Source organism: Cuculus canorus, chromosome 2, assembly GCF_017976375.1.
Source record: "Cuculus canorus isolate bCucCan1 chromosome 2, bCucCan1.pri, whole genome shotgun sequence".
Lineage (NCBI taxonomy): Eukaryota > Metazoa > Chordata > Aves > Cuculiformes > Cuculidae > Cuculus > Cuculus canorus.
The window spans coordinates 124,740,108-125,316,823 of NC_071402.1; the positions used below are offsets into that span (position 1 = coordinate 124,740,108).

The window sequence follows — 576,716 nt, forward strand, 5'->3', positions numbered from 1 at the left end:
TCTAATTATATTTTTGTTTGTCATATTTAAAGAAACACATGACAGGTTTTTACACTTTGTATCTGAATTCTTTTTTCCGTGTGTATAAGCACTAGTTTGTACTTTGGTGGAATATGTTTAAAAAGTAATATAAAAACTAAACTACACCATATTGTTCAATCTGAGAAACATTCCTTGTGTTTAAAAGATCATTGTAAACTGAAGGAAGGCATCTTTAATTTTTTATTTTAAAACAGCTCTTAAAAGCTCCTATCTCATCATGCAGATTTTTTTTAAACGCACAGAAGTTTTTTTAAAGTATCTCTGGACTGTGCCTGCACAGACATAGCCCATATGGGGTAATGCAAACTGTGAGCCAAGCCTCGTATCAGAGATATTAACACAACTGATTACGTCGATGGAGTGAAGCCACTATTTTTATCTCACCTGAGATAAGGCGCACAGGATATAAATTACTGTTTGAAAGGCAAGGGATACAACTTAAATTTTTAAGAAATGGGGGGGGGAAGAAAGAAACATTTATTTTAAAGGTACAGCAGCAGTAAGACTACAAGGGAGGGAAATTTGTATTAGGTACGTTCTCTATCCAGAAGGACACACCAGGAGGGAGGCAGAGCACCTCTGTTGGGGGTAGGAGCTGCAGAGCCATCTGAGGCTGCGCGGCTATATACGGGGCTGCCTATGGCCCAAGGCACCATGGCAGAACCAGCTTCCATCTTAAAGCAATTAATAAAACCTCTTAATCCCCTTATCCTACAGAGCATGCAAGGCACATTTGCCAAAGACAACTAATAATAGCTCCCTGGCACCATTCCCACCCCCTGTGGCTGCTGCTCCAAACCCCTCCAGGTCTTGCAGCCTACAGGGAGGCACCACCAAAGCCTGGCAGCTATAACAGACTTGAGGTCTGGGAGCTGCAAGTTTTTTACCAAAAATTGCTTTCCTTTATCTTTGGTGCCTTTCCATCTAGCGAGCATTAGGTGTCTAGAGAACAAGAGCCAGATGTTTGTTGCATTGAACTTTTGTCAAAAGAATTGTGCTTAACTTTGACAGATCCTGCACTTTCCAGGCATATTTCTTCTCTTGTTTTTTCAGAGATTGTGAGGCTGCGGATCAGAGGAGAGCTTGAGTTTCTCTGCCTCTGCTCTGTCTGGGGTTGAAGATGAAAATGTGTTTGCATGCTCAGCCCAACACGAAGCCGACAGGCGGTTGATCAGTATGTAACCCCTGTGATACACTGATTGCTGGGATCTCTTCCTGCCACCAAATCTAATGTTTAAAAGCAAAGCCCTGGCTCCTCTGAAAACAGCAGTAAAATTTCTGGTGATTTGTATGGCAGTGAGATTTCACCCCTGAGCTGGATGATGGGAATACTCGCTGATCTGCCTCAGCTCCAGTCTTCAAGCACACAAACCTACAGGCAACAGTCTCATTCGCAGCTACCAGTAGAGTGACATAAGGCAGACTTTTCAGACATGAAACATTAGCTTTACTGCAACTTTCAGAGCATAAAGTAACTCCCCACTTTTGCATTAGCTTTCTTAATTTAATCTTTTCAAAGACAGGAAACAAAAATTAGATAAACAGAAGTCCCAGATATAAATGTCAAACAAAACCACCCAAAGAAATCTGCTAGGAAGCACAGAGTAACACAGTGTTTGATTGTGGTGTTGATTTTTATTCTGGCATACGTAAAAGAGCTCCTCTTTTAATTGTTACCCTAGTTGCAACGTCTTGTTGCTGCTATTTTCAGAAATGTCACTAACCACAGTAGCTAAAAGAACTGCTGTTTCTAAGCTAAAATGTTATTAGTACTTGAATCGGACCCCCAACTACAGAAGTCAGAGTAACTGCATTGATTTCAGCACAGTTATAACTACTACCTCTAATTAATGTACTGAAGTCACAAAATAGTTTTCATTAGATAACTTCATAAAGTAGATCCTACAGACTTGTCTTCATCTAGGACAGAGAACAGCGGTAAAACTTGAGAATATAAAACACCTGATTTTTCTTTCATAAATAAAATCTGCTGTGTTTTCAGCACACGCTCCACCCAAAAGTGTTATTTCACAAACAGAAGGTATTCTAGGAGGCAATCCCTCCCCAGCTTCTCCAGTAAAGCTGTACAACGTGCGTGATTTATCACCAGGTTATTCAGGAATGTCTTTAATAGGTGCATCTTACCATTTTCAAGATACAGGTTAAAACTCAGGGTCTGTTTCATCTCTAGTGGTAACAAGTTCTGTAGCTGCAGGCCTTCCGTCAAGAATGCTTGTGCTGTTCCCAACCAGTTACATCACCCCATTCATCCCAATTACATATACTGTAGCTGATGTAGTGCTTTAATAATTTGTTTTATTTGTGCACTGATTAAAAATTTCTAGATCAAACATTTAATGAAAAGCTCTCCAACCTGACAGGTTTGCTGCTGAATGCAGTCATTTACAACTCAAACCTTATAATAACCAGAGCAAGTGTTGGAAAAGCTGTTCATGCCAAATGCTCAGCAACTGACACATATAATCTTATATCTCTTCATTCAGACCTTTTTTTTAAAAAAAAAACATCTGAGACCCGATTATATTGGTTGTAACTGTTCTGAAATGAATGGTGGCAGGAACTAATACTTGTTTATTTTCTTTCCTGACAAGTGCTCTGAATAAAAACAGTTTCTAGACATGATGGAATGACTTTTCCTATGACTCAGACACATTCAACGAAATAAGGTTTGAAGAAACTGGAGCTTGTTTTCTGTCTAACAATAGTAATTGAAAATACCCAGAACTTTTAAGTATTTACACCATTTAGAAATGTTGGACTGAAAACTACACAGGGAGGCCAAAAAATCTTCAGCAAACACACTTTTGCCCTATGCTTTTTCATCTGAATGAGATATTGCACTTATTCACCCAGGCTTATTTCAATTTAATGAATTCCTCTTTTCAGTTTGATTTTCTATTTCGTTTTTAATTTACAGGTGCCACTTAAAGTAAACAATCATATTTCCAATTGGTAACATATTTAATGTTCTTCACAACTCCAGGGCAAACTGGAGTTTTAAAATATACTACTGAGTAATAAAGGAAAGGCACATAAAACTTCATGTTTATTTCCATGTTGCAAAGCTCTAACTAGCACACTTTTTGCAGGCTGCCTAGCTCCCAGCGATTCGGTTATTTCAGCTTTTCTAAGAGTAAGCTACCTAGTTTGGCTCTGTTTTATCATAAAGTTATCCTAGAATTTTGTTATTGCTCTGCAGAAACTAGTTTCAAAGAAACTAAACATCAGTAAATATTATTTGAAAACTCGGTAAAGTGTCTGCTGAAAAGAGAGATCTATCCGGTGATTTAAGTACGGTAGTTGCAAAGGTGTGAAAAACCTCTCAGAACACAGATTTACTTTTTAAAACTAGTTTATTAAACACTTCTGTCTATATTCTCCCCTTATTCCGAATCATACAAGCATATTTTGTGATCCCAGGAAAGCACTCGGGCTGCCAATTGTACTCCAGCAATTGTGATTAAAGGCACTTGGTCTTTCATCTCACGTCTTGTGCTCAAAATATTCAAGATGTATAAACTGCGGCGCACCCCGCGTTGTATTTTCTATCTAACGCTGCCTGTGGCCCGTCTGCTGCAGCACTGAAATCCCACTGAAATTTCCACCCAAATGCTTCTCCGAGCAGCCTTTTTGAAGCACGTACCGGAGCATTAAACTCTAGCGAAGAGCTGAAGTCACGATAACTCAGTTTGGGGATGGTTGGAATGCATTGGCAATAGCGCTCCTCGGTAAAGAAGAGATCATAAGGCTGTGTATTTGCGTTAGGTGGGGGGCAGGCTCGCCCCCAGGGTTCGGGCACGTTTTGCTTCTAAAAGCGGGCGAAAGCGGAGCAAACGTGCGCTTGGCTCTGCCTGCCGGGCCATTCCCCATCGGAGGGCTCCCTCTAGAGGGGCTGCGGACCCCGCCGCCCTCCCGCAGCACCGCTCCCCTTTCTCCCATCACTGCTCCCCTCTCCCGCATCACTGCTTCCCTCTTCCAGCAGCACCGCTACCCTCTCCTCTCCTGCATCACCGTTCCCCTCTTCCCACATCACTGCTCCCCTCTTCCCACATCACCGCTCTTCAATCCTGCATCACTGCTCCCCTCCCGCATCATCGCTCCTCTCTCCTGCATCACCTCTCCCCTCTCCCACACCACTGTTCCCCTCTTCCACATCATTGCTCCCCTCTTCCGCATCACTGCTCCCCTCTCCCACACCTCTGCTCTCCTCTCCCGCATCACCGCTCCGCTCTTCCTGCATCACAGATTCCTTCTCCTGTATTACATCTCCCCTCTCCCACATCACTGCTCCCCTCTTCCCACATCAACGTTCCCCTCTCCCACATTGCCGCTCTCCTCTCCCGCACCACCACTCTCCTGTCCCACATCATGGCTCTTTTCTCCTGCACCGCTGCTCCCCTCTTCCCACATCATCGTTCCCCTCTCCTGCATCACCGCCCCTCATTCCCCTCTCCTTGCCTTGTCTCTCCCTTCTCCCCATACCACCACATCCTTCTCCCCGCATCACTGCTCCTCTCTCCCTGCACCACCACTTCCCGCACTGCTGCTCCCCTGGCACATCCAGCTCAGCTGGCGGCTGCCCCGACGCTCCCAGGTTTTGCATCTCAGCTCTTCACTACAAAAGCCGTAGCAGATATGATGGGGCGGCAGAAAAGATAAACTGAGGAACAGCAAATTGGTACCATCGTCCACAGTGGTGTCGGCAGCACAGTGGTGCTGTTACTGAATTTGCAACTGATGCCAATAAAACTCAAGGAAATATCCAGATAATTGGATTATTTACAAGAAAGCAGTTACAACGCGTTGCCAAAAAATACAATTTGGCCTATATGATGGGTTTTGGAATAAATGGACATGCGAAAACCACCCTGGATAGATCAGCCCCTGAGGCAGACTGCAAAAATCTCACAAATATAGCCCGCAGCCACCATACGTCACACGTTGTGTCCAAGGAACCCACTGCCTGCTGACCTGCTGCTTCACACCACCTCGGAGCTCAGCAGGTGAATTTCCAACACACAGTGAGATGAGAGGTAGATCTAAGGGAGGAAGGTGTTTCACAGGACTTTGGGTTAGCCCTTCTGCAGAAGCAGACAGAAATGGTTTAAGCTCAAGCTTTCAAGTCTGAATGTGAGCAGCATCCCTGTTCCCTCACTCTGTGTTTGGGTGATGAAACATTGCCCTCACAGACCAAGTCCAGCCTGCTCTACAGGTACTCGTGATGTGCTCAGCACCACAGTGCCTCTCAGCACGTGTCAGGGAAGTCTCATCCATTCCCTGACCTCTGCTGCATGCACTTTTGTCACTCATCCCAAACATGCTGCAACTGTGCAAAAGATGCATTCCTGATTGCAAACCAGAACAACTTGAGATTGTTTCTTAGGTTCTACTTTCATACTCAGTATGGCAGCACTTAAAGTATTATTTGTACTAAGGCACCTGAAATATATTAAGGCCTGATGTAAAAATGGTGTGGAAAGTAATGGCAAAGTTTCTTGTGACTACGGTACTTGAGGCATTTTCAGGTGACTGAAAACCTGTTCTGCAATAACAACGTAACACTGCATAGGTGTCCACTACTCATGTAGCAATCCATCCTCTGGAAGAGCACCTCTCCCTCCACCAGCTACAGAGATGTGTGGGTGAAGAGCATGGATGAGCTTCAGACATACAGGATAGTGGAGATGAATCTCACTGGTAGTTTATAATACTTGGACTGTTGCTTAAACTCCGATCTCTCTACACCAGTAGGCAGGTATACTTGGCCACTCTTACTTGCAAGTAAAATGCAACATTGCTTAGCGTACATCTCCCTTATGCAATGGAAAGGCACAAAGGAGGCACATCCCACTGGCTTTCACTGAGCTGGTCTGTCTGCACGGAGGGGTACAGACCCTGTGCAAGCATCCTAGCCCTGTCTTGAAACTGCACGTGAGCTCTGTGTTTAGCCTCTCATTAGGATGTATTGGCTCAGGCAGAGTGTAATGCTGACATGACTATGTCGCCTCTGACTTTGGTAATCGTTAACCCAAGCATCTGCACCGTACCTGTATCCAGTCTAAAGCAGGCAGAGATATGGACCAAAATTGCTACCTTGAGTTTGTAAAGCTGACTGGCTTGGATCAGTGCATATCTGATCCTGTATATAGGTTATACCACATAATGTCACAGATGGAGCTGCTCCAAAGACCATTTCAACAGCATCATTGAAAGAAAAAAACAAAGCCTCGGAAATAAGTTTAAGTGGTCCTATCTTATTTTCTTATCTGTGTTCAAATAAACAAGTGCTGTTATTTTCTATTTATTTATAGATGACATTTTTGTTATGCTAGAGTTTTATTACACGTTGTCCAGCTTCCAGAGAACAAAAGGAGTGTGTTTATAAAGCTCTTACCTATAATTAGTGTCACCCAGTTAAACAAGGCACCTCTGTTTTAGAATTGCCAAAGCTGTCAAGACTTTTTTCAAAATAAATTTCAGTGATGGACTACTTGAGCCACAGTTTCTTGAAAAAAGTAGCATGAAAATGTGTTACTGCTCTAGACCTGCTATTCTAACCAACCATATCAGGTGGCAGGCTCTGCCCAGACATGCCAGAGCTCGGAAACTGCTTCCTCTATTCTATTTCCACTTAATTATTCTTGTACTTTTCAATAACTGTGTGTCATAAAATCATGGCATATAGTCGATTTGGATTAACTTTATCCTACCAGGTTATGACAGACTTTCAGCCTAGCCATTAATCTGCCATCATATGTTTTGGAATCGTATAGATGTGAGAGCGAGTTGTATTTAAATCGGGAAGGTTTACTTTTTATGAGTCTACATTTAATTAGAATTCCAATAAAAGTGACACATCCATTTGAGGCAGGCTTAATATGCTGAGTTTTAACTTTTCTTCGAAACACCTTTCTCTTAAAAGAAATTTCTGCAAAGAAAAGCAATGTTTTCTCCAGACGTAACAATCTTCTCAGCCTTTCCCAAGGAAATACAGCCCCCAGGTTGAAGGTCGCAACTGATACTGCCAGTCAAGAGGAGACTAGGAGGTTGTTGAACAACTCAGCTTGGGTCTATCACTTCCTCATGCCTGTTAACTCACCTGCTGTTGCACTACCAGTGTAAACGGTGGACCAAGCTTCGCAGGGACAAGTGTGACTGGGCCGTGTTAGGTGTTACCAATGCTGCTTCTGCTGTGTAAAGGATGTATGAGCTGGTGGTAGATTTCCTCATAGAATCATAGAATAGTTAGGGTTGGAAGGGACCTTAAACATCATCCAGTTCCAACCTCCCTGCCATGGACAGGGACATCCCACTAAATCAGGCTGCCCAAGGCCCCATCCAACCTGGCCTTGAATACCTCCAGGGATGGGGCACCCACAACTTCCCTTGGCAACCTGTTCCAGTGTCTCACCACTCTCATGGTGAAGAAATTCTTCCTAATGTCTAGTCTAAATCTGCCCCCTCCAGTTTATACCCCTTCCCTCTCGTCTTATCCCCACAAGCCTTTACGAATAGTTCCTCTCCAGCTTTCTTGTAGCCCCTTCAGGTACTGGAAGGTCGCTGTAAGATCTCCTCTGAGCCTTCTCTTGTCCAGGCTGAACAAGGCAAACTCGTTCAGCCTGTCCTTGTATGGAAGGTGCTCCAGCCTTCCGATCATCTTTGGAGGGCTGGAGCACCTGAGGGAGTTGGGCTTGTTCAGCCTGGAGAAGAGAAGGCTCAGAGGAGATCTTACAGCAACCTTCCAGTCATGACCCACACATCCTCTTCTCCACTCTCCATACCTCTCCTTCCTGGGTCATTCAGATCTCAGAGAGCCCCTGGCTAATGCTGCCACATCACCCACTGCCCAGGATGCTCCTTGCAGATGAAGGAGGAGGGGATGAGTTTGGGTGGCAGGGGACACAGGCAGAAGAGGCAAGCCACAGTCACAGAAAACATGTAGAGGTAGGCTCTGCATCTACCTGCTTCCACAAGGCACTAGATTTCTCACAATGCATTTCCTTGTCCTTTTTCAAATGAAGACATGGATTGGTTTCCAACCTGCTCAACCACCCCCTGCCAAGAAGGTGGATTTCTGATCCCCCTGGGAGTCATGGAAACAGCCTCTGTTTTTCATGGCCAGTTTACCAGCTCGCACAACTCTTTCTTATATTCCTGGCTGAGGCAATAAATGGCTTCTTCATCTAAGAACTTCAGTTCAATCTGTCTCTATGTTTAAAATGCTCACACTAAACTCACCACCTAACTACCAGACCTTTAATCCCTTGGATGGAAGGACACAGGCTATCAGCATCACCAGCCTCAGCCAGCCCAATATATTTTAATTTGTGTGAGCCAAAATAACCTATAAAACTGATGCATTTTTAAACAGTTCTAGCAGGATGGATAACATTCGCTGCTTTATAGCAGCTAGTACTTTTTCCTGGTTAAATATATTCTTATTAAAAAAAAAAAAAAAAAAAGAGGCCTGGTTAAAGTTACATTTGATTTTATAACACCTTACATTAAGGCCTAGATTTAATAACTGAAAGCTATTTACGTATGCTTTAAAAATATTCTGAATCAACGAGCTCTCCCTAAACTCCAATGAGATAAAAGGTGCTATTCTTTAGTTACATGTAGTTAAGGAAACTTTTGAGGTCAGCTCACCTTATATATATATATTGCAAAGTCATGCACTACATTAAATATTTACATTAAATATTTACATTATTTTCAGTCTTTGCAATCGACCAAGTTCCGATATTTGCATTTCTCCTGACTGAAAGCACTTCCAGACTCTGTTGTACATTAAAAAAGAAGTTTACCTGAGTTTGCCCTGAGCATTTAAGTTAGCTCACAGTAGCATGAAGGATCTTTACTTCATTTGCACTGCTAAGAAATGTGTAAGACAGTCTGAAAAAAAAAAGCAAGACAATAGGTTTCCCTGTTGAAACCGTTGAACAGAGTATATCCTTTCATTAGGATCGGATATTGCAGAAAAGGCACTCACTTTTGAAAGGCGTGAGAAGACATGGAGATTTCAGAGAGTGTTGTTTCTGTTGAGTTCATCCCTCATTGATAACTCTGAAAGTGGCTGGGCACTGAGCGGGCTGGGCAATTTCAGAAATCCTGCTGAGGACAGAGATTACCTTACATGATTCTTAAGATACCATGCCTGTGGTGCACAGACCTAGTCTGTGATATCATTGTGGTTTCTTTCATAGAGCCACGAGTTTCATTAATTTTACTTGTGAAACAATGATTTAGTAAGTTATCTTCTTTACTCCATATTTTCTGACAAGTAGGTTACTAAAATTAATAATGTTTGCTTTTGACTAGTAACAGCCAAGTTATGATTTCCACCTAAAAGTAGTTTGATGAAATCACCAGTAAAAATTACAGTTCAGTAACTAAGAAATGCTTTATTTGCCATTTCTTCAGATGAGAAAATTAAACACTGAGCATCTGGATAAACTATTTAATTGCTTAAATCTAGCCAAGGATGTCAAGGACAACATGAGAAGTTTCTATAGATATGTCGGTGACAAAAGGAAGACTAGGAATAGTGTGGGCCCTCTCCAGAAGGAAAAAAGAAACCTAGCTGCCCAGAATGTGGAGAAGGCTGAGGTACTCAATGACTTTTTTTGCCTTAGTCTTTATTGGCAAGGACTCAAACCAAACTGCCCAAGTCGCAGAAGGCAAAGACTGGGAAATCGAAGAACTGCCCCCTGTAGGAGAGGGTCAGGTAAAGACCATCTAAGGAACCTGAAGGTGCACAAGTCCATGGCACCTGATGAGATGCAGCCACAGGTCCTGAGGAAAATGGCAGATGAAGTTACTAAGCCACTATCCATCGTGTTTTAGAAGTTGTAGCAGTCCAGTGAAGTCCTCACTGAAAAAGGAGAAATATGACTCTTATTTTTAAAAACAGCAGACTCAGGAAACTACAGGGCAGACAGTCTCATCTCTGTGCCAGGCAAGATCATGGAGCAGATGCTCCTGGAAACTCTGCTGAGGCATATGGAAAATAAGGAGGTGATTGGTGACAACCAACATAGCTTCACTTAGGGCAAATTATGCCTGACAAATCTGGTGGCCTTCTATGACAGGGCTACAGCGTGGGTGGATGAGGGAAGAGTAGCCAGCATCATCTACCTGGACCAGTGCAAAGCATTCGACCCTGTCCCGCACAACATTCTTGTCTCTAAACTGGAGAGACGTGGATTTGACAGATGGACCACTCGGTGGGTAAAGAATTGGCTGGATGGTAGCACTAAAATATTTTTGATCAGTGGCTCAATGTCCAAGTAAAGAACAGTCATGAGTGGTGTTCTGCAGGGGTTGGTGTTGGGAACGGTGTTGTTTAACATCTTCGTCACAGACATGAACAGTGGGATCAAGTGCACCCTCAGCAAGTTTGCCAATGACACCAAGCTGTGTGGTACAGTCAACACACTGGAGGGAAGGGATGCCATCCAGAGGGACCTTGACAGGCTTGAGAGGTGGGCCTGTGCTAACCTCATGAAGTTGAAATTGAATTGATCCCTGAGGAACACCACTGGTCACCAGTCACCATCCAGATGTAGCCCCATTTACTACAATGCTTTGAGCTCTGTTCTTCAGCCAGTTCTTCATCCGGTGCACCATGCATTTGTTCATCTCACAGATGAACAGCTTGACCAGAAGGGTGCTGTACAGGACAATATCAAAAGCTTTACTAAAATCCAGAAAATCTACTGCCTTCCCTTGGTTCACCGATGCTTGAGCTGTTTCTCTCAGAAAAAGATAATAAAACAAAAGACAATGAGAACAATAATCCTCCATCACACCAAAGGTCCATCTAGCCCAATAATTGGTCTCCAAAGCAGCCAACTATAAACATCTAAAGCACAGTATAAGAGCAATGTGAATCCACTTCTGTCAGGGTTCTGCGGTGCTCATAGACCTCAATGGCTGGGACTGCCATCCCCAGGGGCCTTCATCCACACAGTCTCCTGTCAAGGACCCTGGACACATGTTTCAGCTCAGCCTGGGACCTTCAGTCCCTGCTTGAGACATGTTGTAGGTATGTCTCGATATTTCTGACCCTGTCTCCTGGATGGACCTGGGACCTGTGCTGCAGAGAGCTGCTCTCCTGGATGCTCTCTGACCTAGGTCATAGCTTGTCATGCATAACGCTAGGCATTACATAGCAGAACTTATTCTGTTCCCCGCGCTCATGATGGCATCGAATAATGATGACACCATCATTTGCCTGAAATGCCAAGGGTTTTTCAGCTCCAAAAACATTTTCAAGGACACAAATCAGAAAGGTTTCAAGTGGTAACAGAATTTGATTTTATTTGATTTGATATGATTTTTCTGAATCTGTTTCAGAGCCAATGCTCGCAAGCACTAGCGCAGTGTTCAGGTGTAGCCAGGAGCAGGCTGATGCTTAGCTTCAGCTTAGCTTGGAAAAAAATCACTTGTAGTCTGGCAAAGAAAAGCCACAGAGCTACAAAAAGTAGCAGCAGGAATACAGGCCAAGGAGTCCCTTTTTCCTGAAAACTGAGAATTTTAAGAGTGAGGTACTGTGGGGTTTTATCAGAAGTGTGGCACGTATTGATGACAATCATTATTTTTTTACTTCAAAAAAACTCTACTGTGCTTCTTTGTCAGCAATGCATGAAAAGTGCTCTCATGCTGCCTGGTGCTTGTATTCCGGGCAGGAAGAGCTGGAAACTGGCAGCGCCTGATGGTGCAGCCAGCCTGGAGCCCTTTTGCACACACAGGGAAATGGAGCCAAGGGAGAGCAGAGCTCGCTCCCGCTGCAAACTTGCAATAGGAAAGAGAGCCCCAGAGAGGCAGAGCATGAATGGAGCCTTGGTGGTACAAAAGCAGTGGGCAAAAGCCTCATGAGAGGGCCCAGAGGAGCCCTGATGAGGGGCTGTGGTCAGCGCTACAGAGGACAAGAGGCAACCCCTGGGATGCACTCTAGAAGTCAGGAAAGCTTCCTCCCCCTGGATGTGGGGCATTTTCAAGGCTCATTGGTGGCTTTAACCTTTCTAAGAGATATTTGCCTATCTTATTTTGTGGGAAGGCCTTCAGATCATATCTAAACCCCTGGCAAATCTCTTTTCCCTTTAAGATTCAGTATTTTCAGTTCTGAAAGAGTAAGGAAGGTATCATAATTATCAGTTTGTACAGTTTAATCATACTTTCCCGGCGTAAAATATTCGGAATAGAGAAATTTTAAAAGCTTTTGTTTGTAAACTCCCACATTCCACAGCTGTTGGTGATTGTTTGGGGTTTTTTTTATTCCCCTGAGCTGATATCTATTGAAGCCACCTCTGCTGCTAGTTCTCAAAGACATTCTAGCAGACGTGCTGGTTTTAGGTTGGTCTTCCTCATTTGTAGTAATTACCAAGTAAACTTCTGAAGCCTATTTTGAACCCAGGCAAGAACTGCTGGTTAATCAGCAGCACTCTGGGAGGAAGGTTTCTCAAAGACATCTCCGCTAAAAACCTATTTAGAAATGCAAAAGATTGAACAGACTGAATCACCCAACGGATGTACACATAATCAAAGAAATAGAATGAGGTCAGGAAAATACAAACTGTGGGGAAGTAATGACATGCTTTGGGCACTAAGGAGAGCAGCTTTTATCTGCATTATCAGACAAAAGAGTTACAGCCCTGCAGCCTGGATTCTGACTTTCACTCCTGAGGCAGTAAGAGGGCATGACCTTAAACAGCTTCAAACCCGTGAGTTATGATACTACCACACGCTGCAATGAAAACACCTAGGAACACTTTAATAGTTCACAGACAAACCTAGAAAACCTTTCTGCTCTCCCCTGTGCATAAACATTTACCCTCCAGTGCTCTTATGGGTAGTTGTCCCTTTTTGCAGCCTGATCCAATGGTCTTAGATATCCATTTGTCTTTGGAACTGGATGGTCTTCTAATCAGTTATTTGTGTTATTTTTATTAGCGTGATTTATTTGTTTACAAAACATAAGCCTCCTCATCAGGATATAGGAGATTTTGACTCATCAGGATGCTTACCCTCTTGCATAAATCCTCAGGTGAGCCATGCAGCTCTGCCCAGACCTCACAGGCCATAGTGATGAGGCTCTCTGTCTCTGCAAAAGCTCTACTGAGCATCACACTTCAGATACTCTTATACCAGGGCTGTTAACTGAAAGAAATGGCTGGTCACACATAAAAAAAGCCCCAGTTGAGGAAAAGCTGAACAGAGGAGCTTTAACAAAAGGAGAAAAGGGAAAAAGTCTACCCACAGCTCACTCACAGCATCTCTCTGTCTAGCCCACCACACAGTGCCTTAGCTCGTTATACAGGTGGTTTCATCCCAAGTGATTAAGCAGCAGTGACACCTAATGCACAAACTGGTAATTCCTTTTAATACAAAAGTACTGAAGGCCCCTCTGCCTGCCCATTTCTAGAACCAGGGTGCACCCTCACAGACAGTTTGTAAGTTTTAGTGGGTTTCCAAATGGCTGGTGGATGCAAGCCCATCAGCACCGTTTCTGAGTACTTGCTCATTCTCAAAGTCAACAAAAGTTTTTTAAACAATAGCAAAGATGCTTCTGCCATATAAATCTGGTTTTTATTTAGTGCTCTCCTTTTAACATTTTAACTGCTTAATTTGCATTTATCTCTTTTAAGTTCATATTTTTTAAATTATTTTAAAAATAATCATAATAAAGACATGTATTTGCTGCTGAAGCTTTTTTTTTCAACAGATACCAAGTACTCAGTTGGAGGAGTCTTTTCCTTACCTCGTGGAAACAGAATATGTTAAAGAATAAACTCACAATCATTATACGCTCTTTTACTGCTCTAGAGTGAACATCCTCTTCGTTTCTGTTTATTCAGTTTTGCCAAGTCAATAATGAGTTCACTCAAGCTGAGAAACTGATTTGGACTTGAATAGTAGGAAAATTTGTTTTTTTTTTCCAAGATATAAATAAAAAGTCTGAGGGGCTGGGACATGTTAGTTCTAAAATTCTGAAGGACTGAATGACCAGAAATAATAAGTCAACCTTTTATTGATAACATTTCTTTAAAATTAATCACTTTTAAGTGAATCATATTTTTTCTATGCATGCAGCACATTCCACATACTTTTTATTTTGGCAGATCAGATTGTTTTCAGAAAGCCACTTTGCTGCACTATTACTTGAATTTCTCTTTCTATCCAAAGGCATTTCTACTCAACAGTGAATAAGAATTCCAATAAATAAGAGGTATCATTTACTGTTTTATAACTTACTAACACTTAGGAATTTCCCTTAAGTTTTACAAGGCAAGTTCTATTTTCACTTACATATGAAAATAAAGCATTCTGCTGAATTGCAAAAAAAAAAATATTAGAATCATAGCATGGTTTGGATTGGAAGGGACCTGACAGATCATCTAGTTTCAACCGCCCTGCCATGGGGAGGGACACTTTCACCTAGAGCAGGTTGCTCAAAGCCCCATCCAACCTGGCTTTGAACACCTCCAAGGATGGGGCAGCCACAACTTCTGTGCACAACCTGTTTCAGTGCCTCACCACCCTCATAGTGAAGAATTTCTTCTTTATATTTAATCTAAATCTACCCTTTTTCAGTTTAAAGTCAGCACCCTTTGCCCTGTCACCACATGCCCTTGTAAAAAGTCCTTCCACAGCTTTCCTGTAAGGCCCCCTTTAGATACTGGAAAGCTTCTTCAAGGTCTCCCTAGAGATTTCTTTTCTGTAGGCTGAACAACCCCCAAATCTGATGAAGCATAAAAGTAATCTTTAATTATAAGCTGATATATATCAATATTTACCTATCAAAATTCTAACTTTCTTAGGAAAAGAACTAAATTACACAATGGAAAACAGGATGAATGTTGCTTGTTAAAATTGTGATCTTCAGAAGGTTAAAACCTTTTATTTAAAACAATGAGCTCTGCTTATTACAGCTGAGCTCTTTGGGACTAAAGGTATTTCTCTGGGCAATGCTATATCCGTTTCTGTGGTTCTTTATACTTTAGTTTGGAATTTTGAAGGCTGGTGGTGATTTTGAAGGCTGATCATGATACAAGGTTTTCCTCCATTATGAACTATTATGTAAACCTAGCTTGAATAAGCCACATAATTTTGCCAAATGATTCCTGAACCTTAGCCAATAATCTGATTAAAGAAAGCAAGAACTTACTTTTTGTATTTAAAAAGTATGTTTGGAGAAGCTCCATTGGTCATTCAGATTTCATTAACCTAGAAGTTACTAATTCACATTCTGTCCACTATATCACATTCTGTCTTCAGGCCAAATTCACCTCTGGTATGTTCAAACTTGGGGAAAAGTCACTGAATGACTTTTTACTCAGAAACAAGTAAAACTAGAACAGAAAGAGAGAAAACATATCACATTGCAGGTCCTTTTCTTAAGCTGCTACAAACATGCTCCACTGCTGTGAGCCTCCTCTAGAAGGTATCATAGCAGCAGCTCTCAGATGGGAAGAATAATGTAAGAGTGACTTTAAAACCTGAGACTCATAGGACAGCAGTAAAGAGCAGGAACTGCAGAAAATAGGTTTCTTACCTAACATATACCCAAAGCATTACCAGCTATGCTTGAACTGAATTCTGCACATTGTTAGAGGAGCAATGATGATTCATAGAAAGATAATACACTGAGCTATCTCCGACAGAGTCTGTAGCAGATCGTAACAGATGGGACAGATCTCCCAGTGTGCTCCCCTGCCAGCATCCATTACCTCTCCTGTAAACATAGAGCCAAAACATTACTCAATGCGTGACCTGTCCATTCACAGAAGTCATATGCTCCTTTGAGAAGACCCAGGGAGTAGAAGCAGGAGGGAAAGCAGATTTTACGTAAGTATTTTTTTTTTTAGATGCTGTCTACAGTTTCTTCTGTCCTGAATCCTAAAATGCCTTGCTTCTGTGTTGCACTTCTTTAGAGTGCAAGAAATATTTGGCCTGAAAAACATGCTGAGCTTTTTGCAGAAGAACAGATTCACTTATGACCATCTACTTGTCTGAATAAGATAAAAGCCCAAAGGGCTCAAAGATTATTTTAGGAAAACATCTGAATATTTATATACATCTCCAAAGTCTCAGACTGGAATACTGTGCCTTATTCCTGAAGTTTCCTTGTTCTCACCCATCCCCATCAGGAGTGCATCCTGCTGAAAGTGCTCGAATGAGGGAACATATCCAGTTTATCTACTCTAACTCACTTGTGTCAAGAACAGAACAGTTCTCTCCCTCTCTGTCTTTCAGCTTGATTGGTAGATACATCACAGCAGAAAGCAAAACAATGCTGTCTTGATTTTTCTAATGCAAAGTCACTGACATTTAGGTGATTGATAGATCCTACAAGCTTCTTTGAATTACTTAGATCTATAGTTTTTCTAGTATCACCCAGAAAAAGCAGTTGCTTACTTATTTTTGTTGATTAGATCCCATAAATCCAAGATGCTATTTCCATCAAAAAAAGAAACCAAGTAATCTTCAGCCACCATGTCTGAGAGCTAGACTTCAAATGAATAATATATAGTTTGAGGCTTGTGATTTTTTTTTCACTTGTCCGCTCCCTGCCCAAACGCTCCAAGTTAAATATATCTATATAATCTGCTTATAAATGTTTCCAGACTTTCAGACAATGCAAAATTATATTCATACACAGCTCTGACAGCCTTTTTCAGGGACATTGCAGAGCATTGTCCAAAATGTGCTGATCTGCAGACACTTTTCATATTCAAATCTAAGCAATTTCACATCAAGTATTTCTTACAGGTGTAATTTTAGAAAAATTCCTGAAGACTATTATAGTGTATCTAAACCATCAAAGTGAAGTACAAAAAGCCTGTATTGTTAATCAAAAGCCTGAATATTCAGTTCTTACAAGTCTTGCCTCCCATCAGCTTTTGTGATGCTTTAAAAATGAGAGTAAGGCCGATAGCCAGAAATTAGAGGGCTGGGGTTTTTTTAATAAGTTTATGTGTGAAAAAAATATAGATGCCTAATACACCTGGATAAAGTATTCGTACACATGGCTGCCTTATGTTTCTGTGAAAGCGGTGCTCTCATGGGAGTCTGGCTTACACAGCCTTTTAGTATCTGGCTATTGACAAGTCTTAGTATCAGGGTAAGTCTGATTTATGTTTTTAGTGCCAAAGACCCTAAGAAAGCACGGATGAAAACAAAGTAGTGTGTTTGATATGATAAAAAGTAGTATGTTTGATATCTGCTGACCATAAGAAATTTGTGTTGTGCTGCTTTATTTTTCCCGTGAAGGATGCAGTATAATGTAGGGCTCACAAGAGTAAACCATCAAGAATATTTCACTGGGAATTTGTACTAGAAGTTATCTGAATTGGATCTAGTGACATAATTATAAACACAAAAGGATGATGAGTTGACAGTATTATAAGAGCATTAGAGCATTGACAGATACCAGTAAGGTAGTCATGAGCATTTTTCAAAGATATTCCCCATCCTTTCTTTTAAAATTCCTGACTGTGGTATAGATACTACCAAAAAAAAAAAAATTAAGTCAAAGATTGCTATCAAGGTAAGCAGACAGTGTTTCAATGGATATTGTTTTTTTATGGAAAGGCATATATATTTCGTGTTTTAAAAGAGCTGAATACTTGTCCTTTCCTCATAAAAATGAAGAAACAACTGACAGACCTTTTACTACGAGAACTCAGGGAAATGCTCCTGAAGCGGGAAAAGGACTTCTGCTTTTTTCAAGCAGAAGGATGCAAGTGAAGATTCTTTAGATCCCTTCAGCCCCATGTAGTTGACCCAGAACATCTTTGCTGAGAATATGGAGAAGCAAAGTGCAAAAAAAGAAAAACTATTAAAAAAGAGAAAAGTAAGCAAAAACAATTTGGTATTTGGATTGATGCGGGCATTTGTGCATTGCTGGCTTGAAGAAAATATTATATTTTTGTGTATATAATGCGATTATTGAATATAATACCAAGCACACTCAATAAAAAGACTAAAAGAAAAGGGTCCATAGGATTCTTACTGTTTACAAAGGCTTGTAGTGATCAGACGGGGGGCAATGGGTATAAACTGGAAAGGGGCAGATTTAGACTAAACATAAGGAAGAATTTCTTCACCATGAGAGTGGTGAGGCACTGGCACAGGTTGCCCAGGGAAGCTGTGGCTGCCCCATCCCTGGAGGTGTTTGAGGCCAGGTTGGATGGGGCCTTGGGCAGCCTGATCTGGTGGGATGTCCCTGCCTATGGCAGGGGCGTTGGAACTGGATGATCTTTGAGGTCCCTTCCAACCCGAACTATTCTATGATTCTACAATTACTTAAAAAAGAGAGATATTGGATAGATACATCCAGTCAGGAAAGCATGCAGTAGTATGCACTGGTATTAGGGGACTTTAAAACATCACAGGGTAAATCAGCTACTCTTATTTCAGCTAAGTGTAAATGCAGAGAAATATATCTATGGCAGAGAAACAGAATAATTGGAGCTGAATCAATGACTTCAACAACAACTGAAATGGACACGTGTGTAGGCTTGGAAGAGGAACTGGTTTAACACGCATACTGTTACTTCTGGTACCTGTAACGCTTTTGAATTTTAAAAGTCTCTTGGAATTACCTGATGTCACAGAAAGATTAACAGATAGACTAAATGTGCATATATATGTATGGAGAGATATATATCCGTATGTAGCAATCATAGTCTACCTGTCTCATACATATTATGCTTCATAGAAGTGTGCCTTGCTTATGATCCACAGACACCTGAGATTTCAAAAGCTTCTGCAGGAAATTAGTACTGGAATTGTACAGGGGTCTCCATGCTTGTTAGCAACATTTTAAAATGAAACACCACCACTTAGAGCACTAATGAACAAGAAGTAAGTTGTCTTACTTTGTAAACAGAGGGAGATTGAATCCACAATGGCCTAACTTACATTTTTTTTCTTTTTCCCTTTGTGGTTCTTTCCAGACAATAAATCAAAGTATTTAAATAAAATTAGTTGAAATAAAATGAGTACTCCAAAAAAGAAAAAATGGAGCCCAGTTTAGCCAGAGAGCTCCAAAACCAAAAAGTCTACAATTGACAGTGTCTTATGTTCAGGATAAAACTTCACCAAGAATCTTTGATAGGATTTGGGATAATGAGGAGGGGGCATGCAGTTACAATACAGGACACATCAAAGACCGCTATTTGTACTACATAGAAATACAGGAGTTGTTTGTTCAATATTTATACTCATAAAAAAAATGGTAACATCCTCTCTCCAGTACAGAAATCAGTTAATCATGACAAGATAAATTGATTTAGGTTCTGTAGATTTGAGTCACTGTGAGCAGCTGGTGTTCAGCAGCCTATGTGTTAGATACCAAGGAAACCTCACAAAACAGGAAATATCAAATGTAACTCAAGAGAGTAGAACTATTGTGAATTTGTACTTTCCTGATTCATTCAATGATTTGCAGATGTCCTCCAAAACCTATGGCCAAGTTATAAGAAGCTAGGCAAGTCTAGTCTTTAAATGAAGCTGACCCATCAGTCACTAATAGCAGATCCAAGATAAAATGCTGCAGATTTTTTCTGCCAGATACAATGAATAAGTTTCTAAGGAGTTTCAAATTATTTTGTTCTTAAAGAAACTTGTGTCCCAAAACCTATTTGTTAAAGAAGTGGTAAAGCATCTGTTATTATTTTTAGAGATTCAATAACTAATTTTATTACAGCGTGTCTGCCAAATTCAGACCTGCAGCCAAAATCTGCTCTGCTACTTCAGTGTAAATCTGAAATAGCTGACCTGCTTTTAGGTAAAATCTAAACAAATTTCACTGAGATCAGAATTTGGCCCCTAAAATCAGTAAACATAACTCTTCATCAGCTCAGTTTGATCCCACACTGGTGGAAAGGTTGGTAATTTACTCTTACTTTACCTTCAGGAAATGTACAATAATGTTGAACAATTCAAAGGGCATCAGGAAACACCAGTGTCAAGAAAAGTCTCCAGCACTGAGAAAGGTAGCTAATCCTCAGAGGAAGTGAGTAAGCAAATACTTACATGAAAAAGAAGCTTGAGCTTGTTTTTCCCCCCCCCCCAAAAAAAAATGTTAAGGGCAAAATTCGTACCTTAGGAGAGGGAATTGGTGTCTTACCCCAATATTAAGCATTGAGAATAGAAATTCCCTCTAGGAAAGCAATTTATTTACCTTGCTTTCAGCTGGACATAAATTGTTTTTCCCATATTCTGGGGAAAAAAAACATAAAAGAATTTATCTGTTCTGTTTAAATTAGAGATATGTGCACACACATGGAGACCTGCAGATCTAGGTATCTTTTCTCCTTCCCCTCCCCACTGCTAGCAAAGTTAAAAACAAACAAACAAACAAGCAAACATTTTTGTAATTAACAACTACACAGGAAAGCAATAACCGGAATGCTTTACTTTGCAAATGAACTATTGCTGGACTAAAAATCCTTTTATTTTGACGTCTGAGAGAACAGTATACTGAATTAGAGCCCAGTACAGCATTGCCACCCTCATACATAATGTTGTTAGAAAACTACTTGACCTACACAGAATAAGACATTCGTCCTCTCACAGGAGTAAGTTTTTCCCACCAGCCTAGAAGGTTTACTTACTAGTTATTGTGAGAAACATTAAAACTATTATGAAGCTTCTTAAGCAGTAAATAAAAGAACAATCCAGGAATTTTGGAAAAGAGCCCACCATCCGTGAGTAGAGAGATTTAAAAATAATTCCCTAAAGACTGCTGGGTTCAAAATTGACAGTTTTATTTAAAGAGAGGGACCCAGACAACGCCCAGGACAGCCAAGTCACTTCAATGCTCAGATAAGGTCAAAAAAAAGCAAACAAAAGGTAAAAGGGCACAAAAATAAGGGGAGGTGAGAATTGCTGCCATATGAATGATGCCATTATTTATATCAGGAGTTCATGGTCCTCTGCAAATACAGTCAGTGCTATGGATGCTACGTCAATAAAGGTACTCCAAAATCAGGTGGAATTAAGAACGAGGAGTGAATGAAGAAAGATCTCATAGAAAGATAATTTGAAAATATTGCAGTTGTCTGCTTCAAAAAGAAAACTAACCACAAACTATCATAATAAAATAGCAGTTATCAAGAAAAAAAAAGCCTATAGACATTAGTTTACATTATGCATAACTAAGTAGGCAGTCAGTGAACAAACAAAGATAGTAAATGTAAAATTCCCGAAGAGGATTTTCTCCCTGCACAAATCAGCTGCAGAACCCTCTGAAGCCAAAATTCAGAAAGGAAATGGAAAGACAAATGCAAGACAAAAAATTTATAGAAAGATTTGGAAACACAAATGCTTCATTGACACTCAAAAAAAACACTGTACGAGTCCCAATTCAAAACCTTCTGAAGTCAATTGAAAGTTTTTCCATTTGTCTTGAGCCTGTTGTTATGAATTCCCATTATTTGTGAGGGAGGATATAAATCCCAACTTTAAAAGACTACAAATGTAGTTTCTCTGTTATTATTATTTCAAAAGTACTTATCTTGGTTTCTCCCTTGGGGCAGATAATGGCATTGGTATAAAAAAGAAACATAATGAAAATGAAATTTGGAAATAAAATTTACCAGAAAAAGAAGCAATATCAAATAACAGCACTCCCAAAATTGAATACAGTTATGGAAAGCTGCCATCTGAAGAGCTGACTTGTTCAGATCCATTACTCAGAAATCACTTCGAAGATGGCAGATGTCTAAATGTGTGATGCTTAGTACTTCATAGAAATCTACAGTAGATGCAGACACATGTAAGTATTTCAGCTGTTTAAACAATCTGTTTTCCACAGAAAACCTTTTGATCTTTTGGCTGGTAGTTTTCATGAAATATGGGGAAAGAACTTAAATGTAATAACACCATTAGTGAAAACAGTACTTGGAGGCACCTGAAACAAAAACAGATTGGTAAAATTAACACACGCAGTCACACACAGAGAGAAAAACTGTAATAGAAAATAAAATACATGCAATTGTGCAGATCAGTTCACACAGCAACTGGAACAAAACCTTCATTATTTCAAATACTTGTAGCAGTATTCCCCAGCGAATCAGAGGTGTGAAAATTGTCTTCATGAGAACTGGAATCTATTTGTACCTTAGTAAGTAATAACACAATTGATGCTTCTTTGTGCTTGTAGCAAGCATCATGTGGGCCTTCATCTCTAGCGCTGGTCAGCCAGGAGACTAAGGTGGAGAAAGACAGCAGGTGGAACAAAGGAACAAGCAGAACAAGAAATAGGAAATGGAAGAAAGCGAGAAGAAACAAAGGAGACAGCAGCATAAGTAAAAGACACAAAAAAAAAGAGAAACTAATATAATATCTACAGATGAAGTGACATTTCATCTTAAACTCAATTCTTTGAAGTCAGAAAGGGATTTGCATGGCCCATTGACCTTGTGCTCACCCTCCCCAAAGGGCTCAGCTTCGTTCACCCCGCTCTACAGCTGCAAGGACTCTGAGTTTGCTTAACAAAATTTTGCAACAACATTAATTACTTTGCAGTTTTTTTCACAAAGTACTAAAACCATTTTTTGCTACAGGAATTGTTCTCTTTATTTCTTTTCCTAACTCACTATTGAGAGAAAAAGAAAAAAAAAGAAAAAAAGAAAATGTAACCAGAAAAACTGTTCAAAAACACAAATCAAAAACTTATGCAGAAGAATGAACACATGCACACACTCAATGAAAACTAGGTGAATAGAAATCAATTAATGTTATGGGAGGGAAAGAAGTCTTGCATAGAAAGCAAAATATGGAAAAAAGACAAAAAGTGCTCTGGAAAGTAAAAGAAAAATACAATATGACACAAGAAAAAATATAAGGCAACAGCGGCTGATTTCATGAGTGTCTAGAAATATGATAAATATTGAAGTTACCAAAATCTGAGATAATCCTGAATATAACTCCATAAATGTTTCAGTTTTATTTAGGAAAATGCTTTAAAATGGGTTTGTTGGCATTTTAAAAACATTTTCAATAACGCAAGTCATACAATCATGAGTTACCTTGCAGTTATAGAGCGATAAGAACAAGCAGCCAGAGTGGTAAATTGTTGCAGCTTGTTTACTCTCATCCCACTGCCCCAGCCTGGAACAGGGCAGCGGGAGGGATAGCAGGTACAGCCTGGTGCACCTCCCTGGGGGCCGGATGGGCTGAGGCCAGACCAGGACACCATAGACTGTGGCCCAGCAGGGCTCCCAAGGCTTTTCCAGGCCCTCAGCAGTGGATTTAAAAACAAGACTTGAATCCCCTTGTTGTCTTTCCTGGCCTTCTTCCTACCCCAGACACAAATTAGTTGCCTGGGCTTGGAAGAGGTGACTGTATTAGAGGATAGAAGTGATGGTCCATGATCCTTACAAGAGAAGGACTAAAGAGAAGGAGGCTCCACGTTCATCAAACAAAACTGAAAGGGGTTCCCAGACAGAAAGAGAAAGCTTCCTGTAAATCCCCAAATCTGTCAGCTCTCTAATGCACTCCTCCACCCAAAACATTACTAATTCCATCCGGTCTGTTCCCTCAGCAAAATCATAACGCAGAATTTCAAAGCCCCTCCACAAACAGTACTATGAAATCCCTAATAACTGTTCCAAATCCTCCTTCTCTCCCCAGCTCTCCTTTACCTGCTCCAAAATTTCTCAGCCACCACTGCAAGACTGAGTCATTATGCTGCTGAGAAACTTTGAGCCAGCTCTGGGACCAGGTCCAGCAGCAGTGCAGCTGCTCTCACACGATGCTGAACCTGAATCATTAAGCTCTGCCAGACATGAGCCACAAGGGTATCTCGGCACACAGATCTCCAATGCTCTCGCTTGTCAGAGAGTTTATTAGTCCAGGCAAAGTGCCAGACCTTGGCAGATCCATGAGTCTGTGGGGTGCAAATCTTCAAGGTATGGGAGCACTCCATGCTTTTCCAGGTTTTCCATTAATTAAGGCTAAACTGAATTTGCTAAAGGGGTGATTGATCTTAAGCTATTTTTTTCCCTTTTGGTTATTTTCTCTATAAACAAGTTGACTTAACTCAGCATCTATTGCAATTCTTTCTGTAGTGGTTTAGAGTATGTAATTCATGGATTATCACTGAAAAGTTTTGCGTCAGTCTCTCTTCCTGCTGCTCTGGTACCTGATTCAGTCATGCTTTTGATCAAATTGGAAGCCTAGCTGGCATCTCCAGTTCAAACAGCTGCTCTTATGTGAGCAATTCAGTTATTTGAAGATAATCTTGAGATCTCCAAAGCAATCCATGTAATGAATCCAGTGCACAATTCTCCTTTTGCCAGCCTGGTGATCACTGGCCCAGTGTCCACTCTCCATCTATACTCCAAAAATAGAAGCCTGGGGCAGGTTAATAATTTGTACAGGTATGATGTAGTAAGTACTTTGGTCCTCAAGCCTTTCTTTCAATTTCTGTATCAGCCCAGTCGTATATTATTTGGAGTAACTTGGTTACAACACACCAGATCCAAGGGAAAACAGTATAAACATCAGAGAATGAGTGGTTAGTAGGAAAGAAGTCATTAAATTCAAAGGACAAATACAAAAGAAGTTTTGCTTCCTCCAACGGACAGAAAAGTGAAGGACAAACTCAAAATACAATCTGAAGTTACAGAAATAATAAGTACAACAGAAGTCAGAGGAAGAATATATGAGAAGCAGTGAGACATTAACCTCTGGAAAGACAAAACAAACTATGTGTTTTGTTGATTTTACTAACTAGGCTAAATTAGACAGAATATGGCTTGCTTAGAATTTTGCTATGGATCCACATATTTTGCTTTACCTTGAGTGTTAGAAGTTAAACTGACACATCTTTCAAAAGGGAGGCAATGAGGCAACGTGTTCACCTGGTGAAAGCACGAATATCTACCAGATAACAGAGTTAATGTTTTAAAATGACTCCTGCAATCACAAAATATGCATCTCATCATGGTTTCTAGATCTTCCCCTTTGTGTTCCCACCAAAAGCATGCAGTTGAAAGTCACCAGCATTACCTTCATACAAACAGAATTTCCTCATTCTCAATGTGGAAAGCATTTTAGTAGGATTACTTAATCATAACAGTAATGATTGTAATGAGATACGCAGTATGCGAACTTAGTCTAGAAAAGTGACCTTACCACCCCTGTGAATAGAAATCTGTTACAATTTCTTTTGTTGGTACCTTAAAAAAAAAAATCCAATACATAACTTTTAGAAACTTAGGACTCTTTCTCTCACTGAAGTTTTCTATTACATTTATCGCCATGGTATCCAAACACAAAAGGCTTTTAAACTCTCTCTGTAGAATCTTTCGGTGTTCTGCAGAGAACAAAACAGATGCCTTGCAGCTAGAGGAAGGGCAAGAGGCATGACACTAACAACAGCACCAGGGAAAGGTAAGATTTCAGGGCAGCAAGTCAGAAGACAGACCCCTCCATGTGCCAGTTTTTCCACCTGCATAAACAGCCCATAGAGCACAACAACGTTTCTAGAGTGCTTTGAGCTTAACAGTGAAGAATTATTATGGGAACAGAGAAATTATTAGACGGCTAACAACAAGACAATGATGGGAAAGAGCCCTTCTGTTTTGAGCTTGAGCTGAGTTCCTGGTTTTCAGAGTGCTATTCATGCTGAATATCTAGGCATCTATTTGAAGAAGGTAAGTGAGCCTTCTCAACCTACTCTTTCTCTCTTATTTCTACTATTTACATTGAAATAACTGCTGCTGGCCATACTTTACATCAGACGAAACAATAAACCAAACTAAATTTTCTACCTTAGGTTTTTCCTAGGCTTTATACTTCGGATGACTACTGACTATCGGGTATAGAACAGAGTTCCAAATTTTTCACTGACCACCTTATATTCTCTGACTGACTCCCTAAGAACTGTCTTCCACAAAATCAATGTGGCTTTGCAAGATTGTCCAGGTGGTAGACTTTTCCAAACACTTCAGAGAAAACATTTTAAAAAGCCTTTGCATGCCAAGGGAAAAAAAAATTAGAAGAGTTATAAATAAAAAAGGAGAAAATGTGACTACTGGAAAATGTGCAGGAACTTGCCTCTGTCAAAATAACCCTTGTGGCATCCTTACATTTGGTGTTATAAGCCAGATATCCACTTTTCAGTGGCACTACGCCATCTTCTGTGAAGTCATAAGAGGGAGTGTGTTTTGAGTCATATAAATAGTGGGCTTTTGGAACATTGGAGGACATGATTACACAGAATTATCATTAAATAAAATGATTTTACTCTTTTAAGTCAGGACATAGTATAAACTAAGATCCAATATTGTCAAAAAGCACAGGAACATAGCAGAGTGAGCAAAAATATTATTTCCTTCTGGAAAAGAAAAATGAAGATAAAAATAATCAGGTAAGCAGATGGGTGCACTTTCTTTATCCTTTCTGGAGTCCTTCCATCTACCTTTGTCTAGTTAGCTGAGAATTCTGGCAGTTTCTTATTCTCTTATTTAGCAATCATGACGACAGATCTGTTTTCTTTTCAACTTGGATTATCCAAGAGACATTCCTGCTCTGATTGACTAGCAGTCACCATGTACAGTCACAAAGCAGTGGCATACAAGCTTTCTTAATACCACTAGTACAAAACTGTTCCACAACAGTGACTTTCAAGAGAAAAAGACTACTTGTAGTCTTCTGTCTTTGCTGAGACTTGTAAAAGAGCAGTTACTGAATGGAACAGCTGCCAGCAGAGAAAGGGACCTTCAGAGGCATATTACACACTATCCATACAGACTGCAATCATTTTACTCTAGAGATTAATTAAAATTAAAACATGGTTCCCAAGTCAAATATGAACTGGTGATCTGAAGGCAAAAGGCTTTCCAGCTTATAGAAATGATGCAGCTTTTTGCTACACAAGTAATAAACATTACGTTGGAGATGTCTTTGACTTCTGGAGGAAGGACCAAAACTGTAGCAGCATGCTCTGAACAAATACAAAATGCAGCTAATAGGAACACACAATTAATCCTTCTGTTGTAGTTCAGAGCTTACAAGCATTTCAGGGTAATTCTCTTTGTATTCAATAGAATCAAAGGAAGTACAATTCTTCATGGGAAACCACAGATCTTTATGTTAACTTGCTTTTTTGCTAAGCACATACTCCTGTTACCTGATATTTTGGTTTTGGCAGATCCCAGAGTTTTCCTGAAAAGGTAATTACAAATCCTTCAAACCAAACTTTTTTTGTTTAATAAATAAGGTTGATTTGTTGCAATTTGCTAGTGAAAACAGTCCTTAAAAAAAAAAATCTAAATATGTGGTTTTTTCCCTTACTTATTCTGCTTCGCAGCTGAAATGCTGCAACAAATATTATTATCCCTCTATATCACAATTGTTGTTTTTCACACAATTCGCACTCCAGTCTCTGAGATTTTGCAGTTGCCTTCCTTCAGGCAGTGTCTGCAAAAACTATATGTTACTATAACTCTGCATAAAATCAAAGTCAATGATAAAACGGAAAGTGGAGAGGGAGGAGGAAGGAACAGCAGAAAAAGTCTGCTATACTGTTGATTTATTAGCACATAATACTGAAAATCTTCTTTTAAAAAAAATGGCCCACAAGGTCTGCTTTTGATAATTTTGCCTAGAAAAGAAAATTGACACATAGGGATACATTTTCAAAGCACTGCACAAAGTTTTAACAACATGATTTCCATTGACATTAATGAGTCACATGGCTGAAATACTGCGCAGTGCTTTGAAAATATACCCTACGGCCTTTTAAGCCTGCTTTTGAGAAATCAGAGCACTTGCCTCCCAAATAACCTTTCAGTTGCAAGTCCAAATTACAACTACGAGCTCCATTCTTCACTGGCCAGAGGATGCTTCCTCCCATGATTTGCGAAGATGGTTGCAGCAGGAGCTTTTTGTGGTCGTGTGTGGAGCTGCTTTAGTGACAACCCCACTCCTCCATGACCAGGAGGGGGTGTGGGTAGGGAGAGGAACATGATCCAATGGCAGCTGCCATAATCCGAAACAGCTTCCAAAATGGTTTAAATTATGATATTTGGCCTGGCATCTACTGTAGCCAGACTCAAGACCATACAGTCCTCTGCCTTGAGCTGTGCTCTCACTGTTGTAGTGCGAGATCTTTAGGTATGTCAACAGGCTCAGGAATCGTGACTTTTTTTTACCTTTTCTCTACTAAACAGTGCTAAAAAGGAAACAAACAAGGAAGTTTGCAGGGAAATGTGGTTATACCGGCTGCTAATTTACCCCCTCACACAATCTCCCGTGCCTTATATCCTTAGTCCATCAAAGCAGTAACTTTCACTTTCTCACTGCTTTCTCACCAATAAAAAGAACATTCAAATTCAAACAATTCCTCCTTAGTGAGAAACAGGAAGAAATTTCTTCTCTCCTCCTGAAAAAAAAAAATGGACACATTTATTTTGGAAAGCTTAGCATCTTGAAATTAAGACATGGAGAAAGGCAATAAAAGAGCAAATTTATTTGCAACATGCCTTTGCTGAAGTTAATTAAACTGAATGCTATTTATATCCTCTCAGACATAAGGGAAGGCTCTTGCAAAGCTTTGAAATGTAAGACCTGGATAATCCATAGACACTACAGGGGCGTGTGGGTTTTGTTAAACCTGAAAACATTTGGTCATGCAAAAACTGCAAATACTTCAGACATATATCAAAAGATTATGAAGTTAATGACTAAAAAGGATGCAGACTTTGGCTAAACTCCATGGCTGAAGTACAGAGATTTTTTGGTGAGCTGCTTAGATGTATTAGCAGACCAGCTATGCAGAGAAGCAATATCGTCTCTGACTGGGACATGGGCAATTTTAAAAGGCTGTCTGTCCCAGGATTACTTTCTGTGGAAGGCACAGGACAGGTTAAGGTAAGAAACACAACCGGAGGCTTAGGTTTTTGCTGTGTCCTTTTCCCAGCAGATGGCTGACCAGGTATTAAAAGTCTATTTTCATCATTAAAAATAAATAACATTAAGCTTGCACAATTAGTTTAGTCAAAAAAAACCCCAAGATTACAGCATCAGTAGGCAACACTGGTGCCACCTTTCTGTATGCGAACTACAAAATCTATCCTTTCAAGATGTTGATATAGTTATGCTTTATAGTTATACACAAGTAGTTTAAAAGTGCGGTATTTATCTTTATGCTCACTTCTAGTCCACAGTCAATGTTGCATGATGCAATTTAGCTTAGTTCTCTTAGGTATGTTACCTTGCACCTGTTGTGCACTTGTACACACAAGGACAATCACTTAAGCTCAACTGGCACTTGATAACAGGTTACCTTGGTCATACATTTAAGAAATCAGAGAATAAATAGCGAGATATGTGCACAATAGGGTAGAGATTAGTAACAAACGTTCAATCCTACTATTTTGTCTTTCAAGGTAATCTGTGCAGGAAAAGTAATGGTATATCATTTTTGCAGGGAAGTGGCATTTGTTTGCACTACAAGTGTTAACTCTTCCTATGTGGATTTGTTTCCATAAACTGCAATAAACCCCAAGTAGTAATATGCAAATTAAAACACTGTTTTTCTCTACAAGGGTATTTTCCCTTTTTTTCCAGTTTTTGGGTAAGTGTGGTTTTATTTGTTCAATTCACTCACTGGCAAACATCACAGAATACAAGAAGATAATATGAAGGGTTGCATCATTACTAGCATCCTTTTTAAAAACAAACAAACACACACAAAAAAAAGGTTCTACAATGTAATTCTCTGACTCTTTCTTAGTTTACATATTCTTAACATCATCTGCTCCAGCAAGCTGTGGTCAGTAAAATGCAAGGCAGACTAGGAGACCTGTGACCTGACTTGGAACAACGTCTGAAGTTACTCCATCCACCTGTTAATTACTGCCTTTCAGCAGAAGGTTACTGCTTCCCGAAACACGGGACAAGTAGGCATGAATGCTCTGTCTTCTCAGTGAGTAAAACAGGTCAATTGGGGTCATCATCAGTAAAGGACACCACGAAATTCCTACAAGTTCTATTTCTGCTTTGCAAACAAGATTCATCTAAGGTAACAATGCTTGTCAGTTTTAATATAAACTTTATAGCAGTACTCTGTTTAAGACCGATATGGCACAGATATATTTAATAAATAAGCTAAGATAAGTAAGAATTCTCCTGGGATAACATTTTCTTTAAAATTTCAAATTTCTCTGAATTATTTCATGTTTTGACAAAACCTGAATGTGAAATATTTCCTTCTACTTTAAGATTTTTTTATTCAGTATTCTAGGTTGAGTTTCAGGAATAAACGGAGAAAAGGAAAGAGGCGTGCACACAAAAAATTGTACTGCTGGCTGTAGACTTTTACATGCAAGCATAAACAAACAAAAAGAACTTTCTATTTTGCTTTACACAGACCACAAGGATTTTGCAAATCAGTTGTTTCAATATTTCAAGGAGAGTCAAGGTCCTAGCCCAAAGTCATCATTTTGTAACAATTCTATAGCCTTGTGCAACTGAATGTTTAATTTAGATGTTTCAATGGGGGGGGTGAGGAATAGAAGAATATTCAAAATTATGTACCACTGATGCATTCATTCTGCCTATTTTGAAACAGTATAACAATCTTAATAAGAGTAATAAGGACATCATATTAAGTAGTTAAGAAAGTAGAGAGAACACAGCAAGCTCAGACTTTATCATCTGAAGAAATTTGCAACACATATTCCCAGTGAGCAATGTTAATGCCCCTTTCCATTAACTTAGTACAGTGTAATTTACTCATTTCTAGAGTCCCTTAACCAATCAAACAAACAACAGTAGAGGCAATCAAGAGAACCAGCCATTGAGTAAGGCTTCCCATTCTAGAATTTCATTAAAACAAGGATGGTATTGCTGAATCTGTCAGCGCAAATCAAGTTACAGAACTAATAGTGGTTGGAAGCAATAGCACAAAGCAAACAAAGAAAATTCATACAGCTCTAGAGACGGTCAGTCCAGAGCTTTACCTTGCTCCTGTAAAATCCTCAGAAATTAAAAGCACGTTGCTTTTTCTTTCGTGCAAGAAATTGGCTTGGACTACTTTGCAGTTCAACCACTGGTTCATAGATCCCTCACAAATCCTTGGGAAAAGGAAAATCCCTCTGATTACCAAACACTATCTCTCTGCAAAATGAACATCCAGCATATTACAAGCATAGTGACAACTACAGTGAGCGAGCATAGGCTGACACCAACACCAGCAACTGTGCTGATTTTACATATCCACATCCTTGCACACATCCTAAATCCATGCGTGGCTTGATTTTTTTCATGAAGCTGAAATGTGTCGTACCAGCCAAATTCGCCACTGCTTTGGGTAGTAGCTTAATCTGAAACATTTTATTAGAACGTCTGTGCTCACCAGTTCTTCTAACAAAAGTTGCAGCCATGGGTTGACATCAGCTCGTTCAGCGTGAACCAAGCCTGTCTAACTCTGGGTCTGCTCCAAATCGTTTGCAAAACAAATGATCTGCTGTAAAGTCAGATCTTTTGTCATTGCCCATCTACCATAACCTGTGGCCCACCCAGATTTCTGTTCCTAGCTAGGTAACTGTTTCCAATAGCAAAGTTACAACATTCTAATGTACTGAATAGTGCATTTTATTTGTCTCAGGTGATTTATGACAGTAATACTATTGAGTCTCTCATCTCATAAATAGTGGAAATGGAAACTTTTTACTTTGTTTTTTCTTTTCTGCCAAAGTTAACACTAATATGTGCATAGAATATCTGAACTGGTAAATAACTAGGACATATTCAGAGCAGCATGCAATTTGGGTTCAGACTATAACACTTTTTCTTCTCATTAAAATGGAAAGCAGAGTGTTAACTGTGTAGGTTTTATCTCATTAGGTGCAGATATCATTTAATGATTATGATAAAACAAGGGCTATATTATGAGAGGCTGGGAAGAGAAGATAGTGGTCATTATCCACTGAGTATTGTCTCAAGGAGACGCAAACTATTAATTTTTGCTGGAACGCCAAACATAAACAGAACAATATTCTTTGCTATATTAAATGGATATCTGAATGCTTTTCCCTGCAGTGTGAATCATTTCTTCAGAGCTATACAGAAGAGAACGAGCAAGAGCACACAAGCAACCTGAGAATCCTCTGGATGGTATCCCTTTGGCCAAATCCCCTCATGCAGAAGAGTTCAGCAATATGTCCCATTGAAAGCTTCATGCAAAAGACTCATGAAGCAATATACTATCAGAAGTAGATAGAAGGTGGCTCCACCACTTCAATAACTGTTTCAAATCATAATGAAGATCCAAGCCTTACTTGCTGTATAAACATAAAATAAAAGGCATTTTCTGCCCCAAAGAGATCCCCATTTAAGTAGACGAGACAGACAAAAGTTTGGGCAAGAATAATATTTATGCTTCCCTAAGCTCGTTGGGAGATGCAGCACTAAATTATGGAATCCATTGTCATCGTAAAATACTATTCACATTACAACTGACTCCAGGTCAAAACTGTAAAGTAGTTTGCTTGAGTTAGTACACACAATTCCTAAATATTGTGGTGCACTACACCTAAATTACAAATGTTGCCTACTGAATATCTGTTCACAGCGATTATGGCAGTGCACCGAAGTTCATGCTGCCACTCTCAACAGTTATGACTGATGGAGCTAAGTTAAAGGTAACCCACATAAGTAAATCCAGTCCTGTATAATTACACTTTCAGACAGAATTATCCTTATTCTCAGTAACTTGCCCAGGGTAGGAAATAAAATGACTGCAATAAAGCTAAGATCTGAACAAGGATATTTGAGTCCTGATTTAAAGTCTCACAAGTCTACCCTTACTCTCTTGAGTCTTTTTATGTGCAAAAGTTCATTCCTGTGTCTGTAAAATTCAGACTACACTGACACTTCTGAGGGATGGTGGGGGTGGCTTGGGAAGAACATGAACTCAACAGCAGGAGAATCTCTTTTCCTTCCTCAACACTCAAGACAGAAACAGCTTCACTGCCAAGCAAGCCATATAACACACATATGAACGCCCGTATAATTTGGTTGCCTTGTCTCATGTTAGACCCATCTCTGGATTTATATGGCATTGAAAAAGGAGGAGGGGATGGATTTAACTAACATAGGTTGTCAGTGGTCATTCTGAGCTTGGGCACTTGTACTCATTTTAGTTTGGTGTAATTTCTGCATATATTCTCTTAAGGTAATACTCTCCATAAAAAGGCATGTCTTTTAAAAATAAGCTTCCTTTAAAACATATTAAATCTTACGGCAGCTTGTTGATTAAACCTTTACCTTTGTGTAATACCTGAGCAAACAATAACAACAGCATTATAGCATCTGACATCAACTTTCCCAGAAGAGCTGCTGAGCTTCAGCAGATGATAAATTCTGTCTCTCCAGTGATGGCAAGGAAGGCTTTCTCCTGCACGCTGCAAGGTGTGCCATCCAGTGGCAATCCTCTTTCAGTGGGACTGGAGATCCTTGACCTCCTGCCTGCTGGCGCTGGAGCACGAAACACTCATTATCTGCAATGCTATTCTAAGGTAGCTCATCTACAGCCAGCAAAATCTGCCTTGCAGAAATATCACCTGCTTTAACTATTATACCACAGCCATTTAGGTGCAATATTATTTTCCGAGCAGGAGACGGGGGGTTAGTATCTCCCATTGGTATTCTGACAGCTTGTGAGATGTGAGTATAGATGGACAAAGCATTACAATTCTGCAGACCTACCTGAAGGAAGGGAATTTTACATTTTACATTCAGAAGACTGCACAGCAGTTAACACTGGTGGCCAAAGGGTTAAAAGAAAAATTAAAGTTTGATAAAGAATGAGAATACTTTTTTCAAGTCTTCCCATCTTTGGATTTCAGCAAATTAAAATTCTCTCTTTGCTTTTCTTTACTTTTCTTAAAGTAAAACATACATTTTAAAATAATATTTGTAAGCTTTCTTGAATAGTTAGATTTTCTTAAAATACGTAAGATGAGCTTTTTAAAGATATCGACAGTTCTCTAACATCAGTTAATTTCTTTCTAATATCCATCATACTGAGGAAAGCCACAAAAAAAAAGCTTTACTTTTGCATCCACACTTTTGTCAAAATCCTACGGTAATTCAACAGGAGACAGATCATCTACTCAATATGTGGTTCAAAGAATTCAAAATGGGTATATATAGTCAGTTATACAAAACCAGTTCTCCCAGAGGCAAGAGCCAACTTCTCATTTCTCCCTCTGCCCAGAGGGCTCTGGTGGAGAGGTCCTCAACCACCTTTACAATACAGCTGTCAAAGAATGGGCATTAGGCCCTTGCATCTGAACTTCTCTCCAGAGCCACTTCTGATCTGCCATCCAAGTGAGCTGCACACTATCTGCTCAGTTTGCCTACAAATAGTACCTCATGCATACTATTACACACACAGAGGCCTCGCACCTTTCACCTCTTTCTTCTCATTTCTTATCATGATGCCGAGTAGAAGGATGCATTTCTATCAGAGCAAGGGGCTCCAGCAGGCTTGGCCATACACCTCACGCAGGCTCTCCTGTTCAGTAGGAATAGCAAGAGTCACTGAGGCTGAACGTTTCTTTGTCCTTTCAGAGACACTGGGGTATATCCAATTTAGGACACGCCTGCGACAGACGGGAAAAACACTGTCCATGTTTTTGGATGGAACTACACATCGCCAGGAGGGAGGCCAGCAAGAGGACCTGGAGGCACGGGGGCTGCACCGCGTCCTCTCTGTCTTTCCACAGGCACACAAATCATAATAATGGCCTGTACTATAGAGGATCCTGCCAACTGTAGAAGAACTCTTCTTTCAGACATTTTTACGGGGAAGGAGGAAGGGCCGAGTCTAGTTGGACAGAGACTAATTCAAGAGGCAGACTTAGGCCATTTAAAATCACAACAATATTTGATATTCAAGACCAGTCCATAGATTGGCTTTATTGAGATAGCATCAATTCCAAATGGAGGTATGAAAAAGAGTGGCCAGGCCTCTGATGATTTACATGCTTAGTTTTGAAGGCTATTATCCTTTGGGTATATTGTACAGTCTGACTCAAACAAGTGGTGTAAACATATACAACCAAAACCTCTGTATTGATTTTGCGAAGCTGTTAGAAAGTTCTAGAACCTGTTTTTCCTAGAAATACACCGTCAAGTTAAAGTGATTTAGTGAGCAGTAACTTCAATTAGACGTGCTGCTGAGCATCTCAGATCTCACTTGCATTCAGCCAGGTGCCATGAACACCATTTGACTTCTTGTAAAGTCTCACGTGAAAGAGGACAGTAGATATTCAACTGTCTCTGATGCAGGAGGACAGAAGACAAATACAGTAAACCCAAAGACTTGTCAGGTAGAATTTTCTTCAATGGTTTCCAAATGGTGGCAGATGATGCTCTTTTGCCTGGAACATGAGCCTGTACTTTACTATTGCTGGGTAGAACTGGAGGAAAAGAGCAACTGGGAACTACCCAAATTCAGATATGCTGATGTGAAGTTTATGCTGCTTCACCTGAGCAGTGAAGTGTGCCTACTCCTCCTACCTGAATGACTCATATTGAAGCAAGATCTTCATCCAGATGTGATCCTCTGTGGCCTCTACACTGTTCTGTGGATTTGTCAAAATCTGTCTCTTTCTACAACAAACCCATGTTGTGCACTGATGCAGCATTTGTGAGTGATATAGGAAATTCAACCATACCTCTTGTAATGGAAGAAAAGATGCCCTGCAAGAACTGATGAATGAGGTACACAACACTATACTGGGATGTTTACTTTTTGACTGCAATGAAGCATATCTGAGTAGGTTTCAGAAATCAATATGGTGATTTAGTTAAACAGCACTGACTTGCTGACATGTTCCTTAAGGAAACTGAGGTGTGCCTACACAAGCATATTTACTCCCAGTCCAACCTGTTTGAAGTGACTAGGCTTCTCAGGGATTCATGAACTTCTGGGAGAAAACAACGGAAGGGAGCTAACGGCTGTAAGACAGACATAGGTAGCATGAACTGTTGTGTTACATTGGGCTCCTTTATCCAGATTGTCCTTTCTTCTTACCTAGCACTGAATGTGGTCCTGAGATGGCCTTTTGCTGACTGACTTCACTACTTGGCAAAGACTGACCAAGGGAGATCCACAAGAGAAAGAACTGTCAGATCTTAAGAATTATGAAAAATAATTTGGAGTCAGCCCAAGTGAAAGAGATGGATCAGACTTTCCCATTAGACATGGTGGCACAATATCAAATACAGAAGGGGTGTATATTATAAAAATCAGGACATTGTAGATGTTGCTATTCCATTGTTATAACACTACTTGTCTTTATTTAGTCAAAGCTGTGGCATTTACAGTGATAAACACTAAAAATATAATACTCAACAGTAACCAATGCTTGTGCCCCATAGTATTCAGAGGACAGAAGGTCCTTCAGAGGGTCTGATGGTTGTCAGCAATAACACTTTCATTTATATTGCTTCTTTGTGTGAATGCAGCAGCTGGAAAAAGTCCTTAACTGGTGTTCTTGAGACTACAGATGCCAGAAAAGAAAAACATCGTCATATAAGGAGGTTTGTTTTGCTGCACTGCCAACATGAGTGTATTTTACTAGAAGAATTAAAATTGTTTATAGAAAAATAAATGCCATTTTCATTCATTCCTTTAGGAATGGCACAAGGAAAACTGTCCCTTCCTATCCCTCTGCTTTAGCCGTGACCTGACCTCAAATTCTGATGAAAGAACAGTGCCTTTATGAGGCCCATTTTATGTTTGATTTCTCTGCTGACACTGCCAGCTGCCATGCTCCCCTCTTGATGGCTTTTCCAAGGACCCCTCTATACTCTAGAATTCACAGGACTTAGTGTTCCCTGCTCTTTAGTTTGGTCTTGCTTGTTTGGCGGTTTTAGCCTTCTCTCAGGGTCTTACCAACTTAGTCAAGCTAACTCGATGCAGCAAAGGCTGTATCAGCCTGTGACTTTGGTGACCTCAAACATGGCTGGAAAACAAAAAGAACGTGGTAGAGGTTTTGTTGCCTATGCAGATGAGACACAGATCTTTCACCAGCACTTACCATGCATTTGAGGAAGGTTATAGAGACAGGACCTGCTTTGCTGTTTGAAGCCAGTAGGACTACAAGTGTTATTGCCAAGGGGCTGCACCCAGCCCAGCCTGTGAGGTTAGGGTGTAAGGGGATGTTTTTGCTATTTCTCTTTAATGTTCTGAACATCTGAAAAGAACTAACTAGCAACACTGTAACAATTATGCCTTGCTTAGTACCAAGGATGCTGCTTCTCAATGGGACTAGAAGGTTTTGCAACATCATTTTAGTGGGTTTACCTACATTTTTAATGCACTCACAAGGAGCCATACCACCAACTTTTAAACCTCAGAAGAGAAAGGGGAAACCAAAACACTACAGTGGTAGTAAAAAGAGCTACAGGGGAAATGCAATTCCACTTATCTGATTACACACTCGTGCATCTTCAAATAGTGAGATTTAAAAATTCCTTGGTGAACATACCTGGTTTCAATACACCACTTTTTCTAAAACTTACTGAAAACTAAGTATAATTTAACCATTCTATTGTCATTCTGTTGTTCTGGAATTGTTCCAAGATCATCTAAATAGCCATCACAGAGCTGCACTGAAAATATTAAATATCCTAATAACTTGATCGGTCTGTCCAGTGTGGGTCTAGAAGGTCCTGCTTTGTCCCTCATCCTCAGACTGAGAAAGGAATGAGTCATTTAGGAGAACTGAAAAGTTACAAGGGGGTGAAATGAAAGAAGGAAGTTCTGAGGAGTGCTGGGTGCTAGAAAGTGTCTCAAAGAAATGGAAGAGAAGAGGGTGGTATATGGGAAAATTTTGGGGTTTATTACAGGTCATTTTATGTAGTAGTAGTAACATTTGCATCAGCCTCAGTGCAAGATGAACTCAAACCACAAGCAGAAGGCTCAAGTGGTTGTTACATTAGGTACAGAACTTGGTTCCTCTTAGCTACCAGAGTTATTTTTTGTACTTTTATAAATGATGCAAAACTCTCAAAAAGAAAATACACTTTGTTTTTAAGTTACTTGTCTGATTATTTTCTTCAAGGCAGTTTTGAACATCAGTAAGAAAAACCACAGCTCATACTCTCTCCTGTTAATTTCATCTATTTTTTAATTTCCATCTATGATTACAAAAATGCATAAAATTACACTGAACATCAGAATTGATGTAGTCCATTTCCTCTTAAAACCAACAGGAGTTTTCAATATTTGGTTACCTTACAACTTCACATGAGCAGGTTTAAAGAACAGTACTTGATACAGATTAGATGCCAGTGAAATTTAAAGGACTTCTGATGTAAGTTATTGCAGTCCTGCCAAAGTCGGCCACACCAATTTAGGCTGTCAGATGCTAGAGCCTTTAATATTCTTAGTAGTGTAAGCTGTTGAAAACTGACCTTCAGTTACCTGCTTTTAATTTCATTATTCTAAAATCACTCTAACTTCACTGTGATATGCATAATATGGATGAGATGGGCCTCAACAGTGTCACACTCTGCTGCTTCTTGGGGTACAAATGAATTGTCACCTCTGCTGTTGGTTAGGTTGTTTGTGGTTTTCTTACCTCAAGGTCTGCTAAACTCCAGGTATATTGGTCTAGCCTGACTTCAGAAACAGGACTTCTTGTTTCTATGCATATGCCTTACAAGGGTAAGGTTTCTGCTATTAGCAGATCATATTAATTCTGTAATAATCTTATGATTCTGCGTTATCATTATTTGAAAAAACTAATAGTGAGTAATGACAGCAGAGTGCATTAACTGAACACAACCATTTCTCTATACAAGTCATTAACTGTTTGTGTCAGCAGTCAACAAATCAGCAGAAATATAACGCTAATCTATCTTGAACTACAATATTATTATGTCATAATATTTGTGACATCATTTATGAGTATAGTAAGCAACACGAGAATCATTTCCCACTGGCATTTTATTAATAAAGATTGCTTCTGCTTAGACTCAGAAATGTTGCAATTGAAGACCAAACCCATAGTATAAACAGTTCAAAACCCTTTAATTTTTCATACACAATCCCAAGCACAACACAGAACAATAAATTGTCCCACTTTAACAGATTTCTTTTTTTTTTTCCCTCAGGCATTCCTTAAAGAAACACGGCCTATACCTGGAATCCCAGTTTAATCCTCTGCAATGACTTAGGACAACTAACCTTTCAGTAACTAAATTTAAGTGCCCAGCCAACAGACTGCCATAGGACAAATGAAATATTACTACAATGCACTGGTAGCGCTCATGCCAGTCCTTGGCTGGGCACTATCTTTTCGTGAATTGGTTTTTGTTTGGTTGACAAGAATTTGCCCTTACTAATAGAGCAAAAGATAAATGCAAATACAATACAATTATTTTTTTATTATTTCTCTGTTTTCAGAAGTTTCTTTGTGTTACATCACAATTCAACACTCAAATAGCCTGGTGAATGAGAAACCCTGCAGCAAGTAAACTTTCTATTCAAACGAAGAAGAGATCCTATTCTCCTGTCATCAGACATACCCTTTGAGGTGTGTTTAGTCAGGTCAGAGTGGTTTTCAGTGTGCAAGCAATAAGTAGTGAAGAGCTCTTGCAGTTTTGCTTTCTGTTACATTTCATTTCTTTCTTAAATAAGCCTGAATTATTTTTCTACTGCATTTACTCCAAATGCAGAGAAGGAAAGAAAGGTGTTGGATTTGTGGTACAGTAACAAATGGTGTGAATTTCATTTGCAGTGGCTGTGAGTAGCAACTCAAATGGAGGAGCTTCTGAAATAAAACAATTCTTTCTTGACACATGAGCCTGCTGTCCCAGAAGCAGACGGCTCATGAGCTGAAGCCCAGAACATTGCTAAAATAGCTGTACCTAGCCCTCATTTACAGCTGGCTTGCAGCCAGCATAACGAGTGTGGGATGAGCACCCTCCACCTGTCTGCAACTCTCTATATAGATATACACTGAGGCTCTCTCAAAGCTTCTTCCAGCCTCCTCAACTTTCAGAGCTCATATAGGCTTAGAAATGCCTATGGGGTACTTTAAGTTAGGCTTTCCAAACTAAGGAATATCAAAATGTAGTAGCAGTCCAATCTTACTTCTCTCACTTTCTGTGCTCCATCTGGAAACTTTTGACAGACACTTTGCTTTCTCAGTACTGAACTTCCCATACACTCACACCTAATGAATCTCATTAAGTGAAATACTGGGTCATTTTGCTTCCTTGTGAATCTCAAAGGAGTTATAAAGAATGGGAGTGGCTCACGGCATTGTGCATGTTTTTTGTGGAACAGGGGGTTCAGAAGTAGATCACAATAAAACACTGCTGGAAACTAAAATATGAATAAAGTAAATATCAAATTAGTTAAGTCTTAGTATATAAATCAGCAAAACCTAGCACACATCTCAGCCACCTCTAGTGGTTTTGAAAATGCCTGTACAAGGCAGTATTTGGAAGAGAACCACTGAGACCTTGTCCCTTCTGCAAAGCTGCAGAATAACCCCTGGTTGCCTCCTGCCAGCCAGCTCCCACATACACTCAGCTGCACCATCTGGGGGAACAGATTTGAAAAGCACTTGAAAAAGGTCAAAATTGCAAACAGGAATCAAATCCTTGATTTCTTTTCAGTGATCTGTGTTCAGCGTCATAGCACTACACTGTGAAACACTTCTCAAACACATCCTTTTGTGATGATGGCAGGACTGACTAACTACTCCTTTAGAATAACAACGGATAATGAGGAAGAAGACACTTATTCCCCCTTACCACCAACTGATACAACGAGCATCCCTGCACCACGTGATACAACCACACATCACAAAGTCCTCCTTCTGTAGCCCTACAGTGTTTGATTTACCAAGGTGAATGCAAAGCCACTCTTAAAAGCATATTTTTTTAACAAATAGCCCTATTGACATTAATAACGTTAATGCATAGGATATAGGGCTCATCAGGCTAAGGGTTATGCAGGGTAACAGGTCATTACATGTAGTTTTTAGTCAAAGCTGCTATTTCCAATAGAAAGTGTTAGGACCTCTGTGCATCTTCTATGCATCCTTCTCTAACTCCACCGTTTCACACCCCTTAGAACTGCACCCCTCAAAACTCATTTGCCCCCCCCCCAAAAAGAGACAAGTCAGCTGAGAAACACCTTAAAAAACCCATCTGGAACAGAGAACTCATAGAATTAGGAGAAAGGACTCTCAGACTGTTAGAACAACTGAGAAAGCTCCTAAGAACTGACCATATTGTTCATGACACTGGATGTCTTTCCAGGGCTGCAACTAATTCCCAGTCTTATCTAAGACTAAAAATGGACTTCAGAATTACTCAGACTAGGAAAATACATTGCAAGGTGAAACTTGACTCGTGAGCTCATCCCACATTTAGAGAACAGGAAATATAAAATAGTCAAGAAGTCTCTGAAAAATGCAAAGTAAAAGTGGAAAGATCAAAAAGGAAACCACAAGAGGGCAGATGGACTACATAATGGATGATGGAATGATTAAACACAGAAGGAAAAAAAGGGAAGGTGTCTTATCTCTTAAGAGAAACCTCATCTGGGAAAACAAGTAATTTATGCAGAAGATGACAAGTTAGGAGCATGAAGGGAATTCTACTTTTTCCACTTAAAGATTGTGGAATTTTTAGTAGCTGAATAGTGTTATATCAACGGTTATGGAGATTTGGAGGTCCTCCAGTTATCCATGGGAACAAGTGACATATACACCTTTGCTCCCCCACGCTTTAGTCTCTCTGGAGGGACTGGCAAGCAAAGTGACAATTAAATCCTTCGTCTTGTGGCAGAGACTTTTAAATCCTCATCAGTAATGAAATCAGAGCTCAAATTCTAGGCCAAGTCTTTATTCACATAGACAGTCACAGGAACCTAACCATTTGGCAGGAGACTAGTAAGGAAAGGGATTATTTGCATGGCTGGGACCATATGCTTACAGAGACCTTCTTCACTTATGGGCAACACCATGGTCTTCTTTAACTTTATAGTAAAGCACTCCCTTACTTCCATGGGATAGCATTCATCTGTATTTACTCCTAGAGGGCTAGCTAACCTCTGTACAGGACATTTCTTTAGCATCTGCTTTCTTTAATGTGTTTGAGCTCTTGATCAGGTCCTTTCAGATTCTGAATTCTCCAGGGGACACTCAGCTTTGGGGCACTCTGCAGCAGGGATTATGCCAGTTGCCAGTATCACTTTGTTTAGGGAAACAGCCTGGACCAGCAGCTTTCTTGCTAAAGCAACCTGGTAACTCCATAGCTTTCTTAAGAAGGACACAAGCAACATTGCCAAATTGGGTGGTACTATGATGTGGAGAATAACGAGTAGGCTCAGTTTATAACATGAAAGATGTAGGTTAGATGCCTGCTTAGCTATTTCCATGGTCCTCGACTAGAAAAGCCCAAACCCACCAGCTGTCACTCCTACCAAATGCAGACTGTTCATCTTCCATTAAGCGTGGCTATGTTCTCTACATTACAAAACCTTCCCAATCACATTTCCTATCTGCTATGTAGCTTATTGTAAATGCATTTAAGTAATCTGTAAAACTTCTGATTTCAAAGGTTTCTTTTTTTTTAATGCTCACTCTACTGTCTTTTTTATTCTTGTACTTACTTCCCTTTTACTCTTAAAGACATACAATAAAAAAGAAACAAATGCCTATGCTAAAGGTTCAGTCCAAGTTGTGCTTTAATTCACAAGTTTTCCACTGACTTCAGAGGCAAGCAATCTGATTCCGAAAGAGAAAACAATGCTTAAGAAAAAAAAAAAAACAGTGTAGTTAAATTAAACCCCACATTTCTTCACATTAGTTCATATTGTTACTCAGATGATAATGTGAAGGTCGTGTGTTCTGAACTGTACAAATATTCTCAGCATGGCACAGTTTATGGCAGGAACTCTGCTAATATCAAAATCTGCAAACAAATTATTTGGAAGGGCTTGTACCAGGTGTAAAAATGAGAAGTATCTTCATCAGGAATATGTGGTGTCTGTTACATATATAGCTCTAAGAACAAGGTTGCGAACATTGTAGGAGCAAAAGGCTGGATTCTTCCTTGGTTTAAAATGTTTTAAATCGATAGCTTTCATTTCATTAGGTATCTACTAGCTTAATCAAGAATTGAATTCGACGCAGAAAATTTCAGAATGTAATACAGCTTAGTCCTTTATAAAAAGACACTTATACAACGTATTCCTAATGTCACATACAAAACCACAGCAACCAGTGGAATGAAAGCTCTATGTTACTGGTGGTGGGACCTGAGACACTGGCTCTCAGCTGCTTGTTCCAATCCAGCTTATGTAACTACAATCAAACCACTTACCAGCCCACAACTATGTCATGATCTCTGCAAAATGAGCTGCTTGTTAGCTCACCTGCTAGTGGACGTCTGATAAAAATACTGCCGCACCTTAAGTTTTCATTGTTGAGTTTCAGGCTAGTGCTTCTAAACGGATAACCCTGGAGATAGCTTCCCCAGATAAGATTTGAGATATATTTATGGGTTAACAAAGAAAATCCTGGACTGCTGATTTCTACATTCATAGGATCCATGCCAGAAGATCTGAAACATCAGGGGCTATCACAGTGGCACATATGATGGAAATGATGAAAAAAGGTAGGTTAAATAATTGCATGTATTCTAGGGTAATGAAGGAGCTAAGGAATCCGAGATAGTTGAGCTTGCCTAAATGTTAGCAGAAAAAAAGCAAGTGCTCCTTGGGATGTTGTTCCTCATACCATGCTGACAATCTTTCCACAAGGTAGCAGAACCCTCGGGAATCCCAGCTGCCATGCTCTGCTTCCACACAGAGTGCTTCCTAAGTGGGAAGGATCCATCAAGTTATCTCTCAAGCAGTACAGAAAAAACATCATAACTTCTGATCCACTATCCAAAGCTGAGGGAGAAGGAAAGCTGGGGAGCCTCTTCTTAGCTGGTCATACACACGATTTAGTTCAGCAAATGAACTAAGATTTGGATCCATTCCAAGTTATGGGATATCAGTTGGGTGGTAATGCAGTTTACTAACTGAGCAGCTACATCAGATACCTTTTTCTTTTTTTTTTTTTTCTGGCAAGGTTGTACAAACAAGTTTATATACAACTCGAATACTGTGTTTCAAATTTCTGCATTCAGTTGTTCATAATTTTGCTGCAGTCAAAACAATGTTAATTAAGTTAAGTTGCCCATGTAATAAATACTAAAAATGTCAGAATTAACTCTGACTCTCTATACATAGCAGAAAACAGGCTATCACACAATATTTTTTTCTATAATTCATTTATTGCATTAGGAAAACAGTAAGCTATTCTTTCTGAGGCACTGGACCGGTTCCAGGAGATCTGTTTCTCTGCCTAATTCTGCCACAAAGATGTTTTATGAAATATCATCATGAAGGTGCTTTTCTATGTTTTAGTGAAAGGACCAACTAAGCTTCTTGAAAAACTCTTGGTATCACCTTTTGCAGCCCTTCTGTGATTGTTTCATCCAAGCAAACCAAACACTCAAAGTTCAGTTTGGGCCATTTCCCTTGCTTTGTTATATGTATAGGAATACTGGTGAAGAGTTTTGCAAACCCTAAGCCCTAGAGTCCACCAGTCATTCACAGAACACAAGTTAAAAAGCATTGTGCTTCAGGATTGACTTAAGCTTGTTGTAGCCTTAATTTTGACTTATACTGAATGAGGCAAACTTGATTTTGAAAGCTTTGAATGTTTCTTTGTATGTTGTCAGGGGGTTTGTGTACAACGTTTGTAGATAGCTGGGCTTGAGCACAAGACACTGTCTTTTTAGCTGTTTGATTTCTGAAGCAATCAGGATAGCCATTTCCCCCAAATTCTTATGTATAGATAGATTAGTTCAGCTTTGTGCAGTATGGTAGCTATTTGTACAGAGTATCTCCAAATGAAAAAAAGAAATATTGCTGTTTTCATATTGCTTCCTATCATTTGGAAGGAAGGAAGGAAGGAAGGAAGGAAGGAAGGAAGGAAGGAAGGAAGGAAGGAAGGAGGTAAAGACAGCTATCCCCACAGCACTGCAGAGTCCGATGCTCTGGTGGGAGAACATTTTCAAAACATCACTCTTGCTTCATCCTTTTATATGCTTGGGGTCATGCCTTGCTAATAGGCTCATTGCACTAACTCTGGCCCTTATTTTCCTGCCAGAGATGTGCACCTGTTCAGGCATGTTGAACTGCAGCTGTTTTGTCTGGTACCTGTATCCATTATCAGGGTGGATGCTGCAAACCTGTCCGGTTCAGCGCTGCAGTCCATGTGCAGTTGTCTGAGTGATGAGATCTTCAGGTTAAACGTGATGCTGTGACAGACCAGTTCTTTCTGTGGTATACTACAGAGGTGAAGAAATCTCGCTGTAGGGTAGATTGCATCCTTTGACCAACTGATCACAGAAAATCCTTCCATCTCAGGCAGTTTTCTAAGTACAGCGGAAGCATCCATGCAAGATCCTGCTGAGAAAATCGTTGTTACGCAATTTGTAGTGCAACCACTTATCCACGTACACCTCTTGAGCTCCATATAACTTACACACAAAAGCCCCAAGGTAATGGTCATGAGGTACACCGCTTTCTCCCTCACCATCCATGAATTTTAATTCTTATTCCCCTGTGAATCAAAACAAGTATTTTGCATAAATCCAATCTTATATTTAATATACAAAGCTACGGCAAATTACTCTATGACTATCAGAAGAACAAGTTGTTTCAAGTATAACATATAACATCTCATAATGATCTTACCCAGGGTGTAAGAAATGGTCTTTTTCTATCATATAACTTGTGAAAGAACATCTTCAGGAATGAAAACAACCCACCAAAACACATCATGCTTCTTTAAAAGTTCATGAATTATTACTCACATTGATTTGTGAAACAAAGCAAAAACTGGAATTAGAGTGCATGATCTCTCATGTCAGAGAGATTATATTCTTATGTGTGAATAAAAGGAAAAATAAGACTGTGCAGCACTTTCCTAGGATTCTAGAGGAGATTCCAGCAGACCTAGTGTCAAAACTGAATTAAATTTAGTCCTGTCGTTATACTGCTGAGTGTACCTAGGTTAGCAATTTTTCCATGGAAACTTTCTGTTTAGATTTCTATTTTTTATGCAGTCTTTCTTTTTGGGTGTAAAGAAGATGGAGCCAGGCTCTTTTTAGTGGTGCACAGTGACAGGACAAGAGGCAGTGAGCACAAACAAAAACACAGGAGGTTCCCTTTGAAAGCTGCTGTCTTTGAGAAATCCTAGTATTACCTGTTGTTACCCCTTCAAAAGTGAATAAGCTTTAAGTTGTCTTACATGCGTAGCTGACATCAGTCCATTTACCTGTCTATTATTTTCACTTGTCTTTCAGCAAAAATGGACCACCTTCTTCAGCAGTAAAGCTGCAGTCTTTTAAAAGTGATGATTAACTTTGCCGTACGCAGTTTATTTGCAAATGCACAAAACAGCAATGAAATGATTCACAGAAAAACGTATGGATCAGCAGTTATCTGCAAAACCTCAGACGCAAAAATGGAGCCACACTTAAGCTACAGCAAAAAAAAAAAAACAAAGCAAAGCCAAAAACATAAAACCCTAAGAATCTAAAATGTATGTTAGCACAGAGGCTGAAAGCTCCGACGAGCGCTGAGTGCTCTGAAAAAGTTATGTAGCTTATTTACAGTAAATTACAGGCTTTGCTTCAGTCATATTGTGATTCCCAGATGAAGAAAGAGGGAGGTAAAAGGTATTGGTTTGTGAAATCTAGCATAGTGATTTGGCAAACACTGAAGATTGATAGGGCCTTACTCAATAATTTTACAGTCCAGTTCCCATATTACAGAAGCGCATTCAAAGACACATATGCTGCATAAAATTGTCTTAACTTCTTTAGAAAACCTGCCAGGATTTCGGTTTTAACTGGTACTTGCAGTGAAAATATGAAAGCCAAGGATCTATGCTTACAAAATGTTCAAACTGATATTCTTAGGCCATATCACAACTCAAACTCTCATGGTTTCCCAGGGTTACAAGCATGAACAACACTTAAGGAATGTGAAGTAAACTGAACATACTATTTCAGCACATATTTCAAATCAAATTCTGTAGGCCAGCTTTTCCATTGGAAGGAAAAAAAGATTTTTCTTAAGGAAAGTCATACTTTGTGAAAGAACTCTTGCCCAAATAACTTAAAAGATGCCATGATCTTTCTAAGTAACAGGCTGATAAAAGTTACTTCAGTTGCTGTAACTTCTAACAGGACCAGATTTTTAAAATATTCCCATGCTGTATGCTGTAAATAGTTTGTAACTTGCCCTGGGTCAGCTCTACTGTACAGAGAAGATTCGTAGTAGTCTTTGCAGTTTTTAGAATTTTAAAAACTTCTCAGGAAGAGAGGAGGTGGGTAGAACGGCTTAATTATTCAGACTTAGATTTTGTTTCAAGCAATATGTCATTCATCATTAAAACCACAAAATCAAGTAATAATTTAGGTTAGGTTGTAAGGGAACTCTGCCTACCCCTATGCTCTCCCAAGAGCAGGTTGCTCAGAGGTTTGCCTAGTCAAATTCAAGCTCTCTCCAAGAACGGAGTTTGCTCACCTTCTCTGGGCACCTGCTCCAATATTTGACCACCCTCCCAGTGAAAAAGATTTCCCTGATATCTAAATGGCATTTCCCATGATCTGATTTGCATCTGTTGTCACTTTTCCTGTCACTGTACACCTCTGAGGATGGTCTGGCTCTGTCTTCTCTGCACCTTCCCATTAGGTCAGTTGTAAGAACGATAAGATCACCTCTTAGCTTCCTCTTCTGCAGGCTGAAGAAAGTCTCTTCCCGTACCATCACGTGCACCAGCTCCTGATCACTTTTGTGGCCCTCCACAGGACCCGCTACAGTATGCCAGTGTCCTTACATTGGAGAGGCCAAAACTCACAAGGAACAAGTAAAGGCTATTCTATATTCAATATTGTATATGTGCTACTTATGCTTACATATATGAGCTGAGAGAGAGAGAGGAAAGGCAAAAATAATTTGCATTCCAAAGTAATATTGCCTTTTGATTAAACTTTCATTTTTAGGTCCTCTACTTCTATTCAATTATTTTCACTGTAAATTTAAATGTACCTACATTTAATTTTAATGTAACTAATTGATTGTATCTGAAGGAGGAAAAAATTCAATATCTACGGATCTTAAACTGCAGGTACATTTAATTCTGGGTGAAAAATCACACACACTGTAGTTGCTTTTCCTAGCTGAAGGCAAAAAGGTAAAAGCCAAACTTTGAAAATGCTCAGATTATTTTTAAAAAAAAAAAAAAAAAAAAGTGTTTGGGGAATTAGCATTGACCACACCATTATTCCAGAACACACACAGTGAATGTCCATACAGCCACCATGCATAATAAATGAAAACAAAAACCCACCGATGTTCAGTAATGTGGGATGGCAGTGACAAGCTAGAGCATTCCCCCATGGAGAGAAGGCCCTTCCTGAAGTTTATCTCCTCTGACGATAGGATAGACGGCTTCTCGCCCCTGCAGACTGCAGATGAGGTCTGTCCAAAGAGCTTGCTTTCATTTCTGTGGTTAATATATTTCCAAGAATTATTATCCCAACTGTAAGGGGGGAACTCTTTTCTTAAGTGGTATTACTTTGTGCAAAAAGTGGTGAGGACAGTCTTATTCTGGTCCAGGCTGGGTTCATTTCAGTGTGTGTTATATCAACTGCTTTAATCAAATGGAGACTAAACCAAATAAAGGACCTTTGTAGAGGTTTGCAACTGCATAACCTAAGCAAAGCAGTTTGGGGTGGATATAATACAGCAGGCTGAACCTTGTAAGACTTTACATACTCAAATAAAAATAGAAATGGTTGGGAAGCTGCTGCATTACGGGGGAAATCCCTACTTTGCTTCCCTCCAAAATCACTAACTTGCTCCCCCCAAAAATTCACTACTATTATTCAACACAGCAATGAATGAAGATACTCTTGATGCCGCTTTTTTGAGACAGTCAGGAAGCTCCAGAGATCTTATTTGAACAGACTTTTTCATTTATCACTCATGCATCACTTCCAGTGATTTAAATAGGGCCAGAATAATACTGCAAGTATTTGCAGAGATGCTAAAGATAGTATGATAAGCACTTTCTATAGGCAGAATCTTGGTTTCTGCATATGTTCATTATTTTCCTTCCCTGACGCCTTTTTCTGACCATACCAGTAATCTAGTCTCCATCCAGTTCAGAAGGAAAATACTTTTAAAGGATACTGCACCTTGCCTGGGTACTTATTAATGCCTGTTCTTGTTCACTGATTATACAAAGATTGTTTGTACAAAGAAGTTGCATTGGCTTGAGCTAAATGGGTTTACAAAAAAAAAACCACAAACCCACAATGTATTTAGGTCAGCACAAATTCCTGGTTGGAAACTTTCAGATAATCTTAAATCTTTAGCTATATAAACTTTAAATACTTTACTGAAAACAAAAGCAGTGTCAACAAAAAAAAACCTGTTCTAAAATAACAAAAGTTAATTTTAAAGTACCCAGTTGCATTTCTAAGTAAATAAGGCTTGGCAAATTCTCCCCACCTAATTTTATTTTCAGAGAAGGCAGCGTCATATTTGGAAGGAAGCAACTCTTCCCATTACTAAATTGTACAGCTGTAACCAATTGCTTCAGGAGCGTGCAACCTGATTGCCCTCCTTTTGTTTGAGATGGAGTTGAAACGAACAGCTTCGGCTGTAGGTGAACTGTTCACAGAGATTTAGTGATTTTTGCTTCTTGTTTAAGGCTTTGGGATCTTGCTGAAGGAATTTTTTAATTAGTAATAAAGACAGAGAAACAATGACGAAGGTGTGTTTCATCTGTATTAGGCAACACATAAATTCAACTCCACAAAATACATTATAAGTATTTTAGACAGATTTGTTAATCATTATGCATTTTATAAGTTTTATTCCTACACTTCTTGCTGTATAGAACCACTGTACCTTTTTTTTCAAGTTCTCCTAGCCTCCGGCATTAATGAGTCCTCCTAATAGGATTATTTCTTGACTCTCCAGTTACTGCTGTAAGAAGGAGCAGGGCACTGTTCTGCAGTCCAGAATTACAAACTATGATCCTCTCTCCCCGCTAGGGTATATGGTAGGCTCATCCTCATAACAACATGCTTTCAGAAAACCCAAGCATCCCACTAAACAAATAAGAAGACCTGTCAAGGCCCTATCACAAATAACACAAGCATGTATATGTCTGTGTGTATATGTATATTTTTATATATATATGAACAATATTAAAAACCTGACTTTGTGAACATTTCCCAGAATCCCAAACCTCCAATCCGTGCTCAAGCAACACTCATTTTCTACAGGCAAGGGAGAAAAGTTAGTCTTGAAACTTGGTCTACTATAAACTAAGGAAAGAAGAAGAGCCAATGGCCCAAGACCCTACAAAAAACTAAGTTGGCACAGCTTTTTCCTTAGACCAGTTGCTCTCAACCTACTTTAAATTTAGGAATACCAGAGAATCCTTGTGCTAATCCTGATGAGTCCAAAGAAAATAAAGAAAAAATAAGGCCTTGGTCTGTGTCTCCTTTAGAAAAGATTTAAGGGATCAGCAAACAGAAAAAAAAACCTGATGGGTTTCAAGTCAGGCACATCAAGTGGCCTCAGGTGCATTAGTATATCATAGTAGATATATCGGATAAATCAAACTTTGGTCACTAATAATTTACAGATCAAACCAACACCTAAAAGCGAGTCCAGAAACAGACATTGCAGACCATAAGGAAGACTAATAATGTAGCTGGGAAAGAATAATCAAACTGATTTTTAATAACTGCTTTTTTTTTTTTTAAACTGCTTAATAATCAAACTGATTTTTTTCTGCAGTCTCCAGTTTCTTTGTAAAGAAGTTTTCTAACAGAGTAGACTACTGGAAAATGACCAGCATGTATAGCAGATTACAGAATTGCACTCTCCTATTGATTTGTGACAACCTCACAACCTTCTTTGTATGAGAAGTCTGCTCCCCTTTGCTCTGATTCCTCTGTCCCATGGGCTCATGTCTCAAGAATGGAATGAGACTGATCACCCCAAAAAATAAGTACAGCCTCACCATCCTTGAACAGGCAACTTCTACCCCTGCTGACAAGAGAGGAAAGAATAAGAAGCTAGGTGTCTAATACGTAGTTCAAGACCTCCTGAAATCAATGGGACATAAACCATTATTATCTCTTTTAGCTGTTGTACCACCTTGCTCTTGCCTTAACTAAGTAAGAATTGCTTTTTCCTTATCCATCCCAACCTCTTTCTCCTGCCATCAATAGAACCAGCTTGGTTACTTAGTGTGGAAAAGAAGCACAAAAGACACTGAATGTGTACTCTGAAATGACCACTTACATACATTGAATAAGGGGAACTAAACAGACACTGCATGGAAGGCAACATCTCTGGCCATTGGAAATGCTCAGCAAAGTAAGAATACCACCATTCAAAGGGCACCTCATGCATTTTTAGTTGCAAATGAGACAAACCCATTTTGTGATCCAAGGAAGTGAGAGGGAGGCTTAATTCTGTCAGCACAGATCTTAATTCGTCTCCAAGAGGAGATGCCAGTTTGTTCCCATTCCATTCCTTGCTCAGTAAACAAAATAACATGGGACAGGCAGCACTGTGGCCAAAAGACAGTATGTTAACTGCCCTGATGCAGTCTCAAAATTGAAATGGGAAAAAACTAGGTAACATGTGGTAATGAGAAGAATATTTGGTAATAATTAGCAAAATATCTCTAGGCAGTAAGGAAATTGGTCTCATCTAGAGGGTAGTGGTCAATGGCTCCATGTCCACAGTTATAGCAGTTAGGAGAAATACTGTCACCTACACAGTAGCCTCCTTTGGTTCTCCAGAGATACTCCTTTTTCTCCCATCAAAGGTGCACAAGACAGTCACAGCAGAATTGACAATATTGCCCAAGTACTAATAGTCCTCCTAATATGTTTATCAAACAAACACCCCAGCAGAAGGAGAAAAAAGTATTTGGTCCTGCTTTCCCAGACAGCAGAAACATAAGAAAATTAGACCAACACCAAAACAAAGTGAATCATAAATTCCCCACTGCCAATCTTGTTAGTTTGACACTGCAGATCAGACAGAACTGTAACCACAAAACATTAATATTGCAAAGTTGCTGTAAACTGCACGTACACCCATGTAGGTGTGGAACCCCTTTGACTTCAGCTGGGGTTAGTTAAGGGACAGAGGAAAGGAATCCATCTGCTTTCTGTGATCAAGCCCTAAATCAGCAGTGGCAAGCCTGCAGTGTGGAGGTTAGGATACAGCCAGAGCGCTACATTAGTTTGGTCTAATATTACTCTGAAATCCTACCCCAAATGAAAGCTCCAACAACTTTTATGGATCTATGATAGTTTACTTAAGCTGAAAGAGTCCTTCTAATCTACACAATACACTAAGTTTAAAGATTTCATTACTTTTTTATTCATATAAAAATTATTGTGACAATGGTCAAAGGACAAAGCCACTCCCAAATACAGGCCAGCCAGAAACATCTGTCTACCAACACAGTCAGGAGACAGAAAGAAACTATTGATACATACTAAAAATTTTTAATTAAATTATATTTTTTCTACGTTTGTACATCAAATAATCATTTCAGGTTTAAAGTTTAAGAGGCAATATTTGTGTGTATTTCCAAGACAACACGATGTGAACATACAGTTTCTCAAGTTATAGCTAAGCTGGATATGTGCCACGCAAACCAGCTGAAGGCAAAGTATGAACCTGTCAGTGCTTCTGACTGTTTTTACTATCATCACAAGGAGTCACATCTGTTAAACATGTAAGAAGACTCTAATTATTCTCTTTGATGGATTCACACATCTATACACCCCAAAACTAATCAAAATTAAGTATTAAAAATAGACATAGAACAAAAATATCAGGTATCCATTGGTGGACCTCTTTCAGAGAAAAACTAAGAAAGTGTTTTGTTTATTAAGCTCTCAACTTCGGGTGTTCAAACAATCTCCTGGTACATGGATGTGTACAAAGAATGAAGCACATGTAATCTGAACTCCAAATAAGAGAAAAGTGAGTGAGCTCTTGCAAATAATATCTGTTCTCTTTGGTCCACATACAGGAGAAATTAAGGGATAAGGATTCTTGTTTCAATATATCCTTTAATAGTTTTGTAGGGCTGGCCGTGGTCTAGTTATAATATATACACACAGAAGCAACAAAAACGACTGCTGAAGACTTTGGGATTGTTACCTGTAGATATATCTTTGCAATAGTGTCGATATGTATTTCCACAGAGTTTTGTAGGAAAGAAATGGAACGTGAGTAGCACTTAGGATATGCCCCTTTTTTTCTCTTCTGAAAGATTAAGTATCTCTATGGCCACGGAACATTGCTTTTTCTTTTATGCGCTGTAGTTTGAAAAAGCTGTTGTTCAGCAGTCAGTAATTTGTTTAGGTTCAAATATGGTGAATTTGCAGGATGCAGATACAAAAGCTGGAAATAATAAATAAAGATACTTTAGCATTCTATCAGTGCTTTATAATACCTTATAGAAATACTACAAATCTATCACCTATTATTTCATGCCTTATTTATTTCTCTCACTAGGAGTTCCTGGCATCTAATGTAGAAGCATGGTAGCTTCTTTTGTTTCATACGAGGTAACTAAATCAGGAGATGTTCTGAAGAGTGAATAATGTCCAAGTTTGTTTCCAAATACTGCATTATGCATAGGCAGTTTTGTTTGTTTGTTTATAAAGCAGCCCCATGACTTGCTGAGACTATGATGAGTTAGTTTTTTGTTTATGTAAAGCAGGAGCTTCTGCAGCTGTTTACAGATGAAATTTGGCAAAGCGATGAATACTTAAAATCACACTGAAGTCAGTGGGTATACACAAGTCAGAATATACACAAAATGAGTGGGGATTACAAGTAATTATGTATTTTGCATCTTCAAGTCCTTGTACATTGTTATGCAGATAAGGAAAAGGATAAATTTTCTGAAAACACACCAACTTTTTTTTTTTTAGCATAAGATTTATGATGTAATAGACACTAAAAGGTATCAGAAGAATGTTTGAAGCCGTCAGAACTATGCATTCCTCTGAAGTAAACAAGGCAACCTTTGGGTCATCTTGGCACTTGGTTCAGTGGGCATCCATATTTTCCATGATACAGAGTTGCACCCCTTTCCCAGGATGGCAGGCAGCAAATACTTCCCCTTGTTCTGTAAGTGTTAGCTTCCCATCCTTGATCGTCTGTCCTTTACCATATTTCTCTCAGATAACCCTTCACATTTTCTCCTCATTCCTTTTTGTTTCTTCTTACTACTGTACTATTTACCCATGAGTTTCTTCCTCATTTTCACTTTTTTTTTTTGCATGGCATCATTTTAATATTACATTTCATTATTCCAGAGATTTTGCTTCTTTTTTTTTTTTTTCCTGTACAATATCTACATCCAGTGATGCAATGCATTTGTGGATTTCAGCAAACCATGTATAGCAATCCACTCAGCGGAGGGCATAGTGGATATATATCCTTAGCTGCAGCTGGAGAACCACATGAATTTTCACTAATTGATGTCTTTCTATTCTTTTGTTCAGAATTGTAGTGGCCATACTCAGTCTTCATGATCCATGTTGCGGTAACAGGTGTGTTATTGGTATCTCTGATTTAAGCTGTCACAAGAAATACACATTCATTTGACAAACCACTTTCAGTGGGGATTGCATGTGATTTGCAATATTGTCACAGTTGAGCTTCCGACAGTTCATTCACCACAGAAGATCACTTGAAAGGTTTACTAAGATGGGGAATCCTTCCATTTAAAAACGGGTATTATTCTGAACTGTGGATCTCCTTTCCAGTGAAGTCAAGCTCCACAGTCAATGATTGCCAAGCCTCCTGTTACCAAAGTTACCCGATTTCCTTTTCTTAGAGACTGTAAATCATCCCTAGCACTGAAAGTTAACTTTATGCCAAAGCCTTCTCCCTAATCTATCTTAGGAATGTAAGAAAGGCATGTCTTTTAAGAACAGGAAGAATTCCCTGTGTAATTGCGTGCTTGAACACTGGGGATTCTCCAACTCTACACACAATTTAGCAAGTGCATTTTTGCTGGCATCTATGCCACAGTGCGGAATTGCCCTATCACCCATATTCTTGTTTACATGAAGAATTTTTTAACTAGGAAATTCTCAGGCTAAACAGAAGAGAGACTGTTGTGAGTTCACAGGCTCTAAAATACACAGCTCCCTGTGACTATGAGATCCAGAAACAAAGGTTCTGGATTTTCCTAGGTAAATTTTGATCTGGAGCAGAGGAATGACAGAATAGAAAGGAAAACATGAGATGTCACTAAACCATATGGGACTTGTGTTCCACGTCTTCTAGTCCACATCACTGATCTAAGTTACAGCTGCCTTAGGATTGCTTTATATCGTCCTGTAACTATAGCATCCTAAATGATCACCAGGGTGAGAGGATAAAAGAGTTTGACACTCTGCCAGTTGTGATGACATTCTACTTCAAACAAAGGAAACTAGGAAGCAGTTGTTCTAATTTAGGATTTATTTTTTGTGAAAATGATTCTATAATTTCAACACATTTTGGAATGAATCTGCCTTTTTTAATTGACTTTGTGAATTATTACATCAGCAAGTGCCATGAAATCTAGTTACAAGTTGGGTACTCAATTTAGGAGTACTCCATTTAGTGGAAAAAGCAAAAAATTCAGAATTATAGACTGGCATTTTTGAGATGCTGTAAAAGCTGTTAAACTGAAAGCTTCACTCTAGACTATTAACCTTCATTGAAGAACATGTTTACCTTTCATTGAGATAAATGTACAAAATTATGTTATTTTTCTAGCCAGTTATTTTTAAAAGTATATGCCAATTACCACTGATCGTGTGCGTGAAACAACATAAAAGGTTTCAGTAAAATATATCACTATAGCCCATAGTAAGAACAGAGCAGGTTATTCAATACCTACGTAATTGTGGGTTCATACAAGAGACAATTGAAATAGCTTACATTTTGTAATTCCAAGCCAGACTAACACTATAGCAGTGGTTTATGCTATACCATCATGTTAACTCCAAATTTCCTGAAGCAGTCAAAACAAGACTTCTTTTTCTAGGTTAGAGGTAACTGGAAATACAGAGGCAGTTTTGATCTCCTGTTTAGATGAAGCTTTGTCCTTCTGAAAGTGTGGAAATCTCTCAGAAAGTTCAGCTAAGCAGGATTTCTATCTATTGTTTTGGGGCATCTGGAACTAGTGGGGAATACAGCGCTTTCCCAGCTTAACGTTCTGTTTTTCCATTGCACCCTGAAGCTACATAGTGCACTGCCAAGAGAAAAGTAATTCAGCAATATAAATTAAAAATAGGATTCTCGTGACAAAAACTGCATAAATATGTTTTACTTGTATAATGATTTTGCAGCAGTGATATGTCTCTGTTCTTTCCAAACTGCACGACATTTCTTACATAGCCAGTATGCAGAGGCAAGAAGAAACAAAATGATTACAATTGTTATTGAAAAAATGAATCAGTAATTTTTTTAGTGGAAGGTGTTGCCAACCATTTCCTTGTAATATCCAGTTAACCTTGGTTTAGTTTTTTTTCTTTAGAAGAAACGTAAATAGATACTTTCAAGTATGACTTCAATAGTGTAAAAATCAGAACTGTAGGAAGACTGAGATTTAAAAAAAATGCACTGATTCATGTCGTCCTTGTGCAAGAGTCATAATAATCTTCTCAATAACAATCCGCTATTACAAATGCAGCCGAAAACAAGTACTTCAATTGTGCTTTAAGTAAGAGTCTGAAGCAAGTATTAACTTTTCCTTACTATTCCAAAGAGGGGTGGTATCTTCAATGAAAGTCTTGTCAACCTCAAAGCATCAAGAACAGCAGCTAGCAAGTTTTTCACATTCAGACCTTTAGCCTTCCAGAAAGCATCAGGACAGAACCATCAGCTTTCAGGAACCCATAACAGCGTGAGTGACTGGTAGCACGCTATCCTCAGACAAGGCCCAGCAGCTACAGCAGTCAATTATCAGAATATAACTAAGTTGATAGTAAAAAAAATGGTTATTATAAAGACTAGGAGCCATAAGTAATTGAAAAAGATCTAAGAGCAAGATCATCTAAGGAGACAAGGGATCCAAGACCATAACTCACCAGTTTAAGGAAGGAATTAATTAGAAAATTATTCTAAACATGTTATTCTCACTTTACCAAAATGGACTTCAAATGAGGCACAAAAATATGAAGTTAGTGAAAAAATGATTCAGTCTTAACATATGCATTTATGAGCAGATTATCAGATGATCTAGAAATCCACTCAGCCCTAAGCCTTGTATTGAGGCCTGAATAGCAACAGCACATCCTTCTCACAAGCAGCCGTGCTCTGAGCTATGCCTAAGAGTCTACCTAAGATGAAATGATGGTTAAACTAAGGGTCTCAGAGACCTTCAAAATAACGTCTTCAGAAACAAATAAAACAAGGCCTACCAGCCATTTCAGCTTTTTTTTTCCCAACTCCATTTATTTGAAGTATCTTTAAAGACAGCTATGATCATCTCTGAAATGGATCTACTCAACAGTTAGCTTTGGCTTGACAAATCACTTGGGTCCAATTTCTATTTCTTTCTCCTAAAGAACCAAATGACAATGGCAACTTCTGGGCACCTTCTCTTAATTTGCCAGTTTGTCACAGCGATACCCTAGTTCTTTATCCTAGTAAAGCCTGAATAAGAAAATTACCATTCATAGTGGAGAACTTTAAAAGACATTGGATCAGATCTATTACTATTATGAAATTTGATAAAACTACTCTGTCTCCCAGACACTTAAGGAAGGAACAAGTACACGGAGAAAAGTAAATACTCTTTCTACAAACACTACTTATTATCAGGACATAATGTGCCATAATATGCAGGGTAACCCTTGGCACTAAACCCAGGGGCAGAAGGCCCTTAACCATGCTGGGAAGAAACTCTTTCTGACTCTACAGAAGAGGAAAAAACACCCAACAGGGTGACTGTTCCAAGAGCTTAAATCATAAGGGAAAAAAAAATGATGTGGTTTAACTATCCTAACTTCTAGTGAAGCCTTCTAGTGAATATCTACAGCATCACTACAAAATCAAGTCCTACAGAGTAGGAGGAGTACTTACATAAAATGATACTGACCTGAATCCTTACCCTATGGGACACTGAGTAAGTCCTGACTTTTCAGCTCTTCCCAACTCCTGCAAGAGTTAAGTGCTTTCCCTACTCAAAAGGTCTAAAAAATCCAGAGAATTTAGCAAACAATGAATGAAAATAGACCTGCAGCTAACTAAACAAGTTCACACATCAGAAAGCAATCATTGTATTGTCTGTTACTAGTAGGTGATTAACCATGAGTGTTAAATACTTGACAGCTACAAAACTACTCTGATTTCTTTGTTGGTTACCAGTGTTCTTTGTTAATAGCCATTAAAAGTATTGATACCAACCCAATGTCCATCACAGTTTTGTTTCATAACGAATAAACTAAATCATGCCACTGGTGACCTTGACAGATCATCCATATGAAATTCTTATATTTAATACTCATTCTGATTAATCTCGATCTCCTGCCTTAGAAATTTTGTTTGAATTATGCTGGTGATGGACGCTCAATGAGAACACCTACTCATACGCAAACAAAAACATAAAATCTACAGTCCTGAAATCGTTAACAGCACTGAGGATTCACGCTTACCAAAACCACTATAGTCTGAAAAAGGTCTACGTGTCTGACTGCACAAATTAGTCACAACTGCAAATTATTAGGGAAGATGCTTATCTTACCATTTTACTTCTCTTCCACACTTGCTATTTACTGTTTTATATCTCGATCCACACAGGCACTTGCACACACCTGATTTTGCAGCATTATTCACAGCAGCAGCTTATGTGACATGAATTTTCAGGATCATAGTCTTAATCAGGAACAACTCCTCCTTTGCTAAGTCAACTCATAGCCAGCAAGTTCCTTTGGTACCATCAAAAAGAGGTCAGTGAAATAAGAATAGTAAGCTGTGAAGTACTGATGCTTGAAACAGGTGGGTCAAATGACAGATTTCTGATACCAAATTCTTCTGCGTTATTCAAAAGAATTACACATTTTCATCAAATGCTTAACAGCAGCAGTTCTCCAACCCTCTTAGACTACAGGATGACGAAAGTCAGCCCTGAAAACCTACTGTGGACTACTGTGTCCACGTTATCTCATTTTTTTTTTCCTTAAGTGCAAACACTACAGTATTGTTACAATTCTGTGGTTCAGCAACCCATGGCTATGCAAACCCTACTTACAAACTCTAGCTCTATGTGCCACAGTATGAGAAGGCTTCTTCACACGATGGTTGTGGGTTTGTTTTTTTCCCTCTGGAAAGGGCTTATGCTTGCTTTTCTTTTGTATAAACTAAATTGAGTGGATTCATACATCAAGAAATGTGTGAATGGAAGAAATGCAAGACAGAAAAATATTGAAGTGAATATGCAAGATGATGACTAAACTATGCTGCGAGATAAAGTTTGTTTTGTGTCCAGGAATGACAGGTTCTCTGGTATACGGGACACTAGGAACCAGCCCCAGGATTTTTCACGCTTTAAGCAAATGGGCAAATAGCCATCTTTGCATTCACTAGCCATTCCACTGCATTTTTAGGGGGCTTACAGAAAAGCTGGGACGGGCTTTTTATTGGGGAGCACAGTGACAGGATGAGGGGTAACAGTTTTAAGCTGAAAAGGAAGAGATTTGCATTAGATATTAAGAAGGAATTTTTTACTGTGAGGATGGTGAGGCCCCAGCACAGTCTGCCCCATCCCTGGAGGTGTTCAAGGTCAGGGTGGATGAGACTTTAAACAACCCAATACAGTGGAAGGTGTCCCTGCCCATGGCAGGGGGATTGGTCTTTAAGGTCCCTTCCAACCCAAACCATTGCATGATTCTGTGATTTAGGCATTGCTATTCTTTGGCTGCTGCAGCAACACTAGGGTCATCCCTGCCTGCAACACAGTTAGTAAAACAGGCAAAGACTCCACTTATTCTTATGTACACAATTTTACAGGGATGAGAACAGCCTGGGACCGTTACCCATCACTGGGATCAGTGGAATAGCTTATGTCTGTACAATTAGGAGAGCCTTATGCAGATGTCGAGGCTTTTTTTAGTCACACTTTTGCTCAAAACTATTAATAATATCGTAGAACCATATAAATATGGAAAAGAGAGACAATTTTAGAACAGAAGCAGGGGTGGAGGGGGTAGGGAGAGAAAAAAAGCCTTCCTGACAAGCAATCTCTCGCTTTTTTTTTTTTTTCCCTTTTAATTTTAAATAAAGCTGTCTGCGAATTTGAGCCTAGGGAGACCTTCATTAGAATCAATTAATCAGTCAGGCTCTCTGCTGAATAGCTTTCTGGAGACAAGAAGTCAAAGTGGGCTTTGGGAGCGAGCTAGGTGCGAGTTGTGCCACCAGTGGGACGCAGCCTCACGGCCCTGCACCGCTCCAGCGGGCACGGAGAAGGCTGGACCGGGACAGGGCGGGGGGGCAGGGCTGGGAGGGACCGGGACAGGGCTGGGGGGGGACCGGGACAGGGCTGGGAGGACAGGTCTGGGGGGGGACCAGGACAGGGCTGGGGGGACAGGTCTGGGGGGGGACCAGGACAGGGCTGGGGGGACAGGGCGGGGGGGACAGGGCTGGGAGGACAGGGCTGTGGGGGGACTGGGACAGGGCTGGGGGGACCCTGCCCACGGGCTGTAAGCGGGGTCCAAGCCCGCCCGGCGGGAGGGGACGCAGGTGCCCCCGCGCCCCGGGGAGAGGCATCGCCGCCCCTCGTTCGCCTCCCCGCGATGCGGCGGCGGCGGCAGCGCTGGGGTCCGGGGCCGGGTGCCGCATTGCCGGCGCCCCCGGGAGCCGGCGCTAAGGCTCGGTGTCCCCGGGGGGCGGCGCGGGTGCCCCGCTCCTCCCGCCGCCGGGGCAGCACAGCTGTTGCGGAGCCGCGCTGGTCCCTCCTCCCAGCTGCGGCTGCCTCATCTCCCCCCACCCAGCCCGTCCCTCCCCTCCGCCGCTCCCGACGCCGCCGCCACCTCCTCCTCCCCACCCCCACCCTCTCTCTCTCTCGCTCCCCATCTCTCTCCGTCCCGTTCCCCCCCTCCCTTCCCCGCGGCAGAGCGAGCACCGCAGGGGGATCTCGATGTAACACCATGACAGGCATCGCCGCCGCCTCCTTCTTCTCCAACGCCTGCAGGTTCGGGGGCTGCGGGCTCCACTTTCCGACCCTGGCGGAGCTCATCGAGCACATCGAGGACAACCACATCGGTGCGGGGCAGGGCAGGGCGGCGGGGGCGCGGCATGGCGGGGGCTGCGGGGGCACAAGGTGCGGGGGGGGTCCTGCGGGCGACGTGGAGCAGCTCCCGGGGGAGGCGGCGCGGGTGGGTGCGGGGAAGGCGTGCAGCCCGGCGGAGGGGAGTTAGTTTGCATTGGCAGGAGAGTGTGCTGGAGGAGGAGGGAGGACGGGCACAGCACGCCGCCTGCTGCTTCCGCCCCGGCTCTGGCTGTCAGGGCTCCGGGGAGGGAGGGAGGGAGCCGCCGCCGCGGCAGCCATTCCGCTTCCTCCTCGCCCTCGTCCTCCTCCTCCTCCCGCCGCCGCCACTGCGTCCTGTCAGCGCCGTTGCTAGGTGTGGCGGCGAGGACGGGTCGCGCTCCGGCCGCCGCAGCGCGGGAGGCGCCGCAGAGACGGCGGCGGGAGTGGGACTGGGAGAGACCAGCGGCGCGGTGGGCGGGGAGGGAGGGAACGGCGGCGAACGGCGGCGGTGCAGCCCCCGGGGCCGGGCGGTGGCGCTGGGACCCGCGGCGGGCCGGCGGCGCTAGGACCCGCGGCAGCGCAGCCCCCGGGGCGGGCGGGCGGCACTAGGACCCGCGGTGCTGCGTGTGTGTCTTCTCCCCCCCCATCACCTGCGGGCAGGGGCGCGCGGGGGCGTGGCCGCCGCGGGGCGATGACTCGCCACTGCCGCCCCCCCCCCCCCCCGGCGCGCGCGCCTCGTGGGCGGGCGGGAGGGAGCGTGCGCAGCGGCCGCCGTGGCCGCCTCTCGACTGCGCGGGCGGTGCCCACCGGGGGGCGGGAGAGGAGGAGGGGGCGGTGCGGCTGTCCGTGGGCGCCAACTTGCTGTCCCTCCGGCGGGAAGGGTCTGTCCCACCCCCCGGCACCTTGGCTCCCTGGCAGGTGTGCTGCCAGCGCCGCTTCCCCTCGGAAAGTCAACTTTCTCTTGTTGCTAATAAAATTCAGGGCTGAAAGTGTTGAAAACTGAGCTAATTCTTTGAGGCAAAATGAGTTTTAAAATCTGGAGGAGATGCCGAAGTTCTAAGGACCTGTTTGCTGGAGACTCCTGTGTTTCACAGGGAGCGTAAGGAAAGCATGATCTGCTGCAGAACATCCATGGAATCCTAGAATGGGTTGGGTTGGAAGGGGCCTTAAGGATCAACCAGTTCCAGCCCCCTTGCCTTGGGCAGAGACATCCCGCTGGTTCAGGTTTCTCAAAGCCCCATCCAGCCTGCCCTTGAACACCTCTAGGGATGCGGCAGCCACAGCTTCCCTGGAAAAACCTGTGCCAGTGCCTCACCATCCTCACAGGAAACAGTTTGTTCGTAATACGTAACCTTAAGTCTCCCCTCTTTCAGCTTAAAACTGTTCCCTCTTGTCCTGTCACTATTCTCCCTGGTAAAGAGCCCCTCTCCAGCTTTACTGTGGGCTGCCTTTAAGTACTGGAAGGCTGCTTTACTGTCTCCCCAGAGCCTTCTCTCCTCTAGGCTAAACAACCCCATTTCCCTCAGCCTATCCCTGTATGGGAGGTGTTCCAGCCCTCTGATCATCTTTCTGGCCCTTCCCTGGACTCACACCGACAGGTGTGTGTTTTTCCTGTGTTGAAGACAACGAACCTACACTGTGTTTCAGTTTATTAAGTTTTAATAGACAGGCCTAAATACCTTAAAAAGATCACTGAAGTTTAAATTTTGAGTGCAACGTTACATTAATGTAATATTGTAGGCCAGCGAGATGAAAGGTGTGGTTCTCGTAATTATCACGATGCTTGGTATGAGGTAACAAAACCACATACCACAAAACTGTGTAATTTATGACTCGACGTGGTGCTAGCATACAATTGTGATATTGTTGGGGTTTTTTTTGAATCTTAGATTCTTAGCTTTTCCTGCACTGTGCATCACATTGCACCAGAAAAGCTTAGGGGAAACAGTTCCCCGAAATGAAAGTTCGTAAGTCATCTTGTGTGTTCCTCAAGCGGCTTATCAGCCCCTCGTTGCCACAGCGCACAGGGTGTCAGAAAAGATATAGTCCATCTTATGTGGTCTGTGCATTGCTCCTTGATGATCAGTGGTTCTTGGACTTCTCTGAAGAGAGGAGAACTACATGCTAAAATACTGTAATTTCTCAATAACCATATATTTGATTCTATAGCCAGTATCCATTACTTTATATCCTGCCTCAAAATTAGGAAAGCATTACAGATTCAGCGCACACATACATGTAATTGAGCATGTCATTTAACAACACTTGCAGGACTTGGGACTGAAACTTTGCATGTACAATGTCATGCGTGCAGCTGACCGAGTACACACTGGTGGAGAATGTTGTAAGGTTGCTTGTGCTTCTTCTATAACATTTCGTCTTAGATTAAATTTTACCTGCTTGTGATTAAAAGATGCAGGTATGTTTTGTTACTCACCTATATGAATCACTATAAAAATCAGTAGGGAGTTGCACCGGTGACATGGAGTATGGATCCCAGTTCTCACGTGGAGGCTCAGCATTATGGTTTGGTGCCTGTGAGGATCTCCTGACACAGCCTGAAGGATGAGAATCAATGAAAACTCATCAGATAAGCATTCTGCCAAAAAGTGATTAACGTTTCCAAAGGTGTCTGGCAGTTAGGGGAGCAGGAGCTTATGTTGGACTTACTTTCTCAGTAAGTCTGATGCAAACACCATCCAATTTTTGCTGTCATACAGGTCTAGAAATTCCTGCTGACATTTGTCATGTTAAAAATGGAATGCAGCTTTTGGCATATAGAGCAAGGAGTAACATGCCGTATAAATACCCCATTGGTTTGGACATTCTGTGTGTGCTGCAGGAATAAAGAAATCTTGATTGAGTTATTTTCCATTATTAGTTTAAACTGAAGTGGGCGATTGCTGGGCAGACAGTGTTACAGCGCAGATAATGAACTTGAGGCTGCAAACAGCTCTGTGGTGGGAGGTGTGTATGGCACGGGATCTTGATGGTCTGGCTACTGCAATGCTGCTGCTCTGCCACATTTCGTGGGGTGGGTTATTAATCGTTTTTATCATCAGTGGAGTGCTGGTAAGAATGTAATTGTTTTCATAGCTGTATTGTGCCTCTAATAAATACTTATCAAGGAGTCTTTTTTTTGGTTAGCCTTGCAAATAAAGCTCAGCTTAGTTTAAGGAAACACAATTCTGGCATTCTGAGAACAGAACATATTTGGTATCTGAGGGATTCTGTAGTTGCTTTCCTTACTCAAAACATAACGTTAATAAATAATCATGTTGTAATGAAATACTTCGGTGTACATTCGTTTGGGTTTTTTTTTTCCCCTCTACAGCTTTGTGTCCTGATAAATTACCAGTTACATGAAAAAGTACCAGCACAGATAACCTGGGAGAGTTGTGCCCAGTGGATGAAATATTCATCTCTGACGTGGTGCTAAGCGCCTGTCAGCGCATCAGCTGCTTTCTGGGTTTTGCGTTTAGGTATTAAAGACTTGTGAAGAGTTAGGTTGGCTCGGGAGTACTGCTGTAGTGTCTCTCCTAAGGCCCTATTGGTGTCCTCTGCAATGAGACCACGTTCTTCAGAAGGAACCCTTTAGATTAAACCCCTGTATTCACAGTTTCTGTAGCTTACAGCTGAAAATAGACATTGACTTAAAACAACTGATTAGTAAATGCTTCTCTGTGAGTTTTTTCTATCAGCACATTGTCCAAGCAACCTGAAGTGCTGTTACGTTCTCTGCAAGTGTACTGAGAAAGGGGGGACCTGTTAGTCTGCCGTGTTTGGCTGTCTCCCTGCCTCATGGTTTTGGCTGTTCTGTTCCTTTGCAGGTAGCTTTGTTGACTTTTCTGATTCCTCTAGTCTGGGAGCAAAAGGCCTAATTTACAGCTCTTTGCCATATTCACAATTGTAGAGCGGGATGGACTTAATCCAGTCAGTTCCCCTGAGCACTGTCAAGAGAGGAGAAAATAACAAGCGACCCCAGGGTGGTGAGTGTTCAGCTGTGGCAATATGGCAGGTTTTATTGCATTGCTGGAGTCCTGGTGGTGTTGGCTATGATGTTAGGAACAGCACCTCTCATTCCACAGAGCACTTCTGAAATTACATTTAGATCTTAACTTGATGTAAGTAATCTTCTGGGATGTTTTCAGCTGTTCAGAGAAGTCCAGAGAGCCACACACTTTGGTTTCTGGTTTTTGGTCTGTTTTTCTATCTCCGTTCCCTCTGTGATTTGGTTATTCATCAGTCTACCTGTAGATGAACTGCATCCTTTAGAGTGGGGGGGTCAAGTAGCCCCTTAAAAATAACTGTTAGTGTAACGTTTAGTCTGATGCTGAAGAAACAGTAATTGAGCTGAATCTTGTAATCAGATTTGGAAAACGTAAAGTTATTTATTTTTTTATTTTTTACTTTGCATTTATAGTGAAGGGTATTTTTACTCACATATGCAGATGAGATTGTTGCTTGTGTGATCCGCTATGTGTTCACTTGGTTCATGACGTGTATCGGCATGCTGTACACACCTGTGTAGTGTGTGGCTGGTTTAAGCAGCTCTGCTTCTTTGAGGCTCATTGAGCTTTAAACAAATGGATGTGAATGAAACAAGCGTCCAAATATATAATGATGAGCCCAAAGAGCTAGAAGGGTAGATAGGAAGAGATACAGAAGATAAATCTCAAAGACATTCTTACCTTAGCAGAGTTTAATTGTATCACACTGAAGTCACTGGAAGAATTTGAAGATAGAAAAAAAAAAAAGGAGACCACCTGCTTATGCAGTAGTTATACAGATTCAGGTGTTCTACGGTTGCTAAAGGTTTGGTCAGAACTTTATAATCAGTCCTGGAGCCAGATAGCTACCAGTGAGGTATTTGTGTAGCATTGCTGTTGGAAGTGGGAGCTATGATGCTTCTCATCAGAATTGACCAATTCCCAAAGATTAGAATGGGGCCAGCAACAGAACAGTACTTGTGGCTGCTTTTGTAAGTGATAGAATTACCAGGAAAAATAAAACTCGGTCAATGAAAGAACAGCTGCAGAAGACAGACCAAAATCTTATATACAACCTACTAACTACCTGGAAAGTTCAAGTATGAGGAGAGGAAAAAGGCTTCTGAAGATCCGTGTGTGGTGATAACTTTGGCATCTGCTACCTTCAATGAATTCAATTCTTATTTATTATTAGGTAGTCAAGGGGCCAGATTCCACACCAAGGGGATGGAGTGGTTTGATAATCCATTGGCTGAATGCATGCTGCTTGCTTAAAGTTGATCCTCTCAATATTAGCATTTCTGAGAAAATAAAGGTTGGGCTGCATCCTCACTTTGATTGTAAAAGGTGTTGAATTACAAACTGGCTGTCAGCACATACAAAACTGGCATTTAGCATTGCCGAAATGTTTGCTTTGCTTCCTTCTCTTGTGTTGCGCCACCTTCACCACCATGTTGGGTGAAGTGCAACATGACATAGATGACAGCTTCTGTATTGGAGCTCACAGTATATCGTGTAAAGCAAATGCAACACTTCTGTGTTGTTAGGGATGGGGACAAGGGGCTACACACTTCAGCGTTTATGGAAGGCCTGGCAAATGTAAGTCTGTATGGAAGCCTTCACTTGTGTAAAGCTAAGTTCTTCACAAGAGCGTGAACATTGTCTTGACTGGTTACTGCCATGTCGCTCTCTTTGAGAATTATGCTTACGTTTGGGATTGAGATGGGCTGTTTTGAAGAGGTGGTAGATCTTAACTGAAGGCTTTTTATACTGTGAATGATGCGGCAACTAGGGATATGGGATGCTCTGTTCAGTGTCTGGAAACTGGTGGACAGACCTGTGTTTGATTATGTATTGCACATAAAGCTGTGGCTGTGCAAAATAAATTAACAATTACATGTGTTTACCTCAGCAATAGTACTAATTATTGTTCTTGGTAAACAACTAGAAAAAATTAATTGTGGTTGTGTTGATTTTAAGTTCATCCTATGCCCACTACTTCTACAGCTGTAATTTTTGTTATTTATGGAAAAGGTATTTCACAGTGACGTGGAATGATGTATACTCCAAGGATGTTGCTCATTCACTTTGCAGGCTGGTGTGGTGAGGAAAGCTCTCCTACTTCAGGAAGGCTTTTATGTCAAATAGAGCCTTTTTTTTACTAACAGTTTTGATCAGGGCTTTTTCCTCTACTCACAATCTTAAGCAGAGCAGGGGGTTGGATTATTTTCCAGTTCCAGGTCAGGTTTCCTTTGCTCTTTGGGCTTGAATTTAGACAGTGATTAAATATAGGCGCAACATTTATAACAAATCGTATGGAGATAAATGGAATTCCCATTAAATATTAACTAGAACAGGATTTTTGATACTTCTGTGATGTGAAATATGTTCTGCTTCTGAGGTTACCAGTTACATTGAGGCTAAAGCATGAAGTGTCTTAATGGTGTATTTCCTAGGAACACAAGTCTGAAAACAAACATCTGTGAACATACTGCAAACTGATTTTTATCTTTTTAAGATTGAAGGACTCACATAAAGCCAAGAAGGATCTTTCATTTTTCCTCTGTCAGCTTGAGTGTCTTTGGGTGACGCCTGTTGCAGGGCTACATCCCTGCCGTCGGCAGGGATTGCTCCTCTTGTACACTAGTAGTCCTAAATAAATAAGGGTCAGAAAATGAGAAACTGAAGAAACATCAGGTAACTTGTAGCAATAGTATTGTGCTTAAGTTGTATAGGGCATACTTACCTTTGAGGGGAAAGTTATTGTCATGGCTACTCTTCAGGGTGCAGGATGATGTTTTTGTAGCTCCTTATAAGAAACGTGAAAAAATCACGTGGCTGACAGTTAAATTGTCTTTTTTTTTTTTCATGCCATCATTTCTTTGGGAATGTGAAAAGTTTGAATTCATTAAAGGAAAGTTTAAAGATCCACATTTTCAGATACTTGCAAATTTGCATATCTTTAGGAGTTGCGGCTGAAAATGTGGCGGCTGAACGTGTCATGGAAGGTTATTTTTACTTCAGCCATAACCTATTTGCTTGAGTCAGCCATTTATTTTTCAGGCATACAGTGGTCAAGTCTGTGCCAGTGGAGAGAAATGACTTGATGGATAAAGACTTTTCAGAAATGTACTCTTCATTAATGGAAAATGTAGATAAACAGATCTAAGAACGTTTAGAGGGTCTGTGTGGAGTCAGTATAATTGGACTATATGGTACATGAGATAAAAGACAAAACCAGGATATGTATTGTGAACAGGTGGTGATTCTTATTAGGTTTTTATATTTGTGTAAAGGCAATTAAATATCAGGTGAAGCTGGATGACACTAAATCAGAGAATTTAGAAATCAGAATTTAGAAATCAGAGAATTATATACAATATAGGAATTGTATAATAAAAAATAATTTGAGGAAGAAGCATTGCTAAAAGATGTAGAAACATGTCTGCTCAATCTTACTATTTCTTCTTTCTGTATAATATAATGCAAATACAATCAAGTGAATCAGAAACACTTAGTGTCAAGCTGCAGAATATTCTAATGCAAAAGAAATAAGGACTGGAGGCCAGCTGCTTCCAGAGAACTCTTTATGTTGCTCCTGAATGTGCTTTTTTTTTATTTATTAATTTTTTTTCTTGAATAAGCTGTGTTTCACTAAGAATTAATTTTGTCTCTAATAAGCAACAGTAATTCAAAATTTGAATGATAAATATCTAAGTAAATAACAGCTATACACACTTGGAGGAAGCAAGCAACAAAGATTTTAGTGTTAACTTGAAATGGCAGCAGTTAGACAATTGATTTGATAAATCATCTGTGTTTAACAAAAAAAAGCTCCTTAATTTTAAGGGACTGTCTCTGTGAATAATTGTGCGATTAAATTTAAACAACCAAATCCTGTTACTTATGTCTTATTCTACCCTGTAACTTTTGGAAATGCATTAGGGGAATGCATGTGGTTTATTACACTTTTCTTTAGTTACAAGAGAGTGGAGCAATGTTCTGACCTACAGAATAGAGTAAATATTCCGATTTATGTTTTAATGATTTTTCTTTGCTATTAATTTTTATGTTTTTCACCCTGAATTCTTAGGAGTCTCCTTCTTAACTTTGTGCCATGATTAACAAGGGAAATGTATTTCTTCATCAGAGGTGCTGATGACACCATGGTGCTGTTTGTCTCTATGATGAGTGCCTAGAATGGGAGTACATTACATTACTACTGTGCAGTTTAATTTAAGATACTGTAATTCCTTAAAGAAATATTTAAGTAAAGGTGTAAGTTAATCTTTTTAACATTCCATCTTGTGTTATAAAGGATGGATAAGAAACAGAATAAGAAATTTATCAGTTTAACGGAAAAAATAGACTTGGACTTTGAAGTTAAGTTCTCTATGGCCAAAAACATTAGCATTTAATTGCAGATGAATTTTGAAAAACTTCTGATTATGATAAAGATTTCACTGTGTGCTAATAGAGGCCATCTTTATGAAGATTTCATTTTGAAATGTTGGCATTGCTGAAATTTCTCCAATGAAATGTTTTTTTAATTTAGGAAATATTTGGACACTTCTGAGATTCCTCCCCCTGCCTTTTCTCTCCACATCTCCTCCCCCTTTGTCTAACTTGAGGAAGCTGCGAACAGTTCTGTTCCTTCTGGAAATATATATTTTTTTCCCAACATATTTTGACAGATAGTAAATATTCAGTGAATAAAAATAGAACTGCTGAATATCCAAGTATACTGTGGAAAGGAGAAATAGATGTATCACTTATTTCTTCAGCGGTTTGTACTGTAGTTACCATCTTACTTTCTGGAAATTATCCTGATAGAAGCACATGGAACTGTAACCTGGAAACAGGGAGGTAGTGCCTTTAAGATGCAAGAGATCGAATTTCCCTGCTATATGAGATTGATATGGGTATATGAACATGAACTCAGCCCCTTATGTGGTAGATGACAGTGGCATTCAGTGAAGAAAACAACACTATTGCATTGTTTCAGTCATTTATTTTGATGTAATCCCTCTGTATATCTTTGTCTGACCATATATGTGTTACAGAAGTAACCTGAAAATTCATTTAAAGGCTCGAGGTTAGACTTCAGATGCTTGTCTTGCAGGTGGAAGCTGCATACCACATTGCTGAGGTCCAATGTTGCTTCCTTTGTCTTCAGATTAAAGGGCTGACATTGATCTGAGTAAATTTGGTAACAGACTTGTAGGGAAATCCTGGAAGTTTACACGCTTTTCTAGCAATCTGTTGGAGAAGCATTGCAACTTCTTTAACTTGCTGCTTAGTAGAGGAATGTCTGCTACTTTGTAGACATCATTGATGGCTGTGCTGGGTTAACTGGGTGATGTGAGAGTTGTCAAGGCCGCAGTTTTGATGCAAAGAATAAAACTCAGACACTCTTATACTTGTCTTTATTTCAATTTTGGGCCAAAAGCTTTTCTTCCTGTTTATCCCATTAAACTCCTCCGGAGCCTTCCTACCGAGGCATCAAGTATTCGTTATCTGAACATTTCTTTTTTGCATAGAATACAGGGAGGGGAACAATTAGTGGAATTCTAAGGAAAATCCTGAATAACTACTTTTCCACGTGAATTTGTTTGGGACATATTACAAGAGCTTCCTGACTCACTTAATAAGTATGCTAATGTAAAAAAGATGGATCTGTGGAAGGGGAATGAAAAATCTCTGGAGCAATGACTGCATAGAAAGGGGAAGAGGCTTATGAGTATGTGTCTTTGTGCTCTCAGGCTGGGATGATCATCCAAATACACAACACCATGGATGTGGCAGAGTGGACCAGACCAGACAGTTGACAGCTTTGTTGATAGAAACATGTTAAATAAAAATTGTGTAGTACTACCATGAGAGAGTACTACCACTACTACAGGGAGAGCTTATAAGGTGTTTAAAATAAAATTCGATAGTTGCACACCCTTCCAGAGAAGAACTAGGGTGGTAGGGGGGCCTCTAGTGTAGTTATGAGTACTCTGTACTCCTTGGAAGACATAAAGCAAGGTAGTGGTGTAGTTCTGGAGAGTGGAAAGATAATGTTACGCGTGTTGGGGTTTTTTGATAGGCTTCTGTTTCACAATGCTATGCTAGAGCATCTTCCTTTTCCCATGCTCAGTGTAAGTGAGAGACTTTCTAGGTGTGCTGTAAGTGCTTCCTGTACTTTAGAGAGACTTCCTAGGTGTGCTGTAAGAATCTTTCCACACAGTCCTAGCAGTGGTAACAGCTTCATTTTCTTTACATCTCAGAATCTCTTTAAGTTGACTAAATACTCCTGAACTATGTAAGTCTTCTTATAGACGGGAAGAGCTGAAACTGTAGCTGTATCAGCCCTCGTGCTCTATCTTCAGCCGCCATGCTTCACAGTGGTTCGAGATTTTGTTCTCTGTCCTAGGGCAGCTATCTGGAGAGTTTGCAACCTGCACGCAATGTCTTGTTCTCATTTCAGCTATCCAGAGTATCCTTTTTCTCACTGGTAAGGTCTTTGTGAGATTGTGAAGAGCCTGTCTTCAGAACAGAGCAAATGTCCTGCCATTGCTGATATTTACCTTGGGGCAGTTACCCAAGGCTCTCTTTAGACCACATTCAGTAAGGAGATTAAGTCTGTGTTGGACACTGTGATCTGGAACATAGTTATATGCCAAGGAGTTTTAGTGACTTGCTCAACCTGCTTCCAGAGCCAGGATAAATATCAAGAGCTTGTTCAGGTATGCGACAATAATTTAACGTCCAGGATGGGGAAAAGGTATTTGTGGATTGGATTTTAATTAAAAAAAAAGCCTTTGAACAGCCTTTATCTGATGAATTTTAATTCTCTAGCAATTTTCGTATTTTTGGGTTTAGAAATCATTGTGAAAAAGATGGATGAGAAATTCTGAATCTGCCCTTGCTATACCTAAACTATACGTATGGCCTCAAATGCATTTCAAGTACTGAAACATAATTAAATGAATGTTTGCTTTATAAGCTTAATGGTTGTTCTGGAGATACACTAGGTTAATTGATAGCTGCATTTTTTTGACTTCTAAAAAAAAAAAGTGCAGTTTCTGTAGCAGTTATCACCCTAATTCTACATTACTCCACTGACCTCTGAAATGTGGTCGTTGTACAGCTGGTGACTCCTTATTGTCATAGAATCATAGAATAGTTTTGGTTGGAAGGGACCTTAAAGATCATCTAGTTCCACCCCCCCCCGCCATGGGCAGGAACACGTCCCACTGGATCAGGCTGCCCAAGGCCCCATCCAGCCTGAACTTGAACACCTCCAGGGATGGGGCAGCCACAACTTCCCTGGGCAACCTGTGCCAGTGCCTCACCACCCTCATGGTGAAGAGATTCTTCCTTATGTCTAGTCTAAATCTGCCCCTCTCCAGTTTATACGCATAATTTTCTTGCAGACAGCATGGTGTGTCAGTCGCAGGATTGCTTACTATCACTAACTGTTCTGGAAAGGAAGGAATGCCTCTTGCCTGACCCTGCCTCTATGGAAGCCATAGCATTTGCATTTGGAAACCAAATTCCCTTGCCGCCAACTTCTTGATACTGAAAAGGAGTGGAGTTTTGCCTGCAATGGCATAAGTGGCTGCTAAAGACACTTTGGTACCTCATGAATTCAAGATTGAGCCCAAACATATAATTTTGCAATTGCTCGTCCTGTAGTAGCAGCTGTGCATAAATATTGAAGGCGTGTTAGTATTTGTTTATAGTCTCTAGTGATGCTGTGTGTCTAGAACCACGGCATGGAATTGAGTATACAGTTTTCTAGAAAGTATTGTTAATTTATGTGGTGTGGTAATTTAAAATTTATTATGCCGTCATTGTGTTTCATTAGACTTGTTATATCAATGATTAGGGGCAACAATTCATGCTGATCTTTCTGCCTGTATGATTTTAAAATATTAACTGTAGTTGAACACCAAGTAAATACTTCTTTAAGAAAGCTTCAGTGATGCAGTATAGATGGGTTAGGATAGAAAGTGAGAACTGAAGAGAGGTAGTTAGGAGGAGCCCACATATTTAGTTTGCATTTGGCAAATTGATACAAGATAGTAAACAGCAGCAATAATAAGAAAAAACACCTTCCAGTACTTGTACTTTGGTAAGACAGTTGTGTGGGATTAATCAACCTTTTGCAAATGAAAAAATACCATACATAATAGGGGTAGAATTAAATGTTTTTCTCCTCATCTGTGTTGACGTTTGGAACAAAGATGGACCTTTATGTCTTTATTTCTTCTGTTCTTCCGTAGCTTTGCTTCCTAAACTAGGAAAATTCAACTCTCCTCATCCTCTGCCACTTTTCTTCTTATCTAACTGATGGTGGAAGGAAAGGCATTGTAAATTCCATACCTACTCGGTACTGTCCGTGGAGGAAATTCTGCTCAGGCAGTGTTTAACTTTTGATAAGCAGTTATGTGCAGCAGAGCGTTGTGCTACACGTATCCACAGACCACAGACTTTGTTTCTGGATGCCCAAAGTGATTTGCTCTTTGCATATTAAACATCCACCTAGACAGGCATTCTGCATGCATTCTGTGACAGAGTAGGTGACTACCTGGCTTTAGGGATTTTTAGGCAAATCAGAAATTGCTTGCTGTTCTGTGACTGCTTTAAAAAAAAAAAGATTTCCAGCCAGTGTCTGTGCTCACCTGCTGCTGACCCTTCTGACTGTTCGTTCTGTTCTCTTCTCCTGTTACTCCACAGATGACTGGTTTATTGGAGCCTTTATCACGGCTGCTGCTGTTCCTCTGTCCTGGAACCACTGAACCACTTCATCCTGTAAAATCTCAATGCCTTCTTTTCTTGTGAATACTGATTGTTCCAATTTATTTATCTTTGATGCTCTGTAGGGCAAGTGTGACTTAGGAACAGGGTGCTTACACAGGCATAGTCGTATGATATACTCTACTTCCATTGTTATGCCCCTGTGTAGCTATAGGCACAAAAAGCACCTTTAACCCTATAGGCACAGAAGGCACCTTTCTTATCTTCACGTGTGCAATGTTTGTCTTTCAAACTGAAGAACTGACGCTGAAACACCAGGTTTTTGGGGTCAAGGAGGCTCTGATTTGTCCATATCGGATTCATTCTTAGTAATGTCTAAAATAATACATTCATAGTAATGTCTAAAATAATTTTCCTAATTTTCACTCTCATCCTTCTAGAGAAAACAAAGAAGCAAAGTATAGCAAGGAGTAAAGATGAAGAAATCTGAAGTTGAAGCAAGGAAGGAAAGGAGTTTGCGGAAGACAAAGGAGTCTGCTTTTTTTAATGATCTCTTCAACAGGAGGTCTTGATTAGGGTTTTGAATCTCAAACGCTGTACAGTTACCTGCCTGAATAGAAACCATGGGGTTTTTTTGGCTAGTCAGAGGCATCCCTAATTCAGTAGCAAGTGTACAGGCCACCCACTTTCTCCTGACTCACATTGGGGTTGGATGCTTGGAGTTCATGCAGTCCACTTGGGGTGTGTACTTCAGTGAGATTCTGAGCTCTTAACAGATGCCAGAAGTATCCTTAGTAGACTGTCCTCAAAGGCCTATCTAATTTATCTTGAAAACCCCTTTTGTCCATTTTACTAAACACCTCCTCTTATCAGATCATGTCTATAGGTTATTGCAGCTGTCTTTTCAAGATGTCTGAATCATATTAGTATTTCAGATTTCCCTCTTCTGCAGGGAGCCTGTCATAGTGCTGTCACACTCCTTAAGAGCAGCATTAACGACCTGGATGTAGATGACCTCATTCCATATTTTCATTTTGAAGCAGAACTTTACACACAAAAGACTTGAGAGTTTTGCTTGGCTTTGCTGTTCAAGATGCTGAGAACCAAATGGTCTGTCCAAAAGGGCACGGTTTAAAGCACTGTTTCACAGCTACTGGCTCTACGCTGACGCACTCCTAGTGAAGAAATAAGCAGTCTCCTTCTCAGATATGACATAACCTCTTCCTGTTCTTCCAAGAATACAGCACACTTTCTTTTAAGGTCAGTGTTAAAGACATCCCATTTGGGGTGCTTGGATATGTCAGATGTTGGGCTGGTGGCCCATCCCTCCTAAACAAATACTGCTTTGCTGCTATTGTAGCACACCAGCTTTTTTAATTTATTTCTTTTTTTGTCCTAACTTTCCTGTCTCAGTGGTTACCCAGCAGAACAGATCTCTTCTCAAGATCATAACAGCCTTCCATTTTGGGTACCCTTTGGTTGCTTTGTACCTTTTTGTCATAGGTAGGTGGCTTAGTAGAGCAGATTTCTTAATAATAGCTTCTCTGGCAGGCATTCTGCAGCTAATTTTGAGATTGTTTTTATAGATCGCTTCTCCTGACCCGTACACTGATTTATTCACTGTAAGTCCATTGTGGCTTCCCATCTTTCAAGTGCTGGCGTTAAGCAATTGCACATCTTGTGTGACTGCAGTTTTTAGAATCCAGTAGGCAGAGCTAATGACAAGCACTCAAGAAAGTAAGGTGATTGGTTTTCAGTTGTTTTTTTTTTTTTTTTTTTTAACATTTTACTAAGAGCAAAACATAAGCACGAAGACCGTTACCAGAAGGTTTCATGTTTGTATTTGGGTAGATACAAATCTGATTTGGATTCCTTTCCAAGACAGACTTCTGTCTCAAAGGAATATGAAACAGTAAATTGGCTGTCGCCCATTTTAAAACAATGCACAAAGTTGAACTGCTCTGTATTGTACATTTTGAGTCCCAGAGTGTCTTACAGCATGGCAAAAGAGATATGCTTTCTGTTGGTATTCTTACTGTGCAGTAGAGTAGGTTAGGTAGATGCAGCTGAAGTCTCACAGTCCTCCTGTCTCCTTATTCTCTGCTAGTTGATGCTGCGGTGTTACGGCTGTGAAGTAGGATATGGAAAAGGATTCCAACAAACTAAACAGCTAGTGAGTAACTATGTCCTTAGCAGTATGAGTTTATCTGGGCAGAACTGCCACCTCTGATTGAGTGTATATCTTCGTGAGTTCAACAAAACAGGAGTTTCTCTGTATGGTATCTCACAGAACATCATGTGCTGGTTGATGCTGACACACATGCACTGTTCTCTGCCTTTGCATAGGTGATGGCTGGCTGCGTATCCTAGAGAAAAACACAACTGCACTATTTGTAAAACTTTCACTGTCATATATCCATAAATACAATCGTGAGTTTTCTTTTCTTTGAGAGGGGAGAGCTTGTGATTTGGGAGATGACAACACATATTCTAGTTTTTGCATAATCAGCATAAGATACTTTTCTAGAAAGGTGGATATTAGGAAGCACTAAACTTTTTACTCTACAAAAGACCATCAGTTTTTAGCATGTCTCCTTTTGGTACTGAGTACTTTTTAAAATTGATATGTATGGTTTAGTTAAAGAAAGGTGATCAATTCTTATGTGGAAAACGTGTAGTACTTACACTGGCTAAACGGAGCTTAGCAACTCTTCCTATCTGATGGCTTGAGGAAAGAGAAAATGTGGTAGCGAGAGTTAGGTCTCTGTAGAGTCTGCTCCATCCTACCTCTGTGGACGCTGCTTCTAGAGATGGTGCAGGGGACAGCACAGAGCTGTTTCTGTGCTGTAGCACAGGTTGGAGAACATTGCATTTTTAGTGATTTGATGGACTTACTTCGTAGAATCATAGAATGGTTTGAGTTGGAAGGGACTTTAAAGATCATCTAATTCCACCCCACCTGCTTTGGGCAGGGACATCCCACTTAGATCAGGATGCTCAAGGTCCCATCCAACATGGCCTTGAACACCTCCAGGGATGGGACATCCACAGCTTCCCTGGGCAACCTGTGCCGGTGCCTCACCACCCTCATTGTGAAGAAATTCCTCCTAATGTCTAGTCTAAATCTGACCCACTCCAATTTAAATAGCCATTCCCCCTAGTCCTATCACTCCAAGCCTTTATGAAAAGCCCCTCCTCAGCTTTCCTGCAGCCCTCCTTCAGGTACTGGAAGATTACTAAAAGTCTCCCTGGAGCCTTCTGTTCTCCAGGCTGAATAACCCCAACTCTCTCAGCCTGTCCTCATAGCAGAGGTGCTCCAGCCCTCTGATCATCTTTGAGCCCTCCTCTGGACCCATTCCAACATTTCCATATCCGCCTTATGTTGAGGGTTCCAGAACTGGACACAACACTCCAGATGAGGTCTCACAAGGGCAGAATATAGGGGCAGAATCCCCTCCCTTGACCTGCTGGACACGCTTCTTTTCACAGAATCACTGGATTGGAAGACCTCCAGGATCATCCGAGTCCAACCGTTCCCATCAGCCACTAAACTATGCCCCGGAGCATCTCACCCACCTGTCTTTTAAATACCTCCAAGGATGGTGACTCAACCACCTCCCTGGGCAGCCTTTTCTAGTGGCCAGTGGCTCTTTCTGTGAAAATTTTTTTTCTGATGTGCATCCTGAACCTCCCCTGGTGGAGCTTGAGGCCATTCCCCCTTGTCCTGTCCCCTGACACTGGAAGAAGAGGCCAGATCCCTCCTCTCCACAACCTCTTCTCAGGTAGTTGTAGAGAGCAATAAGGTCTCGACCCCTTAGCCTCCTCTTCTCCAGGCTAAACAACCCCAGTTTCCTGCCCAGGAACATGGTTGGCCTTCTGGGCTGCGAGTGCGCATTGCTGGCTCATGTCAAGCTTCTCATCAATCAGCAGCCCCAAGTCCTTCTCCTTAGGGCTGTTCTCAATCACTTCATCACCCATCTTGTACAGAAACTCTGGATTGCCCCAACCCAGGTGTAGGACCTTGCACTTGGCCTTGTTGAACCTCATGAAGTTCACACAGCCCCACTTCTCCAGCTTGTCCAGGTCCCTCTGGATGACATCCCATCCTTCCGGTGTGACAACTGCACCACTCAGCTGGGTGTCATCTGCAAACTTCCTGAGGGTGCACTTGATCTCGCTATCTATGTCATTGATGAAGATATTAAACAGCACTGGTTCCAGTATGGACCTCTGAGGGACACCGCTTGTCACAGACTTCTTTATATAGTAGGAACTTGTTTAGCCCTAATTTTTTAATTTTTTTAATTTTTTTTGTTCTATTGCTTAGGATGTGTTTCAATGCGAAAGACATTCAGTAACAATAACCTTATGAGAATGGCTTGAATAACACAGTGGCTGACTTGGGAGGATGCGGACTAGGAGAACAGAGAAAAGTCTGTATGTTTGCCTGCCACAAAAATGTGGTTATAATGAGATAGGTTGCTAAGTTCACGTTTGTCAGTTGTGCTCAAGTGTTCAGATAACTGCAGCGATGGTCACAGTTTAAGAAGCTGGATAAGCGGTGTAGTCACTTGTGGTATTTTAATGTTTGTTCAGGCCTTGAATTTGAGGATCAGTTGTGGGCATTTCCTGAGAAGGAGCAAGTCCTTACATGGTTTTGTGATCTGCGGGTCTCATGCTGAGTGAGTGCGTGTATGTGGTTGCTGATTTTTATCAGTTCCAGTTTTGAGGGAGCATCTTATACAGAGGTCTTCTGATAAAGAATAAAGATTTTCAGATAAAAGCTGTATTTTCCTGCTGATGTACACTTGCGGTTAGCTTAATGGTGCTATTTTGAACTGGATATGGGAAAACGAAAACAGCACTCCTTGTTTCCTGAGCATGGATTACCAGCACTGCACTCCGTAACTAACTGGGAATACAAGGTGTCAGGATTAAACTTTCCTTTTCGGCATATATCCAGTGTTTCCAAAGAACTGAATGTGCCAAAATTGACTTCTAAAAATCACCAGTGCCTCATGACTAAGTAGGGATTTCTGGATTGTTTCTGAATTCCATCATTTCTTCTCTGCACCCACCTTTAAAGTTAGTTGATGTGCATTGAGCGTTTGGAGTCCTATGTTTTCCTTTGCAATTTCCCGCTGCTTTAGCTAACTATAGGTGAACAGATAAAGCATTGCCAGTAAGAGGTAGCCAACACTTTTCTGTGTATATATAGATTGCAGAGGAAACAAACTTATTTATTAAATACAGTGAGTGCAGAAGTGGAATTTGCATGTTTTTGTCTTTATGGAACTGTGAGCCCGTTTTATTGGTGCAGATTCTGCCTCGTGGGGTGAGGGAAATAGGAAGGCCTTTTGCAAAGCTCTTTGGAATAAGATCCAAACTACTTTTGACTACACAGTGCTAATACGTCTGGGTTTTTGTAAGGTTGGTGTTGCTTGTTCTGCCATTTGATCTCCTCCTTCATGGCTATTTCATTTGGTGTAATAGATCTTGAACTTCTTCCACAGTAATATTGTAAAAGAGAAAAGAATAAAATGCTAGCTCTCTGTGATGGTGTTCACTGTTGAATTTGGGAGTGTGGTGGTTGGTTTTGGTTGGTTGGGTTTTTGAAAGCTTTGTCCCCTTCTTTTTTTTTTTTTTTTTTTTTTTTTTGCTAAATCATAGAGTAGTTTGGGTTGGAAGAGACGCTAAAGATCATCCAGTTCCAACCCCCCTGCCAAAGGCAGGGACACCTTCCAATAGGTCAGGTTGCTCAAAGCCTCATCCAGCCTGGCCTTGAACACCTCTAGGGATGGGATATCCACGATTTCCCTGGGCAACCTGTTCCAGTGACTCAGCATCCTCATTGTGGACAATATCTTTTTAATATCTAATCTAAATCTCCCCTCTTTCAGCTTAAAACAATTACCCCTCATCTTGTCACTACATTTCCTGATAAAGAGCCCCTCCTCAGAATCTTTCAACCAATCTTAACACTGATGAATATCCTAATTTCTAGTTTTTCTGCATCTAGCTATGTCACTGTAGAAGTGAAAATGTTTCAGATCTTGATCTGATTTATGAGTGTTCACCTTGATTTATGTGGGAGGAGGAAGGGAGTACTTTATTATGAGAGAAAATAAATGTTTGAGCTTCTCAGTAATAACATAAACATACCTTGCACTTGAACAGGAAAAGTGTTGGTAGGTGACAATGGTAGAATTATAGTTCAACTGATTGGACTGTAATAATAAACATTAATGTTTGGCAATGCATCTTTTACATTTAGAAGTGACTGCAAGGATTACATGCCTCAGCAAACTATAGAGGAGGAGGATCAACCCAGGAAGTGGAACCAGTCCTGGGCTGGTGGCAGGGCTGGATCTTCTCTTCCTTAGAGGAATTGTTGTGAGATGCCAGGGAGGTGCATGGTCAGGAAGGATTTGTGCACCTAGGGCATAGAGGTAGTTTACACCTCTCAAAAGAAAAACCTTTGAACAATTTCCAACACTTTTGGATTGCACATGGAGATCTTCTCTGCTGAAAAGATCCTAATGAGCATAAAGAAGTCTATACATAAATGCATGAAACAAACGTATGTATGCATGAAGGATGTTTACACTTTCTTTGTCTACATGTAAATATGTTACATATAAATAGATACTTGGGTTTTGGTTTGGGTAGGAAACTGAAGTACAATTTCCCTTTCAAGGAAGAGCGACCACAGAATTAAGTGTGGGTTTGACTCTAGAAAGACTAGATAAATAGTTTCTATATCTGATTGCATTTCTTAAAAAAACCAGATGTTTACAATAAAAGTCCTCTTGCCATTGTTTTTCTCTGTCGCAAAAATTGTGCTGCTGAGGCTTTGATAACGATCTCCTCTCAGCTGGTTGTGAAGGAGGAAAATCTTAAATGGTCCAAGTATGTGGGCAGGTGAGGTGAATCAGAAATATTTATCCCGGCAGCCAAGTCTTTTAAGTTCTAAGTTTCATGTTGTGTCTGTGAGCTTTAATTTCAAAGCAGTGTCTGTGAGACCATTCCTGAATTCAGAATTTATTAAGTGCTCCAAGGACTTACTATTTTTATTAGTGGCTGCATTTATTTCTTGATGTCTTTTGAGTTTTCTATTTTTATAGAAATATAATATTTTTATATATATTGTTGATTTTTTCTTTCTTTTTTGATTTTCTTATTCTGAAGGTTATCTCATTAGAGCTTGGGATGTGATAAATGTTGAACAACTTTATGACATATCATCTAAGTACCGTAGGACTTAATGACTCTTTTATACATTCTTTCTCGTAGCTCCTTGAATTTGGCTTGTAATTCATTGGCTTTTCAGCTGCTGCAAGATTCATTTGCTTCAGCTGCTGCAAGATGCACCTTAGTAGTACTTGAATCTGGCCTAAGAAAACCAACCAACAACAAATAAAAAGAAATCATACCCTGAGCATAATGGCAAGTATGAGAGAGAAGTTGTACAGCACACCTGTGCTGTGAAGACCAGCAGAGCATCGTGTGTAGTCAGTAAAGCTGCCGAGGCTGGCAGGGATGCACAGTTTTAAGGGGGACGATGGTGTCTCAGAGGAGCACAAACATAGCTGTGAGCTAGAGGTCTCTGACTCTGTTTTTCTTTTTTTTTTTCTGTGAAAGGATGGGATTGTGGTTCCATTGTGTGTGCTTAGACTAGGAGACTGCCAAAAATAGCCCTAGGAAGGTGAAGGAGAGATGGAGGCCCCAGATGGGGAGCAAATTGCCATTTCTGACTCTCTAACTAGAGTGTTCGCTGTTGGAAGAATACTTTTATCTCGTTATTAATGATCTAGGATTATATTTGACTTTGTATTGAATAACAAAAAAGTAGTGCTGCCAGGTTGTCTTTGCAGAAAGAGAGAAACTGGAAGAAGAAAGAATTGATAAATGAAAAATAGGCAATAGTTGGACAGAGATTGTAGAAGGAATGCTCTTTCCTGCAGTTAGCAAACCACCTTCCTCTCTTCTGTTCTGTTTTTATTTTACTTTTCACACTTCAGGTATCTTCTCTGTTCTTTGTAAGCTTCAGGAATTGAACTAAATGGAGTCTTTGAGATTGAGGTAAAGGATTTCTTTCATTTGCTAGTGAGAACAGATTAACTAGCTCTCTTAAAACAGGGCTGTATTAAAAGATCCCCAAGTGATGGCTTTTCACACAGAAAGTCAGGTTAAGTTGTGGAGTCACTGGGGATCAAAGTGGATGCTGATGAACATCTTTCTATGAATGAAAACCTTACTGTGGTCTGGCTTAAGGCCACCTTGTGGAGTCTGACACTGCCATGAAGACGGCTCATATTTATTTTCTCTTCTGCCTTCCTCCTCACTCAACACCCCCACGCTCCTGCCTTCTGTTGAGAAAGTGAATGGTGGCTAAGGTCTTCTGCATCATGGTGCAAAGCAGTGTTTCTAGGTCACCATGCCGTTCTCAAGTAGCACATACAGTCACAGGTGTGTGGGTTTTGGTTAGGATTTTTTTTTTTTCTTCTCCTAAATCTAGAGAGGTTTGCTTACAAAATAAAAGATTCAAGTGGTTGCAAGGGTAATTTAAAACTGTGTGTGGTTGTAACCAGGCTTTTATATAAACTCAAGCTCTGCCCCTCCTCAATCTATGTGACTTCTTTCACATGAACTGTAATATCCAAAGACCAAAAGAGGGTTTCCTGTTGCTTCATAGGTAAGTGTTGCCCCTGAAACTAGAGGGTTAAAGTGAGAGCTGCATTGCTTTGGCCATATTTACCTCCCAGATGAGAATAGGGATGTGGTTTGATTCTGTTGGCTGTAGGTGCCTATAAAGGAATTGTTTTCTCCTGTAATTCACTAGGAGAGTTAGGAACTTGTGTTAAAACAAATTACTGCAAAAATATTATTTTCCCTCCAGTCTGTTTTCCTCCCTCCTTTCAGTTGCTGCTCCCCACCCTTAGCCACTCTTGCATTGGTTTGTCCTTAACCCTTTTGTGCTGCAGATTGTGCCTTATTCTGTGCAGGACTAAATGAGGTCTTCTGGATTCTCAAAGCACACCGGCAATCGTGTCTTGTAATCCTATTTGTAAGTGTTTTCGCTTCTGTTTTAAAACATTCTGATACAGCCTCCCATTAAGAATACAAAGTGTTAAATAACTAATTTACAAGTTTTATTCAAATTCCCTTTCAAAACCTGGGTTTATTCTTCTAGTCTTTATAGTGTTCCTCTTTCCTATGTCAGTGTGCAATTTACCACATTTTTTGATCCTCTCTGTTGCATATGAAAGTCAAGGAGTAACATTTAACTTGCCCTGCTCTGGTCTTTAGGAGTGTGATGAGTGGTAATGAAACCTTTTTCAAATCATTGTTGTTAAGTATACTGAATTGAATGCTGGCACTAGGCATATGCAAGGAGCGGTTACATGTACAGCTGTGGACTTTAGGAGCTTTTTATTCAGAATAAAAATTTTCTTTTTTCCTGTAAAAGTTACGTCAGTGGTTAATTTAAGGAATTCTGGTTTTCTCTGAACCAGGGACCCGTGTGCATCATGCAGTTTGAATAATGTTACTCTCAATTTTTATCAGTCCCCACAGCACCTCACCTGAGGCGCAACAGTTCTTTTGAGGCTATTTCTGTGAGACTTTCTTTCTGTTAAGGTCTCTGCACAGTAGTGATGGTTGATTGTTGGTTCCCTGTCTGTGTGCAACTGATTTCTGCTGATTTTTAAGTTTCAGTTGTTCGAAATCTTCATCTCTGTAACTTTCTTGGCAGTGGTAGTCCATGCAGTGTGGGATGACTTTTTGTGGATGTCTTGCCTTTGTTTTGTTTACATAGTTCTGTTCTGTAGCAAATGTTTCTCATGTTACTTGTATATGTGCCTTTTCTTCAGGAACTTTGAATGTTGCATAAATGTCAATTATTTTAGTTCCCAACTGCAAATGCCCTGCTGATTCCGCCATGACTGCTTTCTGTCATTCAGTTGCTCTTGTGGGTATGAGCTTCTGACCTGTTATGTCATGGTCTCGAGGTGAAAGTCCAGTTAGCCACTAAATCACGTGCTAATGTTCTTTCAACGCACAGCTGTCATATCACATACACTGTTGGTATATTTAATAGTAAATCATGCAGTCAATGGTGTAGGTTTTTCAGATTGTTTTTAGTGTTCCAGGTAAAAACATAGTTTGGAAAAGTCTGGTTGTTAGCTATATATGCAGAGAGAGCCATAAGATCAAAGAGTACTTTGCTGTGTGTTTAATCATAGTACCATATGGTCAAATAAAGTTACTTTTTCAGTGCAGTGGATTGTGGAACCCAGCATGACTGACCTTTGCTTTCAGACTGTAGAAGTCACTTGAAAAAAATGCATGAATAAGGAGAGAACAGTATTAATTTTAATGTGTATATACCACACTGGAGGGGTTTCTGGAAAATTTCCAAACGAAAATAAAATAGAGTATCTCAAGATTTTCATAAAAGTCTGTATTATTCTGCTGGTTTCTTCTACCAGAAGCAAGATTTAGATGGAGCAGCAAATGTGCAGTGTTACCGTGGAGGGAGGATCAGTGAAGTAAAATCTAGAGGTCCTGCTACTTCAGGCTTTGCTAAAGAAGACTGGCTCTTAGGTGATCAGGATGCCTCTCCAGACATCAGCTATAGCGTTGAAACTGGACTCTAGCAAATCCTTGTCTGGTACATGTAAGAAGTTTTTAAGCAGTGGAGGAGTGGGCAGGACTTGGCGCTGGAGGATGAAGTATTCTTGTGTGTGTCATCCTGGGTTTCCTTTCCTTCACAGCTCTCGGTAGAACCCCAAACTCACTTTCAGTTCTGTCTCAAACCCATGTTTTTGAGATGGGTAAGGGGTAATTTGTGTTTAATACAGATGTAAACATTTTTCTGATTGTGCTTTCTCGATACTCACCTCTTGTACTTAGCTATTTATAAAGCCTTCTACTTCAGCTTTTAGGATCTGACATAGCTAAAGTTTGCAGCCTACGGCTGTAGAGGGAGGGGATTGTGTCCTGTCTAGAATACTTGAAGTAGCAACTCTGATCTTGGATAGAAAAGATAATCTTTAACAGGCTTGTAATAACTATATTAAAAAACTGTGGAGTGAGAAAATGCTTCCACTTTTCTTTAAAAACGTAGCACTGTAAAACATTAGAAAAAACACATGGCTGATGTGTGCTAATTTGTCCAGTTTGCACTAATGCAACTGATGCTGTGCAAATCCTGATTATGTATCTGTGTTGGACTAGCCCACCCGTGGCACAGTGAGCTATCAAGGCACCTGCCTGCATCACTGTGGAAAATAAAGCTTCATCCCATTGCCAAACGCAAGTCTGTTCAATGTCTGTGGATGTAAACCTTGTGTGTGAGCCTGGTGTTGTTCTTGAGATGATTGAGAAGGAGGGGTGGTGGTTGCTACTAGAAAATACTCTCAGCTGAAGAGGTTAATTGTGAGGACTTGCTTTGTGCTGAAGGTTTTCAGTGCCCTGTAGACTTCTGACTAAGTAGTAGTAAACCAGCCTGATGCGATGTGAATATTGTAAAACAACGTATTTTAATGCCCTGGAATGCTGTGACAAGAAGATATGTTTTAGCATCTCCTTCAAAGTATCTTCTATATGTTTTATGTAAAAGTAGTCTGGCCGTGGGTGAATGCATACCTGACTGAGGTGTTTGAATTGCATGATTGATGACTGTGCAAGGAGCAAAATTCTAGACTTTGGGAGTAATGTGTGCTCATTTTCCTCCCTACGTCCTGTTGTTTTTTTCATGCGACAGTTGCATTCAAAAGAGGCGAGAAAACTTGCAAGCTGTCCATGGCGACATGGTATTGTAAACTTTACAGTCCCCTCTGTGCTATATGTATTTCCTATAGCTAGCAAGTTCTGTGACTGAGAAATAAAGCAGAATTTTTCACTCCATTGTGTTTGCTAATGACACAAGGTATGGCATTCAGGTACAGCTCATGCCTTTCAGTTTTAAACTGTTGGAATTTTACATGCAATCCAAAAGGCTTTGTAGTTTTGTCTGGTTTGTTTAGAGGCAGGGAGGAAGGAGTTGATGGAGAAGGTGATTCTCTATCTAATTTCCATTTCCTTCTATCTTTAGAAGGTTTGTAATAATGTTTCTGTGTACATGCAAATGATGTTAATCAGGAGATTTTCGTATCAGCTTTGTCAACGTTTACATTCACTTTACACATTGAATTTGCATTTGAAAAGGGCTGTTATAATCAACATTTAAGGGATAACATAGTCAAATTTACATTTGATTGAGTAGAAATGTTAAGTAATTTTAGCTGAGCTGTTGCTAGGAAACAAGCCAATGTTTTTGTAATTTTTTTTTTTCTTTAATCCATACTGTCTTTCTATTTAATTGTCTATTCGTCTGGTAATACAAGAACACCAACACTCAAACAGTGTAACTAATGTCTTTGCTGCCTTTATAGACAGATAGTTTTCCTACATATTAGAACTTAAGGTGAAGTTTTGGAGAAATATACTTATATAAATGGTCTAATAGTCATCCATGAGTACTTTGTGTGCGTATGTGATCATGGGTAAGATCAGCTGTTTGACTTGTTTAAAAATTTAGCCCATAAATTCTGGATGCTTTTATTATAAGCTGCCTTTTTGGAAGTATGCTGATGTGTTTTCTTTTTTCCTGGTTGATGTTTTTAATGTTAGTCACCATCCAAAGAACATCACACAGCTGCCCCATGAATTCAGCTGAGTTTTATGTATGACTCCTCAGGGTTGGTGTAGTACACTGGTTTTGTCCTAATCCTGGGTGATCATTTTGATAATGGAGTTTATTTTCATTCAAGTGGATAAAATGAATCGTGGCTGCAAAAGGAAATCTTTGGATTTTGAGGATACTCTAGCCATTGGCTGTGTATCTCTTGGAACTTGCAGGAGGACTCCGGAGCTTGGCACTTCGGCAGCAGTGTTCATCTGGCAAAAATGCTAATTAAAGGGAAGAATAGTTCCTATTCATATCAGTCCCAGAGCATTTCAAGTGCATTATCTGTGTGGCGCATATAAATGTGGCTATCCCCTGAAACCTGTTACAAGGCAGTTGAAGGAATGTGGCTCCTTACAAGGCCAAATAGAGGCTCTTTTGCCTCCTTATCCTACTAAACCAGACAGAAAACTATTTTGCTGTAGACACACTGTTCTTGCTTCGTGTACCCCAAAGCTTTTTTCAAGGCAGTCAGTCAGAGGCACAGTGACTTTGTAGGCCAAGATAGTAGCTGTTACTCACAAGTCAGTAGCTCACAAGCATCCCATGGCATCCAAACTTATGCAAACCCGGGAAGAGGGCTGGCCTGATGTTATCTCTGTTTAATCCTTTCCAAAAGCAGTGATAATTCTCATCTTTCAACCTTGTTGGTTAAGTGAAGTGGGGAGATGGGCTTCTACCTTGTGTGCAGAACTAAAAGGATTCAAATCTCGGCATGATTTGTAAACCTCGTGGCCTTCTGGCTGCGGCCAGGAGTGCTACTGGCTTTAATCATACTGACAGTAGTTTTGGGGCTACTATTATTGTAACACTGCGTAAACAGTAAAGGCATTCCAGATCTGCACTGCAGGAAAGACTACGAATTCTTCATATTTTTATGGTCTCCCAGTGGTATGGGCTGCATTCCTTAGATTCTGAGTAATCTGTGCATGTGCAAAATGTGTGTTATATATATCTGATCAGGCAGAGCCTGCCATTGCGGTGGAGCAGATGTGGGTTTCCTTCTGCTCTTAGCACCTGCTTTATTCCTTACTGGAAAAAAATGATTAAAATCGCATTTTCTCACTACTCATTTTATTTGTCTTTTGTGAAATAAATAAAATTGGCCTCTGTGGGGCAATGTGTTTGGAAAGAAATCTCAGGCAACTAATTCACATTTGCCTACTCCTAATTTTCATGTGTCGGTACATGTGAACATGCAGTTCTTCGGTGGCGTTCAAAGCCTCTGACTGGGAATAAAGGCATACAAACTGTGTAGCTTGAGCCACTATAGAGCTACCGAGAGCTGCATTTACAGTCATAAAGTAGACTCACTTGGTGAAAGAAGGTGGAGAAAGAGCAAAGGAAGAGTTTTTCTGCGTGTTGATGTAACAGAGTTCTTGTTCGTGCAACTGGAATAAGAAGAACAAACCCTCATGCTTACATGTAGTGAATTATCTTAACTTTAAATAGCCAGGAGAATTCAGATGCTCTGTCCATCTTTTTAAACAATTAGACCGATAACATGCTCAGGCGGAGTACGGAAAACTAACTGAGCAAATTTGGACAGGGAATTGAGGGTTTCACCATGAAGGGCAGGGTGTAGTAGTGTGTGTGCCTGCACAGCAGGGAACTTTTGCATCTCGCTCCTTCTGTGTCTCACTCTTGCCTCCTTTCTCTTTGAGCCATAACTTCATTTAGCTTTCTCAGTATGAAATCTTGGTGGAGAGAGAATCAGAGGAGCTAGCACTTGGCAAAGTTGTCTCATAGATCTGTTTAAATATCACTTTAAGTGACTGTCAGAAACTTTAATACCCTCCACCGCTCCTGTGTTTTATGTGAAATGTTCAAATAGCACATGCGGTTGCCTTTTGGGACACTGGCCATTGATGCTACATCTGTGTGATGTACTGCAAGATCACTCTGTACTGCTAGTTTGTGCTAAGTGGATGCTTTCAACTCCTGTTAGAACTTCTGGTTATCCCTTGGGTTTTTTTTCACCCCTAGAGCAGTGGCTACAGTACAGAACAGCTGTGGGGGGTTGTTTTGAGTATGGTGTGGAAGGTATTGTGCTGGAGATTGAAACACTGTCTGATTTTACAGGCACAAAGATGCACAAAAAATCTTTCTTGTCTGATTAATTCTGTATGCTATACTTTGATTCTGGGTGCTGGACTGAATTTATAGTCATACTTGAATTTGTCCCTTGTCCCTCTTCTGGGAAGAGGGAGGATGATCTAAAGGATGCACAAAGGCAGTTTATGTTATACTCACTCTATTTAGAATGGTCTCTTGACCTAGCAGATTATCTTTAAGTAGGTAAACTTACTAAGTTCACCTCTTTGCTTTTATTGTTAGTAATAAAATACCCATTCGTTTGTTTACTTGTTTTTAATTGATCTCAGTACCATCTCTGAACCTCTTCATAGTTACTTTCACACATTCACTATATCTTATTTTCATGTTCAGGAAGGAAGCTAAATCATTACTTATGTCATTCTCTTGCTTTCTTGCTAGAGGGTGATTCATCCTGGTATGAAAATAATTACTTAACAGTATTGTAATATCCAGTTTCTCTATGAGGCTGTCTGAAGGCACACTGAAAAGGTGAAGCATTCTACAGCACATGTATAAGGGAGACTGATTTGCGTTGTCATACCTGTGTAGCAAAACCAGCAGCCTTTTCAGTTACCTGCTGCTTCAGGAGCTCTGGCCATTCTTGCACATGAAGTGCTGCTGCCTCCTTCACCTCTGCATTGGTGAAAAGGGACTGTTCCCTGTCCCTTCTACCTTTCTGATGTTCTTGAGTTGCACAGTTGCTCCTGAGAGGATAGCAGAAACATGAAGTGTGAGAGCGAATGGCAAACTGCAACTCCCTCAACAGAATGTATATCCTTACAAATGCAGTACATACTGCCCAGGGCTTGAGGGAGAGACTTGTGCTGTATGACTCCATCGCTGAAGGCCCTCGTATAGTGTCCAGTTAACAATGACAATCACTTGAGAGGCAGAATGCTTGTTTGCACCACAGCGTAGACATAGTCCAGCAACTTAACTGCTGTATATGCTTCTGGATTCTGGACTGGCTGCTCACTGTGTTCAGTGCATACTGCTGTGCTATGATTTAATGTTGTTCTTCTGGTCTTGGCTGTGGAAATAAACTAGACCCCAGCACTGTCTGACATCATCTCATGACTGTGCTGCCTCACTTTTCTAATACTTGGTTACTGTGATGATGAGTCAGGGTTTTTTGTTCTGTCTAGCCTGGTTTCACATGCTCTCTCTGGTATACGGAGACTGCTCTTCTTGGGTCTTTTTGTTCCCCCATGGAATTATTTTTCAATTAGTTTTCTTCGTAGTTGTAACTTGTCTTAAAACCTTATCATTGGACTTCAGGCATGATGTGATGAGCTTCAGATAAATGGAGTGGCGTGGCCACTTCAAACAGCAAAGTGGACAACGTGAAAAAGAAGGTAAGATCACAATTTTCCGTTTTATTTCCACACCAGAAATAATTCTCTTGTTGTTGCTTAACATCTGTGTGTTGATCTGTGGCTGTTCGGGATAGCCCACAGGCTGCAGCAGACTTAAGTTGCTGCTTTTGATATGCGCCATAGGCATGGGATTCTGCCAGAAGTCCAAACCGAGCTCTCCTGCCTTCTGCATTGCTTTTTCTGGGCCCAGGACAAAACTTTATCATGTATATAGAATGAAATACCTGCCTCCTGCGTGAACTGAAAAATAGATGATAACTGAAATAGTTTGCGTTGGACCTGATGCAACTCTGGTATCAGTGAAATTCCAACTACTCACTTGCCTAGACTCCTTCTATCTTCATCCCAGCAGAAAAACTCAAACAATCCTCAGTCTGGAGTCTAATCATAGAATCATAGAATGGTTTGAGTTGGAAAGGACCTTAAAGATCATCTAATTCCACCTCTGCCTGCCTTGGGCAGGGACATCTCCCACTAGATCAGGCTGCTAATGTATGTGAATATGTAGAAGACTGATCTTACACATGTAGGAATCCTCTGAGTGGGCACCATCACTTTCTGGCCCTCAGCTAGTCTCCCTTCCTTGGGCTGATTTTCAAATGTTTAAGGAGAGTATCTGCTAAATGACCAGCCATCAACATGTATAAACCCTATGAAACAGAGCTTGCTGGGGATTCAGACTTTGAAGAGAATAACAGTCCTGTTAAAATGTCCCTTCTTGTACTTGATGGTGTTTATTTCTGGACTAACTCTCAAGAAAAATCTGATTCAGCCCAGAAGAAAAGCCTCCAGCCCATTCTAAAAGATTAGCCCGGTACCCCAAAGTGGCACTTGAAGCTTATTGTCTGCTAAAAGAGTGCTCCCAGAAAGTTGGTGGTGGAGCTTGCTAGTTTGTGTCCTCTCTCCTGAGCCAAGCTTCTGCACCCTCTCTGGGCCAGACCTCTATAACCTTCAAGTGTTTGGCACAGATAGCACTTCTGGCCCCGTTCAAGGCTGATTGCGTCCAAGGTTTCAGAGCCGGGATGGCATTTCCCTAGATTGCTTGCTGCCTCTGGGAACTAATTTGTGGATCTTCTGAAGGCAAGAAAAGTACTTGATAGGCTGGAATGGCTTCCTGACCTGTGCTGCACATGCAAAGGGACAGAAGAACACTAAGGCACTTAGGAGACTGGAGCCCACGAGGACTGGCTGTATGCCCTGTTGCCTGATGTTGGGAAAGTATGTCAGCTGCCTCCCCTTTAAGCTGTGCCTACTGGATCATCATAGATCACTCAGTCCTTCAAGTTGGAAGGGACCTTGGGAACTCATGTAGTCCAACCTCCTCAAAGGGAACACTGAGTTCAGGCGAGGTTATTATGGTAGTATCCCGACTTCTGTAGCTGTCTAAAATGGCTGAGATAAATTTTTTTAATGTATTGCTTTAAAATGTCCTCAGTCCTCTCTGTATCTGCACCTGTGGCTGCCTTTTGCTCTTTATTCTGGATGCAAAACCAAAATCCCAGACCCAAGGAGTTCCCATGCTTTGAAACCACCCTTGTCAGTTGACATTGTCCTAATCTGCACAGTGTTCTTCAAACTGGTGGCAGCCTGGAACGAAATGTACTGCCTGCTTGCTCTAGCAAGTAAAGTTAATGTAATACGGCAGCACCGGAGGATTACTTGAACAAGTTTTGCATTTAGACTGAGAGTTGTTTTTCTGACTTCGTTCTGGCTGTACTCTCCCATGCCTGGTGTCTATGTTTTGATTTTTGGGAGTGGATCTCAGTTTTGTTCGTGTCTGTTGTACCCCTGGCAGTCCCAAAAGCAGCCAGAAGGGCAGTGCGTTCTCTGGTCCCCATCGCACCTGCAGGCAGTGGATTATCAGGTGACATGTCCTTTGCGGTGTGTCTGCTTCCTCAGTCACGCTGCTCATGTATCGAGCTGAACTGCTCTGCTGCTGAGCAGTAGATATTAGGCAGCAACACAGGCTCGTCAATAAAACACTGTTCTTCAGTGGGGTATCCTCAGAAGTTAAATGTCACAGGTAGCAAATGGAATATAGGCTTTAATTATTGTTATTTTTTTTGATACTAGTAGAGCCAAAAGAGTTCAGTTCTGAACTGCTGCTCTGGTTCATTCAAATGTCCAGAAACACACAAACCCAGCTGGTGGGTCAGTGTTGCTGCCACTCATGTAGAATGGGAATGAAGAGAAAGGGTTGAAAAATCACACAAGTGGGCTGGAGCGAAGGGAGCTGCAGGGGATTAATCAGTGCTTTGACTTCACCGATGCTTTTATTCTGATCTTTCTGCACTCATCTGGGTTGTCAGTGAGAAAGGCCACTGCAAATTACACTTAGAACATCAAAGCTCTCCTTCTCAGTGTGTCTTCCAACAGCATATAAGCCTTTTTGTCATGGGGAGTGATGGTGATGTTGTTCTGTTTAGGGTTTTTAATTTTTCTTCTTAAGCTGATTGCAGAATGTTGCCAGTAGAAATCTGTTAAAAGAAAAGAGCTGTAAAAGCAACAACAACAAAAAAAATCCTGAATTTAAAAGCTAGGAGATCCCCTGACACTTGCTGTGGCTCCCTGGCTGCTTGGACTGCTGGTCATGTTGAAAGTGCCCCATAAATGAGCGTGAGGCACCCACTGTAAACCACTTACCAGGCAGAGCTGGCTTGGCCCTTTCTAATTATCACAGCACTACTGAAAATGGAGGAACTTCTTTAAGTTCGTGCCAGGATCTGAAGACCACTCAGGCTGTTTTCTCCATTCTCTTCTCATGAATTTCCATTGTTTTCTCTAGCCCTCTCTGCCCATCAGGTAGCATGGAAAGCCACAAGTCCAGCTGTGCTGGAAACAACATTTCAGTGCAGTCGTGGCACCTTTTAGTCCTAGACCTGAAAAAATGCAGGTCCCTTGCAATCTGGGGAGGTGGAAGCAGGTGCCTTCCTTCTTCACTACCTGCCCTCTGCATCAGCAAGATGTTTCAGGCAGAAGCCGGTATTTTGCATATTTTAAATACAATATAACACAAACTATTCTTTGCAGCTTATATTCTTTAGCCTGTCCTGATGCATAACTCATTCTGCAGCATGTGGTGCCAAAGTTGCCACTTGACACTTCATTGGCAGCATCTGAACTTCTTTTGGGAGGTAGGGAAGGGGAGGGAGGTAAAGCCTCCTGACAGAAAAACGTGCTTAAACCAGATGGTTTTATAAGGGAAGAAGCTATCCTTCTGATGTCTGCTCCTGACATAAGTGGTCTGACACTGTGGCTTAGTAGGGCACTGGCCTAAAATGTTGTGACAGGAGACTGATTGATGTTCTTGTGAACAAGATCTTCGTGTTCCGTTTGCTCTGGAGAGTGGTATAGCATGCATCTCCCCTCTGGACCCTGCACGTGCCTACGTGTGTCACCATGCCCATCTGTCCCTTACTCTTCAAAGCCATCTTAGTTGGATAGTTTTTGATCAGAGGTATTTGGTTCCCATCTCTTTGATTTGATTTGATGCATTCAGGTTGAAAAGTAATAATCATAGGATCGTAGAATGGTTTCGGTTGGAAGGGACCTTAAAGATCATCCAGTTCCAACCTCCCTGCCATGGGCAGGGACATCCTACCAGACCAGGCTTCCCAAGGCCCCATCCAACCTGGCCTTGAACACCTCCAGGGATGGGGCCTCCACGACCTTCCTTGGCAACCTGTTCCAGTGCCTCACCACTGTCATGGTGAAGAAATTCTTCCTTATGTCAAGGCTAAATCCACCCCTCTCCAGTTTATACCCATTGCCCCTTGTCCTATCACTCCGAGGCTCTGTGAACAGTCCCTCCCCAGCTCTCTTGTAGCCCCTTCAGGTACTGGAATGTTGCTGTAAGGTTTCCTCGGAGCCTTCTCTTCTCCAGGCTGAACAACCCCAACTCTCTGAGCCAGTACTCGTATGGGAGGTGCTCCAGCTCTCTGATGATGGTTGTAGCCCTCCTCTGGACCCGTTCCAACAGCTCCATATCCTTCTTATGTTGAGGATTCCAGAACTGGACACAATACTCCAGATGAGGTCTCACAAGAGCTGATCAGAGGGGTAGAATCACCTCCCTCGCCCTGCTGGTTCTTTTGATGCAGCCCTGGATACGGTTGGCCTTCTGGGCTGCGAGTGCAGAAGGGGGTTATTGAACGTTTTCACCCCTGTTGTTGAAGAACACTCACTTGGTATTTCGAGAAGAGCTGTAAGTTGGTGGTAAGAACCTCTTTTTTTACCTTGAACACTTTAACGTTGCCGAACCACTGGGTCATTTCACTGATGAGCAGATGCAATGATGGGACCGCTCAGCGTTAACAACTGAGAAATCCATTCGTGGCTCTTTGTACCACAAGGTAACACGCCTTTAGAACCGCCCGTCAGTGTTCCCTTTATTCCTTGCTCCCCTCTCTCCACCTCTCCCACTCTCCTAATTCCCTTCCCTCATCTCTCCCTGCTGCGGGCAGAGGGCGGCGGGCGCCCCCCCGTGGCAGCCGAGGGCAGCGCTCCCTCCTGCCCCACCCGGGGGGTTTGTGTATTGATAAACCAGCATTCACCTACTGTTGATAATAACAATAATATGGGGTTTGTGTTTTCTCTCATGGTTTCGTAGTCCATGACATGAAAGGTGAAGCAAAACATCATTAAGCCACTGTCAGATTTATTCCCTTTGCTTCCCAAACAAACAAAGCAGGAGCGTGTAGTTTCTTTGTTTCAGAATGCTTGTTATATTTTGCCTTTGTCCGACACAGTGCCTCTGCTAGGTACAAATATTAAGACAATTTGTCATAAATTGATTGTTGTGAAGCCAACATCTGGTTTAGATAATGGGTTTTTTTGAGGCTTAAGTTTTACTGTACAGTTCATAAACTACACACAAGTTTTAAATTTTTAAACCCAGGTCTTTTATTCTGTTGTTAAGTGGACTGACATTTGTGATATTTATTAGCGTATTTGTATGCCCTGTCATGGCTTTAGCTTATATTTTTGGAGCTGAAATATTAAAATTCTTGTGCTAATTCACGGGGGTAAGAATGCACTTTATAGTGAGATTGCCAGGTCCATTACTGCTTTCTGTCTGCTGTGGCTGTGACACTGTTTCACGTGAAGTGCTTTTCTCAGATACTTGGTCAGGATGCCGAGTACCAGCATTGTGGTAGTGTTTATGTAGCTATGGTCTGAGTTGGAAGACACCCATAAGCATCATCAAGTCCAACTCCTGTCCCTGCGTAGGACAATCCCAACATTTATTGGGCCCAAGGTCATTGTCCAAATGCTTCTCGATTATTGTCAGACTTAGCACCATGACTGCTTCCTGGGGTAGCCTGTTCCAGTGCTCTGCTACCTTCTGGGTGAAGAACCTTTCCCTAATATCCAACTTAAACCTCCCTAGGCACATCTTCCTGCCATTCCCTCTGGTCCTATCATTAGTGACTAGAGAGAAGAGATCAGCACCTGCTCCTCCTTCTTCCCTTGTAAGAAAGCTGTAGGCTGCTGTGAGGTCTCCCCTCAGTCTCGTCTTCTCCAGGCTGAACAGGCTAAGTGACTTTAGCCACTCCTCATACAGCTTCCCTTCACCATAAAAACTGACACCAATATTCCACCCCTCTCCCTCATTCTTTAATTACGCTAGTAACATCCTAAGGACAAAGACATAATGTAGTTTTCCATCCGTATGTTGTGAATCTGTTTACTTCTTTTTTTCAGGCTATGAAGGGCTCTGCTTTCCCATTTCTCCTTTACAGGGAGAAATAGGCAGCTGGATTGACAGTTGAGTATTTTATAATGGGTTCTTCCCCAGATTTGAACTCCTGTAATAGAACAAGGGTTTCTGTCATACAGAGCGCTGCAATCCTGCGCTCTCATGAGATATCCTGAGAAACCTCAGAAATGACATATCAAAATTGTAAACCACAAAGCATAAACCTTAATATAGCCCTGGGGCAAAACCTCTGTCTTCTGAATTGCATGACACAACGGAGATCATAGAATAAAAGAGTGTTTTGCCTTGGAGGGTTTTTCCCTTCCTTTTTTCAAGCCACTTCTAGTATTTACAGTAGCTCTGTTCTCTGCAGATTTAATTGAGTCAATTAAGATTCCTACACTTGATTCCCCCAGGTGTGTGTAAAAGTTTCTTTTTTTTTTTTCCCTCCCCCTTCCTTCTTACCACCTGCGGGTTTTTGTTCTTGCCTGGTTATAGAGGAAGCAGCTAGCCCGGATTGTGGTACAGTTTGAAAGCTCCTTCAGTTGCAACAAGGTGATCTACTGTAGATGCAAGCATGAATAACACGTGACTCCATTTACCTTTATTTCAGCTTCCTTTTCTGTCCTTCACACTGTTTCAGTTCTTAAAACTGTCTTTCCAGGTTTTCTTTCTACATAGTAACAGTCTCCGTGTTTTTTCATTAGTCCTGATTTCATTAGTTGCTGATTTCTTATACCTTGCTGCAGGAACTGGCTGTGGACATGCCTGTCTTTCAGATTTTCCCACATTCAGGTCTGTTCCTTATCTACAGCACTACTGAAGAGTTAAGTTGGTAAACTGATGTTATGGTTTGATGAACGCTGATGTTGAAGCAGCAAACCTTTTCTCAGGTCTGTACTTTGTAAGCCATGTGGTCCTTTTAGATAGTTCTGTTCTCTGTTAGCAATGTGGTGTCTTTCACTTATTTGGCTTCTTGCATTGCTTCTGGGCTGACTTGAAAATACCCAGGTACACGCGCAGACTGCATTTTCTTGTGCATCCAGGCTTGTGCCAGGCTCCTGTTGAAGTGTAGCTGTCAAAGGTTTCAGTTTAGTTGCGTTAAGGATGTTTCATTGGCATCCATTTCTCGTACATCAGATGGGATACTGCCAATGAGCATTTCCTTGGAAGCACGAAGTAGTGTCGCAAGTGTGGGTACCAGGAATGCTTTTAGTTCATGCACACAAAAAAAAGCACTTCCTCTTCTCTGACAGTTGTCTTTATTTGACACAAAGAACAACATTGTTCTTGGTGTTGTACTTTGCATGTGACTCTTGTATTTGAATGATTATTTTATGCCAATTGTGATCTTTTAAATATATGTTCTCAGAACTCCACAGTCACTTGTTTGGGGAAAAAAACAAAGTCGTGTATAGTTTTCAAGTAAGTACTGCTCTAGGTATTGATGCTCATTTGAATTACTGGAACTGATTGTTGATGTGACAAATTTAGCAGGCAGTACTGTAACTTCAAAGGAATATTGGTGGGAGTCTGTGTCGTGGCTGTAGTCTCAAGCAGAGCATCTTAAAGTAAGCCTTGGTGGTGGTCTTAGTTTATCCAGTAGGTTCAAACAGTAATAAAAAGTCTGTTCTTAACTTGGAGCCTTGTTTCACTGCGTGATAAAACTGAGTTGCTAGCATTTTCTTTTTTCCATCCCATTGCATAGAATTATAGAATCATTTGGGTTGGAAGAGATCTTAAAGATCATCCAGTTCCAACCTCCCTGCCAAAACAAAATAAAACAAAACCCACAGCAAACACCTGATTTTGAGCAAACCATAGGCTTGAATGTCTTCATGTGGATGTCGGGCAGCAGTCTGTGCATTTTGCCTAGAGATTTAATTTCTTTCAGAGGACCAAATTCATGGGAGTGGGATGACTTCTGGGGAAGGAAAGAGAGGTATAAACACTATGCAGACAGCTTGGGTATATGTGAGAATGCATAAGTGGAAAGATAAATAGTTGCAATGGGTTTTAGTCCCAAATAAGTACTTGCGTTCTCGTGTGCAGACATTCATGTGTCATCAGTGACACAGGGAGAGTTGAGCAGTGTGGTAAGGTTGGGTGGATTTTGCCTGTCTAGAGTGACAGAGGAAGAGGTTGACACCTGTGTGATGTGGTTCTTCTGACTGGTTTTGTTGTGGTGATGTCTCCCATTGAGAAAAAAAATTGCATGTTGCAACCAGTAAACAAATAATAGCGTGCTATTCAGTGGGATTCCTGGGGCCGTCATGTTTGCTTTCAAATGGCAAAATAAATTTTGTTTATTGATTGATTGGTTTTGATTCCTGTTGCATAAGGGAAGTCCCAGCTTTTCCAAGGCTGACCCCATGCTCCAGAGAAACGAGTCACAGGGTAAGAATTTCCTGGGCTTGATAGTGCGTTTGAGGAGCAGGAGTTTAAACTCTGTCCAGTGTGCTTCTGTAGATAATCCTGGCTCAGAGGCACAGATAAAAGTGACTCTGTACAACTGTGATTTGTGTTTAGGCTTCAGAGCCAAGTACTAGTCGGCTGCATGTTCTTCCCCTGGTGCAGTGGCTGTTTAAAGTTTGAAATTATTATTTTAAAAAACCCAAGAAAACTCTGCTGTCAAAATTGGGTTTGCAGACCAGAAAACTTCATTGTGTTGATCTGCTCTGAGCCTCTTATTCAGCACTGATTACAGGACTTTTTTGTCCTGATGCTTTTGTCAAAGCATGTATCCTTGACATTTGTAGTTTCCAGTTATTTTAATACTTGGTAAGCTCTTCCAATGGTTTATTCTCACTGTTAAAAACATGCTTTATTAGGAATTTGGACTCCTGTGAATTAAAATTTGAGATATTTCTATTACAGCCTTCCCACTCCACTGCCCAATAGCTATCCAACTTGATTCCCTGGTCTTTCCAAAACAAATGTTTCACCGATAGACAACCCCTCTCCACCATGTTGTTAATGTTGCACGCATTCTCAACATGTCTTCTGACAGACAAGACTGGTTTGAGTTTCCTTTATCCTGACTCCTGTCAACAGTGTTGTGCATTTTCTCTCTGTATCTCAGGATTTTTATCCTTGGCATGCATGTCAGTAGTAACTTCAACTTAAAAAAAATTGCATGCTAAGGATCTGAGAACTAGTGTAGTGATGATACTGATAGAAGCTCATCTGCTTGTGATGACTTCTCAGCTACAAAAACCTTTTCAGACTTATAATTGTATTGGGTTTGCTCACTCTCTTTAAAAATTTATGTAGTACTGTGGTAGTCCATTGGCTGAGTAGCCACCAGCCCCAAATGTTAGGGAGGAAGAGAAGTGTTAAGACTTCATGAGTAACAATTAGGTTTGTGAGTTTGGTTGGGTTTTGGGGGGGGATGGGAGTGCTGAGAGAGAAAATGAGAGAGAATGAAGAATTCCAGCTGATACCAGCGTGCGTGAAGCAAGTGGGGTTTGACACCATACATCTTGTCGATAGAGAAATAACATGGTTTCAGTTCCTCACCCAGGAAGGGCTCTGTTCTCCTTTGCTGTGTGCTGGTGTGTGGAGCAGAGCCCTCAGTAGGTCTGTCCTGCCCTGGTGGTGGCCAGGAGCGCGTGGCTGTGTTAGATGTCTGTGCCTGGAGTGGCTATGGCAAGTCAAGGAAGAGGGCAAGAGTAGTCAGCCCCATAGCTCAGGGTGTCCATCCCTGCTTTGGTTGGTGCCGAGGAGAGCATCCATTGTGCTTTATGCACAAGAAGGGAATCGGTGAGTCCATTCTGTTGGGTTCTCCATAAAAATGAACTGTGGTTCTTCTCCAACCCCATGGTGCGGAGGAAGGGACATGCAAATTGTAGCTGTGGCAAAGATTGTATTTGGTGTTTGGGCACTTAGCCAATAGGTGAGTGCATTCTGGTGGTGCTAGACTTGTTCGAGCTGTTCTGACGCTACTTGATTGGAGGAGGACTTCATTTTGGCTGCTGCAGTGCTCGGTATGTGTGGCTTAGGACAATCTCTGTGCCAACAGATCTTCACTTCTGTTCACACGGGTAGAGAAGTGTGGGAGATGTGCTGCCTTCAGTCTAGAGCCTTTAGGCCCAAGACTGTGGTTGGAGTATTCTCTTTTCAGGGTTGCTGGTTTTCTTTTTGACTCCCTTCTCCTCCAGGCTTGTGCATCTGTGGATGTCAGCAGAAGAACCTACTGTGGATTTAGTTTCATTTGTGACTTAAATGCTACCAACTTTATCAACATCATCAAAGCAACGAGAAAGCTATTCAATAGTTTGACTCGATCTTTTTCTGCAAGTCTGCAGTGATTGATGTTAATTATATTCTCCTCCTTTGTATCTTTACATATGGAATGCTGCTTTAGTCACTGTCAGTATCAGGTTAATATGTTAATTACATGCATTATCCTTCTTAAAATATTTTCTTTTACTTTTTGCAAAACTTTTTTCAGTGTTCTTTGACTTGTTGAAAATAAATTTCATGAGCAGACGTTGAATGAAGGCTTGAGATGCTGCTACAGTCTGATACGTTCCATGTGTCCAATGAATACAGCTGCTCTGTCTGTAGCAATTAAGAGAGCTTTCGAAAGAAATCTCCTGACGCCTACATTGGAGAAGAGTATTTCTGAAATGAGTTTCTGTAGCTTTCAGCAGAGTTTCCACCACAGCATCTCTTGGTGATACCCATGCATGCTGATACAACAGGATAAGGCTCTCACTTGGGTCAAGGGCCATGCAGGGTGGCCACTCCACTCTAGCTTAAGGTTTGATACCTGATGCACTGTGGCATCCTGGTTTGAACAAGGACTGGCAGTCACTCTGCGGCCCATGCACTTATGTCTGTGCTCACCACTTTCTTTCCAACGTGAATGAAATCCTACTTCTTCGCTTCCTGTTAGCGATGAAGGTGATGAATGCTTTGCAGTGTTTTTTGTGCAGTATTGGACACCAAATAGAACTATTACTGCGTTTGTCAGCTTTAAGAAGGCACGGTTTTAAAATTGGTTCATGTTTCTAAATGTGAAGTTACAGGCAGCCACCTGTCCTATTGGCAAAACCTTACTGTAGCTGTGAAAATTAAGCAGGCAATCAAAAACTTTCTCCTTGACCTACCAAGGAGACGATGTTTTCTTTATGCTGGCCTAAGTCTCTCCCGTAGCCCCAGACAGATACACATGCTCACAACTTGCTGGAAATACTTGGAAATTATTTATTGTTCAAGTAAATTAGGACAAATGTCTTTTTAATTCATTTCTACTATCAAATGTCATGCGTACTAAAGAACAGTGAAATGGCTTGGTGAGTCCTAGCATTATGTTTAAAAAAGAAACTTCAAAATACCCTCCATAATGGAGTTCGGTTACTGATAGTAAGACTAATATCTGTGTCACTGTTGATTGTATCAGAAATGGGGTCACCAGCAGGTCCAGGGAGGTTATTCTCCCTCTGTACTCGGCACTGGTGAGACCGCACCTCGAATACTGTGTTCAGTTCTGGACCCCTCACCACAAGAAGGATGTTGAGGCTCTGGAGCATGTCCAGAGAAGAGCAACGAAGCTGGTGAAGGGGCTGGAGAACAAGTCTTACGAGGAGCGGCTGAGAGAGCTGGGGTTGTTTAGCCTGGAGAAGAGGAGGCTGAGGGGAGACCTTATTACTCTCTACAACTACCTAAAAGGAGGTTGTGGAGAGGAGGGAGCTGGCCTCTTCTCCCAAGTGGCAGGGGACAGGACAAGAGGGAATGGCCTGAAGCTCCGTCAGGGGAGGTTCAGGTTGGATATCAGGAAAAAATTCTTCACAGAAAGAGTCATTGGGCACTGGAACAGGCTGCCCAGGGAGGTGGTCGAGTCGCCTTCCCTGGAGGTGTTTAAGGAAAGGGTGGATGAAGTGCTTAGGGACATGGTTTAGGGAGTGTTAGGAATGGTTGGACTCGATGATCCAATGGGTCTTTTCCAACCTGGTGATTCTGTGATTCTTGTTAATCCTTAAGAAACTGGCATGCATTCTTATAAAAACCCGAAAACCTAGTAACTTTGCCCCAGAAGACCAGCAGGTGTTTTGGTAAAGATTTGTATGAAGATTTTTTTTTGTTTCAGCTTTTGCCTTACTGCTGTTTGAAGATTCTAAAATTTTACTGTTTTTTTTTTTTTTAAACCTGTTTGAGGGATTTATAATTCTCATTTAAAAAACGCCTCTGTGAACAGATATTGGGTGTGTTCTTTTAACTCAGCTGCAGAAGAAAGGCTATGGGGGTTAAAAAGTGGTGCATTTTCTCTTTTTAATTGTGCTTTGCGTAGTTTCAAAATGCAACTAGAATACTACTGTTTTGATAATGATGAAGTATTGTGAATGGTTCATGATATTATGAAAGATGTAAGCTCATCTGAATTGTCACACCATCTCTTTACTCCCTCCCCCCATCTCCTCATTCGCATTTTCTATGGCTCTTTGGGATCTTTTTTTCTGTCATTTTGCCCTCAATGCTGTCAAAGCAGATGTTCGGGTGCAGTAGGTCTGGCAGATACCTACAAACCAGTAATGGGCCTGTTATACTAACAAGTAGATGCAGTTCCAGAATTTACACTTGTGACTAGGAAAAAAATTTCAGTTTTCAGTTGGAATGTTGAATGCAATGAAAAGCCTTCCCTTTTTCACCAGCTTAAACTGCAGCCCAATCACAGTTGATTCCAAATTTGTCTCAATGTAGTACTTAATTTTTAAGCTGTAGAGCATAGAGAGCCCTGTTCTTATAGGTTAGGACATGAAAGTTAGATAGGTAATATTAGAAGATGTGTCCTGCCCAGGAAGGAGAAGCTCTGCAGGTAGTTAAGCTGTCTAAAGCAGGTGAAGAATCAGTGCTCTGTCTCCTCAACTTGAATGTTTGCCATTTAGGGCAATGTGTGGGAATAAATTCTATTTTCCACCTAAGTAGTATAAAAAAAAATAAAAATAAAGAAAGTCTTAGATAAAATTGTTCCATGTTTGTACTTCCAAGTGCCCTCTGTATACTTTCTGTTAGTCTTTGAAGAGCTTCGTTTCTTCCATTTTGCAGTAGTGGGGACAACTACCTTGTAATACGCAGCTGTAGGGTTTTGGGGGTTGAAATACTGTGCATCTGCGTTTTGGACCATTTGGTGTGAATTAGTGCAGTTTCAAAATCTAATGGAATCAGCAATGAATAGTACTGTGCATAATGTAGCCAAGCAGAGCTTTAATCCATCCTTCTTCGGTATCAAAACCACCAGTGTGGAGGAAATGACTTCTATGCTGCAAGTCCTCCAGGCAGTCTTAGGACCCTTTCAGGCCTGGCTGAGCCTTGTGCCTCTGCAATTTCATGACTTGCTGCCCCAGCTAGCAAGGTCACTGTTAGCTTGACCATGTCCATAAACCTTGCAGTCCCACCTCTGGAGGCGCATGGAACACTATAGTGACACTTGGGTTGCTCATACATTCATGCAGTGGTCGCAAGGTATTAGGGGTCAGTGATGCAGTGCTTTTTCTTTTAATGAAACACAACATTGGCTTGATTTTTGCTTTCATTCCATTGCATTTAATTATCTTTTTAGCAAAGTTACAGCAACATTGAGGACGGAGAGGAAAAGATCCTTGGTGGTAAAGGTTTACTGTACGACCATACACCTATCTTTGAGTCACTTATTCCACAAGATGTGCTTAAAATAGAGAAAAAGCATCTTGCCTGCTGTGGGTTTGGGGGTTTTGTTGAGTTTCAATTTTTCTATATATAAACTTGAGAATACTGCTTTCAAGTTTTTGCTGTCTTAAGAGAAAAAGGAGAAAGAAAATTAAACTCTTCCCGAAGTACATTAATAGTAACTCCTTTGAGTAGAGTAAAAGGTGGGATAGGAAAATGCCAATGCCAAAGAATAGGTAGTGCTGAAAGTCCAAATGTTTGCTGGTTTTTGTGATAGTCATCCTTGAAGTGACCATTTCTCTTTGATCAGTGTCTTCCTCTCCAGACCATTGCTCTGCATAGCCTGGGTTGGTGGCCCCTAACAGTAAGCTGGATGTCACGCCTTGTTGCTCAGAAGGGGATTTTTTTGCACAGTTCTGCAAAGTGGCATCTTAAAAACATGCATTTTAGTTCCCAGTGTTTTAAAATGTGTGCAGCCTGTCACATAAATGATGGATTCTTGTATTTTACTTGGTTTTGTTTCTTTTCAACGACTCACTAAAGTTAACAGCGTTCTTTATGATTCATTAATGATCACTTTAGGGAGTGATTCTTTTTTTTCCTTTTCTTTTTCTTCTATTATTCAACTGCCTAGATGTTCACAATTACAAAATCCAAATACAGTGACTGCAATTCATCTGACATTACTAGCAGTTTTATTGTCTGTTTTACAAAGATTCTGACATGTTTTTGCTGTCTGGAATTCTGAAGAAACACTGAAATAATACGATTGAAAAAAATACTGTAAGAGGAAGAGGCATTGTTACAAAACACTGGAACATCTTTCACTGAAGGGGAAGAGACATTTAATGAAAGTACTTGTGGCAGTAATTGAAAAACATGTTTCATGTTTCACTAGATGCAAGTAAAAGCACAGAAAAGGAAGTGCCTTTTTGTTCGGTGTCATTAAGAGATAATTTAATAACTTCAGTTTAGGTTGAGCATTTTGATTATTCCAGAAACCTTAAATACCTGTGCCTGCTACTGCTTGCGGCTTCAAGTGTCTGTAACTTCTGTTTTGAGAATCATTTAGAAATGCTGCTTTTTTTTATGTAAAGGCTTGTTTGATGCAATAAGTTTAGCCTTCTACAGTAATTTGTAACAAACATTAACGATTAGGGGCTAATACCTCTGCTCCAGCACTGGTCGAAAAACTTTGCTTGGTTTTGAAAAACATACACAGTCTTCCCATGTAGCTGCAGAAAACCTGAGATACACTGGAGGAAAGCTCTGTTTGGCTGTTCTTTTTCTTTTTTAAAATGATTAGAATTAGAATTAGAATGTTCATAGAATCATTTAGGTTGAAAAATACCATAAGATCATCAAGCCCAAGCCGTAAACCTAACACTGCCGAGTCCCAACACCAAACCATGTCCCTAAGTGACATATTACAGGTGTTCTAAATACCTTCAGGCATGGTGACTTCCCTTGCTTCCGTGCGCAGCCTGTTCCAATGTTTTACAACCCTGTTGGTGAAGAATTTTTTTCTAATATCCAGTCTAAGCCTCCCCTGGAGCTACTTCAGGCCATTTCCTCTCGTCCTATCACTTGTTACTTGGGAGAAGAGACACACACCTGCCTCACTACAGCCTCCTGTCAGGGAATTGTAGAGAGCAATAAGTTGCCCCCTCAGCATCTTCTCTAGGCTAAATTGTCCCAGTTCCCTCAGCTGCTCCTTATAAGACTTGTGCTCCACACCCTTCACCAGTTTCATTGCCCTTCTCTGAACATGCTCCAGCAGCTCAATGTCTTTTTTTGTGAGAGGCCCAAAATGTTACTGATGTTCTCCGTTTGTTTAGGCGGGTGGAGGAAGTTCCCGATAGCAGTCCTGAGCCAGAGCTCTATGTGGCTGGATGTTGTTGTCATGAGCACTTGCTCTGACTTCACCTCACCTGCAGAATCTGGGGACTGTACAGCCTTATGCTACCGACAACAGTATTGCCCTTGACTTTAAGGACTGAAACACCAGTGCTGGCTGCACCGAGTTTCACTGCAGGAGGTGCTCACCTTAGCGTAGGCAGCCTCGTCTGCAGCCGCGCTGAGCTGGTGCCTCCTGCCTGGAGAGCTGGAGGTGCTTCCAGTGGGGAAATGTGCACCTGAGGCTGCTGAATGGTGTCTGGATTTTTACCTTGAGACGTGCCTGTGGAGTAAACGGGCAACGCAAAGCAAACCAAACCAAAATATCCAGACCCCGTGGGTAAGGGAAAAGTACTGCATGCAGACTGCTTAATTGAGTCTTTCCACTACTCTACAGGGTCTTCAGGAGAAGCGGCTTTGATGATGTTTTTATTTTGAAGTAAATGCAATTTCTTATTGTCCCCTTGTGTCCTTCCAAATGCATCTCTTGTCATTGTGAGAGTATCCTATTGAAAGTGTCTTGTCTGTATCTTTTTTCCTTTTTTTTTCTTAAAATAAGAAAAATCACAATATGACTGGCATTGAAATAAAGCATTCCTAAATTTCCGTTGTTAAGGTTAAAGGTGTTCATCTATCCTTTAGATGGGAAGAAGGGGATTGTGTTCTTTGTAGCTTTCAAAAACCAGAAAAAAACACGTGTCCTGGAGTTTTGTGAACAGGTGGAAATATAATTCTGGCCTTCCCTCGTTGTATGTTTTTATATTCTGAGATAATTTGCTGGATGCTCCTTTTTCAGGGAACAGTTGTGTTGTAGGTTTATATTTCCTTGTGGAATTTTGTTCAGGCAGTGCCTCATGCAGTTCAGTGCTTTTCCCACAGTTACGCTCTTTACATTAAATATGTGCATGTGTGATTATACAGCGACTGCGGAATTTTCAGCTGGGGATTGGTGGCATCCGTGTTTAGTTCTCTCCCCAGGAGGAGCCGTGGCTGTGGGAGCACCGGGCTGTTCCACTGCTGTATCAGCAGCACCAGAGGGCACTGCAAGGCAGCGAATCTACTTCTGCTCCTGGAATTTCTTCCTTTTTGCCAACTTTGTAATGAGCTTTTAAAATGCAGATAACTGCTCTGTTCCTTGAATGTGTTAACTCCAGCTTGGAAATTTCTGGTTTAGTTCTGATGCTGCCCATACTTCCAGACCTCTTTTAATTATTTCTTTGTGAAGACCGAAAAATAATTTGTAATTAATTAATTAAAAAACAGTGCTATTTACAGTCCAGTTTATCACCTCAAATTATTATCCTGAGGCCACTGACAAAAATCAGACTGGTAGGAAAAGACAGACAGGGCAGTTTTGACAATGCCATATTAAAAGCTTTAAAAAACCTGCCTCCGGTCTTATTTATGAACAGAGCAAATGTATGGTGTGTTTGTCTGTAATTGTGCTTTCTCTAAGCATTGAAACCACTTTGGAGAATCTTTACAACAGGAAACTGTGTTCCTTCCTGTAATGTTTAAGACTGAATTGGAGATTTAGTTAACGAATTGAGAATACTATCTGGAAACTGATACCTTTTATTATTTTTTTAGAATTATTTTACACTTGATTTATTTCCGTGAAATTTACTGATGAAGTCTGACAAGGCAATTGAGTTTTAAAATATGCAGTGTTGGGAAGAGTTTTGAGGGTCACGTGTGTTATAACTTGTGTTTTCAAACTGACTTATCTGAAAGCTAAATATAATAGTTTTAAAATTGGATCCTATTTAAAGATAGCAATATTTTTGCAGATTTTATTAGTGGTTCCTATTGTACTTGGGTAATCAGTATTAGATGATCCGTTTCTTCAATCTCTTGTTTTGGTTAAGTACATTTAAAATCAGTCTGGAAATGCTTTAGAGTGAAGAAATTCTGAGATATTACAGAAACTAAAACCCTGTTCTGTTGATAGTCATGAAAGCAAGGGCTTTGACATTTTTCAATGAGCTCTCGTTTAACATCCTGCTGTCTTTCTGTGTATGTTTTATGCTATGTTTGACTGTGTGTGTGGTACTTCACTAATCCCGTGAAAGGCGAGGCAATTTTAGTAAAGCACGTGATTCAGAACAGCTTTCTACAGATTTAAATACGTGCCTACATGCTGCCCTCCTCAAGGCACTGCTCACTTGTGGGAAGCAAAGCAGGCAATTTTCGTTGAGCTCCCTGTTTGCCCACATCGGTGTTCTGCGCCACAGTTTCATTTTGCCTGCAAAGTAATGCTTTCAAAAAAAGTAAGTGTATGCCATGTTTCATTTCAGAATATAGAGCCACAGGAATTAATGATGGCTTTTTTTTTAATTGGCAGATAGAATTATACTTTTCTTCTGGTTTCAAAAATCTGCGTTTTTTTTGTTTGGTTTTTTTTCCTCCCTAAATACACAACCATACAGTTTAGTCATGGCTAAATCCTACTCATTTCAGTGATGAAATTCCTTCCAGTTAATGTGGTCAGACCTTCCTAGATTTCCTAGGTTATATTTCTGATGGGGGCTTAAAAAGAGTGCAAATCTGTTTATCAAAGAGTGGCAGAACTTTTAACACTGAACTTGAGGCATTGAGAAGGAGAAAAATGTGTCTCTGCAGTCACCCACCCACTGCTGTGATACATCCTTGGCACAGCCACGTTGCTGTGAGCTTTCCTGCAGAAGTGGCTGTAGTGAATCCGAGCTTAGCTCCATGTCATGGAGCATTTTTTCACATATTGTATTGTTCATTGAGGATGCCTTTCTGGGCAGTAGGAACGAGGCAAGCTTGTGTTGGTCGTGCTGGAGAATAATCTTCCAGTCACCTGCAAATTGTGGCTCAAGGCAGTTCTAAGCCATGGTGGCATCTCTTCATGGTTTACAAATAGATTATGAAAACTTCAAAATGCTGCTGTGAGGAATTATAAAGAATCCATGTCACCAGTTTCTGTTTTCCAGAAGTAGATCCTCATGTTGGAGGATGACTTCATAATGCAGTGGAGCAGCTCAGGGCTATGCAAGGGCTTACGACTCATCTGAGCAGGATAGCTCTTCTGTCCCTGAGCTCCTCAGGTCCCTGGAAGTAGCTTTGCCTTCTGAGAAAATCCTAGGGAGAGGGAGCATTGGAGGTTTTCTGATTTCTCAGGCCACGGGCTGCGTGTTGCTCTCTGTGCTAAATTTCAGACTGTGGTTCAGGCAGATTCATGTATGAATGAGGACAAGAGGTGAGAGGACAAGAGGAAATGGTCTCAAGTTGCACCAGAGGAGGTTTAGATTGGTTATTAGGAAATATTATTTCACTGGAAGGGTTGTTAAGCATTGGCACAGGATGCCCAGGGAAGTGGTTGTCACCATCCCCAGAGGTTATTTAGAAGACGTGCAGATGTCATGCTTAGGGCTGTGGTTTAGTGGTGGACTTGGTTAGGTTTACAGTTGGACTCGATGACCTTAAAGGTCTTTTCCAACCTAAATGATTCTGTGATTCTGCGGATGAGTATATAAATGTGCATTTGAACACATATAGAAGGCTCTTGCAGGCTGACTGCAGTGGTATCACTTCAGAAAGCCTTCTTCCTATGACCTAAAGAACAGGCACCAACAGCACTTTGCACAAGCTTCTTACACTTCGATGAAAACACAGCTTCTAAAACTAGTACAAAATGGTCCTAAGTCAGCTTGATTTTTTTTAAGCGTTTCACATAATTTAAAAAAAAAATTTGCATGTTACAGAAAACTTATTCATAATAGTGTGGGCTTCCAGAGGGATGACACAGTTGTGTTTAAGTTCTTATTCTACGTTTATGCATAGATAAAGGGTTCAAAGAACAACCCAGATATTCTGTTTTCTGGCAAGTTCTGCTCTAGCCCATCTAACCCCGTGACTGAATTGAGAACTCTTTCTGCAAACATATATAATAGTTTCTTAGTTTCCCTATTGTATTGCTCTGACAAGTTTAGAAATAAAGATGTCAAGTCCAGTGAGTGAGAAGAGTGTGTGTGTGTAAGTGGAAAAAAAAAAGTCTGTGTGGGTTATCGGTCAGTAATAATCAAACCATGGAACAGCTGAAAACGTGGAAACAATTTCCTCCCTAATTTGGGCAGATTGGAATGCATCCCTAAAATCCAAACGGAAATAGTAAAATTTAAAAACTTTTTATTAGTACCTAACCCAGCTGCACCTGGCCAGCCTAATTGCCTTCAACCTGGTCATTACTCAAAGGCATGAAGTTTAGCCACCAACAGCACTTATTAATGTATAATAGGAATTTACTTGTAAAACAGAATTATTGGAACGGTGTGATATCATAAAGACTGAGGTGCTGACATTTTAGATTGTTTTATATAGGGATGTTGAGTTATAATTTAGGAGTTGAATATTCTTTGGGTGATTAATCATCCTTGGGTATAATTTTAAACGTAGAATTAATGTTTGTAATGACGAGCTCATGAAGCATACTTACGTGAATAAGGTCACATTTGGATTCTGGACAGTCTACTTCTCTAGCATTTTGTTAAAGGTTGATGCAAAACCTATAGATGCTGAAGCAGCAGATTAATGAAATGTTTCAGCAAGACAGCCCCTGACTGATTTCTGTAAAGATGTCAAAGCCTAAGCCCATAAAAGTGCCTGCAAATTCTCCCCTTTGTATCAATGGTGTGAGAAACTGAATGCATTAATTCTGCTGGACCTCAAACTTAGAATCTGTCAATATGATTTTAGTGATTGATGGTTACAGACTTTTACCTACCTCATAAATATAATGTGCCTTGATTACAGAGGCACAGCTAGTGCTGCTATAGTTAGTTATGTCAGCACTTCCATTGTAAACCCTGTTTCTTTAGGGGTTTATAACTCCATCATAAAAATTCACTCTGGGATGAAATTTATACCATAGGCTTCTAGACTGTAAGCAAGTCATTTAAAATACAGATATACTAAAAAAAAAATCAATTTAACAAAGCCAAAACCCCCAGACTTGCTGATTTTTTCATTTGTATATGGTATTTCTGTAGCTGAGAAATTACTTTGGTTTTGAGATGAAAGGTTGCTACCTTTTGCTCCCTAGTGAAAGTTAGGCTCTGTGTGGGTGTCTGCATATATACACGCCTGTACGTGTATATGCTTCTGTCATAAATACTTTAAAATACAATATATGTGCAGTGACTTTTTCAAAAAATTCTTGTAGTGTTAATACCTTGAAACTTTTATCCACAACGTAAACCAACATTAAACACCAATTTATAGATAAAATATAATTGGTGCAATGGAGTGTGAAGGTCAGGGGGAAAAGCATTAAAAACATATTCAGTTAAATATGAGGATTTGGGCATGATCCTCACCTGGGCCAAGTTAACTTCAGTAAATCTCCATAGGCCACTGCTAGCAAAATCACTGGCCCCAAGTGTGATCCTTTTTTTAAGGATTAACTTCTTAAAAGCTAATTTTTCAGCAGGCTTTAATGTATTATCTTAAAAACACAAACATTTTTGAGTGCTTTTATTGCTAGAGGTTTTACTTTAGGAATGCTTTGTGTTTCTTGGATCTAATGCATTAGGACAGACCTAGAGAGGTTTCTTTGCTCTTGGTGGTAAACAGCACTGTAAGCTGTGAAGCTTTTAAAAATTACAGTAGAGTTTTGAATGCTTTCTAATGGTGTTTCTTAGTCATTAATTCAATATTAAATGTGGGTTTGTGTTTTGTGGTTTTTTTAAAAATACACATTTGTGGTTTGGGGTATTTTTTTCTTGCTTTTACACATTGTAAAGCTAGTGTTTGCGTTTCAAAGAAGTACATGTAACACACCAAAATGGTGTTTCCATATTCAGACCTGGTGGTATGGTAAACAGTGTTTGGACCTTATCACACATCCCCCCAATGGGGATTTATTTACTAGTAGTGTAGATTTGGTCCATTACCATGTAATTAGTTCATGTGTCTTGAGTTTTATTAATCTTCCCTTACTGTGCATGTAACTGAGGAGGCTTTGGTTTTCAAATACTATCGAAAAAGAGAAAAGGAAAACTTTGTTACTTCTTTCCTCCTTCTTTCCCATTGCTACTGCTTAAAAAAAAAGATGTCTAGATAGCTATCATCTCTATGAATTAAAGATAGAAATAGCTGAGGACGAATCTGTTAGTTATTTTCTCTCTACGTATCTAAATACCTTTAAAACAGTCTAGATGAGTCTGATGTGCTGGCTGTTTCCATTGCTAAGAGTCGCACTGCTTTGAATTACCACAAATTGTGATAAAGAATCTAGCTTAGCCTCCTTTTGTTTTAAATAGAAGTTAACTTCAGACAGATACCTAAATTTCTTTTACTGACATTAGTTCTCCAGTTTGCTCGCTGTTGGATTTTTGACATATAATTTCTAGCATGACCATGCTTTTTAGGAGCCTACAATTTTTCCATTTGTAATACGAATCGAAGTGGCGTAGTTTAGATTCTCTCCTCTCTCTCCCTCTCTTTTCCCCCCTACCCCCACTCTACCTGCAAATAAAAGACCAATCCTCCCAAAAAGCAGCTTGCATATATCAAAGCAGGAACCTGGAATCTTGAATAACTTTATTTATGATAGAATAGGGAGTGGGTGGTGGGATGCTTGCACTAAACCTTTTGAGGGTGGGTATCCGGCTTTCACGGTTTGCTTGGCTGGTTGGATATCTTGAAAGCCTTAATTTAAAAGTCATCTTACAATCCTTTTTAATTGGCTTCAAAGTAAGTAGTTGAGCATTTGTTCTGATAAGGAGGTTTTTGGCTCTATGTGTGCCATAAAATCAGCAAAAAGAGGGATCTGTTTAATGCAACAATGATGCTGTGCTTTTTTGTTTCTAGGGTTTGCCCTAAACAGGATTTACCCCTTAAGGCAGCAGTAGCACACCATAAAAAGGCCATTCTTTTACTCCACAGCAGCAAGGCTTTAACTTTCTAGTCTTCAGATTTCTTTTTTTAATAGGCAGCAATAACAAGACTTCCATAGGGTGGTTGCTATAAGTACTGTATGTGGTGTCTAAGATCGGAATGCTTTGCCTACAATGTTTTATTGCCTTTGGTTTATAAAGGCCTGGGAAAGAGCATCTGAGAAACTTCAAGGTTCAGCTCATGTTTCTGGAAACTTTTCTGGGTAGGGAAAGCTTGTAGATGGAGTAAAATCAACCCATTTTTGCTGACTTTTGCACATACATTATTGCTTTAGAGTTCTCAGATCTGTGCCCTCTCAAACCCTGAAGAATATCCTGAGTAGTTTGCATTGTAACCAAAAAACAAAGAGTGAAGCCAGAAAATTTAATTGAAAATGTGGAATTAAATACTTCCATGCATCATTAACTCTGTTGCTATAGAAATGCCAGTCTGTCTTCGCTCCCACATATCTATTCATTAAGTAGATGCGTTTTTTTTAATCTGAGAATTTGTTCCTGCTTCCCCAGAAACTCCAAATCCAATTTACAGCTGTGGAGAGTTTTTATTTAGAGAAGCTGGTTACTTAGTATCGCCCTCTTGGTTCCTTTTATAATCTGTATTTTTAAGAAAGTTGAAGGTTTTTAAAGTCTCCTCCAAAGCTGTACATGATCTGCTTTGACAGGTCGCGTGTAGACCGCCTCCCCAAATGCACCTCTGTCTCATTCATGTGTTCAATGTGTGTGATGTGAAATTTCATGCAAGTCCTATGAAGTTATAATTTGCATGTTTGCATAAAAGGATTGTTTTATGTTGCTGCAGATTGGTCACAATTATTCATTACCTATTCATTAAAATTCCCTAGGTAAGCTCTTTGTCTAGTAGCGAATTAACATTGGGAAACATATGTCTCCGAGACATCTAACTTCTCTGGAATGTCATGTTTTTCTAACACAACTTTAGGGCAATGAGCATCCTGTAATATTTGTGATAGTCAGATGAGGTGTCTGCAAGTGCTGCTGAAGTATGTTTCAAGGTGCAGCCACACTCATGAGGGCTGGCAAACTTTTTCCGCTCCTGCTATGTAAACCCATGGTCCTCGGTGCTCATGGTGCGCTAGGTAATGCTGATAATTTCAAAGGGAAAAGAAGTATGCATTAGAATGCGGTTCGACACCAGGTCTTATACTCTTCTAGTTGCTGAATAATTTTTAGACATATTTCAGTTTTCTGGAAGCCACTAGGAACTCCTTGTATTGCAGATTGTTCCCGTGTGTCCCAGTGGAGTTGAAGCTCAATAAGCTCCTGTCGTTTGATGCTTGTTTGCTCATTCACACTCAGTTTCTCGTGGTTTTCATTTGTACTGTTTGATTTGGAAAATGTGGTAGACTTTTTCTGATGTTTGTTTTAACTGGGTCATCTTGTTGCCATGAAGTTCTTTGGAAGGGAAAAAAGGCAAAAGATGGATGCTGAGACTGGCACAGATGAATGCGTCTTTCCCCTTCTCCAATAAAAGCAGGTTCCCTTACCCTTCCTCCTGTCTTCCCTGATGCTCTTGAAGCATTGATGTGTTGGCTTTCTTTGCACCTAGAAGTGCAGTGGGCTTCCACGAAGGAGTGCTTATGTTCATTCTGGCAGTGTGAGTTATCTTGGAACACTGTGTGGTCTGTGCCCTGGTTTTTGCTTATGTGGTAGAGTGAGCCTGCTTCTCAGAAAAGACAATTTTATTCTGTAGTCATATACCAAAGTATGGGTGAGGTCTGGGAAAACAGTGTACCAGTCTGCATTGCCTGAAACTAGTCACACTGAAAAAAGCTGGCACTGTTGGTGAACCTCAGTGGTGTTGAAGACTGGGGAACTGCCCACTAGTGCAGCCTCTGCTGCCTATTTTCTCCAGCTACCTTGATCTTTTTAAAGTGCCCTATGTAATTGAGGATGCCAGGAGCCTTGAGCTACTTGGAGCAGTGGCCTCTCTTTCCTCCATAAAGCTCTGTGTATATCCTGACAACTCCGCGAGATACCAGAAGTAATGGTGTATCTGCCTAGGGATCAGATGCTTTTTCTGTCTTTCAGTTCCCCCGCCCCGAAGTGCAGCAGAATTCTGTTGCTGTATCTAGCATCAAAACGGCCTGTCAAAATGTCTTCTGGTGACACTTAACTTCAAAAAATTTTGGTGACATTTGCCATGCAGTGTTAACAGTGAGAACCTGAAGAGCATATCTGAAAGGTCATTTAGATGTATAAGAACGATGTGTCAGAATCTAATGATCTTTCAGGTGATTGTGAGTGGCTCAAAGAATCTGTAGGAAGGTAATCTAGGTGCTAATGAACTTTACAAACTGTCCAGTTCTGCAGAGGTTTCTTCAATGCCCCAGTTAACGGGTGCATTTCTTTTAATTTTGAAGTATGGATGTCACTTAAATGCTGACAAAATACAGGGGAGAACTTCAGTGGCTTCTGAGGCCTTTTGTTATTCTTCTTGTGAAATCAGGGACTTTTCTTACAGCAGGTAACTCCTTCATTAGCTTGATGGACTATTCTGACATTCTTAACTCAATAATAACTGTGTCCTTTTCCCCTCTCAAACTGTTCATATGCAGTAGATTCACCATGACTTTTCAAGCTAGGTGTTTTTTGGAAGGCCTTGGGGTATGGAATTCTTGAGATGGCAAAAGAACTAAATACCAATTGTCTGTCCTTTAAAAGGAGTGAGGATGTTTGTGTGTATATGTATTTGCATGTGTGCCTTTATGCCATCTCCCATATGAAAAAACTGACTCTTAGATCATTAGAATATGGAAAATACTTTGGTGACTGCAAAGTACACACAAAGTTTCAGAAGCTTCTTTTAGAGAATCACAGAATGTTTGAGGTTGGAAAGGACCTCAACAGGTCATTTGGTCCTTTCCCCCTACTCAGGTAAGGCCATGTACAGCCACTTGCCCAGGACTGTGTACCGACAGCTTTTGAATATCTCAAATAGTGAAGATAGTGAAGACTCCACAGCATCTTTGTGCAACCTCTACCAGTGCTTGGTCACCCTCAAAGTGAAAAAGTGTTTCCTGATGTTCAGACATCTTCCTGCATTTCATTTTTGTGCCCATTGCCTCGTGTCCTGCCACTGGACACCACTGAAAACAGCCTGGCTCCATCCTCTTTGCACTCTCCCTTCAGATTTTTATACAGGTCTTTATACACATTGATGAGACCCTCACGAGCCTTCTCTTCTCCAGGCCAAAGAGTCTGGGCTCTCTCGGCCCTTCCTCATAGGAGAAATGCTCCAGTCCTTGCATCATCTTAGTGGCCCTTTGTTGGACTCCCTCAGTATGTCCATGTCTCTCTTGTACTTGGAGAGCCCAGGACCAGACACAGTAACCCTGTTGTGGCCTCACTGGTGCTGAGATGAGGGGAGGGACCTCTGGTGAGCATTGCTGGCAATGCTTTGTGTAATGCAGCGCAGGATACCACTTGCCGCCTTTGCCATTATGGACATACCGCTGCCTCATGTTCAGCTGGAACCCTTAGGTCTTTTTTTGCCAAGCTGCTTTCCACTGGGTGGCCCCCAACATACACGGGTGCCTGGGGTTGTTCTTCCCCAGGTGCAGGACTTTGCACTTCACCTTGTTGAACTTCATGAGGTTAAGGATTCTGTGAATGACTTACGTTAAGTTTAATAAGCTGAAAATAATTTCCAAGCTCAGCTATAAAGTATGCTCCATTTGGCTTCATTTTAGTAGGTCCAAATGTTCAACCAGTTGAAATTTTTCAGTTTATCTGAGGGGTGAAGAGGAAGGCATGAACTTTATTAACTTGTGCTATTATGAAAGACTTTAGCAAGTCAGAAACGTATACTGTATTTATTTTTCTCATGTGAGCATTCTGTAAAAAAAAGAATCCCACAGGATCTGGCCACAAATGTTTGCTTTTAAACAGACACAGCTTAATATTTTCAAGCAGAGTAGATGTGTTATTGCGACTGCGTTACTCTTGGGTTTCAGCATAGTTCTCAAAGGGCAGGTAGCTGCAGATAAATGAATGTACCATGCATAGTCACACAGAAGTAAATGGAATGTAGTCCTTCGCATCTTCAAATGTTCTTCATGTTGCTTTTATTTTGTACCTCTGCTACTGGTGTTTTGGAAGTCTTTGAATTTTCTAAAAGCTGTGGCTAGCAACAAATGGTAGGCATAAGTCAGACTATAAGGATCAGAATAATTTTAATTTTCTTCTGTTATTCCTTCTGAAAAAGGAAGAATGAATGTCTGTTTGATAAATCAGGTTTATTTAGAAGACGTCTAGATGCCACAGTAAAATTTGCTGTGCACTTCCAGATGAATAAACAGACCTCTACAGGTTTTGTCATACTGTAGTGTCACAGGGGTAGGTATGCCAAAAAAAGGGAAAGCTGGGTTACTGTTAATACTCTTCTAGATTTAATTGGCTTACCTTTGAGTCCAGTGTTGGATTTTGTTCTGTTGTCATCATTCTGAAGATGATAGCAAGAATCTTGCAAGCAGCTTGTGGTCTGAAGATCTGCCCAAAACTCAGGCTGAAGAAAACCAGATGCAACTGTAGAAGCTGGAGTTAAAAAATACAGCATTTCTGCTTTTTTTCCTTAAAAAAAAAAAAAATGAGTGGTTTTTTAAAATACAGAAGATGGAACACTTTATTAAAAAGTACATCAAACATACAGGTATTATACTGCAAGAATTTGTCAATGTGGTTTTTTTAGGTACTCTGGCCTGTAAGAGTGTTCCCTGCAATTCTGAAGCGCATTACTGCTCATGGCACTTTTAAGAGTCAAACATACTAGCTGCTTTAATCGGGATAATAATTTAGAGTGTCAAAAGGGTAGTGTACCTTCTCAGCATTTCCATTTGGTATTATTTTACTCCTTTAATAGTACTTTATAGTTCCCAACCTTACCTCAATTAGCAGTACTGACAGATGCTAGTTCAGCATTTTACCTCTAGCCAGTAGGGCTTTCTTTAGAATAAATGTCAGTAATTTTATGTTGCTAATTTGAGGTGATATACCTACATGTAAAATTACATTTTAACTTTCTTGTTACACTTGCAGTGAGAGATGGCAGCATAAAGAAATATAAGTGAATGCGCCTGAGAGATAGTTCAGGACTAGAAGGTTCATTATGGAGCTTTTATAGTTCATTTTGAGGTGTACTGCAGTTTTGGTTAACTCTTTCTTCCACTACCTGTCTATTTCTCCTGACAGGTTGTTCCTCATGAGATTTTTTTATTTTAAAATCTGTTTATTTCATTAGAGATTTTGGGGGGAAGGTGGAGTTGGGATTTGGATTTTTAAAGATCTTTAAATACTGTTAAATGCCACTTCTTAATAACAACCATTGCTTGTTTAGTGAAAATAAGACATTTGTTAGGACGCTAAAAATTTCCACCTGAAAAAAAATCACTCTAAGTGTTCTGTAGGTAAAATAAGGAAACATGATGTTTCCTAAAGTGAGGCTGTTCTTGAGAAAGGCCGTAAGGAAACTTCTCCCAGTTAACAGGAAGAAAGCAGAAGGAAAACATTTCTGAGAAGTATGCTGCTCATCAAGCACAGTAGTCACGACAATACTGATGATGACTGGTATCAGCAGACACCATCAAGAAAAGTCTATGCTTGACCATAGACTTTAATTCATCACTCAGAATAGAGGGCAAATTGCATGAGAAGACAGAGCTGCAATTTAACATTAGAAGAAATTGTAGTATTAATTGTTTTCACCTGTATAGTTCTGTATTTCAGTCTTTATCGTATGAGGTCTTTTTTTAATAGTTTAGACTGTAATGCAGATTCTCTCAGTCAGTTACTAAATAACAGTTTTATCTATTTGGTAAAGAGAAATACCACATGTGTGCATGCTAATAGTTTCACATGAGGCAGCAAATCTGGCTATACATACTGATTGGAAAGTAAGCCAGTAATTGCCAGGCAGGAGAAAATAGATGCTTTCTGCTGCAGTACAAAAGCCAGTATACTCATTAAAGAATTTACGTTATCTTTTTCTGTATATTCTTAGACCTAAACAGAAATTTCCAGGCTTGGAGCTCAGATCTTTACAATAGATCTTACGGAGCCACTTAGCGTAGAATAATTTGTTTCTTGATTTCAAAATACACATTTTAAATTGTTCCTAAATGCCATTATTTATAAAGAGTTCCCATGTCACTGCATAGTTGTGAATTTGTCTGTAGTCTTTGCTTTGCTGTGTGGATATGTGTTGATTACAGTAAAGCAATTTGAGTGTTTCAATTTGTAAAATAAAAAAAAGATAATAGAGCACGGTCTAATCTTCAGTTATCCTATACCTGAGAAATCTTCTATAAATTTACATAATGATTGTAATTTTATTTTAGTTATAGCTGCAAAAAAAAATGTGGCCTAATTTTGACTTGAACAAGACTGTCATGTTCATAAAGGTTTGATTAAAAATAGCAAAAGTATTTTTCAAGGAGACTAAGAAACATTATTAAAGCCTCTTTAACAGTATAATAAGCCTCTCAATAATTATTCACTGATCTCTCATTTCGAATCTGAAAATTTTTATAATAGGAGCCTGTGTGCATTCCTGCCTCCCCCGCCCTTGTTAATTTGATTTTTAACACTGGAGTGGGAGGGGAGGCGCCAAACCAGACAAGTTAACATAAAAGATAGAATAATTTTTAGTTCACTTGTTGTTACTTTGTTAAAGCTGAAATATGGCATCACTTTTGGGTGGAATGAGTGGTGCTACGAGTAGTCATCTAATAAAGAATGAAATTAAATATGGCATTTTTGGTAAAACGTCAGCATTTGTTTCAAAAAACTATAGAGGCTGGTTTTTTTCCCTAAGCAAGCTACACAGATTTCTTCTCTCTGCCTTGAACTTTCGGCCTTGCCCTCAAGACTATGGGTGGTATATGTTTTAAAATTGATATATTAATGCTGAATTTTTATTGTCACCGTTTCTGTGTGTGCGCCTTTCAAATCCTTCATTTGTTTGTTTCTGAACTTCGGGTGTATCGTAAAAATGTCACCATTGTGGCTGAACATTAAGCACCTTCCCATTTTGCTCTGGGCCGTTGAAATAAATTTGGACCAGGTGCTCCTCTCATAACAGAAGTCCTTGATGTGCCCTGATAGCGAGCGGGAGAGCGGAAGCTGTCAGCCTTCAGCTGGCTTGAAGAATGCAATTAGAGCAGTTTTAATACTGTTGAGGGACCCCATCCAATCAAAGCTGTTTGAGTTAAGCCAAGTCTAGGATCCTAAACACGTACTTTAAGCACATCAACTTTGTCTTTTTAGTTAGAGTGGATCTGTCATTCCCACACGTTATATGAGAGGGATTTTTTTGTTGTTGGGTGGGTTTTTGGCTTTTTTTCCTAGTACTAGGAGAGATACTCCCGTTCCGTACCATCTCACTGTTATTTTATCTGTTAGCTTTGTCTTTATGGCAGTACTAATGCTCATGGTTCAAAGCATTTATTGTCAAATTAAGGTTTAAAATGCATTTTTAAATGTCAAAAGTGCCTATGCCTTTACATAAACCCTATATTAGGTACATTCATTAGCAGGTCATCACTAGGTTTTCCAGATTTGGCTGGTGAAAGAAAATGGAATATCAGGACAGATCAGAACACGTGAAGGATGTAGAAAAAAAACAAACCTAACAAACAGGCAGTATTACAATAAGGTACTATTTTTTTGCTAAAGACTTTGCTTGAGTTAATTTCAGAACCGGGTGTGATTCACTGATACCAAAATCAAAACGCTGGAAAAGTTGCAAGCTCATCCTTTTCTTCCTTTTCCTTGCTTAATTAGGATTTTCAGGTCTGCTTGTTACTTCCTCCATTGCTTAGTGTTAGGGTTGACTTCACTGGAATTAATGCTTTCCTGAGGGATATACTCCTCAGCTGGATGTTTCACTTGTTTTCCTGCTTTTCCTTTGTTGGTGAAGTTGAGGCTCAGTTGCCTGTTTTGAGCCTCACTAGGCTGCAAAGTAGTTAACAAGAGTAGATAATGAAAAGTGTTTTTTGATAAAGGCTGTATGTTAGGGATATTTTTTTTTTTCCCACTTGTTGGCTTTTGGGGCAGGCAGGATGGTCTTTTGCAGAGTCTGACTTTCAAGATCTTCCTAAAAGAACAAAGAAATAACGACCATCTGCTCTGGTGACTCCTTAGGTAAATTGTAGTTTTTCAGGTCAAGATGGGGAAAGGAGTAGAAAGAGAACTTAGTTTGTATGAGATTTGGTAGACCAGATTGTGTTTTGTGTTATCTTTGGTTAAATCAATGACATTACTGGCTTAAAAATATATGGTTTTATATTTGTTTTGAGTTGTGATTGCGCAGTATGAAAACTCTCTAAGTGTGTTCATAACTTGCCTCGTAAAGACTTTTCCAAGGCTTGGTTCTTTATGTCGTAAGTGGTAAATGGAAGTATTTTGTACTTTCTGTCACCCATTTCAGGAATTTTTGTATATGTATATGGAAACTAGAAAACCGTCCAACTCGCTGTCTATCTCTTTGTCAGAGTTTAGCCCTGACCTGGCTAATTTCAGCAGTTGAAACTGTGCAATTGGGCTCAAAAGTTCCCTTCACCCCACCCCGAGGGAAAGGGGAAAGGAAAATGAGAGGAAAGAGACTTGTGGGTTGGAAACTAAAACTACAGCTTTAATGAAATAATAATAATGAAAATAATTAGAAAGTAATAAAACATATGCAAATAGATGAAATCGTGCCCCCACCCCTTGATGACTCTGTGCCACCACAAATGCTGCAGAGCAGACACGAGGGAATGGACCTGCAGCTCGAAGGGAGCTGAGCTCAGGAACTGGAATCAGGAATGCACAAATCCGGGATCAGGAGCAACCAGACAGACAAGGTCCTCATTGGATGTTGGCCAACACAGAAGAGGACGAAACCCTCGCAATCTCTCAGTTTTATACCAAGTATGACATATATGGGATGGAATACTCTGTTGGTCAGTTTGGGGTTACCTGTCTGCCCCCTCTGCAGGTACAGCCTTTTTCCACCAGCTGAAGGATGGCCTTGGTTACTATAGGAACACGTATAAGCACTGGCCTTTCTGCATAACAGCGCTCCGCATTGTCACTTCTGGAGAGAAACTGTCTGAAAAACATGCAGATAACTTTCAGAAAATGAAGTTACTTAGACAAGACTGAGTTGAGAGTCAGAAAGCTGACTCTAATTTAGCTCAAACCACAGCACGCAAAAGGCTAAAAGGAGTATACAGACTGGTTACCTTAATTTTGGTTCCTCAGAAGATACAGGGAGAAATCATTAAATAACAGAGAATAACAGCAAACTGTGCTGTTTGTTCTTGGGTAATGTCTGCCTCTTCTTCACAGGGAGCATCTCTTCCTTCTCCCTTGTCTTGTCTGCATTAAGCCTTTTCACACAGCTTCTTACAAGAGCATCATGGTGTGGATAAAACTGCTGTAAGAGGAATGTTAGACTAGAAGGAAATTAGCTTCAAACGGACAGTGGTGGACAGACTAGGATCTAGAGAGCTTGTTTCTGGACCAAATGCTCATTCTGTGTTTTTGTTTGCAGTGCTGCAGGTGACGTGAGTTAGTACAGGGAGCAAGTCAATAAACTCTCTGCCATTAGTTCCTACTGCAGCCTTTCTTACTGCTGGTGAAGAATTCTTGGCCCTTTCCAGTGGTGTCTGGCCTTTTCCCTCTAAGTATGAGACACAGAGAAGAGTCTGTGTGTCACTGCTGTTAGCAGGGCTGGGAAGGTGTCTTAGTTTAGCCCTTGGCCAGGAGCTAAACAGTACGCAGATGCTTTCTCACTTGTCCCCAGGGGGGGAGAAGAATCAGAAGAGGAAAGGGAACTCATGAGTTGAAACAAAAAAACTTTTAATGGAACAATGAAAGAAGAGACAAAGACAATTATGATAATAATATACAAAATTATATTCAGCCCATCCCAAGTACTGATTGTGGAACGCGTGCTCCAAGCAGAGAAGGTCGCATGGTGTACACAATAAGCACAGTGGGCCTGATAACTACTTGAGGTCCCCTCTCATCTTTTTTGGTCTCATCTTTTGGCTAGATGTAACCAAGTTTGCCATTGAGGTGAAGATACCAGAGAGGTGGTGTACCTATTACATTTTCTGTAGAAAGACTCCTTGTATGCCCTCAGGGGATGGAAAAAGTATGTGGTGATGCATTGCTTTATTTTGTCATCTGGTGTGATGGGGAGGTAGTGGATGCTGTAAGCACAGAGAGGTATTCAGGAGGACTTAATGCTGTTAAATATCAAGGAATGGACTTCGCAAGAAACTTTCCACTTAAAATTGTTCATCTAGCATTCATTCGTGTTTTCATCTCAGTCAAAATTTCTTCTGCAACAGGAGACAGATTTGTGGGAAGTTTTTTGGTCTCACTGGAGCTTGTGAAGCATGGCTTGTTTGCTTTGCATTGCAACGAGCCTGTCCTTTGCAAGAACTCTGTGTACAACAGGATTGTCATGAAACGAGTCCTGTGAGCCTAACTTGGGTAAGACTAAAAGTGAAGTGAATAGCAAATTTTCATTTCCCCTGGGTAAGGCATTGTCTGGCACAGTGCCTAACAGCTGTAGTAGCTGGAGAATTGTTGAAGCCAGCACATTGTCCACAGGCACAATGCCTAGATCGAAAAAGTACCATCAATCTCCCAGCTGAAGAAAATAAATAAAGAAAAAAGTATGTATTCATTGCATCTCCTTAAAGAAGTTATTTTTTTAAGCGTAGGATCAGATTTTTGTTATCTTTTTAAAGACTGTTATCTTTTAAACAAATATTAAATTGAAGAATTGGATGAATTTTAGACAAGGGTAATATTAAATCTGGTTCATTTCTGTGAAAGAAAAAATTACGTGGTATGTTTGACTTGACTTCCTTCACACCAGTAACTACTGAGTATTTTAAATATGCAAGAGCTATGTCCGTCTGTATTTACAATTATTTGCTTTCTTGGTGCATTGAGGATTGTGAAGGTAACGATTCTACAGCAAATTTAAAGCAGGTTTTGCTCATAAATTATTTTCCTTCTCTTTTGCAGATCTGTCCTTGCAAGCCATCTGCCATCTGAGCATACTTTGTTATCACTTGCAAACACTTTAATCAGCCCTAAGTGCTGTCACTGTGGATTAGAATATTTGCAGTGCAGGAGGGCACAAAAAAAAAGAGGAAAGGAATTGCGGGAAAAATAATAGGAAGCAGCAGAGAAGTAAAAGTAGCTTTGACATGTCAAGTTACCCACTCTTCCACACTACAAAGCAAGTAAAGTGTTGGAGCACTGCAGAGAAATATATGCGAATTCTGTTGTCATAACTCTCAGCAGAAACTGTATTAGCAGTGAGGTGGTTGCCAAACTACTGCTTGTCTGATGCAGAGATGGGTTGTTTTCCTGAGTGGCAAGAAAGGGGGAGGTTGTCAAAGGGCAGCCCTCTATGCCTTTTCACAAGTTAAGATAGGAAAGAGGGATGTCCTTTCCTTGCTGAATATGACAGATGGCCTGGGGTAGTTGTTAGCCTTGTATCAGTCAGGAGATGATGAATGCTGCTACAGGGTGTTAGTCTCGTACTAGGGATGGTTCCCATCTGACACGCATGCCTACCTGTGAGATGGTTGACTATCCTCTCTTTAATTCCTTTGCTGAACTTGACAGCAGTTAATACAGTCTAAGCAGTAGCTGTATTTTATGGAGGATATATAGAGAATAGCTTTATGTAACATTTAACATTGTCTTTTGTGCAGTAGCAGAAAATCTGACAGTGCCTTATGCTTTGTGCACAACAGTGCTGGTCATTCTGTGCTCCTGCTTGTAAAGCTTGACTTAACCATCTGCAGAAGCACAAGAGCTAGTGATTTAGCATTTGCAGGGCAGCCAGACCTTGATGAAATGCGCAAGCTCTTCTCCTTAATGCTACTGTGAGCTGTATCTCTGAAGCTGTAATATCTAATGTATTTACTTTCCTCCACACACATACCTACTCAATGCTGGAACTGTAAGTTCAGTTTTACGATATGTCTACAAAAGCTGGAAGTTATTGAAGTACTAAAGATGAAAATCCTCAGTTTGTATTTTTTGAGGTTCCATTTCTACATTATGCGCTTTGTTCAGCTTCCTGTTCCACAGGAGTCCTATGTCCTCACACCTAAAATGCCATCAGAGTTCCTCTAATTCTCTTAATGGTGTCCTGAAAACATGGGGCTTATAAAGTAGTCATTTATCTATGGATAAATGTGTGCATGCATGTGTAGATGTGTGTAAATATATCTATATATCTTGTCTGTACCTGTGTTCCTATATATACACGAGTGCAGTCTATTTGTGCATATGTATTTATATCTACACACAGAGATTTTGCTACCTAGTCAAGAAATAGTATGATACTCGGCGGCTTATACCTACCTGTGTGTATGGGGGTGTGAGATGGAGAATACCGACAGGGTAGTATATAAGAATATGATTATGTGAGGTCACGCTAGAAGTCTTTCTGCTTGTTGGCTGGATAAGCAGTTTACTTCATTCATCGGTTCAAGTGAAGTGGAACGCAATGCCCATAGCCTTAATTTGGTGTCTCAAAAACTAGAACAACCTCCTTAGCTACGATAATACTGTGCACAACAAACCCAAGTGAAATTTGTTGCTGCATTCAGCAAGCCTGGCTATAGACTATGCCATCACACATTGAAGGCAGCTGCTGGTGTATGTAAGGGATGAGTTTGTTGTTTTTTTTTCCCACTACCTCAGATAAATAATAATTGGCAACTTAGAAGCCACCTGAACATTGAATGAGTTTTCAGTTCCTGGATTTCTGAAGTAACCTCTTCAGAAACCTCTTTAAATGGCATGAATTGAAGACTTAGAGAGTCTGTTTCTGCATAGTGTCTGTCAATGACTTTTCGCTCAGAATAAGTAGTCTTTATTTGCTGTTCAAAACAAGCCTAGAATAAAAAAATCACAACCTTCTTGTAAACAATTGAAATTTTTCTGTAAGAACAGTTAGCCAGGTCTGTAGTTAGGTTTGGCTTAGCTGTTGCTCTTACCTTGAGACTCGATTTTACCACAAGAATAATTTGATCAGCTACCAAAATAAAGTTGTATAAATCAGAACAGGTGTGCATTCTTCTCAGTGGTAAACCAATAAGAGAGTTAAGTTAGGTGGATAATAATAAATAGCTAATAAAAAGATCAGTACAAGTCTTAAGAAGCAAAGCAAAATCCTACTTCCAGCAGCAGTAACTTTTAGCAGACTAAAAGACTTAAAACATAAAGTTGTGGTTCTTGTTTTTTTATTTAAAAAGAGTAAAGGCAGGACTCAAGACAGGTAGATGAGAATCTCAGGGTTATGGTTTAGCGGTGGAGGGGTATGGTTGGACTCAATGATCTCGAAGGTCTTTTCCAACCAAACAATTCTATGGGTCTGTGAGTCTCATGGGGAAATATTACTGTCAGTATTATTCTTATGAAAAACAGATATATAGTTACTATTCTTTGTAATCTACAGGTTGAGGTGGTTTGGGTTTTTTTACAGTGAGCATCTTCAGTTTAAACTTTTGGAAAGCGATTAAAGAAGTCTTTCAAATTCTGGTTTGAAGGTACATTCTTGCATGCATCCTTTTTAATGCTTGCCAACGTCAAGCGTAGGGTATGCAGTATATTTATAAAGAGACAGTCCAAGGCTCATATTGACCCTTTCAGACTAGTGTGGGCTTCAAAACACAGGGGAGTGTCTCTGTTTTTGTGTATGTAGCTGACTGCAATAGTTCCTGTTGGAACACATAGATGGTTCGGTGTGGCTTATTAAGGTCTCTCAAGCATTTCCATTTAGAGTTTCAATGTATAACTTCTTTTTTTTCCTCTATGAACCAAAGACGAGAAGGCTTGTGTTGTGTGCCTTTGCTATGTACCTCACATGAGCATGTGGAACCCTGCTCCAGTGGATGACAGCTGACCTTTTTATTGGAAAATGTTCCTTTGGATTGAAAGAGAAGCATTCTGGCTATGGGGCAGGCAGAGAAACTCATGAGTTACAGGGGAGGGAAGCAAGGAAGAGAGATCTGAATGGGAGAGACATGATATCTGCAAGTATTCGAGTCAAAGACACGACGAGCTTTGTGGTTGTTTCATGTGTAAAATGCCAGGGATCAAACCCAAGAGATCACTTAAAATAATAAAGATTAAAGTGAGCTAAGCCTAAGTATAGAATGTTTTCCTTTCTACCCAGCATCTCCAATTGAAAGGGAGGCTGTGAACCAGAACATGAGATACTATATGGGTTTAATTTACTTGTCATGTTCCGCGCTAGAGGATAATTAGCACTACTATCAGTAAACTGGGCAGGATCAGATGGGATTGGAATAAGTGGTAGTCTAGAGCATGTCTCACTGGAAGCAGTGTTTGACAGCTGAGACAGCTCAAAGACTTTCTGTAAAAAGTTTGTCTTTCTTTGCAGCTTCTTTTAGCATTTCAAGAGGAAATCAGGTGATGATATCAAATATTAGTATTTCTGCAGGAAGGTACCGAAACATTATCAATCAGTGCAGAGCAGTCTTCTGCTTGGAAGACCAGAGGGTTTCAAGGTAAACTTCAAGCTAGAATAAACAATGAAACTCTTAGAATAAATATATACAGTAGGCGGGTTCAAAAAAGACATAGTGGGATATTGGCAATATGTTCATGTTAAGGAGATGTCATTCAAAAAGTGTAAGGCATTAATTCTGTGAAAACTGTTTGAAACCAATTTGAAAATTAGAGCGCAGAGAAGTGCATTATTTATAACACAGTTTAATCCAGTTACCAAAAGATATATAGACATTAATTAAAGCCATGCTCCTATGTTAGTTGTTTTAAAAATCTCAACTTAAGAGTCTTCAAACTCTGAACTTATTTCAAAATATCAGGAAGTAGCAAGGTTGCCAAGATGCACTGACGTGATAAAGACACTTGAAAGAATTTCAGAAGGAAAGATAACCTTCGAGGCAATTAAAAACATGCACATTGGTGTAACTCCAAACATAGATTATATGTAGATAAGCACATATATGGTCTTTCACAAACCTGTGTGGACAAGTGCTTTCGTGGGAGAGCAGTGGTATGCGATCTGCAAGGGAATACTCCATATTTGTGCAAAACACAATTTGCCCTTTGTGAGAACTTTTGGAAAAGATACTAGCAGAAAATGAGGGGGAGGGGAAAAAAGGGAAATGAAATAAGTACTGCCATCTCTTGTACAGAATTTACTTTTAGCTTATACTCAGGGAGAAAGTTCTCTGATGGAAAAGGAAAAGATGTTTTTAACTGAAATCTTCACTGAGAAGATGGATGCTTGCTGCCATAATTTGTCTGTATTGTAAAACATTTGTTCACGTGTTAATTTGAAAAATGTTCCTGGGAAGATAAGTAGGTCATTAGGTACTTTGGTTTTCTTCTGTTGAGTGAATACAGCATCCTGAACATTGCACTTCCCTTCACTAATAAAGCAAGCTCCTGTTGAACTGCTTGATTTTAACTTCACTGCATGGTGTCTCCTTTAGACAGAAATAAGCAGTGATAGCCACTTTTTGTTTTGATATTTAAATAGTAACAGTATGGATACCAGCTGACTTTGTTCACTTTGGAATAGTTGGCTTCTTTGGTTTCATCCATCCATTTTCACCTTTTCAGACAGGAAGACATATACAATGGTGGCTATGGATAGGAGGTTTCTGCTTATTTTAAGAAGGTGTGTTTATTCAGGTGAAATTATAGGACTGCTTAGAATTTTGAGTTAAATTGTGTGTGGATGTGTTTGGTGTTAGTTGGTTTTAGTATTTCACAGCTGGTTAGTGCTTAAACATTGCCAACATTTGTATTGCAGTACCTGAATCTACTGTTCTGTCTGGTAGCGCTACTGAGAACACTGATCCTTCTGAGAAATCATCTTTTACCCTTAAACCTCAAAGCTGTGACATTGCTTTGAAGTTTTCCATTCATATATTATCATAGGGGAAGCTGCTGTGCTGTTTGACAGGGACTGTGGGGTGAAGGACTCGGGGTCGGGGGGCTGTTTTTTCTCTAGATGCAGTTTTGCACCTCAAATGAACATTCTTTTCCTGATTACTTTTGGTGATTACTTTTGGGGCACTTCTTTGAGAGCAATTCATAGTAGGCATAAAATTTCAACACAGGCTATTTAAAACACTGCTTTTATTCTTGCCTGTTAACTCTCACAATTGAAACCCTAAGGAGTATTTGAAAAGTGCTGGTCACAATTTTGCAGGTAATAGGATCATAAATAAACATCTGTCTGCAGATAAGGACTTAACTGAAGCCCATCCCTTGAAGGAAAGCCTATTCTGCAGCTCTAAATTGCTGGATTTATCTCAATCACATGCAAAGTGCTGCAAAATACATGTGCACAACAGTTAGATATATCTGTCCTGTTGTGGTGGTATTTAGGATTGGAAAGATGAGCCTGGGTTGACGAGATATTATAGGCGAGGAGGGGGAGTTTTAAGAATGTGTTGTACATGAATTTTTTTTGTATTATTTTTGTTTTCCTTGAGGTAATAAGCACCTGCAGTTCTGGCTGAATTTCCCTCTAAGAATCACTTTAGCCAAAATATGACTTGACTTACACACACCCCTCCAAAAAAATATTAAAGCTTTGTGTAAAATTTCACTGGGGTAGTTTGATCATGTGTAGGTATGTAGGTACATGTAATTACCTTTCATATACACAGATGGACAAGTAGATAGAAAAAAATAGAAACATATTCTTCTAAACAGTATACTGACTACAGAGGGAATAAAAAAGCTGGCTGAGTGGGCTGTGAGAAACAGGAGATGATAGAGGTTCATTTGAACCCACTGGAGAAGGATGGCTTAATGGGGGAAATAAATGTCCAATACTTTTCTTTGCCCTAGTTTTGCATGGATAAAGTAGGTTAATTTTGGTTTGGTTCAGCTCTGACAAAATGAGCGCCATGGTTGTTGATGTCCTACCTAACTAAAATATGGATCCAAAATTAATCTGGCAAGCACCAATGTGCCGCTTATTTTGTGCAGAAGAAATTAATTGCTCTTAACTAGAAAGAAAAAATTATTTGAGGAAGGAAGAGTAGGTCAAGATAGCTATACTTAACAGTTTGATATATGCCTAAAGAAAAGGGGCAGAGGGATGGGGGATTTTTTTGTGTGTGTAATAGCGTCAAAAAGATCATAAAGAGCTAAAGAAGGGAGAAGATGAAGGGGAGGTGGTCTTGGTTTTTACCGTTTTCCATTTTACTTTAAAATCTTGTTTATTTTTGTATTGCTTCTTGTCTGCTGAGAAGTGAGTTGGTGTACGATTTCTTTTTTTTTTCCCCCTGATAGAATCGCCATGTTAAAGACTAAGTTTAGTAACTGAGTGCCTGAGTTGATAGTGGACTTACTCATGATCTCTCAGAGACTAGTAATGCTTTCAAAAACATGCAAATGGAATTTCAAGGCCATCCTACTACAGGTATATATTAGTTAGTGTTTGGTATTTTGTATCTCAGTAGTGCGTGGTGGTGTAAATGCTGGGGTAATCCAACAGCTATATAAAAAAAAGGTGCTCATTTACTAAAAGTAAATCAAATGTAGATTTAACAAGTGCCACTGAAAGAAGGCTGTAATCTGAATTTGTAGGGAGCTAAGTTAGGCTGCGGTAAAATCTGTTTTGGGTTCAGACAGAAGTAATAGCAGAAATTGCTGTTGCTCAGATTGAGAAACTGTTTGCATAGCTGAAATTCCAGATGCATTTTCCTTTTTTTAAAAATGTATTTTAGATATATATACAGTATAAAACTATATTTATAAAACATATGTATGGGTTGATGATTTTTTTTTTGTTTGTTCTCCTACTGGCTGATTGATAGACGAGCAAAAGGTACACTTTTTTTATATATATAGCCAATCAGTCAGAAATAAATTTACTTTAAGTAGCTAAAATACACACAAATAATTGTTCATGTTCTCCTTAGTGTGGTTTGGTGAAGATATTTTTGGTATTTTTTTTTTCCCTCGGTTTGTGGGTTTGTTCTGTGTCTGTTACTTCATACCCAAACATAATCCTATTACTATTTCAAGTATAGATCTTTTTCCACTTGTAGTGGACTTCCACTTGTACCTGTGCTGTCTTGAAAGGAGGAATTTTTTTCTCTCATTCTGTTTGCCCAAAAGCCAAAAATTTAGCAACATTTGCAACCCATTTTGCATGAATGTTTCTAAATTATCTAAATTATGTTTTCTTCATTCCCACTAGCAGAGGTGAATGGGCAGGAGGTCATATTTGATGACCTTAATAATTTCATCCCGATATTTTAGTATTGTTTACAACCTCAATGATTATAAAGACCTCTGTAATTTGTAGGCTAGTTTTTGTTTTGCCATTTCACTAGTTTTTTAAATATTACAGCAAGTTCTTGTGTAACATGTCTAAAACAATTATAATTTCTGTATACATTAGATACCTGTAATAATTGTTGTAATCTTTAGTACTTCTAATGTTTCTCTGTAACATAAATATTTACTTGAAATATTACCTTTAAGTTTAACAGTGTAAGTACAAAATGAGTTCTTGCAGGTTTCTTCTTTTATTCTGCAACTGCACCTGAGCAAAATACTGCTTTAATTCTCTCATTTGCTTTCTCTCTTGAGCAGAGACTGGCAAACAGCTCAAATTCCTCCTCCATTTGACTGTCTGTAAATGCAATGCAACTGCTTTTAGCTTTCTGCACTCTAGTCTTAGAAGGAAATTCCTTCCCTTCCTGCCCTCTCCTGGATACTATCAGTATATGGATAATTGTAATATTTGAAATACCAAGCAAATCCATCCCGTTATGGGACAGAGTGATGGGAGCTGTGATGATCTTTCAAGACAGAATATCCCATGCCCTTCTTTACTAGCTGATCTCTGTTTTAAGAGGTAAAACCAGTGATCCCTCTCACAAATCCCGAAAAGATCCACCTTCCAACTGTAGTTAATTAGCAGCTATTGTAAGTCTGTAGACAGTAACACTAGTGCTAACATCTGCGATTGGGCAGAGTGTGGAACCCATATTACAGTAGTACTTCATTAAAAGTTTCTTAGGTATATGTTGTAGCTTTCTAGTATGCAGCATTAAAACAAGAAGGAAGGAAGCATTAAACGTGCCTACACTTGTGATTTAGGGTGAGATTTGCCCAAAAATAAATAAAGCATGCATGTTTTGGGATAATTGCCCTACTCAAAAGAAGCACCTCCTTGTAGAACACTTTCTTTACTCAGACGATGCCATTTTAGACTGAACCTTGTGGACTGGCTGGTTGGAATTTCCCTCCTTAATTCTTTGAAGAAAAATTAGACCTGGAACCAGAGAAAAATACTCTTTAACTTCACAATACACACTTCACTGTTGTGCTTGTAGGTCTTTAGCAAACAGAACAAAGTTTCTTGCTCTTCATAGTGTAACTTAATTCATAATATTTACTGCTTCTTTCCCTATGCTCTAACTTTGGGCAGGGTTTGCAAAGTCTAATTATTGGCTGGTTTTTTAATTGTTTCAGTAACCCCATCATTCCTGTTTCCTCAATGACCATACTGCTGAGAGGTTCCCAACTAAGAGTTATTCTTGCAGTCTTTTAAACTGAAGTCTCCAAAATGAAATTTGAAGTTTAATCTATTTATTTACCTTCAAGTGACAGCATATGTCAAGAGTGATATTCCATGTGTTTGTTGTTTATTTTATCTATGGTGGATGACCCAATGATTTAAGTAGGTTAATGTTCTGATAATTTCTAGTATTCTGATTTTTATATACCAAATATATCTATTTCTTCTGTTCCACTGCAATGGCTGGGACTGTTTTGAGGCATTTATACACTGATCAGAGTGAAGAGGAGCAATTTAAAATCCAAGCTGCCACATCAGTAGGAAAGTCGTCATTAGAATAGCTCCTCTGTTTTGACCGCATAGAGTTAACATACCAGGGCTGAATTTCTGCTGCTGCTGAAGTCAGCACGACTTTACTAGGACAGTATTTTCAGATGTATTACCTAAAGTAAGATTTTTTTTCAATTTATATTTTTGCTATACCATGTGTGGATCCAGACTAAATAAGTCTTATTTCTTTTAAGATTTTTCTCCTTTGATTTGAAATTATCAACAATATTTTAACTAAGCATTAACATTTATTGGATTTTTTTTTTTCATGGTCTTTTTGTATAATGTACCTATGCTATTCTCCATATTCAAAGAAAAGCGGAGTTTTTTTCTATGCAATATTTTATTATAAAAAGTATGTTTCTAACTGGTAAAATCTCCCTTTTCCCCACAGGAACTGTAAAACTCCTACACCATATTTAATTATCCAAAACTGAGTAGTCATTTTGTGTTTGACATCAACAACTGTTGGCCATTTTCGTATTATTACAGCTGCTCCAACTTCAGATGCTGAATTTTTTTAATCTCTCCCTCACTTTTAAAATCAAATTCTTAATGAAATATCTTGCCTTTTGATTTCAAGAAGTGTCCTTATTATGTCCTGGTGAGGGGTGTGTGTAGAAACATATTTAACTTTTATTGTATTCCTCATGCCCTCTTCTCCTCAGTTTCTTCTTTGTTTGATCCTCTCTATGTTATATAATAGCAAAATTACACAATTACATTACAAATAGCACTAAATTCTTGTTAGCTTGTGGTTTTTTTAGTATATGGAAAGTCAGATTCACAGTAGAAATGCTAAGGTTTTAGAACTGCTGCAGTCGAAAAATATCTTTCTGCCACCAATATATTTAAGTTGTTAAGGTACTTCCATCCAGTCTTTATTCTATAATTTTTTTGTTATCTGCTGTCTAACCAAGCTCATTAAAAATACTTGATAAAAAGCTGTGTTTGAATCTTTAATAGATGAACCTTTTAGATTCTTTTTAAAGTATCTTTAGTACCCTATGATTTGCAGTAACAGCAATCTCTTACGAAGAATTATAAAGACTTTACAGAATATAAAAATTTGACTTTCATCATGGAATGAAAATTTCAGTTATGACAAGCAGCACTGGTAGCTAATTAATGCTGTATTAAATTGGAGGTAATATTTCAAGTTACTATCTTTCCCAAGTTAACATCGTGATGTATGTCTATTTTTGAGACCTATATGGTAGCTAAGTGTCGATTCCTGTTGATTTTATTGAGTCTTTGGAATTTAATCAACTTTGTTCTCTTGAAAACATCCACAACAAACACTCACATTCGGTACATGCTTTGCAAAGGAATCTATGGGAGCATTTACATGCAGTGTGGTAATTCCATGTAAAAGCATGGGCACATTTAATACCAGTATATGGATTTCTTTTTAAATTCAGCGACCTTATTCAGAATCTACGTTTTGCTACTGTTGTTACTAGAATTGGAATAACTGTCAAATGGTTCACTTTTTTTTATATATATGGTACTGAAAGAGGAAAGTCTACTTTGTATAAAAATATAATGTTTCTGGAGATAACAGACAAGTCTCTGTAGGATTACCTGCTGAACAAAGCTTTTATGATTATTGCAGGGTTGTAATCAACTCAATGTGTCCATATTTGCGTACATTTTTAAGCAGTTAGGGACTTATCAGTGGGAGAGATACAACTGTTATGCTTGTTCAGCACTGACTTATAGCATTAAATCTAACTACCCTGATTCTGTATATAAATAACATCTTGGTTTTCTCTTTGGAGTTACTGCTGGGGAAAAAACAGTACACCTACCTGAGGTGTATGGTAGACATCTCCATGTGAGAGTAGGAGGTGGTACAAGATCTGTAGCTGCTATAAATTCATAGCTAATACGGTGTGATGGCTTGGCAAAGCTCAGGACTTTATCTTTTACTTTCACGGGAACAATCACAGATTCTCAAATCAGTGAAGACCTTAGATTTCCAAACTGCCCATTGTTGATACTCTACCAGCACAGAAGTATTCATAGGACTGTTGCCTAGGGTCAAAGTGATTGTGTTATTTAACTTCACAGTTCCTGATTTGTTTTTATATATATATATATATATATATGAGAAAAATAAAGAGCACAGCATTAGGTGAAGTCTAGAGGTTTGATGGAACTAACTTGAATGTGAATTTGAAATAATTTAAATTTCCAAGGCTTGTGATGTGTGACCATTGTTAATCACACCAGCAGGCTGGCCATCTTTCAATGCTGACATGATTTACAGTATTGGTATTAAGCTTTGCACTATTCCAAAGGTAAAGGTGATTTACCAGCTTCTAGTTAGGATGTTTCTTCTGACTACGCAGGAAATATTTCATATTCTATGACAGATCAGAGTGAATCATATTTATCATTAGCAAATATTTCTCTCTTAAAAGAAAGAGGAGACCAATAGTACCAGGAGAGAAACCCTGGCAAAACAATCAAAGTGGAAAATGGGATAGGAAACAAGATTCAAGGGAAATATTGGTAATTTAGAGATTGATGTAAATCACCGTATCCAAATACAGGTTCCATAAACCATACTGGTGCTCTGAACAAGATTAAAGGAGTCTAATAATGAAATTACCCATTTAGCAAGCTGTTTTTCAATATTAAATTACTCTTCCTTTTCTCTTCACTTCTCCTGAAGGTAAAATTTAAAAAGGTTGAACATTTTCGTTTATGAACAGCTAAATTACCATAGATGACTGTTATGGTTTGATATCAGGCCAAGATTAATTTTAACTTGACATCTAGTGTTTAAGAACAAGAGATGTCTGATGGGGTACCCACTCTTTCTTGAGTGGCTGCCAAATCTTGTATGTCAGCATTCCCTCTGATCTTTTAATGGGGGTTAAAAGGAGAAACCCAAGGTTTTTATTGCAAGTGGAAGGTAGTTCGCGATAGAGAGATTTAGTTTTCTTTTAGTTATTGTAATGATGGTAGTGCATCAAATACCATTTTATTTTGATTGGAGCTTTTTTCCTTTTTTAACTCTGAATTATTTTAGGGAATAGGGAAAGGGAAACCTCATTTTTTTGTTAGATAATAAAATGCTTTAAAAATATTCTTTGATGTTTCCAAATGAATGTTGGGCTGAGCTTCATAGTTGTTTGTGGATGCCATGAAAGGCAACACTTCAGCACCTTTTTAAAATACCTTTATTAGCTCTAGGGATGTGTTGTCTGGTATCTGGTCACGGGAGCTGTTTGGCCCCGTCAGTGGAATGTGCTGGGAAGCAGCCAGTAAACTGCAGTGCAAATCTCTGTGGCTTTTTGCTCTGTGCTTTCTGCTGTGGCATAGTCCTGAGCAAATTAACAGGGCATAGATGTACTTACTGAAAAATTACTCTTATCTTTTTTGTAGTATTTAGTTGAGGCTATAATCCCTTTGAGTATTTAGCATATTTTTTGATCTATTAATACTTTTTTCCGTTCTGTTACATTCTATTCCTGAATGATATCACTGTTTCAACGGAAGTAAATGCTTCAGGTTTGGGTGATTTTTGTTGGTTCCCCCTTGCTTTCAACTATGGGAATTCAGATCTGTCTTCCATTGTACAATCCTGTCTCCACTTTTCTTTATAGCTGCCTCAGCTGTAGCGCTACCAGTGCCACCAGGGAGAAAAGCTGGCTGCAAGCCCTCAGCTCTTCCTGGGAGCTGTGGAAATCTGTGACCTTTTCAGACCAAATGATCTGAAAAGTGAGAGAGCTGAAGTTGCTTCTGCAACTGTGTTTTTACAGGGAATATAACAGCTATGCTTTGTCAATTGAAAATCCACCTTTGCGGGGAAAAATGTGGGGGGTTTTAGTGAATCGTGGATGAGAGTTCACTATGTGCTCTTGGAAAACAGTTACTTACAGGACCAGAATTGATGCAGAGTGTGTCAAACAGCAGGTCTTGTCAAAATTCCGTTTAAAAAAAAAAAATCAAATCCTAAAACCCTCCAAAATCCAAACAAAACCTCAACCCAAATCTGTTTAACTTCAGGAAAATAGTTTAATCTTCCATAGGTGAATGATGGATTCACCCACACATATTCCTTCCACATTTTTTTCTCTCTTTTCCTCCCCTTCTCTTTTCTTTTCAGATAACATAGGGAAAAAAAATCTGCAAGTGCTGTGCTTCCTAAAACTACATATTTATATTCCCTATTCCACCCCATTTGGCCTGAGAAAAAGAATGGCAGGTTTCTGAGAATTTTCGTGAACATTTTGCTGTACCTTATTGATCAAACCACTAATGCTGTGAAAAACAGTTCAGATTATGATATCTCTGGCTAAGCAGTTCAAACTATAATTTCCATAAAATCTATGTATTTAAGCGGACTGAAGCCTTCATAAGCAGCCTGTTTGAAATTCCATTGGTAGGATCCATAAATCCTACTAATGCCCGTGATGAACCTTGTCAGTTCACGGGGTTTTAATACCCATATGCTAAATTCTTTCTAAATTCTTCCTAAATCTCATGACCTTACTTATTCTAAGAAATGTGCAACGTAACTTGTAATACAAAAGAAAACAGAAAGCTGTTGCTGGTGCTGTGTGATTTCAAGGGTTAGTCTTATGGCAAGAAGTAGGAGGGAAACACACTGAATAAAACCTTGGAAACGGGAAGGGGACAGCAGTGACTTGGCTGATCGAGGAATGGGGCGGTATTCCCATTAGACCTTTATGTCTAGCCAGAAAGCACCTTAATTTAAAAAAAAAAAAAAAAAGGGAAAATGAAGAGCAGAGCAACACTTGAGATGTTTTGGCTCTTGGGAAAGCTTGTCTTTTCTCTTGGGCTCCCAAGCTGCTGCTGTGTGCAGGCCCAAGCAAGCAGGACTTGGGCACCTTTTGCATTTTGCCTCCAAGAAGCTGCTGGAATAACTGTTATGCTGCCCTTCCTGCAGCTCTGCTCAAATCAAGTGATTTTATTTTCAACAGCAGCTGGACTGCTTGAATCTGTTCTGCTGTCAGTGAGTTTGGGTGTCTCCCTTTATTGGAAAATGGCTCGGCAAGAATGACTTGTGTGGATGGAGAGAAAGACAGGAGCTGTGTAAGTGTGCAGATGATGTAATATGGGTCAAAGCCCTGCAGAAAGAGGTGTCAGAGATGTAATATTGATTTTATGGGCCATAGTTATTTGTTGGATGCAGTTCTCATTGTACAAAGTTAGGAGGAGGAGATGCCTAATTTTTAATACGAGCAGTTTACAACCATTCACAGTTAAACAGTTTATAGGATTCTTGGTAACAAAAGGTGGTCTAATTATAGAGGAAAGGAAAACAATATAGTGAGGATATTTACAATGTGTGACCTATTTGAATTATGATCTTGTTAACTATGCAAAAATGACAAAAGCCAGAACCATCACAGTGAATTAAATGTTTAGCCTTTCATTAATGAACTTTTTTGATATAGAAGATATGGGGGAGGTTAATTTTTTTCTCTTTAACATCAAAAGAAGCTTGCACTTTGGGTGAACCTGTACTTTCTTAAGATTCAGCGCACTAGACTTCAAACTGGAGAAAAAATGACGGTATTTTTTCTTTACAACTAGCCCACACTACAGTGTTTAGTTTCTGCCAGTAAATCACATGTCAGGGTTTCTACTGCCCTTCTAAATCAAGTGAAGGTGTGATTCCTTTCCCTGTGATTTTTGTTTAACCTCTCTCTTGTAGTTGATCTTAATTGTTCTTATTTGCAGGCTTTAAATGTTGATGGACTGTGTCATTTATAACCTTTTTTTCATTGCATGGTGACCTTCATAGGGAAATTTCATATATGCTTTCATTTGGCTTTTGTGATGTTTTTGTTTTATGCTGGTGAGACTGGCAATTAAAATTAGTGCACAGAAGTATGGCTTTCTGATTAAAGCAGTGTTATAAAAAATCTAGTTGTGCTATAGATTTATAACTTTTTTGCAAACTGGCACTGAAATTGTGCTAACACAGATAGCCAAGGATAATGTCCCCAGTAATGAAATTTTGGGTTTTTTCCTGGATAAAAGCAACCATCTGTGAATTTTGCCCCTGGACTAACATTTAAAGCAATCTCAGTTGCAGTACTTTTGCCTATTACATCTTCTTATTGCTGTGCTTTGTGGGAGGAGTTGTACCCTGTACAAACTGAGACGCAAAGAATCCGCATGTACCCTGTTAGAGGATTTATTTGTCACCTTGTGAAGACAAATTTGTTTCACCTAAGATCTCCTATGTCTGCCATGAAGCTGTTGCTGAACTAACAAGGCTGCAGGGCTATGAAGAGGTGATGGAGAAAGGGGAATGGAGTTTGCTACAGTGCAATGACAGTAGTGCATAATAAAGTTACAGTAGCTTTAGATATGCTCAGCTCAAGTGTGATAACACAGTCTATCTGTGTCAGCATATGGCTGTGCACAGGCTGCAGAAATGTAGAACAAAGCAGAATAAATGAGATTTAACCTCCAGTGTACTCACAACTACCTTCACATTGGCTCTTACATTGAATTAGACATGGAAATCCAGAACTAACAGTTTGCTCTGATTATTTTCAGTTGCAGTGGTCAAAAAGATAGCTTTTCCATGTTCTTGCTTATTTGCCTTAGTCAAAGTTGATCTGCTCTTTTCAAAAGAACATGAGATAGATAAGCGTGACAGTCCTTCAGTTTTTTTGCCCCTGTCCACTGCATGCAATTTTTGAATCCCAGACTTTCTGGCATATAGGGCAGATCATATAAAAGCTTTAGTGTTTGGCCTGGGAAGTTGTACCTACTGCAAATTTGCTGTCCTTGCTGATGGTTGATAAGATCAGCAACTCGTCTCTAGGAACAAGATGACCCTCTTCCCCTCCTGGAAAGATGCAGCTCAACAGTTTGAAGTTAGAACAAAACGAAATAATGTGGGTTCTGCCACTTTATGGCTGTACAAGAACAAAACTTTCTCATCTCAGTTCTTCCATGCTGTACTTTTGAGAAGCCTGTCCCAAACCTTTTTTTCCCCCTGTTTTAGCTAGGATGACATTAGCTGCTTGTTTGTGTTCTCTTGGTTTTATTTGTTTTCCATTTTATTAAGAAACAAGGCAAATCACGTAATCACTCCTTTTTTGACGTCCACTTCCAACTTCTAAGTACGTTGGCTTGTTTCCACAAACTGATTCAAGAGTAGAAATATCAGAGGTTTCATTCCCATAAGATGAAATTTAAAACTTAAATTAAAAAAGGGGGCATGGGGAGAGAGGGTATGAAGGAGAGAGAGGCTGTTTTTCTGAATGAAGAGACTGGAGGAGAAAGGAAAGATAGTGGCATAAGCCTAATTGTGTACCAGAGAATCTGAGGAGAGAAAAGGTACATAGGAATTAGAGGATTAATCTTTTACTTCTACTGTTCACAAAAGTCCTTGAGCTCTGCATTTGTATTTTACTCGTGGCTGCTGTTACAGCTCTAGTGTGAGCAACGTCTTCTGAGTGGCTGCTCCAAATGAAATTGTAGAATCATAGCATGGTGGGTTGGAAGGGACCTTAAAGATCATACAGTTCCAACCCCATGCTCAGTGCAGAAGAGGCTGCAGTATTTCCTGTTGGGTGTGAATGCTCTCAGTAGTGCTGAGAGAGTGCACTTTTTTTAGGTAGCACAAAACTATTTCAGTGCCCATCACTGCAGTGTAACATAAAATCATAGAAAGGTTTGGATTGGAAGGGACTATGAAGGTCATCTAGACCAACCCCCTTGCACTGAGCAGGGACATCTTCAACTAGATCAGGTTCCTCAGACCCCTATCCAATCTCACCTTGAACGTTTCCAGGGATGAGGCATCCGCCACCTCTCTGGGCAAAGATACACAGAGTCAGTCCATTTTTATTGCATTAATAAAGTGAGCTTTGTCCTCCTGTGGCTGTTGGTGCTGCTTATAAACTTTATCAGAAGGGCTGAAGGGGAAGTCAAGGATTTGAGTGCTGCTGATGCTTAAATTGATATTGTTTTTCCTGTTGAATAGTTCCAGGTTTATCTGTGTTTAAAAGGAAAGAAAAATCTAGCCTGCTGTTCTGTCATAGAGCAGGGTAGGGGGCAATATGAGGAAACTCAATCTGATATCTCTGCTCCCCTCATTCTCTCTATTCAGTAGCTCTTCTGTGTCCTGTTGTTCTCCTTTTTCCAAAGGACAATGTGAGCACGTTGGGATGTGAAAATGTAACGATCTGAGTTTACAGCTGGTAGTGCCAGCGGTTCGGCAAAGTTGAACTGATGTATTTGCCTCATAAGAGCATTTTCTTCTACAATATGGTCTTGCTCTATCCACCCTCTTACAAATTAAGATTGTTTTGAGTGAGTTAGCTATTATTTACAGCTTCTTTGAGGTGAGGCAAATACAAGAAATTTGTCCGAGCTGTTTAGAGTGGATCCATTAAGGTTGAACCATGGTCTTCTAATTTCCACACTAGACCTGTCTCACAGGATGGTCTTTTTCTTACCTTCTTGTACTCTTGCACTTTATTTCATGCTGACATCTTTATTTTGCATTCTGCTGAGAGAAGGTAATGATGAGGATTGCATCATATGATTTATAAAAGGGCGTTTCACCCCAGCTACGAGACTTTGCTCTCTGTGTATTGTTTTTTCCAGACTCAGGAGAATGACTTAATTGACCAGACATGGAAATGTCCATTAGTATTTGTCCTAAACAGATGTACCTAGACCACTAGGCTGGATTGTGTCTGGCAATGCCAAAACCATAAAGGTTTACTCTATGGGAGTGAGGTTTGCTCGGATGAGCTGAAGCATCTCTGATGAACTAACTAACTTAAAGCTTCAGTGCTTGGCAAACAACTACTCATCGGTAGTTCTGACCAGAAAAATCCTGTGGAGGAATGTAATAAGTCATGAAAATTAAATATGCTTTAATCAGATTTCTAATAAAAACCATAGAGAGTTCATTCATGCGTATTGCACAGTAGGTGGTTCTCTGCACCGATCTTCTTACAGCACTTTGCTATTGACCAACATTGCAGAAATCAGGGTGCAGCAAAACACTATATTCGGCAAGAAGCACTGATTTGTTCTGAACAGTTCATTGAAAAATGACTTAAAACTGTAGTACGTGTCATAGATCTTTAAGAATTGCATTTTAAAGAAACAGTTGAATGTAGTTTTAATTGTTCTCTGCCTTGGGTTCTTAATTCAGAACATAAAGGAGTTTGCCTTAAGAGTTAGGCAGAATAATTAGTCTTCCAGGTAATTTTATTTTAAATTTAATTGCTTTTGCTGCCTCATATGGTGCTGGTGGTATGATATTAGGTAGAGTCCTAATGGAGAGCATTTTATGGGACTCAGGATTTGACTGTGAGGTCTTGTACTCAGGATCTGAATTGTTGAAGCATTTACACAGATTGCTTTCCCAAAATGTTGATTAGGTATTAGATTTGGAAAGAAGAAGAAAGCAGAGAAACAGAGCTTTATTTAAATTCTTCATATTGCAATTGCATTGTTTCACTAGTTCTTTGTCATTGTAGTCTGCTAGAATAGACAAGACCTGAATTTGTCTTGAGTCATGATCTATCTTCTGCCACAGCTTTCATCATATTTAATAGTATGAAAAAGAGATCAGTATTTTTCCCTTAGTGTATTGCTCATAACGATGAAGTGTTAAGCAAGAAAAGTGAGATGAAAAAAACCTGCTATGGCTTGTTGCATAAATAGCCTATAACCTTTCACACAGTCTAGGTGTTCAGCGTCCCCCGTTTCCCCAAGTCTGTTTTGCAACTGTGCCGTGTTTGGCGTCTCCGTAACAATCTGGTGGCTTCCCATGTAAACTAACACAGCTGGAAGCAGGTGAAGGCTGTTGGGAATCTTTTACAGCTTCATAACCTTGGCATGTGTGTCATAAGTGTTTGTCTCCAATCAGCAGATTTACGTTCCAGCACCAAAAAGCTGAATTATTACAGGTTTTGTACTTTAAGACTTTTTATGTGATTACAGGAAGTGGATCAGGTGTATGGGGACACAAAGTGACTGGGAACAGATAATAGCTGGAATAATTCCTCAGTTTTAGTGTGGCTGAACATTCTGTTTGCCTTTAAAAACAGAAGGAGTGGTTTTGGTGCATTTGTACCATGCAAAGGAATGAAACACTGCCATGTGCATGCTGCTAGCAATGGAGACCTCCATGGTACAACAAACATGGAAAAGCATTCCCAGCGTGGCAGTCATGCTGCTGGGAAGGTACTTGGCAAAGAAAAGGCCGACAGAGCAGGCTACTGCCAGTTGTAAGTCTTTGAAGGTTGCTCCTTTTGTCTTTATAGGTAAACTGCAATAGGTCATGTAGAAGAGCGGAAGTCACATCGAGGTCAAGTCACCAGTGCTTCTACATTCTCTCCAAAACTTATGCTAGAGGAATTAATAAACCACAGAGGTGGTAATAGGCTAAATAATTTCTTTTCTCCCTTAAAAAAAACAAAACTATGCACACATTTAATTACAGTAAATCTTACCCAGCCTTTCCTGGAGGATGACAGCAGGTGGTTACTTTCCTAGGTTCACTAGGAGCAAAATTTAAAGACCACTGTATTGTCTCCTAATAGCTTTTCATGTGTTGGCAGGTGTACACTACAATTAAACTGTGGGGTTTAAATCTCAAACATAGTAAGTTTCCAGAAACTTTATGCAGACTTTGGGGTACAGGGGAGATTATTGCCTCTGCAGAGAAAGTGACAGGGAGAACAGACCACTTTCCCTTTATTTGGCAGTCAGTTGATGTGCACGGCGCTCACATAGAGCTGTTTCTGCCTGGCCAATAATAGGCATACGGCTGCATATTTAAAGCAGTGGGATGTCTTGGGGTTGTGTGTGGAAGCTGAGGATAGCGTAGGTGAGATTTAGAGTGCGTGCATTGGCGCTGGTAGGGAACAGTCTAATGAGAGTACAGGTGGTACTGTGGAAGCTAGGGTGGCCACTGAAGTAGAGACAGAGGGTATAAGTGACATAATAACCAATCCAGTGGAAACTGGTTTGGCTTTTCCTCATAAGACAGTTTATCTTCAAACCTGAGTTTTGGGATGATGTAATTTGGGTTTGAGTCAGAGAAGTTTATTCTAGAAAGACCACTCTAGAAGTATCTGTGGAGGTGCTTTTGAGAGGTAATGATGAACGAAGGCAAAATTTGTTCTCTGAAGCAAGAAGTGGGGGATACTCAGTGAATTTAAAGTGCTGTGAAATTCTCTTATTGAGGGATACAACTATGCTGCTCAAATTTGACGTGGCACTTGGAAAAAAGTCATGGTGCTTTTCCCGTACAATTGCTGCAGGTCTGCAAGGTGAGATTACTAGTTATAGTCTTGAAGTCCATTATAGAGCTACTGTTTCTTGATTTACGGTTCCGTGGTTCAGATTCTTGTAGGATCTCTAGATTACGAGTAACTTACTAAAATGATGCTGTTTAGTTAGTTTTATTAAAGAGAATTTGCAAAAACAGTCTCTTGAGAACTTCTGGCATGTGGTTACAGAAGAGCTGAATCCATTAGTTTTAGCCCAGGTTTATGAGAGTTCACGGGGGTAAGGAGCAGTTGTTGCTATGAATGCATTTGTCAGCTTCATAAAGTTTCTAACTACAACTGGCATTTCTTAGCCTGTTGATACCTGAAAAGAGATATTATTTGTGACGCTTGTAGTTGGAGAGTTCAGGGTAGGGGAATGTAAACCACTTGATTAAAACCTGCTGTGCTAATTGTTTTACTCTTGGGGAAAAATACATCAATGTTTTACTTGAAAATATTTCCTTTAAAAATGTTATATTTCAGAGGAACGTTGGATGACTTTAAATAAATAAATAAAACAGAGCTGCGATAATTACATCTTCTGTTTGGCTCTTGAGTGCATGTATTTTACTTTAAAGTGGCTACAGATGGAATCTGAGCAACATTTAGCTTTGCTTACGGTAATAACTGTATCTTATTCCTTCAGAACTTTTATGCAGCTGGTTTAAATAAAATAAATGCAGATTTCCTTTAATAGCCTTCCAATGTATTTAACTACTATTAGACTTCTCTGAGGCTTCTTGATGTGAAGTTCCCTTGCACCATCATTAATATAATTGCAACAGGGAATTACTGTATTTAGTGCTCCCTAAATTGTTTTAATAGATTTGGAGTATGTGTTTGTTCTTCTTGAAACTCCATTTGAATTTCTAACTTCCTTGGGCACCTGAAGAGAGACTTAATGACTATGTAAGTCTCCTGAGGCGTGATCCCAAGCTGATAAAAAAACACTTGCTGACTCTCAGTTTCAAATCAGACTGCTGCGGGAGAGGTAATTTTTTAGCTGATAGTTTTGCTAGCATTTTCATGTGTGTCATGGTAACGAGCATGAGATTATTTAAACTAGAAGCAGAGACCTTACTCATCTGTTATCGTAGCTTTACTTCTGTAACATATTCTCTGGGAAATAAATGTTTGTGTTATTCTATCCTGTGTCACGTAATACATCAGAATCAAAAGATATACATTTACTTTAGTTGTATAATGCTTGTCTTGAGTCTGTTACAACTCAACCTGAAAATGTGAAGTGATGTAATGTGAGTGGATGAGGAGAGGGGAGTGAACAAATGGATCTGGAAGTGAAACGAAGTTTTTTTTTTGTTGTCTCTTTCTGTGGCTTCCACAGCAAATGTCTAATTAGATTTCTCCTTTGTCTGTCTTACCTTGTGTCCTTTTAATAATTGTCTGCCCTGGCTTAATTTGGAGTCTTGAACTCTGATGTAGAGCAATGTTTTTGAAAGAAATGCTGCCAAGAAAGTTGCAACTCTCTGTCTGAGAATGTGGCTACTTTGGAAATTGAGATAATTTTAACCTTGGGCGCCATATAATGTATTTATGTAACTATATTGTTTTCTCAGAGATGAAACCACAGTTCCTTTATACACGTACCGAGAAGCATCATGTTGTGTCTGTGATGTGGCTTTTAGCTCCATTAAGTTACAACTGTGTGGCTTATAATGAGCATTTCTCTGTAATCTGTGTGGAACAGAGTATTTGTCTCCCACTAAGAATATCTTGTACAGATGGTGGGTTATCTCTACATCATGATTCTTAAGAATTAAGTCTGTTGAACATCCTGAAAGGTTTTCTTATTCCGAAGGAGGAGAACAGATGTTTGTAGAACTGTTTGTGTCTGCTCATTGCTAAATTTGCCAAATCAAGTATTTGAGGTATTAATCTTAAAAGTAAGCCATATAAAAGAGAAAAACTCTTTTGTGTGGTGTTACCTACAGATGACTTTGAAGAAGTGTTAATGAAGTTCTTTCATATGTAAAACTTGGCAAATATGTATATAAAATCACAAGTTATGAAGAACTACAGATAAAGGGTTTTTTCTCAGTAGTCTTTTGTGTTACACTGGAATTCAGAGTTTTAACTATCATTTTGAGACTTCTATAGGGGGTCAGCATGTGAACTGTAAAAGAATATGCTAGGCATATATATGGGGAAGGGAGTGGGAGGAGGTTGGAAATAAAATCAAGAATAAAACCAACTAGCTGCACAGAGTAGTATCTGACATTTTCTCTTGACGCACCTCAGAATGTTGTCACTTATTCCCAGAAACACTAAGTTTTCCTGAAGAAATTACCTTTGGGACATGCTTTAGCATCTCTAGGTCTGTATCACAGATGTGCCTTATAAGAAAAATGGCTTATCACTTGAACAACCTTCATCTCATTTCGCTGTGTTCATTAAAACAATTTTTTGATCTAAGGTGTTAAACTCATGTTTCAAAAGCTGATTACCAAAGCACTGAGGTGTTTATATTGTCAAAACCAGGTTCCATCGCTAATCCCATGAGACTGGAAGTGCACTTTTTCTGGTGCTCCCCAACTACTCCTGTAGTTGAAGACATTTTGTATCAGTTATTGATTCTTAGCACTGTAAAGTTAGTATGTATTTTTAAAGGTCATAAAAATCATTTAAATGCCTCATTGCTGTCTCCCTGCCTGGATGATGTTATTTATCTTCATCCTTCTTCTAAAATACTACACAGCCATCATGTTTAACACATCTAAAATACGCTGTCACCATGAAGACATCCTTACTAGTGGTCTCTGAGAAAGAACGTCGCTGCTTCCGTGCTCTCCAGTCTCCCAAATGATGTCTAGTGCAGAGATTGCTGGGACATAACCATTTGCAGTATGTTCATAAAAAAACCCTAAACAAGCTGAAATAAGGTATTATTTATATTGCATTTTTTTGCCGATGTGGAAGTCAGACCTGTGTTGGGTGGATATGGAGTGGGGCATACATAGCAAGATGTCTAATGGCAATTAGATCAGTGCCCCTAATAGTGAAAATTCTAGTAATGAACCTTTCTGAAAAGAACATAAGCAATCACAATGAAAGCATTTTATTCATCTAGGGTGTGTGGTCTTGTGACTTCCACAGCTGCTTGTTTTCTGAGCCACTAGTAAAGCACTGTGAAGTGGGACCACTCCGGATACATCTGTCCTCTGGTTTTATGTGAAACAGTTGCGGTCTGATTGTTTGTTGACAGCAGGTATTTTCGTCTTTGCAATGATTCACGAAGCCCTGCGGTACTCTACTGAGAGCCTTGAGTCAAACCATTTAAACTGAAAAATGCATTGCTGAAAGATGTCATAGTCCTGCACTGAAAGGTGTAAGGCCATGGCAGGAGTTCAGGCAGCCACCACTGGAGGGGTGCAATAGATGGACTTCCTCACTTCCACAGAAGTGGTTCTGTTGAATACCCAGGAAGTAGAAAATGAGTGGAACGTATGGATGGGGGACAAAACTTAACACTTTGTCCAAAAATCAAGATCGTGATAGCCCATAAGCTCACAAGATGTATGGGGACACTTCTGAATCTCAGTGCTTGCATTAGCCCACAGTTATCCCTGATGATCATTTCCTTGGCATATTGTTTGGGCTACTAATTTTCTGTTCCTTAATAATAACATGGTCTCATTTTCTTGCAAGTTCTCATCTGCATTGCTTTTCACTGTGTGATCACTTAGCACAAAGGTAAGCAGACGTAAAAATTTTAACTTTGATCTTAGTTGAAACTTTGCATGAATTCTGACTCAGTAGGAAGCTTGTTCTCGGAGGCACTGCTGCCCTTGTCCTCTCTTAGCCACAATGTATTATGTATCAGAGGTCTTGTTTTTGCCTCATGAACTTTTCACAGAGCAAATTACCATTTATCTGAGGCTTTGTAGGGTACAGTTCCTGCACACTTCATTTTATCCTGGCTGATAAACTCAGTAATGACAAATTAATTGCTTCAGTTTTTGACTGCTTGGCTGGAGAGTTCTGACCCCACAGACGTTTTGCATGACAGCAGTAATATTTTAAAAAGCAGAATTTCGTCTCTGTTTCTGTAGCTGTGGCCAAGTGAAGTCTACCTGTTTTATGCTATGGCAGCTATTTCAAGAGCTGAACTTTTACTGCACTGTTCTGTGGCACTGCCTGTCTTGCAGTTTGTGGAAGGCAGTACCTGTTTTCATGGAGCAGCCTGCATCTGTCTGCTGCTACTGCCGTGACTATTTCAGAGAGCAGGAGCATCTGATAAAAGCATTTTCTGACTTCATCTTCTGTGTTCTGCTGCCACCATTGTCATCATGGCCTGGCAGCTCAAAAGATGCATATAATGCATCATAAGAATTCTAAAACCAAATGTCTTCAGTCCTATTTGCACCTAATTCTTAACTGGCGAGACTCAGTTCTTCGAATATTGTTTTTACTTTAGTATCTGAGTTTTTTGATCACAAGGCCTCCATTGTTTACTCTCTTATCATGTACATTACTCCTCAAAGGCAGTAAGATTAAGCTATGTGAAAGAAGAGTTGCAAGATAAAACCATTTGTTCTTCTAAGCTTATGCCAGAGGCTACAGCATATAAACCAAATCAATCTTAATAACTGTCTAAAGTACCTGGAAAATTGTTTTGTAAATGCTTGTTCTTTTCTTATATCTCTTATTTTCTGACTTCATTTCGTTCGAATAGTATTGCTCACTCTCTCACATCCTAGGCAGGAAACAGCAGCTGAGACAGCTTTCCATGTGACATGCAGACATTTATCCGTATCTATAGCATACTGTAGATTGAATTCACATAGTTACATTCTTTCCAGACTCCTGATGGGAAAGTATCATGGTATGAACATTTTTTCCATAATTTGTTCTGCAGTTTTGAGTTGGTATGATGTAGTCTCTGATTTCTAGCAGTCACAGGGAATGAAGGATAAAAGCTTATGTTCTGCCTTAAATTACTTACTTTTATGAATTAAATTTGGCTTTGCAAAATTATTAATTTCAGAAAGTATTTTCCCCCCTTTCTTTGTGTTCTTTTGCTAGGCTCCAGCTCATGCACACTGTTACTGTACCTTCTGTTCCTGTCCAGCATTTTGTCTGGTTAATCTCTGACGTTTCAAAAGACTGTTTGCTCATCTGAACAGACACGCTGCTCTCTGTCCTGGCAGCATTTGAGAGTTCAAATGTCTGGCTTGTCTTTCGGTGACAGTACCTGTTCACTGGCAGGTCAAATGTATTCTTCTAAATTTTGTTATTGGAGATCATTTTTTATTGATCTTCCTATTTCCTCTGAAGTTAAAAAAATTACTGCATGGCTGCTGTAAGCAGGTTGGAGGGGGGAGAAAGAGGGAGAGAGAGACAGAGAGGGAACACATTAGAATGGATAAAATAAACAAGAGTTATAGCCATTCTCACATACGGCAGTATTTTCTGGTTGAGCTCAGAGCCAAATGGCAGTAGCTGGTCAGGTCTGTGAAGTTCCAGGCATAGCAAGACTGCTGCAATCACACTGAATGTCCCAATTCCTGAAACTGGGAGTTCTCCCAGAAACAGTTGTGAGATGTGGCTGGGAGCAGTGAGGGAAGAAATATTGCTGTTTGTCCAATGGAGTGAAAAGTTCCTTTATGGCCTGAATTTGCTGAGAACATGGAAGAACCTCCATATTATTCTCCATGATGAGAGTTGAAGAATTTACTGCCACCTGGAAGATGCAACAGTCTTCCAGGACTGGGGCTTCCAGGGGTTCTGTATGTTCCAGTAGCTTGGAATGTCTTCATGCTCTTGAGCTACTTTTAGGAGCGTATACATTTTTAGGATTTTTTTTTTCCATTTTGTGTGTGTGTGATCAAAAGATAAAAATAAACTGATATAAATGACTAAACTAACTGTTAAAAGCAGTCTTCTTTAACAAAGGCAATGATTTTTTTCAAAAACAAAAATATTTTTTGCTACTGATTGCTAACTTAAGTGGTGTCTTGATATTGAGTACTTCTCTGAAGAATGTGCCCTGATTTTGGAATTACTGATACAACATAGTCCCTAGCTAAATATGTTCATGCAGCAAAAAATCTTATTCTAAATACTACTTTCATATTAGTCTGATTTTTCCCCCCTACACAGACATTTTCTTTTTATTACTTCCACTTCAGTCATCCTTACTTTATATGGCTGGATGGTGGTAAATTCTGTTCTGTGGCAAATTATTTGGGAACCTCATTAAAGCTTTGAAAACAGCAGGATTTGTGTTAAAAGGAGTTCAGTTGCCCCTGATATTGTCAAGTAGTGCAGCTGAGTGTGATGACAAAATAAACATCAGATGAGATCAGAAGACACGTACGTCTAAGAACATGCTGTCTTTCTGGTCTTAACTGATACCCTTTGTCAACTCTGTACTTCAAAGAGTGTTTCAGATGGTGTATGTAGGTAGCTGAAATAGTGGGTCTTGCAAAAAGCAAACTCAGGGAGCAGTCAAAAAGTAAAAGGAAATTTGGAAAAATGGAACAAGAAATAAATGCTGATGGTGCTAGAGGCTGGTACAACCTAAGCTGGGAAATGCTGAACTATGAAGGGTTTAGTTTTCCCTTTTAGAGATTGACTTCTATTAAATAGATAAGGTGCAAAGTTGTCTGGCAGGTTGTTCTCCCCACTCTTGTTTCAAAGTAGAAGAGAGAGATTAAAGAAATATTTAGAAGAGCAGAAGAAAGGTTTCACTAGATAGGATCTACTGCTGTGTTCATGTTTTTGTTTAGTCAGTAAGGCTGTTTGTTTGTTTATGATAGTTCCTTCTTCTGTACCTGTTCAGCAGATAACTTTAAAATACTGAGGCATCTAAGATCTGTTAAGAACTTGTGGTAAGACCTCTCAATGAACTTAAATTTTCTATTTAAAAAATGTTTTCAATTATATCCTTTCCACATCTAAACCATTTGGACTGGTGTTTCTGTATTTCATGTCCGCTTTTGGATGTGTTTGCAATTTTTTATTAAAAAGTTCCGTGTGATTTTTAAAGACAACTAGGAAAAACTGTTTTCCTGATGTTAAAGAAAGGACACCCATTTCATTCATATGATCCATATCTCTGTTTTAGAGCAAGTTTTAGAAGTTAGCAGAGGACAGAGAGGACCTTTTTAAATGTAAGCTGCTTAAATTTGGCCTCTGAAAATTGTTGATTGTTTTAGCCTAGCAGATGTTTGTTACAAGATTGTAAAAGAGCAAAAGTTTCTAAGACTTCTTTGCATTTGTCAAAGGCTGATTTGTTGAAGAGGCTGAAAGATTACTTCCTTGGAACTCTTCTTGGAGGCTGCTGGAGTCTCTTGGGCTCCGAGGATTGGAAGAGAGAACTGAGGACTTTCTCATTTCTCTCTTTTCATCTGATCAAAACATGCATGTAAGCACAAAGTACCTTTATGGACTTCAGACAGGCGAGGAGAGAAGGAGAGGAGGAAAAGTTTTTCTAGCTTGGCTTTATAGAATAATGGAGATTCTAGGAAACAGGCCAGAATTTTAATTTAATATAGCACTTTGCTGATCATGATCTGTGGGCTTTGTAGGCACATAGCTTCCAAACTCTATACACAGTCTCAATAGATTAAACTTATGAAGTTGGCTTCACTGGGATAAAAATCTAGGAATCTGATTTTTCACTTGACTGATTTCCACATCTGGCAAACTGGGCTTTGCTCATTCATTCATTCATTCATTTATTTTTTTACCTAAATAGGACAAGGTAATTTGTGGGGGTTTCATTTAAAAATAAAAATCACACAACTTTTTCTGGAGCTGTCAGACTTGTCTGTCTAACATAATAGCTTAGAATGCAGGCTATCTCTGAAACCAGCATAACCACACACCTGGTTTCAGTCTGTATATCTTATATTACCGGGTATCAGTACCAAAAGTGATTTAGAATTTTGTCTGGTCGTTGATACTTCTGGTCTTTAGTCTTTTCTCCTATTTTTTTTTGCACACAAAGGAAAACATACAGAATATGATAGTATTTTTAGTTTGTGTGTGCCTCATGTAGTAACTGTGAGGTTATCAATGATGGTTGGTGTTTTTTTATCCCCAATATAGCATCAGTCACTAGAAAAACAGCTCTTAGCATAAGAAAGCAGTTAACACAAGGAACACACAAATGAATCGTGTTTCTGTTCTGTCATGAAAATTATTCCCACTTAATTGTGTATACTCAGTGAGAAACAGCTTATAGTCATTGCTTGTCAAAGGATAGTTCTTAAACCTCTAAGCAGTACACAAACTGATTAAAAGAACAATCAGCAGTGCATTTTTCAGTCTTCTAAATATCATATTTGATTCCTCCGATTTTACGTTAAACTCTGATTGAAGGTATTTTTTCAGTCACACAATGTAGGAACACTTCAGGGGTTTGTGGTATATGAAAATTTACAACATAAAACATAAATCCTTACGCACACACACCCTCCTCCAATACAAAATAAGTGAAAACTGAAGGTGAGATGCAATGACACCCATTACTTATGCGGACGTATCCATAACAACTAGTACTTACCCCCGTGCTTTCTGCTCAGTTTGATGAGCCTATATATACACTGTTTTTTCTCATCAAGGCGTACTGTATCCCCTGTGTTTTCATAAAGCACTGTAATTGGAAATAGCCTGACAGAAGCCTTCCAAGTCTTCATCTTGGCAATGAATCTGGCTGCAAAGTGATTCTAGCTGTATGAAGCATTTGAAACTGTTTATCTCTCACTGCTGGTATTCATTGATTTTGTTTGTATTCTTTCAGTGTCTCTTGTAGGCTTATAAAATTCTCCGCAGTGCTTCAGCAGACATTTTGCCGGGAACAGGGCAGTGAACTCAAACTGAGTGCTGCTTTTTGATTTTCAGGGTGGTAGTGGTGGTTTGGGGTGTCACCCATCCCACCCACCCTAATCACTCTGTTTTGGTGGCTCCAAACACTTGTAGATCATTGACATATTTGGATGCAGGCAGTAACTAGTGTTATATACGTTGGCAAGATAGAATCTCTTGCAATTTCTCCTCAGTGTTGTACCTTACAGCTTGAGTTCTTTGTGTCTTTATTTACAGTGGTACACTGTAAAGTATACCTGTTTTAATACTACTGGTAATGATGTAGGCAAATGTATATTGGTTTTGTTGAAACTGTGAAAAGAAGTGTGTTTATGGCAAGATTTTTAAGTACAGTTATGCTCCCATCTCACTACCTGCAGATTCTCAGTTGTGCCAGCAAATATCATATAGCAAAAGGGATCTCATTTAATTTTATACAGAGCAAACACAAGAGGAGTCGAGGCATTAAAAAAAAGGGGGGGGAGGGTAATTTGAGCCAAGAAATGAGTTTGTCAGAACTGTGAAGCGTTCAGTGGCTGAGTTGGAAATGGAACTTGTAGCCTTTGACCTGGGCCAGTGCAGGACATCACTCTGTTATTTAAAATTTGGACCAAAATTAACTTTGGTGCTTAGTCATTTTCTTCTAAGAGAAGCTTTGCGTTAATGATAGTGGGCTAAAACAATACTTCATGTGTAATGTTTTTCCAGTTGCATCATAACGATTCTTTTTCATCTTTGCTTTAAACCTGGAGGATTGAAGCTTCTCCTTGTTATATGAAGATCTTTATACCTGGACAGAAAGCAAGATCCTAGAATATCTTGCTGGAAGACAGGGCTGTGCCCAGACTTGCCGTAAGAAGCAGAAAAGGATATTATATTCTACGTCATCTCCTAGTCTGTTCAACAGTCTGTGAACTCCTGCATCTGCTTCACTTCTTAGGGGTTCTGTCTCTGAGACATGTGACACAGCTTCTTACTGTCTCTATGTCCACTATTGCAGACAATGTGTTAGTCAGTAGGCTTCCTTCTTGGGTTTGTGTCAAGCATAACTGGACTTAAAGAAAACTAACTGTGGTTCTTTTAGTGGTGGCATCCATTCAGATTTCATAACACAATCTTCTCACATCCGGAGTCCAAATCTCAGTGAAAGCACTGAGCAGTAATTGCAGCTATTGATCATTGTTAGCCAGAGAATTCAAGGATCCTTCAATGGTTATGGCAGATACTACAATGTTCCTTTCCCCTTCCGCTCCAAACTGATACAAGAAGTAGTCACTATTACAAAAAGTGGAATATTTTTTATTTAAGCTAAGGTAGAGTTAAGTTTCATCTAAGTAATTGTATTTTTGAAAGTTAAACAGAATGTCCCTCTTATAGTGTGGCTTATTTTAAACAATGTATTTCCAGGCACTGTTCATTCTTTGAAGATGCTAACGTCTTGTGTAAAGTATGATTTGTGCTGAACTGATGCTTTTTTTTTCTGTAATCACCTCTGTTTGTAGTCTTTTCATTTCTTAAATGCAAGGTCAGACAGGGAGCTGGAGCCAGCTCCAAATTAGCAAGAGTTTTGATTGTTGTGAAGTTCATTATATTATTATAATTAGTCCTTGGAAAGTAATAGAATATGCATAAGATTTCTGGAAAAATTTATACATATGCATGTAAATGGGAAATATATTCTGTAACCAGCTCTTGTCTTGTTGCACATGATTGATGGAGATCACTCCCTCATGTTGCCCAGGCCTGATTAAAGGGTATTTGGTTTCTGAAACTCCAAAATGAGTCTTAAGAGAGTTTATTTGCTGACACTTTCGGTGTCAAAGCCTGCTCTTAAGCAACCAGGTGTAGTGTACAGCAGAGATGTAATTTGTGTAGGTCACTCATGGGAGGAACTGCAGCTGCTGTTGAGTTGTAGAAGTAGTCTGCTTTCCTTTTTGGTAAATTAAGTAATCAGCTGGAGATTAAAGCCATTTTACTTCATATGAGAAAAGAAACTGATTAGCAATGACATCTTTCGTGCCTGTGTGAGGAAGAGCTAGCACGTGGATTTCCCAGACCTCTAGTTAGCATTGCTGATCCTTTTGACAAATACCTCAAACTATATCCCCACTGCTAACTTGACATACATTAATAGCAACAGAAAGATGAGATCGGGAGATATTCTTCAGCCCAGGTTTTTGCCTTAATTCAATTAAAAAAAAATCACATTGACTATAAAATGTACTCTTTTTAAGAAACAGAGTTAAAACCTTTTGTTAAGAGCTAAATTTTTGCCTCGTGGGTCTTACTGTCTTGTTCTGTTAATTAAATAGTGCATACAGGTCTTTTCCATCTCCTATAATAGAAACTAAATTTGAAGAAGCTATTGTAGAGCTGTCTAGTGTTCTTGGGAAAGCCTCGCCACTGCCTGATGCTGTTCAAAGGTGCATTGAAAAGAATTTATGATCTTGGTTCCTTTGCAGCTGGAGTGGCTTTTAATATTGCAAAACATGCTGATTTATAATCGTAGTGGGTAGCTGCAGAGAAAAGGCCATTTATTGCATGGATGTGGAGAACGGACTATTGTCTTTCCAGCAGACACTACCTCAGGCTGCATCATGACTATAGCACAGTCTGTCTCCTGTCATCCACCTCTGTCCTAGTCCACTGATGATTTAAACCGAAGATGTTAGAGTGTGTTTTACCTTGCTGTGCCTTCCTTCCACACAGCCCATTCCACCAGATGTCTTCCTGTTTATGTCAGATTGCAATGGGTTGTTGGAATAATTTGGTCAAATCTTGTATTGGAAGGATATGCCAGTACATGCCTTCAAACTTGGAAGCTGGAAAGTGTTTACTCCTGTGATATAACAATAGAAAAACTTATATTTTGACTACTTGTATTGAAATTCTGCTCACCAATGAAATACAGAGGGCTTTTTTTTTTGACAGATGTCAGTCTGGTATGTCTCATTGTTACTAAATTTAGGAAAGCATTTTCCAAGTATGTAAAGGAGAAAAAGTTAGATCTAATTAGGAAAAGGCTAGTTACCTCATCAAATTGGCAAGCTTGGCTTCTGAGCTGATGCAGTGGAGAGCCTCTGGTATGGAGAGTCTGAAGCTTTTCACAATTCATCCAAGTTGTAGGACTCCTTTACCTGTAGTTAGTCCTCTACCTGTAGTTACCCCCTTCAAAACCAAGGAAACTTCAACCCCAGCATTTCACATTAATATTTGGCATAGACAAATTTCAGCTAGCTGTGAAAACAATCTTCTTTACATACTTCTGTTTCTTTGTTTTGATTTCAACTCCCTTCCCCTCCCCAGAAAGAAGAAAAGCAAATGAAAAGTTATTAATGTTTTGGCTTCAGGGGTGGTGCTGACATGGGAACCTTCCAACAATATGCAGCTTTTTCTTTGTTACAGGGCTTTTCTAAGCATCTTGTCTGCAGTTCATTGGCAGACAGACAGTGTCAGTCTCCCACTGAGGTAGTTTGTTTAAGGTGTTTATTTCCATACCCTTTAATTCATGCCACCTTCCCTGCAGTTTTGTGTCATAGAAGATGTTTGTCTTCATTTTGACTAGGCTATTAGGCAGTCTACTGACTGTAGTGAAAAGCTTTAGAGCTAGAATAAATTACAGAGGAGTTCCTAGGCATTTCTCTGCTTCTCACTGCAAATCAATACCACTCAGTAGAGCGAGGGGTGAGCACACTGACACTGCATTAAGAAATGAATATTAAAAGCTGCTAAAGTCTGAACTGAATGGAGAGGGCGATATTTCACTTAGCCTTGGTCGACGTATTTAGAAACAGGAGTAGAGAATAGAAAAGGCTTATTATGAGGGGCAGGGAAAATCCTTTGGGAGAGTGTAGTATTCTTGCTAGTCATCTTAATTTTTCTTGTAATCCAACCGCTGCACTTATTTACTCCGTGTTACTCTTGAATACAAAGAGAGTTCAAAGCAGCTTTAGTTAAAGATCATGAATGCATCCCAGCAGGAATGCACTTAAATTGTCCTGATGCTGATCTGCATGTGTCTGTTGAACCTGGAGAAAGATTTTGTTGCCAAATGGATTCTTTTATTAAGTTTGCTTAGAAACAGCAAACCAAACAAGCTCTTCCTCTGAACAAGTACCCTTTTAATAGGCCATTCTTTTTAAAATAAGTGTTGAATGGAAACGTTTTTTAAGAGTTTGCAGAGTTGGTTAAACTTCTAAAGCTATTTCTTGAGAAGGGAGAAACCAACTACAAATGGGAATCCATCTGCTGTTGCATGTAGTAACATACTTGGAAAGGTGATGTTATATTTTTAATCTTCTGTGCAGTTACATTTGTAAGATTATTATTGAAATATGTTTTGAGAACTATTATTTTTGAAGCTGAAAGTGTCTTTCTGTAGAGTAGTAATGTTTTGGGGCCAAATTATTTAATGACCTGTAGAGAATTTTTTAAAATTGTGTTTAAAAACAACAGAATAAGTAACAGCATAGCTGAATGAACATTAAGCCAAATTCATCAGAGTTTAAATTGTCCTTAGATTCGGCATCAGAATCTTTATCTACTAAGTGTCTCCATTTTATCATATCTTTGAAGTCATTTTGATAAGTATACGCTGTGCTTTTTTATTTCATAGCTGGCTGATGATAAGAGGAGGAACAATACAGAATAAAAATAATATCAGGGTTTATTGCTGTAATAATGGCTAATGCTATCAACTTCTAACAGTTAATTGCTGTTTAGCAGTAACATCGGTAGAATTTAGAAGGCACTAAACCATCACTTTAGGATGTAATTATTTATTTTTTTTTTGCTGCAATTAAATGTAAAATTAGCAGCTGTTTAGGACTGTTTAGAGGAATGTGCTTATTTTCTTTAAAATAACAGGAAAGATGTATCTATAGTGTAGATATTTGGGCATTGTGATCTGAGAAGGCCTTCCTTCAGTTTTCAGCATCGCTGATGTCCTCCTTTGCCCCCTACCTGTTTCCAAGTTCTTGGTTCTCATTACTTGTAATGCATGAAAAAAGCAAAATAGCTAATGTTTTGGTGATTCCAAATAATTCAATTTTCAAGTGACTATTAAAAATTTGGCCACTTTTTCAGTATTGTAGTAAATACAGTAATTTTAATACTTTCAAAAGGGAACAGTACTGCCTTTGGAAGTTGTACTGAGCTAGGAGTGAGGCAGCACTTGTCTGCAATCTTACAAGACATCAGAAATGCACAACATTTCAAGCTCACATGCAAAAACGAGTGATGGGGGCTTTTTTTGCACATAATTCAATGCAAGAAGAAATGTCTCTGTTTGTAGGAGATTTTTCTCTTTGGTATCTTTTTATCTCACTCTAACTTAATTAAAACAGATTTTTGACATTGCTTGATACTTTTAGCTGAGCAGAAAATAAGCTTTCTCTACTGAGAAGCCTTGCTGAGCTTGACTTGTATGAACCTGGAGCACCACTTTCACCTGCCAAAAGTACAGTGCCTTTCGGTTGCTTTCTATTACATGAAATATTAAGGAAGTACAGATACTTCAAGTTACATGAATGTCACGCAAAACTGTGGCAGCTGAAGAATTGCATGTAATGTTCGGTGAGCTTTTTTAGTGAATGGTCTTCCTGTTTTCTTAATCATAGAATGCTAGAATCATAGAATGGTTTGGGTCAGAAGGGACCTTAAGGATCATGTAGTTCCAACCCCACTGCCATGGGCAGAGACACTTCTCACTCGATAAGGCTGCTCAAGGCTGCTCAATTAATTGTAAATACCCTTTTTTTTATTATGATAAGCTAACTTTGTATTCATTGGTATGACTGTTTGATTAATAATTCTGTATTTGAATTTGATATGAGGGCAAACAGAGTATTAGAATTTTAAAGGAACTGTTAACTTACTGCATTTCCTTTTTGTTCACAGTGGGAAAATCATTTTTATTTGTAGAACACAGCATGTTTTTGATTGGGATAATAAAGTAAGAATAGAATGTGTAAGAACATATCTTGGCCCTTAAACATCTTTGATTATAAGCTTATTGATTTCCCTAAATCTCTACTTAGTCTTAACATTTTTAGCCTTATCTGAATTTATTTTCTATTCTAAACTGATCATTCACATTTTTTTCTTTTTTTTTTCTGTTTTTTTCCTCCTTGCTTTAAGTTTTCATTTTCAAAGACATTGAGGCTTAGCTTAATTCAATCTCTTTTAGGTATCAGAGCTATTGGAAATATAAAAAGTAACTCCATTATCTTTCTGTTTTGAAGAAATGACAGGAAAGAAATAGCCAAAGAGGGGTGACAGAGAGTGTTTAAACAGTGGATAATACTATAAGTTCTAACAGGAGTGTTTTAATGGTACAGAGTAGCAATGAAGGCCAAGGCTGCTGCATGCCCTTCTCTTCTGTGACGGTGAACTAGTGTATCCGGCCACTGTCATCCATGAAGCCCTGTTGTGTCACTTGTTTGAAAACACAGTGTCCCAGGGCCACTGGCAGTGACCTTGTGTTTCCAGAGCAGGTGGTCATCCTCACCTTTCCTGTTAGCTGCTTGCTCTGACTAACCGCTCTGCTTTCCCAACAGGAACAGATTGATTAATTTATGTTACTGCTAATCATAGAATCATTAAGGTTAGAAAAGACCTCTAAGATCATGAAGTCCAACTGTCAGCCAAACACCACTGTGCCGACTAAACCACATCCCAAAGTGCCACATCTACACACTTTTTGAACTTCTCCAGGGATGGAGACTCCACCACTTCCTGGCAGCCTGTTACAGTGCTCCACCACTCTTTAGGCTTGATAATAAGGAAGAATTTCTTCACCAGGAGAGTGGTGAGACACTGGCACAGGTTGCCCAGGGAAGCTGTGGCTGCCCCATCCCTGGAGATGTTCGAGGCCAGGTTGGATGGGGCCTTGGGCAGCCTCAGCTAGTGGGAGATGTCGGGGTTGGAGCTACCTGATCTTTAAGGTCCATTCCAACCCAAACTATTCTATGATTCTGTGATTCTAATATCCAACCTAAACCTCCCCTGGAGCAACTTCAGGCCCTTCCCTGTCATCCTACCACTTGTTCCTTGGTGGAACATCAACACCCATCTCTCTACAACCTCTCTCAGGTAGTTGTAGAGAGTAACAAGGTCTCCCCTCAGCCTCCTCTTCTTCAGGCTAAACACCCCCAGTTCCCTCAGCTGCTCATCGGTAAGACTTGTTCTCCAGACCCTTCACCAGCTTCATTGCCCTTCTCTGGACACGCTCCAGCACCTCAGCGTCTTTCTTGTAGCGAGGGGCTCAAAACTGCACACTTTATTGGGGGTGCAGCCTGACCAGCGCCGAGCATGGGCAGAATGGCCTCCCGGCTCCTTCTGGCCACGCTGTTCCGATGGCAGCCAGGCAGGGCTTTGCCCTCCTGGGCGCTGCTGCCTCACGTTCAGCCGCCCGGATGTTGTTATATTAATGGTAGCTCCCTGCCATCCTTCCACTCGCCCCCAGGGGCTACGTGCCTGCCAGGAGCCACGGGGAAAGGCGCTGCGGGGAGGGGGAGCTCAGGCCCGCCTGGCAGCCCCCCCGCTGCGGGAGGGGGAGCCGCCTGTGCGCGGGCGCCGCCACGAGGGGGCGCGGAGGGTCCAAGAGCGGAGCGAGCCTGTCCGCACGGAGTGGATGGATGGCTCGTTTCTCTTAGGTGAATCCCCAACACGAGGATGTGGAGCTGTTGGAGGGGGCCCAGAGGGGGGATACAAAGGCGATCAGAGGGTTGGAGCACCTCCCATACGAGGACACGCTGGGAGAGTTGGGTTTGTTCAGCCTGGAGAAGAGAAGGCGTCTGAGGAGACCTTGTAACAACCTTCCACTATCTGAAGGGGCTACAGGAAGGCTGGAGAGGGACTGTTCACAAGGGCAGGTAGCGATAGGACTAGAGGGAATAGCTTAAAATTGGAAGGGGAAGATTTAGACTAGACGCAAGGAAGAAATTCTTCACAGTGAGGGTGGTAAGGCACTGCCACCGGTTGCCCAGGGAAGCTGTGGATGCCCCATCCCTGGAATTGTCCAAGGCCAGGTTGAATGGGGCTTTTACCAGCCTGATCTGGTGGGAGGTGTCTCTGCCCACGGCAGTGGGGTTGCAGCTGTATGATCTTTAAAGTCCCTTCCAACCCAAACCGTTCTATGATTCTTTAATCTCCTACTGAGAACTCACACACAGCTTGTCCTGGAGCTTGTGTCTCCATGTGAAGGAGTTGCTGGTGCTGCCCATTGTGGAGAGAAGGGGTTTTCCCCTCCCTGGTTGATGGAGTTAAGAGTTAAAAGATACTTTCTTCCTGTTGAGTTACAGCTCTCCCCTTACTGCTTTTGCCCCTGCGGATGAAGGGCAAGACCAAGACCACTTTCTGACCAAGAAAACTGGCATGGCATTCCCCAGTATAGATGTCTCCTCCCTCCACAAGCCTCAGATCAGGAGTGGTTGGGTGAGGATAAAACCTTGGCTTTATCTTTGTGTTCTATCAGTCCAGACCATTGTGGTGAGACCGCAAGGGACAGGGTCTGATTATTATTAAGCTGCAAGACTTCAAAGAATCACAGGATGGTCAGGATAGGAAGGGACCTCTGGAGATCATCTGGTCCAGCCCCCCTGCTAGAGGAAGTTCACCTACACCAGGTTGCACAGAAATACATCCAGGCAGGCTTTGTATATCTCCAGAGAGCGAGACTCCACAACCTCCCTGGACATCCTGTTCCAGTGCTCTGTCACCCTCAGCAGTAAACAAGGTTTTCCTCATGTTCAGATGGAACTTCTTATGTTCCAGTTTGTGCCTGTTGGCCTCTGTCATGTCACAGGGCACCACTGAAAAGTCTGGCCCCATCCTCTTGACCCCCATCCTTTAGATATTTATAAGCATCATAAGATCCCCTGTCAGTCATCTCCAGGCTAAGCAGACCGAGGTCTTTCAGCCTTCTGTTCTGCAAGCTCTTGCTTTGTGGGAGTTGGACTGATAGCCAGATGTCATTCAGTGGAGGCCACCAAACCAGTTACCACACTTGGCTTCCTGTCACTGGAGGTACTGGAACTGAAGTGGTACCTTTAGTGTGTGAAATAATCTATTCCACCTTACCAGTTCTCAAGAGAAGATAATTTGAAATTCTCTTTCAAGGATAGATACCAAAGGTACAAAAGCACAGAGGATCTGCTCCACTGTTAGAGCATAAGGGCAAAGAAAGCAGTCTTGTTTCTCAAGGGGAATGATTAACAGCACTTTAAAAATTTCTTCCATACTAGTCCTTGTTATCCCAGCAATTGTTAGACTTCTAAAAGGTGCAGTTTGGATTAACTATTTTTCTTTAGGTTCATTGTCAGTTTGTTTGTGGAGACATAGATTTTTCATCTTACAGTATTAGTTTCAAATTTCTGGGCTGTTTTCAGTGATGATGTCTTCCTCTTAGAGAGGCACACCCCCACAACTCTGGCTGCCTGCATGAAATGAACTGATACCTGGTATGCGTATGTGTGTGTTTCTCGTTCCATGTGGCTGACGTTGTTGCTGCATGTTTCATAGTACTGGTGGCAAAGGTGGAGTTGCACATAGTCTTGGATGAGGCACGTTGGTGGTGACATTATTTCCAGTGAAATAAAATAAAATTGTGTAAGGGATGGTATGTCCAAATGAATTTTGGAAAAGACATATCAGGAAATAAAGTTTTTTTGAGCACCTGACATTCTTACACAGCTGGTTCCCATCCTTGCTCCATCAGCCTCACAGGGCATAGTTGCCATCTTCTGTGGAGGGAGCTGCTTTTGAGTAACACGAAGTAAAGATGCCATTTCTTCCTTGCAAGAAATTGCTTAGTTTTGTGAATTCCCTGTTTCTGTCAGCAGGAAGTGAAGATGAGGAATGTAGTTTTGTCTTCTACGAGACTGTAGCCCGGAAGATAAGCTTCTTATAACAATGTTAGTGACTCACAGGAAAAATATGTATTGTTTCCTTCTAATACAACCCACCCTAAAAATAAACCAAAAAATACCACCACCACTGCTTGCAGAGGAGTGAAGTCACAGAAAGTAACTTAGTGCAAAAAGCTTTACTTTTTGATTCCTGGTGAAGATGAAGAGGTTTAACTTGTGAAATACTAGCTGTGCTACCTATAGTGGTTCATTTTAGTGTTTCCAGCCCAAATTAAAGTGGCCTGTTTTCAGTGACACTTGAAAATTTAGTGCTATGTTGATAGTCTGAAACAAAGATCTTCTGACATTGCAATTGAAATATGTGCCACTGCAGTTCAGTTGTGGTTTAGCTGACCATGGAGTTGGGATATAATCATATTATTTTAACTCCTGGAGATCATTACTACTTTGGGAAATAAAACCCTCAAGCATCAGAACTGTCAAGATATATATTTTGAACTTTTATTTTAAAGTAATACTAGGTTTTATTTATTTTGGAATGTTTAGCTGGGTTTTCATTATTAAAACTAGATGAGAACAGGGGTTTCAGTATTTGAGTAATAATAATAAAAAGGCAAAACACAAACCTATAAATTTTCAAGTTTTTTAATAGGAAAACTAGCTGTTTTGAAATAACTGCTTGCTTTATGCAAAACTGTTCATCCTAGAATATGGATTTAAGCATGTACTCACCTCACATGCTTGATTTGAAAAAGCACAGACTTGTGGTTTCTGTAAAGATTGCTCTTCTGCTACTGGTTACCAGGTTTTGCCCGAAAAAGGTCAAACTTCCCAATGGATTCACCCAGGCCAAGCCTGGGTTCTCATAGAAACCCGCTGAAGTCAACCCTCAATCAATCTGTTGCCAACTCCAAAACTATTTCTTTGTAATTTTGGCAAAATGCTGAAAGCAAGATGAATGCTCCTCATATTTCTTTTCTTGCTAGCTTATAAATGTCCTGTTAATAATGTGTATGACCTTAGACAGTGGGGAAATGTGTGAATTTTGGAAACAGGTTTTTGACAGAACACCTAGAAAATCTGCGTGCAGGGCTGGGTCTGCGTTGGAAAGCACCCTCCAGCCCTTTTTCTCCTTTCTCTCCAGTCTTGCAGCACGGGTACTGAAAAAAGCTTTCCTGGACAGGCATCCCTGTGCCATCTCGCTTCCAGGCAGTGTTATTTATTGGCCATGTGTGTCTACTGGGGAGGCAACACAACTATGCCAAGAAGAGAAGTCTTTTTGATGTGCGTTTGCTGTGTCCTGATTAGAGAGAGGGCTCTGCCAGCATAGCTGAGGTGTTACCACTCGTGCAGAGGGCACTTAGTGTTGTCAATGCCTACAAAAGTGGTTAAAAAGTGCTGGTGTGTGTCAGGTGGCAGTGCTACATGTCACAAAGGTGGTTTTATTATTGCTTCAGTATAAAATAATACCGCTAAATTGTGGACTTCTTTTTCTTCTAATTAATTTTGGGCTCCTTCCCCAACTTGAATTAAAGGTGTGTGCCTTCCCATAGTATGTGAGTTTTTAAAGCTCTCAGACAAAGAAACATCATTGTGTGGTGAGGAATAAAAATACTCATTTCATTATTGAAATGGGATCATTTTAGAGATTACTAATGATATATGTTATGTCCCATGTGCTTGACTCTTAAGTGCAAATGGACCTTTTATTTTAACACTCTTCTCATGAGATTACTTGACTTGAATTAAATGTTGGGAAAATGGCATTCTAATTTTTCTCTATTTCAAGCTTCATTAAGTGTATTTGCACTTAGGAGTTGCAAGCAGGATGTTAACATTTCAACTGCTTAAAAACTGAATATATCTCAGAATTTTAAAAGTAAGATAAAATAAAATAGCAGCGGGCTTTTTTTCTTTCTTTCTTTCTCTGAGGGACCTTTCCAGCACTCTGCTGGTCTCCCGTTGATTTGATTAATGAATTTTTTACCTATTGAAAGTAGCCATTAATTATTGCATTCAGTTGCAGCAATAATTGTATGTTTCAAATAAAAACCAATTAACATAGTAAGTGGAAAAGCATCAGGGCACATGAAGTATCCTTGCAGCTCGCTACATCTGAAAGATCACCAGACGCCTTTTTGACATCTGTAGCTCTACAGCTAGTTAGCAGCAATTATGTTCCGTTTGAATAGAAATTAAGTGTCTGATTTACAGCATTACTTTTTATATTCTGAGAGGTGAGCTACCCAGAATATTATGTGGATGCTGCGCACAGTAATATCCTCTTAATGAATTACGGTTATAGCCTCCTGTACAGCTCCCTGCTTGGTGGTTGCTGCTGGAGTTGTGGTTAGGTGTTTGGAGGAGGGGGCGCATGGGGGGTGGCTTAAAAAGTGGTTGATCAGGTGCCATACCTTCTGCCAGAGGCAACCGCAGGCTGAAGCAGCCATAGGTGGCAGCCTGTTGTTCAGCTACGCCGGAGATCGGAGGAGGCCCAGCTAGACTGCGCTATATTTCCAACTGGATCAGCTTCTGCTGGGAGCATGAAGGGCCACGGCTTGAATTTGTGCTGAGAGAGGATGCTAGTTGTGCTCCTCAGCTGGCGAGAGGGAGGTTGGATCTAGGGTGGTATGCAGAGGTCACACATCTTTTAAGGATGGGAGAGGAGCTGTAATGTTGCTCAAAGGCTGCATGTGGCCCTCAAGCTTCCCACTGAGACACTGAGAACACTTGCAGTATACAATCTTAATTTTTTCTTGTCTTTTAAATAATGAATTTGACAGGTTCTGCACTTGGTTTACAGTACTGTGAATTGTTGTAAAGCAAGAAAACAACTCTAAGGGCAGCCTCTGACAAGTCCTGGTCAACCAGATTGTCACACTGAAGATGTGTCCACAACCTCGTGGTTATCTGAGCATGTTTGATACTAACCAACCTCAGTTAATGCTAATTATTTTGGAGACAGAGAAATGGAAGGTTCTTTTCATTTCTGGCAAGGGAAAATTCTTCTTAAGGCAGCAGATTAACTGTAGTGAGGACCACAAGAGCAGCAAAGTAATTTATTTTCAAATGAACAGATGAAGGCATGGCTGAGTTGATCAAGTGTTTGGGTTGAGAAGTTCTGTCCTGTTCTTATTTGTGTGTTGTGTTATTTATATATAATATATGGCACTGGAAAGTTACACGCACTCTCATTTTTCACTTTAATTGCCTATTTGAAGACAGCATGACAGATCCAAAGGTTGCATTCAGCAACTGTGAAGTGCTGTGGTCACTGACTAGTGTGCAATAATTAATTTAATTGCACAAATTAGAACATTTTAAAGATTTAGGATCCATAATTGGACTCCATGCATTCTTTCTCTTTTTTTGTTGTCTATGTCTGAAATATCTTTTTCTTACACATGATTATATCACTTTTTTTTAAAATTAAAGATGTTTTTCAGAAGATTTGCAGATCCTTGTGTTTACATTTACTTGGCTGTTTGGTTTTTAAATTAAAAACTGAAAACCTTGTACTGCTGAGCTACCATTTTAATCTGCAATTATGTATTGAATTAGTACATGTAAAGCTGTAATCAAAACCCATTTCGTCTGGGCAATGGGAGGTAAGGGATGGCCATTACTTTTAAGTATTCACAATCTGAATTAAATAGTGGCAGCTTACAAGGATGAAACTGAATTGCTCAATAATACTATTATATAAAAAAGTGTTCCACTCTGCTGTTTGCTGTAAGACCAAGGCACAGATTTTTTTCTGTGCATGTTTTCTGAAATACCTTATCACCCAGGAAGATACCATTTTCTCATACGACAAAGCTCTTACATCTTAGGTCTCACAGAGTTTGTGTTATAAAATAATTCCACACGTGCTGGTTTGCAGCAGAGAGTGGATGCTGTTGGTTGTGGTATTCTTGGAGGGTTTTGTTCTTCAATTTTCAGCCAGTCACTTTTAAACTTCTGTGACCCCCTTTTGTTGTACAGTCCCTCTTACAGTTGTGTTCTGTGACTGCTTCTTACTGGATCTGCAGTCCTGACGCTCAGCAAAGATAAAATGAGTGGTGTTCCTGGGATCAGGGTGCATTTCCAATGGAGTAGCGCGTTTTGCAAATTCCCATTTTCTTCAGGAACTTCTGTGAAGACTGCCTTGCTGGCTTGTGAGGGACACATATGTGAAGAGGCTAATGTGTGCTAAACCATGGTGTTAGATCAGCAGATGCTGCATACTGTGCCTTCCAGCTGCCTGTGTGTGCATTCCCAGTATGTACTTGTTGGCTTATTTCCTGAGGCAGCCTTCATTTAAATAAACCTTCGGTTTGGTATTTCTTTTTGCTGACCACTTGCCTACATGCAGAATATGTAATTTGCAGTTGGTAAGATTAATGCTAACTGTGTTGTGCTTGCAGGCTTTAGGAGAAGTCCGCAGTACTTTAAACTTTGGACTGTGACCGATGATGCTTTACCTTGGTTTTGGGCTCCGTTATCCTGCGGTGATGCAGCAACTGCAATCAGTCAGTTGCTGACTGGAAAGTACAAGTCCTGGTTTGAGCAGCAGCAGAGTGCCAGTAGAGCACTGTCAGCCTGATACAGCTGTCTCCCAGCAGACCAAAATACTGCAGTTTCATGACCTTGACCTTCTTATAAAATTTTTGCAGCCCACGTCTTTCAGGGTTGTTGGTTTTGTTTTTTTTTTTCCCCACAGCTTCATTTACTTACAACCAATTTGAGGGGGGAAATAAACAATTTGCAGCTAAGCGAGACATTTTTGCAACCCTAGTGTAGACCAAACTGGGAGAATTTTGGACTAAAAAAATATCCTGAGGCCTCTTAGTGTTCACTGAAACTGTGAAAGCTGAAATAAATACAGTGTTTTCTTGTTTGTACTTGCCTGAATGTAGCTTTCTTAGTCATCTATTTAATGAGAGTGTAGTCTGGAAATGTGGAAGAGTTTGGTATCTATTCTATTTCACACTTCTTGGTAAGTCCATCTCTGTGGCATTTAACGCCTTGATCTTAGAGCTTAAAGTTGTGCATGAAGATTAAATGTGTTCTTGAGGTCAGGTAGGTTTAGAACTCTTGCAGAATCATGGTATTTATCCTCCAATGTTCTGTCTTTGAAGTGTGGAGTATCCTCTCCTTTTTGGAGATGAGGGGAAATTTTTTTCTATTAAAGATATATTAGAGGACCGTGTTAATTAATCTGTAAAATTGTAGTTGTCTGTGATCTTATTCTTTGAATTCACGAGAAGACCTGAATAACACTGCTTTTGGAATTGAAACTGTGAAATTCATAATGGCTTCCTTGTAGTGAAGGTTTTGGATAGGAAACAGTTTCCAGTAACATTGAATTTATCTGTTTCTGGCTTTTTTAAGCTACATCCATGTAAGAACAATTGCAGACTTTTGAGGAAGCCAACAGAAATGTTTGCCTTGGCATCATTAGTGAAGCAAGCTAGTTTCAAAGGAAGTGTAGGTTTTAATTAACTAGCTGAGCTGACTTATATCAGCCAGTTTCAAGGCCAAGTGAAATACAAGACAGGCACTCTGCAAACCTGGCGGTGGGCGAGCGGAACGTGTGTACGGATGTGCCAACAAGGCTGGTTGTGAGTCTGGGGGACCTCTGTGTTGGCCATTCACCTCAGTGTGATCCTGCACAAAAAGGTGAGATTACCATAAACGTCTCTGGGTCACTTGGGAGTTTGGTCATACTGTGAGACCTTGGTCCTTGCAAATAGGAGTTTTATTGCACTTAAAATCCCTTACAGGGCCATTATTTTCATAACTTTTGAGACATTTTGTTACTCTTTTTGAGATTAAACAGAAACAAAAATAACATTCTTCGGTTATCAAGGGGATTTTTGTCTTTTTGCTTTTGTGGCAACTCTTCAGCTTAAGTAATGGCATGGCTGATAGAAGACATGTTTTTCAAGCCTGTCTTTTTAAGATATGGAGAGACGCCTCCCTCTCCTCAATGTAGTACCTGCAACTTCAGTGAAATCTGTTAGAGAGTTCCAGCTACCAAAAAATATTGACAACCCAATCACTTCATTTATGAACAGGGATTCAGATGTCCTTCTTTAGGTACCTGGACTCTTGTCAATCTTGACCTCAACTTCTGCCTATTAAGTGGTGGCACAGTGGGGTAGAAGCTGCACTGGCCACTTCATATTCAAGATTTTGAAGAGTAGTTTGAATTTCACCTCATTTAAGTCACTATTTTTTCTGCTGAGACTATCTTTACCAGTTTGCTAGTGGCAGTCTGTGTAAGAAAGCTTGCGGTTATAAAATAATGCCACTGAAATGTGTTAGCACTTTTCTGTGTGCCCTTTATATGGTGAAAAGTGATTTTTCACAGTGATTTGAATGCAGGGACCTTACGAAAGTAAAGTTCTCATGTGAAGTTGTTTATGATATCTTTCTTGTATCTTGTAGGGCAAAATTTATTGCTCCGTTATATAGTAATGATGTGGCTTGTGTTTTTGTGCAGAAATACTCATGTAGATCAAAATTATATAATTGATGAAGACTGAACTTATACCAGATAAATATGGCTTTTTATTATTTTCTCTCTTTAAAATACTTCACTGGGTTAGGATTTTGCAGTGTTCTCAAGCTGCAAGTTATTTCTGCACAGAGTGAGGTGATTTAGTAATTGCAGCTTGGTTCAGTGTTCAATGATTAGTTTTGTTACAATACACTCGGCAGAAAATGTGTGGCTTAATCCGAGCAGTTCAAAGATGGTGCAGTGCAGTTTATGGTCTTAGCCTTAATTACACACTCATGCTACTTTGTCTGCTTGTGCAGTACGAAACAGGTTCTGGATGTGAGAAATTTGAGGTGTCTAATCCTATAGATGATCAGTTGAATAATACACTTTTGTGGATGTTAAGCATCCATGCTTCAGTCTTTTAATACCGTGGACAAAACCCCAGGAGCACCCCTGTGTACAAACCTAGGAGTTAGAGGAGCAGAGTGAGGCTCCCATGATCCAAGAGGAGGTGGTTAGACACTTGCTTGCCCAGCTAGACACCCACAAGTCTATAGGGCCAGATGGGATTCACCCAAGAGTTTTAAAGGAGCTGGCGGATGTCCTTTCCAAACCCCTTTCCATCATCTTCCAGCAGTCCTGGCTGACTGGGGAAGTTCCACTGGACTGGAGGCTGGCTAATGTTGTGCCCATCTACAAGAAGGATTGCAGGGAGGATCCAGGGAACTACAGGCCTGTCAGTCTGACCCCAGTGCTGGGAAAGTCATAGAACAGGTGATCTTGAGTGCTATCATGAAGCACGTGCAAGAGAACCGGGTGATCAGGCCCAGTCAACATAGGTTCATGACAGGCAGGTCTTGCCAAACTAACCTGATCGCCTTCTATGACAAAGTGACGCGACTACCGGATGGGGTAAAGGCTGTGGATGTAGTCTTCTTGGACTTCAGTAAAGCCTTTGACACAGTTTCTCACAGCATTCTGCTTCAGAAACTGTCAGCCTTTGGCCTGGACAGGCGCACACTCTCCTCGGTCGAGAACTGGTTGGATGGTTGAGCCCAGAGAGTGGTGGTAAATGGAGTTAACTCCAGCTGGAGGCCAGTTACAAGTGGGGTTCCTCAGGGCTCGGTACTGGGTCCAGCCCTGTTCAATGTCTTTATCAGTGATCTGGATGAAGGCATTGAGTGCATCGTTAGCAAGTTTGCAGATGACACTAAGCTGGGTGAAAGCATGGATCTGATCGAGGGTAGGGAGGCTCTGTAAAGGGATCTTAACAGGCAGGACCGCTGGGCTGAGACCAATGGTATTAGGTTTAACAACACCAAATGCCGGGTCCTGCACTTGGGGCACAACAGCCCTATGCAGTGCTACAGACTAGGGGAAGAGTGGCTAGAAAGCTGCCTGGAGGAGAAGGACCTGGGGGTGTTGGTTGACAGCCCACTGAACATGAGCCAGCAGTGTGCCCAGGTGGCCAAGAAGGCCAATGGCATCTTGGCTTGTTTTAGAAACGGTGTGACTAGCAGGTCCAGGGAGGTTATTCTACCTCTGTACTCGGCACTGGTGACACCACACTTTGACTGTTTCAGGAAAAAATATTTCACAGAAAGGGTCATTGGGCACTGGCACAGGCTGCCCAGGGAGCTGGTTGAGTCACCTTCCCTGGAGGTGTTTAAGGGACGGGTGGATGAGGTGCTGAGGGGCATGGTTTAGGGAGTTTTAGGAATGGTTGGATTCGATAACCCAGTGGGTCCCTTCCAACCTAGTCATTCTATGATTCTATGGTTCTATGATAGTTCATATGAAATCAAAGTTTTATTTTAATACTTTTATTAAAGAAGTAAAAACCTGGGTTTCCAAATCCAACACCATAGCAAACTAAGGGGACATAGCCAAAAATCTTCCATGGCATTACAGAAAGTAGTCAGTGCTTTTCTGCCCATTGTGGAGTGAAATCAGTGGAACATAATGCTTATGAGAGGAGACAAATAATGCAGGCGGCTAATATACAGTGGGTGGCAATTTGTTCTACCAGATTTAAAATGTTACAGCGAAACTAATGAAGCAGTGAGTCTTTGACAGCCCATGTTAATTCAAGAAGCAAAGGTAACTTGTTGAAGTGATACAAATCAACCAGTCGCTTCAAAATCTGTAGCTGTTTTTGTGTGTATGCTGTCTGGATATTTTTCTTATACGGAAGGGAGCTCAGATCGGTTCTAGATGTTACCGCTTAAGTATTTTTCAAGAAAAAGATTTGTCTTCTGTGAGTGTTTAATCCATTATAGGTGTCTGTTTGGAAACTATTTAGGCTACTTTTGGCTGACTTTGAAGAAATATTGACTAAATATTTGACATTGTACATGGCCATTCTGTGAGACTGACAACAGATTTTTGCCTCCCCTGCTCCTCGTCCCCTGGTTAGATAGCTGAGATTGTTGGCTGATACATAACATCCTGGTCAGTGGAGTAATGTGTTCAGAGCCTGTGGCTTTGGGCAGTATTGGTGGTGGTAGAAAGCAGTGCTTGTGTCTGTATGAATGTGCTTAGGTGTGAGAGAAGCAGAGCACTAGTAGTCCAGGCTTGAAGGTTCAGTGTCAGGGAATACTGCCATTTAATCTCACTGTAGCTGTGTTTGCTATGTTTTTGTAGTGGTTGTTTGGTTGTTTTTAATAAAGCTAATTATCCCCCCCTTTTTCTAAGGAAGCCTGGGATGGTTGTGGTCTTTTTCTAGGTGTTAACGATAATGTGTATTCACCCAGTGCTTAAAACTGTGCTAACAGAGACCAAGAAAGAAAGTCGAGACTGTCTGAACTGGAAGATGAGATAAGAGGAGCAGTCAGAGGCTACAGGGAAGAGGGCAGTACAGGGAAATAATTATATATATGTTCAGTCCTGTGGTACAAGAGTAAACAAGCGGTTATAGATGTCTCCATGTGATTTTTAACTTGTTCATGTGTTGGGACATTTTGCAGGGAGAGGAGCAGGCAGCATGACAGCCAGGGCAGAAGAGAGCAATGGGTGGCAGGACGAGTAGCAGGAACTGGAGCTAGGAAGAGACAGGAGAGAGGAAAAGCACTGGCTGAGGCTGGGCAGAGGATGTGGAAGAGGGAATGGAGGTGGGAAGGAATGGACTGTTGACTTTTTAAGGCAGTGAGAAAAAAGCTGGCAGCATTGAACAAAGTGTACGTGTCCCCTGGAAAGCAAGGCTCTCCAGGTTTCAGGTGGGTGCAGTGGGGCTGCCGGTGCAGCCCTCATGCCCCTCCACCTGGGGAAGGGTTGTGCTGAGGCTGTGTGGCTGATGGCACCCATGGCACATCTGGCCTGGTCTCTGCTCTTTTCTAAGTGCCATGCAGCACCTCACTGCAAGTTTCTTTTTATTTTCTGTTATTACAACTGGGGAAGAGAAATGATACCCAATAGTGTTAAGTATAGTCCCTGCTACAGTGCAGAAGTGAATGTGGCAAAGCAGCAGTTGGTTGCAAGACAAATAAAAGTACGTCAAGCATTTTGAATGCTAAATTCATGAAAGATTTTCTTGACCGCCTCCTGGATTAATTTTGGGGGGAATTGGGATATACAATACAATCAACTTGAAATACATGTGAAGTTTGCTGCGCGAGAGGGAAGAAATAGATACACTGAACAGAGACTGTGTGCAGTGCATTCCTCATGTGTGTTGGGTGGCACCTACTGAGAGACGGGACTCAGCTTTGTGCAGGTGCCAGCAGGCAAATTTCTCTGTGCTTTGATAACGTGCTCCTACAAAAATTATGGTGCTTTTGGTTTCTGTCTGTGCATTTTCATCTTCAGCTGGTGTTACGGTGAGCCACTGGAGAGCAGTGGAAGAGTGGTAGACCCGTCATTAGAGCTTTCCCTTGTCCTCTTCCACAGATAACATGCAGCACTCTTGATGTAAACCAGCCCAAATTTTGTCTCCTTCAGTCACAGAAACTGTTGTTTATAGACGGAGGTTAATCCCGTTTAAGAACTGAATTACCAAAGATGCAGTCATTTAACCACAGATGCCTAAACCTGGGTTGAGGCAGTTTGCAGATAGTCCTGACTGGCATTAATGCTCCACAGACATTCTGGATCAAGACAGTTTCATGGCAGGCTGTGCACTACCGAGGTGTAAATCTAATGGAGCTCACCATGACAGCAGTTGTGTGCTTTGCCTGATAAATGACTGTGGGTTTTGTAGAAATAAAGGCAAGTAGAAGATCTCTGTGTATTGCATGAACCTAGCTTCCTCAGAGAAGTGAATTGTAAAGATGACACGGAAGATAGCTGATGCTTTGCTGTCTTTGATTAGCTCAGTATGGAGCAGAGCATGGTGTGTTGGTAATTACTGTAGAATTTCCCCAGGCACCAGCAAGATGGATAACAGGCTTGGGGTTGCTGGTTGGACTGGCACTTGTGCTTTTATCCCTTTTTTCTGAACTTCCTTGAAGGCATTTATCTCTTCAGGGACGTATCAATAAAGGCATGTTAGCAAATCCCAAAGCCTGAGCTTCGCAGGAGTAAATGTAGGAAGAAAGGTTAAGGTCAGTCTAAGCTTTGAGGGGGTTGGGACAAGGGATTCCTTGCTCACTGAATAAAGACATTATCTGCTTCAGGCAGCGGTGTGACAAATGCACCTACCTCAACCACAGTCCCCATTCAGTTCAGCTGAAAATCTTCCTTAAGGCAGGGCAATAAGAGAAAGATTTCAAAATAGTTGTAACATGCTTTAAAAGCAAAACAAAACCCACAAAAACCGCAAGAAGCAACTGATCAGGTCAAACAAATGTAGCTATTAATGAGCTTTTTAAGATTAACAATGCTTAAAGTTGAGGATGAAGTGAAAAATCCAAAATAAGGGTTTTGCTTGGAGTCCCTTTCCTTACTTCTTCCTCCTTCTTCTCCCCCATATCCTCAGAAATAAAAGATGGAAAGCAGCAATGCTATGGGGAGCCATTTAGTAAAAGCAATCTATATTCTTTATAGTTAAAATGCAGGAGTTGCACCCAAAATTGCCTTTAAAGTAATGTGTATTTTGTTAAATGACTGTGTAGTAATCTGCACAGGCATGATGTTCATTTTCCATTGGGAACTTTGGAAATCTGTTTATGCTCAGCTCCTAAAGGTGCATTGCTACAATGTAGGGCAGGGCTGTATTTGAAACCTCCAAATAATCCTATTTTTTCCTATAAGAAAGCTATATAAACTATGGGTGTTCTCCCTTGGTTTTGGTTTCAGAAATTTAAACCAAAACCACTTCTTTGTTAGATAAAAGCAAAACTTAACTGAAAAGGACAATGAAAACAGTGATTGAAAACATATTCTTTCATTTGAGTGAGAAAGTTAACACTCAAGGGAGTTGGATTGTGTTTACTTCAGGGCTTTTGGTGGGCAATGCTCTGCTTGGCAAGCGTTTTGTTTCAAGTGCATTTTTGTACGACTTTTCTGATGGAGAGCTTCAGAAAATAAGCTGTAGAGAAGGCAGAAAGCAAAAGCCAGAGATGCAGAAGGAAAGTATCAAGTCCCAGCCTAAGAGATCTAATTGCTCTTGGAACATCTCAAAATGTGTCAACCATATTTAGAAATAGCTACATTAAAAAAGAAAAAAGCTTGATCCTTGTAACACTGTAAATCACAGAAAGCAGTGAAAACTAATATTTATGAGGGGGATTGTGAAAGCTTGTGTGACAGTTGGAAATTACATCACTGTTGATGTTTCAAATTCTTTTGTAAAGTAATGCAATACTGTGTTTATGAATGAATGAACAAATGATTGTGCTGTGCTAAGCATACTCTATATGTGTAAACTGGGTTGAGCTATTTTATATCTGTTGTCTTTGCTTATGTTACTTTGCAGTACACAGTCCCATATGTTTCAGTGTAAATATAAAAAACTTAATTCAGTGTATGTATTTTTTTATTCCAGATACAGACCCACGTGTATTAGAGAAACAAGAACTTCAGCAGCCAACCTATGTCGCTTTAAGTTACATTAACAGGTAAGTGTAGTTGGTTTTCAGGTATAACTGATCTTGGCTTGCACAATATGTGTATATGTGCATATGGCAAAATGGTGTGCTTGTGTATGCTTTCTGTTTAGTTTCATGTTATATGACCTGCTCTGGAAAGGTAGTTGGGTTAAAAATTAACTGTATTTTTTATCACTTTTATATAGGGCACAAGTAGCCCTTTAAGTGCGCTGCTCAAATACTTACAAGTTGAGAGTTTAGCCTTTTATCTTTAAGGTAAATCTTGTGTAAAACAAGATAATTTGCCTTTTCCTAATTTTCTGCTTTCTTGTACTCCACGAAAGTGAGTGGAGAAAGAAATTTTTTTTTTTTTAATGAGAAGTGATATTTAACTGATAATAGTCCAATATGTAAGAGATTTTTTTACAGTACTTCAGAATTTCTTCATCAGTGACAGTGTGCATCTTTAAAAAGCTTTCTTGCCAGCCCTATATAACATAAAACGTGAAAAAAAAGAGAGAAATCAAACCAATTTCTAAAGCCTTTATCTAAATAACAGAGACTTGACTTTTCATTTATTGCCTGGTGGCAGAACTGAAACTTCAGCGTACACTCCAGCGTGGAGGAGTGGAACGGTTGTTCACGTCCCAGGCAGTGTTATGGTTAAGAGCAGCCTCTGAGCTGCTCCTTATTTTCCCTCCCACCTAAGCACCATCATAGGGAAAGATGCCAAGGTTTTATGCTGTTGCCCCTTTTTCAGTATGCTTGCCAAATTCTGTCCTGATCCTAAATGAACACTGTACAGGAAGTGTAATTCCTCATATAAAACCCTTTTTCCTATTCTCGGAAAATTAACATGCTGCTTTTGGAGGATTATTTTGCTTTTTTTTACATCATACTATTTTTTTGATCAGCTGTATTGTGATGGAAAGTTCCAGTCAGCTGCACTTTGGAAATGCAGTTCTCTGAAAATACTTTGTACGAGTTTGTTGGGTTTTATGCATGGGGCACCAGTTTTCTTTTCTATCTTTGCTGTCCAGAGGATGAGATACAAACTCACAACCCTGGAAGATTAACCCAGAATTTAATTGAGGATTGACTGAGTTGATTCAAACTCTCATGGGCCACAATTTTTTTTTCTGATTCTACTTCATGTTAAAAATCAGGGAAATATGACCCAACTCAGCCAACTTTTTCTACCACAGAGTCCACCATTTGGCTTTATATAATATTTGCTGTAGAGAAAGAATGATGGGGGAGGACAGGGTGAAGGCTTTGAAGTATGGAAGTGAGAAATGGTGTTGACTTGGTAAAATGACTACATTTTCTCCATTGCATGAGACTGTGATGACTAAGAATAGCTGGCATTGACATGATTTCCTACTTGGCAAGTAACTCCTGTTCTTCCTGGAGATAATCCTACCCTTTAAAGCGTATTTTGAAATTAACCGTGACCCTTTTTAACACTTATTTCTGTTGTTCGCATTTACTGAATAAAACGTTTTTTCTCCCCAATACGTAGGCTTGGTGTGGTGTTGTGTGTCTTGATATGTTTCCCTCTTTCCATTATATACTTGGGTGTTTTCTGTAGTCATTTCTGTGGTTATTCTACTTAATGTGAAGGAGAGGGAAGGTTTTATGAAAATTAGGGAAAAGCTGTTTTGAGACCGCAGAAGGTACCATGGGACTTGATTGTCTGATTTGGAATCAGACTACTTTTAAAGCAGTTTGAAAGTGATACCTTCATGATTTTGGTACCATTTGAACTCAGTTTTGCGTGACTGAGACAGTTTTAGTTACTGACTACATATTTTGTCCAAACTTTCTTACCCTCTCAATTCTGAGAAATAATTCTGCAAAACTAAGTTGAGTTGTTCTTATAGTAAAACCCAATCTGAACTGACTCTTATTTAAACCAGCTGCTATTTAATTGCTGTTTTAATTGTATTTTAATTTTTTCAAAGTGCTGATATCTTTCATTGAACCACCTGCTCTGTGCAGCTCAAGCTCTTGAGGGAGCAGCAATATCCATTACACGACAAGACATGCCTTTCTATTTCCCACTACATATGCCAGAGCTGGGTTCTGCTTTGTTGTCCCAGGCTATGAACTCAGATTTTCTAGCCTAATGCATGTCATAAACATGTTGCATACTGTTAGATATCAAACACCAGATACTGCTGCACTTTTTTTAAACCCATGCTTTTATGGCTTCCAAGTGGAACTGAACTTAGCTTGGTTCCTGCTGTGAGTTCCAGGCCTTAAAACAATCTTCCTCTGCAGATTTGTATATTCAGTGTGGACTATACACTCTTGTGGAGCCTGGGAAAATAGGAACTTCTGATTCCTAGAGCCTGTTTAAATTGTACGATAAGAGGTACACTTAATATATGTTGTGGTAGAAAGATTAAATGGGTGTGCTTTATGCTCTGTCCATTGCCCTGCTGTATGGTGGCCATTATAAGATGAAACAAAACAAAACATAAATCTAGGTTGTCAGGCTTGATAGCTGGGAGGATAAAATAGCAGTAAAGCAGATAGTAGAGAGAGAAGGATACAAGAATCTGTTTCCAACCTTAAATATACTCCTGTATCCATTTCCCTTCTACCCCTGCTTATTTTCTCAGGCATATTAATGTGGCAATACCGTGTGTGCCCTTAAGTTTTGAAACAACCTTCAGACTGTGGATGTCTGAATCTATAAGGCTCCATCTCTTTCTCTGCTGGAGATTTACTGCCGTTACAGCCTCCAGTAACTACACACAGATGCAGCTTCCATAGTGTGTGATCCTCATGCAGACAGATAACGTTCCTTTTAAAACCGGTAGACAAAATATAAATTATAGGTCATAATGGTTTATTATCACTACATCAAACACTTGCACCAGGCATTTACTGCATTGCTACAAATCCTTTTCTTGGATGAAGTTTAATGCAGCCCTTGCACAGTCCCAGTATTGATGACTGCTCCCTACCTACTTTCTGTTTGCTTTCTTAGAAGTCAAAACTGGAGTCAGCCAGGCACACTACTGCCAAAGCAGATGCAGTTCATTTGCTTCCATCCTATAAATACAGGAGTGGTTTGTCTACAAGGGGTTCAATGGTACCAGTACGTGAATGGGATTCTGGCTGTGATCTGTCAGGAGTAGATGCAAATGAGCATCCAGGCCAACATCCTCCAGTACTTCATAGAGGTATTTCCTTTGTATGTAAAGGTCAAGACATCCATTTATATTTTGTATTGCATTGAAATGCAGTAATTAACAGCAATAACTAATACTACTTACACTACTTATATTACTACTTAGATACGGTGTTTCAAGCTTTAAATGAATTAAAATGACTATAAATTTTGCTTTGTGTTTATTGGAACCTGCGTGGTGCTGTTTATGCCTCTGAGTCTCTTGGTCTGGGACTTTGGTGATGATGGTTCTCAAGTTTGCTGTATTAATGTGTAATGTGAAGCCCTGGCGTTTCAGCGTACTTTCAAGGCTTGTGCAGTCTAATGGAGAGAGACTGCTCGTATTCTAGTTTGCTTGATATGGATACTGCTGGTTACCTGTTAGTGATGAAAGCAGCTCTTGTAGGAACAAGTGAGTTTTTTTCAAAACAAACATTCCAGCATTATTGGCAAAAGTGAGAAGACAACACAGGCATGCAAGTACTTTCTCTGGCTAAAAAGGTAACACTAAAAAAAAAAAAGTGCTAAAAATTCTTAAAATCAAAAGCTTTGATTTCAACACTTAATGAATGAAAAATCCCTTACAATTAAGTTTTAGAGGAGGTATTTCAACTTTGAGATAATAAGTACAAGAAATAGGAAGAAAGCATAGTTTATTGGAGTAAATTCCTTTCACCTTACTTGCTATACTAACTTGTATTATTGGAAGCCTGTGCCATAGGCAGAATAATTAAATGTGCCTTTAATACAGTTTCTATAATATACATTTTCCTTAGGTATAGAAATTGCTTCGATTAAAAATTTTCATCATAGTGGGCAAAAAAGGAAAATAGAACACACCTACAATTGAAACTAAGATGCCTTAATTAAATACTATTTCTACTGCAAGTCATATAATAGCTGAATTAAGGAAATGTTGAAAGCAGAGTCTGTTGTAATCTTAAAATCTTTGAAAAGCTAACAAAATATTTTTAATTACTTTAGTTCTAGGTTCTTTGTACTGATAATCAAAATCATACAGGATAGGTTATATAATAAAATAGGTTTTAAGGATCAATCCTGCAAGCAGTATGGCACACTGAGGTGAATGTTTTCAGTGTTGCCTGTAAGCAGGCTGTTGAATGAGGCTGTTGATGTCTGTAGAGTTCATTCTTGTGCACAACTGGGAGCACAAATTAAACCAGTGTCAAAACTGGATGGTGGTTTTTTGTGCGTAGTCCACGGTTGTTCTTGCACATCTCTGAGCCAGTCCTAATGTTTTTGCTTCTCCTTCCAGATTTTATTTTTAACTGGCAAGACTTTGCCTCACTGTTACCACTATAAATTCCTGTAGGCTTCAAGCTTCTCCCTCCATTTCCCTTTCCTTCCTCTCAATGGTCATTGACTTCTCAAGAACAAATTTCTCTATTCTGCTTCCTTTTTAAATACTGGTGGAAGTAAATGAATCATTTCTGTAAGCATATGTGTTTGTGAAAGGAATTAATTGCATGTAAAGTTCTGACCACTGCAGACTGTTCCAGTGTCTTGTCCAGCTCACTGACTCTCTTTCTGCTGCTATTACCTACTTTTTCCAGGGGTAAAATTAACAGCCAACACCATAGGATTTAATTTAATTTAATTAATTAATATAATTTAATTTGCAAGTTACTTTAAAAAGTGGTAAGTCTTTAGGTAATGATATTATATTTAGTTTGCACTGTGTTACTAATGCAATAACAAGAGGAATGTTTTGGATTTGGTTGCAATGCTCTTTGAGTACATCTGTGTGGTTTCTTAGCAGCGCATCCAACCCACATGGTACTGCTCCTTTATGTCTTTGACCTTAAGTTGTTTATTTGTTTCTTTGTTTGTTTTTTTAAGGTACTATGCTCAGTGCTGGACAGAAATTTGAAGTGCTTCTTACTCCTTTCTGTACGGGAGGTTCATTCTTGCCGTTGGCCACCTCCACTCATATCCGTTATTTATCACTAGGATTACCAACTGCTCTGTGTTTCCTGGGTTTCCTCTGACAGCTGATTCTGTCTATGCATTTAGTTTTAACCGTTCAACATGCTTTCAGTATGATAGTGATTTATGTTAAAGCTACTTAGCAGCATCCACAATTTTTGCAACACATTGAACTTTTTCCTCTGTTCCTGCTATAACGAGTTTTCATGGAGTAAGTTATCAGCAGTAGTTAAACAAAAAGCTAATGAAAGACTGTAGCCTCTCAGAGGTTATACCTAATATCTGGAGGTGTTATCAAAAAGCTATTTTCTCAGCGGCAGTGCAAATCCTGTTCCTTCCTTTTGTTTAAGTGCGTGAGTATTAAGTTGTTTGAATAATGTGTGGAAGGCCAAGATTCATTTTCCTCCTTTCTGATCTCTTAGGAGTGTTTTAATCATAAGAATGTTAACTGGCTTTGGATAGGGCATCATTTCTCCTATTGACATTGCTTCTCTTTGGCTCTTGATGTCTGTGAACTGTCACTGGAAGGGCTGGTGGGGAACAGTTTGGAATCAGACTTAACATTATGAGCATAGAGAAAAGTAACCCTTGCTTGCTTTCTTAATAGATGCTTTTTTAGAAGGCATGTGGAAATAGGAACAATTCTGAAGCAGTGAACGTCTTCATCTAGAATAAGTATTCACTGCATCATTCATCTGATAAGCAGAATATCAGACTTGTAGTCTTTCTAATCCAGGCCTGAGATTTAAGCTTTGAAGGTGTATTATTGGTGGTACATTATAGATTAATGCAGGCATGCTACAAATAAGTACATAAACCCTCTTAAAAACTCATTTTTTGTCTCAAAATAGTTAATTTGACATCTTGAATGAAATAGCAGGGTTTTTTTACGAAAAAGTAACTGAAAGAAAGCCATCATAACTTTTTTTCAGTATGGCACACACTGTCTTAATTCTCATGTCATTATTCAGAAGCCAGAGGATAGAGGCAAGACATTTCTGTTTTGGAAGTCCTAATGCAAGTCAGTTTTTCTGCATGAGAAAAGCCAGTGAATCTGATAAATTATTGCTGTGCCACCTGTTCAGTTTTGCTGCATTTTACATTGCCTAATGCCACAGTTCTTACCCTTTCTCTTAAAATGTATTTTTTCCATTCTATAACGTGATACTGTCTCATTTGAATTGAATATCATAGCTCTGTGAAAGTGCAGCAGCCCCTTCAGACTATTGATTCTCATCGCATTGACAGTGCATGCCAGTGCTTCCAGTAGCTGCTGGATTGAATGTGTGACAGAATACAGGAACAAAGGGATTAAAATATCATGTCATTTGCCAGATAATATTTTTCTGCCTAAGCTTATTTTTAGGTTTGCAATGACCAAGTAGATCATGTGGTTTTGTTCGTGTAGCTATATCTTTATGCTCTGGTATTTGACTTCTTCTGGAGATGGAACAAGACAAACTTCAGATGATAATTCAAACAAGATGTGCAGAAATTAATGTTAGTTAGGGTAAGGGGAATGCTGTTTGGTTTGGAAGGATTTATGCAGTTGGCTTTGTTTTCTCTTTTTCTTTTCATCAGTTTCAAGCTAAGCGAAACTGAAGATTTATATAATGTACAGCTCTTTTATTTCATGTCAGCAGTAAAGATCAAAAAAGAAGATTGGCATTTTAAGGAAAAGACCTAATGCCATTCCCTGAAATAAAAAATAAATGATTCATTAAATGTATATGACACTGAAAGAATGTGTTTTACTTGTGGGGTTGTATTTTTTTTTGTTTTAATTGAGATGTAATTAGCATTCTTCTGGCAATGCTCATATGGACAGAAAAAAATTCCATCTTAAGAATCTCAAGTGAAAGAAACGCTGCCAAGTTAGCATCATTCCTTGCGAGTGTGCATATATACACCTCTGTGTGTGCAGTTTAGTTAGCAAACACTAGAGCTGTCAGTATAAATCCTCAAGACTTTCAGGATTCTTGTCTTTATCAGTATTCATCTTTTGCCAAAATTGATGAAAAAATCATCTTGTCTTTCTGGCTCTGGTTTCTGTCTTGGCCAGATCTGTTTTGGTTCCCATCTTTCTGCATAGGTCTTTTGCACAGGCCACTTCATTTTGGGAAGGGAGAAGTTCTTTAGTTTCCCTTGCTTTAAAAAGGAAGGTATTTCTTTTCTGTGATGTTTGAATTTGATCATAAGCAGTAGTAGTGCTCTCAGAAGAACTGGGTGTTTGCTGTACAAAAAAAATAATATTCTGACACTTCACTGTCAGCTACATGGGGTAACAGCTCTCTCACTATCTGTTTCTGTATGTGATAGCACAATGAGGCCCATATTCTTATTAGATAGATAATAACATAAATTTATTCTTTATATTACAGTTATTTAACATACAAAACTATCTGAAAAATGCACTAACTTGCTGGTTTCATATCCTCTGCAGAAATAAGAATTTGTGGAAACTCTATTATGCTTTGATTTCAGAGTGAAGGATGAGCAAAAATTTTACTTTTGTGCATTAATTTTCTCTCAGGTACAATCTGACATAAAATGGCTGAAAACAGTGGCTGTTTTTCCTGTCTTTATCACTCACAGAAACAAGTGACCACTTACTTACCTCCTATCCTGATATGTTCGTTTTCTTTAAATCGCCATCAAAACTAGCAACAAAACATTACAGGCACAAGAGAAAATTATAGGCACAGTAGATAAGTTTTTAGGAAAGGTCCTCGCTATCCAGTGTTTTTCTACAAGTTTGTTATGGCCAGCTGAGCTACATGTGATGACTTATGGATTGGCAGACCTAACCTATCTAGAATTCCAAGGCAATCCAGACCAGCTGCTGGTAGTATTAATTGGCTGTGGCCTGATTTGTTTTGAATCTAGAGTTTACTTTTTGCTGATCTTTTGTAGAAAAGCAGTTGTGCTTATTTTTCTAACTTTATTGATTTTTTTAAAGTAACACTATTTCATGGTACTGCTACCGATTTAGATTCATTGCAAAAAAAAAAGCATGCATAGGCTTAATCTACAGGAAGACTAAAAATGAGATTTTTTTAAAATAAATTTAATAGTTCAAAATGCAAACCATCGTGTTACTTTCTTTCCCAAAATTCGTTTTTAGATACGTTAGTGCATTGCATATTCTTAGATTCTTTCCAGTAATGAATATCCCACTAATTTATAATTTATTAAAATGTAGCAAACTGCATTCTGGAATAATTCCCAAATTGTCTATAGGCACTTGATGTTTCTCTCCCTTCTCCTTCATTCTGATCTTTCCATGTAACACTTACAGGTAAGGGTGTTCACACAGGGTTTGCCAAGTACTGGGTATTCAATGAGGGATGGAGACTGTGAGCTTGAAGAGAATGTAACGAAATATAGTTGCAGCCCTAAGTATGTCTTTGTATCTTGTAGACATTCCAAGTAGGGGAGCAGTTTGGAGGTTGCATACCAAGGCTGTCCAAGTCATGCATTAGGACAGCCTATAGCCTACCCTAGAGATTACGTGCAGATGAGAGACTATTCTTAGTGCTGGAGAACTTGGCTCATGAGGAAAGATTATTGATGTCATCTTCCGCTACATAAAATCTACTCCAAAGTGTTGGTCTCAGCCTTAATTTTCATTAAATATTTTTGTGGTTGGGTTGACCTCTCAATTTGATTTTGGGCCAGAGAGAAAGTTTGTATATCCTGCAAAGATACATTCATTATCCCACCACTTCCTCTGCAATACTCCGGTTTCCCAAGAAATGGAGACCAGGTGGAGAGCCTGACAGAGTTGGCTTCTTCCCTTCTGTTTCTAATGAGGTTGTGGGTGAGTTCAGCAGGGTGGCAAGGGAGTTTTGCAGTCCATCAGTAAAATGCTCTTGGAAGATGATTCTCTAAGATCTGTGACTAGAATAACACAGGTTGTAACAGTCACCAAGCACTTTCAGTACAGAGCTGGTAGGAACATGTGTTGCGCACTGGAATCCCAACTAGGCTTCACGCTGTGAAAACGCAAAACAAAATGAAGGTTAAAACTGAAGTCAACTAAAAGCAACTAGTGGATACAAAACATGAGTCAAAGAGAGCAATGAGCAGATATTGTATAATATTTGTAGATATTATGTAATATACATTTTATATATTAAAGGGAAGTTTTAATATCATCAAAACAGAAGTAAGGAAAACATTCTGTGTAACTGAATTTTATTTGGCATTTGATTTTCCTTTGGAGCTGCTCTCATCAATTTGCAGAGTGCTCTTAGTGCTAAGAGGAGGAAGCCCTGGGACATCATCTGTGATTTCTTTTTTTTATCTAGTTATTTTTGCTAAGATAGTATGGCATCATATAATCAGAAAGTAATTTTTCAACAGTGCAGAGACATGTGCAGAACCACGAAACTACCTTTTTGTTGTTGTTATGAATACAAAAACAGCTGATAGTTTGTTCTGATCTTGTTCTTGGATTTTTCTGAAGCTTCTTGGCCATACCTGAGGAAGTGAAGACAATTTACAAGGCTGTAAAAGTTACAATTTGCACGATGAAGTAGAAATAAAACACTAGCTGGTGCGCATACATGGGCTGCTTCTCATATACAGCTGTTTGTACGTGTTTGTGAATACAGGTGGACAGTTACATGCCTCTGATTCCTGAAAGTCTGAAGCTCTGAAGTCTTAATTTGATGAATTTTAACAACAGTCATCGTGTATGTTTGCATTACACATTATTTAAGCAACTTTTGTTGGACTAAGGTGGCCTGAAACAGTCAAAAAACTTGATTGGTTCAGCGAGCAAATGCTATTGAAGGGAAGCTTTATTCAATTAATTTGGCTCAGTTATAGTACAATTAGTCAGGCGGATTTAATACTTTCTAAGTCTTGGTTTCCCTGAAGCAATTTGTTTGCAGACATTAGATTTCTTGTTCTAATTTCCCAGAGAACTGAGAAAGGTTTTCTTTCTTTGTTATTGTTGTGGTTTTGGTTGGTTTGGGGGACTTTTTTTTGAATGAAGTACGGTTTTTTTCCACAAGTGGTATATGAGGATACAGGCAGAGAAAGAAATAATTACAACAGTAATTCCATATACAGCTGTAGGTGGTCCACGGGAGTAGACACTGCTGATTTGTCCTTGATTTGCAGAGGAATTGTTGTGAGTTTGCATTGCATGGTTGTTTAAGAGCGTGTAATTTCTAATTAGAGTAGCTTTTGTAATGCATGAGAAAGAAACCGTAACAGAGAGGGAAGTAGCTGTGGATTGGGATGTGTGCTCTATGACCTTGGCACTACTGTGTGTTACCAACATGAAGAGGTATTCCTGTGAGACTGAGCTCATTATCTGAAGTTTGCATGACAGACAGTGTTAAACTCTTTATCCTATAACAAAGTAACCCTCCTCTTTCAACATACTATTCTTTTTTATCTGCTGCTGTGGTCTGTACTACAGGGAATAGGGAAGATCAGAGTAAATTTCCTCTGACATTCTTTTCATAGAAGCATAGAATAGTTTGTGTTGGAAGGGACCTTAAGGATCATCCAGTTCCAATCCCCTGCCATGCGCAGGAACGCCTTCCATTGGATTAGGTTGCTTGTAGCCTCATCCAGCATAGTCTTGAACACCGCCAGGGAAGAGGCATCCACAACTTCTCTGGGCAACCTGTGCCCGTGCTTCACCACCCTCACAGGAAAATATTTCTTCCTGAGATCTTATCAAACTCAGCTTAAAACCATTCCCCCTCATCCTATCACTGCAGTCCCTGATGAAGAGCCCCTCCCAGCTTTCCTGGAGGCCCTCTTTAAGTACTGGAAAGGTGCTATAAGGTCACTCTGGAGCCTTCTCTTCTTTAGGCTGAACAATCCCAATTCTCTCAGCATTTCCTCGTATGAGAGGGTTCCCGCCCTCTGATCATGTTTGTGGCCCTCCTCTGGACTCACTCTAACAGATCCATGTCCTTCCTCTGCTGAAGACTTCAGAAATGAATGCAGGACTCCAGGTGTGGTCTCACCAGAGCAGAGTGAAAGGGCAGGATCACCTCTCTTGACCAGCTGGTTACAATTGTGGTGCAGCCCAGGATATGGTTGGTGATATGTTTTGCAGCATGGTTTTAATGCTGTTAGACTGACATTACTGAATTGGGGCGGGGGGGAGCAGTGGAAGGTAGTTTGGTGTGGGGTTTTTTGCTGTTCTTCCAGCTTCTCCTCCATATAATGTTTTCCTGGCCTTTCTTAAGGTGTCAGCTGTGTTAATCTGTTTCTAATGAAAATGACATAATGAGGCCTGCAGCCTCAAGGGTCTCTAACAAGTTGTAGCTGGCGTCTGTTCCTCCTTTCTTCTCTGCTCTATCTGCTGCTCCTAGCCTTTTCAGGATTCTTCTGCTGTCTCATGTCTGTTACTGGCTGTGCAACGCTAGCAGTTTGTTGTCCTTGAAGAAAGCACGTAATCTTGGTGCATCCTTACAAGCTGATGAATGGACGCCCTGGATGAGGTGTGGAAGAGGCAGGTTGTTCTGCAGTTGTGTGTAAGTAACTTTTCACATTTGCCACCACCAGTGTTAGGGACTGACTATGTGCCTTGAATTTGTAAGTTTTTACAAGAACTCTTGAGCTGGGTATAGGTTGGTTTTATTACTTGCTTTTGTAGTGTGGATAGCAAGACCATTTGTGTTAACATCCAGTTCACCCTTAGCTCCTGTGGTGGTGGTGCATTCTTAAACAATTTGTGGTAGTAAGTTCCCCTGCTGCTACACACAATGTAAAATAATTTCAACAAAACCAGGGATTTTTTTGAAAGCAATTTCCTTCCCTGCATGAACTTCCAAAGTGAAACACCTTTAATAAAGAGTTAAAAAACCAAACATTCCTCTGTTCAAGGTGAGTCTATGCATTTGTGTGTTACTTCCTTTTCTACTATTTATTTCATTTGTTCATGTGCCGTTTTAAAACAGGGCAGCTGGGCAATGCTATTTGTAAGAGATGAACAGTTTCTGTCCTCTCTGGGGAGCATTATCAGGGTTGGTGCTGACTTTATAACTACAGAGCTTAAATATAAGAGCTTATTTTGAATATGTGCAGTGCTGAAACTTCAGGCTTATGCTTTTAATGTGATCTTTGGGATCTGACCAAATGCAGAAATATTATACTATTTGTTATCTGTGATGAGATCCTAGAAATACCTTGAATTTGTACCCAGTGCTCTTGAACAGCTCTTACAATAAGAAAATCGAGAGTGTTACCGTTTTCAATAATGAAAAAATAACTCATGCTGAATGTAATTCTTATAATCTGCTGAATATAATGTAAAAATGACATTTTGTAAGGGATTTCATATACATGCAGAGGAGTATCTAGGCTCCCTTTTCCTATTAGTTTTGCCCTGTAAAACACATCCCTTTATTTCTTACAGTTTCTCTACTGATTTCTCTTTCACATTTCTTAATCTTATGCACACAGAAGTTGACCTTTTTGTTGTTGTTTATTGTAGAAGGCTGGAAAAGGGGTTTGTAGAAACCTGTAGTGCAGCTACATAAAATTAATATATTCTTTATGCTTGTAGAAGAAACACACTCAATATGTAACAACTCCTAATTTTTTTTTTTTTAATGCTTCATGTAGTGCAACATCATTTATTCTCATTGGCACCAATGTCTGTGCACATAATTGATTGTTTGCATCCTACATTTTAAGGGCCTGTGAAATGTTGCTGATAATTTTGATTTTGTCCATCTGGTTCAGTTAGAACAATGTTACTCAGCACAGCTAGGCTGGAAACTGTAGGCAGCGCCACCGCTCTACTGGAAACCGGCATCCGCCCCTTTCAGTCAATAGTAATTTCCCTTTAGACTTAGTTCCAGTTCAATAAGGGCCCTTGACGGGAATGGTACATCAACTTCAGGTGTATCCACCTCAAAGTCTTATATGGGAAACCTCCTGTTACTGTTTCTAATTGACTTCTTTTGCAAATCACACCTGCATAAGTGAAGACTAACTTCAGTCATCTGAGCAGCATGTTGCTTGTGAGAGACGGCCTATGTGACTTGGACTATTGATATTATGAAGCTTATTTTTTCTTTAACAATATTTTTGTGCAGGGGTTAAGTAATTCCTTAAGCTGAATATAACACGGATTTATTTTTTATTTCAGACTACAAAATTCACAAGTTTTTGCTTACATGATATGCAATACAGAATAATAACCTATATTGTTTTGCAAAAATGTAGTAGGTCTGTGGATTTTTCAACTTTAATTATTGTTTTAATATGATTAAAAAGTAAGGAAACTTTGCCAGGAGCACAGGCTTTATAGCAAAAGGTGTCATTTGTTCAATGAGATAGGCAATTTAAACATACTTTGTCTGTGGGTTCATGTGATCCATAAAAGATGTTCTGTTTCCTCATTATTATTTTTCATTTCCCTTTGCTACCTCAGTGATGGCATATGTAGATAGAAAATATTGCTTCAGTAAAGTTTGAGCTTAGTTATTTCAGATCCTAAATGTCTAAAAATCACGCTGGGGGTTTTGTGCATGTGTAGTGATGAAAAGCCTCTCAGTTTCCTAAGTAAATTATTATGGTGGAGAAAGAAAAGAGCTATGGCATAGGAGTATTCCACATTTCTTGAAAATAATTTCTTGGCAAAAATTGTAATAAAATAGAAGTCCATTAACCATGAACAAATTCTGATTTGTAACAGCAGTAATTGTATCCATACTGCTTGTCAGTATGTGTCCTCACATATGATACAAACCTACAGCATTGCCATCTGAAGAGTTCTTCCATTTTTGCTTATGTCCTCAGTTTGTTTGAGACATTGTTTATTGGGGCAGCATGTCGGACACAGTGAAACTTTCACCATGAAACCTGAAACTGGGTAAAACAAACCTGAAGATTGGATCAAGTTCACAAGAACATTTGCTGAGGTCTGTAAGTCTGGGTTGAATTTGCAGCCAATCTGTGCTCACTTATTGTGCACTGAAAGAACCACAAGAAACGTATTGGTTTCATATGGTTTCAGCCTTCAGTCATTTCACACTGCTGGTGGCTTCAGTAAAAGCTGGACATTGCTTGCTCAAACTCCAGTGAAAGTGAACCGAGGTCCATGTAAAATGATATAGAAACTCAGGTATGGTGTTTTGACAGAATCACCAGGTAGGAAAGAAACAGAAAGCAGAAGATTTTTGTGCCCCCTAGAAGTGAAAAGAGCAAAGGCAGGCATAAGCAGGATCTCCCCTCACACTTGAGAAGTACTGCAGCCCAATAATGACCAAGTGAGAGCAAGTGTCAGGATTGGACTGTGTGTTCAAGGTGGAGTTTTGGTTGACAGGTAAGAAAGGAGAGGGAAAGGTTGATGAGGAAAAGGTAAGAATAGCGTCCCCTTGCAGGTACAAACATGGGAGTTTTGTGGAGGATTTCTTCTAGTCAGGGGAAAACTAAAGAGAAATTTTAAGTATAGGATATGAGTATTTGGAGGAAATAAAAGACTGGATCAACTGAGTTATAGGATGACTGAAGCATATAAAGCAGAATTCAAGGGAGGGGTTATATAAACTGACCCCAGGAAGAGTCCTTCAGTGTGGTGCATGGGGGCCAGTATCTCTTTTTGGCAGCTAGAGAAGGAAGGCATTAAATTGCTCATTGAACGGTTATCTCTGGATCATGATAAGTAGATGTAAAAGGAAACCTTTCTATTTTGAATCATCTCTAGTTAATACAATCTTCTCGCTGCTGGGCATCACTTAAAAACTTTGTTTCCTCATCCTAAGAAGATTCTTGTTGATATGGGTGCTTGCATCTCTCCCTTGTGAGTGCTGTGTCCTGGGAGAAGTCGTGTGGATGCATGTTTGAATATCTAGGATGTGGTTTTCATTCTTCTGAGGTAACGGTGCTAACAACTAGTTCCCCTTTTTTTTACTCTGTCAATAGTGCTGAAATCACATTAGGTAGCACTTGAAGCTGATGAACTTTGGTTTTAGTTCCAAAGTATGTAGAAATGTATTTGGCAAGAGAAAATTCAGTAATCAATAAAAAGTGTTCTCCCCAAACATCCATAGGAAGCCTGGTTTCTGGGAACTGAGCATGCTTCATGCCAGTCAGAGTTGTGGAACCTGCTGGCCATATTTTACTGAGTTTAACAGTATGGTCAAGGTCTTCTAAGTTAAACAAATTAATCTTATCTTCATCTAATTAATTGTTGGCTGGGAAGAAGGACCAAATGAGTGCTCTAGGTACAGAGAGAAGGACTCAGCTGCCAGATGCTGTCTGGCAGGGCAGCTCTGGAGTTATCTTGGCACACAGGAGTTCAGAGAAAGCAGGTTTCCATTATTTTTGCTGGTCATAGGCAATTTGTTTTCTGTCCATATCATCTATTGGGAAACTCTCTATGGCCTTCTGTTTGGCACTCTTCACATTTCTCGCAGTACTTTCCAGAACTACTGATCCTTGGGGAATTCACTAAGCATCTATGAGAAATTAAGTGCCTTGCTATAATGCTGGCTTCGGATCAGTGGGAGCTGTAAATAACAGCATAGGGTAGAAACAGTTCTAGGAGGAACTTATAATAACAGTAATCATCCAGATAGCCAAGAAACTTGCCAAATTAAGTCTTCCAGTTATGCGTCTTTAGCACCTGTCTTCCTGAAGATGCTGTGTGCAAGCGGATGAAGGCAGGCAGAGCCTGTGGAGCTGAAACTGGGACTGGGGATCTCACAGCAGCCATGACAGAAAAATGTCTAAAAGGATGAATGCAGTTGATCTTGAACAGTGGGTCTTCAAATGAGTGTGTGCTTATTTCATTTGTGGCCAAAAATTTTCTGCAAACTTTCAACAGCCATGCCACAGTACCTGAACTATAAACCCCATTTTCACGTGACAGATGTTGAAGACTAGACAATTACGTTAACCTTTACTTTTGGGTTTCAAGCCTAAAAAACTGTACATACAGAAAGATGGCATACTAATGACTTTTACATAAGCGTGATGATTCACAGAAAGTAGCATTTTCATGATCATGTGTGTGATACAGCTTTGAGGAGAACAAAATTGGGTAGCTCCTGAGGAGCAATTCAGCCAAATGGTTCGGAGCTCTGAGAACCGGCCACCATGAGCTTTGTAGCTCTTGTTGCCTGCTGCATATTTCTATTCTCCTCTTTTTTCCCCCTCCTGATTTCCTGTGGAAAAAAATAATGCAATTCAGACTGTGCCTCAGTGGTGTTTTTTTTTCCCCTGAGTAACTTTAAAGCATTTCTGGTTCTCAGTGCATTGAAACAACAGGGACAGAGCTGATGGCTTAGATTTGATTTGGTGAGATGCCATGTGATTTGAAGTGTCATGTAGATTAAGAGGTGGTGACAGGATATCAAAAGACTCAGTGCTGTGAGGAGGAGCACAGGATCTTGCCAGATAGGAAAGAAGAGTGCAAGAAGAAGAGAGTGGGATCTACAAGGAGGTCATATTCACTCTTTACCCTTGTTTATGCGTTGTGCCTTTGAGACTAAGAATATATGTTTTTCAAACATGGCTAGCTGAGCTGCAGAGGAAGGGATGTTTTTTGTGTTGTATTCTCTTCTGTTGTACCTCTTCCATTGAAGACTGTTTCAATCAGCGTTACTAAAGAGAAAATTAGTGACGGTAGCCAAGAGATGACGAACGTACACCTTCAAATCTTCTGTTTATCTCTTGTGGAGTTGAAATGGGAAATGTTTTCTATGGAAATTAGAGTACTAGTATAGTAAACATTCGCAGGAGCATGTAAAATACCTAAATGTATTTTTCCTCAAATACTGTCTCTGTTAATGTAGCACAAGTTACAAGCTGCTCTTTCCTTGCATCATTTGATTTTTGGGAAAGCCATTAGCAAGAGTATGGAAGTGTGATTCAAGATGCACAGGTTCTGTCCCTTGAACCATCAATTACCATTTGAGACAAGTCATTTTTCTGTCCTTGTGTCACTTCCTAACCTGGCTGATGCTTTGGCTGACTGTTGACAGATCCCTCCATGTCTATGATAAAAAGTACTTTATATCAGACAGGTGGTGTTGTCAACTGTTGTCTCTCTAGTTGGTGTCTGTTCGTGCAGCATATTGAGAATTACAGTTAATAAGCTAATCAAATAGAATTATGTTAATTTAATTGCAACGAAACAGATGTTACTTTAAATTCCATAATACATAACAGAGATTACTTTTTCAAGACTGGACAAGATGGGCAATTTAAGGTGAATTAAATGCAGAAATTTCCACTAATATAAGTGGTGAGTTTGCTGTAATTTATAAAGGTTTGGTTAGTTTTTCTGCCCTCAGTCGTACATTTTCCTACACATTTCTTCTGCTTTGGGAGTCTGATTTAAACAAAAAACAGAACTATCAAGGTGTTCTGTCAAGGGCTGCTTTCTAGTAAAAGCCTGCACAAAAAAAATGAACTACTGGCAGCTGTGTGAAAATGTATACACTGGGAGACTTCTTTCAAATTTCACATTCTTTGTGCTTGGTATTTATGTAATAGCTTAGATCTCTTGGCTCCCAGAAATGGCTCTTTGTCACAAAATGGGCATTTTTAAACTTGAATATATGGTATGTATGCAATACAACTAAAATTAGGCTATGTAAGGTTATGATTAGCCTTCAAAAATTATATTCTAAGAAAATACCTAAATCTGTTTGTTGTCTGTTCTCATCTTTTAATTTCTTTTTTGCAAAATAGTGATTGGTAAAAAGCCAGCACCTCAAAATATGATGGTCTACGCTTAATATATTGTCCTTACTTCTGTGGAATTGGTTAGCATGGAATCCTACTGACAGGAGAATATTTTAGTCCAGATGGCCTCAGCTTTGTGTAATTTACCTTTTAATGTATGGCTTGCCAGCTGGGACAACTTCGCTTTGGGTGAAATTTGCATAGCCATCAGATATTTGTTACATGCCTGGAAAGAAAAGTGGGAGCAAGTTCTGGCTTATGCTAATACTTCGCTATCGCCACATGCTACCACTAAAGCAGCAAAAAAGAATTACTCTTTTCATTTATCCTCAGCAGTTAAATTATGAGGCTCTGCCTTATAAAGATTAGATATTTTTCCATGAGTTCTTTAGTAATGATGAAACAGGCAATGCTTTAATCGTGAAATTGTTTCACCTTGTTAAAATACTACCATTCTTGTTCAACAAATTAAGTTATAAAATACTGAATATGTGCACCAGGCATTTCCAGACTTCAAATAAATTTTCAGACAAAACAAACTAAAACATTATGGGAATTCATTTTTTAATGCTTGTTTTTATTCTAGTTCTATTTTTGTTACAGTAGTTTTAAAAGATTAGACATTATTGGTTCTAAAATAGTGCCACACTATTCTTGTAAATGACCCAATAACAACAATAATTAATATCCCCACATTTGCATTTTAAGCCACTCTATTTCCCTAGTCATCTATTACTTGGATGTAAAAATTCATTTCTAGTCAAAACTTGGCACAAAATACCTGAATTCCATACTTTTTACCAGATGTAAAAATAAAAGTGAATGAATTAATCTTTTTTCCCCAATTAAAAGGCTCAATAAAGTATGAGTTAAATTTTGTCCCTGTTTTGATAAATTGTTTTCATTTTTGAAAGTTCAGAATAGCTCAGATTTAAAAAAAAAAAAAAAAAAGAAAAAAATGAAGAAGGGAGGTGGAGAGGAAAGGGGGGGGATCTGCCTCATGACTGTTAATAACCTGAAACCTGCTGCCTTCCAGAATGCTGAACAGCCTCAGCTTCGTGGTGATTTCAGAGGAACACTCACTTTGTACAGCAAAGTGCCGTAAGAAAACAGTCGCTGTCTCCATTTGGCCACGATATAGATGAGTCTGGCCACCATTTAGATTGTTGCAGGCTGTGGTAGGGTGCTGATCGCATCTGTCTCAAATATGTCAGAGGCGTAGCTGCTTCAGAGTAATGTGTGTCCTTGTCTTCCTGAGGAAGATTATAAATGTTTTCCACTTGCATCCATGTCTTATGAAGTCCCTGGTTTGCCCAAACCAAAACTTATTACAAAAGCCTGCAGCTTCCTATTGAACCTTCTGGAAGGAAACTCCGCAAGCCCAGGGTGAAATTCCTGGATGTTGAGAGAGAGACACACTGGGTGACAGATTTAAAATTATACTTGATGAGATGCAAGTTTTATTCTGGTTTTCCTGTTCTAATTTTGGTTTTCATTGGGGGAAAAAGTTGAGAAATTTGAGAATATTCAGAAAATGGGGGAAGCATCTGCTGCTTTGGGTTAGTGGCCACACAAAGCCCACAAGTGTGCTGGCCTTGTGACACTGGGAATGGGTGGGTGGCTGTTTCATACAGAGCTGAGAGGTGGCTTTCCTGCTGATCTGGTAAAAGACTGATGCAATAGGACTGGTTTTATACCAATGAATCATCCCTATTTAGTTAGAAAAACTTTTTCTTCAAGCCTGACTTCAGTTCATGCAAATATTCCATCTGCATCTCCCATCAGGGGAATTACACAGTTGTGGCAGATTTCTGTCCAGAAGTGCTTAGCTTGGCCAAGGCGTAGGTGTGAAAGTTTCATGTAACTCCAGTACACTATTTTGTCTTCAGCTAATTTGTGTTCCACCACCTGAGGAGACTAGGACAAATAGTGGCATGGAATGACCAGACCAGGTTTGAAGCCTGCTGTCAATCGCTGTTCTTGTTACCAGCACAGATTTTTTTTTTTCTAGCACTTTGGCTTTGTTTCAAATAGAATTGAGCCTTCACTTTCATCTTTGAAAGTGATATTTTTTGACAACCATAAATGTGTGGATGTACCCTCATGCATCTGCAGCAGAAGAAGGGGGGAAAGAAGGGGACAGCATCAGCCTGTGTTGCTGGAAGTGCGTTCCCTCCATGAAGTGCAGGGTGCTCTGCTATACAGGTCCCGACTGCTTGCCTTGGCAAAGAACAAGATGTTTGCCCTTGACGGCTGGTCCGCTTCATGCCTTGCATGAAAGAGGACACAGATCTCCTAAGGCTGTGTTACATTGACAAAGTCTTGGCGAGTGTAAAATACTCATTAATTTAAGTGGACGAGGAGTTAGGCTGATGCTGACCTGAAGAAGGAGGAGGGAAAAAGAAAAACCAACTCACCCTTGCCCTAAATACGTAAATATTGGCATACAGGAATAGACATTTAAAATTTATCACAGAAGTGAGAGTACTTTGCAAGGCAGTGCCCAGTCGGAATGACAAAAGAACAGGCATGTTTTGTAACTTGAAACTCAGGATTCCTTCCCATTTCTGTCTCTAGTGGTTAGAGTTCTTCACTCTTGCTCCATTACAAGCCCACAGGGACTTTTAAAACTACTTATTCAGACTTTACTGTTTTGGATGTACAAGAGTTAGTTGCATTAAGCTGTAGCTTGGAAAAAAACTGAAACCATTTTTATAGCATTTTTAAAATAACTTTATTAAAGGATAGCATAAAAGATCACAGTTTCTCTATTTTTACAGCTCTGCTTTGAAAAGATAATAAAGCTACTACACAGGACATGTATTAGGCTCGTGATTAATATGTCTGTGTGTTACAACTCCGAATAGTCTGAAACTTTCTTTATATATGAATGAATGAAAATGTCACATAATGAAACCGCAAAGGAGGAGTACGGTGCTAAGAAAATAATGTACACTAGTCTCTCACTAGGTAACATTTTACATGTAGCAGAGTGAGTTAATATTTTTTTTTTGCCTTCCATGTGGGGGTCTTAAAGTACTTAACATCAAAGAGGAGCTCTGTTTTGATAGAGTAATTGATAGAGCCTGGGTAATCCTATTACCCAGACCTTAGCAGGAAGCTGGGGCTCTTGACATATTGAAGAATACAGTGGAAGTTCTAAAATAGTTCTTCTAGGACTATTCTTTAATTGCAGAGCTGTATTTCAGGCACTTGAGTTTTAATAGTTTGGTTTCAAAGTGAGATTTAAAATCTAAGTAAATGTTGCTATTGGGAGCGAGATGCTAAGACCATCTATTTTTCCTCTAGGGAGGGAGGGATATCTACTCTCTTCTAGACATTGAATAGTTGAGGTTGGAAAGGATGCCAAGAGGTTTTGTATTCCAGCTGCTGGTCCCAAAGGTTAACCTCAGAAAGTTAGATGAGGATGATCAGGTTCTCGTCTCTTTGGGTAGCCTTTTTCAGTGCCAAAATGCTCTTGTGATATCTTTTTATCTTTATATAAAATGGAAATTTTCTGTGCTAAAACTTCTGTCCATTGACTTTTGCTGTTTTGATATGTACACACCTCTGAGCAGAGCTTGGTTCAACCTTCTAGCTAGACAAAGCGAGCCTGCTCGCTCAGCTTCTTCACATCCTGCGTGGTCCAGCCTCAACCATCTTAATGCGTCCCTGCTGAAATGGCTCTGATTTATCACTTTCTCTCTCTGTTGGGGTTACAGAAGTGGACATCATTCTTTTAGATTTGTCCTCATGTGTGCTGTGTAGTGAGGAGTAGGGGCTTCACTCAACCTGCTGGCTGCCATCGTACTGAATGCAACACAAGCCATGACTGACCTTCATTGCTACCATGCGGCACTGCTGGCTCATTTTCTGCTCCTTACCACCAGAATTTCTAGGTGCTTTTCTGAAGAGCTGCTATTCACCTGGTTAGTCCAGAGTCTGTACCTCAGCATTGGGTTATTCTGTCCCAGATGGAAGACTTGGCAGTGTTTTTTGCCACCCAAGAAACCTCCTGGGATCAGCGGGAGAGGCAGTCTTTTTTAGAAGAAAGCACACCCTTTAGCAGGAACCAAGGTTGGGCTTGGTTTGGGAGCGCTTGATACAGATTTATTCAAAGTACCCAAAGTCTGGCAGTGCTGCAGAGGGACTCCACCAGCTGTGGCTTTTTCCATATCTCCAGGGAAATGCCGCAGACGGCAGAACATAGCAAAAGGAAAGCTGTGGCTTTGTAAGCGGTCAGTGGGAAAAATTCTATGCCCTGCTGTCGTTCTGAAGATGGTGTCCTATGCTTAGCAGCCATAAAGACTGTGTGTGAGAGCTGGAGATTGTCGATGTTCTTTGAAAAGAGGAGAATGTTGTCCCTTGGAGAGAAAGTGCTTCGCTTCCATCACCAGATCTTTACTAGGAGGTAGCTCTTCCTAAGACCTTACTCGCTGCAATGATCCTGTAGTAGCAGTGCTTTGCTTCAAACAAAATAGAAGAGGGAGCTCAGGTATCGATGGCAAGTTGTCTGTTGTATGTGGTTAGTCATGAAATATTCAGTTACCATATAATCTAAGTTTGCATAAGGAATTTTTTTTCAGGTAGTGTGCCTCTGAGAGCTGGCTCTAAGTACAGCTTGGATAACCTTGCCAGCTTATGTCTTTCAGTAAATTTATCTCCATTACAGACATAACCACTAAATATTTTAATAAATATATCACTAATAGTTTAAAAAAACACAAAGCATTAAGGGCCATATGTTTTCCCAGGCATGTGAACTTAACAAATGGAACATTTTGCTATAAAACCTTTTTTTTATGTAGCCACTCCATCCCTTGGCAGAAGCCTGATGCTGTACAACAGATCCACAGGCTACAGGCGAGGGTGTGTGGTCTTACAGCAGCATGGGAGGAGTGGGTCAAAGGCAAACTTTTATATATGTGCTGTGCTACTGAGGGGAAAGGAAACAGTAAACCAGAGAGGACTGCCTTCCTTCAGTACTGGCTCTTTTGGTTTCCCCTTCTGCTGCTGAGGAATCCTCCTCCCTTCTCCGCTTCTCATGTAAGAGCACAGATGCTATATTAGAGAGCCAGTGGAGCTCTGCTAATAGGGTTGAAGTCTAAATAAGAACCTGTCCTGCAGAGCTGACACTGTAGATTTTGTTGCCTGAGATGCATTATATGGAATATAAACCATGCAGTATATTGTATATGAAAAATAAGTCAAGCAGTGAGGGGAACAGCGTGGTATTTTCTGGACAGATCTGCACTTCTGGATGCCAAATATCATTACAGTAATCTCATGTTTAAGGAGTACAAATTGAAACCTGATTTGAGCATAGTCTGACAGTAGAAGTATTTTAATTGACGCAGCTACACTTTGGTGGAAAAAAATCTGCTCTTTACAGTGTGTGGATGTGAATCAAGAGCATTTTCATTACTCCTTTTGAATGTGTGTAAGCATAAGAGAAAAGGGAGTAGTGTCCTGTGTTTAGTGTGATCTTTGATATACTTTCATCAAGACTGTGAAAGATGCCTAGTTATGTTCACATTTCTTTCATACTGAATGGTTTTATCCTATTTAATATTCTCAGGTCAGCTATACTGGTGTATTGGAAGTTCTCTAATTTTACCACAGTAACTAATTCAGCACCCAAAGAACAAAGAGAAATTTGGGTTTTAAGTCAGAAGGCAAAATGAATCTTCCAGTCCATATTCAGCTTCATCTGTTTCAAGTGCGATGGTAGTGCTTGCATGCCTCTAAAGTTATGGAAAACAGCTAGTAATTCAGTGAAAGAGGCAATTAGACAACCCTTAAAGAGCAATTAAGAACATTTTCTTTATAGGGAAACAATACTTTTAAGAGATGATTGCTAAAGGTTAAGTACAGCCTGAAAGAAAATCAGGCCATGTAGAACTTGTGAAACACTTGATTTCAATATTTGCTGTACTAATTTGACATACAATTGGCACAAAGATCAGGTCGTCACACTGAACTGGCTTATGAAAGAAGACATAATGCTGTGCTGAAATATCTTCTTTCAAAGCTTTTTATATTTTTTTCCAAGGGTTTTGGAGTTACTTCATTCCATTTGCAGCTGGGATTGCAATCTCCTTGCTTCACTTGAGAGAACCATCATGTCTGAACCAATTATTCCTCTCTGCTGTGGGACCATTTCAGAGCATATGTTAACAGAAGACTGTTATGCAACTTGATATAGACATTTGAATCTGCTTCATCTTCTGGATTTATAAACTGGCACAATCTTAACGAGTATTTCATATATATAGTGAGGTAGACTCGTTTCTCGGATTTTTAAATCATTTAACTGAGCAAGGAAATTAAGCTAGAAAATAGTGTGCAAGACTGGGTGGTATTTTAGTTTTGCCTTATGAATATGAGTGCCAGTTGTCAGCCTGTTATGGTCTTTAATCTCATGTTTGCTGGATTCTAAGTGTTTTGTAGGCTCAGAATTGAACAGTGAAAGAACAAACCAGACAGAGATCACAGTTCCGTTAATGAGAACTACCTTGGACACCGTGATCATCACAGATATGGCTGTGGACCAAAATGTAGCAAAAGGCTTTTTTTGTATGTTTTTCTTAAACCCACATCTTAGTTGAAATATTCAGTGCCCACCTTTTGTCTATCTTTTTTTCTCATGTGCTTCTCAGGCTTCCTATCTGCCCTATAGCTTTCTTTTCCTCTTGCTTGGTTCTGTTTATGGTAAAAAGATACATCATAATTCACCTCTTTATCATCCACTTTGAAATCACTCCAAAGAATTAATCAATATTTCACTTTCTTGAGGAAGATAGGAATTTTATCCGCTTCAGAGCATTAAATGCATATTGGGAATGGATTGAACTGAAACATTTTTTCCCTCTTCTCATTTTTCTCTTCTTCATGGTGCACACACCTCTTCTGCAGGAGCTGATGACACGAGAGTGCCCGTTGTCAGAGTCACGTAAGGACATCTTTCCAAAATGCAACACATCATCATAGTTTAGTTCTTTCTCATACTGTTTAGACAGCCATATCCTTGGTAACAATACTGTAGGAGTTGTAGCTCAGTGCGCACTTGCCAAATATCTCATTGCATGCAATCGTGAAAATCCTAAGTAATTTTAGTCACCAAGTTATGCTTTCAGAAATATACTGTCTTACAAAGCAAATATGCTTAGATGACAGGGTTTTGAGTGATACTGCATCCTGCAGAGCCTGATGCTTTTACCAACTGCAGCCAGCCAGAAGGTAGCTGGAATGGATTGACTACCATGAAAATCAGAGCAGACTTTTCTAACTTTAAATCTCTAGTGCAACACCTCGGGGTGTGTTGTAAACTTCTTGGATGATGTTCTGGTGTAGAGGTCCCTAGAAAGCTCTGAGGGAGCAGGAAGACTGAGCTGTACTGAACAAATATCAATTTGTTTCTCTTTCTACCTTATTTGTGAGCCTTACATCCATGTGATGTTTTGGTGGAGGCACTGCAAGGTGTTTTGCAGGATGATTTTGGAGACTTAACTGTATTTATTTACAAAATACCTGTATGCCCAGGCAGAAACGTTTTGCAGTGTCCCAATCCTGTTAGATAATGCTTGTCTGTAAAAGGATTATTTGGTTTTCATGGTTTTGGTGCTTACTTCCTTGTGTTCTTTTTGTCTGCCTCAAAAGTTGCCGAGGCTGGATGTTCTGGAGTCTGAATCCAGTTCTCACAGGAAAGATTTCAGTTCTGATTAAGGTTTATGGTATGGCGAGGCAATGGGAGGGAGTTTTGTGTGGTTTTGATCTGATTGAGGATCTTCTGTGGAGGCTATCTCAGTTTTGTATGTTCTTGGAGCAGATAATTCTTTCCTAATGCTTATATGTGTTAAAAAAGCATAGAAACTATTTCGTAAGTCTTTTTAAAACCAAATGATGGGCATCACGCTGAAGAGGAAAAACAAAGGATGGAATCTCTCTCCCTGTGGGTAAAAATTACTCTGCTGTCCCCTTCTGATGGGAAATAAACACCTAACTCTACCTGCTCAGATGACCTGTAGGGTCTGTTAGCAGGGGAAGTCAATAAAATGCATCACAATTAACAATGTCTTGTTGATCACCCATGGACTGGAACTGTAGTGGATAATTGTCTAGTGGTGGGAGTTCTGCCATGACTAGCTTTATCATTTTGTCAGTTTGTTAATAAAAGGTCACCAAGGGTACAGAACATCTGAGATTTACATATGGCAGATAGCAGACTCCCCAGAACGCTTCCTTCAGAGAGGGGCCTGGACGTTTGTTGCAGTTGACACCCATGCTGTGATTCCAGAATTGACAAGAAACGCTATTACTAAGCGGATCTGCCGAGATAATTAGGATTCAGGGTTGCATTTTTAATCTGACTTGAGTCAGATAATTTATCACAGCAGTAGCAAGCTGTCAGGGTCACACAATAAATACTGATTATGGAAGAATAAAGATTAAATGCGGTCTTGCAAAAAAATTAGGCCAAGTAGTACTTAAGAAACATTTTATTTCAATATTTACCATGCTAATCTCATGTAATATTGGCAAGGAGATCATGTCTCAAAATGAGCTTATTTATGAAAGAAGATAATGCTGTGCGGAAGTCTCTGTACTCAATATCTGTTTAAATTTTAGATTTCATTCCTAATTGATTGCAAAGAAATATTAATTTTGAAAGGCTGATTTAGCATGACTGTTCCATTCCTATCACCACCATAATAATTTGACACATTAAAGAGAGAAACACTGTGTCCTGAAGGCAGACCTAATTTGTTAGCATTAGTAAGATATGAACTTTTAATTTAACAGCTCTTGTTTTTGGTTCACACATGGACAGTTTATGGCACTTTCATTTAATTAAAGAAACCCATTTATTAAAATATGCAACTTTGAAAAATGTTTTTGAAAGCCATTTACAAACGTGCATGTTAAGGATTCAGCACTTCCATATTCACCTATGGCTTCCTAAGGGTACAAAATCAAAACAGAACACAGCATTTATGAACACAATATGTTTTCCTGAAAAAGCCTAGTGCAGAGATGAATAATTAAAAGGTGTATGTTGTATTCAAAAAGAAATTTCAAGTGATGCTGAAACACGGTAGCTGCTTGAGAATGTGGTTTCCCAGTTAGACATCGCATACCTCACAGCAAATGTTAACTATTTGTCTCCAAGAACTCATTTTTAAATAAGTAGTTTGTTATTACTGAAACGTCTACAACTGAATGCTCTCGGCTCTGCTCAACTGAAAAAAGAGTGTGTTTTGATATTAGCAGCCTTGCATTTTAGAGTCCTATTTGATTTGCTTTGTGGCATTGAATATTTCATGGAGAGTGTTTGGTGCTTCCGTTTTTCTGTTGGCAGCATTTGTGGTTAACTGTTTTGATTCTGGGAAGAGAGTTCATGGTCCTTTTTGATAATGATAAGACTCTAGTAATCGTTTGATTAAGGAGAGCACTAATTACTGTGAAATTGCCTCAGGTAAAATCCACAGAATGAAGCATGGGCAAATGATACTTTTAAAAGTAACATTAGAAAATCTGGGGAATATATACATTTTAAGGGTGAAATATGTTGATGTATTATTTCCATTCCAGAAAGTAAGTAGATAATTTTCAATTATTAAAAGTCTTTAATAAACTTTGAGCACAGATTATCTTCTAAATGGGTATGTGTGACCATGTGTTTTCAAGAGGGATTTTGCCTTAGGAGAGAGCAAGGGAGGTGTTTGTGTTACTGTGTGAGAACACAGCCTTTGGATCAAGAATTGCAAAATTCCTCTATATTTACTCTAAAGCAGAGATAGAAAATGACCAATTTTGGTGGATGCATCAGTAGAAAAATATCATAGAATCACCAGGTTGGAAAAGACTTCTTGGATCATCAAGTCCAACCATTCCTATCTGCCACTAAACCATGTCCCTGAGCACCTCATCTACCCGTCTTTTAAACACCTCCAGGAGTGGTGACTCGACCACCTCCCTGGGCAGCCTCTGCCAGTGCCCAATGACCCTTTCTGTGAGGTTTTTTTTTTTTCTGATATCCAGTCTGAACCTCCCCTGGCAGAGCTTGAAGCCATTCCCCCTTGTCCTATCACCTGTCACTTGGGAGAAGAGGCCAGCTCTCTCCTCTCTACAACCTCCTTTCAGGTAGTTGTAGAGACCAATAAGGTCTCCCCTCAGCCTCCTCTTCTCAATGCTAAACAACCCCAGTTCCCTCAGCCGCTCTGTGTAAGACTTGTAAGACCTCGCAAGACTTGGTTGTGGAATTAAAGCCCTCAAATTTCTTTTGTCATGCAGTGTTCTTGCAGGGCAGGCCACTGACTGTCCTGCTAAGTTCATAGAAAGCTTTAGGTTTTAATCATTTGAATGAACAATTTAACCCTGTTGTGTTAAAGATGCATAATAATAATAATAATAATAATAATAATAATAAAGATTATTTTCTAGATGATGAAGTCACCTGCTACTCACTTGAGTAACAGGGAGCAGAAGTGTATATTACAAGAGTGTTCAGCCTTTTGCTTGTGGAAACAAACACACTGTGTATGACGCTGTAATGCTTGGGCCACGGGATATTAAAGCTAAAATTGAGGCCAAGAGGGAGCGCAGAGCACTGTGTTGACTGCAACATGTAAATAGATTGTTACTATTGCCATGGGCAATGAGTGCTGAGGACCCTTAACCTAAGACACAGCTTTTATGAACGCAGCAGTCTGCCCTGCCCAAGTCTGGGGTAGTTTTCAAATTAACATTGTTAATGTATTGTTAATTTTGTGTTAATAACATAAACAAATCCTGGGAAGGTGTGAGCTTAAATTCTGCACAGTGAAAGAGTTGTGTTTGCAGGCAGGTTGGGAATCACATCTGCTCAGAGGGCATTATTTAGGAATTTGGTTTCAAATAGTTCCTTTCATAGTCCAAGTACAAGGGACAGTGGCTGGAGTTGTGCCTGGAATAAAATAGGGGGGAAAAAAAAGAGGGGGCCACTACCTGAAAGCTTGGCAGCTCTGCACCCTGCAGAACCTCTGGGCTGCTGTTTCCCAGGTACGTATCTGTCAGGTAAGGATAAAGGGGAGCAGACGGAGAGGGGTGCTGGGTGCCTGGGCAATGAAGAGGGCATATTAGGTTGAGCTTGCTTCATCTAAACTTGTCTCTTGGGCATCTTTGTAAGGAGCCCTCTCCCCTTCCATAGGGCTCCTAGAGCTGTCATCTGTTCCCAGTAGCCTGTAACTCACGTGGCAGTGCATTAGGTACAGCTACCTCACCTAGGTATGTGAGGTAGCTGTGGGATGTGGACAAACACCCTCAGAGACATTGCTTTCTGCATGCAGCCATCTTCTGTGCAAGAGCTGTTTCTGACAACATGAGATTCTGTAGCTGACAGGCTGAGCAACGTGCGTAACCTCTCCTGTAAAAATATGGGTACAAGATGTGATATCAACCTCCCTTTTCATTGGGGAAAATTATCTATTTGTTATCTATTAATAATACGACTCTTACATTAGCAGAACTCTCTGAAACCAGTTACATCGTTTACATGCATATTTGTCAGAAAGGTTGCTTGGTTTTGGTAATGTTCATTCTGTTAATTTACAGATGGGGAAATAAAAAGGTCAGAGGAAGAGACAACATTTGTCGTCTTTCCTGGTCTTGCACTGATTAATTGATGGAGTCTTAATCTTACATGATGCCGTGTATTATGACAAATTAATTTCTTATAAAATAATAGGAAAATAAAATAAAAAGTGGCTCAATCATGCTTCTGTTCATCACTCGGGATAGACTTTAATCGTATTGCTGAACATTATTGAGTCATCCCACAATAGAGCAATTGGTGCTAGTATACAGATCATAAAAGAACGCATGTGATGTGTTGGAAGAGTTCTTTCCAGTGGAAGTAAAGTGTGACCAGTGGTGTTGCAGTGAGCATTGAGACTCATTTGGAGTGGAGTGTAGGGTGGCAACGTATAGTGAAGGGAATAAAGTCATGTGTAAGAGAAATTTAGGTCTCCCTTAGGGGTTAACCAAGGCTCAAAGAGAACAGTTTGTTTTTTATAAATGTTATGTAAAGAGTAAACAAGCAGAGGAAGAAACTATCTGAATCATACAGCTAGCAGAACAAATGGTTATAAATTTGTTCATGGATCTAGTGAGGCTGGGAACTGGAAGAAAGCCCTTCATTTTGAGTTGTAGTGACTGTGATAATTCAGAAAATAGAAATTCTGCATCTGGTGACACTTGTGTGCTCCAAAACTCCACCAGCAGTGCCTAGGCTAAATGATTTGTCACCATAGTTTAAAATGTTTTTAAAAATTCTCTTGCCCTGAATGTGTTTGAAATACAATATCACTCAATTTCAGAGTGGAAAAAGCAGGAGTATAAATGTATTTGGCAGTTGAACCCACGCCCTTTGATTCATACAGTACTGTGAGCTGTGTGGAAATCTAAATGTGAATAAATATGTATTGGTGTTTGGTTAGCCAACACTCCAGCCATGAAGAAATACCATGCTACAATTTTATAATGCATGTTACAGCTGTATAAATACGAATAAGGAATCTGTAACATTTTGGAGGGCTTTTTGCACTGTCTTAGATGGGCCTTAGGTGGTGCTGTTGCATTTTTTGCTTTCGACTGTTGCTGGTTTTAGCGCTTCAATCATTTTTATTCTGCTTTGCTCTCTAGATTATTGCTAGGAAACTAAGAGTAGTTGGCTACACCAATATTTGTAAAATTTACCAAGGTGGAACACTAAAATGTAACCACTTTCAGGGTGTACTTCTTTTCCTAATTTGAAACACTTTAGCACCTTTATGTAAGAACTAAGTAATGCTGAGCTACTCTCACAGCATAAGGCATATCTTGTTTTACGTGTGCTGTTTTGTCTAACGGTGTATAAATGTGAGTATAAAAATAAATTAAAGACACAAGATAGAGTAAAACCTCTCAGAAATTAAGCTCAACATGTGGGATTGATGCTGTAAGTTCACAACTCTTTCAACTTTTCCATATGGCTAATTAAAAAAAAAAAAAAAGTGGCTGAATTTTAGAAAAGAAATGTGTATGTCACATTGGCAGCTTGCAGAGTGCCTCCTCTGTTAAAGGACCTATGCACAAGTTTTACATCCAATTTCCTGCCCTTATCTTCCTTATGCCAGCTCACAGTGTGGTTCATTGGGAAACAGTTTGCTTTTTTTTTCCCTTTCTCTTTTTTCACAACATAAAAAAAAAAAATTCCCATGAAGGTTTTTTCCACTACAACTGCCTACCCTTTATGTTCTGCAGCCTGCCAAGCTTGCCAGAACTCAGCAGGTAGCCCACATGGTATGCATGTCTGTGTGAGAACGCTCCCCTGATGTGGACAAGATGTTGGTTGTAAAATGAAGCCAACATCTTGTCCACAAGTGTGCAAAAAAAATATCCTCAATCTGGACAGACATGTTTTTGTAGGCTGAATGCATGAACTGTACTACTAATTCAAAGACTAAACCTTTTAAAACCAGGGAAAAATAATTATATAGTTACAGTACCAGTAATGCTATCGGTAGTGGTGAGCTGCAGACGTATTTGTTAATCTGAGACCAGACTTTTATTGCCCCTGCATTTACAGTAATTCTTTAGGCATCTGTAACTTCAGGGGTTTTATTGCTCCTGTTTAGTCTTTGCAACCTGGGCAACTAATGTAACCCCAAGATTGTGGGCTAGCAAAGAACAATACAGGAATTAAGAGGGGAGATGCTATGCTGTTGGTTCAGTCTGCGGTTAGCCCAGAACTACTTTTGAGGTGGCTGTTTCTGCTTTGTACCTATGCTCTCTGGGTTGCACATAGGGACGAGGGGAAGAGTGATGTGTAGGCAGGGAGGTGCAGCAGTGATGGATAATCTTAAATCAGACTCCCTTACTCCAAACTCCTGACATAAATGCCTGAGGCAAAGTTGGTTGCATAACAAAAACAAACAAAAAAACCCTGACGGGTTATCCCCTGGAACGGTGTATGCCTCATATTTTCCAAACTAAAATCGTCAAAATGTTCTGATTAGTTTACAGCTTGGAAGTATTAGAGTTAGGTTTTCTTATAGAAGCAAACCAAAAAAACTGGCACAAAACTTAAAGCTAAACTTTGGTGTTTTCACTTATTTTAGACTGAAGTATGGAAAAGGGCAAAATTTGGTTTAGTTTTCACTCCGATCTTGTTTTTTAAGCTATCAGATTTAAGTACTTGTATAAGTTGAAGGTGTTCTGAGTTGCTTAGGTCTGTCTAAAAACTGTAGGTTTACTCTGGTCTATCTTAAGAAGTTTTATTCTTAGAATAAAAGCACCACACTATTACGTTGCACTAAGGGTGCATGTAGTGAGAAAGTGCATCTACACATTAGCTCAAGACCAGAACTCTGCTGATCCACACAGCTCACCTGCTGAGCTCATTAGGCTGGAAAACCAGGATTCACTCTTTGCTTAAAAGGATGCCTTTCCCTATGACCTGATAGCATATCCTTAGCTTAGTGGCTTCTGTTTCTCTCATCTGCCCTTTCAGCATGCGCGTTAGGGGTTGGGACACCTGGACTCCAGAGCATTTCCTGTACTAGTGTGGGTACTCTGCAGAGGTAAATTCAGAGCTGCAGTTGCTTTCTCTAGATTCCCACTTGAAGTTAGGGGTTGATTAGCATACCTGGACATTCCCAGTAACAGAAATTCCCTTCTCTCATTCTCTCCCTTCGTTCGTTCTCTCCCTTCGTTCGTTCTCTCCCTTCGTTCGTTCTCTCCCTTCGTTCTCTCCCTTCGTTCTCTCCGCTTTTTACATGGCCAAGTAGATGCTGTATGTTCTCCATTTACTTGCATTATCAAGTAAAAGCTCAGGAAGGTTTAGGCTTTCTAAATGCACTTACCTAGCATGTGCACACATCTTTTTTTTGTAGACATAATAATGGTCAACAGCTTTGAAAGAATGTTCAGCTGTTGTTGCAAATTTGCAAATTAATACCTGCTGAATGTTTGGGCATGTTCTTCTGCACAGTGCTTTTCTTATCTAGAACATCCAGGTACATGGTGGGTGTGTGCCTGGTTTAAATAGCTTCTGGTTTTGTCTCGATAGATTTGGGGCTGAAATGTTGCGTTCTACAAGATTTAAACATGGAACTTCACCATAGCTTTCTAATAAAAAACAAGATTAGATAGAATTTTTTTATTTTTTTTTTTTAGGAAAAAATGAAACCTTTTATGTATATGGGGAATTTCTGATAAATAGTTCACACTGTTTCAGGGAGGTAATTTTTTTTCATTCCTTCAAGAGGTCTTTCTTGGTGCACTAGTACGCATTACTATCTTGAAAAATGATTGCATGCTAGCATTTACTATGGAAGAAAAAATTATGGTGGGTGTAAAACTCCTTCTTGATCGTGCATGACATTGCCCAGTTGATGAGATCTTGAGACTAAAGAGTAATCTGGTTTTAAGCATGTAATTGTTTTTGGCAGGCGGGTATTTCAAAATACATAACTTGAACTTTCTCCTGTTCCAAGTCTACTGCAGGCTGTGCGCTATGCTCATTCTCATGATGGAAAGGACTTTTTCATTTTTCTTCATAAATGTCAATTTTGAAGTTTCATTTCAGTCTATTACAGGTGAACGTGGCTCATGATTTATGTGTTACACTGACAGACTACAAATAATAATGTCTCTTCGAAGAGCAGAAGAGTCAGAAAATCACCCACCGTATTAATTACAATTGTCAAGCAATGGCTGGTCATAAATTTAATATCAAACACCCAGACTTCTTATGAAAGCATCTTAAATGCTCCGTTAAAAGATTTGCCCTTGAAATTGCATGTTAGGTGGTATGTATTAAAATGTAACTGTGATTTTTTATTTTTTTTTTAAAACCCTGGAAACATCTTTTTAAATAACAAATTGGTTGAAAAGCTAGGAGGATTATCACCTTGTTATCTAACCAGCTGAAGAATCTATACCTACATGTCAGTAAGATCATATCATTAAAGTTAGTTACTGGGTTTGGTTATTTAATATCACTTCAGAAACACCTGAAAAGCCTAACAAGACAGAGAAGAGGACAGCATCCTCCGTGACGATGTGTAATGTGGTGTGTGGTACTGTGTGGCTAAGCCACAGCCTTCTCTGTGCCCTGGTGTCTCCGAGTTCACAGCCTGTAAACCACATGTATTTGAAGAGCAGCACATGTGCCCTGCTAAAAGGGCAGTGGTTGTTCAGCCATCCTACATATCTGCTGGACTTCAAAGCCATGCAAGGTCAGCTGTTTTGAAGAAAGATCCCAGTGGGACTTTTCTGTCCTGTGTAGACCCATTTGATTTTGCTCCATAGGTCAGTCACACTTGAGTCTTGCAAGTGAAAGATGCATAGGTTTAAACTTTCCGCTCCCTGTTGTGGGCCGGAGGTTGGCTGCTGCCGTATCAGCACTGTTTGCTACGTGTGGCCAGGATGAGAACCAAGACCTGGCTGGGGTGCAAACCCCAGCCCATCCTCGGGAGGTTTCCTGGGGGTATTGGCTGAGATGGGTGGGAGCTTCGGGCTCAATACCAAGAGTCAAGATTTCTAAGTGACTAGCAGTTTGAGGAACCCAAACTGTAGATGCCTCTGTGTGGGCCTCATTTTCAGACAACGTTGTAGCTATTGAAAGTCAGTGGGGTACAGGGAATATTTGGAGATTTGTCTGAGGTTCCAGTTGTGGCTGAAACAGCTATAAACACTGCGAAAGAGGATCTGAGCCTAAATCTGGAGGGAAATGTGTCACAGAGGAAGATGAAGACCAGAGGAGGGAATTGCAGAAGACAGACAAGGAGCAGTAGTTCATTGCAGTAGGAAGTTGAAGGAAGTGGTTTGCAAGTCCTTAGGAAATCCAGCTTCATTAGTTCTGTTCTTTACATATCTTTTTTATTTAAGCTGCATGGGGTAGTGGACTCTCAACTGGGGAGTGACATGGTGACAAATACCTTTTAGAGTTTAGCACAGTTGAAGTCCATTTCTTTTCTCCGGTGTATCTCAGAAATCGCTCCCATCATGTACATCCAGCCCCACGTCTGGATTAGTCTATGGGAACAGGCAATGGAAAGACTTGTCATACAAAAAAAATTATTTGAGGAATATTTGGAGAGAGTCCGTGATGAGGCAAGTCAGTCTGAACTTGTCATCGCTTTCGTTTGGCATAAGTCGGTGCTGCTGAAGAAAGGGATGTTTGCCTCTCCCTGCTCGGGATGCCTGTTCCCATTGTGTGCTGTCTTTGTGCATCTGACGTGGTTTTGGTTGGGTTAGCTTTCATTTGGACCGGGCCCATGTTCCAGCTTGCCCACAAGCATGCAAACACTGTTGCTGGGAAGAGACAGTGGTGAGAACAGGCAGGTTGGTGTGGAATGGAGGTGGGACCGTCTGCCCTGCCTGGCAGCAGCGGGGAATTACTCCAGACAGGGGAATTCCGAAACTGTCACCTCCACAGGGGCAGCATGAGAGTCAGAGGCTGGGTCTGGGGAGGTCTGGTAAAGAGCAATAATCAGCAATAATGTTTTTAAGGACTTCTGAGAGCCATTAAAGTGACGCATTGTGTCACTGAAAGTATTTATTTTTCAATAATTATTTTTCAATATTTATTCAGTAATTGAGTGTCATTGACTTCTGACATTTAATATTGATAGTATAATACTGGGCTTTTTTTCTCTCCCCCTTTGTCTCTCTTCTTTTTACCTTTTTTACTGGGTCCTATTAGAGCACTCCTTTAAGATTTAGGACCATTGCATCTGGGGGTACAAGCCTGTACTAAAAAACAGTCCTTGTTCTGGGATGCAAGTGCCTCGGGTAAACTGCAGTGCCAAGGGGGGGGTGGGAGCTGGTTAAATGACACTTGGAATATCCGTATAGGATTACCAGCAGGTGCTAGAGACTTCTTTTTGTTTTTACTGAGATGAACTAGTTTGAAATAGGTCATGTCCAGGAAAAATAAGTAATATCTGCAGATGTTATCTCTTACCTGGTTCGGAGACGTACTTGACAATGAGGCTGACTTTTCAGAAAAGATAAACATATTAAATTCAGCATTAGTTTTGAAATGCAGGCAAGCAGACTTAGCTTCATCGTATTTGGAATGCCAAACACATTATGGAGAAATGCTCCATGATTTTTAGTGTCACTAACCAAAATACAAAGACTGAATTGCAGTAAAACAAGATACGAGCAGAATGCTTGACTTTGCTTAGTGTTACTTATTCTGTATTTCCGTATGAGATGCTGGTTGTGGTACAGGTGTGTGTCTTCCACTCCTGTTAATGCAGAAGTTACTGGTGGGATAACCATCAGATACTGGATGTTATTCTTACCTGGAGGAGACTCCTTTTGGCCTGATGCTTTCCGAGGGAGCAGCCCATGTTACAGTGACACTGCATCTACAGAGACCGAGTTTGGGACCTGATGTTTTTAAAAATTTCATTAGATTTGTCTGCTTCATTATGGAAAAAAAACCCAATGGGTCTGTGAGATGGGAAGCAGCAGTAAAAGCCTAAATTTCAACAATTTATGGAAAGACAGAGTTACAGTGCAAGAACAGCTTACAAGGGCATGTAATTTTGGAGTTGCCTTTCTGAAAGGCAACGTGGAAAAATGTAAGACCGGGGGTGCAGAAACCCATGCCCTGTTTTCAGCTCTTCTTGAGTGACATTTTGCAGGCTTTCATCTTGTCTTGTTTGCAAAGCAGAATGCCAGTTATCACAAGGCCTTGGTGGATAATAAAGATGCTGAAGAATGAAAAGGCAGTAAAACTAATATAGTGCATAAAAGTAGCTTGGTTTGATTTGTTGTTTTTCAGATTTACCCTTGAAATTGCACAAAGGTTCCTCAGAACTGTCTGAGAGCTGGAGGGTTGTTATGTGGTTTAAGATGCTCTTGAGAGATGAAAATGGGGAGCATAGAGACAGTCTGAGGCTGTGCTTTTACCTTTCCTGTATTGCTTTCCCATATGCACTGGCTGAGGGATTGCACATGAGGAATACATAACTTGTCCTATAAAGCCGCTTCTCCTTATTTTCCCTAGAAGTAGCCTGGGAATCTTTAAAGATAAATATATTTATTTTTTAAAAAATCAGTTTTGGTTTAGCCAGTCCAACTGCCTAGGCAGTGGTGAGAGCCCTGTCATGCATTTGAGTAAGTGGAGGGGGGCACGTGAACAAGTGGAGAAGGAACTTGGAACCTGAAAATGTATACACTATTGCTTAGTTGCAGATGTAATTTATAACATATGAGAATAATCAAGTCCTGAAAGGGTGAAAGAAGAACAAGAGATCCCTTTGCATTGTCTGCAGAAATTCATTGTTAGTGTGTTCTTTTGCACCTAAGTAGCTCAGGGGTTCTAGGCAGGAGTCTCTATAGTTAGAGCCAAATAAAATCTCTTGTAGTGAATTAAGCTAGAAGGTACTAAGAGCAACCCCTGTTAAAATTATGTTTTATTTCTCATTAGAGTGTAAATTGCAAAGGAGTGTCGGCAATAAATTTGGAGTTAGTTTGATAAAAGCCATCTTCTACAACTTGTGAAATCTAATAAAATTCATTAATATGCCATGATTCAAGATTTCTGTGAAGGTTAAGAAAAATATGGCTAAACCTAAATAAAAATTATTAGTTGTGTGTTTATTCCAGACTTAAGCCACGTTAGCAATTTTATTTTCACTTCATTGTTCAGCAGTTGCAAATGTACCAAAAAATATTGGCAGAAGATTATGCCTTAAGTGAAAACAGATAGGCTTGAATTTAGGAAAGACCTGAAGAAAAGCTATTTAACTGTTAAATATATAAATAATCCCACTACAATTAGGAAGAGCGATTAAATTGTTCCTTCCAGATTCTGTTGTGACATTGCAGTAAAATGCATGATTTTAAGCACTGCAGAAACTGTTTGTACGATGCAAGCTGTGACTTGAAGGCTAAGGAATTTCCCAAAGGAGTTTTTTCCCCACTAAAAGTGGTGACTTGTTTGGTGTAGATTTTGTCCTCTTGGCTTCTAGCAGTGAATAGTAGTAGGTTTCTAGATAAGAAGTGCTCTATGGAAGAACCAGAGGAAACCTAGAAGTGTATAAATAAACAAGGGAAATGCATCTGATTTTGTGGAGGCAATATGAAAGTACACAGGTGTGTATGTCAGGCTAGCAGGCACACCCAAAATCCCAACCGAGGGCTTGCTGCTGAGAAAAATGAGTTGGGGTTGCTTGTTTTTAATGTGGTGTTGCCTTGCCCTGCTATGTTTCTACAGCACAGCTGGAAAGCATTCCCCAGTTGAGTTTGATGGGTAGGAAAGAGAGATTTAGATTCATTCTTGTATTGCAGTTTCACCTGTCAGGAAATAACTTGGAAACTAGACTCATTTTAGTTTTGTCTTAAATATCAATATACGTTTTCTCCAGCAAACATGAAGTTCGTTGCTTCTTTCTCAGAGCTGGCATCTCACACACAGTAAGCAGCGGACCCCTGTTTCACTGGTATGTGTGAGGAGAAACCCAGAATTTCACAGCTACAGCTTAACCTTTATTCCAAAATTTCAAACTAATCCTTTTTTTTTTTTTACCCTCTCTTCTCTCATCAGCATCCTACATGTCCTGTTTTTAATTATTTAATGATTGGTTTTGTTTTTTCTCAAAGAAGCCAGTGAGATAGTATCTTGTGAACCCAGAGGTGATGATTATCCCAACAGAGAAACTCTTTCGTCAGTTCCTGGATGATGATGGTAGAGGAATGGGAAAAGTACATTCTGATTCAGCTGTTTATTCCCACATGTAGTTACTAGTTTCTTAGTGGTGTTCATCTCCTTGACTAAGAATTGCAAAACGAAGAACAACAGTGGTGAAATAGGCAGAATATTTGAAAGTGCTGTATTTGAAAGTGGAAATAAATAAGACACAAAGAGCGCTAAATCTTTATAGTTCTTAATGCTTGTTGTCTTGATTACCCCCTAAATTTCAATTAAAAAAAAACCAAAACCACCACAGAGGCCACTACTCTTCATGTTTCTTAAAAGGCTGTATTTAGTTCATCAAAACATCTCTTTTGTTTACCTGTGAAGTTCTTATGATAACAACAGTGTCTTATGATGACAACAGTGAACCAACACATGAAGACAACCATAATACTCATGTCTACATTTTTTATGGTCTGTAATGTAGCATTTCGGAATGAAAAATATTACTGTATGTCTTCTGTTTTAGAGGAAGCTCTTTGAAATCTGCCCAGAGTGCAAACATATGGTCTCCTCTTTTACAGCAATGAAAGTAGTTTTTCCTAAGTTTCTGGTATCAAGAAGGTATTTTTTACTTGTGGCCTCATGGAATAAGCTGCATTCAAGCAACATATAGTTTAGAGGCTAGCTCTGTAGACTATTAAGAGTGGTGACACTCACTACTTGTCTTACATACTTGCCTGAAAAATTATTTGAGACATTCAGGTTTCTCTTTCCTACCTTAACTCTTCTGTGGAATTTTCCTGGCAAATTGACTCAGAGGCTTCTAATAAAAACTGAGAGGAAAAAAACCTCTAATGTAAACAGTAAGATGAACTGTGATATGCAAGCTTGCTACTCTAGTCGGTGGCATCTTCTTGGTCAGTGTCTGGTAGATGGCATTGAGAAGGTGTTCACAGAAACTAGGGATTAGACTCCCCAGAGAAGGCTGCGCTGCCTCCCTCTTTAGTCAATAGTTGAGAGAGATCCTTCTCAAAGAGAGGTCAGACTAGCCAAATAAAGCCCTTCTCTCTGCACAAAGGGCAATATCAGTGAAGTGAAGTAAACCAGCAATATTAGGGGACTGAAGTACAGCGGACTGGAGAGGTAGATTAGGAGATTGATGTGTATTGCATGGAGATGAGTTGGTAGGGCTTGGAAAGGTTAACTTGATCTCGGCAGCTGATGGAAGGAGGTTCTTCTCAACCACGCAACAGTGGTTTCCTATTCATCTCATAAAGGAGTAGCTCTCCCAGGCAACTCTAGAGAGATAGTCACAATTAAAAGTTGTAAACAGACCCCTGATCAATCATCTGTATCAAGGTTTATAAAGCTTTTGATAGTACAGGATGGATGCTTTGTGTTACCTAGCCTTACTTCAGCCATAAGACAGGCAAGGAAGTTCCCTCACACTTCTGCAAAGGAGTTGTACTGTTCTGCGGCACAAGTGAGCATAGCCCAGACTCTGTAACTTGCGATTTGAAGTACAGTATTCATTTTAGAAAAACATCCACTGTTGGTTTGAAGCCAAATGACAAACCGCCTTTCACTTAGTAAATTTTCCTTACTGTTAACCAGGTGTTGGGAGATTTTAATTTTAAATCTAGATGTTTCCAACTCCTGTCTTTTAGATAATGTTACCCTCCATTTATTTAAATATAAAGGCCTTTATGTAAGATTAAAATTCACAGCGAACGGATTATTATGTTATTCTTTGAAAAGTTAAGAGCTTTTTAAGATGCTCATCTAAAATAAATTTTCAGGCTTCGTTCTGTGGCTGTTGTGGTGTTTGCGTGCTCTGGAGAAGACTCCTTTTTTTAATGGGTAGAAATTATGAAGAGTTATTTTCCAATTTCTAACTTGCTGTGATAGCCAAAGGCTTAAGAAGACAAGTCAACCACTGCATCAGCTCTTGGAAAAGAAATCAGCAGAACATGTCTATCTGGTTTAGCACCAGATTTTGGCAGAGAGGCAACATTCTCAGTAGTAAACCAATTAATGTGGGTTATAACGTTTAGCTTGCACAGATTGTTTTTTAGAGTGTTACCAACTAAAGGTAGTCATTAATCCATTGGTAAAGTGAGTCTGGAGCTTTTTGTTCTCGTCTGTATTTTCATTTTGTTTACTTGAATGGATTTTTAATGTGGTAATGGCCAGATTGTTTTTGATAGCCTGATGTCATGGCTGATTGAACTGTTCTGTTTCTTCCATTAGCTCTTGTCTGCTCATCACTGCCAATATTACTCTGGGTAGCTTCGCTCCTCCTCTGCTACATCAGTTGTGTGGGTTGGGGGACAGGAGGGTTAGTGTTCGGGGGGGTTAGTTATTTTCTGTCAGTTTGCTTTAGATTTTATGCTTTTTGTGTTCATGTTTCTGCCATTAAATCATGACACTGCACTGTGGTTTTCCTCCACTATGCTGAAGATACTCAAATTTTATTTCCTCTTAATCCTCATCACCTGTCCTCTCCCATATTCTGAATGAGGAAAGCATTGGTGGTGTTGAAATTGCACTCTGGTCCGTAAGAGTTAGCAGCAATGCCCCTGGGAGGATGGGGGAGCAATCTGTAGATGCTGCTGAGACTTCAGCCCCATAAACTGGGCCAGCTCTTACGCAGTTCCTGTTCTGTTGGCAGTCCAGTACACTGAGGCATGCGGTGTGCTGAAGTGTTTCTACAGTTGTGCAATGTCGGATCAGACGATGTGATGCTCCCCTCCAGTTGGGAAGCTACTGGGAGAGTGGAATGATCATGATCTAGACAGAGCTCTCTCAGTGAGTTCACCTGCCTGCGTGGACACACGGTCATTTTTAACTGGAGAACTGGGCAACGTCTTACTAATCTTGATGATTTAGGGACAGTTATACATGAGAATGTCATTTTGTCTGTTCATTTCTTAACAATGAGCTTCGATTGTGGTAGTTCAATTTTAAGCAACTCTCCTTTTCTCTTATCATAGGACTATTGTAAGCGAAACACCCACCTTAACAACTTCAGTCTTCTCTTATCTTGCCCAGTCCTGCACATTTTAATTCACTTTTGCAGTGTCTTGCCTAGTCAGATTGCCATGCACTGTTTTGACAAGTGAACACTATGTGCTGTTTTGAGTCGCTGCTGACAAGTGAACACCCCCAGTACCGATTCTTTCTATGGTAGCACTCCCATCTTATTCTAGTTACGTTGGCTCCCACTTAAGTGCTACAGTAGCAGTGGCCAGGATTGTTTTGTTCTGCTGTGTAAAGGATTTGAGCAGTGCTGAAGCTTGCTGGTGTTTGTATTCGATTTTTGGAAGTTGCTGAGCACCTCATGCAAGTGTTTTCAATTACTCTGGTGTCAGTGGGAGATGATAAAAGTGGTGCTGAGCAACTCCAGCAAGTTGCTGCTGTGTCACCACTGAAAACAGATCAGCCTGTGCTAAAACTGAGTTTTTGTATCCTATATCTTGTTCTGTGCATGAAAAGCACTAGGTATAGCTAGTATGGACTTAGATTGATAGCAGTCCATAGGTTGTTTTCCTGGCCTGGAGGCTGTAAAAAGTCTGGTGCTTGATGTAGGTTTTGGGGGGGAAGAGGAAAAGGACATGTATCTCTCCAGTCTACCTCTGTCAGTATTTGGTGGGTAGTTTATGTGGCAGGAATATGCCAAACAGACTTTCAAAGTGACAGAGCAGGAAGGGCAGTGGGGAGGTTTAAACAGATTTTCAGCCTCAGTGAATGAAGTTAAATCTGAAAATCAGTATCCCAAGGATTTTATTTATTTTTTTTTAGAAAATTCCTCCCATGTCCAAAGAGAGTACTATGCTAATATATAGAGCAAAGTTTGTGAAATAATTGTAACAAGTGAGCCACAAGACGGTATTTTGTTCGCCTTTTAACTCTCTCTTTCTAAATGATATTGCTGGCATGGACAGCCCCTCACTGAGGGATCACTTGTCCCAGGTCATGGTTTCAGGTGACATGCGCAGTGGAGAAATGCCCTCATGGAGGATCATCTAGGATGCTCAGGGAGAAACAGTGGTTCTTCTGTGTAGCAGTTCAGTAGAGCAGTCAACACCCAGTATTTTTCTCTGACCTTAATGCACCAAATTTTACCCTCTGGCTTGATGAAGTACTGTTTAATATAATGGTGTAGACCATCAAGGAACCACTAAGCATATGTTGTGGGAACCACTGTGCTACTGGGGAGGACCAAAGGTTTAAGTCTCTGTAGTTGGTCAGGTCAGCTATTAAACATGGCTAATGTTTGCACAGAGGTTGTTGGTGTGGTTTGGGATCTACATCGGATGAGCAGAAATTTGAACTCGAAGCATTTTATTAGACTAGCTTTTTGCAGTTGAAATAAAATGGGTATTTGAATATGCCTTGGAAGAGACTGTGGCTTAACAGTTTAGGCACTGAAGAATGGACATAATGGTAATGGTGTTCTGAGGCTGTTTCTGAATTTACTCTGCCATGTTCTCTCTGTTTGCTAGACTTTCTGGAAGCAGAACGGGATGCAGGGGAACATTTTGTATGCATGTTATCATGTCTCATCATTGGCAACTTCAGAAATTCAGAAATCACGTCAGACCTGATCACAGTTTATTACAGTATTTCAAAACTTGAGTAACTTTAAGTTTCTTGTTTCCTACTTTCTGGTTCGTGAGCTTTTAAGATGTGTTTGCAAAATTCTCTAGAGTTTAAACCACATTAAAAAAATACAAAGCTACAGGGCTTAGAACATTTCCCTTCTTATATAAATGCTATGGTCCTCTTCTCAAAACAGATTCCTTCATCAGGGCTTACCTTAGAGAACCATCAGGAATCACAAACTGATAATTCTGTTGTGTATGCTGAATGCTGTTGGGTATGTGCTGCATGAGTAAGAGCTTCCCAAAAGTCTTGGCCACAAGTTTTTGATTATTTTGGCCCTCAACAGCAGTGATTCACTTGGCTATTAAAATTTTAAAAATTATATATATGTCTGTGTTTAATATGCATACATATATATATAAAAATCATATGTATTCATATAATAAAGTGTTTATGTATATATATGTAAAGATGTACGTATATGCACACATACAAGCAGCAATACAGTGCTTCTTAAATTCAGGACATGGATTCTTAATCGGGACAGAAGATTTAAACTGGAGCAGAGGTGTGACATGGAGAGGGCAGAAATCAGAAAGACCCTTAGTCTTTAAAAGTAGTGGTGGAATGGTATTGATAATGCATAGAGTATGCACGCCACTTGAGTGTTGCATAGGGGTTGGAAAGCTAGGCAGAAATGCAAATATAGATTAATAATGTATATAAACATAATGGTAGTGTAAAGAAAGAAGTGTGAAAGATAGAGCCCTGATGTTTTCCAGAAGAGCGGCAGTGGAGATGATGGTGATAAATCTACCAAAAAAAAAAAAGCTGTGGAGATTCATTACGGAAAGCTCTCGCTTTAATTATCTTCACTTTATGTATTTGTACAGCATCAAACACTGCAGAAAGATCAAGGAAGTAGATAAATTACACATCTTGGCACGTAAACCAACTTAAAAGTAATACAGAATATACCGGTCCCTGGATACCAGCTGGAGTTTGAGCTGATGTAGCTATTGCTTTAGGCAGCACCACGTGTGCATACCGTGTGTACTTATGTGTTTTATACACTGATATTATAGGAAGACTTATTTTGTGTGGTTGAAAATAAAAAGTGAATTCTGGTGTTTTTAGATTCCTCTAGAGGATGTGAGAGGTCGGACATATTCGCTGTTCCCTTTGTGATGGGTGCTGCTGGCAATGTTTTATCGGGGAGTGCAGTAACAAGATGAGGAGTAATAGTTTTAAGCTGAAAGGGGAGATTTAGATTAGATATTGGGACAAAGTCTTTTATTGTGAGGGCGGTGAGGCACAGGTTGTCCAGGGAAGCTATGGATGCCCCATCCCTGGATTTGTTCAAAGACAGAGTGGATGAGGCTTTGAGCAACCTGGTCCAGTGGAAAGTGTCCCTGCCCATGACAGGAGCCTTGGAACTGGATCATCTTTAAGGTCCCTTCCAACCTAAACCGTTCTATGATTCTGTGATCTTTGAGGTTCAACACAAACCATTGTATGATTCTATGGTTTTGAAAGTGGAGTGAGTAAAGCTTTTAGGTTTTCTCCCTCGTTATTTTTACTGGCACAGAATTTCATGTTTACAGAGTTGCACGAGGCCAAATTATCTCAAGCATCCATGGGGTGTCCAGATCTACCCTGGTATTTTTGTGGCATTCGAGCTGATAGTGATGAGGACCTGTGGTGCCAGGGGCATGCTGGGAATCTCCTAGCCCACCAGGTCTCCTTTCCTCATGTCTCCTGGCTTCATAAATCCATGCACTGGAAAAAGCAAGGATCTTCCAGGCATCCCGAATTCGCACGCACTGTTGCCTTTACGCCTTCCCGTGATGCAGACTTTTCCCACCTCGCCTACAGCCATTTCCAGACCCTTCTGGAAAAGGCGATTCTTAACAAAGGGCAATAATGGGGAACAAGCCTCCTTAATGAAAAACTGGTTCTGGGGTGGTTGGGGAGAACCAATGGGCTGTGGGGCCGTGAGGCTGTGAGCTCGACTGCAGAGGGCTCTGTGACACCGCGTTTCCCCGGACAAACCGGAGTCTGCGGCTCGAAGGGGGAAGGGAGTGCAAGGATAACGCTTCCAACAGTCTGGTCTTAGTCTGGTAAACAGACTAGGAATTGTGGGCTAAGTCCTTTTCCTCAGGCTTTGCACCAAGGCTGAGATCAGATGACTCAGTCCGGACTCATTATTTTAATAGCCTACAGCTAGTTCACATAGCAGCGGGAGTCCACAAAAAAGGCATTTAATTGTTGAAACTCAAACTGGTACATTGTAACTGCAGATTATAGTATTCAGATTTAAGTGATTCAAGTAATTTATAAAGCTTTTGCACAAGCAAACTGAAAGTTAAAATCCTGATATCATAATAAAAAGTAAATAAAACATACTTTTGTACATTAAAACCCAATTAAAGAGCATGATTTCATTTAACAAACTTAAAACAGGCAGGTGATATTTGCCAACATTACTACAGCTGTGTTTTACATTAGGAAATTAATTAAAATAGTCATTTATACTTTTTTCCACTTGCAAGTCTTAGGCCTTTCTGTATTACACCATCTATTTTCTCTTCAGTCATTGTGTTATGGTGCATTTGTAATCTCACTTAGCAGGCTGCATCACAACTTTAGGGTATTTTTCCTTACCTAATGAAAAAACAGCTTTCTGTAATAATGCCGGCAAAGCAGATCAAACAGCACTGAAGGAACTTCCCTGCTGTCTGCCTGAGAGGCAGCGCATTGTTAGTTATTCAGATGTCAGTCCTTTTCTTCCACATCCTAGCAGGGTTTCGCTGGATTCATCAGATCACTCCGAGCTAGAGGTGGGAGGGTGGCTGCTGACGAGGGAATGGTTTCTGTTAAACCGAGGAAAACTGGGAGATTTACTGTTCTCATGTACATACCTGGGTCTGGTACAATAGCACACCCCAAGACTAACAGAGGTAAAATTTCAAAATGCAAATCACTCTTCCTTCTTTTATACCTCACAGCTAATCAAGTTATTCTTGATTCTTAGGTACTTCCCCCCCAGCAAAATACTAATACAGTGATTACATAATTAACTGTTAACTTTTTAGTCATTTGTTCCTCCAGGCAAATCAGCTTGACATGTAGAAAGGTAGATTTTATTAATAGCCCATAATTACAAAAATGAGTTCCTTCTTCCTTTTGTATGAAAAAGCAAAATCGCTTATGATACTTATCTTTTTACTTTGCCACTTTCCCTTGTCTACTTTAACCTGAACTGTTTTGCTTTTTAGGAGGAATCTTTCCTATCAGCTATTTTACAGATATGTGACTCATTGCAGCAGAGTCTGAAGGACTGGGAATGTTCAGTTTGCCATTTTAGTGGGGCTGGGTTGTTTGTAAATTGCTATCGTCCTTCCAAACATCTCACGGTGCCTGAAAATTTGGTTTATTAAGACCAGACATTTCACATTCCTAATGCTAAGATTGCTGCAGTTTTCCATTATAAGCTTTACCCCACCCAGTCCTCTGAATACCAATTTATAAATCAGTTTTTAAAAATTCTTCTGCATCTAAATCTTCGCTTACATTTTAAGCTTGGGAGAGCATCGTTTGAGCTGCATGCTCATTCTCTGTGGGAGGATCATATTCTGTATCAGCGCTCTCCCAAACAGTTTTAGTGTTTCTTTAAAAATAAAATCAAGCCATGAATGCGTTGTAAGTGACTTTGGTGTCTTTATATTTGCAGAAAAATCAGCAAATCAGATTTTAAGAATTAATTATGCATCCTATTACCAGTTTATTTTTACTATATTTTTGTTGAATGGGTATTCTGGATTGCTTACTGTAGTGATGCTGCTGGAGGAGACAGTTGCAGACGGTCTGTGATACGTTTCTGAAAGACTGAAAAATGTTTTGGTTAATGGGTTTGACTACTACTGTGTAAAATACTGAAGACAGCTTGTTTATGCAGATTGATATTAGACATACTTATAGCTAATAAGCAATGTTTTGTGATAATATCTGTTTTAAAAGTCTTGCTTGATTAATCTGTCTTTGGGTGTTGACTTGAATTCTCTGAAGAACTCTGTATGAAATTACAGAAGCATACCCAGACGTAAATGGAACATTACAAGAATAAAATATCTGACATTTCAGCTCATTTCTTCTTAAAGCTAAAAGTCCTTGAGGCATCCATAAAACCAAACCAAGTTCAACAGTAAAAGTGCATGTCATGCGTACACAGATCTATTTCTATGTGGGGCTGGCTGAAAGAAATTGTTTTTACATAAATAGTTATAATAAGCTCTTCGAGAAGGAAAGAGGGTGGACCAGTAATGGAAAAAAATACGATATTTTAGGTTAAGCACATCTGAAAGTAAAACGTCCTACTGGAACTAGGTAATTTGACAATATTGGAGCCTGTGCAGAGAGCCAGAGCAGGACTGGTACACTACTTAATCCCACATAAGAACTATTTTGAGATTCTAGTTAAACTCGGGAGATACAGACCCCTTATTTTTATTCTATGAGCAGCTAATTCCATTTTCTCTGAGGAGATTGGGAAATTATTTAACTCCTCCACACTTTCCTCCCACTAAACTAGAAGCTGAATTTTTACTCTGCTCTCAAGAATTTTGCACTGCGTTCATGTGAAAGCAGAGAGTGGGCTAATAAAAATAAAATGCAAGATAACAACATTTAAAATCGTACCATTGAAAGACTGATAAGTTAAGTTAGAGTATTACTGAAAAGATACCGCCAGTACTCTTTCATGTGAGACCATCTTTAGTCATTATAGTAACTTCATACTAAGAAAATTAATTTGAGGCATTTGTGTATGTGATGCAATGTAAACAGTGTGCGTTTTTAAAATTACGGGTTTTGAAAAATATTTGAAATGTACAAATACTCCTTTGTGTTTCACGTTACTAACGTCTGCTAAGATTCTTATTTTGATCTCTGCAACATTTTACGGCTGTGTGATATGACATTATTCTTGTGTATTAACAGAGATGTGAACTGAAATACAAGGATTCATGAAGTTATATTCAACAATTAATTAAGCAATAATCCATAAAGTACCTGTTGTTAGCAGCAGGCAATGACTGGTTTGTTCGTTAATGGCCATAAGCAAAGCCACAGCTGATGAATGTCCTAATAAGCCTGTTGGTAAAAATGCAGGGAGGATCATTTCTGAAATGGCAACTGCTACGTTACGCTAAAGGCAGGGGTTTGCTGCAGCATTTTGAAAGTCTGTCCCCGTTGCGAGGAAATCTTCAAGTGTTTTACCCTATCCGAATGCTCCTATTTTGCCAGTGGCAAAACTCAGGGATTGGTTTGATAAGAAAGAAGTCAATGTTGAGACAGAGCACGGCATTATGAGCACTTTGATCAGATGTATTTGAGAGAGTTATCACAACATATTTGTAACAGAGGTGGCAATATCATACCAAACAGTGGTTACCTTCCTGCTGTTTACCTCCTTAAAGTATCTCGTTGGCTTAACTATTGCATCTCACTCTCTGGAAATTACACAATTCTGAAGTTGCAGATGCAGTTATAGCTCTTTTCTGAAATTCACTCATTTACTTCAAAATAGGGTGTGAAAAAACAGGGAAGGAGAGGGGAAAGGAGGAGAACTAGAAATGCAGTTCTGATTTTTTGGAAATCAGTGTTGCTCTCAAGTTGATTTTGGTGAGCTCTAGTTTTGTTCCTTTTAAATACAGAAATGTCATTTTTTATTCTAACAACAGAAAGACTATGTGGGCTTCTTCTCGAGTCCCCATTATCACTCTGGGGGATAAGTAATGAATTTTCATTATGAATGCAATATCTAAAATAAGACTGCATCTGTCCTGATTACATCGCTGTTCTCATGTTATCTACCCAATGCACATTTTTTCTGTCAATTTAAAAAACAATGCAAAATAAAATACAGTCCTGGACTTTGTATTTGCTGCCTGACCTATGCAAATTCAAAAAAGAAAAGGCCGAAATACCATGTTGTTTAAGAACCAACCTATCAACCAAAAACCTAAAAAGAAAAAAAAAATAATTCCTTCTTTGGAATATTCAGAACAGAACATTCCTTCCTAAGTTAACAGCTATATTTGTGGTGGAGGGAACACGCAACACTGATTTATTTTTTTTGTTTTAAATTAAAGATTACTTTGGTGCTCTGTGAAAAGGAGATAGAGTACAATGAGAGTAAGCGTGTTACTGACAAAATAAAGGAGAAAAAAACCCCTAAGACATGGAAAAAAATAACTTTTTCTCAAATAGAAAATATTGAAATATATTATATAGTTATTATACATTTAATACACTTATTAAATGTTAAATGGGAAGGTAGGGCTTATGTCCAGTGTCTGTGATTTGTTATCCTAAATAGAAATGTATTTTACACTGACATTTTAGTCTGTATGCTCCCAAAATCAAGAGAAATACTAAATTCCTTTCCAGTACTTTTAACACTGCTTGTATTGATCAACACTGAATAAACACACGTTTTACTGTAAGCAAGTATATGTCTTGGGATAGTTAGAGAATTGCTGCTTTATTTTTATTCCATTTGACTGATAATAGATTGCTTGCAGTTTCACTGTCTGTTAGCTGCACTTACGCATTTTTAAATATGAAACTGCTCCATCTTCTGAATCAATTTTCCATGCTAGAAGCACAAAATATCTACTTGGTGGATATTTTATTGTGTCTTATTGTATCTTTTAAGAATATGTGAAGAGCAGACAATTGAAGTAAAGCCACTGAATTCTTGCTCATATTGAACAGATTTTTGCAGCCTCGAGTGTACTGACAATGAGTATGACCGCATATTGTGTTCAAGTCTTTTCAGCGATGAGGCAGAAATGCAATGTGAAGTCTGCTTTTAATTTTTTTTTTAAGGTACATATGCATCCTAATAATCTCTACTACACCTGCTCAAGACGCACTTATTCAGGAAAATGTATGTAGCTTATTTTGGGTGATAACAACTTTTTTACGTCTTGAGAAAACAGATTGAATAATAGAAATTAAATAATTGTACCAGCAATACATTATTACTGAGACTAATTATAAAAAGAAATCTGATACTGCCCTGTCTCTCCAAGATATGCATCAGTTTATCATAAATGTTCCTTATTTAGGACATAGGGAAAGCTTTCAGTAGATGAATCTGAGTATGACTGTTACTGAGAATGAACACTGAATTTCTTTGTAAGACCTGATCTCAGATGAATGTGCATGTTGAATTCCAACTTAGATGTGTGATGTTTCTACCACTGTTCTTTTCAGAAACTTAGAAATGCCCTTGAGTGGTGGTTAGGGCCTGTTGTGACATGTGATGTAGGTTTCAGAGAATAATTGAGAGGTTTATTATTTTGTGCTGTTTCTTCCCCATTTTTTATGTTTTTTTTGTGAAATCAGAAAAAAACAAGCAAAAGGGAGTTTTGCTAAATGACTGGTTTAGTGCTATAGTTTAGCACTATATAAATGCTCTGTAATCTAATTAGTGAGGAGAAACATGTGTGATTATGCACACATCTTAATGGGACTTTTTCACGCTGACATTTCTTTTTAGGGCTTTGCTAAAACTGTAATGGAAGATCACTAAAGAAAACAAAAATGCTTGATAGCTTCTGCGAAGCCAGAGAAGTTTGTACAGAGCTGCAGAATATCTCTGTTTGCCCCACGCTACAAAGAATGGTATGTGAAAGTGCTCAAGGGTGTTCATCAAATAATTTGAGTTAATGGATAGCGCGAAATTTGTTCGTGCATTTCTTTCCTCATTATCACATAAATGATGTGGCAAGGCATTGCTGGGGACATTGATTGTCTTTGCTTTGGTCCAGTTTTGTGAAGCTTAACTGAGAAAAAGCCTTTCATCCTTCCCAGGAGACGAGACAGCCTACTGCTGAGCTCCCGCCCCTTAAATTTCACCAGATTTCTCCTTAACCCAATAATAATTCAACTCAACAGTTGTTCTCTCTTCCCAGCATTAGCTAAACCAAACCACATTGCTTTGTCTTTGCTTGTAAAGGCAGCAAAGGGTGTGGAGGACAGTTCCTGGCTAAGGGATTTACCAGTACATTTTAAGGTCTGCAAAGTCCCCTGAAACGGGGTCCTGCCTTGCAAAGTGGATTTCCCGGATCCCCCTTCGAAGTAGAGGTCTCCTGAAGTTTTAAAATGCTGTGCAGCTGGAGGTGCTTTCCATCCTAGCCGTTTTTTTTTTTCCCTTTTTCTTTCCCTAAAAGCTGCTAATATAAAGCTGGGGAGGAAGACACGGAGCTAAAATTACCATCCCCACCTCCCTTATTTCTCTTGACAAAGAATTGCATAAATATCTTGAGACAGAAGCAGGAAAAGACTGAGAGGAAAAGCAGATATGACCAGCACCTTGCTCTGACAGGTGTGGAGAGTAGCAGGAGAGTTAATGTGGGGCTTTCGCTATGTAGTTCATGCCCCATCTGTCAAGAAAGTTTGACTCCTTTTGATCTAAATATAATCCAACCTGAAGGTAGCACAAATCTGCTATAGAGCACCGGGGATTTTTTTTTTTTCCTCCTCTTTCCAATCAAATGTCGAAGTTGATGTTGCAGTATGGAGCGTTCTGCTGGAATACCAGTGGTTAAAGCTCAGCAGCATGGTTTCTCATGTGGGAAAGGTGACAGGCTTTTCCGAGTACACGTTAGCTGAATTAGGCAAACGTGAATATGAGCTGAATGTTACTATCGATGTTTTCCCATAATTTTCTTGTGTGATAATGAGGAAAGGTCAGAACTAATTCTGTTCTGTTACCTTTTCTGATTGTGGTTTACTGCAGCTTGTCAGTGGGGAGGTGCAGGACAGGGTCTATATTTTATTGTCAGGTAGTACTGTTGTTTTGGTTTTTTTAAGCTGATGTGTGACTGAACAGTGTGGCGGCGCTGGCCTGGGCTTGAGCATCTCTACAGTGTCATCTGCTTATCTTGCAAGCTCAGAATAGTATCCCTCCCCTCTCTGGTGTGCATATGTAGTAAGTGGAGAACGATAGACTTGTGATTGCGTCTGTTTTAGCGACTAGGTGAGAAGAAACCAAATGTAGCAAATTAATATCCAGATCCCACCAGGCAGCTGTGGTGTACTCTTTTCACTGCCTGTGTAAATGTCACTGGACATAGAAACAAATCTGGTCCAAGCAGGGCTAACTTCCTGCATCATCAGGCTGTAGCAGTAAGGAAGAGGGGGGAAAGGGCACCTCATACCCCAGTGATCATTATTAAGATCTGTTCTGAAGGGCAACCCGTTTGTTTTTTTCCATTTCAAGTAAGATCTGGAGTAAAAATTTTTTGTTTCCTTGCAGTTCACTTTTATAACCATCCTTACTCTCAGTCTGGGTATGTGAGTCTTAGAATTATGTGCAGTAAGAGTTTTATGATAAACTAATTCTGACATCATCATGTGGATCATACTGGGGCATGATCCTGGAACAGTCGGTACATGCTAATAGTTCAAGGAAATTTCTGGAAGAACGCATTCTGCTTCTCTTCATTCGTGGTTCCGTAGCCTTTGGGGGTGATGGGACTTAGAAACATTGGAAAGGATTGATTTGAAAAGACTTTTTTAAAATTTGAACATTGCCTCTGCTTTTTTTTTGCGACTTACTATGTTGGTAATAACAGCTAACGCTGTTTGTATTATATTGCCACCTATATGGAAGTTTGTGCAACACTTTACATTATAAGGCTGTTTCAGTTGCTTATTATATTGCCAACATTCAGCTGTTTGGGCTGAAATTTTCCATGCTGGGTGTCTCCTTCAGGCTGAACTTCTTGGGAAAGTTTCAATAAAAATACTTGAACCATTCCAGGGAATGAGAGGAGGGGGAAACACTATATTTTGCTCATGTTTATTAAAGTTGCTGCAAGCGCTTGATTCAGAAATCATTTCACCTACATGTTTTGGAGCAGGGAGTTGAATTATTAGGAAGGTGAAATAGCAAGGAAAGTGAAAATGGGGCAAGAAAGATTTCTTTCTAAGAAACGGGCTCCTCTCTGACGTTATGAACCATCTACAGAAAAGCACACAAACCCCATGCTTGTCAAAACAAGATCAATGAACGGTTGGGGACTGAATGATTCTCCTTGTTCCACTGCACCTATGTAGTATATTGGATTCAGAGAAAGAGGCCTATGAGGTGTAAACACAATCCTATGAACAGGGAAGATAACTAAAATTTGCACAGTGGTGGAACTAGAATGGGCAGGGTTGAGGAGTTAAGAATAGGAGTTGAAAATAGCAGAGGTGCATTTGCTTAGCAAGGAGATGGATTTGAAGATGGTAAGAGAGACTGTTAAGCAAGGAGATGAGATTTAACCTAAGGGGTCTTACAGCAGCCTTTTGTTCATTACAGTTCATTTTGTTTCCCACACACCTTGTGCTTTTAAATGAGGTGAGGAAAACTGTAGATTTAGAGACCAGGATTCAATCTAAATTCCAGCATCTTTAATTCCTGAACATTTTATGTTGCAATCGTAGTCTACTTTCAATATGAAAAAATTACAGCCTTAGTTGGAAATGTCATTCTATACCCATCCCTAAAATGTTTATATTGTAAGCTTTGAAGAATACCACATAGTTAAGCACAAGTATAATACTGCATTTCAGGGAAAATACTGAAAAATATTTTGTTTTAAACCTTTTGTAAAACTTTTCCTTTTCAAAACTGTAGCACTACCAGTGCCTCAGCAAACATGTACGGGACTGTTTGGATCTGAAAAGCTTAATGGCATGCTTCAGATATCAGGACGTAGTTTTTCAACAGACTCTGCCTTCCATTTCTCTCAGGTTCACCGTGTAGACAAATGGTGTTTTGGAATATACCCAACATGCTTAGCCCAAATGGGAGCAAATTAACAGGACCGGGAGAAGTTTCAGCTATAACTTCAAATTTTCCTCATTTTTATGGTCTTTAGCCAGACTGGTTATACCTCAATATTATTTTAACATTGTTATTTGTGGCTGAGTTTATTAAATAGCGGTGTTCATGCTGCTGCTTTTAATATCTCACACTCAAGTTTATCTTCCAAGTTTTCAAGGATTTATAATGTTGTCATAACATTTGCTTAAGGAATAAGGCTTCCCATCCAGAAGCGAGCATACATCATAGTACAAATTCCAAAAATAAAGAATTAGACATTTCCTAGTTAGAGGAAAGCAAATGTCTACTTAATGCCCATTCCATTAAGATACTTTTACTACTTTTTTTTTCTCTCGAATGAAATTTAGACTTCTGTTTGGAGACAGTTTTGTCAAGAATACCCATGCCCTTGTTTAGAGAAGAGGAATTTAAACTGAACTGTTTCTAGGGATATCTGCGTTTTAAATAATATTAACTTAATAAAAATGCCATATCTGGGTTTGACATGATGTATTGTCTCTGTTCAAAGAAGACAAGCTGTCATGCCACGTTCCTGCTTATTAATGCCTGTGGATTGTGTGTTCGTGCTGCATATCATGTCAAGGATCAATTTATTAATGCCTTCATGGTGTGGATGGACAGGATACAACTTTATTGCTCTCATGTAGCTTAAAATTTTATGCCACAGTGCTTTGAGGCTGTTAAAGTACACAAATGTCTTTTGAAAAAAAGATGGGTTTTTATATCTAGACTTAATTTTTCTTTCGTATTTTGCATAGATGTTTAAACCCCTGGTTTTTTTCCCCTTTTCCCTTCCTTATGCACCCCTTACTGTTCCACAAGGGCTGTTTTTAATTAGAGCTCACTCCACAAATGCAGTCTGGACTCATAGCCAGTAGAATCTACCCACCTGTCACCCAAACAGCCAATGTGTTGTGAGCAGTCATAAAATGTTAGGGGTTTGTGTGAAACCTGAATTAATGTAGTGATTCATATTAGTTTAAACTGTTGGTCAAGGTCCAGCGGAGAATCTGGACTGTCCCACAGCACCATTTTGTGGGCACATTGGCAGGTATTTTGTGCTGTGAAACCCAGTATGACCTGATGGTCATGGTCAATGCAGTTCTTACAGTCTGCAGAATGAGTTTGTTCAACCAGCCTGTGGCCTGATCCTTCATACAGTGGCAGGATATAAACTATGAACCAGATGACTGGTATGGCAGTATTCCCTCTGCCTCCCTCTCCTTACAGTCTGCCATTCTTCCTTGGGAACTAAAGGTAGATCTTCCAGGCCTCTGCTGTATTCTGGATCTATGTCAAGGATTGCTTCCATGACTTCTCATATCATAAGGAATGTCAAGTCACACAACAGGTTGCTTGATCACAGAGAAAATATAGACCTGACGTCTTGTCATCCTGTAGCCCCTTCTGCTACCAAAACTTTTCCATTTAAACCCAATACAAGAACTCAGCATCCTCCTTATTTCCTTCATGGTCTTGTTCTCTGTGGCAGCTTCTATCCCCAAACCTGCCTTGTCCTCTTTCCTAGACTCCTCAGGAGAGTGTGACTGAAAGAAAGACACTAATAATTGCTGGTAATTTTTGTCATTTCTGTTTCTTCCCTGGATTGCAAAGATGACAGAGGCAAGTGCAGCGTACTGGCTGCACTGTATTCTCCCTTCTCTGGCTGCACCCTTCATGGTTTGCCAAGGTCGCAAGAGCTCATTATGTAAAGCTCGTGTCTTGGCTAAAACCTGGTTTACTCTGTCTGAGCTGGTCAAACGAATGTCTGGGGTTTAACCTAACTTCTTATTCTGTATCACGTGCTAGCTTGTATTGTTTTATTCACTGACAGGCGTAGTTTGTATATTCGCATGAAGGACAGAGGAGTGTATGGACAAGGTGATTCAGTCTAGCCTGTTTTCTAAGGAATTATTCAAGGTGGTTCATTATGCAGTGGAAAAGAAAGACAAAAGATTTAACTGTTGCTTGAATGCTAAGCACATGAAGTCTGAGTTGCAGAGATCCCGTTGTGGGGGAACCCCAGTCCTTTCAAGTGAAGGTTCATAAAGGTGGCCAGCAGTCATGCTTAGAATGTCAGCATAATACGGTACCAGATGTTCTAGTGTAAGTGATCTTTTTCACTTCAATTGTTCTTTTTTTTTAAGGAATCAGAATAAAAGTGAAAAAAAACTATTTTTATTCCAGATGAGAGATCCTATGCAAAAAGTTGCATTACTGGAATTACTGAACTACCAATACATACCTTGAATCGTGCTGGTGGAATTGCCTCTCAGCGTCCCACAGAGGTGAACCTTGAGTTGCATTAGCCTTCAGGAGGTCTCCCTGCATAGTGATCTCCTTTGGTTTTCAAGAATTGAGAACTCTAGCTTGAGTAATTGCTATATAATTGGACGTCTTTTGTGTCAGACAGACAACATTGTCTAAAACCTTTAGAAAAAGGATTTGATGATCCTAAGCTGGAAATGATGTATCTATTCAACCTAATTTGTACTATCTCTTTGACCTTCAGATCGAATTCTTTGTCCCTAAGATTTTTCTGTTTCTACTTAGCTACTTTTTCACAGAAGGATTGAGTGTAGTTATTGTAGAGGATTGGGTATAGTTATTATATTACTGTGTGCAATGCTCATCTCTGGTTAGAGTTTAAAAAAAGCTGCATTTGCACAATGCAAACATCTAATGTAGATTCTACTGAAATCAAAAGCCCAGATCTTGAACACAAGAATAAAACTGTTGGTGGAAAAGTTAATTTCCTTTAAATCTGTGTGTTGTGGAGGAACTTGTCATGGCTGAGTTTGAAGCTCTATTTGGTCACTGGAGGTGAGGTGAAAAATACTTGCTTTGTCTTTAGCTAAAGCTTTTTTGCAGACAGTGTTTCAGACCTCTCACCCTCATGGTTGTCGTTGTTCTAGATTTATGACTGATGCAGCTCGACGTGAGCAGGAGTCTTTGAAGAAAAAGATTCAGCCGAAACTCTCTTTGACTTTGTCAAGCACAGTGTCCCGTGGGAATGTATCTACTCCACCTCGCCACAGCAGTGGAAGCCTTACTCCCCCAGTCACCCCTCCAATCACTCCCTCCTCTTCTTTTCGCAGTAGTACTCCTACAGGTAAGCACCTACTGTTTGGTTTATTCCACATAAACTACAGGTTTTGCTATGTGGCATTTGGAGAACAGTAGATGCAATAAGGCATTGGGAAGAAAAAAACTTTAAAAATGAAACAGAAGAGCTTTGGGCTTTTTGATTTGCGTTTGAATTCATAGATAAATGAGTGCACAGGGAGGAATATTCAGCTGCTGTCATCATGTAGACATGACTTTCATTAGGTAACTGTGTTCAAAAAAAAGTAATGTATGATAAAAGTGCTCTGTGTTTTCTTCAAAAACAAGAATTCCACTGGTTTTTTCAGCTGTAAAATTACTGGGAATTATTTTGCACTGATTGGAGAAACTGAAAATTGCTTGTTGTGATCCAGTTCTCTTGGTCCAAGTCACTCTTTAGGCAGAAGTCTTGTCAGATAATTCTGATGCACTTAATACCAATATTTCCTTCTAAAAAGCTAAATGCATGTAATACATCTGTTCTGTTCTGTGATAAATGGGTTCAACATATTCTTTTTAACATGAAATCACATAAGCATCCCTGCTTTGATAGGCTCCTATGCCATGTGTTTTATATAAGCTATTCAATGTTTTAGTATTAATGATTAAATGGAAAGGTTGTAGAAGTCCTTGCGACAATCTGTCTGGAAGTTCTGGAAATTAATTGTTTGTTCAGTGTGACCCTGGATATGAAAAAGGGAAGCGCATTGAAAACACCTAAATGGTAAAGTCCTAATGTAATCCGGAAATTTTAAAAAGTAAGATTTTCTTAATTGTCTCCTATTTGAAAAAAAAATATTTACTTCCTTGACATCCTAGAGATGTCAAGGAATTTCTGCTTTCTGTTGGTTTGCCTTTTGCATAGCTCCTCCTGGGAAGGCTTTATTCATGATGTGGTCAGGTAGTGTTAAATTTGCACATCTGTCAGGAACGTTAGTTAGTGATGTACTCTATGACACACATTCCATCAAATGCTAAAGGGGAAAAGCCAATATCTTTCTACTGAAATACTTTTATTTTTGCTATTTATATTTTTTTCAGACTTCTTCAGTTGCTCAGAATGTTGATTTACCTGTAGCTAGGAGAATCGGCTTGTTTTGGCTGAGTTTTTGAGAGTCCTGCCTGACAGGTTATAAATAACACCAGTTTCAACTTTCTGCACCCTCTATTCCAAGTTCCCCGTTGGAGCTCTGTTCCAAGGTTAGGGTTTGTAATAGCGTGGTAGCAAAAAAATACACGTGTTTGCTTAACACGGGATTTTGATCTCAAGGATGGTTATGTAGATGAGGTGCTCTGAGTCCTTCTGCAGCTCTTTCTGTTGGTGCAGTGCCTGCTAAGGGAGTCCAGGAATACCAGCAGACTAATTTTAGATAGTCAGCTCACATGTCTGTTACTGGCAGATACAAACCTTTCTCCTTCAAGTGCAAGTATATATGGCAGTCAGCTAGCAAGGTGATAAAACCACTGATAGCTGGGCAAGATCTGTTTCAGGGAAACAATTTAGAGTATGTAAATCATCCTGCGTTTCAGCCTCGCAGTGCCTATACAACTTTCAAGCTCTACAAGCATACTGATATCTTCGCTGAATGTAGTGAGAATGAAGAATATTGCTGCATTCCTTCCGTGCCATCCTGTTTGATTTGTGCTCCAAGCAAACTCTTGATAACTTGTCTTTGAATACAGATTAACATGTACATTGAGATAACTTCAGAAAATAAGGAGGCTATTTTGTCTTAGATTGCCTGAAAGGGCATCATCTGGGTTGATGTTAAGTATTTGTGATAATCCAAATACTGTTGTTGTCCTCATCCTCCTTTAGAGCTAGTCAAAAATAAAATAGGGTTGCTTTGACCCAATATATTAATGAAACATTCAGAATTGCAGTTTCTTTTATTATCTCCCATCTCAGTTGTTCAATGCTTTGTTAGGGTCCCAAACTTCAGCAGTGTGCTTGGCATCACTGTTACTGCACAAGGTGTAACTCCAAGAAAGTGCCACTTTTTAGATGCCAGAGAAGAAGCATGCCTTACAGGCTAGCAAGGTGGCAAGCAAACACTCAGTAGAGAGTGTCCTATATGGCTGTTTGCTGTTCTTGTTGGAGGTAGAAAGCAGGAACCTCACTATTCTTTTGGGTCCCATTTTCCATGTAGTGTCCTCCCTTTAGGTATGCTGTATGTCTTGGGTTTGCTACGTGTGGTAGTCTTCATCTTGGGTGAGGCCAGCAGCTGCACGTGGCCTGATGTTTCCTGATGCTGTTAAGTTACGGAATAGGAATAGGAATAGGAATAGGAATAGGAATAGGAATAGGAGCCAGCAGTGTGCCCAAGTGTCTAAGAAGGCCAGTGGCATCTTGGCCTGTGTGAGAAACAGCGTGGCCAGCAGGACCGGGGCCAAGTGATTGTGTTGCTATACTCAGCACTGGTGAGGCCACGCTTCAAGAAAGACATTGAGGTCCTGGAGAGTGTCCAGAGAAGGGCAATGAAGGTGGTGAAGAGGCTGGAGAACAAGTCTTACGAGGAGCGGCTGAGGGAATTGAGGTTGCTAAGCCTGGAGAAAAGGAGGCTGAGAGTACACCTTATCACTGTCTACAACTACCTGAAAGGAGGTAGCAGCGAGGTGGGTTTTGATCTCTTCTCCTAAGTGGTAAGTGCTAGGACCAGAGGGAATGGCCTCAAGTTGCACCAGGGGAGGTTCAAATTGGACATTAGGAAAAATTTCTTGACCAAAAGGCACTGGAGCAAGCTGCCCAGTGATGTGGTTGAATCACCATCCCTGGAGGTATTTAAAAGATGGGTAGATGAAGTGCTCAGGAGTATGGTTTAGTAGTGGACAGGTACGGTTGGACTTGATGATCAAAAAGGTCTTTTCCAGCCAAGCAGTTCTGTGATTCTATGCTGTTGTCATTTTTCAGCAAAGCATAGTTTTGTATAATGATCTCTCATCCATGAATTGACCAGACTCAGACCCACTTAGCTTGTGAAATTTGATAAGAAACAGTTCAAGGTAGTTTGGCTGCAGAGAATGTTTAAGTTTTGCAGTAAAAGTCTGTGCCAAAAGACTGGGGGCCAAATTCTCAGACAGAGCTGAGCAGCTTCCAAGCTGACGCACATGCACGCTGCATGTGTTTTTATATAGCATGCGTATGTATAGCACCTTCTTCTGCATAAATGAGATTATTCAGGTAGAAGCAGAAATAGTCAGGGAAGAAGTGTGCTCTTTAAGGCTCTTCTCAGGTAATGAGGTAGACATGTATTTATCTGCAGACTCTGTATGTGTTAGTCCCCTGAAATGGCCCATTTGTGGTTTTGGTGGGAAGTAGAAATGCAGCAGTTAATTTTCTGTACCTCCCCTCTGCTCCCTCAGGAGTGACTGACGTGCTCTGCTTACATTTGGCTTTTTGTTCCCTCTTCTATGACAAGTTTTCTCTTCTTCTTAAGACCTCTGTCCTCTAATGATTGCAGAAAGTTCACTTCAAAAATTTGTTTCTGTTTTTATTTTAACAATAGTGTCTCCTGGGAGACTTTATTTAGTAGTCTTAAATACTCTTGTTAGAGTTTGCAGGCAGGATTTAGCAGAAGAAATGGCTTCCATCAGCAATACAGATTCTGTAGAGTGATAGGGAAATATAGCTAAGTAGCACCAGTGTACAGCTTATTTTGGAAAGACACGAACAGTCTGCAAACATGGAAATATCTCTTTATTTAAGGAGCACTCAATTAAGTCACAAAAACTTATGTTGCCTTTATTTTTAAATGTCAATTTTAAACCCACAAAGCTAATGAAGTCTGGTTGTGGATAAAAATGGGGCTGACATTGCATCTTTAACATACGCTGTTAATTTTTAAAATGTTTTCATGCATCTGTGTGGTTCACAGATGAAATTTCCACCCCTATCTTAAGTGGCTTTGGAGTGTCAGTCAGAGCACTGGTATCCTTTTGAAAATTATGATATCTCTTCATACTGAAAAGCTTTTAAAATGATTCAGTGATAGTAACTTACTGGTAATTCATTATTAAAATAATTTGGTCCAAATTATAGTTACGAAAGTTATTCATAGTAATGAGTCTCAAAAAAAAAAAAGCCATTTTTGCATTGAAGGAGTGCCAAAAATCATCTGAAACCACTGTTTTGTGTTTATTTGGGTTTTCTTCCATATTTATGATAATTTTTTTTAACAATTCCAGGCCTAGGGTAGTAAATTTCAGCCAGTAGTGAATTTTTGGCCTTCTTAGAAATCCCAGTGCAATGGTTTCATTCTATCAACTGGCTTTCTAATGGATCAACCCTAAGCCTTGCCCACTCCCTCAAAAAAGCTGGAATATTTGAAAACCTCATAATTAGCATTACATTTTGCACTGAAGAAACTGGCTCTCAGACCTCCTTTCCTGTTTATTTTGATTTTAATAGATTACAAGCTATAACATTTATGCTGTTTTAATAGGTTTATGTACCTACTTACTGCCTGATCATGCTGGGCAGCGGATGGCAGCCAGTCCTGGCAGCGAGCGTTGAGGATGCTGTGGTTGGCTGGAATAGTTGTGGTCGTCTCTCAGTTCTTCCACTTGTAAAGGAGATGAGAGAGTGAAGTTTTCGTGGGTGGTCATAGCTGACCCCATGAGAGAACTGACCAAGTCCCATTTTGATTTGCAGCTGTCATTTAAGTAGGTGACCATTGGTTTGTCTTATGAATTAGGGTAAGTGCCTTTCTGGGGAATCATATTTGTGCAGTCGTTTTTGCTTTGACTGCATGTGTAAGATTTTACCTTTCCTTAATACAGCAAACTTCCTTGAAATTTCCATTAGCCCAGTCTCAGTATCTACAGAAGTGACCTCACTTTGTACCAAAAGAAAATGCCTAATTTTTCAATCTCTGCCTTTTTTCTACTTTCTAATAAAACATGAAATAATAATTAATTTTCATTTGGAGTAAAAAGTAGGATTGGCAGTGATATTGTGATCAAATACGCATAAAAATTCAGAATAGCAGTGCTTTTGAGACTTTAAAAGAAACACTGTGACTGCAGCTTTCAAGTTAGGACTATTGATGTAGAAGCCATTATGTTTACCATCTCAGGATATTATTTGAATGATGATTTAGTAGATCTATGGTAGCTGAGTAGCTTTATAGATATGTAGAGTGTATTGTTGAACTGAAATCAAGACCACTTTGTAGCTGTGTCAGTAATCCTAAAGATGCACTATTTCTGCCAGTTAGAACCTGTCATGAAATGGGCCAATCTTTTTCCTAATAAATCATTCTACTATTGGTGAACGATGATTTTATATAATGTGTGATTTGAAGATAGAAAGTGAAATTCAATATATTTTCAATAAAAAGAAGAAAATCAGTCTTCACCTGGCGTGTGATTTCAGAGCCTGGAGTAATTAGAAGTACTTTTGTTACCTAGCATGACTCCATCCATAAGTATCTACAAAGATTTTAAATATGTTTGTGTTTGTTGTAGGTTTAGTTAAAAAGTAAAGAAAATTGTGTCCCATTTACATCATTAAGGAATATTCTCTAGGATTAAAATAGTGTGTATATATAAACTTTTATTCAATAAAATTAATAAGGTTCTTACAACTCAGACTATTAATCATTCAGCTGGACTTTATTCAGGATTCAAATACAACCACTGGCAAAACAGTGACCAAAAATTACAGCTTCCTTCTTGTATTAACGAGTGTTCTTGCTACTGATGAAATAATTTAGAGCTTCATTGTTCCCTCTGTGTGTGACTAATTTGCAGGGGCAGAAAGCCTGTATATTATAAACGGAAGATCTCCTTTCTCCTCCTGCAAAAGGCCATTGGGACTCAGAAAAGAATCACAGAAGGGTTTTAATTGTAAGGGACCATGAAGGTCATGTAGTCCATGCCCCCTGAAGTAAGCAGGGATATCTTCAACTGGATCAGGTTGCTCAGAACCCCATACAAACTGACCTTGAATGTTTCCAGGGATGAGGCATCCATAACTTCACTGGCCAACCTGTTCCAGTGTTTCACCACCCTCAGTGAAAAAAAAAAAAAATTCCTATACCTAGTCTAAACTTCTCCTCTTAGATTAAAACTATTGCCGCTTGTCCTATCACTGCAGGCCCTGTTAAAAAGTCTTTCCTTCTTTCTTATAAGCCTCCTTTAAGGCCACAATAAGGTCCCCTCAGAGTCTTCTCTTCTTCAAGCTGAACAACCCCGACTCTCTCAGCCTGTCCTCATAGGGGACGTGTTCCAGGCTTTTGATCATTTTGGTGGCCCTCCTCTGGTCCCACTCCAACAGGTCCATGTCCCTCTTGTGCTAAGGGCTTCAGAGCTGGACGTAGTATTCCAGGTGTGGTCATAAGAGAGTGGAATAAAGGAGCAGAATCACCTCCCCCAAGCTGCTGGCAGTGCTTCTTTTGATGCAGCCCAGGATACAGTTGGCCTTCTGGTGAATCTGTAAGGATCCATCTTGCTTCTGGTCAATTAAGGGCTTGTCTGTTGTGAGAGCTTTGATTTTGGGAAGCCAAGTGTTCTGTGGCAGTTTATGACTTTTCCCATGTCATCTCAATGACATGAGGTATCGTTCCTATAATTCTGCTGTATAGCATTTGCCTCCATGTATAACTCATGAAAGAATCCAAAGAGCCTTCCTTCGGAGTGTGTTCCCTTTTCCAAGAATGCAAAAGCTGAAAGAAGAGCACTTATTGTTTGCTAGTAATAGCTGTCAAAAACACAATAGTAACCAGCTGTTGGAAGTGGACATTCAAGTAGAGTACCAGGCATGCTGGGGACTAATACAGTTCAGATTCTAAATGTGTGCTTAATTTTTGTTACTTTAAGTCGTTTAAAAATGTGTTGTCTTGAAATCCAAATGCTCATTCCTCTTCAGAGGTATCAAAGCAGCTAACACTTCAGTGCAGTTTCCATATGTTATGCTTTCAACAATGAAGTAATCGTATGGCACAAGCAGCTGCTAGGCAGAGTGCTGAACTCGCACATTAAACAAGATCCATCAAGAAAAAGAGATGCTCAGCTAAGCTACGTTGTAAGTTTAAAGTGGCCAGTAGAAATGTAAAATAACAGGACTCCATCCCCCCCTTTGATGAATTGAGGACCAAGAGGAGGAAGAATTTAGTTAATTAATTAATACATAGCCAAATTAATCTGAATCTGTGGCAGAACTGCTATTTGTATCACAATTTTTTTTTACTTCTATCAGCAGGTGGCATTTCTGAACTCCTAATGTTAGGTTGAATCAGAGTAGACTGTGAACCATTAAATCCGCTGTTCATTTGATAATCTGCAACAGCGTTTTCTTTGGGCAGCGCCGATTGGCTCAGCACTGCTATGGTGAGAGAGAGCGTGCTCTTTTGTGATGGGCTTCTTTTCTTAAGTCAAAATATTCATAAGATTTCAAAGCTGCTTGAAATTGGACTTGGGATTCAGTGCAATCAGCGGAAAAACTACGCATTGATGGATCTTTGAAAGTCATGCTACAAATTCAGGTCATGTGCACTTAAGCACATGATGAATAGCAAGCACCAGATGCTGAGGATGTGAATCATAGAATGGTTTGGGTTGGAAGGGGTCTTAAAGATCATCCAGTTCCAACCCCCCCTGCCATGGGCAGGGACACCTCCCACCAGATCAGGCTGCTCAAGGCCCATCCAAACTGGCCTTGAACACCTCCAGGGATGGGGCATCCACAACTTGCCTGGGCAACCTGTGCCAGTGCCTCACCGCCTTCATTGTAAATAATTTCTTCCTAATGTCTAATCTAAATCTTCCTCCTTCCAATTTAAAGCTATTTCCCCTTGTCCTATCTCTGCCTGCCTTTATAAAAAGTCACCCCCCAGCTTTCCTGTAGGCCCACTTCAGGTACTGGAAGGTTGCTATATGCCTGACTTAATTTTGTCAGACTGAAATGAAGTATTCTGCGCTCGTAAATTCAGGTATGCAAATTCAAGTATGTATGTATGCACAAAAGCCTAACTTTAGCATTCATTTCAAAAACTCTTCATCTGCATTAGTGCATTTTAAAAGCTCGGGTTTAATTGTGACACCTTATGTCAATGTAGTATAGTTTCATGCAGATGTAATTAAAAAAAATAAATTAAAAGTAGAAATATGAAAACAAATCCCAAGGGTCTTTTATTAAATCGTTGCTGAGAAGTGGTCTGAGTATGTTCCATTTTTGCATGTTTGACTTATGGGGTGTCTAGCATAGTAAAGCACAAATCAACAAAGCTTTACTGCAGCTTGAGAAAACACATTTTCAGATGTCTGAGGAACTATCTGATTAGTTGTTCAGATTGACAGAAGTTTCTGCTTGCTTAATTGCCTGTTCAGAGACTGCAGAACTTGCATGCTATGTTTTTATTAAAAATTTGATATATAGACCCGCTCTTATATAAACAGTATGGGCAAATAACTAAGCCATACTTCGCAAAATGAAGATGAAATTCTCCAACATAATGAAAGTTTGTATGAATTCATTTGATATTTCAGGCCTGCAAGATAAGATAAAATCTATGGTAAAATATCTTGAGGCAACTGTGTTGTGATCTGTAGCAAAACTTGCCTCTGAGGGACATCTCTGGTGCCAGGGTTTCACATTTCTGTGCAGATGATGAAACAGAACTTCCTTTATAATTATTGGAGCCTAAACGGTTCCATCTAATTGCAAGTTTGGGGCCCTATATTATTCCTGCACGCTAATGAATATTTGCATATGTTTGCCAAGCATGTAGCAGCCTGAGGCACCTATTCTGACAGAGCCTTATGAGTGTTCTTGTAAATAATAAATACATAAACAAGAATTGAAAAATAATGGCATTGTGCAAAACATATGAGTTAGCTACAGTATCTGTGTGTGTTTATACAGGGTATGAGATTTTAACATGAGCTTTTGACTGAGGATGTGACTGAGCATGAATAATAATTAAAATCTGTGGTAGCTTCTAGTTTACGCCTTAAGGAATAAATCTATAGTAGGAGGTTTCCAGTAACAATGAAAAATAATAAGTAAAAATGCAACCATTTCCGGTAGGGGTTTTCGTAGAACAGGTGGGATTTGTTCCCAGCCACAGCCAGAGTTTATGTTTTATCAGAGCTAGATGCCACATTCCTTTTCTGGGGACCCAGGCTTTAACCTCGTACATATTCAGCTCGCTCTTCCAGTAATCCAGAGTGAAAAATTCTCAAGCGTTTCTCACCGTGCTTGGTTAAGGTCTTCAGAAATGGATCTCTTTTTTTCTAGCAGTCCTGTGCTGTCAGGTAGCCATTGAGGTTCCTTGGAGACGCAAGAGTATGTATTATGTTGGTTACTCACTGACAAAACCAAACCAAAGCAAAAGAATTACGTTTTCAGAACACACTGAAACTTAAGCTTGGAGGATCTTTGGAGCAAAGGTAACCTCGTATTCCACGCACAGCGGCAGTGCTGTTATACTTCGGGTGTGACTGCAGGGCAAATAGTAATTACTAACTTATTACTAATTTATAGCCTCAAATCAAACAGCTTGAAATGATCACAAAGACCAAGAGCACTATCTAAGTCAAACCTGCACAAATTGGTGGCTCAGTGGTTTCCAAGTATACCCAGATGAATCAGATGAATAAAAGTAGCTGTGTCTTAAAGTCCTGGAAACCCCGGGAGGTCTCTTCTGCTGAGGGACCACCATCAGACAGCTCCAACAGTTGCTTCTGTTTTCATGATCAGTTTTGGTGGAATTCTGATAAAACAGTGGCAGTAAGTAAAAGTAATTTCCAGTGACAGATTAGTTTCTCATATTTGCCATTGGAGATAAACATGAACATCCTCTAGGAGCACGGAGGGAGCTCTAGCACCAAAGTGTTGCTGAGGGTCAGGAGTCAGGAGGGAAAGTGGAATAGGTGTGCAGAAAGGAAAGGGAAAAAGATTTTGCCCAAGAAATGTAAACAGGACAAGAGTTTACAGCAGAAGTTTTCTGTTTAAATTGTTTCATATTTATCTTTGATCTGCCAAAGAGTATCTTCATTTTTCTCTTTGTACCGTTTTGTTACTTGCCATTTATTGAACTCTGGCTATGTGACTACCTGGGAACCTGGTCTGCCGTTTGGCTGGACTCTAAGAGAAAAAGGATGAGAGTTGGCCCAGGCTTGGTGGCTATTTCTCTTAGAAGAGAGGCCATGGTGTCTTTTTTTTGTTTGTTTGGTGACCTAGGCAAAACTGGAGTCTTTAAGGGGGCTACAAACCCCAGCCCCCATTTGCCTTATGGGAGCGATCTAGTTTGTTTTATAAGCAGGTAAGGGACTGTCGAAAGGTCAGCTCTTTTACTGTGGATGAACCACATGAGAGACGAGTGTGGGATAAGTGTTTTCAAGGAGAACTGTGACTACAATTTTTCAAAGGCCTGTAGCTTTGGAGTATGGAACTTGGAGTATTTCTGCAGGGCTGTGCTAAACAAGCCAACAAAACTCATAAGCGTGTTACTTTTTCAGAATTTGGGGATTCACACTGATCCAAGGCTGTAACCTTATAAAGATGGAGCAAGATGATGGAGATTCTCCTGTAACTAGACTTTTCTGTGGTTTTCACAAAGTCACATAGTGTGATAACCTCCCCTGCTTAGTCCTTTCTTTAACACCATCCTAAACTAACTTGTAACCTAAGTACAACCTAAGTAAGTGGCTTGTACTAGGTTCACAAAATAAAGTTGTTTTAAAGTAGTGCTTATAAAAATTCAAATTGTAAAATCAAAAGGCCATTTCTAAGTGTATATAGAGGAAAGTAAGACAGAAAACAAATAGCTGATGGGGTGAAGTAGGGCTGTGCTTTTTTTTAAATCACAATTTTTCTCATAGCTTTCCTCTGCATTTGCTGTTTTTCTTCCTTTTCCTGCTTTATAGGTGCATTTCCTTTATAATTCTCTTAAAATTCTTATTTGCTCTTTAACTTAGCAGTAAAAATGTGTTGAACCCAGTTTGCTATAAAAATATGTTCTGAGATTAATTCATTTGTCAGATTTTGTGCTTTCCAGTGGAATTCTGAATCTTGCCTTAGAGAAAGGCACGTCAAAAACTTAACATTGCATCTTATTTATCTCATCTCACTCACTACAGGTGGCTTTATGTGTAACCTCCTGTTTGTTGTACTTCATCTTTCCAGCCCCTTCAGAGCATTCCTGTTTGATGCAGACATAAATAGCACTGGCAATTGTAAAGCTACTGTGCTGTTGAGTTGTGTTTTAGTTGCACATACCTGTAATTAATTGTATGGGAATTTTCACAGTGCACTCCCCAAGGAACAATTTCATTGAAAAGTAACTGAGTTGTCTAGACTATAGCAACTCATAAAATCATCACTAGTTTTGGGTTTTGAGCTACAAAGGAGCAATAGAAACATGGCTTGTAGATTTAAAGTACTTCCAAGTACAGGAACTGTTTTATAATCCCCATCGTAGTAGTCTAACCTGGCAAACCTTATTAACAGGATCGAGAACAGAAAATGTGCAATAAGCTTAAAATAAAGATTATCTCTGTGTTAATTTGTGATAGGTTTTTTTTTGGTGTAGAAGTGCACCCGCTGTACATGGACCTTTCTTCCTCCAAATGTGTAAAAAATACACATTTTGTAGAAAGCACACGGTGCCTGACTTTCACAGCTTGTGGCGTAACAGGTTTCATGTAGAAATAGCGTGATGCTCAAAATGAAACTTCAGTGGTTCTGGGTAACAATGACAGCATTCATGTTTGTGTGTTTATACTGCGAGAGCCAATCGGTGGAAGGAATTGGGTTTTTTACCATTTAACTTTATAAGTAATCTGCTGATTACCTTGAAAATTACTAACTGAAAGCACAAATTTGTTTCAGAAAGTTGGAAACATTGGTTGGACCCATGGAACTTTTAGCTGCTTATTTAAATCATGTGTGTGTATATATACACACACATATATATACATTTTTTATATATATATATAATCATAAAATGTTTTGGATTAGAAGGGACTTTAAAAATCATCCAGTTCCAAACCCCGTGCCATGGACAGGGACGCCTCCCACCAGACCAAGCTGCTCAAGGCCACACACAACTATGGGGCATCCACAGCTTCCCTCTGGGCAACCTGTTCCAGTGTCTCACCACCCTCATAGTGAAGAGTTTCTTCCTAATGTCTAATCTACATCTTCCTCCTTCCAATTTAAAGCCATCCTGCCTTGTCCTATCACTACCTGTGCCTGTAAAAAGTCACTCCCTGGCTTTCTTGTAGCCCCCTTCAGGTACTGGAATGCTGCTCTAAGGTCTCCCTGGAGCCTTCTCTTCTCCAGGCAGAAGAACCCAAATTCTCTCAGCCTGTCCTTGTACAGGAGGTTCTCTGGCTCTCTGATCATCTTCGTGGCCCTCCTCTGGACCCATTCCAACACTTCCATATCCTTCTTATATTGAGGATTCCAGAACTGGACACAGTACTCCAGGTCTGGCCACGCTTCATTGATGCAGCGCAGGATACAGTAAATTAGACTACAAGATTGAACATGATTTACTTGTACCATTGTAGTGCCTCAAGAACTGAAGGAATCACCTTAGCTAGATGAGTGCTGCATGTCTGCACGCTGAAAGTACTTAGGGTTTTCAAAGAGTTTTTACAGTGCCTAGCAGAATTTAAAAAAAAGCATCCTTGTTTAGGCCAGCACTTCAGCGTGCTGAAGATGGTGAAACTTAAGCAGAGGTTTGAGTTTTCCTTGCGCTGTGGCCAAAGCAAATCAGAAGTAGAAAAAAGCAAAGAGTAACCTACCATTTTACACTCAGTGAACTTAAAACACGGAGGGATTTATTTCACAGAGGAAACGGTGCATTGTGAATTGATGTTAGCCGGTACGTGATCATCAAAGTGATGTAAAATTCTAGGATAAACAGGGTTATTTGTAGCTCTAATGCGTTACCAAAGTGAGCTGAAGGCCATGAAACATTTGCGGACCTCAAAACCTACATTTTCTCTTGTCTTCTTAGCACTTGTGGCCTGACAGGTGGAAGACACCACCCTAATTCTTGCTGAAGATGACAGCTGGTGCTTTGTCCGTGGTAGCATAGGCTTCCACTCCTCAGGTTTTCCATATATAGCCAGACAGCATTATTCACAGCAGTTTCTCAGCACTTTTGCCTCTAATGCCCATGGATACAAGAAGCCAAGGAGCAGTGGAAAATAAAAACTTGAAAAGTACTTTCATTTCACCTTTAGCCCAGTGGTATATCTATCATCTGAAACAACTCCCACCTTCTAACATGTGTTTTGTACACCTGATTGAAACAGGGATAGCCTTAAAGAAAGGCTTGTGAGAGCTTATCAGGCACAAGGCAGATCTTATTTTATTTTATTTTGTTTACAAAAAAAAAGAGAGAGGAAGCATGACTCCCTGCTTGATGTGTTCTTAGGTTTGGGTGTTAAAAATTTATTACTATCCCAGAAACACAAAGTAGGATTAATTAAAAAAACTTGACAGCTCCTTGCTGTAGATTTTGTGTGTAGGCAGGATGACAAAAGCCTTCATCCTGGCTCAGTAATCCACATGCACCTTGATAGCAATTCCTTGGATTGGAGCCTGATCATAGCTCATAGCTCAGAGCATCCGTGCTGGGTTTGTGTGCTGATGAAGGCAAAGCACACAGCGGTTGGGGTGGGTTAGAACTGTGTGCATTAGGAGTTTTACTGCCTGTACTGTAAGTGGATGAATGGCTTTTGTACAGCTGTAAAGCATGTTTAACCCAATGTTATAAAACACGTCTCCAATGTATTTTCATAGCTTCACAAACTGCAGTTCATTTATGTCGGTACTTTTCATTGTAATCCTTTATCTTAAACGTGAAACTGTTTCCTGATACCATTTCTATGATTTTCTTATGAAATAAAGGAAAAAGTAAGAGGAAAGAAAAACTTTTTGTTACACACATCAGGAGAGTCCATAATACAGTAATAGTGCCCTGAACTTGTATTTTTGTATTTCTAACTTCAGAATGCAGGCCTAGCAACTAAAAAGCCAAAATAACATTAATTATGGCTGTTCTTTGCCGTGGTTTTTGGAGTATAAGTTTGGAACAGATGTTTGGGGGGAAGCAAAAGGAGTAGGAAGGATGGATTGTTTCTTTTTCTCAGTCCCAACTGGTTTTAATTCTTTCTTGAACATTTTGGGAATATCTTTAAACATTTGCCAGAGTTCAATTAACATCCTGTGACTGATGGTGGAAAATGTCCTACTTTGTTTTTCTTCAAACATATACCTGCTCTCGCTGCTTATGCCAAAGCCAGAGAAAGAAAGGATTCCAGCTGGCACTGGTTTTATTACTGTTACATTAATTTGCAGGTTAAGCCTCAAGTTGGGAGGGGTCTGCTGGATTGATTTATTTATTTACTTTTTTTATTTTCATGATTTTAGAAAGTGCCACGTAAAACACTGCCGTTTAATTACAGGAGGGTTGTGCTGCTTTTGGTGAGCGTTTTAACAGCTTATTCTTGTTTACATGAAGTTGTAGAAATCTAGTTTTAAAATAAGTTTAAAGTAGAGATTGTGTTCTTGAGTTTATCATGTTTTTCCTGTACTATGTATAAACAGAAGATTGTACATTATTGAAAGCCCTTTTTTGTGGAAAACAGGATTGGGGAAAAAGGTTTATATAAGAATGCAAAATAACTTCCCGAGACTATTGGCGCAGTGTGACCATAAAACCTCAACAGCACATTGTGCAGTGACATTACAACAATTTGCTTTAGCACCTCTGTAGTGCTTTCAGAAAGTCCTGTTCTACAGAACACATGCCATGGTATCAGTTGACTGTTTTGTTCCAGGATCGGTTCTCTGCATGCATGCATTTGTGATCACTTGCTGTTTCACAAATAATTGGTGTTTCACAAATAGTTTAAAGCGGAGAATTTTTTTTTTTCTTATTTAACTTATTATATGTATGTTTTATTTGCATACATTTATACATTCAGTAAGTTGTAACATAAATGCTTATAGAGGTGTACAAGCTTCTTTAAGTGGATTTCTAATCTCTGGTTTGGGATTTTATCAGTTTTAGTTTTAAAGACTGTTCTTTAATATACTGATATATAAATGCAAATGTATCAAGATAGAAAATGGCACACAAAGCCAGATAGAGTACAGCTGCTCCACCAACGCCTGTATTGGGTCTGCAGGACTGTTTTCTTTTAACCTGAGCGTTATTTGTCCTGTTTCTCTTGTAGCCCAAAATGGTAAGCAGATCTCACATGTAAATAGGTCCCACTTTTACTGACAGTGTATAAGACTATGTAATAGTAATGTAAGACTAATAGCATTTTAAATAAAAACTCTTATGTTTATTTTGTGCCTTTATCATTGTAGTTTTAGCTTCAGGATTTTAGGGTGACTTCCCGTATAGGCTAGCTCAGCTGAAACCATTCTATACCAAAATTATGGTATATTTGCTTCTGTGATTTACTTATAGGATCTGAAGTATTTGCATGCTTTCCAAAGTGGATTTGATCCTTGCAATTGAATACATTCTCGGTCAGTTAAAATTCAGCGTGAGCTTATACTAAGCATGTAAATTAAAACTAAAGGTGGTTTCAAATTTCAATTTCTACCATTTAATTTAGAACGCCAAGGTTATCCGTGGGTTAGGAACTTGTGGGTTCATCCTATCTGAGGTACCACCCTCCAAAATAGCAGTTTAAAGGATCTTTTCAGACTGTCTCTGAGACCGTGCAAGTTACAGTTGTCTTTTCTGTGGTGACTGTGAGAGAGGATAGAGAATGTCCAGAAACATCTACCTATAATCTTGCTTGCTTAAATTAAATGTTCCCTCCTTTGGTGTAGTAGACCCTACTGTCTGAAAGCTACTCTTCAAATGATACAAAGAAAAAGAAGTATTTTTCTGTCTTAATTTATTTTCGCTATTACTTTTAGGTACCTTGTGCATAAAGATAACGTTAAAAACCATATTGCTCTTTGTATTTGAACCCATATTCACATCATTACGTGAGGCACGTTTTTTAAATTCTCTTGGTGCTTTTTCAGTAACTGAGCCTTGCTTCAGACAGAGACAATAGAAAATGAGTTCTTCTGAGTGGTAATATTTCCTAAACAGCTCGTTATTTAGTGCTTGATACTTGATCTGAGCTAGGAGAGGACTGGAAGAAAGGGTGGTTTCTCCAGAAGACAATTTTTCTGGCCAAATCCAGCTCTGACTAGTGTCATGAGGAAAACTACGACGCTGGCAGCGGTGACGGCTGAAGTGCAAGATGAGGGATGTGCTCCTGGCGTGAGCGTGTGTGAGAGCAGCCCAGCAGCAACCGCCGCAGACCACACAGCCCACGGGACCCGCTGCGCAGGGGCTGGTAGGAGCCAGCGGGACATGCCCCGCGCCGCCCACCATCTTGGCACAAGGCCAAGCCAATAATACGTTGTAATTGTTATTTTGATGGCTCTTTTGTGATCCCATCAGAGGGATGGAGGTCTCTGCCAGCCTTGGCAAGTGCCCATTTGACAAACCATAACCATCCCAAGCAGCTCCCTCGAGTGACAGCGGAGCTGCCAAGCATGCAGTTAGCTTTGAGAACAGATTTGCCTCTCCTCTCCCAGGAACAAGGTTCAGAGATATTTACAGGGATAACATAGAAAAATTTAACTGTGTATGCTCGTGCCTGTCGGCTGAAGAAAGGCTCCAGCCTTCATAGTGGTGAACCTAGTGCTTGCTTTATGTAGGTGTGCAGCCTAAACATTGGAAATGCACTTGACATCTGAAATACCAGTGTCTGTAGCACTACCCAGTGCTCTGTTTAAACTGCCCTGAGTTTTCTTTGGTTGTATTACATACGTGTTTACATAATCTTCGTGGACATGAATAGGAAAAGTGTTTCTGTAAATACAAGAAATTAATCTGAGTGGACCTTTCACAAAGGCTGAAAATCGTTTTCTGTTCTCTGAGTCCCATTTTCCCCCCACCCCTAAAGCAAGCAAGCAAAGGAAAAACCCTGACTTATTCTGGTTGGATGATCCAGTGTCTGAAATTTGTTGCCCGAGTTTGCAGAGCCAATGCATTTTGCCACCCGTACCAGCTCGCAGCCAAGAAAGTCCTGCTACGGCTTCTAGACTAAAGACTTGCATGGACACGATGCATGTTATTTAACTAGTTTGTATTTCATTGCCCGTAGCATTTATTTCCTGTGCTTTATATAAAGGAAGAATATTTCATTTTGAATGACTTGATATGTCTTTAGATCTGCAATGAATATCAGCTGTGGGAACGTTCTCCCTGCTGGTGAGCGTGGAGGAGACTGTGTGCATCCATGGGCACAGAGGGAAAAAGTTTTAACAAATCCGTAAATATGCTTTAGTGTTAGATCAAAATTCACATAATATCAATAATTCACTTCTTTTTATCAAGGAAGCTGTCACAGTGTATGGGAATGCAAACTTCTTTACATAAGAAGCACTCTCATAAAACTGTTTCTATGAAATACAGACTGCAAGTCCCGCACGGGACAAAGTGTGAAGCTGAATTTTTATGAGAGATCATTGGAATTGCCATGAACTTTCAGTGACACTAGCAATGTTGGTTCCCACTGCGGTAAGCTATTTGCTCATAGTTATTCATTGTATACTTAAATGTATGCTTTCTGGTCACAAAAATAATTGGCAAAGATGTTTTGGGTTTGTTTTTCTTCATGGGAGGAGAAAGGAAGAACTCATAATGTTCTTGATCAGAGTTCCAGATAGATTGTATTCATCATAATGGAACACACAGCTTGTGCTGGTTCTCATCAGCTTTGTCTTTTTTATATTTCAAGGCACGGCATAGAAGTCTTTAGATTTAGAAAGTGACATAAGTACAAATGATATGCACCTGCTGGAACCAAGCTTCATTCAAAGTTGAGGGGGAAAAATCCTCTGTAAATCTCCTGGTGGAATGAATTCAGTCACGCAAAAGGCAGAATTTATCTTGGCTACAGTGGTGTGAATACCAAATAAACTCCAGAAACAGAAGATAAAGCTCCAGATTTTCAGCAGTGTAGTTGGGATGGATGGATTCCAGAATGTCAAATGATTAAAACTCTGCAAAATGTTTCTGAGCGATTTAAATTACTGAGCTCATCTACTGGGAAAAAGTAGTAGATGAGCATTCTAGAGGCGAGATCTGTGCTGTAGAATTAAGTGATGTTCTCCCTGACTTGGATAGCAAAGCTTACTGGAAGAAGAGGTAGGGCAAGTCTTCACGGTGCGACTTTGCTTTTCATCACACTACAAAGACTTCTTGCCATGCAGGCAGCAATGATCCTTTTTCATGCTTGTGTTCACTTTTGGCAAATAAACTGCTGTGATGCAGACAGCCTTCTCCTTTGTGAAGGTATGTGTTTAAACACAGCATAAAAACTAAAAGAGAGGCATAATACTTTGTGACCCTGTATGTTTTCTGTCTTTTCATGTCTAGTAATTTTATATAATGCATGCCCCAATACAGCATTCTGTGCGGTGGTGTCTGCCTCAAGTCTGTGCCCACTTCAAGTCCATCTCCACCAGTGGAGTCGACCTCCTCTTTGAGGAGCAGTGACATTGTCTCAGCATGGAAAATTCCAGGAAAAACAATGGCATTCTTACCTTGCCTTCCTGCTGGGGCAGCACAGATGAGGTGAGCTTTTTGGCAGGGTCCACTGGAGCAAGGAAAGGGGAAATGGCTTTGTGGGCCAGGACTGAGAGAATATTGCGAGGCTGGGGGCAAGATTAGGAAGATGTTACAGAGTCATTTGAATTGGATTTAGGTTAGATTGAGGTGGAACTATGTAGGGTCTCTGAATGAAAGCCAGATGATTAAACTGGATATGGTAAAAAGTAATGAGCTAGCTAGCAAGGAGCCTGAGAAATAGCATTGCCAGAGGAGAGAGGTGGGCAAGGCAGTTTTCTTCCTGTTGTAGAACTAGTATTTAGTTACAGTAATAATATTTTGTACTTGTACATCATTTTGCTGAGAGCATTTGTTTCTCTCTCACCATTTCCCCTGCAGAGAGGTAGACATTTCACCTTAGAGAAATCTGTAAGGTTGACTTTTGGGAGAATTTTTTGCCATTCTGATTTCTGAAGCCTGAATCTGGTATTTTCCCTTGGAGTACTGCAGGACAAGAAGTGCTAAAGCCGTTAGCACAGATGCTACAGGAACAGCTCTGCTCTTCTGGTCCCCTCGGAAGGGCAGCGTGCCCCAGCAGAGCATCCTGTTTTCCATGTGCGTGGCCACGTCCAAGCGGAGATCAGTGAGCCAACTCTCCTGGAACTCTCTTAACAGTTACTGCAAATACTTGGCTGAGTCACGCAGTTGTTACACCCTGGAACAGGCCAGAGGTTAGATGCAAAGGTGCTTAGTTTGGGGTTTGTTTTTTTTTTTTCTTTTTAGAAGTAAATATTTACAATTATTATTGTGAAATACCAACCAAGTTTAGAATAAAGGAAGCAAGCAAGCTGTATCTTGCTCAAAGTGCAGTGCTGTGCACTTTCCCCTCAGCATACTGCTGGTACCCTGGCAGGCTGCCCGAAGGAGCCAACAGCAGCCAGCGACCTGGGTTGCAGTTTGTACACCTGATGTGTAGCTGAGGGCCAGGGACTCCTGCCCAGCATGGGAAAGGCTTTGCAAAGCCATCGTCCTCAGCCTTAATTAAAATACCTCGTCTAGTGGATGTTTATTATGGCAGCACCAACCTATGTGTTGTGCTTTTCGGTCAGGTGTCGTCTCCTGCCCCCCAACGCATTGCACGGCATCAGTGAGGCACTGCGTGGGCTGCTGCTCACTGACAGCTGAGGAAATTAAATTCTGGGGCAGAATCAGTTAAAAGCCTGGCTGAAAGAGTGTTGTTTTTCTATAGCAACTGAAACAACATAATTATTTGAAGGGTAAATTTTTATTGCTAAGAAATTTTTTTCAAGACAGCAAGTTTTTTACATTTTGTTTATACCAGGGCCGTCTTAATTACGTTTTGGGGTGCTTTTTTTGTTTTGTTTTCTTTTTTTTTAAGAGAGTAGAAACAATTGAGTTCAGTAGGACATTGTTAGAGAGAAGCAGTGATAGACTCTACAGTTCCAGCTTTGCCTGAAGTAATATGCATTTAAGGTACTTTTCACTATTAGTATTACTGTTTTGTTCAAGAAATATGTGTTTATGTTTTTTCTTACTTGAAAAAGCTCATAATATTTGTAAAATCCCTAGTGGCAAATCTTGGTTTAAACTTTGAGACACTGGAGCATTTGCTTAATACTATTTAAAAAACTCTTGACTATTCTAGACAAAATCTTGCATTTTTGATCAGGTAAGCTAAATAAAAGAAAACTGTAGAATTGTAGAATGTTTTGGGTCGGAAGAGACCTTAAAGGTCATCCAGTTCCAACCCCACTGCTATGGACAGGGACACCTTCCACTACAATATGTTGCTCAAAGCCTCATCCAACCTGACCTCAAAGGATATAAGGATGGTCTGACCTTTCAAATGCTTACGAATGTGTTTTGGTCTTCTCTGTCTCTCTCCTCCAGTGAGTCTGCCTATAAGTGAAGTACAGGCGAAAGTTTTTGCAGAATTGGGTCTTACTGTACAAAGTTATTTAAAAAAAGGAAAGGATGCGCTGAAAGTACAGGAAACCCTATGGAAATCCATAATTTCAATGATTGCTTCTTCTCCCCGCTGTTCCATGTACCTTATATACCATATTGTATATTAAGTTCTATAGATCACAGGTTGTTGTCTTATAAAAGCATTCTCTAGAAGCAGCAACATCCTTAATAGATGTCATACAATCTCAAATAATGTTTTCTCTGGGAGGAAAAAAATCCTGCTTGGGAGGAAATCACTCCCTGTTAAGGGAGCTTACAAGGGGGGGTGATTATAATGGCAGAGATTGTTGGTATCAGTGTTCAGAATTGTTGTATGTTTTCTCATCCTAGGTGTACGTGTATGTATTTACAATAGGGTTTTCTGTTGCATTTGCTCAAAAGAAAAAGCACTGAGCTAAAAAGTTTGAAAGGAATAGCTTGAGGAATTTTTTCCATCAAGATATAATCAAGGGCAGGAAATCATAGAAGCAGAGTTGTGGTTTTGCCTCCATTTTTTTATTAGTTAATTAAACTGTAACAGCTCTTAACTTCATTTTAGGTTAACTGTTCCTAGAGTTCAAAAATATTTTAAGAGGTCAGTGATGCTTTCTTTGGCTTTCGCTTATTCGATGTGGGATATGGAGTCGCTGTCAGCAGGGCAGGGTTTTCCAGATGTGCTGCAGAGCATGTGTGCGTGCGCTCATGTCGACAGTTGTTGACGGTGGGAAACCATCCATCTTTCCTCATCTGCACACCACCCTGGATGGATGAAAATCACCGGAAAGAAATGTGGATAGCCTGACATCTGTAAGCGAACCTACAGTGTCCGATTAAAGCTCAGGAGCCCTGAGTACTGGCAGCTACCAGTTGACTTGCATTTTTACTGGATGACGGCGAGATGCTGGCTTTGAGTGAGAGTATGGGGGAAGGGGGAGTCTGGACGGAAAAATGTGAGGTGATGGGTGTGTATTTGGTTGCACCAGAAGCAAAAAAAGAACAAAACCAAAGACCCTGTTGTACTTTGCAGCACCAGTTTTCTCTATAAAGTAGGGTGCTGCTTTTTTGAAGTGCCATAAGGTATCTGCCTGCATTTTCTTCGCGGTGCGTATAGCTGTTTAGAGGCATGCACTGAAAGGGCATGCGAGGGAAGCAAATAGAGCCATGCAAGTGTCACATAACTGTCTTTAATAACGGGAGCTATTCCAGTGCTTCGAGCCAAATCATCTTTCAGCAGAAAGGATAAAATTGAACAGAGCTGGGAAAAGGAAAGAAGAAAGGGGAGGGGAAACACAGCACCACCTCCTGCTGACACCACAGAAGTTTCCCTCCGGTTTCCCTCTCTCTCCCTCTGTGCATATATTTTCTTTTTAATCAGCTGGGGCTCTTCCCTACCCTGATTTTTCTTTTTTTTACTGTACTTTTATAGTTGGAATTCTGCTTTCCTAATTTCTCTTATTTCACATTTAACTTCATTAATAGTTATTGCAATTAAAAACAATAAATAAACTCAACACCAGCTGCTCAAATGGCTGTTGTTGTAGCATATCTGAAACATAATGCGGTCTGTTCAGGGCAGCCACACAATGCAATTTATCCCCACACCTGAGGGAATGAATTTCACAACTATAATTGCTACAATATAATTCTTATTAATGTTGTGCTATAATTCCTATTAATTCCAAAGGGCTAGTAAATGCATTAGGACTTGTCAACATATTATTTTACAATGTTTATGATCTGTAGAATTACGTTCTTCAGTATTGTATTGCTTAAAGAAAAGCCTTAAAATTAGCTTGAGTTGTGGGGGTGGGGGAGCCACATTTTCTGTTCGGGAACTGAGAAAGACGGAAGGATCCTGGTGTTGGAGGAATAATGAAACTGCATTTTAAAATCAGTTCTTTGAACTTTCTGTGCGACACAGTTAACAGTTTATGAAGATATATTAATAATGCCTGTCGTGCTTATTAGAAATAGTATCACTGGTGTCTTATGAAGGAATAAATAACTGTAAGAAAGATAGGTTTATAAAATTAAAAATAACTGTCTTCCAGCAAAAACAAAAGTGGGGAAATTACAAGTCATTGTAACTGATGTAATAAATGCAGAATGTGTTATCTTGCTGTGCTCTTATTTATTCTTGTTTTATCTCTCTACCCTGCTTTTCTAGGTAGTGAATATGATGAGGAGGAAGTAGACTATGAAGAATCAGACAGTGATGAGTCCTGGACTACAGAAAGTGCTATCAGCTCTGAAGCTATCCTTAGTTCAATGTGCATGAATGGAGGAGACGAGAAACCTTTTGCCTGTCCTGTTCCTGGATGTAAAAAAAGATATAAGGTAAGCAATAGCGCAGACCTGCCTTATTTCCCGTTGATGTAGCGAACAGGAAGAAAAAAAGCCTCTAAAATCAATTTGTACCTTTCTCATTCAGCAGACTTTTCACTTCTATTTTTGTGGTACATATTTTATTCACTGGCTTCCTGTCAAGCACGGCCAAGTTATCAGTTTTACAAAGGATGTAGGCTTTTGTATCTTTGTCTGTTGAGAGATTACCTATAGTGACTCTTATGCTTTACACATATCTATTTGCTTTCTATTGTTTAGACAAATCAACTGCAAAATGCAGGAGGTACTACCAGCAGAATAATCTCAAGTCGCTTTCAGAGACAGTAAATAAAAAGCTTCTGCCCATCAGTGCCAGAATGAAATCCTTCTGCTTCTGCTAGAGATACTGCTCTCTCCTTTAGTTAGACTGTGCGCAAGGTGCTTTTCCTGCTAAAAGGTGATGTGCAGAAGGTGGTGTGGGACATTTTGCAAGTCAGAGGTCACCTTGGGAAGGCAGAGCCTCTGAGAAATTCTGTCGTTGTTCAGTCCTGAGTCCAAGTCCCCATGACCGGTCTGCACAGTAATCGGTGTGTCTGGGCCCAAGTGCAGGGCGTGCATCCCTCTGTGTGACATGCTGGGAAACAAACACCACACCACCACACCCCACCCACCTTTTATTTCCTTTCCGTCATCAGAAATTTTTGTCTGTTCATGAGAGTGAAAACTTCTTTAACTTTGAACCCTGAGCTGGCTGGTGTGGAACACACCCTGATGTTGTGAGGACGGGAGCGTTGCTTCACGTGAACCAGAGCAGAGACAGATGAAATTGTCTAGAACAGCTTGTAATTCAGCATGGTATTCTATAGTCACTGACATTTGGGAACAGGAATAGCATGTTGGCACAGTTCTCTAAATCATTTCTGAAGTTTCTTCGTGAAGTACTGGAAAATTCAGCCACTGACCTGTACCCTAGAAAAGGCAGTGATGGTTGGGTTGGTTTTACACTGGTTTTATTTTATGGCTTCTCCTTTAAATAACTGAAAAGTAGGGACTTAAAAGAGGACAGAAATATGAAAGAGGAATGTAGGAAGACCAATAGCATTTGAGATAAAACAGTTGTGACAAGAATGAATAAACTGTGTGTGAAACCATGCAGTGGACAAAAACGTATTTCAGCGATGCTGCAGCTGTGCCAGACTGCGGCAGCTCCTGTAGCAACAGGTCGCAAGACTGAGATTCATACGCAGATCAGTTAATACTGGTAATACCTACTTAAAACATGAGCAAGAAAGCAGTATGCTCATTTCTTAGTGACGTACAAATCTTATCTGCAGAGATTAGCCTGGGCTGTGTAATGATTCTGTAAAACTGAACACCATCTCCAGGGGCAGGGCATGTTTTCAAATGATTTGCAAGTATTACTTTGCAGATATGCTCGCATTGTTCAAGATTAATCCTTCTCTTGCATGTGTTAGAAGCTGTGCCAGACGAAGGGTATAGCATAAAAGCTAAATCCCTAGCTCAGGAAGCAAACAAGCCATGGTGATTGTTAGAAGTCACTGTGCCCACAGGGCATCTATGCGTTGCAGAAAACATTCATTTAATGGTAAAGGCTAGAAGGAGAACCCTGTAATTTGCTATATCCTGTCTGTTCTCTGTTTGACTGCCAGCCCCCGTCTTTTTATTGCCCAAATAAGCAAGCTGTTTCTGCTGTCTCACTACCTTCATCTCAAATGCGTGAGGACTGTCTAAGGGATATCTCGTACACCAATTATGTTGGAGCAGTCGGACAGGGAACAAATTAACGACCCTTAGAGAGGCTGACAGAGAGCAGCAGCAAATGAAAAGTGCTGTATTTTCCTAAGAGGTTCACCTCTGTTTAGTCCTGATAGGAGAACACATTTCCTTAAATCTGCCTCACCTCATTCCTCTTTTCTGTGGGCTCTGTTTCCTCCCTTTTTTCTTTTCAGCCTAATTTTTTTTCTTTTTACATTTTTATCTTTGTTTCCTTCCTTTTAGCTTTTTGTCAGCTGTGTTTCTTGTTTCCTCTTCATCTTCCTTTTGCTTAACCCCCTCCTCTGATGAATTATTTGCGGAGTCTAAGTAGGGAGTCCTGTGATCAAAGCACTGGGATTTTCTGGTGGGTACTGGATAATCACAGTCAGGGTTGTAAAACAATTATAGAGCTCCAAACAGGAACACGAACATGCACATACAGTAATTGCCAGGCTCACTTTACGGCTGAGAAAGGATGCATTCCTTTAGGGAGTGAGAAGGAAAGGAGGATATACACAAGTTTTCTTTTGTCTGGCCTCAGGTGACGTACGTTTGAGAAGCAGAAGTGTTATTTTTAGAGATGTTATTGGTATTCCATTACTGCTTAAAGGAGCCGGTAGGGATGGGGTCCTCTTGTGCAAACAATGTACAAGGATAAAAGATGGCCTCTGCACTGAAAAGTCATCATGGAAAGGTAAATAAGACAAGAATGAGTACAACAAATACTCCCAGGGAATGGGCTGGGGCGGACAATGGGAACTGTAATGAGAAGATGTTTATACACAAGCCCAGATGAGTATCAGAAGACCCTACTGGCCTCCTGCCCAGCCACTGTCTCTTGGCAGTTTCCCATAGGCAGGGCAGTAGAAATGAGACATAAACATTTTGTTGTTCTTCAGAACTGCATTTTTTTAAGAAAAATAAAATTACTTGCTTGTAATATGTATTGGTACTCTGTGTGGCGTGGCACAGATTCGCTTGAAGAGCCAAAGATTCTGGGGAAAAGCCCTTCTTAATGATACATAAAGTTTGTGGGGTAGTCAGAAACAGCTAAAAGAATCTGAAGCGCAGTAACTTCTAGATGCTTAAAGCACAAGCCCCCAAACTGAATTCTAAAGCTTGCTTGCTTCTTCTCTGATTATGGGTACTGACGTAGAGAACAAATTATTTTATAGTTTGCCATTTATGGATTTTTCTTTCTTCATACGATTTGCATTTGATTTTTAGAAAACCACCTGCATGATTCAGGGGAACTCAAAGGTCTTGGCCTTGTTTCTGTGGAGTTCACCCTCACCACCATTTGGGTTTATACCCACATTTAGATGCCCTGTCCAGAAGTCTGTGGGTATTGAGTATTGGAGTTATCATGCTTTGTAAAACACCACACGTAGGAAATAAAGTGTGGATTTACGAAGTTGGCAATTGGTTTTCCTTTTATTCAGTAACACATCTGTGTGCCAGTTACTGGGGCTCTGGCTCCGGTGAAGGGCATTCAAAATGTGTGTATCATTTAGATAGACTTACTTGGGCAACTTCCAAAGAGCAAATAAGTTTAATACCTAATAGGAAAAAAAACCCTCACAAATAACATATCTAAGAATATTTGTCATAATTTTTCTAGTCTGTGCAAGGAGAGTAATGCCAGAATAACAGGTTTCCATGCATACAAAATGGGGTTTATGTGCATGACTGGGTTTTGGCCTTGGGCAAGAGGTGAAGTGGTACCTCCCAAGAATGCCAGGGCATTGGGCTTGTCTTTCTGGCAGGTCATGGGAGAAGGGTCCTAGGCCTGTCGGTGGGCAAACCCCCAGGAAGGCTGCTCTAAAAGAAGCGAGACTCAGCAGAATACTTAGGGAAGGAGAATATTGGAGCGAGAAGGGGAAAGAAGGGAATTTACTTGAGAGAAAGGAGTGAGCCAGAGTTTACAAGTTGAGCAAAAGGAACTGGACCCACAAAGAAAGCTTCAGGAGGAACAGCCAGGAGATACAAAACCAATTATGAATGTCAAAGTCTGAAGCAAGAAATCCTTGCAAACCATCCTTGACATCTCTTTTCTTGCGTGAAGGGGGTGGCAAGCTCTCTGCAGCATAGTGGCTTCCTGAGTACTGCTGTGCAGGGGGCCCTGCCTAGCAAGTGTCCTTGTGTCCGTGCAAACCAGATAATTTCAGAAAACTTCTCTATCTCCTCCTGATCTAGTCTCAGGTTAATCATTGTTTCCTCCTGTGTAAGATTTTAGAGTGCCCTTCTATACTGCGATCTTCTTCCTCAAGCATTTGTGAGAGTAAATAATGAGCAACCTAAGTAACCAGAGCAATAAAAGTGATGTATGGGGTTTGGCAGTGGGCTTTGCCGTACCTCAACAAACTCAGCCCAGACACACAACAAAGTGTTTACATTACAGCAGTGGAAAAAAACGCTGAAGAGTTGACTGTAATTCTAACAACAGTTTTCTTTTAGGTAGGCGTGCAGGTCAAATTTCATGTTACACGAGCTCCTCGTGCTCTGCATAGTTCACTATTTTTCAAACCTTCCATGTCCCAATTCATTCCATGCAGGTTTCTGATTTAGCATGTCTTTAAACTTTTCTTCCTGAAAGTACTTTTCCCTCCTTCATCGAAGTGCTTGAAGCTGAGTGGATCATTAAAAAATCTAGATCAGGAGAAGAGTAATGTTGGCGTGGAACAGTGAGGATATTTGTGATGCAGATCTGTGTGCAGATTTAGTAACTGATATTGGTGTATAAGGATTTTAAAGTGATTTCTTACAAACATTAGAAGTCTAAACAGGTTTCCAAAAATACAGATAGGGTTTGGAGATAGCTTTGGTTTCAAAATGTCAATGCAGTACCGAAAGTTTAGAGAGCCACCCCTGGATTTTCTCTTCTATGAAGGCACAGCTCCTTAACAGTGTTAGATGTTGACAGATGCCTTATGGCAGCCCTCGTGCCACCCAGTGACATCCCTGTCCCCCTCACCCTAACAGCACTAAAGGTTGTAACTACATGAACAACCATCTAAAAGCTGCCTCAGGATCTCAGATAACTTGCAGGGAATTGACTTGACTGCTCTTGAGGATGATTTGAAGCTTTGATGTGCTCTTGTCGGTGTCAGTGGTACAGCCTCCTACCTCCTCTGAATAATCCTCACCCAGAAGTAACCTGCAGTAAAGGCTCGCGTTCGTATGTCTGGTTTGTATTGGGGACTGAAAGTTCTCATCTCCCACATCTCAGATGACAGTGGTGTGCTTGTCGTCCAGTATTTGTAAGGGTCTCTAAACACAATTTGGGGGCTGGATTTCCGACCTCAAGCGAGGATTCAGTGCCTGGATGCTCTAGAGGAGAAAAGCATGAATTTGTGGGCAGAGCGGTTGCTTGGAGTCTTGCACCTTACCCATTTTCCAGGGTGAATATTTTAGGATAAGTTTTTCTTTCTAAAGGGCTTCCGCAGATCAACCTCTGCAGACACCCAGGCTGCCCTAAAATGCCCCCCTCAGCGGTACAAACTCCACTGGGCATTACAAGTCCTGACGAGAACAGTTCCGTGCTCAACTTTATGATTGAAACCGGAGAACTGTTTTTGCTTAAAGATTAAAAATACACTGCTGCAGTGGCACAGTTAACGTGTGATAAACAAGGACCGGCGTTTTACGTGGTAAAGGTGAGCACACCGTAGCGATCTGGGAGACTGGGCTGTTTCTCTTGCAATTCCACACCTCCCTGCTTTGCTGATGGGAGCTGCAAGTTCTTTGTCCTACTGTCGCTTGCTGGTGTGAGCTGTGGTGAGAGCAGAACGGTGGAGGGCAGCGCGCCGGGGGGCTGTTTCTCAGAAGTGGGACCTAACACCTGAGATTATGGCTCAGAAGAAGTTGGTTTAGGAGGTGGGGGAGGAGGAAGGGAAGTGTTGGCACGAGAGTGGGATTGAAGATGTTAACCTTGTGCCTTTCTCAGATTTGCCTTGTGATGTATATAGAGTCTTCTGAAGGTTAAGGAGTTGCAGCTCTGTTCTGTTTACTGAAAGCTTTTTCTTCTTTCCCCCCTCTTTTTTTTCAAATAAATTGTCTGATTGCTGTGAGTTCCAAGGTGGAGCTTCCATTTACTGTGAGCTGCACTTAAATAAAACTGAACTTGCTGCTTAGAAAGAGCCGAAGGGACCTTTGTTAAGCGTAACACCAGGCAGTGGTGTTTAGGAAAGACAAAATCCCTGAAGCTTTTAATTTAGTAGGTCATTAATATCCATACTGTTAATTGATTTTTGTCTTTTTTACACTTAATAGTTTGGAAAGAAAACTGAGTTGCATATCTGGAAACTTTAGAGCTGTGCCTTAGTCATAAATTGTCTTGGCACCTTTCTTCTTCCTAGGAGAAGCTCTAATGAAAGACAGTTTGCCTTTCCTTATTTATCCAAAATCCAAGTTTTTTTCAGTGGAAGCAGATAAGATAGATGAATCCTAGATAAAAGCTGTATTGCATATCAGTGAGACTACAGCAGCTTCTTCCACTTCTGCCAGACAGGTGTGAAGAGGAGGGCAGGGATATGATCTTGGTTTATGTTAGGTAAGGTTCTAGATTAATCTCATTTCCTGACCTTGCCGGCACAGGGTAAGCGCGTTGCAGTGCTGTGTTTTATTCTTTCTCTCCAAACTACAGCACGGAGATCAGTTCTCTTGCTTTAGCCATAGAATATTCCCAAACAATAGCTGTTTTGAAGATGGCTTCTCTAGATTATGTTTAAAGTAAGTGCCCTGTGTAACTCTTAAGTGTTTCCTGCAGTGGATTCTTTGGAGACAATGTGCAAACTGTCAGAATTTGCTGGTGCCTAAAGACAAATCTAGAACAATGACACAGAACAGAACAAACGCACCACGGGGGGAGCTTCAGCTTTCTGAAGAAGTGTGACTCGAGTCTTCGTGCCAGTTCTTTGTTTGCTTGTAATTGAACCTCTGAATAAAATTTGTCACTGCTATATGAAAAAAATGTCAGGAAGCAAAGAACATCCATGTGGGAAGCCATTAAATGGTAATTTTTGGAAAGTGCCATACGCTGGGAGGCAAAAACTCAGAATTGCTCAGGTACAGAAGTTTTATCAGTTAGAATTGCAGAGATTATTCTCCTTCCTATCCCACCTTGTTTCTTGAAAGCACAACACCTGCAGAGCACCAAGTGGGAGCTCCTAGCGATTGGTGTGGGTTTTCCTGTAATGTTAACCAGTTTGGGGGGGTTTTAAGTGGAAACAAAGCCGTTATCGGACCACTTGACCACTAACATTTTGCTTTTTCACTCACAGAATGTGAACGGTATAAAGTACCACGCCAAGAACGGCCACAGAACGCAAATCCGCGTACGCAAACCATTCAAATGTCGCTGTGGAAAGAGTTACAAGACAGCTCAGGGCCTGCGGCACCACACAATCAATTTCCATCCCCCCGTGTCTGCTGAGATTATCAGGAAGATGCAGCAATAACGTGCTGGTCACAAACGTGCCAAGAAATCCTCACCAGCAGTTGCTGATTTTGAGAACAGCCACCTTTTTCAGGGGAAGCATTCAGCAACCCTTTAAAGAAAAGTTAAATGCATGCTTTAAAATTTTCTGTAATTTTGGAATGACGTATCTTTGTAGAGGTAATGATTTTGTACATTTGCACATGTAATCATCATACCCATTTTTCATTACTTTGAGATAAGGTGCTATAAAAGCTATAGGTTCTTCTAGAACATTTTTCTCCAAAACAAGAAAAAACTGGGGAAGGGGGGGAGGGGGGGACAAGTTGCGTATTTCATTGAATTGAAGCGTTGAACAGGAGTGAGAGGAGGAGAGCTTGGCACTGACATCCTTTTGAGATTGTAACGTGATGAAGACTTTTGATGCATCAGTCAATGTGTGTGCAAAACCAAATCGATAACCACCCTCATCAAACTCTCGTTAACATGCCTTACGTAGTGGAGTTGTCGGTGGGGTAGTGAGTCTCTTAGGTAACGGGAATATAAATAAGAAAGAATGTTTAACATAATATGCTAAAAATATTTTCATACTTAAATAACATACATAAAAGGTGTGCTTGCTGTATTTTATATTATCTTGCAAATTTTTTTTTTCCTCCCTCTTGAAATGCTGAAAATCTTGTCATTTGAACTCGTAAGCAATCAATTTTGTTAGAAATTACTACTTTTTTTTTTTTTTTTTTGTACAAGAAGTCACATTATGTTCACGCCCATCAAGCTTTTGAGGACCAACATCCCAGTCCAACTGAGTATTTACCCCTGTTAGAAAGACACTCGGAAATACTTAAGTGCAAATTTATGTGTGTGTGAGAAACAATTCTCTTCATCTCAGATGAAGTTTTAAAGCACTTTGTAGTTCTCTATTGCCAACAGATTTAATGTTTTATGTGTTGCCAATTCTTGCAGCTACCGCACGAGCCCCGTGCCTGTGGCTGCAAATAAAAACTAACAATCCTGCGCACGGTTTGAGGAGGCCCAGTATTTGTGCTAAGGGAGCTTCTGATGCCTCTCCCTCACAACGTTCGTTGTATTCTGAGGTTTTCTTTCTTTGTACATTTTTTCGCTTTCCATCGTAGGTCGCTGCGTTCCCTCTGGAAGTGTCTGTTTAGCTTTACAGTTAATTTTGCTGAATTTATGACATATGAGCCTTATTGAAGATTTAAGTGCTTCTTGCAGCAGGTGGTCAGAGACCGACTTAAAAACAAATCCAAAAGTCAACGTGAGAGCGCTTTGTGTCTGGACTGTACCTGAACGTTTGTTGCTCACCACCCTGCCTTGGGCATCCTTCTCTCACAAGTGCTATTCTCGGAGTTCAGCCGTCCGGGAGCGGAGGTAGGCATCCCCCGCCCTGCCCCTGCCCGGGAACACGGCTTACACAGCCAGGGGTAGTAGGGAGGAACTCGGTTTTAAACACGGTGATCGCCTTTGCTAGTTCTTATTCTTTTTAAGTGCAAAAGAAAGCTCGGATAAAGGAGAAATGAGCTTTCCCTCCACTTTTTTTTTTTGTTCTCCAAAGCTTTAAAGGAAAATTTTGTAAGGATGACAATTACCTGTGCTCCAGCAGAGTAAAAGTCACATCAAAACACTTGGGAATCATCCTCATGACTAAACCTTTAGAGTGCCCGAATTAAAATAAAACACCTTTTTCAAATCCCGGAGAGGTGACTGTGGTTGTGTCAGACAGTGCTGTTGGCCGAGTTTGAAAGGATGATCCAGATATGAGAGTTCCTGGTGCACAAAGGGCCTCCCCGTGGCCCCTTCCCACCTTCTGCAGTTCTGGCAACAGCTCTGGCCAACAACTAACGATTTTGGCTCTGCTCCTCGTGCAAGAAACGACAGGCTGGGTAAGGTCGTTCCACAGCTAAACAGTTGTAAAATGTCATTGTTGCATGTAAATTCCTTCCAACTATAAAAATGAAATTCCAGTTTCTATTTACCTATTCATCGTGACAGTATTATTAAACAGGTAAAGATGGGACTATTTTGTTATACTGTGTATAGTGAATGTATTGTACTGTGTCTGTGAAAACTGTGCTTTAAATTATATTTTCATATGTTTTGTTGGGGGACAAAATACTTTAAGTTTGAAAGTCACAGAGGTTTGTTTTAGAACTGAAGGCAACTTAAAGAATTCCTGTCGAGAAAGCTGCTTATAAATGTAAATCAAATCACATTTAAAATAAACTGCCTCTGACCTAAGCAGCCGTCTCCCTGCTCGTCCCTAACCTGAACAGTCACGCTGTGGGGCTGTTCCCAGGCTTTTTTTGTGCATCTGACTGGTGTCATCGAACCCTGCATTCGAGAAACACCTGAAGCAACATCGACACTATTATTAATGCACAAAACGCACAGAACGCTACAGCCCAGGAAGATGCAGAACGGAGCATTTCGCTTTACTCAGTCAAAAGGACTTCCTATTTCACAGGCAGCTCCCTTCCAGCACTCAGGTTACCAGATACAGTTTGTACTGATGCTCCAGTGCAAGAAGAGGGATGTGCTGGAGAGTGTGCAGAGAAGGACAACAAAGCTGGTGAAGGGGCTGGAGCACAAAGCATTACAAGGAGCGGCTGAGGGAACTGGGGCTGTTTAGTCTGGAAAAGAGGAGGCTTGAGACCCTATTGCTCTTTGCATCTGCCTGAAAGGAGGTTGTAGCAAGGCAGGTGTTGGTCTCTTCTCCCACATGACAAGCGACAGGACAAGAGGAAAGAGCCTGAAGTTGCTCCAGGGGAAGTTTAGCTGGATGTCAGGCCATGTTACTTCACTGAAAGGGTTGTCAAAGCATTGGCAGAGGCTGCCCAGGGAAGTGGTGGAGTCACCTGGAGACATTTGAAGGAGGTGTAGACGTGGTGCTTAGGGATATGGCTCAGTGGTGGGCTCAGCCATGTTAGGTTTACACTTGGACTCGGTGGTCTTAAACATCTTTTCCAACCTAAACAATTCTGCAATTCCATTCTATGATTTTATACAGAAGCCCCCCCCCCCACACTTAATGGTAGGGCAGCAACTACCTTTCTTCTACGGGGGTTCAGAAATGAAGTGGCCATCACTTTGAAAGGGAAAATCATTAAGATTTTAATTCAGTTTGGCAGTGGCAGAGGTATTTGGCTGCTTCCACAACGCTGCAGACTCATAGGGCAGGTTATGCCCCGCAGCCACAGGGAAACTATTTCAGCAACTCCCTGTATACGCCCCGTCCTCTCCAAAGTCATCCCTGCTTTGGGACAATCAGGTTTTGAGGCTGCCCTGTCAGTGTAGGATTCCAGCCTCTGAGATTGCACAAGCCTTTAAAAATATAATTATATTTTGATTTTACAACCTGTCCTAATGATTTTCACGTGCTGTTGAGTTAGGGTAAGAAAAATAATGACAAAATAGCCTTCTTGTACTTCTATGTCTTTACCTTAGACCATCTCTTAACATAAAAATCATCATTTAACTTTGAGAACTTGAAGACTTCAATGGGAAACTGAGGACTTATGGAGTAGCCACCACCCAAGATGCTGCAATTTATCCATCATCCAGCTTTTAATAAATCCTGCACTGCACAGGATATTGCACATGTTTGGGAGAACTGCAGGCAACAGAAGCTGCTGAAAACCTTAATCCCCGAGTCTCTCCCTCAAACACAGAACAGAAATAGATGTGAGCAACAGTTCGTTCATTACACAAAGCTGAAACACTATTTACTAAAGCCTGAACTCTGGTTAATTTCAAAGTGAGCAACAGGAAAAAAGACAACCAACACCATGAATAATTTTGCTTTTAATGTAACAAGACTACTGTACAACAAGTGGAAAGCAAATGTACTTAATACAGTTAAAGTAAATATAAAATGTTTAGATATACACACATGTTTTTACTTACTGGAAAGAAATACGTGAAGTTAAAATGCAGAAGGTTTTAAAAGCCTGAAGCCAAAAGGAACACAATTCACTGCTGTGAAAATGTAACAATATTTTCTGCTGAATGCAATTGCAACCTAATGGCAATGGTTTTGTTAAAGAATTACTTTTAGGCCTTTACGCACAGCAGTTTATTTTAATTCAAAACCACTGCCTTAGAGTATAACGTGCTCAATTTAACATTATTCCTTAAGGCAGATATTCTATACGTAAAACTGAAGTATGTATTTGCCATTACTTGCGTTGCAAGCCTGTAATCACCCAGTACATGCATCTACATTTCAGAAGTGAACTAGAAAACTATATTTTCATCGGGTAAGTAACGTAACTTTCCGATCAAACTGTTACTCAAAGAGAAACTACATAAATTTGCTAGGAGAAACACCTGTTTATTACATTTTTAATCCTGCCTCAGTTATCACAGTCAAAGGGGAGCCACAGGTGTCTTGGTGACCTTTTTGATGTAGCTGAAGAGGATCATGAAGCCTGTCTCCTTTTTTCTGAGGCAAAGTCATTCCTGTGTCCTTACCAATCCCACTAAGCAGGGGAATAAATAGCTACATACACACCAAGGTGGGGTTTTTTTAATATAATGTTAGGTAGAGAGAGGATAACCCGATAGCAGCTTGCAGCCATGATTTAACACGGCTCCCATTAGAGTATGTTAGCTTTTAATCAGAAGTTTGCACAGTTACAGAAAAGCTGCGCTGGCTTTGTTCCAGAGGTGAACTATTCCAGGTTGTGGGGCTTTTAAGCTACACTGCAAAACCAAGTATTTAATCAAAATTTAATACGTTCTGATCAAAGTGCGTCTGAACATGCCTCTCAAAGCCTTGCTGATCATAGTCGGGCGGGAATTGCTCGCTGCACATGGGGCACACCTTCCAGTGGCTCTCCACGTGTTCCTCAAACTTGCTCTGGTCGTAGTTAGGTGGAAACATCACATGGCAGAGAGGGCACTTCTTGTGCACATCAAAGCTTCATGAAGAACAGGAGGGAAGGAAAAAAAGGAAAGTTACTTAATCTGTTATTGCAAAATAAAATGTAAAATCAACATTGGTGCCAACAGGATCCTAAAAGCTTTACTACAAAATTTTGAGCAGACTTCGTATTTAAGTGAGTATCACATAGTTAATTCAAATGTCATTGCTGAAAGTGCTCAATACAGTTAAAGTAATTTTACACAGGGATTCCAAAATAACCTGGCATTTTAAAAGTGACATAATTTTGACATAATTCTAGCTACCACCGAATACAAATCTACTGAACGTCTTAACGGCCGAGCAGTTTCGTGGGAAACTACACTCTGTGCTCATAAATGCTCGCTCTTAGCAAACATCACACTTTATAAAAGCTCTAAGCTTAGGTTCACAATTAGGTTGGAAAGAGAGGGGGAAAAAACAAAAGTTATTCATTCATTTACTAAAGAAATTGACCACATTCTGTCAAAACAAGGTATAACACAATCAGCCTCCCCAGTCCAACAGTATTCTATGCCAGTTAATTGGAAACCAAACAGCCATTGAACATGATTAACAAGTTTTCATCTCCAACTCCACCTTAAGTAAAAAATGTCCAGTTATGTAGAAGCCCATCCGTGTCGATAAAGACCAATAAAAGATAACATTTACCTGGAATCAAAGCAGAACCCAGTTCCACGTTCGTGCAAGAGAAGATTTGGAGGATCAGGAGCAGAAGGGACAGTATTGTCATCATCCTATTAAAAAAAAAAAAACCACAAAACAACAAACAGGGAAATATTTTAAATAATACCCCCTAGAAACACCTTTTTTTCTCCTCCATATGCTTTTTTGTTACCAAATATAAACATGGATGAAATTTACCTTTCATTTTCTAATGTCTGCAGCGTAAGTTTTACCTTAGTGTACGAAAGGGAGACGTGGTTAACGAACATAAAAGCTAAACACAGGCTGCCTTTTGGCCACGCACCAAGAGCCGAAAACTCTGCCAGCACTGCCAGAACACTGCCACTGACACAGGGACTAGGGAAACGCAGGTCACCTTGCTGCTAACGCCTTGGGGCTCAGGCAGAACAGAAAAACCTGTGTTCAACTGAACACAGGGCACCACCCTACGAACTGTGACAGCGTTTTACCGAGAGCTAAAACTCAAAAATTAAATTCCAGACAATAGAACATCAATTCAGACTTTGAAACTGTCAATTCAGATTCCAGCAAGGGGAAAAGAGACACCAATTCCGATTCACGTCTGTGCCTCCCGGCAGCCAGCGCTGAGCGACCTGCCTGTGCTGCTCCCGCCAGTCAAGCATGTCACGCATTTTGCGCTGCCGTCAGGCGCATCGGCTCAATCGTACTGTTTGGCTGCTTCCTCTCATCAGCTCTGTCAGCTGCGCTTTCCCTTCACAGGCACCAACAGCACATAAACAGCTGCAGCAGGCACTGACGGGGATCACGCTGCTGATGGACAAGCAGGTTTGCCTCCAAGCTTCCATCAGGTTAGTAAGGCAGGTCGGCCTCTAGGGAATACACTGCTCCTCACTTCTCACAAAAGGAAAAAGAAATCTGCCTCCACGGGAAGTTCTCGAACAGAAAAACAAAAAATACTTATAGTGACTGGATCCTGAGAGTTCCCTTCTGACACGCACTCATGTTCTGCAGAGTTTTGGGTTGTTCTTTTTATTCTGCGATGACATTATTACGAACTAAGATATGCACAGCAAACAATTAGGGGAAGAAAAAAGAACAAAAGGAAAATGACAGAGGAGCAAGAAAAATCAGAATCGTGTTTGATGCTGCACAAAGAATGGGTTTACAAACTATAGCATCTTGGTTCTGTTCTGCAGTTGAATAACACAGCACAAAACCTATTCAAGGTAGGAAAGCAGGAAAATTCAGGGAGATTATTGAAATTCCAACTCCTAAATCATTTTCCTCATCCCAAAGATGCCTTTCAGGAGAATGAGAAATTTCGTAGCTGATCTTAAAATACAGATGTACAAGGGACTGTATGTAACATCATACCTGCTGGATGTTTTATACAGGTAACTAGTATGTATACTAAACATTTCGTGTTTAGGCTAACATCCTTTATCCTTATGAAGAGTTAATGGAAACAGGGCAGAATGAGAAGATTCCCTCAATATTTTTTTTTTCTCCTGACAACAGCTGTTTAGTTTCATCCATTTAACATTTCCATTAAGCAGCTAGTGGGGCTTGCTGTGACAGATGCTAGCAACAGACAGATTTTCCTGGTTAACTTGCTTGCTTTGCACCTGCTGTAAAAAGGGCATATGGGTTTTAAAATACTATTTGTTCCTTTCATCGTGAAAGAGAGATGATGTAGGTATTAAAGAAGAAAATCTTTTTAAAGTACTCTTGTGCTACAATGCTGTAGCTTCAACAGTACCCGAAACATGAGATATTTGCTGAATGCCAGACTGCAGTGACCAGGACAACACATGCAGGCCTAGTTAACATTTAAATCAGAGATATGGAACTACTGGAATGGGTCCAGAGAAGGGCCATGAAGATGATCAGAGGGCTGGAGCACCTCTCATATGAGGACAAGCTGAGAGAGATGGGATTGCTCATCCTGGAGAAGAGAAGGCTCCAGGGAGACCTAATAGCAACCTTCCAGTACCTAAAGGGGCTACAAGAAAGCTGGGGAGGGGCTCTGACAGCTGTCCATTTCTGTCATTTCAGACAGACAGAACCTGTGAAGTGTACCTTGAAACAAGGGAGAACTGTACAAAGGGAGGACAGAATGCACACATCTTGGTTCACAAACACTTTTTGCTCAGTTTCTTCCAGCTACTATAAGCAATGATATAGTCTTTATTTGTATAAATTACGTTACATATGCTTTTTGACCCAACATTTAAAAACCAGTCGCTCTCCCATGGTAAAATAAACTATGACCTGAAGACTCAAAAGCCGAAATGAGAAGGCTGAGGGCTGGCTGAAGCCGATTTACAAAAAGAGTTTGACAGTAACTGCCAAGGGGCCAGGCCTCAGTGGCTCACCCTATTCTGCACTTTAAGCATGGGTATCAGCTTACGCTCAAGATTCCATGGCCAAGTCATCCAAGCTATCTGGACAGAAGCCCATATTCCCTATTTTGATAAGATGACAGTTTGATCTGCCCTTCATGTAGATCCTTAGCCAGCCTTCTCACACTCCAGAGTGATGACTAGGGACATGGCTACACATACATTGTCCAAGACCACAGCAGTGCCCTGCAGTGATGTAACACAGCCAATATGTGGCCTCAGATCCTTACAAAGAGTCTGGTATCAGGTACCGGTAGGCTGGTATTCTGGTTTTGTAGCAAAACAAGTGCCAGGCCTTCAGAATTCAGAAGTTTGGATAATTAGATTAACAAATCATAAAGGATACCTTTAACAACATGACTTGACTATTACCACTGGACTGTAACTCTGACTCTTTCCAATTGCCACAACAAATTCCATATATTATACGAATCATCAAGATAAATACAGTGTTACACCACAGAGCATGGTAAAAAGGTGTTGCCACTAGAAGAGGAAGAAGTGAAAGCCAGACACTCACCATCAGAAATAAGCACAACTCTCCTAAAAACTAACCTATTTTGTCTCCAGTGCTGCTTTCATAATTAAACTTGTAATGAGTTCCAAGACTGCCAAACAGAAATTAGAAACAAATCTACATGACACTGCACAAAAAAAAACCAGACTTGAACAATCCCAGCCTTTGATTTCTACAGATCATTTTAACATGCAAGAGTAAGTAAAGTGATACCCATCTTAAGCTTCACACAGTAAATGAACAGCCACACAGCTAACGTTTTGTGTGGGTAAACTGGAAAGAAGAGCACATACATTTTCTTTCTGTGATTCAGCTTGGCTGTGAGCGTGAAATCAAACACTTTCAGGTGTCTCTACCTCTCTGCAAGCAGTCTGGTCTCCCAAGAAATACCTGGATATCAACTGCTCCTTTTATGTCTATTCTAAACAGAAGACAGTAAGTGGCTGCCAGGGTAATAGCAGGCTAACAAAAGCAGTGGGGCTTTTTGCTAGAAGAAAGGCCGTTTTGGATCGATCTCAAAAATATCCTGACCTGGTTGTCAGCTGCCAAAAGTTACACACCCCTCAGCCCCCTACAAATTTACTGTGACTAACAACATTGTTTAAGAGTCACAGGATAGTTATTCTGGGCTTACTGCCAACCATAATCAAGACATTTCTGAAACTCACACTTTAGTATTAAATATATATATATATATATGCTTTGTTTATGGATCTCTCCTGTACATAGCTGCTTCTAGAAATTACTTGCTCCAAATGATTACATTTTGGTCAATTATGGAAGCATGAGCAAATGGAAAGTTAGTGCTGAGTAGATGACGGCAGGGATTTGCGGCAAGTCAACTATTCTACACAAAATCACCACTGTGCATGTGCTCATCTGGCATGATTAATACAGACCAGCTTGTCCCTCTCAGAAATTGTGGTTTAATTCGCCTAAAAGCTCCAAAGCTATGAAGAATTCCAGAAAGTCTTTGAGTCATACAAGACTGATGCTTTTCCTGTCAGCAAAAAACATGGAAGAGCCCATTCCCAAGGAATAAAGCTTGGAGAGAAAAAAGTCAGAACACAATTGCAAACTTAAACAAAAATTTGGATGCATTTGCAGTTGTATCCTTACTTGGTCTACAACTCAGAGTAACCAAAGATGGCAAAACAAGTTTCAGTACAGCAGGGGTGTCACCATCACCTGATATTACATTGCCACTCAAAACTGCAGCCAATAACATAAATGTCTTTCTTTGAAAAGTAGAAAGGGAAACCTATCGCACTTGGGGTAAGAACAAACAGCATTCTCCTCAAGAATGTGGAAACTAAGTTCAGGTCACATTAGAAGCAAATGCCTCAGCAGAACAATCAGTTCAATCACAAGCTTAAGAGTTTTGAAACTTGCCAGTAGGAAAGACAAAATAATCTGCAGAAGTTTACAAAGACAGCAGCTGTGCTCCACAAAACTGAAGATCAAATCATTAGTTGCAAGTATAGAAGCATCCGCAGTAAAATAATTTGTGCTCAACTTTAGCATGAAAATAATCCTCTTGAAGTGAGCTTAGAGAGACAAGGCTGGCACTCTTCTTCCCCATCAACAACCAAATGGTAGTAACTATCTTGCGCAACACCACTAATCTATTAATATAATTGAAAGGCTTAGGCTTGTATTTTCTTCTTGAGATAGGAAGAAAGATCAACCAAAGCTGTCTCACTCTTTTAAGAGGTATATTGCTAAAACATACACATGACAGCAGTCACTTCAGCTCAACGGGCTGACAGTTCTTCTTCATTGAGAAATGAAATGGAGAACCACCTTTCTGTCATCATAGCAAATTATGGTTGATCCATAATAGGAAGCAACATGCAATTCTAGTGACACAGAACACGAACGTGATCTTTTTTATATATTGCAGACAAGGTACCATGACTTAGATCTGATTATTTCTTTGACTAATGCATTAGAACTGCTTTGGTTTTGGCGTATTTTACTAAGTTCCTCTAAATCGTGCAAGTCCTCGTTTCCATGTAAATTTGTATACTAGACATACAGTCTATTTCTGGGAGGAGCAAGCAACTGATTTGCATTTGAAAGTTAAAAAGTAAAGATACAACTTATTTGATTTAAAGGCACCTTTTCTCAAGTTGAACTTTATTTAAGCCTGGTATATCCCCCATCTCATTACAAAAATCTAAGCTGTGTCAGCAAATGAGCACAAGACTCTAGCACTGTTTCTCTTGGGTTTGCAAGAGGGCAAAGCACATAGATCAGAAAGAACACCCTGCTAATTAAACTGAAGCAGACGACTAAAGAAGAGAAGAGCTTGTCATATGTAATAGCTACGTCAAGTGTGATCAGATTATATATGCAAAATGTCTAGTAAAGGTGGGCAACAGCATTAAGCTCACATTCTAGATCTCGAACAGGCTGCAAAAGTTCTGACAGTTTCTCTAATTATTCACAGTAATGGACACTGGGGGCAAAAGGCAGGAGGGAGAAATACATTTTTCTCCATTATAGGTGCTGAGCACCAGGGCTAAAATCATGCCTGTCTGAACACTGATCGGTTTCTGCAAAGGTTAATAGCAATTAAATGTGGCAAAGTAGACTAAGCGAGAAACAGGTCATGATACCACTGGACTTGCAAAGAGCACAATACTTTGCAGAAAGGTATTTCTTGTTTAAGATTTTTGAAGGTGAATGAGTACTTCGAATAAGAAAGACTAGTAAGTCTGTTCCTGTTCAAACGAAGACACACAGTCCAGTTCATCATGGAAGCCAATTCACTAAAACAACTTTTTATAACAGAATGTGCAAGCTAAAAAGAAAAAGCTTAAGTTTCCACTTAAAACATATAAAACCTTAAAAATAAAATTGGTGAAAATCTGTCACTTTCAGCGTAATCAGCTTTAAGCAAGCCAACCAGCTCTTCCAAATACAAGTCTAACAGCAAAAAAATATTGAAAATGGAAATTAATAATGCAGATTTGCAAAAGACTGAACAAAAAATCAATACATTTGTATGAAGTATCTAGTAAGATACAAATCTTCATCTGGCATTTTATTCAAAATACTGGTATCAGAATCCTTTATTATCTTTCTGCTACAGTTTATCTCCGACATACAAATTATAAAACGAGTAAGACATGGGTACATTTTGAATCCTCAATCTACCACATGAGAGAAAAATCCAAATGAGTTGAGAATACCTGGATTTTTCTACATCAGTAGAAAAATTAGATTAAGAAGCTACTGTCCTAATACCAAAAAAAGCTCAGTCATTTAAGAGGAACAAGTATGTTATCATCAACCGATGTTCAGAGTTTTCTCCTTCAAAGCAAGCAAATTCAACTAAAACATTGTTCAAGGAAAAGAAAAATCAAATCCAGATTTACATAACAATGAATCAGGTTTATCAGATACTGAAAACCTTTCTGCAACTCTTGATTACTCATTAGTAAACATATGAAGGGAAAAAGAAAAATAAGAAGATAACTTACATTGCTGTCCTCAGGATCTTCTAAACCGTCAGGCCGACTCAGATTGCGTGAAGGCTGACTGCACACTACATCATCTTCTAGCAGCTCCCAAAAGGAAGTTCTAACAGGTGGTCTTTGGATCTCATCAGGATTAAAAGCACCATCTGCTCCATCTGAAGAAAAATTAATTACAGCATCTTTGTTAAGTAGTTTGTATTTTGAGATTACAACTGTGCCACCTTACATTTAAAAATTACTTAAACACATTTTCAGCTTATATGACGTAAAACAGTAGAAAAGAAATCAAAATGTTTCTTTAAATCTTTGTTTACCTTACTGATTCTCACCAGTAAAATGAAGGCACTTTATTAAATTCTCATCAATCAATAAGGGCTCTGTACACCCGTATAAAGATTGTTGGTACTTAACCTGCACTACACGAGCTTTTGGAACAGTGATAAAGAAATTATACTAGGGGAGTGGAAACTACTTACCTCTTCTTTCCTGAATTGCATAAGGGTTTCCATATTGCAGCACTGGTAGTCTGCTTGGCACTGCAGGAACTGGCCCATTTTCCTCCGAATATGGGTTGCGAAAATGTAATGCCTGTTGTGAAATCTGTCCTTCCATCATCCTTCCAGCTTGATTTCCTGGTGTCCTTCCAAGTTCCTACATAATTCAAGGTTTTAAATGTAATTAACCTACAGAGTCCCAACAAAGTATGACATTTTCAAGAAATAATTCATCTGTTCTTAAAAACACATTTGCTAACCTTCCCACTGTCTTTTCATCTTCCCCTCATGCCAAAAACAGTCAATGAATAAAACAGAGAAGACTTTTTAAATAATGTTCTTCTCCTGTTTTCTCATCAGTTAATTCAAGTTACATGAAAGGAACTGCCACATTTTAAAAAAAAAATATCTGCATCCTTTCTAAAATGGAAAAAATTAGTTAAATAGGTAAAGAATGGGTATATTAGGAATAAGAGCTAAAGAGAACATGCAGTGAGAAAAGTTATTAAAAGTTACAATTAGAAATAAAATAACTTTTTCCTACTAAACCATACCATTCAAGAGCACAGCATTTTAGTACATACTTGACACAACTGCCTATGAAATTGGGAGCGACAGTCATTTTAAGAACTATTAAATACATTGCACTGGATACTTCCTGGTATCTCACAGTGGAACTCTGACCTACTGAGCTCAAGGCTGTCACTTTCTGTAGGAAATTAAGAATGTTAGAACAAACTTTTGCTCTATGTCATTCACATGAGACTGCATTACGGGGAAAGAAACCAGCAAGGAGAATTTAGAAGCATTCCTGTTTTCTACAATATAACTTCCTTCAAGTTACCTCTACTTGCATAGCATACACAATCATATGTTCACATAGAGTTTAGTACATTATTTGCAAATGTGTTAGATGTTGCTGTGTTTAAAACTGGAAGAGAATTACTTTATTCAAATGCAGGGAGCCTATCACACACAATCACCTAAAACTACACCTACAGAGGCAAAGATCCATTACTTTTCCTTGATCTCAGTTCCTTTAAAAATTCAATTTTTAAATATGTCATGAAATATTTTAAACCAGTTGGAACAATTTTGTCCTTGTTTGTGATTCTGCTTGGTGATAATGTTCCACTTACAATTATTACGGGTTTTTTCAGTTGTTGTCATTATGTCAATTTAAATTTTTCTATTACCATTCTGCAAAGTATAGCCAAAAACTCCCCTGTCCTAGTCATAGCTAACCCAGCTGAAATTTTTACAAGTTTCTCCTTTTTGTGAGCAGAAAGAGGAAAAAGGAATTTTTGAGGTTTTTTTCAATTAATATACAGTATTATCTACAACTGAGAAGTGGCTTGTGGCTTTCAGCAACTGAAGATTTAACACGTTCCAGCTGATCTGTAAAGGAGATTTAATCCAACTGGTACCTTTTAGTTCTTACATTCAATAAAGACAGATTGTACTCCGTAAAAAAAGTTATTTTGTGGAAATCTCTCCTCAAAACATAACAAAAGAGCATGGAAAAAAGCGCACAAGTATGCGCATTTGAAAACGTAACAGAAAAACTATGAAGCATGTTCTCACAGATCGATTAATGATACCTGAATAAGGAAGGAAATAAGACAGAGAATGGTTGGTCAAGAAAGGATCCTCAAAGTATAATAAGTAACTCCTGATAAATGCAGTGAAAGCTGACAGTCAAAATAATGGGCTAGGAAAATGCTAGGTATCCTAGGGCACTTTCTAAAGGAAAGCAAATGATATAAGGTTTCTCCCAGCAAGCCAGAATGGGCTACAACAAGTATGACAATCCTATCAAAATTCCAGGCAAGATTTCTAATTTGCTGGACAGCTGGAGGAGAACACGTCAGAGATACTTTACGTCCATAGGATACAGGTAAACACCGGGATAACAAAAACTATAAAATGGGTCAGACTGAAGACAATTTGCTCTGTCATTCTGGACTAAACTAGGTATAGTGGTCACGCCACTAGAAATCATGCAAAGGCCCTTGAATTCAGCACTAACCACTAGACGGACTAACTCTCCATTTTTTATAACATTCAGACAATAGATTCTAGGAAGGAAAACTGTTATTCAAGACAGGTATATTCTATTTATATTAACAAACTGACATCAGTGCCATTCTTCACAAAGGTTATCCAGACGGGGTTACTTACTTCAAAATATTTATACTACAAGCATTATATGGAACAAAACCACACTTGTACAACTACAATTACAAATGCATGGATTTTAAATCCGTGAGTTCTCTTTTCATACACAGATTTCAAAGTTATTGCACCTCTCGTGAAAAAATTATTTACCCTCTGTGAACTTAATGAGCAAAATTCTAACTCCTCCTCCTTTATATTCTCACCTACTTTACATACACATATACTCAGGGCTAGCAAGGGTACATATATAGTTTACTTCCAAGATTCAATGTGTTTGTTCATCCTAAATATAATTTTTTTTAATTTACTGAGGGGGTTAAATGGCCTGCTTTATTTACATTGTTTAAATATTTGTATCAAAAAGGCAATTCTTTCAGAAAAGCTCAAACAGAACTCTTAAATTAATATACTTAAAATTCTAGATTCTTGCATATAATTCATAGACACAATAATAATTATAAACTATTAGAGGTTTTTTATAATTTATAAACCGTTAAAACTCTAAGCCAATATATATAAGAGTAATTAAAGTGACTTAAGTGCAGTCAGTGCATCAGCTGCAATTCATCCAAAGAAAAGTCTTCCTCATCCTTCCATTTAATAAAAATGGGATAATGGAAAGAACAAGAATATTCAAAGGAATATGCTACTTGGAATTCTGAATCCAGCAAAAAATTCCTAGATGTAAAAAAAAAAAAAATAATTAAAAAGACACTGTTAAGGCAGTTCTTTGTTCTTTCTGGGTGACGTTTTCTTGCGGATTCTCTAGGTTCATGTTTAATAATTGCTAATGCAATGTTAACAAAACCCTCAAAGATGGTAGTGTGCATTTTCCCCAAAAGACTTTGAATTGAAACTTAAAATCAAGATTTCAATTAACGATTTAACTACCTGAGAAGTAAAATGTCTTCATTATTAAAAGGAACAACTAAATGTATTTTTCTTAAATACAGGTGAATTTCAGCCAAAATGCTAGAATACAAAAAATGCAAAATTAAGTAGCACTAACTACTCTGAAAACAAAACGCTGCTCAAATTAAGGAAGACTGAGATTATACAGATGTTATAGACGTTCTATCAGGTTTCAGACATAAAGAGGTTGGAATCCAACTGCGACATCATAAAGTCATTTTCAAACAGAAAAAAGTGGTATCTACAAATAGAGAGGCAGCTTACAGAAAGTTAACTTTTTGAACACTGGTTGTGAAACAGTAGTGTTTACTTTCTTTTAGCAAAGCCATCTAACACAGGATCACACAATTTCTGCCTAACACCCCCGAAGTAAAATATCCTTTTGAGACAGTGATATAAAACTATGCTAGCCTTACTCTAGATTTATAGATCAAATTTCATATATGACTGAAATGGGTACGGTTAAATGGTTAGGATTACATCTAAAAGTCTTAGCATGTGTGTAAAATCTAAATAATTAATCTTTACTCAAAACAAAGCAGGAACAATTAATTATCATCAAAATCAAGGTTTTTCTTTTTTGAAATCAATTCCTTCTGCAATATGGATGCAGTTTAGAATGAAAGGCACTGGCATTAATATTTCAGTTTTAGCATCAATGAAGTTAAAATAGTTTGTAGATCAAAGTGACTTTAAAAAGGTGTTGCAAAATAGCCTTAGCAGAAGTTGGACAGCTACGGTAAAGACTGATTAAAAAAAAAATCAAAAGCTATAGAACTATGTAAATAAAATAGAAACCAAGTAATTTTATAGGTTTGAAGACACAGCAAATGAACATTTTCAGCATGCTATGTTTGGTGACATTTATAAACAAACACTGATAATGGAGCAGAAATTGAAAAGCTGTTTACTATACTGTGCTGAACCTTTTAAATCATGGTTCCAGTCTAGCAAGGCACTTTGATTCCTCTTCGTAATGTAAATATCCATAAATTTGGTAGACAAAGTTCCAAGCTTTAATATAAACTCCATACATTATTATTACAGTCGTTCTTCTTATGTGTGGTGTTTAAAATTACTCCCTCCAGCTAGATTCATCAAAACTCAACTTTTATTTCACTTTCTTTTGCATCAGAAAAATATGAGAGAGATCTATTAAAAATTAAATATTGGGGGGGGGAAGATGATTTAAATACCAATTACTTCACAGTCTAGAATGTTATAATAACACTTAACTAGCTTAATCTGGAATTAGTTTAATTTCAATTTATCAGTACACAAATTCCTGTTTTTACTAAGTCTCTGCTCACATTGGATTTTAAGTAATTTGAACATCCTAACTTTTCCACAGTATCATGCAATAGTATCTCAATATAATAAAGACATTTTATTATTTCACTTTTCATTACAATCTAGCTTTGATTAACTGCCATATAATACCTTAGAGGTATTTCCAGCCTTTGAACATTAGCATTAATATTTCAGAATGTCTGGTTTAACAGTAATGGTAATGAACTTCTTAGTCAGTGAACTCTGAAAAGCAGCAGTCCATTTTCTACCATATATTTAAAAGTCACAGTACTGCTTGTGTGTATTTCTATTCTGACAAAGATATTTTTCCACACGTAGTTTACCAAAGTCGCTCCCGCCACATGTCAAGCTGCTCCCATTATTAACAAGCAGCCAGTAAGAAAATTGCAAGTGTTAAAAGGATTTGGTTTCATGCATAGATTAGGAAAAATCTGGTGATTAAACTGTTGAAACATCTACATTTCTAGTTATAGGACAACACAGGATAAAAGCAAAAATAATCTTAATCAGTGATGGTAAAAAACTGTCAGGCTAGATATGTATCATTCATGCCCTATGCCAGGATTCCAAAGGGAGTAAAGGTTTCCTAACTGTGCTGCCTGTCAAACAGTAACTCCTGAAAGTAACGAAAGATTGCAGCATGAGCTCAATAATAATCTATTTGGCCAAGCAGCAAACGCACTAAGCTTCTATCAGCCTCTAGACACAACAGGGCTGAACCTCTTCCACTAAGAGACAGAGAGGAGTGAAGCAGGAAGGAGGCTGGAAGTCCACTAAAAACTTGTAGAAAAACAGCAATGCTGAGATTAGAAAGGAATATAGGACAAAACCTGGTTGTAATTCCTATGTTCTATGAACTGTATAGCCAGCTGCATTTTCAGATTACTAATTTACACAGAGTAATCTCTATCTGCAGACAGAAATAATTATTTTGGATCCCTAATGGAATTTCATTCTAGACAGGAACAAAGAAATAATTTGACGCTCAATTCTTTTTTTTTTTTTAGGTTATATGTAGAAAATATTCTATAACACTATTATAGAACAATTAAATGACAATATTTGCAAAGGCTGGGTCAGTTTTGGCCAGTCAGTTTACTGTGATATACATCTGTTTAAAAAATACATTATTTACAGAATTTGTAATTTAAAATTCTAATTCATTTTGGTAAAATATCCAAATATGGAAGAGTATGTTTAAAGGGTAAGCAAATTCTCACTTTAAAATAAATTGCAATTCCTCAAACCAAAGAACCTCACAAGTATTAATTTACAAAATTTACAGAATTAACAGAAATCATGACAATACCTTCTCACTGGTAAAGAGCTCCAACTGTGATGCCAGTTCCTTTATTCGTCTCTCTTTTTCCGCCAGCTGAACCTATAGGAAAAGAAGTTTATGGCTCCTATATTAATGAATGAAAACAATTCCCCTATATGTTGTATTCTGAAAACAAAGTTCAGTGATTAAGCTCATCTTTCAGATGGAAATTATTTTGTCTCCTACAATTACATGCAACATCTCATACTACTACAAACCAAACCCAACAATTCTCCCTAACTTTACTGGATAACAGAAGTACATTAGCAGCCTTTGCTTGCCAGTTTTCTGGGAACAGTTGTGGAATGATAAAATCCTCAGTTAAAAACCAGGAATAGTATCACTAATATTAATGATTAATTAATTAGAAACAAGAGCAGGTTTGCAAGTCTCACCTCATTATTTCTAAAGGAATACAGTAACAAGCATTTCAGCAATTTATATCATTCACTTCTCTCCAGCATATTATGTCCCACCACAGAACTGAGAGAACCAAAACCTCCTCTTGCCTCAAAGACATTAAATTTGTCCCACAAATATCTACTTTTAAATAATCTTTCTCTAAAAAGAACTACTTTTTTTTTTTTGATTCTTTGCAGACTGCCTCTACCTGCTTTTCTAGCATATAAGCTCAATGTTCTGTACGCGTATACATCAATTTTTTTTTAAATTCTGAAATTTCCTCTCCTAGTTCATGACAATACAAAGGAATCTACTGACTGGGAAGCTTGCTTTATCTCCCCCACCTGCACCCTCCTGAATAATAAGTTTTGAATTGCAATCAAAACGCTTTCAAGTTTGGAACTAATTATTTATTACTCCTGCCATTGAGAAGTTAAAAACAAACTCAATTTACATTCAATTATGCATAGCAACTGATTCCTGCTAAATAGTAAAATTAAATAAATTGGAAAGAGTCACGCATTTCCTAAAATTGAAATCAGAGCTTTGAAAAGTGTTGAAAAAGGACAGCACGGCCTGAAATGAGTTGTACAGCAATTCAGCATTTTATAAAGAAAATTGCTATCATTTCTGATGGGAGGAGGTTCCTAACAGGACTGATACAGTCACAGTTCAATTTAACCTCTGTTCATCACAATGGGCAGAAACGGGCAAAAGACAGTATTCTATCCTGTCAACTACACTATCACCATAAGGTTGAAAATAAGCATAGAAGTTGGTCTTATGAAAATCTGTTTCTCTTCTCTTGTCCTCGCTGACCTAGAAAGTCACCTCAACATATGTAATACTACTACAAAACCTCTGAGATTAAGGCCCCATGTAAGCTAAAGCCACCCATTATTCTTGACTTTGTGAAGCATGTGTCACATCACTATTAAGAATAAGGCGAAGATCCTCCAAATTAAACTATTCTCTATAGTTAATTCAGACAAAATGCATTAGACATTACTACACTTATTTAGACAAATAAGCCAACCAATATTCCTATTAGTATAACAGTAAGCAACAGGAAATGAAAACTCCACATCCTTTTCACTGTGATACAAGATTAACATCATTTAGAGGTTTGTCTAAATCCACAACATTAAAAGACTAAGAGCCATTTGGTAGCATTTGGTCTGTCTTAATTTTGAAGCACTGTAAGACTGTGTTGTTTCTGAAAGTGCAAAATGTTTTTTCTATTTATAGCAAAAGTACATTTAGTGTTTTTTCTGCCATTAAAACTGCTCATTATTTGAACTATTGAACTATAACCAACTATGTTAAGAACAGGATACCATTCATTGCCATAAACAAAGTCTTCAACTTACTTTATACTGATCCTCCATTGCTGCTAGCTGTAATTTTATACCCTCATTGATTTTCACTTGTTCTTTCCACTTCAGCTCCAGTTTAGCTAGTTCATCAGCATAAACACTGCATTTCATCTTCTCATCCTAAACAAGTTTATACCATAGCATGAAATATTTACAATTTTAAGAGATTCCTCCTCCTGCCCCCAGCAATAACACTGTAACTCCGTGCTTTTGGAAGAAGACCATTTACAAACAGCTTCCCCAAGAAATCAAGCCTGTGTCAAGATTCTGAAGAGGAAAGGACCACTGAATGCTGCATAAATAATTTCAATACATACTTTTTTCCTGCCCAAGTTTTCAACAAGCTCTTTAGCTTCACAGTTTCAAGTTTCTTTGTATCCTAATACTACACTGTAATGATGATTACCCTTATAAGCGTCTCACTTCAATACAAAACCTTTCCCCACGCAAATTTAACACCTAAATATCTTTCATCCAGAAGGTCAAAGGCAAAGCTTTCCTCAAGCATCACTATAGAAGAAATAGCCAGCAGAAGCCAACACAGGCTTTCCATAGACAGGGTAAGAAGAATTACATGACAGCTGTTACATCCCAGAGAGCACATTAAAATAGAATAAACTTGTAATAAATAAGAGAAAGAAGATGAGAAGCTGAGTTCATGGCAGTTTGTGACTGTATTATGACTATTTGAGAACAAAACATAATGAAGTAGAGAAAAATTTCAAGCTTTTAATTCTAATCTTAAATCTAACTGTTCTGACTTCACAATGTCGATTTTTTTTACTCCCAGAGAGCATTTTTTAAGCAATTCCACAACAGTAAACTTTTCACAGGCATCACTGATTCATTCTCCATTGTCATATATACAACATTTGAAGGACGTTACTATTGTGGCTGCAGCACTATTGGTGCCAGCTGTGGTCCAGAGAGTCATATAAATGCCTTCAAATATATGACTGACATAGCTAGCGGACAGCATCCTCTCAGACATCAAAACACTGTAAAAGCCCAGGACAGTCAGATTTGGAGGGAGTTTTTACACTTGAACAGTGTATCACATAAATACTGCTATACTTGTTCCAGACATCATCTGGCTTACAGCAACATGCTCTATTTGATTTATAAGAGCAATTATACTTGAAATACACTGAAAAAAAAAAATATTCAAAACTAAGTACTTAAGTAGTAATGGTTCTGTTCATTTGTTTTACTGCATTTGGGTTATCCTGAGGGGTCCTTGCCTGGACTCTCTTAGCATCACAAGTAAACAAGAGCTGACTTAATACAAATCTGTTTGCTAATGTTAAGATTTCTACCATAATTGCGGTGTATCATACAAACAAGCAAAGCAACTCAGTTGGGTAGGCTTTGTGGTTTTAAGACTTAGCACATATAGCTACTTTCTGTTCACCTTTCCAAAGCAGCCATTTACTTACTGCCAACATTTGCTTGCATTTCTTATACTTCTCTGTTTTCTCAGCAATTTCTTTATTCATTTCACGTACTTGCTCCTTTACCATGAATTCCGAAACTATATCAGATGAAATGGGGCTTACTGTGAACATTGAAGAAAAAACAAGAATATTGATTTGTTGTTCCATAAATATTAAGTTTGTATGAGAGAGATGACAGGCCAAATTTGACAGTGCATGAAGAACCGAGTGTTCTATGTTATCCAAGCAAATAGTCAAAGACAATCGGTATCCTGTGGCTAGTGATACTTAAGACTAACAGTCATACTGGCGTTATCTGTGTTCAGTTCTCTTATGCACTGAAGATGAGCATAAATATACACATACATACTACAAAGGTCAACGATAAGAAGACCAGACAGACATCTGTCCTCTTAACTCCCAAGAAAGCAAACAACACAATGTATACTTTATGATGATATATTAGATATTTTATTCTTCCATAAAACCATGAAGCACCTCAGCAATCTACTTCATCCCATCACATACTATAACTGAGATTGCTGGGATTTTATTTGTTTTAGGAAACACTTGTATTTACTTAAGACAGGAGGAAACTGAGAAAAATTACAACCTATAATCTATAGACAGAAAGAAGGTGTGAATTATGAAGTAACATAATTAGTCAGCATTTACTGGAACTTATCAATTTCAACTAGTGAGGCTTAGTTTTAACCTATTAGACATTTATGTTTTAGAAGATTAGTTCTTCTTGGAAGAACTTAATCCATAAAAATTATGACCTATTTAACCACTACAACCTCTAAATCATGAGAATAGTCTACAGACTTGACCTCATCAGTACATAATCAAAACTTATCAATGGATTTTATTTTAGAATAGAATGCTACAATGGATAATAACTATAACAAGACTCAAAAATTACTGTGCTATTGTATATAATTTGCAAATTTAGGGAGGATTTTTTGTTTTTTAAATGAACTGTTTATTAGCTTGGCAAAGCCAGTTTTGTGTTAACTATCAAGGAGAAATCAAAGAATTCAGTCCTACTGACATTAACAAATATCAACTGAATTGCTTTGAAAAGATAAATGAAATTATTTCTGAACATTACCACTTAAAAATGTAAATATTTTTTAGATTAATTTTCACATTTCTAATCATTGCTTTAACTAAAACATAACAAGTCCACCTACTTTATACTACACATACTATCAGGGATAGTTCACATAGACAACACTTTCAGGTTGATATAAATGGACAAATTAGGCTATTGATACCTGGAGATGCAGCCAACTTTTTGTCTGTAACAACGGCAGTAGCTGTCTCAGTGTTAGATGCATCTGTCAGTTTCTGCTGATGCCCTGCAGTTTTCTTTGTGAAAAGAAATTTTGTTTTGGTGTTTAATTAAATGAAAGCCAAAGCACAAAGTAACATGCATCTTGCACTATCATCTCCTCCAGAACTGAACTAGACTGAACTGCTCATTGAAATAATAAACATGCAAACACATTTAATTCTAGTAACACTGAAATTGCCTCAGACTATGATTTTTACAATCTTATAATATAAACATATTTTCCCCTCAAAATAGTAATTTCTACACAAATTATTACAAAAATCTTACCTTCTACAGGATCAGTTACACTTAAATACATCAACTTAAAATATAATATCCCATTAGAAAATGGGTTACTGTACTACTAATGAGCACTGGACTACTGGTGTCAAAGCAGGATAATTTGGTGTTTCTTATCAGATGTACAACACAGCCAAAGATGTGGAATATTTTTAAGGAAAAGCCACAGGCATTCTGATATGATCCCTAATGCACCATTGACCTTCTGGATGAGAAGATAACTTTAAGAAGTAATCCGTGGATCAAAGCTGGGTTAACTACCTGACTTGTTTTGTGTATACCAGAAATACTTAGGTCTGTTTTTCTAAAGAATTCACATTTGTACAACTTGCCATTCCTCACAGGCCTCTTCTCTCTTTGAGTTCCTCTCTGACTCAATCCCTGATTTTCACAAAATTCTGAAGACCCCTGCTCTGAAATCCATTTGAAATTTGCTAACAGGTTCACTTACTTGGTGGCATAAGACTCACATTATCATTGCAAAAGCCTCATTTATTTATGGAACAAAGCTTAGGAGACCTGAGATAGGCATACAAAATACATATGGAATACAACTATATACTGCATTACGGAAACTTTCTCCCCACATCACTTTGAAACCCTCCTCAAAGTTCTCCATTTCCTCCACTTTTCAGTCTGTGTTGCGTCTTGTGGTGGTGGTGGTACTGAACAGAGGTAGTAATTAGGGATTTCTTTCCTGCTTCAGTTTCAAAATTCTTACTTGAACTATGTCATGCTTACAGGCTCATCCGAACTACCACCTTTCTACGCATACCCACTGCTATGAATCCTATGCTTCGTTTCAACAACCATCTAAAACAATCACAGAAGTACTTTAGTTTTATGAAAGAAAATGTTAAAGACGAATGCTTACTGCAAGTTTTCATCCTTTTTATAAGTACTGTTTCTTGCAGAAGGAAATGAAAGAGTTGCTGAAGAGTTACAGAAAGCAAGTGTAATTTCTCCCATTCTACTTACTGCCTGTTCTGTAAACTTGTTTACTTGTTTTTGAAGTTTTTGACATTCTTTGAATTTTTCCTTGTAGTGGTCAGCAGCCATTTGCAGACGAAGCTTCAGATCTTCTACTTCTCTGCGTAGTTCCTGCTCTGCTGTGTTTGAAGCTTCCTTAAAAAAAAAATTAGAAAATGTTCTCCCTTTTGTTCCAATACCACTATTTCCTAGAAAGTCTTTTTTCAATTAAAGAAAGCATAACGTTCTATGTAAGTACAGAAGTAGTTCCTGTTTCCTTTGTGGAAAGGAAAGGAATACAGTAGGAGAGAACAGACAGAGGCACCATCTGTGCTGAACTTCATTCCAAGCACAACACGCTGAGGGAATAAACAGGTACTGGTATAATTCCAGAGGCGGGTAAGGAAGATTCTTATTTTATGGACTGATTAACACATACAAAAAGTCTGAAGGTGCACCAAAAGATATTGTAGCTATCTTACAGACAAATATAGCCATGTGGCAATAATGGGCAGACCACAATTCTATTCTGTCACACTCACTCTGTTTCTACTGTAAACGGTTTGGTTGACCTGTAACACCAATATATGAGCTAAGTCAACTACATTTACCAACTGGAATTATGCCATATTTGGATACTTTCCGGTATTCGAAGTCATTCAGATGACCTGCTACTTCTTTTAGGATGTATTTCAAAAACACTGTATATAACTAAAATTCTTAGAAAAAAACATGCAATTTTTGGATATTTTAAATATAATAGTTCTTTTGAGGGTTGTACTATTCACTTTGCATTTACAGCACTATCTTAATTACTGTTCAGCTCAATGTTTGGTTTTTTTTACCAAACTCCTGCATCATTATAGTAATCATAATAGTGAATTAATCCAATACAATTGCAGTCACTGAAGATCTGGAACAAAGTTCATTTAAGTCAGAATGATGAAACACTAGCTCACTAGATTTTTATCCAATATGAAGCAAGTCAAGACAGTTTCCATTACATTAATATTTTTATAACTTTAAATACTAAAGCAAATTAATTTTGACCACAAATATTGGAAGGACTCATAAGAAATAAGAGAGAATCCATCACCCAGGAAAAACATCAAAAATTCTATCAATTTCTAATCTGAGTTAATTTTAATGCTATTGTGACTCATATAAATTAATTAAGAAAGTGATTCAAAATAACAGATAATAGATAAATACTGTATTATTCTGTGAAAGTAATATGGAGGTGGAGGGGAGTTGCTCTAAGTAGCAGCAGAAACCACCTTTTCTTACCAGCCTCCCAAACCAGCTAACATACACTTGATTTAAGGTAGTATATCTTGCATGCCAAAAGAGAATCTGATAGTAATTTGCACTAACCATCCAAAACCAAATTTTATTCCCCAACTTTGACAAAGCTAGCTCCGACATATTTTATAAATACAGATAAACTTCAGTACTAAATACTGACAATCTACCTGTTCACTTTTCAAAGCTGTGATCTTTTTAAGTTCAGCTAAAGCATCAGCAAGCTGCTTTTTCAATTTTTCATTTTCCAGGCGTTCACTGTGAAGATCTGCCATCGTCTTATCTCGCACATTTACTGCATCGCTCAGCTCTTTTGACATTAGGACAGCTTCTTGTTTGCTAGCCTGAATTTGATCTTCAGCTTTCCGAAGCTGCTCTTTTAAAATACTTGCATCCTCCTGGGAAAGAGAAGAGAGTGAAAAGTATCCATCATTTTTTAATTCAAGGTTTAAATAAAGGTTAGGGTAGGTATTAGAAATATTTGAAAGAAAACCCAAGTCTTCCTGGTGGCTTTAGCAAACCTACTAAATCAAGAAGTTAACATCCAAGCACCATTTTTCCCCTTTGTATTATTTTCTAAAAACGGTTTGCAAACGTATTTCACTATGACATAAAGGCAAGTTTAAGTATTATTTTATCTATTCTGGATTTCTGTTGTATTTTCAGGTTTAATTTTAAGCATATGGCCAAAGAAGTCCTTCTGTTTTCTCAAACACCTTTGCTCTTATCACTACAGAACTCTTGGTAGGCAAAAAGGGCCATCCAGCTTCAAAACCAAAGTTCAGCCCACAGTGAGATGCTGCAGGTAACAACAGAGTAAGAGGTCTTACAATGCCTACAGCTGGATTACGAGACACTGTAAAGCAGCTTTGGGATGTTTTTCTCACAGCTGTTTCCCAAGATATTGCACAAACTTGCCAGAAGGAACCGAGAACAAAAGGTAACAAAGAGCAAGGTGCAGCACGCAGCAGTAAGACTCGGCACTACTGCAGCTCCACAGGGCAGCCCAAGGACCAATTGACCAAGCTGCACTACTGGCCTCTCGTTCCTCAGAAAACCCCCAGGGATCAGCACCAAGAGGGTTTTTTTCAAAGCCAGTATAAACTTCTTGCAGTCTCTGGGCTTCCTGAAGACATAACCATCTCATATTCTTGAGTCTAGACAAACTCATGTATCTAGTCCATTATTTGCTAATTTTTTAATGATGATTTCACAAAGTAAGTCCAGAGGAATATTAATACATTTTCCAAACATTTATGAAGATTGACGGTCCAGGAAGTACCCAAAATCCCAACCCATAGCTACTTTTATGGCATGTGTCAGAGTTCCATATTTCAGTAAATATCTGAAGTTGCACACTATAAGACAAAAATGTTAATGATACCACCAGAAACGTCACAAGCACTTCGAGATTAATAAATGACATAAATATTTCGTTTCTGCAGTATTGGCAAACACACACACCTCTAACATGTTTTTACTTCAAAGTAAAACATAGGAGTAGTTTAAAACATTCAAAACCAAAACTGTAGAGCTGTCAAAAGACAAAAACAAAGTACGCTCTAACTTAAAGCAAGATAGCATGTTCTTTTTGTCCTCTTGCTATTTCCATTCTGAACAGCACTACTCTTAAATTTTACATTCATAACTCACATTACCTGAACACAATTTCTATTCTTTCAAGATCTAGATTGCTTTTTCTGTGGTAAGACTGGCAAGATACACAAGATGAAGTCCAACTTTTCCATGTGGGCCTCAAAGGCTTTGTCTGAATTAACTCTTTGATTCAGATTGAGAGCATTATTTGTGAAGTAAAACTCCCAGTCAATTCCACTATTACCTATCACACTGTAGATCACAGGACAGAACAGTATCAGGGCACAAAAACTGCATTCCTTCTAGATGAAGCAGAACAAGAAGCTGCACATCAGGAACACCAAATGAGTATTTTATCCACAGCACCACAATAAAACTAGTCCAAAGTAGCCCCACCTGGACCACAGACAGCACAGAAACCAGCTCTTCAGCAATTTAACTTTCCAAATGAACACATAGCTTGCTAATCACAATGCTACCCTCACTGCATAGCAAAAATCACCTCTTCCTTAGCACTACCACCAAGATTATTATCGAGTTCTCAGTCAATTTAGTCCATTTATAAGGTATCTTATCCTTTCTCAGGTTTTATATTATTGTATCTTGACAGGACACTCAATTAACAACTCCTTCAGCACACCTTTCAAAGTCGCCTCTTTTCTCCTCCACCACCTGCTGCAGTTTCAACATACCTACATTCCTAACTATTCTCTCTCCCTCAATCTTTCCTTTTTCACAAAGTTAAAAGCAACTAAGAGTACACCACTTTTACTGGTGCATTTCTACTGAACTCACAAATTACTTTTTCACACATAGTTCAGCTCACTGTTCATCAAGTGAGACACCCTCAACAAGCTCAGAATGCGCAAAACTAAAACAGAATTCACTTTTGCTTATCTTCTCAATTTACTAAGAACACTATAACCCTTCAATTTCTTCCTTTCTCTTGTCATATACAAACAATTTTAGATATGTTTATTTAAACAAGGCAAATTATATTAGTAATGCTTACCTTGTTTGATGAGGAGAGCAAAATAGCTTTCTTCATATTTTCTTTTTCAGCTATAAATAGCTGTAATCTGCCAACCTCCTCTTTATAATACGATATCATATTTTCTCTGTTTGCATCCAAAGTCTTAAACGTCTGGATTTCTTTTACTAGTTTGGTGTTTTCTATTTCTGTATTCTTCAAGTGTATCTGCAATGATGCTAAAAAATGTCAAACTCCTCTTCCACGTTACGAAAACTACTGTTTATCTGTCCATCTGAATGTTCACTACAGTCTAACTAATCTCTGAGACACATTAGAACAAGTAAAGAGAAAAATTAAACATTTGATATCATCACTGCCCTCTAGCACAAATTTTCTGGCTGGAATTCTTTCAGCTTAGATCGTCTAACAACAGCTCCATTTTACAGCTAGAAAGTAAGGCCCAGATTTCTGTCCACGTCAAGGTTATTCAGAATTAACTCCTCTCTTCACAAGCGCTGGACAACTAAGCACAAGTAAAAAACAAACGACTTGAAGAAAACTAAAGAAAGACTAATCATGTACCATTATCTACTTGTAATCATCTAAGAAAAGAGGACCACATCAGCAATATACATTTCCAAAGACAGCAAACTGCTTTAACAACTTTATCACTGTTTTTAAGATATCATCAAGTCTCTCACATTAGGCCTAACAAGGAACATACAATTTGCCTACTCAACACTAGAAGATCCGTGTCACTTATTTACAAAGAATAATTTGTTCCTTCTGAAAGATGTTTTGAGGTTTTATGACTTCTGATGTATATCTAAACTGTCTGACACTGACATTTTCTTGTAACCAGAAATAATCTTTTAGGTACACTTGATTTGTTTCATACAAACTAAGGATTTAACTATTTTAGCATAGAACATTTTTTTTTCCTTGTTGGTGGGAGGCACTATTTTATCTTATTTTAAATAAGAGTATCCCTCAATACCACCAAAAGAAATCAGTTCTCCTAGTAAAAATAAATGCAATACATACCCTACTAAAGCTTCTCAGAGTTATGCAGAAGACTCAAGAATAAGGATCTAGAAAACAGTCTGAAGAACTTAGAATAACAGAAAGTAACCTACTTATGAAAAGGTGGGTTAAGAAAACCAGCTGCCGACTGATGCGCTGTGTAGCTAAAGAACTTCCTCATTAGCACCTATTATGTTTTCCTACTATGCCTGCATTTTAACAAATTGGTTATCCATTCTCCTTCTTAGAGACCTTTTTACACCATGGTATGAATTCAGATCCTATTTTTATCATTCATTTTTATATAACAATATCTATAACTGTCTTAATAAAACTGTTCATAGAAGTTATCCATAACCTTTTTTCCTTGGAAATTAAATTTATCAGACTTCTCCATAAAACACTATTACCTTTATTTCAAACCACTTCATTTCAGTGTATACAAGCAATAAGTTACCTTATAAAGTTCTTTTTCATCCTTTTCTGTCTTTAACACACATTCAAGTTGCTCCTTCTCAAGCGACACTTTCTTCAGTTTGTCCTTCAGGCTAAGACATCGACAAATTAATAGTACAAAACTATTAATACAGAAAATCAATGCATACATTAAAAATAGTTTAAAAAATACCTATGAAAAGAAACAGTAAAATAAGGAAGGTAAGGAACAAAATGAATGAATACCTGTCTAACTCAGTTTCTTTTGCAATGGCTCTTTGAGTAACAGTCATTATATCTTCTTCAAGCTGGAGAACTTTTGAAGTAGCCTCATCATGTTTCTTCTTCAAATCATCAATTTCAGTTTTAAGACCTTCTGATGCTTGAATATTATTCTTAAAAAAAAATGCAAAGAGATGTCATTAAAGAATGCATATTTTCAGAACTACAATTTGTATTAATGCTAAAATACAGTCATTAGATTTCTTCTCTTCCTTAAAACGTATGATGAGCCCATTCCAAATATATAAAAATATATATATTGAATACATATTTTTAAGTTGCTATGTGCAGTTAATATATTAATAAAGAGTCAATATGGAGTTTGTTCTGGCGCAAGCATTCAGTTACATAGAAACTACCGAAGACTTCAGAGTATAGGACAAACAAAGCTGTATTTTATATCTTTTCCCATCACCTTTCTGCAAACTACTATCGACTGCCTAGCTTAGAAAACATAAAAGAACTTCTGTTTTCCGTTGCATGTTCTTCTGCTTGAAAAGAAGGATAGTTTGCATTTGATCAGACAGTTAACGCTACCCAAGGAAGCCACAGTAAAAACAACTACAGGCAAGAGGAGAAAAAAATGGAAGAACTCCTGATGAAGGGCTAGTTACCACATACACTACATTGTCCCAGCTAGAATGTGTGGACGGTATCACAAAGCTCACAGAAACTCATGAAGCAATTGTGGGATTTATGCCTCAGATTCTGGGCCTACAAGAAAGAGCATGTAGTGATAGGTCAAGGGGTACTGGCTTTAAACTAAAAAGGGTAGATTTACTTTGGGTATAAGGAAGAAATTCTTCACTATGAGGCTGATGAGGCACTGGAACAGGTTTCCCAGAGAAGGTGTAGATGCCCCATCCCTGGAGGTGTTCAAAGCCAGTTGGATGGGGGTTCAATCAACATGGTCTAGTGGAAAGTGTCTCTGCCCATGGCGGGGGTGTAGAACTAAGTGATCTTTAAGGTCCCTCCCAATCCAAACCATTCTATGATTCCATGATAACACCTGAAACAGATTCCTTTGTTGGAAAGCTAACACATGCAAGATGGAAAGCCGCTTTTAAGTACTGCATTCATTATCTAATTACAGTAATGTCCATACCATTCTAAGGCAGTGGACAGCTAAAAGTCATCATCAGTGGCACAAAACAGCCCTTTAATATCACGTAATCTTAAATAACACAGAAAAACAATATTTTTAACATAATACTATTTTATTGAGAAAAGAAATTAATAACACTAAAGTAGAACACACATACCAAGATAATAAGCTACTATTTCTGATATCAAAATTCAGTAAAGCTCAGCTTATTATCAACCATGACAGTGGTATGAATTGAAGTGTAAACAAGGTCAAGACAGACTGACCAACGTGCCTGACTACAGCATGACTTACAGTGTTTGTGAAGATACTAAGGTACAAGTTGTTTTTCTGTTCTGCATTTGGAAGATTAAAGCACTAGTTCATCTATTCATTTTTAAACAAAGCTTAGTGCCTGAAACAACAAGACTGTACTGTTATATCAAGACAAACACATCAGCCAGAGTTTACAGTGAACCCCTACTGGCCAAATTCCAGCCTCACTAACAATGTTTTAAGTACAATAAAATATAATGAGGACTGCTTTTACGCATTAATTGTCAAAATACACTGTTCACAAATGTAATTAAGTCCTGCTTTTACAAGCAACTAAATAGAAGTTTGGGCGTTATGATTTTGGGACAGGGGAGGGGGTTTGAATTGTGAGGGGTGGCAAATGTAACTGCTGACTCAAACACTTCCTAAACACGATACCAGCACATAAAGTAGGTTTTTATTTTTGTTACACAAGCTATAAAAAAAAAAGGTCTAATACACTGCAACTATTTAAACCCCAAATGGCTTTATTATATACCTTACTAAAGAATTTCAAGGGATCATGAATGTACCATCTTTTTTTAAAAAAACAGCATTGGAGATGACTCACAATTTACATGAGGTCTTTATTTTTTAAGAAGTATCAGTTTCCTGCAACCAAAAATATACCTATTTTGTGTAATGAAGGCAGGATATTTTAATTAAAGTCAGCATTCCAAGTAAAACTTGCTGTATAACCAGCAGCAACAACGCCACACATTATAACTGCTTGTCCTTTCCTAGTGCAGTGGAGACTAATTACTTGCCCCTGTTTTGAAAGTCTAGTATAGTAAAAAGTATTTCAATGCATATCTGTGTTTTCTCTAAACACCACTTTGGTCTAACTGTAACTGTTGTAACCCAAGCACCTTCAAACGAATTTAATCTGATACATTATATATACAAACTGTACAAACAGTTCAAACAGGCTGCCAAAGGTAACATATATTAAAAGGAATTAATAGCCTCAAAAAAATGCACTCCACAAACAGCATTACAATTGATGCTGCTTTGCTAGTTATTCTAAAGGGACATGGTATTAAAATGTAAAAGTTCCATACTTGACAGATTCTCACCTAATAAACTTGTTTAGATACAACTTAAGCTTACAGTTTTGAAAGAAAAAAGGATTACTTTTTAGAGACAACTTGTTATTTTACAGAATTCTTAGCAATTCAGTTTAGATGCTTCAATCTTAGTCCCATATGCTTTGGTTACAGCAGTTTCAGAGCCTGTAAAACTTAAAATGAGTGCTCTTAGACTATTTCACAGGTAAAAGTCAGCTATGTTTTAGAAGGATTCTTAAGGGGAAAAATATAATAAACATATCAATTACATGTACAACTTCTATTACAAAAACTAATTTCTGTAATTATTGTTTGCTTAATTTATCTGGCACATTTACAAATATTATACTTTTTCCCCACTTTCTTAAGAGAAAGAAAAGCACAGCAGGAGGATGAATCATTTTACTGAACCGATTTAAAAACACCCAACAATTTTAAGGTTATTTTAACTCTGGATTATATTTTTAATTCAGTTACAAATCCAGCTCCTCCTTATCCTCCCTTACCCAGAGCTGCAACAGCCTTATGGATGAAAGAGGGAAACAAACAACACCACAAAGATCAGAATAAGCAGAAATCACTTAAGTAGATTCACTGCTGCAAAAAAAAAGAGCTACCAAAATGAAAATTTCTGTAACTACTAGAAGTTTCACTAGTGAAATGAAACAATGACAATTTAATGTGTTGTCAAGTGATTTTATCTTTCCCAGAATCAAAATTCCACTTTGAAAATTCTAATGTACCTTCAGACAGGGAACAAGAGGATGGGGGCACCAAATTCTTTACCAAAATCTATTCTAAAATCGCAAAAGATTTAAGATTGATTATTTTAAAATTAATTTCATTGTAATCACATGAAACACTGTCCTCCTCCCGCAAAGAGCTGCCAGTACACATAATGTGGTTTGTTTACAATGCCTAACAAACAGCTGCTGAAAGAAGAGTTCTAAATTACAGATCAGTCACTTTTGGTTTGTGTAACCTAACTGTAAATACACTGATTGAAACCTCATAAAGGATATGCAAAGATCATGCCCGTGCTGTTCCCTGAAACACGTTTATAATCTATTTATTAAACTTCTCCTACAAAAAGACTAATAATCTTTCATTTGAGAATGGAAGAGCCATAAAGCTTCTAGATTCTCATTTTTATAACAGAAAACTATGTCAAAAATCTGTACATTCAAGAACAACACACTTTCCCTACTTATTTCTAATGGATCTTGCAACATCAGTAAAACATTTCAGAGTACAGTTGAGTCAATGGAAGCAAAGCAAAATCCCTTCCTGTGAAGCAACACACGAGGCACTTCAAACATACTTAAGGCAGAGAGATATCCAACAGGCAGAATAATATACCTGAAAAATACAACCTGAGACTATTTCCAGCTGTGACACCTTGCAGTATGCAACAGGCAGCATGGGTTTTTTATGCTTCACCTTCACTTTTTACCACAAGTAAAACTTCCTCTCCGCTTTTTAAAAGCTATTCCATTCCTATAACATTTACCTTCAATTAACGGCTAGTATCTACATTCTTTATTTTACTTTTTAGAGAATGCACACACTGTAATGAAGAAGAATGAAAGGTAAAAAAAGCTATGCAGCTCTGAAACCAAAAAAAGCCAATTCACCAAATACATACATACCAATTCATACAAATAAAATTTATTTAAAAAAAATAAGCTGAAGCACTTTCCACATTTCAGCTGGATTGATTCATCTGGACATAGTTTAACGTCAGGGGAACCATTACACTTCATACTCTGTAGAGAATGGAGATCTAGATAAATCATCTGCAGGAGCCTTTTGTTTATCCTATTGACATCATAGCAGCTCCAACAGAATCATGTAAAACACATGGCTGACATCACAATCTTTTTAAAGGACCTCTGGGACAAATGATGAACGCAACATAGTACCACCGCAGCCACTGCAAAATCTGAGTGTGCTTAATATGCAGAGCCTGCATGAACTCAACGAACTCAACTCCAGATAAACTCAATAATATTAAGCTTCTACCTTTGTGACTATGATAGGCAACAGAAATACTGCTCTAAGAACACTTGAAGTCTCTCTATTCCAAAAACCTAAGATACCATAAAGGCACTGAAAAAACACGTGATTCACTTACCTTTATGCATGCAGTCTGAACTGAGGTGGCACTTGTACTCCTGCCTTATCACACTGCAAAACAGTATTCTGTCATATCTAACCAGACAAACTCTCCTTATAAAATGGCATGAAAAGCCAATTTAAGTGAATCCTTGATATTTGAATAAAACTCTCCCAGGAATAAAGCTACTGTGAGGGCAGAAGCTGTCAGTAGAATGTGGATTTAAATGGATGTGCTATTAAAACTTCCCATCAGATAGATGAATTAGACCAATTCTTAAAAGTTAAATAGTGAACTAAGCTTTCAAAGAGCACAAAAGAAGAAGTTTTTCAAGTCAGTAAATTAACTTCTGCCTCAATTTATGCCAATGTCATAAACAGAAACACTATTCAAATGTTCACAGCATCAAAGAATGAGCAAGTAATCTGTAAATCTGTTGCTTCTGACTCAAACATTTACGCAAACCACTGCAACAGGAGTAATACTTGTCACCACTGTAACACTAAAGTCAGCTCAGAAGTGCTCTCTTCCCACTAGGTGGAGACAAATGATTGCAAAAGTATCATTTGCAACCTCTGCTCTCTACAAAAGCTACAAAACCCGTGTTCACAAATTTGGATGGTTGCAGTGTCAGAATAGTCACAGACGTAAGACTGACACAATGACTACTGCATGGTTCTCTTGTTCAGCACTGTAATATTAAATCTTGAAACAGCAGGCATGTGCACTGCTGCCTGAGAGCCTACGCACAGTTTAAGTACACACAAAACCGGGAACAGAGAAACCAAAAAGCATGCATCCTTTTTACTTACAGTTACATATTTTTATATTCATTAAAAAATATAGCTTAAAAATATTTATATTATTATTTTCTAGATAAAGCCACTCAGGTTTTGATTCAATGTTCTTCAATTTTTCCACAAGTAAAATATACTGAAGCAAAAGCAACTTACTGTGACTTGAGTATGTAACCAGTAGACAATTGTCTCAGAAGGAAAACAAAGGAAAAGTTGAAATGCTAAACGTAACCTGAAACAGTTCCAGTGACCACACATTATGTGTCAATTTCGTAAGTAAAATAATCATAGTGAGTAATTACATCATTGTGTTGTATTAGTAGAGTTGCAAGCCATACATACAGCATGATTCTAAATAATAGTATGCAATCAGGGAATATCATCCAACTAAAAACAAAGTAACTCTGAAACACTAACACAAGGTTGTAAGATGAACATGTGACATTTCTGAAACATTTTTAATAATTCTGCACTTACTCTCAAATTGCCACAGAGTAGCAGCAGATTAAGAAAAACCTTCACTCTCTATAAGAGCTAATTTATTGTTATTAGGAGGGGTAAAAAAAGGCTAGGAATGGTTTACATGGTATGAAAAAAGCCTGTAACTGAAAATTCTGCCCTTTTCAGAAGACTAGAAGAGTGTGCTCGTTGGGGGCAGTAGAAGAAAGGGGAGCATGGGAAAGATTCACTTAACTTCTCCCTAAATTGATCTTGTCAGTGCAAGTATGTACCGTATTAAATGGCCACTGGAATTATAGAATCATAGAATCACCAGGTTGGAAAGGACCCACTGGATCATCGAGTCCAACCATTCCTAACATTCTCTAAACCATACCCCTAATCACTTCATCCACCCATTCCTTAAACACCTCCAGGGAAGGTGACTCGACCACCTCCCTGGGCAGCCTGTTCCAGTGCCCGATGACTCTTTCCGTGAAAACTTTTTTTCTCATGAGAGGAAAAGATCAACCTAAAAGAAATAAAGATTGGATTTGTCCCACATTCTACAATACTTTAAGCTTTGGCAGGGCAGGGTAATTAACACAACTTAATGTTAATAAATATGCACAGTGTGCACTAAAAACAGGGGGGCTTGGAGGGCACACTCCCTCCTAGCACAAACACTGACTAGCACAGAGCTGCAGGTCTTGCAAATACTCTATGGTGGTGCTGATGACAACCTGAGAAAACTATGCCTGCAGAACCACTGATGTGTTGGAAACAAATGAAAACACAGATTTTTTTTTTTTTTTTTTTACTCCAATGTTATAAAATACTAAAAAGAAAACGCACAAACCCAAGCCTTAAAAAAAAAAAAAGAAACCTTTAGAGATAAGTAGTGACTTACAGTGCCCTAACACCCATTACAAGCTGTTTCAACAACTCTAACACAACATTATCACTTTATGCTTTGTATGCATTTGTTTCTCCTATCTTTGGTAGGAAATGAGATGGCTATCTCGTAAGAAGGCAACAAATTACTATCTCCTGAACAGTAAGCGCACTGTTAGCAAAACCAGAATCTGCAGCTGCTTATAGCTGCTACAAAGAGAGCATCTCACCTGGTTTCAAAACTCAAGAGATGAGAATCTTTTCACCACTTAAAAACACACATAGAGCCCAATCTTCAAACTTTGTGGAGCACTGATTATATTACATGTGAAAAGATTTAGCAATTTATGTTCTTTAAAAAATTATCTACTTCTAGCTTGTTTCTTCCTTATATTTTCCCCAAAAAGTCTCTGAAGGACCACTTGAAGCATGCCAGCTAGGCAAAAAGCAGAGAGAGAGGACAATAGTTCCACTGCCCAGAATTCTGTAACAGTGAGTAGGAGGGGAAGAGAGATCAAGTAATGAGGAGTAGGAGGGAAACACTAACTGGGACATAGCTATGATACTGTCTGTCAACAACTATCCTGTCTATATCAAGACATGAGTGTTTCTATAGACTTTTCTCAATGATTCAAACTATCCCTGAGCTATCTGTGAAAACAAAGGACTGATAAAAAATCAACACCAAAAAGACAAAGTAGCCTAAACATACGAATGAACAGAAATAAAACAGGCGATTTAAGAAAACTGAGAGAACTGTGGTTTAACATAACATTTTCATATTATGAACTTGGAGCTTTTCCATCATTAATCTACCTTCTACTTGTTACTCTGTACTACGGTAAGATAAATCAGTATTTTCACCCCTAACTACATCACCCACATTCTGTTCAATTCACTTATAAAAGTATAGCTTAATAAGCTATTTGATCGAAAGACAAATACATGAACTCGGATATCCACATTATTTGTTCTAAAGAAACAGAGTAAGATTTTCAGAAAAGAGGGAGATTGATGAGTATGTTGTATAAAGGGGCCTAGGCCCCCTTATCACAATACAATTGGTAACAAACAACTAGTTGTTTCCAAAACATTAGAAGCATAAAGAGCTCTGCGCTCAATCGTAGCCAAATGCAAGTGTCTGTAGAAATGGATCCACCACCTTTGATCATGCAATTGCCAATTTTAAATATAGTACTTTGTACTATTATGCTTTTTTAGAGGGCTTTTGGACAAGCAGAAACATTCATGGAAGTACTTGCAAAAAGGAAAAAAATTAACATGTTAAGAGATTGCACATAAGTTAGATGTAGCTTAAATTTGTTTTGAACAGAAATAAAGATTTCTATCACTTATAGCTCCCTCTTAAACTACAAAGGTAATGAGATGTAGTGTTTACATATACTTTCTTATATGGGCTATTTTGTTTTTTCTCTTTTTCTTTCTTCTAATATGCTTTAAAGTATATTGAAATATCTTTAATAGAACTCCAAATAGTTAAACATTTACCCAAGTTCAACATTTTAAAAAATATAAACTAGTGTATATGTTAGTATATAAACAAATGAAAAATACTTCAACTCTGCAGATTTTTGCTTCTTTTAAACGAGAAAAACAGAGAATAGAACATAAAAGCCATAAAATAAGACAGTGAGAGAAAAAGGAGAGAAAAAATAACTGCATGAGTTAGAAAATATGTCAAATTCTATACTATTCTAGATCGCTGAAGCATCAGCCTCAGATTAGAGATGTGCTTATAGCTCAGCTAAGTAAGAGTGAGTTCTTCACACCGCATCAGCACTTCAACAAAACACAGGGCAGAAACAAACTTAAAAATAAAACATTCCTGAAATTAAATTTTAATTGCAAAGTTCTGATATCTTAAAGGCAAAAGCATTTTTTACTGTAAAATTCACAGCAAAGTGTGAGAAAGTTTCAAGACATTTTTGTTCCTATAGAGTCTGTCTCTTTGTTGGACGGCAGTCAAAATCCCATTTGACAAACTGTTCCAAAAAGGTATGGTTAAGCTAACATGGACTAGAACTGACAACTTACTTTCACACATTTTTTCAAATGAGAACCTCAAATGACAACGAAAGGCACCTATGTACCTCATTCAACTTTATCCACCCAAGCTTATGATTCTGCAAATCCATGAAATGCATACTTTCAAGTATTTAATTCTTGTCCCACTGTTTTAAACTAGTCCTCTCATGTACGTGAAATTAAAATAATTCTTTTAAAGGAAAAACTCTTTCCTAAACAAGATTTTATCCTTTCTTTTTTCCACACCCAACATTCAGGTCCATTTCACTTATGATCGTTCAAAAGCAAACCAACGTTTCAAACTCCCGCAACAAATTCCTTTCTATTAAAGGTGTATCATGCAGAACTGTTGACATACACATACTAGTACTTCAAAATAGGCTATTAACTGCTGTCCACAGCTAAATTATATAGGTTTCATTACTTCAAATTTGTCTATGTCACCACCTCCCTCCCACATGTTTTTAATCTTCTCCTAAAAGTTGGGTTTTTTTAAAAAAGCAGCAGCGTAAAAATAGATCAGGTCCAACTTTTTTGTGCTTTTCTTATAACATCAGATTACCTCCTTACCATATGTAGAATTATAAATTATGCTTGCTTTGGTTTAGGCTGAATTTATATTTTTCATTATCAATTACCACAGTAAATTAATTTCTAGGTTTGTGCTTCTTTTCTCTTAAAGTCTTCAGACCTTTGTGAAGCCTTTGGGAGAAGTGACTACTTTTCCCTCTTTGTGTGCCCTGGCAGTAGCATTCTCTACTAAGTCTTTTCTTTTAATACCAAAATTGTACCACTTCTACCATTCTACCAATTCTACCATTTTCAATACCCTGTGTTCTATGCAGTTATTCTTTAATGGGAGGTTTTTGAAAAGTCTTCCTCCATCTTAAGTTAGAGTCAAGAAACTTTAAACTATGAACCAGTTTTCACTATGAATTCCACAGTTAAATGTCAAACATCTGGCAACAGTTGTCATCGATTATCTTACCAAGCCTGGTACCAAAAGCCTTAAGTATTTTAACCATTTTACAACATAAAAGGGATAGTGGCAGGAGGTTAATAGGAACTGACCTATTCTAGTGTAAATGTCTATCTAACTGCCGAGGGGTTTTGAGAGCTGATTTTCACCCAGTTTAACTGGTTCTTGGAAAAGGAGGATTACAGACATTATGAGTCAGCTTTAATCAGTTACACAACTAACCTTTTGCTCTGTTTGCAGTTGGTCACATCTCTGTTTTTCATGGTTAAGTTCTTTTTCCAGTCTTTCAACTTGATCTCTGAGCTGTGTCGTTTCCTTTTCCAGAACAGAAGTTACCTTTAACAGCTCTTCTTTTTCTTTTACTATTTTTTCAATTTTAAACTGTAAAAACAAAAACATTTTCTGGTAATTTTTCTCCTCTTCATCCTTATCAAATAACTAGATAATAAATTACCCCAGTGTTTGAGCAGCAGCACAAAATGTGTGTCCTCTGGCTAGGTTATTTTACAGTTTTCCCCTTATTCCCAGATTTCTGAAGTTTCATTGCTTTAACTGAATAGCACTACATTACCATTAGACAGCACACTTTGTAGTGTCTTGATTTATACTCAGGTTTTCCCTCCTTCTGTGAACTGCCTTTACTGTTCCCAAGTGACAGCAAATATAGAGGAGCTAATTATGATGACGACAGGTCAGTGAAAAAGCAGCTGCTGAGTGCAGAGACACATACACTCTCTCTAAAGCGTTTGAGGAGTTTCACAAAAAAATCCACATATACACAGAGCCAAAAAATTAAGGACCAGCACATAAATTGCAGCCTTTCAATACTTAAAGGGGGCTCATAAGATAAGGACAAACTTTTTAGCAGGGCCTGTTGCGACAAAACAAGGGGTAATGGTTTTAAACTAAAAGAGGGTACGTGTAGACTAGATATTAGGAAGAAATTTTTTACCACAAGGGTGGCGAAACACTGGTACAGGTTGCCTACAGAGGCTGTAGATATCCCACCCCTGAAAACATTCAAGGTCAGGATGGACGGGGTTCGGGGTTCTGAGCAACCTGATCTGCTTGAAGATTTCTCTGCGCATTGGGAGTTGGACTACACTTTTACAGGTCCCTTCCAATCCAAACCATTCTGTGATTCTATGAACCAAGATAATCAAAAAGGTTTGAAAAAACATTTTCCTTTAATTTTAGTGCTGTGGGTACATATCTGAAAGGCAAAAATATCCCAGATGTACCTCTGTACTAAGTCTTTTATCCTTTAATTTTGAAAGCTGTAAATTGAATACATGCCCATAGGTACTTATGCACAAGAGACAAAAGGATAAAACATCAGACAGCAAGGTAAAGAAACTGTACTGAGCAATTTTTCCAATAACCAACTCATAAAATCAAGTTGGTTTGGGTTGTTTTTTTTTGTTTGGGTGTTTTCTATGTTTAAGTCAACGTACAAAACATCAAAAATCAAATGGAAACATCTTGACTCTATGTAAAATGAAAGTGTAACCACATCCATCTAACAAAGAACATTACACACAGAATACTGCTTTAAATAAACTAAGGTATACTTAGGTACTGCAATTATTCAGCTTAGTTTCTAGGGCTCTTCACTTGTGCAGAAATAAAAGTATACCAATTCCTTCATTTTTTTCCTTACAATGACCTCCATTTCACACAAAGGGTATCTTCCCCCATCCAGTTAGTTGGAGAGTACAGATGTGAGAGATGGGAAACTATCTACTTTTTTATGGTTTCCCACTCTATGCTTAGTGCTATACCATACCTGTAAGCAGTTTAAAATCTTCAATCGCTTAACCTGCAAATAATCCAAATTCCCATCAAATACTGAAGAAGAAGCCAAAAATACATAGATTACACATATATACATAAGTTTTTTTTCTCCTGGTTTGTTCTTCAATACTATATCCTGTAAGTGTATGCATAGATGTATATAGAAGAAAAGAAAAAAAAAAAAGAAAGCAACATTTTTAGAATTGTTGAATCAAACCTCAAGAAGTCCGGCTTTTGTGGTCACCACTAACATATCAGAATTTCCTTCATCTTCCATAGTGAGCAATTCTTCAACAGGGGAAGAGGTACGAAACTGGAAAGGTGTGCTTGCTCCACGGATTTCTCCTTTATGAGTCACATAACAGAACTGGTAAAATTCTCCATCATCATTTGGTAGATAATATCCTATCAAAATAAATTCATATTTGAAGAAACATTCTAAAAAATACGATTCTCTATCTGGAAACAGATTATCAGATCATGTTTTACTTATGAATCTCGTAATCATTACCTCAGTAAAGCACAGATAAATCATCAAAACAACAGAAAGGAAAAATCATCCTATTTAGTAATCTTATCTCCCAACAATTTCTCCTAGCTTTTAAGACAAATGCCAAAACACTTGAGTAATAGGTGATATACACAGACATTACCCAACGTATATTAGCTAACAGCTGCTGTTTATATATTTATGAAACAGATAGAATTATTAGCAATGAGATGCCCTGAAGCTGGACCACATTGTTACCTAACTGTTGTACAATCACACAACAAAGAGTAAGCGACTTTTTTAGTCTTAGAATACTTATAAAACCGAAGACGACAGACCAAGACAAAGTATCATGCAATGACAAGACATCTGCAACTTTACCAGATAAAATTATTTGCTTTTTTTATGTGTAATAACCACAATTGACTTCGCCTATTTTAAAATGCCAAAGCACAGGAATGCTCTGAATGGATGACACAATGAGAACAAGATGCAAGCATCGATAGGGACAGGGAGTTTAAAAAAGAAAACAGGGAGCTTATTTTTCAAAATCTAAAAAAAAAAATAAAAATCCTTCTAGACTTTGCAAGATAAGAATAAATCATCTTTACTGTAGGTAAGTAATACTGCATTCTGCTACCAAATTATTTCAGAAGAATTTCTATGTGACTATTCGTCTAAACTCCTGCCCAATAAAGCTTCAACATCAAGCCTCTTGCATCACACGAATTTGTACAGTAATATTTGTGTATGGTAAACAATCGTTTCCAGAACTAATGAGATTTTTACCTTTTTTAGGTAAATGCAAGAAAACACACCTTACTCTGTTTAATTGTAAGAAAACCAACTGGTTTTGTTCAAAACAATTATCAGATACCCTAGTCAGCCTGAGAATGGTATTAGCATAATAAATCCTCACCTAATGTTCAACCCAGCAGGTGATGACACCAATTTCTGTTCATGCTTCACTGCAATTCAATCTGGTCCTTTTCTAACTTTATTATTAAGTTCCATACACCAACTTTTATTCCAGATTCCTGGAACACTTTTCAAAGTACTCTTAGCCAGTTTTCCTACAAGTGGTGAAACATTACACATGCTACATGGACAGCAATTGTATCGTACACTTTATGTTTCCATTAGTCTTACACTTTCTTAACTGTAGCTCAGGGAATAGCATCAGAACTTCAAATTCTCAGGATTCTGTGCTTTTAGACCTGACCACACTTTCCTATATAGCACTGCAGTTCAGTTTACCTGGTTCAATGCTTAAACAAGGTGACACTATGGCAAAACACAGTCAGTTCAGACAAACTGATTTTAAAACTACTTAGTCTTTTTTTGTTTTATCTAACATCTAACATGCCCCGGAGAGAAGAGATTCCTGATTATTTTCTTCCAGCACACCTACCTGATCACTTAAAAAAATATTTAAAGCATGCTGCACATCATTTACTATTTTTCTCAGTTAATTAAGCTCCTGCAAACTGTACTGATCTCATCTCAGCAGCACTAAAATATCTTGCCAAACACAACTGGGAGACTGTCTGAATGGAGATTAAATCTGGCAGCACTATAAAAGTGGTGGACTGTCAGCTTGGAAAGTAACGGATGGGACAGAGTTACCTAGTCTCTTCATGTGTGGTAAAACTTCCAAGTACAAAAGGGCTGAAAATGGCATGTAGAATCCTATGTTTCTAGATCACTTTGAGTTTCAGTACAACCCAATTTAATTCATTCAGTGAATTTAGGTAACTAAAAAAAACTAATTAATTCCTTCCAGTTACTGCACAGCACGCACACATTTCACTGATTTCAAGGTTATAAAATGGTCAGATCATATGGATATAATCACCATTGAAAGTACCAGAAAAAATGAGTCAGAGAAAGAACAGTGAACTCATCGAAGGTATCACTATTTGCAACTTTCACAAGACAAGCCAACACAGTAATAATTTCAAGACTTCAATTACTATTTTTCTGTACTTTTAAGCAATAAACACACACACAAAGATTAAAGCCAAGCCTGGGAATTAAAAAAGAACGTAAGATGGTACAGTAAATTCTGTTAGTAAGCAGAGAAGCATGAAACAGTTTTAATGGAGGTGCTCTTTTCACATGCAACTTCAAATGCACAGAGATTTTTTTTAAATTCGTACTGCCCCATGGCAAGAAGTTCTGTGCAGTGGCTGTGTTATATAAGTATCACCTCTATCTCTGTTTTGAGCTTGCTATTTGATAGCTTACGTCAGTACTCCTACTTAAATATGATCAACAGATAATCCACTCATGCCATGGGTAGCTGATTTTAGAGACATTCGTCACTTCTCACTATTTCCCTTTCCAGGCTGAAACAAATGATAGAAGTAAGTTCCAAAAGTCACCCAGCCCAACCTCAAGAGACTCTTGTCAGCACCAGTCTGAGACTACTGTGGCCGTGTCTAATCAAGTGTGTGAAATTCATAACCTTCCATACCAGGGATATCTGTTCAATTCAAGCGCTGCACGACTCCTTCTTGGTAAAAAAGTTCTTCCTAACTTCCCAGGCCATTTTCTCATTAAATATAAAAAGGGACGAGTGTGGCTCTGTTATCCTTACAACTCCACACCTTTACAAAGAAGCGATTTCTGAATTTTGTTCTTCCTTGTTGCACTTTGGTAATTTGCACTACTAGATCTTTTTTGAGATTGTGAAGGGGAGAGGGAGGCTCTGACCTCCACAGTGTTGAGTTATACTATGGATTTGTACAGCGGTGTAACTTTTTCTGGTTTGTTCTTTAGTTTCTTTAAAACTTCAGTCATATGCTTAATTCCTTAGTGTCAAAAGGTCTTCTGCTACTCTGCACAACTATGAACTTTCACCAATGTCATCTACATTATTTTTCTTTCACAAGAATCACTTTAAATTGGGAATGATGTTTAAGTCCAGAGACTAAAGACAATGTAAAGACACAAGGCATTAAGAGATGCCAAGATTAAAAAACCTGCTGATGATTAAACAAAGTAATTTTCTGTCTTTGAACAGTTTCCAGCAGAGTTTCCCTTTCTATCAGCCATGATTATTGACAATTACTATGTAAAACCATATTAAGTCACATACTTTCTCATACAATCTCCTTGACACCTAAAATAAGACTGAACTTCACACAGTGAAGTACGGAAAACTTTCCTTCAATTTATGTTTGCAAAAGTCTAGAACTATTATACGAGCCTCAACACTGTAATAAATAGGTAAGTATTTAAAAAACTTTGTAGGCTGAAATATAGAGGTAGATATGCTTTATATTCACCCTGAAAAGTCAGCACGCAGTTAACTGTTGATCCTTCCACGTAATTTTCTGGCATAGGTGACCAAAGAAATGTGTAATAATCTCTTGCAGTACTCCAACCAACCTACAACAAAATAAACCACAACAAAAAAAGAATGAAAATGTTAAGCAGAAGAATTTGTTACTCGCAGTTAAGATATCGTGGTCTAGCCTTTACAACACACTATAATATGCATATTTCTGCTTCAATATGTAATAAAAAGATACTTAACAATGTTTACAAATCAGGAATATTTTAACAGGCATGTCAAAGATTTAGCATGAATTTTATTAAGCTTGTTACCTAAGGCAATAAATGGGTCTGAGGCAATAAAAGGGTCTATATAAATTAAAAGACCAAACAATTTTCACTACATATTAAACTACTATTTGGTACATTTTTTTCCTATAAAGATACATATTAGTATATTAAAAATAGAAAAAGATTAATTCTGAAGTTTACAGTGAGATTTTTCTTCGTGTAAGTTCTGCCAAGGCTGACTATTTTCTACTCACAACCCAACAGCTTCAACAGACAACAAAAGGAGAAAAGAGAAAATACCGTGCTCTTCTACTGAAAAGGCCGAATTTGACAGGGCTTAAATCTAGTGCTTTTTTGACAACTTCTGCAATACTGAAGATCAGCATTTCACTGGAATGCTATTTCTTACATACATACATACAATGTCTGCAAAGAAAAAAAAAACTGCACAAAAACGTAACTCAACTAAGGTGGTGTGATCTTCCCACTAACTTCAATAAACACTTGCTCTCAGACTTTTTATAAGTCCAGTTCTGTACACCAAGAAATGCCATCCTCTGAAGAAATATATTCCAACAAGCTTGATATACAGGCATCTAAACTCAAAACCCAAAGCAACTACTGTAAAGCAATGGATATTAATAATAGTGTAACAGTAAAGGACAAGAACAAATATATCTGTTTTACTCCACTAACTTAAAAACAAATACCAAAACCAACGTCAAAAGCAAAGTGCAGTATGATTTATGAGTAATTGAGTATCCTGTCTTAGAAGACATAAAAGGAAAGGGGACCAATTGTCTACCAATTTCTAACAGGTACGATACCATTACAAGAAGAAGGAGGGAAAAAAAAAACACAAAAAAACCCACAAAGAAACCTTAAAACCAAAAAAAAGATGGTTACCAACCATGATGTCTATTACTTCAATAGGTAAGACTTCTAAACTTTTTCGTACCAAATCCTCCTTTATAAAGGCTACATTGCAAAAGTTATCTTCAAAGCATTAAGAATTGGAGGGTTTTAAGGAGTTGTCAGGTTTAAAAAAAAAAAAAAGAAAAGAAAGAAGAAAACATGTTTAAACAGGCAATAAGAATAACAACAGCAGAACTGAAAGTAATTCAATAGTGATTAAGAATGTATACAGGTATAAATTTCATGTGCAAAAACTAGTAATTAGCATCAGAAAAGAAAAAAAACTCTGAGATTATTCTATAGCTGCCCATTATACTTCTTCAGTTGGTATTAAAGAAATGTTTTCTTGGGGAAAGAAAGACTGATCTGAGATGCTCAGACCTTTTTTATATTCTTAAAAAACAGGTATGAACATCAAGAAAGCGACACTAAAATTTTCATTTTGCTAACTACAGTCACTTCTTTAAGGCAATATTCATTAGAGAGGAGCAGTGCAGACTCTTGACGTATCCACTCCAATACAATCACCTACTAGATCGCAAGGCTATTCTTAACCAAAACTTTGAAGATTTCTGTGGCATCAATGAACTTTTAAAGTTGTCAATGAAATGAGATTTCCTACGGTTGTCATTCCCTCACTGTTAAATATCTCAGATATAACAAGGAAAGCTCCTACACTTAACTTGAAGGGGAGATGAAAGCAATTTTTTCTCAGTAAAAGTTCATGGAAAAATCATTTTGCAAATTTTCACATTAGCCATGTCTTCAAATCCAACTCAGATGTTAATACCCCATTTTGCTGAACCCACTTTTCCATCAGAAAACAGAAGCATATACTATTACTTGTTGCCCTAAAGAAAGCAGGTGGCTCTGTAAATGAAGTTCTTGAATGAAGAGTCTCCATCTTGTTCTTTTTCATTTCAGAAAGGGAACTGAATTATTATGTCCAGAACAAATACTGTATAGGACAGAAGTAATCTTTTCACCCTACTTTAGTTTCCATTTCCATTTAACACACACACTAATGGTGATGCTATTTTCCTGAGTAAATAACAACCTTCCTTTTGATAATTAACATTTATGTAATGTAGAGAGAAGGAGAAAAACCCAGTGAATATAAAAACAAAAATGGCCCATGTAGGAGATCAACTCCACACAAGGATTTTTCAAGGTCATCTAAAACTTTAGTCATACTGACACAAACAAAAATAATAATTATGTACAGAAGAAATAAGAAAAAAAAGAAATAACTCCTGGCCTGTTTCTCAGCACATGCCATATTTTCAAGTGTGACTCTAATCTGTGAGTTACTGGTAAAGAAAGAACAGAGACACACCAAGAGCTAGTGGCTATACCCTAGAAAGTTTACCCCATACTGTTTTCTCCAGAAATTTCCTGTATTTCCTTTCACCCATCATCTGCCTTCCCTATCGAAGCTCCCCATCTTACACCCATACGATCCTGAGAATCCACTCATTCCTTAATGGGGCACACACAAGTTCTCAGCCGGTGTGGATTACTTCACTGCACATGATCTCAGAAGATGAGAGTCTTCCCTGCTATAGACTGCACGCATCAAAGAATGGCAAAGCAGAGAAGGAAATATGAACAAATCTCATCTTCCTCGCAGCTCGATATATTTAAAAGGGGAGTTTGTGTTTTCTGCAGCAAAGCAAGTTAAGTTAACATTATTCAAAATCTTTACTGCTTAATAATGATTATCATTCATTTCCATAGCATTATTTCTTGAATGAAACAAGCAAAACCAAAGTAATGATACTCTGAGAAGAAAATAAAGACAAAATAAAGTAATTCAATTAAAAAAAAAAAAAGAAAAATCAACAGGTTTTAACGAGACCTTTATTTTAGCACTTTATACGTTTTGGCAATATTATCTTTAACAAGTCTAGTATGACCAATACAGTGGCTCAGAAATACAAAATACTCTTGCACAGTCATAACCTTCTCTATGGCAACAGATTCTGCTACCACAGATATAAGATTACAAACACACATTGTAAGGCTCAGCAATGACCTAAAAGTGGCCTGTGACACAGGTATTTCTTTCACCACTGAAGGGAAATCAATAGTTGCCTAAAAATAGGGTTAAAGCTATTTAAAGAAATTTTAAGATTGCTTAAAGGAAAGGAAATGAAAACTGAGATAAACGAAAACTCGTGGCAAAAGCTACAGAGGAAATAAGAAAGTGAAAACGATGACAAGGAGGATGGGAATACTTGTCAATAGCCCCGGGGGGGGGGGGGGGGGGGGGGGGGGTAGGGAGAAAGAAAAAACTAAAAAACACACCACTGTAGCTCTGAAAGCAAAATGAACAGTAACAGCAGTATCAGCTTTGAAAAAAATATTTCTGTTTTAATGAAAGGAATCGGAAAAGCTAGACTGCTTTTCTGACTGCTGCTCAAAGCAACAAAACTTACCACAATTAATAGAGACTATCTTTGAGGTTAGTCTATGGAGGGGCCGAAGAGTCCAGATCACTCACAAGAACCAGTTTGTTGTAGAGACCTCACTTGGACTACACTGACAGGATAAAAATTGCTGTTGAAGGCAAATGCCCATGTTAGGTGGTTTTGTTGTGGTTTATTATTTGGTAGTATTAAATACAGTTAGCATGTAATAACTAATATAAATCAGTAGTGTACACTACTAGTAGCATTGTTATAATCAAAAAGACCATTACAGCTACTGGCCCATACAATTTTGCTTGCGACATACTGAAAAAGAGCAAGTTGAAGCATTTATTCATGATTCAACTAGTCAGTGTTGTTAAGTACAGTTAGCATGAAATAAATAGTATCAATCAATAGTGTAAACTGGAGAAAAACTGACAGATAATTCAAGAAAAAATGTGTTCACTTATTGTAACAGTTTTAAAAAACTGCATACTGCAGTTACTTAAAAGTCACTATTTGTGAAAGCTCACTATCAGTGAGCACACATATTCATGGAAACATTACAGAAAACCCACAAATGCCTCTAACAGAGAACTGCAAATTTCATTTCTGTATTTGAACCTCAGTAATAACAAAAAAAGAACAATTCTTTTTTCTGCGAGAAATTCTATCCATCATTAAAATCATTTAAAATCAAGTCTTCAATTACATCATTTCAGTTTTTTGTTTCCTTCATTTACTGACCAAGTTCTAAAAATTTATGATCTAACTACTCAAGCTGCAAGCATATTTGTTTACATTAACAATTAGAACTCAAAAGCTTTTAAAAGAACTGGAAATGAGAGGAAAGATGTGGAAATCCACACTTAATTCCTGGTTAGGCCTCCTGTGAAGTTACAGTCCTATTTTGCTATGAAGTAAACATTCTGATGTCCTAAAATGTGAAACCAAAGTTTTAAAAAATAGAAACAACAAAACCACTTTTATTAGAATGCTAACTAAAATGGCATAGAAGGGACCCAGATACAACTACTTCCATATGTTTTTTCCTTTTTAATTGATGCTGTTCACTGGAAAAGCATGACTAAAAAAAAAAGAAAAAGCAGTAGAAAAATTAGAGTAAGACTTTCAAAACAAAAGCAATCCAAGTAAAACAGTACATGGATCAAAACAACTACAGACTTTGTTGATGTACAAAAACTCAGCTAGAATTCCTTTAATGAAAATAACTCCAATATCGATTAAAAAAAAAAAATCAACCACACAGAATAAAAAGTATTGTCAACTACTGTACAAAACCACGTTCAAATCAAAGTCCTAAAGCTGAAACAAATGCACACTAGTACTTTCTTACCACCAGAAATCTTAAAGAAATGAGACATTTCAATGGGACACACAAACATTTCAAGTTACACAAGAACTCCAGCACAAAATCCTCTGAAGTTCAGAGAAGGAAAAAGAATAATCTATCAAACCACACAAAAGACTTCTTGTGAACTCTGAACCCAAGTTCACTACTGGATGCGTTGACTGGTTATGCTGATAGTATTACTTTAAGGAATTCGTTGAAATCTCTGAGCACATTTTACTTAAGACTTAAAAACTCACAAAATATTAATGTCTATTTCTCAGATAAAAGAGCAAATTAGACCTACACGATACAACTTCCCTAAGCCAACAGAGAAAAAAAAATCCATGTTGTAACCAGAACTAGAAATGTCTCTTCTGTTACCCTGGTATATAACTCATTCTCCTCTTTTCTCTATTTGTCTACTTCAATTCTCACAAACTCTACTCAGAAATCCATTCTGTAATTGGAAAGTCGTGCATAAATTCCAACACTCTTGCTTTCCAGAGGTTAACCAACAGATTAATAATTCAGAAATCAAATCCTACGTTCTCCTCCTCAACCCATTTTCAAACCAAAACCACAAGGCTAAACATCATGTTTTTAGGAGACGTGTCATATCAGGGTTACGTCATTATGCACAAACAATGTGTTACTCAAATTATCCTCAGTTTCTTTTAATTCCCTCTCCATAAAATGGAAAGCTTTAATAGGCCATTACAGAGTAATCCTTTCACTATATTCCTATTACCTACTTTGGAGTAAAAAGGCTTATTTCAATTTAGGACATCATAAAATACTTTTTAGTTCTATAAACCAAGTCCATAGCTGCAGTGGAAATGTTTAAGTCTGGTAAAAAGACAAATATGTCTAACAGCAAGTACTTCACAATTTGGCTGGGCAAATGGAGACAAGTCAACTGTCCACAATATTCATACCAGACAGGTTTTCTTTCTGTTAGTAAGGCATGTAGTCGTCATGAAACTTATACCTTCTTCTATGCTGCCCCAGACATACAAGCCCCTTTGTTACCAAAAGGCCACACAGAGCAAATTAGCTTACCCATATTTATGTTTCACCCACAGTAAATATCCACAAAATAGCTAGAAGAAAATTAGCTGACTAGAAAAACAAAACCGAAGAAACATAATTTGTGTTCCTGTCTGCACACCAATAATGAGTTATCATTACTGAAAAAAAATAACCATTTTATTTTGCTGTATCTCTTTTAACTTTCATCTGATACACCTTACAAGGAATCTAAGCTTTTTTAAGAAGAAAGCTATACCTACCACTGCACATTGTTTACAGTTTAAAAATTATTTCAAACTTCATTTTTAATTCCTTGAGTTTCAGACTAAAGTGGGAAATAAACTTCTCTGTTTTACTATTCCACTCATTTTTTTTCCATTTATAATGTCTTGGTAAGTCAACTCAACCTTGAGAGAGCAGTTTAAAAAAAGTCAGTGTAAGGGAAGCTCACTTGGCATTTTCTTCCCTGACCTTAGAAAGCTGTTACGCAACCAGGACAGCAGCATCTGTTCCACTGCGCTAAGGGTCTTACCTCTCTATACAACGCATGTACTAACATCAGCAGAGCAAATAAGTAAAGCCAAGAAACATTGGTTTAGCTGAACCAACTCCGGCATAACGAATACGCCTTTACTGTAAATACTAGATTTAAAGAAAAAAAAAAAAAACACCACTGCACACACACCAAACCCACAAAACAAACTCTTCAAAGTAAAAATTATGCCCTTTTTGCAATTTAGAAGGTAAATTACATAGTTTAGAAAGTAATTTCGCAAAGTAACCCAAGTACTGCAAGAAGGCAATAAACCACCTCTGAAAGAAGCAAAATTACAGCCAGTAGATAAGGTTTTGGACATACATTATACAGTATAATTATTACTGACAACAGTAAGTCAGCAACCTTTACATATTTCACATGGTAAAAAACAGTTATTTGGACCCAAAACACAGAAAACACAAGTATCTAAGCAAAATGCCCAATATCCTAGGGCAGCAGCCCTAACACTGAAACATCTTGGGACAGATGATGGCTGCAAGTTACTCCAGACTATACAAAAGGCTGTAACCTCAACAAGTTCTCTCATGCCCAAACCTGAAGAAGTTCATCTCTGCTGAATGTTACAAACACGTACAGGCAATCTTCAAACTTGGGCTATTGAGAACATATGGTATTTGTTGCAGTATCAAGATACCATCAGGATCCTAACCTATTATAATCTCTTGTAGGTTGTATTTCTATCTTTTAGTTCAGAGAAATATACCAAAATGACATTGACAGAGTGCCTAGACCACAGGATCAACTTTCTCTCTTATTAGGTATAAATCAAAATAAATATAGAAACAATATGAACTCATAAAGAAAAACTGGTACATATGTAAATGACTGTCCAAGGAAAAGTTATGACAGATCAAAGGGGAACAAAGTTACTGTTTACTTTAAGAGACAAGCATGAAAATTTATTTTAAAAGGGTGGGCAGGGTTTAAGTGAAACATTCATTTACTACCACATTTCAAGAAAACTGTACATTAGCATAGTCTTTTACTTCCAAATTGTTACCAGCTACTGACCATGTTGTTATGTCAATTCTGTCTATGACCACACAAACCTACAAAGCAAGTATTTTTCAAAAATTAATGACACTTGGAAATAAACATCAAAATTTCTTGTCAAAGATAATATCGGGTAAACCCAGATTATCATCCTCTTCACATAGTACACATACAGTGAACAACACTGCGATGGACTTTTTTCTTAACAACAACAAATTATCTCGAGTTATTTAAGACAAAAAAAGGTAATTCGGAAACAAACAGAATCACTCAATTGGTGGACATAGCAATTCTCAAAATATTCTGTATTTCAATAACACTATTTCCAAGTATTTCAACAACAGAACATGCTGTCCACTACACATTCCTGTATCTATCATGCCCTGCTGTGAAATGACAATTCCATGCAGAAAAAAATTCTTTCAATATGCATGTGGTCAATAACACATCCAGCTGTTGCACTATATTTCATAACATGATCTGTATATATGGAAGCAATTGGTAACTTGAAGGAAAAAGAAATCCATCTGCAACAAAAGCAGAAGACGGAAATGATGCACACAAATTGTACTGGTATTTGCACTCCAAAGGAGACTAAATAACCCAGACCACTAAAAAAAAAACCATATATATATTGTCTTGACACAACAGAACCACCGAGCTATTTCTTATGTGTCCATTAAATCCACCATTAAATTCTGTTACGGAGGTTTTTGACCACGGACAAGTTGATTCTGAGGTTTGTGGTAAATCAGTACATTGAAAAGACAGAAATTAAGTTGCAGGTACACAGGTACCGCACTGATGCACAAAGCCCAGCTGTGACCTTGTAAATACTGAGTAAGTCTATAACTTAAGTCAACATCTTAGAAGAATGGCAATGTACATTACTTAAAATATACCAACTAGAACGAAGGAACAGAAAAGTTTTGATGGAATAGTTAATTAATGACACAGCAAAACTATTAGTTTAAGATATGTAAGATTACCTGCTGATATCACAGGTCTTTTCAGCATGCTAGTCTCAGCAAAATTAAATTTTCAGAAACCAGAAAGTACTGATATACCCCACAAACACCCATGCCTTTAAAGCTGCTCTCTTGAAGCAATATATTTATTACATCCATAACATTCTTTCCTTGTGCCCTTCAGATTTATATTAAACCTGTCTTCCCTGCATACAGAACACGTGTCAGTCCTACCTGCACACATATGCCTTAGACAAAGGGGTAAGCACTTCTTCCTAAAGGCCAAGTAGGTTTTTCAAACACCTCTGCAAGTCTGGACATTATGCATTAATAATGCAAAGAATATCTCATGGCCATATGATTATTTCACTTTATTGTGAAATAATGTCATAAACTGAAGACTTCCCCATCCGGAGGATTAGGACCACCTACCAGACAGACCATTTCTGCAACCAGATGTAGTGCACTTATTAATTATTTTTCATTTCAAAGGCTTAGATCTGGATTACCCCAAGGGCCTCTCCAGATTTCTATTAATCAGACAGAAGCAGGGATGAATAAAAAGGGGACACTAGTCTTAGACCACTCGGAGATTACACATCTCCTACGGAATCTATCAAGGACAATATGCCTTCTCCCATCTGACTCCACACTAGGAACCATCATGTTCTTCTGCACAAAAAAAAAGCTGCATGAAGAGCAACTCATGCTCAGGATGCCCATGCCCAGTACTAGACCAGCACTTATCAGTAAAACTGCCTTTTTTTTTTTTCCTGCCTGGTAACAAGCAAGGACATAGCTGATAAAGATCTTTTGGTTCTTGGTTACACATGACCTTCCAGGATGTCACAAAAGCAAAAAGAAATAGCAGCAATGACAGACAACTGACTGGAAGACTGAGCCAAAACTTCTTCAGCCTCATGTAGGGGACAAGGAAGAAAAATAGACAAATATATACTAAAAGAATAAAAGTGCTGCATATTCAGAACTTCTGCTCTGAACGATAACACCATCCACTCCAAATTTTTGCCAAAGGTCCAATCTCAAAAGTATCATATGCCTTTAGATACAGCTAGTTTGTAAGAAAACTGGAGTATCTGAAATAAATCTCCTATACGCAACACTGCCCTTACTGGGGTTGCATTTTGCTAAACAACAGAAAATTGCTTTCTTGAGAACAGTTTTAGATCTACTACCACTAGTTCTAGACCTATTCTACCTCTCCACAAGACCTTTTTGAGGTCTCTGATGGAAAACAGAGAGACAGTACTTTATCTTGCCTTGGTTCCTTCTTTTAAGTTGCATTGTAAAATATCCTTGAGAAGAAGATATCTGTAAATAAACAACTGCAAACATGAAGGAACCTGCTGCGGTACCTTCCACTGAAGCAATTATCTTCCCATGGTACAAACAGAAGCCAAATCTCAGTAACAAAAGTGGAATACTTAGCAGACATAGAAAATTGGAAACATTCCTAGTGGGGAGTGAAAAACTCACAAGCATTAATTCTAGCAAGTGAAAAAGAATGTATACTGGCTGGAAAAGACTGATATAATGAAGGGCAAAATGAAGCTCTGTAATAAATACATAAATAAATAAATAACCACAATAAGACATAGAAACAATCACTCAGAAACAATTTATGGGTCCTGCCAAGGATTCCATTTCTAACATGACGTTTTCACACAAGGTGCACAACATGAATTGCAACTACAACAGCCACAAATGCAAATTTACATGGAATAAAAAGACATATTAGACATGCAGTGCATACTATGGAAACGTTTAAAAACTCACAAGCTAGAAATTAAAGAGTCAGCATATGAAATCAAGTTTTGCTTCTGGAAGTATTAACTCCATTTCCATTTAGAAAGTAAACAAACTGACAAACCAAACCCCTAAAGCTGCTTTTCAGAACAGAACTCTAGATTTAAACATTTGAAAAAGAAGCTTCAACTGTCATTCCACGTTAAGCAGCCATGCCAATAAAGTAGGCATAGCCCTTCTCCCACACACTTTCCTAACCCTCTCATTTCCATCACAGTGATGCCACCACAATTGCCCATTGCATCACACAGTGATCAGGCTGAACAATCAACCAGTTGTTAAACAAGGTCGCAGAAGCTGGGGGAGGAGGGAATGGATTTTTCTGGCAGATCACTTCCCTGATCCATTTCACTGTGCAGTTGCACAAACAGCTACACTAGCAAAACAAACAGGATAATATAATGCTACAAATAACCAGTATTTACTCAAGACACCATGGCTTCTGAAGAAATACATTTGGACTTGCAAGCTAAATAAAAAACAATCACTTAAAAAGGCGTGTTTAGATTTTGTTCAGTTCTATAAAAAAATTCTCAGCTAACCGGTTGAGCAAACGCAGGACAGAATACAGAAGTCACTGACCCATAAAATGGAACAAAAGTCAACACTAGAGATAAAAATAACGCAATGTTCACATTCCAGGAGAGGCCCTTATTCCACACTTCTATACTAATCTGAAATTACCACCACAGGGTTTTTTGGCTGGGTTTTTTTTGTTTGTTTTTAAATTAAGATGCCCTTTCTCTCTGTTCAGTATGCACTATTACACCACCAGTAACCTGTGCAATTCCAGACAAAGGCTAAAGGACACCAGATTAAACAGGTGTGTTTTCTAAGCAACGTATTCACCTCAGAAAGACAAGTTGGACTTTGGTTCCCTCTATATAAACTGTCAGTGAATTGATGCTCGCAGAAACCTTGTTTTCCTTGCAATATGGAAGGCCATTAATTACTGTCCTCATTAGTCAAGATTTGGCTTTTTTTTTTAAATGCTGAAAATCACATTACTAAACATGCATCACATCCTTCACATCCTTAAGTATATTAGAAAGTTAAGTGATGACACCCCTGCCTACTTCATCAGTTTTCAAACCACCTCCCGGTGGTTGATTGCCTGGGAACAATTTATATGTTCTCTAGAAGTCACTCCATTTTGTGCGATCAGCATAGTACAACTTCTATTATCTATCCCAAGGCAACTACATTTCTACAATTTATTTTACGGTAAACATTACTCTTATATACTTGTAGACACAAACAGCTGTTGGGACAGCTGACTTCATTTAACTCACTACACTAGAACTACAATAAAACACTATATTCGTAGCAGTTACTTAGTAGAAGCTGGCATATCAGAAAAAAAAAAACACCTAATTTTCATCCTTTTCCTTATCTCACAATGCATCCTTCTCCTGTGTTGATGAGAATTAGGTAAACTGGAAATTCAGTTGGGGAAAGCCCATTAAAAAAAAAAACCCAGTCCCTAAATGTTGTTCTTAAACCCAATCGATTACCTGATTTGATTCATCACACAACAGCTTGTTTCACATAAAGCAGAGGAAGCATAAGGAAGAAGCCATTCTGTATAAAAGAAGATTTTTCCTTCAGTACTACCTTATGCCAGTTCAACATGTTCTTCCAACGACTGCCACCATAACCATTAACTGCCACCTAGAATAAAAACTCATACCTCAATAGTCTATGGAATCTATTATCACAGGTATACCGGATTTCTGGTTAACCATGTTTTGCTAGCGTACAAGTGCAGAGCCAGGATAGCTAAACCAAAGTAGCCAAGGGAATACTCCGTAACACCATGCTCACTCTAAAAATGGGAATTTGGCCAGGGGGAAGTTAAGCAATCTGGGTTCCATGTTCTGTGCTTATTGCTATCACTATACTGACTGTGATCTCTGCTCAGGATGGGCTAATCATCAGGCGGTAAGCAGGTGTATTTTAATATCTGCTTTTATACATATTATTAATATCTGTTTCTTTGTTGTCCTATTAAGCTGTCTGTATCTCAACCCTTGAGTTTACTTCACTACCTAATTCCCTTCCCCGTCCCATCAGGGATGGAACTGAGCAAGTGGCTGCATGATACTTAGCTACCAGCTAGGATTAAACCACAACAATCATCCAGATTAAATCAAAGATACCTGTACATTGTACAGTGCATTTCATGTAGTTACTGAAAAACTGTTTCACACTTTTCTTTTCAATTTTCTTAATTAGCATTTTAAGGGTTCTGCCTGATTGGATCCCTCACATCAGACAAGCCACAACACCCACTTCTCAAATTACATTTAATTTTTTTCAAAATACTTATGTGTAATACAAACAGCTACACCAGAGAAATGTGCCTGTTTGTAAGTTATTGCCTCCCTCACACAACTCGCTATATGCAATGACTATCAAGTCAGTATTAAAAATGCTTCTGCTTTTGCACAGAGCACAGTACTTGTATTCTGGAGACAAGTCATTTATCTTAAATAAACATGTTGGTGATTTGCAGATTAGAGTGAAGACAAGTGCTTACATCCTTCAACAGTGGATTGTTCAAAGGGAAAGGTCCTCCAGTACCGACATAGTCTGTTACCTTTCTCCCTTCCCCACTGCCACAGCACCACTTCTTCAAAAACTTAATCAAAACTTCTGTTAACCATTCAAGTCAAGAATTAAAGCATCTAGTAGAAGGTATACCGACAAAGAAACATTGATCAAGGTCTTAAATAGAAACAGATGTAAAAGTTAATCAATTTCTAACCCCATAAATAAAACTGTATTCAAACAAATCCAATCACTAACATGAGGTAACTTAGATATGGATTCACTCCTTTTTTCATGGGGCTCTTTTTAATAATTTCAGTGCTCTATAATGTTCAGCCTCCTCTAGCAACAAAAATGGGTCAGGGACATGGGTCAGGATTATCTCCAGCTTAGTTTTTTGTTCTTTCCACACAAATGTCACACTTACTGTGGCTCATGCTCTTGATATAGTCCTGTTCATAACATCACTCAGTGCCCACACATCTCCTCTCAAATCATCTCCAATTAATTCTGCATGACACCACATCACACCTTCTCTTTATTCCAGCAGACCTAAAGTGTATTCATTTCTCTTGTTTTGATCTCCAGTTTGATCTTTGTTACAAAACTCACACTCAAATAACAGGAACGAATACATCACTTAAGTGACATTCCATTTAAGTTTATGGAGAAAGCTTCTACTGTTGTGGGAAATCTTTATTTTTTTAACTGGTAAAAGAGAAGACAACAAACATTTGAGAAACAGCAATAGAATAAGCTTTTCTTACCTTGAAAATACCAACCCAGTCTTTCTGATGAGGATGGATAAACTGGGTCAGAGTGTAGTGACATTCCAGGTGTGTGTTCGGAAGGTAACTTTTTGCCACATTTTGGAAAATCACATGTGCAAAATTGGACGTCTGCAAAGTACTAGCTGAAGAAGGGACTTCTTGAAAGGACGACATGATGGATCTGTAACAAAATTGTAGAAGTTGCTACTTCAGTAGTGGGAAAATTAGTTAAATCACAAAAATTAATCTTTTTGAAATATACAAGACAGTGAAACCTAACAATTAGTTTCTCTGTTCCAAAAACAGATGGCTATAGACCAAGTCCATCAAAGTGCACTGCCTCAGCACCACTCCAAATCAATCACCTCTCAGAATAAAAGGGCAGTCATTTCAGTGATGACATCAAGATGGAGAGAAAACATTGCTTAGCTGAATGCCTCCACTATTGTATCCCAGAAAGCACTGTATTCCCAGTGGCAGAAAGTGTGAAACAAAAGCAGTGGTGTGAAAACAAAGCAAGGTTCTAATTTAATGAAATATTCTTAATGGTTCTGGATGTGGCAGAGAAACAAAGTTCCGTAGTTTCCCTACCTTAAACGTTTCTCAGAATCTGTATTGATCAGTGAGTGCTTTACACAGTATTTTTACAGGGGAAGAAAAACTTCCATCTCTCAGTAAAAGTTATGAAGTACCATTTTAAGACATTTTTAAAAAACAAATTTTATCTGAACAGGAGAAGGTTGTTTGGGTTTGTTTTTTTCTTCAAAAGAGTTCTCTTGCCTCTGTTCAGCCGTCTGTGCACATCTTTTACTGTAATACATATGCCCCCAGCCCTGCAAGTTTAGCTCCAACACCATAAACAATGGACTTCATTGATCACTGGAACATTTAGGTATGCATGCAGTTTGCCGAATTAACACTAATCAGCTGGACTGCAAAAGCTTTTAATCATGTTTTCCATTCATCACCTCATTCAGGGTATGTACTGCTAAAAATTACAGCAATGCAAGATGCCTCAAATGCAGAACAAGAATGTCCTTCCCTCAGATATGGCAACGCCTGCCAAAAATATGAGATGGGCAGCAAAGAAGTTTCAAGTCTTTGATTTCAACAATCATAAGTTTGTCAAAACATTTTATATTAAGATGATTGGGGCCTTACATATCTAACACATTTCTAGAAAGACGAGCCATCCTATTCTTGCCATTGCTATTAAAATTAATTTTATACTGACCAAGCAAATTCTCACCTTGAATGAGGTAACTGCCACATGTGTGACATAATCTATTACCTTTCACTTCATGTTTCCAAGATAAAACACACTCTGAAGCAAACAGCTATTCATCATTCAAAATAAGGTAAAGAAGATTTTTTTAGGTTTAAGACCTCAATGTTTTAAGCTTATTACTGCCCAATTTACTGTAACATAAGAAGTACATAAGGGCAGCCATGACATTGTTTTAATGAATCCGATATTAAATAAAAAGTTTTGTACCCTGAACAACACAAGTAAAAAGATAAAATGCCAAGCTTGCGAAGACAAAAACGAAAAAAAAACCAACCTACACAAGCAAAAAAACTTGGTAAAGATCAAAAGACAGCTCTTGAGAAACAGTGAAGGTACAAAACATAAATCCTATCTGCTAACTAGCTTCAGAGTCCAGAAAAGCGTAGGAGATCTTACAGCACAATAAAACTGTGAGAACTCCCACACCTCTCAAAACAGAGAATTACATTCAAGAGCTCTCCCAAAACCACTCTGAAGTACAAACGGTATGAAACAGCAATTTCTACAATTCTAAAAGAAATAGAATAGCCTTAATTCTTTTCAGTAAAGCAAATTAATTCATTTTAGCAATACAGCAGAACCTGAAACCAAATAACACTAGAATGAAACAGACTGTTCCAGCTTCTATCACCCATACATCCAAGAGTAAATAAAGCATTAATAACAAAATGAACTGGGAAAAAAAAAAAAAAAAAAACACACAGACGCAAAAAATTCCCTAAGTATTCACTTTTGCACACTGGTTGCAGCTGCCACAGCTGAGTACTAGCCATACTGAAACCACTAAAAGCAGGCTGTTTTCCAAGCCCAAAGCAGAACTATTCACCAACCTCAACTTGTGCAGACCAGCAGAATCATCTGGGATTACTGCTCCCCAGCAGGAAAATCCCCAGAGCTTACGCAAAGCCGAGATCTACTTACAGTTCTAGGATAGTACAGGGCATTCTGGGCGCTTAAGTACCTACCTCACAGTTACCAGTTGGGAAAGAAGGGAGGAGGAAGATAAGGAGAAGAAGAAGGAGGAAGAGCTACGCTTAGGCTTCATGACTGACATGACAAGCGATTTTCTGAACACACTGGGGTTTACGCACCGATGAAAAAACTCACCAGGCAGGAAAAACAAAAGCAGGACTGATACCAAAAATGCCGCCAAATAAACTCTCTTAACGCTCATTTTGGAGTTTTAGAAAGCAAGCACCCTTTAATCAGGCCTGGGCAACATGACGGAGTTATTTCCTTCTTACATGCATAAGTATAAATTTTCCCATAAATCTTAGGCATATCCTATTATTTTCCCAGGACTAATTTTAATGTTAGAAGTTCAGAACAGTGAAATCTCTTGCAAATTTGGAGCTTTGGAGACAGCTCTCTGTCTGACCTTGCATTTGAGATGGGGGAAGACTGCAAACAGAGGCAATTATACAAAAAGACACATCTGTTCAGCACAGATCATATCTAAAGCAAGATGTAACAGTGTTTGGAAAAACACTATTTGAAAAAAAAAAAAAAAAACTCAGTATCAGAGGGACAGTCTATCTAACCTTCATAAAAATACAGTTACTTGGATGAACTTAAGTCTAGCTTATATCAAAATATGCCACTTCTTTTAACAGTAACTATGTTTTGTATCAGAAAGAGCCACACCAGCCAACTCCTCGGAGTTCTCTAGCCACAGTCGTGGAAGGACCAAGTGCACCTGACACCCTAGTCCCTTTTCTTCCACAGCCTCACCTCCCTGTCACCCATCACCTTTGCAAGGCCCTGGCCAATGCAGCAGGGACAGGGAGCCCCACTGCTCCACAGAGTCCGGGTGACACAAGAAATACTTACTACTATAATAAGTAGAATATTTTTTATTTATGCTAAAGTAAAATTAAATTTCATCTAAGTAATGGTACGTTTTTGAAAGTTAGACACAATGTCTCTCTGATAGCACATTTGGGGTTTTTTTCAGGCTTTTTCCAGACACTGTTCATTCCTTGGAGAGGTTAACGCCTTGTGTGAAGTGTGGTATGCGCTGAGTAGATGTGTCTCTCTTCTGTAATCACCTCTGTTTGCACTCTTTCTCCATCTCAAATGCAAGGTCAGGCAATGCTGGCTCCAAAGCTCCAAGTGGCAAGAGATTTTACTATTGTGGAATTCATAATAGGATTAAAATAAGCCTTTGGAAAGTAACAGAACGTGCCCAAGATTCCTGGGAAAATTTATACACGTGCATTTAAGTGGGAAATATATTCGGTCCCAGCTCTTGTCTAGCTGCACACGACTGATGGAGATCGCTCCCTCTCGTTGCCCAGGCCTGATAAAGCACGCTTCCTTTCTAAAACGCCAAAACGAGTCTTAGAGAGCGTATTTGCCGGCACTTTCGGTATCCTCCTCTCCCTCGCGTCTCCCCTCCCGACCAAGGCCGCTCCGAGTCACCTATGGGGGGGCGGGCAGCGCCGCTCCCCGGTGGCGCAGATCCGCGTCTCGCGGTCCCACGGCCCCGCACGCCCCAGCGACCGCCGCCCGCCGACAGCAAACGGTGTGTGAGACCCACCCGTCCCTCCCCAGCCAGGCCCGGGAAGGCCCCGTACCTCGAGAGGGGCGGAGGACACCGCGGACATCAACACAGGCCGTCCGCCATCAGCGCCGCGCGCCCCGCCCAACGCGTCACTTCCTGTCCCGCCCCCTCGGGGGTTCTGGGGGGCAGCGCCCTGCGGCTTCGCTTCCGTGAGTCATAGAATAGTTTGGGTTGGAAGGGGCATTAAAGATCGTGCAGTTCCAACCTCCCTGGCATGGGCGGGGATGCCTCCCACCAGACCAGGCTGCCCAAGGCCACATCCAACCTGGCCTTGAACACCTCCAGGGATGGGGCATCCACAGCTTCCCTGGGCAACCTGTGCCAGTGCCTCTCCGTCCTCAGCGTGTAGAAATTCTTCCTTACGTCTAATCTAAATCTGACCATCTCCAATTTAAAGCCATTCCCCCTCGTCCTATCGCTACAAGCCTTTGTGAAGAGTCCCTCTCCAGCTTTCCTGTAGCCCCTTCAGGTTCTGGATGTTGCTACACTATCTCCTCAGAGCCTTCTTTTCTCCAGGCTGAACATCCCCAACTCTCTCAGCCTGCCCTCCTATGGGAGGCGCTCCAGCCTCTGATAGTTTTTGTAGCCCTCCTCTTATGTTGAGGATTCCAGAATCGGACACAGTTTTCCATGTAGGGTCTCACAAGAGAGGAATGGAGGGGCAGGATCCCCTCCCTCGACCTGCTGGCCACGCTGCTTTTGATGCAGCCCAGGATATGGTTGGATGCATGGGCTGCGAACGCACATTGCTGGCTCATGTCAAGCTTCTCATCAACCAGCAGCCCCAAATCCTTCTCTGCAGGGCTGCTCTCAATCACATCATCCCCCATCGTGTACTGAAACCACGGATTGCCCCAATCCAGGCATAGGACATTGAATGTGGCCTTGTTGAACTTCATGAGGTTCACACAGGCCCACTTATCCAGCTTGTCCAGGTCCCTCTGGAACATGAAGTGCACCTGTCCCCAGCCACAGTTCCCTCTCCTCCATGTTCATTATTGCAACATCACCTCTGTAATCGTAGCATCACAGAGCGGTTGGGTTAGAAGTGACCTTAAAGATGATCCATTTCCAACACTCCTGCTATAGGCAGGGACATGTTCTGCTAGGTCAGGTTGCTCAAGGCCCCATCCAACCTGGTCTTGAACACCGTTAGGGATGGGGCATCCACAGCTTCTCTGGACAACCTGTGTCAGTGCCTCACCACCCTCACAGTAAAAAATTTCTTCCTAATACCTATTCTAAATCACCCCTCTTTCAGCTTAAAATCATTACCCCACATCCTGTCACTACACTGCCGGGTAAAGAGCGCCTCCCCAGCTGTACTGCAGATCCTCTTTGAGTTCTGGAAGGCTGCTATAAGGTCTCCCTGGAGCCTTCTCTTCTCCAGACTGAACAAGCCCATCTCTCTCAGCCTGTCTTCGTATGGGAGCTGCTCCAGCCACACCTTCTCTGGGAAACCTGTGCCAGTGCCTCTCCACCTTCACAGTAAAAAAAAAATTCTTCCTAACATCTAATCTAAATCTCCCTTTTTTCAGCTTAAAACTGTTACTCATTGTTCTGCCACTGCACTCCTGATGAAGAGCCTCTGCCCATCTTTCCTGTCATCCTGACATACCCTAAGGCAATCATCTCCTCCTCTGTCCACTTCCAACACGAAGGTCTAGGTTGCCACCATTAACCTCCCAGCTTTTGCAGGTCTTCCCAAGCTAACGCCAGTGGGAGATGTGTGGCTGTAAATGGTTTCCTTTCTTGCGTATGTTGTCACATCATGAAAGTACATTACCTCATACCTACACTGACACTACTTGATTACAACCCAGGCTGAGTCATGGGTCACTTGCCAGGGTAATAGGGCTGAGTAATGATGAACAGTGATGAGTAATCATCATTAGTACGCAGGATTTCTCCCAGTAGGCCCAGTGTTTGTTGCTACCAAAAACTGTCCTCAAGATCACATTTACCTCTTTGCTACTAGTGTTTTTTCTATGTTCTCATGTATTCTCAACAAACAGGTTATGTGGAAAGACAGTATTATTATTATTATTATTAGAATTAGAATTACAATTACAATTACAATTACAATTACAATTACAATTAATATTATATTATAGAATATTAAGGAATTGTTTATTAGAATTGTTGACTTAGGTTTTTACTGTGTTCACCATTTTTTTCATGGTCAGTCCTAACAGCAATGAAACTAAGCTGGAGGACAGAAACTGCCCTTTTAAAGTAATTAAGGTTATTCGTTGTACTTGTTCTGGCTTGTGCTTCTTGTTTCTGAAAATAATCTTACATCTTCAGGTGCATCACAGGCTACTAAGCAAACCTTTGATTTGTATACACAATTAATAATCTCTTCTATTATCCATATATTCCATTTTCCCTGGAAAGCAATAAATGTCCTGCATTGTACTAATAGATCATTTTAGAAGGTACAAGTAGTGTAAATGCAACACAATCTACTTTAGTACCAGATCAATTTTTGTACTGGAAAATGAAACTACTACACTAATCAGAAAAGTTATAAATATTTCTAAGGAGGTGGGAAGACTTGTTTCTTCTTATCTCTGCCCTCCATTTCTTCTCCCTGCTCTTTGTTCTGTGTGACCTGATAAAGGGCTGTTTAAGAGTCACAAGACGCTGTTCTCATGTGGGTGGGACTTGGGAAGAACTTCTAGTTTACAATTTCTGGCTGGGGACTACTGGGAACTATCAATGTCGGAGAGACTAACAAGTAGGTTTGCTTTCATTTAACACTATTATAATGCTGCTTTATGGGAATATAACAGGAAGTTTGAAATAAAGATGTTCTTGGGCAGATAACAGATCTTTACAGTAAATACCTGGAAAAAAACTTCATTTCCTAATTTAAAAAATAGTTACCCCCAATTCTGAGCTTTTTAAGAAACTTGAGGTATTTCCATGCTTAGTTCATAAATGTTCATTGAGTCAAAAAAATTACTTCTGGTTTAGTCATAATTCAGTATTATTATTTCTGTTGCTAAATGCTTATGTAAGCAGTAAAACAAAGTTCATATGCCAGTTGTCACATGTACAGAGTAAATATTAGGACAAATAAATCAAGAATAATATTTTCTTGCACTTAAATCCACAATTTTGAGGAAAAAATATTTTAACACTCCATATCTTAACCACATAAGTATAAAAATATTTCTTTGATTATCCTAATTAAGAACATTTCTTACTGAAGTAATTGTTTTATTAAATAAGTGTCCTCACGGATGTATTTGTATCCTAAGTTTAGATGCCAATCTTATCCCTCTAGAATTTAAAGCTCTTTTACAGAAAGATGGTGCAGAGCCTTTTCTGATTTTATTATTGCCCCTTTGAGAAATGAAGGACTTCACCTAAATGGATAAGTTATGCATTATGGTCCTAGGATCAACAATCAATATGCTTGTGCTGGTACAAAGATTTGGATCAAGAAAGATGTAATTGGAACTAGTGAAACTTGCCCTTGCTCAGAGAATTAATGTTTGAGTGACCTAATCAGTCTGAATTTTCTGGCAGGCATCATGAGATACTACCTCCTGAAGTTCATCCCTGTGATATAAATACTCTTGAAAGCTTGCTCTTGAGTAGGGGAATAAAAACCCACTGGTTTTCTATCTTTGCCTACTTTCTCCACAAAATATTTTAAACTGTAAAATAAAAAAGTTTGATCAGCATTTCTAGTGAATCCATAGTCTGGTGAGAGTCACTAGCACTAATACACTAATTCATTTAGAAAAGCTTACTACAGGTATGATGGCAATAATCCCATCTTCTTCCAACTTGATTTTCACCTTTCCTACTCCACTGATTTCAGTAACAGGAAACTGTTTTCATTCAAATCAGTATTTTACAACTAATTGTATACTTCTTATGTATAACAGAATTGTACTCTGAGCATGTACAATCAGTGTTTGGTCAATATTTGGGTGGGTTTTTTAAGAAAAATATGGTGAACGTGAAGTATATTTTCAAGTATCTTTTTGATGCAATTCTCCCAAAATATGTCATAGAATCAGAATCATGTAGGTTAGAAGGGACCTCTGGAGCAGGTCAAAGGACAGCACATTGCTCAGGGCCTTGCCCAGCCATGTTTTGAATGTCTCCAAGGATGGAGATTCCACCATCACTTAGGGGACAACTTTCAGTGGTTGAAAACACTCATTGTATAGAAGTTTCTTTATATCAAATCAGGATTTCCAATGTTCCAATTTTGCCCTTGTCCTTTCACTGTGCATCTCTGAAAAGCGTTTGGTTCCACCTTTTCTACATCCTCAGCTTCACTGGTTGTAGATAGCGATAGGGTGCCCCTATGCCTTTCTCTTCTTAAGGCTGAAAAAAATCAGTTTTCTCTCTTTTGGGGTCTATATGTACAATTCCCAAAGAATGTATTGATACAATATGTGGAATATTTTGAAACTTCATGAAGTGGAATAATTTGATTTGAGCTAAAGTACAGTTAAGTTTCATCTAAGCAGTTGTGTTTTCTTTGAAAGTCAGACAGAATGGCCGTCTGATAGCATGTTTTCTTTAAAATGGTGTTTTCCAGACACTGTTTGTTCTTTGAAGATGATGATGATGCCTTGTGTGACTATGATCTGTGCTGAACAGATGTCCTTTCTTCTGTAATCACTTCCCTTTGTGGTATTTTCTATCTTAAATGCAAGGTCAAGCAGAGAGCTGGAGCCGGCTCCAAATTAGCCAGAGTTTTGACTGTTGCAAAGTTTCATAACATTACAGTTAGACCTTGGAAAGTAATAGAATATGCATAAGATATAAAATTTATACATAAATGTAAGTGAGAACTTACATCCCACTACACATCCCATGTAAGTGGGAAATACATTCTGTAACCAACCTTTGTCTTGTTGCACGTGATTGATGGAGATCACTCCCACGTGTTGCCCAGGCCTGATAAAGGATGCTTGCTTTCAAAATATCTAAAACAAGTCTTAGAGAGTTTTATTTGCCAGCATTTTCAGTATCAATATGTTTCATTTTGTTGGTGAAAGACATTTCACCAGGGTATTTATTTGGAACTAAGAAGCTGGCAGAACCCTTTTCTTACTGTCTCAATTTATGAAGTGCGTAAATAGAGAATCATACAATCATAAAATCACTAGGTTGGAAAGGACCCACTGGCTCATCTAGCCCAACCATTCCTAACAATCCCTAAACCATGCCCCTCAGCACCTCATCCACCCGTCCCTTAAACACCTCCAGGGAAGGTGACTCAACCACCTCCCTGGACAGCTTGTTCCAGTGCCCAGTGACCCTTTCCATGAAAAATTTTTTCCTGATGTCCAGCCTGAACCTCCCCTGGCTGAGCTTCAGGCCATTCCCCCTTGTCCTGTCCCCTGTCACTTGGGAGAAGAGGCCAGCTCCCTCCTCTCTACACCCTCCTTTCAGGTAGTTGTAGAGAGCAGTAAGGTCTCCCCTCAGCCTCCTCTTCTCCAGGCTAAACAACCCCAGCTCTCTCAGCCGTTCCTCATAAGACTTGTTCTCCAGCCCCCTCACCAGCTTCGTTGCTCTTCTCTGGACACGCTCCAGAGCCTCAACATCCTTCTTGTGGTGAGAGGCCCAGAACTGAACACAGTACTCAAGGTGCAGTCTCACCAGTGCCGAGTACAGAGTACAGTAACCTCCCTGGACCTGCTGGTCACGCTGTTTCTTATATAAGCCAAGATACCATTGGCCTTCTTGGCCACCTGGGCACACTGCTGGCTCATGTTTAGTGGGCTGTCAACCAACACCCCCAGGTCCTTCTCCTCCAGGCAGCTTTCTATCCAGACTTCTCCTAGTCTGTAGCACTGCATAGGGTTGTTGTGCCAAGAGTGCAGGACCCGGCATTTGGCCTTGTTAAACCTCATCCCATTGGTCTCAGCCCAGCGGTCCAGCCTGTTCTGATCCCTTTGCAGAGCCTCCCTACATAATGAAGACAAATGTACAACGGTAAATGATGGTTTTGGTTTTGATAGAAATATTTAATGAGGTAAAAATGTATACGAGTGCAATGTCTGTATTTTAAGGTTACTAGATCCCAAAGAAGTTTGAAAATCAGTCTGGAATGTAAAAATTCCCCTGTTTTGTAATTATACTGAGACTTTGTTTGCCAGGATGTGACTAGTCCCTCTTCAAGCATGAGGTGAACGAGGAATGAAAACTATAAGCAGCGTACCGGAATTACTAAAGGAAGTATGGGGTGATTACTGACTCCTAGGGAACAATGTCTTGCATGTTTGGAAAAAACAATTACTATTTTCGTAACTACGCTATCTTGGTAAACCTGTGAGCTCCTTTAGCAATTTATTAACTTGAAATTAGAAATGGGTCCCTGTCACATCTTGGATATATTTGGATATACCTTGGATATATTTGAATTCTTATTCAGATACAGAGCTTAAAAGTTTTTCTGTTTACTTTCTGTGTTACAGCCTGAACCAAAGCCACAACAAGTTCTGGATCCAGCCCTGAATTCTGCCCCTGAGACCCATCTTTGCTTTGTATGAGTGACAGAAAAATTATGTATTTCTAGGTTTTATTACCAGAGAAAGGTACTTTATGTTGTGGATATTCAACCTATTGGCATGACTTGATGATATTGATGAAGTGTGGTAAGGAAATGCTTTAGTTCTAATGATTTGATTTCACTTGGTTTGACTCTTATTTCAACACTCCCAGCTTTTAAAAGTATGGGCCATGTGAGATGTAAAATATATATATCGATGTCATTAATCGGAAGCTCTTTCTGGTCACGTTGTAAAGCACACTTAATCAACTTCTTTAAGATCATGTTACAGAAAGCTATTAACTATACTCTTAAAAAAGTTAAATAGTTATAAATAGCATTTTATATTATGGCTGACAACACTGAATTGCCCAGCATTTGAGGAAGTCTAATCACAGGGTATACAGACTTTGCCTTCCAGTAAGATGGCGTGGCAAAACTTTGGAACATATTAGAAATCACATACTATTGGTAACATTTCCTATTAAGGCGAAAGTTTCTCTCTGTATATTTTGAATTTCTTTTCCAACAGTTAATTGCAGCTGATGAAGAAAAGCTATTCAAAAGCTGCCAGGCTTTTTACATTTGTATGAGTGAGATTGATGAAATTTGTGAGTTTTCCCAGAAGAGTATAGGTGAGAGCAGACGTGTAAATTTTGTGTGTGTGTGCATATACATGTGTGACAGAGGGGAGAGCAAGAGCTTACTGCCAAGGTGTGAGACTTGGCAGCGCTGCACTGTACAATGGGCACAAGAAACCACATGTCTGTAAATGACTACATTTGAATTGCTGTTATTTCACTGTTGGGTTACTGTATTGTTAAAGTGAAAAGGAATGTTTCTAATAAGTGCAAATAATGAATTAAATGCTTGCATATACTGAGGCTTTACTCTCTGGTGTGTAATTAACATATGTGCACTGGAGATCCAGGTCTGGGGGAGTGTTTCATTTCTTATTTATGATGTTTGCAAGGGGTTTTTTTCCTTCTACCATACCTCTTACTGGCATACGCAGAACTGCATGTAAATGACCACTGAGTAGGTGTCACTTAAATCTTAGCAGATATAGAACAGGTAAATACCTTTTTTTGGTATGCTTTGCTAGATTTACCATTTCTCCCAGCCTTTTATCTTTGTTATCTGGAAGTAATAGGAGCTCCCAAATGACCAACATTTTGTTTTCAGAGGCAGGAAAACTGCATGTGGCAGTTGAGATTTCAAGTTCTTGTGTAACAGTGCTTAACCCTGAGGGACCAAAAGCAGAAAGGCTCTTTCCACAGCTACCTATAGTATTCTTCCTGTATCCCCTTCTGGGTCTCCTGCCAGAACCCTCTGCCTCCACTGACAGAGCACAGAAGTGTCTGTGTACTGTATATGCAAGAAGCTTGGCAGCTTTCCTGTTTTCTCTTAATGGTATATATTTTTCTTAAAGGATCTAAAGATCTGAGTCTGAGTCCTCATACCAATGCTGTCTCCTGCTCCCATATCCTGGCTATAGCAGTTCTTGCATCTCCACCACATTACTAATTTTTCTTGCTTATGGGCTCCCTGAGCTGCTGAAGCTGTTGCATCATGTGCTCCAACTCCACAACTCCCTGACAAGGCTGGTACCACCCAGCTGATGCAGGAGGTTGTGCTCACGCTTGACTCGGCATCGAGAAGAAGGGTTGTCGGGTCATGCCGCGCACTTGTGAGAGTTTGTGCCTGGCCCGGCACTTGAAACAGAGAACGACTCACACTGCTTTTCCCCATAGCCTCACATTCAAATTGGGGAATGGCCTAAACCTCTTCTATCTTCAGTCAAGGTTCTCACCTTCACCTACTGCTTGAACTCCGAAACTCCTACATTATGAGTTCTTAAATTCTATGCATAAATAATAAGCATATTTTTATGTACATTATGAACAAATCGATTGCTAGGAAGCATAGTGCTAAAATTAAAGTTTGTCTTTAATTCATCCCCCTGACTATTTGCAGTTCTATTGCATCTATTAACATGGTATGGAGTATGTTGGATTTGCTGTGCAAATTTGCATACATAAAGTAATGCAGCCTTTCAGCACCATTTAGAAATGCAAACAATATTTTTATCACAAATATCCTATAATTTTTCTAAAATCCTCATAGCTTTTCTTACTTCACAAATTAACTCCATTGTTTAGGGAATATTTTAAAAAGGCAGAATACTGCAGTGCTTGTATTTCTACAACTTTTTATAAAAAGAAACGTATTTAATAAATTACTTGCCCTTTTGCTAAGGAATACTTTATATTATAATGTAGCAAAGCTAGCAATATGGTCTGAAGGGTGGTTGTGTGGTGTTGTGTTTTGGAACAGAAATCTTTCAATCAAAATATAGTTTCCATTATTAACATGGGTAACAAATCTGACCTCTTTTAAAAACACAGTAATGTTACAGCCATGACATATGGCTTTAGTTTACTGCATGGCAGAGGATCTGTTGATCCTGTAATAAGTGTTTTGTACACAAACACCATGGTTAGAATCCATTTTGGCAATGTGTATTTCAATTATCTTTACTGGGAAATGTCAGTGGGCAGCATTTGGTCTGTATATCTGCATATTTTGAATATACCATGTTTGTGTAGAAGGGGACTTCTTAAGGTTTTATGAAATTGCCTGCTTAAATGCTACCACTGGGACATGTCTGAGCTAGTCAAAGGTATCTGCTACTCTTACTGCCTGTAAGTAGTGCAGCTTTTCTTTGAAATTGGGTGATAGAGGTGTATGAGCCTAAAAAATACCAAGTTACCGTAACAGTTTTTGAGAACTTTACCCATGATAAACCACACATTGAGATTGATTGAGTGAGTGATTGATTTTAGAATTCCCAGAATCCAGGCATTTTTTTTCACTGTTAGAAGAGGAGCCAAAAGCAAATTTAGCCTGTAATTTTTTCTCCCCTTCCCAGACCTTTTTTGACTTGTGGTTCTCATTCTGCTGCAATTAGTCAGCCACCAAGGGAGAGTTCATTGGCTGAATATTCTTCCTAGTTGTACTCTAAATTCAATATAGTTAGCTTAGTTTTTGTTGTATTAATCACAGGATTGCAGGGGCCAAATCAGCTCATTTGTCAATAGGAATTTGCACAAGCTTCCAAGTGGGATGATTTTTTTCCCCCACAAAACGGCACATCTTTCAAATTGCACCCATTGGATATCCAGCATCATCCTGATTTGCCACTTACATATGGCTTCTTACACTAGATATTTCAGTTAAAAATCATTTATATCACAACTATACTTGGCCCTCCTTATTATTAGGTAGCATTAAATATACTCAGTGATGGTATGAAAGTTATTTCCAATAGGGCTTATGAAGAACAGCTGAGCAAGTACGACCTCCTGACCTCGAAGTGTTTGTTTACTGGGAACTGTATTCCAGTTCTCTACATTTAATCTGTCTTGGACTGGGCTGACATTCCCCTACTAGATTTATTGTATCTCTAGAGGCTATTACAAACACAACATTGTCACTGCTTATCTAATAAAATGATAATAAGATTATATTACTCTAGTGATAATGATATATTTATGTTCATTTTTAATAGTAACAACCAATGCTTGATTTCATGTTCAGTGAAGATAATGTGTTACTGGAGGGGGAAATAAACCATTGAAAAAGTATTTTTCTTCCAAACAGATCAGTCATGGAAAATATTTTTTCTTCCATCCTATTTGTAAATCAAAGCTTCAGTTTGTGTACATGAGCAGGCATGCTATGTCAATTTTCCAGAAATAATCATAATGAGGAAGTCTGACTCAGAGAAATCTGGTTTTCCTAAATCAACAACTCTCAGTGGTGGAAGCTTCTCATGGTTTTTCTTGTGTATCTTTTCCTAGAAGTTGTCAGGCACAAAAAGGCAGGAGAAACAGACCAGGTTTGCATTTCAATTATATTTAGTTATGTTCAAGGTATCCACAGTAAGTTCATTAGTTGTTGTTGTTGTGGTTGTTGTTTTAGTAGTAGTTGTCGTTCTAGGTTTTAAATTATAGCCAAGTGTTGGTTTTGTACTGTGTGCTTTACGGGGAGACTCTTAAATGTATTTCTTGACTAGTTTTAACTGGTTACTTTAAGTGTAATCAACATATCTCTGTGTAATGTATGCTTTTAATTTATGTCCCACCTGAGACAACAAAAATCAAATTACTTTTTAACTTCAGTATGTTGTACATTAACAAAAGGTTTGCCTTTTCTTATTTTAGGAAAGTAAATTATTGGATCTGTAACCTTTTTTTTTTTGTTGTTAGAACTCTGTCGCTATAATGTTGACCTTTACAATACGATCCTATTGTTTTGGTGGCCAATACCCTAGTGGCTCTGCTCCAAGGAAATTCGTGTCATAGCATAAATGAAGCATGGATCATTTTTTATGAACAAACTGCATATTCCTTTTAACAAGTATTGTTATCTGATAATTTCTTCTGCAATTTTTCACTGCAGCTATTACTTTTCTTAAGTGCTGTTACTTAAAAGTAATCTATGAGAATAATCTGCATTATCAAAATAAATTAATATATAATAGATTTAAAATAAAATTAATAATAAAAAATGTATTCCATAGGTATGCATACTACATGGTGAAATTATATTGCTAGACTTAAAATAAATGTGTCGTTTGTGTTTAGAATTCTTGAATGTTACATTAAGTGTAGTCATCCTAAATTTTCAAAAGGGCAGAACAGAGATTTCTTTAAAGTAAAGATTCTCCAACTGGTTGCCTCATGTAACTATACATTCCAATTCATTTTATTACAAATTGTTTTCAAAATCTTTCAATAGGCAAGTCAATGTAGGTAATGCAGGCAATACAGACAATACAGGCCCACAATAATGGCAGTAGTTTTGTCCTTCTGTGGAATAGAGGAGATCTGTTGATCCACGTTGATTTGTGTTCTGCTCTTGTGTTTTCTCTGTCCTTTTGCCCATAAAGCTGATGTTTCCTATATAATTTATATAGTTAAATTTCCAGAGGAAGTTATTATTATTTATTATTAATTGCACACACAAAGCATATAAAATTAAATACAAATTTTACAACTAAGTATAGAAAACAAAAGCTGGTTCTTCTGTGTTGAATTATGTTACTTAAGTTACAGTGTCTCTTTGTTGGAAGTTAATTAATTGCTCTCTTGATCCACAGAAGGTTATGTTCCTGGGTACTAATTCTTCTAGCAAGCCAGTGGTGAGGAATATCCCCTGATACTGCTTACTTCTCTCTGGACCTTTTGTTGGTACCTCTAAAATCAGGAGAATATTCCTAAGAATGTCAATAGGAGCAAGACCATGTCCCACTGTGGCAAAGCCAAGACTTTGCTCAGGAGCATGCTACACCAAGAAATTGTTACTGAAGCAATGTGCTTTACAGTTTTGTGTAGGAAAATCCAAGGACTGAGTTAATGTCGGGATTCCTCTATTCTATACGGTAGTGCATTGCAGGTAGAAGTCAAAATAAAATGCCATGACTGATACCAGACATTTATCATATGTAGCAACATCTCTTCTGGAATTTGTTTCCTTCTTCAGCAGCTATTCACCTGCATCTGAACCAAAATCCTCCTCCTCCTTGCAATTCTATGTCATGTGAGAGAAGCCTGTAAAAACAAGGTATTGTACACAAACATTGTCAGATAATAAATCCATTAAAATAATCTGATACATATTTTTCAGTTAAAACACAAAAATGAAATCAACACCAAATTGCTATGTGATGTTATACAGCTCCTTACACTTCGAATTTTTTTGTGCTAATTCTCCAAATGGATTAGCTTCATATTGCTCATTACAAGCCATATGCAGTCACCCACATAAAACATCCTACTTTTTTTGTAAAAGCCAGTACTGGTAGAATGCGCTCATCACCAGAATTGCAACACACTCCATTTAGCAAAATGCTGTGATTAAAAGGACTTGTTCTCCCCTGCATTTTCCAATTAAATTCATCTAGATAAAGTATATACGTGTATTGCATTTTATTTGGGTGGGATTTTGAAGATAACTTGGAGATCACTGGATTCTTCTGGGAAATAAGTTCTTGAATCTTTTCAGCAAGAAATGCCTTCAGCACAGTCCAGTCTAAACATCTTAATGGGATTTATCATGGCTAAAAAAAGGGCAAAAACTCTAGCGCTTAAGTGAAATGGGTAACTTGCTGTAATCTGCCCTTTCTGACATTCACTTGATGTCCCAGTGAGACGTTACCTCTTCTGAACTACAGTACAAATCCTTCTGACAAAGAGAACTGTAACTGTGTGTACCAAAACAAAGTTTCTATGTTCCCCCACTGAATTACATACTGCTGCAGAACATATCACATGATTCAGCAAGAAATAAAGTAGTTCAGATTACACAGATTTGGTGGGTTTGTTTTTTCTGTAGGCAAAAATAACAACTTGCGTTGCTGCTTATACATTCCAGTTAGTTATCTCGTGAAGTGCACGCAGCTGGGAAATGAATGCTGCCCTGAGAATCCCAACTTGAACATCTACAAGCATGAAGGATGTCATATTCTGTTGGACTCAAGGTCCTTCTAGCCCAGCAGTCTGTCTCCAGCAGCAACCAGTCAGAGAGGAAGTATGCAGGGATATTTCTCTGGAATGCTCTCCCAGCTCCAACTATTTTCAGCTCAGGGATTCCTGAGCAGAGTCACTGCACTTCTATTGCGTTTTACAAACATTATGAAAGCTCTCCACTGCAGCGAAGTAAATGCAACAAATTTGAGATGAAAGGTTAGAAGAAGGAATAAAGCACTGTAGGCTTGGCTGCCAATTCATTATGAGTCAAGACTCAAATGCACTTGAATCTGTTGTAGCTTCCTTTGGTAAAACTAAGTCATGTTAACATTGAATTTAAATGTCACTCTGCAATGAGGGTCTCAGTTTATAGGTGTTGTATGCCTGTAATTCTTGCTAAAATCAGTGAAAATTATGCTTGGTGATCAACTTGGACTATAAGCCCCCGTGTACTGAAAAGCGCATTTCACTAAAGTGGTGGAAAATATTTTTTAAAATCCCTGAAAAAATGTAATTATGCTGCATCAATAGGGTTAAAATCAGGGACAGGCTTTAAGGTGAATCTAAATACCCTTAGCATAATATGACATAGTATATATATTTCCCTTTGCTTTCAGAGGTTCTTTATTAAGGGCAAAAAAAAATCATGAAAGCTAAGAAAATTAAAATTGACAAAAATGCTAGAAATTATCTGCATTTGGAGGGGGACCTTTAATTCTTTGTTTTTCTTTTACATGAGATCTTTAAAGCAAACTAGGATGGGCACATTTTTAGCACTAAGAATAAAAAGAGTAGCCTTCTTTACATTATTTTCTGTTTGTTTACATGTTTGTTTATGCTTCTTTACATATCTTGGAACTTAGTTGGCACAATGTATCAATAGGTAGAAAACCACCTACATTGATGCACCTTAGTATATCAACAGCAGCTATTTTCTGTATTGTAAATGTTCTACCAAGTCCTCACATTTTAACATCCATGTGACAATGTCACAAATATTAAGGAGCACACCTAAGGTCTGCGCATATTTCTTACAGTATAAAAAAATAAACTTCGGTCACTTAAACACTAAGGTTTAGGTTTACAACATCACAAAGCATTCATTGGGTAACAATGCAAGTAAATACACGCAAGTTTCTGATGATCTAAACAAGTCAGGATACAGGGTCACAGACCATGCAGCATAAAAGTACTGTATCTTTTTCTCCATGTCTCAGATCCTGCAGAAATGTGCCAGCAGCAGTCTACAAAGCACGGTGATACGGTAACTATAATAGCAAGGCACTTAATGAACATGGTAATAGTGGTAATGGGCATCATATGGTTATATGATAATAAGAGGCAGGAAAGTTGCATTTTCTTCCCCTTTTCCACCAGGAACCTCATTAGTCTTCCCAAGACCAAGAATTTGGATTTATGTTAGCAATACCCAGTAGTTTAGGAGCCGGTAAGAATTTTCTGTCCTACTCATTCATTTCAGCCTAGTCCATTCAGTCCCTGGAGATCAGTGTGTGCCAGTTCAAGTGTTGGGGCAGACTCTAAAACAGATGAGTGAAAGGATATGGGTTAAGTACAGTTATATTGGCATACTTAAGAAGGACATAAATTGTAATGTAAGGGTGGGGATAAGCAGTCAGGGCAAGAGCAGTGGTTGTTTGTTTTTAAATCCTGCTCATTTCACAAGTCCAGTATAGAAAGCTGCCAAAAAAGCAATTAAACTGACTGGACTGACTGGGGAGGCCTCCAGGCATCATCATCAGCAGCATTATCATAATTATCACAACAAACAATAATAATGATTTTTACATTGTTCGTTTTGATGTGTTGTATAAACTGAAGTCTTTCCCTACACTAAAGCAACAAGTAGGCTAGCAAGTTTTCTTAAGGAAAGAGTTCCTTCTTGCTATAATCAGTGAGCTATTTTGAGGTCAAATTTCAAGCCTGAATCATAAGGTTGGCATTAGTGCTTTTAAGATACAATACACCATTGACAGAACAAAACTTTAAAGCCAGTTAAATGTTGGCAATCTTCCTACCATTGGCAAAGGCACACTTGTTAACAGTTCCCCTTTGTGGCATGTTTGCAGTGTAATCACTGATTTCTGGAAAGATTTTTTGGCACTTCAAGAGGTTTTAAAATATCTAATAAGTTTGTTTTTATAGAAAATTTTAGACTTTATTCTTATTACTTTCCAACATTTTGTTTAAATAAATAGGGGTTATACGCACTCAATGAGGTATGTATCCCCACTTTTAATACAAGGGAAATATAATAACTTGTAGAACCAAGCTACACAAATCATAGTTTATTTGCATTTTAACTAGTTAACAATTTCAGAAATCATCACATACAAATCTTTATGAGACTGTCTTTCTAGGTGTGAGTAAAGAGATACTGCTGCTTTGTTGGAAAACAAAACAAAACAAAACACATTTTTGTCCTGGGTTTTAATATAAGCAAAAGCTTTCGTGGCTATTTACTTAAACCAAACATATTTTGAAGTTAACAGCTTTTTTTTCTTCATTTTTTGTGGAAAGAATGTGATTAGGTTGGCAAAGAAATAAGAAACACACAAAACAAAGTTAACTAGGAAGGGTTAATTTATAGAGAAATAAACTTTTAGGAAAGGCAAAATTATTTTAACAGTATGAGTTAGCCTTACTATTAGCCTACTAAAAGTTCAAACATCACTAGAGGGCATTTTTGATAAAATAAAAAAACCACAACAATGCTATTAATTTCAGGTTTTCCCTCCTGCAAATACTCTGCAGTGTGGTGTCCCTGCACCATCTGGTCCTACAAATGCTTCCTCCTCATGCTGGCTACCTTAGAAGTACTAAACTACTGATATCAGTTGTATCAGTGTTCATTACATGAGCAGAGATACCATTTAATCTAATCTCAGGTATTTAATATGTCTGCAAAAGCACACGTTGTGCAAAAGCAATGTAAAAGCTATAGTGAGATAACAATGGGCATGTCTGTAACAACAGAGTTTATTCACAGGTGTGTTGGCAAAGGAATACAAGACTAACTAAGTCTACTACAATTTTATCGATAGGACTCTCCTGTTTCCAGTTTCTCATGCTTTGTTTCCAAATGGTTGTAGTGTATTTTTATAATGCTGTTACAAGTTAAATTCTCCTCATACACTTTTAAAAGAAAGAATGCTTTATTTATAGCTACACAAATGAAACACTCCTAGACATGATAGATAAAGGTCTAGAGAAAGATGCAGCTATGCAGGTAAAGCTGCATCTTGTAATGACAGTTAAACATCTGAATTCAAGGACCACACTGAGTGTAGCATTAGACTCCTCCCTTGATCCATTTATCTATTCTTGACTTCTAAAAGAAATAAAAAAAAATTACTTTTCTAATTCAGTTCAGACTTCGTAGGAGTCTACAGCCAGTTGGAAAAGGTTCAATGAGTCTGAAAATGTAAGGCAATGATGGATCAGGCTGGAAGGCAAAAATACCCATGTTTGCAAAGTTCTGTGTGATTACGTGTAAAATTCAGGTTTTAATAACTCCGAAAGACGTTATTTGGACTACACTTCAGTACAGCCTTCTGCCAGCATGGCTGCACTGACAAGGAATCACACCTCTTCTCATCCAAACAAAATTTGTGTTCAAGATGTCACCACTGAGGAGAAAGTAAACATAGCTTTGTAGTTTTATTCACCTGTAACACTTCAAATGGCACAGTGGAAGAGACAAGTGAGCTTATGAAAATATTGGTGTATATGAGTCTCTGGGGCTTCAAATGTTTTGCTAAGTCCTAGCAAATTAAAGGGTTTCTGATTTTGTATGTCTCTCTCCGTCACCTTGCCTGCAGAGATCTTTTCTCTTTTCTTAGCGCTCAGCTGAAAGGCAATGAGAGAAAGAAGCAGCTGAGTGACAGTATGAGATCAGCCTGTCCACTCACTCATGCCAGAGCACAGCTACTATGTAACCACAGCCACTTCCACTGCCCACAAAATTCCTTTTTGTTGAACTGAGTTAATTCAACTGCATATCATCATCCATTGCTTTATAGGGGCAAACATATGAAAATGTAGTGTGGCACTGATTGAAGAGCCAGGCTCATATATGGAGTCTATTCTTTCTGTGTTAATATACAACTGAGTGAATAGCTGACTTTTGAGAAACCAGATATCTACTCCTTATGATTGCATTCTCCCAGAAGTCTGTAAACGACCCTACACAACAGCTACCAAAAAGCTCTGACCTAGCAAGAGTAATCCAATAACTGAGAGAGCATCCAGCATTCCTCCCCAACAAATCAAGGCAAGTTTTGCTGTCAGGAAATTCATTATTTTATTCATGCAAGAGAAATGTGGCGCTTGCAGGGCTGGAGCCAAAGCCTTGCTCTGAGGAGACAGCATTCTCCTGCCTCCAGCCTGCGCTGCTCCCTCACACTCCTAACGGTCCAGAAGCTCTCCCTTGGGCTGCTTCCAAGGTCTGAGAGCCCTGTCAGCTGTGGGTGAGCAGCACAGCTCTCAGTGGCTTGTTCAAACAAGAATCTAAAACACGTCGATAAACCCTTTGCCAGGCCTTCGGGAATTGTGCTCCAGGCAAGACGAAGCCAGTGATACAAGAAAGAATTACTATTACAAAACATGGAATATTTTTTATTTAAGCGAAAGTAGAGTTAAGTTTCATCTAAGTAATGGTATGTTTTTGAAAGTCAGACAGAATGTCCCTCTGATAGCATGGTTTCTTCCAAACAGTGTTTTTTCAAAACATTGTTCATTCTTTGAAGATGATACCATCTCGTGTGAAGTATGATGGGTGAACAGATGTGTCTTCTTCTGTTATCACCTCTGTTTGCAGTCTTTCTCCATCTCCAATGCAAGGTCAGAGAGCTGGAGCCAGCTCCAAATTCACAATGGATTTGACTGTTGTGAAGCTCATAATAACACTGAAATTAGTCCTTGGAAAGTAATAGAATATGCATTTTGGGGAAAATGTATACACGTGCATGTAAGTGGGAAATATATTCTGTAACCAGGCTTTGCCTTGTTGCACGTGATTGATGGAGATCACTCCCACGTGTTGCCCAGGCCTGATAAAGGATGCTCGCTTTCAAAAACTCTAAAACAAGTCTTAAAGAGTTTTATTTGCCAGCATTTTCGGTATTGGTATGTTTCACTTTGTTGGTGAAAGACATTTCACCAGGGTATTTACTTGGAACTAAGAAGCTGGCAGAACCCTTTTCTTACTGTCTCAGTTTATGAAGTGCATGAAGACGAATGTACAATGGCAAATGATGGTTTTGATAGAAATATTAAATGAGGTAAAAATGTATACGAGTGCAATGTCTGTATTTTAACATTACTAGATCCCAAAGAAGTTTAAAATTCAATCTGGAATGTAAAAGTCTCCCTGTTTTGTAATTATACTGAGACTTTATTTGCCAGTCCCTCTTCAAGCTTTGTAAAACGCCAAAACGAGTCTTGGAGAGTTTCTGTCCCGGCATTTTCGGTGTCACAGTCCTGAGCATTAGCGCTCGGCAAAACCGGCACAACGCGGCCCCTTCCTGAGCCCCAGGACCCCCCTGAGCTCGGCAGAGCCGGCGCAGGAAGGGGAAAAGGCAGCGGGCAGGCAGGAGGGCTGCGAGGGAAACACCTCCCGGGGCAGCAGCAGGCAGCGGGACGCACTTCCCCGCCGCGGCCCCAATAAGGCGCCCAGAGCCGGCCCGGCCTCCGCCCCGCCCGCATCTCCGGCCGTGGAGAGGGAGGGCTGGCATCGCGAGCTCCCATTGGCCAAGCGGCGCCAAGGCTCGCTTACGATTGGCTGTCGCGGTGGGCGGGGTGGTGGGCGGTCTCCCATTGGCCGGACGGCACCCAGACTGGCCTGCGATTGGCTGGCGCTGCTGCCGCGGAGGGGGCATGCTCCGCGTGCTCCCATTGGCCGGGCGGCGCCCAGGCTCGGCTGCGATTGGCCATCGCTTTGCCGCGGCGGGCGGGGCGGTGGCGGCGCGGCCCGAGGTCACTTGTCGCGGGGGCGCAGCATGGCCGCGGCGACGCTGGTCGGGGGACCCGCGGGCTGGTGGCGCTGGCACAGGCGGGTGCGGGCGGCGATGGGTAAGGAGCTGCCCGGGAAAGCGCCGGGTCTCGGCCGGGAGCGCTGGGGCCGCGCTGCCCTTGGCCCTGGGGGCTCCCGCTGCCCCTTGACCGGGGGGCCGCGGTGGAGCTGCCGAGGGGCTTCAGTGCAATAAATGTGTTCGCTCGTGTCTGGAGTACTCGACACGGGAAAGAGATAGAGCTGCTGGAGCGGGTCCAGCGGAGACCACGAAGATGATCGGGGGATGGGGCACCTCCCGTGCGAGGACAGGCTGAGACAGTCGGGGTTCCTAAGCCTGGAAAAGAGAAGGCTCTGGGGAGACCTTATAGCGACCTTCCAGAACTTAAAGAGGGCTTCCTCTTTAAGTGCAGTGACAGGACGAGGGATAACGGTTTTAAGATGAAAGAGGTTTAGATTAGATATTAGGAAGAAATTTTTTACTTCTAGTGAGGCCCTGGCACAGGTTGCCCGGAGAAGCTGTAGATGTCCCATCCCTGGAGGTGTTTAAGACCAGGTTGAATGAGGCTTTGAGCAACCTGACCTAGTAGAAGGTGTCCCTGCCCGTGGCAGGAGGACTGGAACTGGATGATCCTTAAAGACCCTCCCAAACGGAATCATTCTGTGATTCTATGATTCTTTTGCTTAAAATTGCATGCCTGGAAATTGACAGAGCCTGCAAGTGTTTCCTGTGACACTTGTAAGATGTTAGCAGTACCTGTCACCCAGTGTTGGGCAGTTCAACCCTCTCAATCATTGCATCTGATTATTTTCCTCAAACTGAAGGTAAATCTAGCGGCACTTCCTCATGTTCCAGCTCCACAGGTGCTCACTCACATGGGGTTAATGTATAGGTGGTGGAAGGAGCAGACACCTTTACGTGTCGTGTGAGTGCAAGTGAAGGAAGAGCATTTGGAGAACTGGAGCCCAAACCTGCTCACTTTTCAGAGTCTTGAGAAGCACACAACTTTTTCCAAGTATTTTATCTGCTGAAATAGATAATTGAAACTATATACTCATCTTTTCAATGCCATTTTCATAGCAGTCCTTTGCTCATGTATGTCAGTGTACAGTTAGACTCCCAACAAATAGGTGAAGGCTTTTCAAGTGTCAAAGTGGAAGAAATATATTATTTTAAATGGTATATGGTTCTAAAATCTTGTAACATAGCAAAAGGTTTCAGGAATTACTGAATTTCTTTTAAGTAAATAACTTCAAAAAAAATTGTAATTCCCCTTCAAGCCTCATTTAAAGTAATCAATGAAAAGTGTTTGACAATTTTTAGCTTTCAGCGTGAGCTTTTTATAGTTACAGCTCTGGTGTGCTAAGTAATAGCTCAGGTGCAGCAGGCGTGTTGGTCACATGCTAGTAAAGTTAAATACAGGAGACCTGTTTGTGTAGTTAGTACCTTTTGTGAAACCGCTGTTGAATGCAGTGTCTTTTGATATGTTTTGAACTTTCTCTGGATGGTAGCTGTCAGATACTTCTGTAAGACCTTTGAAATCTGCTGTCTTGGTCAATATTCCAACAGTCATGTTTAATGTAGAGGAGATTGAAGGGATCTCATTTCTTCATGGTGAGCACAGGTGTGAAAAACAACCCAGAACACTACTCTGGTGCTTGAAATTGTAAAATATAGTTAATCTTTGCCTGAAGACCTGAGTAAGAAACCATTTTTAAGATGAAGGGGTAGTAGTGACTCCCCCAAGAAACTTCCATAGAACAGAATTTCATCCACAGTGTTTAAGCTCTGACTTACTTATTCATTAGTGACTATGATGAAAGTCCCGTTGGCTCTGAGAAGTGTTTATGGGATGAAGGTCTTAAGCATTAAACCTTCTTAGTTGCTAAGCTCTACTGCTTAGTTGTACGTTGAGGTTTCCCGATCTCTAATGTGTTTATTAGATTTGCTGTCCTTTTCTCTAGTTTCGAGTAGTTTAGAAGTTGTGTTGTGGGTTGTGATTTCATTGATTGTCATTACGAATGAAACACCATCCTAATGAAGGAGCCCTGCCAGCTCTGAGAGCTGTCCAACACTATACCTTGAATAGAGAGTGGGCTGTCTCTGCTCACTTAGTAAATGCTCCTTAGTTGCTTGTTCAGTTGCTCTTTGCAGCTGGTGCAAACCATGATGTATTTTTTCTTCTGTGTGTTTACACTGTTAAATCATCTAGGAGGAAAATAGGTAAGGGCAGATTTCGGAGAATGTATGTTTGTGTGTTGGCAAGTTGGATAGTTGACAGAGATCATGTAGTCTTGTGATATGCAGCTGGCAGTCCCTGGGAAAGGTGCTTAATGGAGAAGGTGTATGTGACCAAGCTGTGTTTGAATTGCTGAATGATTCTGCTCTCTGATGCAGAGAGGCATTAATTAATTACTAAGCAAGGATTATGACAGAAAGACCTGCTGCTCTACAGTCCAGCACATAACTTAATTAAGGTATTAAGTATACACTTGATACTCTTTTTAGATGAAAAGTACTTACTGCATTTTTTTTTTCTCTACTGCATTACCAAACATTTAATGAGGTATAGCTGCAGATAAGAAAAATGAGGTAAGAAGACTCTGGTTGTTACAAGGTAGCATGCCTGTTTTCCATCAGCAGACCTTTATGGAGGCAAGGAGAAGCAAGTGGGATGTTTTCAATGTAAATCTGGCCAAATTTAGAGTCTTGTCATCTTCTTAACTTATGACTTTTGTTCAGTGCACTTCTCAAAATGATTGCATAACCTTTGAAAGCTTGTGACCCTGGGGCAATTTAAATTCCATTGGCAAAAGCTTCTAGGAGCAGAAGGACCTGATTCTGCCCATGTACAGCTGGCCTTTCTAATTTACATGTTTTTTCATATAGTTCCCTCCAGGATCTAGTTCAGTAGAGATTTTGAGTTTCCATAGAGAAGTCTGTCTGATCCTTTTTTTTCAAAGCAAGAAAGAGAAAAGGGATGGTGTCTTCTGTTGTACTTGTAGCAGAACTAAAGATGCTAAATCAGTGGCAAATTCCTTTTTTTAGTGGCTCATAAAGCCCTGAACAAACCCAGCAACTTCAGTAGCTGAGCTTCCTTTGAGCTTTCCTTGGGCATCTTCCAGTGCTGCTGTTAAATCTGATCATTTCTGGAGTAGAGAATATATCAATATCAAGAATATTAATATGACTCGCAACCACTCTGATGCATGTGGGACAGGAGTTTATGGGCTATTACCCCAGCGCCAGATCTGTTGGTTTCATTTCACTGTGGAGCTAGGGATTCCATCCTGGAGCTGGTGAACATGGTTCAAAATAGATTGTATAAAGCTGAAAAGTAAGAAATATAGATGAGATTACAGTTTGAGAGTTACTGGTTTCTAAGTCCTGTTCTTGGACAGGTGGATTATAATTTCCCTTGGAGTACAAGCATATTCGACCTTTTCCAGCTCTACTGCCCATGGTCCTATCCAGCTATTAATTCCTTTCTGTTTGAATACAAAGAGATGTCCTCTGCACTGCAGATTATATTGTCTATGCAGTCAAGTATTTGCAGTGACTTCAAGGCACCACTGGAGCTGAAATTCTTTCTTGAAATTGTAAGAGTCATTACTTTAGGAGGTAGTGTAAAATGAAATGTAAACATCTGAAATGATCTAAACTTGTAACTGTCATCATTCTGGTAAAAAAGAAAATTACTTTCAGTATCTTTAGCTAGAAGCTTAAAGAGACAAGCTTTGGGTCATTTACAGGCCAGATATTCTGAGAACAAAATTGCAATCTGTGCATTTTCTGAATTTACTCTCTTAATGGAAGTTTTTTCTTCAAGAAAAGCCATCAAGATATTCATGAACTCTTGATGATTTTTCAAATAAATTATTTTTAAGGTAAAATTCTTGTGAAATCATCAATGGAGTCTTCACAATCCTGGAGCTCTGCGAGCACGTGTTCTCTCAAGACAATAACAAAGAATCTCCTGGGAAATGCCCAAATTCTTTGGAGACAGTGTAGCTGTAGCTGCTTTTGCTCACAATTAACTTGATCTGTAAATTAACGTTGATGGTTAATGTTCCCCGTGAAGGAGAGGTAGTTTCACATGGTATCAGTGATTATTTTAAAAGTAGCTTCTATTGCTCCTACTTCTGATGTTCTGCCCTCTGTTATAAGTTGGATGTGAACTGGGCATTTTTCCAGCCATGTAGTTGCAGCAGGTTACTGTAGATTTTATGATTGAAGTAAAATGCACTCAATACCACAGGGACAGTTTGTGCAAATGCCTATCCAATTGATGGGATTAGTTAAGCATACGTGTATGTGAGTTTGCAGAATATCAATCCTGAGATGTTTGAATTATACAGTTATTTCAAAGCCAAGCCTGTGCCATGTATCAAACAGTAAACAGTACCTAGATATTCTGTAGGTTTGTGTGACAGGCGTCACTGTTGGTTTCCGAACTGATAGAGAAAAACGATATCAAGAATTTTTTCTGAAGATGATTAAGAGATTTCTTGATATTTAGTTTGAGATGATGGTTAAATGTCCATGAGGTGAGAAGAGATTGGGATAAAAGAAAAGATGCTAGAAGAATGAGCCTAGTCATGGTAGCTGGATTTATGCTTTGATGAGGTTACTTGGAATTCACAGAAACAAAGGAAACTAAGGTTTGGAAGCAGGGCTAACTTTAAAGATTGATCAGGTTGCTTAGGGTGCTTCAAGTTTGCTCCAAGGATGAAGGTTCCACCACTTCTCTGTGCATCCTGTTCCAGTGTAGAAGCTTTCCCTTAATCAGGGATACTGTTCTTATTTCCCACCAGAATTTCCCTTCCTGCAGCTTTTGGCCATTGCCCTTAGTCTTATTTCTGTACACTTCTGTGAAGAATCTGGCTTCGTTTGCTCTGTAACTCTTCTTCTCTCCCACTCCATCCATACAGTAGTAGAAGACTGCAATCAGCCTTTACTTCTCTAGATGGTTCCCTTAGCCTATGCCATATTCTCCAGCTCCTCAGTCATCTTAATTGGTGTCTGCTGGGCTATCTGTAGATTGACCACATCTCTTGTGTATTGTGCTGTGTACAGTGGAATCACTGGTTTCTTTGACTTGTTGGATATTATATTGCTAATGTAGTGTGGTATGTCACTAACCTTTTGCTGCAAGGATGTACTACTCTTTCTGAAGGGTGGTCCTTCCCTGCAGTTTTTCAGTCATTGCTCCCAGGTCTGGTGCCAGATGTGATCTTGCTGAGGGTGCTTATGTCTCATGATCACAGTCACTGGGGAAATTTTTAAACAGCAGCAGCCCCAGTATTGACCCATGAGGAATATCACGCATAACTGTTGCTTGTCTTTGAACCACTGATAACTGTTGTTTAAGACCAACAGTCCAGACAATATTTCTTCCATCAGTCAGTCTTGCAGTCCATTCCGGTACGTACTTTCCCCATTTGGCTACTGGAATACTAGAAGAGGCTGTTTTGAAAGCTTTACTGAAGTCAAGGTAGGTAAGATCCACTGGTATAAAGGGGCAAAGGAAGGAAAATGCTGAAGACTGGGATTTGAACCTCCTTCGGAAGCTGGAAGCTTCAGGCTATTAAAAGGAGCAAATTTGGATTAGTGTGATGTACTGAGGGAGACTGACTCATAGAAACTATGAGAATAAAAGGCTCCAAGATTTTTACTATGGCTAGTGATGGTGTTCTAGGCTCTTTGTTGGTTTGTTTCCTAGATTTGACACGTAGCACTTCTTAAAAAAGGAATGTGCTCGTTTCCTGACTTATCTGTTTGCAGTGTTTTCCCAGTGCAGTTTTCTTTCAAGCTGTGTTACTTCTCTAGCTATGTAATTGCTGCAGGCATCTGTGGAAATTGTCTCGGACCAAAGTTCTCTCAACGAACCTGATTTATTAAATGTGGCACTTCCAAAATAGTGCTGCAGATGAAAGAGCATGACCATTGCTGGCTAAGAAGGAGCTTAAAGTCAGAAAGACTTTAAAATGATTAATCAAGTGTTATTGGCCTAGAGAGGATTCTTTTCTAAGCATTGAGACCTCTTAGAGCTTAGATCCAGCTTAGGAACTTTTCCTGTGCGTATGACTGAGTTACAGTAGTTAGTTAGCCTTGTTTCTGACCATTTAGTTGCCACATGCCTTAGTATTTTTTCTGCACAACCTTTTCCTTTGTCATAAAGGAGAAATTATTTTATGTAATTGGCAAAGAAGATTTGGCACTGCCAAATTGGATGAGGAGTGTTTGGAGTGATGCGGCAGTGATTGCGGTAGATGGCTATCTGCAAGGCTCCTTGCTCTCCAGCTTTTCATACTATCTGACTACTTATAAAAGTAGCTGACTGAAACTGTAGTGTTTTCCGCAGATTGTAGATTATGCTTTGTAGTTCTGTCTTGGTAGTTCAGCAAATAGAATACAGGGGTTATTCCTGGAAAGACTTCATCATTTTTTATTGACACTATAGTTTGTTCTGTTTTTCAGTATTTGCATTTAAACTGCAGTACAAAAGGTTTGCAGTGACCTATTATGGAGAATTTCACCTTTCAGTTAGTGGCTAATATCTGAGTGCAGGGTCAGAGGAGTCCAGTTATTGTCTTCGAGAGGCTGCATGAAATACAGTGGCAGCTTCAGCCCATTTCTGGAGAACAGGTGCTATACCCTGAGGCTGCAACCAAAGTTGCAAATAAGGAGTCTCTAAAGTGTATATAGAATTTGATTTTGCATATCCAGTTTAAGATTTAGACACATAACAAAACACAGACAAGCCTGCATATTTTAAGTCTGTATTTGAGCTCTTAGACTTTAGCTTTCAGGGATGTTGCTGAAGTTTGATTTTTACTATACTTATTGAAACACTCACCTTTTCCTAATTAATTTTATTTGATACATAGAAAAATCATTCTAGGATGGTACTTGTGGCCCACTATGAGCTATAATTTATGTTTTAAATTACGTAGAATAGCACCCACATTTCTATTCTTTTTAAGCATAAAGTTATTTAAATCAATGAAAACTTATTGCATGCTAGCTTTTGTTACATCATTGTTATGCGTTACTCTAAAATACAAATATATTGATATTTATTGCTTGAAATCAGTGTGTTCTAGGGCAATGGCTTCCAAAACACCAGTTGGATTCATTGGGCTGGGTAACATGGGAAATCCGATGGCGAAAAACCTGGTAAAACATGGATATCCAGTTATTGTGTATGATGTGTTCCCAGAAGCTTGCAAAGAATTTCAAGACTTGGGTGCTCAGGTATAGTAATAAACTTTGTTTATTCTGACAATAACTGTATGTGTTGAATGGTTCTTGCATGCAATGTCTTTTAAATAACCTTGGGGTTTTTTTCTTGGTTAAGATCACAATTGGAACTAAAACAACGTGGTGAATACAGTCTGAATCTGGGAGGTTTCACTTGGAGCAAGACATGATTCTACCCTTAGTAGTTTTCATGCTGTTAGCCAGAATTGCTACCTTGTTGGGCTTCTTTAGCTGTTTTTTTCCTCCCTTTTTATGAGAGTAGTTTGATGGCCTGTTCTTTCACCTCCTTCTTTCTCCTGCTTCCTCCTCCCCCAGGTCTAGATGGCCAGTGGGCTGCTTTTCATCTGCTTCCTAATTTGACCTTTTCAGGTTAAATGACCCTAGTTAAAAATTCCTGCTGGCATAGCTGTAAGGGTTATAGAGACATATGAGCTTTCCTGCTGCTTCAAGGTGCAGTCCTCCGGGGCAGAGGAAAAATCTAATTATATATGTGCTCATTCTCCTGGAGGCAGGGAAGGTTATGGTGAGAGAAGAGGAAGGAATGAAAACGAAAAAGGAGGGAAGGAAATTGATCACATTAAGGAGGTTTACCTTCCTGCCATGTACCCTGTGAAATCTTGGCCTTGTTCCAGTCAGTGCTATTCCTTTCGCTGATCCATTAATACAGCCAGAAATCCATTCAGTCTCTCAGATAGCTGGCTCAGTTCTGAGTGTCTGAAACGTATTTGCATGTTTTTTACATACTTCAGTACTATAACAGTTTAGATAGGTATGGGTGGATGGATAGGTGCATAAAACACTGAAACAAATAAACTCAGGTAAGGAGAAACCGATACGAAAATAATACTCTGGTGTGACAGCGTAGAAGATAGGAGGGAATTTTCCAGCAATGGCAAGGAAATTTTAGGCAGATCTAGGTAGAGGAACTGTATTCTGTGAAAGTCTAAACTGTTGGAGCTAATTGCAGCTGTTTTAAATAATGAGGTAACATCAGTATTCCTAAAAGATAAAATTATGAAGTGCACCTGTTGATAATTAAGTGCAGCTCCCCATGAATAATTACAGAATCTTGGCTTTCAGTGGGAAAGTAAGCTTTTCAGCTCGTTTTCCTTGCTACTGTTTTTATTTTTTAAAAGAAGCTGAGACCCTCAAGCATGAACCAGACCATCTTGAATATGAGGGTGGGCAAATGGAAAGGAAGTCTGTTTTGAACACTTGATTATATTTTTAATTCATGTTATGCAGTGGGATCTCTTTGCTGTGGCTGCCAATTTGTAAAGCTTATTGCCATAGAAATAGAATCTTTGGCATTCACTGCAGGACTTAACATGTGATATTAAAGGTGGACTGTAATGCTTTTAAAAATAAAGCTAGAAGTATGTTTTAAGATCGTAAATCACTAAGAGAATACATGGGTAGGCTTATATACAAATAAAACACTCTTAAAGAAAATATGTGAACATAACTTCTTCTTCTTGATCTATAGGTGTAAATCCTACTCCACCATTTTTTTCAGGACTTGGAAACTTGTGAGTCCAGGGGGCCTTGTAGAAACTGCAATAGCAGGTACATTGGGCTCCAAGGGCTGCTTTCTCTCAGGTCTGACTGGTAGAGCAAAAACATCAGGAGAGTTACAGAGGTGAAAAGATGCCTCCCAAGAGACAGTAAATGTTATCAAATGGCCCTTGTTTAATGTCAGTGCTACTACCTAGGTATATGGAGGATGAGGGAAGTTTGATCATGACTGCATATTATGTGACTGCTTTCTTTAACGTCTGAAGTGTAGAACTGAGAGGTAGTATATGTTATAAGGCAGCCACCTGCCTGCTGATGGTGAATAGTAAGGGGACAACTGGCTGAGCAGGAGCTTGTGGAAACCCTTGGGGTGAGACTTGAAGAAAGTTGCAAAGCTACAAACAAGGGAGAATACAGAACAGTGCTGTGAGCAAGTAGGCTGCCTTCACACTCCATTGTCTTTTCCTTTTCTCATAGTTATCACTTTCTTTCTCACACGGCAGAGTGCATATGTGTCACACCACTACTTTGCTTCAGTTCACATACTGTTGGATCTTCTCTCAGATTCACAAGTCTGACAGTGTAACTGAAGTCATCTGATGCATAAAGCAGCATAAAAATAGAGCTTTCTTCATTGTATGCAGTAAGAATGGCATTTCCAGCCAGCAGAATTATTAATTGTCTTATTGTAAATATAAACAAAAAATAGAGAAGCATTTTGGGACAGATATAAGCAGATGTGCGTATTGAAGGGCATAAAACAGGGACCAGTATGAAGAAAATTCTTCGCTATGCAGTTGCATACTGCAAAAGTTTGCTTGAACTGGCAAGTGTCAGAATATGTGCAGAACTTGGTGGACTGCTACTTTGAGCCAGTATGGTCTATGTTAGTAATCAACAATTGGTACTTGGTATGTTTTTTAAAGCTACACACACATTCTTAATGATTTAAAATGATTAATATTTCTTAGTGGCTTTCAGATAATTCAGCTTTATTTCTGAGATGGAAAGTCACAAATAAAAAGTTTTGTGTCCTACTTGTTGAATCACGTAGGTAGGTTTCCTCTGGGCTATTAATCTTGTTTGTTAATAGTTCTAAAAAGTCAAGAATGAAATTTCACACTTCAGTTCCCACTTTTTTGCTACTTACTTCAAAGGTAGCAAAATTATTTTCCTTGTAGTGTTGTGGAAGCACTTCCCAGTCTGTGTACATCTGTAATCTCATTTTTGTCATGTAAAAGGCATGTTATTGTTTTGAAAGATATGGATGAAATAAATCAATTTCTGTATACAATACTACTGTACTGTCTTCTACAGATCTGTGTAGCTTAAGAATTGTTTACATCTGTAAACAAACCGCAGCTATATCCTATCCATATAACCATGTGGAAATGTGAGGCTGATGTAGCTTTTAAGTTGTGTGCCCAATATGGTATGTTTTTCAAGTTCTGTTTGAAAGATGAAAATGGGCTACAGAATCTTCAATTGATAACTTGCAAACCTCTAAGAATACTGGAGATAATAGTTTCAAATAAGAAGACGTATATGAAGTCATGTTCCAATTACGCACTTCCTCTCTCCTCTAATAATACGCATTGGGACTGAACCGAACCAGAGATACTCAGAACTAAAGTCAAAGGTGTCATACTCCTATATAAAGAGCTAGGCTCTCCGGTCTCCAGGGAAGTAAGTCATAAAATTAACTAATCAGATATAGAAGCTTTTCTGCTTATAATTGCCTCATTTATTCCTCCTAACCTTTGTTCTTTAGACTAGAGAATGTTTCCTTTTATAACTGTGCAGTATACCAGATGTTTTGTGTACTATTAACTTATTCTTTTGAAACATAACTTGTGCATTTTTAGGTCCCGTCTATGCTGGTTTCTTTATCTTTTTTTTTTTTTTTAATAGAAATCAAGAAGCTTCTCATGCTGTATCCCAGAATTCCTTCAAGATTTTATTCGGCATTTCATATAAATGTATATATAACGTGCTTTATCTGATGCTGAGACCTTATAAACACGTTGTATATAAAAAGATAATTTATTTACATAGGGGCCTTTTGTATCAGAACTTACAAAAATGTTAACACATACCGGTAGTTAAGAAATAGCAAAATGAGGTCATCAATCTGTTGATTTGTCTACATTGTGGAAAGGAAACAAACTTCCAGGTAGCTGTTAAACTGTCATTTCTTTAATCCTAAAGGCATGTTATATGGAAATCCTAATTTATTCATACTAAGTAGGAAGCACATAAAAGTTGCTTAAGACATTTCTTGTTAGTTTACAAACCTAAGACATATATGACATATCTATTCGAATACATAATTGTAAGATTAAGGCTTTGTCATTCAATAACTAGAAAATAAATAATACAACCCCTAACCACAAACAAAATCTACTTTCTGCTCATCTTGCTTCTTGCTTGGAATATAATTCATTTCAGGAAAACTACCTGAATGAGTGAAATCAGATTTGATCCTTGTGGACTAAAAAAGAGTACACTGTATTTTTGTTGTTGCTGTTTTTTTAATGTATTAATGATGCTTTCTTAAAATAAGTGAATTATTTAAAACTATCATTGGACAAAAATCTTACTGGCAAATGACTTCCAGGTAAAACTCACTACTTCAACTGTCAGCATTTCACTTGTTGTTTATGTATCTTAAATACCCCACTGCCTGCCTCTGAAAATGAGCTAGGGAAGGTAATAGACCATTAAACTTAGGTATATTTATTTAACAACCAATACATAACAATAACTTTTGAAATTTGTTCAGACCTTTTTGATGAAGGATATTTTAACTGATAATTTTCCTTTTTAAAAATGTCAACCATAATATTGTGAGAAACATTAGTTCATCTGATTTTTTTTTAAGGAGAGACTTAGAGGTGTATTAAGTAATTTTTTTCTTTTTACTCAGTTGTCCTGTCTTCCAATGCTGTATATAAGGGAAAAAAAGTGAGATTTTTGCGGTTATCCATGTTGTCCCTCCTTAGAAACAATGCGGAGTGATATTTTGTATAGATGCATGGTTTATAGTGAATTGAAGACTCATCAGTGGGTTGGTGCAATACAAGCATCCCCATTGATGGACGTTCTGAAGGAACTTTTGTGATAAGACTTTTTTTTTTTTTTTTCTGCTACTGGATCCAATTAGTCAATATTTTCATTAAGTGGGCAGTTTTTCTTGTGTTCTAATTTTTCACCTAGCTTAGTTGGGGCTCTTGACCTGTGAATACTGAAAACAAACTCAGCAAGCATGTCTAATGTTGCTGTTACAGGAAGTGTAAGCTTACTTGTTTTTTTTTTTCCCCCCTTTAAAAGGTAACGGATTCCCCAGCAGATGTAGCAGAAAAAGCAGACAGAATTATTACCATGCTGCCTTCTAGTCCCAATGCAATAGAAGTTTACACAGGAGCAAATGGAATTCTAAAGTAAGTAGTTCTGTAGTTTGGCGAATTCTCTCTCCTACTCAATTCAGTATTACGCTGATTTTCAAATGATGCCTGTTGCTGCAACTCTTGCTGTGGCTTAAGGGTACTTAACTTGATGTTCTCCTTTGTCTTTTCACTATCGATATTTCTCATTACATGAGTTCTCATAAACTGTGCTTGCTTTTGAATGGCTTTCGGCTAAGTTTTTAATCTTATTTTCAGTAGAGTGATAATTTATATGAATTTGAGACAACTTAACTATTCTCTACCTTCTCAGTTGCATGTCTTTTACCATAATGGAATGTACTACAGACAAGTGTAACTAGAATATTTGCTGGCGACAATTATTTGCTCAAATACTTTTTTCTTTAACTTGAAATCTTATAGATGAAATGTTCTAAAGATATTCTATTGTGTCTCATGGTATTAAAGCATATTAACATAGAATGTCTGACAATGTTTTATTGAATTCTGCTCTTACTGTCTTGTTTATTACACAAGACAATATCTACAGAGTTTGTTTAATACAAAACAGTGGTTTTTAACTTTTGCGCAGGGATTTCCATTGAACCTAAAATCCACAGCTTGCAGTATTCTTATACCTAAGAGTTTCTGGGCTTGCCAAATTAAAATATAAATAGTATTTAAAAGACTCTTCTGGCCATGTATGCACTGCCCCTGACAGGCTGACTAAGGGTACTCAATCATGTGGGATCTTACTGCTACCCAGGTTAGTAACGTAAAGGAAGAAAAATATAAAAGACAAAAGTACAGTGAAGTGTCTAAAACTGATGATATCTTTTTAGGTATTGATTGTAGGCAACATTAAGGTTTTCTGATCCTCTTGCAGTATAGGAAACAATAGTTGCTTCCTTCCCTTACAGTCCATAGTTTAATTCCTCACAAAGTAGGACTGAGCAGATCTAAGTGTCTGTAGCTTAGACCCTTCAGGGAAGGAAGGGTAATTGGATCAGTCCCACAAAGCTGAGCAAACAGCTGCAGGAGAATTGGATGGCAGTGCTTTGAAGACCGATTGGTAGTACTTACTAATCTAATACAGCCTGTTAATCGTACGAGCACCTATATGTGGAAAATACTGGAGAGAACAGAGGATGTAGAAAGCAGTCCTGTGCTGCTGCAGTTTCTCAGGCTTTGTATTCAAAAGAAATGTAATTTGACAGTAGTGGTTAATTGTTGATCTGAGTGACCTGGCCCTTGGTGTCTGGTTTGACTTTGATCATTTTCTGAAACTTATTAAGCTTTTCTGAAGAAAACAGTGATACTCTAAAGTGTTTAAGGGCTAACTTGGTCATCCCGCTGTTATTACCAAAGAGCCTGTGCCACTGTTTCTTCCTCTGAACATAGGGAGGGATGATGTAGCACTGCCATGTTGGTTTTCATTTGCAGATATTTAAACTAAGTGCAGCAGTTCATCCCTTCTGTGAATAAGGACAAGTTCCGTATTTGTGGCACTGTTTGAGTCTGAACCTGTAGTGGGGTCCACATCTGTATGTATGTATTGAGAGACTGTTTCCAGCCATCCAGGTAATTTGAGTCAGTGATATGCACTGTGATGCCAACAGCGCACAAAGTGCAGTGGGGCTCTCCATCTGTCACAGGAAGCTTTAAATTACTCGCCTTTTTATGGTGTGATTGGCATGCGTGAAGGATGGGATGCCATCCAGAGAGACTTGGATAAGCTTAAGAAGTGAGTCCATGGGAACCTTATTAGGTTCAACAAGGCCAAGTACAAGGTCCTGCACTTGGGTCGGGATGGCCCTCAGTATCAATACAGTCTGAGGGATGACAGGATTGAGAGCAGCCCTTTCCAAGGAGGATCTGGGGCTACTGGTGGAGGAAAACCTAGACACGAGCCAGCAATGTACCCTTATAGCCCAGAAAACCAACCGTATGCTGGGCTGCATAAAAAGAAGCATGGCCAGCAGGCCTAGGGAGGCAGTTCTGCCCCTCTACTTTACTCTGGTGAGACCCTGCCTGGAGTACTGCTTCTACTCTGGAGCCCTCACCACGATAAAGACATGGACATGTTGGAGTGGATCCAGAAGGGGCCACAAAAATGATCAGAGGGATGGAACACCTCTCCTATGAAGAAAGGCTGAGAGAGTTGGGGTTGTTCAGTGTGGAAAAGAGAGGGCTCTGGGGAAACCTTGTTGCAGCTTTTCAGGACTTAAAGGGGGCTTAGAAGAGTTATGGGGACAAACTTTTTAGCAGGGCCTGTTGCAATAGGACAGGGGGTAATGGTTTTAAGCTAAAAGAGGTAGACTTAGAATAGATATAAGGAAGAAATTTTTTACAATGAAGTTGGTGAAACACTGGTACAGGTTACCCAGAGAGATAGTAGAAGCCCCATCCCTGCAAACATTCATGGTCAGATTGGACAGGGCTCTGAGCAACCTGATCTAGTTGAAGATGTCCCTGTTCACTGTAGGGGTGTTGGACTAGATGATCTTTAAAGGTCCCTTCCAACCCCAACTGTTCTATGATTTGATCAAAAAAATACAGTGTTTGATTTCATAGAGTTTGCTGGCCCAGTAGAAATTAAATCATGGTGCAATTGAGAAAGAGGGATAAAAATATAAACAATTTTTGATTTTTCTCCATGCTTCACTTTAAGTCTGCAGTGGGCTTTTGTGATATTAGTTATGATCTTTACATGGAATGAATTTTAGCAATAATTCAAAATGGAATCTGGCTATTCTGATAAGAACTTAAGATATCATATATAGGTATAAAGAGAATAGTATTATGTATGAAATGTTAGGCTGTATCTGTAACATTTATTTCAGAATGTATTTTAGATAATCTATGTATTATGTACTGCTTAAGCTTGTATATTGGTGAATTTTCCTAGTGCATCCTTTTTGTGATAGTTTTTAGGAAGAACATCCTTTTTTGTGTTCAGGTTTTATTGGCTTTTGAGGTGTTCAGAACTGTTCAATATACGTACTCAGGAGTGCACATACTGAGCAGGTCTTGCTGAGTAGAGTTTAACACTCCCATGTGTGCCTGTTAGTGTACTACAAAGTGTCTGTGTATTTTTCATGCTGAGGAAAGCCAGTGCCATGGTCATAGTTGCAGATGTCTTTTGCAACAAATATTTAACAATAATAATAAATCTTTATTTTAGGAAAGTGAAGAAAGGCTCATTGCTAATAGATTCCAGTACTATAGACCCTGCAGTTTCAAAAGAATTAGCCAAAGCAGTTGAAAAAATGGGAGCTGTTTTCATGGATGCCCCAGTTTCTGGAGGTGAGTCTTCATTAACAGTTTACCACATGTTGTCTCTTTGTTTACAATCTCAGCTATCCATTTGTACCCTTGTTGGTATATGTTGCTTTTCTTTGCTCTATGTACAGTATTCATTTTTTGTTCCATTACATTGAGGAAATTATACTATTTTGGAAATATTTTGGGGGTTTAGGAATATGCTTTTGTGTTAGACCTGGATAAACCGAGCTTTCACATGATATGGTACAATGGCCCTTTTAATTTATTCTCTCAGAATTTTTTATGCAGGTATTCACATCTCTTTAGTCCCCTTCCATTTCCTTCTGTTAGGACTCTTTGGTTACCATTAAGCATTTCTGCTGCTTCTTTGTTAATTAAAAAGGAAAGAAGGAAGGTGCAGAAGAAATTATTTCATTGCCAAGGAAAATGGGAGCTTTACTCTGTTTTTATAACAGTTGAAGAATGGAGGTGATGGTTGTCTATTCTTGAAGTTGCTGACTATTGATCTCTTAAGTATTTAATCTCTGGTAAGAAATACTATAGGAAAGGGAAGTCTTTCTTTTGTGTCCGGAGGAAAGCAGAAGCATAAAATTAAGGTTTTGGAAACAAACCCACAGCTGATTGTTGCTATTGCTGAATCCTTCTCTAAAACCCGTAAAATTGGAAGTTGAGGAAAATGCATTTTGTATCGGAAAATTTTGGTTTTTTTACAATTGACTCTAAAATATTAGTGGAAGTGACAGCATGAGAGTTCTTTATTTTTCTTTGGTGTAATTCAGCAAGTTATACTTGAAAGAGAATAAAAATGCAAAGGCTAGGAGAGGATATGTCCTAGAGAGTTTGTCAAAGGTATAATGCACAAGCTAGGAAGAACATAGCCTGAATTTCAGATCATGAAGATAAATGTGGGTGAGGAGCAAAAAATAACCATCTTTTTAAATTTCAACTGAAAACTACAGCAGGATTTGGCTACACACTGAAAGCCAGAATTTTTATCCAAATTCTAATGTGAACAGAAAATAGGAACATCTGAGTAGGTGTTATTGAAGGATATAATAGGGAAGACAACATTCTTGCTTCCTAGCCAAAATATTAGTCCCTGTTTTGTGAAGTTGGATAACTTGTCAGCCTGGGAATAAAAATCACAGGAAAAAGTATATTGTGGGTAGATTATATAGCTATCTGATCCTGTTCTAAACACAACATGGCCTTCTGCTTCTTGATTGGGCAGTTCTGACATCTTTTATGTAGTTGTCTTCAATCCCTTTCTGCCAGATAGTTTGTTTACCCAAAGGAATTATTTAGCCTTTGGAAATGTTTGTAATTTTTTTTTTACCCGTAAGTTTTTTGCTTTAAAAAGCAAAAAACTGACTATGCTGTAACTAAAAGAAAGAAAGAAAGTTTGATTCCAAAACAACTGCAGCTCTTTGTGGGTTTTGCTTATTGAGAAAATGGTAAAGCTGAGAGTGTATGATAACACACAGTGGCTTTATTTGGTATTTAACTGCATACAAATTATTTGGTGTTTAGTGTCAATTGCAGACTGAGTGATATTCTGGGAGAGGGGGAAAGAAGTGATACTTAGCTTTCTAGTACATACTATATTTGTGAATGGCAAGAAGCATTCTGCACAAATTACGTTGGAAGTGGGCAGTTACTAGAAATGTGGAGAAATCAAGCACGTTAGAAAAAACTTAAATGTTATGCTTTGTTCTTTCCATCTTCCAAGACCTAACACATCATGTCTTTGGCGTATTTTTGTATGTCCTGACTGCATTGTTGGCCTTTAGACAAAACTCTAAATGAAGAAGTATGCTCAGCTCTCTAGAAATTGGCAGGCATTATTCTGTAGCTGTGCAATGCAACAGACTTGGCAGGAGCGTGAGGGAGGGCGTTTGTGGGACGCAGTGAAGAGGAAGAGAAAGCAGCATGCCTGAACTGTCATCTTTAGACCTGTCTGTTTACTAGCTGTTATTGGCAGACAATTCCACTTGTGTATTTAGATATTTGGGTGTTGCCTGCGGATGCTGATGTTGATCTGCACTGTGAACAAGTTATTTCACATGCTAAATAATATTTTGAGAACTGCTAGATCTATAAACCTTATGGAGAAATAGTGGTGGTTTTAATCCCATCTTGGCATTGCAAATGAATTATCTTAAGGCCAAGCATTAGTGCCAGATTTTAGTGGCTTGTTTGCAGTCCTACCCCTGCAAGATTCTTTCCCTTGATCTTTTTCAGATGGGCCTGCGTGCCAATGTAGTGATGCCGTCTTCATATGATTGGCCTTAGGGCATTTACTTCCATCTTACAGTCAGGGACCCATTAAGAGGAAGTTGATGCACCAAGTCATTGTAGTGTTACTTTGTATTAACTAAATTTGGAAAAAGTGAGACAGCTGTTAATAAGACCTGTCAGGTGGAGAACTGTAGTCATGCTGAAGTGGTAATAAACAATAGAATATGTCATTTTTTTTGTAGGAACCATGGGATGGAGCTGGTTAGAAATGGTTAGAGTTTTTATTCCAGCTGTCATTTCAAACTGTTTTGTCTTACAGTACTACTTCAATAAGCTCCAGTTAACCATTAAGTGCTGGAAAGAATATTAGTAATAACACTGACAAATTGAGACTTCAGCTCTCTGGTAAAGTAAAATAAAATGTTAGTCTTTGAAGGGTGAATTGCAGACTTATTCCCTCCATGGCCAGATCTGTACTTAGCGTGGAGCAAAGGAAAAGAAAGTTTAGAAATACTGTGGAGTATTTATTTACTTATTTATTTACTGTGGAGTAAATATTTACTTCTTCTCAAAGAGCAATATATTTCACAATTCCAGCTTTTTCTTTAAAAAAAACAAGAGAACACTTCCTCAAAATTGTAAAGGGAATGTATTTCAATGGCATGATCAAACAGATAGCAGAGATTAAATAAACCAAAGAATAATTGGTGAATCTGTTTCTCTTACTTGAACACTGAAGTTCTAGTGCAGTGTCTTTTTCCAAGGGAAGGAGTACAGAGGGGCTTGCAGAAGAGTTAAGACTATGTCTGTGGGCATTAATGCTTGCAAAGATGAATTGAAAGACTGACTAAACAGTAAAAAATAGTAATGAGTGGTTCAAACATTGCGTCTCTTGGCTCATAGGTTCTGTTGTAAGGAGGAAGCATAATCAATATGTTTGCTAGAATAAAGCCAGTTTAGTAGACGTCTTTTGTTGGAAACCCTTTGTATAACTCCTTTTTAACTGGCTTTCCTAGATTGTATCTGTTTTGTTTCCTTAGCTGTGTGCATCTTTAAAGAAATAATAAACAGAAGGCATGAAATAAGGAATCTCCTGGACTTGGTGGTATAGAGATTTTGTTTGGTTTTGTCTTTTTGGCCTGCTAATGCAGTAATTGAAATACCTGTTTGGATCCTTCAAACACTGTGAAGATGAAGCGGGTTCATGAACTTAGAGCTAATAATTCTGACCTGTCCTCCTCAAGGGCAGATGTTCTTGCTGGTGGTGAGGAAAAGATCTAAAGGCTTGGCAGTATTTATTCTGTTATTATTTCTGGATTTATGATTCTGTGCTATATTTTTAAAGCTTGAATTCGTGTATTCAGAATGGCCGCAATGTCCTCTGTGCTCCTGGTACCAAGCACAGCATTTTCACATCCCTTCTGCTGCTCTTCCTCAATCACTCCTTGTCTTGCATAATCTTTTCTTTCCTGACATGTTTCTTACTTTCTGTGTTTACAGTTCTGCTGAATGCGTGTGATCATGTTAATTTTTTGTGAAATTTGTGATCTAGGATGGTAGTAGAAATTACAATGTACAACCTTGGTGTTAAAGGTAGTATGAAAAATGTTATTGAATTATTCTGAAATTTAAATGAGGTAAAAGTAATGCAGGAAGTAACTGACAAGAAAAAAAGGGAAGGATTGCATTAATTGATTTAAGGAAGCTGAAATGAGAACAAAGAAATACTTTGAAATCTGAGATGCTTAAAAAGCTTCTGATTCCTAGTAACTTATGTTTTAAACTATTTAACATTACTTGTTTGTCAAAATAAAGCTACTAGGTTGATGCAAAAGTAATTCCTGTTTTTAAGCATCAACTTTAATGCAATATATCTCAGCTCAGAATAAAATCTATTAATTTAAATAAAAATGTTAGAATCTCACATTTTACAAACAAGAAACAGCTTTATTTATTCCAGTAGCATAGAATTCTGGAGTCCCTGAACTGATTAATTCTTCGAAGTCATCTTGAGCTGCTGCTTGGTTGCAGAAAATCTTCTCGTGCAAGAAGTTGTCCAGATGCTTGAAAGTGTGATAATAAGTGGGAGAGAGGTCTGGTGCGTAGGTTGGATGAGGTGAACGTCTTAGCTTGGTTCACACAGCTTCTGCAGAGTTATTTGTGAGCCATGCAGCTGGGTGTTGTCATGGAGAAGAATTGGTCCTTTACCATTGACCAATGTTCATCAAAGAATCATAGGATCACCAGGTTGGAAAAGACCTCTTGGCTCATCATCATGTTGGATGTAAACGTTGCAGTTCTTGGTGCATTTCGTCAGTTTCCTGGCAGTACTCCTCTGCTATGATGGTTTCACCAGGATTCAAGAAGTTGTAGGTGATTTCAGTTGCTGACCACAAAAGAGTGACCATAACCTTTTTTTGATGGAGCTTTGGTTTATGGGAGTGTTTGTTTGGGTGCTTGCCTCAGTCCAGCAACTGCACGGAAGGCCATTGATTGTTGTATAGAATCCATTTTTCATCACATGTCACAATGTGATCAAGAAATGGATCATCTGTGTTGCACAAAAGAAGCCAGAACAAACTTTATAATGGCAATTTTTAAAATTTTTGTTCAGCTCATGCAGCACCCATTTGTTGAGAATTTTTGATTTTCCAGTTTGCTGCAAATGTCAAACAACTGTTGGACGGTCAACTTTTAGTTCTTCTGCAACTTGTTGAGTCGTTTTATGTGCATCCCCTTTAAGACTGGTCATTGTCTATTGAAGAAAGACATCCACAACCCTCCTCATCCTCCAGACTCTCTTCCAGGGAGTTTTTAACTACATCTCTGTTATGAAGTTTTTGGAACCAAGCTGTACATTTGTTGACAATCCCCTGGCCAAACACTTGGTTAATATTTCTAGCAGTTTCTGCTGCTTCACATGCTCTTTAGAGCTCATACAACAAAACTGTTTGAATTTGCTTTTTTTTTTCCCCCCATCTTTAATTTGACAGCATAGTATAAAAAAGAATAAACAATGAAACAAAACCATTAGCATAATAAGTTAAGTGGAATTCACACTGTAAATTTGTATACTACATGAACACAGTTAAATAAAAGTTTAATTTAAAATATGCCTCACGGTTTAAATGACAAAACCAGCTTTTATTTGTGCACCAACCTAATAGTTTAATAGACTTATTTTGTTGGAAAGATGGAAAAGAATGAAGATCTTGAAAATGTTACATATTGGCACAGTGAGTATTTTGACACTGCAGAGGTAAGAGTTATAAACCCTGTGCAGAAATCATGATGTTGGCAGCAGCTGCTGTTACAGAAGGGTGCATTTACTGATGTGCTGACTTTGCCGGAGCAAGAGTATTTTGCTTCCATGAGTCTATTATGATTTTTATTTTATGAAGAATGCAAAAGGTAGCAGAAGTCAAGGAAAAATAAACAGATTTGTTGAGAGTATCATCTAAAAGTGTTCACTGGAGTGGAAACAATTTTTCCTACAATAACTAAAAGGGTGGAATGACTGATTTTATTCAAGAATTGTGTATATTTTGGCTATGGAACTGTGTGTAGTCTGGCCAAGTTGTGACCGATGTGTGGGGAAACTTATCTGTCTCCATTTATTTGTAGGTGTAAAGATGAGTTATTCAGGCTGGCCTGATGGGATATAACCAGGAATAATAGGCTGGCAATTATTAAGGAAAGAAAAGTGCATGCTGTGTCTACCAGGAAAAACTTCCTAATGACATTCTTCATACACTGTGGAACAATTTTCCAAAGGAGATGGTTGAAGCCAAATATCTTGACATGGTTTAAACTGTACTGGGCAAAGTGCTAGGAACTATTCTATAGGGAAAAAAACTTAACTGGCAGGAGGATGGCTACATGATCTAATAGATCTTTTCCATCTCTAATGTCTACAGCTCTGTTGTGTTCTCACACATTGTGTTCAAAAACAGTTAAAGGAAGGCTGTCCAGATGGAAGTTAAAAATCCCAGTGGCACTCTTTGAAAGAATAAGGGATAACTACAGAATTAGAGCCAACATTCGTTTTCTCAATAAAAATGCTTCTAATATCCATGGCTGTATGTGAGCTGTTACCACATTCCTAATAGCTGCTCTGTTTGCTTGTGGTTACGTTAATGCTAATATCTGTCTCATCCTGTCAAGTGTTTTGAGATAACACAGAGTAAGAAAGTCCTAGGGAATAAGAATTAATTTAAGTTCATTTTTAAAATTTTGATTATTTCTTCTAGAGAACTTTTAAAGTTAAGGGGTTGCAGGTGGCATGTGGAGATGTTTCTGGAGTGCTGTGATGACTTTGAAGCTTTGTACAAAGTTTGTTTTAAACATTCATAGGCTTCTTTTTCTCTCTTTTTGCTCTTTGAACAGAGCCTCTTGCTGAAAATGTGTATTTTTCATTTAATCAAAAAACCTAGCATGATTCTTGTGCCTGGGACAGTGAGGATGATGAGCACCAGACCTTAATAAACCTCGAATCCTTCTGAGTCCTATTTCCATACTATGCTAAATGTGGGTGGCACATGTGTCAGTACCAAGCCCACTACCTCACGCACCAGAGCGGCAAGTAGAAACTGGAAGGTGCACACGGAGTTGAAACGGGAGCATGCTGCACCTGCACAGCAGCCTTCAGTATGAAGACAGTCCCCACCAGCTACGAGCATTGGAGGTGCCACTGGAGAAGATGCAGCTTTATCTGACTTAATGCATAGCAGTTGTACTTGCAATTCAGCGCTGCCTTAAACAGACTTTTTTTTCAGTCTGTAGTTGCAACTCCTGTGGTTAAAAAAAAAAAAAAAAAAGTCCAAAGAAACCTGACTTACTTAAATAGGTTGGTCCACTAGAAACTTAGAATTTTATTTTATCTCTTATTCAGCAAGGAAGATCTGCAGATCTTGCACCAGATACACAAGAAGAAACGTTAACCTCCTGAGTACCTGAACTAAAGTCTTGGGACATGTTGGTACAAACTGTTCTATGTTGAAGAAGACTCCTTTGTAGTCCTGTTAAACACTTTTAATAGTTTTAAAGGAGTTTTAAAAAACCCCAAATGAGGGAAACTTTGCAAGCAGGGACAACTGCCCTTGTTTTGTAGTGCAAGGCCTTTGAAAGTAGGCTGCTTGTTGATCCCATAAATAGCTGAATTCAGGATCAGTAGGCATGAAGGCTGGTATTCTATTGACTCCCATCTGAGTGATGCTAGTGTTGTGGATTACTTGTGTTTCCTTTTTAAAGTCATGGTGATGAGTTGGGCAAGGATGGGATTTATGTACGATAATACTATCTGATGATCCGGAGCCATTCTAAGTCACTGGTTCACTGCAGAAAGTTCTCTTATAGTTTAGTGGAGGGCATCTTTCTGTTTAAATAACTGCCTTGAGTTGTGCTAATAGAAAAAGGGAGAGTGTTGTAGCAGAATTACTCTGCTTTTGAAACAAAGTGCTTGAAACAAATACCTGAAAATCACTCCATGTTTATAGTGGTTACTGTGGTATTGCCCATTGTGATATAGTTCAATAGCTTGAACTTTTGTTCTTAGCAGGTCAGCTTCTGGTTTATCAGAAAATACACAGAAATGTCACTATTTCTTAATTCTTCCTCCTCCAGCTACATTTAAAAAACCCATGTTTATGTGGTAAATAAAAGTAACAGTATTGCCTTTTACTCTTGATGAGCATTTTTAATTCAGCTGTGAGCATACAAACTGTGTAAATGTTCACCTTTCAGTTTGTCCAACAGTATTTAGTCCTGTTGGCTCACCGCTTTGGTCCACTGAAATGCAGAGGAGAGTCATGTAGTTCCAGAGGTGAAGAGAGTTTTTAACTACAGTTCTTCTCATGCCAAACACAACATAGGACCTGAAGTGAAAACAGAATTGCTTACTGCACTATATTTGACCTACAACTTTAACCCTTAAAACTTAGTTATCATTTTCACTATGGTAGTTTTGCTGGGAGACAGTACATGGAATTTCCTAGAACTTAGACAGCTTTAAGCTGTATCTGTGTGTAAGAAGTGTTAAAGGGTGACTTGACAAGAATAACGTTAACACATGATAATGTCACCCTAATGCTCGTCCTTCGGTTTCTGGTGCTGGTGCTGTAAGCAGTTGTATTTTAATTACTCTGTACTGTGGAAGAACATTAAATTTGTCTGCAGTAAGATAGAGGGGGAAATGGAAACACTGTGTAACACGTTATTGAAACCTTTACGTATTTTAAATAAATCCACATAATGATTTGATAGTATCCCTTTATGTTGTTTAACTGTTGATGGACCAATTTTTTGGTTTTGATATGTAGTTTAGGTCATTGGCAACGATATGATCTGACATGTCATTATTATTACTCTGTTTGATAGGAGTTGCTGTGTAAGTTGCTGTGTAAACTGTGTAAGATCGTAGTTACTTAGTAACTGGTTTAACCATATGCAGTCAGAAACAACACATTTTTGCAGTCATTTTGTTTTCAATCTGTGTTTCCTTTATTTTCTGAGAATGTATGGTGGGAGCAGAGAGAAAGTAATATTGACTTTTAAACCTGTCTGAGTAGCATTCTAATTGTTTCATGTCAGATATATTAGGTTTGCTTAAAATCATGACTTTTCAGAAATCAATATTAAACTAGCTTGTAGGTGATCTGCACAGGTATATGACTATATATTGTCAGTTCTTCAAACTTGATTGATTTCTGATGTCCAACATTTTTCTGATTTAACTATTCCCTAGGATTGCTACAGTTGCTAGTGGTCTGAAAGCAGTATTTGGGAAAAGCTAAATGCTTTTTCTCTTGAATAAGATATTTTATGTTGAGTGTGCTGGCAGAATAGAGTTTTCCTTCCTCTTTTAAAAGTTGGAGGACAATTGGAGAAAGGAAATTTTGGTTGTATTATCAAAATGTGAAACATCATCGTAATAGAGCTCTAGTTAAAGTAAACTAGTAGTGTATATAGCTTTTTATTCCTGCAGATATTCATCTCAGAATTTATGTTAGTGGGGAGTCAGGGGTGATGCTGGAGTGGTGGGAAGGTTTTGTAGCGGAAGAGCTAAATGAGAAGCTGATGTGAATTTGGCAAGCAGGAGAGTTCCCTAAGTTGGAGCATTCTCTTAGCAGTCTGGGCCTGAATCTGGACTGCCTCTGAGGGCTTCCACCCTGTCCAAGATGGAAGTTCTCACAGAGAACACTAATCGCGTCCTTCAATGTATCCCACTAAGGCATAGGGTTTGACTGCTGTGAAACAATGCAGTAAATGCCTCCCAGGGCCCAAATGAACATACCTGATCACCTAAATGCATCATTCTTGTGCTAGAACATACTGGACTACAGGAGGGCATTTCTGTTGCGTCTAGGACAACTCTCTGTGGGGACAACTCTAACCCTGAATCTGACCCTAAGCCTAACTCTAATGGCTCCCCATGGATAGTCGTCCCTGAGGAGAGTTGTCCCCACAGAGAGTTGTCCCTTACCATTTCTATTAGTGGTGCAGCAACTGGGACACCTAATAAAGAAAGTGATTAATCTGTTACCGTTTGGTGACTGGCACTTTTTCAGCACTGTGTTTGTATGCTTAGCCATTCTTAACAGTAAATGTGACTATGTGCACTTACTTAGTATGTTGTTTTCCTTACTAGATAATTATACCAATCTTAAAGGGAGTATTTTTTGGTAACTGGGTTAAAGGATTCTTAGAAGATTGAAACAGTAGGCAGCAAAGCTTGTTAAGGAGTTTTTATTTTACAAGCCCTCAAGAATTCAGAATATGGCTTGCTTACTAATTTAAAAAGTCCAAATGCCCCTTATAGACTACATTTCATAGCCAGCATCAAATCTATGCTATACTTGTCTAAAAATCAAACATGCATTCTTGGCTGTTACTGTTTACTGAATCAGAACCCTACTGTTTCCACTTGCACTGTATCTAATTTATCTTAAGTGACCACAAAAACTAAAATTATTTATATGTTGGCACCTAACAGCTCCACTATAGTTAAGGGTCTGTTGGCATTTCCATTATAAACCTTCCCTTTGAGAGGTTTATAACTTGGCGGTTTTGCTTTTGCTTCAGGCTCAAATGTGCCATTTTCATCCAAGCACAAATTCTTCTACAGAATTTCATTTAAATCAGCTTGGCCATTATTTGTTTTAGTGTGTGTATGTTGGGGAGTGGAAGGGAACACAGTATTTAATTTTGGTCTCAGAAGCTTTTTGGTCAGACTATATAATGAAAGAAAAATTGTGCTTTTTTAATTTTATTTTGTAGGTACTTAACCCTTCCTTGGATGTGTCCAGGTTACTAAAACTGTGCTTGTTCAGGTTGTTCCCAATGCTCACATGCCATGCATCTGTTCCTACTCACCCATCTTGCCTGCCCCTACCCAATGATGTGTTTTGAGGCGGCATCCCCTAGCTTCTGGCAGTGAAAGGTTTTTGGGGAGTGGATGCAATATACAGTGGATGATCTGTTGAGAGGCCTCAAGCCAGCCAGACCAACCAAAGAAGCAGATGGAGTTTAATTGAAAAAAGACAGGCTGAATGTAGTTGTCAGTCAAATGTAACCCTGTGTGGTTAGGAGTGGCATTTCCTATGTAAATTACTGCTTGGGTGCAGTAATCTTCGGAGTTTAGAAGTGATGTGAGTTGCCATTTTCCCTTGCTCCTGAATGCTGAACTGCAGAGGAGTTTCAACTCTTTCTTCAGTCGTAAATTCTAGCCCTAGTACTGTGTTATTATGGTAATTAAATTCTTGCCACAGGAATAATACATATCTATAATGTTTCAGTACTAATGATAGTAACGCACTACCAGTGTTCTTTTGTACCATGGTTTAAGAATACAAAGAAGGGAAATTGTGTCCGGAGAGGTAGAAGCTTTTATTAAGCCATATAATAGAGCTGAAAATAGAAAAGAAGTTTCTAAGTCAGTTCTTTCAGCACATTGCACAAGAAGCAGTACCGTACAATAGCTTATTTTTTTCTCCTTTGCTATTGAATTACTCATGAGAAAATGGTACTCTGTGGAAAACAAAGTGAGAAGAGGTTATGTGGTTTCGCAGCTTCTTGTGCACTCATTATTTCAGAATCTTTTATTTTGAGGTAGTTCACGAAGGTTACTGATTGGACAAACAAGTAATAAAACGGCTTTGGTTTATTTTGGCTTCTGTTTTATTGATGAGAGGGAGAAGGGAAGCACAAGTATAATTAACCGTGGAGGTAAATTCAAGAGCTAGTTGAACCATTGGGCACTGGATCCCTTTGAAGCATTTGAAAGTCGTCTTCATCTTGCCTTTTTTTCCCCTGATTCCGAATGTTAATGAATTCATAGGTCAGACATTCCAAGTCTTGAATTTGTAAAGACAACTCATTTTAAATTTTATTAGTTTATTTTTCATTTGTTAGCATTAACATTTAATAGCGTTGAAGGCTAAAACTTTAGTATATATTAAAACATGCTATATTTAGCTTTGGACTCCAGAAACAGAAGCTTACAGAAACAGCAAATGTCACAAGACACATGATTAGTTCATCACTATCAAAACTTCAATTTTTATAACATTTTCATTGGTATGTCTTTGTTGCTAATGGTTGATAAACTATATGCAGTCATGGGAAGGAAAACTGTCAAAAATAGCTTAATAGAGCACATCTATAAAGCTCCAGTTCAGCATAAAACATTTAAGCATCTACTCCAGTCCATCTGTTTCAATGGGAATTTAGTGCAAACTCAAGAGGTATGTCCTCAGTGTCTGTTAATTGTCTGGGGAGTAGTCTGTCTTCTACTATTAAGTTACTATCTTTGAAACTTGAGGGTTTCAAAGCACCAAGTAGAGCTGACATCCAGGTCATGATTTGGCTGTACTTTTCATGCAGTAGTCAGAGAGTCACATACATCTAATCATTTTAATTGTTTAGAAATATCCTTATCCCAAACTAAACATAGAGGATTTGTTATTTGGTGTCATCTAAGTACAAGGATTTATTATTTGCTCTTTGCAGTTGGTACAAAGTTGGTAAATAATTCAAACCTCTTTGAAATATGATTTAGCACAATGACTTCTGCTCCTTTCTGCATTTCTTGGAAATGGGGTAGTGTTACCAGATTAGAATATTTTTTGGTTATTTTCAAAGCAGTATCTTTTGCAAACATGGTTTTGAAGCAGAACTACGCATTTAGGCTTTGCACACTGTTCTGTTTCATTACTACTGTATTTATATCTCCTCAGCACAACAACTGACTTATTTTAAATGCTGTCTCTCATTTTCTAACTCTCTAATTGAGGCAGAAATAATGTCTGTGTTTCCCCTCTCCTCATCCACTCTTGAAGGTATACTGCTGTTTCTCCTATGGTTGCAGCTAGGAATGAGCATTCTTGAATCTATTGCTTTATTCTATGTCAACTTGAGTATCCTCCACATTGGCTGATGAAATAAAACATATTCTCTAAATTTCACTTGTTGTCTTGGATTTCCAATCACTAAATATACAGGAATTGGGGTGGAGAAGAGACCTGGGAAGGTTTATCAGTTGAAAGGAACTTGTCTGTAAGTACCTGGCGTAGACTGCAGTTGCAAAAGAAGCTACCGTGGGTGTTTATTGATGTGTGGCTTTAGTGTAGAGTTTTAACTACTCCTAATGCTCATGTAGGTTGCTGAAACCACTGAATTTTTGTCTGCAACTTTGCACCTATAGCGAAAGTTCTCACTAGGAAGGTATCTACCTGCCCATGGTCACCTTCACGTGTTGCTTCAACAGGATCTGAACTTCCCAAGCTGAGGATGTCTTTTCTGGGAGCAATATAACTTGGATAACTTAGAACTCAGGAGCTGATTTCTATTTTGAGGGGAGATTAGGCTGGAGAAGTCACAGTTCAAGCCTGAAGGCGCTATGTGTAAGTGTTGCACACAAACTCTTTAACATTTTTCCTTTCTTTAAAAATGAACAAAAGCAAACAAACTAAAAGTGGACACGAAGATGTAAACATGCTCCCAAAAAAGAGTCTCTGCTTCTCTTGAGTTTCATGTATTTGTGGAAACTGATCTATTTTTCTCAGTATATAGAAACTTTATTGGCTTGCGTTTTTCTGCAGTTTAGCGTACATGATCACTGTAAAAGGATTTTCAGTAGTGCACAAAATACGTTAATTCTAGATGTTCCTTTTTACTCAGACAGAAAGTCATTTCAAAAAATACAATTCTGTGGCTTAAAACCGAAGTTACAGGAAAGACATACAATATATCTGGTTGTATTTAATTTTTGATAGTGAAAATGCTATCACAAGATATAAATGACTGCCCTTCTAAAATATAAGAGATTACAAAAGAATAGTTTATATTATTATGATGAAACTGTATGATAATATAATATGAAAGAATTTAATATTAATTAGTTTTTTATTAACTGTTCATATTTGAATGTTTCGTTTTCTCATTCTACTTTACATCGACTCCACATACAGCTCAGCCAGCCAGTAATTTCTTAGTGTGAGCTTCTTAATGAATAGAGATGTTGCAAAATTGTTTTTATGGACTTTTTGTCTTGTTTTCTCTAGTACTGTAGTATCTTTTAGAGCTCTCATTCTTGTGGAAAAATAAATAAGGATTTAATTGCAGCTCAGTGCTAAGCCAGATATTTGGCATACAACTGTCATAAGGGTTTCTTTTGTCTGCCTAGCAATGAACTTAACTTGACCTAAAAGGACTACTTTCTGGAGGGATTGCAATGGCTCAGACTCAGAAAGTTTTGTGTCTGTCACTTGGTGTTTGCTTTGTGAGCGAGAGAGTGTGTGTTTTTTAAATTGTCTATACTATTAGTTCCTAACAAGGACAGAAAAACTAGTTCTCCATATTTTAATGCAATTGGCATTAAACTTACTTCCATATACTCAGGGAGCAGCAGAGACATCAAAATACTGTCTTTTTCAATAATATATGCTGGGAATATAGTAGCTTTAAGATATCTGTCTGTCTGTTTCATTATAAATCCATTTAAAATACTAATCATAATTCATGTTCCCACATTTTTTCCACATTTAGGGGTGTTACCTGTGTTTGGAATAGCCAGCTGTCTCAAACACTATCCGCATTTTTAAAGGCATAAGAAATCTTGGCAGACACTGAAACAATTAATTGGCTTTTTTAGCCAAGTCAGGTTAGGAAAGTATTTTGTGGGGAGGGGGCCGAGTGGAAGGGGAATACAACCTCCTGGTTTCAAGTTTGAGTTTGATTAACCCTTTAGGAATGGTAGTCAGTCTTTTTGCTAAGCAGAGTTCTCCATCTCAGACATTTGTGAATTTTATTTCTTAAGTGAAAAGATTCTAAACTATTAATATACAGGACAAATATGTTTTATAAGGGGAAGATGCCTGGGATGAGATGGCAAGTGCTGAATCTAAATCATGATGGATTTAAAAATATCTGAGGTGAAATAAGCCTTAGAATCTGTATTAGAGAACTCTAGCCTTTTCCTGGTATATACTTTTAGAGGAGAAGGAGGAAGGTGGTTTCTGAGGCACAGGATGATTCTATCTTCCTGTTGAGTTAGGATCAAATATTTTGGACTTGCTGGCTGCATTCCACACCTTGGCTTAACCACAGATGCTAAGTTAATATTTAATTCCCAGCTCCATAGGTTTGCTTATTTTCATTCTAAAATCAGAACTACTAAATACCAATTTTTAATTACCTGCATGTCCTTGCATTCCTGAAATGTTTTGTTTTAAGTATTGGAATGGTTACACGGTCTGCTTTTTACCTTTTGGTGCCCATGAATCAGTTCATGGCAAAGAATTTTCAGAGCAGTCGCTTTTAACAGTTGGATGCTCTTGTTCCATAGGCGGTTTGGTTGTTTGTATCAATTGTCCTTTGTGGAATAAACTAGGATTTTAAACTGGAAATTGTAAAGTTAAACTTTTTGGAGTTGTTACTGCCCCAAGTGGGAATATAAACCATATTGAACAAAATTTATTTAGCCCATTAAAAAGTCAGCCTAAAACTACATTTAATTAGTTTACACTATTACATCACTTCTACTAGGGAGTAGAACTTATGCAGAGTAAAAGGAGCTCTATCAGGTGAGCTGACTGTGGCCCATATGGGGCTTTAAGATAATGATGAGTTTAAATTTCCTCTTAGAGCTAAGTGAGAATAAAACTGGAGGCAATAAATACTCTTGGCCAAAGCCATTAAATGAAAAAGCTGGGAATTCTCCAGCTCTTGACTTAAATTGTTTGTTTATCAGCTGGCGCCTAGTCTGGAGTCAAGAGCTGGAGATTTCTATCTATGACAGAACTTTGAAACTCTTGCAGGACACTTTCATTTTAACTTAAGGTAACTTGAGTTTATAGCTTTGGCTTTAAAGATTACTAATGATTTACTCATTTCCTTACCATTTAACCAGAGAGGACTTTTTCCCAGGAAGGGATCTGTGTTTATTTAGGGCCTTTGTCTGCGGAGGGATTAAAAGGCAGCCCACCAGCATTGTGAACTTGATGGTAATAAAAGGTCACCAACACACACCATAAAAACGTTCTTACTATGGAATTAATTATATAGTGTAATTTTACAAAGCATTTCAGTAACCCTCCTTTTAGACTTCTGCTGTATTTGATTTTTCCTCAAATGGGGAAAAATTCAACTTTTGGCATTAATTGTGTGAATTAGATTCTGTGTGTATGTGTACAACTATTCACAGTGTAATATACTCATCGGCAAGTTCAACTCACAGTTGAAAACGATTGTAAAATTCCAGCTGCAGTTAGATCTGGGCATGTTAACTTTAAAATTTAAAATACTACACACTGGGAGCAACAGAATGAAAAAAGTCTTGTTAGTGAAGAAATTCAAGTTATTAACTTAAACATTGTTGCCATGTTGGGTATTTTTATAGAATATTGCATATTTTCCAAGCCATTAAGCACTGTTCAAACAGAATCCTGTTATTTTTTCTAAGCCACCAGGTGGCATTGCAGCCCAGCCTGCTCAAAGTAGGCAATTGATAATTTATAAAAAAAATTTGCAGAAGACATGTCTCCCCTCCACCCCATTCATCTTCTCTGACTTTTAGGGCTAAATTTAGGATATCTAATAATGATGATTAATATTCCCCAAACCCAAAATTATTTAATTTCATTTGCAAAAGGTAAGAATTGTTAAAATTACCATGTCAGGGTATTGGCAAAACTAATGCTTTGGTAAGGTGATAACAACAGAATTATATTTCTGTTTAACTTAGTGAGTGAGCTGAGATTCACCCACTGTGAAGGTCACAATAGTTTATTAAAAGCTGTGGAGTGGACAGGCATAGAAACGTATGGGGAGAAGTCCATGGAGTTCCTTTTATCGAGCACAAAGATATCTTGATATATTCAAAACACTGATGAAAAACTACAGTTATGAAGTTGGATGTTTTTCCTCCTCTTTTGCCTTAAAAAGATCTCTTTCCTCCTTTTCCAATTACTGTTTTAATCATATCCTCTGAACTGTTTTGTAAATTTACGAAAGAAATTTAGTTATGAAAAATAATTAGAAAATAATATTTCACTAATTAACTAAATTATTCAGTAGCTAGTAATACATGCCATGTGGCCTGTTAGACGAGTTTACTATAGTAACATAGTCAAAAACATCGTAAATCTCTAGTCTGAGTGAGGGGGATTTGTTTCCCCAGTTTTGTATTTTTTTGAATATGTGCTTATGGTGTCCCCTGAAACGGATGAATTTAAAGTGCTACTGCAGTGATTTATCTGCAGCTTTACCAAGTGCCACTCCTCTTGTGCCATTGCCCTTTTTTGTAGGCCCTTTAATGCGCATATCCCAATTTAAGAAATATACCTGTTTTCAAAGTGTCTCTGACCTCCCACCTAGTCCAAAAGTATATGATTTGCTGCAGGCTGAGTATCTGAGATGCAGCATAACCAAAATACTAAAAATTCTGATACTAAGGGAATAAGAAAAAACCCTATGTTATAATTTAGGTAATATTTTCAGTAAATAGTACTTTAATACTGATTTCTTCACTAAGAAAAGTAGCAGCAGAATACGTAATTGAGGCTTTTGACCCTGGATATTAGACTTTTAAACTTGATACAACAGTCTGCCTCTGAGCTTAGTTGTAGATATTGCTACTTACTTAACATCAAAAAGCAGTGGTAGTTTGCCTTTATAGATTGCGCCTGTGTTCTGGAATTGCCTCCTGCTGTCCTTGGACTGTTTCTTGGTTTAACGTGTTAGATTTTCTCATCAAAGCTTTTAAGCACAATGTTTAGTTAACACTTGTTCTATCAAATCTGATACAGTAGATTGGTTTGGAGTAAAACTGGTCTTTTCATTAACAAATATGATAGCTTGACGGGCCTCTTTCCCAGCACATCACAAGGTTTTTTGTGTAATGATATGCACATGCAGATTTTACATTGCATGTAATCTTTGTTTGCCCAGTTTGCAGTCATTGCTCTAGGACTAGAGTAAATGACTGGTTTTTGCCAAGATTCTGAAAGTAAACTGGCCTCATTAAAAATAATGGTTGCTGAGAAAACAATCTCTGTAAGTTGGAGCAGTTTGCTTGTAGACCTGTTTAACTATAACACAGTTTTTTTTCCCCGTCTGCCAGTTCAGTTCAGTGCAACACCACTGCTGCTGAGTGCTGCTATTTGATTCCCAGCACAAAGGTGAAAAACAGGGATGTCTAGATAAAGGACAAAAAAATAGAACAATAGTATCCATTGAAGAACTGATGCATTGCTTGAGCTAGCTAGATGGAAAATAGGGGAGTAAGGGAAGAGAGAAGAACAAAGCAGTAAAGTATCATTTAATGACTTCAGAAAACAGAATTCTCTTTGACTTTTCACTTGACGTAGTATGTGTGTATGTACATATTGTGTCAAAACCATGGCGATATGTATTGCTTTGCCCATTTTGAAAAACCTATTTTTTAAAATAGAAAATTCAATAGAAGTGTATAATGGAGATGTTTAATTACTATAATCAGTTACAGCTACAGAGTGACTGCATTTTATAGTATTTGTATATTCACTGCTTTGAACTTTACAAGAGTTGTTTCCTACATAGACAGTACTGATTTTTTTTCTTCCTTCTGTTTGTAAATGTTTTTGGCTTGGGTCGGTAAAAATGGAAATGCTTAAATATGCAGCATGTGGTCTTTAGAAAATCTAAAAAGTGTTTGGCTATTTCATTGTCAAAAGTTGGGGGTTTTTTAAGATAACATGTATAGAAAGTATGTGTCTATCCATATAATTTTTTCTGGTTGATATTCCTAGTAACATTTCATTCTAACCATGCATGAAATTTCAAAAATACAAAAAAGCCTTTTTAAATGAAAAAAAAAGTCTCTGTGTATTTCCAAAGACTCTCGGATTTGTACCAGATGTACTGGAATCCCACTACTAAAATAAAATAAAATCTTTTTATATATATATTTTTTTAACAAAACACTAGTTAGTGGCAAAGTAAAGATACCACATTAATGGTAACATATGAAACTCCTAACCTCTGGTTTATACTGCAGCTCGTACTTCCTTGGAAGTAAATGTAGAGGAAGAAATTAAAGCTGCTTCTGTAGAAAACACCCTCGAGCTTTTAGAGTAGATGCTTGGGATCGTTGATTTCACCATTTTCTGGGATTAGGGAATTATCATTTTGTAAATGGGGCATAAAATAGATAAGTAAAGAGATTATAAGGTAAAACCTTAGAGGCCCCAGTGTCAGAACTGAAACCTACAGCATCATGTGTAGAAGCAGAATTCACAGCTGGCGTATGTTGGGTAGTGGAGCAGGACTAAGAGCTGTTAGGAACAGCGTCTTCAAGAAATGTAGTAACTTTTGAACATCAATCCTGTTACCGATTTCAAAAGTCTGTTTCCTGTAGTTACACTTTCCTGTGTCTTTGCTCAGGGCTGTACCTGACTGGATAAAGTGTGTCGAGATTGCAGAACTTCTCCTTCCCGAGGCACCAGTAAATCTAATAAGAAAAGCTACTCAGTGGGGCAGTGGAGTGGAGTGTTTGTTAAACAAGTGGTTGCAGTGGTAAACAGCAAGGGGAACATGGCTGTTGGAGTAGAAACTATTTAAGAGCAACTTAAATCCTAATTCTTTTATGGTCTCTTTGTGGCTGACTTCATTTGATGACGAAGAGGGAAAAGAAGGTGTCTGAGAACATCTCGTGTGTGTGTTTGGTTTGCAGTTTAAGATTATTACTCTGTTGAAAAAATGAAAAGAAACCCCAACTCATTAGAGCAACAGGCGGGGAGTTTCTTCTCTGAAAGGAATAGTATGTGTTCTAGGAAAGCATGCATTTCTGTCCTTCATGGATTTGTGAACAACATGGCTGATATAAATACTTTTGAGGTTTTTTTTGTTTGCTTAAAACACTTTTTTAATAAAGTGAGAACAAGTAAGCTGAAAAAATTTGATCTTGAAATTTTAAGTACAGGATTGCTTATTCCTAATTTTACTTTTTTTTTAACTACTTTGGAAATAATGTTTAAAGCAGCTAATAGTGTACATAAACTGTTTAACGTTCTCACCTATGGACTATATACTTTTTAGGTGCTAGTTGATAGGCTGTATTAAATAGTATGTGTGTTTATATCTGTGTTCTTTTCTCTTATTTTATTATGCCCTAAATTACATATCAGAAATGACCCTATAAAGGGAACGACAAAAAGTGTAAAATACCCTTACAACAACAAGAACCTAAAATAATCATTTTATAATGCCAGTGAGGTAGCTGACTGTGTGTTATTGGGTAATAAGATATTCTCTGATGTGTTCACTTCATTCAGCCTTCTACACAAATATGTTTTGAAGCTATAAAATGACAGTAGTTGTAGTAGAATACACCTTACCTTCTTAATGAATATTTGGTTGCATTAATGATTATCTAGTGAAATATTTTTGTTATTGTAGAAAGTATATAGAAGGAAGAATTGATAGATTTTCAGTTTGTCAGTAACTTATGTTGTTATCTCAATTTTTGTATCTGTGTAAAATCTTTTAATGGTTATATGTTGCAACACTACTGTGCCTCACAAGACTGAGATAACTTTGAAATTATTTATGTATGAATAATGTATTTATTATATATAATGTATAGTAATATAGGAAACTCAGATTAATGTGATCAGACAGTGGAAAAAATGTTTGGTACCCTTTTTTTTTAAAACTAACATTCTTTGGCAATTCCATACTGTGCTGAAGGAGGGTGGTTGCGTTCTAAGCATAGGATGAGCATTTTGCTTTCTTTAATAGTGTCAGGTTTTATAACATTTCAGGTAAAAATATATTAATTTTTACTTAATTTTTTTTTAATCCATATTACTAGATTGTAGGAAATTCGTTATCATTTTGATGCTTGTGAAGAATAATTAACCTGCATTGTACAAGTTGTATCTGTTACATTAGATAAAGCCACACTTTGTCATAGAACTAGTTTTTATTATTTAATACTTAACAGTCTTCCTTATGTTTTTCAAGGCTGACTGACCTGACTGTAGAATGTATCTGTGTTCATCTGTTAACTTTATTTTTCACTTAAGTGACACACTTGTGTCCTATATTATGAAAATAACCTGCATCCTTTGAAGACCAATAGAGTAACAGTAAGGGTATCCAGCAGAAGGAGTAATGAATACTTTATCCCGGGTACACATGGGAAGCAACAAGAGATGGCAATTGAGAGGTGTAGGTATTGAATGATGATGGACTATTGAACAATGTGGTTTTTTTCTACTGACAGGCCAATTTGTATGACTGAGGGCATGGATTTGTATGGTGAAGGACAGTGAGGATGGAAAGGTATGGGCTTCCCCTTAAAAATGGGCAGCCAAGTAAGGTGCTGGAGACTCTTTCGGAGAAAGAATATTCCCTAAAGACAGGAAGTCAAAAGGCAAGGAGAAACAAGACTGTGCTAGGAGTCTTTGCTTATCCTAACATTTTCTCATAAAATTTCTACAAAATTTCTTGACCTTTTTTTGCAGAATTTTTTTTTAAAGTGAGAGCTGCATGCAGAAGATGATGCTTTCCTTCCCCTGTGTTTTTTTCATGTAGTCTCTGAAGCATGCAGTTCTTCTGAACAGGTGGACTCAAAAGAAAAATATCTAAGTAGAAAATGTTGTCATGAGTACTGGGAGGAGAGTGTGACGTTGTTGGATTGTGCACTGCCCAAGAAAATGTAGTAGTGTCCTCCACATACATAAGACAGATCCAGAGTTACTTAGTGGAACCAAACAGGGAGCACAGGGAACAGAGAGGACTGTGCACATATCAATGCCAGCTTGGGGAATTCTGTACCTATAAACCCAAAGTGCCAAGGGTTTATGTCTCTCTCCAAATGAAGAATGAGGAGCTTTTATATCTTGTTTTGTGTGAGATGTTTATCTGAATGAAACTTCTTCACCATAAAGGATCAGCTTTGTTAAAGTTAAGCTTACTTTGGCTAATAGAAAAGCTATATGAAGAATGTGGTTTCCACAAGGCTTTGTCATGGGCACAGACAGCTTAAGAAAACATTGCAAAACTAGAAAATCTAGAAAGCAATATTGATTAGGACAATCCCAGACTACTTCTTGCACTCCTGTTGTGAAATTTGGTCTAAAGGGGGTGCTTTCTGTCACGCATTGGGCAGGAAATACCATTGTGCTATCCTGGTGTCTCATCTTTTAAGAAGTCCTGATTAATAGGGACATCTGGAGGTCACCTAGTCCAGCTTCTCCCTTGAAGAAAGACCACTGGCAAGACTGGATGAGGTAGGCTGTGACTCTCTTCTGCCAGGTCTCGAAGACCTTAAAGGATGGAGATTGCACCAACCCTGTCTGCTTAACCGGGTCCTATGCCACTCTTAACAGGTTTTGCAGCCAGTGTGCAGAGGTCAGATACAGATGGCAGTCTCATATTCCAAAATGCTAGGGGAAAGAAGTATATGGAAGAATGAAACTTTTTGTAGGTATACTTTCCTTGCCAGTCTTGATGTTTTTAAGGGGTTACATATCTGAAAATTCCATGTCTTGTTTGACGAAGGCTGTGCCATAACTGAGTTATTGAAATTTTAAAGATAACAGCTCTGGGAGTCTCAAAATAGGTCTTAACATATTAAACAGTACCAGTGATCCAAAGACACATGTAATTGACTTCAGATTCTCACTACCAAAATAGTTTTGAAAACAGGCTTTGCATGTCAACTTGTGTTTGGGATCCAGAGTTCAGACAGGTTGGTACATGATCCTCTAATTTCTTTGACCATGTGGTTTTCACTGCATGGATTTAGTCACAAATTTAGTGGTTTGTCTTTGCCTGAATTGATAGCAACAAAGGAAAGTAAATAGGTGATATAAAATTCTTTTTCTAAGTCTGGAGCCTTCAGGAAACTGTTAACATATTTATTCAATCACCTTCTTGGATGCTTCTGTGAAAATGAAAAATGATGACATGATTAGGACATCTATAGCAAACCCATGACAAAGCAGTTGTTAAGTGGGTCTTTTATGGTCTGGTCATATGTAATAATTTTCTTAGAGGCGAGAAAAGGGCTTCTCTTCTTTGAGCAGGGTTTTTTTGTGTGTGCTAGCATTAATAAGTCCTGGGAATTCCTTAAGAGTGGAAGCCTGATAATTATCTCTTTGCTGTCAAAGAGCTAGTCTAGTTGATGCTTGGTTTTTGCAATGTCTAATGTCAAGGTTCTATACCAGTAATTAGTACCAACACTCCCCACATACTGAATTTATGGCACTGTGACCACATTTTTACATATGTTGAGGGATACTTCAGTAACCCTCTTAACATGGCGATATTAAGAAGTATGCTCTGTTATCTCTCCCTAGAAATTTAGTTTGCTGCATTTTTAGTTTTTGCTGTCTGGCAGCAAGTGTAACAAGATAAAATCGTGTTACTCTGTAATTCTCTTCACCTAATTATACATGATATTTGAAACAAAGGGCCTTGCCCTGCTGCCAATATAAAATAGAAATACAAAATAACTTCTGCTGAAGACGCTTTTGACTGTTAAAAGACATTAAGTGGCCAGATAAAGTAAAAACACTGTCCTGAAGTCTTACCAGAATGCAAGTAGGCTGTTGATACTGAATCTTTGACCTTATATTCTAGGAAGGGACGAACAACAGAATTGTTTTTTCTAATAAAGTGATGCATGTAGTCAATGAAAGTTGGATAAAAATACTTTTTAAATGCTACATGGGAGCACTTCTAATAGAATCTCAGAAATTAATTTCTGTTAATTTCTGACTGAACTAGAGTTAAAATATTATAAGAACCTATTCTGAAAAATGCCTAGCAGAATCACTGTCTGCAGCACTCGTGTATGTGTAATTGGTCTTACCAGCAGTACTCATGTATTTTGCTACACATCAGACATTCAAGCCCTTGTCTGTCTGTAAACAATACATAAGCCATAAATCCTCACGCCTAAATTTCAATGTTACAGACTGTACTCCTCTATCCATTGCCATAATAACTGAGCTGCTTCTGCTTTATTTTTAAAGCAGAAAATGCAATAAATGTTTTCATTTGAAGGTTACTTAGTTTATAAGGGTTTATTTTTATTTATATGTGGGGGAAACCACACAATCTATTTCAGCTCAGAATGCATTGTAATTAGTAGGTGACTTCATATTGGATTTTTTCATTTTCTTTTGGCAGGATTGAAATCCATACTCTTGGAGTAACAGTTGTATAGTTACCATACCTTGCCTATATACATCTGTTGTTTGTAGATGAGTATGGTAGATGTTGGTGTCTGTATTTATCAATGAAAGGGAATGTCTCTTGGATAGCTAGATCCACAATTAGGAACATCTCTAGAAAAAATGGTAAAGATTGTGAAATCAGCTTAGGTCAGTGAAGAACTAATGCAATGGTGTTCTGTTGGGGGAGAAATGGGCATGTTTGCTCACAGTGTCTTAAGCTATTGCCTAACTTTAAGTGTATTTGGGTGTTGGTTGGAGTTTCTGCATTGTGCTGTGTGGTGGGGATTTTTTCTGTAGCTCTGCTGGACCTTGTTCTTTCTCTGCCACCACCTTACTTGTGTGATATGGAAATCCTGGCCTGATTTTTATCTGCAGTGTGTTATTACGGTGTGTACGAAGCCTGGTAGACTGGCAGACTTCTGGCTATCCATGCATTGTTTGTGTATGTTATGCTGCCAGAGATTTGGTAGCCCCCTTTTAACTTTGAGAATGGTGGGCGATTGTCAAGAATAAATATAAAGAAAATGTAATTCTGAGCTTCCCGCCACATATTCCTGCTGCTTCAGCCTATGCTGTTTCACTGGCTTTTCTACAGGTCATAAGTACTGTTCAAGTGAGATCTTTAGAGAATGACATTTAACATCTTATATAAATGGTTAGTGTCTTATTGTTCACTGAAAAGGGCAAAGAGTAACAGGAGATAAGGGTTAAACTCATGGGCCTCTTCAACTCCAGAGTTGATGAAAAGAGTTCACATCTGTCTAGTTTGATGATATCGGTACAACTTGTTCTCGTGGGAAATAATCTCCCCAGCAGATCTGTAGGAAGAAGCCTATATGCCTCTTCAGCTTTATATAGCCAGTGCTGTTCATAGATGTGGAGATTACTGCAGGAGTGTCCAGTGAAGAAAACTTTGGTTTAGGGCTTTGAAGTTCTTGCTGGAGGGGTAGTACCTGGGTGCATGTTGTGACTCACAGGACGATAATCTTAAGGAATATTTCAATTCATTCCTCCTGACATAGCCTCCAGTTCTGGTACCTGAGCTTCAGCAGCATCTCCAGAGTACCTAGAGCACAAGGACCCTTATTTATGTAACTCATTCAATTTTATCATGGGAGCTAAGACTGACTTTACTAAAGTTCATCTATTCCATTCTCTGGTGGCTTGGGAGGTGTTAGTAGAAATGCTTTTGTGAGTTCCAGTTTTGACAGTGGTTCTACCTTACAACCAAGACCAGCACTGTCAACTTTAAGTCATTAAACATGAGAGAAATGGATTTGGAATGTTGCTGTTGAGAACAAATGGAGACCAGTAATTAATAAAATCTCCATTTCCATCTCTTCCCTTGCTAGGAGTGCAGGAGAGTGTTTATTCTAGTGATTATTATCCTCTTGCACTTGGAGCAATTATTAGAGTATCCAGTGTGGCTTTGGGGGAGCTGGCCAGAACAGCTATTCTTTTGAATAGATTCTTCAGCTAATACAGCTAGAGCAGAGGCTTGATCAACTTAAACAGGGCGACAGAGTGACAGGACAGAAGGCAGAACATGGCTGCTCTAGTTAAAGAGGTAGTATCAGACCGCCCTTAGGGTGGGGAGGTTTGGACAGAATTTCAGGAGCTGGCACATGGTTCATTGCATGGTACTGCTATCCCAGACCTATGACCCCAGAACCTTAAAAGGGAGCATATTAAGCAGCAAGAAACATAATACAGCGTTTCCTGCTTTGAAGCTAGGATGAGCCTGCTGTAGGATTTCATTTTGCTTGGAAGCTGATGCAGCAGCCTGTACCCTACTGCAGAGTGGAAGCAGCCAGAGTAGCAAAACTGCTTGTGACATGTGACGAAGCAAATTGCAAAGAAGCCAGCTGAGGAGCCAGAAGGAAACTTCATCTAGAATGATTGAAAATTGTGACTATAAAGTTCCTGCCTGTCATTCCACCAGATTAAATTCTGTCCCACCGTTCTTTTTTTTCCTACTGGGTTATCTTATCTGTGGTATAGCTATCACTTTGATGGTTTAATTGTACGTATCTCTTGACCTCTGCTGGCCCACTCTTCTTTGCCTTGACCAGGTGGCCAAATGCTGTCATCTTACCTTCCTCCAATGAAGTGTTCGAAGGAAAGTGCTTCTCCCAGGCACGAAAAATTTGCTATAGTATACATCTCTCTTCTTAGTTTCCCTGGGTGTCCTATTTGTGACTTGGGTCTCCTGCGCCTCTTTGTGACTCTGCACTTTCCTCCTCCCAGTCTCCTATTTGCAAATCTACTTCAAGCCATCTCTGTAGTTTGCCATCATCTTTTATTCCTGACATTGCAGGGTTTTCCCATGTTTGTCTCCTCACTCATAGGTTCTGTGACTTGTAACTTCTTTTCTACAGTTTATCAAAGTTCGCTAGCAGATGCTGGGAGCAGTGGAGAAACTAAGGGTTTCCTTTGCTGTAAAGAAGATATGGCTTGTCAGAACTGGAAAGTATACTGATAGTGGGTTCATTTTAATCTTCCTGCTTAATGCTGTGGTTGAAATACAGTTCTCAAATAACAGCCTGTTTGGCCAGAGCAAGCTTGCAGGGGAAAGTGTGACTTGTAGTTTTTGCCTAAACAACAAAAATAAACGCTAAATCCAAATTTCTTGGTTTAGTTAGCATAAACATTTTCTTTTCATATCAGACCACAGAGACTGAATTTGAAGGAATTGTTCCAGAGAACATGATTGAAGTTGAAAAGATGTGTTTATGATCAGCATCCACCTCACAAGTGGGTGACGTATCATTTGTCCTTTTTTCATCAGGGTAGTAATCATATGTGTTGCTCCCAAGAATGCTCCGATGTCTCTGTATGTCTGTACTTCTGCAGATTATATCTTAATCAGAATTACAATTTTCTCAAGATAATTCTTTTCAGAAGGAAACTAAATGCATTTTAGGTTGATTGCATTATTGGTAGCATCTGAAGTTGTACTTACATGTCAGATTGTGCTCTACTACGTAAATATCTGAACTAGCTGTAAAAGGGTGCAGGAACTTTATGTTGCTTTGGTTGTACATTTTGAGTATGTGAATTAACTTGTTTTGGATTGTTTGTCTAACATGAAGTGTATATTGGGCTGTAGACAAGCTTAAAGCAGGAATCTAGTGACAGTGACGCATGGTTAAAAAATGGAAAATAATTCAGTATGGTTGTGGACTTTTTATTACCCAGGCTTGATAATATTTAACTGTAAAATCACAGGGGAGAGCTGAAAGAAATGAAGAGTCTGTGTACAAAGTAAACTTGTGTATATCGTGCCTAGGCTTCCTTTTACAAAATAATAAAGGAGCAGTAATGGTGCACTATATTGTCATGTCAAAATTATACAAAGAAAAATTTGGGACAAAAATAAGTACAGTTCAGAATTTCATCAGGCAGATCCGCATCAGTGGAGTGCATTTTTGTTAAATATTCATCCATGTAATACAGTCTGTATCCTCAGAACAATTTGCAGAGATATACCTGTAGTAAATATTCCTCTACATCTATGTTTTTGTCTTTTAAAATGTTCTTTTTATGTAGGTGGAATAGAAGGTAAATGTATATATCAAATTTTATGGAGAAAACTATGGTGAAAAAAAATTTTTTCCCTGGATGTTCACCTAATCATAGAGGAGGGAGCAACTCCTCATTATTTTGCATAGTAAAGATTTGAATTTTTTTTTTGAAGGAACCATTTTAAAATTTGGTTTTCTTCATTAGTTGCACTGTGCAAATAATTTTTATCCACTGCCAGCTCTTAACAGGTGCCTTGCCTATGTCTGCAATTTTTATTTAATTTTTTTTACGAAGTCTCAAGTCTACAGTTCATCTTTTGGCAAGGTCTGTGAAATGTTGGGAAGTATTTATTATTTATTCTTTTGCTTGGATCATTTGTGTTAAAATCTTGCAGGTTAACTATATTTGTGGGTTTTAGTGCAAATTGGATGGAAGCTTGCTATATGGAAATAACAGCTCCCATCTGTTTTGGAATAAATTACTTGTCATAGTGTCTTTACAAGGTGAACACTTGTCATAGACATCCTTCTGTTTCTGCCTTGATTATATTTCTGACTTGACCACTTCAGTTTTCAGAGAACTTGAAAATTGCTGAAGAATGACCTTACAGACTCCATTATTAATCTCACATACCTAAAGGAAAGGTTTTCACAGAAAGCATTCAGCACTCTGCTCATAATGAGCTAAGGCAAGGAACATATGTGTTCTTACTTTGTTATCTTCCTTTGGCTTGTATTTTGATAGACAGGGATAAAATTTCATTGAAAGAAGAGCTTGGTTTTTGCACCATATTAAATATTGAAAGAGTTACATTCAGGTCCATACATATATTCTCTTCTTCTGGGCCTATTTGATGTCTTCTCTTAATATTTCTGCACACATTGGGTCTACAATTAACTCCTTTATGAGAACAGTCTCTGATAAGCAGCATGGCGGTTGCTGGGAATGTAGGGGAGTTACAGCAGATACCCAACAGCTGCTGTTGAAAGAATCCCAACACCCTGTAGAAGCCACCTTCAGTGCAAGTGATAGCTTCTCTCTCAACAGTACTTCAAAGCCCAAGAAAACCCCTGTCTGCCATCAGTTGCCATCACTGCCATGACTGGATGCAACAGGCTGAGTGGCCAAAGTGAATCCTTAGAAAAAGAGGGGACCAAACTGTTTTCTGGCAGCCCAGCTCAGTGAAAGCTTTTGCTAGAATTATTGGTTGTTCTCTTCCACCCTTTCAAATGCCCTTTAATCAGTGAGTGGCCTAAAGGTCTGATTCCGATCTACTTCTCTGATCTCTCTGAGATCTGTCTCTGCTTTCGGAACAGGAAAACTTACAGCTGTTTTAGTCTTCCCTTTCGTTCTGCACCTTGTACTACGTGCTGCCACTCTGTGAATCTAGAAATACTATGAGTGGTAGAGTTCCCTCCCGCCCCACAATCTCATCTCTACATGGTAAACTGGTTATCTGGGGAGAAAGAAAAGAAGTTGTATTTTTTACATCTCCTTCAAAATTATTTTGGTCACTTGAGAGTAGAAAAGACCAGGATACATTGGGTTTTTTGGGAATAGGATGACAAAACTACATTCAGTTAGATTATAAGGCAACAAGTTAAGATAAGTGATCAAGCAGTGTGGAGTCAAGTACCGGTGTTGATAAACATAAAGTGGTACTCACTAAGGAGTAAACACTTAAGACCAATTTTTCATTGCTGCCTGATTTTAAATTAGCTAAATGCACTTAAGGTATTTTTTAAGCCATTCACTGTTTATCCTTGTGTGCTAATTAGTGAAAGCTTCTGTTTAGTATGAATCAGCATACAAACAAATAAATATTAGAGTATATGAGATACAAATCTGAAAAAGCAATACTAAAATACAAATCCAGTATAGAAATTAGTGATGTGCCATTCAGCTTTATGGCTGATATCTTCTGATTGTACTGCTTTCACAAGGATCAGCTAAAATAGGGAGACTTTCAGACTGTTGAAATGGAACTTGAAACAAAGGAAAAATATGAAATTAATAATAATAGTTTCCTTTTCAAAATTAAGTCTCGAAAATTAGATAGTGGTGGAAGAATCTACACTGTGTGTCAGAATCTACACTGACACAATGTAGATTGAATAAAAGGCGTATCCATGTTTGGCTTTTCTCTGAGTGTAATGATACAGGGACACTCAACCCAATTCCAAGACAAACTGAAAACTAGCACTCAATTTTTTTCTAATGCAGTGCAGTATTAATCTATAAAATTAATGCAGTGATGTAAATTATCATTTAGGGCAGAAACCAGTTAGGATTAAAGAATTAAATCAGAATATACATCTGCCAAGAACACCCACAACTTCATTAGACATGATTAAACAAAAATCTAGGAGGCATGTACATTTTTATACTTAGCTTCATCAGGCACCTAGGAAATGACAGAGGTCAAGAATAAATTATTTTCATGTTATTTTCATGTAGGATTTCAGCCTTTCAGTTTACCAAAAAAAAAAAAAGAATTTCATGACTCTTCTTAACTGTAGAATTTTTGAGTATATGTGAAGGGCAGACTAAGCTGTTCAACCAGTTTTAATTAGAACCTTGAACGATGTGAGCTTTAAAGTTGATGCTTCATGTGAAACATCAGTGCAGCATTTTGCATAATGCAGAAATAAAACTTGCTGTGAGAACTGCATGAACAGACTTTCTGTTTTCTTTGCATTTTTGGAGGAAAACCACAGTGCTTTTATAGGCTGGTCTAGAAATACCTGTATGGTGCACCTCTTCTTACCTCTAATTGGGAACAAGAGATTGGGATAAAAGAATCAACACAAGGAGCTATTTCTGCAATGTCTACTTGCATTCATTCTCTCCGTGGGAAGTAGTTATGCCCTTTTTCTTAGCAAGAAACAACTACTGGGACCTTGGCTGTCAGTTCTGCAACAAAGGAACACAGAAAGTGAAATTACCAGTTGATGTAGTTACGATGAGTCAGTACTGGATATTCCAAGTCGTGGGATTCCTGTCATGTTGAGAGTACTTCTCAGGTGAGACTGAGTTAGCTGACATTAGATTTTTCCCATTTTATTGAAATACCTATCTTTGGATTATCTGCCCATTATTTTTGCCAAGAGGCTTGAGTCAGCATTGCTTCTTTACCTTCCAGTTATATAATTCTATCTTGATTTATAATAAAGAAATGCTAATGTCACTTATATAGAGAAGAATAGCCTGAGTGACAATATTTGCGTTATTGTTACACAAATTTTGTAGCAAGGTTGACGTGGTTTTGTCAGACACTAGTAACCTAAGGGTCATGTCATCAGAGCTGTTTGTATTTGTTTTGTCTGGAAGGTGTCATTCAGAATGACTTCAATCAAGCAGAACTTCCCCAGAGTGGTGATTTACCTCTGAATCGAAATACTGTGGGTTTTGTGGATAGAAGATAGAATGAAACTAATTTTAGATTTGGTGTTCTCTTAGACTATCCTAGTATCCCTTTTTTTTTTAAAAAAAAAAAAAAAAAAAAACCCAAAGCTTTTTCGTGCCACCGCCTTAAGAAGGAGAGGATGGGGAGAGGAATGTGAGTTCACACACATCCTTTGGTTGATTTTCACAAGAATATATTTAGCTTCATTAGGAATGAGGCACTTATAGCTCCTTCAAAAGCTATGCTCCTAAATCAAAACCAGATGTGCCAATGGTGTGTGTTTCCATTATACTTTTCTTTCTCTCTTTTTCCCATCTACTCCTGCCTAATTCAATAAAAATAATTTTCTTTGATAATGGTATAATCTTTTTTACTTTTTGGGGATTATTTACAGCATTGGTTAAGATACTTCAGTAAGGCTGTTAATTTTTTGCTTAGGTTACCTTGCTTAATTGAATTTGAGTACCTTTATAAAAACTGAATAATAAACATGAGGCTGTTTCAAAATCACTTTCCCTGTCTGTAACCGTTTTGTTCTGAATTTAAACATCTATTTTCTGGTGTACTTGCAGATGTGTCGTATTTTCTTTAAGCATTTGCTCTGTTTTGCGAAAACATCTTTCCATCTCCCTCCCACCATTTTACAGTCTTAGAAAGGTTTTGCCTCTTTTACTCAGCTGTGTCCCTCCCCATCACTAATACTTTTTCACACTCCAGCTCCGCTATCATGTTTGGGGTTTGTTTCTCTTTTTCAAGAAATTGGGTGTGTTATAAATATTGCAGCTGTTTCACTAAAGATTTCTTTGAGAATCTTCCCATACTGTTGGTATGACCATGGTCCATGATCCGGCTATCCTAGAACTTGGCAGATCGCATATTTTAAATTTTAATTTTAACTTTAACATAAAGTCTTAATTTCTTGCAGAGTGATATAAGTGTGTTCCTGGAATCCTTTTCCTGGTTTCTGATCTCTGCCTGCATTGCAGATCTTACCCTTTCAAGACTTAACACAGCAATGTCTCTCTCTCAGATATATCTTTCTTGCCGTCTCCCTCGCTCAGGCCAAGCATTCTGCCGGCACAGTGTCCTGTGCCATTTTTCCAGTTTCTCCCAAAGCTTGACTCATGCCTTCCTTCACAACAGCTCAAGTTCCTAGGCATTAATCAACTCATAGTCTTATGATTGCATCTTAATATTTTTCCCCACAGTCTTCCAACACTGATCTTTTTCAATTTGTTTAGCAGTCATTTTTTAAAACAAAACCTTTGAGGGCAAATTTATAAGTTTTTGAAGTAAGTCTACCCCAATCCTTTTCTCTTTACCAAAAGTCACTGTTGAAAGGCATTGAAAAGATGAATCAACACTTAGAAAAGCAACTTAATTCCCATCAAGAGGAAGAGAACTAGGTTGGAGAGACTTGGCTTCATTTCTTGTCATTTGCCCTGAGACTTGAATTGGTTTTAAAACACACTGCATATTGATCTAGCTAAGTAACCATGCTTGTACGCAATATAGTTGCATTCTTTGCTTTAGAAAACTTCTCCAGTGTTCTTGTATACTAACAGTATTTCTTTAGCTTAGTAGTAGTTTAAAAGACACAAATAATTTAGATTTAGCTTATATGCTAGATATAAATACCTAACACTAGTTCGTTCTAGCTAACACTATTTTATCCAGTAATATTTCCTGTGTTGGCTTTTGAATCGCTTATCAAAACGAAGGCATGTAATTTCACAATAGTATTTTGAGCAGAAACTTTATATACTGAGCAGATCAACAATACAGTGCTTACCTGTTCCTTTCTAAATCTTCACCAAACTTTTCTGTTATACATTGTTGCATTTACATGACAAATTCTCCAAGTAAAATCTTTCATATCTCTGCATCAGGGAAAACTACTAATAGCTCAGACTAGATCTAGATTAGATTAAATAAACAAATACATGAAAGAAGTAGGTGGTTATTGCTGCAGCTTTCCTGCCAGAACAAATCTAACCACCAGTGTGCTAGATAAAGTGAGAGATCTTGCTTTTCATTACCTTTACCCCTGTGCTAAAGCAAATACCTCAGGCACAATTCGCTGCTTTCTTGAATACTCTGTTTCATGTTTATTTGTTTGCTTTTTAAAATACTCATCACAGGAGCTAGAATTCTGTCAAAGTTTTGTAATTCCTGTTTCTAGTGGTAAATTATGTAGATAGTATGGCTTTAACTCATGTTTGATTAGATGCTGTATGTTTTTAAATTAATTTCTCTCTAAGCTCTTTGCAAGGAATAGTAACCCACTGCAGAGAGGTTACAGTACTATGGACTCTGTCTGTTCTGCCTTAATGATACAAGGGAATAGTTGAGCAAGAATAAATGAGGTACTTTTGGTGGGTAAAAATGTGAGCTGACTGTCAGTGTGAGACTGGTTCTAGGAGCAGTTAGCCAGCAGTAATAGGGCACACTTGAGTAATTGAATTTGCATAACAAGGCTCGCTGAAGAGATCTGACAGGCCCAGAGATTTGTCTGGCTGGAGATCTCCAGATGGACGTGACCACACAGCAGCTGGGTGGCACGTTTCTCAGCATGGTCAGCAACACCCAGACTGTCAGCTGGCCCCTGCGATTGCAAAGCCCTGGCAGGCCAGCTGGTGGCTTCTGACAGCCAGTGGCCCCGTTAGAGAATCTTTTCATTCTGCCTGTCAGGGTACAGGACCTGCAGGGACCAGTGGTAAGATGTAACAAGTCACCAGTGAGAGTTGTTAGGATGCTTCAGAAACCTGCTTCTGTTAAATAGCTGCTGCTTTACCGCTGAGAGTGAACCTTCTGAAAGCTTTTTCCATCCTTTAACAAGGACAGGACAAACCTGTTCTCCGGCATTTTATTTGGAAATCTATCACTTGGTGTTAGTTTCTACATGTTTAGTTATAATACCAATATTTCTGCATCTAACCAAGCATGCCCAGTTGGTGACAGAAATGCATTTTTATGCACTTAATACATCTGTAAAACAAAATACCAGAGCTTTTCCCCTCGGTATTCCTTCCACGGGTACTAATATTGCTACATTCTTGGTTTAGCATATTCAGTTAAAGGGAATAGTTTATGGAAATACACTGTAAAGGAAAGTGTTAGTAACAATCAAGGCAACGACTATTTTACTTGGGTAGCATGCGCATATTCTTTATAGGTAGGAAAATAATAGACATAAAACTAGAAATATCTTCCTCTGTCATCCTGCGAGAAATTATATGAAAAATTAGCAGTATTGCCGTCTTGTTCAAAGTTTCCTGATCCTAATGTCCCTGAGTCCCAGACACTAAGCATTAAGCTGTTGGATTTAAACTGTCCCTCGTTCCCAAACTCGGGAAAGTTCCTGTTGACCAGGACTTTAGAATCCAGGTCCTTCCATTCCCAAAACAGCAATAAAACTGCTAACAGGAATTATGTACTCTCATCCACTTACTATTTCTGTTCTCATTGGTGTTACTTTTCACTGTTTACAAGCCAACATAGTCGAAATGAGTGGGTGCCTCCTGTCTAACATACAGGGTGCTGGTTTGGGCAGTCCCTTTTTTGATGTATGCAAACGTCCACAAACTGAGGGAACAAAGAGTGATTTTTTTTTTTATTGGATGTTGTATCCCTAGATATCATAAGTTCTTAAGAATCTTCTTGCTTCACTGAGTTTATTAATTTCCTTCAGCCTTCCCAAAGGTAAAGTAGAGACCTGTTTTCTACTGTGCTTCAAGCATCAGTATCTGGATTGTTCCTATTGGGTAGTCATCCACAGAATTCTGTCAAATCACTACCTCTAACTTTTCCCTTTTTTCTGAAAAATTCTATGTCAAAGTTGAGCATTAGTCCCTTCCTTCTTATTGTGTTCTCTTTCTGTCGAGTAGCATTCAGCTTTTATATACCCGATCAGTCAATTCTGCCGCCAGGTTTTCTGCCTTTCTCACTTGAGTAGTCCTCTCACTTATGATTCTGACTTAACTTATCACAACCTTTATCTAATCCCTACATTGCACGTCTGGAAGCTTGGGCACCTTTAGGAGTCATCCGTAGTCCTACTGTAGCCATGCTCTGTTACCGCTGTCAGGTCAGGACAACCTGGCTGTAGACTTCCCTACCCACTTCATAATTTGAAGGTGGCAGGAGGACACCCCATAAGACTCCTTGTCTAATTTAATGGTTTATATCTCTGCAGGTGGGATTCCCTTTCTGGACATCTGCACTCTGGCTTTAGTCAGGCTAGAGTCTTTCTTTTATGAAGGAGGGTATTGTACCCAACTCAGTTCAGGATACTTGATAGCAGCAAAGGCCTTCTTGTGCACAGAGGACTCCGTCTTCGTGAGAGCAGCCTCACAAAACATCACATCCATCTAATCTTTGAGTCTACTCTGGTACACTAATTTAATGCTGGCTTGAATTCCCTGCCTGAACTACTGCATCCTGGGTTTAATAGGCTGATGGCCCTCTGACACTGTCTAGAATCAGCTGTATAATGCCCTGTTGTAATTTATCTGTTTGATCCATCTTGTTCTGTTGCAGGATGTACAAGTTCCCTTTTGTCTTAAGAAGAGATAGATTAGAGAGAATAAGACCAAAACCTTCACAATTTGGAGGAATGGGTGGTTTCTTTTTGTGTAGAGCATTTTGATACCACCTCACAGACTGTACAGAATGGGTTCTGTCTTTTAGAAGAACTTCATATGAATGGAGAATGAATAAGAGAAATTGTCAAAATAAAGACCACTTTGATTATTTTATAGGCTTTAGACATTTTTACTTGTATTTTCTCTTATTGACTAATAAATGCTTAGCATGTAATAAATAATTAAGAAAAAGTTTCATGTTGAAAGGAATGGAATAAGGCAATTAAACCTTTTAATTAATTTTTATATCTATTCGTCAAAGAAGGCTGAAATAACAAGTTATAAATTTTGTTGAGTCCTGTGATGCCGCAACATAAAACTTGCAAGATTTAGCTTGTAGAATGGGAACCTCAAAGCATTTATGTTCAAATAACAATGATGACTGAACAAATCTAGCTTGTAGAATGGGAACCTCAAAGCATTTATGTTCAAATAACAATGATGACTGAACAAATCACTTGTTTGTGTCCATCAGATTAAAAAAAATAGGCATGTGGAGAGCATATTCAGCAAAACTGTCTTCCTTTGACTCCTTGAATTTTTTTTACATGTATTGTTTTGGGGTGCGGAAATATTTTAAGTCTGATGTGTATATAATGCCTGTAAGTCCATATGCTAAATAAGCGGAAGCTTTTGAGTGCCTTCTCATCTGATTCTGTAAATGTACTTTTTAGGGTGTGAACCTATAATTTAAAATTTTTTTGCATTAATTTAAGTGTAATGATATTGAGAAATATCATTGATTGACCAGCCTCTCTTGGCTCATTACTGCAAATCTCTAATCAAAATTTTGAACAACTACCTCAAGAAGGGACTTTTGGCAGCATTTGGAGCAGCTTACATAATCATTTTACTATTCCCTATGTTGAGTTCTAGCTAACCCTTGACACAAGATGGAAAATAGCCTTTTTAAAAGTAAGTGCTGCATCTGTGCTTTCTGTAGGTGATTCTGATCCCATCCTTTCCTTTTCGTGTGTGTGTATTTTTCACAAAGAAAATGAGTTGTACTTGATAAAAATACATAGAGGCTGCACAGAGAGAAGAAACGCAGAACGAAAAACTGTACTCCACACACAGCAAAAGGAATTGTTGAAATGCCAAAGCATGCCTCATAAGTCTGGCCAAAAGTGATTAAGGTTCTGGCATTTCAAATGTTGTAGCAGATATTATTACCTTCCCTGATAAAGGTGTAATGTTAGGCTGCGTTTAGCAGATCTCATTACTGTCTGTGTATAGTTTCCAATTGTAGTAATTTCTGGTGTGAATCCATACTTTTATATCAGTAGCTGGTTGAGGCATTGAATTTTTTATCTAATTTTGCATATTAAAATCAAATTTGGAGCAGTTTTTTCTTTAAAATTATATAAAACAACTCTCCAGGTGTCATTAGAGCCTCCTCTTTGAGGTTTCTCAGTACAGACAGCATAGATTGACTTCCTGCTGAGACTCTGAATAGGTAGCCAAGAAAGTTTGTATAAAGTATACTGACCAGATCATATTTCTGTGTTTTCGCTACGGAAGTCCCCACTGAATTGCGGTACAGTAATATGTTAGGGATAAAGCAGGAGCTAGAGCTGAACTTCATGTACATTATTTCTCCTATTAATCCAAGAGTGGAGGCACAGTAGAAAAATTAGGAAAAATTTTGTTGTTTGTGGATGTGTATCAGTATTCAGAAATAAATTGCATTATTTCACGTTCTTTCTAGTTTCCTTATCGTTCTTTATAAATGAAAGTCCAGATCTCTGGCTGGCTTATATTTGAGGTCAAAAAAAGAATGCCTGCTAGTTACGTATTCTGAGACCAGAGGACTTATAGAAGGATTGCAGGATAACCTCTTAGAAACCTAGAGTTTTGTGGTTTTATCAGGCAAGTGCTATTCTTTCTTCATCTACATTCGTGTGTACTTAAAAAGTTATTTTGAAATGATAATGTTATCTCTTATGAAGGCAAATGTATTTTTTTCTTTTAAGAGCTTTTAAAAGCTTCCTTTAAAAAGTTGTTCTAGCCACTGTCTTTTCTTTTGCTAACATTTCAGAATTATTTTGGCATTTTACATATAGCTATAAACCAAGGGGAAAACTTGCTAAATTAGACTGTTTCTTCCAGATTCTTACCGCCTCATTTTTTTGTGAATGAGGAGGAAAAAACAAGTGTAAACCTATTGAACCAATTACATGTATACAACATTCTACAGAATACGTGAAAATGTGAGGTTTCATGCTACTCTCAGACATCTTTGTTCGGTATTAATAATAATTACTTTTCTTCAGTGTATACAATTAAGTGCATTTCTAATGCAATGTAAGTTTTGTAGATCAAAAAATTTGAAATTAGAAAATAAATGTGGCTCAGTATAAGAAAACTATTTACCCTCAAGGATGGCTGTTTCTTTCCATCTAGTGTATGAATAGTGTAGGCTTTACTAGTTCTGAGGTGGTTTTTCTCAACAAGTGGCTTTTAAAAGAGTGTTATTTATTTAGATTTTCCTGCTGATGCCTTTATCTCCTCTCTTAAGGAAGGAATGTTTCTGTGCCCTCCTTGGCAGCCTCTTCCTTGTTGCTTTGACTGCCCTAAGGACTAACAAGAAATTCTGGTCTACAGTTAAAGTTTTCTTGCTTAATTTATCTGATTTTTTATAGCGTATTTATGTGCATAAGTGTTTTTTCTCCTTTTATTTACTGTTGTTAGGGTTCCTTCATATGAGTTATGTTTTCATTTCATAGTTACGGCTTTTTTTTTTTTTTTCATCTAATATGGACTTGACACCCCATACTCCAAACTGGTCATCTTCCTCATCTTTATTTACATCATCTGTGAGTATATGTATGTGCAAATGTATGTATAGCCATCTCAGTGATTCAAACGGATCTCTCATCTGTTCCTTTAAAATTTCCCCCGTTATTTAATTTTACTTAGGAACAAGTAGTCCTTTACTGAAACCCCACTTCAGTTTTGGTCTTTCCTTTCAACTATATTCCTAGGCAGGATGCAGTTCTATCCCCCATCTTCACCTCTCCACCACACATACCCTAGTTATTCTCTTCCTTGATTACTGAAATACATGCACCTCCACTCTAGAGTTGATACCTGCAATTTTACTGAGTTTATTTACAATGCTTAAGTTGCAAATGATATTTTTCTATCATATTTTGGTTGTCTTCTTCTCTTATATGTCCATCTTACCTGCTGGGGAAGAGTAGAAGCAAAACAAAATAACGCAGCAGGTAAATGAAGAGGACTGAACTACACAGGGTTTGGAAAAATGGATTTATTTTGTTGTCATGTTCTAGCCTTCAGGCAAGAATAGCAGCTCTCTTTTTTCTCTCTTAAGTTCATCAACGCTGTCGCCACTGCTGTGATAAGCTACCACCCCCTTCAAGATATTTCTAAGATGGTTTGGGAATCTGTCTGTCCAACACAGGAATTATGGTTAAACTGACAATGTATGTTATACCTTTGATACACTGTATGCAGAATCTGCCACTTGATGTGACTTATAGAGTCTATCCAACACAGTTGGGACTGTGGAGGGTTTTTACCTTAGTCTGGAAGGACTGCTCTTTTGTTGGGCTTTGGTTGTGTCAAGGAGCTGTTTGGAATAGGGGAAAACAGGTCCCCTCCATATTGTTCACATTTGGCTCGAAGGAGCAAAAGTGGTGAAATGCGGTTTACTCAGACTAAAAATTAGTATAACAAACAGCGTCATTGTAAGGGCTCATAGAATGAGTGGACATGAGCAGTTAGAGACTTCCTTGCCCAGCTAGATACCCACAAGTCTATGGGGCCACATGGGATCCACCCAAAAGTATTGAAGGAGCTGGCGGATATCCTTTCCAAACCCCTTTCCATCATCTTCCAGCGATCCTGGCTGACTGGAGAAGTTCCACTGGACTGGAGGCTGGCTGATGTTGTACCCATCTACAAGAAGGGTTGCAGGGAGGATCCAGGGAACTACAGGCCTGTCAGTCTGACCTCAGTGCCGGGGAAAGTCATGGAACAGTTGATCTTGAGTGCTATCATGAAGCACATGCAAGAGAACCGGGTGATCAGGCCCAGTCAACACGGGTTCATGACATGCAGGTCTTGCCAAACTAACCTGATCACCTTCTATGACAAAGTGACGTGACTACTGGATGGGGGAAAGGATGTGGATGTAGTCTTCTTGGACTTCAGTAAAGCCTTCGACAGTTTCTCACAGCATTCTGCTTCAGAAACTGTCAGCCTTTGGCCTGGAGAGGTGCACACCGTCCTGGGTTGAAAACTGGTTGGATGGTTGAGCCCAGAGAGTGGTGGTAAATGGAGTTAACTCCAGCTGAAGGCCAGCTACAAGTGGGGTTCCTCGGCTCAGTACTGGGTCCAGCTCTGTTCAATGTATTTATAAATGACCTGGATGAAGGCATTGAGTGCACCCTTAGCAAGTTTGCAGATGACACTAAGCTGAGTGGAAGCATGGATCTGATGGAGGGTAGGGAAGCTCTGCAAAGGGATCAGAACAGGCTGGACCGCTGGGCTGAGACCAATGGTATTAGGTTTAACAACACCAAATGCCGGATACAACAACCCTATGCAGTGCTACAGACTAGGAGAAGTCTGGCTAGAAAGCCGCCTGGAGGAGAAGGACCTGGGGGTTTTGGTTGACAACTGACTGGACATGAGCCAGCAGTGTGCCCGGGTGGCCAAGAAGGCCAATGGCATCTTGGCTTGTATCAGAAACAGCGTGAACACCAGGTCCAGGTGTTGGAAAAACGTTAATTTAGCTGAACAGGGAGGTTATTCTCCCTCTGTACTCGGCACTGGTGAAACCACACCTCGAATACTGTGTTCAGTTCTGGGCCCCTCACCACAAGAAGGATGTTGAGGTTCTGGAGCGTGTCCAGAGAAGAGCAACAGAGCTGGTGAGGGTGCTGGAGAACAAGTCTTATGAGGAGCGGCTGAGAGAGCTGGAGTTGTTTAGCCTGGAGAAGAGGAGGCTGAGGGGAGACCTTATTACTCTCTACAACTATCTGAAAGGAGGTTGTGGAGAGGAGGGAGCTGGCCTCTTCTCCCAAGTGACAGGGGACAGGACAAGAGGGAATGGCCTCAAGCTCTGCCAGGGGAGGCTCAGGCTGGACATCAGGAAAAAATATTTCACGGAAAGGGTCATTGGGCACTGGCACAGGCTGCCCAGGGAGGTGGTTGAGTCACCTTCCCTGGAGGTGTTTAAGGGACAGGTGGATGAGGTGCTGAGGGGCATAGTTTAGGGAGTGTTAGAAATGGTTGGACTCAATGATCTGGTGGGTCCTTTCCAACCTAGTGATTCTGTGATTCTGTGACAGTGAGGAACCACAGAGACAAAGCAGTTTTGGATAGCAGAACATGCAATCTGAACTGCAGAACATGCAATCTGAACTGCAGAACTTGTAGGCAAGCGGATTGAGTAAGAGGGGCACCATGGTCATGAAGGTAGTCTTCAGTTCCAAGTAACATAAAGGATTTGGGGCATCCTAGCTGAAGGGTGTACAGTTAGTGTTTGATGGAGAGCCTCTGTGTTAATGCTCCTTATTGAAAGATCTGATGTTTTCAAGAGTGATTGTGCCATGGCTGTGCTATTATATGGCAAACTCCACTTTCTCTCAGTAAGTTCAGAGGACGGGTGCAGAAGAGGTTTTAAATTGCTGTCAGGAACTGTTACACTTCAAGCACGCTGCAGCTAGCAGTATTTGCAGCTACATAGGACAGCCTTTGCAAAACAAGCCAACACTTACTAGTCAACTGGCATACGGGATCTGTTTGGTTTCTGAATGGAAAAGCAAAGCTTAAACATATGACTGTGCTGGCAGCATGAATTACTTTCCTGCGTAAGTGTCCAGAATTCCTTTATTCTTTCTTTACATTTCCAGCTGAGTTCTTAACTGAGAGTTCAGACATCAAGTTTCGTGTTTTATCCAAGTCAGTTTGACATGTTCTTCTTTTCTTGGCTGCCAGTTGTTTTAAGTCAATACTTGGTGTGATGGTTCTCGTCTCATCCACAGTCATTCCATTCATATATGAGCAGTTTGGGGGATTTCACTCAGTTTTTTTTCCAGTTCCTTTTCCTGAAGATCCCTTAACCCTTTCAGTACCAGGTGACAACGATAACAAAGTGAGGGGTGAAACCACTGTAGTTTTCGTTTTAGAAACAGATGCAGCAATTTCCATTTATTTTGCAGGACTGTGTTTTAACAATAAACCACGGAAGTTACTATGCTTTTGTCAGTTCATATAATTTGACAGATAAATGCTATGTAGTCCTACCAGCTTCATTCTGGGTTATTTATATACCGTGATGTACAAAATCCTGAAAAGCTGACTTAAAAGTTTTGCGTTTCTTTAATAAGACTCCTAGCTGGGTTAAATTGAAAGAGATATGGGGAAGATACAGCAATATTGTACCAGCCTCATTGTGGCTGGTAAAAGGTCTGGGCTTTCTTGTTTTCTACAGACAATAGATAAATACATACAAATTGAGTTGAGTGGGGCTGTATCATCATACAGAATTACATAAGGAAAAATCTTTACTGTAAATGTGACTAAATGCAGAGTTTTCCCCCTTATATTCATGAATATAATTGGCATAGGTTTCTAATTTTCTTTTAGTACATTTGTCTTATTAAGGTAAGATAGCTTTGTTGACCTTGGAAAAGCAAAACCAGTTTCTGATCCTTTCCTGATGTGAATTGACACTAGTGAGTCCAACAGTAGCATATTCTAATTTTTTTCTCATTTGTATCAACCTGGGGTTTGTGTTTGGACAGCCATTTTGAAATGTTTCACTGTATATCAAAATAATAGACACGAATGGATTGCTTCCTGCTTGACTAGACAAAAATGTTTATTTTAAACAACAAAAAAAATGTGCCTTAGCAAGTTTAAAAGAAACGATAGAGCAAAATCAAGTAGATTTTCTGTTAATGGCTTTGCCAAAAGTATTTATATTCTGTGTATGGTTTTATTGTATATTAAATTCTGACAATAAGGTAGCTTTTCCTCTCTGAGGTCAGTAGTGTTCAGATTAATCAGGCTGACATTTCATGCCGGTGGGTCATGAACTGTTGATAATAGCATTAAATGGTGATTCACTTGCTGCGGGGAGCACAGCTCATTATCCAGTCCCTATATTAAATCATCGCCACAAACAGCTAGAGTCCTCTGTGTATGCGTGCACGCATCTGCACGCACACACACACATGGGAAAATCAGGGGTGGGGATCCCTATCCTGTAGCTATCCATTTCTCTGTTTATAGCAACTGTTAAAACCTTTCCCAGCTTGAAAGAATGGTGGACTTCTCCCCATCTGGGAGACTGGAATAGTTCTGTCTCAGTAATTTGTTTATGTGTGAAACAGGACTGTGTAGTTTATTTTCTGGTCTCTCTCTCAAAAAGAGTCATAATTCTTATATCCAGTTCTGCGTTAGACAAAGGCAAAGAATAATACATGCATATAATTTTTAAAATGTTAATGTTGGGAAAAAAACAAGATGCAAAATGAGAACAACTGAAATCTAAATTGCTTGTGTTCACTGAGTATGGATTTTTATTTAATACTGTGTTTCAGGGGCTTCTATATTGGTTTCAGATGTGCTACTTCCTGTTAAAACCATTCATACTTAAAAATTAACCACTGCCCTAGTGCAAGAAAAAGCGTATCTATCATAATGGAAAATCTAAAAATAGAACACTGTCTAAATAGCTCAACAGTGGATTAATTCTGTTGAATGAGGGGAAATTCCACTCACTAATGCGTAAAAGATTTTGTAGTTAAATGCAAATCTTACTTAAATTCAAGTTGCATTCTTTAAAAATGAAATTTGAGTTATAAGTATTGCAAGGCACGTCTTTAGCAATTGATATGAAATGTTGGGCTTTTGTCTTCTACCTGGAGCGGTGAATTTGGGAGTTTTCTCCCTCCCTGTCCTCTGTCTCCTCCATGTGAGCCCGTATCATTTGTTTTAGTGCAAAAGTGACTGTTGTTTAAAGGCAACACTTAAAGTCCCTTCACTTTAAAATACAAAGGCTTACTTGGAGTATGAGATTCTCAAGGTCTTTGTGACACTGGAGATGTGATTTTGTAAAATATATTTTTTTTCTAGAATACATCATGTTTAATCAGAATATAAATATTAATTAATACGAGAACAGTCTTAGACTCACTATTAACTTTAAAACTGAGAATTTGGGGCTTTTTGCATAATGTACAGTTTTATACTCATATAAATGGCTACAGAAAGAGAAAGCTTTTTCTGAAGCAATTAACACAATATATGCTTTAGGAGAAGTGAACAAAAAAGGTAATGTGAAGGGAGACATTTTAAATTAGTCAGATTTTTTTTTTTTTGGTTTTAGGTTAAATAGTCCCTAAAAGCTGCCAAGAGAAACAAGATAACATTAAAAAACTGTAGGCCACTAGAGGTCACTGTTTGGTAATCAACTTCTAATGAACCAGAACTGTCAGGAAGGCCGATAAATTACACTGTGGATTTTTCTAATTATGAATTCCTATTTAATCATTCAATGACAAGTTAACTGTGACAGCAGTTCTATGTACTTTGCATACACAGTTATGTTAATGTTCTATTATATTTCTTAGGATTGAGGTCCTCCATCATTAGAGCAGTTCATTACGAAAGACTCTCTTATCTAATCATAATTACTGATTATGAGAAATAATTAACTTTGTTACCCTCTTGATTCTGTTCATAGACAAAATGCACTTTTTCTTTTCTTTTTTTTTTTTTTAATGGAAGACCAGGGCAAGTATTGACTTTAGCTACCTTTACATTAGAGAAAAAAGGTTAATTTGGTTTTGTACAAAATTGCTTGAGTTGTAGTGTTGGAATAGTTACTGTTAGTGGGGGAAAAAAAGAGATACACAAGTTATTTTATATTAAAGTTGACATTCAGTACAGTTAAATCTGTTTTGTTTCATGAAAGTGCAGCATTTGGAGCATGTAAAGAATTGTAAATTTAAACCATATGGTTGCGTATTTGTTCATCCTGAAACAAAGTAATAATAAAAATAATATCTCTTTTTAAAACTATTTCCATACTAAACTTAGAGTTAGTTCATACATAAAGACTTTTAATTAAATTATAAGGGTTTGAACTCATTGGATAAGTGGCATCAAGTACATTTGAGAACACTGAAAAGTACATTGCATTTTAAGCTGGAGGGCAATGCTAAATCTAGTTCTTTGAGAGAGATGTACTATCTCTTTTGCAGAGGAGTAATAGAATTGTGTGAAGAGGATCCCTAAACAGGAAATAGAACTGGGAAAGGCCTTATAATGAAGGAATTCCTTAAATGGAAGCTCCATATCTTTCCAATTTAGGCTGCTTTTCTAGCAGTTGTTGTCATCTTGCCTTATTATACTGCTTTGCTTTTTCACTGCCGAATAAACTCTTCAAGAATTAGCTGTGAACATGCTGAAACTGGGCAGCAAAAAATGCTTTGTTACTTTATGAATATAGAGTTAGGCGTGCTTAAAAATGAGCACATATATATATATATATATATATATATTAAAAGATAAGTTGAAAAGACAAACTGAAAGATAGACTGTGTGCGCTGTTTACTGTTATCCAGAGGCAAGATTCAATGCTGAAGTGCTTGCAGGAAGGAAAAATGTAGCTGAGCCAGTGCACTCGGATGGTAGTTCAGGTTATAAAAAAACTTCTTAGTCTCATACCACTGATGACATTTTAAGGGTCAAGGTTCAAAAGTTCGTTCAAAAATATTCAATGCAGTCTTCAGTTCTATTTTTTAAGCATTTCTTTTTTATTTCTGTTAGTAAAGCTGTATCAGTTGTCCAGTCATATAGTGTACCTGAAACAGGTAAAATTAAAGCTCGCAGCTAGGCAGCTCTCCAGCAGATAATATTGGAGATGGATTTCTTTTGAAATTACCTGCCTGACACTTCTTTGTGGCTATACATCACTATATTATTTTAAAATTTTATTATATTCCTGCCATTAAATGCTAGATACTTTTTTAATGTTCTAAATGTAAACATGTCCCTACTGCTTGGAATTGGCACATGGCATTGCTACAATTTCAGCTCTTAGATAAAGTGAGAAATACATAGGAATAGGTATGCTATGCTGTACCACTCCATTTTAATGCTTTTTGTTTTATTTTTCTGTTTACAATGGTTTCATTTTCTTGTAGAACAGGAAAGAACTAATGAATGCAAAAATAAAAATTTACCTGCATCACTTTAGGTTTCTGCAGCTGGCTTTCTGAGAAGTAAACCTTTTATTAAAGGTTTCAGAACACTTGAACCCATACCTGTTGAGCAATGCAGTTAAAATACCTGCCTCAGTGTGATTCTTTTTTCCTATGATGTGCTTAATGCCTTCATTATTCAGCAAAAAAACATGCTGCAGTTTTTTGCTGCTTTTGTGGCCTGGATGAGGGTAATGCGGTAAAGAAAATCATAAAGGACTAAAGTGTTTCAAATGTTTTTGCAAACAGGGAGTACAGTTACAGTTGTAGTAATACTAGAGAAATACGTAAACAATAATATTCAAAATTCCTGGTTTGGGGTTCAGCTTTTATATATCTGTGCCACAATCCTATGTAAACATACTTGTATTCTGCTGTGGAGTTAAGGTAGAATGTGCAAGTATGTCATACTTGCCAGATAGAGACATTCAAGTCCAAGTAGCAGAATCTGCAAACGTGGTGGCATATGGCTAACTGCATTTTGTAGAATGATGGAATGGCTTGGTTTGGAAGGGATCTTAAACACCATCTAGTTGCAACCCCCCCACCATGGGCAGGGACACCTTCCACTAGACCAGGTTGCTCAAAGCCCCATTCAACCTGGCCTTGAACACTTTGAGGGATGGGGTATCCACAACTTCCCTGGGTAACCTGTGCCAGTGCCTCAGCACTCTCATAGTTCTATTTGTAACTTTGGCTGTCCCACACAAACGTTAAACTTTTGGGATTTTGAAGTTGGTTCATTTTGGTATTGTCTGTGGGTTCTGGTTAGAGCACATAGAATAGTTCTTCTAGGATTTTGCCTTCTCTTTTTCTAAGAGGACATTGCAAGTGTTCATCCCTTCGAGCTTCTTCTCTTGTAGTCCCCTAACAATCTATTTTCTGATTGCTGACGTCCTGCATACAGTGGAAGCTTCTAAAGAATGTGGGTTGTGATGACTGCAGTGCTCGTTAAATATGCAGCTCTGTCACCTTTCTAATGCCAGGCAAAAATTACACTTGTTTTTGCATTACATGATTGAGATGAGGTTTTATTTCTAAGGACTTGAAGCCTCATCCAGGCAAGATGGGAATTGTGCTAGAGCCTTTCTGCTGAATTTTAGTCATGTGGAGGTTTAACACTGGCCCGCATAGTTGAGAAGCTGTGCACGTGTTCATGTTGTAATATTTGACTTCCCATAAAAGACTAGAAATTCAAACAGTAGTGCTGGGTGATACAGTTATGGGTTATTTTCTTTGTTTCTCTTGTTTTTGATATTTCTTTTGTGTTTGATGCTGTGCATACTCAGAACCAAGCAATGATTAGCTAGATAGCTTAGTGCCACGTGCTTTTGCATTTGAAGTGTGCTTTCAAAGTTTAATGTCTTGGATACGTGGAATGTACTGCTCCCATTCTTCACTGGCTGTCCAGTCTTCATGCTGATGTTCAGATAAAAAACAGAATATATGTTTTGAATGGTGCTAACCTGTGTGAAGTTAGATTTGCTGTCCACAACTCTAGATACTTACAGTTGTTCTTGTTAAGTTCTAATATTTCTTTATAAATCTGCAACCCCAACTGAGATTTAGACCATCTATCTAAATATTAGGGATGGGTAAAGGAGTAGTTAAATCCAGTACTCCGACAAGAACACCGAAGAGCCTTTTCTCTTGTCTAGGGCTTTTTATGATGGAGTACAGTTTAAGAGAACGGAGTAGGAGAGAGACTGGCATGAACTACTGTTCTGAAATATTTTTGATACAGTACTTTGGGTATTAAAAATAAGGCAATCATTTAATCAATCATACTTTATTTAGTTTCTTATTACAATGCCATTAAGCTTTACTTGGTAACTTCTTACGTGTTTTGATATTTGTCTTTGACATTACAATGACTATAACTACATGTAATGCTTTTAAGAAAACTACTGCAGACAGAATGCACTCAGCAGACCTTTCAGCTTGTACTTGTGTTGAAGAACTTAGAAGTATCTTCTGTGTGTATTTGCCTTTTGCGACTTATTTTCCTTGGCTAATCCTTTTGGAGGCATTGGTTGCTACTTAATACTATCTTGTAACACTTTCCTGGTGTATTCCCTTCATATCAAACTGCCTTAAAAACAGCTTCTATACAGTTTTTTGCATTATTTACTGAGAGGGCATAATCTTTCCTGTGTTTTGGTGTCCTTCTATAATACATCTAAACCAGACTGAAGGTTTTTATTCTGGCATCCATGGCCAAGTTCAATTACTAATCCCAACAGGATTCTACTCAGGGCTTCCTTTAAAAACATAAAGCTTTTCATTACCATTTTGCCTCTTCTGTTTAATCAGTTCTTTATCCTTCCCTCCACACTATCTTCTACCTTCAGCTGCTGATGATATTTACATAATTTTTTCTTACCCGAAAGGGATGTCCTCTGCTATTATAACGCATGGACTAGATGACCTTTAATAGTCCCTTCCAATCCAAACCATTCTATGGTTCTATGTTTCTATGTGTGGACCTATTGTTTATATGCACATACCCTAATGATTCATGCAAATTCCTAAGCATGTTCTTCTTGAGGCCCCCACGGATCCTTGCAGGTACAGCAACACTTCTCCGATTGCCATGTGGAACTGGAGAGTTTTGTACTGTCTTTTGTCTTCAGGCAGCACCTAGCAAAGTAGAGAGCCAACCATGACAGCAAGGGAAGTGCTAAAGAAAACATTCTCTAGCTGCATCTTCTGCCTGCATATTATTCTAGGAGGAAAAATGTGCTCTAATTACTCCCTCTCATGCTGGGCTATCCAGAACAGGTAGCATATTGCACACCTCTCTTGCATCTTTCTTTCAGTCTCCACTACTGCTAGGAAAATAGCTGCATGGAGCATTAATGCTGATGCTCACAGTCTGATCCACTCTTCTTCATTCTTGCCTGTGCTTGTGGGAGGTGGGGGTGGAGGAGGAGGAGGGAATTATTATTCTGCTGCTGACACAGGGAGAATGAGAGTGGCTTGATGCAGCAGAAGATTATGTTCCCTAAGGATAAACAAACAGAAGGAGATAAATTAGGAGAGAGGATAATCCTGTTAATATGTGCATTCCTTAATTCTGATTCAGTTTTTTAAAATGTACGAATTCACAGAGGTTAGAGATTTAATTAGTACCTGTGAACCATCTCTTAAAGTTTACCTTTTAGATTGTGAAGTAATGCTTTGAGTTGGCATTTGAGATGCACAAATTTTCCCATAAACAGGAATTGTCGATACGAATGTCGTGTGAGGAAAAAAAAATAATGCGCACATCACCATCCCTTCATCAATTAAAAAAAATAAACTTTTGTTGTCTGGACTTCTTCACAATACTGTTCGTTAGGAAGTCAGAGCAGTTTATTCCTTGCAGTCTTCTGTTGCTTTTTCAGCAGAAGCTAGGCCTTTGTGATATTTATCTGAATTCAAACAAGGCTAATTAAAAGAGCTGCTGACAGTTGTTGTGATCTGACTTTGACTGGAGCTTGATGGTCATTATGGGTAAATAATGAACCGGGTCTGCAAATGTAGCAGCTGCCAACTTGGGATAGAAGAACAGCTATTGCGTCCAATTTAAGGATCTATCGACCGCTTCCCTTCTCCCTGCAGATCTTCTTCCTAGCAGAACGCTAATGTTTTTTACTGCTTTGTTTTGTGCTTTCAGCTATTTCTGATATAGTCTATAATTTTGTCTTAAATATTTAACCTAGTCCATTATTAGCTTTCAGAGTTAACAACTTTTGCCATTGGGCTTCCATTGCATTTTATTTTGTTTTGTTTTGTATTGCGGGTGGGGTTTTTTGCAGTTGGTTTTTATGTACAATGTAAGTGCTTAAATAATGATGATAATGTGCATTTAATTTGCCTGTTGCTGTAGAATAAAAACCCACTAGGCTTTTTTCTTTGCACAGCCATAATTTAAGAAATTGTATAATTGGATTATGCTGTAGAAGAGATACTTCTGCTTCCATAAACGTGCTTTTGTGTGAAGTAATATAGTGCTCATTATATAAATCTTCAAAGTACTGACCTGAACCTTCATTTCCATTTTTGTTCAAACATCACTAGTTTATGAGGTATGGTGATGCAAAGCTCTATTTATCAGAAGAGAGAAACAGCAATGACTTTCATTAAGGTGCACTTCCGAGTATATTGTCCTTCATCATGAGCCTTGCCTTGTCCCATTAACAAGCAGGAACATGTTAAATGGAAAACGGGAAATTTTAAGAACAGATGAATTCCACTTCTAGAATCCTTGCCATTATAAAGGCAGTACAAGCATTTAAAAGCCACCACAGAATTTGATATACACAAGAACTCTGCGCATCTACCCGTCGCTTCCTCATCTGCCATTAGGGAAGGCAGTGTGTATTATGTAAAATGTACAAAGGCGCTTGTGCATAGTGCATAATGCGGCAGAACTAGGGATCTTGCTGGGAAGAAATGATCCCAAACGTGCCCCTAAAAGACAAGTCTTGCTTTGAGATATAATGATGAAAAATTGCTCATTTATTTGTGTCTTTGCATTTCAGCAAAAATGAAACTTTGACTCGTTGTCTGTGGTGCTGCTGTCAGGGTTTTGTGCATGTATATGTGCGCCTGTGTGCGCGGGTGTTTCTGTTCTTGCTCTGGAAAGGCCAGCAATACGTTAACAAGGGGTTATGTTATGCTGGTTTATGTTAAACCAGATCACCCCCTAACATGTGCAGAGCCATTCATCTGTGTCACCAAAACCCAAGAGAACATCTGACATGGACTTTGAAACAGAAACAGTGATCACTTACAAATCAAACATGGCACGCTCTAAACCGATTGTGCACGGCAATCTTTTTGAGAAAGGACAACTAATTGAACATGATAAAGTGTAAAGTTAATTAACACCCTTAAATTTGTTGATTACTTTCACGGGATTATATTGTTCGTTGAGGAGCAGCTTTCCATCCCAGCTGTCGCCTTTTTAGCGAATGTCGCTGGTAAACAATAGAGACACCATAACAAGTCGTAAATGGTCCCTGTGACAGCAGCCCCTTGTGAGGCTGCATCTGTAGAAAATGATTAGAACAATTGCATTTTAAAGACGGCTCACATTGCAGCCCGGTCCCATCGGCCCTCTTCTTTATCTCTGCTGATGGCAGACTGGTTAAAACATTTAAGTTCTTTTGAGCAAATTAAGTGATTTACTGTGTTTTAGTTATATGCAATAGAATAGCTTCATAGGTCTAGCTTTGATGCTGATTTTTGTAATAGGGAGAAACGCGCTGTTCTATTTGCTTGTTTCCTGGAAATAGATTGAGGATGGCAGACATCGTCTATGAAGCAAGTAGAAAAAATTGATACTCTATTTATGGTTTGTAAAATAAATAGTCTCCTTGTGGTTATTTTAAATTTATAGCATAATTTTAAGTATTCTGCTTTTATTTTCAGTAGGGATTCGTAGCTGACTTTGCCTGTACATGCCTTTTAATTAGTTTTGGAGTTATATATGTAGCAAAATAATAGTAACCTTTTCAGCTAATCTTTCCTTGTATGTCTTGGTTTATTTTTTTGTGAGTTGCAAAAGACAAAGTATTTAATGTGAGCTGGCAGGTACTTAAAAAGAACTGCTTAGTCCTTAAAAACAAACACGCATACACAAAATAGACCAGCACAAGGTCTCAAGTTCAACCTATCTGAAAGAGAGCAAACATGACAAGAAACTACTTGTTTGAGGCAACTGCAGTTGCTTAAGTTGCATTTTTGCAAAGCTAGCAGAATAAAGGACCAGTGTTCCCTTGCACTTCCCAAAGCGTAACAAGCAAAGTCTCAACTCTTACACTTGAGGGTGCAACGTTGTAAAACAGGAGAGAGGATTAAAACTCTAGCACAGTTTTTCTTGCTGTTTTTTTTTATTCCGTTTAGATCACAAAATTAGTTGTTAGAATTGCTTAGTAGACTACATGTTGAATAGAAAAATGAGAAAATAGATGGGTTTTTTTGCCTAAGCTGCTTGATGTTATAGCTGTCATGTCCAGCTTGTCCTTTTATAGTCTCTGAAACCGCTATCTTCACATTGTTTCCGTTTTTCTTCTCAACTTTGTCAGCAATGATTTTTTTTACTTGAATGTGCAATGCAACAGTGGCTTAAGTATTTTGGCATGGGAGTATGCTTGGGTGCTCTCTCTTGTCAGCAATGTGACTGTTTCAGCATCACCACTGTGATGTTGCTCTAATGCCTTATAATCTCTTGGTTTTAGCTCATCTGCATGCTGCATTTCTTATGTAAAAGTTATAAAACTGAAACCAAAAGCAGATACTTTCATGTAACATCTTTACATTAACATGTTTCTTCTAGCAAATTGTATTCTTAATAGTAAGCAAACAGGTTGAAACAAAACAGCCTTTGTTGATGTAGTGATAGAGGTAAGGTTTTGTTGGTTTTTTTAACCTGGAAACATCTGTGGCAAATTACAAGACTTTTTCCAAGATGTTAAATGCTGTTGTAGTAAGCCATGAAAAGTGGATACGGAAGTGCAGGGTGGCTACTGAACTAGGCTGCCTGGCCTGGAGGCTAAACCTTGAGATCATCTCCAAACTGTCCCAGGATAGCTGTGACCAGCTGCTGTTGTCATAAGAGAGTTCTTAATCCTCCATTCACATTTTCATCTAAAATTTTGAAATCTTGATGCTCTGCATCAGGTTCACTGAGCAATCCATAGGCAGTCTGTGAGAGGACTTGGATCGAACTAATCCTTGTCCGTACAAGTAACTCAGTCAGATGCAACAGGATGCTTTGAAGAACACTTCTTTATGTACTTCTTGTGATAAAAGAAATTAATTTTTCAGATGTTAGTCCAAAACCTCCTAGTACCCAAGTGGAAAACTCATCTCCCAGTGGCTATGCCGTGCTGCAGTGCTACTCTATAACTTCTCACCATGCTTTTTCCCAGATTAGTTGGGATTTTTTTGCACACCCCCTCGCTAGATGGATCTCTTAGCATATTTATCTGCAGACCCTTTCCTGTCAGTTTATATCTCTGGGAAAAAATCTGATGATGTTATAACATACTGACTTGGAGCTGAGCTACTTGGCGAGATCTGCTGATGCGACCTTTTTAAAGGATTTTGCACACAGTTGTGGGGGGATCATCCTACAGAAGCCAAGTGTAGGACTGCAGCCATGGGCTCCAGCAGTCTTGCTTTGCAGTGGAGGAAATCTTACACATGCTAATCACAAATACAGTTTCTCAGAAAGCCATTCCCTGAGAATGAGAAGAGGTTTTTCGTGTGTTAGAAAGAACAAACAGATGCCAAAGGAATTTTGACTCTAATCAGGAGTGGTACATAAAGCACTATCTTGGGTGGAAAGAGATCTTTAAAAAAAGACAAAAGATTAAAAATAATCATTAGCTTTTTAGAATTACATTAGCTGCTCTGTTTCCTCCATTGCTTTCTTTAGTGTTAGAAGCTGATAGTACGTTACTGGCTTGTATTGTTGGTGTGGAATCTGTGATTGTGAAATAAAGCTGTGCGTTCTTGTCTAATGATTTTTTATTTCTATTTTTAGCTGAAGTTACAGTTCTTGTAGTCGTAGATCCCTGCCATTTTTTTTTAAATTGCCAGTGATACAGATTTGCTGCATTGCTTGTTTAGTTCTGATAAAATAGCTGATTGCTGACAAGGAACCTAGAAGGTAAAATTTACTATTAAGTAAACAGGTTTTTGTTTTTAAAAAGAGACTTTTCCAAGCCTTCTTTTCCAAGCAATTTATACAACAAATTGCTCTTTTTTTTCCTATTTAACTAATTTATTTTTTCTACTTGAAATGTGTTTGAACAAGTGAGAGAGTACAGCTGTCAGAAAATTAACCAGCTGAAAACTATTGTCAGCATTAATTTTGCTCTAATAAATGACTCTCTGAAGCTATTTAGCAGTCTGTAATCTAGATACAAGGCTATTGACCTATGATGGATAGTACTGGATTTTGTTTGTAAGCTTTGACTTAAATTGTCTACTTAATTTGCTGCAGGTCAGATCACAGGATTAGTGGTAAAGGCCATTATGTGGTTTGAATAAAAATAGCTTGAGGAATGGAATGAAAATCATTGTGTTTATTAATGTAGCAATCTTTGTGGTCATGTACATAGTAAACTGGTAGCCAACAAGATGGTAGTGATCTGTTCGTGTTAGCTCTAAATCTAGAGCTTTGCTCTTAGACCAGTTCCTCTGAGTTCCCAAGGAGCTATTCAAGTGAGATTAAGGATTAGCTGCAAATAGAGTGTCTCTCAACCTGACCAGGAAGATCTTTACCATTGTAGATATTTCAGTACCTCAGCAGCGTTGTATACAGACACTGATGGCTTTTAGAGCTGTGGGTCTGAGTTCTTCTGGATGCTCCAGTTTTGGACTCACCAGTACAAGAAAGACGGATTTACTGGATTGAGTCCAGCTAAGGGTTACAAGGATAATAAAAAGACTGGAGCAGCTTTCGTATGAGGAGAGACTGAGAGAGCTGAGAGTGTTTAACACAAAGAGAAGTCTCAGGGGGAATCTTATCAACGTGTGTAAAAACCTGATGGGAGAGAAAGAAGAGGAGGGAGCTAGACTCCTCTCAGTGGTTCCTAGTGACAGGAAAGGAAGCAGTGGGCACAAATTAAAACACATGAAATTCCATCTGAAACACAAGAAAACATTTTTTTACTGTGAGGGTAGTCAAACACTGGAAGATGTTGCCTGGAGTCTCCATACTTGGAGATATTCAAAAGCCAACTAAACACAGTCTTGGGCAACCTGCTCCAGCTGACCCTGCTCGAGCAAAGGAGTAGAACTATGTGGTCTTGAGAGGTCTCTTCCAACACCAGCACTCCTGTAATTCTAGGTTGTAACATAGATTAAGCAGCTACTTCATCAGTGGGAGCCTCTTTCCTCTACTCTGTTGCCTATTTTCACATAATTGGTGGGTATTTACTATTTTTGAGACCTTCATCTGTCAAATTTGACTGAAATTCTGTAGTGACTCCCAAAGATGGTGCATGTTGGAGGGCAAGACAGGGGAAATAAATGCTAGACAGATAAAGAGGCATTTGTAGACATAGTCACATAGAACAGTTGCACAGAGACAGTGCATTAATTGAAGTTTTTGTGGGAGAGAAATTCTTTAAAGTTCTTTAAGTTCTTTAAATTCTTCGGGGTGAGGAGCTGCAGTGTAACTGTCCTTAGTGTCAGAAAGGAAGTCCAGTACCTCAGCTGTGATACAGCACTTACATAGGCTTGAGGCTTTAAGTTGAGAGAAACTCTGATTAACCTGCTGTGGTTGTCCACTCTATCAGAACTTTCCATTACACAAACTTAGTTGCCATGGTGGCTTAGTTGTGAGCTCATTTTTTTCTCTTTCTATTGTTTTGGGGTTTTTTTTTTTAATAATTTCATTTATCAGTGGGGAACAAGGAAAACCGAGATGTCCTGTTTAAGTGGGATATATTTCTAACAGAATAACTTTTTTTTTTTTTTGCAATTTGAGGTTAGATTGTAATTTTTGTTTGGCTTTTTTTTTTTTGTTGTTTGTTTTTTTAAAAAAGCTGTGACTTCAACTGGTAAGTTTTTTCACAGAGCATTTTCACCTGTTGCTGTACAACACTTAGGTCAGTGAAGGCAGTTCCAGTTGCACTCTGGAAACTATTTCAGTAGAAACAGTTATTAATATTTATTATGGTAGCTAGTGGTGATAAAGAACTGTTAACTGTAGCTGGAGAGCAGCCTGGCTTACTTTAGAAACTAAATGGTCCACCACGTTGAGGACAAACAAACAATTTCACTTGGACATTCTGTTTGTAAGAACACAAAACCTAATTGAGCATGTTTCATTTGAGAGTAGGTCATTATCTGCCCCATCCATCCCAACAGGCCAAAGTTTGATGCACGGCACAGAAAATTTATAGTGGCTATGCTTCTTTCTGAAGTGAAAAATAGTGAGGAAGCTGATGTGTTCATCAATTTGAGCCAACTTTTCGTAGCAGTTCACCCATTAAATGCTGGGAATGAGGGAATAAAGGATGTGTGAATAATTCAGGTTAAGCTTCTTTTAAGGAATAGAATATTTCATGGAGGTGGTAAATATCACATGAAAAATTCACTGGTTTTGTGCTTGGGAACTGTATAATCAAAGAACTATGCTGTGTGCTTACTGACCTGTGGTAAATACAGGACAGACCTACAGGAGTAAAACTGGGAGTAGTGTGTTTGTGTGTGTGAATCATTTTTCCATTTTTTTTTTTTTTACATTGTTCTTTATGTCATTGTATATGTGTTAAGTTTATGTGTAGGAAACGAACTTGAAATTTCTCAAATTAATTAAAGTTTTCCTTCAGGTTAGAGACATAATAAACTGCAGAGATTCAGAAGGCTTGGTTTTATATGCATGTCTGTTTTAGATGTTCAATTATGTGAAAATTAGGAAGCATTGATAAAAATTAGCCTAGGTTTGGAAAGCTGAGTTAACTTTGAAAAATAGTTTGTCTAGATTCATATGCAAAAAGTAGTTTGACAAAACAGAAATTTTATTTAGTCATTCTGATACAGGGAATTTTATTGCTTGCAAAGTTGCAGCAAGGGTTGATTGTTTCTTAGTATGAAACTATGAAAAGTGACATTGCGGTTTTCTGTAAGTCTTGTGAATTGTTTATTTGCCAGCCTGCCTGAAAGATAAGATGGCTTTATCTTAATCAAATGTTTGAGAATTGAAATCTCTTATCCTGATATTATAGGCATACTTTTACATAGACTTTGAAAGTTTCATCATAAGTGAAATAGTAAGCACATAAATTTTACATTAGACCCTTCGTAGTAAGATAAAATACTTAAAACACTTTAAAAATAGTAATATTAAATCCAATGTTGTCTTGACTCAGGTGTTGGAGCTGCTCGAGCTGGAAACCTTACTTTCATGGTTGGTGGAGTGGAACAAGAATTTGATGCTGCCAAAGAATTGCTGACATGCATGGGTTCTAATGTGGTCTACTGTGGAGAGGTTGGAACCGGACAGGTAATGCTTCCTGAGGTGTTACTAGTTATCTCAGTCTTTCATTTTTGTTGCTTCGTTTTTCTTTAATGATACCTACTCTTTTATTCCAGAACTAAAGGCGTGATAATGTATCTTCATACTTGTTTGCTTCTTACCTTGTCTTCAACCATGTGTTTATAAATGGCACTCTTCTACAGCATATTGTATAACTTAGCACCAAAACATTTATCCTGGTGCTTCTCCACATTGGCTTGCTGAGATTATACTTAGAAGACACCAATTCTAATTTTGTTTCTTATAAATTTAGGTTTACTGGACATCCTGAAGGACAGAGAGCTCCAGCATGCCATGTGTACGAGCTAAGATACTGTACTAAGAAAGAAAGTATTTCCTAATCTCTGAAGGAACCATAGGGCAACTTTCATTGGCTTTGTACTATCGTAGATCTGTGGTTATTGGTACTACCTTTAGAAGAGTGCTGTCAGAATATACTCGATCATACTGTCCCAAACCTAGTTAAATAAGCTTCTTACATGTTAGGTCTGTGAAAGTGCAGAAACTAATTGATGGTGTAACTTATTTTCAGGCTGCAAAGATCTGCAACAACATGCTCTTGGGCATCAGTATGATTGGAACTGCTGAGGCTATGAATCTTGGAATCAGGTTTGTTTGATTTTTCTATTGTATTGAATAATTTTTTTCTGTGTTGACTGGTTTTGTGTTTTACAGTTGACTTTTGCTGAGACAGTGATTAGATGGCATAGATGAACTTTAGCCAGAAGTTCTCTTATAAAGCCATTAATATACTAAAGGGAATATTTAAATGAAGCAGGCCTCTTCAGAGCAGGAATGTTCTCTTGTGTTGGCTGTATAGGTTGTTGCATTCTGCATCTGAAGTTAAGAGTTTATTCGTTCTGCTGTAGTGCAGTGTACAATGATGTTTGTCTTGCATTACAAATATGCAGGGTTAATATAGAGGTAACTTTTTGTTTGCATTCTAAGCTAATGTAGAGTGTATTCAGAGTATTATACTCCCTTATGGCTTTTGTTGGGTTGGTTTACTTTGTTAAATTGTTCAAAATATATTGTAAAGTAAAACTTCTAGCACAGCGTGCATATCAAATTATGATCAAAGTATAAAAAAAGAACATCTACCTTTCTGTTCAACTTTACCACTGCAGTTTGTCCTAATTGCCATACCTTGTAAAAAAGCTGGAGTATGCTCCGCTACACTGTCGTCACTGCTAAGAGTACCATTTCTTTTCTAGGAGGTGATACATCTGACTTGTGAGTGGCAGCACATTCAAACAAAATTATTTTTCCTTCTTAATTATAACGTATTTATTTTCCTGTGGTCTTTAAGATTTTGTTTTGTTTTCCAATACAGTGCATGCAAGTACCAGTTCGATATCACACTATTTGAACCTTTCATAAATTCTTTTAGCCAGATCTAAATAATTTGCAAATTTGTAGTCAGAGAAGTCCTATGTTTGAAGAGATTATCTTGCAATTGTGTGTCTTTTAAGGGCTCTTCATGAATTATTTATCTGCACGGTTGCATCCTTAAAGTTGACCTGATAAAACTACAGACACTGTAGATACTTATCAACTGGGCTTTAGACCATTTGTTCATGTGGATTTGATACACTATAAAAACAGCAATAGGGCATCGAATACTTAAATAAATAAAAAAGAACGCCTACATATGCTCACATACACAAGGCAGTGTAATGGATTCACATTTCCTCTTAATTACCATATCAAGATGCAGTTGTTTTATTGAATTGCCCTTGTCTCAGATGTTAGACTATCTTGACCTATTAAGTTGTCATGTTGTAATTGAGATAAAAGAGGAATTTGCTTTGCATCACTGCTAATTGGTTTATCAATATCCTGTACCATTTACATTTTAAAATTGAGAGTCTGTAAAATACTGAAGCATGTCTGCATCAAACCATAATAAAAACAGTAGCATTGTTTACAACTGTTGTAATCCTGCATAGTGTAAAGCTTTCCTCAGTTTCTGTTTAAGTCATGGTTCACTTAATAAAGCATATGCAACTGATTTTTCATTATATTTTTATCTACATTTATAGGAATTATTAGAGTTGCAGTTGAAGATAAAATAAAATCAAGAGGTTTTGAAGACAGATATTCTGGGCATGTAAGCCACGTGCAGAATGAGTTGATGTCTGCAGTGACTGTAGCTTGAAAGTGCTTAGGATTTTCATTTTGTCCTTTTCCAGTTTAAATTTTGGCTGAATTTGTATTCAGCATTTGTAAGCAAAAATGCAGTGTGAACACTGCAATGTACAAACCTTCCTGCACTACAGTCATGGTAATCAAGAAGGAACTGTACTTATTGTAGAAGAAACCTGCTGATTGTAACCCAAATTATACAAAGAGCAGAATCTCATTTAGTCTGCAAGTGTATGAGGTTTAAGACAGGCAGTAATTTAAAGCCATATGAAGTAATTTAGAACCCTTCTATTGATTTAATGTGCTGTGATTTAAATCCTGGAGAAGGTAACATCTGCTTATAACTAGAATAAGAGCTTTCTACTTCTGGTGTGTACAAATTTCTAATGTACAAATTAATAGTTGTATTTCTGATTATTAGAAGTTTTGCTATATTAATAAATTCATTGGATTTTTTTCAAGTCTAAAATTCAAAGGACAGTATAGCTGCCTGGTCTGGAGATAGTAGGAAGCTGAACTTGATTTATTAGATTGATGTGTATCTGGTGAAGAAAGTCTGACTGACCTAATAATGGTAAAGGACACTAGAAATCTAAAAAGGTTCATAGTAGGAATTGTGGAGTTAGGCATGGTGTTAACTCTTAGATAGAATATAAAATATCTTCATGTCACACATTGTGTTTATCTGCTATGTCACTTCAATTTTTTTGTTTTCTCCATTAATTTATTGATGTTTTATGAATGTTGCTACTAGAAGTTAGAAAGTCTGGCAGACATTCTGGAAATGAATTTACAGTCATTTGTATATTCTTTATTTCTAGCATGATAGTGCAACTCGTGAGGAGAAAAGTCTTGAGTAGATTTTGCTATATAGTTTTATCAATAATGTGTGTATTGCAAAATACTACAGTGACTTACTATGTCAAACCAACACACAGAGTAAATGTAAACTTCACAAATAAGAAATAAAAACACTAAGTTATACTGTCCACAGCCAGACACTATTCTTCCTTTACTTTTTACTGATCATCTCAGTGTCAGTAATTTTCTTTTACTTAGCTCTGAGGGCCAGTGAAACAATGACTAACACCAGCAGTATATATCTTGAAAACAAAATATTGCTGAATATCCAGTTTTTGTTCAGGTCACGTGGAAGTTGCTGCCTGTCGGGCAGTTTGTGATCGCTTCAGAAACTGCCCGCAGAGACTTAGGGAAAGCTTATGTGGTGACACAAGGCAGGGCAAGATGGCTTAATATGGTTGGGATATAAGGGCTCTATGGCACCAGTCGCGCTGTAAGACCACTTTTGTCCTTCCAGCAGCAGAGGAAGTCATCCCTATGAGGAGGGACTGCATTGGCACCCAGATTTATGCCAAAAGCTCCAAATACAACTCTTTTCTAAACAATTCTACTGGACATGGATTTCTGCCTGCTTGCTTTTATAGATATATAAAGTAAAAAGATGGTAAAAGAACTTGGCCCTCAAACGCTGAGTCTAAACGTAGTTTCAGTCTCTAGGTATGATTTCTGTGAGCACTCCTGGGAAGACACAAGCAAAGATGGAGTCAGCAGCATAGAGTGGAGGGCATGCTGCAGGCTGAGGGATGATTAGTCCTGGGCACATCTCCACTGCAGTTTTTTTTAAGAGTGCCTTGAAAAAAGAATTCCTCCCAGAGCTCTGTGGCTCTGCTGTCTTTGGCATGGGTCTATAACTAAGTCTTGTGAAGGTAGGTAATGACACTTGAAAGCACTTACCCCGTTTAAAACAATGGAAATGTCTTTTTTAGCTGTGTTAGAAGATTCCTGAGGTTCTGCTTAAATATTTACAACTTCATATGGTATTTATCCTAAGCATCTTGAGACAGGTAACTCTCAACAGTTCAGCTGCTTCAGTTGTTACACATTAAAATGAGACCAGGACATATCTTTTTTAGTGAGAGTCAATTTCAATTTTTCTGTCTGTTCCAAACTGAACTCTGGGAGAAGTATGAAAATTTCAATATGTGGTTTTATCAAAGCTCAGCAAAACTTGGATTTTGAGCAGTGACTCTAAAGGATCCTATTTTAAACATTTTTTTTTTTTTCCGGTATGTGTGTCTATTGCTGAGTTTCTGCTGTTCAGTTCATTAGGAATGCTGTTGAAGAAGCATTGATTTGAGGGAAGCAATTGGTTTTGCTCTATTATAAGTACAGTTAATACATGGACTTCTTTTCTGCTTATAAGGGAGAAGAACATGTTGGTAATTGTAAATTCACACGCGCATGCACAAGCGCTTGCCATGTCCAATGGCAAGTTGTTATGGGGACTGGCAGACTGTCATCATTTTGATAGCTTGAGCAGTATATCTCTTGAACAGCAGTGGAGCTCTTATGCAGAGAGTATCATATGTTCCCAGGCAATTTACAGGGAAACAGCAATAACATTTTATCATGGTTGAGAGCCCAGTAGCTGCTTCCTATTAAACTTGCCCTTTCAGATACCTGTCTTGGATTAATTTGTTGATTTCAAATGGAAACTCAGTCTTCTCCACTGAAGCATGACTTTCTAGGATAGACTCTCACTGAATGACAATTACTGTATATTCTAGTTGGTTTCAGACCATTACAAGCTTTGGGCACAGTGGAAGACAGAGGACTTCTTCAGTAACTGATTTTAATATATGTCTAATTTTAGCTGTCAGTTATATATGCACTGGTGGATCAATCCTCAAAAAGATGAAATGCAAAGCACTTCTAACTTGCTCTTATTAATGATACACTTGCTGTAAAAGAGAAAAAAAAATGGGTTCAGGTCTCCTGAAGAGAATCTGCATGGTGTTTAAGAGCAGTGAAGTTTGAAGAAGCAGGGATTTAAACTGACACTATCTTCCTTTTTCTTTTCCTGGAGCAAAAATATGCCAGATCTTGTGCAGACAGTATTTTACATATCTGTGTAATACGCACATCGCTTTTAAAATATACTTTTTTAAAATATACTTTCACAGATAGGTAGTCAGAACCCTGTAAGAAGAGCATTCTTTGCGAGGGTTATATGTATTCTGAAATAATAAACTCTCTGTTTCGCTGTATACTCACAGCTGTAATTACAGGTCTCTGCATGCGGCTAAATATGGCACGAGCAGGCACCATATTGCTAAAAATACTGATCTAGGTATAACAATGATAAGGAAACAAACAAGCCAAGACATTTATTTTGGCCAAAAAAAAAGCAACTTCTGTGAATTTGAAAGCTCAGGCATTGTCTGTTCCCACTGCAGGTTTATTGGATGAAAATTAACGTGGTTATTCAGATGAAGACTTTGATGCACTATGCAAGATAGAAATATAATTCAAGTACTGTGAAAACATAGTGGTCCTGAAAAATATTTTTTTTTCTTTTAATAAATGGCTGTTGAAAGCGCTCAGTTGAGTCAGAGAGCTGGAAAAAGGTGGGAAGGAGAATAAAGCCTTATTCCATTCAGGCCAGCAGGGGTCTTTCCATTGAATTCCAGGGGCTGCTGCAGCATTTCGTAAATAAGACTGCACAGCAGTGGTGCTAAAAAGCTAGCTTTGCAGTACAGAAAGTGATCTTGCTTTTCATTAGAAGGGCAGAATTGCAGATACAGGTGCCGCTATGGGAACACGAGCCATGCTGTAGGGCCCACTGTCTTAAATGTAGTTTTTCAAACCCAAACTGCCTACTGGACTAAATAGACATAAATCTTAGCAAGTATTCCACTGGTAATGAGCTTTACTTATATACAAATTAAAACCTTGAGCACTACTGTGTCTGGAATCAGTGTTAGGATCCCCATGGCTATGGAGATCTGCAGAAAGTGTGTGTTATAAGAGCTAATGTAAAAAGTGTTGTCTTCTGTAAAGGTTAAAGCTCAGCTGGAATCGTGTGGAAAACTCATTTTATTTTTAAGCTGTTTGCTTGTCCATGCAAAGTGGGTTGTGATATATCCCTTTTAAAATGTCCTTTTCTCATCTTAGATTGTTATTGGAGATATTTCTCTTGCATTCTTCTTTGTCATGAGCATAACTGAACATTTATACAGGGCCAGATAAAATGCTACGGTTCATTATTGCTATAAATGTAAGTGGTGTAAAATGACACATGCAACTTGAGATATCAGCATAAATGTGAATCCATATGAGGGTTAATTTTCTGTAGTATTTAAGTACTTTCAGGGTCCATATTGAGAAGCAGTTTATACCATCAGCTCTGTGATAGAACAAATGGCATTTCTACTTGGACAAGCTTTGTTTTATCAGGATCAGTAACCTTATCAGCAGTTGACCCAGAACTATAATGTATGTTTGTGAATAGCTAATGCATGTCGCAGCGCGAGGAAGAGTTGCCTTTTAAGCAAGAGTCTATAAAGAAGATTCAATAATAGCAAAGCAAAAATGTGCAGATTTATACAACAGTAATGTGGGTTTTTTTGAGAAGTGTAGGAGTTTGGTTCACTTACTAGAGCAGAATCATTTGTATTATCTTGTTTATATCACAATGCACTAGAGTGCACATATAAACACATCGCACAAGTACTTTCACATTGCCACACTTATTTGTGATATTTTTGCCTTATTCAGCTTTGCAGAATATGTTTTTGATGTGAAGATCAAATGTGTGACCTAGTAGGTAGCAGAATGGAGAATGTGTTTTAGAAATTTAAATACAAGGGAGCTGCTGTTCTCAGAGGCCCTTTATTTTGCTTGCACTTTTGAAATTGCTAAGTGGAGAGGATTTACTTAGTAGAAAAGGAAAAAAGCTCTGAAAACCTACTGCTTAAATGGTGGATTGATGCTCTTTAATTTAAGATACTGCATCCCTACCCCCAATATCAATACTCTGTCATTTTTCGTGACTTATAATAAAGGGAGAGAAATGATGGTAGAGTCCTAAGATATAAAACAACTCACCCATGTCTTGTGCATTTTGACATTAACACTTCTCATCCTTGACCTTTGACAGATTAGGCCTTGACCCAAAGCTGCTGGCCAAATTGCTAAATATGAGTTCAGGTCGCTGTTGGTCAAGCGACACATACAACCCTGTTCCTGGAGTGATGGAAGGAGTACCAGCTGCTAATAATTATCAAGGTGGCTTTGGAACAACACTCATGGCTAAGGTACATAATACTTGCATGTGAAGTATGTACAGTTGCTTCTCTCTGGACTTCCGGCAAATGTTCTTCTCTGTAAAAATCTATGATTACAGGGAACTGTATACATGAACAGAGCAGGACCCAGCCTCTTGCTCTGAAGTAATAAGTTGTGCAGGGGGCTTTTCCTTAGTCTCCAGCATCTTTCTAGCCACTGTTACTGCTGAGCCACTCAAAGAGGTTATGTGCACTGGGTTTTGAGTTCTGCCATAATCCAAGAGTCCTGATGGACTTGTGTGTGGACAAAGTGGAAGATCTGTGTTTTAGGTCCTTGTCAACATAAGGAGGCTGTAATCTACAGCTGCCGCATCCCTGGAGACTGCACTTACTGCTAAGCTCTTGGCTGTTCTAGGAAAAACACTCTCCTGAGTCACTCTGTGGGCAGGAAAGCAAAGTTCTTAGAGGCCAGAGGAAAGTAGGCAAGGAGGTCAGGGCTGTGCATCCCTCTGGTGAGGGGACACAGTTGGAGAAAGAGGCTATAGAACTCTGACTCTTGAACTACTTCTGCGTTTATCACAGTGATTGCCTAAGGTAAGTGTAAAACTAGCCCTGGAAGAGATCTCTCATGTAAGCATGTAAGTGCAGGAAATAATTTCACACTCAATATTAGTTTCATGGGGATGCTGTCTTGAAGGAGGCATGTGAGTTCATACAGGACAGCATTTAGGCATACCAGTTTATGAGTGCTCCCAGCTGGTTACGTGTTCTGACAATTTCCATCTCCTCCACATACAATGGAAATTCAGCACTTAAATCTACATTCTCAAAACTGGTGATCAAACTCGGATATTGCAATGCAAATCTCAACAGTGCTGGCGCTTCTGTATGTAATACCTGCCTACTGTTACTGTTCCTGTAGTTTTGCAGTTGATTTATGTCAATTAGTTCTTTTGAACATTTAGTAAAATCAGTCAGATTCAGTCCAGAGTGGGCCCAGAGTGTTTTCCATGTGGTAGTACCAAAAAACTTCGCTAATGCTGCATGGCTCAACCCTCTCAATGGTTCACCTGCTACGTTTTATGTTTATGGACCAACAACCAGGACCTTTATCTCTTTGAGGGATGTATCAAAACCCAGAAGTTTTTATGTCATGTTCACGTCATTGAAGGTAGGGGACAATAAAGTGTAATTCAAATTATTGATTTATAAAATGCCTTAGGTTATTATTCGGAGTACCGAGGCTATTGATTAGAGATAAGCAACCTGATCTTGGCAGTGACTCAAAGCTATTGTGTCTGCTTTGTGTGGTGTTTGCCAAATCCGTTCTGCCTGTTGTGCACTATTTCACACTGAAGTCTCTCTTCTCTTCATTCCTAGCTCTTACTCTTGTTCAGAATATCCTAATAGTATACATGGATTGTGGGCACATATTTCCTTCCTTTTTAATTTGCTTTGTAAAGATATTTTTTCTTTTGATCTGCTTCTAAGAAGGATCTTCATCTCCTCTGGAAGCTGCCTTAAAAGATCTTCCTTTCATTGGAGTAATAGCAGCCTGGCTTGTGCCGTTGAAATCACTAGCTTTTGGTTAGAGAGTAGCAGTGATAACTAACTGAGGAGTTCCTCCAAGAAGTTTGTAATTGCTTTTCACCTCTTCTGACTATGCCTCTCCTGCCAGTGATGCCTGCCAGACAGCTTGAAGAGTGCCTTCTTTAGGCTGGAACCCTCAATAAGAAGGAAAGACACTAAATTGCCTCTTCAACAATGCATGTTATTCTGTAGAAATGGAAGATTACTTGAATAAGTAAGTAGCTAAGACAGCTGATCATATTCAAGATATTATTTGGTGCAGTAGTGACCTCTTCTGAGACATTTCTTCCTGGTTTGTGGAAAGACTTTTGCTACTATCCCTTTCACGCTGGTATGTGACATATCATACAGTTTATGAATTACTGTTGGGGACATTTTTTTCTGGGAAATACAGAGCGTGTTTTTGCCACTTAAAAAAGAAAAGCTATATTCAAAGGAGAAAGAGGTAGGTCCAACTCTGAGGTTGAAAAGAGAATAATCCACAGTGAAAATATCTAAGAGTGACTCAGTAACAGAGTTACTGCTGTAACTGTAACAGTTCAGATTACTGCTCACATATCAGGTGTGGTAGAAGACAAAGGCTTTCTTAAATGTATTTTTTCACCAATGGATCTCTCACCAAGCCAAAGAATCCTTACTTTAAATGTTCAGGACAGAAGTGTTCTTCAGGCACCTCTGAAAAGCTCTTCAGTCTTGAGATCTGGTATTGAAACCTAGAATTTGGTCAACTTAATGTGAAATCTGCTCTAAAGATTTTTTATTTTAAAAAATCTAGTTTTCTTCCCCTCACCATCTTTGTGTCCAAGGCATTGCAGGCTGGAAGTTCCATCTTTCATTAGCAGCACATTTACTAATTAAATGTATTCTTTGAATCCTGAGAAGAGCTACACTTATATCATACTGTTCTTGATTCATGTCAAGACACCCTTTGAGCTTTATTCAGGATGGCAGTTTCATTTACCTCAGCTGCCAAATACATGTAAGGAACCAGGCATTTCCAAAGTGAGCACTGGAAGCAGGTTCTGAAAGAGAATCTGTTTCCCTGTTCCAAGCTGAGAAAAAGTGGTTAGAACAGTTAATACATCTGGAAGATGCTGTCAGTTCCGAAGAGTATGAGAGGAGCCATAAATTATGCTGATATATTCTTTTCAAAAAAGGTCAGCAAAGGGCAAATCTCTTTCAAATCTGTTTTGTACTATTTTGATCAAGTAATCTCCACTTTCAAGACAAGAGATGCAAAATACTTCACAATCTAAAGCTTAAGATAAGCTTTACTTATGTTTTGTATTTTTTTTGTCCATCAAAGCTCTAATGTATGGAATGGAATTCAAAAAAACAGAACAACCTTTCTGCACTTTGCTGTCAGGAGGAGTTCTTGTCCATTTAGTTATTGAGATGTTGTCTGATGTTTCAGCCATCTTTGAGCTAGAGTTTCATTATTAAAGTGAACTAACCTGCTTTAAGAAATCGTGTTTGTGCTAGCAGTCTGTTCAGAATTTTCAGGTTTTGCTTCCATGAATGCCCCTTCAGAGAGAAACAGATCGCAATCACCACTGCTGAAACTAAGCACCTTCACTAGTTTGGCATTAGTTGATTTTGCCATTCAACTATTCCATGATGCAATTTAATTTGTTGAATAAAATTGTGAAACCTGTTGCCATATTATCTAAGAGGGGTTAGAAGAGGTTAGGAATATGTAATGGAGTGTCTTATTGTAAGTTAGCTTATAGTAACTGTTCCTAGATTTGTCAGGTCATCAGTCTTTCAATAGAATTGCTACACAAGAATGAATGATCTGCTCAGATACTGATGAAGAATACTTTGGATCCTGTGACATCTGATATGCATGTTTTTCCCATTTTCCTAGATCTTTAAGTCATTCAAGGGTAATAGGAAGAGTAACTATAATTCTGATACGTATCAGAATGACCTTTATAGAGCCGATTTACAGATCGAAGTGACATTTAGAGAGTAGAGTAAGATCTTGAATTTCCTTGTGCTAATTCAAGTCCAGACACACAGAAAGTAAAGACCTGTCTTGTAAGTCATCCCTGAGAAGCCAAAGGTGCTCTTAGCAGTACTACAGTCTCTTAGTTCTTCTGTATCAAAGATCTGTTATTTAAAAAAGAATAAAACCACAGCGAATTCTATAAACCACCATGTTCCTGGATGGACAGAACGTCTTGGTACTTCATGGTAACATCTGAGATGTTTTTCTGCAACTGTCTTGAAATGTGGACCACAAAATGGATTTCTCTAGCAAGACCTTGTAAAGGCAACCTTGAGTGCAGGCATTACTTTCATATTTAGACCCAGGCCCTTCTTAGCTTTTCCTTCTTTGGTTTGTTTCAAGTCTAATTCAGCTTAGAATTCAAGACATCCTACAGCCTCACTTGTCATTTCTGTCAGCATGTCTGTGGCTGACTATTTCTAGCTGACTATGGCTATAGTACCTAGTGCTTACCTTTGAGATCTGTCCTATTTATTTTAGATTATGGCTGTAGTTGACCAAGGACTCTTGGAGGACAGGTTTCAAATTTATCCTGTTTGCAGCCTACACTCCTTTTTTTAATCTCAAATTTAGTGTTCAAAACTGTGGTAGAATTACTCTCTTATCTCTTTGTCTTCCATCATTAAAGAAAAAAACGAGATGTAGCAGACCCAGGACAGTCCCCTAAGGAATTCTTTAATACATCCTTCCAGTTAGGCTGCAAACCATTCATATTCACGAAGTGGCTTATACCTCTCATTTTGCTATTAATTGGTCACATTATAGTAAATGTATGTATGCTAAGTGGCTTCAATTTTGTTGTTATTCAAATCCCTCATGCTTGCTTTTTAACCTGTTTTTAGAAAGAAAGATGTTCTCTTGCCCGAAGAAGAAAATTATGCTGTTACAACCTATGTGAAATACCTAAGTGAACAGCCAGGGAAATTTTATTCTTGGAGATGACATAACGAAGTGGAGAAAAAGTGTCCGTATCTTGCTACTAGGCTGTATAGTGATTTAGAATCTTAAAATTCCTCCTGTCCTGAAGGAGATTACGTACCTTGCGACATTTGAGGCTTTCTGTTGAATAACATTGAGTTACTGTTTTAAAAATGAAAAACTAAACAAGGCTTCATTCTTCTAGGAGTGAAATTTTGAGGCTGGAGTATTGTATTTGTTGGCAGTAGAGTTCTCTTTGCAATGGAAGCCAAATAACCTGTAATATGTACGTGGCTATTTATATCCTTGTTGTTTCTTCTCTGACTTTTTCTCTTTTTCTTTCCTTCTGTTCATCCTCTTTGCCCTCTTTCTCCCTCTTCTCCCTCCCCACAGGATCTTGGCTTGGCCCAGATTTCTGCCACCAACACAAAGACTCCAGTTCCTTTGGGATCCCAGGCACATCAGATCTACAGGATGATGTGTGCAAAAGGCTATGCTCTGAAAGACTTCTCATCTGTGTTCCAGTTTTTACGTGAGGAGGAAACATTGTGAGCTGTCCTTTGGAAATGGACACAATAACAAACCACATGTTTTTATCCTTATAGCTCATTTGAGAAGTATGTGGGTTTAATCAAATACTGTGCATCCTGATCCCATACAGACTAATCATCTTTGGTTGTCTAGATAGCAGCAAACGCCAGTTTTTTTTCATATTTCTTGAAAAAGCAAGCCAGAGGAAGGGATTGTTTGGCAATTAGCCAGACAGTAATCTTTTTTTTTTTTTTTTTTTTAAGAAACGTCAAAGTTGGGTTTTTTCGTTAGATGCAATAATTTTTTTTTTTTTTATGAAATACTTTACTGTTTGCATATAACTTACATTATTATGACTGAAAACTTAGGTGGATGATCTTGAATAGTAAGAGAATCTTATGCAACGATTTTATGATATATAGTGGTCTATTAAATTAAAGATTAATATTTTATGGAGAAAGAGATTTGTTCAATGAAGAAACACAGCTTGAAGTGAAGGGGTTTTTTTTCCCTTTAACTAGTAGCCTTGAGTTGATCAGCAGTGAATTTTTCCTGGGATACAGGTTACAGATTACGTTTATAGGCACGCATTTCTAAGTGGAGAGCTGTTACAGCATGTATACCTGATAGACTTAGTTAAAATAACATAGAATATGTGTCCCTCCTGTGAAGTTCCATTATTGTATTTTGCTAACCCAATTTTATATTTTCTTGTATTTTGTCACACATTTTCAGAACTCAAGAACAGCACTTACCAGAAGTTATAACAAAGTGTACTTTTGTTTTAGGTAATAATTGAAGTATTTTGAATATAAACAAACCCCATTATTTTGAAAAGAAATAAAAATCTATACTGGTAAATACTTGCTGTATGATTATTTGCTTTTTGTTTTGATGCACTCTTTTTACACACACAATTAAGAAAAAACTTGTACTAAGCGGGTTTATTTTTTAATTTGCTTGATTTTCTACAGATTATTTTGCAAATCCAAGCTTTTTAAGAGCTCTTGTTGTGAAATGCAGATGGTAATATATTTGCATATGTATTAAGTTAGCTGTTCATCTCCTTCATCTTGCAAAAGTACTGGCACACATTTGGGTTTATGAATATAAATACTTACATTGAATTCACTAGAACTACTCACATTCAGAGTTACTTGCAGGCTCTAGACTTAATGGTCAGTTATGCATTTATATTCCTATTTTGGTTATATGATGGATCATATCATCTACACACACATTTGGGTAGCAAAATTATGTGCTTGAATTAGCTCAAGTCTGTGAATAATCTGAGAACTTGGGCATTATATTTAACACATAGTAACGTTATACAGAACTTATTAAACAGTACTGGTTGATCTGTTCTCCTTTCAGTTTTCTTTGAAAACTGATTTTCTAGGCTATTCAGAGATTTGGGACTCATTAATGCTGTATATGTGGGACTACTAAGACCAATCTTACTTTTCTACAGGACTGCATTCATTCCTTGAAATTGGGCACAAAACTATTAAAACTGCAAAATTAACCACTCAGGTGCTGGAAAATGCAGAAACATATAACCATTATTGTAGACATGCGATTCAACCTTTGGTAGCAATATCACATACTATAACATTTTTTCCTATAATGGATGAAGCAATTTTAGGAGAGTCCTGGTTAATTTTGTCTCCTCTGTATTTGACTTGGAGATCTGGTATCAGCAGGACTACTGAGAGATGCTTCCTTCCACGGTCCACCCCAGTCTGTAGCAGCATTTGCCCTGGGCCCACCTGTAACCCTGGCCTTGCAGGAAGCGTAATTCATTGTTCTATGAAAACATTATATGCACACGTAAATGTTGGGAGCCCTGAGGAAAGAGAATATGAGTGAGACACACTCCAAAGGTTTTAGGTTCTGAAATCATCAAGTTTCTGTTAAGCATGTGGAAACTTTGTTATTATTTTTATGTTTCTCCTAGAGGCTTATAGCTTGGTCTTCCTGGGGTTTATTTCTCCTCTCTCACAACCTCTGATCAAATGTTAAGTTCCTACTGCAAAGCACAGGGTGCTCAAGTTGGAGTAAAGGCTATTACTGCCAGAACGCTGTTTTGGCAAACCAACAAAATGTTTTGTGGTCTCTGTCTTGGAGGAGGATGTTGGCTGAAACTAAAACCAAAACGAAACAAAACCGAAAAAACCCAGCTTCAGGGCAGACAGCCAGTGTGTAAAATTTTAGAACAAGCAGTTAGTTTGGCAAAGTTAGAAACAACTTTTTAAATAAGTCTTATTATAGGAAGTGCCCTGAAACCTTTAATGATGTCCAATACCTGAAGCCAGTAATACAATTTATATGAGAATACACTTTTTTTTCCTAATTCTGCAGGAGAATATTGTGTGACTGGATGCATATAATGGTGGTGGTATTCCTACTAACTAGAACTATTCTGCATTCTTTATAATGTATCTTTTGCTCTGCATGGGGCTTACTTCTGGTCTATGGAAATTACTAAAAGTACTAAAACTATTGTCAGTTCAGAAACAGGTGTTGAAAACAGTAATTTGTTGAGTTGAATGAAAGATTGTAAAATTGGTTGAATTTCTACACTAATTACCTCCCAGTACATACACACAAATTAGGTGCAACAAATTAACTGCATATTTTGTAAATGTCCCAAAGGGAAACTTGAGGTAACGTCTTTTTAAATTAGTTTGAAAGTTAAACTAGCCCTCCCATCATGCTTACTTTGGAAACTCACCTATATCAAATCCATTTATTGACTAACAGGAAAACATTGACAACCAATAAAAGTAGTGATGGTTTTAAAAAAAATCCTAAGCAGCCTTCTCTCAGTGTATCTCATTTTAAGCAACTATTTTTGGTGGTCGTTTAACAGAGGAGGCCTTCTATTAAAACTGCTGAGTACTATATTGCTTTAACTTTATTTATGGCTCTTACAAGCCTCAGGAGGAAGAGGAGGTATTCTGACAAAGTAGAAGTATTATACGTGATATTCTGGCTCTGCTTTAATCAGTGGGAATTTTGCCATTAAGTACAATACTGCCAAGATTTCACAGTGTGTGTTGAATGCCCACGTGATTCCAGTGCAGATGTGGCCAAGATGCAGCTGTGGAGGAGCTCAAGTGCATCCCTCAGGCTGGGACTGTGCGACGTTCCTGGCATCAGGATTGTGAGAAGTTGAGGTGGTGGCTGTGAGTGAACAGAGCCAGCAGGAGCTGCTGGAGTTGATATTGCCAGTCTCCATACCAGCCTTGTCCCACAGCGGATGAGAGAGATGCTGAGGGGGAACAGAATAGCTCTTCTTCCTGCGTGCCTCAGAACAGAGCTACCTGTCTTTTTGGCTGTTCAAATCTTATGGCTCTTTGCCACAAGAATAATTTATTAAACGGTTTATGGAAAAGACAGACGGTTTATGGAACAGAGAAAACCAACCATCATACAAGGCTACTGTATTTATGCAATGGATATCTTTCTATGCTTTTAGTACACCAACTTGATTTGCCAGAGTGAAGCTACCCAGGAACAGTTCTTGAGGCTACTATACTTGATTGATAGTGATAACTGCTGCTTTTGATTTGTCTTTAAGTATCATTGTCTTCTCCTCCTCCATATAAAAACAGATATAATTCAGCTTTTCTCAAGAAAAGCTGAGGATATTGTCTGTCTTTACAAAGCTGGCTAATAAGCCGTGGAAACTTTGAGGCAGTTTAGAAACCTCTGTTGTGTTTTCTTGGTACCCAAAATGTGGAGCTGGGGTCCTCTGCAGTGTTTTAAACTTAAGGTTTGATAAGACCCTCTTAAAGTTAGGGGACTTTAAAATGCGAAGCCTTTTTATTGACTGTAGTATCAAGTTCTTAGAACTCCTACTGCAAGCCTTGCAAAATTGAAAAATTGTATTTCAGTAATGGGAGAAGTTTAGTTCCAACGTCTACAGATTACTATAAACAGAACTTTTGAAAAGCTCAAGCTCTCAATAGCAAGGATATCTTTGCCGATCTGTGCAACAGCATAATGGATGTGTGGTCTTCAAAGGCTGCTGGTATTTTGAAGGTTGGCGGCTTTTTATGTATGAGTTGTCACAAGCTGTCCTGCCTGCTGCCACAGTTACACATTAATTTTTTTCCAGTAAGAGTAATATGAACAGTTACAAAATTTTCTTAGGTGGTCAGAGAATGAATGTTTTTATGGTTGGTGAGTTCAGTAGATGTATGACATGGAATGAGGCATCCATATGGCAGTCATTTTTTTTTTTTGTTGTTTTGGCATTCATCATGGTTTGTGAGCACTTGGGGTAAATTGAAACAGGTGGATAAACCCTTCTAAAGTACTAAATGTCTCATAATAACTGCTGTATAATTAAAAGCCGTCTGGCTCTTTCTGCATTTACACCCAACTCTTCCTTTTGACCTTGACCCTGAGATGAGGTCTGGATTTTTGTTTGAGGTCAGAGATAACTCAGTCTCTTTCTTCATTTAGTTTCACTGAGCCTCCATTAGTGATGACAGTGTTCCATTTGTTAAAGTAAATGCTATATATGGAGATAATAAATGTGCTAACATGTTTTATGAAGTTCACTTATTTCAAAAAGACTTGGAGCGCTGGACAAAACCAACTGAATTAAGGCTAATAAAAAAGATCAGTTTGCATGTACCTGAAAGGCAGCTAACCTAGAAAGAAATGCAGATGTTGTTACAATGCATTTCAGTCCTTACAGTATTTTTAGAAAAGAAATTAATTGTATTTTGTCTTGCTTAAAATCAAAGGTAAAACTAGACCCATAAAACAAAAGCAATAGCCTTCAAATGTGGTCAGATATAAGTTTTATTTGGCCCGAATCAAGTATTGCTGCTCTCTGTCTTCCAGTTCGAAACACATGACAAAACTAGCCTGGATTTATGCAGGCAACTTACAGCACCCTCAGCTGTAGGGAAGGAAGCGATGTAGGAAATAACTTAAAGAATACTTAAAATCTCTGGGCTGTCTACTTTGTTCTGAGTATATTCTTCTAAATGATTTAACAGTGTTAACTGGGCTGTGATCACTGGTTGCAGACATGCCTGAGCCAGCTGTAAGTTAGTTTGTTTGCCTGTTTATAGCTCTGTAGTCCCAGAGGCTTTCCTGGGAAGCTGGATAAATACTGAGGCAGCAGTGCTGTGTAGACAGACTGTTTCCGTTATCTAAACTGCCTAGTTTGTGGCTAGTAATAATAGGCCATTTTTGCTTTCCAGTCATCTCATTCCATGGTTATACAGCCTGGAAACTTTCAGTGACCAATATTTACTAGGCTAATGCATTGGATATTGTAGCTGCTTTCTGTTTTACAGCATCATCCTGGCAGTCTATTCCCTGTTTTTCCTTCTGTTTGCATGATGCCTAGGACAAGTCCCCTTGGTGTTGTGCAGACAGCTGACAGTCTGCAGTCCACAAAAAAGTGGAGTCAGTCACTCACTGGTGATTGAAGTCGGAGATTCACGCAAAGGGATTTACGATATGCTTGGTTTCCTTTCCATATCTACAGGCAAAGTTTTCATACAAGCTGTACCTTATTTGAACCTGTAAAGTGCATGGCACCAAGAGCCCAAAGTATGTCAATTGGTTATTTTCTTCCTGCATTTGACTGTGTTAGAGCTACATTTGCTGGTCGTGCTGAAAAATAGCCAATTTCTGGTCCCTGTCAGAAGAAGGGAAGAAAAAGAATGCTAAGCAAATGGAGATCAGTAGGTCACAGGATCTGATGCCAACATGTTACTCTCACTGGAAAACCATTGGATCCTGTTCCCACCTCTTATTCCTATGATTTTTTTCCTCCTTTTGTCCCTGGACAGATGACGGTGCTGGCTTACATGGATGCAAAGAGTCTGTGTGTAGTAAAAGAGGAAATGTAGGGAGCATCTTGTGCTGCGTGACCTTCTAGGTCTATCAGGGGAAGGTGATCGCTTATCGAGCAGATAGGAAACTGCTATCTGCTCCATCTGGCACCTTGATAAAGACAGGGACACCAAGTCCACAGACGTCGTTAGGTGACTGAAGTCACAGCCAGCAGAATGCGGTTCCTGTCCCGCATCGCACCACCCAACTCTGCTGCCTGAGCAATAAACATCACACCAGCCCCTCTAAACTCTCCCTGGGGCTACTTGTGGCTCTAGTTTTGGCAGCTTTGTCTGCCTTGGCCCTGACTGCCTGGAATCTACTTCTGCAATTCCTCCTGAAAATTCCTTTTCCAGTGCTGTGCCCGAGCTGACTGTAAGCCTTCAGTGTGCCTGCAAATAAGATGTTAGGTCTTACTTGCTTTCCATGTGCTCCCAGTAGTGCCAGAAAGCACATAATGAATGTGTCTCCCGTGTTTCTTCCAGACTTAATAAGTAAACGGAGCTATAAACAGTAAACCAAAAGGATGGGGATAGCAGGCATTTATGGGGTAATAGGAATTTGTTCATTGAACTGGCCATTGTGCTACTTGGTGACTGCGGTATCTCCGCTTTCTCCAGGAGCAAGAATGATGCATGTTTCTTTTCACATGAAGAGGACCCAAAACTAGCTCTGTCCATTGACCTGTGGCTGTCATTTTGAAAGAGACTCATTGTTTATACTTAGAGTAAAAAAAAAAATTAAAAATAGCCATTTTCTTGTATTAAAATATCACTGGTTTCCTTTGTTGGGGTTTCTTTAATCCCTTTTCCACTAATGGATGTTCTAATCTGTTTGCTAGTATGTTACTTCCTTCTCTGTCTATGTAACAGCTTGCGTATTAAAGGCTACGTATAACATCTAAAATCACATTCAGGAATCTATGAGAAATTCAAGTCTTAAGGTAACCCTGCCATGGTGCTGTTAATAACACATTGCAAACAAGAAAGTAGTAAGTGGAAATAATGCACTCATTTAGAAGTAATAAATCCTTTGATCTTTCTTTGAAGCAAGGGTATATGCTTAAACTACCAATTCAGGGACAACCAGATGCCCATAAAGAATGGTTCTTTGCTTTGATAGAAAATCGCTGAGGCCTGCCCAGCAGCTCTGGTCTGTAAACAGATTAGTTAAGTGCTCATCAGCTCTGATTTGCATAGGACAGTCTTTGCACACAAACCTTACTTCCAGCCTTAACAAGCTATTTACTTGCAGGAAAGCTACTGGGTTCCTTTTAGTTAGAAATCTCAGTGGAAAATTGCTTTGTGAGAAGGGGCAGGATCCTGATTTGCAAATAGTGCCTTTCCTTTGCAGAGATGTTAAGAGGTAATTGGTGACTGGCAGTCTGGTATGTTTGCTGAGCCTCTTTTGTGCCAGAGCATGGGAATTAGAAAAAATAACTCATACTTGGAAATTTGGAGAAGAGTTACTTCTTTCTGTTCACTGGTGACTTTCATCCTTGGCTGGAAAAAGGACATACATGGGAGGAGATTGGGAAGCAGACGCTTGGGTCTGTGGGAGAAGGATCCCAGAGCTGAAGTGTTCACTAAAAAGGATTTTGCTAGGCTGTAAAATACTAATCGCGTTTGAATAAAAATAAATGCCTTGTGGATGGTTGCTGGTTTGTGTGCGGCGTGCAAATTTGGCACTTGTGTTTTGTTCCTGTTTAAACTTATTTTGATCCCCACATTTACTTTTGTCTGATACAAAGGGAGGTCAGTCTCAGCCACAAACATAGCAGATGGTGAGATTCACCAGAGACTACAGAAGAGCTACAGTACTTCAGTGTCTTTTGCATTTTAAAGTGCATTACTTTCTCAACTGTTTTCAGCCTGGTCAACGGTTTGCTTTTCTTTTGAATCAAGAAAGCAACAAAACCACAACATTTTCTGTTGGAGAAACAAAAAAACAAAAGGGAAAACCCCACAAAATATTGCTGAAACCAGCATGAAAGGTTTCAGTTCAAACCTGCTGCAGCTGGAAGGACCTTAAAAATGAAAGAGTAGATTCTTTCTGTACTAATGAACTCACAAACTTTGGGGTGACAGGTATACAATTAAGGGTATAATGTAGTAGGTATGTGTGTTTTAAAACAGAATACCAGTGTTAGGCACAGGAAAGTTAATGGTGTGGTTCTGCCTTATCCTAGTAACAGTGAAAAATGTTATGAATCTGTTTTTTCACTGCTTACACTATTTCTATTTTGTGTCCCTTTTGCTTGGAAAGTAAACCTAGGTTAGTGTCTTTTTGCCTAAAAACATAGGGAGGAAGGCTGGACTGAGAAAAATGCTATCATTTTCACAGACAGGCTAAATATAGTTAGAGACTCTTCCCTGTAAATCCCTATTTGGTTTCCATTTATTTATTTCATCAGCCAGATGCTAGTTTTTCACTTAGGCTATGATAAGAACATTACCCAAACACTTCCTCAAAAAATAAAGTCTACATTATTACAGGGCACTCTGCATTAGCCCATCAGCCGTCTGCCTTTGAAGGTTTGTGTTCAGCCCTTTGGTTTTATAGCGCCAAGAATCAAATATGGGATTGCTAGAGGAAATTAATTACTAGTAAATTTAGAACAAAGGAAAGAACCTGCAATTTCACAGCATGTAAAACACCTTTTGGAATTCTTTGCTCTCTTCTTGGAAACAGTGTGTCACATTCTTGGAATTATTTTAAAGGGCTCAGTAAAATGTGTAGCTATCCAACAAGCCGTAGTAAAATCTTATGCTTAAGGATATAAATAGCAGGGAGAAAATTATTTTGTCTCTAGCCACTTTAGGCCACCTCTATTCAATATGCACAGCAAAGTACTGTGGGGCTTGCTTTTCTGATGCCCTGGATGCTGAGTATGACTGCGAGCAAAGAGTGGAACCTCATAGACAAAGTTGTGATCTAGGTGGGACATCCTGCTCTGTTGCTATGTCTGACTCCTGAGATCTATAGCTGCTGCCTCCTTCCTTTCCAGCCCAACTCATACCAACCACCAGAGTTCCTACAGGGGCAGCAGCGTGTGAAGGGACCCACATAGCTTCACACATTAGCTGTCCCACACATCCAGCAGTACCTGCATCTTTCTGAGCTTTCTGGAACCCTCTTCTGTCTTCAGCCACTTCTCAGGTGCCTGTATCTGCTTATACTGCTTCATGTCACCTCCAAGGTGGACAAAGAAATGTCTTCAGTTTAGTCTGTATAAACTTGACCTTTCTGTTCATTCTCGTGCTGCTGGTTCTTAGTTCTCTCTCTCTGACAGTTCCCCTTTGCCTGTTGCCCCAGACACAATCTATAAAAAGCATCTCTCATTTGCCTCCTCTCATAGCCACTCTGTCATGCGGTCTTCTTCTCAGTTCTACCATGACACCTGAACGTGCATGTTTTTCTCTGTCCCCAGATACGCTCCACAGAGACACATCATTCTCATCCCTAAAAGCAGCAAATGATTCAGCCCCAGACGTTGCTATGGTTTTCATTTCCTTTCTTTTTCTTTGTTAACTAGCATGTTTTGTCTCCCTTGGCTCTCCTGCTCCACTTGAACTGCACTTTTCTCTGTTGTACATTTGCAGACCCTAATAGTCACAGGCGTGTTACACGCGCTTTGTAGTTAGTTTGAAGAATGGGTATAGAAGAAAGTCGTTAAGGAGGCTGGATTTTATGTCGCCACATTCACTCTTGTTTTCACATCTTGTACCTTGTGCCTGCTCCCTGAATTGCCATTTGGAGTAAATGAGCATCAAGCGTCCTTTCACTTCTCCTTCAAAAACAGCTGCATCAATATCAGCCTCTAAAGCTGTGTCTAAACCGGTGATGTAGTCCAGAGCAGAAAACTGCTTTACAGCATTTTCTAATAACCATACACATTTATCACACTTGGATTCACATTGCAGAGCAATCCCAGAGCATGTGAGCAATGAAGCAATGGAGCAGGATGGTGCTCCAGGCCCGTTTCAGGCACTCTCACTTGCTCAGGGGCCTTCAGTGCACAAGACCAGACTGCTACTGGCCAGGAGAAAACTCCGCATATAAAACACACAGTGTGAGCACCAGCTCCACAAAAACAGCCCTGTAGCTTTCTAGATTTGCCTCTCCTGTGCTGCTGATGTAGAAAGATCCTGTGTGTCCTTTCAGAGAAGCTAATTTTTCACTGCTGCTGTAAACATCTTATTTTAACGTTGGAGAACCACCTGTGCCACATCAGATCAATGTAAGACTGCAAGACTTAGCGTTCCAGGGGGCTGACCCTCCTCTTACTGACATTGATTTTGTAGCCAAACATGTTCATGGACTTCCATGGGGATTCTCTTTACGTCATCCAAAGAGATGTTCGCACTGAAATGTACCTTCTGTTTGGTGAAATGTCACATCTGTGGTCATAGTCTGCTCACTCTGCAGAATGCTTACTTTGGGAATGGGAAGCATACTGATACTGGGCTAAACGTAAGTTGGTTGCTTTTCTAATACAGGAGTTGCAATACTCAGTTGGCTTTGTATTCTTATGGAGATAACGAGGTTATTACTGGGGAAACAAGATATATTAATTTGATTTTAAAACTGTTCACTGTGGGAGAAGGAGGGCTTTTTTTTTATGACCCTGGATTTGAAAATATTCCAAAATACATTTGCCTGAAAGAAAAATTTATTTTAGCAATATAATGGCTGACAAGCCTGCTAGTTGTAAGGAATTCCTTTCTTTGATGGTGTCCTACAAAGCCCTCAGTAGCCCTGGTATAGATACAGTGTTTCCAACCCATTAGTCTCCTCTTTATTTTATTTATTTATTTTCTTTGAAAGTTTCCCTTCCAAAACCCACAAAGGAAGAATAGGAAACAGTCATCAATGTAGAGGTGACTCTTCCACTTCCTTCTCTCTCATGTAGTTGTTAACAGTAATTTACAGTTGCTCAGTTACATTGAGAAGGCTGTGAACTTTCTACCTAAAGTAATAACAATCGGTGTGTAGGTCTTATTAATTTACTGCATGTCATAAAGGCTAACAAAATGTACTATACTAAAAGAATATTGCTAAAGTATTTACTAAATAGATTATGATATTGAAAATAATTCTGCTTCCCATGGACTTCCTTACCTTTGTGGGAAAATATTGTCACAGCATTAGGCATGGTCATCAGCCGTGCTATATGACAGACCTTAGAAGTGTAGACTACAACAGCTGGTTTTGATGCATGCATACATCTTCATTTCCATCTTCGACTTCAGTTGTACCACTTGGACATAGGATCATATAATTAGCCAACTATTTTGCAAGAAATAATGAATATGAAGAGCGTAGCAGACTTCTGAATTGTATTGTATCCTGTGTGACAGGATCTCTCAAATATGAACAGAGAGGCAAATTGTCTGGACTTGGAAGTTGAGTTAAGATCAACAAATTTGTTAATGAAAGTTCACCAAATATTAAATAGCTAGAAATGGCGAATTATAGGGTCACAGTTAGGAACCCAGTCTATTTAACATTCTCATAGATAAAGAGGTAAATGAGGACAATCCATTATTGAAATTTTGCAGCCACTGCTATGCTGAGTAGCAGTCTGTCATCCCTGTGGCCTCAGGTGTGTGCAAGAATCGCAAACACACAAAAAGGCTGAGGTTGGAAGGGACCTCCAGAGGTCATATGGTCCACCCTCCTTCTGCTCAGTCAGAGTCACCTAGTGCCAGTTGCCCAGGACCATGTCCAGACGGCTTTCGAACATGCCCAAGGATGGACACTCTACTCCCTGGGTAACCCACATCCATGCTCAGTGAAAATGTGTTTCCTGGTGTTCGTACAGAGCCTCCTGTGTTTCAGTCAGTGCCTATTGCCCCTGGTCCTGTCACTGGGCACCACTGAAAAGATCCCAGAAGCTCCATCTTCTTTGCTATCTCACTCAGACTCCACTCCCGGCTGAACTGTCCCAGCTCATTCTGCCTTTCCTCATAGAAGAAATGCTCCAGTCCCTTCATCATGTTTAAGGACCCTTGTTGGACTCTGTGCTGTATGTTTTTTTGTCATGTACAAAAGCACATGTTAGCATTATTACAGAGAGCGGAGGTTCTCTGGAGAGGGGCAGAGACTGAGCTCTGGTTCTCTGCATGTCCTCTTCCAAGGTGTTTCCCACAGACACCTATGCACACTGGTCAGCAGCGAGATGTCTCCATGCTCCCCTACCCTGTGGTGAGATTAACCTGTGGCTTCACTGTAGCATTCTGACTGCAAAGGGACCACTTCACAGCTGTAGAAATCCCCACGTCCTCAGTGAAAGAGTAAAACTATCCTTTCTAAAATAAAACTCTCTTGTTCTATTCATGCAATAATAACCAGAACCAGGAAAAAAAGAAAAAAAAAGAAAAAAAGCCAGGCTCTATGTGAAAGATTTGTGTTGGTGGCCAACTCAGCTGCGTAAAAGGAGCCAGAATGAAAATGGTTAGTGGTCTAAGTCAGAAATTCTTCCTAGGGTGCAGTGGCTTTAACTATTAACTTAATGCTTTTTACTGTGGGAAAGAGCTTATGTCTGATACTGTAATGGGTGCTACAAATTCTTCTATCTGTGACCCTCTGTAGGGTGGCCCTGTGATGAGACATGATAGTCTCAATCAAGGTGAAGAGCAGCCTTTGCCAGACCACCCTGAATGTAGTGGCAATGTCTTATTTGAAAGCTTTTCTGCTAATGGGCAGAAGAGTATATTTAGAATTCAACTGGCAATAATTCCACTTGCTGTGATTTGATGAAGTACGATGATTTTGCGTGTGACAGCTTTAATCTTCCATTGATCTAGGCTGAGCTACTATCCCTAATTTAAAATAACAAATAGCAAGCTGATCATAAACAAATAATGAACAGAAGGAAAATTTGAATTAACTGGATAGGCTATTTGCTGTGAAATATTCACTCAACTCTGTAAATAACATTTGGTTTCTATCCAAAGGAGGAATGATTTACTTCACCGAACAGGTGAAATAGAAGAAATAACAAGACCCTAATACACTGAATCAAATGAGAAAATAAAAACTGTGATAGATGTGACCTTTGGAGAAATATTCAATTTTGTTTGTCACTGCTTAGAAATAATACATTGCACTTAACAGGAAGTAAGAGTCAGGCAGCAGCAGTGTCACTGTTTTCTGTTAACATCTTAATGTGTGAATGTGTCTACCCTTTCTTCCACAGGATTCCTGAGCCTTTAGTGTGCTGATGAGCTGGTTTTATACTTTGTTTCTTCTGATTTAGATCAAAAGAATGACTTGCACATGGGTGACCCACTTGCAATATACTTGATGCTCTTCCAAAACAGTGCTAGAAAACAAATCTCATTTTTATTCCATTGTTAGTCTGCATGTACAATATATAAGAATTTTCCGGAGTCTTTACTCACAAACTTTATATCCTAAAAAATTAGATCTCTGTTCTCATAAAGACACTCCTTAAAAGAGCCTCTGGCTACCTTATGTTTCCTCTTCAGTTACCATCTAGGCTTAAGAAGGGAGCATGCTGTGTATTGACATGCAAAAACCAAGTTCCAAAGAAGTGACCTGCTGTGTTTGACAATTTCTCTCACAAGTATCTTTTAAATTAGTATTAACCTGAGATTTCAGCCAGTCTGCTCATTTGCACATCAGTATCCTAATGTTCCTCCTTAGCACTGATCATGTCCCAGTGTTACTTTTAGGATAAGGTGGCTAGCTTTGATATTTAGAGATATGTGCACATCAGAAAGCTGAGTGTGATCCTGGATGAAGTTGCAGGAGTGTTTAAGCCAACTGCACGGGGCATATGTTAGTGGTACCAGTAAAATCTACAACCTGGAAAGCACTCATCAGGTGCATGCGCTGTCAGAGACAAAGATGTGCTTTGGAAAATTGTAGACAGATTACACCAGAAAAAGTGTAATTTTACTGCTGGAACATCACCTGCCCTGGAGTTTCTGTCAATGCCAGTACATTAGCCAAAATCTCCTCTCTCCCCTATCCTGCCTGGCCTAACCATGCCAGCAGCATCCTGCTGCACAAACGTGGTCTTGGTGTATGGAAAACGTACCCGAAGAGCAGCGCTGAGAAAACACAAGTCATCTGGCTTTCCAAAGTGGAGGTGAAGAGCAGACTTGGTTATGACAGGAGAACATGTCTAAGAACGGCCGGCCCTTTAGCACATCAGAGATGCACGCTCCAATTCTCTTGCAGCATTTGACACTGAAGCCTAAAAAATTCAAATAAGGGAAATAAAAATGCTGTTTGTTAACAGTGACAGTAATTAATCACCAAACAATTCACAAGGAAAAGGGACAAATTCATCTTTGGGAATGCTTTTAACATATTGACAAGGAAAAACCAATGGATGTAATCTATCTGGAATTCTGTAAAGCCTTTGACTCAGTCACCCACAACATCCTTCTCTCTAAATTGGAGAGATATGGATTTGATGGGTGGACTGTTCAGTGGATAAGGAATTGGTTGGATGGTCGCATTCAGAGAGGAGTGGTCAACAGCTCGATATCCAGATGGAGATCCATGACAAGTGATGCCCCTCAGGGATCCATACTGGGAGAAGTACTGTTTAATATCTTCATCAATGATATAGACAGCAAAATCAAGTGCACCCTCAGCAAGTTTGCAGATCACACCAAGCTGAGTGGTGCAGTTGTCACACCAGAAGGATGGGATATCATCTAGAGGGACCTGGACAAGCTAGAGAAGTGGGCCTGAACTTCATGAGGTTCAACAAGGCCAAGTGCAAGGTCCTGCACCTGGGTTGGGGCAATACACAGTTTCAATACAGGATAGGGGATGATGTGATTGAGAGCTGCCCTGCAGAGAAGGACTTGGGAGTGCTCATTGATGAGAAGTTCAACATGAGCCGGCAATGCACACTCTCAACCCAGAAGGCCAACCATATCCTGGGCTGCATCAAAAGAAGCGTGGCCAGCAGGTCTATAGAGGGGATTCTGCCCCTCTGTTCCTCTCTTGTGAGACCCTGCCTGGAGTATGGTGTCTTGTTCTGGAATCCTCAACATAAGAAGGGAGTGGAACTGTTGGAATGGGTCCAGAGAAGGGCTACAAAGATGATCAGAGGTCTGGAGCACCCCTGCTAAAAGGACAGGCTGAGAGAGTTGGGGTTGTTCAGTCTGGAGAAGAGAAGGCTCCAGGGAGATCTTAGAGCAGCCTTCCATAGTAGGGCCACAAGAGCTGGGGAGGGACTTTTTACAAGGGCATGTAGTGATACGACTAGCGGGAATGGCTGTAAATTGGAGAGGGGAAGATTTAGACTAGACATTAGAAAGACATTCTTCATGATGAGGGTGGTGAGACGCTGGAAGTTGTGGATGCCCCCTCCTTGGAAGTGATCAAGACCACATCGGATAGGGCCTTGAGCACCCCAATGGGAGGTGTCCCTGCCTGTGGCAGGGGGGTTGGAGTGATCTTTAAGATCCCTTCCAACCCAAACCATTCTATGGTTCTATGATTCTATGATAGAACCATAGCTCAGTCACACAGCTACTGGGTTTCACAGTTAGGATCACTACAGGATGTGTTACTGCATCCTTGTATCTTTGTCTTCTTCTTTGTATTCAATATTAAACAGAGGCTCTGGCCTTGTAAAGATACAGTAATTACTGTTCAATACATTTGTCCTTTAGGATTTGGGGTGGATTTTTTAGTTTTTTGTACTAATGATTTGTGATATTTAGCCCAATGATAGCTAAATACAGGTGCACTGCTGATGGATTTTGACAGTTGCTTATATGTCATAGCAACAGATGTTATTTCTGGGTCCATCTTCTCAGTGATGTCAAGAACTGAAGTTCTTATTGGCATGAATTACATTCTCATCTGTGTCTTCAGATCTTTCCTCTTCCCTATTTAGACTCAACAGTGCTTGTAGAGTTGCTTGGAGAATAAATCTTTAAAAATTGGAAGTTCGCACCTCATGGAAATACAGCTCTTAATAAATGCTGTGATTTATTTCCTACGTGAATGTCTGCTCCTATAATGGCAGTGAAACAATTTATGTGAAATAGTTCTCTCTGAACTGCAATCCTGGGCGAGAGCAGAAAAGCACCAGGTCAGGTCTGATCATATAGCTCTGTATCCTGCCACAGGCAGCGGTAAGTGATGGATGCATGGAGAAAAGTGACAAAGAAGGAAAGCACACTGTGAAATTTCTCCACTTTCCTCCCCTGCATTTTTGCTGTTTTGTACGTATTTTTCTAGTTTTCTACTGGCCTGATCCTGTGAGCTGAGGGCACTCAGCACCTCTCACAAGGTGTTTTGTGTGACTTCATTAAAGATGTATTAATCTCATCAAGTCCCTGACATTTGAGCTGAAAGATGCCAAGGTGCAGCTGGTCACCACTGGGTTAATATAAGCTTCCCCTGAGGACACAGCCACAAAAGAAGTCGTCATGTAAAGTGTAGAGGCAGGGTAATACCAGTATTGCTGTTTCAATTTTTGCTACCAGGAAAACTGCTTGTTCTTAATCCCACTTGTGTTATATGTACAGAAATAACCTCTTCTGATTCTGGAAATGTTAAATTTTGTTTTAAAAACCCAAGAGAGGAGCTCAAATGCGCAATCAATGCTTGTGTTCTACTGGTCTTAATTTCCAGACCACGTTTCCAGCTTTTAAATAGCTCCTTCTTCCATTTTCCTGCTATTCCTGCTAAGCAAGGAGTGATAAAATCTCAGTGGAGAAAATGTTAACAAATTCCACTGGTGGAGTTCTTTTGTCAAGTCTAGATTTGCGGTTGCTGGATAACAAGTAAATTAACCTTTTAAGAAACTGAAACAAACAAACAAACAAAAATACCCCAACAAAACCCCAAAGGTTCTGAAATTCAGATAATATCTGGATAAAAGACTGTGGAGTTGTACGTGGTTTAATTAACCCTGTTGTTGCCAGTGAAGGGTCATGTCCTCAGTCATTAATGGTTCCTAACCATCCCGCAGACATCCTTTGAGCACCTAAATACATGTTACAATGTTTTCCTATTTAATTGCTCTAAATTTCTTTAGAGAGGAGTTTAGGGTATAGGAAAGGCCTTCAAAGCAAGTAGAAATTATTATTTCTGGGATAGGTAGGAGGCTGTTTTCTCACTGAGATCTTCAAAAAGCAAAGATTTGTAAAGCTTTCAAGATGACTGGGGACAGGATTGACTTCTTGTTAAATCAGATAGGGACCTAATTAGAGATTTATGAAACCAACAAAGCACCCTGCAGCAGGCAGTTTCCCTGCTGGGAGAAAACTCACTGAAACATGAGGGTTAGGCTAATAGCAGCTACTAAAAAAGAAAGGGGAGAAAAAACCAAACATGTCCCTTTTAACTGTTTCAAACCCTCAAGCAATTGGACATGGCTGGTTAGGGTTTAGAGGAGACAGCCGAACTTGCCTGATTCGAAGATAGGAGACACAAATCTGTTGCCAAAGGCCACAGGGAAAGGCTGGATAAAAAGGCTAAGGTGGTCAGCAGATGAGCAGATATCTCCCCTCAAGTAGAGGGCTGAATTAGCCTTGCATTGCTAAACTAAGGATAACAAATCTGCCTAAAGCCGTGCCTCCTCATTGGGAAAATAACCTTTGAATGGATCTCTGGAGCAAGAGAAAGAGATCAAGGAAAATGTGTCAATTTGGGATAATAAAGGAAGCAGAAGGGCCATAAATAGAGCAGATATGCATCCCTTGGCAGCAGCCACCTTTTTTTTTCTTTTAGCAATTGACAGTGGCCCTCAAGGTGTTGTTACATGTGATGGGTTCTCAGAGTTGATACTGCATTTCTTCCTATTGCCATTTGCATAATATATGGCCCTTTGCTTTTGTGTATATGAAACAATCTTGTGATTGAAATGTGAACACATAGGGGAAAATTATCCACATTCCATCTGTTTTGGTGAATTTGGATTCAAAATAGGTATGTTTCTGAAAGCATTTTTATAAATAGAGTAGAAAAACTAACCTAAAATTTTTATTTGTAGTTTTCTTTTTCTGTCGCAACCGATGGAGGCTGAAGTCTGGAAACTGAAAGCTTCAGGGCAGAAAGCTGAATAGCTTCACTTACAAACATTCTCTCATAGAAACAGGCATTCATAGCTCAGAAACAACATTTCTGTGTCAACATGAGTTAGGCAGTCTGGTGTGGTGTACATTCTTTTTCACATAAACTGGTCATGGTTTACGTGGGTGAAATTGTGATTATTTTAATATATTACAGCACAAAAACCTAATGTCCTGAAAGTTTCTTTAATAGGAAATAGTAAACAATGAAAATTACTGAAAAGTCATTTGCCACCAGGCGTGTTAAGCTCGCTTATTTAGCACTAAAGAAGTGACTGAGGTCATGCCTATATGTGATATGATTTTAGATTAAAACAGAACTTCCACTATTTTACCTAATAATTGTTTAATACTTCAGTAATGCTTGCACGTGTAAGTAACATATGCATGCTCGGCTAGTTTAATAGCTGATTGATTCAAACGTTGACTTTACAAACATAGCTTTTGTATCCTCATCTAATTGTACTACACTTTTAATATTTCAATTTTACATATTTAGTAATTAGATTGTGTATCTTAATGGTACAGTAAGGTTTTGCATAGTTTACTAAGGAAGAAGCTGACTGTATTGTTTCTCCTTTTTTAGTGCAGTATTCTTAATTTTTCTGGGCCAAGCTAAGCTCTTCAGAAATTACTTTACAGGAAAAGTATATGATCAAGTTGAAGGGAATTCCATGAAACTAAATCCATTAGCTCTTGCATCACATCATTACTCTTGCTTATTGCTTTGGACTCTTCCTCTGCAGCTGTCTTACACTGATGTAGGGGTCATAGCTTTTTAGATTCATGCAAATGGACCCAATTCCTGTATTATTCTTATGGCCTTCTACTAGGAAAACAAAAACAACAAAGTTCAAAGCTTGTAACAATCAGGCTTGTGTGCTCCTTTCACTTTCTTGTCATAGATACAATCCGCAAAAACTATTTTTTCTTTTAAATTCACTCTCCAGATAAAATATTCAAATAGCGTTTGCAATTTGGAGTGCCAAATTCAAGACCTGTAGCCAAAATTCGAGGTGTATCTAGTTAGACATATGAAAAATGAAACTTCCCAACTTGCTAGTCAGTCTTGAAAAATTTAGCCTTCATCTTTAGCAATTGCAGCCCTCATCCTTTGAAACACATTTTGGTCTTGTTCGCTGGTGCCCTCATCTGCCTTTACAACAAATCCTTTTCTCACTTTTTGCTCTTAAATAATTGGACTTGTATATATATAAACCATACAAATATTGCAAGGATTGCTTTTCATCTCTGCTTATTTTTAAAAGGTTGGTACTTTTAAAAAGTTAATGACCTATGTCTGAGTTTTATCACAATGCAAAAAGAATTTTAGATAATTTGTCATCAAAATATTCAAGTTGAATCAGAAATTTTTTTTTGCTGATGTACTCTATGAAAAATAAACTGTGAATTGAATGAGTCTAGGATGTCTGTGAAGAGGTATAATTCAGGAAACATTTGAAATGTGTACTCCTTTTGTTCATGTTTTATATTACCAGAGGGGCTCTTGTGCTTGTTTTTAAAATAGGTGATGTGACAAATACATGAATTACTATAATCCATTGATTACACTTTATGTGTTAATAGCTTGACTTCAGTGCCTTGGTGGTATTATGTTTTAAGCAAGTTGCTTTATGTAGTCTTTATAAACAAGATGATAACTGAAATTAGATCTTACAGGTAGACTGTATTTTATCAAGAAGACTATGTAGATTGGGTGGCAAGTGTCTTTGTTTTGCTATGTTTTTTCCGTTTACCACCCTTTCTTACCCTTGCCAGTGTAGGCATATTGCATTTCACAGGTTGGAGTGGATTTGTGGCTGACAAGGTCTCCAGCAAAAGGGCTCTGAGGAATGTATCGGTGCTGCCATTAGTGGCATCTGTGATTTAGTAGGTGACAATCTCTCTTTGGAGTCAAAACTGAACTGTCACCCCAGTCTGGACTTTAAGAGACTGTGCTGATGGAGCTACTGTGTTTTGGGTGAAACTTAACACCAAGGTCCTATCTGTTTGAGGTCATTAAAGAGTTCTGGCATGCATCCTGTCCTAAGCTGCTGTATGGTATTGCATTAAAAGTTGTATTTCAGAAGTGGATTAAGAGATCCTGTTGTGTGGTTTCTAAAGCACTGTAGAATTTGGGGGATAAAGAAATACTTTATAAATGCAAGTTACTATAATAATAAAGTGAACACACTCTCTTTTTCATCTTTCAAACAAGAGAACTTCACCTTTAAAAAGAACAAAACCAGCTTGATGTTTCTTTAGTGTGTAAAATCAGGAGATGTTGACCAGATGTGGGTCAAGATCAGCTTTAAATCAGAGTTTGGCCTTCAAGTGAAAGACTGAATCTTGACTAAATTTCAGATTCTGGCTTAATGGCAGGGAAATCCCATAAGGGTATGCAGCAAGTTTTCATCACAACATTGTGAATATTTCATTACATCACCTGTTCTCCTGAGATTCTCATATTTTGTCCTTATTGTCAAAGAAAGTCCTTATCCCCAGGCTGTGAAAGACTAGGTAGCAGAGGGACTGGATTTAAGTCTTTGAGTATGACAGCGCTAAGACCTGGATGGCAAGGTTCATGCCTGGCAGTCTTGCTAGAGCTTGGTTCTATTGTCAAACATAGAAATAGGTTTAGAAGGAGAGAGACAAAGGGAAGTGCTATAGAATATCATGTAGCTTTATTGCTCCGTATTTAGCATAACTCTGCAGTCTTTACTGGTCATCTTTAAGAGCCAATTGGTAAGCAAAACTGTGTAGGTACTTAGGCAGCACTTAGGCTTAGTTCTAAACTGTCCACACACCATTTACAAATATTCACAGTTAGAACTTTGCGAACCCATGGAAACACATGCCTTTAACCCATCACTTTCTGACTCTGCGGTAATCCATTCTGCTGAGTACTTAACTTATCTTTGCACAGGTCAGCACATTTCTGTCACACAGGCTGGCAGTACTTGTCTGGCCAATACAGTAGTAGATTGACATTATCCGTAATCATGGGATGAACTGTCTGCTTGCTTCCAGTCTGCCTTTGCCTCGTGTCCTCCATTTACAATAGGATCTGTGGCTGAGGTACTAAAGTTTTGGGACAGAACGGAAGTACTTGCTAACTGGCTCTGACCAAGTGGGCATGTCAAATAAAATGTTCCTCCAGAGATTAAAGACAACAGAATGGAAGAAGCTAATTTGGGGATAACTCATACAGCTGCATCATAGACTATATTTGTGCTTAGCAACTGTTGGCAGGAATAGGAATGGTTGGACTCGATGATCCAAGAGGTCTTTTCCAACCTGGTGATTCTATAATTCTATCTTTAGCTATTTGAAAACACAGTTGACTACTAGTCGTGAGCTACAGAGATCAGCTCAGGAAGAAATATCATCCAGCAAAGTAACATGATATGAAATCAGAAAGCTCATGCAAATAAAAGATGATGGGCTCATCAGTTTTACTCACTTAGGTAGGAGTAGGTGGTGGAAAACAGGAATTCTGTTCTGGAAAAAGAAATCCCCGTGTTTGGTATTCTTTTTTTGTCTTGCAATGCAATGGAGCCTCAATGTCCACCAGTTTCAAAGGAAAGAAAAAATTCCAGCTCAGAAGATCCAGCATCTCAGTAGCTGAGGCAAACCCAAGAACTGTGGGTTCAGATTTGGGAACCTGACCCTGCGAGTTCACAATTTACCCTGTTCCCTCTGGCTAAACATTCCATTCCAGATCCCCCAAACCTTTGTAATATTTATGTAAATGACGTGTTCTGACAAAATGTTCTGATGGGCAGATCTGCATTTTTCCATTAAAAACATTTTAAAATATCCTTCCTGTGATTGTACTTTTCATGATTAGGTGACTAGATGTAAAGGAATGTTACTGTTTGGACAGTAGAACACTATTCTGTAGGAGAAGCTGGCAAAAACAGAGCAAAAATTATATAGTTCATTAAATATGTAACCCAATCTGCATCTGCCTGCTGTCAAAATCATGAACCCACTGAAGACAGTTAAAATATTCCTGAATGATGCATCAGGCTCTTGGTAAATTGTTAAATAACTTCAGTTTCTATTGAAGCTACAGCTTACAATATTATGTTCTATGTATAATAGGTATAAGCTTGGAATATTTGCCTGACCTTTTCTGTGTCTCTGGAGCCAAGGAGAGTATTTGGGCTGAGAACACCACAAGACTGGGACAAGGAACATCAAAATATATATGTGTACTTTAAGTTATTCCAGCAAAGGAAACTCACTTTCATTGAAGTACTGTAAGTTGATCTAAGTGAGTTTTCTGATGTAATGAACTTTATCACTTTGATCCCCGTGAAGAATGCATCTAAGTCAGAGCCAGAAGAACGTGTAAATCTGACACTACAATAGGAACATTTGTTTAAAATAAGTAACACATCTCAACAGCATTTTTGATAGCTAAAATAAAGTTTGTGCAGTACAGTCTTGAAGGCTTGTTGAAAAAAGAATGGATAAAACATATTTTAGTTCAGGAGTCAGTTATTCAGTCAGATTGCTTCTTTCTTTTTGATTCAATATAATAAAAAGTTAAATCCTCTGAAGAGTCATTGTACCAAACTGACTGGGTCTGTTATGGTAGAGCACATATTATCGTAAAGAACTGGTTTTATACAGATAATTGTCATGGTAATAGAAACTGAAGCAGAGACACAGATGCTTGTTGTGTTCTGCTAGACCTGCCAATGGTTATTTGGAAGTCTGTAATCAAACAGAAAGATGAGAGTGCATGTTATGTTGCTGCACAGAGTTCTTTCCTACCAGGGTTTATGCAAACAATTAAAAATATATATTATCAAATAAACCTTCTGCTGCTTCTTTCCATCTATACCATGTATGAATGTATCAAAACCAAGTCTCTGGCAACTGCAGATTTTTATAATGAAATCTGATACTCGGGAATATGTTTGTCATATTTGTTTCAGGATATTTAAATGCCCATCAGTTTATCAGAGTTCTTTTCAAAACTGCAAAATTTGGAGCTTAATGGACTCATAATGGTCATCACAGTTACATGGCTCTCAATGAGAGACATCTGCAGACAGTTCCCCTGCAGGCTGTCAGCTGATATATTATCAATTAGCTATCAGACTGACCAAACACATCTCTGCTATGTTTTGCCTGAAGATTGCTGAATCACATTGCCTAGCGATGACTGCATATGAGAGAGGGCAAGATGGTGATCTAGGAAATATAGAGAAAAATCTGCTCCCTATCATGGAAAAGACCAGTTTTCAAACTGCCCTGTGCGCAGCTATGTTTATGATCTTTTCTGTATGGCTTATATTGAATTTCCCATGCAGGGAATACAAGTAGTCTTCAAACAGCACCACAAGAGTGCTGTGGTCTCAGTTCTTACACAGAAGCAATTTAGAGTAACCTAATACATAAATATATTTTGGAAGGTAAAGAACTAAGGGATGATGGTTTCTGGAATAATCTGTATTAATGATTTGTTAAATAATTTGGTGAACTTCATTCAGTAGCTGCCATTTAATAATGACTATGACACTTGAATGAAAACTGGCAGAAGGAAAATGTAAAAACTTGAATTAGGAACACCCACTTGTGCAAAAGGCTGTGAGGGAAATAATGGTAACAAAATTCTGAGTGATTATTTTAGCTTAATGTTATATGTGCCTCACTGCATGCCATAATTCATGTTTTCTTACAGGGAGTGTAATGCTGGCATAGCAAAAAACAGCAACTGAGGTTGTGGGGCTGACAGACAAACCGATTTAAGATGATGATAAGCATAGCAATGATGAGAGGATGTGCAAGGGTGAGACTTTCCTACATCTTAACTCCAGAAACATTGATTAATGTGTTCATTGTAAGCCCCTTGCTTTTGCAAAAGCTCTGAATGAGATAAAGTATGAGCAGATGAGTAACAGAGGAGGGCAGTGAGACGAGACAGTAAAGAGACACATCTTTCAGCAGAGATGAGAAGGCTTTGTGGAAGGACCAATTTCAGGGCAAAAATCTTATGAATAATAGAGATTATTTCTGTAAGGAGAACATTAGTTTTAAGTCTACAGGGACAATTTCTAATAATGACACAAGACAAAAACTTAGCAGAAAGCATCCTATTTTTTCTTTAAGACATAAAATCAAAACCATTAGTGCATATGGGCAGGAAGCTGACAAAACGATGTCTCCCATAATCTGAATTTACTTCTTGACCCAAAGTGAAAACAAAAATCAGAAAAGTATGTTTTACTGATTTCACCATCTCTTATGTACTGTATGCAATTTAGCCATGGTCCTGTCCTTTTGGGTTTTGAAGAGTTCAAAGCTTTTAAGTCCTTGGTCAGCATCATAACCACTGTGTTAGCCCTTAATCGCTACACCTCCTTCAGACAGGAGCAGGGTCACACACAGGACGGATTAAGATTCCAGTGTGAGTGTGGAGACATCTCTTGGTTCATTATGAGACTTAGGCACTGTCAGATCTGGTCAAAGTCTTTCAGAGCAAATATCCCAGGTCACTGCAACTGAAGCAGTTGGGGACACGGTCAGATGCAGAATTTTTCCTATCTGGTTTAGGTTGCTGTTAAAAATTTAAATGCCTGTAGGTTTAGATGAGATTACCAAGGACTTGAATGCCCGTGTTCTGCCAAGTCCTTTATGGGTCTGTAAAAGGAACTTTTGCTTTGTCTACCCTGATAGACAGAACAGGACGGCAGCAGAGTCCGGCAGTTGTCCATGCTCTTTAATTGCTAGCACGCTTCCAAGCACAGTCCTGGCTGTGCTGATTGCGGTTCTCCCAGACGGCACACAGACATGCTTCAGGGGAGAGCATGTGCCAGGGACGGTTCCCAGCAGGCAATTTTGACTCAAATATCCTGGGTCTGAGGGGGTGGGGAAGGGAAAGAAGAGACTGTGGTCTGTAGAGGCAGCTATGCTGCCTGGTCTTGGGGCCAGAGCGTGGTCCATGGTTATTTTACTTACTAGACATTTCCTGTGTGTCTCAATTCTCTGTCTGTTCAAGAGCAAGAGCAGCATCTCCCCACTTAGCAGAAAGTACGTGCCTTTTTAATGTCCAACAGGAATAGGTGCTATTTTAAGTATTCACCAGAAATGAATACAATATTTTCGCAGTCCAGTGGGAGAATGGATCCATGGTAAGAAATCTTTATCCTGCAATCAAGGTTTTGACTGAGTTTCAATCTGCGATGATCTCCATATGTGTAGGTGTTTGAATTCACTGCTTAAGTTTGGTTAACTGTGATGATAGCATGTGTGCAATGTTCAAGTTTGAAACTGAACTAGAGTGGAAGGCAAAATGGGTTCAACTTCATTGCTCTGCCTGTTGGGTTTCTTCATTTCTGGACAATGCAAATAAAACCTCTCTTGTTTTAACTTTTCCGTGGCCAGGGCCAAAGAATGCAGGAAAATTAGCCAAGAGCAGAAAAAAACGGAGCTTTGCTATAGCTTCAGGGATCCAGGATACTTGCCTTTCTCATCAGACAGAGAGCAACCAGACTGATAGACTATTTTCCATCAATCAAGTCAGCAAAGCCAGGCAGAGCACTTCCTTTGACATCAATGCAGTGGTGACAGTTGTAGAGTTAATGCATTCTTTCTTAATGGAATACCATAAATCTAGGTTCAGTGCTGCCAAAATAATGGCTGCAGTTCTCACTGGAGAAGTCAGCTCTCTCCTTGTGTTCCCATGGGCCTAAAACAGTTTGGTTATACAACTAATAGTAATTATTTACTGTTATTAAGGATCTCTAGCAGTTTACAGGGATGGTTTACCTGTTGCCTCTTCACTGAGCGCAGTGCTTGCACCATACTTAACAGCTTCAGAAGAATTATGTTTCTGTTTGAGACTGTAGGATAATTTAGAAAGAAATAATTTATGTTTTTCCAGGAAGATGTTTGAATTGTGCCAGAAGTTCCCTAAAACAACCATAGCCTCCTCAGGTTTAGCGTCTTATTTATGAGGAAATATGTAAGGCAAAATGCAAATGTGACAGTAAGATACAGTACTGATACGGGAGGAAAAAACTTCTTTGATTAATTCACAAGCTGTAATATATTTGGGAACCAAGAGGGCGGGGGGGACAGGTGTACCTGGTCAGGAAGCCATCAGATCATATTTAAAAGTCCTTTGTGGTTCAGTGGGTGCATAGCCTAGTGGGTACATGGTCTGTGTTGCAAGCAAAAGCCCTAACTCCACTGGCAGCACAGCATCTACCCAGCGTTTCCCTGATCATATCATAATCCTGTTCCTCCTCTCCCACAAGAATTTACTCAGCTTCCAATAGGATATTATCTGAGATGCTCTAACTTGCTAGAGATAAACAGCTTTATAGCTCTTTTCAGGCTCAAGGCTTTACCTCTCACAAGTTTATTTCACTCTTCAGGGATCACAAAGCACCTTTCAAATTATCAGCACTGCTGGGGCACAGCTGAAACCACAGTAGTACAAAGTCCATTGAATGCAGGATGTGAGCTTGGGGTATAGGCATAGCAATGCTTTTAACCCCTCTCTGCGTGGGAATCTGGACACAGACGACTGATAAATGCCCAAAGGATAGGTGGTACCAGGGGCAGCAAGTGGACTATGAGTATGGAGTAACCTGCATTTTGGTTCAGTGCACTTACAAAGTGCAAGCATGTGGGCAGGGCTTTCTCAGAAGGGACCCCCCCAGTGAGAGAAACAGAATCCCTGCCTCCCTACCCACACAAAGGGACCTCACTGCCATAGAGGTGGTGACGAGAGCAATGTCCTAATGCTGCCCACCCTCTAAAGGAAATGAAAATCATTGCCCGTATTTTACAGTGGCCTATAAAATTTGGTGTTCGATTTAAGCATCCAGGAGCAATCATGTGAAAATCTCAGCTTTGGTTTAATTTGCAGACCTAGACAGTTACAAAGAAAATATGCGGGATGCAAATAAAATATTAGCAGAAGGTAGCCTAGGAGGTCCAAGCCCTGAAGGCATATAATGTGTTGATTCAGTTTTTGGAAGGGATTTCTTGTTTATTAAACCTACCACTTGAATTTAGTTGGGAAGTAAAATCTTGATCTTGGCACATCTAAATCATAAATATTCAACTTACATTTAGTTCCTAAATAGAGCCAACGGTGAAGGTCAGACTTGGAAAGGGATAGCAGGACCTGCTTGCTGTGAGTCGGGTGAAAACTGTTCATGTTGGCTCAGATCATATGACACGAATGGAGGAAGAGCCGTGCTGGCTCTAGTTGCAAATAATTTGGTCAAGATGTATGTAGGTTGGCCTTTGGTCCAAAGCTATGAAGACATTCTAGCAAAGAAGTAACACACATTATATTGCTCCTGGTACTGCGCTGATGTGAGTGTTTGGTGGTTGGGCCAGATAGACCCAACTAAGAGCATTGGCTCATCCGGGCAGGCATGCACTGAAGCTGATCCCAGGGCCATTCCCCAACACAACCGCAAAATAAACACATGCGCGTTCATTGCTTTCTAAAGCATACCGGATGTTAATAAGCACAATAATTTACAGTGGCTTGACTACTGCCCTTTTTTTTTTAGCTTGTGGCTCATGCATGAAGGCATTTCTGATCGTAACTATGCCAATGACATATTGTCACGTCAGATATTGCAAACTGCGTTTACTCAAAAAAAAATTGGTGGCGTTCTTTTTTATTGGGCTGAAAAAAACAAGTGGGCAAGCTTTCAAGAATCACAGTCAGAGTACAGTATGTCTGCATTTAATTATAGGGTTGGAGCAATTAACACTTGGGCTCTGCTTTGTTCTGTATTCCATGGCTGGTTGTCGAGAAAATACAATTCTCAAAAGCTTGCCATTTAAAATGTATTTAGCCTAGTTTTAGTTAGCATGGAGGGATTTACATAAAGCTGCTTAGAGTTGTGAAGGTTGGGCTGCGACTCAGGAGATTCTGGTTCAGTCCAAAGTGTTTTTTGTGACAGTGGAAAAGTCTTAATTTGTGCTGGTATCTCACTGGCCTGCTGGAAAGTAATTCCTTGCCATAAGGGAGGGGCTCCATTAGCTGTAAGGTGCCTGTGATATGAGCTCCTTAAAGTATGTCAATCGTTTCTCAGGTTTTATGCCTGATGTATGTGACCAACACAATTTACAACAGTTTTATTCTCTGATAACCAGAGACCTTTAAACCAAAGCATTACACCATGTGCAGCATATATAGCCTTGCCCTTCATTCATGACTTCTCTTAAACACCTAAGTCTGACCTAATTCAAAACAATATTTCTCAAGCATGTACCTCAGATTAAAACATATGCTTCAGACCCATTGAAGTAAAAAAAAAAGTTATGATACTAAAGACCTCCTTTTTTATTATTTCCCCTCACAACTTCACCTTGCAACACTTTCTTAATTGCAAAACAATTTTGGCTTGAACTTCTGTGTCACAGTCTGCTGTACTGTGACCTAAAGAACAGTGCATACACATGCAGAAATTAACTGGTCCCTTAGGAGCACTCTTGCACTGGAGAATGAACGAGGAGAAGGCATATTTGCAAATAGCTATATTTTCTTTCACCAACTTAATTGCTTCTGTTTGGAGCTTTTAAAATCTCGCCTTACCATGCAGTCATTTTCAAAGTGAGCACAGCATGACTGACCCAAAAAAATCTGTTTGCTTTTCTATTATAATTTTGGTTGTGATATTTTATTAGTGGGGACTGCAACACTCCAGAGGAGTAACAGTTGGCTGGTTGCGGCACTTGTGGCATTTCCTGGCTTATAGTTTGATTAACTCTGCTATATTAATAAAGTCCTTTTAATATGCTTTTGTGAGAGTAATTTCGTAGGGCTTTCATGGAAAACAAACTTCATCCCATGGCATCATACTGACACTCTTATGGGTCATCTGCAGAGCTGGACCTCTGGAACTCTAGTAGGTGAACTAATGGAGTACATGACAACAGTTCTAAGCTGTCATCCTTCTAGGAGATCCGTACTAGAAATATTTACCATTTTTCATAGTTATTTGTTGATGAAGGAATAGTGGTACTCAGGTTGGGGATACTGGGTACCATTTATGGCTCTGGAGACATCTTCTTCTCCCTCTCTCAAGTGCAACCCATTTCTTGGTGTTCTACAGCTTCTCTGTCCGAGTCCAGCATCCTCCTACTCCACGGTCCTTCCTCACCAAGCTGTGCAGCCTTTGCTTGTAATGTTCACTATTCAATCCCGCCTCACGTCTATACTCTTCTTTCTTGTCTCCTCGGTCAGTCAGACCCAGCCTTCCTGCTCAGTGCCCTGTGCGACCCTTCAGGTACACTTTGTTTCACAGCCTGGCAACCTCAGTGGTGCCCCAATGCAGTCTCTCCCCTTTCTCCCATCCCACAGTTCCTTCTCAGTCTCCAAATCTTGCCTCCTAACCCAGCTAGTGGACTTCTGCTTACCTTGCCTTCACTTCTACTTTTCCATGTTTCCTTGCCAGCCTCTAATGTCAATTTCTCTGTATTAAAACCTGTGGGCCACCTTCCCTCACATCTCCTGTCCTCCTCTCTTCCTTGAAGTGGGAAAAGATAATTTCTGTCGTTGAACTGGCCTGGGTTAACCTTTACCCTTAGCTTGGTACCTGACTCAGAATCAGGATTTTTTTTTAAATGCAGTGATAAGTAGTATACAGATGGTGAGTTTCATGGCAGTTGCTAAGCCACTGGAAATGGATGCCTCTTATGAGAAATCATCCATTCTAACAGTATTCCAGTATTATTTTTCTACCTATAAACCTTGACATTTCAGTTCAAAACAAAGATAAATTTATGATAATGGTGGTACACACCAGGTTAACACAATCAAAAGGGACTCTTTAATATTTTTGCAGCCAAGCTCACAGCATTTCTTATCCAGCAGAGTGCATAAACTGCACACAGATTCACACATACACACAGCCCTTTGCACAGTCCTTTGATCTTTGACAAGCGTTTTCAGATATGCTTTGGACAAGAAGGCGCTTGCAGAGTCTCTTACAGTTGTGGATATATTTTTTGGTCTAGAGTAACGCTTGGTCTAGTTAGGGGAGGTTTTCTTATTCTTAACATGACATGAAGCCCTCAGAAGGACATGAAAGCGCATCATTGTAGCTCTCTCTTTATAGGAATATTAACCACTTATAATCATCTGGAATAAAATAGAAATGGAAATACAGAAAACGTAATGCATAATAAACAATCACAGACCTGTAAGATACGTATTACTCGTGAATACAGGATCAAACAGCTGTTTTTCCTGTCCTTTACGAAGCATTCCTGACATATTATTCCCCTCAGTGAACAATTACTGCGTTTACTGCACTAGTATCTCACTGAACCCTTGAAGCTGATTCCTCACCTCTTTCGATAATTTCTTCCTTTAAAATTCAAGTACTTAGGACATTTTGTCCTACAGTATCTTAACAGATTTTGTTAATCTCTGGGGATCTAAATCTACCGCAATTCCTACTCCTGTGTCCGTATCTGCTTCTCACTTAGCGAGGCTTTTTTAGTCTACCCTTTTAAAACAGACTCTTCCTCCCAGCCTGGGAAGCATGACAGCCTGATCAAGTTAGCAGTGCAGCATCAGGAATCACAGTTTGCAAATTGTCACCTGATTCCTTTCATCAGATCTCTAGAACTTTCATTCACCAAAGCAGGCCACAGCTACTTCATCTCGGACCCAAAAGGGACAGAGCTGTACGAAAGAGGAGAGATACCTTTGTTGCCTTCTCTGATTAAAGCTGCAGAATGATTTTAAGAAATTGCTATTGAGAAATACATCAACATATTCTTGGTGCCTTTGGCCTAGTGAGTGACAATCTAATTTCTGTTTAATTGACCAGCAGCCAATTTGCATTTGGATCAAAGTTTGAAATGCGGCTTGTTTCTTATTAGAGTGAGCTGGTCATTATAAATGTGATTCATAACATCCCTCAGTTAGGGATTAATCCTGCAAGATGCTGAACACTCTGTGTGGGAGGGTTGATACTCAGTCTACCACCTTTCTTATTCTTTACATCGTCAAATCACACCATTTCTCTGAAGATGATCAGTCAAAGCTTTAATGAAGCTTTATCCTGTAAGTATACACATTCATACAGACAAATAGGTTGTACAGTTCACTGAGAAAGCAGAAAATACTCGATTCTCATTCACGCCTGCATTTCTGCAGACTTAGGTCAATCTAAATCCATTATCAATTCAAAACTGCTGGGAAATGGTGTTTCAGTTATTTGTCTGTTTTACTCTGATCTCTGTCAGTTGGAGATGGCAAGAATAAAACAACTGTCTTGGTCAGTCACAAATAAATCTAACCTTCTTCTTTCTAAGTAAAAGCAATCTGCATTAACCTAAACAGTAGTAGCATACTGCATGACATAACTGAGAAAATCTTTGGAATTAGTTAAGATAATAAAAATACTCTGTGTTCCTCATTAAAGATCTATACAAGATTAACTATTATTGAAAAGAACAGTTGAAAGATCAGGGTCAACAACTGTTTCCTTTGTAGCTATTTTACTCTAGTTGTCTGTTTTAGATGCTATACCTAAGGGTCAAAGGAGAAAGAGCAATGGGAAGAAGACTGAGTTCTTAGGGGGAAAATTCATCAGTTAATTCTATATACAGTGTATGAGAAAATAACAAACAGAACAGAGTTGTCTTGGTCATAGGTTAATAATAAAGTCTGACAAATGTCTGACACAGGGCCAGACCTTCAGCTCTTTGAATTTCTGACTGGTGGCATATTGCTAGAAGTCTAGTGCACATGGAGAAGAGGCTGTTGTCTTCAGTGAAAAAGTGGCACTGACATGAGTCACAATATCCTGATAGGTCACATACTGTCCTGCAGTGCCCCCAGCTTCACAGCAGCTTAGTTTGTCATGTAGCTGAGGGACTTCAGTGAGGAGCACAGCTGATGGAGGCCCTTGTGCATTCAACAGAGTCAAAGACAGGGAACCCTCCAGGGAGAATCAGTTAGGATTTATATGGGGTAAGGGTAGGTTGGGTTTTTTAGCCCATAGTCAGTGCAAGGTCTTACCTCAGTGCACAATAAAAGAGCTTTAAGAGAAATCAAATGACCACTCACTTATGGCCAGCCCAAAAAGAAATAAAGTCAACTTTTCTGTCTTCTCCTTAGTTTAATTTCTGCCTGGGCCAATGTCTGGGGTCTGAAATCTCTGAATTTAAAGATGGAAAATGTAGCACGTTAAAAAGACGAGTTCCTTCTCTCTCTGTTGGGACTCTTCAGGCTCTCCTTCAGTACACAAAGTGGAGCAACCCTGCTACCCTTGTTTCATTACAAACTTTGCTAATAAATACTAAAATCAGACAATAAAAGCACACTTTCTCCTGATGCACTGTTTTCTCTTCCTGGCCCCACCTGTACTAACAGTCACACTTTCAGTAGCCCTTACTGGAAGCAATGCCAGCTTTCAGTTTTTATTAAGAAGGCTAAATCAGGAGTTTATAATAGTCCTTTTATACTTTTAATGTTGCCCATTTTACTGCTGCTTTAACATTCACTACCCAGACCTGGCTTGTATTCCATGTTCCCAGATCTGAACAACAGAACACCCCTATTAATTTAACCATGTCCTTTCTATTCCTACATTTCTTAAGCAACACAGCTGTGATTTTGCCTTAATTTCCCTGTGGCCTTTAAACATCATTTGAATCCATACATGCAAAGGAAGAAAGTCAAATGGGAGTTTGCAGTTCCCTGTGCCTTCAAGAAATCTGCATTCATAAACTGCCTTTGCATTGCCGATGGGGAAAATGTGCCCTGTACCAAAGGGGAATAACTATTGGGTGTACTCGAGGCTTTGACATGCCCAAGACAAGGCTCACCCAGCTATACTGGTGCTTAAAGGAGAATCATGAGTTTTGGTATTTAACTCTCATTGAAAAATATGCTCCAGCTGTTTTTCCTACCGATTTCGATACCTGCATTCAAACTGCAGGTCATGCAAGGACCAGCCTCCTTCCACGCACCCATCTTTTGGATTTGGATATCATTCAGCTGCTCATTGTTTCCTGCAGCTGGTGAAGATGTCAGAGACCAGGAGATCAGGGGGAAGAACAGAGAAATTCTTGTTCATGTGTCAGTTCCCTGTGCTTTGTTGATGGGCTGCAAGATACTTCCCTGGACAGCTGATTATGGAGCCATATTTCCAAAACTATTTAGGCCTCTAAAACCAGAAGTGGCTGGTATCTTTCTTTTAACTAGTGGAGGTACCAGTATCCAAACCAATTCAAACAGGCATTCAGGCCGAGACTGAGATTCAGAAAACTCCTGCTCAGATCCTGCTCCTTGATGTGCCTGAAATTCCACTGGGGCTGCACTTCGCTGCCACAGCCCTTTCTTGAATTTAACTCTATCCATCTACCTGTATTTGCTGGTATTCACAACATCAGATAATTTGCCTGTCTGGAATAAAATGCCTGAAACAAATATTGATCTGGTTTGTGATGCAAGCCACTCCTTAGGCACATTGTTGCTTAAGTCAGGTCAAAGATTCATCGTGCTCATTGTAAGGTTAGAAATAGCAGAGAGAAAAACATTTGCACAGCACTGTTCCCGAGTGGAGATAACTCCTGCTCTGGGGTTACACACCGATGTACCTCTCCACCCTCAATACACTAATGAAAACAAATAGTGTGGTACAGTGTGACCTCCCTATAAGCAGAAAACAAGCACCATCGTGTACCTAAATGACAATATATTAGGATCATTATTGTATTTAATATAGTCAACGCTACCACTAATCAGTAAAACCAGCAGTGGCATTATGTTCTTTTGTAAGTGATGGGTTTGTCAATAGAATTAAAAAAGCCTTTCTATTGAGATATTATAACATAGATACAGGCACCATAAGGGAATACCAAGAATAACAACAGGCAGAAAGGAGATCTCTTTTACCAAAAGAAGAAAAAAGTTCAGTTATTGACTAATTCACTGTAAATCTGCCTTTTGCTTTCTAGTCAATCGTTAACAATCAAAGACCACCTGGCTTAATCGAGCTTAATTTTCAGGAAGCCTGATCTGGCATTCCTTGCACACTGCTTGAAGTGAATGTAGGAATAGGAAAACAATAGCACTAGTAAACAAACTAAGAAAACCTGACATTAAAGCTTCTTTTTAAAGATCCTCACTTCAGTAGCAAAAGCAAAACATAACAATTGCCAGCAATTAATAAACTAGCAAGTAAATTATATTTTTATTTTCCTAAAGGCTTTTAAAGAATGCATGCACGTACAAAATCAAAACTGTATTTATTTTTTAAAGTTGAAAAGCAACACACTATAGTATGACCACTTAGATACTGAAGTGAGTAGTTTTGCACAGCCACCATCTCAAAGACATCCTCTGGCATGTGAGTCATAGGAAGATTTTGGAGTAATTCAACCTACTAGAATAAAGGAATATGCTAGACGACAATCTTCCTCTTCAACACTGGGAAATATTTTAGTGGAAGGCTATTTAGCAGCCTCACAGCTTTTTCCCTCCTTTGCAGGAAGATCTCCTCCTGTTCAGGCTCTTTACTCACAGAAGCCGAAGAGCAGATCCCGTCTTTACTTCTGACAGGACATGACACCATTTACAGGGGCTGAAGGTTCTGGGGTCCTGGTCCTGGGGTCATTGCAATGGTCTGTCTGCATGCTGCTGATGGATGAATCCTTTGTTTTACATTCTGCCTGAGTAATTGTAATAAATATTGATAGATGTGCTCCATTATTAATTTATTTCAGGCAGAGCATGTCTGTGAAGTCGCGGAGTGACCTTGGCAGAGGAAGCAGTGCTTACCAGGCATATGTACCTTTTCTGAGGGCACGGCAAAGACTAATCCTGTCAACACAGCTGAAAGATACTGTTACTCAATGATAGCTTCCTCGGGAAGATAAAGGCATTTCTTAAAGGCAGAAATGTACAAGTATCACTTAAGTATTTATCAGGTTTTCTCCCAAATGATATCATTGAAAGATGCAATAGCACTAGGGCATCAGAACCGTGAAATGAGGCATTTCATTCCTTTACAGGGAGAGGATGTGTCATTCCTGGCCTGGTCTTCTTATCTGGGACTGAATCTCAGGTTTAGGTTTTTCCACAGCCGTGGCTCTGATCCCCAAGCCATTCGCAGCCATGCTGTCTGTGTAGGCATGTGGCTGCTCTGTGGTGTGCTGTGGATGGATCCTCTCTCTGTAGGCACAGAGCACTGCTTGGTCTAGTCTTTTTATAGGATCAAGGCTTTAATCTCAATTTCAATTTCTTCCATAAAATTTGCATGCAAATATTTTCCTAGCTCACAGACCTATCGTGAATGGGATTGCCCTCTGGGTGGTTGCCATTCAGCTTGGCTGCCTTTACTATAGACTTTACCAGTTGGCATCAGAGTTGCTCTGCATGTACAGGCCCATCTGCAGCTGTAACAGCAATTTTTTTCCCAGCTTTTCTGGTTGTTTCTGCATTTCAGGGGTGGCAACCTGTTTGTGGTGCTTTGTTTGTTAAGGTACTTAGAATATGCGTATGGGTCATTTAGTCATGGCATCACTGAGATTCAGCTGAAACTGAGAAACACATTTCTTTCCTCTTCCCCTGCACCAAAGAAAAAAGTTTTGCGAACAGCCTTAACAACCACAAATTGTTTCTCTGTTGGTTAATATATAGTGAGCGGTTTGGTTTTTCTGCTCTACCTTACAAGATCAGACCCTCTGTCCTGAAATAAGTTACTCCTAACTCATGCATCATCTCCCCAAACTAACTGTTAATTTAAGTAAGCCAAAATGATCGTGCTTTACATTAAGGTTCTGTTTATGATTAACTGATAAAGGACTAATAAATAGTTACTAGATGTTGCAATAATTTGTTAATTGAGTATTATAGAGTCCATCAGGTTAATTGGTTTCAAATAGCTATGGCTTAAGACTGTATATTATTCTTTCTACTGGCATCTTTAGCAGGCACGTTTAATCCAAGCCGTAATACATAACTCTGATGACAGTGATATGTGTGTATATGTAATCACGCCTCTCATATTCCCTCGAATACAGAACTTGGCAACTCAAAATATTTTTAAAAACACAACACATACACAAAAAAAAATTAAGCTCAAATATTATGAAGCTAGTGGAGCTTTGTGGAAACCTTTTAACTCAGATTCTTGATGGTATTGAGGCATTTTCGAAGCTGGGCAGTTTGTGGCTTCTCACATCAAATATGACAAGTACATTTTCTATGTGAGGCTTTGCAACTCCTAAGTGTTTTGCTGAGAGATGTGTCTCTCCTTTAGTGGCAAACTTCTCAATACCCCAGAGAATCCCAGCAGCTGCACCCTCTTTATCCGCTAGTTATCTAAGTGTGCTTTTGGATAATGAATATACACTATAAAAGCATAATGTCAAGAAATGCCCCCCTCCCGCACCTTTTGGGTTTTTTCATAGCTGACTTGTTATAGGAATGAAGCTCTGAAAATTCTGCATGTATATCAAGGGAGACTGAGTTGGCAATGGGGCAGAGCAACGTACTTTCTGAACAGAACTAATACAAATGGTTATCTGATCACACAAAAATCCTGTATGTCCCAGCCACAACGCACCCATGAGTCTTACCGTACCAAAGATTCTTCTGCTGCTCTGTATTTCCTGTGTCTGGGGTTTTTCTGTACTGCTCCATTTTACCCAAGAAATGCAAATGATCATACCAAATGATATTAAAAAAATCTCATCCACACTCTTTCGCTCATGAGAAAGAGCTGTGGCTAAATTCTGACCCTTCCTGTGACTAGTAAATATCACTCAGTCCAGCATGATGACACTACAGTCATGTAGATGAAACATCAGCATGATTTTGAAAGAAACCAAGCAGGTGAGATTCAAAATCACACAGTAAAATTTTTGCATACTTGTTCCAGGAAATTATCAATTGTTGATGAAATATAATCAACCAGCACTCCTCCAATATTGCAGATTTCATGTAACTGAATGCTCACATTTATTCCTATCCTACGAGTGAAATGGTTCATTAATAGTGACAGTGATGCTGGGACGCTGGGGCAATCATGGTGGTCTTCTGCAAAAATAAGCATGCCCACACCAGCATAACCAATGCAGCATAATTTCTGTGATGAAAAAGACAAGTGCTCTGTTTTAAGGCCATTCCCATGATTTTCTTCATTCTAATCAGGAGGGAAGTTTATACTAAACAAATGCTCACTTTCTTCACTTCCCTCTTCACATCAGTCACTGTCAGCTCGATATAGAAAATATGGCTGTTAATAGCTTGCAGTGGAACAAACATTTGCATAACTGTTACCTCAGAGCCCATAACTCTGAGCTAATTGGCTGATGGTGATTAAAATGATTAAGTGACTGTAATTTATATGATTAACCAATTAAGCCATTCTCTTGTGATTGGCCCAGGGTAGGCTCTGGGATGTGAGCTTGTTTCCCAGCATGCATGCCGGCAGTACATGGTATTAAATATTCTTTTAAATACTTGCTGTTGTTCCTGCCAACAGCACTCAAGGTGCTTTAAAGGTAGTTTAATTGCTCCATATCATTTGTGTAGCACAGAGAGTCATAAGTTGAAGGCAGCCCATGAATTATTAACAAAATAAATCTAGCACCAGCTAGGATAACACAGAATTACTGAAGGCAGTAAATAGGACAGTGAATTAGATCATCCAGAACTGATGGATGACTGACTGGTGTAAATGCAGACAATAACACTGCCTTGAACAGAAGTTATGCTGATTTACCCCAGCGTGGCATCCAGATTTTGATCCTAGAACTGGAAGTTCACCAGCAGGTCTGAAAAAAAGGTAGAAGAAAATACTTGCAACTCCTTCTAGGTAAAAGAAGCAAACTGAGTTGGTTAATTTGTAACCACTTCCATTAGAAGTGCATTTGTCAAGGGAGTGAATGTTATTTGAGTGAGCTCTGGTTCTTGAAGGAATGAGGCAGGTGGGCAGGAAGCAATAATTAAGTATATTCTTCGTTAATCTCCTGCTAGATACACTGAAGGGAAAGCTTGCTGTGGTTTCATCCCCCTCTTTCCTTCCCCCTCCCACTTTCCTGTGGGTTGCTGTTGCTGAAACAAGGGACTACTGCGTTTCCAGCTTTTTCCCTTCTCACCTCCTACCAGCAGACAGTTTAATTCCATGCTTCCTGAGGCCAAACATATCACCTTTGTCCACATTACTTTCAATTTCAGCTCTTATGTGTCCTGAAACTTTAAATCAATTGCCAGCTAGCATGGACTATCAGTTCTGATGTTAGAGAACATTAAGTCTTTTAAGAGATGACAGTAATACGCTTTTCTCTGCATACCTCAGAATGGATTGCAATTTCCTTTGTGTTTTCTCCTCTTTCTTGACTGCTTATTAAATGTCAACATAATACAGATTGCTAGTATTTAACTATCATGCAGGTTAATTGGTTCCATACGCGGTTTTGTCCCAAATGGTGGCTTTGGCAAATGGACAAATATTACACTTTGTTGTTGTTGCTACTTAACTGTATTAGGCACTGTTGGGATGCTGACTGAGTATTCCCAGTGCTTCAGTGGATGGTTTCTTAGGGTATGACATTGTATTTCTAGGTTAACAAGGTCTGAAAAGTCAGTTGTTCCACGAAGGATATCAAAACTTAAACTACAGCTTTTTAGATGAGAGTTTTGTTCAAAAAAGCTTTGGCAGCATGGGTCTAGCATCAAAATATCTGTTTTACAGTATACTGCAGAAAAGTTAAACAAATTGCCAATGCTCCCATGCTGAACCTACAGTAGAGCCAGAAATTCATCCTCCAACTTTGTGTCTGTTAGATGACACTGTTCCCATATTTCTTACAGAAGGTGCCCAGCGAAGCTGCTCATGAAGTTCTGACTCTGTATACACGTGTGTGCTTGTGAACATGCATATCTGTCTGTCTGTCTGTCTATCCATCACATTACTGATGTATCACAAACATTGTGAGGACTCAGTCCTGGGAAGCACTGTGAAAGCTTCAGCTCCCACCAAAGCAAATAGCTATAACTTTTAACCAAAAATAAAAGCAGTAGCTAAGACTGAGGCTGTGGGGCAGGGGATTCTGCCTCAGCCTCCGTGCGTGACCTTGGCCCGTCACCTCACCTCTCTTTGCATTGATTTCCTGTTGTTAAAGGGAGGAATCTCACTTTCAGCACTCCAAGCGTAGCTTGAGAACAAGACCATTAATATACATAATGCACTCACATAGTACCAGGATGACCTCCATGGAAAAGCTTATAAATAAACATAAATAAAGACCTGATGAGTAAAAAGCTGGGTCCTGCCCAGGCTTCAGCGAGACTTAAAAAGCCCACACAGAAAATGCATCTTAAAATAGACTATTTGAAGGTCATAGCCTCCTACCCTTACCTGTCAAGACCTGAGTGGAGGCTTTGCCTGCAAAGTGATGGCACTGTTGATGACATCAGCACTCTCCATGCAGGTTTTGGCAGGTGTTAACCATTCATTTCACCTTTGCTACCGTTTACCCAGGAATTTCTTTGGAGTCATGACTTGCCATGTGCTTTCACGGCAACTACCATTTAGTTGTATGAAAAAATGCATTTCTGCTGAAGATCTGCTGCCATGATATCAGAACTTGAGAAAAGGCAAAGCCTCTAACTGATTTTTTTGACAGGTTATACGATATTAAAAGACACTAAAGTTTTAAAACTCATTTATAGGTATCTATCTACAGCCAAGTCCTGTTGGCCTAAGGGATCAATCAATGAAACAACATTACATAGAAATGCTGAATTCATGTTATTCTAGATAATCTGTATTTCAAAAATGAGACTGAGCTCTTAAATGACCTGCACATGGATTTGATCTGCTCCTCCCTTTTAACTTGCACTTCAGTAGCCTGGCTTTAAAAAAATTAACTGTTTCAGTAATGTGGGAGTCCTTTCATTCCTACAGTCTTCTGATTAGTTCCAATAAAACTGGATAGTAATAAAGTTAAAACCCATTAGTGGGTACAAGACACACAACAGAACTTGTGCTGGTATTTAAAAAAAATTGTAGAGCCATTATAGCCTCCTGTGCAATTCTGAGTTTAGCACAAATTTTTTTTGCTTTTTTGTTCTTTTTCCTTTTTTTTTGTTTTATTTCAAACCCCAGCAATGCAGGTCTCATTTCACTGTGTAATGCTATAAAAACTATTCTGGCAGAGTACTGTGATAGTGACTCAAAACATGACTGATGAAAACCATTAAAAAAAAAGGACAGAGGTGCCTTGCGTAAAAATTAGGCTGATTTTGAACATTTAAGATTTCATCTACACACATGAAGTGGTGCAACAGAAGTGAATCTGTAGAGGGAAATGTTTGATACTGAGGACCCATTGTGCACATTGTCTGTGTTTAGGTTAGGGGACAAATTGAGGAGCTTTCAGACCAGCACTATTAGACATTGATGAGTGACCGGAGTGCTTTGTGCTCTCTCAGAACAGATTTCGCAGTTTGGTTTAACAGCAAAACGGCCCAGATCTTGTGATGAGGCAGCAACTTGATACAGCTTCAATAGCCTATGCTGAAGCTCAACTTCACACCTAAGGCCGCTGCCCAAAATGGTGTAAAATGTCTTTCTTCAGCTCCTAGTTACTAATAGTGATTCCTAATTATCAAATCACAAATCTCTTCAGAAATGCAGAGTGACTCTGTGGTTTGCTGTGACCTAACGTGGTGTTTGCATCAGCTCCAGTCCGTAAGCCAAGAAGGAAGCGTGTTCTGATGGGCACTTCCACACCCCCAGCACTCAGCAGCACGGTCAGGTCCACACGAAATGGTTTTTTTTAAAACATGTTACATGAAGGAAACTCTCCTTTTCTCGGCTAGTCCCCAGGAAAGATGGCCCGCTCAGCCCAAGCGGCTCAAATAACTTGTCTCCCTTATTGCTGGGCAGCCAGGGAACATTTCCCTGGGTTTTTACACTCCTGGCTGAGGAGGAAACTAGCCCTGGCTTTCTCTTTCTCTGATTAAATGCCCAAGCCAGTAAACAACTATACAAAAGGACAGGCACCCCCAAAACCTCCACCAGCAGCTGGGTTTTAAAAGGAAAGACAGATTAACACAGTGCCTAGATGAAGTACAAACCTCTGACAAGTGCTTGGATCAGAGAGTTTCCTCACAGGAAAAACAGTAGACTTTCCCCTCCTGAGGAATAATTGGAGGCCTGGCAGGTGTGCCTGGTGCTTAAAATAAAATAAAAAATTCCATGACTGCACTTTTCAGTGAAGTCCTCTTTTCCTGGATGAAAATCAATTAACTCTTCACTGTGCCTTGAGGCTAACAGACAGGAAAGAGATTAACAACAGGAAAAGAGACTTCAGCTTTATTGTACAGCAGCGTTGGGCTCCCCATGCTTGATCCACTCCATGAGTCCTGTAATCCCCCATCCCGTCTCTACCATGAAAGTCCAAGGCATTTAAGTACATGCTTAAATTCAGGCATGGGAAGATTTCCAACAGCCTGCTGGAAGTTTATCTTTTGCCTCTCCTCCTCCCCCTGCTTTGCATGGGAGTTGCATGCCTAATTGTCCTCTATTCCTTTGAACATTTTCACTAAACATACTTTCCTAAATAGAGAAGAACCGCTGAGCTGGGGCTTTCTGGAATAATGGCTCCGTTAGGGAAGCTGCTTGTTAACCTCTGTTGTCTAGTGGCTGGCTTTTGTCCTTGGGCATGAGAGCTTATTTACATGATTAGGAAAAATCTTTTAAAAATTCATTTTAAGATCATGCTAGCTATTCTTTCAGGCAACAGTCTTGTCTTTTTCAATTTTATTAAGTACTTGGCTAAAATGAGTGTCTGCATCACATGGGTTAGGCAGTGTTGAAAAAAAATAAATTATCCTTTAATTTTATTGACCATGTTTCATTTTTTAATTAAGACAGTGGGTAATCAAAAGTGCACTGTCCCATCTTCTCTGTACTAGACATGATGCTGGATCTCTACTATCAGCGGTTACATTCATTTTCTTCTTCATGTAAATCCTTTCAAATAAGAAACATTTAGGTAGTCCTTATCATCAACTGCGGTTTCCAAGCTCTCCAATTTCTGTTGATCTTTCGTTGAGACAGGAAAACAAAAGAATCCTGGTAAGATTTATATCATGCCATTATAATAGTCAGTGGCTTAATCTCTGTTCTCTTCTTTATCTAATCTTTTTTTTTTTTTTGCTATTTCAGGTGATGCTGACAAGTGATTGCAGACTAACTATAGAGAGATCAGAACTAGATATGTCAGGTTAGTTCAAATTAATCTTTCCAGTATGCATTATTCCCTATTTGTCACTCAGAATTGAAATCAGCATATTATTGTTATACCTAATTTGGATAGGATCTTATCTCAAGAACCTAAACTATTTCTCTGCAGCATTGCTAGTTTGCTATCCACTCTTACAACAAGTGACAATTATTCTCCGTCTCCCTCTGTACAACTCTGCCTGTCTGGAAATGTGGCCTTCTACCTTCTCTTTGGTTTCTGTACTTGATAAGATCAGCTTCCTCAAATACACAGTGGGGCACCCTTTTTCATGACATGCCCCGTACAATGGCTCTCTTTTGGTATATTGATAAACAGGAAAGACTGTATGGAGTAACAAGCATCATCTTAACAGAGTGCTTACATAGACTGTAGATGCCGGCTGAGAAGTGTCAGAGTTACTTAGAGCTTCTTTCTTTGGGTGGATGTTTATAAATCAGAATTAAGTCAGTTCTTGGTTATATCTTAAATATAAAGAATATGTTATATATATATATATTTGCTAAATATACATCATTTATTTCACAGGGCAAACTTTTCAGGCCTCAGATTACTCTTATAGATCTTTTCTCAGTCAATGATTTGATATCCTTATCGAGTAAGGACACTACAAATGACACACAGCATTCCACTTGTGACTTAACTGAACCTGTATTCATAGACACTATGACCCTCTTATCCTCAGTTATACATCAAAATATTACATAACCCTTTTGGCTGTAGTTTTGCATTGAGAAATCAGATTTAATTGCCATCTGCTGTGACCTCTCAGTCCTTTCCACTATCACTTTCTTCCCAGTGTTACTAGTACACATTCTCTCTACCCAATTTCTTCCTACCTATATGACCTTGTAAATGACTATGTTAAAATGCATATTGTTTTACTGCTTCCAGTTCATCACATTACCAGGATTATAATTCCTGACCTATCCTCATCATTATTTAACCACTTCCTCCATCCTTATCAGTCATGCTTCATAACTTTTACATACCATGTAAAATGATTAATATTTCTTTTCAATAGAGAACCATTCTCCACAGAGGCCTACTAGAAATATTCTCACATATTCGTGGCTTTTCATTTATAATTATGTTTTGAGATATAACAGTTAGGTAACTTTTGATGGTAAGATATGACTTTTAATGACCTGCTCGCACGAAATGTGTATGTTCTCCATGTGAGAGTAAAAAAAGATATGTTAGGACAGAAAAAGGTTGGTATTAATTTGTCCTTTCAGAAGTTTGACAAACACAGGAAGAAGTGAATGTCATCAGTTTTCTACTGAACAGTCTTCTTTTTCACAATGAAAAGAAGTTCAGTAAAACTGAAACCCTGCATTTCAAAAAACGAAACAGAAACATTACTGCGGTGCCTTCTGGGAGTCATAGTTGAAATGTTTTAGTTTTGCTTCTTAACTGCCTAATTGGCCCACAGATCTGACCTTACACAGGATCTCTCTCTAAGGTACGATGGTGCATTTTGAGACTCCTTGCCTGTATTACAGGCAAAACCGGCAAATCAGCATTGAAATGGAGAAATACAAGTGTGAATCGAATGACTGCATAGACACACGTCTGAAAGAAAAGTTTACAGTCTTTCTGTGTCTGGATTTTTTGACAGAAGGACTACATTTTCTGCAGCAATTCTTTGAAGGCCTAATTCATGTAATATACACCACTGTCCTGTGCAGAACAGAATTTAGATGTCCTCTATTTTCTTTCCTATAAAGCACTTTATGACGCACATTTACTTCAAATTGAGCACCTACCTGTTTTGTGACTAAAGCTGTCTTGCTTTGTGTAGCAGCCAAATTTTTAGTCTTTAGTGGCTGAGATTCTTCATATTAATTCATTGTCAGCTCAAAACTTCAAGTTTTGGTTAACTCAACGGGTTTTCCTTACTTTTGCCAAGCAGCTTTCTTTTTCCTGCTTAGCTGAAACTTTCTTGTGCTTGTCCTCTGAATAATTCTCCTTGCATAAGACTTCTATGAGCTAGAATACAATTGGGAGAGCAATACTACTGGCAGGCCATCTTCCCACACACACATCCGAGCACATACACATAGCCCCTTCTTTCCTCTTTTCATTCTGTTCTCTCTGCATTGCTCCATTCTTGATGCAATTCACTAGAAAATATTGCTGAATATGTTTCTCTGTAAGCTTGTCAAATGGCCGGAATGCAGCAACATTTTTCTCAGATTCTTGGTGGTACATCAAGAGACAAAGCCACAGGGATTTTATTGTGCTACAAAATTGGGTCAAATGTACCTTACGAAAATACCACCATGCTCTTCAGTGAAAATATAGATGCTTAGCCAAACACATATGTATTAGTCAAACCATTTCTCCCTTCTTTAAGAAATATTAGACCCAATCTGTATAATTGTTTGTAATTACTGTAAGAGAGATCTCGGATGGCTTCCCACTTTGTAGTTGGTCCTTTGTTTTATATTTAATAGGCAAAACATCTCATTGCAAAGGCAAATATACTTTCTTGGTATGTATGAGAAAATTCAAAGCCTGATATCATCTTAGGTGAAACCAGTTTTACAACCATCGCTGTTCAGCTGAATGCATATCTGTTTTGTAGTTCCCTTCCCCTTAACAGAGACAGGATACAGGCTTAATTAATGACAAAAAGATAAGTTATTCAAGCAAAATAATTTATTGGCAGAAACTGAGAAGACACTGGTGGTAATGGGACTGTGGTGGCTGGAGAACTGGATTAGTGCTGGTGAGGGTGCATCCTCAGCTGTGCTAGAGGAGTCTGCAAGTCTGTATGAGTAACACATGTGCCTAAGTCGTGCCCTTCTTCTTCATCTCAACATCATCTGTCTCTTCCTTTTCACTTGCGGAGTGTGTAATTTATACAGAATACTGCTTAGCTTTACAGTATTTTCTCATTCAAGAGGAAGGTTATATTCAAAACTTTGGTGTGAGTCCAAAGGGAAGCACCCAGTGAATTAAAGTAAGTGGAAAGTCGCAGGGAAGGAAAACAAACATTTGTCACATTTCATAAGTTAAGGAGAGGCAAAGGGACAACATGCAAGCTTCCAGGCAGAATAAGATTAAACATCATCAGTCTTTGACCTTTGAATAGAGAAGGACAAGTGACAGAATATCCAAAATTAGACCATCTCAATGGCACAATGTGGTGGCAAATCTAGACTTAGCTCCTAATTTGATCACACGGTTGCATTTTACCTGCTCAGAAAAGGCTTTTTCCTAAGCTTTTATGAAATTTCCTCCTAAATGAGGTCCTAATGCAACAGATGTGTGATTCTTTAAATTATTTTTGAATGATGCTTGCTTCACTTGGAATCATTAGGCCATACCAGGCAGCAAGAAATATCTTGATATGAAAACTCTTATAATCAGCTTGCCCTTAAATGTTTATACAGCTTACTGTCTTAAATAACCCCATCTAAAAACCCTAGAAAATGGGGATAGTATTCTTCTTTATAAATCCAGATCTTTCTGTTCTGAGATGGGAGATGCCTATGACCCTTCTAGCTGCTCCCCATGCCATGGGAGGTCTGGGTCTGACACCAGCTCAGCTAGCCTGGATGGTTCAGGGTTTAAATATATATTCTGAGCTTTTAAATGCACAACTATCAACTTAAGTTGACTATCCAAGAATAATGAGACGATGTTGGGGCCATTTCTGGCATTGGCTACCTAGAACAAGAGAGGTCAGAAATTATTCTTCTCTCTCCAGGCCCCGTATAGCCTTTGATTGCATGGGTTACTCACTGCAGCAGATGAACATCAATTAAACTGTCACAACCAAACTGTCAGAAAAGAGGTCCCTGAAGAATAATGACACAAAAAATTTCTCAGACACCTGCAGCATCTTATGAAAACAGCAATACCACCACTATGACCACTATACACTTCATTATGGTAGAGAGTCAGAATTAATATCTAAGAGGCAACTGCAGTTATGTCTACTCCAACAATTATTTGTATATGCACAGAAGATGGAGCAGGAATAGTGGAAAAATTACACACAATGCCTCTTTGCTTCCCTAGCAATGTCACACTTGAAATATGAAGCACTCTCTAAGCTGATAACTTCCTTGTGCTGCTTATACATTATCCTGCCTGGGCAACAACCAAGTTCTGTGCAACAGTACTTCATTATTTTAATTAAGCTTATTGCAAGAGTAATCATCGTTGCCATCAGTATCAATCACCAGTAATATTTGCAGTGATGTCTGTAAGTGATGAAGGTCCTAACTGACAATAAATAATAAGGCTCCTGGCTTGAGCTGACACTTCATTGGACTTCACCGAGTTGCTCTAAATACTCCAGGGCTCACTACAAAAAGAACTATTTATCTGTGACAAAAGCCGGGTCTACATCATATTTGTTTTGACTTCCCAAATGGATATGTTCATAATGTTTGCAAAATTTATCCTTTTGATCATGGCAGCTAGCATGCCTAAAAACCATTTTAAAAGAAATTAGAGAGGTCTCACTCCTCAGCAACAGAAGTACTTTTATATGTATATCCTTAATTAATATTAATTTGAGTAATTCTTTTGTTTTCTTGGAAGAAAACAGAATATAAAGCTGTTTGGATTACAAAAATGCTTTTGCCATTAGTAGGGAAAACTCTGAAGGGACATCTTTCCACTGGCATCTAAATAATCCCACAGGATCAAGATCTGATTGAAGTGTATTACGTATTTAGTCTAAATCGTCAGTACACTTGCTTATTCTTATATAATGTCGTTATGCTGCTATGGTTTAAACACTCTGCCTCTCCTAGTCTGTCCTATGAATTTTCCTAGCTGGAAAAAGATATTTCTGGCAATTTAGAAAAGGCTTTCCTATAGTAATTTCTTTGTGTGCTTGTTAATGCTCTGGGGACGATCATTTGGAATTCAGCAAGAGGAGACACGCATAATTGTTCCAGAAACATAGACCTTAAATTTTCAACGCAGTGTTTCCAAGAAGTTTCAAAATATTAATATCATGAACAATAACCCAAAGTTCTCTTTTTATTATCTCTCATTAAAAAAGCAGAATCCAGGACTATTCAAGAACAGTTGTTTGCCTCAACAACAGCCAAGCTCAGCTGTAAGGCTGACCATCCACTTTTCTTTTTTCTCTCCCTCCTTCTTTCACCCCTCTCTCTCTTATGAAAGATAGGCACTGAGTAGATGTTGCTGGAGTCTTTGATAGGTGATAGCAGAGAGCTTTGCTTATTCCATCACTTAAGAACTGATATTTTCCTAAATAAGATTTACAAGAAATTTAAAGTTTTATCATATGTACATGTTGATTGGTGACACAGTGCAGAAAATCTCCTTAATGACACAGAACAGCAGAAAACACAGCACATGGCAATTCATGGGACAAGAGTTCCTGTAAATACCCACCTCAGACAGTTTGGGTAATGTAATTATACAATAAGCTACAGAATAAAACCCATTGGAAGCAGACATCCAAAGGATCATGTTATACAGCACTTTGAGCAGAGCCACACAGCCATCTCCCCCACTCCCTCTGAGCTGTGGGACTGTCAAACAGCTCTGCTCTACCCAGCAGGGTAGAGATGGGTCTGACATGGACCCATCTCTGCCCAGCGCCAACTCTCCAGAGTCAGGGGCTGAAAGCAAAGGGGAGTGCAGGCAGAGGTTCTGGGCTTCTCCATCATAATGGCCTGATTATGGTTTTAATGATCTCTGTTAGATGAAGCTGAAGATTTCATCAATTTTCAATGTTGTGAAAGTAGCTCAGCCAGTATAGTTTTGAATGAAAAACATTACAAAGAAATCTTCCTGAAAGAACAAAGAGTAGAGACACTGGAGGCAGAGCAATTAAAAGAAACTGCACAATTCTCTTTGATGAATCAATTCCTTGTTTCTCCATCACACACACTGCAAAAGGACACGTCTGTATGAAGCACTTAAAATACTAAAACCTGTTCCTACATTTCTTTCCTACTCCCAACACTCATTTCATGCATGCTGCCATTTTCAACATCTAATGACAGTATTTTATACATGGTTAGTTTAGGAGGCACATTCCTCCGTCCATCTATCTGTTTGTCTGTCTATCTATCTATCTATCTATCTATCTACCCACCCACCCTTCTATCGGTCTACCTGTTTACTTGTCTACCTATCTACTTGCCTATATCTCTTTTCTTCATGATTCACTCCAAAACCCAAGGTAAAAATGCAAAGAGTCCTGGTTTTCTCTTATGAGGGGCTGAACTTATTAGACTGTTATTCTGAGGTCAGACAACTTGTCCACAAGGACGCTGTTCTGTCCCTCTTTGTGGCTGTTCACTGCTGGGAAGATGCAGCCTGGTCCAGCCTGGATGCATAAAGAAAACACTCAGAGGTAAATCCATGATACATTAGGAGATCATCTGAACATAAACACAAAGCAACTTTTCTATGAAAGTCAGCCTGTTCCTGGCCAGTCCACTCTCCTGAGGACTGCGAACACAGGAAGAGAAACATCATCATTATTATTTTGAAGCTTTGTTCAGCGCATAAAGCTGTCATCACTTCTCTGAATTGGGAGTTGCTCTTTCCATTTTTTCCACTTTAGTGCTGCATCCCGGCCTTCACAAAGATGTCTCACTCTCCGAGTTTCTTTTCCTTACAGGTGTTAGATATGCCACATATATCTTTCTATACATCATGTTACAGCAAGTCACGCTCCTGGTGCTTTGGGCTCTTTTTAAAATTACATTTTACACATCAGTAACCTTGTAATGTAGGAACTGCTTTCTTAGTGTTATTTATATTCCCATGTAGCAAAAGAACTTGTCAGAGAGTAATATGAATGTTATTTATCTGAGGACTCAGCTTTATTGACCGCTACATTTCATATCCTTCAGTAGTTTTTGGCAGAGGAGTAAATAACTGTGCTATTAACCTCTAGCACCAGTATAAAAATAGGCAGTTATTAGGGGGTAAATATTACTTTGATCATTATTGCCCAAGTCTGCTTTCTCTATAAAAAATGAGATCCCTTTGTGGACCTGAAAACTCCCCAAATGTTAAGTTGTAGAGAGTTATCTAGCCACTTGATCTGGATGGTTTCTGGTGCCTTCAGCAGTAAATAAGGGATATATCATGCTTCAGCCACCTGACTGGCTGGGACTGAAATAAGAACATGAAAACAGTAAGAACTGGTCAGGTTAAACCAATATGCTTAGGATTGTGTGAGCATTTGTCTGTGTTGCATCGGTGGCTGCCTTCTATGACTCATCCTAAGTGCAGACAAATACCAAGCAGACTTATGAAGGTTCAGACCTATTTAGTGTTTAAACAGCAGAATTCATGGAGAGTAGCAATGGGAAATGAGTTAAGTCCTAAACCCTCATCCCTTTCAGCAAGAATTAAAAGGTGTGCAGGGCTCAACATGCTCAGAAGTCTTTTTACATCGAGTTTCCTTTGGTTTTGAAAATCAATAGATGCGATATATGTCAATACCTTAGGAACCAGGGTCCCAGCACCTCACCAGGGGCCTTCAGCCTTGTAGGATCAAGGCCTTTGCATGACAGCCTCTAAATTTCCTCAAGTTGTAATACTTCATTACAGAGAAGAGGCATTTCTATTTCTATGGCAATTGCAGAAGCAGGAAGCATCAGAGTTTGTTACGCCAGAAAATCCTATCTTCTGTTGCTGGATGCAACTTCCCTCTTTAAAATCTCCTCTGTTTCACCTAGAGAGAAAATAATTAATGACTGGTACATGAAGAGATTTTCAAAAGCCTGGTAAATAAAACAGATTTGTATATAAAATTGAAACATATATGTTGGGTTACATTAAAATGATGTAAAGAATTAAAATACCTGTAACCTCTTTTACACTCCTAGGCTTAACCCTTCTGTGTAAGAGATCAACACCAAGTTGAAACATGTACTACAATATATGTTGGATTTTTTCTTATGGAGCATCTTTGCTCTGGTAAATACTTTCATCCTTTTTATTTAATTCCTTGAGTGGTTTATGGCAATTGTTTCAGTGACAGCTAAAGCAAGCATCTGCCTGCTTTAATGAATTATCTCAGGAAAGCAATGCTTTAATGAATTATCTCAGAAAAGCAATCCTTTCTGAAACATGGAACAATGTGCAAACCGTTGTGAGCCTTCGCATGTGCTTAGCAGCACCTGTGCCAGTGGCCGAATGGGAGCAGCCTCTATGCTCTTAACCACAGTCCTCCCTGATGGTTCAGTGAAAGTATCCAAGCTTTTAGGTTTGAGAATAGCATCAATATAAAACTCCAGGTCTTAGCCGGTAAGGAAACAAAAGAAGAACTTCTTTGTCTGACAGACATGGTAGGGCAAGACATTTTCTGCAGTTGGCCTCTGGAACCCCAGATACTGTAGGAATCCACTATTTAATGTCAATAAGAACTGAAATCAGATGGCAAGTAGAGCACAGCCTCGCTCCCTGGCCACGGTGGCAGTGGTGAATGGTCTCGTGCTTCAGGGAGCAGCTACACCTCCCATGCCAGAAGCGAACAGGTCATGGCAGAAACATTTCTCAGATGGCATGTAGAAAGAAAGGCTTGTTAGTCCTGGCCAGAGGAACCTCAATATGCATATCCATTAAGGTGGGATATTAACAGGGTCACTACAGTAAGAAACATATGAGGCCATAGTTTCTTGACACTAACGATGAATAAAGCTTCGTTTGGTCTTGCTAAACAGAATCCCCTCTGTTTAAAAGGAGTATTCAAAGATTTCTGCAAACATTTGTTGGGTGTTTCTTTTAAGACTACTGAATGAAAATGATTTGGTGGACCTATTGGACACCACAATCACTCAGAGCCAAAACTGATTGGATGCTGTGATTAGGTGGAAACAACTTAGATTTTTAACACTCAAAATTCGGAAAACTAATTTAGGAAAGAGGAGTGGCTAAGAGAAGTGAGAATATGGAAATGGTGATTTTGAAAGTAACAATGTAGAATGATGAAAACTTAACAAGCCCTTAACACTTGACTCAAGTTACTGTGTCTTCTCATTGGGGCGGAGAAAATTTTGCTGCATGCCTTTCATACAACTAATCTGACCATATTCTTTCTGACCAGATAAGAAGCAGATGGAAACCGAGATGAACTTTAAGAAAGCAACAGTTAAAGCACAGTGTTCTTTGTATACAAACTTGTTTAGTGAGGTTATATCTGTTGAGAGCTCAATTGCTGCAAATCTGATCTTAATCTATTCAAAAAAAATTAGTCACTACTAATAAGAAACATATATATTTTGCAATCTCACTGCACATTTATTGTCATACATTTAATTATAAGTTTACCAGCTTATTTTGAAAGACGGTTCCAAGTTTCATTTATACATCCTGCTGTAAAATCATGCACAGAAAAAAAATTCTATATTGAAAAAATTTATTTTCTCTCTCTCCTAATAAAAAGGCAGGAATTTAACATGTATTCCACAGGATTTACAGTGAAAATCATAATGAAGCGTGCTATATCTTAAAATCTAATTTAATTTAATATTCTTAAACAGGCAGGGAACAATAACCCCAGAACTGCATCTGAAATAAAATCAACATCTATTTCCCAAATAACTGGGTCCTTACTCAAATGGATTGCAGCACTGATCCAGATAACTGGATCAGGTATAAGGTGGCCCATGTACGATATATATTATGTTTATAGGTTGGTATATGCTGTAATACAGTATTTTTGTTGTAAATAAGACAATAAAGTCACATTGATAGAGGAGATTTTGAAAACAAGCTCAGGAGGACATTTATTCTTGTAGACTTAGAAAGACATCTTCATCCCTTTCTCTCTCTGTTCCTCTCCCCCTTTTTCTCTCTCATTTGTAGTGAGACTCAAATCCCCCAAAAAACACTAAGTCCTTTTTGACTTGGCTGTTTATCAGCTGTGATTTTTTATCTCAGCCTTCTGCATTTTGAATTTTTCAGAAATAATATTGTGCAAGATGAATTACTATGCATGAACTCTGCTGCTGCACAATGGCAAATCACTGCAGAAGCTCATGTCCAGGGGCAGATCATCTTCAGCTCAAAGGATTGCTATGCCGTGACCTCAGAAAGATATTAAATACTTTCACAGCTCTGGAAGTCATGGTTTATCCAAAATTTTTTGAACCACATGAAACAAGCTGGTGGTGTTGAATATCTATCTGAAGGATAGATTTTGTGTACCCGTAAAGTTTGAATCTCTCTGTTTCTGTTCACAGAGGCAACAGCACTGTTGCAGGTGTTTCCGTTGCTGCCTCCTGGTTTTAGGTATAGCTCATTTTTCTAGTAAGACAGAGCCAAAGAGAACAAGCCTCAAAGCAGTTAGAGGTCTAATGATGCAGGCACTCAAGCAGAAGGAATATACGACCAGTGGAAAACAAGAGTTCAAAAAGAAGTTATACGCAAACTCATATAGGTGCTGCAGCTCCGTTTCTAAACATGAGAGATCTTCAGAAGAATATAAAATAACAGTTTTATACATTTTAATGACCCCCAATAATACTTGTAGTCCCCTGACACTCTGGACTGTCTATGCCTCCTTAGAACTTGATAACCCATTTTTGGTCGCCTGACACAGCTACATCCACAGAGAACATTGCAAAGGAAAGAATCTGGGGCAAGACAATTATGGGTATGAAGGACTCAGGTCTACATAGAAATTATATGTCTGCAGGTGGCAAGCATGTCTTCATCTCTCTCTCAATTCTTTATTGCTGTAGCAGGAAAAAGACACAGGAAAATAAAGCTGGAAGAAAAAGGTAGTAAAATCAAGAAAACAGACAGACTGAGGCTAATGGAAGGAACAAGAAGAGATTAGAGTTTTTTGTGTGTTCTATTATTTGTTCAGTTTTGGTTGTGGAATTAGATTTGACAGTGAAAAGGGTCATGGACTAGTTCCAGCAGAAAAAAGACTCACAAAGGAAAGTAGCTATGCAGGAAGTAACCACAGCTTTACTTATCAATAATAAGGACCATTTCATTAAAATTTATCATAACTTCAAATTAGCCAGCAGAAAAGCAAATAAATTTCATAATCGCCCATCTCCCTGCTGCTCTCTAATACGTCAGATAAATTAGTTCTTATGCATCCTGTCCTGTGATATGAATAATTTACCTTTTAAACTCCCAGAGCATTGGTTGTAAGAAATGTTCGGTTTATTTATGAAAAAAAAATATAGCAGCTATACTCTTGTCAAGTGCTAAGAGTGCTTTAGAGTGTTCTTGTCTTTTCAGAGTGCTCTCTTTAGGAATGAACATGGTATATTAACAAAGGAAATCCATTTAATGAAGAATGATGTAGAGTAATACTACTTAGTTTTTGCACAGTCATTTACAGTCTTTTCCTCCGAGCAGTTTTATCATTGCATTTTTTAAGGTAGTGACATAGCTATACAAATAGTACAGTCGTTCAGGAAACACAGCACTGATTATATTGATACGGTTGACTCAATCTTCTGAACTTTCCATAATAACATCCTCTTCCTCCTGATTTAGTTGTGACAAACAGACAAATTTGGGGGGTTGCAATTTCTTGTAGTTTTAAACTGCTGCATTTATCTGAATTGATGCAGAGTGGTAACAAACAATGCAATAAAAGTACATCATTTACATCTTCCTAATTTTAAATATATTATCCATATTTAAAGTTATTAAGAGCAAGTTATTTATTTCATACTCAGGGTTTCTGAAGTCTACAAAATCAAAGTATGGAAATGAGTATTTTTTGCTCATCTGACATTTTTTTGTAGGTTAAACTGAGCATAAACTCGATGGCAACCTTGTGATTCAAATCTAAACTAAGCTTTCTTTCCGTTACAATGTACTCTTCTGTTCCTTAAAGGCTTCTCTGATTCCCACTGAAGTCAAAGAGAGTATTTCCATTGACACAGGTTTACTGTATAGGACTACGTACATGCGTTGTATGTGATAGTTATTGTGGATGCACATGCCATATGGGCCCATGATTCTTGGATATGCTACAGTGTGTCCTCATTTCAGGGACTCTAAAATCTCTTAAGGTGAGATCTTCCTAAAGTAGAGAGGGTTTAATTTTATTGGAAGAATTTTTGTTATCCTAGTAGCATTAAAGCATTTTAAACCTTTTCATTTTTAGTAGAAGGATATTCACTGATTATTTATTTAAAATAAAAGATAACTCATTAATTACTTCCTTATTTCTAACATTTCTGAACTGTTAAGAAACTGGTCACTTCAGAAGATGTTGTTATCATTCCCAATGTGGAGTAGTCACTTTGGGTTTGTAAGTTACAGTAATTGCTTTATTTGTTTCCCCTCTGGAAGCTATAAACACATGCATAATTACTGTAAATGGGTTTGTTTTTCAGCTAGAAGAGAATTACAGCTAGTTCTGCAAGAAGACTTAAGTGCCACCTTCACATTATGTGCTTTTGCTTCCTCAAGCCCAGGGGGACCTGAACATGTATCGTACAAGGGCATCCTCTGTCTGTCCATTAGCCGTTACAGAGCTCCGAGGTGGAAAAACCTTTCTTTTTCCCATTGAAGCTTAGTCACTTTGTGTTTGAATTAAATATTCTTTAGAATAAATGTTGTCATCACTTACAGAGATCTTAGAGTGCAGAAGCTCTTCAGTCAGGGCAAAAAATAAAGGGCCTGGAGCCCCTGGAGACTCTCTTCTACCACCCTGTCCAAGGCTGCTTCCCATCCATCTGCAGCGCATCCTCTGCCTCTCACTTCACTCCAGTGATCTCATGAAGATCCCACCATCAGTTGTCACTCATTGTCAAGAGCCCAGAGAAGGACCTCCAGGAACAGGAGGAGGTGGTGACCTTGTGGTCACGGGGTACTTTAGTACTTCAGCTTGTCTCTCTGTGGCCCTAACCAGCCACAGGTCATTCTTTCTCCTTCCTTCCTCACTGTGAATATTTAGCTATCCTACACATAGCAGAGAATCTTCAAAGTGGTTGAATCTAACTTCCCACATCGTCTGGGGCAATGGGACTTTTCAAAGTGGACGTGTGTGCACGAGGTAGAAGAATGGTTTGGTCCTAAGTCTTTCGTATCTTGGAGGAAAACCCTCATTGTTGGGTTCCTGAGCAAAAGGTATGACATTGGCAACCCTTGCCAGCTGCACGAGATGTGCTCAGGCACTGCCCTTGTGTGCCTAAACATCAGGCTTTATAATACCCACCTACTCGGAGGCTACAGACAGGACACTGAATTACTCTGCAAAAATAAAGCTTTCCAAGAGCTTTTAACTAACCTTTAATTTGGAATACTTAGTGTCCATGAGGATGCTAGGATCTCGCACTGGTTCCCAGACCTGGGGCCTTGCTGAGCTCCGCTAATTCAAAGCACAAAAACTGATGCAGCCAACATGGTCTCACTGCGTTTTACTTTCTGCTGTTCCTGGATTCAATTAGAGGGCCAGGTTGGCCTACCGAGCGAGATAGTGTCCAGTCTTCTCCCACTAGTGCCATCTGGAAGGATTATTACAAGTATGAATGGATTGCCAAATTATTTTTGTTACAGATTTCCACTGCCTGCCTTATGATTACCTCAGAGGGACATTTTGCTGTCATGGCAAGCTTAATGAGACTTGATAATTCCTGGAATACTCAGAGAAAAAAAGGTATTCTTTCACCATGCGGGACTCGCTAACACTCACATTAGCAGTGACTTAGTAGCCATTGGAAGCTTTCGTCCACGCAGAAGTGTGGCAGAGAGATGCAACTTCTCCTTGAGCCAACATTTTCTCAGTATATTCAGGACATGTAAGGAGAAGAGTCAGATTGCCTGGCACTGGTCTTGGTTTTCCAAGTCTGTAAAAATCAGCCTCCTCTGGAGAATGCTGCCTAGCCAGAGAGATCCAGGAGTGATGGTTTTGCTTTGTGAACATGGTAAGCAACCCTTCCAACTGTACTCATGTTAGAAGCATAACCTAAATTCACCCTTGCCTTGCTGTCAAAGCACTGGATGAGTAAGGAGAACAGAGACATGCTACTTCCTTGGATCAAGAAACAGGAAAATAGTCTATCAGAGTATTATGACTTTTTCATAGCTGCTATTCAAGTACAAGTGAGGTTCTTTACACCTTTTTCTTTCTTCACCAATAACAACATTCTTCTGTTTCAGAATGTCTGCATTGCTTCCACATTCTGCTTGTGCTAGAAGATAAAGCTTCCAGTCTTTAACAAATTGTCAGTAATATGATTACTGAAAAGTGCTATTCATTTCTTCAGAGTTTACCTCTTTATACATGAATCTTTACCACCAAAGCAATGGCTAATTTTTCCACAAAAGTTCTGGAAAAAAAAGTTCTTTAGCTGTCTGGATAATCTTTGAAATTTGCACATAACAAGTGAATAATGTCAGGAGCTGTATCTTCCCCTGCCTTCTCCGCTTTCTTCTTGGTGAGAGTTCAATCACAGAAAAGCTTTCTCTTCTTTGCAAGGGAGAGTTATTTGCTATTTTGATGTGCAGAGTAAACCAGGTCCTTGATAGTGCTGTACTTAATATTAAGCCATGAGTTTTCATGGGAAAGGTAATACATGAGCAGAAGTTGCAAATTAGGAATTTTTTTTCCAAAAAAATAAGCCTCTTGGGTTAGTTTCTCTCTTCCTTTCTTCACTACTTCTTTCTTATCTTTCTGACAATTAATAACAGAACAAGTAAGGTAAAAATCATAAAACGAGAGTTTGTTGTTGGGTTTGTTTGCTCTTTACAGAGCTGTGGTATATGGTTAGGAATTAAAAAACAGCTCATCAAAATTTAATCTTCCCCACCTCTTCTATTTTTATAAAGTTAACTTCTTAGAAGCAAACCTAATTTCTCTTTGCTTGCCTGCCTTGCATGAAATGGTATGACAGAAAGACTGCATAGCAACATCATCATTTTAATAACACAACGACATCATTTTAATATATTATTCAGCTGTATGCGACGTTTTAATGACAGAATACAAAGTTACAATGAGGGCTGACATACAGAAGATGCATGGGACATACCAGAGAAGGAGAAGATGGCAAATGAAAAAGATGGACACTTGTCTGAAAGGTCATCTTTTACTCTTAGCAGAAAAATAAAGTGCTGGAGGAAAGACTCAGAAAGTCAATCAGCCATGTACCTCAAGGTGAGTCTATAAATCTATCTGCAGAATATACTAAATGATATAATCCCAACAAGTGTAAACCTACACCACAAAGTAGCTAAAGGCTGCGTCACCTCACCTCAGTGGTTGTATACCCTTCTCTCAGAAGGGTTTAATTTGCTAGGGCACTACCCTCCCTGCAGCATCTTGGCTGGTAGTCAGCTTGGAAGTTAGTTGCAGCGAGCTGGCTCTGGGTCATAACACCATGGGGCAAATGTGTAGGTGCTCTCTGCAAATGATCCAACACATGTTGGCCAACAGACCTGTAAGAAATAAACATACAGGCTGTGTCTCACAGGTGGGTCCCATTCTTCTTCTACGTGATCATCAGCAGTGAAGAACTTCCAGACTACCTTGTACTTTGTGGGGTTTGGTGCAGCCCTGATGGTGTTTACACTTAAAGAAAAAAATAACCAAGTTCCTGTGTCTCGTTTATGGAGCGTGAAGAATGTATTTTTTTTGTGTGAGTGATCCATGTGGAATAAATGAACTGAAAATATCCACCTGGAGCCCCACCATGCTATTTTACTGAGTCACCTTGCAAGGGCACAGCTATATTTGCAAGCAGTGTTAGGCTCAAAGCCGTGCCTCAGTTCCCACATCTTGATCCTATTTTTATTATAGTCGAATTCTGAACCTCTAAAATCTGCGAAAGTTCAAATCTGGATTCAGGTTTTATGCTACAGCCATAAAAACTGATAGAACAAACTCATCAGAAACTGGATGCCTTCCAAAGACCTGGCATGATGAAAAGATTAAGAAAATATAAAAGGTGCAGTCAGGAAAGATAAAACTGTTACTGATAACCTAAAGGAATCCTTTGCATTTGTACTCACTAAGAGAACCTCAGAAAGGTTCTTAAAACAGAGCTGTTCTTTGAAGAGTTGAATCTACAGAGAGCTTGTAGATGCCCCATCCCTGGAAACACTCAAGGTCAGGTTGAACAGGTTTCTGAGCAACCTGATCTAGTAGAAGATATCCCAGCTCGTTGCAGGGGAATTGGACGAGACGATCTTTAAAGGTCCCTTCCAACCCAAACCATTCTGTGACTGATTCTGTGATTCCATGATTCTATGAGTCTAAGGATAGTTTTCATATTTTAGTGTCAGTAACACAGGCTGCAGGATAACTCAGTAAGCAGAACAATAAGAAATATCCGGAGTCAGACAATATTCACACAAGAGGTCTAAATGAACTTAAGTACAAAAATGCTTTATTAATTGTGGTGCAGGTAACTTACTGATCAAATATACTTTAATACTAGATGAATATAAAGTAGCAAAGGTGATACAAAAAAGGACTCTTTAGGGGATTATGAGAATTACAGACCAGCAAGTCTGACTTCTCTGCTATGCATCCTGGTAGAGATTATAGCAGAAAAGAGAGCTTAGTAGAAAAATGTTCTCTAACACAGAAGAATCAACAAGGCTTTTGTCAATGAGTCACATCTCACAAATCTTTTAGAGTTCTGTGATTTGCCAAAGTGCAGGAGAAAGGCACATTGCTCAGTCAGCTGCCAAGCATGCTCAGGACAGCAGCACACAAGGACAGGACACCGCTGCAGCTCTGAGGACTGTTGGAGGGGTTTGTCCCACTGCAGAGATTTGGTGCCTGATTCCCCTTGCTTTGCTACTGCAACTTCATAACCACGACAACCAGGATCACTCCACAGCAAAAGACACAGTTTCAAAGGTTTGTTCCTGCTGGGAAAGAACTCTAACACACATTGGGCGTGGATAAACAAATACAGGAACTCTACCTCTACATCTGATTTCATGGCAGCCTTGTTTTGAATGTTCAGCATGTATTTTATCAATAATAATCTAGTAATTGTCCTTCTCTCTTTGAGGCTCAATTTAGAAACAAGTGAAAAAAAAGACACTTTTAACTATGAAGAAATGAGAATGGTACTGAAAGATAAAAGTGGTGGTGGATCAACTTTCTGATAAAGCAATAATATACTAGCGTATGCTTGATAATGGCAGAAGTCAAATGTGGACAATTAATATGGGGAAAATCGGATGGGGAAAATGAAGACAATTTAAACCTGAAAAATAAATAGTAGCCTCTACAGAAAAAAATCTTTAGTCAGTTGATATCTAATAACTTTTTTGTTGAATCAAAATCCTTATTTTTTAAACATACATACTCTCCCTGCAGTTTTCTGTAAGACCAGTTTGTACTTTCGATCAATATAAAGAATACGTATAATGTAATATCAGGTATCTTGCATGGCATTTGTGGTCTACCTTTTGTTTAAAGCTCTAATGAAGACTATGTTTGCTTTACTAAGTGTAACAGTACTTTGTGCACTGTTTACTTTCGAAGTACAGTACACCAAGCACAATTTTTGTACTGATGTGGGCATCTTACTGTAACCCATTTTCAAGCGCACAGATCCAACACTCTTTTTCCAGTGCTAGCCTGAATACAAGAGCCTTGGGAGAGAGATGTTGCGGAGATGAAAGCTCTCTGGCTGGATGCTGGATGGGAGTTACTATTGCAGCCTGGGAGTGCTGAGCCTGTTCTCTGCTAAAGGATTCGGTCAATAATCACAGAACCGTTTGTCCTGTCCTGGCACAATCTCCCTACTCACAGTAGAGCAAACAGTCCCCAACAGAGGTGTACTTTGTGGTTTGGAGTATACACTGCATATGTTTTTCTCTCACAGTTAATATGTCCTTCCTTGAGTCTCCCTAACTCAATCATGAAATTTGCCCCTGCGTGCCAGTTCTAAAAGCTCATGCAGAATTTATGACTGATAAAACGCAATGTGCTTCCTCCCTCTGAGGTGCCTGCTTTTCAGTAAGGAGGGAAGTGATCTGTTTACATTTATGGGCTGTTTCCTTCCCCAAAATATCACAGAAACGAAGGGCAATTTTAAGAGATACCAAGCTTGTCTATTTGGCACATTAATACTTAAATGACCGAACTTGGTGGTTCCACACAATTCGTTTTTGACTTTAAGCTGTTCTGCTGCCGCTGATAGACAATGAATACACATACTCTGCCTGTCAGGCAGTGGCCAGATTTTTTGGCTGAGGTTAGGGAGTTGGCAGGTTACCCGCCCTGTGGCTGTACTTGCGGTGTGCACAACACACATCACTCCCCCCACCTCCATGAAACTCAAGCTGAGGCCTTTATGGTTTGTAAGCAGTAATTCTAGGAGCTGAGCAGCTATCAGCAAGCTAGCTCGAGCTGCGTTAAGCTTTCCTCAGTTGGAAGTTGTTCTATGTTATATATCACTCAACAGATCTATACACTGTGGCGCTTTAAAGAACAGAGCTCTGTCTTAACTTGTAATCATTTTCTTTGAACTCAGATACTGTGAGAAATGCCAATAAACCCAGCAGAGACTATTTCTTACAGAGAAAGTAGGACTGTACAGGAATGTGGATTTGAACAACAGGCTTACAGATCTCATAAGCAGTAGGGTTGCTGGAGGAGGTAAAGGTGCACACACAACGTTTTGGTGAGAAACAGACTAATTGCCCTTATCCAGATCACTGGCACCATGTAAAATAAATGCGTAAAAATGGAAATGTGTAACTGCTGTGTCATTGCTTTGTGCTAAGCTACATTCAAATTCTTGGCACAAGAGCATCTATTTGGGAGACACAGAGCACTATTATACCTGCGTTGGGTCTGTTGATGCATTTCATCAACAGCCTAAGAACACAAAAGGTTACAAGAAAGTAATAGCAAGAGGGATTACAGAAGTCTAAACCAAACTGAATTGCAAATTTGCATGGAAGTGCACACACATGCAAAACCGTACAACTTGGAGAATGAGGAGAGAAAAAAAACTGAACCCCAGCTTACTTTCCCTTCTGTATCTCTAATGGATCCCAGCCAGAAACATTACATCTGATCCTCCTTCAATTTTGTAAGGATTTTCTAACTGAACTTGCTTCAAAATGCTGCTTTTCAGGCCTATGTTAATACACGGCTGAGCGTATTTACAGTAAAGCTGCATAGCTGTTCATATTCACATGAGCAATGCTTCATAGCTGGCTGACAATTTAATGAGACATTCTGAATTTTACCTAAGGCGTTCTCACCAGTAGGAAATCCTGTTAGATTTACAAGTGTCCATCTGTTAAAATCCTCCAGAGTAATTTTAGATGCTTTACTGTTTGTTGGGTTTTGACCTCCTTTGCTGTGATTGTTCAATTAGTTCTGTTGTGTTCAGAGCACATTTGTGCTGTGCATCTTGGAAAGCACAGTAGGGAAAGAACAGCCACTCTTAAAGCTCTGCTTTGATGAGATTAAAATGCTAGCCAGGATGTGGCATACATTCCTGCTTACTTATTTTCCAGAGAAATGCAAGCTAACACTTCCTTATTTTTCTTTATGTGTCTACCCTTGTAAGCAGAAGACTTACAGTGCCTAAACTGAGTCTGATGCACTTTGATTAAACTTCTTTTTGTCCTGTTAATGCATCTTGAAGGCATTAAGTGAGATCAAGTGGATTAAGGTTTCAAGGGTCTTTGAATCCATTCATAGACCTGCAAATGACACTCTATTTACTGTTCACTTTCTGAATCAGTTAGCTTAGCCATAAAATGGGCATAGCATATGTGAACTGTGGGGAAAAAAATTGTGCAGCATTTGAAAATCTTTGGGTGAAATTAATATCAAATTCCAAAGCTGCGTCTCTTAAAAAAAAAAAAAATCTTATTCTAGTTTCCCTTACACATTAATGACACCCACTCCCTTCCTTAGCCTTCCTCCCCTCTGAAAGTGCAAGAACAAAATTCAGCCCCTCTGTCAGAGAAAGCAGAGGACAACATATCAGCATGGCTTACACCCACACTTCATAAGCTCTTTTGGCAGACACAGAGATCCTGCCAATACTACACAGCCAAAATGGCTCCGCTTCATCCTGCACTGAGACCTCTCTACAGCTCTCTTATCTGTACAGCTCAAACAAACACTGCAGCCATAAAATACACCCCCTCTGTATGTTCAGTGTGCTCTGCCTGAAAAGTATATTGAGCAAGGGTTACAACAATTGCATCAGAAGGTCGTAAACTTATAATTAACTGTAACTAAATACACAGAGCTGGTTCTTCTCCTTACTGAGGAACTCTGTATGTACCACTTTCCCCCCGCCTCCTCCTTTCCAGCTGCTGTGCAACAGCTCAATAGCATGGGGAAACCTTGGGTTGGCATGTAATTTTAAATCTTAGGGAAGATGCCTATGGCTTTTGGGGAAGATACCATTACACACATTTTGCGTGGCTAGAGCAATGAGGTCAGTCATAAGGTGGTAGGAGTTGTATAAACAGTAAAAAGATGGTCTTTTTTCTCTCTTAAAAGACAGGAAACACCAGATGGATAGATGCTAATGTGAGAGTAGGGGTGCTCACTATAGGCAATGGCTCCAACAACTTTTTAAAGGGTACTTTTTAAAGTGGCAGAGTAAAACTTTGAGACAGTGTTCTAACATAGATAACAAGGTAGTTTGGTAAAGGTTTAGGGATGTGCCTCTAAAGAAAATATATGGGAAAGCACAAAATATTTTTTGGGGATGAATGCAAATAAGAAGTGGGAGCTGGAAGTACTAGAAAAGGAGTATGTGACATGAGGGGGCCTGAAAATGCAGACATGTCACAAAAACAGGGTGACATGGACTAGCATGGTGGGTACCAAATGATGGGCTGAGAAAAGGAATATGATAGCAGCATTCTTGATGACCAACAATCAGCCACAAGTCTGCTAGCCAGGGTCAGAAAACAAAACAGTCCTCCCCTGTCGTCCATGCCCCTTCTGTACAGAGAGAGTGCTTGGGGTTGAGCCAGTGTCACTGTCATAACAGTCACAAGAGCTGGATGAGAAGGAGTGCTTCTTATTTTTTTCCTCTATGTGTAACCAGGATGCAAGGACTCGGGAAAATGCCTAGTAAAAAAACAGTGTCTGCGTTATGGACTAGAGTGCAGACAGGGTGGTGCTTCATGGTAATTAAATAAGGAAATAGAGGGTAGAGGTTTGATTTCAGAAATATACTGAATATTGGATGTTCTTTTCTTGTTGAGGACAGGTTTACTGATGGGATAGTTTATGGAAAGCTTCATATAAAGTTATCATAATGTTGTTTGGCTGTGAAATTTGCGTTACTGGAGGTAACACAAAGGTTTCTTGAATGTGCTAGGAGTCTAAAAGCAACTTCTGATTCTGAGTCAGCATCCTTCTTCACTGAGAGACACCTCAGATTCAGAAATAATTTATAATATTTAAACAAGCCAAGGATAAACAAGGTCCCACTCAAGCTAAGCTGACACAAAGTAAATAGGGGTGGGAGCAGGAATCTTATCTACCGTGATCCTTTTATTCATTATGACTGTCTCCCTAGACTTTCTTAAGTATACTACTTCCAGTCCACACTACTCTGCCAGTTCCGAACTGTACATAGATCTCTGGATATGCGATCTCTGAATTTGGTCCAGTGAATTTAAAAGAGCCTAAGTAGTTACCCAGGAGCCAAAATAGAAGAGTTAAGCAATAAAAGACATTAGTAAGTGAACATTAATGCCAAGAAGTAACAGCTTACATTTTTATTTCAGATGCAATCCTCCAGGGAGAGCGTTACATAGCTGTGCCATTGCAGCAGGAGGCCCCTGAGGCACTGTAATTCAGTGGCACACCTTCTCCTTTCCTATTCCCTCAGGCAGTCATTTACTTCTGGACTAAGCGAGAAATAAAATAATATTTCTACCTTCCTCTACAAGCCCCCTCAAGTGCTCACAGGCTCAGCTGAGCTGGCAAGTGAGAATGGACCCCGGGCTCTACTTATTTCCCACCCTCCTATTTCTACTCCCCAGAGAGGAAATAAGCAGATGTGTGGCCTTGCTTGTTTCATGCACCTGGACAAAGCCAAGGTAATCCTTGCGGGGTTTTAAGTGGGTTCTTACTCCCTCAGGCAGCAGCATATTACACATATGTAAAGCACAGCATTGAGTTTTGCTTTCTTCTGGCTCCCTTGCCTATAAGTTCCGTCAGCATGTACCCTTTCTCCTACAACCAACAAACTTCTTTTACATCTGAATTTGGGTACAATAGCCCTGGCTTACAAACCCTAACCCACATTCCATCTACCACTGTCCAAGGAATAGTAGATTTTCCCCTGTCCCCAAAATACATTACTCTGAAGCTATATCTGGGTTTCCAAAATTGTGATGTGGCTCTTAAGCAAAGTGCTGTCAATCCAACCCATGGGGCAGGGTCTCAGCTGGGAAGGGGGTGACATTCCTCAGGAAACAATGGAAATATTTTGAGCAAAAAGAACTACCATTTTAAAAGGAATTTATTGGGGAGGGCAGGTGGAAAGTAGAATTACATGGGAGTCTCTGGGTGCCTGTAACAATAGGGAAGCTGATGGCAGTGGCCCAGAGCAGCTGGAACGAAGCTCTCCCTCTGTTTACCCTGAATTTGCTGTACTCCCTCTGGATTTGTTCCTTCACCTCTGTGGTGCTTGCCATCGGTCCAGTATATGACTTACAGTGGTATGGCATATGTTTTGTCATGTCATTCTGGGAGAAAAATTCTCACGGAGAAGCATTAATACCCACAAAATCCTCTGGCACTCTATCTTATACCTCCTCGGAAACTTGTCGACAACTTTACGCATCCACAGCACATCCTTAGAAAGTTTCCCACTGGAGCTACTGCTCACACCAGCAGCAGTTACTTTGCTGGTATACCTCCTCGAAAACTTGTACAAGACTGTACCAGACAAGTAAGATGGAAGTCTCTACTTCTCCTCCTCAGGTCACAGGAAAAGGTAGTGGGTGTATAACCCAGAGGTCTGGTTTCAGGGGGAAAATCTAACAAAAAGCAAGCATTATTTAAACATAAAATCTTACACCTTTTGTAGCTCTGATTCATGACTCATGGGGTGCTTTGAAGGGCAGGGTCAACCAAGGGCCTGTGTGGGATCTCAAAATCAGATTCCTAATATCTGTGGACAGCAAAACTCCTTTAAAGTCAGAATTCATAGGCCTTACTGCAACTATCCTGAGCTACACCAGCCAGCATGGTGGTCATAAGAATTTTTATAAGCTTTTTATAACCTGCCAATCTTGTTCTTACTGAGATCACTGGAATACCCAGTAATGACAATATCTCGATGTGTTTTGTGCTGAAAATGGATTTAACTAACATTCAAAGTTAGGCTGATCACTGAGGCAATTTCATTTTAGTTTTAAGAATAACACCAGCTGAGCCGAGTCCAGAAAAGGCATTTGATTAATTCGTGTTTTTAAACAAACAAATGAAAATGTCAAAAAGAATGTAACTGACTGACGAAACAGAGATGGAAACAGGTTTTGTATGCAGAAACGCAGCAACTTATGAACACTCACTGAAGTTGGAAAAAAATACACTTGGGGAAAATTACAGTGTGTGAAAAATGAAAAAAAAATGCAAAATAGGAAGCTATCAAGAACACGGGAGAGTGCCTGGTCAATTAAGTACTGTGTAAAGATTTCCAATTTTCTTGTAGTAAATTATTTATTTAGCCCTTGCATGCCATCGATATATTTTACAAGTTTAATACCCAAATTAGAGCTACCCACCCATTTATGGCCCTGTAAATGAGTCCTGAGTTATCAATGTGAATTCTTGTTCTAGGCAATGTCAAATTTAGATTGGATTTGGATGTATTGTTTTAGCCTTATCAAGAAGGTTTGCTATGTGGTATTTTATTGCTATATTTAAAATGGAAAGTGCTTTTAAATAGACTTGCCTGGATAGCACAACTGATCACAGCTCAGATATGTCATTTCCCAACTTAAAACCCTACTTTAATCTGGGCAAGTGTCTTGGAGATCCAGCAGAACCTATTTATACTGAATGTGTTTCTCTGCAAGCTCAGTTCTTTGTGATTAAGTGGAAGAGCTATTGTGGCAACAACGACTTTAATCTTAAGTAGGGATGGCTGGAGATCTTAAGTAATAAAACCAAGTGGTAATCTGCATGTTTCCCGATACTTTATAAGAAAAACAAGCAATAAAGAATGCAAATGAACAACTCTAACGACTTCCTAAAGTACATTGCATTATATTTGGTTATGCTTCACGGCTCTTATTCATGTTTCACGTTTTAGTAAAGGTAGGAAATGATACCGTAAAGGTGAAGGAATTATCAGCATAGGAGAATAATATGTAAGTGACCACCTAATCAAAAAGCGCATGAAAATAAGAACACTGTTGTATAAAATTATATCAAAGCAACACGAGTATCTGGAAAACAGAAAAGAAATCAAGCAGAAATCTTACTTGCATTTGACTAACTCAAAGCAGGATGTGGCCCAGTGTAGCAGTCATTTGAAAGGTTAATAAAAACGACATTTGTATTCATGACATCAAAGCTAGCTGAGATTTGCATCTCTGCACCAAAGGGCAGTATCTCTAAGAGGACAAAACAGAAAGGAAGCAAGTTTGTAACAGATGAAAAGGGTGACCATTTTATTATTGTCTGCAGCCTGCTACTAACCTTTCTGGGCCAATTTTTTTTGAGCATTATCTGTGACCAGTAGAAGACCCTGAGACAGAAACTGGGCTGGGTTGGAGGCTGGCAGGCAGACAGAATAGTGTGGAAGGAAAGCCTAGGAGAAGAAAGGGAAGGCTGAACTGAGAGACATGCTCAAGGGAGATGCAGAACTGGAAACTGCCAATTGCATGTAGGGCTGTCCACTAGATTTTTTGCATTCTGATGTCCCAGGGCTTGTTCTGAGTGCACTCCTGGAGTTCAGCAAAGGCCTACATATCTAGCAAAGCATGCTTCATCCCTATACAGAGTAATGATGGGGAAAAAGTCTATCTGACAACGGTGCAAACAAAGCTTTGATAATGGACCCACCTGCTGACAGACAACTGGATGAAAAGTAAATAAGAACTGCAAGAGAACAGCACAAGTTTAGCCCAATAAGGCAAGCGTAACGGATTGCCTGCAGCAGTTAAGTGGACATGAAGATAGCACAACTGGGAAAGCAAACAAAGACAGGGATCTAAGCAGGCAAGTACAGATTCAGCTCTCTAGCTATTCAGGCTTGAGTTGCCCATTAGCAACATATGGCTGCATCAGAGCAGGCAAACATGGATAGCAAGGGAGAAGGAAGCTTCCAGACAGGCATTTTGCAGCCATTCACATTGGATGCATCTCATGCACCCTGAGTAGTCCAAAAGCTTGGCATCTTGGCTGTCTAGGCTCCTGCATTTGTCTCTGGAAGGAGACAAGCTCCTCCACAGAAGATTTCATCACAGCTCTTCTCACACTTGTGTTACAATGGAATGAAAAATCCTTTTTCTCTTGACAGCCAGCTTAGAGTAGGAACTTCATTTTTTTTTAAGCAGATGGCAGAACAGGATCCGGATCCCACTCTTAGTACATTGTGTCCTGTCAAAGAGGTCAGGATCACTGATAACAGCAGCTTGCTACTGGCCATCATCCTGGACCTGTGACTGGTGTCTCTGTCACGTATCTCCCAGCTTGTATCATTCAGCCAAATTACTTTGAAAGGACTTTCACTTCTTTGACAGAAAAAGTTGTCAAGACTACTGCTCTTTTTCAGCTGTGCTACTTAGAGTACCTTTTCTTGGACTCATAACTCCTTCTACTTGCTGTTCACGTGTGCTCTTGCTATCTTACTTGGCCAGATACAGCTGTTGTCCGTTGGAAAGTACTGATAACAGTAATCAGCATAGATGATCCTTGTATATTGCAGTAATTTCTGGGTTAGAACCATTTGCCTGATATCTCTCACATGGTTGTCTTCTTTTCAGGGGTCTGCGATACAGATGAAGGCAAGTTAAATTCCTCTTTCTGTCCCTATCTGAAGATTCACAAAGATTCAACTTTTAAAATAAGTAGTAAAAATTTCAAATTTTTTTTTTTTTTTTTTTTTAGCTACTGGATTCAGTGAGGGCACAGCTGTTCCAGCATTCAGTCATTTTAATTACTTCATCCTAAATCAGGATTGCATACTGGCAGCTTAGAATACCTCCCGGTTAATTTGTTATGGGCACTGTCCTATGTCACGCTGATCTCTCTTGTGAATTTACATATGCATCATAACTCTGTTATCTCAGTCAATTCCCTGTTAGATAACTGTTGTCCAGGCTTGTTCCTGCCCCCACTGAATTCAGTCTTAAAACTCCCATTGTGCTCAGGGGCAGAAAGATTGGGTCATTGAGTCCTAATATTATTTCAAGTTCAGCTTTATTCCACAATTTCTGTCCCACATGATTTTGTTGTATTTTGGAACTGCTGGACAGTGTAGTCCACTTGAAGGAGGCATGTTGGCTGTGAAAGCACCAAAGTCTTTTCAGGATCTGGTTCTCCTAGAAGAAATATATATTGCATAAATGCAGTGCATTGTTCATATGTTTCTAGCTAGTTCTTCGTATTTCATCAGCTCTTTTTTTTAATTACTTAACATGACTGTATAATTGTGGTCACGTGTTAAGACTAAAATCATGCCATTGATGCACTGTAGGAGTGTGAAGGTGTAGGGGGGAAATCTCCTATTGAACTATAAATAGCCTTTACAAAGTGAAAACAACCTAATCCTTGTTAATCACAAATTAGGAAGGACCGTGCCAAAAATAGCACAATGATGGAGTGTCAAATCAAACGCCTCTGTGCAGGTAGTTTGTACAATACCAGGTAGCTGTAACTGTTGTGGGAAAATCCTTGCACAGGAAAACAGTCTAACTCAGTGCCAAGCAGTCATCAATGACTGGCTTTCTCAGCAACTCTTTAAAAGGCATCTATGCAACAGAAATGAGTGATATGCTCCATTCCTCCTGTGTTACTTGCTCTCACTGGCAGCACAGTATAGTCGCTGTAATCTAAAACCAGGCAGTTGTTTGTAGAGTAGTTAGTGTAATCTGACAATGACTGTGCCGGATAACTCTCCTCTGCAAATTCTGAGAGTGCTGTGAATATAAGTTTATACTCACAATTCACCCAGCAGGGTCTGCTAAAATACTTCCTCTCAGCAAGCTAAAGGTCTCCTGGATTTTCAGGCTTTGCGACAGCCTTCTGGCTCATGCAACTCGGTCAATTTCTAAAGTCTCAACTACGTTCAAATATGTTATAATAAGAAACTGCATTTTTTCCACTCCTAGACTCCCCTCAGAGTGTTTATTATATTAGATACATTACATAAGCTAGCACGTTAGGTGCTTTATGAGTTTTCCATAAACCTTTATTTACTAATGGCTAGCCTGACTTTGTGAGTCTACTGTAAGTTTTGACCTTTCCTAGTAACGGGAACCTGGTTCAAATAACATTTATAGTACCTTTAAAAAGAAGCATCATAGAAGTGCAAAAAAATCATAATAATTATGATAAAAATATTTCCTCTATATCATACTTTTGCCAACTTTCCTACACAGACTGAGCAGTGTCTTTCTAGAAACTTCTAGTATGCACCTTTATTTTTCTCAGCTGTGAATTCCGGGTTGAGAAGTAAAATCTTTGGCATAAAAGCAGAAATAGACTAAATCTGGCTAGCTATGCTGAAAGGTAAAGCTCATTACCTTTGCTAAGAGTTCCACACCCAGCTACCAGGCTCGTTAACTCCATCAGGCTTACTGACAGCCTACTTTTTCATTGTTTAAGAACTTCAAATGTGCAAAATCTCTCACTACTTTTATAAGCTAGCATTGCTGATTTCCAAAGATGCTGGCATAGGCTGGAACACAGAAATAGTTGAGATTTTAGTTTGAAAATAATTATCTCCAGCTGAATAGGAAACTTTGATCCCATCCTGAGCCATCGTCACCCCCACCAGAAGCCGTATCAGCCTTACTTGGGTGAGTAAAAGGTAGGTTTAAATCACTACTATACGACACACTACCAGCCTTGATTTTGATTCTTTTAGGGGAAGCAGTTTCAACTAACCCTGCTGATAGCCAACTGGAAGCACTTTTAGTGGTAGGCATGCAGAAGTGAAGAAGAGTTTAGAAGAATGCTTCGGAAAATCTTCCCACCTCACAAACAAGTGAAAATATTTACTAGGTACGCCTGTGCCTTAGTACATTTGCAGTTACTTTACAAAGGCATACTACAGGGAGATCTGCTCTTAATTACCTTAAAATACAGCCACAGGAAATGGCATAAGGCTGTGATAGGCTTTGCAACCTTGAATTCCTACTTTTAATCGGCTTTAGTCATTTTAAATTCAGGTTTTTAAAAGTCTTAGTAAAATTGACCTTAGGGAACAATAAAATGGCAATTACATATGACAAAGGTATGGAGAAGAAACGATTAGTTATTACCTCAATAAAAGAAAAGAAGATGGGACTCTGAAACTGCCGGCCAAATACCAGGAAGCAGGATAGGCTGCTTGACCTTAATGAAGAAAACCCAAATATTTGAGGAAGCTATTTTCGTTGTATCTCTCTAAGAAATCAAGGCATTTTTTTAAATCACCTGATTTACTACTGATACTGTTCTATGTTAATTTAATGGCTTTGATGAGTCACTTTGATAAATTATCATTTATTTGCTTGCCTTACAAGTTTCTTATTACATCATCACATTGTGCAGAATGTGCTGCAGTGTACCCTGAATAGTCACTAGGTGGTAACATATGCAGACTTGAGTATGCTCAGCCAAATTCGGCACAATCTAATGTAATATGTGTCTACACCAGAGAAAATTGGTCCATCTTCCAGAGGAATTGTATGAAGCATTACAGTGTCTCACAGCATTTCATAGAGTTAAAACCTAGAGACCTCATCAGAGGACTAAAACCAACCTGGAGGATAGATGGTTTTCATGCTGCTCCAAAGAGTCCTGTGTAGCACAGTCTGTAGGAATCCCTATGAAACCTGATAGGAGAGTTCAGAAAGGTATTTGTTTTCTATTAAATGCTATCACCCTTTCCCCGAAGGAGAAAGAGACTGCGGTTTGGAAGTTTCTGCCTTGGTGCTTTTGATATATTGGCTGAGTGTTCCTGCTAATATAGGGCAAGGTTGCCCCATGCACCCACGCCAGGGAATAAGGAAGTGAAAGTCTCCCTGGGTGGCCCCCGCGCATCTCCAGACTGTGCCTGACGGGCAGAGCAGGCTGCCAGGGAGCCCACGGAGCCTCAGCCCTCCACTCCCCCATCCCAGCACGCAGCGGGGAAGTAATTTACTGGTGATCTGGGCCAGAAGCAGTCTGCTTTGCTCTCTGATTAATGGGAGAACCACAGGCAAAAACATCGTTCCCTGACTCCTGGGGAAGTGCAGCTGAGAGCAGTCCTTTGGCTGTGTTTTAGGAGCAGTTCACTCTGTGATGAGCATGAAGACAGAGCCAAATGGATTGAGACAGAGCTGTGAGACATCTCCAAGACTCAAAATCTGTTTGCCCCTTCTTTGAGGCATGGCAAACAGCAGGCTCTCTTTGTTGCTTCTATACTTGGTCCCTTCTGAAGGCGTATAACAGCTTTTCTGCAAAATAATAATAAATAGGAGACAGCGAGAGATACATGGGATTAGCAGAGAACCTATAAGATGGTTCACACAGAGATATCAAGAGGGAGAGAGGTGATTTCCAACTTCTCATCAGCACAGACCTTGAAAGATTTCTGCTTCTAAGTGTGCAGCGCTACTTTAAACCACTTCTGAGTTAATAAGCCTGCCCTGCAGAAAGGGAAGTGACTGAAACAGGAGCATGCGGGCTTTATTTGGACTGTTCCAGTTACTGACTCTGCCCTACAGCTTACCAAGTGATTGACACATTAATTAAAAAAAAATCTAAAAAAACCCAGACATTTCTAGAGCAAATATATTTTGTCCTTTCTCCACCTTTTTTGAGGCATTTGTTCCCTCTGCAACAGGCTTAGCAAGAAATGAGGAATCAACTGAATGAGCTGTAGAAATTGTAATTCTCCAGGTCTGTTTCCTTTCCCATCCAGCAAGATATTTGGAATGACATTTTCCTGACCATCTGAAGCAATACATGGCACCTGGCATGCTGAAAAGGAATATGAGAATCAGTGGGTTTTCAGTCTGTATTTTATCATTTGCCAGATATATCTGTAAGAACATATAAAATGCTCATTCACTTATTGTCTTGGTCTGCAGTTGGAGCCTTTTGTCTGCAATGCAAACGGAATAGTAAAAGAATGAATAAAGAATAGCAAACAGATCCACATGTATGGATATTGTATGGAACTATGACTTCATGTTGACTGAGTCAAAGAATTTTTGCCAGATTTTTTTATTCATGTTGGCTCTGGCATCCATTTGTGGCACTGTAATAATAATGAGATTTTTATTGTAATCCTTTATTGTAAGTATGGTTATTCAGTAACAAATACAGTGATTTTAGAAAGTAAATATTCATAGCCAGTTCATGATCATTAAACACATAGAAAAGAAAGTGCAGTATCTGAAACACTCACACTGAAGAACTCAAACCTGGAATAAGTTTAAGTAAGTATAAACCTGTTTGACTACACAGAACTTAAAAAAACAAAACCTAGGGCAAACTTGTGAACAGGGAGGACAATCTTAGAAATCATTAAAAACTGTGCTTAAAGGAACTCTTTAAATTGTCTGCTCCTTCTCCTGACAGTTAAAAAACCCTCCAGAGATTGTGTTTCCATAACTTTCTTATATCACAAACAGCAATTCCTAACTATACTGTTAGCCATCTATATTGCTTTTTCTTCATGTCTTGTCTAAACCTCCTTTGCTGCAATGTAAACCAAACATTCACTGTGAACACAGAAAAGCTGATTTCCTTAATGTCTGAACCGCCTCTTACATATTTGAAGACTGCTAGCATTGCTTTAGAGCTAAAAAGAAACAAAGAAGAACGTACCTGGTGGCACTGCAAGGTCTAATTGAATCCTCAGCAGGAGAATCATGAAATCATAGAATAGTTAGGGTTGGAAGGGACCTTAAAGATCATCTAGTTCCAACCCCCCTGGCGTGGGCAGGGACATCCCACTAAATCAGGCTGCCCAAGGCCCCATCCAACCTGGCCTTGAATACCTCCGAGGATGGGGCATCCACAATCTCCCTGGGCAACCTGTTCCAATGTCTCACTACTCTCATGGTGAAGAAATTCTTCCTAATGTCTAGTCTAAATCTGCCCTTCTCCAGTTTATGCCCATTCCCCCTCGTCCTGTCCCCACAAGCCTTTACGAATAGTCCCTCTTCAGCTTTCCTGTAGGCCCCTTCAGGTACTGGAAGGTCGCTATAAGATGTCCTCTGAGCCTTCTCTTCTCCAGGCTGAACAACCCTAACTCTCTCAGCCTGTCCTCATATGGGAGGCACTCCAGCCCTCCAATCATCTTTTTAGCCCTCCTCTGGACCCATTCCAACAGCTCCATATCTTTCTTACATTGAGGTTTCCAGGCCTGGACACAGTATTCCAGATGAGGTCTCACAAGAGAGGAACAGAGGGGCAGAATCCCTTCCTTCGTCCTGCTGGGCACGCTGCTTTTGATACAGCCCAGGATATACGTTTGGCCTTCTGGGCTGCAAGAGCACTTTGTCAGCTCATGTCGAGCTTCTCATCGATCAGCACCCCCAAGTCCTTCTCTGCAGAAATCCTGACATCCTTATTCAGCATAAAGGATTCCAGGGATTACACTGAATTTTGTCTAATTTCTGAAAGAGTCATGACACTGCCCAGAAGCAATTGCCAGACAAGGAGGTGAAGGTGCTACAGTCTTGGCTGTTGCTACAACTAGAACATACTCAGTGAAGTGGGTAGAAGGAGGAAGGACATGGGCAGCTCTGACGATGTCCTGTCAAGTCCTCTAGCATAGGAGGAGCTTCCAGCTCTTGTAATCCTCGAGGGCAGGCAGTAGTGCCTGGGACAAGCAACCTGCTAGCACCTGCAGGCATCTAGCTAGCCTGAGCCCTGCTTGTCTGGCAGTGAGAAATAAGGCCACAGGGCAGAATGAAGCTATGAGGTAAGACAGGTTTGAAGCGCTCCTCAGACTTTCAGGATCCAAAAGATTACTTAATTAATTCAGTGTGATTTAGACAGATTTCTGTTGTTCTGAACTAAACCTCTTATAGTTCATGATACTGTTGATTTGTAAGGGGAAGTTGGCACTCCTGAGGGAGCACCACATGTGATTACTAAAAATATTCCATTTTAATTCTAACCAAACTTATGGCATCATTTGCATTTTGTAGTGTTTAGATTGTATCTGTGGCCTCACAAGGAAAAGGGGTCTTTTAACAAGCTTTAAAGAGGAATAAAAAAAAATCAAACTGTATTCTTATCTACATTAAAAGGAATTAGCACAGATAAAAAATTTTAAAAATAATTTTTAGAAAATGATACAATAATTCTTCCTCAGAATACAAACATAATTACACAGTATTGTTGCACCAGCTTTGTTTATTCTGTTCATGTTCCAGATAAAATTAAGAGCCATTCTAATTGTGAATGTCAATATATGCTTAAGTCTATATGAAAACTCCATCATTAGGAAAGCAGATCTAACCTAGAGTGATAACAATAGACTAGATTCTTATGTGGCTGCTAGAGAGGAAAGCAGATTGGTTTCTTTTGCGATATTATTCTCCCCCCTCTTTTTCCCCATCTTTTTTTAGTTTCTCAGCTCTCTTTGATTTATAGTCTTGCTGGTCTACTGTTTTGAGAAACCGATGTTGTGGAATCCTTAAGTCATCTGTGACCTAGGTCACTACAGACAGGAGCAATTTAGTAAAAGTATTAATTGAAACTCTTCTGGCAAGCCCTACTTCTGCAGATGAAGTTACACATCAAACCTACACACGCTGCAGCTACACTTCTGAACAGACTAAGATTTTCGATATCTCATAAACAGGCTCCTCAATCACCAGAATCTAATAAGGCTATAATCATCATTGACACTATAATGATTAAAATGAATAAAACCCATTAAGAAAAGTCATGTTGAGTTATTAAAAGTTTCGGTCTGTGTGATATGTAATCTTTTATCCATTTTTTATGATGAAATCTGTAACCATCTATCCACAAAAGACCATTAATTTACTGCTCTGTGGATGTTACCATGCTCTTTAGTTTAACAGCTTATCATTGATTTCTTGAGGGAGATATTATATTTGGAGAAATACACATGGAACAAAAGCCGGTATGTTGCTGTAAATTTGCCACTGACAGGATGATCAAAGTATTTTGGTTTACTCAAAGCAGAGAGCTGGTGAACAAGTTCAGAAGAGCCCATGGTCATATCCCTGCTGTTCTAAGCAGACCCTGAGGCAAGGCAGCAGATACATGTTTTCAAGAATCACAAACTCTTGTAAGAAAAGGTCATGTGCACTGCAGGGGGAAAAACAATAAAATTTCCATTAACTAGAGCCTAGTTAACCGGCTTATTGGCATCTATTAGAAACAAATTGCAAACAAAACTGATCCTATTATAAACTTCCCCTTGTTCCCTCAGTAAAATAAAGTTACTGAATGGCCCACAAAAGGTAGGAGGAACAGAGTTTGTCAGATGACTTGTTTTATTTTCAAGGGAAGTATTATGTTTCACCCTCTGAAGGGTCTACATGACTGGCAGAGAATTACACAGTTTTGGGAAATGCATGGATCCGTACATCAGAATAACCTGGAGAGAGAAGGCAATCCACTCCCACTTACATTCTTTTATCAGGGACTTTTTTTTCTTCTCCTAGGCAAACAGCAATAAAAAAATGTGAATGGAAGGATGTGTACACAAACTTTTGGTCTAAGTGGTGGGAGAGCACTCTTCCTAAAGTGTACTTTTTCTCATAATAAACTTGGCTCCAGTATCTTTATTGCTCATCTCCTTTTTAATCTTATTAACAATAAAGCCTAAAAATGTTTTGAAGAAGTCAAATAAAGGGTGTAATCTTTCATTTCTGAGCATTCTTTCCATTTACCTGAGATGACTAATAAACTGTCTTTCCCAACATTTTTAATGCTGGGTCAAAACTTCAGCTGCTGCGAAGTCACTCAAAAGCAGTAAGGATGTGAGAATTTTTACTTCCTGAGAATCTGACTCTGTGTTTTCCATCTTACTTTTTTTTTTTTTCTTTAGGCAACTCTTAGCACTTCAGATATAATTGTGAATCATATAAAAGTACTCTTGATTTATCTGAACAATGTGCCACAAGACAGTATCACAGAAATGTAAGAAATTTTGCAGAGGGGATAAAAAAACAATATTAGCTCTTCAAAGAAATATTTCCCAGTCAGTTATAAAAGCCAAATATCACCATCCCCACCACCAGAAAGCAGGGGATAGAGGATACAGGAGCATGGAAAATACAATAAACACTGTGGAAGTCACTTTGACATGGAATGGAGCTGTTGGGAAACTGCTTTGATTGAAGCTGCAGTTCAGAGACAAGGGCGCATCAAGGAATGAGGGATTTACAGAGAGGAGTTTGCTCTGGCCAGCCCTGTTCTTTCACATGCTCTGACAGTGCAGGATGCTGCTTATCTGAAAAGCCCAATCTCCCCAGCAATGTTATTGAATGAATAACAAAAAGGTTTCTTAGTAATCACTGTTGTAGTAAGAGTTTGGGAAACCATCTAAAAAGGTTAAATCCTTCTCTTTAGACTCATAACCAACCCTAACTTTGAGTGTAGTGACAAATACGTGTCATGATCACTTGGTTATGTACAACAGCTCTATGCCTTACTGAAAAAAAATGAGATTAAGGGAACCACCTGCTTTGACACCAGGAGTCCTTCCTGAAGCCTGGAGTTCTGGATTTATTGAGTCATCCGTGCTGTGTTCTCCTGCAGCATTTCTTTGGTCCCTACGATGCTACTTTTCTTCCCTTGCAAACATAAGCAAGAGGTTGAAATTCTACTGCACAAACTCCCCCAGACTCACAGAGCCTCTTGCCACAGGGATCTTTTGCATAGTTCAGCCTGACCTTTTGCGGAGCACAGGCCAGGCAGTTTAGTGCAGTTGTTGACAGATTGAGTCCAATGACTTAGGTGAATCTGAAGTATTTCAATATGTCAGTCATACACTGATTGCATGCCATTAGTTGAAAACGGGTAGTTTGAGGTATTTATGGTGAAGTCTCCAACTATGTATCCACTGAAGAGCATTAATTTACTGCTCTGCAGATACAACCATGCTCTTTCATTTAACAGTTCATCTTGCTGCGGGGCAGGGAATTTGTTAGATTCAGATTATTCTGACAGGTGACCTATATTGCATGTTGCAAAAAATGGGGTTCCTGCCAGCTCTTCCCTCACTTTAACTCTGGCCAAAGGTTTTACTCTGAGTAAGTCATAACACCATGTACCAGGAAACACCCAAGAAAGGAGGCTCAGAGAGCTATGCCATCCTGCTTAGTGTTCCAAGTTTAGTCGTTGCCAGAGCAAATGCCTAAACAGAACAATAAAAAACAAATCCAAATTCCAGCTGCATATCAAGTGCTGGGTATTCCTTCCTGATCCGTGCAACTAATTCACTAAAATCTTGAAGCATGACTTGGCTACAGCCAGATATTAATATAGAGCCTTGACTATTATGAAAGCAAAGATTTCTTCCCTTTCCCTGTCCTAAAAATGTAGGGGAATGAATAGGAAAGTTTTTGGCCTCACAGATGTTTGATTCCTTAACAAACAGTGCAGTCCATAGTGAATTATGTCTTATATCAAAAGATTTAAATGGGAAAGTTCGTCAGGTAAATGAAAGTTTGTTAAGAAGTATTCTATGGTAGTGAATGAGGAAACACAGAGGGAACTGTTTCCATTCTTGAAGGAGTATTTACATTAATACGTCTTGGATAAAAGGTAAACCGACTGCTAAAATACATGTAATTTTTTAAGATAGTAATGAATTTTATTTTTATGTTCATGTTATTAAAAATATACATCTTTCTTTCAGCAAGGCAGTGAAGAATTTGTTGTATGAATGTTTCCCTGGTATTAATCTGAACTGTAATTAGTTATGAATATTTGAGATTACTCTTTTATGTCAAAAAAAGTGAGGAGGTTGCAACAGAGAGGCAATGCTTGCAGCAGTGATGAAAAAAAACAAGTCACTTTGAGAGTTTTAGTGAAGCTGTTCACTGAGAAGGGATGATTATGGACTGATGAGTCAGCTGTTTCAGAATTACAGGTGGAGAGAGCAATAAAATCTTGCTGAGTTTGGCTATTGAAATTATATGGTTTCATAAATAGTATAATGTTGTTCTCAGCAGGTAAATGTTATATTTTTAAGGACAGCCACTTTACAACACACAGAACTACCCAACAGCTGAAGGCCAACAACTCACCTGCTAAATGATAGTATAAATCCACAGAATTACTTGATAGGAAAGTAATTGCTGCAACTTTGTTCTTGTGACATTATGCCTGACTGAATAGGCAGTATTTTCATTGTAGATATTTTCCTACAAACGTATCAAAGGATGGAGGGATGAAAGACATTTTTACCAACATGAGCATCTCAGAAGGAAGTACCACATTCCATGATAAACTAGTCATAATGGTTGGTTAATTTTTCCTTTCAGATGGTACAGACAAAAAAAAACATTTTTCTTTTTCCTATGTTGCTCAAACATTATGTTTAGAAATTTAAGCTCAACACTCTCTTTAAAATGATTGTAAGAGTATATATCTACAGATACCCAGATGTGACTACATCAGGCAGGCAGGCTTCTGAATGACGCTTTTTTCTAAGCAGAAAATGTCTGCTCTTAACAGAACACAGCATAAAATGTGATGAGAAAGGGGAGGAACCTCTAATGTGTAGTGAAAATGCTGCAGTATCTTCCACCTTCTTTCAAAGTCAGGTTAAAGGAGTGTAATAGCAGCATGTTTAGCTGAGGATGCCTCATAACATCATCTCAACTCAGTGAGCTCTCCTCGTCTCACTTAAGATCTGCTTTCTACTATTAATTCTTGCTGTTGTGGAAAAAAATGGGACACATGGAGATCTGCTCTGCGGGGTCATGCCAACCGCTTCCCACAGGTCTCACTTGCAGCATTCTTTGATGAGCTTCCATCACAAAAGGCACACCCCTTTCAGGTCAAACACTACTAACCCATTATTGTGGAAACTTTTGAGGAAAATTCCTGTTCATAAAGACTGTCCAAAGAGCTATGGATATTAAAACAACAACAAAAAAAAAGGCAGTTCTCACATACTAGTTTTATCTTTCAAGATTCATTTGCGTGGGCAAGACTGAGCCTGCTTTTGGCATAACCTGGAACAAAGAGGCCCCCATAAGCAAGGCAAAATTTTCCTCACCTTTAGAGATGGTACCATTTTCCAGCCTTTTCTCTATTGTCTTTCTTGCATCTCCAGGAATATGAGCTAGTCTACCCTTCTTTAGCCCCAAATCCCATGTTTTATAATTGCTCCTTACCCTTGTCTGGTAAAACAGTCCAACCTCCCTGCTCTCTGACCATACATTTTTGGGCAGAGGCAGTTGAGTGGTTTCACAAATAGCCCAGTGAAGCTTGAGAAGCCATTCAGAGAACCAACAGCACTGCGTGGTGAACTGGCATGTCACATCTCTGCCCAAGAAAGTCAGAACATTATTTCCTTAGGAAAGCATTGAGTAGATCTTTGGATACCTTCTCAAGTGATAACCACTTAGCAGCTGGTTCCCAGTTTACATCCCTTTCAGCCCAAAAATCAGAAAACATTTCCTGAGGATTGGTCTCCAAGACTGGTCTTAGTTCAGAGTAATCTGAAACATTTTCTACACCTTTTATCAATTATCATATAAGTGACCTTGTTCTGCAAGTCCAGTGTCATGTTAATGATTTTTTTATAAAAATGTTCCTTTTAAGGAATATTTTTTACACAAGGACAAATAAGAGGAGTATTCACTAGGTAGCAAGCTTATTTATACCCAGTACAAACTGGATATAAGATATACTTAACATCAGCTAAGTATTATAAACCTCAAATTACAAATATCTTGTTCTTACAGGGATGCAAGCAAGGTCCAAAAAGTTCTCAACTGAACTCAGACACTGCAAAATCTAATGTAGATTACTGCCATGAAAAACTGTGCCAGTATTTAAAATAATTAAATTGAAAGTCCTGTGATAGAAAGTCATCTTTGAATGCTTATTTCCACGTCTGTAAAGAGCATAGGCTTTCAAAGGAACTATTAGATGTCTAGGTATAATTAAAATGCTGTCATTCATAAATAATAAATCACTTCCTTCAATTATTCTTCTATCTAATTATACATCAGTGCTTAATTAATATTTAGCAGTCGTGTGCTCTGTCAGTACCTAGGTCTTTATGTAAAAACTGGAAAAATTTTTGGGGTTGTAGTCCACCTAATCAACACCTTATTTGCATTCAGGTGTCTTTCTCACACATGGTAAAATATAGATAATCCAAAATGAAAGCCTAAGCTGTCTGCATCACTACGTCAGTAGTGTGAAGCAGGTGTGTTTGAAGGCTTTTGGGGAAAAAGTTAATCTAAGCAGCAAGGTCTCACCCAGGACTCGTATTTTATTGTTTGGTGTTAGGTATGCAAAAGACCTTAAGATATGAGCCTAAAAGGTGTAAGAAGGAGGATTACCTACAGAATGGCTATTGGTATAGTCTAAGGCACTTCTAGCCACCAGGTTAGCATAATTTCCTGTACAGCTGTGCTGGAGATTAGTGTTATTTTTAAGTAGGTAAATAACCAAGAATCATTGCCTTATGTGAAGACTCATCTTGCATGGACAACCATCCTCAGAGGCAATATTTGCCTCAGATCTCAATCGATAATTCGTAACAGCTTTCTGTTTACCAGAAGCTGTGTTACTGATTTCTTTCCTTTCTTTTAAAATTTGTCATTATTTTATATTTTAGCGTAATAACAATGCATCTGCTGGCATATATATTTTGTTGACATTCTAAATTACTGTTACAATGTCTGGATTCCTCCTGGACGCTTAAATTAAAGGTATTTTTTCTCAGATTTGCTATAAAGTCTTAAATTTGACCTATGAAATCTGCATGACTACTCATAGAGTCAATCAGATGGGAAAGTTATACCATTGACTGAACCTTCTGTTATGGCTGTTGCAAAGTCCTAACAAGCTCTGTAGAGACAAACCACAGGCAAACCACATATCACTTTGTTAGCAATACTACAATTGTGTTCATTTACAAAACTGGCACTGAATTTGTAGTGGTGCTTGGTGCTCACAGTCTAATTTGTTTTCATGTATCTGAAAATATCTACCTCTGCACATACCTTTACTGATGTGATATTGGTGCTTTATATTTGCTGTATCTAGCACAGAAGATTCTCTCTCTAGTAGTTTTTTTGCCTGCTATTCATGTTAGGAAAAGAATGGCAAATATTCAAAACAATTCTGTTTTCATCTAACTTGGTCTATATCATGATGTAGTACCTACTTGCTCATATTTAAAATTTAAAGTCCCACATCAATAAAACTTTTTAACATGAACTTCCATCCATGCTAATTCAGTTATCACATACTATTCCGTACATAGTGTAGTGTGTGCTGTCCCACAGAATCTCAAACACATGCTTATAATTTGAATGGGAACAAGGCAAATGGTTTTACAGTTATTCTAGCTCTGCAAAGACAAGTCCTCTGCATGAAGACAGTTTTTTTACCTTTTTTTCCATATTCTAAGGGGGAGAACTTTCAGTAGCATTACATTAAGGTTTAATGTCTGCCCCTTTGGTTCAGTTTATCAACATTTTTAACTTTCATCTTTCAGTAAAAAATGACATAGGTTTTTACATGAGAAATCCTAGGTGACATCTTTGTAACACATTTGAGACAAATCACTATTCACAACAGTTTAAACAAAATTTAATGTGAACAAACTTCAGCTTGGCTGGCCTTCAAAACATCACTTTAAAATAACAATTGAGATAGAAACACCATTATTAATAAAAATAACAACAGCTAGGTAATAGAAATTATGCACTTCGTAATGATACCTGCAGTATCATTACTGCATATAATTCCAAAATCAGGAGCTAGACCTTAAAAATTAGGAGATTTGTTTAGAAATCTTGATATGAAAAAATAAAAAGACCTATTCTTAACCTCCACACTCCATGTTTGCATCTCAATTACAATTTCCTGCTTTTCTTTGCAAAGAAGAGGACTGAAATGTCATTTTGTTTGAAGAAAACCAGGATCCTCTTGGTCCTAGGACCTGGGACTTCAAACAAAAAGTAACACATTACAGGAATTATAGTATAGTCAGGAAAGCGCAGCTGTGTGGCACCACAAAACAGTTGCATTGACTTGCTTAATCTAAAATATGACTTGCAGGCCTGGGCTTCATGTAGACAAAGAGTTTGCTGAACGCTGCTGAGCCTGAAGAAGGGACCTTGACTCTGAAGAAGAGCTACAGGCACTCACACAACCTAAGGTTGATGCCTTCTGCTGCTATGACTTGCATATGGAAAATGTTACAGAACCCAAATGGCTAAAGCAGGCAAGAGGAACAAAAAGAGAATAACAATGACTTTCACGTGTCCCATAAATATACCTTGGCAGTGAATCCACTTGCAAGCACAGCACACTAGACAATTAGGAGCAAATTTTCCAATGTGTTCTCTTAACTTTTACTGCAACCCTGCATGCCTGGTTTTCATAGGAAAGTTTCTGGCCTGTGTAAAACTCATGTTTTTCAGTTGAATTGCATGTGAATGCTGGCATGCAACCACTTCTTGTGTAATTTCAGAGGCTGTGGAGAGGGGCCTTTGAAAACCGCACTTTCTAGTCGCCATTCCCAAGCAGAGATAGAATATTTTTTCTTTCCCTTGATCTCGCAGGGTTTTCACAAGTCTCAGATAAAAATAAATGTTAACTCCTCCAAGTAATTTTTCACAAGATGCCTCTGGTAAATTACTTGCAAGATTTAAGCAGGTTCATCTGAAAACTGGAGACCCTTAAAGTGTCTATTAGAAAACTGTACTGATGAAAGACTTTCTTATTGATTGCAATCATTATTAGCTCAACTGGCCTGAGACAGAGAATAAATATGCATTATATCTCTTGAGAAAACAAGTTTCACGATTATACAGATTTTATCACACAAACGAGATTAAAAAGCATATATGGTCAGCTACTCTTGAGAGAGACCTGTCCAGCCTGGAATCATTACGAGAGCTAACAGCAGCTCTATGTATTATATGATTCATCTGCCCCTATAGATAGCCTTATATATCACTGCAGAGCATGCTGATTACAAGGGATGTTACTAGGACCCAGAGGCCTAAATTGCTGTTTGATACTGCATTAACATTTCACATTTATTAGCTCAACATACAAACTATTGATCCAAAAATAAAATTAGTGGTTGCTCTGGCACAGCAGTGAAGAATAGCTCTTTGTAATGGAAAAAAATCTCATTCTTGATTGCATAACAGTAACCATTAAATTTCCTTATTATAAAGGTGTCTAATTAGCAAAGATTTTCATTTTTTCCTGATACCACAGGGGGCCAATCATTATTCTGAGCACATATCACTTAGGTGCATAAAAATTTGCATTGTGCTGTTGGTCTTCGTTTTGACAGAATGCCTGGGAATATAACAGAATATAGATACAATACAAATATTTTCTACATAAAATTAAAATTCAGTTCAACAGAAAGTGTGCAGGAAGGAAATGTATTTCAAGGTTTAGTTTCCTCTCTGTCTCCTTGTTCTTCACCATGTCCAGGTCCAAAACTTTGTAATGGATATTTTTACCACAGAAAGAAGACGGCTTTGTTGCTTGGTATAAAATTTCCCTGCAAAACAAATGGAGGTTTTTGATAGAGCTCTAGTTCTTCTGAATATCCTCTTGCTTCGCTACAGATGCCATTTAAAATCAAAACGTGCATCTCCAGTATGTGTGCATCAGAAGGCGTGACTTTTTTTTGAAGTTCACTTCAGTTCTCTCTCTGCCATATAATCCAATGCTGTGAAATAGAAACAAAGAATTAGAAATATACTGGTATACACAAACATCAAATTAATGACTTCAACATTTGCTTTCCAAATACTTGTGCAGCTTATGTGTTTATCCTATAACTATAAGGTTTGTCTGGCTAATCATTAAACTGTCTTGTTGATCTGATTCTGAGAGACCACTATCAGCATCTCACTATCAGTTTGGTTATGCTTAAGCCCGCAGGTTCAGTAAGTGGAGCTGAAAATGAGCAAAAAATGATGGGCTGAAATATGAGCAAACTGTTTTGAAACATCGTAATACAGAGTTCTTTCAGAGATCCTGAACCAAACTTAGAATTATCTCAAGTAATGTTGTCAAAGTGCGTGTGATGCCTGGAAAACATTAATTTATGCACATGCCCAATCTCTGCACATGGAAGAGTGACAGGGAATATTTGTATCCTGGGCAGGTCCTATACATTTTTATTGACTGCAAATCAGTGTCCATCCTCAGAAGAGAGCTTTCATGACATATTGACAACAGGTATTATCATGTGCACCTGTAATTTAAAAGCATGGTACAATTTGGAGCATTAGGATGGGGGTTTTCTTTTCTCCTAGTAACATACAACTTTCTACCTTTCTAACTGTACTAAATTTGTATGCAACAAGTGAGATTAAATTTGTAATTCTTGTATGAGGATGGGATATGGATTGTTGTCAGAAGATATAATTTAAGCTTTGGACTGGAAAGGCTGAAGGAAATGAAACATTATTATGGAAACATGCACAAATTTCTAATTAATTTGAGTAGAATGGAAAAGAGAAAAAATATTATTTAACCTCTATATTACTATTTCAATCATAAATTGTAAAGGCTAAAATATATGCACACTGCCACAATCCTGACACTTACTCCCTGTGCTTATATTGTTTTCGAGAGTTCAACACTATTCGGATTTAGAAAAGAAAATTCCTGAAAGTTATCATGATCGAATATTTCCTTTTCCAACTAGAACTGTTATTTTGACTACAACACATAGCTACTCAGGACAGAGTTTGAAAATGGGTTTCAACTCCTTGTGGACAGCCTCTGAATCACTTTTGTTTCTTGTGTATTTCTTACTGGTTTTGACCTGTTTGTAAAGCTGTAGAAATGCAAGTTTTCTCTCCATCTTTTATGCAGCTAACCCATTTCCAAAATTAAAAAAGGGTCAAACTGGTGGTTAGATCTATTGTCTTTCATTCCAGGGTTTCTTATAAAAGTGCAGCTAAGACAGCTGTGGTGGAATCAGACTGCCAAGAACTCCTTCTAACACAAGGGTACGCCCAACCGGTTTATATAACCTTAACTCAAGCAGCACAACTAATGATAATGATATGCTACAGTATTATTATGCCAGGAATGTATGAAATCAAGAGAGAACATTTCATTTTAAACTTTGCTGATTTTTCACATTTGCTTAGCATTTTCTCTAATGATTTCTTGCACTGTTTTTATGCCACCTCAGATAAAATGCCATCATACATGATATTTGCACCATTAGGCACAAAGTAAGTGTTAGTTACGATTAGAAGCAATGCTATGAAGCATTAAAAAATGTAAAGGAAATGGTTTTCAAGCATACCCGCAAAGACTCTGAAGCTTGAGCGTCATTTGCTTTCACTATGCCAGCTGGGTGATGTTCTGCATTTCAACAAAGCTGGCTACCATTTCCAAACGGATCCAGACAAGATTTTCATCGTTCATAATTGAGTGAGAGGGTCAGTAAAGAATACGTTCACACACACAGCAGAAATCCAATGAGCGTAACTAGAGGGAATTGAGTGAAACAAAACACAATTTTTACCACTAATCATCAGTGAACATGATCATAATGATGTCCTTTTCAAGGAAACTAAACCATTTTCTGTCATTAGCTGCATCTTGTCAAACACCACCTCTAATATTTGGGGTTTAATAACACTCTTGTCTTTGTGGAGCATAACAGTGATTTTGACTTACTGCATTGATAAAGAATGAGTAATGTAATTAAATTGAATTAATAAAGCTCATGCTTTTGCACAATACATATGTCAGTATGGGAATATTTCCCAGCTATTTCCTATTCCTGGAAAATGATGGAGTACAGTTCCACAGGATTAAGCCACTACAATTATCCTGTTCATCCTCTGGCTTGTGAAGAAGGATGAACAAAACTGATTTTGGGACGTGTGAACTGTTCTTTCAGCATTTGGCCAGGTCAATTAGAGTACAGTAAGTAAAATACATGGAAGAAATGCTAAGACCAGTTGAAATCAAGACTCTCGGTGTATATGCAGCTCAGATATTTTCATGCTCTCGTCTCACTTAAGTTATTGCTATTTCTCTTTGGGTTTGTGTTTTCTTATTTACATAGAAAATCTGACCCAGGGTTCAAAATCTGATTTTCTGTGACGTCAGTCTTTACAATGCTATAGCAACTCTTTTTGAACCATCAGGGACATAAAAGGTATTCAGGTGATTTATGGGAGTGGATCTTGCTGCCAGCATGTACCATGGTGTGAATAATACACGATTCCATTGCAGTCCATGAGCATTAACACAGCAGCACTCAAAGATAGAAGACAAAAGCATTGCTTCTGCAAGAAACTTAAAGATCCCATATATCCATATCCAAAAATGCAAGACACATTTGCCATAACTTCACATTTATTCTTTAATTTTTATGTTAATCATTTTAACACAAAAGATTAAATATGCAATTTAGAAGATAAAATAATGTTCAGATTTAAACGATTAGTTGTCCTCAAAATTAAGGTGATTTTATAAGGCAGGAATGAAATCTTGAATCAGACTTGTGTCAAATAAGTGCACCTATGCCAAAATCTTCCCATAAAAAGGCTGAAGTTGGCAGGGACCTCTGCAGATTGTCTTCTCCACCACCACCACCACCAGCCCCGTTAAAGTAGGGCTGCCTACAGCCAGTCACCCAGGGCCACATCCAGGTGTCTTTTGGATGCATCCAAGGAGGGGGATGACACAACCCCCCCGGACAACCTGTGCCAGTCCTCAGTCACCCTGGCATTGAAAAAGTGCTTCCTGTTGTTCAGAGAGAACCTCAGACTCCTTTCCTCTGTTTCTTTGCTTCCAGTGAACACAAGGAAGTGTAGAGCTCACAAGAGCTCATGGGAGCTGCGTCTATACATTCTGCTGCGAGAAGGCGGTACGGAGACTGCTCTTTTTTGTTTCCTTGTCAGTGACTGCAGATATCCTTCTCTTTCTAGCATTTGCCTTTTGGTAACATAGTTGCTTCAGGAGACACTAGAAAAAAGGATGCTGCAAACTACCAACATAGTATAGACCTCACCAAAAATACCAGCATGATACTTGCAGCTCCCCTCTTTCAAAAACATATTTTTTTAAAAATAAGGCTTACTCTGAGAAGAGAGGGATAATCTGTGGTATACAGCATGACCTAGAGAACAGGGAAAAATGTCATCAAAGGCAAAGAGTCTGGAGCAGCTACTCACTTAAGTAAGGCAGGATGCTGCTATATCATCCAAGAAAGAATCCGACACTCCTCCATTCTGGATGAAGCTCCTCCTTCCATTTGTGGTACTATAGAACTGGAAATGGTATGATTTTGTTGGAATTTTCAAGTGGATCTTTTAAACAATTGTTAATTGACAGTGAAATAAATCAGTAAATGTTGAAATACTTGTAGGGTATTTTTAGTCTCAAAGGTCATAACAGCAGAATAGTGTACATACCTTAAACTTCCAATACAGTTAAAATTAATATAAATCATCAAAACAAGATACATTTGGAAGGGGCTGGTTGTTTTCAATGAATACTTCAGCTAACTGTTACGATTTCAGAAAGGACAATAGCATTAGGTTAATATTTCATCTAGTACTGGTGAATGTGTGCTGCTAAGTACCAAAAACAAATTCTGCTCCTTCAGAGAAGGGAGAGGTGTCTGAAAAAATAAAAGTCACTGTAAATCAATTTAATCTGCCTGGGACTGAAAGCACAGATCTGTCTTCCTCCTAACTTCCTTTATTCCCTCATGTTACCAGCAGGAAAGGGCAGAGCTACTGTGACTTAGGCTTGTATTTCCATATGTTTACATGTTTGCATTGCTTTGAAGCTCAATTTAACCATGATCTTCCTGGCCTTGTAATGATCAATTTTGGGGTTGTTACAGTACAGCCATAGTGCTCTTGTATTATTAATGCATGCTTTTAAGTGTCACTGAATTCTAATTTTTTTGGACCTGAATGTCTAATGAGATAGGAAATGTAGAGTAAGAGGAGATGGAGGTCTCTGTACACATAACACATTAGCCTGAGGCTTTTGTCTCTCCTGTAATGTTTTCAGTTATTTGAATCCAAATGGGGTTTAATAAGGTTTGATGATGTGACATGCTTTACACATTCAGCCTCATGCACGTTGGTTCCCAAAAAGGAAAAGCCAAAATATCCATGTTGTCTCTGAGTGAGGCAGATCACTGACGGCAAAGAAGCACCAGTTTATCTTCAGATCACTGAAAGCATTGGCCTTTATAAAACTTCTCTAGTCATTAATTTGCTAGTCTGTTGGCAGCAGTCTACAGAGAGGAAGGAAGAACCACCCACAGCCTTTCCAGGGCAAAGATGACCCATAAACATCAAACCTGAAAGAACTACTCTGGATTTCAGTGCAGATTAGGGATTAGGCAGTGGGGTGCCGTTTTACATGTGAATTGACTGACAGGAGTACAAAGAGAAAACCAGAGAGCTTGGTGTTAGCCACTTGGTTTTGAAGCACAAATGTAACATCTGAGAGGAAAAGAAGGACAGTTGCCAGTAGCGTGGATTCAGCTAAATCACATGGAGAATTTATTTTTGCGGAAACAAATTCTTATGTGTTATTTTATTTGAAACACTGATACTTGAATTACTTGTAAAGTCTTGAAATTTATTTAGTTACTCCAAGCTTATCAGAATTCATTATAAAATATTTCATTTTGGCTCAGGAAATGTCTTTCGTTTTTTAAGAGAGAAGATAAAAACATACCAGCCCTCAGTATCCTAAACATGGAATTAGTGTCAGATAAGTGACGGTCAAAATCATCCCCTATCTGAGACTCTGGAATGAGAAGAAGTTCTTCAGTCTTTAAGAAGCCCACAGCATCCCATGGCAAATGAATAGCTGTGAGCCAATTTTTTTCCTTCAGAAGAGCTTAGACAAAAGTTGTCATACGCAAAAAGAACAGCTGTGCCATATATCTTTCAAATCTACAAAACACTTGCATTAAATCACAAGTGAGCGCCTAAGAAATAACTTCAGAAGAGTCTGAATTCATCCCTTTCAGGATATGCAATCTAATCAGTACCGAGGGAAAGGAGGGATGGATTAGAAGTAGAAGGCTCTGTTTATTTTTGTCTGGGGACTATGGAATGTACATTTGTTTGAGAGCTCAGAAGTTATAAATACAGTTCATAACTCAGCATTATTGCCTTCTACTCCCCAAATGACTTTTATCACCAGAAGAGTCATTTAGAAAAACACCGGTCAAAGCCAAAACATTAAACCCACTTGCATCTGTGTTTTAGAGAGCTAAGACATTTCACCTGCATATTTTCAGGTTTGAATCAATTGGTACTGTTTCAGTTCTGAATCTTATTTTCTGGTTCACATATAGACACCACTGATGTCCTTCAGTAAAAATGAACTTTGTGAGACTTCTGCGGTCTTAAGCAAAAGTCTCAGAAATACATTGCAAAATTGAAACTCCACTTTAGAATTAGAATATACCAAACTACACAGCCTATTTTCAAAGCTCTCCTAATATAAAAGTTTATTTCGCTGTAGTATTAGTAATGTGGCTGATTGATGCTTACGGCTCTCTTAACACTTTGGCCAAGTCTGTTAACCAAATGTATTAAATTGTTTCCTCTTCCCTAGTGTGAAGGAGGAGAGGGAACATACCTGTCTGCTCAGAGATCTTAGCAATTTTGGCAGCAAACTCCTAAAGGAATAGGCTCCCTTGATGATGCCATGTTGATATGGCCAGAAAATGGGGCTGGAGACGGCATCACTGCCTGTTGGTGCAGCTGCTTGCGAAGCAACAGCTCCTTTCTTGAGCTCATATGACAACAGATCTTTGCAAAACAATGACACACCCCTTTTTCACCTCCTTGCACTTTTTCTTCCTTTTCTTCCATTACTTGCAGTCATGCTCAGCCTCGCTTGCTGCCACCACCTTTCTAGCTGGTTCAAATCTAACCCAAACCTGTGGTCCTTTCCCAAGCTGTCCCAGAAATACTTGTGCATTTTCCCTCAAGATCACATGGTCCCTTCCGGAAGTGCATTCTTCAACCCCAGTGCAGAGAGGGGGAATTAGCATCCTCTCCACTCCCTCTGGTCCTCTGTATGCTCCTTGCCGTTGTCCTCTTAGGGAGTGAGCAAGAGACTATTTCATGCTACCAAAGGGGAAAAAAGCAAAAGGAAAATTTTGCTTGCCCTATTTATGGGTGACTTTTCAGCTGAATGGGGTTAAACAACAAGTTTCAGCTCTAGACCATGTGAAAGCAGTCAGGATAGCAAATAGCAGAGACCAATGCAACAGCCCCACTGTCTGCAATTAATGCCAAAGCCTGGGCTCGCTACTGCTCCACAGGACAAGGAAAGAGACTGAAACTACTAGGAAACTCACAGCATCCCTGCCCCAAAGGCTCAAGCATTTGCCTTCATGCCCTCTCAGCATCTAGTCAGGCTCTCTCTCTTTCTCCCCTTTTATTTGCCAACAGAAGCTGGACCTTACCCCTACATTTTTCAGATCAGCTCCATCCCTGCCTGACATGTTGCCTCTACTCCTGCCCAGTACACTACACATAGACTGTGTGGAAGGATGATATCCCCAGGCATGAATGAAAAGAAGAGAATATCACTCTTGAGGAGATTTTTGTGCATGAAAAGTAGTGACGTGCATTTTAGTTTGAGAAAACAAACGCATTGATCTAGTGGGAATTGTCTCTGCCCATGGCAGGGGGATTGGAACTAGATGATTTTTAAGGTCCCTTCCAACCCAAACTATTCTATGATTCTATGATTCTATTAGTCACATACAGGATCAGAAGAAAGAACAAATTTTAAATGGCAAAGTTCTGTAACTACGACAAAGATCACCTATCAAAGAGATCATGGTAAAATGGCTGATTATTCTTGATGTCATGAATTGTTTCAGTAGCAGTGCTCCTCTTCCCACACAGCTTAGCAGCGGGAAGTGTATTTTTTTTTTAAATGTCAAACAAAAAAAAGTAGCTTTTATTTTGCTTACAGAAAACTAGTCGAGGCTAAAATCAGGCTCAAAATGAAAATTATCCCACAAATTGGATAAGATCTACGTATTACTGACAAACTCTTGAATGCTCCTTTTATATTTTTTAAAAATTCTCCAAAGATAACTTTCAATCCTAGAGTGGCTGGAACAAATGATGGGAAAAGTCTGATCAGATGTTGCGGGCCCACCAATCTCCATGTAACATGAGTCATCTTTATCACTATAGAGAGCACTCTAGGGAGACTAACGATTTGACATGGATGCCATTCATCCATGCGCATGGAGCCAACATGCACTCACGTCAATGCAGCATATGAATTCCACATAATCCCTCTTCTGTAGACTTTAGGGGTATATAGGCTTTATCCAGACCATAGAGAGCCAAGAATTTTGCCCATGGGAAAAGAAATAAAAACAATTCAAGACAAACTGTGAGGAAAATGTCACTGATAAAAGATTGCAGGAGGGTGTTTGGAGAATGCTCCAAATTCATGGAGCACTGGGGAGTTGAAATGTCAGTACAGGAGAGTTCCAGACCACCTAACAAATGTTGGGTTTGAGCCTTCAAACAGTTAGTTGTGTGGATGATAATCAATGGAAGTAATTCCATGAAATTCATGTCTAGATATTTGCAAAAATGCTAAAAACTATTTTATCAGTCACCAAATAGAAGTACATTCCCAGCACCATCTGAGGGCAAGAGATGATGTATAGACAGCCTGGATAGGTATTTTTTATTTTGCTTTGTTTAAAAGGTATTTTTAAATGTGATGGTTAGGCAACAGTACATGAAATAATAGGAGGGAAGGCAGAGTGTAGGAGAGGGTTCATGTTCAGAGATATATTTCATCTAAATTTGCTGCTAATTGCTTCCTTCTTCTTAAGACACCAAATGATGCCATTGATCATCTGCAAGTGCTGAGGACAGCACAAGGATGGTTAAATGTATCAGTAAAGAAACATTCTTAATGAGACAGAAAGCAGGGTAAATCTTGACCAGCAAATTTCACTACTTTGTAATTTAGAGGAATATTGACCTTATCATTAGTTTTACTTATTTTTTACCTCAAAATTTAAAGGAAGAGTGAAAATCAGATGCTCATAGCAAGCTGTGAGTTGCTGCCATTCATATATTTCAGTGGTCCCTAATATAACAGTTAAAATCCAAACCTGAAAAAGATTATCTGTATTTTCTTGCTGTTTCACAATATTATGCTGTGAAAATTTAGTGAGACCATCATGCATCCACTGTTAAAAATAGTGTTCATAATAACAAAGACAGATTTAACCCAAAAGTGTTCATGCAAATATTTTAATTCATGTTTTGTCAAGCTGCTTTAAACAGCCAACCCTTGTTGTAAGAATATGCTAATATGTAATTAAACTGCACTCACATCATGCCATATGGTACATTTGAAACATAAAACACTCTTCTATTATTTGGGAAGAGTCGTTTGAAAAGGAAAGGAAAAGAAAAAGACAGTACCCAAGGGAAAAGACAGTTTATCTGTCCTCCCGCACTTTATACGCCAGCTTTAACATTGGGCACTGTTATCCTGGATGAGATTTGACAGTTTGGGGGTTAATGGATCTTAATCTTTTATTAAAGAGAAAAGCATGTGCTGATATGACACTAAGATCACTGCATGGGTTTGGGTTTTTTTTCTTTAAATTAGGCATAATTAAGTTTTTATGGAAATTATTTATTTTTTCTATGAAGCCATGATCAGGTAAACACATACACATGGGGGAAGTAAGTTTTGGAGCCAGTGGTAGTTTTGCCTTTGGCTTCTGTGCAAGCAGACCCTGGCTCTCTGCCATTTTCCAATCTGATATTAACATGCAAGTCAGGGTGGGTGAGAGAGAGAGATAAAGAGAGAAATGCTGGATTCAGAGAATTTGGCAGTTAGGTGCTTAATTACATAGCGGCATGCGGACACTATTTAAGCAGGAGTGCAGACGCAGGCAAAAATGATTAATCTCTTGTTTTAATTATACTTGATTGTTTGATTGTGTGGTCATTATTGGAAATGACCTGGCATTTCATTTGGGAACTTCAGAGTAGCAGGAAGGTGAGAAGGTGCTGTAGTCTAAGGCATTAGCGTCTTACAAGTAGATGTTTGTATTTTAACGTGCTTGACAGGTCACAAGTGAAATGAGTGATGGGCTCAAACTAACCTTTGCCAGATGATCACCTACGTTTAAAAAAGTGCATAATTTATTGAAATCATTCAAGTATGTTTCTCAGTAGAGCATTCATTGTCTGCTTTTCTTTCTGATGATAACAGTCAATGACGCTACCATGTGATGGCCGCTCAAAGAGATGTACATGAAATTAGTCAGTCAGTGTTTCCATATGGGTTCCCGGAACCAAAGGCCCAGTCCTCAGAGGTGTTATTTTATTTTAGTGTCTAAAATAAAAATAACTCAACCTTAGTGTTCCTCATAATCTGCATATAGGTAGCCCCCAAATCCAACTTACTTTGCATTTGGTAGGTACCAGCAAAGAAGCCAAAAACTCAACAGTGTTCTGCTCAGTGATGTGATGAAAGACAAGCACCTCTTGAAGTCAACACTTCTTGTGGCAAGAAGCCTGAGCTAATAGATAGAGAATTTTAGTTTTCAGAATTGACAGGCAGTAGCCTTTCAATGCAGAGTTATTGCACTCAGAAATATGTTTCTGGCCTCATGGGAAGAAACACACTGTGTTAAATTCTGCTGCAGCATGAAAGGGCTGAAAGGTTTCTTTCACATGATGTAACCTCTCAGGAAATATAACCTGACAAACAAAACAGAAATACTCTCTCCTCTCCATCTACAAGAAAATAAACACCTTGTTAAGCAAATAAGGTCGTCATATGTTTTACCTCAGCTCTACAAACTACTTGCTTATCTTAAAGCACATATCAAAAGCCTGTTCCTGTTCTGCAAGGCACGAAAATAGGATGTGAATCTTAAAACATTTAAAGCCTTTGTGTGATTTGATAAACTAGTGCTAGTAAGAACCTTGCAGGATTGCTGTTGGCACAAGGCTGCCTTAGGACATTTTGCCATGTGGGATCCGCCACAGGCCTGTGAAGAACGAAGAGAAGAGGCAGGTGTAGCTGTTAGCTGTTCACAGCTAACCCGATTTTTCATACACACACAGATTAAACTCTTCACCTGCTGAAGTGAAGAATATTTTTCATCTACTTGAATGGGGCCAGGCCTAAACCCATAGCCTCTGCAGATGACAGTAATCTTGTCTGTGGAAACTCATCCAGAAATTCCTATATTAAGCTGAGAACTTCTGTCTAAACTAGGCTATGTATGCTTTAGGAACATATCCAATGTTGATTTAAAGTTTTAAAATAAAGAATAATTTACTGCATACCTATTAAAGCGAATGCAAAGGCTAATTACTCTCACTCTTAAAAGACTGAACCTTACATCCTATCTTAATTTTTATGTATTCAGCTTCTACATGTTGAATCTTGCCATGTCTTACTGTCTGAAGAAGTCGCCTTGATTAAAATACCTCTACCAACCTAGCAATCACAATCAAAACAGCTCTTAATATTTTCTTTAATAAACTGTGGAGGCTTAAGCTTACCTGTCTGTCAACAAGAGAAAAAGTTTATTGGCAAATTATCACAGGAAAGTATTTAGAAGTGGAAAAGAAGTAAATGATAAATTTGGATCAAGTTTGAACACAGCCATGACAAAATGATGTTATTTTAACATAGGCATTAATATAATGGCATTATATATTTAAATAGGGACCACTATTGTATTGTCCTGGTAAGATGGATCAGTACTTTGCCCTTGTTGAAAGAATTATAACATTATGTCAAAATGTAATAAAGGAAGGATTTCTCTGCTGCAGATTCCCAGAAGAAAATAATAGATTTCAATTTTTGCAATATTTTAAAAGGAACAGAGAAGAGCGAGAAGGAAACTATTGGTAAGGCTGAACATAAAAGGACCATAAACTAGGACCGGAGAGAATGAAAAACAGGTAGCTTTAGGAACTAATAATAAGAAAGGAAGATTTTAGAATAAGCAAGGGTTTAAAAACTTGGAGTGCTCATAGAAGAGAGGTGAGCTTGTGAGCTTGGAGAGAGGGAACTTGTAGGATCAGAGACCTATGCAAAGAGTTACAGCTAAAGGTTCAGGAGTGGCACTATCCTTGAGCATGCTTGTGTCCTCAGGGAAAGGGAAGTGGAAAAATGAGAACTGATCAAAGAAGACAATGAAAGAGCAATAAAAGAAAACGCAGGAAAGATGGATGCTGTTGAAGTTAGTAACCAGAAAGAAGGGTGGCAAGAAACAAATTAAACAGCCTTAGAAATCCCCATTATATAGGAAATAAAGATCTTGGATAAGATGGCTTCCTTGCAGAAAAGTTTATTACTGTGTAGGTTTGGAGGGGTTTAAGAGGACAGAAAAAATGTATATCATTGGGAGACTAAGACTAATGATACTTCTGTTGAGTTTATTATTGACAACATTTTAGCCAGAAAAGCTTCTGCACAGGGAAAGGAAGTTTAGTTGCCTTCTTTCTCCACTGCACTCTACTGTTTCACTGTCCATAACGGAAGTCCATTATGAAAGAGGAAGTGAGTGAAAGGACATTGCTACAAGACATTATTCCCCATTCTGTCAAGATTTTTTGAAAGACCACACTCTGTGTAGGTAAGGATAATAATGCTTACCTTTCTTTCAGGGTGGTAAAAGTCTTTGAAAACTTCTAAAAACTGAAGTGAACACCTATAAGCAGGAGAAAATCAATCTATTTGGTGATGAAGTGTTTTAATTTTCTTATGGATCATGTAACCAGTCAATCTCATCTAAACATATGGTATGACCTAGCAACGAGGAATGAATGAACAACAGCAGTTAAAGATATTCTCAGTGTTTTCTATAAATGCCCAATGCTTACAAATACTACATAGATCTATAGAAAATATACTTATTCAATATGAAGAATACAATTTTTTTTATCTGGACATAACTTAAAGAAATAAATCTTAGAGTCTTTTTCAGGAGGGCTGAAGTGTGTGTGCTCTGGCATCCTTTTTTGCAGATTTCCAGCCCATTGTCCTGATTTATCTTTAAAAAAATGCACCAGGCACTTATCAAGTATATCAAAATGGTTATGAAAAAGAAGTTTCTTCTTTGTTACTAAGTGCTAAAATACCTGCCTTTTTAACTGGAAAGTGCTCTTCATTCACAAGTTTTTTGTGTACAATACAGTAGTTTTCATTTATTGTTATCCAAAACAAATTTGAAAGGAGCGGATTAAGCCATGTTGAAAGAAGTCTGATTGAAATGTGACAAAAGTGCAACAGATTTTGAAGTTTATTGCTCTACAAATAGTTTTGTTGAAGTATATATTTCTCGCATAACATTGTTTGGAAAGTTAGGTCACAGCCGGAGATTCAGATAAACTTTTATCAATACTGTGCTCTTGTTCTGCTCTTTCTTTGCATCCCCATATTTCATCTTGATTTCAGCTTCATACTGAAATGCAGGCAAATGGTAATGTGTTACTCTTACCAGTCTGTAGAAGGCTAAGGCTGTATCTTGCCTAATATGGACCATTGCCACTGACCCTTCTCAATGTGCTGTCTGTTTTCTAGACTTCAAAGAACTCTTTAGTTCTAGAGATTACTTACATCAGATCTTATTTGAAGGGAAATGATCAGATCCTGGTTACTCAAGCACACTTGAAAATTGTAAACGGTAAATTTATTCTTAAGCACTATCAAATTACCTTTGTAGGGCAGGGGAAAAGGGGAAAAAAAGTCATTTGTGTGTGCTGTGAAATCTAAAATGTCTAGGTGTTTTTTTTCAAAATTTTATTGATTCATAGAGTCATAGAATCGCTAGGTTGAAAAAGACCTTTGAGATCAGCAAGTCCAATTGTACCAGTCAACTACTAAACCATAGCCCTAAGTACTTCATCTACCCATCTTTTAAATATCTCCTGGGATGGAGACTCAACCACCTCCCTGGGCAGACTGTTCCCATGCCCAATAACCCTTTCAGTAAAGAAATTTTTACTGTTGTCCAACTGAACCTCCCCTGACGCAACTTGAGGCCATTCCCTCTTGTCGTATCACCTATCAGTTGGGAGAAGAGACCAATACCCACCTCACTACAACCTCCTTTCAGGTAGTTGTAGACAGTGATAAGGTCGCCCCTCAGCCTCCTTTCCTCTAGGCTAAACAACCCCAGTTTCCTCAGCAGCTCCTCATAACCCTGGTTCTCCAGCCCATTCATCAACTTCATTGCTCTTCTCTGGACATGCTCCAGGACCTCGATCTCTTTCTTGTAATGAGGAGACCAAAATGGGACACAGTATTAGAGGTGCAACCTCACCAGATTCACCACAAGTTATTCTCTTGGTTAGCCTGTGTGGGCTTGAGAGCCTGTAGGTCATCCTGAAAGTCCCAACCAATGCAGGAATTCTTCTGCAAAGGGTTAATAAATGCTTTGTCTTATCTAGTTTTCACTTGATTGGGCAATGACAGTCTTACTGCTTCCCCTGAGAGATCTTTTCACGTAACATCAATTCCACAGTAAGTCATTTCTGTTTCTCATTCTGTTGCCCTATAAAACTTTCTGGGGGGCAAGGGAAAAATAATCAAAATGAATGAGTAAGGCCTGTGTCACATTTAATTAAAAATATTTTTGCCCTTGGAATTAAAAGGTATGGCGGTAACTGGAGTCACTGGGGAGTCCTGACTCAAAAGTGTTGGCATCATATCACCTTATTTCAGTACAGACACAAAATTGAATAAAAAGTGCGATTATGTTTGAAAAAAAAAATGTGGTGCTAGACATCAAAAGCATGTGACTAAAACAACACATGAACACATGGCATCTCTGCTAAGTAATTTGCTCTTAATTGTCAGCACATTTAGTACTGGCATTTTTAGATACATTTTTGGTTCATTCTCTAACAAATGACTCTACGCTAATTGTTTCTCCCAGCAATTTATTGCACAGCTGGGAGACCAAGTCGCAGAATTGCACACACACTATCTTGCATTGAATTCATTTCTTGAAAATATTTAAAATTCCATGAAGTAGTCAAGAATTATTTTAATTGCAGTGTCTACAATGAGAGTATGGAATTAATTAAATGTCTTGCAGGGCAGGTAAAGTACAGCTATCAGAACCTATTGCTTAGGAACACTTCAACAACTGTAATAGTATAAATCAAGATATCTTTTAGTAATAGGGATAACTGTGACATTTCAGAGGATATCTTAAAAGCATATTTTTATTTAAAAGGTGAACATCTGCTAAGGTAGAAAACTCATCTGTATGCTGAAGAATTATCTTTCTGAAGATCCTTCCATTATGAAATACCTGTCATGATTCTTTTGTACAAATCTGTTAGATCTCACAAATCTTTCTCACATGTCTCTCTTAAGGGACACTTATCTTCTCTGATGAGAGATAAATGTTCATAATTAAAAAAGAAATGTTTTAATCTTAAGCAGACCAAAGTCGAAAGGCTTACTAAGGAATATTAGCTAGAACAATATAAATGGAGACAGGTCTTTAGAAAATGGGGTGCCTATTGTATGTTGGATTAGCTTTCAAGAAGCGCTGATGTCACATTATAAGTTGGGAATAAATTGCTAAAAAGTCCTTCTCTCTTAGCTCATGAATCACGCTACTCTGATGTGTCAAATCCCATCAAATGTGATCAGTCAAATAAACTGATGTCATGAAGCGCTTAGTGATTTTTTTCTGCAGGAGAATGATCTCATAGGTCTACAACTTTACATTGGAAGCAAAATCTTCAGACATCCAGGAAAAAGTGACTGTATGAAGTTGGAATATATTTTAAGTCTGAAGCAAGTAAATCCCTGCCAAATTCTCCAATGCTTTGTTTTTTAAAGATTTATTTTAACAATCTTTTGTCATTGTAAAATTAATTTTATAATAGAAAGTCCTCAATGCTTTTAGTAGTCTGTGAATTGTAAGCACCATGCATTACTGCAGAGGTTTAACACCATCTGTAGACTTTTGAACGCAGTAAGCCCCTTGAAATACTGACCTCATTTAGAAGACCTATCTTGCAAACCGTAATTTTTCTGTAAGGGTTAAGGTAAGCACAAGGACTTGTCCATAACAGGATGAATTCACCTAGTCATGTTTGATTTTGGCAGCTAAGAAGACCCGGACCTATGAAATGCTTGGACCGGAAACCCCAGTAGCTGGCACAAGCCAAGATCTACTGTCAGACACACAGCAAGCACAAGGTCACAGAAGCTAAAGTAGGGGTTGGAAAGCTCCATATGGCTTCACAGCAATGACTGAGATTATGTGAGCATTAGGGTGGAGCAGGGGCTCACCTGTCATTACGGGGACTCTGGTTGCAACCACCATCATAAAAGAGATCTGCAAGAAGTTTAAGTCCTATTCGCACACAGCCCTCTAAAAAGAAAACCTGGATAGTTGGGGATTTTTTGGTTATCTGGGTTTTTCTTTGGCTTGGTTTGGGTTTTTTTCAAGAAAATGCCATATGCACACATGCATCTAAATTCTGTCTGCAGTTTCTAAGACAATCATGTATGCAAAAAGGGGATATGCAACTAATATAACAAATTATTTGCACATGCAATCTTTAGTTGTATGCACATTAAGAGTAAAAATATGTGCAAGTTTACATTTTGTTTCAGTTTTATTGTTTCCTCTGTATATTCTCTTTTTTTACACAAGACAAAATCATCCCTTATGATTTTAGCTATGAAGAGGACAAGAGCATTGCAGGCTAACAGAATAAGTGCAGCCCAAGCTAAATTGCTGTAGCTCTGTCAGAGTTACCAAATGGAGTCTGCTTAACCTAGAGTTGAATTTCCATTGATTTCAATTGAAGAAGGGCTAAGGTCCTTAATGAAAAAGGAGTAGAACCAAATAGTTCTTTGCTGAACAGTTCGGGGTTTTTTTTCTCATAAATTTACAAGCTCAGATCCGCAATCTTGTAGATTGCTTATCAGATTGTATTATCCATTGATGTTCAGCCTCTGCTAGCTCAATCAACAGCTCTAAACAGTGAGATTGCAACTTTCTATAAATCACAGTTTAGTTAAAAACAGCCTGTCTGTGATCTGCATGCTACAGGGATGGGTGCAGCACCTGGCTAAGCAGAAGGGGAAATGGAGGGGCTGGACAGCCCATAATGATGATGGCATCATATGACAGAGTACATGCTATTAGGGAAGGACTAAATAGCTTTCCCCTCCCTAGTATTGCTGTTCTGTGCCAGTTGAGAAGTTAAAACACCTAATATAATTTTTAGTCTAAGGTATTTTTTTTAATTACTTCAACTGACAGAACGAAGGATTTGCTGCCCTGATAAAAACCCATCTTTTTTTCCAACCATACCAGCTGATCCAGTAAAACACATAATATGTACCTACAAAACTTACCGCTCTCATCCTCAGGCCAGCACTATTGCCGTTATTGATAAAGGTATTGTTGCAGCTGGCAAGTAGTGGCACGTACCTCATTGGCTCAGTTTATCTCAGCGTATAACAAGATGAAATATGAAATAACAAGCCAACCTTATCCTTTCAAAAAGCCCACCTTAGAGTGATTGTCTGACTGGTCATTTTAGGGCTGCAGAGGATTAGCTTTTGTGGTCTTTTTGGCTATGTGTTATGGGCCAGTCTGAGGAGTGCTGCCCATAGCCTGTTCACCATGAGTGGATGAGTCAAGTTTTGCCTCAAGAGGCATTTGGGCTTTTATTTAAGTAAATCTTCCTTAGATTATCATGCAGGTTACTTCTTTTGTGGCCACGAGCAGGGGGCGTGGAGATGGAGACAGCTTCTACTCACCTTGCAGGACCATGCAGACTTTCCTTTTCCCAACACCAAAACCCAGTCAACTCCAGACCATCTAAGGAATCTGCAGTTACAGAAGGGCCAGGACCTAACCCGGGGCTGGGACTTAACCCAGAGACCCTTATTAAATGTATTGTCCTCTGGAAATTAGAGTACAGAAGCTGGTATTTTAGTTAACCTTTGCAATGACATATTTATTCTGGTGTACCAAATAATTTCTAATCGCAAAGTTTTTTCCACATGGAAACTTTAGACATTTCAATTTCCAGAAATGGGTTTGAAAGAATTCTGTTTCCACTTCTCTGTAGAAGTGTGATTATATTTATAACAATTAAAAATGCAGTTCCCTTTGGGGAAATGTCAGTGGTAATTATCACACTGATGATTCAGAGAATGCTTCTTTCTACAACTGGCTCTTGATAAATTGCTCATACTTGTTTGACACTCTCAGTTCTCTTATTTGATTAGATAATCATCAGGAAAATATCTACATCATCACTTCATAGTCAGGTGTCAGTTTTCTTTCACAATGAAGTGCATCACTCTTGCTGTTAAAAATCATGACAACGTCATTATTTGAAAGCCAAAAAAGCCTTCAAGAACTCATATGGGTAGTTCATACTCAGCGTGTGTCAGTAGTAACTAGAAGAGCTATACACCTAAACTCGGCTTAGATGAACAGCACTTGGGTGGAAAATGCAGGGATAAAATGCTTGCTTTACCTTGGCAGCAATATATAGCAATAACCTTTGCATGGAGTTGCTGGTCTTTTCTCAATTCTTGTCTGTATTTCATTGCACATTTGGCTTGCAACTTACACCAATCACATTTATTATACCCTACACCACCAGACCAGGGACCAGCCAATGGAAATATTGCCACTGACTTCAGTGAGTACTGGATTGAACTTTTCATCCCTTCACAAAAATGGGACTCACTTCTTCTCCCTGTGGTCCCAAACTCCACATGCCACCCATCTTCACTCCTCTCCTTGAAATCCTCCTTACTCAGTCATTCCTTGGTTGATGTTCTCTGCCCTGGCCTTCCCTGCAGGCACTGCGTACAAATACTAATGCTTACCAGTATCTTATTAGCATATCTTGCAGTGTTAAACCACTGTAAACCTTACTGTGTCTTTTCCTTTCATTACCAACATTATTTCCAGTGCTGTCTAAATAAGATCAAAAGAGTTTCAGATTGCATTCTCAAAGTAATATATGTTGGAAAGTAGTATTACTTGTCCCAAATTTCAATCCTTTTGGTAGCTGACTGCAGCTCTGTTTTTTCTTTCTCCTTCTGCCTTATTTTTGAGTTCTTCTGTTGCTAAAGATGCAGTTCTCTCTCCCAAATATGTAAGAAATTCTCACATCCCAGACCAAAGCCACCAAAGTTGTGATTCTTGGGTATTTCTGTTTGTTTGTTTTCTCAGCCACAGGCCTATTTATATACTTTATTCACTCTGACCAGTGAAGCATGTTGATAGTCTCCATATACTGCAATGTATTTTCACTAACTAAGTAAAGTTCCTTCTGTCAATATTAGAACACAATACTCTGGCTTCTTTTTTCCTTTTTTTTTTCCCTTGATCTCTCCCAGTAAACAGATATACTATCCCTTAACCTCTGTCAAGCAACAGTCTTTCATGGAGCAATGAATGGATCAGTTTTCCAAAAGTGATTCAGCAGCAGCAATTCTGGGTTATGGCCTTCTTTGAACTCCTGATCCATCATATCTGATGTGCTGTCTAGCTCCTCGACTGATTTCCAAATCGATCTCTCACTGCACAGAAGCTACCTATGCATTTGGCCAGACAAATCACAACAGCATATGTGAGATGACCCAAACAAGGTACATAAAAGATGTGCTTGGGGTAGGATTTAGTTGCCCACTATGCTAGATGCCGCACAGACACTAATTAAAAAGACAGCTCTCATTCCAAGAATCTTCAGCACTGCAATGGAGGAAGAAAACCAACACCTAGGAAATGAGAATGACAGATGACAAAAGAAGCATAAAGCGGAATTTGGAAACTAAGAGTTAAAGAACATTAAAGAAACAACTTTGAAATTGTAAGATCAAATGACCAAAGTCAAGAAAAGACAAAAATTAGATTGGTTTTGCTCTGCCTCTCCTTATGTGATTATGTGCTGTCTTTTTCAGCAGAAATGTTTTGTCATTCAGGTAAAACACTCTCAACCTAAAGAGCAAGTACCTACTATTTTGTTTTCTCTGCATTGGCCGCTGTCTTCTCTCCAGGTGAATTAGCTGCATATCATTTAAGATTTTGCCATGAAGACAGAATTATTCATAAACTTTGCTATAATATTTCTCACCACAGGATCCACAGTGTCCATTTTTACAGCACCTGTGGAGGCCCATTGTGATAACCCAGCAAAGGCGTCTCACCCAGCCAAGTTCTTGGTAGCCCTTCTCATAGTGCTTACAAACAAGTCTCTGGTGTTTGCTGAGCTGATAGTAGAAATCCATTATACATAGTAGGAAGACCTTGAGGTGGGTATCTGGCCATCAAGCAGTTGCCTTTTGAATGCTTGGCTCAGCCTACTGTTGATGCAGGGGAACATTTGTAACCTTGGGAATACATTCTTGGCACTGGAACTACAGAATACTGTAGTCTTCTATGGAAGATGGCTTTGGTGGAAGAGTGGAGTCTGTGGCTCTATGTCACAGAGGACTGAGCAGTGGAAAGGCCTACAACATGGAAAAGCCACATGGGGTAAATTTCTTGCAGGGAGAATCTTCAGGAAATTTGTACCCAAATCCAAAGAAAAGTTCTGGCTCTTGAAGTAAAAGTTAGACAGAGTCTAACCACTAACTCCAAAACCACAGTTCTAAAAGTCTCATTGCAAAGCAATCAACCTCTAAACTCCGTATGTGCTTTTCTTTTTCATTGTAAAGCTTCCCAAGTGCCAAGGCTTAAATCTGCTATCCCAGAACTGTCATAGGTCAGCAGTTCTGAAAAGTTCACCACGTATCTAGCTCCTACACTGGAAAAGAAATTAGGAACTTGTCTATTCCCATACCATCCAAGAGGTTTAGTCAAGAAAGTGCTGTAGATGTATTTTGCCATCAACTGCAGGATCTGGTCCACCTAAAATGCTGTAGTTCGTTTCAAAATTTAGCTGAAAAATAATTGCCAATTCTCATACCTTATACATGTATGTATTTACATTGTTGCCTGTGCTTTACTTCCCTTAATAGGATTTACACCCCCTATCTCATATTTCTCATGCTAATGTCGTCATTCCCAAGCTGTGGAATGTTCTGGAATTGAGGGACTTTCTTGTGTCACTGCCCAGGGAAGAAATCATGATTCAGTGGTTCAAAGACTGAGAATGCAAGAAAGATGGTGGCTTTGTAGCCCACTCAGCCTTAAAATACTCCCACAGAGCTCTTGAGAGCCATAATTTTTCAAAGACATTTGCAAGATGGCAAGTTTGGGGAGCGTCTCAAAGGGATGGTAAAAGGCTCATCCTTGAATAAAGGCCACAAATGAATAAAGGCTGCCAGATTTCAAGATAGAGGAGAGATGATCTGTGTTTTTCCAAATAAAAGGTCAGCAGAAATTTTTAGCATGGGAAGAACACCATGTTTTTCTCCATATTCCTTCTTAGAAGTGACAGCTTATTTTCTGCATAAATATATGTGTGTGTATAAATATAAATTCACCATGAACTGTACACCCAGCACAGAAAATTTCTATGGTGTTTGGTAAAGTTGAAAATTACTTAAAGAAGGATCATATAATGGGAAATATCAGGCAACCACAGTAACAAGGAGAGTTATCTGCCCATCCTATAACAAAACATACGGCTAGAGAGCATCACATTGGCAGACTTTCTGTTTCACATCAGTGACCACATATTTCAGCAAGAAGCTAGTGAGAAAAAGTAAGCTGGGGAACAAGGAATGTGTAGCAGATTTCTGCTCCTTAGAAAATATGTATTACCTCTACCTGTAAGAAGATTGAACCTGTGGGACAGGCTTTCAAGAAAAGAGGAATATTCTTTCCTGAGCTTAAGCTGTGAGCTAGGACAAGGATCTCAGAAGTTGGAGCAAATTAAGTGGATGGTTAAGTTTGCCTGTGTCCGTTATACCTTTCTTAGTGGGACCTATGGCACACAACTTGTTAAAGACCCCTTATAGTAAGTGGGAGGAGGTAGGGAAGACTTTAACTCACCTGCCTGCAAAATTATGAGATCAAGATGAAATTCAGTATAAAATGTATACAGAGAAACACATTCAACCATTAAGTAAAATTAAGGCAGTTTTGAAATGGGGCTGCATTTGCAAGGAGAGCCACTCTTCCCACTAGGCTGGTCCATGAAGGCAGGGTTGATCTGTTAAGGAGATGGTATAGGTGATGGTTACTTGTAAAGTCTGAAGTTAGTTAACTGCTCACAGTTTAGAGGAAAACATGTTTGGGTTTTATTGGCGTGTACATTGATGGCTAGACATTGAGTTTTGAGTAATGGAATACTTCTCACTCCATTACTGCAGCCAATTATTACACTGCTTAAGTGTCTCCAGGCTGTACTGAATAATTTCCAGGTAATACCTTACAGAGCTTTCTCAGGTGGGAGTGCCACAATGTGAACCTAGTTACAGCAATCTTTTCTGGTTTAATTTTTCTTTTGGGGGAGATTTTGCGAACTGCCAAGTGCTGTACCTCAACGCTTGAAATATGAAAACTGTGTTTTCTTGTATCCACTAAAGCTATATATTAGCTTAAAAGCAGGGTTTTTTCCTGAACTTTTAAGTTCTTATGATCTCTGCAGTAAGAAAAGAAAGTCTCTTCTACACATAGATGATGATAGGAAAGTTACATATACTCCATTTGGCATCTGCTCTCAGAAACATGCTGTATACATTCAATGCATACACAACAGTCTTTGAATAAATAACATCTGTAATGTTATATTTACTCTGATTAATGAAGAGAAAGGCATTAGATCTCCTGAGCCCATGAATGCTGTTCTACAATTATGTCATAACTGATCTTTATTGTTTGAGCTGATTATTTATCTCATTTCCTCATGATAGCATTAAGTAGGCTCCTTTATAAATTAGGTCTTGCTATTAAGAACAATCATTAATTACCCTTACAGAAGGCTCGTATCTGCAGAGGGAGATGTTGTACCTATAAGATCTGTTTTATCCAACTATGCTTTAAATTGCTGGTTGCTGCTATTTCTGTCCAAGTACTAGGGATGATCCAGAAGTTGTTGCATTTATCAAGAATACTTCAGAATTTGTTATGTGTAATGCTGAGGTTTGTAGACAGGCTATTAAAAGCAAACCATTTAAAATGCAAATGTTGTCAGAAACAAGAAGCAAGTTGTTCTAGACCCAACAATTTGAACTACAAACAATGCCTCGTCAAGGGAGATAAATGAATATTGCACAAAACTGAATCTCATTAGGATAAAAAAAAAATCATTGCTAAATTCTAATGTATCTACTGAGAAAAGCATAAGAGTGGTTGCAAGCCACACACTTCCTCATTACTATTTCAAAAATCCTGCCTCATGCATCTGACAGAACAGGGAAGCTGATTGTCACGTGCTTTGCTACAAATACTGTCTGCATACTCAAGCTATTGTAAAAAGGGTTGTAGAAGCTCCAGAAGTACTTCAAGTCCCAGTAGTGAATCCAGAAGCTGGCAGTAGGCACCAGGACTCCCTCTCCAAGAGCAAAGAGTAGGCACAAGCACAAATACCTCTTCCTGCAGTGGAGTCTGCATCCTGGGGCGGGGTTGCTGTGCAGTTGTCTCCCCACTGCTAGCCAGGTGGATCACATCATATACCCTTTCTGCCTGTGTGAGACAGTTTCCTTTAGAAAAAAAAAAGAAAAGCCCGTTATGTGCAGTCTAGTCTCTCAAGCTGTTTGGGATCCTGAGTTCCTAGTCCTTGTTCCCTCTATTCTCTTTACATTAGTTACTGGAGTCTGGAAAGCAGTCAAATAAAATGTTTGTGGGATTAAGCGGTTGCTGAACAAAGCTTTTTTGCGGGATAGATTCTGTGGCTCTGCTAAAGTTAAAGCTGAGATACCTTTATTGGCCTATAGATAAGACTAACGTGAGGAGCAGAAGAGGCTTTAAAAATTACACCGCTGGAATTGTGGCAACACGACAGAGAAGCAATAGTATGCGCTAATGTGCGATGTTGTGCTGCTGCAAGGGGGACAGCAGAAAGATGCAAAGCTAATGAACTATCAGAAGTGTGGAGAAGTTTAGCATGGATTTTTAAAGTAAAGAAGGTAAACTCAAGGGGAAATGTATATGTTACAGAAAGCAGCAGAAATAAGACCCATGCAAAACCGGCTTTTTTAAAAGAAATAAATTATGTTTAGCAGAAACTACCACATTGTTGAAATGATTGTGTCATTAAGTCATCAGTTTGTATGGTATAGCCAAATCACAGGAATTTTAACAGACTAAACAAAACTATCTGTGGCACAATAAAGGATAAATAAGCCACTGCAATTTTAATGAAAGAGGCAAATTTGAAGTTGCAAAAGTATTTGAAAAACAGCAGAAAGCATGTTTTCTTAATACAAATATCTAAAAAGTGTTGAAAGAATGAAGTGTACAATTGAAAACACATGCCCAAACCAAATGTGAGACTGCAAGGGGAAGCACAACATAGGGACCAGGTTTTTTTTCAATAACCCTGGGAGAACTGACACAATGCAAAGGTGTTGGAGCTGGTCTCTGATAGCAAAATGCAGCTGGATGATGAAGCTCTCTTAATGAAACAAAGGTTTTCCTAAGTCTTTTAATTAAATCTACAGTGGCATACTCAACAGTAGGTTGGCTTCTGACACCAGAAAGAAAGGGATAAAAAGTGAATTCCAAATAAGTGGTGGAGCTGAATACAACATAATCACAGCAAGCGCCATGCCCAAGGTTAAAATTCAAAGATCTGTACATTTCAAATAGCAAGATCAAAATTAATCTCTTTGGCAAAGCTGTTCTGGCCTGTCTGCTGAAGGATAGAAGAGTTTGAAATACTGGAATAAAAAGTCCCAAGCGTGCTTGATTGAAGAGCGGTCTGTAAATGCAGGTGATCAAATCAAGCAGATAATCTATCTATGGAATCGAATTCTAGACTTCCTTTCAAACAATGCCATGGGACATTGAAGAAAATGGGGCATACTAAAGGCATGTAGCAAATCTTGAAATTCTGAGGCAGTTTCAAAGAGCGTGGAAAAAATCAGCATACCAAAATTAAAATGAATAGTTGCTCCCAGACAGAGCCATAGAAAAAATAATGTAAGTTGTAACCAACAAAGAATGAGAAGATGGCAACACAACTAATTGTCACCAAAAGTGTTTTTTCCATTGTCTGCTGTATTAAGGAAGAATCTTGTTAATAGGATCTGCCTTTGTTTTTAGTGATAATATATGGTTGGCAAAGATATCTGCGCTTCTAGCAGACTCTGAATGCCTTTTGGTTTAATACAGATTCTGATCTAAGAAGTAATACTGTTTCAGTGTAGCACAACTGGGTTGGAAACCATATAACCAATAGATCACCAGAGCAGACATCCCTCACCTAAGGGAGAACTATCACAGTTCTTCCATCAGTTCTCCTATGGATCACCACTGCTGATTAATTTTATCAATATTTTCTGAGGGAGAAATTGCTGGAAAAGAATGCAAATTCCTTTGAACACAGATATATTTTAAGGGCATGTCACTTCAACTAAATTACCCAAATCACATGGTAATTGGCCCCACATCTGATACCACATTTGACTGTCACAGTATGTAGATCCAGGGCAGCTTGTGGTTGAAAGAGTTAAAATCTCTGAAGGCCTGAGAATCACTGAGATTGAATTGCCCAGGTGATGTGGTAGCTCGTAGCAGTAATTCAAATAGAGGCTGCAAGGGAGTTTTTAAACTTCTTGTAGCATAAATCCATCATTAGAATACAATCTTCCCTTTGGAAGGGATGCAGCCAGACTGGTAAGAGATTAAGAAAAGTGCTAAAAGGACTATTCAGATTCAAAGATACAACTTAAGATTTGTTTTAATGCACACCTATACCTTCACTGCTGATTTGTCAGAGCATTGCACTGTAGGTCTCCACAGTGAAACAGAATGACACGAGGTGGCTGAAAGCTTTGGGGAATGTAAAGGTTGACAAAAAAGAACTGAACTGAAATAGACCAAGATCAACAAATCCCTTTGCTATCGACTAAGGCCTATGGGGATGTAGCTATCCTTTGTTAAACCAAGAGCTCCGTGCCACAGGCTTTCCAAAGCATGGGCTTAAACAACATGCAGAGATTAATAAGTCACAATCAGATACCTGTCAGGTTGTAAACAGTAAAAAAAAGACATTGAGGTGACCGAAATAATTATGTTTAAAAAATAAGGATCAATGCACTATATAAGCAGACATGTTTGTGAAATTATCCTGAAAGTGTCCACACTGATGTTCACTGTAACTAGGGACAGAGAATTGAAGAAAGGCTCTGGAGATTTGAGAAAGGAAGCAAGAGGAATGGCTAGATGTATATCCATGCAAACCTTCTGGAGCTTCTTCCATGCTTATAAGTTACAATGATCAAAAAATCTAAAGTGTCCTCAGGACTTTGCTTCTGGTCTGAAGCTGAGTTTTTGCTTTGCTAGAAGAAAGGGACATTTACTAATAGGAGAGAAGCTGTGTGAATAGTGTGTCTTGTTCATGAGCAAGGGGGTGGCTGGGAATTAGCTAGAACACCAGGAGGGTATTAGTATAATGACTCCAAGGAACACAGCTGAAGATACAAACATGATTCCAGCTGCAAATATGGTATAATAAACAATAAACTTTGAACCATGTAACAAATAATGTGCAGAAAATAAATGTTTCAGATTCTTCTACAACAGTGTAGACTGTGTGGATAATGCAGTTGAGGAAAAGGAAAATCTTATTAGCAAAAAGATATAGTCAGCATCGTTAGCACCTGGTGGGATGTGTCATGTGAACGGAGCATCACATTCAGATTATAACCTGCATAAGCAGATAGAGTAAGTAAAAACAGTGAGCAGAAGGAGAGAAGATCGACTTGGTAATTATATTTCACAAATAGAAGGTCTCAAAAGCATAAGGATTTATGCACTAACTAAGGCCAGGGATGCTGACGGAGGTGTGTCACAAACTGTCAAATCAAGCCTGAAAATGGGATGAATTACCTCTTAAACATTTGTTTGCAATATAAGAATAAAAATAGTAACATCTGGACAAACTCAGTTCAGCATATGTGCTACTCTATCTCATGCAGCCAGCAGTAAATCATCACTGATAGTTTCTAAAAATTATGGATAATTCCCCTACATGAAAGGCATGTTGTCCGGCATGGAAAAAAATATTAATTTTTAGACTAGAAACTGGTGGGTGGCTAGAGACAGGAAATTACATTGCATGCGAGCAATACTGAGCAATGTCTACGTGGAGGGCAGCTTCTTAACTTCAGAACAGTCCTGGGAGAAAGTGAAATGAAGGAAAATATCTTAAAAAAATCACCCTATAATAAGCAGAGGGAATAGCAATTAGCACACACGAAATGTTATAAAATGCAGGAAGTCGACAAGGGAAGCTAAAGACAACAGGAAAAATCCAGGGGTAATAAGCAGTAAAAGAAGTATAAAGCAATAAGAAAAAGTTCTAAAATACACAAAAAAAACCCAAGACAAACTCTCGCGAGTGTGGATCTAATAGTAGCAGGAAGTGGAAAATCGGCATTTCAATCTTCATTTGGAAATCGGGGTAATGTAATTTCAGCAAAAGAGGAAGATTAAGTACTTCTAATAAGAGTATTAACTAAAGAGGATATTAAGCATTGCAAGGTGAAATAGAGAAAAAGTAATAAGTGAATTTGCAGACTTTTTAAAGAAGTAACCGAGGAACACTCTGATGGGTTTCTTTGTAAAAATTCTTGGAATACTGGTGAAATTTCAAAAGACAGAATGTGCTTCTACTCAGAAAAAAAGAAAAAGGTGACCCAGTAACTGTGGGCTGCTTAGTGTGGCACCAGTATAAAAGAAAATAACAGCAAAACTGACATGGGGTGAATTTAATAAAGAATTCAGGAGAGGAATATAAGTTATGTCAATCAACATAGTTCTACGAGAAATAGGTCTTGGCACTGCTTATTTGGTTTATTTAGATGAAATTATGGGTTTAGTTTATAAATGGATCAGCCTAGGCTTTTGTAAGAAAGTTACCCCATAATATTCTAATCTTAATGTGTTTTAGAGTATCCTTATATTATACAGTACCCCTAGTCAGTGGGTATCAGAGACTACTTTAAGCAAGTTAAGAACTGGCTTATTTATTTAAAGAGCACAAAAGAAGACATCATTGTGAAACGGGATTATGAATAACAAGGTTCTGCACAGGATAGTGCATTCAGCACTACTGGCTGCTGTACTCAGGTGGTCAGAAGTACAAACATATCCAACACTGACTAAATTTGTGCCAAGGATGAATGTACCAGACTGCGTATGTGGCACCTGTATAGCTACATAGCTGTTAATGTGTCCCTGAAAAGAAGAAAGCACACAAAGCAGAACTATCAGAGCACTACAACCCTTTTTTTTCCCCCTTTAGTAAATCTGTTCTTTTAGTTGACAGGGCAGTCCTGCAGCTGAGGTACACGTATGCCCCAGAGAAATTTAAGCTGAAAAAATAGATTTTAAATGTTGCAAACATAAAATAAGACGTGTAGGAACAATGGATGCAAGCTGTCCTTACAGACTGAGAAACACCTCCTAGAAAACAGAGGTGGAGAAAAGCAATGTTAGAGTGGAGAAATGTGTGAACATGCAGTCCCATGGCAGTGCTACAGAACTGCATTTAGGCTAGTGCAGTCCTTGTTGCCTGTACAGGAAACACTAAACAGAAATAAAAAGACAGACTGCATCTGGAACAAATGCTAATACCCTCACACTGTGTAGGTGGTTATGGCTTCCATACTTTGAGAAAGGAGACTGTAAAATCTGAGATGATAGGAGCTCAATAACTAAAGAAAGTGACTCACACTGGCAAAATCACACAATGTTTGCTTGCCTATGTTGTCAGAGTGAAGACAGAGGTACTTTTCTAGAGTATGTAAGCTTCTTTCATGAAAAGTACTAGATAATATAAAGTTTGGTACTTCAGCTGAGAAGAACAAGAGGCTAAACTGATAACAATTTTTATTAAAAATAATGAAAAACTGGAAGCTCCTTTTTTTTCTGATCTATTCTGTTTGCTTCTGCCAGTGAATCGAATCATGGTTGGTGTATAGTTCGAGATACTCCACAAGCTGATATGCCGGGTCACATCAGGCATCTGCTTTGAAAGTTTTTTGCTGTCAAAATCATCATATTGGGCTTAATAAAAAATAACTGGGAGAAATGTAATTGTCTGTAATGTACAAAACAAGTTGTAGGTTCTTCTACAGCTAAACTTTCAATTCATAAAGCAAATTTTTAACAAGTCTGGGAAATAACTTCTTGGAGACTTCCTGAAAGAGTATCAATACAAGGGGACAACAACAACTCCCTGATTCTGCTGGTGTGGCAGATTACAGTAGACATCAAGTAACATCCCTTGCTGAAGCGGTTGTTATGACAAACTGTAGCGGCATGTACATAGATGTTCAATTTTACAACTGCTTTTTCAAGAAAAGGCTGTTGTGAGAATTATGCACCTACATAAAAAAGCAATTTGGGCTATCAGGATATACGATTTTGCCCTTGGAGGAGTTATATATCAATAATATAGTGTTGCCATATTACCATGAAGCCATGCATCATGGTGTAGAAATGTCAGCCTAACTACCTACTTAGGTAAAAAAAAGTTTAAGAACTTAGAGCATCTTTCTTTGGATAAAGAGGTAGGCTGGCACTGAAGAGAAGGTAAGTACAGAATTTGCATTGGTTGTAGGAATTGCGTAAGACTCTGAATATGCTAAAATTGCGTGATATAAATGATCATCATTTGCTCCAAATCTCAGGTCACTGCCCCTAGGTGGTGTTAAGTGTAGCCTGGGTGTCTGGACAGTGCTGGCTTTGAAGAATAGCCTCTGGGGCAATGCCACAGAGTTTAGCACTGGGAGCCAGCCCAGTTTGTATCAGCATCTCCGATACCTACACTCAGATCTGGAGATCTCATGTCAAACTCCCACTGGTGTATACGGCTTTCCTTCTGTGCAACAGTGCTAGAAAATGCAGGTCATGTCGCCCTTTTTCCTCTCTGTCTTGCACTGTATCTTACAAATGTTTAGGCACAGTCCTTGAGATACAAGCGGCCAACTGGAATATGCTATAATACAAAAACCTGTAGGTGTGACAGACGTGGGTGTCAGCTGCTCTACTAACATCAAAAGCAGTGAAGCGTAACTAGTGACACTACTGCCTTTTTTCTTGGAGGACCCGGTGTTATGATCTGAAGTTAGATCAGACAAAATGGGCTAAGTAGATGCAGGCGTAAATGCCTCCTTACCAGCAATGCAGGATTTAGTTGCTCAGTGCTGCAGTACAGCTCTTCTGTAAAAAACTGCCTTTGTGACTCAAATTACCCCCAGGCTTTCAGACGAGAAGCTGTGACTGCCAAAGGTCTGGGGTGTGGGATCATGCACTCCATGTTCTTGTACCTGTGAGTCAGCGTTAATGGGCACTGAGGCACTGCGAGGGGCTGAGAATGGCTGAGACCCTCGGGCCTGTCTACTCGTCCAAATCCACATCACTACTGAACAAGGAACGGGTTAGGAACATCATTTGGAGCCAAAGCAATCCCTTTCAACAGACTGAGTTCTCTCCCGCCTCCAGAACAGATCACAGTCCACATTTAAGTTGGCTGCGAGGGGAGCATGAACATCGACAAAGCTAAGGTCCTCCACCCTTCTTTTTTTTTTTTTCCTTCTCTTTTCTGTATGATTTCCTACTTAACTCATAGTTGTCAGTGAAGGCAAACCCGTGCTCCTTTCTAGCTGATGGTTTAGTAAATCAGATTTTGTGAGTTTGAATTAAATTTTACTTCAGGTCGGGGCATTTGTGGAAAGTGGGTTTTGAACCTATGACTCAGTATCTCCACATTAGAGACATCTTCCCTCACTGAAGTACACAGGCTTGAGTAAACGTTCAAATAATTGTAGGATAATTCCCAGGAGTGATTCACAGTCTAAGGGAGTACAAGACCACTTATTAATCCTGTGGATCCAGTAATAGTGGTTGCTTTATTTGTTCTGTAATTCGCCTTTGATCCTGCACCGCAATAGCAGTAAGCAAACTTCCCCTAAGAAGGCAAAAATACATTTTAGGATTAGTCTGGACCTTCAGAATTCGGTCTCAGGCAGATGATGTAGAAAGTGTAGAAGTTTTAAATGAAAATCTAGCAAGGAGAAATCAAGTCATTGGGAGAACTGGCTAAACAGACTGTCAAGGTCTTTTCTGTTGGCTAAGAAACTGAGAGCACTCATCCCAATGCAAATTAAGGTCTCTTTATAGAGTGGGGAAGTAGCATTTTCAGGCTGTAACTTTTGGTGGCAATGTACGACATATTTATAGGACTTAGCTTCTGGGGACTGGATATAAAAGATGCCCCTAATGTACAGTGGCATTGCTGCTCAGAAAGAATGTGGCAAAATGACTATATTTTATCGCCAAAAAAGCAAATGCAGAAGAACAAATAAAATAGTTCAGCTTACAAATATCGATGCTTTCCCGTAAAAAAGTCCGGTGCCTGAGTCTCGAGGTGTACCCAGGCACCAGGGATTGATGGCTCCCGAGGCAGCCTCCAGCCGCCTGCCTTCCCCAGAGATGCCTCCGTCAGCCGCGGGTTTGAGAAGTCAGTAACACTTTTCCTTCTGCCAAACATATTTCCTTATTAATCAAAAAAATTCATCTTCCTCTGGCTTCGGGTGATATTTTTTTTTTCTGAAAGCGTTGTACAACTGCCAGACAGAGGGGAAAAAAAAAAAAAAAAAACTGAAAACAAGAAAAAAATCTGGAATTGCATCAAGGTGAGCTTCCAGTGACAGCTGTCTTTTATTCCCTTTTTTCTAGCATGGCCCTTCTGAGGTTTCTTGTCAAATAAGAACTTCCCCCCTGCCTCACTCTCTCTCTCTTTCCGAGCCACTTCTGATCTCAGAAATGTATTTTATACATTTGATGGATGAAGCGATCAATTTCTTTTTCGACCAAGCGTTTTTGGTTTGGAATAAATTGGCGGCGCTTTTTCCTCCCTGCCTGTTTGTGTAATTGTTTTGTTTCCTCCTCCCCCAAGGTAAATCCAAAGCGCCGTAATGACATCTATAGATACAGAACGTGTCATTTAAATAAGACGTTTTACCAAGCGCCTTTGAATCTGCAGTCAGCCTCATTTAACCTCTAAAATTACGCTTAACAGGCAACCTTCATTAGCCAAATTGGAAGGAACGTGCGGTATGTTTTAAGCAGTGTCGTTTCCACGCGGGTGATTCTCCCACCGGCTCTGCAGCTAGAGAGGGATTTGATTGAGTCTGGGGGTAAATGTGGGAGCAGCTACACCCCGCACCTCTCTCTGCCTGGGCACATGGGTGAGTGTCCGTGGGCACGGAGAGACGCAGGACGGTTTACAAGCAGTTGGTCTCAGGTTTACGAGGTCGTTCCCCTCCTCCTGCTCGGAGGGATGCAGGCTTCGTGCCTCCCGGTCCGATTGTTTATTTGTTACCTCGCGAGCGGGCAGGGCTCGCCGAGAAAGCGCTCTCCGCCCCAGCTCCCGGGTTGCCTGTCCCAGGGGACACCAATTAAAGGCACTAATTGGACAGCGATACATCAAAGTCGGCCGCTGAGACTGCCTCCTCGGAGCTCCTCGGGTCCTGCAGTCAGGCTTTTGTTTTAGGCACCGGAGCTGCTCCAGGTTCACGCGCCGGGTGGCGAATTAAGGGTGCAGAGAAACACGCTCCTGTGTAATACACCCAAGGGCCCCCACGGTTCCTCCGATCCGGCCCGCTGCCCGAAACCTTAGCGTTTCCCCGCCCCAGCAGTGCCCGCCTGAGGGTGCGCTCCACGCTCCGCCTTGGAGGTGCGGGACAAGGGGGTCCCGGCTCACGGGAGGACGTGTGACCGCCGGCCCTCTCACGCTCCCACCCCAGAAACCCACCTCCCTGCGAGCAGCGTGATCACCTCTCTCTGCGGCCAAACTTTGGTGGCTCCTAGGGGGTCTTCTGTGACTCCTCAGCCCCTGGAGTCAGAAGGGACTGAGGAACCCACGCTGCCCACGGGCTCCCACCCTCAGGCTCCCGCGGACATGGGACGCTGGGCTGGAACCTACCCCTAACACCTCCCAGGAGCTCCCTTCAGGCTGGGCATTGGCGGAGCCTCTTTGGGTAGCAGGTGTTTCTCCGAGCCTGGGATTACCTCTCAGGTTTGGGCAGGAGACTCAAACCGCCCTTCCAGGCAGTGCTTTCAGGGCCAGGAGGAGGTGAGAGCTTCAGGTAAATAGTTCTGTGTTTGGAGAAGGAACGAGGAGAGAGAGAATGAAGTTACACACTGAGACACTGACGAGCAAACCCGCCTTATCCTTGCTTTTCTTCTCTCTTTCGAGAAACACAACGGTTTTCCCGGTTACTAAACTCCCTGCTTCAGATTTCATAGAGGTTTGCATTAACCCTGAGTTACTCGGGACTTCGGGGTTTCCCGGGTGCGACGTTTCCCAAGCCCGAGAGAAGAGCCGGCTTTTCCAAGAGAGGAGCGGGGATGCTCTGCCCGATTCATCCCGAGCTGAGCGGCTCCCCCGGCCCGGGGGGAGGTCGATAGTGTGAAAGGAGGGTCGCAGGGCTCTGGCAAACCAGGCCGGTGGTGCCTATATATGTATACATCTCGAACAGAGGCAGAAAATGACAGTCCTCCCCGCAGCCGGAGTTGTTATCCCCAGGCTGAGCGGCACTGCGGTTTGCGTGTTACTGCGCGGTTGAAAGCTACTTTTTAAGGCATCCTTTCTGCAGGCATCGCTCTCGGGAGCACAAAACACAGCCCCAGGGAGACGGGGCTGGGTGGCCCACGAAGGAGCGGCGTCTGGCGGGGATGGTTTCGCTGCGGAACGTACGAGTCGATACTGCGGGGATGGAGCCTGATGATGGTCCTCTTCGCACCCCACCTGCAGCTCCGCTCCCTTCCTTAGGTCGGGGAGAATGTGTCGGGAGAACGAGAAGGCGTTTGGTCATTTACTGGCCACAGAGGCATTTGCTTTTCATTTTGCAAACGCTTCCCTTTAAGTAATTGTTCCTGTTAAGAGCGTATACCTTTCACTGGGCTTCGCCGCGCTATAAATAATCTCGATGAAGATGCAAGGATATGACTTTCACAAGATTGGACAATTGATTAAATCTGTGACCTGCAATTGCGAATAATCTTGGAAGGCTATTTAAACAGATGAAGGCCTAAATTGTCTTGCTTGTATCTGAATTAATTTCTCATTCATCATCATTATGGGGTGATTGGTTCTATTCAGGCTTTGCAGCCTGCTGGAACGAAACTGGATTTAAATGAGACTGTAACACAATTTAAATGTTCCCCAGCTTTAACGAGGCCAATCGAGCAGTTGCAATAAATACAAATATTTTTCTAAACAGCCTTGTTTTAAATAATTACTTAATACTTTCATGTGATGTTCTTAAGTGGCAATTTCTGTCTCAGAAGTCCCAGGCACTCTTTTTTTTTTCCAGAGAGGGCAGCAGGGAAAATTACTTTGTGTGTTTGCTTTGTGCATGCAATACACCGATGGAGATTCTTTAAATTGAGGTTTGTAAATATTTGTGTAAACCTGTGCTATGTTCTTGGTCGTAGGTGCACTCAGTTTAATTGATTAAAACAAACGAACTAATTAAAAACTAAGTAAATTTTTTAAATGGTGAACGGGAGGACAGAGGTTGTAATTTATTTATTTTCTTCTCTGAAGATTCTGAACTAGCGATTTCTTCACCCCCCTGCTTGAAAGAAAGAGAGAAAAGAAGAAAAAGTTTCCAAAGACGGGGGTAGCGGGTGGGGGAATCTGCCCTAATGGCAACACTTCGCTGATGCCAGCACTCCAAACCTTCACGGCAGTCAACCCATCCGCGGGCATGGAGGGGAGACAGGATCCTCCCGCCTTACAAAAGCAAAAGCGAGAAGATCTGGAGGGGCTCCGGGAAGAAGGATGCAGCAAAAGGGCGTGAGACTGGTTTCCCTCCCCCTTTACACCCATACAGGAACCTGATGCGCCTAAATGAAGCCGTTTGTGTTAATGAGACTCCAGCTCATCCTGACGTTGGCTTTACCCCAGGGTGACACTATTGTAAGCCGCAGGACAGCGGACCTTGGGGTGACATATGGTGGAGGGTGTTTTCAGGGGCTAAACTCAGTAGTGAAATAAAGTAGACAAGCGAGCAGGAGAATAATAGAAAACAAAAGGACCCTTCAGATATACAAGCCAAAAGCTAAAGGAGCCTCATGCTTTCTGCAGGTGCCGGCAAACGACCTAACAACCGAGCAGAAAATGTGAAATATGGAGAGCCGACTTTCTAATGATTTGGGCGCTGGGGTAAAGAATAGTGCTGGGAAAGCAGATCCGATCCAGTTTAATCATACAACCTTAATAAAAACGTATAGCTTGAGACGGGAAAGCAAGTGGCAGTCACGGTGCTATCTGACTTAATGGTACGGGAGGTGACACATAAAACACAACGAAGATGGTCTGAGTACAGCCGAAAAGAGTTGAGTGATTTCATAGTAACGGAGCAATTTAATGCGCGAGTTACAGCACTGCTCCCCGGGATCGTTTAGGCTTAACCCGTTCTCTAGAGCTCATCTTCTTCCTCTTCTGGTCCCTTTTTTATTAGCAGTATTATTATTCAGTTGTTTAAAATGAGCATTATCCCAAACATATGCAGTGCAATCAGCTCGGTCACACTTACAAGAACACGCTTTAATAAGGCAATCAATCAAACCCTAATAAGGCGGGGAAGGCCTTTCGGAGCTGAATTTGGCTGGCTGGGAAGTGGAGCCGATGCGACACATGGGGTACCCCGAAACCAGCTCCTCACCCGCTGGTGAAACGAGGGGGGGGCGGGTGCCCACCTGGGCAGCTCTGCCTGCAAGATAGCAGCGAGGGCATCCTCCCCGCGGGGTCCCAGCCCCTAAATTCCTCCAAGGGTCTCATTCCTGACCAGGACGAGGCAAAGGAAACCAGCCTGCCTGATGCCAGTGGCTCGGGGCCAGAGGCAGAGCCTGCGGCCAGCTGGGTGCCCTGTGTCTGCCCCCGCCGCCAGCGATGCCCCACGCGTGCCCGGAGCTTTGCCGCGGGCACTTTCCCCACCCCACTCCCGGTGACGAAGGCGTTAACGGCACTGGCCCCACGCAGCAAAAGGAAAATTTCATTATGAAGTAATGAGTAATTCCTCCCAGTGAGATGTATTGTTATATCTTCCACTTCAATTTAGGAGCACAGCGGCTCAATTACCTAGAAAATACAGTCAATTAAAGGCTGCTGATTGGACACGAGGACGGATCATCGATCTTGTACTTTCCAATATCGCTCCAGACACCTCATTTTCCCTCCCCTATTAACTGAAAATACTCTTGGCATTACTACGACCCGCAACCTATTTACCTGTCGCAGGCAATCTCTGCCCTGTGGCCAAACCACGGAGAAATTCACGGCCACAATTTGTCGCAGGATCCTCTAAAAACGGGCGACCGGGAGGGCACAATGACTGCCTGGAGCAGCGGGAGAGAGCGAGGACCGTGCCCGCTGCGGGCGAGCCGCGTCCCATGCTCCCGGTGCCTGCCTCCCTGCTGCCCGCTCAGTAAAGGGGGATGTTCCCTTGACGTGGCAAACTGTGGATTAAATATTCTCTTTCTCACGAACACCTAAATATAGGAAAAAATGTATTTTTTTATATATTTGTATAATATGTATATTCCTGGGGCTTAGCCGATGGCATTTTGTGAATTGGACATTTTGCAAGAGCAAACTGATGTCCTGTTTTTTCCACAGGCGACTCACAGCAGTATCCCTGGCCCAGCAGGTGCCTCTGCGTGGCCAGGGAAGGGAGGGGGACATCTGGGACCCTCCTGGGTTTGCTGAGCAGCTCTCAGCTGCCCCCCGGCCTCTTCAGAGCTCCCTTTCCCCTCGGTCGCCGGGCGGATTGTATCAGGCGCTCGTTCCTCAGCTCCCGTTTGTCAGGCTGGTTCTTCTCCTGTCTGCTAAAAGACAGAGCAAGGAGAAGGGAAAGGGCTGCAAAGCTTGGAGGTTGTTCAGAGCTGTCCTTGGACGCTATTTACAATTGTTATTTCCGGGAGTGTGGCGGGGGGAGAATCTATTTGTGAGTGTCCAAAAAGAGCCATCGGTTTCCATGTCCATGAGGACATCTCATTCAGAAAGAGTGGAACAATCTGCCCTTAATGATTTAAAGATGGTGACTTTGGATCAGTTTTCCAAAAGCTCTAATAAACTTTTTTTTTTTTTTAATTGGACAAAATATATCCTGGCACGCCCGTATCTCTTCCCTGCTCTCCATCCAATGTAGGGAAACGCTGCTATTCACTCCCTGTCCGAAGGACAAAAAGTCTCCGGTGTGACAATAAACCAGAGGCTCCTCGGCAATTTAACACAAAGTAGATAGCGGAGGTGTCAACACGTCTTTGTTCTGTCCAGCATTTATTTTCCTGCTTGTTGAACTGTAACTATTAGAAACTGCACGGAGGTGACATTCACCTTAAGCAACATTTTAACTTTAAAAAAAACCAAACAACCAAACACGATAAAAATATGGGTGATGATAAAATGTGTCTGTTATTATCATTGTTGATGTTCTTGTTGTTGTTATTACGTTTTATTCTGACATGGTAACAAATCATCACAGTATATTCTTTGGGTTATCTTAAAATAGAATGAAATAAACAATTCCGGTTTTGGAAGAAACTACTAAGAAGACCATTCTCCGTGTTTTTTAAATTTAAGGTTGACAGAAATCCAAGCAAAAGCAAAGAAGCTACCTCTTTCCGAAATATTTGAAGGAGGTGGAGTGAGGGCTTGTGAAAGAAATCCTGCTCAAGAAGGAAGAGAGACCAATGTGAAGGACACATACAAATGCAAAGATTAGGGGTGCGGAAAGAAACACAAAACCCAAGGCATGAATTAAATAAATTTTTTAAATAATTAAAAAAAAAGGGAGAGAAAAAGAACGAAAGAAAGGAAAACAAAAGAAGACGCAGCAAGGAAAAGTCAATGGGAGAGATGAAGTCTGAAGTACAAAGGAAAGGAAATCGCCTTTGCTCCAATTTACAGACTGGTGATTGTCTGAAGGAGTTGTGCTCCCTGTCACCTAATCTCTTCCCTTGGCGGCTTGTTAGCGTTTGGCACTGGGTCTCTGCTCACAGAGCATTATACATTCGATATTCAAAAACCCTTCTTACATATACATCACTTGCTAATTTCGTCAGTGTGGACACATTTCAGCAGCTGATAATAGGACGTTGTTATTTGAAGGACAAATAGTTCCGACCCATAAAGAGGCAGGAGCTCTTATTTTTTCTCTGCCAATTCTGGTCTGCCTCTTAAAATAAAAGTTAGAATGAAAGAGGAGACGAAATTTCTGCTCGAAACGAAACAGAGGACAAGGGAGAGTAAAGAATGCAATTAAACTACAAACGTAATGTACAGAATGACAGGGTTTTTTATGGTAAAGCATTGTTTTTCTCTATAGAGATAACTGGTTAATACTGTTGAGTTGCAACCCAGAAACCTTTTTGTTTATTTCTGTTTGATAGTTGTTTTTATTTTCTGAACACTGGTAGATTACATCTTTGCTTTCTTCGTGCGCACAAGCAATTCTGTTATCAGAATAATGTTTCTTTCAAGTATTTCAGATTTTCCTTCTCTGTCTTGTAGGTTTGTGCATAAGGTTTGTGGCTGTGACCTGCAGAAGCCTCAGCCCGTAGTAAGAAGTCTATCCAAGGAAAAGTCCCAGCTTATTTCTATAGGTTATGGAAGTATATTTCATTCTGGCTGGTTTTCTTCCTCTTTCGTGTCTAAAATCCTTCTCAGAGATAAATCACTAGTCGTTTCTCTTCTCCTTCTTCATCCCTTGGAATATAAATCCTTTTACGACTGAGCTATTTTCAGTCTTTTTTTTTGTCTTTTTTTTTTTTTCCATAGGTGTCCACTTCTGAGGAAAGAACACGATTAAATAAACACCGGCTGCAGGTACATGAGCTCGAAGAGAAGCCCAAGAAACGGGCGAGTTTTTAGTAACCCTGAGAGGAAGGTTTATCTCGTTAAAGGTACCTCTTCTCGCTGGTCCATGGAAACTGAGGTGGCTTTGCTCAGCACAGAGGGCGTGAAAGTGAGGAAAGAGTCAGTCCTGGTTGTGGCCGAACAGGTAAAGTCCGATCCGGAGGGTCTCTGGGCCAGCCCGTTGGACTGGCCGCTGTGGCAAGCCAGGCAGGAGCAGGGGCTGCCCCCGGCGCTGCTGAGTCCATGAGTCGGGGCAGGGTAGAGAGAGGGATGCCTGAAGGCGCACAGCAGTTCAGGTCTTGGGTAAGGGTGGGAGAGGACCCTGAAGGTGTCCAGAGGCCTCAGGGGGCTGCTGAAGGGAGTGGCGGCAGTGGCCGACGTGGCTCCGATGCCCATGTGGGAGTAGTAGGGCAGGGGCAGGTGGGACGGGAACGGGTAGGGCAGGTTCCCGGTGGCCGCCGCGTGGCTCATCATGTAGGTATAAAACGCCGGGTCGGCCGGGTGAGGCCAGGTCATGGCCAGGCGCTGCCGCTTGTCCTTCATCCTGCGGTTCTGGAACCAAACCTGCGGGGAGAGGGGAGGCGAGAGCCGTCACCCGCCGCCGCCCCGCTCCGCCCGGCACCGGGACAGCGGGTCTGCCGGCGAGCGGAGGCAGGCGCCAGCTCTCCCGCCCAGAGGGAGTTGTCATCACTTACGGAGGGATCAGTTAGGCCCCTATAAATCTACAGGGAGACCTAGTGGAGCAGCCCTTTCGGGGTGCTTATTTTCATTTCTTCTCGCTAGGGCTTGTCCGGCTGACATTCCCCACACACGCGCTGACTCCGCGCAAACCTGGCAGCTCTGCCTTCTCGCTGCCGTTTTGCAGATACCTGGGATTAATGTTAATTTTCTTTTCATGTGCAAATGTGGTGGGGGGGGGTTATTTGAAAAGGCAAAGGAAAGAGAGATCAAACCAAGATCTGCTACTGCCTTCCTTTTCCCTCCCCCAAGATCCAAGTGGGGTTTGGGCTGGACTGAAGGGAGGATTAAAAATGATCTGCTAGAGAGAGGCCGGATTAGCGGTGCTGGCTGGGATGGCTCCGGGATCCTCGTCCTCTCTCCCGCACCGCCGTTTGCTGCAGGGTGCGGGCAGGGCCAGGAAAGGGGCGGAGGGGGCGGGGAGGGAGGGTTGTTCTTTCCTGAGTTTTGTAAGGAAGTTGGGCCATATAGATTTACATCGTGCTAATTGGAAACATGTCCGAGCTGTGTGTACCTTGATGGTGGTTTCTGGCAGATTTAGAGCAGCAGCCAGTTCACATCTCCGGGGCCTGGACACGTAGTTCTCCCGGTAGAACTCCTTCTCCAGCCGGGCGATCTGCTCGCGGGTGAAGGCGGTGCGGTAGCGGCGCATCTGGTCGCTGGCGCTGCAGGACAGCGAGCCCTGGGAGCCGCCGCTGCCTCCGCTGCCCTTGGAGTGATCCCCTCCGGCGCTGGGGCTGCCAGCCAGCGCCTCGGAGCACGGCCCTGCGTGGGGAGCCCGGAGCAGAGACATACGCTCGGAGGGATGCTCACCGCCCGCCTCCCCAGTGAGATCCCTTCTCCCCCCCATCCCTCCCCGTTTGCCTTTTCTGTGCCTGCCCGGGTGTAGCGAGGATGCTGGGGAGACATCAAAGGGAAAGGAGGGGGCAGGGCACGGAGAAGGGGATACAGCGCCGGTTAAAGGTTTGACGGGTGCTTATTAACTCTGGCTGGAGAGCTACCTGCCCCCCTAACACCACACATACACCGCTCTGGGAGGGTCTGCTATAGATGCCCCTCTTGCTACTCGAGGTGTGAAGCCGGAGGCTGCCGCCGCAGCATCCCCCGAGCCTGAGCGGCTGGGAAAGGCAGGTGTGCCCACCGCACGGCTCCGCGGCCCCTTCCTCCTGTCCGGCAAGGGCTCAGGAGCGGAGCAGCCGGCAGGCAGGGACCCTGTTCCCTCCAGGGGAAGGTCAGGCCTCGGAGACTCTCCACTCAGCCTCTGAAGCCCAGGATGGGATTTTCTCAACGAGCCTTCAAGGGACGAGAAAGGGCAGACAGCGCTCTCCGCCCCTCCCGGCTTGCTCTTGAAGTGATAAAGAATAGGGAGAGGGGAAAAGTGGGTTGTTGTCCGGGTGGAAGGTGTCTCTGCCGGGCTGGGAAAGTGGAAATAAGGAGTGGGGGCAGGGGGGAAAGGGGCCTGGCCGCTGCGTTTGCTTTCAAATGCAACTCTCCCTCATTGTGCCCGAGACCAAAGGCAATTAATTCATTGGGACCATTTCCGAGCTGGCGCCACCGAGACATAGAAGTGACAAGGTAATTTGGAACCCTCCTCTCCTCCCTCACCCACTTTTTTTTTTTTTAACCAACGTGCAAACAAGGACCTCACTGCCGCACTTAGGGAAGGCAAGCAGGAGTAGGCGAGCGATTTTACGGTCTTTATGGGCGCTTCCGCACTAGCCCGGGCACATTTCACCCTACAAACAGCTCTTGGCCAGAAAACCCGTTTGATCTTGCCCCTTCCACAACACACACAAAAAACCAAACACGCCTGAGGGGAGGATCGGAAGGGATTTCCTGGAGCATGCACTGTCCAGGTGATGGAGAATAATAATAATAATAATAATAGTAATAATAATAATACGGAAGGGGAGAGGGAGAGTATGTGGTCGTCTTGGTCAAGTGGGTCCTACGGCGCAAGCCGTAGACCTGATGTATCCGCAGTGGGAAGCCTGGCTCTCCTCCAGGGATGCGTGGGCTGGGCTGGGCTGGGCTCTGTCGTGTCCTCTGACTCCCAAACAAGCCTCCCGGTGTCAGGGAGCTGAAGAATCAGCCAGGAAAGGAGATTCCTCCCCAGACCCCCCGACTTCGCTGGAAGACCCCCTCCGGCATCCCCCCCCGCCCCGTCCCCCAAGGTGCTGCCCCCGAGCCCTGGAGCGGGCGGGGAGCTGGAGGCATGGGAAGGAGTTGGGTACCTTTGCTGTGCTGGTACTCGGCGCTCCCCGTGGCGCAGTCCGGGGTGCAGCTCACCTCGATTTCCTCATAGAAATCCGACTCGGTGTCCGAGCTGCTCTGCTGCCCTTTGCTGGAGGGGGGCTCCGGGGCGGGGGGCTGCTGTCCGGCCGAAAGCAGTGCTGCCGCCGCCGAGCGGCTCTCCGGCACCGTCCCTGTCCCTGGCAGCACCTCCACCTCCTCTTCGTCTTCTCCTCCGCCACCTCCTCCTCCTCCTCTCTCCCGGGACGACAAGGGGCCAGGTCTGGGGCTGAGGCAGTTCCGATGGATCATCTTCTCCTGCGGTTCCGGAGCGGGGCTCCCCACTGCTTCGGACAAATTAGGCACCCTCTTGCCAACTAGAGCGCCAAGTTGTGTCCCTTCCAGAAACACCACCATCTCCTTCCTGGTTTCCATTGTGGCTTCGCTTAAGGGAGGGGGGGGGGAAATCCAGATCTCTTCTCCCCCTCCCTCCGACTCCCGCCCCAGTCTTGTGCAAACCCAGCAGCCCTCTTCTGCCAATGCAGAGGAGCAAGCGGTAAGATAGGGTGACCTTGTGATGCGAACGCTACACTCTGCTGTGCTGCTCTGGGAGGGATCACCATTGCCCTCTTCTTTCTAAGCTGTCATCCTCAATGGTGCAGTCGTCATTACAGTACCACCGGTGACGCCACACATTGATTGCCAGTGGATAAATAGAAACGTCTGCCATGGGAAAGATGAAAGGAAGAGCCGGAGCTAATGGGCTAAATGCGTGATGCACCAGGTGTAGGAGCCTGAGATGGAGAGGGAAGTGTGAAAGAGATGCATATGGAGTTGAGCTGCAAAGAGGTTGTAACATGCGGAGAGAGTTCCGCAGGGGGAAGGCTTGCCTGACAATTAAATAACCTTTTGACTGCTTTAAGCCACAATCTTGGTGTAGAATTGAAGCGAAGATCCCTAGCCGCATCCTGGAAGTGAGAAGAAACGTACTCAAGCCTCTTCCTTGGATGCATTATTTATTGCTGGCAATCAGCTTCAGCATAACTGCATATATAAGACTGTATAAGAATCCTGTGCAAACTTGAGAATAAGGAAATGCGCTGCTGACATCTGAATGCAGAAATAGCCTTGACTTTTTGTTCTGGTTCAATATTGGTTCCTATTCGTGTAGCTGTTATTGCTTTCTGTTGACTGAGATTAAAACGTTAGTTTAAAATTTGGAAATGCGGTTACATATTTATTGCGTGTTACAGTTGTAAGGATGCAAACTACTTCACCTTTCGTAGCTGTAGCTATTCTGATTATTTGCTGTTTATAGTTTACTCTTATTTATTCCTCCACAGTTTCCATTTGTTCCACGATTCTTGCGCTTTTGAGAGGATTTTACATCTTCCCCACTCCCTTTTTTTTTTTTCTTTTTAATTAATTGTTTTGCGTAAATTATTATCTGCTTTCAGGAGGAGAAACTCCAAGACGGGCCGCCAAGAATAATTCAGGCTCAGAAAACGTAAGTTATCGAGGCCAGAGCTTTTGCCAGCTAGCAGATGTTGTTGAAACAGAAATGACAAGGGCAACAGTTTGGACAGCATTTGTCTGAAAATAAGGGACCTGGTGTAGTAAATATAGCGGCACACGTAGTCTATTTGGCGTATTAGATATTTCTAATGAGTGCGGTAAGTATCTCATCTCTAGTTAGTATTGACTCACATATGTAGCGTCGAGTCATTTTCACCATCTGTCGTAACTAGGTTGTTCTAAATTTATTCTCGGAGTGTTATTGGCTAGTCAGGTTACAGAAAACATTCAACCAATTACGTTCCCAACCCGGTAAGGAATTTACTGGCATATTTGAGGTGACGTTGCTTCGGTGGGGAACAGGCAGAGCAATAGGAAACACGCTGGGATTTTCTGTCTAGCTCTATGATGCAGGGAGACAAACAAACAAGCAAATAGGATTCCTGGTCTGCTGGATGCATGAATTAAGATGTGCTCCTAGCAATAAGCATACAGATTCCAGGGAGGTAAATTAGGATTTTTACAGGGATATCGCCAGCAATCTTTTTTCCTCCCCGTGTAGTAGACACGCACACACATTTCCACGCACACGCACTTCATGAGAACACCACACTCCGGACTGCACAGCTTTCCATCACATGTGGGCTGCCTGCGCCGCTCCGAAGCTTGTCAGTTTCTTGAAAAATCATTGCAAAATTCATTGCTAAATTCCCTCTCCTTCGAGAGCTCTCCCTTGCCAGCGTCTAGATTAGCGGTGTGCCCTTTCTGCTCTGGATGAGGACCCCCTGCCCACCTCGGGCTGCGCGAGCGGGGAGCCGGGGAGGCAGGATCAGGCTCAGCTGCTGGAGGAGCAGGCGGTGCGTGGATGGGTGGACAGATTCATGGAAGGATGGATGGATGGATGGATGGATGGATGGATAAGACAGTCCGGCTCTGCCGCCTGCCCGGCGTCCGCGGCGCTCCTGCTCCCGCTGGGCGAAGGTGGAGGGCCAGCTCTGATTCCGCTGCGCGGAGCAGCGCGGAGCGGCGCGGAGCGATGCGGTGCTGTGCACTGAGAGTGGGGAAGGCGAGGCGGGGGCTCTCAGGCAGCGCTGGTGGCCTCTTCCCACTGCTGCGGTCGTCGCTGCCCTGTGCTGGGAGGCTGATTTCCCTGGCATCTCCGGGGGGAGGAGGGGGAAAGATTCGGCCTCCTCTGAGGCCCAGGACACCCCAGCCTGGCTGGGAAACTCGCCTACAGACCCTTCCTACCTCTGCCAGGTAGCGGTGCTGGAGGAGACTGGCTGTTGCCTGCTGCGGGCGGACAGGATTTCCCCCTCACTAGGAGTAAGAAGAGGGCAGCAAAAAGAGGGATATTCATGTATCTTCCTAAATAGAACAGTAGCCGAGAGCTGAATTCAGACTACGAGGGAGGGCTCCCAGAGCTGGCGGTGGAGACGACTGCGGGGAAGTTAATGGGAAATCCTGTCTCTCGCAGACCTGAGCCCTGGGGATGGTTCCCGTGGATCACGCTGGCCGATCCCCATAAGTTTTGTGATTTTCGTTTATAAGCGGATGCTGTCTCCTTCCCCACTCCATTCTTAATACGTTCCCATCAGGATGCCACGCGGCTCGTACCTCGATTGGGAGGTTTTGTTGAGCCCGAGATGATGGTCATTGCCAGGGACGGTCTGTTTCAGCCCGCAGCAGCACAGGCTGCGGGACACCCACGCACACAGACACACGCAGTTATTTGCCAAGGGTAAATACAGAGAATAAAAGGCCCGAGTGGAGTCTAAGGAAAAAAAACATTAAAGGCTCTATTGAACTCGAAGTTTTGTGGTCTATTTAGAAGGGATTAATAAAGGCTACTTAAACTGTTTTTACATTCCCCAGGAAGAGTACCACCGCGACAGCCCCTCGCACGTCTACGAGCTTGGTGGCACGGGGTGACGGAGCGGGGAGCCCGGGTCCCTCTCCCCTCCGCGGAGGCGAAGCCTTTTCCTCTCCGGGAATGCGGAGTCCAGCGCTCTGCTTTCTGTCTATTGTTTCCCACATAACTGTCAAGCCCGATTTGGAAGGAGACTCCCTCATTTGGGATTAATTTCCAGGCAGTTTGGAAAGTGTATCTCTACCGGCGTTTCTTTTTTTTTTTTTTTTTCCTTTCTCCCGTCTTACCCTCACCTCCTCCCGTCTATTCCAGACTGAGATTTAAAATCTTTTAAGTCTCTCTTGCTCTCTTGGTGACAGTCAGGATGGCGTAACTATCCTCAAAACTTTTCAGACTGATTTGTTTCTCCGAGTTTACAGCTTTCTTTGCTAAAGGACGGCTGAGGAGACACCACGGCTAGCGCTTTCAAAAGAGTGATAACGCCGACTTCGGTGTTACTGCTGCTGAAAGATGCTCCCTATACAAAAAGCAAATGAACCACCCTCCCTTCCCAAAACAAGGAAATATTAGGGGGAAATTAAAATATTGCTGGAGTGATACTCTCATAAATCAAGCAATTCCCTTGAAGTGCTAAGTCTGGTTAAGGAAAGACACATCACACGCTTCTTACCCGTGGGATATTTATTTTATTTCGCCGGTCAACGGGTTGTCAATAACTTTTGACTGATACTATCCAATTACAGCTGTGAACTCACGATGCGCCTTTAGTTTCTCTTAATAAAAAGTCTTGCCATCTCTAAAAAATGAAGAAAGCTTTGACATATAGCAGAACGACTTATTGCCAAAAAAAAAAAAAAAGCGTGATATGTACTGCAAATGGATGACCAAACCAGAGAGTCGATTTTTAAATTTTTAATGGGCAGTGTTAACAATAATGGCGTAATTATCACTGTTTTATTAAGACTATTTTTTTACGACATGGCTAGAGGTGGAAGCTTTGGAGAGAAGAGAATAATAGACGCATTATTCTGGGGTGTAAAGACAAGGTGATACAATAGCAGCACATAACACGTAAGTGGCGTTGAGGGGAGAGAGGACAGAGCCGTGAGTGGGACGTGCCTAGAAAAGCATGTAATGGTATTTGCAGGATACCATCCAGGACATGTTTCTGCGTCCATGTAGCTCAGAACGTAGGATTTCAGCATCTCTGCGGAGGGCATCTGCCTGTTCTTGATTTTTATGTTACCTGTTGGCTGCCTGAAGCAGAGCTTTCCTGCCACTGCAGAGGCTCTGGAGATTTTTAACTTGTTAGGTCAAAAACTGAGCGGGGAGGGAAATTGCACGATTCCCGCTCCTAGGATATTCAAGACAAGTTTGCCCGTGGAAACTAGATCTTCTGCTTTACCCATTGCAGTGAGTAAATCTTGCAGGAGTTTGGGCTTTCGCTTTCAGTTGCTGTCGCTTCCAGACCCGTCGAGAGCCATAAAAACTGCGGCAATGTTTTGATGTTGGAAAGAACCGTAGAAATACGGTCCGCGCGGCAAACGTCCTGATTTGAACGCATTTACGGTGTGAATTTAATTCTGTGGAAGACACAGGTAAATGAAAACCGACAGTATTTCAGTGGCTTCCTTGCCGACTCTCCCTTTCCCTTTTTTAGATCTGATTTAACAAGAATTGAGCTAGCAGCCCTCCGCGCTGTGCAGCGAAACCCGCTGAAGGTGATAGAGTCTCCTGAGACCTGGTGCACCTGAGCATCTCTTACAGAAAAACTGAGCGAGGTTAGGAGGTCTTTAGGTGCCCGAAAGGAGAGTCTTAAAAGGAGGGAGGGGAGATGCAGCATCACCAAGAGACAACCACAGGAACATCAGAGGAGGACACGCAGCCTTTCACTTCATTTACTACTTCTCTCCAGACGCGCAAAAGCTCTTGGTATTTTCTTTGCTTTTTCCTCCTGTTCTCAAACCCTCCTTTTTTATTCCCAATACACTCCTACCTCTCGCCCCCTGCAGTCTCGCTACTTGGACCAAAGCTAGAGGAGGGGCAAACTCGTGTTAGGGTTCGGTTAATCCTAAGCTCCGTGTCCCACTTAAATAGAGCGAACCGGCGGTCCAGGAAGGACCGGGAGGAGCGATGCTGCCGGTCGGGGTGCCGAATCAGCGGGTACGCGCCCCTCAGCCCCGGCACCCCGATATTCCCCTCTCCATCGCCCCCGGCAGGCAGCAGAGCCCCCGAGAGATCGTTTTCCAGCCCTTCCCGGAAGGAAATGGCAGAAACAAGGGGTGTTTGCAATGCACGGTGTCATCTGCGCCTGCTATAAACAAGCGGCGCATGGTCAGAACCAGCGGCTGTCTGCGCCCTCTTGCAGCCCTTTTCTTCCCGGCGGTGTTGGCAGCTTTAGGCCTGGTGCTGCTCCAGATAGGCCAAATCCTGGTATTCTTACTCATCCGAAGACGTTTTTACACGGAGACTTATCATAAAGGGAGGTGTAGTTGTAGTTCAGGGCATTGGGGACTGATCCCAAGAGGTGGAGATTAAATCGCCATTGGCTTTGGCGATCTTTTTCTCCCCAGGGAGGGGGTGAAAAATTGCTACAGAGGGTTCCTCTGGAGATAAGGGTGTCCAAGGCATACAGGATCTGCTGAGGGCCCTCTGACATGTGGGGCCAGAAGTGGGTATCTTTACTGCAGAGACACAACTGTGCACCTCCTGGAATGAAAGGGTAATTTCCTCTTTGGTTCAAAAAGAAGCAGATATAACATCATGGGAACGAGTTACAGACTTGATAGGATGAGGAATGGAATGTTATATGTGAAACAAACAAATTAAAAGGAGGAGAAAGAAAACAAAACAAGAAACCCCAGCCATGTAGCAAAGGTACCTCAACAGCAATTCCCTCACTCCTCACTGAGACTGAGTGTCCTGAGAGAAGCAGTGGCACTGATGCAGAAGGCTTGTTCAGTTTCATTCCATCTTTGCCTCATTCAAACTCTCCCCAAAACAAATGCAAGTAAAAACTCAAATATGGACCTGGAGGGCATCTTATCTCATTTTTACTAAAAAGAATCAAATGGCAACCCCTTAACCTCCAGTCCCACCTTCAAGTAATTTCACCTACAGCTAGCCAAGCTGAAATGGCATTCTCAGTTATTGCAGTGTCCTAACAGCAGATTTGGCTGCCTGATTTGGTTTTGGCTTGATATCTCTGTGTATGGCTCTTGGGGATGAGAATGTGAATCCACAGGCTGGGTCTGTCCCTCAAAAACAAAATATCCATCCTGACTCTCTGAGCAGTGGTCAAGTACTTCAGCACTGCTGCCTGACTCAGGAACACCCAAGTATGCATTCTGGATGATGGATCCTCAATACCTGACCACTGCCAATCCCTGTTTATGAAGCCCATGATATCCTGGACAAGGACAGAGATAACTGATAACCAAGGCAAGTGTGGAGCATCAGGGAACACGCACTAAGCAAAGCTGATGATCCAGATGAACTGTGTTTACAGGTATCCTTCTCCCATGGTCCATTCTTGACCTCTGCACTCTCAGAGCTCAGCTTTGGGCACACCATGCACATCATGTCTCCGGTGACTATTTGGATTGTGAGATAGTAATCAAGTTAAAAGCAGAGATGTAGGAAACTTTCATGGCAAGCCATGGGCTTCTGCCAGAGAGCACTGAGTTCAGTCCAGGAAAAGTAGGAAATTCTGTGAGTTTGTCTAAAAAAACTTATACCAGGGCAAATAAAATCTCTGGAAGCAGATTAATTCATTCTTGTTTGCTTGCTTTCTTGCTTGTATTCTCTTCCTTTGTTGATATGTATTTACAAAGAACCCAGAGATTCCACTGCAACTACTGACTTTTGATCCTATCTCCTGCTATGTAGTATCAATAGTTTCTGATACAAACTGGAGCCGAGTTTTTCAGTCAGTGTGAGACAGAAACAGTGGAAGGATGAAGTAGGCAAGAATACAAACCCACTACTGTAACAGAACTGCATTAACCTCTTGGGGCCCATCTTTCAGACCTCTTGCTTCACAGGCTGAGCTGAATGGGGAGAAATCTGCCTCTCTGATCCTGAAGCAGACCCATCTTTACCATATTGTTCCCAAACTCAGAAAAGTTGTGGCCTGAATGAATGAGCAGTGAGATGGAGTTTTGTCCAGAGCACTGGGCGCCTAGGTGGTTCCACAGAATGCCCAGAATGCAGGGAGGATGCTGGCCTGTAGGGAAAGGGTCTGCAGTCAAAGGGAGACTGGGAGACAGATCATTGTGTTTCTGCTGGAAATCGGGGGTGTATTGGCATTGCATGGAGAGAAAAATCTGGACATGATCATGCAGCTGCCTGTTGTGTTGCCTGAGAACAGGCGTGAGAAAGGATAATGCTAGAAGTAAAGCCCGCCCAAGTGCCTGGATATTCACTGTTTCTGAAAAAGGAAATGAGCACATACTGAGAAACTCTGGCAGAGAAAGGCAAGGGTTTGTTTCTCAGATAGGGCAGCACTGCACAAGGCACAACTAATTACATGAAGGCTGCAGCAGGTAGCCATGGCACACAGATGGGGTTAGCGGCTCACTCTAGGGCTTCCCTGCACTGCCCGTTCCATGTTGGACGGCTTTATTTCTCTTATCAGCTTGTTGCACATGCCTTTAGAGACTTATTTCCCTGGAGCTAACCCCTAAGTCCCTGAAGAATCTCATCGACAAAGGAGACGAGGAGGGAAAAGACCCCAGCCCCAGGCGTGTGGGTGTCCGGGAGGAGACGGGGTCCCTGCCTTCCCTGGCCAGCTCTGACCTGCCCGTTGCCCCCCGCTCCCCTCCGCTCCCCCGGCCGCATCCTTCCTCCCCGCAGCGCCCGTCGCTGCATCCCCCTCCCTCCCACCCTCCCTGGCTGTGATCACCGCGGCCCTACACTAACTGCTGTCTTCTTGCGCCCCCCACTGCTGATGGGCCGCAGAGATGAAAGGATCCAAGCCAACCCGCTCGCCCTCGCTGCTCCTTTGGGTTTGCTTTTTTTCCTTTTTTCCCCTTTTTTTTTTTTTAAGTGCCAGGGAAGCGTGTGGAAGACGGAGGGAGGCGGGCAGGCAGCACCTTCGACGGCTCCCACCCGCAGTGCAGGAGCACAGAAGGTTTTCTCCACCCACGGGCAGGGAAGGAGCCACCTGGGCCAGTGGCCTCCCGAGTGGCACCAGCACCGCCCCGAGCCGTCCCTGCCGGGGGCACGCCTAATACGCTGATTCGTTCCGAGATTACATCATCCTCACTATCGTCATTCCTTCAGGTCAAGAACATTTTGCTCGGTCCAACTTCAAACTGTGGGCAAACACGCCCAGGGAGAGAAATCGCTGTTGCAGGTAAAACCTGTAGGCGGTGAACTCAAACAGGTCCTTCTGGGGAGGTACCCGGGGAAAGTCGCTGCACATGGCTTGGCCGGAGCAGACTGATACTCTGCCGCTCTCGGAGGGTCTCCGAAAGAAAAGTCAAAGTTTCCCACGGGCTGCCAAGGGTTTAGATGTGCGGTGCCTGAATACATCGAAATAAATATGCTTCTGTGCTTTAATCGCTGTCATCGACTTCTTCCAAGACTTGATAGGCAGTCCTCGTTTGGATACGTGGTGTGTGCCATATACCACATCTTATATTACATGCATATACATATACGAACACGCACACATTTATGGCTTGTCTGCATATAGGCACGTTCTTCCTGCCCTTGTTCTCTCATTAAAATCCAGTTTCGATAAATATTCCCAAATCCGGAAAGACTACATCTATGCGCCAGTACATGCCTCTTACTATGGGTACAGGGCAAGTTGTAGGAGTTTTTCATTTCCAGTCCACAAAACTCGTTTTGAATGCTTTTAGTCTTGCTGCCAACCAGCAGTTAAAAAAAATAAATAACCAAAGCATGTGGAACACATCCCATGTGCTGATCCCTTCTCGTTTCGTGCATGGGTACGCCTTTCGTATCGCTTTTCTAGCTAGCCCCGTAGGAAACAGGAATGACTTTACCGGTTTAGCTTCCTCCCCTGGGTATCACCGTAGCAAGATGCTTCCACAGGGAAAAACTTCGAAACACCTTTATGTCTGAGAGTTTTCCCTCCCCTATAGCTGTTCTCCCTCGAAGAGGACCACGGGATTCAGCCCCCACGGATGTTTCGGGGAGAGCGGACACCCAAGCCCGGACCCGTAAGGAAGAGGGGCGCTCCCGGGGGCACTTGGGGCGATTGGGCCGGGATGGCGATGGCACCCGCGGTCGTACTCGCCCACCTCCGAGATAGGAGCCAGAGCTCGGTCCCTTGGGCAGAACCGGGCGGAGGCGCGAACTCTTTAAGCACGTTTTCAGCTTCTTTTGCATGGCAGCAGGTTGATGAGCCCTTGATACGGGTTAAGTCATCCCCGCTTGCATCGGTTTACTGGGAGCCGCCTTTTGCTAAAGAATCCTGGACCCTCTCCGTGCTTCCTTCTCCCCCATCGCAAACAAGTGCTCTGTAAATAAGGGAGGGAGGAGGAATCTGATCGGATTACTTCTGCTTCCCAAATATGTCTCATTTCAGGCACTGCAGTTCTACAGCAAAAGGCCAACCTGTCCCTCGGAATCGGCGTGTTTCTTGCGAAAAAGGAAAGGCAAACATAAAAATGAAATAAAATTAAATTAATAAATAAAATCACTCACAAGTCGGAGAGAAAGGGAAATAAAACGTTACTAAGAGGGACATGTTTCCTGGCACTCAGCCTGGGAGCAGGAAAGGCACTGGAAATGGGATAAAGCTGGTACTCCCAACCACCCCCCGGTGCTGAGAGGGAACAGTCTGGGGGCTGCAGAGGAGCAGAGCCTGCGGGGTCGGGGCTCGCGGTTTGCCCCCCCCGCAGACGGCTGAGCACGGGTGGCTTTTGCACTGAGCAGGTCAAACCTAAACCCAAGCTGAGCTCGCTGCCCGTTGTGCCCCGCAGGGCACCCTCTCCCGAGGCAGCAGCGGGAGACCCGCCTGACTTTGCGGGAGACGGGGCGTTTTTAATGACAGTGGAGGCTGTCATTTCACTCATTCCCCAAACAGAGGACAACGACGTGGTTCTGCCGCCGCCTCCCCGAAACTGCAGGTAAGTGGGTGCAATCAAGCCCCTGCCGCGTTTTTCCGCCTCCCTGGACACCGGCACGGAGTGCCCCGGGAAAGCGGCTCCAAGGTGGGGCTGAAATAGCATCCCCAGGGCCGCTGGCCGCGGCCGGGAAGCAACGGGTGAATCCCGGGGCTCACAGCCTCTCCCGGCTCCCACCTCTCCAGACCTCTGGCACAGAGCTGAGGTGGCGGGCAGCCCCCTTTGAAACCAGGGTGTTACCCTCTGTAAGGCGCCCTCTTGCCGACGGGCTCCACAGTGGCCTTGGGAAGGGTAGGGGGAAACCTCTCCTCAACCCTAGTCACCCTCCCACTGGGCTGTTTCAGGAGCTACACCCAGCACCAGTCACCCACCCTGGTAGCCAAGGCAGGATGTGGCAAGCTGCCCAAGGCCATATTTTTCTCCATCGGGACCCCAGTGTAGCAAAGACAATCACTGATGCCGTAAATATAAAAAAGATCCCATTCCCCATGAAGCAATGGGAACACCCCTGGGCAGGCAGCTGGGATTCAACACCCTACACCTCTCTCCAATTGCCATATGGCCCATTTGGCTGATGGGCAGCATCCTCTTGCCCAGGAGTATAAAGGGTGATGGGCCAAGGCCCAGGTCATGCAGTTGCCCAGAGCCTGGCCTCCATGACCTTTTGGGTGTGACAACAGGATGATCTCCCTCTCCTTCCTCAAATGCCAAAGACACCAAGCCAGAACTGGTTTGCTTTACACTGCCCAAGAAAAGGCTGATTTCCAAACCACTGGTGGGGCTGGAAAGATTTCTGCCCTTGCGTTGGCGTCCTCCAGCAGAGCATGGAGGGGAAGTATGAAAACCATGTGTCTGAGGTGGCTGCCACACGCAGCACATAGCAAAACATCCATCCTCCCATTTCATTTTTTTTTCTTTTAATGACAACATCACCTTGTGTGCTTGTATAAATCCTTGGTGATTTCACAGCTCCCCATGGTAATATCACCAGGCTGACTCTTATGATTTCCTCTACGCCTGCACAGTTTTAGATTTATAGGTCTCTAACATACTCATTCACAGAAATAAAAGGGGCGTGAGTGGAGAGGACTTGATTTCTGGCTACTCTCTGAGGTTTCCATGCCAGATCCGTGCAAGATTGAGGGCTTTGGAAATGTGGGTTTGTAAACCAACTCCTTAACTGATTGGACCCATGTTAGGGGGTTAAGCATACACTCACACACACAAAAAGTCACACCCAAAGAAGGGTTAAAATTTGTTAAAATGCATATTTTAAAAGGGAAAAGAAAAAAAAAAAGACCCTCAGCCCCCCTCAAAAAAACCAAGTAGTCTCAAAAGAATTTTTGCATGGCAGATGCATTAATCCCATATAATAACCACTCTGGTGCCTGCTAGGTCAGGACTCTCCCAGCACTAAGAAATCTGAACTTTGTCTGGATTAGGATGAAATCAAACGGTTATATCAGCATGAAAATCAGACAGTGGAAGAGCAGCTGCTGGAGGGTCAAGGGGTCTGAGTTTTCCAAAGGTTAGGGCCCAATCTAGCTATCACCAGCTGAAGGGAAACAAATGCAAATCGTGGTGATGATTATAGTACTTAGGAAAGAAGTGTCCTAAACCAAATAGCTGTTTAAGCAGGGGAGAATTCTCAGTTCATCTCTACAGGGATGTTACCCTGCTCTCTTTACTCCTCCTTAGCTATGCTTTGCCAAGTGTTTTCTTGCTGATAGCACAATGATTAGAGAGACCCTGCCACTAATTTCCGCACAAAAAATGTCTCTGCAACAGAGCTCTGCGTGTTAAATAGCTCAAAAGGCAACAAGTGGGTCTTCCTAAGAGCTCTGGCAGATAGGAGATTTGCATGTGTTCCGGTGAAAGTGCTCTAGAACAGAAGCCAGTTCCTCATTTCTGAGACAGGAGCACATGTGTGAATTAGGGCTATACAAAAAGAAAATATGATGCCTTCCAAACCCTACAGGGAGGTGAAATGCACTACGTGAACAACAGACACGCTGCCTGCAGGCTGTATTTTTCATGGCATCAGGTCTTCACACAAGCAAGAAATCCACCCTAAAGCTCAGTCAATGATCAGCTAGAGTTTCAGTGTGCAAGTACTTACCTTTAGATGCACTTTGGGTGTACTGACTAAAGGATTAGGCCTTCCTTCTCTCTCTGTCTCCACTCTGGAAGGCTTTGCAAACCCTTTGTACAGTAGGAGTTAGTCAAAGCCAGTTTCATGGTTAGTCTACCTCACAGTCAACATAGTGATGGGTGTTTATATTGAAATAACCAACACAAAAAGAAAGTTTGCATGTAAAATTACACCAGAGTGCTAACTTCCAAGTGCTTACCTACCACTCAACAGAGAAGGTGGATCTGACCTATGAACTAGGAAAGTTCACAGAGTAATTTGTACTTTGTAATCTGTAGAACTTGGGTGATACAGCTCAACATACAGAGCTATACTTCATGAAGTCTGCGTCTGGAAGGTAAAAACCTATTCATATATGGAAATGTTTAAGAACATCTACACAGAACTTGCTGCTGCACCTCAAATCCACACCCCATCTCAGCCCGGGCGAATTTCCTGGTTAGACAAATCCAAGTTCCCAATGGAGACAAGAAAGAACACAGGAACTTGTTCAGAACAAGAATGTTCACGTTTGGAGGTACTCAGGGAGGGCCATGGGATTTTAAATTCTGATGCTCATTAACTTGCATGAGCTTTCAAGAGTAGACACACGTTAGCACACTGTGATCCATTCAGTCTTCCTAGTTCAGTGTCACACTGCTGTTCAGTGTCTTCTGTTGGTTTGCACCCAGTTCACTTAATCTAAACGTAGTCAAACTAATTTAATCTGAGATAAAGGGTTCCCGTAAGTCTTTACGTAGATTTTCAGCTCAAATCACAACTCAGAGCACTTCAATTCTGTGTAGAGGTTGGATATAAAGTGTTTAATTTCTTTTCAAATTGAGGATGCCTTGCCTAGGCAGGGAAGATCTGGTCACCCCCCATGTGCCTGACAGGCAACTTCAGCAATGATGATGCACTCAGCTGCACATTACCACCTCACAACTACGACAGCATAACTGATGGACTCTTGGACATGGCACCTCTTAGTCCATTGAAGTGAAGTGATGAATAACTTTATAGAAATCACTGCTGGAACACATTAATTAGTTTCTCTGATTCCTGGGCCCTGACAGCTTTGCTGACAAGGCAGAAGAGACGTCTACCTTCAGCTGCTTCATTCACAGCTATTGTTATTAATTAACCTAACATGATTTCAATTCAAATTAACACACTAGACACCATGGCTGAAGAACAGAAGCCCCCTTCTTTTTAGAGCTGGAGTGAAAACAGCAGTAACCTCTTCATCGACATCAGCTAAATTCAAGATGAATCACCAATCACGTCCCTCAGTAAAATGCTGCATTATGTGGACATTCCTGCTTATGTACTTGCTCCCACTTAAGTGGCTCATTTCTGTATAAACAGATTTTTAACAGCTGGAGGGGGATCAATATGCTGGGCTTATAGTGGCTCCAAAATTAGTAAGTCACTACGAGACAGGATAATCAACCATTTCTTTTCTCTTAGACTATGCAATAGGATCCATGGGCACAACTTCAGTTGAAGTGACAGGGTTTTTTGCTATAGTCAAGGCATGAATTCTCCACAGCAAATCCACTTCACAGTTATATATGCTCTTGCAGCCTTGTACTTCCCACTGTTTCTAACTTGAACTGTCTCACATCGCAGATCTTCCAAGCGGCCTATTCTGGTTAGTTCAGGGAGTAGAGGCTGTGGCTGTATTTACATGGCACTCACACATTGTGTCCTGTCGTACAAGGTATTGCAGAGCTGCTCTAAAACATGCTAACTCACATTCCAGCACTGCCTGATTCCATGACACAAATTTTGGGCAGAACTTAGTGACATTCTTTAACCAGTTGGAGAAGCATGATTTTTATCCCAGAAAAAAAAAAAAAAAACACTGTTTAGAAGTCACTGGGGTGTGGATGATAAATTTAGGAGGAGAGTGGGAGCCAGGAAATCTGGAGTTCTCTTCCTGCCTGCCTGCTGGCTCTGTGGCCTTGGGCAAGGCCTAATCTTTTTGACTCCACTTCCCGTCCTGTAAAAGAAGGATAATATTAGTTACTTAATGGTGATGACTGCAGTAGTGATCAGTTAACAGATTTTCTGTGGTAAAAATAAAACCAACTTTGAATATTATTACTCATATTTTAAGGTATTTTAAAGAGGAACAACGTCCCTGTTATTCGTATTGATATTTGAGGGTAATAAGATAAGAACAATCCACTCCCTTACCCTGCTCATCAGGATCACTTTACAGTACCCCTCTGAGAGTCTCACTTTGGAAAAGGGACAAATCCAGTTTGTAACCAAATTCATCTCCTTAGGGGCATTCCATGCATTATACAGCTGGAGTGCAAGACCTAAAGTGGAAACAATACAATTTCCATTAGGACAGATTTTGAGCAGAAAAAACCTCATCTTTTAATGGCAAGCTTCATGTTTTTCACTCACATCAACTTTGTACCATTTTCTCTTTTCCCTCTTTTTAATCATGAACAAGCTTCACTCTCTCTCTCAGGAAATTAAAACATCTTTGTTTAAGATTTTCTTATGAAAAAAACCCCCTTTTGCTTTCAGCTCTTTTCCAAGCCACCTGGATGCTCACTCCTCAAGCAGATGCTGGCCAGGTAAGCTGCTGATGTTTTGTGTTTTCCAGCTCTCTCCAGTGATCAGCCACCATCTCACTTTCAGCATGTAGATGAAAAACTCTCCAGGGAGAGGACCTCTCAGAGTTCTCTGCTTTCCCTCCATTCCACCAATTGAATCCTGTTTACAGTGTTAAGGAGTGATGGTAATAACAATGATGGAAAGATATGATTAAGGGATTGTTAGTCTTAATAATTCCTTGCCACTGGAGCAGTGCCTGGAGGCCTCCTGCTATCAGCCTGTACAAAATAGTCTGGGTCTAACTGACTCCAAGCAGAGTATCAGGCCCGTTTCTGGAGTAGAGGTAGAGCAAAGCATTCCTGGCCACCCTTGCTTCAGTATTTTGGGCGGTGGAGAGGGAAACTAAATCAAAGGACCAGCCATAGTTCCAGCTCATTAGAGGTGGCAAATATTTTCTGTCTGCAACACCACTGCTTGGCTCTGTAAATCTAAAATATAACCCAAAACCTCTATAAAAGTAATGTAAACCTCCAAGACATGTAACCAATGCTTCACACTCTCTTAGGTTCTGTCGTAGAATTTATTGCAAGGCTTCGTAGAAATTCATTTACCTACACCCACATCCTGGACAGGACAGTGCAGTCTGACGAGTATCTGAGTATCTGTTTGGAGGAAACCACAGTAAAGCCATCATAACCAACTTTTTGCAGAAAACAGCCTTTCTTATTAATTCTGTAGGGTTTGGTTACAACTATTCCCTTTCTCTGATTTCAGACCTTCCCTGTCATTGTTCTTGTGGCACCCCTGTGCACTGGCTGAGAGGCTGTAATGGTGCTTCCATCTGTCATGTAATTGCATGACAAGGAATGATACAGCCAAAGCCTTTGTCTAGCTTTCCCACAGAAGTCCTGACACTCGTTTCACAGTGCCACACATGTAAAAGGTCTGATACTGCAATACGCAGCCAAAAACACAGCACGTTTCACGTGAGTGGAAAGTACAAGGGTAACATTGCGAGGGACTGCTTGGGAAGACACCAAATTTGTTTGGAAAAGCTTTGCAATGTTGGGATACAACTCCTTGGTTATGTCTCCGGCAGCTGGGAAAAGGAACTTTTCCAGGGACGTAAGATGGGTCCAGAAAAGTGTTCAAGCCTTTGGTTCTGACCTGGATGGTGTTTCAGGGCTGCGGGCAAATGTGTCATTCATCACCTGTGTGGTTGTAACTGAACAGGGTTGTGTGGTTTGCATTTTTAACAAGACACTTGCATGAGTTGAATAAAAAATTGAGACAGGAGGAGGGAGAAGCAGCTGCTGGGCCCGATGGCCACTGATCCTTTCCATGTGAGGGGTAACCTTTGGTAACCCTGGCCCCATGTCATGTGACAGGGCCAGGAAATAAACCCTGGGCTCTTACCAGCACTCCTGTGTGTTACACCTTTATTGCAGTGATGACAGGTTGATGGCTACACTGAAAGGTTCTTTTCCTTCAGGGAGTCCTGTCCAATGTTCAGCTTTATCCATCCATAAATGCTGTCTAAGTAGTATAAGGTCGATGAGAAAGGTTCCCACTTGCCCTCCAACCCCTCCATCCAGAGACTGTAGCTGGGAAAGGGGCCCCTCACCTGCCTGTCAAAAGCCACTAACTCACTGTCACCACAGCCAGCTTTCTCCTCCCTGGAAGTGGAGAGAACTTGCCTCCACGGAAGTCTTTCAGAAGGATCCTCCTTTCTCTCTTCCTTTCCTACCCCACCCCATCTCATCCCAACTCAGTGTGCTAAGATACTAGCCAACCTTCTGTGCTTTTCTTGGATCTCAGGAGAGAATATGACAAAGATGCTCTTATTTTAGAGAAGAACTCCGGCAGACTGGAAAGTAGCTGTTCTGTCTTTAACAGCTTCTATCCTCTGTTTTCCTTTCTGACAATGACATCATTAAGGGCTCTCAATATGCTGCATGGATACTGTAAACACAGAGGTGCTGCTGGAGTATAGGAAAAAAAAGAAATCAGAAGTTAACTGAAGAAGCAAATTAACAAGGAAGGAAGTTAATCACAATTTGTGAGCTCATTTCTTTTTTTTTTTTATGAATGCTATTAGTCTTTATTTTATTCCACCCTCCGCACCCCCTAGCTCTCTTTTAATTACCACTCGTGGGAAAGGTAAGCTGACCGGTTTGATAATTCTCAGCACCACAACAAGCGGTAGGAACGGGTTTAAACTGGAGATCCTAAAAGCTTTCTCTTTGCATAAGATGAATTTATAGCTTGGAAACTAAATATTTGTTCAAAGAACTTTTGGAGGTGTTTGAGCACACATGAGAGATGAAATAGCAGATTGAATATTTCATTTACATGCGATAAGCATGGCTTTAAGTGCTGTCTTAATTCTTCACCTGTTTTCTGAAATCCTTTGACAAACACAGGACATTTCACCTCACCCTTATTCTGAGTGGCTTTCAGGCTCATTTAATTATTTTGTGTTCCTGCACGGAAGTATCCTAGGAGGGAGCAGATTTTGGTTCTTAAGGAGAGTGCTGTGGGCTGCAGGCAGGTTGATTCCTCCTGGAGCAGACATTTCCAGCATGCTGCCGCTGAATAAGGATGGGGCTTTGCCCAGGTAATAAGATCTGGCTTCAGTGGGTGTACAGATGCTCCAGGGAAGAGCTCCATAGGGATGGCTATAAATAAAACAAAGAAGCAAACATACAGGCAAAAGGCACTTCCCACCATAGGAACTGGGTAAAGTTTCTCCAGTGGGAACAGAGTCCAGTGAGGGGCTTCTGGGTGTTCAGTGCAGGGTATACTTCTTCACAGCAAGCCATATGACACAGACTTTATCAGATCCTTTTCTATGTCTGGGGGCTTTTTTTTCTGGTAACTTGCTGAGTTATCATGAAACTGTAGTCTGCAGCTTACTCAAGCAGCTTTTCCGTGCTATAATTCCTCCAAACTGACACGACTCACTAGGTATGAATCTGAAAGCCTGCAAAACTGTGTGGCAGAGCTCTCTCCCGTACACACACTTGCAGGCACGTTCTGCTCTTTCTACTTAGTAGGAGAAAATTAGAAGAGAGAATGCTTCTCTGCCGAGGGTGATCTGATAATCTCTTGCAGTCTGCTTTTGAAATAAATACACATATTTATCCAGAGGTTTAAGGGATGATTCCAGGATAGAAAGTACACGTAAACGTGCAAATTTATGCTCCATCCACAGTTTATTAGAACAAAAGGTATTCCTTCCTTGTACTTCTAATAGAGAAGATTAAAACAGTACCAAATGTGAGCATTAGTGACTCTGGAAAGGAGTTTTGTTCTTTATGCCCTAAATGCCTAAACTTAATATTTTGAGGTGGCACACAAGCTGTGATCATAAAACTAGTTTTACTGGGAAGCCATGTTTATTTCTTGTTTATCAGACTTATTTTAATTCATTCTGGGTAGGTTCCAAGCATTATGTTAGAGATTAAAGGCAACTGCGCACCCCAATTAGCAGCCAGCCTTTTCTGAGTAAAAATGTTTCTGAGAAGCGAGATGAAAGTGGAATAATTTCTATTCATTAACAGTAGAGAGCCGGGGTGGGTTATTTTTTTGCTAAACGGCTATGCCTTGATTCTGAGCTTCTCAAGACTTAAAACAAGTGACCACGTAAAAGCGAAACCCAGTGCAAAAATACCCCTCCAGGAATCGCTTTCAATAGAGCACACGAGCTTTGCAGTAAAGAAAAAAAAAAAGCATACTAACTAGTAAAACGTCGGGACTGAGCAGGACTCCAAGCTCTCCAGCAGAAAATCTAGCTCTGGGGCACTAAACTCTCCATCTTTCATGCAAAACTTTTCAACTGAAGCCGCGGTGGAAGCCATAAAAGCTTTCGCTTCCCTTTAACCAAGGCAGCAGAAAATTCACGCTGTTCTAGGAGGACAGTCGGCTGCGGGGCTGAAAATATCGCGCCCGAAAGGACTTTACCATTTCTTTCCGAATATGACTCCTCTGCGCGAGTGTAAATCTTGCCTTGTGCACATAGTAAGCGAGACAAGTTTTTCCCTTCGGAGTAATATGGAGTTTATCAACTAAAAATTGAGCAAATAAATCTCGAAACTTGATTTCAGAAGTGTATTTTATACCTGAAAGACTTAGTTTAATTTTCACTTCTTCACAGAGGCCTGTAAATCTTACTTCGCAGCAGCTTAATCTTCTAAAGACCCCGGAGGGGAGGGGTCGGGGAAGTGCAGCGTCGGCCGCAAGAAACCCGGAGGGTGAAGACAGACCGCGCAGCCGCCACGCGGCGAGGATGGGTGGGCAAAGCCCCTCGCTCCCGGCAAAACCAACCTCGACCTTGGTCGTCCTGTGCCCCCCTCCACTACCCCACCGTAAATTGCTGGTGCCTCACATTAGCTTTCTAACGAGCAGAAAGCCGGGGAAAGAGAGTCACCCACCTGGGTTAAACCCCGACGGGGACTCCGGTGACTGATTTGTTTACCGTCGTTGGTTTACTAGACAATGCTCTCTTCCCGAGAAACTTCGGGAGTCTCGGATGAGTATCGTTTGGAAATATCTTTGAAAATACCCCATCATGCCCATCGTTTCGGCCAATCGTAACACCTCTTTGATTTAAAGGAGAGAAAGCTTAGATCCTGCCTTTTATTGAAACCAGCGAAGGACCTCGGGAGGAGGGGGCGGGAAGGGAGGAGAAAAAGGGGAGGGGGAGCAGGGCTTTGGGGAGCCGTCGGCCGGCATTAATCACACATCCACTTTGTCAAGAGGAAACAGTGCCGATGCGTGCAGCGCACATGTTTCGGCGGCCGCGGGGTTCCCGCGCTTGCGGGGCCGCTGCGATGCCATCCGCGCATCACCTGCCGCCCGGCAGCCGGGCTCTGCGGAGGGAGAGGGGCAGGGAAGCCGGATCCCTGCTCGGGGAGCCGCGGGGAGCCGGGCAGAGCAGCCTGGCCCCTGCGCAGCGGCGGAGCTGCCGGCACCTGCGCGTCCCCGCGTCCCTCCGCTGAGGGACACGATTAGGACAAGCCCGTAGATGCAGGTTTATCCTCCTTGAGCTGACAGCCAAGGGAAAGGGCAGGGAGGGAAAAGACTGATTTCTGGGCCTTGGTTGTAGAGTTGAAACTGCAGAACTGCCCTGGAAACACTTCTTTATATAACATCTTCTCAAAGACGCACACTCTCTAATCTACGAACACAGATCTGAGTGTGCAGGCGTATTGGCTGGCACACGAGAACGTGTGCGTATCTCCTTCCTATAAGTGACCCTGACTGCTACCAGCAGATTTCCCTTCTTCAGTTTTCACTCTCCGTGATGTTTCAGGCTCTGCGTTTAAATGTCAGCCGGTAAAGAGTTTTCAGGGGCGATCTCTGCAGGAGACGAATTTATTCCTCTGAAGTAGCCCCTGCCTTCTGCACTGAAAATAACATAAGATAATAATTGCAGGACTGTGTCTTCAGCACAAATCCAAGCTCAGAGTGCAACCCACATCCTGGTCCCCATTCCGGCCGCCCCGTGAATCGGGCGTTTGTGTTAACCTATGTGAGTGCTAGTTATTCCGGGCTGAACAAAAGTCTCCATCAGCTTCTGAAGGCGTGACACTGGTGGGAGCAGTGAAAACGGTTCCTTATAGACTCACAAGCTACTTAGCATGAAGGGAAACAGTCTGCAGGAGCAAGTCGTCTTGGCCGGGAAAGGGACATTGCAGAGCGGCTTGGTGGAGGGGCAGGGGACGCGGGGGAAGGATCGCGCGTGGGACGCCGTGGAGCAGCAATCCCGCTGCTCTTTGTGGGATCACACTCACACAGACACACAAGCACGTAGACACACTCCCGCTCCCTGGACCCACTCCACCACACGCCGGGGCTCGGTGGGATGGATGCATCTCGCTGCCCATCCGACTTTGCCCTGACCCGCTTCGCCACCTTGAGTAAGCAGCCGAAGATGTTCCTTAAGTCGCTTTTATTCCGATTATTATTTCTTCTTTTTTTTTCTTTTTTCTTTTTTTTTGGGTGGGGTGTGCGTGAAAGAGGTCCCACCACCCAAGATATTTAACACCCAAACCAGACGATACATACATACATTTTTTTCCCCGGGTGTTGGGATAGAGGAGAACTATTTTGGCTCTGTTAAAGGTGATTTTCCGAGCTCATTTTCCAAAACTCTGTTCGTGGTGGCGTGATCCGTTTCACCCTGCTACAGAGAAAATAATACTAATTTGCTCCTCTTTTCATAGCTTTCCGAATCTCTCTCATTCTAGCAGATTAAACGACCGGCTGCTGGGGAAGAAAAAAAATCAAGACTGTGAAAGGAATAAAACTCTAAGTCCATAAAGATGAAATGTAATGAGTATGTTGAATACATAACGCTGCTATATAACAGTTTCAATTAGTTGAGTAAGTCCTCTGTAACGTCTTGTAAAGGTGTAAGGACACGTTTACAGTATGAGCAATATAATGTTCTCAACTGTACAAGTTAATTATTTCCAGATTTATTTTTTTTAGAAGTGAGTTTCACAAGTAAAGGCTCTGTCCGGGTATAAAACGACTGATGTATTTTTTCAACGTTAAACATCTTGAGTTCATAATTAGAAGCGGAGGAGAGAGCGGACAGTTAAATAATTAGACTCGGGGAATTTAGAGGAAAACGGGGAGGGGGGGGGGAAACAACAGCCTTTTGTCTTTCGGGGAGACGTGATTATGGCGACCGTGTCTCCTTCGCTGAGATTTATCTCCACTAAAGGCAATAACGCCGCCTGGCACAGCCCAGACACGAAAGGAGTCTGTGTGTGCCCAGCGGCCGGGACAGAGCCGGGAGCAGAGCTTTCCACTCCTACAGTTCACGAAATCCCAAGAAAATTTTTTGCGAAGATGTTTATTTTTCACTCAACTCCTCAAAACAGCTCGAAATTAGAGGAGTAAAGTTTCATGGGTGTCGTGAGGTCCGTGCCCGACCCTCAGACCACAGCGTCGCCCTCCTCCACCCCCGGCGTCCCCCACTCTCCCGTTCCTCCCACGGAGGGCTCTGGGGAGCATGGCACCTTCGGTCGTAGGTGAAGCTGGGGCAGAAGCCAGGAGGAAGGTGCCGATGCTCTTTTTCGATTCGCTCCAGGACTGACTGTCCGTTCACTGTTGCTTTCGATGCTGTAAATGTCAACAGTATTTGTCCTCGAGGATTTGAACTTGTCCCCACTCCCGAGTGGAGCTGAAATCTCACCTTTTCCTCCCTGAGATGTGCTATCTGGTTGGACCCACCTATTTTTAACCGGACCCCTAAAATAAGATGCCCGAGGCCACCTCCCTCTTGCCAGTTCCCCTTAAGATTTATCTAATATTTAATCATATTTTTATTTTCTGCGGAGAGGCTGTAAAGCATCAGTGGGTCAAAGCGAAGAGGAAAATTAATAAAAAAAGAAGGATGGGATTTCCCATGCTTAGGCCTTTCCTATAACTGTATGCAGGACCTAAAACTCCATGCGAAAATCTTGGCTTTGGCTCCCTGCGCTCCACAGCTTCCAACACAAGCATAACCCGAGGCTGAGAAGGGATCCACTGGCAAAAAAAATCAACGCCAAATTTAGTTGTCACTAATTTTGATTGGCAATAAAAAGGTCCACAAATCCTCCTCTCTCATACGTGTTAACCCAAAGTTGCCTGATTTAAAAGCAGTTGCT

At 39.6% G+C, this 576,716-nt stretch overlaps 4 protein-coding genes and 1 long non-coding RNA gene across 10 annotated transcripts; 3 read left to right on the top strand and 2 right to left on the bottom strand.

The window, feature by feature from the left end:
* Positions 1-61,282: 61,282 nt before the first annotated feature.
* JAZF1 (JAZF zinc finger 1) lies at positions 61,283-264,437 on the top strand. 2 transcript variants are annotated; one of them, XR_008448831.1, is made up of 6 exons: positions 61,283-61,525; positions 174,945-175,017; positions 231,897-232,093; positions 254,818-254,987; positions 260,187-260,407; positions 262,034-262,172. XR_008448831.1 is itself a non-coding variant. In XM_054060422.1 (5 exons), the coding sequence occupies exons 1-5, from the start codon at positions 61,411-61,413 to the stop codon at positions 262,208-262,210; spliced, it is 732 nt and encodes a 243-aa protein (XP_053916397.1). In that variant the 5' UTR covers positions 61,288-61,410; the 3' UTR covers positions 262,211-264,437. The 2 variants fall into 2 exon arrangements, 1 of the variants encoding a protein (XP_053916397.1); XM_054060422.1 differs by lacking the exon at positions 260,187-260,407 and having other exon boundaries at positions 61,288-61,525; positions 262,034-264,437.
* Positions 264,438-265,995: 1,558 nt separating this feature from the next.
* TAX1BP1 (Tax1 binding protein 1) lies at positions 265,996-324,789 on the bottom strand. 5 transcript variants are annotated; one of them, XM_009560767.2, is made up of 18 exons: positions 324,659-324,789; positions 320,792-320,975; positions 307,139-307,241; positions 303,576-303,763; positions 301,787-301,945; positions 291,793-291,941; positions 291,569-291,659; positions 290,128-290,313; positions 287,690-287,917; positions 286,227-286,373; positions 284,890-284,983; positions 283,613-283,731; positions 282,171-282,296; positions 280,387-280,458; positions 274,659-274,833; positions 274,186-274,337; positions 267,782-267,867; positions 265,996-267,128 (listed from the first exon to the last, which is right to left on the bottom strand). In XM_009560767.2, the coding sequence occupies exons 2-18, from the start codon at positions 320,966-320,968 to the stop codon at positions 266,927-266,929; spliced, it is 2,454 nt and encodes an 817-aa protein (XP_009559062.1). In that variant the 5' UTR covers positions 320,969-320,975; positions 324,659-324,789; the 3' UTR covers positions 265,996-266,926. The 5 variants fall into 5 exon arrangements, with proteins under 5 accessions (XP_009559062.1, XP_053914220.1, XP_053914219.1 ...); XM_054058245.1 differs by lacking the exon at positions 290,128-290,313; XM_054058244.1 differs by lacking the exon at positions 282,171-282,296.
* Positions 324,790-327,347: 2,558 nt separating this feature from the next.
* LOC128851335 (uncharacterized) lies at positions 327,348-337,060 on the top strand. Its single transcript, XR_008448688.1, has 3 exons — positions 327,348-327,385; positions 331,098-331,277; positions 336,336-337,060. It is a non-coding gene; the product is annotated as an uncharacterized LOC128851335 (long non-coding RNA).
* Positions 337,061-343,662: 6,602 nt separating this feature from the next.
* On the top strand, positions 343,663-428,557 carry HIBADH (3-hydroxyisobutyrate dehydrogenase). Its single transcript, XM_054059661.1, has 8 exons — positions 343,663-343,794; positions 350,830-350,990; positions 355,842-355,951; positions 359,100-359,221; positions 415,856-415,989; positions 416,555-416,631; positions 423,128-423,284; positions 428,167-428,557. The coding sequence occupies exons 1-8, from the start codon at positions 343,722-343,724 to the stop codon at positions 428,323-428,325; spliced, it is 993 nt and encodes a 330-aa protein (XP_053915636.1). The 5' UTR covers positions 343,663-343,721; the 3' UTR covers positions 428,326-428,557.
* A 122,258-nt stretch (positions 428,558-550,815) lies between these two features.
* Positions 550,816-554,297, bottom strand: EVX1 (even-skipped homeobox 1). The gene is made up of 3 exons (XM_054060244.1): positions 553,865-554,297; positions 552,145-552,395; positions 550,816-551,456 (listed from the first exon to the last, which is right to left on the bottom strand). The coding sequence occupies exons 1-3, from the start codon at positions 554,295-554,297 to the stop codon at positions 550,926-550,928; spliced, it is 1,215 nt and encodes a 404-aa protein (XP_053916219.1). The 3' UTR covers positions 550,816-550,925.
* Between the last annotated feature and the right edge of the window lie 22,419 nt (positions 554,298-576,716).

What these genes read in the sequence shown, in the direction of transcription:
- TAX1BP1 (XM_009560767.2), bottom strand. Translation starts at nt 320,968, where the DNA reads ATGTCGTCCTTTCAAGAAGTCCCTTCTTCAGCTAGTACTTTGCAGACG. An exon ending in AAAGTTGGCTGCATCTCCAG is followed by an intron (nt 283,732 to 284,889) that starts GTATCAATAGCC and finishes CAATGTTCACAG; the next exon opens with TAAGCCCCATTTCATCTGAT. An exon ending in AAGATCCTGAGGACAGCAAT is followed by an intron (nt 267,868 to 274,185) that starts GTAAGTTATCTT and finishes TTTTTTTAATAG; the next exon opens with GATGATGACAATACTGTCCC.
- JAZF1 (XM_054060422.1), top strand. Translation starts at nt 61,411, where the DNA reads ATGACAGGCATCGCCGCCGCCTCCTTCTTCTCCAACGCCTGCAGGTTC. An exon ending in CATCGAGGACAACCACATCG is followed by an intron (nt 61,526 to 174,944) that starts GTGCGGGGCAGG and finishes TTTTTATTCCAG; the next exon opens with ATACAGACCCACGTGTATTA. An exon ending in GCTTTAAGTTACATTAACAG is followed by an intron (nt 175,018 to 231,896) that starts GTAAGTGTAGTT and finishes TCGTTGTTCTAG; the next exon opens with ATTTATGACTGATGCAGCTC.
- HIBADH (XM_054059661.1), top strand. Translation starts at nt 343,722, where the DNA reads ATGGCCGCGGCGACGCTGGTCGGGGGACCCGCGGGCTGGTGGCGCTGG. An exon ending in GGAGCAAATGGAATTCTAAA is followed by an intron (nt 355,952 to 359,099) that starts GTAAGTAGTTCT and finishes TCTTTATTTTAG; the next exon opens with GAAAGTGAAGAAAGGCTCAT. An exon ending in GAGAGGTTGGAACCGGACAG is followed by an intron (nt 415,990 to 416,554) that starts GTAATGCTTCCT and finishes ACTTATTTTCAG; the next exon opens with GCTGCAAAGATCTGCAACAA.
- EVX1 (XM_054060244.1), bottom strand. Translation starts at nt 554,297, where the DNA reads ATGGAAACCAGGAAGGAGATGGTGGTGTTTCTGGAAGGGACACAACTT. An exon ending in CGAGTACCAGCACAGCAAAG is followed by an intron (nt 552,396 to 553,864) that starts GTACCCAACTCC and finishes CTCCCCACGCAG; the next exon opens with GGCCGTGCTCCGAGGCGCTG. An exon ending in TGCCAGAAACCACCATCAAG is followed by an intron (nt 551,457 to 552,144) that starts GTACACACAGCT and finishes CTCTCCCCGCAG; the next exon opens with GTTTGGTTCCAGAACCGCAG.